The following is a 571009-nucleotide window of genomic DNA, read 5'->3' on the forward strand; positions in this document are numbered from 1 at the left end:
TTTCTGTTCTTCCATTCCACCATCTGTTTTTTCTTGGGCAGTGTTTAGCATTTATCTAACTATTCTACTTATATCTTGCTCAGTTCGTTAATAACTTCATTCCTGAACTCGTCTATGAGGCTCTGGAGATAGCGCTTTATGTCTATTGGTGTTGTGTCTGATATTGCATGTTTCTCAGGATTGGGGGCCAAGGACCCTTTCTTGTTGCTCCCTCTTCCCATATTTTTTGTTCCTTTTATACAAGCAAATATAGGAGGCCCAGTTTCTTTCTTTGTCAGTTACAGTTTGTTTGAATTGCGCTGGCTAGGTGTTCCCGCCCACTGCAGTATACTAGGAAGACACAGACCTGGGCAGCCTATGCTGGGCCCACCCCTTCAGGTCAACCTACCGAAGGCTTCACTGCTAGAGTGCACCTCTAGGCACTGAGACCTGGTTTGGACTAGCCTACTGGGCCTTAGTCAGCGGCGTCACGCAGGCCAGACACTCCCCACCAATCCCGCTTGAGAGGGGAATATGTGACTGAAGTCGCTGCAACAACCTGTTCCCGCTTGTCTGCTTGGTCTCAGTATGTCTTTTGCTGAAGCCTCCTATGGAAAGGTCCCCGATCTGCTCACCCACCGTGGGTCGATGCAGGGCTCCCGGCCAGTTCCGCTCTCATCTCCATTCACCGCTTCCCACTCTCAGAGCTTTCGTGCCTCTCTCCTTGCCACACCAATTGGGACACAGCAGCAGCTGCAGGAAATTCAAATCACAGCTTCCAGTGGCGCGGGGTCCAGCTTCCAAGCTGAGACCTTATCTATTCCTGTTATATCACCGGGATTGCGTTTCCAGTTGGTTTCTCTTAGTTTAGTTCATTCCTCCATTGGCAAAGTATATCTCCCCTTGCTTAGGATTTCTCACCCAGCACCATTCCTAGATTTTAAGTGTGGTTTCTCAGAGAGCCTCCGAAGCTGCTGCTATCTAATGGATAGGGCTTTTTGAAAGGTGACTGGCTCTAGAGTGTGTGATACTGGGTTAAGGGTACATGATTATTAAATCAGTTAAATTTAAATTAATTGCCAAACATGATTGATTTGGCAACACCCTAATCCCAGCAGACTAGATACAAATCCAGCAGAAAAATGCTATTAAGGTCTGTTTGTTTTGCTACTTTCTGGTCACCATGAACTATTTTCCTCTGTGAAACCACCTTGCTGTAGAGCCAGCAAATTATGTATTAAAACTTCTATTAAATGTGAGCTAAATAAAATTTTCCTCCCTTAACTTTGGGCATGTTATTTTATCCCCAAAATGAGAAAAGTAAGGCAGAATTTGACATCAGAGAAGAGGGGTCATTGTTGTGATACCTGACCATGTGGTTCAGGGGCCTTTGGGCCTGGGTTGTGGAAGAGTTTGGAAAGGTTTAGGGATGAAAAATGAAAAAGTAGATTTGGAATGCATTATGGTGTACTTGATGGGAGAGTCTGATCAAAGTTCAGAAGACCAGAGGACTGACAGAAATTCTAAAGATCAGGTTCAGGAGGTTTCTGCTGGGAAGAAGTTCTGCATTTTGTTGTTGGACAGTGTGTATTATACCTCAGCAGAAAGTTTCTCTGCATTTTGTGTATGTCCAGAGACTTTGCCTGAGACTAAGATTAAGGGTAGTAGACTAATCTTGCAGAAAAATTTGAAGGCAATTTATTGTTGAGTCAGTGGCATGGTTACTGTTGGGGGCTTTTAGCCAAATTTATGCTGATAATCAACAACAAAGAACCTAGAAGAATGATATAAAATGTTGTGTTTGGCCAGAAATCTGTGGACTTAAAAGATAGAGCATAGGATATTTTGATTGCTGAGAAGGAACAGAAGAATGGAAATGATGGCCCAAGGGCATCCCAAGAAACAGCAGGACTCCTCCCTTTGCAGTCTCAAAATTGCAAAAATGAAACACTTTGCATTGAAAATAGATCCCAAACACACTATGATCCAGAATAGCAGCAGCCTAAGGAACTTTTTCCTTATGATTTTGTTCATAGGCGTCCAACCCCTATAGCCAAGAGAGGAGATATCCTGGCTACCACTCCAGTTGGCAGCAGATCTTGGCATCATCCATGTGGTGCTGGGTTTAGTCACATGAAGAATACAAGAGTTGTGGGGTCAGGAACGTTTCCACTCAGATTTCAGAAGAACCCTCAGGAGTCCAGGCAGTGTGCCCTTGAGAAGACAGTGTTCAAATCCGTGAGTGTGAAGTGAAAGGTGCAGTGGAGATCCCAGTTTAGAGAAGCCAGGAATGTAGATCATCTGAGGGAAACTGCAAGGAGTGAGCAGAGTGGGCCCAAGGAAAGAGTTGTGGGAGCTATAGTGTCATAGAGGTGAAGTCACCCAAGCTTTTTGGAGTTCATATCTTAACCACATATTGCCAAGGATGCTGGACATAGAACTACAGGATTTAATGTTTGTCCTGCTGGGTTTGGTACTTGCTATGGTTTCATTTTTTTCCATCCCCCATTTATACCTTTCGGAATGGTAATGTTTATCTGACGCCATTATATGTTGGAAATGTTTAACTTTATTTTCACTTGTGTGGCAGCTTACAGCTAAGAGTTTCTCTAAAACTTCAGAAGAGTCATAGGACTTGGAATTTTAAGCAATGCTGAAACTATTAAGACTTTGGCTACTGTTAGAAATGGACTAAATATCTCTGCATAAAGTAATGTACATGAGTCTTTAGGGGGTCAGGGGCGGAAAGTTATGGTTTGGGTGTAGATACGCTTCCAAAGCCTCATGCAGTCATAGGTGGGGCTTCTGAGAGGTAGGCTGAATCTAGAATGTGTGATGCTGGGATTACAGCTGATTGGCTTGGTGACACCCTAATCCTGGAAGACTGGATATAATATAAAAAAGGAAGAAAGATGTCATTAAGGTTATTTGTTGCTTTTGCTATCTTCTGCCTGCCATGAAGTGTTACCCTTCTGCCATGTGCCACTCTGCCTTGGAGCCTTGATTATGGACTGAAACTTCTATAAATCAAATAATTCTTTCCTCCTTTAACTTTTGTTTTCAGATATTTTGTTTCAGCAGTGAGAAAAGCAACTAACACACTTGTGAATTTAGATATTTAGTTTTTGTTGCTAAGGGCAAATGCAATATAAGTGAAACTTCCAGACTGGCAAGGAAAAAACAATATCCACTTGATTTTTGTTAGGAATAATATGATGAGGAATAGTCATTCTCTGAAGCCACAGGAGAGGGTGAACCCTTGACATTTCTCACAGAAGAGTAATGAAGGATGAACCCTGAAGAAACATGGCTAGATTGAAGCACAAATATTGGTGCTACAAAAGCTAGCAGCCCTCTTTGATGAAATAGATGAAAGCACATGAAGAGATGGTGGGAAACACCCAGAGCAAACAATTCTAGCATCAGGAATTTCAAATACAGATTAGTGTTGCTATGGCTTGCTGTGGGACATTCAGACATAATGAGCTCTAGAAAGTCTTGATGAATAGAGATATAAAATCAAGGAGAGTTCATTTATGGTACCAACTCTGTCCCATACATAAAAAGTAAAAACAAATGAAAATGCTAAGTGCTGAGTAAAGAGTTTTTTAAAAATGGAAACAAATTATTTCTCTTTCTTCCTAGTTAATAGAAAAATGACATTAAGTTCACTCTTTATCATTATAAACTAAGAAGAAAATGAATTCTAGGAGAAATCAACACTAAATCCAGAGCTCTTGAGCCCACAGAAACCCTAACACTGGTTGTGCCTAGTGTCTGAATCAGTGCATTACACCTATGCTATTTGAAGTGAAAATCTAAAATCAGAAAACTCTAAAATCAGAAAAATGGTAAGGCAGTCCCAAAAGGTTAATCAGTTGTCACTCGTAACCATTTAGTCATTATGATGGATTATTTCCTTCTTTTTCTGGGCTAAAAAACAGTACAATTGATCCATCAAACAAGACAGCCATGGCATGTAAACAAGAAATGTGTACTTGGTTTATACAGCTTTTGATTTCAAGGATCCTTCCCCAACTAATTTAAATCTAATGACTTTTTGTGCCTTTGCTTGTCTCACAACTAAGGCACTGGTATGAGAAGTATATCTACATATCAAGAAAATCCTAGCAAAGGCAGGGACTCAAGTTCTTTTTTCATTTAAAGAGAAAAAAAGAAAAGACATTAAAAAATAAAGCAGTAAAAGGGTACAAATAATACAGTATTTCAAGAAAAAAATATACAGTAAGAAATCACCAGTTAATAGGTTACATATTATCTTCCCAGGAACAGTTGTCCAAATTGCAAAATTAAAGCATATAAAGTGAACATTCATACAGTGAAATTGGAGACAATTCTGTTCAATGATCCAACAAACGCTCAGTAATATGGTTTTCCATCCTACACTCGAACGTACCTGTGGTTATAAGGGACTCAAGTTTTAATTTATGCACCTAATACAAACTAATGTATCTTCCTTATTTGACTGGTCTGCTTTATGCATATCTATAATGTACTGAATTTGGCAGTGACCACTGTCCTTTAATTTCAGATAGTTACAAAATAAGCAGTATGTTATATGACATTCAAGCTGATGACTTGATCCAGAGACTTCCGGGAATCATTTAAAAGCAGAGAAAAAGGAGATTACTGAAAAGTTAGATATTTGTGGAATTCTTTTGAAACTCTGTTTTATTTATGGCAACAACACACTTTGCCAAAAATTATACTTTCCAATTTCTGTTGCACCTAGTAGTGTCCATGTGCCACAGTATTAAGGAGTTTGTGAGATTTTAGAATAGGGTATTGACCCTTTTAACTGAGGACCATGTTGGATTTGCAAACGTGTTCTGTTTTAAAAAGCATTTCTTTTTAAAAACTGAATGTATTCATCAAATTTTCATTTCTGAAGCAAATTCCTGACATTGGTAATATGAAAAGGAAAGGTTTATTTTGACTCATAATTTCAGAACTTCAATCCATGGCCACCTGGCTTCAAGGCAAAAGCATCTCGATGGAAGAGCATGGCAGAGAAAAACTGCTCAAGCCATGGGGTTCAGGAGTCTGTCTTGGTTGAAAAGAGCCAGACAACAAAGGGTCAGGACCAGTAGGTACCCAGGTCACGTACCCCATGACCACTTCTTTTAATTAAATCCCACCTCTCAATAGTCCATTCAGCTATGAACTCATCACAATCCAATAATGTCTCCAAGAGTCTCTTAATCCAATCAAATTGACAATGAATAGCCTATATAAATTCTAAAAAAAATCCAAATTTCTATATTTCTTTTAGAATCATGAGAAGCAGCTGTTTTGGCACTCCTATGGTAGAAAAATAGACTGAAACTCACTACCAGTCCCCAGTTCTTCTTATTGTCCTATCACTGGTTGCTTTCCTCCTTGGGTCTGCCTGCCTTACCCTGTAGACATCTGTACTAGAAATCCAGTCTTAGATCATAATCTGCAGCTCCCACTCCTTTTTCTTTTACCATTTTTACCATGTTTTACCATGTTTCTTATGCCATTTTATGTCTCTGTGTGGCTCAGCCTTGGATAATAGACATGATCTAAAACTAAAAAGTTACCAGATTACCTAAATATTATGCCCAAGGAAGGTTGGTACATAAGTGAGCGAATGGATGGAATTACTATTTATTAATATTTTGAGTTACTGGTTCTGAACTTGGATCATTAGGCCATGTTTATAGATGAGCCGAACCACTTTTCTATTAACCAGGAAGAAAGAAAAATAATTTGTTTCCATTTTTAAAAAACTTTTTACTCAGCACTTAGCATTTTCATTTGCTTTTACTTTTTATGTATGGAACAGAGTTGGTGCTTTTAATGTTTTATGCGTGGGACAGAGTTGGCAAGCAAATCTAAAGGTCTTAGATTGCTCATCCAGTCGAAGGGTAAGAAATAAGTTATAAAACAAAACTCAAAGGTAGCACTAGAGTATATCTGACAGAGGAGTAAATAGTCCTTAGTTCTGTTATGAACAGTTTCTTTTTTTAATTTTAAGCAATTTGTTGTTTTATCACACATCCACTTGACAAATGTATTTTGATTATCTTTATTATCCTTACAGCATCCTTGAGGATCATGAATGTCACAATTATGCCCTCTGAATGAGACTAGTACTTTCTTCATAAACTTCCCTAAGTACAAGTTTCAAGGTAAAACCTGCATTCAGAATCAGATGATTTATCTACTTGTACTGTTCCTGACATTAGAGATTTTGATTGATCCATGTTTTAGCTTGTACCATTCTCAGACAAGACAAAAACAAAACAAAACAAAAACCTGAAGCAAAACAAAACCTTCCACCTCCTTTGACCTTATTAGGTAGCTTTCTCTTCAGGGGAACTTTGATTTCCATCAGCCCAGCTGCTGTTCATGGCATTTTCCTCAAGGCCATTGTAGCTTTCTTGAATTTCAGTAACCAGAAGTACACAAAATTTTATTACAAAGAAAAAATATATTTCTTCTGAGTTATGTCCAAACACCTGACAGACTATTTGAGCTGTACTACCATATTGACTGATGTACAACCAACCATAGAAAACAATTCCTTTTGTATGTGGATTTCAGATTAATAATTTTATATTGCTAGTTTGCCATTTAAATAGTATGGCATAATGCATTATAGTGATTTCTAAAGTACTTTAGGCAAAAGCATCATCATTACCTAGAAAATTGTTTAAAAAGTATATTTCCAGTCCTTTCTTTAAATCTATTGAATCAGAAGCCATAGGGAAAAGGTCCCAAAATATTGTTTTTATAAACTTTCCAGTTGATTGTGATGAACTTTCAAATTTGAAACTTACTGATATAATTTTTTGGTGATTAAATAAAATACGGCACTTAAAAACTTAAAATAAAGGAACATCTTACTTATTAGAAAAATTGGAATGTGATGGAATGAAATATCAACAATATCGTGTTATTACTTGTGAAGATATACAGCTATTGATACAATGACTGGTAATGTGTGCAAAAGGTCAATTCCCATTTGAAGTACTACTATCTCAGTTTGATGACCTTACTAAAATAGCAAGAGGGATGGAAGAAATTTAGTAATATAGAAGTGAATTTAACCTAAGAGGAAATTTAAATATTTATACATGCCCATATTAGCAGAAAGGACAAAGAGCTCCCAAAGGAAAAGAAATGTAAAGGAATATTAATGATAGATGCTACTAATAGCTAATGGTAATTCCTAGTTCAGTAAATTAGCAGAGACCCCCATAAAACTCAAGGGAGAACTCTGAGAGTGCTTTTACTCTTTTGTTTGTTGAGTGTATCCTTTGCATGAGACATTATTCTAGGAGCCAGGATACAATGAAGGACAAGATAAAAATGGTCTCTACTCTTCTGGAAATCAGTCTAGTGGAGGTCATGAGTCTCTGAACAGCCAATTGCACTGACAGCAGGACAGTGAGCATGTTAGAAGGACAAGGGAGCCATGGGATCCCAGGGAGGTAATACTGAATGCTGAACCCAGTCTTGAGAGGTAAGAATCTTGCTAATGGCCATTGGAAGGTTTACATCAAAGAAAAATTGTAAAAGCAAACTGAAGGAAACTAGTAAAATACTTCTTAAAGTCCCTTCCTAATTATATTTCTGGGGTGGGAAGCATTAGCCTCAGTGTGGCGTTTTAATAGAAAATATGTGTGTTATGACCTCGTGAAACAGACCAGATGAATCTTGGACTATAGAAATCCAAATCCTTGGCAGAAGCACAGGACTGGGTTTAGAGCCCTCTTTCAGATGAATTTTGCAGCCTTGGGAAGTACAAGAAGACTCTAACCAAGAGAAAATAAATTTTCTTTTTTAATCTCTGAAAACAGAAATCCTAAGTACTCTCCCTAACAAACTCGGTTCAATTACTTCAAGATTCTCTCAGGAAGAACTCTTAAGCCTCAATAGCTATAAGAATATATGAGGTGCATGTTTTTGGAACCTTGTTAGTAGGAACTTGGATCAAAGGGCTGTTGCAAGATAGCAGGAGATGAGTGATAGAATTCCGGGAGGAAGCTCACTACAAAAATGGAAATAGCAGAGGAGAAGCAGATAGTCTGAAATGTATTTTTTTTCAAGTTTTGATTTGTAAAATTCAAAAATTCTATTTTATATCAGTTAACATTTATTAAATGATTTCAATGTGCCAAGTCAGTTTCTTTCAAACTTTGAAATGTAGTTATACTTGGTAAAAAAGTTCACAAGTGATAGTTAATATCAAGAGAGATAAAATAGAAGGAATGGTCACGTAAAATTCTTATCAGATCTAATCAAATAGTCACTGCATTAAGTTACTTTGAGTTGAACAAATTCATGGAGCCTATCACTGAGATTAGAATATCTTTCTTCAGGTGCCTCTGAACCCCTTCATGTGAAAGAGGATAGTTACACATTTGTAGATACGAGGCACCCATCAAGTCACAAATGTGTCCTGATGGCCCTTCCATATGGATTTTGTTCAGGCTTGTGAGAAAAGTACACTGAGAAGTGAAATGTGTAAGAAAAATCACATAAATCTCATTGACCCATTTTCCAAACAACACTGGAAATAATACTCTATATTATTTTTTAATCTCTTAACATGGGGCAAATAATATAGCCTGTGAAATATGCTCCATTCTATACTTCAACAAATCCTTTAAATCCCACCAACATCAATGTACCCTACTTATTCTTTAAGTGACTTAATCCCTTTGATATGTCAAAACAATCTCATTCCCTGGCTTTGCAGGTATTTGCAGGGTGCTCTTAAACTTACTGGCTCTCCATATGCTGAAAACTAAAACTAGATCCATGCCTATCACCATGTACTAAATTAAAATCTAAATGGATCAAAGATCTGAATATTAAAACAGATACCTAAATCTATTGGAAGACAAATTGGGTAAAAACCTTGAAAACATAGGGGTAAGTAGAGAACTCATTAACAGGACTCAAACCGCACGGGAAATACTTCTCAGAATCAATAACTGGGACCACCTCTTATTTCTGCATGTCAAAAGAAATCTCCAGCATAGTGAAAACAAAACCCACAAACTGGGAAAAAATCTTAGTGAACTCTCCCTCAGACAAAGGACTTCTGTCTAAAACATATAAAGAATTTTAAAAAATCAGACTCCCAAAATTCTAAGATCCAATCTGAAAATGGGCATCTGAGATAAATACACAATTCTTAGGTGAAGAAATACAAATGGCAAATAAATACATGAAAAAATGTTCATCATCATTACTCATTAGAGAAATACAAATTAAAACCACATTGAGATTCCATATCTCTCCTGAAAGAATGACCAGGATCAAGAAATCTACCAACAGCAAATGGTGGAGAGGCTGTGGGGAAAAAGGAACTCTCCTGCACTGTTGGTGGGAGTGTAGACTGGTGCAACCATTGTGGAGGTCAGTCTGGAGATTTCCCAAAAAGCTGGGATTGGAAGTTCCATTTGTTCCAGCTATTCCACTTCTAGGCATATTCCCAGAAGAACTGAAAGCATCATACCACAGTGATATATGTGCACCCATGTTTATAGCAGCACAATTTGTAATAGCCAGATCTTGGAAACAACCTAAAGTGTCCATCAACTGAGAAATGGATAAAAAGTTGTGGTATTTTTATACAATGGAGTACTACTCAGTTATAAAGAATGATCACATTGAGATTTTATAGATAAATGGGCACAGTTTGAGACCATACTGGTAAGTGAAAGAAATCAAACTCACACATATAAATACCAAATAGTTTCCATAGTGTAAGAAATGGTAAGAATACATAAAAGTATGTGGTAATCATGATTCTCCATTATATTGCTTTGAAGCCTTATAATGTTTTCATTCATTAGTTGGAATGGTTTTATTCTGCATTGTTTGATTTTATTGTCTGTGATGGTATGAATAGTTATTTTGAAGAAAACAAGACATCATAATAGCTAGGGCTGATTTAATATCATCTTGTTTTGAAGTCCCATCAAGCTTTTGTTCTTCTGCCTCCATTGGTTTTATCATGTTGTTTCTTATTGGATTTTATTATATGTGATAGTATAAAGAGAAATTTTTATAGACAAGGAGATAATATAGAAACCATTGTTCATTTTCTGTTAGTGGTTTCTAAATACCCCATAATACTTTCATTCCCTTGAATGGTTTTACACTGTGTCAATATGTTTGATGCTATAGTATACGAAGTTATACTCAAATATTTCAAGGAAGAGACACTTTGGTAGCTACTGTTATGTCGGATTATCTTGTGGTGAAACACTATGATGCTTAAATTGTTCGGTTCTGACCTGTGTTGTTATCTTGTTATGTCCTCTTTTATCTTAATCTCCTTCTTTTTTAAAATTTTTCTTTTTATTAAAAAGAGGTGCTCTTAAACTCTGTTTTTGTTGTAGCTATTACTTTTCTCACCTATAATTGTTAGCTTCCTTTGTTTTCTTCACAAGAACTATCACTTTGAGGGGAGTTACTCCTTTTTCTCTGATAATTTATAGGTACCAGTTGTTCTGCTTCCAGCTCCTATCTATACTTGTTGCTTTTTATTTCTTGTACATGCTTTTTATGGAAAGCAAATAGCAGAGAAAATAGATTTTCTTTGTGGTTTACTGAGTTTTTAAAATCCTTTTTAATTATCTGCCAAATGGGGTCTACACTTACCATATTTCCCTTTTTAAAAACCTCAAATGTGTGTGATTTGTTTCTTGGTTTTCTCCCTGTCCCAGGAGGTTGTAGAATTTATATGTTAATAGTTTTTTGCTTAGTGGTTTGCCCATGGCATTCTCATGGGTCCGCTATTACTGTTTAAGATGAAGATTCCCTCCAGTTTTATTACGTGCGGAATTTGGAAAACACTTCTTTCACACACCATTCATCCTGACAGAGAGGTCGACTACTTTGTGTGAATAGTCAGGCCTTTTGTTATTATCTGGACAATGCTTTTCACCTTTCCCAATTCCATCTAACATTTTCTATCATTATTCTTCCTGAATAGCCTCTAATATACAATGTTTCTGGATGAAGAAATGTTAACATGAATAATTTTAACAATTGGAAAATTATAAGAAGTTATAACACAGAGGAGTCTTGTAAATTTCATTCAACAAGTATTTTTTAAGTGCTAGCTATGTACCAGATTCTGGGGATGAGTAGGAATCAAACAAGCTCTATGTGCTTGCCTTCTAAAGAGTGGGGGAAGGAGACAACAGAAAACAAATTGTTGGATTTTTTTAAAATTAGGATAATAGTTTAAAGTAACCTTTTTCCTCTAGTTCTACCACAGAATTCAAGCCTAATGTTCCAAGGCATCCTTGACATTGAATGAATTTCTGTTTTATTATAACTAGAATAATAAAAGCTATGTCCCATCTTTGGGAGACTAGAGAAAACAGTACTCAAGTCATTATCCATAGGGCTTAGTAACCCTAAAGAAGCTTGTTTGAGAGTAACAGTTGTAGGAAAGAGAGCTTCTTTGGATCATTTGACCACAGGGGGCCTCCCTAATAAGTTCTTTGAGTAGAGCCCTGAATTTGGTCAGGGAAGGAGGGTCCTTCAGATGGAAGGAGGAGGGGACAGAGTATTCCAGGCAGAGACAAGGTGTGCTTAGTGTGGCTGAGGTCCAGTGCAATGGGAGCTCGGGTGGCAAGGGGCAATAAGATAGAGAAGTGACTGGTGGAAATGATACGAGGCCCATCGGAGGAATTTCAGTTCAAATTAATTGAACAGAGCTTTAACGACTTCAGTTATGTATCAGGGCTTGGAGCAGTTCAAAGATGAATGAATCATGGTCTCTGTCTTTCTACAACATACAGTACAGAATTATAATATAACTTAGATTAGTAAATACAGTGTGATACATGCTACTTCTTATTAATTAGCAAATGTATGGCCATATGTTGGGTTCTCCTAGGAACAGACGCCAAGCCAAGCACTCAGATACAAGTGATTTGTATAGAGACGCTCCTAAGAAAAATTTCTGAGTCAAATAAGGGCAAAAGACAGCCTAATCACTCAAGGAGCTTTCTTAGTATAAATTATCCTCAGGTTTTATCCCATTTTGAGGAAAAGGAGCTGAGGTTTTGTACATATAAACCTGATACTCGTTGGCTGGGGCTGCTCACCAGGAGAATGCATTTTCAGCTGTGCTTTTTCTCCATCTGGATCAAGTGGCTCCAGTGGGGCACCAACTGTACTATCTCTGGCTTAAAAGCTAACAGAGCTGCTAAGACTGGAAGTAGTATAGGTGGGTGGTACTAGGATGAGCTCTAAATCAGAGATGTGTCAGGCACTGCTGGGGACAGGGAGTTCCCTGGGTAACACTTCTCATTGGTGGAAATATGGAGCCATTTAACCTTCGTGGAGAATCTGACACCACATCTGGGCAGGGTCAGGAGAATATTGATATTCGCTAACGTTTCTTCAACACTGCTTTAAAGCTTTATATTTTTTATAACTCATCAACAACTGTAAGAAACAAGTAGTTATACTGCCACTATTTCCATTTCACAGATGAGAAAATTGGGTCTTCCAAAGGTCAAGTTGTGTATATTTGGACAGCTTACAAGTGAAGGATCTAAGTTTAATCCAGGCCATACAGTGCTAGATTCTACTCATAACTGCTCTCATACAGTAGAGTTTAATACTATGATTTAGTGAACTTGTCATTTATATAGAAAAAGGGAAGAATGGCAGAACATGCATTTATTGTATTTTAATGATGGTCTTTGCCCCCACCCTCCTTTGGTGGTACTGAGACAGGTTCTCACTAAGTCACTAAGTGTCCCAGAGTGGCTTCAGACTTTGATTTCCTGTCTCAGTTTCCAAGGATGCTGGGATTGTAAGTGTACGCCATCATGTCTAGTTTGACCCATCTTTAAATCATTGCTCTTCTCCCTTTCTGTTTCTGATCCAATCAAGTTAAACTACTTTCTCTTCCCAATGCTCCATGCTCTTATGCTTTGTATGGTCTACTCCTGTAGTGGACTGGTAACTGGTGGCCAGTTTAAACACCAGCTGAACTGAATCAGCATGATGCTAAGTGTGGATGGCCCATTGAGGACTGTTGCCAGGGTAAAGAGGAGACCTAGAGAGGAAGAGTAGCATTGTGGGTTCTCCCAAATGTTGTTGTTTGGAGCCATTGGTTCTCCCAGAGGAGCTTTTATGCTGGCTCCTCTGCCAATGAACTTGGCTAATATCATTGGAGGAGCTCAGGACTTTGTTGTTGAGAATGGCTGTGGTTCATTTTAGAGGAGGTTTTGTCCTTACTTTGAGCATCGCTTCTTGGCTCTGGATGTTGGAGAAGATGTGTGCTGTTCATTCTGCAGAAGTTTGTCACACTGGCTTCCCGGTATGTACTTGGCTGTTCTCATTGTTGCAAGAGCTTGGGATCTCACTGTTTCTGAGGATGGCTGTGATAAATTTTAGGAGAGCCCTGGCCCTTACTTTGAGTGTTGCTTCTTGGTTCTACCGAACCCTTGACTTGCTTCACATCACGGGCATAGACTTTCTAGCTTCCACCACTGACCTTTGGGCCTTCCCAGTCCAGATACATGGAATAGACTTACATGGGTCATTTTTGCAGGCTCTAAGTTTTCAGCTGAACTTATGCAGGTTATTATCACGGGATCCAGGCTCTTGGCTTGATTTTGTAGATCTTTAGTGTTGTGGACAGATTTCTTGTACTTTCTTTGTATTTAATTCCTTGAGTGACCACTAAAAATAATAGTATAAATTATGTGTCCTGTATGTAATTGTTCTCCTTGCAACCCCTGACTGCAACAATCTGATAGTCCTACAGCATCTTTCCTTTTGATCTTCTCTAATGTCTTAGTCCATTCAGGATACCATAACAAAATGCCATAGATTGATGGCTTGTAAACAACAGAAATTGATTCTTTGAGGGACTGGAGGCTAGAGATCAAGATGTCAGAACAAGTTCTCATGGAAATCTTTTTCTGGGTTGCAGACTATCTACTTCTTGTATCATCAAGTGGTAGAGAAAGGAGATTAGAAGTAAGCTAAGCCTCTGGCGACTTTGATATGATCAGCAAGCCCATGCATGGGCTTCACACTCATAACCTCAACCTCATTTAATATTAATTATCTCTCAAGGATCCTACCTTCTAATACAATTACATTTGGGAAGTACAGAGTTTCAATCTACGCATTTTGGGGAAAACAAACATTTGGCCCATAATAGCTGGCCCTTTTAAGTTCTTTGGAATTCAGTTCAGGCATCACTTCTTATAGAAAGTCTTACCTGATTTGATCAGTCAGAACTGGTGTTCCTTCCATGTGCTTTCTTATACTGCCTCACTTGTAACATATAACATTTTATTTTTATTTGTAAGAGCTTACATCTGCTAAAATGAACTAAAAGATGGGCTATCTATTGATTAAATGAGACCTGATTTTCTATCTCATGTCTTTTTCTAACTGTAATTGTTTTCTTTAAAATTACTTGCTTTTCAAGGTCCATATTTGTAACTAAAATATACTGGTAAATATTGGAGCAGATAGCATTTTAGCTGTCTCAGTTTTTTTTCTTATATTAGTTTAGAATTTCTAAATGTTTTATTCCATAAGAATTTTGCCCATTTACACTTGTGTTTATTACAGGCATGCAATATGGTGTTTCCTCCCATAAACTTCTTTAAACTTGAAACCTTCATCTAACAAATCAGCTTGTTGAGGTAGGAACATGGAGGCGTCTACTCTATAATGTTTTATCCCTTAAATTCAGGCAGGTAGAGGATCATATCATTATCTATGTCTTTAATGTCTAAAATATTTTAAGAAAATCTCCAAGAAAATGTTTACATTCTTTATACTATCTGTAAAGAATGTAAAGAAAACCAACTTTTCTACCAAAAAAAGCCTTGTGTGTTGAGTTCAATCTGTACACAGTCACATTGAGAAAAAAAAAGAACCAGTTATTATTAGATGCTTAGATATAAAATGTTATCCTGGCTGGATTTATATGACAGATGGAGACTAGAATCTTGGGTAATCTGTGGGTCTTTATGAATGAGATCAATTAAACTTAGAGAGGCTATTTATTGTTAGAGAGATAAAATGCAATTAGTGATTATAAAGCAGTCTATGGGAGTTGTGCTTATAATAAAGCAATGGTGGATTTCTGGGGATTGGCAAATTGATGAGGTGGTTTATATCTTATCTCTTTTCTTTTCAAGTATATCTAAATCTCCAGATGAGCAATTTTTCTGGGAGAAAAAGAAAACATTGAGCTAACTCATATCAGATCCTAACATAGCCATTTCCTGAGATGCGATTGCCAGTTATGTGTATGAAGAAAGCAAGCTGAGAAGCAGAATGAATGACAGTCTAGATACTCTTCTTTTTTTCCAGTTCACATCTTCAAGCAAGAATCTCTTTGCTTCCTGTGTCTCTGTCATGATGATACCCATAAGGAGAAAAATAAATGCTTTTCTCTTGTTAAACGGATACATGGTTCTTGCAAGTTAAGTCTCAATAAAGATGATTCTGATTTTTCCCAGTGGGTAATGCTATACGTTTTCAGGGTGAGAAAAACTTCTCCCCATTTGGTTGCTGTGAAATATATTTTTAAAAGTGGCAGAGAGAAGCTAATTTATAACCTCACACACAGGGCCTCTATATTCTGGTGTTGCAAACAGAGTCACTTTCAAGCAAGATGGTTGTTATTTGCAAAGAATTCTGAGGAGATCTCAGTAACTCAGTGAAAACTAAGTCACACTCCACTACAGCAATTATCACGCAGTAGAAACTCTGTGTAACAATTTTGCTCCAGGATCCAGGAACTAATCACCTTATTTTACAGAGTAACAGAATTTGGTAAAAACTCCAGTAAAGGGAATTGAGAATGTTCTGTAGTCCTTTAAAATGGACTATAAAATGGTCCTTTACTTAGCTAGCAAAACAAACTAAACTAATAGCAAAACTATTTTAGTAGAGAGTTTGCTTGTATATAGATGTTCTATACCAGGATGTCAACTCTGACTCAGAAATTTTACACTAGTAAAAATGCTAGCTGTAAAAAGTTCTGGGTTGGGTCCTATAATCTGCATTTAACAAGTATTCTCAGGGGATTCTGTGGCATACTTTGGAAAAAGCCTCAGAGAATAACCCTGTTGAAACATTATTTTTAAATAAAGGGCATAAAAGAAGTGAAGAAACAAATTGTTTCTGAAACATTTTAGTCAGTGCACTTGAATTAAATCTAGTTATGGATTTAGCTTTTCAATTTGTTCTGCTGAATAGTCTTTGTAGTATTTATTACCTATGAATTATTTTTGGTGTTTTTAAAATCTATTTTCGAGCTGTGGCTTGAGGAAGCAGCGGGTGACCCAGGGAGAGAACCAGCCAGCCAGTGTCTCCTGAGATCTGCTGCATGTTGGAACTTAGAGTGCTGGGCAACAAAGCAACCGGCTCGCCTCCCTGGTAGGCAGCTGTGAGCCTACCGGCAGGCTGGGAATCAAACATCCCTCCACCCGCATTAGCAAATGAGAGCTAGAGGTCTGAGCATCTCTTGGGAGGATGACAGTATGCAATATAGCAAATATGGTGGATTTCTTTCTACCATCTCTTTGAAGGCAAATATTGTTATCACTGTTTTGCTTTATTTTGATTAATTGTATTGCTCTATTCAATACTCTGTTTTGATAGGCTCTATGATGTTCTGTATTTGGTTTGATTTTGATATGTCTGATTGAAAGGACAACTATTGTGAAGATAATGAGATATACTATGGCACCTATTACTGTTATCCTGTAATCTGCTGTGAAGTTCTGTACCAATTTCACTGCATTGTCTCAACTGGCTTTATTCTGCCTCATTCTGTTGTATTTTACTACCTTCAAAATAATAATTTAAAATCTATTTTCTCACAAATTTTATGGAAACTTTCTTCTGTTTGAGCATGTTTATGTTATTAGTGATTTGTGTGCAGAGTTGATTTTTACCTTGTTAATAAATGAAACCATCAATCTAGCAGCTTATGCAGGCAGTCTCAACCACCTCTGGTTATCTAATCACCTGCACAATTCATAAACCTTTAGTTGTCCTTCCCTCTCCCAATCAGAATCACTAGATTCAGAGCTCATGATTTATTTCCCTAAATAACATGCAGCTAGTTTAGAAATCTTCTGGTTTAATAATAACAGAACTATATTTCTTGAAAATTTTAAACCAATTTTGCTCGCTTAGGAATTTCTTCACTCTGAAGGTAGCCAGAGCCATCGCCATGCTAGACCTAATGTGCTCCCTGAAACTGAATTTTGTACAATGTCATTACTGATAAGGGACAATGTGACGAACAATGTCTGAAGTTGATAAGTGGTCTTCAATCCCTGGCCTGAGAAATCAGAAGAGGTGGCAGATACATTGATGAGTGCGAGTTTAATCTCTTAGAAGCAGTTTGATCACCTTGATGAGTAGTGAGATAACCCTGCCTGAAGATATCATATCTCCTGGCCTGCAGAGTAGGTGGAAGAAGGTATAGACGATTTAGCACTTAGGACCCTCGAATAATCTTGGGACACTATTGGGTAATAAGAGCTTGGCATGCCGATCAGCAGATGTTCTTGCTGCTCAGTCTGACAACACTGATATTTAGTCAAGTTTGAGAACAGCAGAGGCTGTGGGTTTTCTGAGTCCAGAATTAGGGACAAGAGAATATTTGGATAAGCTTACAGCCCCCAGCATAGGTTATTTTACCACCTGCTTTGTCTGAATTAACCAATGTACGTAGTTGTTGGCTCCCTGCATGTTTTTCTATATGCTTCGTTCTGAGCTTGCCTGTGCACTTCCCTAAGATTGTCAAAGAAAGCAGGAACTACTTACATGGCTTCTGTTTTCTGGCTAAGAGCCTGGCACAGCGTTACCCGGACACATGCCTAATACCTTAGGATGCATGTAGACCTAGCAGTCTCTTCAAGGAACAATCTCTCCCTGCTTGTCGTTTCTACACTACAGTCACCAAGTTGGCACAGGCTGCTACTCCATAACCTATGGGTGTGTTACGTGGAGATTACACGCACTTTCCCTCAGCGGGTGCCCAACTTCCTGGCATCATCAGGACACTCCACAGCTTAATCACTAGAATGTTTTCCATTACTAGATGAAGGACAAAAAAAGGTCGTGAAACTTTCAAGTGTCATGGTGTAGGACCTACCACCTTCATTTCCTTACAGTCACCCCTCAAAGCGTGGTCCTTAGACCAGAGCCGCATCACTCCCAGGGGCTGCTAAAAATTCAGACTCTCAGGTCCCCATCTCAGACCTTTTGGCTCAACATCCGAATTTTAAAAGATATCCAGGTCATTCTTATTTCAATTAGAGTTTGAGAAATCAGTCCACTTAGTAATTGACCAATTTAGCGCCACTTAGTCCTGGAAGACAGAGACTCAGCCCTTTGTGCCTGCCTCGCACCCCAGCCGCTTTGTAGCAACCGAACCCCCAGGGACATCGAAGCGGGCGCTGCCGAGGGCAATTTGGTGATTGGCTGGCCTGGCCACGTGACCGGTAATGGGCATTGTGTGAGAGCGGATTGGCTCTCGCGGATGCTGACGGACAGAGCCGAGGCGGACCAGAGTCGGAGGGGCGCGCGGGGAACCGAGGGGCTAAGGCGCGCGAGCGCGCGTGTGCGAGCGGCCAGGCTTTCTCCCGAGCCGTCGGAGGGAGCCGGAGCGCTTCTCCTGAGGTAAGCGATCCGGCGCAGTCCCCAGTCCCTCCCATCCCCAGCCCTGCAAGCGGGCTGCGCAGGGCTGGGCGACGGCAGGTCTGGCCTGCCCCAGGACCCCGCTGTGGGGAGGTTGCGGCTCCGATCAGCCACCCCCTCTTTGCCTCGGTTTCCCTTTTGTGCCAGCGGGTGCACCCCCCGCCCCCACCGCGGCGACGGCTGTGACCACCTGGCAGCCTGGCCTCCGCCTTTGTCTCCCTCGGGGAGGGGAAGCTGGCGGCGGCCCCCTCCCCAGGTGCAGCTAGCGGGCGGCGGGGCGGAGCGGCCCCGGGCGCTGGACCCGGGCTGGGGAGGTGGCTGCGCGCGGCGGGACCGTGACGGGGACCACGGGGAGAACGTGGTGTCGCTTTGGCCGAGCCCGTTGGGTCCGAACTAATCCGGCGCCTGCGAGCGAAGCCGAATTCGAACGCAGCTGTGCGGGGAGCCCTCCTGCCTCTGCGGGTGAGTGGGGGCGTCGCGGGGGCCCGGCCGGGCCGGCAGAGGAGCTGCCCTGCCCGCCAGACCTGCGCGCCGCGCTCGCCCTGAGTTCGCCGAAATCCAGCGCTCCGAGTCTGCCGGAGGAAACCAGAGATCCGTTAAGAGCCCCCACCCCCAAAGGGGTATTTTTTTTTTTTTTTTAAAGCAGTTTGGCATCGGTGGAGCTGGTCTCAATCAAAGGCTACAAACAAGAATTACAGTAGAGTGCGATTGATGACTGGTACGTGGTGAGGAGGGAAATGCCTGCAGTGAACTGCAGACCAGACCATCACACTGAAATTCTTCAAGAAGATAAGAAGGGGGAGGGTGGTAATTTCTAGGCTGCCGGGTGGGTGCTTATTTTCCACTCGTTAATGGGCTGTACCGAGAGGGAAGGCTAGGTCTAAGTTGAACCTTAATTCTTTGGAAAGTGTGTGTTTTTAAAAAGACCATTTGGTTGCTGAAAGAGGTGTGTGTGTGTGTGGGGGGGAGGTCTCCTTTAAAGCATACTTTATAAAGGGGAGGGTGTGTCCAGGAGTTTAAGAGCCAGTGAAACTGAGCAAGATACCTTCTGCTTGGCTTCCATTTCTCCAGACCCAGAATAGCTAGGGCCTGTGATGCACCTTTAGTCCCTCCACTTTTCCATTGGTTAATTTGTTGGAGATACCTGGTGATCTGCTCTGTAACTAACTGTGGTTATGATGTATTCTGGAGTTTCAATGTAATTCTTCAGAACTTACCTGTATGAGATGAATGAGGATCTCTCCTGATCTGGATATATCCTGATACTGCTTCATAGCTCTTGTACTGCTCTTTATTTCCTATACTGTAAATTGAGTTTCTTTAGGAACAATCTGATACTGAGACATCTAAAACACGCCCCAGGTCTGTGAAATGTCTACATTTGCTCAGAAATCAGTTTACAAAAAACGTTTACAGATATTTATTTGTTTATTTGAGGAAGGACTGACTACTTGTTTGTGGGGGGACTCAAACTCAGGTTATCGGCTATAGCAAGTCAGCTTGGGTGGTTTTCTGAGATGAATGAAAGTAAAAGAACAGGTTGCTGGGAAGCTCACTGGGAATTCACAGATAATTCTTATGGGGTGAAATACAGGTTGCCACCCAACAGATTGGAGCACAAAGCACATTAATGGGAATAATCTCAAATTTTGTCAGTGATTATTTTTTGAACTGGAAAGTAGTGAGGAAGGAAGAATTTTGAGAGTGGTAGACGTCATAAGTTGAGAAAGGCGTGCATTACTGTTTTTAGGGGAAAATTGTCATTTTTGTTTATAAACCACAAAAAGAGCTTGCACTGTTTAACCTGTGGAAGGGAGAACCATGAATTGTGTTATATGGGCCAACTGGATGATTGGCAGGCTTAGATCAACTTGACTCATAGGATGAGGTTTTATCCTCTGATTTAATAAAAACCCTTTAATAATAACGCTACTGCGTTATTCTTAGGACAACAGCAAAATCATTTCCTTTCTATCCTTTCTGTCCTCTGGGTCAGGGATAGGAAGGATGAAGAGTGAATGAGAGATTAGAGTCCGACCTGCATGCCTAAGCGGTATGTCCTTTGAGGAGGATCTATGTCACATCGTGTAAATCTAAGAGCCTTCACACTGAAAGACATCAGACCTTCCTTACTGTTTGGTGTGTAGTAGAAGATAAAGCTGGGCAGCACTGCCACAAGTGGGCATACTGGGTGAGGTAATCTGACAGGGAAGCACTGAGGGAGAGGAGAGCCAGGAAACGTTTAATTCAGCGAGTTTGTGCTGCTTGCCTTTTGAGCCTCAAGGTGGCATTTCCAGGCAGAGCTGCCTCGTTATTGGCTAGCCTGACTGGGCTTTGTATGGCGAGCAGAGGACCTGCGGTTCTTGCAGGGAGGCTCCCATGGAGGTTGCCTGTCTAGGTCCGTAAATATCAGTTAGGTTATAATGTGCTCTGGAAAAGAAAAGCGCACAAAGACACAAATCTAGGTTACTGTTCTTTGGACTCCTGGGCACCTGTCACATCCACAGGATTCCCAAAACAAGTTATACCCTCCCTGCCAGTAGATGGCGCTGCTGCCTCTGGGAATTCCTGGAGAAAACTCCACAGCCTTCAAACTAGCAGCGTGGAGCTTCTAGTCTCAAAGTTTTGAAGACTGTCAGCTCTCCAAGAGAATCTCAAAGGAAATAGTGTGTATAGACATAAATATGTAAGGAAGGAATAAGTGTGTTGTGGGGAACGAGGTGTGTTGCGCGTATGTTTTTCAGGGAAGGAGACAGTAAACTGACAAGTATCACAGCCTGAGCTTTAAAGACACTTGGAAAACATGTTGTTGGTTAACTAAATATGATGTATTGACCATAATTTGTTCCGTTTTCCCAACAGTTTTCATCATTTCCAGTTATTGGCATGTAGAGGTACTCTACACATGGTTGTAACAGTGAAAATATATACATGACTTTAAAATCTGATCAGTATTCAGTAGTTGCATATTCTGAAAAATAGCGATGAGAGTTCTAATAAAAATAATCTTAATTTATCACCAACTCCAGAGATAGCTACAGAGGATAGGTGGAAATAGAGTATAGGTGAAAATTTCTAGCAGGTGTTGTTAGACTTTCTTAACTAATGTTGATCTTTCAAGATTGTATTAACCACCCAAAACTTGAACTTTGGGTTTATTGACATTATTAAACAGTTTCTTCACACGCACTCCAATTTTATTTTTTGTTCTTTGACTGGTGTGGACAGTTCTTTGAGATGGATTTTGTAGACATAGTATTTGAGGGAGAGGGCTACTTTTGCCAGAAAGGGGTAAGTCATAGAATAGAAGACCATTTTTAAGATACAGTATACTGCCTCTGGATACCATTACCCGGTGTGCAGTTCCAGCTCATGGCTCAGCTCATATGAGGTTTATTCTTGTCTATCTCAAGTGAACAAATGAACTAGTCTTTAGTACCAGTGTCAACTCCTAAAATCTACAGCTGCTACACTATCACAGTATTCTATTAATGTTACCTTATTATGTGTCCACAAATAAATACCATTGCCTTTATAATGCTCATTTTTCTCACCTGTTTACTGGGTTTGGTGAGATTAGTGTGTTTTAAAATTCTTTCCAAGTCTATAGTTCTGTGGTTCAGTGATTCTCATAAAGCATGTCTGAAGTATCATGGAAATCCTCATTTTGAAGATATTTTCATACTGTGAACTTAGGGTAGAGAAAAATCTCGCTAATATCTCTTCCCAGAGAAATAGTAGTGCATTGTTTTAAGATACTAATAGTTCAGGATTAAGAGAAATTCTGCAGATGGACTGATTTAACTTCCGTATTTCAGAGTTTTGAGTCACTGCTGAGTGATTTAGCCAGGCTAATAGAGCTAGTGAGTGGTGGAGAGTTCACTGAAGGACTAATAACCAAACTGGGGACTCAGTGTACTCTGCTCTTCCCCAGTCTTACCTCTGTCACCTGCTATCCGGGCACAGAAGATGCTGTGCCTACAGGGCTGGGCCAAGAAAGTTCTCTGAGGAATTCCTTAATGTAGACATTATAGCCAAGCATGAATAGCTTTGTGTAGGCAGAAATTCAAGTCAAACTTTTCTTTGCAGCTGTTTTCTTCACTGAGTGACTGTGAGCAGGACTTTTTAGTGTATATCTCTGAATTTTAGAAACTTTTCTACATACTGTTTTCTATAAGAAAAATTTTTTATCATCCTCAAATAGCCATTTCCTAATCAAATATTCTTCCACTGAGTTCGTGGACTCCCTGAGTGTGGATAGGAATTTGCGTCTAATTTGTTTCCTTTGTATTTAATTAAGTATTTTATTTTTTATACACTAATACTTTATGGGTTCCTTAGGCTTCAGTAGCCTACCAAAGGAGTCTGTGGTATAAAAATAAGGGAATAATTCTAGGTTATATTCTGGAAAATTGCCAACATAAGAAAATTCTTGATTAATGAACTAATGACATCATGATAGATTTGAGGATGAAGTATAGAAATATACCTTTGGAAGTTCTTAGGAACATTTTACTTTTATTAAAATGTTCAAAATTGCTTACTACACTGAGACTGAGAACAGCCTTTTAGCCATTCTAAATAATGTATATGTATGTATTGATTTCCATTTATTGCTCAATAAGTACTTTCTTAATTTTACCAGAACGCTTTCAAGTTTACATTGCCGTATTGTTCACGATGTGCATACCTCTGGGTTCCCATCTCCCACCATCTTCATTGCATTTCCACATATTCAGTGCTTTCTGATTTATGACTTGGTACCGGTATACCATATCTCATGTTGTATTATAAGGGCTTTGGATCCAGTATGATCTCAAGAGATATAAAATAATTTATATGCTAAGGATTTCAAAAAGTTCTGTAGGTTCCTTTATTTGTATCCAAGATATACTGTGGGAAACTATTGTACTTTCTTGGCTATTTATTTCTCTTCACTATTTGCAATTCCAAGTTGTCTCTTTTTGAAAGTTAACCCTAGGTAGGAGTGACTCAGAGTTTGTATATATTGTATATATTCTTGCTTTTGCCAGAAGGAATTTAGAAGTTATTTTATGTTCCATTCCCATTTCTGACACATGAGAAATAACTATGGTAGAGAATTATTGAATTGCAAAGGACAGGCACTTGAAAAATCCCTTGATTAGTGTTTTTTGATATGTTACCTACCATGATGACCCATTCTGGTAAATGTGATTTGGCACCATTAGATTATAGTAATATCTCTTCTCACTTTAGCAGAAGAATAAAATTACTTTTTCTTCTTTATAAGTTTGGTGATTGAGTTCATGTAATAAAAAATTCAAATTTCTACGTGTTGGTCCCAGCATATTGCTAAATTATTGTGAAAACTGGAGAGAGGAGTGGCATTATCTACTTCTCTGAGTTTATTTTCTTGTCTGAAAATAAGGGAAGAAAATGATGACCACCTAAATTGTTTCTTGCTCCAAAATCTTGTGACCCTTTTGAGATTCTATGTGGTAACTTGACAATATCTTTAAAATACTGGCTAGTTAGGAACTCAGTTATAATCAAAGTCAATGCTAATATAAAAATTCTTTATATCTGCAGATCACTATGTGCAAAGATTATAAAAATCTTTGATCTATTTTCTACTCAGAGTGGAGCCATAGGCCCACACTGTGGATATGGCTTGGGAGCATATTAAAAATGCAGAATCTCAGGCCTATCCCAAACTACTAAGTCTGAGTCTGTACTTTATCAGGATGCTTAGGTGATGCACTTGTTCCCTGATATCAGAGAAGTATTGCTTTATTTCATTTTGAATGTTACTTTGACCTTATGAAGGAAGCAGGGTATTTTATAGAGGTAGAGACTGAGACCCAGAGTAGTTAAGTAGCTAAGTCAAGATTGTTTGCTAGCCAGGGATTTAGCTCAGTGGCATAAGCATCTGCATGGCAAGCACAAGGTCATGAGTTTGATTCCCCATACCAAAAAAAATTAAAAAAAGATTATTTGCTTCTGTGTCACCCAGAGCTTGCTATTCAAAACCTAATGATATCTTCTTGGTTGGGCTGGTGGAAGTCAGCCTTATAATGAATGCTAGCTGCCAAGCCCATGGGGGCAGTTGTGGCTGTAGGACTGTTTTAGCCTGCCAACAGAATGTGACAGGTAGTGGGAAAATATTGTGAGCCACTCTTGGGAGATAAGGTACACACACACACACACACACACACACACACACACACACACACACACCCTACCCAGGCAAGTTTCTTCATGCTGTATTCCATTTCCAGCTGACTGGAGAGGAAAGGTCCCCTAAGGAAATTTTGGAAATTACATAGGACTTAGCATCAGGGCCACCCCACTCACTGACCTTCCATTTGTCCAGTGTGCCCTTAGGAGCCAGAAATAAATTTTTATCCAGCTTGAAACATTATTATAGAAGTTTGGGTCTCTATGTTAAGCATTTAGCCTACTCTAACAAATTCACTTGAGCCTTGAAGTTGTAAGTCCTTCGGCATAATGCATTCATTCATTTCTTTGTTTTTGGCAGTTGGTGATCCACCACTTGTGGTGCAGCATGCAGAAGTGAGCAAGAAGTGCAAAGCAGTGGAGCTGATGGGTGATAAGGATGTGAGTGCATTGAAGGCTCCTGCACCCTCTACTCCAGGGTAAGGCACAGGCATTCCCTGCCATTGTTTTCCTGCCTTTGTCTCGCCTGCCCCTTGCAGTCAGTGCGGTGGATGCCCTGTCTGTTAAAGGTTCCCAAAGCTCTACTGATTTGGCTCCTAGATCCCTTGCAAATTAGCAAGTACAAAGAAAACTGTGATAAGGGTGATGGGATGGATTCTGTGCATGGAAATCTCTCAACTGAAGAATTTTAATGAATGTTCAAAGGGTGTGGTTCATATGGAAAAGGTAGCTGGGCCTACCCCAAGTGAACTGTAAAGGAGGAAATGGAGTCTGGTTCCCTTTTTCTTAAAGCTGCATCATATTGTTAACTTTGCTGTCTCATGTTTTCCTTTCTCACTATTTTCCTCCTCAATGGATGACTCTCTTTTTGTACTGACAATTTTTGTACTGGGAATTAAATTCATGACCTTGTGCTTGCCAGGCAGACGCTTGTGCTGCTGAGCTAAATCCCCAGCAACTAACTGATCACTTTTTTAAATGAAGGAAATACTTTGATAGGGGTTGAAGTTGCCTGGTTTGGTGGATAATAGCAATAGCAAAGCATATAGTTCTGCCTGTTCCGTTTTATTTCATCCGGTGTCACTGGAAGTCATACACCTATGACTCTGTTCCTCGTGTGTGTAGTACCTGTGAGTGCTGGGAACATCCCAAAGCTACCTTTGAGTTTCTGTGTGTGCCAAAGATTTTCAACACCAGCAAAAGAAATTTACTGTCTGTGCACCCTTCGCAGAATCCAGATAGAGGGCCAGACAGGTAGAAAGGACATCTTTTCTGAACTTTAAAACTTCGAGTTTAAAGTAGACTCCTTGAGGAAAAAATTAGGATTAATATTAATGTAAGTAGAGGTAAAGAAGGTTAAGAAGGAGGGAAGGTTGATAAGAAAACTCAGCTGAAAAGCTGGATGGAAATATGTTTTAAGCAGTCAAGTTTAATACTGTGGAGCCCTTGCTAGATAATGTTCCATTGCCCTGGCTCAGAGGAGACCCAGAAAGGCTGATGTACTTAGGTTCCTCGTGTGACTCAGTAATGAGTACAATTTACTGAATAAAATAGACAATTAAGGGCTACAGATCTCTGGAGATTCCCATTAATACACACCATTATTGCTCTGGAGTGATTCATATGCTTGGAGATAAGCAAAACAGGGAGAAGCAGCTGCAAGCATGGTCCAGGTGGGCAGCCCAATGCAGAACATAGCTCAGGGCTGGAGGCTGCTAATGAGAGGAATTGGTCTTTGCAGGTTTTTCTTACTATAAGAAAGGACCTGGGTTTTGCTGGCTTCTTTTGGTTTCCACTGTGACTTCTCTATATATTACATTTTAAAAATAAAAAAATATATATCATGCAAGAAATAGACCTAACTTGCATGTTTCTTTGTGAATGTTAAATAAGGACCAAATTACAGTATAGAAGAAACATTCTTTATTGATAGGGTCCAAAGAAAGCAATGCTAGAGATGCCAGTGCGCCAGTGTTTCTCAACCTTGGAAGCATTCTGAGTCAGGTAATTCTGGTGTAGCCTGTGCTGTGCATTGTAGGACGTGTAGCTTTGTTTCTGGCTTCTCCCCATTAAATGCTCATACCTCCCCCAGCAGTTATGGCTATCAAAAATATCTCCAGGCATTGATATTCAAATATCTCTAAATATTTCCTTGGATAAAAAGTTGCCCTGGTTGAGGACCATGGTGAAGGAGTACAGTGATTTTATATTGCTCTGAGTTTCTCTGGGAGTTTATTGTAGTCCTTTAACTTTATTTCTGCCTTAGTTTTCCTATCTGTAAAATAGATATTTCTGAATATGTAACTTAAGAAGTAATGTATATAGTATTGTGTGACCACGTGGAGGCTCCATAAGTGCTAAATAATAATGGTCTCCCCAGGTTTTCAGGACTTGATAGTTACTCCTACTCCTCTGATGGCTGTAATTAGAAACAGTGGGAGTTTAAAAAGGGAGAAGGGTTAGTAGTGAGGGAAACAATAAACAATACTGGATCCTGAATTCATATTGAAGGTATCTTGTGCTAGTTCATTGTAACATATTGTGGATGAAGTTTTGCCTTTGCAAAGTTCAGAAAAGGAAGAGTGGGTGAGGTAGAGAGAAGGCTGTTCAGGAGAGCAGTCAAGCAAATTGCATTTGACAAGATGGTCTCTTAAATTTAAAGCAAGTCATGCATGATTAGATCAAAGGACATAAAGGAGTAATTGCCAAAAGAAAAATATTTTCTCAAGTAACTGATGATCCAGACAAAGTTTTTGCAAATACTAAAAGACCAGAGAACACTTAGGAAGTCTGCTTTTATTATAGAACCCTTGTGGTTCATTCTTTTCTTTGGGAATGCAGAAATGGTTTATCTTCAATATATGTTCTTAAAGTGGAAAATAATATATACTGAAGAGAGAAGAAGGTTATAACTATGACCTACACCTGAGATAGTCTATATTATTTTCATAGATAGTCTCACCTCAACTCTGAAAGACCCAATGGAGGGATTAGATGTAAACTGTCCTGGCAGGTTTGAGTTCCTCCCTCTGTTTCTGGTCCCACTGATTATTAGACTCGTTCACAAAATTTGCGTCAGGTGCAGTCTAGCTTGTATCTAAAGTGTGGAGACGCCACTGTAGACAGCCTTGTTTATTTGCATTCTGCCAAATACTAATAATTTGGTGGGTTAGGCAAAACTTCTAAACATGCTTGAGGATTCTGTGTATGTGGGGAAACAGACTTTTCCATGTGTAAGTTGAGAAGTGAGAGAAGGTTTGCTTTGGTAGAGGTAGGTTTGAAATTTTTTTCTAGTCTGACAGAAAAAGTGGACTCCTTGGACCAGTGGCATCAGAATTACTGGGTGTTTGTTAGAAATTTACAGACCTACTGCATCAGAATCTCAGTAATAACTGAGTAAAATCTGTGTTTTATCAAGATTTCTATTCTGATAGGCACTAAAATTGGAGGATTACTACTTTAATGGTTTCTAGTATGTGTATGTTTGTTTTGGGGAAGGTACTGAGAAAGTATTTTCCTAGGTGGCCAGAATATTATGTGTAATTTTTCTTGTAATAACTTCTTGGATGATTTTCTTAAACCATGGTCTAAGGCTTATCCTGCATTATGTAGCCACTAGTCATATATAGCTATTTTTATGTAAATTAAAATTTAGTTCTTCCTGGTGCACTAGCCTTATTCAAATACTGTGTAACCATGTATGTCTATTTGATTAGTACAGAGCGTGATCATTATCAAAGAAAGTTCTGGATGGCTCTGCTTTAGTTGGTAAAGACCACTATTTCCCAGAAATCTACATTGGTGGTGATTATATATTTCCACTATAACAAGACATCAACTCATTTAACACAAAATTATTTTAAGAGACTTCTCCATCCTGGGGAAACTTTTCACCCTGAGAATATATCTTGCTGAACTTTTTACCTTGCTGCTGTATCTGTCTGCTCCAGAAAGTGCCATGGGTCCATTTGACATAATCAAATGTGCTGTCTCTAAAATATTTGCCCTTTAATCCAAAGCCGCTGAGCTGTCTCTTTGCATTTGTCCTCTCCATGCCCTGACCCTCAGTGAGGAGGCTTGTTTGTACAGGATGTCTCTTTTGATATTGCCTGGAGCTTTACTAAGAGTCTGGAAGAAGCAAGAAAATTTTCACCTCTCCTCCTCCAAGACCTTACTTGGTTCAAAAATGTGTTTTACCAAAGAGTATTAATTCACAGACTTAACCTCTGAGTAGTTATCCTCTGAAGAATGAGTCTCTATAACAAATTTCCCTAATGGCCTATTTATAGTTCAGATTTAGCAATTAAGCCCTTTATCAACATGGAAGAATTTTCAGCTGGTATTTATTATTTCCACTATAGTTGCTCAGGAATTATCCTTATTAGAACATACAAAAATATAGGGCAATAAGACACACTCTTTAAAAGAGATAACTTAAGATGGGCATGGTGGTATATACCTGTAATGCCAGCACTGGGGAAGCTAAGGCACAAGGATCATGAAATTGAACCTAATTTAGGCTACAGAGACACTGTGTCAAAACACCAAAATAATAATAACAATGTAAAGCTAATTGAGCCCAAAACTGTTTTACATGGTAGAAGGAATGAGAATAAAGAGTTGATTTACATTAATATCAATCCTGGAGGTTAAGGGAAGGAGAAGAATGGGGACTAGAATTGATCTTAGACAGCCTTAGGTCAACTGATTCACCTTGATGGTACAGTGCTTCTTCTTTTACTACCCTTGTGTGTGTGTGTGTGTGTGTGGTGTTGGATCTTTGCTATACTGGACTCAAAACTGCTGGGTTCAAGTGATCCTCTTGTCTCAATCTCCCAATCATCTAAGTACATGCTATCATGCCTGACTTTCTGTCTTTTTCCTTTTTCCTTTTTTTTTTTTAACTTTTGCTCTTTTTTGACACAGTGTTTCATTATATGGTTCAGGCTAGTCTTGAACTCACTTTGTAGCCAAGGCTGGCCTTGAACTCGCAGTGATCCTCCTGCCTCAGCCTCTCTAGCATTGAGATTACAGGTATGTGTCACCACATGCGGCTTTTCTCTGTCTTTTTAAAACAGAACTGTGTGTGTGTGTGTGTGTGTGTGTGTGTGTGATCTGCATGTGCAGTTTTAGGCGCATACAAAAGCAAGAGAGATATAGAGATTTCCCTTCTCCTACACAGGTATAGCCTTCCCTATGATTAACATACGCCACTGGAATGGTGCATTTGTTACAACTTAGTAGTGTATATTAGCAAAGCATAATCCTCCAAACACCATAGTTTACACTGTAGTTCATTTTTGGTGCTGTACATTTTTGAATTTGGTCCAGTACGTAAGGACCACAACGCTGCACTATTTTTGTCTGTTTATATTTCCTTTCCTTCTCCCCACCAACCCATGGAAATCACTGATTTTTTTTATTATTTTCCTAGTGTTGACTTCTTTAGAATGTCATGCAGTTGGAATCATATAGTATGAAGTCTTTTCGATTGACTATTTTGGCTTTGTAATGTGCATTTTAAAGTTCCTTCATGACTTTTCCTTTAAGAGCTCTTTTGTTCTTGATACTGGGTAATGTTCCATTATCCAGATATGCCATATTTTATCCTTCCACCTACTGAAGGACTTTTTGGTTGCTGTCATGTTTGACAGTTATGAAGAAAGCTGTTGTAAACATTCGTATGCAGTTTTTTGTGTGGATATGAATTTTCACCTTCTTTGGATGAATACCAAAGAGCATGATTGCTGGATCATATGTTAAGAGTACGTTTGTTTTGTATGAAGCTGCCAAACTGTCTTCTAAGTTGTTTGTACCATTTTGTATTCTCACCAGCAATGAGTAAGAATCTTAATGTTCTGGAATTTTGCTATTCTAATAACATGTAATAGTATTTTGTTGTTGATTTAATTTGAATTTCGCTGTTACTATATAACATGGAATACCATATCAGATGTGTATTTAAAATTTATCTTTTCTGATGAGATTTGTGGCCCACTTTTGAAAGTTAGATTAGAGGTTTTCTTTTGAATTTTAAGTAATTTTTGTTGTGTATTTTAGATAACAATCTTTTATTATATATGCCTTTTGTAGATATTTTATTGCATTCTGTGGATTGCCTTCTCATTCTCTTGACAGTGTATTTCAGAGAGCAGAAAATTTTAATTTTAGTGAGATCCAGATTACTAGTTATTTTTTTTTAATAAACAGGCCTTTGGTGGTGCACTAAAAAGTTACTGCTATACCCATGAGCATCTTGGATTTTCTTCTACCTTCTGTAATGTTACTGCTCTGTGTTTTACATTTAGGTCTGAGATTCATTTTGTAAAGGGTATAAACTCTGTGTTCAGATTCTTTCTTATGGGAAGGAGATGTCAGTTGTTTTGGTTTCATTTGTCAGACTTTTTGCTCCATTGCATTGCATTTGTTCCTCTGTCAAAGATTAGTTGACCACTGTATTTATGTGGTTCTCTTTCTGGTCTCTATTCTTTTCCATTGTTATACATATTGGTCTGTCCTTTCACTAATGGCAAATATAGAAAATGATGCCTCTGCCAACAAAGATACTTTTTTTCCTTCTTCCCAATTTATTCTTTTCTTGTCTTACTGATTTAGGTAGAATTTCCAACACAATGTTCAAATTGTGTGCCAGAAACATCCTTGTCTTGTTCTTGATTTTAGTGGCAAAACTAATATGTCACTATTAAGTATGATTTTAGCTGTAAGTATAGTATTTTGTATGTCCTCTTCTTTTCAGTTTGCCTTTCTTACCTAATTTTATCTACCTTGGATTTTGGAAGGGGCCTAGTTTTCCCAGTGAGTTTTCTGTTAGCATCACTGTGAAATGACTCACTGTTGTGTTGAAGTTTCCTGTTCACCATAGGATGTTTAGCATCCCTGGTCACTAAATGCCTAAATTGCTCTAAGCAACTATATCAACCAAAATGTCTTCCCACCTGTCTAAATACCTGTTATTGAGAATAAAAATGCTACAAAGATGAGTTTAGGGTGTGTGTATGTGTGTGTTGGGAGGGTGGAGTAAATAGAGTTGGATAAAAGGCCATGAACCTCCGAGAATTAAAGGGTGGTCTGCCAGGCATCATGGACACAAGACCTCTCTGGGAGCTGGAAGATTATTCCTGATCTCTTGCAGCTCCAAGGAATGTCTGTACTAACTGTAGTTAGTTGATCCATATTTACTTCTTGATTATTAACACAGCTCAGTGTTGTCATCTTGGATTCTCTTCTTGGGTCCTTCTATTCCTGCTCCTCTCCCTTCTTATTCCTATAAACTTAACTGATGTCCTGTTTATGAACCAACTCTGAAAAAGAAAAGGAACATAATTGTTCTTAGTAATTATCATCCCCACTGGTCAGAGCTCTCAAACCAGGCAATGTTAAAGGTATTGATGTTCTCTGCTGGTACAAACAACTGACACAGGACTACTTGCTTCCCTAAGAACCATGGTCCTGTCAGTTTCCCTGTTAAGGTACAGTGGTGGAGTGGACTGATAGAGCATGAAATCCTTTCTAATTTATAGATCCTAGAATCACCGTAAACAGTGATTGTGAATTAGGGATGTAATAAAAAAATTAGAAGAGTATCTGTAAAGTTTACCCATTTAATAGTAATTGTAAAAAAAACCACGAAGCTTCTTTTTTCATTTGGGACATCTAACTATATCCCAGTGCAGAGTGATGGGGGAAATTTCTGCATAGGATGATTGGGAAATGCGAGCTTAGTTTCCACACAGGTATGTTATTTTTTGTATCTGGCAAATGTGAATCTCTCAGCCACCCATGTATCCCACAGGAATAATGTCTAGGTGACTTCTAAATGTTGAAAGACGTTTTGACATCTTTGATGAACGTTTTTCAACAGTTAGGTTTTTAAGATTCTAGTCCTGAAAAAGGAAAACAACTTGGCCTAAGAAATGAATTGCATATATACTTGGGGGCTAATGCCTTACTAAAATGAACTGTAAAATTTCTGCAGTATGTTTTGTTCATTTCCCTACCCCCGTTTTGGAGCACCAGTTTCATTTGCTCCAGGGATTGTCTGTACAAGGGAATGCATTCTGATACTGCAGAAGGCTCTGTCTTTATTTGTGATTGTATGTCAGGGCAAGAATGATGGTCTCAGCTCCATTTGGACCACACAGCTGTGAGTGGAGTGACCCAGAGCAGAACAAACAGTCCATAATTTCACTGAATTCTCTTAAGACTCTACCACTTCTCCTCAAGTAGCTGGATCACAGTGGCTGGATCTTGGTGGCACTGCATACAGAGACTCAGTATTTCCTGAAAGGGCCACAGCTTTTGTTGTAAGAAACTCCAAAGAAAAGGCGTTCAGCAGGGCTTGTTCAACGGCTGGTTGAGGAGAGAATGTAGCTTGTGTCTAAGGCAATGGGAATCAGCTTTCTCCCCAGCTGCTGACTATTGAGGGTGAAAAGAGCAGAGATGAATCATTTATTCCAGTTTCTCTCCTGACTCTGGGAAGGTCCCTGTCCTCTCTATTGAAATATTAAAAAATTCAAAAGGAAAATCTAGTTAATTTTAATATATATTTGTGTTTGTTCTGAGCAAAAAAAAATTATGTGAATAATCATATTGCCAGATGATTAAAATCTTCCATTTAAATTTTTTTTCCATTTAAATTTTAAGGAAGCTCAAATCTTACAGTGTAAAGATAAAGTAACTCACACTTGTGCATATGCAGGGTTTTTTTTCAAAAGTTATGTTAACTCTCGTAAACCAGGGACTAATTTGCAGCCCCTCTGTGAAGAGTCTGAAGCAGCAGTAAAAACATCTGCCTCCAGTGTTTAAAGATATTCTGAAAGACGGCCAACTGCCCATGATCTTGGGTCTTTTCATTTACAGTTGCCAGGGGTGCTAAGGGAAAATGTGCATTGGGAAGGTGAGGACTTTGGTTGTACAGCCTTGAGGACCTATGACTGCAGCTCCCATGCCTGACCACTGTTCTTCCTGTGAGCCCCAGGAAGGGACAGTACTTCTCATTCCTTTCCCTCCCATAAGCTCACCACAGAATCCTTCACCTTTCAAAGAGATGAGACTAGGGGTGCTACTTCCTTGAAGGCACATATCCCTCAGAGGGCGCATCTTGGCAAGTTAAGAGGGCAGACAGGGAGGTGCATGTTTCCTCTATCTGACAAAAGCTGTCCCACTTCCATTGGAAGGAACTTACTGGATCATTCCTTTTGAAAAATTAAATTCTTGGCTTTAACGGTAATTGTCAAGCATTAAGTTACATAAAATGTGACTTAGAAGCTCTCAGTGTAGAAACTAATGTTTATATTTTGAGAAACACAAATGAGAGTTTGGGACAGTGCTGGCTTTTAACTTTGTTTCTTTTGGAGTGTGCCCGCATGCACCTTGATCTTTTCCTTCTTTCTTATAATCTCATTACCTTAGGTAGTTGATTGCTGCTGCCTCCTCTCGTAGGTTGGTCTCCCTCATTTTCAGAGTTCTGTGGTTCATCCTGCATCCTGAATAGGCCTGAAGACTGTACATAGGCTGACTCCAGCTTTCCTTTCTGATGTCTTTCTATGCTTAACCATTCTTTATTCAGCTTAGTCTCATTTTCTCTCTACATATAGTGTCCTTTTTCCTCTGCTCAGTGGCCATTTGTATCGTTGATAGTCTTGGGCATAGTAGCCAAATGGATCTGCATTTCCATCCTGTCTTAGTTTGTAGAAATGTGACTTTGTGAAAAATATGTAATGTCTCTCAGCCTCAATTTTCTTACTTAAAATCATTCAGGAAGCATAGTACCTACTTCTAGGATGCTTATGAGCCTGGTACTTGGGGTACTTCTCCTGCTTGCATCTATTTGCTGCTTATCTCATACAGTGTTCACTATAAGCTTGCCGATGAGGTTACTTGCGTGTTAGAATTTCAGGGTTGGTCTGCCTCAGGGTTCTTGATTAGCCAACATCTCAACCCTTTCCCATCCTTGCTAATGACACCCCTTCCTGATGAGTCCCCAATGCCCAAACCCTAAACCCTATTTCTCCTTCCTGAGATTGTGTAAATGTTCCCAGATTCTGATGGTGACCTGATTTGTGTACCCACATCAGAAACTGGCAGTACTTTCATGGCTGCTCTGTAGATTTAGGATCTTGAGCTTGGATTCGCTTTCTCAGCATTTGTTTCTTGTCTTGGAAGGTAAGATTTATTATGACAGTCAAATGCTGCGGTTGTAGCTATCATCGCAAAAAATACCTCCTTGAAACAAAATTTGAGGCCTCAACAGACTTTTTATGCTAAATATCATTTAGCAAAATGCAGCATGACATTAACAGGGTTGCTTGGGCAAGCCCTTGAATTTGTTTAAGCAGAACCTGTTCTGTATCTCTTCTCAATTCTAACTCATTTAGCGGAATAAACCGATATTCTCAGTTTTCTCAGACGATGGTAATGAACTCCTGGCAGAGCTGCCTTTCCCTCAATATCCAGATGAAAGCACATCAGCGTTGCTTCTGTTGGTGCAATTTACAACACTGTCTTCAACTTTTTTCTCAGCTAATATAGACTGTAGGTGATGTCTGTGGATTTCATTTTCTCCAAATGTGCCTCCTTTGCCTCTTGGCTTTCTGACTTCTTTCCTCTATTTTCTTTATTGTCTCATATATCAAACAAGGGTTTTCATTATGTTTGTAATCTGTGTAAGAGGATCTTAAGTATCTGTAATTTTTTTGTTTGATCTTTTGATGTTAGTTATGGATATGTACTAGCAATTTTGATTATGTGTGTATGGGCCTTGTTTAATTAACTTTGTCTCTTTTTGCTTGTGAGTTTATTGATGAGAATATTACCATTTGGTTTATATGCTCAGGTTTTTTTGCTCACTGTTTTAAGTCAGAGGAGTCATATTTTTGGTAAAAAGGAAAAAAAGGATTTCTTTAGAGTTGGCTCCAAGGAGATGGAAGGAATCCATTTGCCTAAATCACCATCTCCCAGTGTACAACTGGGCAAGGATCTTTTACAGTATAGAACAGAGGGAGAGAAAGCACAGAGAGATCATGAAGATCTCCACACTTGCTTTATCACTTTCAGCCATCTTTAGCTCATCCTGCACTTTCTAGTGGACAGGAAACCAGGCTCTGGCCTCTGGGCTACATCTGCTTGCTCTGTCACTGTCTTTAGGAAGGAGGATGTGTCCATTATACTTGAACAGGAGGAAGTTTGGAGAAGTTGCTTATCTCTTAAAGAAAATTGTCTCTCTAGTGTAAAAAATAATAAAAACTAAAAGAGTAATAAGATCTAAAATGTATAATAGGCATTGTAAAAATGAAAGGGAAGGAAAGTGCGATAAAAGATATAACAAGTGTAAAAGTACAAGTGTGTACAAGTGTGTACAAGTGTGTAAGATAGATGACCATATTACTAAATTTTTATCAGATCATTGAACAGAATGGTTTGCACTGTCAGTGTTTGAGTATCTATCCACTTATTATGCTTTGATTTTGTAGCTTGAACAGCTATTTCTAAGATGACAATATGTAATGTATCAACCAGTAATTTCTTAGTGTTAATTCTTTTTGAATTCTGTATTATTCTATCTTTTTTCTATTTTGTTTTTTCTTTCTTAAGTACATTTTTAAAAAAAAGTATTAGAAGATGGCAGAGTAGCAAACAGCAAATCAAATTCTCTGAGACTCAGAATCCAGACACTAGACTATAACAACTCCAGGAGGAAAAAAAGGAAGGTGGATCCCCAGGAACCCGGAAGGATCTGAGGGGAAAATTGGAGCCCATAGAGAAAGTAAAGAGACAGACTTCAGTGCTGAAAGAAGTGGCAAACTGCACTTTCTCCCTTGGCCCCTGGATCCTGGCATGAGAAAGGAGGCTGAAATATACAGAGACATTGTGAGGGCAGGGTGACTCCAAAGGCCTCCTGGAGGAAAGACACCAATGATTCAGAGCAGTGGGTATTGTGAACTACAACAACTGGTGAATGACTGGAGGCCAAGCAACTGCCATGTCCCCTAGAGAGGGAGCATGGCCAAATGACATTTTAGGAAGCAGCTGTGGGTTGGCTTCATCTCAGTGCTCCTAGAAGGGACAACCCCAGGAGATATCCAGGGTCAGGGAGCCAAGTACAGGCCAGCAAGAGACACTCAGATGTTGTAGGCTGAACAACTCAGGCCTCAAACCCCAATCCGAGGCCAGGTCAGCCTGCTCTTCTATGGAGTTGAAAGCACCAGTATTGGCCCCCAACCCTATCCCTACTGCAAGCTTGCAGGGATTATCCAGGACTCTTCCCTAATCCTACTTGATGAATCATTCAGCATGAATCTGGGCTCTGTCTACCAGTGACAGCAGAAACACACCATGAATTGGATGCTACCACAAAACTGTAGACTCCAGAAGATAACCACAGACTTGAAATTACAACCAAATATTTTTTTCTTCTTTACTTTGAATTTTTTCTTTCTTGTTTTTGTTTATTCATGAGTGTGAACATTGTTTTTAGTTTTGTTCTGTTTTTACTTTTGTTTTATTCTTTCTTTCTTTCTTTCTTTCTTTCTTTCTTTCTTTCTTTCTTTCTTTTCCTCCCGTCTTTGCCAGTTTCCCAAAGCTTGGATAATCCTCTTTTGTCCTTTAGCCTTGCTTCTTGTCTCTTTCTCTTCTGTTATTTCTCTATATTTTTCTCTTATCCTTTTAAAATTTTCTCTCCTGAGGGTAAACTAGCTTTGTTGAGGGAATATTTACTATTTATAATTTTCTGATTTGTTTTGAATTGTTATATAATTACAAACGTTACACCTATGGTTATAGGTGGCAAATTAACAGCTATCACTCTTTGTCATTTTATAATTTGTGCTTGATGCTATTGTTCATTACTGGTTTATTACTTTAACCAACATAACATAATTGTGATCAGTTGTTCTTCTTTGTATGCCAATACCGAGATTGTCTGGGGGCCATGAACAGTATCATAGTCCAGTACCAAAGAATTAGGTGCTCGGCCAAAGACAGTAATCTCTGATCTGCTAATAAATTGAAGAGGCAGGATTTGAAATCGACTCAAAAGGCAAAAGCCAAAGCTGGAGTTTTAGCTCAGCAGCATAAGCACCTGCCTTGTAAGCACTCACTCATGAGTTTGATCACCAATACCAAAAAAAAAAAAAAAAGCCCAAAACCAGCTACACCTAGATGACATGACTGAAAAACAATCATTTCCTAAAGAGGTCTTAATACTATTAATAAAGCAACCTACCTTAAACAGCTTACAGGCATCAATGTAGAAAACAATTTAAAAAATAAAAAATGAGAAACATTGAAGCAAGAAGCACTCCCAGACCTCCAGTATGCCCAAGATAAATCCAGAGGGCACTGAGGTAGAAGAAATCAAAGCCATCCAGCTGAACTTTCTGAAATAGTAGCAGAAGTAACAAAGCAGATGAATGAGTCTCTGGGGAAAAAAATCTGCAGTAGTTACACAATAACTAAGAGAAAACTTGCATAATAAAGGATACAGTTAGTAGTGAATCTAGAGAAAGTACAGATAAAAAAATAAGAGGAACTTAAGAAAGTGATGAAACCATGAATACCCAACATAGGAAAGAACTGGGTTCTATAAAACAGATTAGAAGAATGAAAAAAGACTTCAATGCATATAAAACTCTAATTAGAAAAAAACTATCCCATGGTATATAATAGTCAAGATTCCAGAAATTCAGTATAAGAACAGGATATTAAGAGCTGTTCAAGAGAAGAAAGAAATCATCTGTAAAGGAGAACCCATCACAATCACAGTAGACTTCTCAACACAAAACCCTTAAAGGAAGTTTGAAGTGAAGTATTTCAAGCCCTAAAAAGAAACAATCTCCAACCCAGACTGATGCACCTCACAAAATTATTTTTCAAAAGTGATGGAGAAATAAGATACTTCCATGATAAAGAACACCTGATGAAGTCCATGACCACCAAACCAGCACTGCAAAAAGTTCTGAAGAATATTCTAGAAAAAACAACAATTGCATGAATCCCAATAGACTGAATCTACTAGGCAAAGTGAGCAATTAAAAAGAAAGGAAAGAAAAGGAACTAATGACAAGAAAGTAATATGATAAGGATAAGTAAATACATATCAGTTATAACTATCCTTGTAAATGGACTCAATTCAGCAGTGGATCAAGAAATAGGATCTATGCCGGGGCATGGATGGCACATCCCTATATTCCCCTGTATCTAGGAAGCTGATGCAAAAGGATCACCACAAGTTTGAGGCTATGTAGTGAGTTCAAGGACAGCTTGAACTGCATAGTGAGACTCTGTCTAAAAAAAATAAATAAATAACAACAGAAAAAAGCTATTTGCTACAAATACCAGTTATATTTAATTTGAAAAGAAATTCATATACTGAAAATTAAAGCCTGGAAAACAGTACTTCATGCGCAGAAACCTGGAAAAAAAGAGGGCTAGATATTCTCTTTACAGACAATGTAGATTTCAAGCCAAAGACTGCTCAGAAAGACAGATTACTACATAGTTGTAAAGGGAACCATCTAAGAGGAAGAGATAACAATCATAAATATATATGCACCAAATTCCAGCATATATAACTATATAAAACAAACATTAATGGATATGAAAAATCAGATAAACACTAATACAATTGTAGTGGGAGACCTTTATGCCACACTGTTACATATAGGTCAACCAGGCAAAAATCAACAAGATCAGAGCAAAAATTAATGCAATTTAGACTAAGAAAACAGTACAAAGAATTAATGAACTCAAGAGTTGGTTCTTTGAAAAGTTAAATAAAATAGACAAACCCTTAGCTGACCTTATCAAAAGGAAATAAAGACTCAAGTCCATGCAATTAGGAATAAAAACAGTGAAATTATAATGGATCTTAAAGAAATCCATAAGATCATTTTCTACTTCAAGAACCTATACTCTAATAATATAGAAAATGCAGACAAAATGGACAGGTTCTATGATATATATAAATAACCAAAGCTGAATCAAGATCTAAAAATTCTGAATAACCTAATATCAGTCAAAGAAATTGAAGAAGTAATTTAAAAACTATAGAGGAAAGCCCAAGTGCTAGCAGTTTCACTGCTGAAATCTACAAGACATTTAGAGAAGATCTAATATGACTACTACTCAAGCTCTTTAATGAAATTGAAAGGGAGGCAATATTCCAAACTTATTCCTGGAAGCAAGCATTACCTTGGTACTAAAACCAGAAAAAGATCCAACCAAAAAATAGAACTACATGCCAATCTCCTTAATGACCATAGACAAAAGAATTCTCAATAACATACTGGCAAACAGGATGCAGCAGATGAAGAAAATTATTTACTATGACCAAGTAGGATTAACCCCAGGGATTTAGGTATGGTTCAACATACACAGATCAATAAATGTCATACACTAAGTTAGCAGAACCAAGGACAAAAACCAAATGATCATCTCAATAGATGCAGAAAAAGCATTTGAGAAAGTGCAACACCCATTCATGATAAAAGAAAAAAAACCTTACAGAAAATTATAACAGGACATCTTTATCTCAATCTGGCTTCTTGGCTGTCCCTTGTCCTTGCCTCCCAGACCTAGGATAGTGGTGAGGTCATAGGTCACCCTTCCACCCCACCCAAAAGACCACAGCAGCCCACTGACAATCAGTAACCTCTTCTACCATGTGCAGAACCTTACTGTGCTGATAGGAGGCTCAGCAAACCCTCACTCACACAAAGGACGTCAGGGGATTGTGACAGTGTGGCGGGTTTTCCTCTCAAATAGAGGACCTTAGTGGGTAAACAGGAGAAGTAAAGAACTCCCCCCATCCCAACCTATAGGCCCATGGCAAACTTGGCAAGAGTGGGGGAGTCCTTCCTCAATACCAAGAATACCAGATGGGTTGAGGAGATGCCGATAAGGCCTCCCCCAACCCAGAGGATATCAAAAGGGCTTACAAGACACCCAGTGACACAGTATGGTCTCAGCTGAGATGAACACTATAGCCAGGTAGATCTGGTGGCCTGAAACAGCCTGAAGACATAGTAACAGCAGGCACTAAGGGTGGACTTACATCAGTACTCCTAGCTAGTCAGCCTAGGAACAATATAAGACTCACCCAACAGGCCATGCAGGAGGAATTCAGGTGACTGGCCTTCTCCTTCATTGTGGGACCCAGCAACTAGACAAACATCAACCACACAATACGACCCTAAGACACACACTATTAGTGGAATTGAAAGACCAAATATTAGCCCAACAGGTGAAAATGACAAAACAAAAAAGCAAAATGCAATCTCAGACATCCAGTCTACCAGAAAGAAGTACAGGAGACACCAAAATAGGAGACATTAGAAATCATACCCCTGAAATTTCTGAAAAGATAGCAAATGAAATAAAGAAACAAATACATGAGGCTATAGAGGAAATCAGATTAGAAATAATCTCTCACATAAAGACAGAAATGACAACCTTAATAAAGGAGTTGCTCAACATAGCTAGAGAAGACATAGGTTAAAAAAAAGTACAGGAGCATGGGAAAATGATGGAAACTTTGAATGAGCAATATAAAAAAGAAATAGAATGCATGAAACAGTTCAAAGAGGTATCCAAGCAATAAAAATTCTATTGAAAGCTGGCAAAACTGAATGAAGCCGAGGATAGAATTTTGGACCCAGAGGACAGAATCACAGCTAGTGATCATGAAAGGAAAGAACTTGTAAAAGTAACAAAGCAGTGTGAAATGACAACAGCTTCAAGGCAATGCAAAAAGAAACAATATAAGACTCATAGACATCAATAAAGATGCAGGAGTCAATGCAAATGACATTGGTAAACTATTCACAGAACTAATAGCAGAAAGCTTCCCAAACATGGGTAAAGAATCAGATATACAGATAAATGTGGCATGTAGAACAATAAACAGTCATAACCAAAATAAATTGACAGCCAGACATATAATAATTAAGATCCCAGAACTTCAGCAGAAAAACAGCATACTAACAGCTGTGAGAGAAAGACACAATTCACCTATATTGGAAAGCCTATTAGAATCATGACAGACTTCTCAGAACAATCCCTCAAGTCAAGACAGGCTTAGAGTGAGGTGTTTCACGCCATAAAAGAAAACAGCTTTCAACCCAGATTGATGTGTCCTGCAAAACTTTCTTTGAAATTTAATGGAGAAATAAGATCCTTCCATGACAAAGAACAGCTGAAGAAATTCATGTCCACCAAATCAACCCTAGAAAGAATACTAAAACACGTACTAGAGAAAGATAAAAGTGACTACAATTTCCAAAATAACAACAGAAAGAAAGCACCAGACAAGGCAAGCAATTAAACAAGGGGGAAAAGCAGAAAACCAACAACAGGAAAATAACATGACAAAGTTGAACCAGTATATATTAGTTATATCCATCAATGTAAATGGACTCAATTCACCTATTAAAAGAAATAGGTTGACAGAATGGATCCAGAAACAGGGTCCAACAATGTGCTGGATACAAGAAACACATCTGACTCAAAAAGAAACTCATAGACTGAAAGCCAAAGGATGGAAAACAATATTCCATGCCACAGGAACACAGGAACCAGCAGCAGTAGCTATTCTGTTTGTAGACAATGTGAATTTCAAATGAAAAGTAATCAAAAGAGATAAAGAAGGTCACTACATACTTGTCAGGGGAATAATTCAAGAGGAAGAGCTAACAATCATAAACACATACACACCAAGTATAGGAGCACCCCAACTATATAAGACAAATACTAATAGACATGAAAAAACAAATACACACCGACACAGTTGTACGAGGGGACCCCATTGTCACAAAGAGATAGATCAACTAAACAAAAAGTTGGCAAAGAACAGAACTGAATCAAACCTGTGAACAAATGGACTTAGTAGATCATTACAGAATGTTCTGCCCAACCACATCAACATACACATTCTCAGCTGTGCATGGGACATTCTCCAAGATAGACCATATATTAGCCCATAGAACATTCTTATGTAAATGCAAAAAGATTTAAATTATCCCATACATATTATCTGACCACAGTGCACTGACATTGGAGACAAATGGCAAAAGAAACTGCAAAACCTGAAAAACACATGGAAATTAAGTAACAACCTCTTAAATAATCAATAGGTTATAGGTGAAATTAAAGAAGAAATTAAGCAATACCTACAATTCAATGAAAATGCAGATACAACATCCTGAAACCTGTGGGATACAATGAAAATAGTCCTAAGAGGAAGATATATAGCAATAAATTGTCATATCAAGAAAACAGTACGAGCACAGATAAACAACCTAATGCAATACATTAAGCTTTTAGAAAAAGAAGAGCAAGTAAAACTCAAAGCTCATAAAAGAGAAGAACTTACAAAGATTAGAGCAGAAATTAATGCATTTGAGCCTAAGAAAATAGTACAAAAATTAATGAATCAAAGAGCTAGTTCTTTGAGAGAGTAAACAAAATTGATAAATTTCTAGCCAACCTTATCAAGAAAAAGAAAAACGCAAATTTATGTAATAAGGAATGAAAAGGGAGAAATTACTTCAGATCTCATGGAAATTCAGAAGATCATGAACACCTACTTTGAAAATCTTTATTTACATGGGTGGAAAACACGGAGGAAATTGACAGATTTCTAAAAATGTATGAATTGTCAAAGCTGACTCAAGAAGATATAACAATTTTGAATAACTCAGTATCAGCTCCTGAAATTGAAAATATGATTAAAAACTTATCAACAAACAAAAGCCCAGGTCCTAGTGGATTCATGGCTGAATTCTATAAGAAATTTAGAGAAGATTTAATTCCAATATTCCTCAAACTCTTCAATGAAATTGAAAGAGAAGCTATTCTCTCTAACTCATTCCTGGAGGTAAGAATTATTCTGATACCAAAACCAGAGAAAGACCCAATCAGAGAAGAGAAGTATAGGCCAATCTCCCTAATGAACATTAATGCAAAAATTCTCAATAAAATATTGGCAAAAGAATGTAGCAAATCATCAAAAAGATTATACATCATTTCCAAGTGAGGTTTATTCCAGGAATGCAGGGATGGTTTATTATACGCAAATCAGTTAGGGTAATATACTACATTAACAGAGCCAAAGACAAAAATCACATTATCATTTCTATAATCACAGAAAAAGTTTTTGATAAAGTCCAACAGGGCTGGGGATTTAGCTCAGTGGCATAAGTGCCTGCATAATGAAGTTCAGCACTTGTTCATTGATAAAAACTTTACAGAAACTTGGAATAGATGGTATCTACCTCAATCTGATAAAAGCCATCTGTGACAAACCAACAGCCAGCATTATACAGAAGGGACAAAAACTGAAGCTTTTACTCTAAAGTGAGGAACAAGACAAGGAGATCAAGATGGCAAAAGCCAGTTATGACAAACCAAAGTCAACATCATCCTAAATGGTAAAAACTGAAAGCTTTCAGTTTAAGATCAGGAATATGACAAGGATACCCTCTATCACAAATTTTATTCAATAGTCCTGAAACATTAATCTGACAAATTAGACATGAGAAAAAAAAATAAAAGGAATATGGATAGGAAAGGAATAAGTTAAATTATCATTATTTGCAGATGACATGGTACTTCATGTAAACAACCCCAAAAACTCCACCAAAAGATTCCTAGAAATGTAATGAAATTCAGTTTTATAGCAGGATACAAACTTAGCGATCAATATCAATTGCTTTCCTGTATACAAACTCACTGAAAAAGAAATGAGGAAAACCACACCTTTCACAGTAGCATCAAGAAAAAATGAAATATTTAGAAATTGATGTAATTGTGAGAAACAAAAGACTTTCACATTGAAACTAAAGTATGTTGAAAAGGGAGATTGAAAGAATATAAGAAAATGGAAAGATATCCTTGTTCTTGTATAGGCAGAACCAATATAATGAAAATGGCCATTCTCTAAAACTGTTAAACAGATTTAGTGCAATTCCAATTGAAATATCAATAACATATCTCAAGAACTAAAGAAGACAATTCTAAATCATTTGGAAACAAAAGAAACCTAGAATAGCAAAAGCAATGCTAGACAATAAAGGCTAGCAGGGTGCATCACATTCTCTGATTTAAAATTATAATACAAAGCTACTATTATTAAAAAAAAAAAAAGCATGGTGCTGTCAAAAACAAACAAGCAAGCAAACAAAAAACCCATACCTGAAAACCAGCAGAACAGAACAGAAGATGCAGAAACAACTCCAAACACACTCAGCACCTTATCTTTGACAGAGGTGCTAAACACATTCACTGAAAGCCTCTTTAATAAATGATTCTGGGAAAACTGGCTTTCCACATGCTGAAAATTAAAACTAGAACATATTTCTCACCATGTATTAAATTAAAATAAAAATGAATCAGAGTTGTAAGTATTAAAACAAACACTCTGATAGAAGATAGAGTAGGTAAAACTCTTGAAGACGTAGTTGTAGGCAAAGACTTTATGAACAAAAACCCTAATCACACAGGAAATGTTACAAAGAACCAACCATTAGGATCTCATCATATTAAAAAGCTCTTGTGTAGTAAAAGAAAACACCAGTAAAGAGACAACCCACAGAATGGGAAAATATTTTTACCAGTGATTTCTCAGACAATGAACTAATATCTACAATATGTAAAGAACTAAAAAACTCAGACTCTCAAATGTAAAGACCCAATCTAAAAATGGGCACCCGAAATACAGACACTTCTCAGATGAGAAGTACAAATATCTAATAAATATATAAAAAAATTCAATATCACTGGTCATTTGAGAAGTGCAAATTAAAACAGTGCTGAGATTGTGTCTCACTCCAGAAAGAATGGCTGTGAGGAACAAGACAAGGAGATCAAGCTGGCAGAAGGACAGTTATGACAAACCAAAAGTCAAAGAAATTGACAATAACCAATGCTGGTGAGGCTGTAAGGAAAAAGGAACACTCTGCACCGTTCGTGGGAGTGTAAAATGGTGCAACCACTGTGGAAATCAATGTATCAGTTCCTCAAAAAACTAAAATTACAGGTTCCTTTTGACCCAGCTAATCTTCTTCATGGTATCTTCACTAAAGAATGGAAAGCATCATACCATAGTAATATACGCACACCGTGTTTAGAGCAACACAATTTGTAGTAGCTAAATCTTGAAAATGGCTCATATCCCCATTAATGGATGAAATGTGTTTTTTTATACAATGGAACCCTACAATGCCATAAAGAAGTATATTGTAAAATAAATGACATATTTTTAGGTAAATGGATTCACCATGAGAGCATAATTTTTAGTAAAATAAATTGGACATACGTGTTTAAATACTGCATTGTTTTTCTTGTATGAAAAACCCAAAACATAAATAAGGACAAAATGGATGATAGATTTTGGGATGTAGAAAGTAAATGGTCAGATGGGAAGGCAAGCAAAGGAGATGGGGGGAGAAAGGGAGGGAAAATGAAATAGAGATGAAAAAAGAATGATAGGAAAACAATAGAAACAGTGTTGTGAATGGAGCAAGGAAGAAAGGTTGGAGGGAAGGGATGGGAATGGAAAAAATGAATTAAGTATATTATGTGCAGATACAAACTTCCTTTGAGAAATGTGATCATTATGTATGTCAGCAGTGTACCAGTAAAATTAATTTAAAAAACAAAAATAACTTTTAAAGTTCCATTTTGTGATTCATGTTATAAGAGGCATGAATGCAACTCTTTGCATTGAATCTTATGTTCTTTGGCTAATCACATGTTGTCATGGTTTATGCTAGTGGCCCCCAAGCCTCATGTAATTATGGACTCTACCAAATCTAGCCTTTGTGATTGATTCATTATCTTGTGCTTGGATTGGTGGTGTGTTTCACCTGCCCAGGAGTGGAGCCAGAAAACTTTGCTGTTGGCAGCAGCCACGAATGGCTTTGCTGCCGTGGCATGCATGAGACAGGTCACAGTCTAGTACTGTGACTGCTGCTTTATCCTTGCTTCCCTCTTCCCCAGGGCAGGAAGGTTGGGGTTGCCCTGAGGAGTTTGACACCCACAGAGGGCACCAAGAGATGCCAAGGAAAAAGCCCTTTAACACTTCTGCCCCAGGTTTTGCTAATTGTGGAGCTTTGCTTCTAAAGAAGAGGACTTTGTTGCTGAACTTTTCCTCCCTCAGTTACACAGATTGTATCCACAATTAGACTGTGAGGCCTTGAAGGCCTGGACCTGTGGGCACTTTTACATCCTTTCATGCACTGCAGAAGATATGTAACAAGAGTTCCTGTTGTCAAATTTCAGTACCTTAATAAGGTACTGAATTCTTTGTTGTTCTTTTAAGGATGTTACCACAAAATGTAAACAAAAACTGGGTGGCTTATAAAACAACAGAAACTTATTTCTCACAGTTCTTGGTTCTTGCAGTGCTGCTGCACAGTTATATATCAAGTAATGGCTTGCCTGGTTTCCCTTGGGATGACATTTTTCTAGAAAGGTCCAAATTCTGCATTCCTCCAAAGCTGTTTGCCTTGGAGTTGATTTTGCCATATCTGACTTTATAAGCTGGACTGGACCTTGATCTTCCCTATCTTATAACCCTGGAACTTGGAGTGCTTCCTTCCTTTCAGTACAGGAGTGGGAGGGGCCTAGATTCTTATCATCAGGTGTTTGATTGTATCGCTGCAGAGAGGCAGGGCATATTTCTTTGTAGTTTGTTCTAACTTAGAGATTGTGACTGAGGCTCATAATCAGAAACACTGTCTAGTGTTACTTCTCTTCTGAGACCACTCACTTGGGTTACTTGAGTTCTTTGTAAAAATGGTAAAGTTGTTCCTTTCATTAAATGTGTTTGGTTCTTTTTGCCTCATTGTTAATGCATTTCTTTCCCTAACCAGATCCATTTCTTTGAGGGGCAGCAACAAGACCTGAATCTCATATATAGTTAGCCACTCTTTTCTTTTTCCTGTATAGACCAAGCATAAGTCTCAAAAAAGTAGGCAGTCCTAAATGATTTAACCTAATTAGAGTCGAGAATTTGTAGAATTCAACAGGAAGAAATATCCTTACTATACTACCACCTAAATGTATACTAAAGGTGTTCCAGTTCATCACCTCAGTTTTTGTCATCACCTCCCTCATCATCCTCTTCTTTATCACTTCTATGCCAGGCATTGTGTAAGGAGCCAGATTCTAGGGTGAACACAGGCGCAGAGCATACCATCAAGTGGAAAATGCGGACAGTGAACAATAATTACAAATCTCATGAGAGATACACAAGCCCTCAGTGGAGACCTGCCCAGGGCCCAGGAAGGTTTTTATGAGTGTGTGATGTTTGAGCTGATGATCTGCCACAGAAGGAAGGCACTTGTCCAAGGCTAGTTAGTGGCTCTTGAATAGTGGAGCGTAACCTGGAACTGAAATTTCTACTTTACCCTGGGACCATTTCTGAGTTTTATGGGAAACTGCAACAACACGCATCACTAAATTACTTTGATGACTTTGAATCTCCATTGGGACACAGAGTTTAGCAATTCCATGAATACTTGACATTTTGATAATTGTCACAAACTGCTTGCCCCTTCCCAAATTCATATGCTGAAATCTAATTCTTAGTGTGGTTATATTCAGAGGTGGGAGCTTTGGGAGGTAATCAGATCATGAGAATGGAGACTTGTGGATGAGAGTGGTGTGTCTTTACAATCAGGAGCCAAAGGCCAGTTGCCTTCTTTCTGTCTATGAAACGATGTTGAGAAGTCAGCAGTCTGCAGGCTGGAAAAGAGCCCTCACCAGAAATGGCCAGGTAGCACCTTGACTGTAGATTTCTGTCCTTTAGATCTATAAGAAATTTCTGTTGTTAGAAATGCATGTCTGTTGTGCTTTGTTGCATCAGACTGACTTAGATACAAAGTACTTACTGATTAAGGTTTGATAATGAGAAACCATATGCATTCTTTCCTTCCTTGCTACTTATGAGGTAATATAAAATGTATTAGTAGTTTACGTCCTCTTGAGTAGTTACTTGGTCTGCTTTTGTTAGTTCTCTCAGGCCTGTGGTAGATTGAACTTTATAAGCTTACTTTTTAAATTCTTTATAACCCCCTAGGATTTTATTTTAAACCTTTTTCTACAGAATAATAAAAAATTAAAGATCCAAGATTTAGAGAAATCAAGAGTAGCCAAAAGATACATGACCTAATTGGTAAGCCAGAACCTTAATAAAAATTTAAAAATACAGAATAAACTTCAGAGGCTGTCTGAGATGAGCCCAAAGATATTTCCATTTGAAAATGGAAAGGAATATTTTTGTTATTCCTTCCTAAGACTTTAAACCTCTTTATACATGTGAGCCAGCCAGGTATGCCAACTGGGAAAAACTAAAGACAACTGTACTTCAGAGGTTACTCACACTGGTTTGTATGACACACACATGTAAAGGAGCAAGGTGGTGGGGATAGAGTCCACAGAGAGGAGATGCTAGAAGGGAACTGGCTTACCCTGTAGAGATAGTGGGTATTCCAAATCATACTTGAACAAATAGGTCTGTCAGATGGAACTCTTATCATTCTATAGTAATTTGCAGAGAAATATAACAGATACAGAAAGTATGATTTGCTCAAAATCATATATAAAGATGCCTTAATCCTCATTAGTCTCATTAATTTGGTTAATAAATTTTTGAGCTGTTTAAAATTTCCTAAGTTTTTTTTTTACATTTAAGAGCACTTTTGTGAATTCTGTAAATAATTGTATTAGTGTATTTAATGGAAGAAACCAGAATCTTCTGGCTTTGCATCTTGGTGACACACACCATCTTACCTAGCATTCCAAACCCTATCCTATAAAATCCTGAAGACAGCTACGCCATCTGGCGCCAGCTACTGACACTTGGGCTGTTTCTTAACTAACCTCTGATGGGTTAATAGTATTTGAGAAAGCCTACATACAGACTTTTGAGTGGCATAGTATATAAGCCCCTTCCTCTTGTCTGAGAGTCTAGGAATCCTGTGCTGCTGCTGGCCAAGACAAGCTTGTGTCCCTCTCCATTAAACTCCTAACAAGTTACATCCTTTGTTTAAAAACTGGAAAGGAGCATTTTTCTGAGTACTTTTGGTTTCATCAAAATCTCAGAGAAGTTTTTGAGCATATAAAAGTTAAGAATAAGTCAGGTGTGGTCTCTGTAATCTCAGCATTCTGGGAAGCTGAGGCAGAAGGACCACAAGTTAGAGCCCAGCCTGGTCAACTTAGTGAGTTAGTGAGACCCTTTCTCAAAAGACTTGACATAACATGAACAGCTACTTCTAAGATGACAATGTGTAACTTATCAACCAGCAATTTCTTACCGTTTGTTTTTCTGTAAGTTTGTATCATTTCTACCCTTTTTTAAAATCTCCATGTATTCTTTTGTTTCCTTTTCTTTAAATAAAAAATTAAAAAAAAAAAAAAAAAAGACTTGAGATGTAGCTCAGTACAGAGGTCCTGAGTTCAGTCTCCAGCACCATGTCCTCAAAGTTAAGAATAATGGTAACAGCAGAAAACATTGAAAATTTTCAAAACTTTGAAGTGATGGAATCTTCCCACATAGGTCATGGAAGTGTGAAATGTTAAAAATTCCTGGTTTACGGCATAATAATTACAACCTTGTATATAATGAAATCACTATGAACAGGGTTAAAAGATGTGACTAACTGGAACATATTTAGAGTGTGTTGGTTAATGTCTCGGACTAGAGGGAGAAATAAATACATTGGCAGTGATTATAAAGCTCAACATAACAGTGCTGGCAAGAATAGGGACCTTGAGAGCACTGTGGTTGGCTGGGTTATGTTGTTATAACTGAAGGGCAGTATGACAACATAAACATGTGCGTGTACTTTGACCCAGCAATTCCACTTCTAGTATATGTCCAGAGCAGGTAATTACACAATTGTGAAAAGAGAGATACACAGAAATACTCATCAGAGTATTTGTATTTGTAAGAAAAATTTCATATACTTGCTGTTAAATAATGAGAGACAGTGTGCGTGGAATACTGTCAATCCATTAAAATGATGTCATGGTTCTTCATTTCTAATGGGAGCATAACCCTGACATATTACTAAGATAAAGCAGTTCTGAAAGAATGTCATAAATAGTACCCATCAATGTATATTATTTATAAGTGCATGTATATATATAAATATGAGAGTTTAACAGAGTTTTAGCAAGGCTTTTTAAAAATGATTTTAATGTTTATTTTAGTACTTTACTATGTAGTTTGAATATTTGCACAATAAAAATGTTCATTCTGAAAAGCAAAAACAATACCTAAAACATGCCAAGACCTACTAAGCCAATATTTACAACATCCTTTGCTTTAAAATGTCTTTATTTTTAGCAGGTATTAATTGCACATGTTAGTGGGGTACAGTGTGATATTTCAGCACATGCATGCAGTTTGCATTGATCACATTTTGGTAGTTAGCATTGCCCCCTACCTATCATCAATGTTTGGAACCTTGAGCAGCTCTCTTGGATCTTCATAAAGCCTGTAGTAGCATCATTTAAAATAAGACAGAGTTTGAGTGGCAAGGACTGGACATTGGCTTTATAGAGCATTTATTAAGTTCAGCTGTGTGTATCATGTTACCCTACGTTACATGATCTCTGAGGAGTGTCCTTGTTGCCAAGAATCTTGAAGTCTAGAATAATTCCACGAGAACATGTTATTAAGACTGCGGTGGTATGGAATATGAAAACACCTACTGAGAGGAGGTTTGGTGTGTGTATTCAGATTTATCACCTTACCTTCAGTGTTTATCCAGGTATGAAAGAAACCTCAGTGAGTGCTGAAAGAATTTTGGCCCCATTTGTGGGCTTCTAGTACCATTTAACTATGCATTGCTACCAGTTTGGGCACTTATGTTTAAAAGGAACTAGCAGTTTCATTCATAGGCAGTTCACTAGCTGTCCTAAAATCTTGTACTTTACATGTGATAGCATGCCTACCAAGGCTTCTGCATGGCAGTGCTGCAGAGAGAGTCCGAGAACACTTCTTATGGGAGAAAAGGTCACCTGCCAGCTTTACAAACAAAATTGGTGCTTAGTCATTCCTATTTTTCCCTAGTGGTAGTATTTTATTTTTTTGCCAGTGGAAAACCATAATCTGTTGACCCAAGGTACAAGCCAGGAAAACTTAGCTTTTGATAATTTTGTTTATTCTCCTCTAACATCTTTTTTTTTAAGTTGTGTTAATTTTCTTTAGGCTCTGAGAATGAAAACATCTGTCTCCAGCAAGTGAATGTTCTTTTGGGTTGGTATCTATGAGCTCAGTCTTAAAAATCAGGGTAGGTTTAAAGGAAATTGGTTAGTGAGCTGAAATTGGTGTGTATTCTGCTTCCATCTATCAGCCACTTATAAGGATGTGTGCTAAGGAGAATCTTTGGAAGAATATTGTCAGTTAGGACTTTTATGCCACCTTAGAAATTGGAAGCAAGTTTCCTATGAAATTTACTGCTACAGAATTAAATTTTCTGTAGTCTAAAATGTAATGATGTTATTTAATGTTAGTTCACTTCTACAAAGAATGAATCAACTCTTTTGTGTTTAAGAGAGGAAAAAACGGGAGAAATATTAAAGGCAACACTTCTGAGAATTTTTGCCAAGTGCCTCGGGAATGTTCAGGGCACATTGTGGTCGCAGACCTTGAATTTAGAGTAAAAAATTAAACAGAGTTGTGTGTTTTTTCCCTTTTGGGCCTGCATGTGAAGGTTGTGGCTTTGCCAAGTGAGTCGGTCCTCATTAGGGTGGGTAAAAAAGGAATAGTGAAAAGGGAATAGTTGTGACAATTGCCTGAGAACTAAACTGAAGAAATGAGGCCAGGTATGAGGAAGATGAGGGACAGTGGAAAATGGTAAATTGTGAGTCACAGGTCTCACTGGGGTCAGAGATTTTCTGAAGTTGAGATATAAAAGGCAGAGAATTGATAGAAAAGAGATGGCGGCTAGAGAGTAACAATGAAGGATTTGAATTAAGGACTGGCATGTGACCTTGGAGTTGAGGTTGACGACAAGGACTGAGGACTATATAGTATCAGAAAAATCATCCGTGTGGATACTGAGTAAAGGGTGATAAGGAGCCAGAAATACAAGTCTTCCCAGAATGAAGAGGAGTAGGTAGTTATATACTGATTTTGCATGATTCAAAGCTCAGAATTTTACATAAGAAAATGGGAGGAATAATGGTCTAAATGTGCTACGAAGTAGTAAAGACACCCACTCCACCCCTGAGCCCCAAAGTTCAGAGAACATAGAGAGAACATAGTCACCACTTAAGTGGGCTGAGTGGGAGCAGTGAGCAGTGTCCTCAGGGAAAAACCAGGAATCAGATAGATTAGGAAAATGGAGGGAGCATTCAGAGAAGCAGCCAAAAGGCACAAGGCAATGGTGGTGAACCGTTTAGAGCTTTTAGAACCTTTTAGAGAGTGACCACAGACATCCCACTGTTGCATGATTGCCATAGGTTCACCACCAGAGGCACAAAGGATCTTGCTGATGACCTACTGGTATTTCTAGGCTTCTCCATTTGTGTGTTGTGTGCCAGGGAGGAAAGATGTGATGGGCTTAGTCCAGGTATTCCCAAAGGCTGAGGTGGTAGGACAAAGAAGCCTCAGGGTTTGAGGTCTCTGACTCCTACATGAGGGGTAGTCTTATATAGAGTGTGTAGGGCTCCTGTGTGACACTTGCCACGGGAGGAGTCATCTTAATTCCCAGTGCTCATAGCTCATTCTCACCCTACCCAGGGAATTTTAAAGAGCAGCAGAAGTCATGGAAAGCTCTCCTGCACTCTGCAACTCCACGGATTTCATCACATCACATATTTCACTACCTAGAGAGCATCCCTTTTGACTGCTATATTTCTGCTGATTACTCTTGCTTGATGAAGAGACCTTCTCTCTATTTTGCTTTTTTCCTTCCTACTTATCCATCTGTGTTTCTTGTGCCTGGACAGATGAAAACCAATGGATGCCAGTCTGAGAGCAGAGAATGTGTGATGGTACCCTGTAGGATGGTGGTGGTGAACCTGTGGCATGCATGTTATTGTATTTTCTTCTAAAACAAAAGATATTAACACATGAGTTGTTTTTTCTAAACTAAAACCTCAGTATTCAGGTTTAATTGTAATACTGGCACTTTGCTATAAATTAGTGGGTTCTGAGTTGAAGTTTGGACACTCGGTCTCTGAAAGGTTCACCATCACTGATATAGAGTAGCTGTACTCACAGTACTGTCTGTGAGCAGGTATTTTCATCTAAAGCCAGTCATTACTTCTGCCAACTAAAATCCATTCAGTTTCATTTTCTGCTCAATCCAGAAGGCATTTCATAATGCAAGCCAAAAGGAACTAAGCATATAAAGTGATCTGTCTGTAATATACTTTGGGAAAATTCATTTATACTTAAGTCTTTGTGAGTACTGGATTTAAAATTCAGAAAGAAGTTCTCAACAAATCCTCACCCCCTCCCTGTGGATAGATGCCACTGTCTTTACCTTCTTTATTATAATCTGTTGACCCAAAATGCTCATATAAATAAAAAGATTCAGGATTTACCAATGGGACCTAACTTTAATTCTTCTTTCCAGAATCCTGCTTCTTTCAGAGTTACATGTAGAAATGTCACATGAGGATATATGTGAGTTGCTATAACCATTTACATTTAGATCCACTGTGTATGTCAGAAGACTCTGGAATATTTTTTAAATAAAGTGAAGGGAGAAGTACGTATGAATATAAAAGTTGGCTAGATAAAGAAACGTTTTTAATAGATAATTCCAGCATGTGGTAGAGGTGTCAGAGATGGAGTAAAGTAGAAGTGGTGTTGATGAAATCATGTTTTTTTTTTAACCAAGAAGTCTGTCCTAGAAGATCACCTGTACAATATGTAAATAATAAACATTGCCAAAATCAGTTAACTGGAGCTTTTCCTAGCTAGAACTTTCCACTGACCCTTTCTGCCAGCTGTGAAATAATCCTGATCCTCGTGCTGTCTCTTGGAAGACCTAAAGGTCATAAGACAGCACTAGAAGGCAGAGCCAAGCCTTTTGCCTTACCCAGTGACTTTAGGGAAATGATGTCACCCTTTGGAGTGTCCTCAATGACAAGTTGTGATGATGTGTTCCCTGAATATGATTATGTCATTCATGTATATATAATATAATATATTTACTGAACAAATTAAATTGCCACTGCATTTACTCCTGTGTGTTCTTTCATAATTCATTGGAACCTGGAAGTTACAGTTGTATGCAGGGAGATGTAGAAATAGACCTATAGATACACCTGCACAGTGATGTACAGGGACATTCCAACGCACAGAGAGACTCCCTGATCATGGCTAGCTCAGTTTTCAGTTAGCTAGAATGCTGCACTTCTCAGCATTGGTAGGTAAGTGGATTTTATAGTACTTGTGATTTCATTTTGCCAATTTTTAATATTTGTCTTGTAGAAGAAACAACCAAATTTGTCTTAGGAAATCATAAAATCACAATAATCTGGAAGGAGAATGTAACGTTTTATCTGCTTCTGGTAGTTTAAGCCTAATCTCTACCCCTGAATAGTTTTGATATTTTTTAGTTCTAGTTAAAACAGAAAAAATCCAATTTTTCATGCTCCAGAAATAGGCCTTTTCTTACTGAAAAAGAAACGAAAAGGACCTCAACATAGGTGCATGTTCCTTAATTAAAACTTGTGGGCTTCAGTTAAATGGTAGCACCTTGGCTTTGTTTTCAGCACATTGTTTCATGTATGACAGGGCCAGTTTTTTAAAATCAAAAAGCAATCACGCAGTCATATATAGGTAGAAGTATTTGTACCTAACATTCTAGGAATAAAACATCATTTTAAAATGAAAATTATACTAGCATAAGCCTATTTTTTACATAGTTCCACTGTTTACAATTTTTGAAGTGGGTGGGATCACACATCAGAATTTTTCATGTAACTGTGGGGTTATTGATGCCTGGCAACCAAATAGACTGTTCTGGAGGTTCTTCTGTAATAGGTGGGAGTATCTTGTAAGGTCAGTGTAAGGATTCAGAACAACTATAAAAGCTATGTAAAGGTTTTTTTGTTTGTTTTTTTCTTCTTGAGTGTCTTATTCATGTTCTTGTTGCCACTGAGTCACAATGTCTGATACTCGTAATTTAAAGGAGCAAAGGTTTATTTTGGTTCACATTTCATTCCATAGTTGATGGTTCCAAAGCAGGGCATGTAGAGGAGAACTGCTTATGGCATAGTGGACGGAAAGCAGGGTGAGTGTGGGGGTACAGACCATATCTCCAGTGAGAAGCCTCTTCCAGCCGGCACCTCCCCAAAGCATTTAGATATAAACTCATCAGTGGACTATCCACTAATGAGTATAGTACACCTATGATCTGGTTACCTTTCAAAAGCCCTCCCATGAGTGCATGAAGCTTTTGGGGGACATTTAAATATAAATCATAACAGTTAGTCTCATGTATGCTTATACTCCGAATACTTTGCTATATTTGGTAGCCTGAAAATGACATTCCTCATTAGGTTCCCATTGATTTTCTTAAATTCATCTTTTCTCAAAAATAAGGACTCTCTTGGGGCTTGAAATTTAATTTATGATGTATAGGGTGAGCCACAAATTTCCTTACTACTGCCATCTGGGTCAAGCTCTTTAGTATTTTAGGTGCCTGATAAGGACAAGATCTCTTAATTCTGTTTTGTTTTACTTTATTATTTCTAACATGTACCTTACTCATCTTATATTGCTTCTAGACTTAGGATGGTTAGCAGTTTAAAATTTAAGAGTGAAAGGGGGGAACAAGAGGAAAGGTGGTAGGGTCATAAAAATAGTAAATGAAACTATGAAAACTGCATGCTGTTGGGACTGATATTCTTGCTTTTGAAGGGACATGAAGTTTGGGGCTTCATAGTAACCATTTCAAAGAGTTCTCTATTCCTTTACTCAGTGTCCTTAGTATAAGAACAAACTACTTATGCTCCCTCTTAATATCATTCAATCGGTATTTGTTAATATTTGAAGATTTAATTGGTCATACACAGAAGAGTATTTATAATGTGCTTTCTGTGTAGCTTGAAAATAAAACATTAGCACTTCCTTTGAAGCCCTTAACATAACCTTTTCCAATTGCATTCTCTACCAGATGTATCTAGTACTCTAAAATCTGCTGATGTGCTTTACCATTCTTAAATTTTATGTCTATTTGAATATCCTTAAGCAAAACTGAAACAATTTTGATTCTTATACTTAACATTGAAGCTTGTACCTATGGTTCATTCATTTTTATATATATGAATATATTCTATTTTGCACACTCTTTTACCAATCAATGGTGCTAGCTTATGTGTTTTTCCTAGTACCTACTCCTTTGTGGATGTCTTCCATAGGTACACATATGAGACTTTCTGTAGGAACTATAATTTTATCCGATTGTTGTGTTGTGATGACTGCACAATTCAGCTTTTTTTAAAAAAGAAAACAAAACAAAACAGTAAAAGGGTACAAGTAATATAGAATTTCAAAAAAATAAACAGTAAGAAATCACTAGTTAATAGACTACATATTGTCATCTTAGAAATAGTTGTTCAAGTTACAAAATTAAAGCATAAAAGATGAACAAACAGTGAGACTACAAACAGTTGTGTTCAATGATCCAACAGAAACTTAATAATATGGTCATGTATCTTACACACCTAAACACACTTGCAGTTGTATCCTTTATAGCACTTTCTTTTCCTCTCTTTTTTACAATAAAAATTATACATTTTGGGTTTTATTACTCCCACAGTTCTTATTACTTTTTTTTTTTTTTTTTTTTTTTTGGAAGAGAATGAAACCAAATGTGACAAAGCAAAGCAGAGTCAGTCAAAACAAAGAATGGGCATAGTACATGATGTAAAAACAGAATACAAAGTAGTCAACAATGGTTACCTTAGCCTCTTGCTAACAGATGAATAAGTAAAGAAAATGTACATATACACAATGGAATGAAATCTGATTATAAGAACAAGGAGATTCTGATAATATTTGCAGCAGTGAGGATGAAACTAGAGGACATTATGCTCAGTCAAACAAAGTGCAAATAAAAAACTATATGCTCTGAAACAACATAGGTCATAGAGGTAGAAAGTTATAATGGTGATTAGAAGGGAGTGGAAGGAACGAGGAATATGGAGTTATTGATCACTGAGTATGAAGCTGGAGTTAGGAGCAATAGAGAAGTATTTAGAGTGATGGATATGTTAGCTTGATTCAGTCTTTCCACACAGTATACATATTTCATATCATCACCACGTTCCCATCATTATATACAATTATAAATTCTCAAAAGTATCCAAAAATAATTTTGAACACATTTCCAAATGTCTTCAGTTATAGATTTCTCAACTTGATACATAAGTAATTATTTGACAGTGTACTTGTCTTTTTTGCAAAATGTGAACTTTGTGTTTAGAGAACTTTGTTTTGTGAGGATGAGGGCCAATAGGTCTTTACAAAATGGTAAATTAAAATGCTGTGAAGGAAACACAAGGTGCTGAGGTGGGGAAGCGTGTGGAAATGTTTGAGGAAGACCTCTGGCAAGTTTAGTTAGCTTAGACAGGACTGGGGAAAGGGGTTAGCCGTGACTAATTATATGTGGGTAGTTCGTAGGGAGGGAGGAGAGGAGGCAGCATGCAGACAGAGATAGAACAGGAAGGGCAAGTAATGAGGTAAAACCCAGCGTGCGTGGGAGTTATAAGAAGGCACTTATACCTGGAATGGAGGTTGTGGTTTGGAGAGATAAAGTTGAAATTAAAGAGACAGATCACCTAGGTTGGGTAAAGAGTGGGGATTTATGTCTAAGTGCAGCAGAAAGCTAATGAAAGGTTTGAAATCAGGAGTAGCTGTGTGTGTGTTTGTGTGTGTGTGTTGGGGGGGTGACAAGATCTAGAAGTTTGACAATAAAATTTGCTGATACCTAAAAAATAGATTGAGGAGCAGTAAGTGCATTTTAAAATTTCATAAACTTGTAGACGTTATGTCAAGTAATCTGTTACTTATGAAGATACAAGGTATGGCCCTTATCCTACCAAAGTTCACACCCACTTAGGGTTGAGAAAAAGATTGTGCTAATCGAATGTGAACTGTACAAAAAAGACATTCATGCATTAGATGTTTAGAAGAGAGATGGAATGCTATGGCTTGGAACGATCAGAGAAGAGGCAGCTGTCAGAGATTTTGTGGGCCTGGAAAAATGAGTAGAAGCAGCAGGGAACTGGGAAAGCATTCACAGGAGCACAAAATGATCAGCACCCTAGTTTGGAGACAACAGAGGAGAGCATGTCAGTGAGCAGAGAAAGAGGGAAAGTTGCCAGATTGGAAGAACCCTTGAATGACTTCCCCTCTCCAAAGACAGCTCCATTCTAGAGTTCACATCTTTGCAAGGATGGAACAATTGGGTGTGGTTTAGACTTCACTAGGGATATGGTTTCTTTATGAACAGCACCGTTATTTGTGACTGCAGACTTATTTTGTTGGGCCTGCATTAATTTCTTATAGGTCTTTCTATCAAGTCCTTAGCTTGATTTAGCTTGAACATTGGACCTTTACAAGGAAGAAACAATTTCTTTTAAAAAAAGATACCTAGACCAACTCATATCTAGCTAATAAAATAAGAGCACTTAACCTTACATTCTCAATACTGCTTCACTTCAGTGATATATGAAGGAAACAACTGAGGCTGTGCACATCTGGAGGATTTCTCTATTTAGATTTATTAGAATTGAGTCAGGCCCGTTGTCTTGCAGAAATTAAAGTTCATTTCAATACAGACCCTCCTACTGACACTGCAAACTCTGTATTTCATCCTTTATTAATGTCTAACCTCTTCCCAGACCTGTCTTTATGGTGACAGTAGTGACACCAAAGGATGTTGCATCCTGGATTCATTTCCTAATGGCCTTCACTTTAGCACAGCACACTGAATCCAGCGTGGTGCATGGTCTGTCCAGTCTTGTTGGTCTGGTCAAAGTCTAACTGTCTGATTGTCTTACCTCACTCTCATGCTCATAAGAATGTGACATAATTCACTCCCTTGCATGTATTTTCACAGCATCCTGAGTGTGTATTCTTTTGAATTTGTTGATTGAGTACATCCTACTTGAACTTGCAAAGCCTGGTATGTTTACTTTTTCCAAGAAAATGGATCTTTCTGAGCTCTTCCTGAGCCATTTTTGCCCATTCTTCCTTTGTGGCATCCCAGTTAGCAGCAAGGAGATGGCAGTGAGCATCCAAATGATCCAGAGTGTTTGATGATCCTCCTGCTCCTGCTGGTACCAATTAGCATCACCTATACAGTAACCCATGTAAGCCATCACCAGCCTTCCCTCTTTTCAGGTGACTCAAACCATTGTGAAGCTTATCACAGCCACAGATTCCAAGAGACTCTCATAGTGCTTGGTGTGTGCGGGAGGTTGTGCCAGTTCTCTAAGAAACCCGTGACCTTGAGAAAAGAGGGCTTATGGAGGAGTAAGAGGCTGGAGTAAGGACAGCTTCGCTAGGTCACCTCTGACATTAAGCAGCTCAGCCTTGGTGACTTCAGGGCTGCAGTGTGTCTGCCACTACTGCCCCTGCTTGTCTCCCCTGAGGGCAGTGAGGTGGAAAAACTGAAGAAATTAAAGTTGTATTTTCCTTTGGAAAAGGCTCAGAACCCTCATGAAAGTTATGAGCAAGTGCTGTGAATACAAATGTAAGGGAAACACATAATGAACTCTGAAGAATGTTTATTAACAAGAGAGCATGATTTAAATCTCATTATAACATTTTATTACATGGACTCATTTTCTGTAACAAAGCACTGACCATGTTCTGGCAGCCATCCCATAGAAAAAGCATTTTGTTGATCTGAGTACAGTGGAGTCTTTGCAGTGAATGCTTTCTCTATTCTTGTTCATTTAGTAACCACTTGTCATTAGAAACAAACTGTGTTCTGAGCTGGAGATGGGCACAGGAAAGCCAGGCTACTGCAAATCTGAATGTTCTGTTGCCTCTTTTTTTCTTTTAAATTTAACATTTATTGCCCTCAGGGAACTCACACTGAAGAGACTGGAACCCTAGAGAACCAGCTAATGCAGGTCTGATCTCCTTGAAGGTAGGAAATCAAGAAATTTTGTGTGTCCTTCCTTTTTGTTACCAGTTCCTCTACAGTGTGCTGAAGGTGTTCAGCAGGAATTTGATTTTGTTGTCGTTGTTTGGAAACAATTGAAAAATTTAGAAAAATTGCAATGTAGTTTGGAGAACATTCAGATGATACCCTTTATTCCGTATGTTAGTTTGCTAAGACTGCTGACCAGTGTACCACAGATTGGGTGGTTTCAGCAATAGACATTTATGTTCTCATGATTCTAGAGGTTAGTAGACTGAGATCAGGTGTTGACAAAGTAGGTTTCCTCCAAGCAAGCTTTCTTTAACTAGTAGATACTTTCTTTTCTCATTGCCTTTACATGGTCTTTCCTCTGTATATGTCTGTGTCCAAATTTCCTCATTTTACAATAGCAGTTGCATTGGTTTAGGGCAGTGATAGTAAAGCTTTTAGAGAGTAAGTGCTCAAACTGCAACCCCAAACCCACTCATTTATCGGAGTGCTAACACTGTGATTATACCTAAATACTGAGGTTTTAGTTTAGAAAAAACCCAACTGGTTAGCATCTTTTGTCTTAAAAGAAAAACACCGTAACATGTGTGCTGTAGGCCTATTCCAATGACCTCATATTAACATAATTACTTCTTTAAAGATTTGTCTCCAAATATAGACACATTCTGAGGCCCTGGGGGTTAACACATCCACATATGAATTTGGGGAGGGGAGACTCAATTCAAGCTATAACATCCAGATTTGCTTCTTAATAAATTACATCATTTGTATGATAGTTAGTGATATTGAGCATCTTTTCATATGCTTTTTAGCCACTTGTATATAATATTTAGACAAATGTTTATTCAAGTTATTTGCCCAGTTTTAAAAGTTGTATTGAATTTTTTCTTGTTGAGTTGTAAAAAATTTTTATTATATATTCTGAATATTAACTCATTAGATATAAAACTTGAAACTATTGCCTCCTATTCTATTGGTGATTTTTTCACTGTCATTTCTTAATATACTAGGTTTTTAACATTTAGGATAGTCCCATTTGTCTGTGGGGGTTTTTTTGGCACTGGGAATCAAACTCATGACTTCATGCTTGTCAGGCAGGCACTGTACTGCTGAGCTGTATCCCCAGCTACTGTTTTTGCTTTTGCTGCCTCTGTTTTGGAATGGTATTGAATTCATTGCCAAATTCAATGTTGTGGAACTTTTCCCTTGTTTTTTTCTAGTAGTTTTATAGTTTTAGGTCTCTAGTCCATTTTAAGTTGTTTTTTTGTATTTGGTGCAAGATAATGGTCTTATTTTATTTATTTGTTTTTTTGCATGTTGGTATTCTTTTTTTCCAACACCAATTGTTGAACAGACCATCCTTTCCCCATTGAGTACTCTTTTTGAAGATCATTTGGCTATCCACAGAAGAATGTAGCTTTGGACAAATCTATTCCTGTGTAAACACATATATTCTGAGCTTACCAAATCATTAGGAGAATCTGGAAAGGGCTTTTAGGAAAGGGCTCCTAGCAAATGGCCTCTAAAGACACAGTCTGCCCTTTGTTTACACAGGCTCCACATCCACTGTAGCCATGGAGGATCGGTTCCAAGGTACTTCCCAAGCCCCAGATACCAAATCTGCAGATGCTCTAGACCTTTTTAAAAAATAATGTAATGTAGTGTTTGCACATAACCTATACATGTCTTTTAAATCATCTCTACATTACTTGTTGAATCTAATACTATGTAAATGCTATGCAAGTACTTACTGTCCTGTATTGTTTAGGGAAGAAGGACAAGAAAACAGTGTATGTCTGTCCAGTATAAACTTTCAAATCCATATTTTAGCAGCGATTTTAAAACAGTTGATTCAATCTACTGATGCGGAATTCACTGATACAGAGAGCTAGCTGTGCTTTGTTTTAAAAATAGACTTCCTTTTTAAAAAACAACAACAGCTTTACTGAGATCTAATCCACATGCCATACAATTCACCTTTTAAAAATGTACAATTCACTCTATGTAGGGAGAGATTTGTACAATCTTCACTACTATCTAATTTCAAAACATTTGCATCACCAACATAACTATTAGCATTCATGGTTCCCCACCCTCAATTTCTGTCAAACACAAATCCTTCTGTGCTCCATGATTTGCCTCTTCTGAATGTTTCGTGTAAATGGAGTCATTTGGTATTGGCCTTTGGCACATGGTTGAAAGTTCATTCGTATTTAGGTAATGTAGCAATACTTTATCCCTAGTTATTGATTCACTTAAATTGATAAGTAAACAATTATAGGTTTTTATGTATATACCGCATGATGTTTGGAAACATGTATATATTGTAGAGTGGTTCATCAAATTAATTAATATATGTATTACCTCATGGATTTATTATTTGAGGCAAGGATACTTAAAAGGTTCTCAGAAATTTTTTTTAATATTTTATTTTAAAGATAGTAAAACCCAACAAAGCAAAACAGAGCAAAGCCAATCAAAACAAAGTAGCAAAATTGGTACAGAATTTCAGAGCAGGATACTATGAAAACAATAGTTACCATAGTATATCTTGTTATCTTCACAGTAATTGTCCATTCCATCAGCTATAGCAAAAATCAAACAGAATAAAACCAATAAAATAGAATATTAAATACAGCAAAACAATCAGAACAAAGTAAAATGGTGAGAACAGTATTGGGTTTCAAAGACAAGATAGAAGGAAATCCCCTATATTTGCTATATTACATATTGTCATCCTCCCAAGAGATGCTCAGACCACTGGCCCAGAGGTGCAAAATCAGCCAAGCAATACAAGCATTTAGTTGCTTTATATACATTAATTGCTATTGACTCAGCCTGTCCTCTGAACTCCCTAGTTGCTTACGGGTAGGGTGAGGGGGTGTTTGATTTTCAGCCCACATGCTGGTAGGCACACAGAAGGTGCTCTCTGATTTGTCTGTCTGGAACCCAGACAACTTGTGTGGCCTACCAGAAAGGCTGGCTAGTAGGCTTCTTGTTGGTTCCTCCCAGTCCCATTATGGCTGATTCTCAGGAGGCACTGATTTTCCTCTCAAAAATATACTCAGCAATTTTAAAGTATATATTACATTGTTTATTAGCTCTGATCAGTCTGGTGAACAACAGACCTCTTGAACTTACTCCTTCTGTCTAATTGAAATTTGCCTCATTTGTCTAAGTAGACATCTCCCTAGGTATACCCCTCCAGCTCTGCCCTGGTAACCAGCATTCAGCTCTCTGCTTCTGTGCCTTTGAAGTTTCTAGACTCCATGTGAATGACATCATGTGGTTTGTCTTTTGTGAATCTGGCTTATTTCGTAACATAATGCCTTTTAGGTTTGTTTATATTGTTTCAAATTAAAGAATTTTCACATTTTTCAAGGCTGAATAGTACTCTATTGAGTATATATGTATTCCATTTTCTTCATGCATTGATCTGTTGATGAACGTGGATATATTCCATATCTTGACTGTTTTTAATAGTGTTGCAGTGAACCTGGAGTGCAGGGATACTGATATCATTTCAAACACCAGGACATGGGATTGCTGGATCATGTGGTACTTTTAGTTTTAATTTTCAGAGGAACCTCCACCCTGTTTTCTATAATGACTCTATAATTTATATTCCCACCAATACTATTCAGAAATTTCCTTTCCTCCACATACTCACCAGCACTTGACTTTCATCTTTTTGATAGTATCCTTTCTACTAGATATAAGATATCTCACTGTGGTTTTAATCTGTATTTCCCTGGTAACTAATGATGTTCAGTGTACTTTCATATACCTTTTGGCTATTTGTATATCTTTGAGAAATGTCTATTCAGGTCCTTTGCCTGTTTTTAAATTGGTTTCCTTTTGTTTGTTTGCTGAGATTCATAGAGATTAATTAACTTGTGCCAAGTTATATAATTAGAAAGTGATAGAGCTGGGGTTTCAAGTTCCACATACCTTTCAAAGTTAAGCAGTTTTGTTTTAAATCAAAAGTGCAGAGTTGAGTTAACTCTGTTCCTTTGTACATGATATGTTACCAGCTCTGATTGTACAAGGCCTCCTCCCCTGATAATTATTTAGACATTTATTTTATCCTTACTCTTCATTCTCATTTCCCTTCTCCACAGGCAGTCATTTTAATTTATTTAATGTATATTTTACATGCATACTGTCATAGAATTATATTGCATTGTGTTCATGAATAATAATATCTTTTTAAAACTTTTTTGAAATTTTATTTTAGACAGAATAAAACCAAGCAAAATATAACAGAATAAAGCCAGTCAAAACAAGACAGTGTAGTGATACATGATTTCAAAACAAGATAATAGGAAATCAGCAGTGGTTACCATGACAATTGTCTTCAAAATACCTACCTATATGATCAGATGTAGGAAAATCAAAGAAAACAGAACTTAATAGAACCAATAAAAACAAAACAATGAATACAATTATAGGGCTTCAAAACAAAATAAGAGGAAATCCAAAATGGCTTCCATAATATGTCTTGTTATTTTCGAAATGCCCATGCCATCAGATACAACAAAGTCAAATAAGATAAAACCCAACCCAACAAAACAATGAGAATGATACAGGATTTTGAAAAGATAATAGAGAATTAACAATGGCCACCATATGCTACAGTGCATATTAACTGAATAGATGATCAGACTACCTGCTTTAGGCTGCAAAGACTTAACACTAAAAGCATTAAGTTGTGTTTTATTTCATAGCTATCATCACAGCTTGTTTTTCTCTGGATAGGCTGGTCGTTTATGGGGGCAGGGAGGAACGCTGGCTTTTCTTGTCTCCCTGCCCACGTGCAGAGGGTACTGGAGTCTGGTTGGCCCCAGTCAGCCCGTGAATGGCACCGACTCACAGGAGGACTTAGGTCTTTTTGACTTTTGCTGTCCTTCCCCGCAGTCTGCGAATGGCACTGACTCACAGGAGAAGGCTGGCATCTGACTCTCCCCCAGTTAGCCTGCCAATATTTTCTTTTTGTTTTATTATGTATATGTGGAACATAATAGTTACATTTTGGAGGGGGAACTCTACATATATGTCATTTTTGACTATTTTTGCTCCCTTCCCTCCCTCACAATAAATGTTGTATCATCTTTTTCGTACTTGGGCTTGTGATTTTAGGATCCTTAGTTTTGCTGTGTTTATGTGCATAAAACTTCTTGCATGTCTCTGCTTTTCTGTGACACATCCATCATGTTGATATTTATGCAGATTCCCTCCAGTTCTACTTCCCCACAAACAGTATTCCCACAATCAGCCTCTTTTTGGGGGTTCTCAGCATTCCTCTATATATATATCAATCAGGTTGTAATTGATAGACTGTATGTAACTTGGATCGGTCTCTAGAATAGCTCTACCAGCCTTTCCCTCTACTGGAAGCTTTTGGAGGGGTCATGTTCTTCCAAATCCCCACATGATCTAATCTTAATTTTTTGCCAGCCAACTACAAATAAAATGAAATCTGATAGGCTTTTTGTTTGGTTGTTTTTGTTGTTGTTGTTGTTTGACATCAAGTGTTTTGCCATTTTGCTGTTACTTCTAGCAAGGTGAACAGTGTTGTTCTACTACTCAAAGGGTCTAACTCATTGCTGTTGTTCTCTTCCTCTTTTCTTTATCACTCATCAAACCTAGAAAGTCCCCTGGTTTTTCCTTTTTCTAGCCATAATTCCTCCACCTTTGCATGTTATCCTTTGTAAGATGATGGAAAGATAGGAAATTATTTAGTCTACTCTCTGTTTTGTTGCTGTGGGAAACAAGATTTTTCCTGCTTTGTGCCAGCGCGAATCACAGGAAATAACAGATGGTTTAAAGGGTGAGGACAAAGACACAAAACCACATGTGAGTGATATTCCTTTAAAAAACAGAGTCAACAGGAAGTGAGTGAGAGGGGTTAAAAGACTGAGGACTTCTGAGACCACTTGCTAGCAAAGGGGTCAAGTTGGTCTTCTCAAGGTCCAAAGAAAGGAGGGTGACCTAGAATGGAGTATAGCTGTGGGCATTGTGGCATAAAGAGGGAGACTCAGGACATTTGGGAAGGGAAGAAGATAGAGGATTCCAGGATCTAGATTTCAAACAAGCATGTACTTTTAAACATAATACAGCTAGCAAAATATATGTACTTCTTAATACATGTACTTGACCTTGTGTAAAGTGTGCTGTGCATAACTGGCCTGAAAGTTATGATGTCAGCTCCCAGAGGACTTATAGGACGATAGCAAAGCTTTTAATTTCTTTAGAAAACGTGAGTCATAAAAGGCTCATAGACATGTTTACCATATGTACTGAGGTTGTGTGGATACAGCCTGCAATACAACTTTGGTCAGGGTCAGTGACTCTCATTGGAAATATGCATGAGGAAGGGATAGAAAAAAAGAAGGTGGGATTGAGGATCACATCTCCAAAGGGATGGATATAGAGGTCAGAAATGATGAAATGTAAGAGACCAGTCAGAGAAACAGTGGTCATGTTGCCATTCCTGGGACCTCATGGCCATATCTTTGTCTCTACATTGCTTGTTTTGCCCTTCCTTCAATATATTTCAGGCTGACCACTCTGCAAACAACTGCTTTCTGAATTGTTTGGTCTTGGTTTTGGGGATCAGGAATGGCAAATGAGAGGAGCTAAGGGGAAAAGCGCTTAATGAATTATCTCAGACAGTCTGTAAAGCCTGTGGTTCTGCGCTTAGCCAGCATCTCTGAATTCTCCCACCTTATGTCTTCTTCTACTGGAGTATCCTGGTTTTAAGTCTACAAAATTTAGTTATTTAAGAGCTAAACTTAGAAGTCAGAATGAAAGGTTAAAATGAAGAGAACAGGTTACGGTGAGAAAAGGTATAAAAGTAATCTTTATGGATAGGAAGCAGAAGGCATTGATAGAGTCATAAAGGTTAAATTGAAGTGAGCTTAAATAAACAGGCTATTTATTTATTTCCATTCAAGTCCATCACTTATTTTTAAATTGAATAGTCAGTTACTTTGCTGTTGAGTGTCAAGAGATTCTTAAATATTTTGGACATTAATTCTTTGTTGGGTGATGTGTAGAAAATATTTTCTCTCCTTCTAAAAGTTTCTTTTGCTCTTCAGAAACATTTTAGTTTGAGGTGCCCTAACTGTCTATATTTGGTATTGTTGCCTATGGTTTTGGTGTCAAACTTAAGAAATCATTACTGAGACCATAGTAGGTGTCATTCCTATATTTTATCCTAGTAGTTTTATGATTTCAGACCTCACACTTAAGTCCATTTTGAGTTTGAGGTGTATGTGTAGTGTAAGATAAATATCCAGTTTCACTTTTCATGCATGTAGATACTTAGTCTCTCGCTGCCATTTGCTAAAGAGACCATCCTTTCCCCATTGTCCATTCTTGGCACCATTACTGAAGATCTGTTGACTACGGATATGCAGATACGTGCATTTACTTCTCAGTGCTCTGTTCTCTTCCATTGTTCTGTATATATCTCCTTATGCCAGTATCCTACTATTTTTATTACTGTAACATATTTTGAGATCAGGAAGTATTATTTAGGATTGTTCTTCCTTCTTAAGGTTGCTTTGACTTTATAGTTGCATGTGAATCTTTCCTATTTTTGTAAACAAACAAACAAAAAAGCCATTTGAGTTTTGGTAGGGATTATAGTACATACATACAGTTGTTCTGTAAAAGAAGGAAATTCTGCCATTTATAATAACATGGGTGAACAGAGAGGATATTATACTAAGTGAAATAAACCAGCTGGGGGAGAATGGTTCCATTATATGAGCTATCTAAAACAGTTAAACTTACAGAAGCAAAAATTCTGCCCTTGGTTTGTAGAGGTTGGGGGGAAATGGGGAATTGTTTTGTGTTGGATATAAAGTTTCTGTTGTGCAAGGTGAATAAGTTCTAGAGATTTGTTGAATAATGTATTTCCTATGGTTAACAATATGGTATGGTACACTTTAAAATACAATAAAAGGATAAATTTTTATATTACATTTTCCTAGTTCTCCAAACACACAAGAAAGAACACAAGGAAATTTTTGGAGGTGGTGGATTTGTTTAGTACCTTGTTCATGGTGATGGTATTATGGGTGTATGCATATATCTAAATTGACCAAAATATGTACCTTAAATGTTTATACACATTTACATGTGTATACATAGATATTTTTATGTAGCTCAATAAAGCTAAAACATAAAAAAGGGACTTTCCCATTAATGCAGGTAACAGTAGTAGTAATCCCTTCCATGTGTCTTTTATTTCTCAGTTTAGCATACTTCTTGTACTCTGAGGAGTAGGAGTTACTACCACCCTCCTTATTGTGTACCATGCATAGGTAAGCTGAGATACAGAGGAAGAAGGGCCTTCTTTGTGGTTCCCTTAGAAGCTTAGCTTGAAGTTTGCTTTTGGATAGCTTGTTGCTTATTTCTGTCACATGATGGTGGAGAATGGAGTTGGGGACCCACAAGCCGATGACTGTAGATGCAAGAGGAGAAAGGGAAAAGACGTAAAAGAAAGAGAACACTTCAGAAGCAGTATGTAAGCAAGAAAGTAAGTTACACTGCCTATAAAGTTTACATCCTATAATTGTCCACTTTATATTGTTCTTTGTATTTTGCTAATACAAATAGAATCAGAGTGGTAGAGCTTGGTATCTTTTGGCCAGATACCAAGCAACAGTTTTCCAGGTTGAGCTGTAAGAGGTCCTTGGCAGTGGGTAGCAGCCCTGCGTGGCAGATCTCTACAAACAGGAGGGGCTGAGCCTCTTTAACTCTTTTCACTTTTAGAGGGCTAGCTAGAGTCAGACTCAGATCAGAAGCCTGTGAAAGGGAAAGAAATCAAAGGTGGGCCACAAAGTCAGAATCAGGGTGCCATATCAAAGCAGGGAATGACAGCATTGAGAGCTGGAAAGGCCAGGTCATGGCTTTATTTCTGTGTATGATATGCTAGAGGCCCAGAAGCAGACAGATCCACAACACCAGAGTCCATGATGTAGGAGGCTGAAGCTCCCTTGCTCCTCATTCCTCGGCTGGGTCAGACCAAGATTTGGACAAAGGGCAAGAGAAGTGAGCAGATGGATGCCTGGCCATGTGTGACTGAGTTAGAGGAGAGGCGGGAAGAATGTTGATGTTCTAAAAATGGCCTTAGACTATTTTTGCAGAGAGAAAAAGTGCCTACTTAACTATGCCTACTCTTTCTTTCCTTTTTTATTACAGTGATTGCAGTAGTTTTTAGTGAGAAGCAACCAATAGCTCTTGAGGAGGCGCATTACACAGCACCCATGTCCTCCAGGTGCACCCAGAAGAGTGTGATAGGGTATGGTCCTGGAACACTGATTATTATGAGTTGTCCTTCCAGGAAGGTCAGCATTTTCTTCTCCTCAGTTGCCCCTTGAGATGAGTGATGTGTTGTAAAATTCCAAGCAAAATCTAAGTTTCTAAAAGGAGTGTTTGAGTCACATTTCCTCTTTGAGGGTAGCCTCCAAGTTTCTCTAAATGAGAATGCAGAAGTGAAAGCATTTCAACTTTTCCTTCTTTTCCCCCAAATACGTTTGCACCTTTGGGCTTCTCTGATCATTGTCCTCTGTGTGTAGAGTGACCATGAACCAGGCCAGGATTCCTCTTGTTCCCAGGCAGATTCAGTTTTGCTGGTTCTGAAGGTACAGGTGGTGTCTGTCCTTCCTAAGTAGCTTTAAGGACATTTAGAACAATCACCCTGGATGCTGCTAGCTTGTTTTTTGTGTCTTCTTCAATAAGACTTTTATACAGTCTAAAATCAGCCTTTGAAGAAAAAGCTCCCTAAATTTTAAAACATGTTGCAGAAATAGATGTGGCACGAAGTAGTCTCACCTGTGTACCTTAGTAAAAAGTTCTGGAGTTTGTGGACCATATAATGTGTGTGTCTGTTTTTAACCACCTGTATATGTGTTTCTGAGTCACTTGTGGGTTCAACGTACATAATACTTCTTCCATCCTTTGGAGTATTTGCTTACTTCCATCACCAAAAGGATAGCTCTAGTCTTCCTCTCTGGCTCTCAAATATTAGCAGAATAGTTCCTCCCGAACAGGCAGTGTCTGATCTCCCTTCAGAATCAAGTGAGACTCTGCACAACTTTTCTGTAGAACTGAGCTGAGTTGCTGAGGTTAAACAGGGCTGGAGAGACTGAGCAAATATTAGAACTCCATATATAAGACTGTGACCACTGAAAAGCAGCAGAATTATTTGTGGGTTTTTTATTTTAACAATGTCTTAATCATATAAGGGGAGAATCAACTGAAATAAAAATATAACTTCGTAGAGAATAATTAGAAATTTGAAATATGTTTTTCTGGAGGAATTTTAAGATTGGAATTTATCTGTTCAATCAGAATAATTGCACTAAATGAGACAAAATTATTGATTTACCAAGTGTGAAAACTCTCTCTCTCTCTCTCTCTCTCTCTCTCTCTCTCTCTCTCTTTCTCTCTGTCTCACACACACACACACACACTATTTTATTATACTGGATTCTTTTAGGAAAACTGCAAAGAGACTAATAGTTTCAAAATGATTTATTCAGCAAGTGGATATTGGAATCTGACTTGAATATATGTGAGGCTCAAAACTATGAGGATGTTAAGATGCTTAAAACAGCTCTTGGCTTTCAGAAACTTTTTCAGTTAAACTGAGAAGAGAAGATGAATTTGAAAAGTAAAATAATATTTAGATGTAGAACTACTGAAAATAACAAGAACAACTGATGGTACACAATTAGTGCCCAGAAGAATGGCACAGACTTGCTACTTATAAAGGGGAGAGAACTCGGTGACTACATTTTACAAGTCATTTGTTTTCCCTTGGATTTGTTCCTCATGTGTAAATAAGGCCTTGAAACCTTCCCAGGTGAGATGAAATATTTAATGCATACTGCATTTATCTGCAGCCTTGTGCTGAGAATGGACCTTCCAAAAGCAGTGTCGCAAATCCTCTTGGTGTCTCTTGGGATTGTTGAGGTGGTCTCATTATCTTTCCTTTGCAGGTGCCTTAGTCTGTTGGGGCTTATGTAACAGCATTAGAGACTGAGTTACTTATAAATAGCACAAATTTGTGTCTTATCATTCTGGAGACTAGGATTCTGAGATCAAAATGCTAGCAGATTTGGGTTCTGACAAAAACTTCTTCCTGGTTTACTGCTATTTTTTGCTGAGTGCTCATGTGGTAGAAAGAGTATGTAGTCCTTCATGGCCTCTTTCCTATGGGTACTAATTTCATGAGGGCAGACCCCTCATTACCTGATCACTGACCAAAGGCCTGTGTCCCAGTACCAGTATGATGGGGAGTAGATTTTAACATACGAATTTTGGGGTTGGGAGGCACAGAAAATTTAAGTGTACAGTAGCAGATAACTGCAGATCAGAAGGGCTGATGAGTCTTCTAAACCAGAGGGGTCCCAGCAAAATATTATTATAAAGTGAATGGCAGATGGGACAGGCATAAAGCTTCAAAGTGGGGAAGAACACCTGTCCTCAGCTGGCATCTTGCTTATCCACTGACCTGCACTTTCTAGATGTACCTTCTCTGCGAGGCGGGGCCTCATCACTCAGAGTCTCTGAGTGCACCCTGAATGTCTTCCCTCTGTAGCCACAGTGCTTGGGCTGTGAGACCTGAATGTGGCATAGGTGTTTCTTGCTGCATGCCTAGGCTGTGAAGAACCAGAAGTAGGTTGTCCATACATTATCACCTGTCATTTGTCCAAGAGAGTCGGTTGATGTAGAACTCTGTATGATAGAGTCATTTTCTCAAGATTCCTTGTACCTTATGAAGAGGCCCCAAAGAAGAACTCACATTATCAGCTGTTCATTTTAACTTCCAAGACCTGTAACAACCTGCTGTAGAAAACAGTAGCAATATGTCCACTGTCTGCTGCCCTCGTCCCAGGCATCCGTGCTCATTCATTCTTGGGGGAGGGAGTAAGTAGGAATAATCACTTCAAATCCAGGTATTGGTAAGTTTTAAGTTCTTTGGTTTGTGATTAATTTCCAGGAGCTTCTAAGGAGCTAAGTTATGTAAACTACTCATTTACATCTTTGTCAGGTAATTTCCCCTTAAGGGTATGTGTTTCCACACATGCCCTTTCATGTGTGATTTTAGAGATCCAACTCACTTTCTCCCTCACAATCCTTCCTTGAACTCTTCAGTAAAAACTAATAAATTTGTGTATCTTTTTATGGATCTTTATCTCTCCTGACTACATACTTGGTTATTTGTGGGTCTGTTTCCCTCTTTCAGTTTTTAAGTTACTTAACAAAAGGTTTTACACACACACATACACACACACACACACACACACACACACACACACACACCTTAAAATATGCCTAGAAGCTAAAAATAAGCACTGAGTGCCATATGAAGATTAAAAGAAGTCAAGCTCGTCAGTATTGTCATTGTGATGTTCTGTCATCTCTTCATATGATATTTAGATATTCTCTCTGTTCTTATAAAAATACTAGGATCTAATGTCTATGTAAGAAAGTTACATTTCCATTTAGTTCTTATATGGATCTTATCATTGGGTAAAGCAGAACTTTCCCTCTTCTTTAGCTCCTTAACTCTGGGTGCTTTTATGTGTAAGGAAAAGTGATTTGGGGAAAGAAAGGAGTATGGATTTTAAAGTTGACCAGATGAGTAAACTTAGCTGAGTTCTCTTCCTCTCCCTGCATCCATTTCCAAGCTCAAAATAGGGACAGTTACAGTTTAGTGACACAGATCCAAAGCTCATGGTCTGTGCATGTTAGCACCCAGGTTTTGTCACACTTCTCTTGCTTTCACCTGTCCTCTCATCGGTGATGTGGATGCCACTGCAGAATGACAGCAGCAGTCAGCTCAGGCTTCCATAGCAAAATGCCATAAGGCAAGTGGCTTACATGGCAGAAATTTATTTTCTCAGTTTTGGATAGTGGAGGTCCAAGATCATGGTGCCAGCATGGGAGGGTTGGGTTCTGTTGAGGACCTTTTTCTAGTTTACAAATAATTGCATTCTGTATGTGTCCTGATATGGCAGAAGTTTGATTCTAAAGGGAGAGAGGAATGAAAATGAACCAATTCTCTGACATCTCTTCTGATAGACCATTATTCTCATTGGTCTTATCCTTCTGACCAAAATATCTTAAAACACCATCACATGAGAGCTTCAAAATGTGAAGCTCTGAATTCAATCTATAGCAATGATGGAGCCATTCCTTCAAGCCATCACGTTTATGGAACATAAACTCACCTCCTGTGTATGGTATACAGATTTGTCACCACTGCCTTGCAGTCCAGAATAAAATTATGATTTGTTAGTGTGCTACTTGGGGGCTCTGATACCTATTAATGCTTCAGTGTTTTCTCTGTCTGCCCTCATGTGAATTGGTTCCTCCAGGAAACAGAGAGACCCCAACACGGAATAGAAGGGCAAGAGATTTACTGGATAAAATGTCTGAGAAAGAGAATGAGGAAAATGAGGAGTAGACAGGGAAGCTTTAGTTTTAGATGTGGGGCTGATTTCTGTGATAAGGAAGAAACAGAGACAGTTGGCAGAAGGAGCCTGACTGCCTTGAACTCGGGATGAGCTTTGTCCATCTGATATGGAGGTTTTGTGTAAAGCTCACCTTTAGAGGAATCCTCAGTGGTGAGGAGAGAGTCTCAGCAGCTGTGTGCTGCAGTCTCCTGAGGAAAACATTGAACTGAGGCAGAGCCTGAAGACATCCATATCACAGCCTAGGCATGCAGCAAGGAGCTGCCAGCTAACTCTATGCTATGGACAGATTCTTTCGAGAAAGTACATTTGAGCAGCATTCTTTATGGTCATCAAAGTCTGCCTTGTTTTCTGTTCTTACCAGACCAAGTTCGTCATTCTGCAGACATTTGAGTGTCTACGTTGTGTCTGTAATCAAACTTGCTGAGCAAGACCAGGCTTCTGCGCAGCTTACAGTCCAGTGGGGGAAATAAACGCTAAACATTTGCAGGGATGCATGATGGCATAACTAGTGCACTGAAGGAAAAGAAGGTCATTCCACAGTAGGGGGTAACAAAAGATCCTGAAATCCTTGAATTCATGAGGTTCTTGCCCCCTGCCGAGCATATATTGTTCCTTTCTCTGCTGCTTCACTTGGCTGACATCTTTCAGTAGCAGAGACCGTGAGTATATATATAATGTCCTGATTTGCCTTGGACAGTTCTAGTCGTCTCCTTTTACACCCATGTGATTATTAGTATCGCTTACCTATGTGCTCAGAATGTCCCAGTTTGGACAATATATCAAATAGTCATTTGCCAAATGGTTCTTTAAGCCTTTTTTATAAAACACGCATCTTAGTATCTGTAAACCTTTTACCAGTGTCACAGCACGAGAAGGAGGCAGAGATTGGATAACTTGCTCAGGACACTGAGCAGTTGCCCCTGGACCACCACTTTCAGCCTCTCAGGAGAGGTTCCTTGGGAAAGCCAGCTCTCCTGCCCTGTCCCATCCCTCAGCCTGGCAGGATGGTGTCCTGGGTGATCCTTTACCTCAGCTGTAGCACACTGAGGGCACTGGAGATGCTCGTTCCCTCTGCCCCCTCAACACCTCCAGCACCTCATATCCTGAGAGCTCAGTGAATGTGTTAACAAATGTCTCCCCACGGAGTCATCTAAGTATAGCATGCAGATGGTTAAGCTGGAAGAGGACCTTCCATGAGTCATTTTGCTCCCTTTTAGATGCTTTCGCCCTTGTCTATCCTTCAGAGGTTGCTTACTTCTCCCTTTGGCTTAATATTGTTCCCAGACCTACCAAATTGAGGACTGTGAACTAAAAATGGGCATCTTTGAAAGAAACATGTTCCACACTTCTTTGTTTTGTTTAATTCTCTTTGTGGCATCATATCCACTGGGCAATTTATATTTCTTTTCATGTCCCTGAAGTAATGTTTTATTTTTAGAGGGCTCTAACCCAGAGGGCATTCCAAAGACAATGATATTTGTAAGTTTTATTTTTACAAAGTGCAGAATTTTTTTAAAAGGCACATTATGCAGTTTGCAAAGGGACTTTGAAAGGGAAAGGATAGTTGGGTAATTGGGAAATTAGGTATTTTTACCACATTTACTGTGTTGCTTTTCCTCTTTTCTTCCATAGTCCTGAGGCAATATAAAAAGATGCCTATAGCAATCAGTTCTAAAAGCTTTGTGCTCCCTTTGTAGTCATAGCTGAGTGTTCCATATAAAATTTCTTAATATACTGAAGGTAAATCAGAAGAAGATCTCCTGGCCTAGTTGGAAGGAACAAAGAAAAAGCATCTGAGTTACTCTTTAACTAGAAAGCTTTTGTTCTTTTGACACAGTTGCAACCCAAATATCATAGACGATGACTTTATTTTCAACCTTCATCTGTTTTTATGAATTTTAAAAACAAGTGATTAGGAAGCTTTCAGCTAGATAAACCTGAAGACAGTAACATAATTCATGTGCACCCAAGTTCATATTTTCTATTAATCATATAACCATGCTTGCCTATCCCATGAGTTCTAGGTGCTCTGGTCAATTGGATTTCTTTCAATGTTGCATCTCTCTTTTGGATAAAATCCTTATATTTTCACTGGGGAAAAAATAAAAGGAATGTTTCAGACTGACTCCGATCACTTTTCCTTTCTCTTCTATTCCAAAGAAGAAATCACATCCTGCTGTGCTTTGGGCTAGGGTGCTGCTGGGGTGAGAGTTGTCTCCTCCTGAAAGGGTATGGGGATTCTGAAGCTATCAAAGACACAGTGTTACCGGAGAACACCAAAGGCAGATAGAGATTTCTCTGGTATGGTGGCATACCAGAAGGCACCAGAGCTCATCCTTAATGAAGTATTAGCCTTTGGAGACATTGTTGGGTAGATGATGAAGAGTAATTGTAATTTTTATTTTGATGACAGTAATAACATTTTTGATATGTTCACTCTGTGCCATATGCTTTTGTAGGCACTTTAAATATATTATCTCATTCATTTGCAAGAACTATTGCCATTTCCATTTTACAGATGAGAACTGGAGACATAGGGAAGTTCAGATATTCACAGACTTTCAAGGGTGAAGGTAACTAAGGCCAGCTCATTGAGTAAGGAAGCTATCATGCAAGGAGCAGAGGGGTCTCCCCAGGACTTTCCACTGGTGAGTGGCTGGCCTGAGTCTGCCCATCAGGCACCTGGCGTGATACCGTGCAGTCTTCTTTACGGCCACAGCATCTCATGAATCTTCTCTTACTATCTGTGCCTTCAAAGAATAAAAAGCAATACCCCTTTGCTTTCTTTTTTATCTTAACTCTTCAATTTATAGAACATGGTACAAAGACAATGTAAAGTGAGAGGAAGAGTCCTTTGACTCCTTATTGAAATTCTCAATAGAAAGTGGATTGTTTTTCTTTTTTCTATTTTCTCCACCTTATAGGTTCAACAAAGTGATTGATGTCTGAAGGATAATTTCTTTCTCTGCCACCAAAGGTATTGCACACTGTGGTGCTTACTCATGTCCTTGTTTTACTTTTATAGTGTAAAAAATCTGTACAAAGCATAAATTCAGCGAGAAAGGAACATGAAACAGTGCTGATCCTCAATCAGAGGCTGCAAGAAGAGATGGTAATAAGATTGAGTTGTAAGAATTTCTTCTTTGCCTTTATATTTGTAATACATGTCACCACATTCTCTTGAGTTTTTTCAATATGTAAGGATCAATTGTAGACATTATTATTTGGACCAAATTTGGTCGCTGGAAGTCTCTTCAATGTGATTTCTCTGACCTCTTGGCATAACCCTGTCTAACCTTTCTTACTTTCTGTGACAATAAGATGTTTCAACATGATATCATATTGTAATTTTCTGCTAGAGTTTTTTTTTAATAATCACTTTTTTTCTCTTGTGGGAAAATAGAAAGAGTAGTGTAGATTAGATGGATGGTAGTGTCCCTTGCAAAAATTTGAAAGCTTTTAGTTCAATCAATGTGCTATTTGGGATTTAAAAAAAAACTCACCCTTTAAGGGCATTATTTTTAGTGTGGAGCCTTATTTTTGAAATGAAATTCTTGTTTTCTAAATCAAGAGTTTCTATTTTTTACTAATTTTTATCTTTTCTCTTGTTAAACTTTTCCACTAATTTCTCTTTTTGACTACTGAGCTGCATTTAAAAAAAGAAGCACTGACATTGATATTGCTTACTACAGGGATTTGACATGCAAAGGAATGGGAAGAATTCCCAGACATGACCTTGTCCAGACAGTGGGAAGAAGGATCATGTGCAGAGTAGCTGTCCTTGACTTTCTCCATTCCCCAAGTCCAGAGGGTCTCTCTCCCTCCATACCCCCAACCCCAATCTATCCAAGGCTGGCTGGAGAAAACAGCAGCTCACTCAGGGCCTCTTCTTACTTAATCTGTGAAGCATGTAAGTCTTTGTTGTTGTTTTTTGCTTATTAATGGTTTTTACCTTTAAAGTGAAGCAAAAGCCTGCCTTTGTAGGTTTGAGTATGGATTAAATAAAAACCACACAGTGTAGGTGCAGAAATGGAGGTAATAGCAAAGGTTCCATAGGTGCATACATTTTATCTTGTATTACATTTATTTACACATTGTCTCAATGACTTTTTGTTTCTGTAACTGAGTACCATAGATTGAGTGATTTATAAAGAATAGAAGTTTATTGGGATCACAGTTCTGGAAGCTGGGAAGCAGCCCGTGAGAGTCTTCCTGCTGCTGCAACATCATAACATGACTCGGGTACCACGCGATGAGGCAGCAGTGTGCATCTGCTCACCACGCACCACTTTCACAGCCTCATTTAACCCCACTTACCTTACAGAGACCCCGCAAAAAACACCATGGAGATTTGGGGAATTAAATTTCCACATATTTTTTGGAGAAAATAGACCAGACTACAGCACACATGCAGGATATGTCTACCTCATTTAATATATTTTCAAACACTGATAAATATCAAATGTCAAAACTGCATAAAGTAATTAAACAGTTTGCTGAACTTGTGAAATATACAATATTTTTTAGCACTGTCTGTCTGAAACAGGTCTTTCTTTGCTGTTAGATAAGCTATGCCTGTGGTGAGCAGGACACAGCCCTACTGTCACAGGTGATGTTACATCATGCCACATTGCCAGAAGTCACATGCGAAAGAAAGATGATATTTCATTTAGCTAAATTAACATTGGCTCCAACCCAGGATGAGACCTGATTAGCAGAAGGTGAGCTCCTTGTCCTTTACAGTTTGGTGGACATTGCTGCGGATTAGCCATGCAATTTCATGTCCTACTTCTGTAGCTATGGAAGACCCATTTGTTTTGATGTTTTAAAATTACAAAATAACTAGAAAAAATGCAGATGTTTAGAGAGCCTTGTACTTGTCCCAGAAGCCTTAACACTTAACTTGTAAACATGAATTTAAAATGTTGTGAATCCATGGGGAGGAATGTTTAAACTTAGGTTCTAGGCTCTGTTTGGCTTCTTCTCTAGCTAAGCACAAGCAGTTGATTGCAACCTTGACAGCATACATGAGGCTCAACCTGGTCTTTTTCCTGGTCTCCCTGCTTATTGTACTTTCTATGGTCTAAGGCTTTGAATTGGCTGTGCCTTTTCTTGTCCTGCTTAGTACTCTCCAGGCCTCTGAGGTAGGTAAAAACCTGGTGACTTACGATTGCCGCTATAGGGGATCCTTTTTACCTTACTATCCCATGCCTAGTGAACTTTCTTGTCCTGCTCTGTTCAACTGTGACATCTTTACAGGACAAACCTTCTGAAACAGTTTCGTACTCTTTGTCTTATAATCACAGGAGGTAGCAGCTTGTTCTGTTGCTCAGTCTTGGGAGATCAGACTCTGACTTCTGCTGGTGTGGGCTTAACCAGGGACTTTTTTTGTCCTTTCTGTCATGTTTCTTTGCTTTTTTTTTTTTTTTTTTTTTTTAATGTCAGTCCTTTAAATTGTCACAAAGTATGGCATTATGACAGCCCATAGGATTGTTGTTGGGACAAAGGTGATAGCTAGGCAAGAAAACCAACAGCCAAACAGAACAAGCAGAAAGGCAAACCAGTTGCTCTTCTACCGGCTGCTGTCACCACACACAGTGGACAGATGACAGCACTGACCCCTTAGGTTTCAAGGAAGGAAGACTTCTCAAGGAATCTGGAGTCCTATTAGAGAAGACCCAGTTTAGCTTACCCACAATGCCTGACAAACATGCCCTGCGACATTCTGGGATGTAAGAGTGACAGAAGAGCAAGAAAAGACCTTGTAGAGGTGATAGAACATGATGTCTTCAGTTGAGCTGGTACAAATGAGATGATGCACAAGGCAGAGAGGATGGCCTTGGTGGGGGAGACAAAGCAGCAAGGAAGGAAATGTGAGGGATGTATTTGAAACTGCGCAGGAAAATTGGGCTACAGTAGAAAGAGTAAGACAAAAGAATGGTGGGTAAATTGAGAAGGATTAATTATTTATCAGCCATAGATAACAAGAAATGCCAGTGTAAGGGATTTAGAGGTAAGAAAGAGTGTTGCAGCTGAAGGCGGTGCGAGGTTAGCAATGTGCAGAAACAGGGTGGTGCTGAGAAGGGGGTCACTGCAGGGAAGGCTGCTGCTGGGGCTGCCCTTCTCAGCAGTGAACTTTGGACCACCTTTTGTTCCCCTCCTAATACAGTTCTAATTCATTTTTTAGGTCTCTGCTAGTAGTTCATAACACAGAGAGAAGTTTTTGAGGGATTCATATACAAAACAATACATTCACATTGATTTTGAATATTTAACTTGGAATAAATATAGGCATTAACAACTTCTTAAGTCATTTCTGATTGGCAGTGGACATTTGAGTAGCTTCTTCCTGGATCAACTCTCAAAGCTGTGGCTTTGCTCTTGAATATTTTGGCAGATTTGGCATTGCTGTTTGGGACCAACAAAGGAAGCCTACTGTGTCATTAAGACTTGCTGAACCATGACCGCAAATGACGCATGCAGTTATTCAATGTCTGGAGCTCTGATGACTGCACATGATGCATAGAAGAGTTAACATCAGAGTGATGTCAGGTGTTTGATCAATTTACTAGTTTACTTTCTGTAACTGTTCTATACTTTTAAGATATATTTATATTTTACTTTTTTTTTAAGTAAAATACATAAGAATCTTAGAACTTGTGCTATAGCTGATTTTTTTGAGACAAATTCTCATTATATATTGCCCAGACTGGTCTTGAACTCCTAGGCCGAAGTAATCTTTCTGTCATAGCCTGCCAAGTAGCAGGGATTACAGACATGCACTACCATAGCTAGCTAATTTTTGGTATCTTCTTTTGGGCCACTGTAAACTGGTTACATCTCATGCACTTTGCGTGTGTGTGTGTGTGTGTGTGTATGTGTGTGTGTGTGTGTCTTATACTATATATCAAACCCACAGATACTTTATCCCTGAGTTATGGTCCCAGTTTTTCTTTTCAAATTTTAAAATTTTGAGATGAGGTCAAACTGAATAACATGAGTTTGACTTGAACTTGTGATCCTCCTCCTCAACATCCCCAAATCCTGGGATTACAGGCATGAGGTTCTGTGGGCAGCTCCTCGTGGAGTATTTTGGTACTCTGTGGTCAGTGAATTTGGTAATGTCACTTTACATACATAGTGACCAAGTAGGCAGTAGATTTGACAAGGAGAAGGAGAGGGGAGGCTCAGAAGCAGGAGAGAGGCCGGCTTACTGAATGTCTACATTCCTTAATACCAGATCACATGGTTCAGAGGTACAAGCTTCCTTTCTTTTCCTGACTTTTAGAAAATAATGCCAGCAGTCTGGTTGAAAATCTGGTGCATTCATAATCTGACCTGCTGAGAGTAGGTCTGACTGTCATGCATAGACTTCAAATGGATTTATTTGCTGGCTATATACCAGCATTGGGTAAAAGTTCCAAATTCAATTGGATGTCAGTTTAGCATGTGTTCAGAATTAATTCCTAAACTATACAAAAGTGAAAGGCTCAACTCAGAGAATTTAGAGACAGATACTGAACTCTGCCACCTTTATGGGTTCAGTATATCAGCATGTGAAATGAGTCCAGCAATAATGAAGAGTGGCAGGAATGGCAGGTGGTGGCCAGTGGGTGTTAGAGGCATATTACTAAAACCTGGGGGAGCTGATAGTCTGTGCCTGCCTACAGAATGACGCATTGCCCACAAGAGAGTGATCCTTCCTTTAGAATATGTACATTCTCACCCACTAAACAAAACAAGATGCAATACAACAAACAAAATTTCCCTGGAGTCCTTCTTATACCAACCTTCTGAAACCAGGCAAATGTGGTGAGTGAGCATTTCCAGATAGTCTGGTATGTCAAAGCACTGATGGAATTCTCAATATAGCAGTTCTTCTTCTTTAATGTTAAAGGGAAATGTTGCAGAATTTCTGTTTTTTCAGAGTCCTGTATATGGTGGTAAGATCCCTTCACTATTGATTCCTTCTTATCTCAGCTGTAAGCAGTATACCTTTGGGACAAAACCATCAGTATGTTATTTCGCACCATATAAAGAAATGACACACTCAGACATTGTCAAATAGAGCTTCAGAAGTTAATGTATTACCGTTCTTATATTGGTTCTGTAGGAAATGGCTGTGTTACATTGTCAGAGTGTAAAGAGGCAGTCTTCCATGAAGTCACATTCAGGGAGATCCATTTGTTAACAGGTGGATTTTTCTTCTGGTATCATTTATATGCTTATAAGGATACATCTTTTTATTTTATGAAGTTAAGATTATATTGTATGTAAGGATTTATACCCTACACTTTCACACATCACATAATGTACCATCTCATTAAATATTCTTTGAAAATATAAAATTTTAGGATTTATTAATATTCTCCTTTTATCAAATGCTTATCTGTTTGTATTTTTATAAAAATGTCAATTATCCTTGTACATAAGCTGATGCTTGTACATTTTTTAAAGTAAATTAGTATAAGTAAAATTATTGGTTTAAGTATATGTATTCTTAAACATATTGATCATTCTGCCCAAAAGCTGATTGAATTTGTATTTCCTCTAGAAAAAGTATGTCAGAATATCAGTTTCATTTCATTCTATCAACTGTTTTACTGTTGAAGTATTGTTTTCTATCTGTATAGATAAAATATATCCCTTATTTTAATTTTATTCCTTGATAACTTGAGAAAATGAGGATTTCTGTTTAGGTATGTGACACACATGGTGTTTTGTGTTATTCTTCCTCTTCAAAGCAATTAGCTCAACAGATAGACTTCCCCCATGAGCATGAGCATTGTAGTCCTGGTCTATAGCTAACCACAAACCTGGCAGAAGGACAGCTGTTCTTATGGATTTGTTGATTGGATATGTTTTATGTCTTCTTAATGCGTGTCTATCCTAATGTCTGCCTTTTATTACTTCTTCCCTTATATAAATTATGGACTATAATACAGTTTAATAAATCAATAGAAAAACTTACCTTGTGAGTGGAATAGTTTTCCATATGAATTTGCAAGTTTGTTAGTATCATACTTTATAACTTTTGTTAAGTTAAATGCTACTCTCTACTTACTTGGTAACTCCCTATTCAAATTATTGGCCTGAGAAAGAACAAGAAGTCATGTAGTTCAAGTCTAACTGAATTAAACTGGGAGATAGAGCACAGAACATTACATTTCCCCACTGCCTCTTTCAGGCTAGTTTAGGGTTTGTTAGGGTTGTCAGACTAGTTGTTTAGGACTTAATGATGGAAAATTAACTGATAATAAGATACAAATGATGGACCTCACACACACATTCAGAATACTTGTATGTCTGATTTTCTAGTTTTATGAGGGCACAAAAGTGATTTGCACTGACTAGAAATTTAACATTTCGAGTTTTGTTTTTTTTTTTCCAGGGAAAGTGATGCTTGGTGGGATACTCGCATGATGCTGGATGGCAGCAATGAATTACAGCTTCCAGTCAGACATGTGATCCCACGGGGAATCACATGATATTCTGCAGTAGACCATGGTGCTGAGCTATACTGTTTGGTAGGTTAGCTATATCAAATGCATTTCAACTTGCATAACACCGTGGTAAGTGGAAAAGCATTTGAAAACTTCTAAACCACCATGGCTGCGTAAGAACAGTAATGTTTCATGCTTCTTTGGAACCCCTTAGAGAATATACATTATTTGGTGCTTTAGTACTTGGAGCTTCAGAATTTCAAGACTAAACCATGGGAGAAACATGTAGCTTTTCCTTACCTACCACACTGGAGCAGTCTTCTCTGTTCAGGTGGTAGGGAGATAAGCTAGGGGGAATCAGTGCATCATTTGAGCCATTTTGTGATGTGTCTGTAGCTTCTAATCCATTTATTTATATTATAATGTATTCATTCACAGAAGCTAAAAATGAAGCTATATTTCCATAATGATGTATTCATTCATAGAGGCATCAAATATTTGAAAGTGAAAAGCAGGTTGAAATGGAAAAATAGCATGAGGCTGTGTTATCTCTGAAGCAGTTCAGTTAGTCATAGCTCAAAATTATTCTGTCTTGTCAGAGGTTGAGGAGGCAAAAGATAATCCCACTTTTAATATTGTACATTTCTAGGTAAGGATTTGAAAAGTTAGAACTAAAGCCTAAGCTGAGGTTGGGAGTTAAAATTGTCCTTGTCTAAAGCTGGAGCCTTGGGGACACTGCACCCTTGAGGGGGGGTGCTTCTTCCCACCTGGCTAGTTTCTTGTACCCTATATCGTAGGTGGGCAGGCAGAAGGCCTAGAGGAATATGGCTTACTTCTTGCACCATTTCTCTGTCATTACTACACATACATCTTGGTCAAGTTACTTTGTTTTTCTGGACTACTTCCATTCTGTATAAAAACAAGCATCGTATCAAGTAATGTCTAGCATAATTTCCAACATCCTCTTAATTCTCAGATTCATAGGTGTCCTGTCTGCTCAGAAGTGCTCTGAGTAGCCTAGAATTACGGGAGATTTATGCAGTGTACTAGAAGAAACTTAAATCTAATAAGGACCAAAAATTTTCCAGCATGGGTGAGTAGAGGATTGAATGTTTGACATTACTTTCACACAATAAGTAAGGTGTTTCTTACTTACTGTTAATTCAGCATATCTTTGTTGGTTAGAAAGCTAAGTATAAATAGAGATGCTTATTGATGATCATCAAAAGCTCCAGTGATGTCGTGGTGTTTGGCTGTGACTCACACTATGGCTTTGAAGCTGTCACATTTGTGACAATAGTGATGACAGTGAGGGGTATTGATGCATGAAGCAGCCACCTGCCGTGCTGTAGTTCACTGACCAGCTCCTCTATAAATTGCTAGCATTATAGCTCAGTTCTTCAGTTCCTGGATTCCAAAGGAAATTCTGCTCATATGCAGGTCTGTGTTTCTTTTCCCTCATATAACCTGTCCCTCCTGAAAAACCACAATGACAGTCACTGTTTTTGTTCCCTTCCTTACTCTACTCTTGTGTGTGTTAAGTATACACACACACACACACACACACACATACACACAAATACACCCACATACATGACACTTACAGCCAGGTTCATAATTCTTGGTAAAAATGGAAAGAATGCAAGATTCATTTATTCCAGGGGTACTCAATTATAGTCTCAGATCAATCCCATACTACCTCTTTTATCTTCTATAAAATGAGGACTTTACCTGGAGGATTTCCATGATCCATAAAAAGTTTTCTTTTGGAAGAGTAAGGCCTAATGCATAAAACACATGCAGCCTAGCCTGAAACCTGAAAGAGTAAGATGTGCTGCTGGTTTTGGAGTTCCCTCCTCCCTTCTGCATACCTTACTGACTCTGCACAGCACCTGGCACTGAAAGATCTCTGCTATCTCCTGCCAGCCTGGATACCCTTTTCCTGGTCATCTCCTCAGTTGTCTTGTTCATCTTCTAGCCATCAGCTTTCAGTACTCAGGTTAGATGCCTTCTCCAGGAAGTCTGCTGATCCCCTCATCCAGCCTTAATTCCTTTTACCTGATTAACTTCCCATACCACTTACCCTGTTTCTTATTCCATGATAATAGTATTATTTCCTTTGGATATAAAAATATTTTCTTCTCTATTGGATTACAGTTCTGTTGAGGGCAGAGTTTGTATCCATGTGTGGTATGTCTATTCAAGGAATGAACAAGTGAATGAAAGAGAGACTTGGTAAGTGTATTAACCCATTGCAGCCCCACTTGGTAATACACCATTTGATTAGAGGCCTTCAGTTGTTCAACTGTAGATCCTCAATGCAAGAATTCTGCTTTTCTGGTTACTCCCACAGGACCTTTCTAGATAACTTTCTATTTCTGATTAGTTAATGAAGTTATTAATGGCCAGTAGTCTGACATGTTGCCACCAAAAAAATAATTTATTTCCATCACAGATTTCAAGGCAGACTTTTCAGTGGTGCACATTTCAGATAAGGGAGTAGGAGAGGATATTGGATGTGTGGATGCATGTGATCAGGAGGATTCCCTGGCCACACAGGTGACAGCTTCTCAGCATATATAGAAAGCTGATCTGATTTATGTGTATTAACTTTTAAGTTATTAGAGAAAATAAAAATTCTCCATGGGGCATTTAATAATTGCAGCAAAGCTGATAGCCAGCTGTCATTTATTCTTTTGGAGAAAATATGCTTCCCATTTAACTACAGTATTTTGTCATCTAGGCCTTTAATCTGCTTTTGAAGAATGAAGACTGTCTGGGCGTCTCCCAAAGATCAGGTCATCTTAACCTCTTCTGTAGGCTCTTTCTGGAGCACTGAGAACATTGTTTACAGGCTCGCATATGTGCTGTCTTGAGTTGGCAGTGGTGGTAGTGTTCAATATGATACAGAAACCAGGAGACTCTTAGGCTCTCTCTGCTAATGAACAATACAGGCTTTCTTGTCTCCTTAGGTTACATCCTGAACGGCCTTAATCTCATCCAGGCATTGAGTCTTAGTGGTTCTGCCTTGTTATCAGGCCCTGTGCTTTTCCTATTTACATATTAAATAGTACAGAGCAATGCAAATTCTGAATTCCTCCTTGTTTTGTGTCTCGTTGGGTCTTGTTAGTCTCGTTGAATTTAGTCACTGTGCAGTTTTCTGTGGGTTGTATTTACTGTATTCTAGAGGACCAAGTATAGCTAACTAATTTGATATAGTGTCCAGCAGAGTATAATGAGTGAACTAACACTGAATAAATGCATGATTTTGGGGAAATGGAGGTTTGCAAATATAGCAGGCAGGAAACCAGGGCAAGACTAGATCTATGGGAGCAGTTGCCCCAAGAGTACTGTCTAGATGTCTTTGTGGAAGACAGCCATTTGTTTATGTTCCACAAGTATGTCTTCTCTTCTTTTCCGTGTTGGAAGCATTTTGTATAAGCGGGTTAAATTTGACTGAAACTAGTTAATTAGTCTTTCAGTAATGTTGAAATTCTGTAGAGGCTATGACTCCGAGTCATTGTAGGAGTAGATAATAGTCTTTGATGTGTTTCTTAGAAAAGCCCGCACGCAAGGTTAATAGCTTGCATCTGTTGTGTTTAAAATTTAAAGAATCAAATTAAACATCTTTTATTCAGAGAAAAATCTTAACAATGTTCTTTAGTAGTTAATGTTTTCCAAGTATACTTGAGACGTAAGAAGTAGACCAAATTGAAAAGAGTAGATTTTCATGGTTTAGATTTCTGATAGCAAAACATGACCCTTTTCTACGGCCTTAATTTTCTTATTGTGGTAATTCTAGGAGGCATTTATGATGGTTCTGAGTTATAAGTACAGGCACAAAGGAGTTTGCAGTAACCTGACCCTGGCCCTTTCACCGAGTCAGTGAGTTGATTTTCAGTTTAGGTTCTCTGCATGTTCATAACCCCTATGCTGCATCCCATCATTTTTTGAAGGACTAGAAAAATAACACAGTGGGTGTTTGAAAGGATCAAAGTATAAAATATTACATACTTCATAGTTTCTTTCACTAGTAAAGTGATATGATATCTCCATTGTATGAATTAAATGATCATTTAATAACATAGGTGAGATCACTTTGAAAATTTATGTTTTACATATATATATATATATATATAATATTATTCTCTGTTGTCAGTCTCCAGTAACCAGTGCAACATTTATTTTTTAACTTCTAAGTCCTAACTGTGGCTCAGTGTGGGAAGATTGTGTAGCTGTGTTGTTAAACATGAAGACTGGAGTCTTGCTGTGCTTAAATTTTGACCCTAACTCTTGCCTGAACCAGCCTAAGGGACCATGTCTCTGAACTGAAGGAAGCAAAAGTCCCTCACCTGCCACAGAGGCTCCTTCAGACTGTATTCTGCTTGACCTGGGTGTCAGTGAGCCTGTCTTTCAAGGAAAATGGAGAATATTTGTTAATCAGGAGTTAGTCCAGAAAGAAGTTTTGTTACAAGTCAGGTCTTCACTTTTCTTACTATAAAAGATAATCTATGAAAGCTGCTTAGATATGCTTGGCATAATGTGCCTTCAATATATGTAATGGTCGCCATTGTGTTTTTTGAGATTAAAGAATTCATAGAAATGATCCTATAAATGATGTAATCACACACGAATTAATTAAAATGCTTCAATAGATGTATCATCTCTCTCATACCCTCCCATCAAGGAATCCAAGGAAAAAGTGCCGGTAGGTAGTTGCATGATTCTAGAGCCTACCACTTGGGGCTTTTAAAAAACTTCTCTTAGCCTGATTGCTCTACATGTGAAATGAGATAATGATAAAGATATACTCAGAAATTATTCTAAATATTAAATCATAGGATACATGTAAAGTATGGCTTGTTGCAAATAGGAACTGATTAATAAATGTCATACATTTTTGCTACATATTTGAATATGCAAAATAAAACTTTGTCTATAACTGGATTGTTCTCATCTCTTTTGCCTCCATTTACTCTGATGGCACAAATCTCTTAACCATGTATGGTAAGTTCACTTGGTAGATTTAGACTTTGCTTTTGCCTTCTCCCTCAGGGTGAGGTTTGCGGGAACAGGTGTTGTCCTGAAGCCCAGAGCACTTTTCACGTTAGATTCAGGGTCCCAGAGATCTTTGACTAGCCCTGCTGATTGCACAGCTGAAAGTTTTTGTTCCCTTTCTACATTTCGGAGTCCAATAAGGTCCTCCATTAGAAATGTATTTCCCATGGACAATTGTGCAAAAAATCCCTCCCTGTCACTAATTTCCTGTGGCCTGACACACCTTCCTCATCTCAGACACTTTAGGGGAACTCTCCAGGTTCTCTTGGCCCCTATCTGGAAAGCCCACGATCTGGAAGGTGGCCTCCACTCATTTCTGTGCCCATGTTGTGCAACCCTAGCTACTCCATTCCCGAGGTGCTCTAGGAACTGGTGCCTTCCTAGATTCCCAGTCATCTACCAGAATATATGTGAAGTTTCTCTTACACCTGAAGACTCATTTCCTACCCCCAGCCCCCACCCTCTTGTGGGATTGGCTTCCAATGCAGGTGCCAAGAAATGCTGTTTCCTTCTCAGAAACCCACTTAAAATGTAACTGTTACTATTTGCATTCTTTTTATAATATTATCACAACAAATTGCTACACAGTAACTTTAAAATGTCATAATTTATAATCTTGTAGTTTGTAGGTCAGAAGACTAGTTGACTTGAATGATTTCTGTTCCTTGGGTTTCATCAGGGTGAAGTCAAAGCAAACTTGTAAGCTCCCTGAGGTAGCTGGCGATTTTACTTTCCAACTTTTAGGGATTTCAGATCCTCCTTTGTTCCTGGCTGTTAACTGAGGCTCATTCTCAACTTGTAGAAGCTCATGGCTCCTTTTGTCCCTATGAAGCCAGGAGAGCTGAGTTGATTCCCTTCAATGTTTTCAGTTTCTGTAGCTTTCCCTTTTGCTTCACACTTGTCTTCCTCTTTCAATGCTTTTCTCTCACTGACTCTTCTGCCTTATTCTTCTGCTTGTAAGGACTTAGTTGGTAACTGTGTCTCTTTATACACTCTCCCTGCCCTAGAGTCAACTCATTAGTAATTCTAATTCCCTCTGCAAAATTCTGCAGAGCAGCACTAGCCAAAGTATAGGAAACTGTATGTATGTGTGTGTTTGGGGGTTAGAGAAGAAAGCATACACCTTTAGAATTCTGCCCTTCATACGTTTATTCAGAGCCCCCATAACTTTCTACAAGTGAAGGGATAAACTAAGTAGGCATATATCTCTCCAGAAAGCACTGCATATGAGTAGAACCTTAGCCACTGATATTCAAGAAACTCTTTCTTTGCAGTAGGCATCAAGATACTTTGGATATCTAGAACCACAGTTAAACTTTTTTTCCATTATAGAATATATTTCCCTGTGAACAATTGTGCAAAAAAATCCCTCCCTGTCTCTTTGAGTGGGGATGAAAGGATAAAGGAGCTTTTAAAGGCATGCTGGTTCAGTTAATCAAATATTCTTTGACTCTTCTGCCTTCAAATAGGAAAATTCTGCCCTCGAATTTATAACCTAGTAGAGGTGAATGCCATTTAAATAAATACTTACAACAAATGTGGGATGTGAAAAAAACTATGATAAAAAAATTACTAGATATGATCAAAAACTATGGTGTTTTAAAATTTTTGAAAATACTTATTACAGTAAAAGACACATCACCATTAATATCCCTCAAAATACTTCTTCTCTCTTCAAACACACTTCCCCCATCATTTTGCCACCCTCTGAAGGAGCTCTGGAAGTCGTCCTCTGTGAGTGTCTTGAGTTGTGCTCTCTTCACTGCCTGTATATCCTGAATTGGTTTCAAACATTTACCTCTCGTGGCCATTTTGACTGTGGAAAAGCCTGGTACATTGCATGGTGCCAGATCCAGTGAATGAGGTGGGTGAAGACACCATCTAGTGTTTTTATGAGCCTGCCTTTCTTTTGGATGGCGCTTGGCAGCAGCATGTCCCATATTGTCTTTATCACATCACACAAAAGCACAGAAGAAGACATCCTTGTCTGCTTCAGAAAGTGGCAAGAATGGTAGGATAAGTATGTTTGATGTGGGGACGAGTAGTTTGAAGGGGATTTATTGCAACATGCAGCAACCTCCAGTATGGCTTACACAGTCTCCACCTTCTGGTCTTCACACCTTTGTGCGGTCCCTTCCTGCTTTGAAGGCTGTCCTGCATCATTAGTAGAATATTGCAGAAATGATAATGTGTGTTTCTGAGGCCTCATCAGAATAAACATTGCACCTTGCTTTTCTGGGCTTCTTGTTTTGAAAGAAGACTGCTATTATCCTGAGGACACTCAAGCATCCTTTGGGAAGGTCCAGGTGGCAAGACCATGTGAGAACCATCTTGGAAGCAGTTTTCAGTCTTAGTCAAGCTTTCAAATGATAGTGGTCCTGTACACATTGTCACTCCAACCCCATAGGATATCCTGAGCTAGAACTCCCCACTGAAGCTACTCAGATTCCTGATCCACAGGTGCTTTGTGATAATCATTGTTTATTGTTGTTTAAATCACTATATTTGGGGCAAATTTGTTTCACAGTAATAGATAGCTAATATAGCATGGGCTTAAAAGAGTGAGTAATCACATTTAAATGATGTTGAACAGATTGTAAGAAACTTGCCTGCCAATCTAAAAGCCATATTTTTCATTGTGTAGGCATGAGGAAGCTGCTGAAAGATTTTCAGCAGGAGAGTGCTTGGAAAAAGACTATTAGAGAGTCTCTTACGTATGGAGTATTTACAAATTAACTTAATCCCATGTCATTTGGGTCTGGAGGGCAGTCACTAAGGAGCTGAATGCCCTCTGAATACTTCTGCCTCATTTGTTTTTTAAGCCTGAAAATCAAACTGTACTGTATCTGTCTTCTATTTAATCATGGGAAGCATACTTTATCTTTTTCTAATTCTCATAGAGCTTTCTAATCTCTGAATTTCTACAAGGCTGCATGCCTGGATGAAAAAGCTTGTCCCAAGCGTACCAGAGGTAAATCTGTGGGTTCTCACCAGGGTAGAGCATATATGATATGTAAGCATGGGTTGCTTAACATTCACCAAATATAGACATGTCAGTGACAAGTGTGTAGAAGGAACACTGCTGTGGAGGTTGTGTTCTGGGGCAGCCCATTATCAAGTGTGTTTAATTATCAACAAAACCTCAATGTCAACTCACTCCAACAAAAGAGCAATTACTCCTGATTGACCAAGATACCCAGGAGTGATCCATTAACACAACCTGAGTTTCTGAGGCCTCTGTGATTGCAGGGCCTGTGCCTCAATCTTGTCAGTGAGCAGCCATGTCCTGTAAACCACAGCCTTCTTGGGGGAGTTGGGGAGTGTTATGGCTTGTATTTAGATGTGCCCCAAAACCTCAGGCAGTCATAGGTAGGGCTTTTCAGAGGTGGCTGGATCTAGAGTGTGTGATTGATTCCCGATGCAGTGGTAGAAGTAAGAGTGTGAAGGCCATCTGCCCGAAGGGCAGGTAGCCTTGGATACAATACAAGAGACAGAAAGGCTCCCTGCTAGGTCCCTGGAGTATACTGCTTGCTTGCATTTGCTGTCTTCTGCCTGCCATGAACTATTTCTCGTGTGGTGATGCCCCACTGCCCATGCCACCCTACCTTGGAGCTAGCTGATTATGAACTGAAACCTCAACAAACTGTGAGCCAAAAAAACCCTTCTATCCTTTAACTTTGGGTGTCAAGAATTTTGTTTCAGCAATGAGAGAAAAGTACTATAACTAAGATAGGGTGTATGTGAGTAGTTTCCTTTTAAGTGAAGTGAAACCAAGGTTAGAGAATCTGGGTTAAAGTAGCCCCTCATTTGTTTTTTTGTTTTGTGTCTTGACCTTTCTAGCAGCTGGTGATCTCCAGAAACGTTGTCTCTGAAATGACTTTTAGTTATTGCTTGGTCCTGCAGGTGACCACAGAGCCTGATTAGCTCTGTTTGAAGCTCAGAGGCAGAATGATACAGTGGAAAGAATAGTAGTTGGAGAATCTTTGAGCTCAAATGGTTAGTTTCCAGCATGCCAGTAACAGCTGTGTGATCTTGTAAGTCAGTGATTTCCCTTGGTCACAGTGTTCTTGTCCACAAAGTGATGGAGGATTGGGGCAGATGCTTCCTAAGGTTTTTTTTTTTTTTATGTAACATTTTATGACTTGTGATTCTTGTGATTTTTATGGAATAGTACCTTTATTGAAATGGAAATGTGTCTGGAAAGAGTGTGGAGTGACAAGTGGACTCTTTAAGAAGAGTAGGACAAATACTGTGACAAAAGGTGTTCCTTGGAAGCTCTGTGTATTATGAGACATAAGTATCCATTTGTTAACTTGCTTTTCTAAATTTGTGTATGAAGTGGCCATTTCTTTGTAATGGTACAAATTTTTTAATTTGTAAGACTCACGGAGTATGTAGTGGAGAAAATTAGGCTATCATTATGTACCAGTGGTACATAAAGAAGTGAATCAGTATCATAGGTATTGTTTGGTGTGTCTTATATTCTGTTTAATAATTACAGTTTTAACCAATTATGATTTATAGCATCTTTTAACATATACACATAAAATAGGGTACTTGGGAATTGCAGTTTGTAGCTATTATAGATTTTCTTTTCAAGATTGCAAGTGGAAAAAGGGATGCTTACAGAACCCTGGAAGGACATCTGAAATCCACTAATCATGAATTCTGTAATTTAGTTTCCACTGAAATTGCTTCTTTGCTGTACGAGGTTTTACCATTTTGCCTAGTTTTTTTTTTCCTTCCTGCAGATGATCAGTGATGCAACTAAATGAGCCAGCAGAAAAGTTTAAAAAAAAAGAAAAAAACAGGAAAATCAAGGACCCTACATCTTATGAGAGCAATATAAAAATAAAACTCTAGTGCTTCCAGAAGTGACTTAACTATAGGATCTGGGGGAGGGGGAGGTGGTCACCAATACAGAAGCTTGCCCTGATCACACTACAACCTCCGACCTGGGTGACAAGGGGGAAATCAGTGGGTGCTGGATATGTGAAAGAAAGCATTTTTACATTAGTCTTTCTGCTGTGCATTTTATCTACTCCAATACATTTTTCCCCTTTTTCTCACTCCTTTTATTCTAAGGGTATTATATCTGCCATTGCTTTCTGTCCATGAGTCTTCTAATGCCACTTAAAAGACATGTTTGTGACATTTCTGTTGGGTCATTAGTTAGCCATGACCTCTAATGGGCCAAGGAAGTGTCAGGCATTGCTGACTGATCAGCATCTTGCTGTCACATGGCCAGAGGGTGGTGTGAAAATCCATCACTACTCAGGTACCAATTATTGCCAAGGGGATATTGGGATTCTTGAACTACGTCAGACCTTTTCTAAACTCTGATGTGACAGTCTGACTTGGTATAAGTAATGAAGCAAAACTGTGTCCTAAATTGTGGTTCTTAGACTTGTGTTTGTATCAGAATCTCCCAATGGATTTGTTATAAACTGTTGTTACACCACTTACCTTTGGAGGTTTCTGGTTTGTGCAGGAGGGCCCCAAATTTGTCTTGGTACCAAGGTTTTGGGTACTAGTGACATTAATATCGTTGGTCTAGGGACCACATTTTGAGAACTGCTCTCGTAAGGTCTCTCTCAGCATGGAAGAATTTGAAATGAGGCAGTAAACCTTCTGACATTTCTGTTTTATTGCTCTGTTGGCCCAGCTAGACTCTAACTAGTATCCCTGGGTCTGGGGTCATGGGTCTGTGTTCATATCCTGCCCATTAGATCAATAGTGCCTCAGACAACTAAGGCTGTGTCTGAGCTCTGGGTACTCATCCTGTCTCAATTTCTGAACACAGTGTGAAGCCAGAGAATTGGTGATCTCCTATTACCTCGGCAAAATTGCCACTTAATCTTAAAAATAGCAATCTTAGGGGAGAAATATTCTCACATTTATCTATAAGAAGCTGAAAAATCACGAAGTTTAAATTACATACCCAGGAAGTAAATACGTAGCTGATACTTGAACTAAGGACTATGGTTTCAGCCCCTAACTTTTCTTCACTACATCCTTCTTTGTCCTGAAATTTCTTTTGAACTGAAGATTTTCATCACTGTTTCTTCATTATTAACAACTCTCTTTAATTCAAGTTTGAATTATGACTTGAATATAAGGTGTATTCATATATATATGTATACCTGCTCATTTTTAATATTTCATATTTATTTTATCACACTATGCAATATGAATCTTTGCAAGCTGCCTACAGCAGTTAGGAATAGACCAAGGAATACATATATACCCCCAAGTATGGTGAATAAATGCATATAGACATTGTTCATTCATGCATAAACTGTGTTTTCCTCCGTATCTTATGTCAAGTCTAAGAAAATGTCTGTTGGTAGCTAAGGAGTTATACTAGTTTTTATCTACACTCCTGATTCTCAACAGTAAGAAGAGTAGAAACTGCCTTTTTGTACCATAACTGCCTCTACCCAGTACCTCTAACTACTGTAAAGGAAGAGATGTGGACATCATTTAGCTCTGGTGGGAGGCAGTTGACAGATCTCTATTGGCATATTCATCTGCTGAAAGGAAGAAAAAAGGCTTTGAGTTCATAGTACAGTGAGAATTTGTATATCTTTTCCACATTAATAACAATATAGGTTTTTCTTTTTCTGAGTGGGTGCCTACCCACCCACTAGGAGGAAAAAAACAAAAATTGAAAAAGCAAATTCTGGCATCTGTTGCTTTAAGTCAATATTGAAATAAGGAGGTGGATTTCGGGAAGAATAGTAGAAGGAAAAAATAAGGGGACTCATGAGAAGCCAAATGACTACAAAACAAATATAACCATTTGTTTTTCACTATCAAATAAGGTGGCAAAATGTGCCACTGACTTACTGCATCTCTGAATATGATTTCTGCTTAGATGGCATTTTGACTTTTTCCTTCACTTTGTTTTGTGGGTATGTAGGATCTTTTGTATCAGGAGAAGACAATAAAGATGTCTGTTAGGTATCTGTGACAAATAGCTTCTAAGGAGGTCTCATGTGTGCCAACCTGTCCTTTACCATGAAGGCATTTTCTACTATTTAATGACATGTATCTGAAAGGAGTGTTCGAATCCCTGTGCTGTCTGGAACCAAGAATAAGGATCATCACAAAAGTGAACCATAGCCTTCCTTTTAGCCCCACTCATACCCAGTGACTAGTCAAAGATCAATGTACTTCAGGGGCCTCTGAAATTCAGAAGTGTCCAGCCATCAATTCTGTTTTATCAGTCAAAACTAAGTTAATATGAGCATTACAGCCTTAAAAGAAAAATCAGAATTTATTTGCAGAAAAATGCAGTTTGTTCTATTAGTTGACATATATTTCTGAAAGTCTCTATGCTATGCAAAATTGTGCAACAGAAACTACAGACCTTAAGGGAGAAAATTGGGCTGGTGGCACAATACTCAAAACTTTTGTCAGTGACATTAAAAATATAGAAACAGGTTAAAAATTATAACATTGTCATGTAATCCATTAACTAGTGATTTCCTACTGTTCATTTTTTTTTCTGAAATTCTGTATAACTTGTACCCTTTTTCTGCTTTTTTTCCTTTTTCTCCTTAAATAAAAAAAAAGATTTCTTATGAAATCTTTTGTCATTACACATAAAAAAATTATAACATTGTCAATGTGTGTAAATGGTTGAGGACCTATAAATGGTAGTGACATCACATTTTTACTTGAGGAAAAACCTTAAGTTTTTGCTTGTGGAAGTGGGCTTTGAAAGGGTTGCAGCTTGTGACTTTGGTGATGTGTTGGGAAGAATCTGTGACACTGGAGAGCTAAAATAGATGTGAATGAAGCTTGTAAGACTGGGAGCTGAGAAGTGGGAGCTGATAGGTGTCACAGGCAGGTACATATTCTTCCTTTGCCTGGATATAGTTTTCTGCAATTACTTGGTGTTTTTCGTGGATGGGACAACTCATAAACACGCAGTTTCCTGTGTACTGAAATTGTTTTCTAGTTTATTAGTTACATAGAACAAATCTATGTTTGCAAAATAAGCATTTCAGCAGAAATAATTTTACCAGTCAATTTTCAGACCTTCTCCTCCATCTTTAAAAAAAAAAGTCTGTTGAGGAGTCATATGAGTATGGCCCTTTTATAGACATTTATATCCTATATCTTATATAATTTAAAATAACATTTAAAAACAAAACTAAAGCCTCCCCTCCCAAGCCTGCAAAACAAACAAGTGCTGATTTTTTTAGGGCCACATAAAAATCTCTCATGTGTGAAAATACTGTGTCACGATGACACATTTTCATCCCACTGCAATCCCTACCCTTGAGAGTTGAATGGGACCTGAGTCACTGATGATTGGACACTGTTCATTTTCTCTCTGATTATTTTCCTTGACTAATAACCCGAGGAGACAGCGTTGAATGGACTCTGTGTTATTTGGTAAAGTAAATATGTGTATCCATTTGTTTTGGGTCTCAGGTCAGGTCCCAAGATCTTGTTTGTTGACTGCAGGATATGTCTGTGTATTCTGCACAATTCTGAATAGATTTTGCAAGCAAAATTTTTAATGGTTAATTTTGGATGCCTCTGAGTACCCTGTCTTTACAGGTCAACTTGGAAAAAATCCTATCTTTGGGAGAAAATATATATGGAGAAAGAAGTAGCTGTCCATTTTTGAGCTTATAGTTTAAAAGGAATCATGTAGGAAAAGCACAGTTAAAATGCCATCGCAGAAGGAGCTCCTGGCTATTTTTAACTGAATTTTTGTCTTCCATGTGGATGTGACAGCTGGATTCTTATGTGCATTTAAGTTTTAAAGAGATGAGGATTCCATTGATGATATAACTGCTAGCATAATAGAATAATAAATTACACCAATAACATAATTCTGGTAGTGTCAATATAGGCATGTGTAAAATTTTTTTTACAAGTCTAGATTTAAGAATCAAGTATAAACATCCCAGAACTGAGAGTTAAAATGAAGTAGAGGAGATATTTTGTCCTGCATGTCCTAATCTGGAAACTGAAGCCTACTGTATTAGCAGCAGTGACTGTTCACAAGGCCTTGGCTTGATGTAATTTAGCAAGTACTTAAACCGTAGAATTCCTATAATTATTCTTTGAGCATACTTAGTACCAGCTGCTTTTGCTTTTGTAGTTCAGTAAGTTTTGACCACTTGTTTAGGATTCTAAGCAGCTCTCCAGCTACTGCTGCTGCTCCCCTTCACCCCAGTTCTTACTGTACCTGTAGATTTGATTCTTTTACACACTGCTTCAAATTTTTGTTAAGCTAAGAAATATGAGAGTTGCTTGTATTCAGGCCACAATTACCACTATTTGCTTTGTGTCTCTGGCTGATAGCCTCTTCACCTCCATGGCTAGAGATACAAGTAAGAGTAATTGTGGCACAAGGAAAAGAGAACTGCTACCCTGCTTTGTATGGAAGCCTAGTTCTTATGGGTTAAAAACTGGTGGTCAACTTAATGCCGGCAGAATTAAATCACCACAGTGCTGAGTGTAGATGTTCCACCTGAGGAAAGTTGCCAGCATAAATAGAGACGTGGAGAAGGAGGCATTGAGGCACTGTGGGTTTCTCTTAAGTGTTGCTGTTTGAGCCATTGGTTTTCCTGGAGGAGCTTGTCATGACTCGCTTCCCCAGTGTGACTTCCACCATTGTCATCAGAGGAGCTCGGGAACTTGTTGGTAAGAGTGGCTGTGGTTCACTTTGAGGGAGCTCTGGTTCTTATGTTGCTTCCTGGCTCCAAAGGGGAAGATGTATGTGATTTAATCTCCAGGATGAACTCATCATGCTGGCTTCTTGGCATGTACTCAGCTGTACTTATTGTCAGAGGAGCTCGGGGCCTCCATGTCACTGAGGATGGCTGTGGTGCTTGTCATGAGCATGACTTCTGGAGCAGGGCTCCAGTGTAGAACCCTTAACCTACCAGCACAGCTTCTTCACCCCACTGATGTGGATTTTCTGGTTTCCACCACTGACCTTTGGGCCTTTCCAGCACAGATCCGTAAGACAGACTGGCATGAGTCCTAATGGGCTCTGGATCTCCAGTTGAACTCATGGAGGCATTGTCATGAGCTTTGGGTCTTCATGTTGGCTCAGTCAGGACATTGCTGGGGGATTCAGGCCCTTGGTTGAATATTCTATGTCTTTGGTGTTGTGGATAGATTTCCTGCAGTTTCTTGTATTAACTCTGGGTGACCATCATAAAATAATATAAATTCCATGTCCTGATTTTTATTGTTCTCCTCACAACCCCTGACGACAACACTAGTCTCCAGCAGTTTTGCTCTATCTATTAAGCAAAGTTCCCAGATATGTTGCTAAAAGTTTCAGGAAGGACTTGCAAAAATAAGCCCAGAAAATTTCAGGAGAAAATGTTTATATCCTTAAGAATTTTCAAAAAAGTAAATGGGAAAAAATGGATTATGAAATGTGTTTAGAAATAAATACAAATTTTAGGATATAAGGTGTTCACTTGCTATTATACAATCTTTAACCTTTCAAAATGAATTCTGAAAGCCAGGTAATTAAAGGGCATTAACAATGGACTGTTTACAGTGTCATTTCAGTCCAGTTCTCATTTCCTAATGATAAACTAAGTAATGATATCAACAGCATCGGCTAAAACTCACTGACCTGGATAACTGCATGTATGTTTAAATGTATAGGATTGACAACCATGTTACTAAGTTTTTGTTGGACAGTTGATTAGAACTTTTTGCAGTCTCTCTGTTTGAATTCCCACTTTACATGTTCCATTTTTTTACCTTGAACAACTATTTGTAAAATGACAACATCAACTAGTGATTTCTTATTCTTTTTTTTTCTCTGAATGTATGTATTATTTCTACCTATTTTATGTTTTGTTTAATCTTTTTTTAAATAAAAAAAAAAAACTCACTGACCACAAACTCAGGACCAGTCAATATAATGCATGACTTCGTAGGAATCATTGAATCCTCACTAGAACCTCTTAAGGAAGATACCACCACCGGTGCTCCATTTGATGGGAGGAGAATGGAGGTTCAAAGATGACCTTCATAAAACTAAACAGTAGTAAATTGGGAAGCTGAGCACAAAGTCAGGCTGAATTTTCAAGCTTGTACCCTTAGCAGGGAGGAAAGGAAAAACTCTCACTAATCAAGCACATCAAGGCATTCCTCTAGGCAATATTGTTATCCATTTAAGGGGAATAAAAACAACACATGGTTTTCCTTTCTTGCAATTTGTTGTGGTAGTTGTAGGAGATGTGGAAGGAAGAGGTGTCTAGTGAACAGCTATGTCCTGCCGGGAACAGTCACAGGTGATTTCACAAACCACCATCAGCTACCATCCCTAGTACTGTTATTGTATCATTCTCAAATTAACTGTTCACTCAAGTCACTGCCATTTTCAGGAGATGGATTGCCATCTGTTCTCATGTGTGGATCTTTCTTGTTCCCTGTCTTACTCAATTGATTTCACTGGGGGCGGGTGATTATTTTTGAAGCAATACATGTTATTTGTAGAAAATTTGGGCAGAAGATTTCAACAGGGAATCTACAGAGAAAGAAACTAAAAAGGCCATCAAGCATTGGAGAAGATTTTCTAAATCACAGGTAATAAGTGCGATGTGATTTAAATCAATAATGATTTATTACTGTATAGCATACTGACTGTTTCTCAGACTATGGGGGCCCTGTGTGTCATTACCCAGGAGCAGAGACTGTGGCCTTCCTTTTGGAGCATCATTTGGTGCCACTTGCTCAGATGAGGGCCTCTTGTAGTATCATATGACCTAATAATTCCACTTGTAGGAGATGTATAAAAATCTTATGTGTGGTATGTGTTTGTGAACTATAATAGGACATAAAATGTGCACACAGGGTATTGTAGTGATAAGAGGCAGCAATCTGAGTGTTTTTTACCAAGAAGATAGGTGGTTCAGAATTGATGAATGAACATAAAACATACTATATGCGGCAGGTTGAAACAGCTGATTAGATGAATATTGATCAATGTGAATGAATCTCAAGGGCATAGTACCAAATGAAAAACGGAAAACAACGGCATGTGAAGAACCCTTTCCTCAGGTTAAGATAAATGCACATAAAATCATGCATATAGAATGATACCATTTTTCAAGAGCACACACAAAAGAGATACTGTGTTTTGTAAACACATCAGAATGTATGAGGAAGGATGGGAAGTGAAATAAAAAGCTGAGTAATAAATAGGGAAAACAATAGAGAATCTTGCAATGAAGAGTGTGTGTCATAAATTGAGGATAGTGGTTGACTCTTTCCCAGAGGAACAAAGGGAAGGAGGGAAGGAGAGACACAGACAAATAGACCCATGCACATTGCACATCCATAATTCCAACTGCTCAGGAGGCTGAAGCAGGATGATTGCAAGTTTGAGGCAGCCTGGGCAACTTGGTGAAAATAAAAACACAAGAAAAAAGCTGGGGATATAGCTCAGTAGTAAAGCACCACTGGTTTTCATTCCCAGTTATGCAAACCACTCACTCAGTCAATTAATTTAAAAAATAAATGACCCACTGTTCCACTGATTTTACTGACAGTTAAAACTGCAACATGCATTGTTATTTTACATGTCTCTGTGTTTTGATATGAATATGAATGAAAATAAATTGGTGAATCATACTGCAGGTACTCCTTTACAATCTAATTATGAAGACATACTAACTTATTCCTAAGATTCCTTCCAATTTTGAGACACTCCTTATGTCATCAAATGCAGTCTAATGATAAACTGACTTGGGTTCAGTATAATTCAAAACATTCTGTCAAATGCCCTTAGTGTGTTCAAAGAAAAATGCATCTGTATTTTAATTCTAGCAGTATTCATTTTGGCTTCTTATGCTGGAAATCATTTAAGTGTATTCAAACTATTTCATAAACTGTAGTTTATTCCAGGATAGTGTTGCATAAAACAAAAGTTGGCCCCCAAAGGAACCAGTGAAATTGAAACTTAGTCTAATCTATCAGAGAACTGTCACCTGTGATTGTGACTTAGTGCTTTTTGTTTTTGTTTTTTTTTTGTTTGTTTGTTTTTGTTTTTGGTTCCGGGACCTTGCTCATACTAAGAGTCTCCAAATCTAAGCTAATACTGTAATTTATCAGATTTTTTTTCATGAAAAAAATCCCACCTCCTTCGTATTAATGCATTACTTATGGTGATGGAGTGATATTAGCCCTTAAATAGAATCATTCTTTCCAGAAGGAAGAGAAACAACATCCCAGAGATAATTGGAGATAATTTAATTATGCATCTGTATTAAATTCCATGTTTAAAAAATATTTTCAGCTGCCTGCCGTTTATCCTTACCAGGCTACCCAAAAAATTCAGAACAGTAGGTTAAGTTGCCCTTAGGAGGAGCAGGTAGATAAAACTATACTTGACATCTAGAAAGTCACTTTCCTAAAACCTAGTAAACCCCTTGTGAAATCGTAGTGTAGTCAAGGGTGGAACCACGCATGCATGGTTCTTTTACCCAGAGTTCTGTTTTCTCCAGATCTACGGAATCAGACACAAGAAGGGGGAAGGGGCATCTCAGTTCTTGGTAGAAGTGTATAAAAGGCCTTGCCATTTACTTCTAAGAGTAGGAAGGCTGGACTTTATGCTGCTCTCTACCATTTTCTAGCACCAAGCCCTCCCTCACATCATTGCCCTTTTTCCTGTAAAATAAAGATACTTGCCTGCCCTGTGTCACACGTAGTTTAATTAAATGAGGTATTGCTTGTCACCATCAGCAGTCTCTAAAGTGCTTTGGAAATGGAATAACTCCATTCACTGAGAGTGAAGAGCCTGCACAGCCTGGACAAGTTTCCAATGTGCTGTTCCTGAGCCTAAGGGGTCAGGCCCATATTTCTCAGTCATCTCAGTTTGAAAATGCTGTCAAAGTAGATCACAGAGTACCAGATAGGAGAGGAAAGAAAAACGACAGAGCAGAAAGGGGACAGACACTCCCTTTCGCCCACTCGGCTCCATTCAGCACACTGACTTCATTCAGCAGTTCTTCCCTGCTTTGTATGCAAAGAGAAGCTCTCGTGATAATGTGGCTGAACAGTGTAGTATAAACACTCATTTAAAAATACATCCAGATGCAGTGGGCTGCAGTCATCTGACAGGGCCCTCGCTTGCTCTTCAGAAATGCAGTTCGTTTGTATTCCATTAATTCATGGTCCTTGGTAATTTCTCTAGGGTAATTCTTCATCTTACTTTGTTTTATCTATGAAGAAGGGGCCCACAGAGCAAATGAAGAATGTAAACATGTTTACTAGGAAACACGTTAACCGGCTTGAGAGGAATATCTGCTTTCAAATGCCTTCTTTGCATGTATTTGCATCCTAACTATGTACTGAATGGTTTTAGCCATTAAAATAGTCCTAGGAGGATTGTTACTTAGTAATATTTTATTAGCATTCAATTTGAATTCCTCCAATAAAACTGTATTTCTTTAAAACTCATCCATAATTCAATATTGTCGCACATGTCTTCCCACAGTATTTGTTGTAAGGTATTACTGTAATTAGTTATATGCCCCTAAGTCCCTTGGGCTTTGTCTGATACAGTTACATCTGTTTGAATAAGATTTTCATTTTCCTTTCAGTTTCTTAAGATGAAAATTCCTGATACTTTTAGCATCATTGAAGTTGGATGCAGAGAAGAGTTGCCCATACACAACCAACTAAAGAGTATATTTCATTATTTCCACAATACCAGACTGGTGCAAGATACAGGCCAACTGCTTCTCCCCGAAAACTTGGTTAGATTTCTGTAATTGCCTAAACTAAGCTTTATTCATAAAACAACTTCTGTCTGGTGCTCTACCTGTAGTGAAACCTGAGGGATGTCTACGTGTGTCTCTGTTAGGTTTTTCCCTTTGTTTCAGATAGAGTATTTTTTACTCTGTATTAGATAGAAACTTTAAGAGTGTTTGTTATACTGAGAGAGCACTACTTGTGTTCATCCCACCCACTCATCTACCATCTTTTAGATGCTGGGTGAGGTGGGCACCTGATGTGGGCTTGCTGGGCTTAGAGAAGAAAGGAAGCCCCTGTATACCTCCCATTTAGCATACAAGCCACTTAAGTTAATTGAGGCAGTCTTGTGTTCCACAGTCCTTCAAGTTGCTTGTGTACTTCCTGGCCCAGCCATTCTCTTGTGGTTGTTTTATGCCTGATTAGGCCACTAATTAAATAAGAACAGGCACGATGGGCATAGCTGATCCTTGCATTATGTTTGTTTCTAAATTTTTATGTTATATTTGGATCCTACAACAGCTAGAGTCTTTCTAGTACTAGGAACCCACAGTTCTTAGTAAATAAAGTAGCTCTGTATTCAATGTAATTGCTAATATTTTTTTGTATATTTGCTCTGTTGCTGCCAGGCACTCTTCTAAGAAAATTTTATGTTATTTCATTTAGAGAATTCAAAATAAGCACCAAGTCTCAGTTTATTTTCTGTTCCTGTGTTGAATTAGTGTCTGTGATTTGGCCTTAATAGCTCTGGAGCGAGAGGTCAGATCTCCAACCATAGGGTGAGTACTAATTGGGAAATAAATTACAAATTTGCTGTATCGAAAAGGGGAAAACTTCTACAAATTTATGTGTCATTTTGATTCGTTTTTTTCATCTTTTGTAGTACATTTTTAAGATCTCAAAGAAGCTCCTCTCTCTGAAGAAGCTCCCGGAGGCAGTTTGTTTTACATATGATGGAAATGGAGAGAGAGTTTCTTTTGACAGAAAGCTTCATTTCTTGTTAGTGCAAGCCGTCACAACAGTCATTATGTCTAGTTTTCAGAGATTTCCTGCAGTTAGGAGAACAATGGGTAGTTTAAATGGCAGAGTCAGGAGCATTCTGGGGATTTATGATGAGCAATGAGGAAAATTTTATTTCTGGATTTTTAAAGGAAAAGGTAGGAGGAATATTTGGGAGGTTGAGAGTAATGTTTCATTTTTAAAATAGACTGTTATTTCTAACCTTTGGAAGTTGAAAAAAATTATTTTATTCCATAGTTCCCATTATCTTGTTATTGACTTGATAATAACTTGTGACAGTTTCTCTTGAGGTCTCTCTCTGCATGCTAAGTAGTACCCTCCAAAGACACATTTATACCTTTCTTTTTCTTTAACCAACATCACTTGGAATTCTTTAATCCAGTTTATTGGTGGTTTCCATATACAAAGGGGTATGTACAGAGCTTTGGGGGGTTAGGGTGTCTAATTTAGTAGCGGGCTTTATTTCTCTGCTTCCTCCTCTTAAAAAATGACTCAGGCATTAGGGAGAAATGTTTAGTTTAGCTTATTTGTTGTATATGTGTTTGTTTAGCTCCAAACTTTTTATCTTAATTTATATAGACCTATTATGATTTTTAAATTTCTAATAGAGTTTTGATATAGTCATGGTGTCCAACACATTAAAGCACAGTTTATGTGAGCTGTTCTTTCTGCTTGTGTAGCTTCTCACTTGCTATGGGTGTTGCCTGTGGTTTTAGAAACCACTGTACTGGTTATATAGGGTCACCTGAATGACAGTCATCACCCTTCTATATTTATGTTTTGAAACTATTGATACAAAAACAAATAAGAATTATTAACATGTTTTTAAAGAATGAATAACATGTTTTGAAAATTAATCAAATTCTTAAAAAAGCTATAAAGTAAAAAATAAGAATATTGCTTCCTAGTCATATTCCTAAATATCATTCATTACAGGTAGCCACTGTTAAAGTTTCTGTGTATCTACCAGAAATGAGCTCATGTTCTATTCATATACAAGTACACACATGTGTGTACATATGCACCACATATCTACGCTTATGTAAATGTACATATGGATACTTATGTAGAGTCTGATGTGCAGTATATTTTCTTAGCAATACATCTTGGACATCTGCCTTCATTTTGTGTGGCTATCTAGTATTCCTTTTTATTTGCCTGCTACAGTTTAATGCCTCTACAATTATCAACATTTAGGTGTTTCTCGTTTTATTCTGTTGCAAATAGTGTTGCAATAAACATCTTTAGGCATGCATTTTTACAGTTTTGTAAATTTATTTATAGGAAACAAAGAGAAAAAATAAAGGAATGTAGGAATTACTGGTGACTGTATGCATCTTTAGCATCCCTAAATTTGACACCAACTTGGCCTTTTAAATAACTGTACCAATTTATAAGAATGTCATGTCTTCCCACACCCTTGTCAACACTGAGTATAACAAAAATTTAATTTGTAAATATAATAGGTAAAAAAGTATCAGAAATGTTTATTTACATTATCAGTTATAGTTGTATTAAAGTTCCTTTCCATGAGTGCTTACTGACCACTTACTGTGTATCATCATTAGAACATGATATATGACTAAAAATTGTCCTTGTCCTTTAAAAGCCATAGAAGTCACTAAGAAGCATTGGGGGAGGGGGAAGCTGGAATTTGAAGGTTGAAAGTCACAGAACAGTGGGTCTTTTTCTCTCTACAGGTGGAAGTGGTTGTCTCACAAGAATGGATGGTGTGCACTAACATTTCTGGATTCTCTTCCTGGCCTATAATGGCAACTCTGTCCCAAAACAGTGACCTTACTTTCCTTATGGAAGACAGTTGGATACAGCTAGTGGTAGAATTTCTTATCCAGTAGCTTCTGTTTTTTTCTAGTACCTGACTTGATTATTTCCTCAGTTGTTTTCAGAGCAAGCACTCACCTTTGGCTTCTATTCTAAAAGGACCAGGCATGCATGGAATCTTTCAGCAGAGCACCCCAATAACCTGTTAAACTGTTTGTTCATTGTTTACAGCTGTCTCTACCTGTACAGATTTTCAGCAAAAGCCCTTCATCTTAGAGCACTCAAATTAGATTAGAAACACTTTGAGTGTTTCTTTAGAACTTACTGTGGGAATAAAAATGTGTACTATGTTGGTTCTTGTTACCAAAATAAACTACGTGAATGAAGTACAATCAGTAAATAGAAATATGTTTGCAGAATGTTACATAAAAATGGAAAGGTCTGAAATATACAGAATAACGGATAGATAAGCCCAGCTTCTTGAATGAATCTAACTATTGATAATTTGACCCCTTACTATAGCTGAGACTTTCTAAAAACTGGAGTCCCCTTGGAAACAGTCCATGGTGAACCCCTCAGAACGGTCTTTTTTCAAGCTATTGCCTTGAGCACGTGGACATTCTTTCACCTGGGAGCCAGAGGAGGCTGCACTTTGCCCAGTACTGTGTGTGCTCCAGCCAGAGCCCAGGAGGCTAATTGGGCAGCTGTCCTTTCCAGCGCTAGCCAACCAACTCCCGAAGGGTTGTCAGAGATAAAAGAAAAAAGCCAACCAGCTTTCAAGGGACCAGAACAGACTACTAGTTGCTAAGCAAGTTAAAGTAATTCAGTATCCTTGCCAAGTGTCTGCCACACAAACAGGGAACTAACTCACAGGGAAGACGAGTGAGATAGTGGTGCATGTTGGTTGCCATAGGAATATTTCCCTGATTGGAACAAGACCAAAGCGGGAGAGCAAGACAGCAGCATCCCCAGCTCTTTCTGCTGGGGAATGGGAGTCCAGAGTGGGTGGTGGAGAGGAGGAGGTAAGCCACAGGGAGGAACAAACAAAGCCAAGGTGCTGTGGGGGCATGGGCGGGAAAAGGGCAGTGCATCATGTGAAAGGTGAGCAGCAAGAGCAGATGAGAGCCTGAATACCATGTGAATTTAACAACAGGAAGAGAAGAATGATTAGATTAACTCAGGAAAATTACATGAGGAGCTTTCTGCTACTCTGAAGACCTGAGACTTGGAGAATGTACAATCCAAATTTCAGTTAGACTCTGGAATAAACCCAGATTTAAAATAGAGACTTAGAATCATGCAATTTAGTGGGAAATTTTAATTTAAAAATAGATATTCTGTATGTATGTAAATACTATGTCAGGTTATGTCTTTATTTTAGTTCATGAAGCAAAGGTAAAAATTAAAGATTTGTTCATGAGTTATTTTACTGTATTTGTTGAATTCTGATTTATAAGGGAAAAGGCACGTTATCTAAATAGGTGCTACTGGCGTGAAGCCTGACAGATATGCTGAAGTGAGCTTACGGCTGCATTAACGAGCACCTTGTGTATCTGATGATAGTTTCCAAAATGATCACGTACGGTCTGAGTGGAAATAGTGACTTTCAGCAAATGCCACACCTTCAATGTGTTGTTTGCCTCCTCTGTACTCACTCACCCAGCTCTGAAAATGGGGGATAGCTGTCCCTTCCAGCTGGAATGTGAGCAGAACGCTGGGTTCACTTCATGCTTTCTGGGGAGTGGTGTAAGATCCCTCAGTACAGGCGATGATGGTGACTGGCTTCATTCTCTGTCAGTACGGTTTACATCAAAGGTTTGCAGTTTTCTCAGGCCACATTCATTAGAGGGACTTTTTTCAACTTCATGAAGTTTTACTTGTACATGTGAAGATGTATATAAATTTATTACCATTTGGCCACATATTCAATTCATGTTCAAAATAGTTTCTTCTTTGGAATGTAGTACAGAATTGAGATTATTTAACATTGTTTTTGGGATCATGTAAAAGAAGACCAAAGGGATATGATATTTACTCTTGAATATTTGAATTCTAATCATACATACATAAAAGGCATGCCTGGAACATAGATAAGAGGTTACTGTGTTTTGTTTCAGGATTCTGTCAGTTTCACTGGTCTGCAACTTTGGTTAGAAGTGCTCAGATGCCTGCTGATTGACTTTAATCTAGGCTGAATTGTAAACCAAATGTCAAATTTCAGTTTATTGGGAGAGTGTAATTGAATATGAAAGACCAACCTTGTGCTCTTTAGATGGTGCACTATAGTATGATTTTGCCAAAGAAACTGAAATACTTACTTATAATTTGTTTAAAAGGGAGCTAATATACTCAGGTATGATTTTGCCAAAGAAGCCAAAATAGATACCAATAAAAATGTAAAGTGAATGAGTCTATTTCTGAAATTTAACTTTAAGCAGACTTTATTATTTAAAATGAAATTTAGTTCCTTAATCGTACTAACAAGTGGCTACCTTGTTGGATAACAGAGAGAGGACTTAGCTCCACAGAAGCTCCACTTCTGTTTTCATTGCTACACATCTCAAACAGGGCAATATAATGTAGAGAGAATCCTATTTTCTGCATGTGAAACTGTTATATGATATTAGGAACCTCCAAAAGATATAAGGGAAATGTTATATAATTCCCAACCTGCTAGGTGTGCTGAGTTCTTGTCCTCCAAAATCAAAGAGTGAATTTCGAGGAACAGTGGTGGAGAGTAGGAAATTTTATTGAAGGAAAGCTCTTGTTTGAGAGGGACAAGAGGGAACCCAGAGAGTAGATTGCTCATGAGCCTACTTCTCAAAGGAAGTTTTATAGAGAAAAATCATGAGGTAGATACGAAATCACGAGGTGGATGTAAGGTGGGATAAAACTGTGGGCAACCAATAAGATTGCAGGTATAGTCACTTAAGTAATAATGATCCAATGTATAGCAAGTGTACATGGAAAGAAAAAGGACTTTTCCTGGAGGGAATAGGTCAAGTCATGGTCCCCTACCTGGGTTACTGATGCCTATTTAAAACATCAACTATTACTGTTTATCCTCAGGAAGATACGTAGTCATAATCATTCCATTGTTGTTCTGAGGCCTGTCCTTCAATGAATGTACCTCCACCCACAGCTGTAATGCATTCTTACCTTCTGCACTGACTCCTTGGAGAGCTTAAACCTGTCTGCCTATAATATTTCTGCCTAACTTAGCTGTCTATAACAGGAGTAGAGGCAGAGTTTACACTCTTTATAAGGAAGTTTCTGTTCAAGCTGTGTTAGAACCTGCCTGGCAAGGAGCTATCTGGACCCTACTTTCTGCACCCTTGTTCCCCAATACATCCTTCATTGTTTCCCAACACAAAAACATGCCAACATTTCACCTCCGCCTGTCCTCTCTGCTGGGCTGCCTCATTTCCATGACAGTAGTATATTTCCTGGTTGTTGGACCTCTTTATCATTCTCATTGTTTTAGTTTCCACATTTGGCTGTAATTTCTTTTTTATTCTAGTGCACCATTCAAGTGTTTGCATTTCAGTTTAGTGCTAAATGGAAGACCTTTATCGAGGTCAGTGTGGTTGATTTAAGTGAGTTAAAATAAGAAAAATATCATCCTTTACCCACTGTTCCAGATTTGTATAATGTCTCATGTGCCTTTTATCTATGGAAGTATCTCTCTTTGGGGAAATCAGGGCTCTTCAACATAATCACTATGTGGTCAGTGAGACCTATGAAACTTAAAGGCCTTCTTTGGTTCTCAGACAGGAGGAGTTAAAAAGAACTCACCTCAGCAGGGTAGGTAGGTAGAATTTTTGACTCATATCTTGCTTGGCACATGTGGCACATAAGATAAAAGTGACTCTGTCATCATTAGGTTGTAAAGCATAGAAGTCTGTCATTTCCTGTTGGGCATTTGCCACTTGTAAGGGGCAGCATCAGTGATAGGGTTAGAATTTATCCTTCAGGTCCTGGTATGTATCAAGCAAAAAGCATTTAGAGAGCTCTTGCAAATCCAAAGAAAGAGAGCCTCAGCCTCAGCATAGGCTCTTGTCCAAGACACTGTTGTCAAAGAAGAAAGCTTAGAAATTGGAAAATAGATGTGAGACTATGAAACTGTTTTAAATTAACAGGAATGCATATCCCACCTCTTTCTCAGTACCATCAGAGTCAGTTCATTTTAGACTCAGCTAAGTATGGTGGAATGAGTATCAGTGACAACTTGGATACTAATCCTTAGTTTAAACACTGCAAGAGCTGTGACCTAAGGAGGGCCATTGAATTGCTCTGGCCCTCATGTCTCATCTATCAAGTGAGAGCATTAGACCAGGTGATCTCAGAGCATCTTAGTTATCACAGATGAAAGCCTATAGATGCCACTTGCTAAGATCTTATAGCAAGAGGGCGGCAGAACTCTGGGTCTCATAGTGTCCTACTTTGTCCCTCCAAAAACCTTCACTATACTCTCAGAGGCTGAGCTGGAACAATACAAAAATACCAGAAGGATGACTGGTTCTTCCTTCTTTCTACAGTGTCCTTTGTTTCATTTGTTCATATTTTGAGGTTGGAAGCCAAACCTCTGAAAATTGTAGGTAGCCTGTTTTGTTTGTTTTGTTCCCTCTCTTTGATATAACTGTTCAAAACCCAGCTCTGTGGCATAAATGACCTATAAATGAAGACAAATAAAAACTCATTCATTGCTGATTAAGATTCATGTTAAATAAGGAAAAGGCCATAGTGAGATTGCAGTGTTAAATTTTCTCAAACATTTTTCATTAGAACAACTGAAGCGAACAGAACAAAACAAACCAGAGAGTCCTGATAGATGCTTCTGTTGAAATTCCAAGTGTAGATTAGAGGCTCACTTTCCAGTGCTAGAGTATCACTCAGACAGGAACCCAAGCCTGACTTCCTTCAGAAGGCTTCTTTCAGCTGGGCAAACTGTGCCCTCACCATCCTTCAGCCTACCATTCTGCTAAAAACTGAGAGTGTCAAGAAATAGAATCCTGCCGATTGCCTAAGTGTGCTAGATATTTTAGGCACAGTGGCTCGTTTAATGCTGTAGCCACTTTTCAAGGCAGAGGAGTATTATTTCCATTTTGTAAATTCATGAAAATATTTGGCAAAGTTATGTAATTTGATTAGGATCACACAGTAAGTAAGGAGAAATTACTTAGCTGTAAAAGTCTGGTTACTTTATCCTAAAATTGGATAGCAGATGAGTATCAAATACACAGTCTATCAAGTATGTAGAACCTGGTGTTATTCTTTTGGTTTGGAAAGCACCTGATCAAATACTATAGGTCCCAACATAACTTCCATATATCAAAATGAAAGGTAGATACAGTAATTGAGTGAAGTTCATTGATATGCAGAGGCTGTTAACCCACATCTCAGAATCCTTTGATGATATAAAACAAAAATACTGGAAAAAATTTTTGCAGATAGAATATTTATAAACTTACTTATCAATTGGCATTGTTGGTCAGTTGCAAAAGGTATATAAATCCTAAAAGGAGTTTAACTTTCCAAGGCGATGTTTGCTCTTTTTTTTTTTTTTGTCTTTTTCGTTTTTATGGGTACCAGGGATCGAACTCACGACTGCCTGCTTGCAAGGCAGGCGCTTATGCCGCTGAGCTAAATCCCCAGCCCCGATGTTTGCTCTTTTTAAGAAGCCATGCTGTGTGAACTGGTGGTTTTCAACCATTTGTGCTTTGGACAGATAAGGGTATGACACTGGCATTCAGCATCCTTGCTATAGTTCCAGCAACTATTCTAAATATCCAGTGCAGCAAATCAAACCACTCCCAACACTTAATGTCGTAAAGCAACAGCCATGTTTACATCTGGCTCGGGATAGGCAAGGAGAGCTTGTATCTGCTCCCCGGGCCTTAGCTGGGTTGGTTGAGAGGCTAGAGGCCACATCAATGAAGCTAGCCCACTGTGTGTGGGCTAGAGCCTAAGCTGGGGAGATTAGAGCAGCTGACTCCTCAGGATCCCTGTCTTTGTTGTCTTTCTCTCATGTCAGTGTCAAAGCCACCAGGCTTCAATACCAGCTCAGTGCACAACCCAAGAGAAACAAACTCAGGCAGGAACCTTATCTTTTATGCTCCCCCCTCTGGAAATCAGACAGCATTATTCCTCTGTATTCACTAAAGCACTTATGCAGGGTGTTCAGGTTAAGTGAGAGTGAGAAGAGATTCCACCTCTTGATAGGGAAGTGGAAAGTTTCTGGAAGAGCCTTGAAATGGTCATTTCTGAGAAACATACATTGCTACAGAGATAAGCCAGGCATAGGCTAAATGCTAGAAACCAGACACGTCTCTGGGCCTTTTTACCTCACACCCAAGGGAGTATATTGGCATGAAAATGGGACATAATTTATTCCACTATAATTTAACTCACCATCATTTACACTTTTCAAAATAGTAAATCCTCTGCAAATTTTTGCAGTTCTATTTACCATTAAAGACAAATGACAAGAAACACAATTTTATTAGGTTTATGAAGAGATAATTTGAGACCCTAAATTTTTCATTATTTTGAACTAATTCCTGTTTAAATATTCCAGAATTGTGATTGGATTTCTGCTTTTCAATCTTGTATGCAGAGATAAATAACTGAATATTTCAGTAAACTGCTTTGATAGAAACCTTTTCATTTAAAACTAGAAGGTGAAGACAATTACATTTAAGATTGAATGTTTTTTGAAAGGGTTGTTCCAGCATTTTATAGTAGCTGCTGCCTTCTTTTCTAGAAATGAAATGATTATTCAAGACATATTTCTCAATATTTGCATATATTTAACTTATACCTTCTTTCATACTCTACTTGTAGAACTTGGGAATTCTGTGTTATAGTACAATAGATGAAAGTACTTTGGGCATTGATTTGTTTACATTTTCCTGGACCTTTGCTAAAACTATAAAGCATTTCATCTATATAAGAGAAAATATAAAAGTTATGTTTACTTTGAAAAATTATAAACCTGATTACTTATACACATATCATCCATGTTAAAAAGTAAACTGTCTTCCGTAACCATCTACCCTAGAGGTTAAACCTTCCTGACTTTTGTATTAATCATCCTGTTTTTTTCTTCACAGTGTTAAAATCCTTTCTTTTTTCTTTTTAAACTTCAAACAGTGCTTTTCAATTCAATTAAATCTTTTTAGGGCTGGGTTTGTAGCTAAGTGGTAGAGCACATGAGCCCCTGGATTTAATCCCAAACATCAACCCCTCCAAAAATTTTTTACACAAAAAAATTTACACCTCTTTTACAAAATATATTCCTAGGTATTTTATATTTTTGCTGCTATTGAGAATGATATCTTTAAACTACTTTTCTGAGTGATTATTGCTGACCCATATACATACAGTTGATATCTCAAAATGGTTTCATAATGTTTAAATTTGCTAATTTGAACACTCGTAATCCAAGATGTCAAATGCTCCAAAATCGGTAATGTTTTGAGTGATGTCCGATGCTACCAGGGGAAAATTCCACATCTGAGCTCATGTGACAGCTGGCAATCAAAATACAGGTTAACAAGTTTGTGTAAAATTACCTTAAAGTTCTGTGTATAAGTTGTATTCGCCAGCTTTCAGTTATAAGTAACCAATACCTGAGCTAATCAGCTTTTTAAGAGCAGAGGGTTATTCTGGCTCAGTATGGAGGTTTGTTTTTTTGTTTGTTTTCAGAGAGAATACAAAAAAAAGGTAAAACAAAAAGATATAGGATTTCAAAACAAGGTGGTAGGAAGTTAATAGTGCTTATTATATTACATATTGTTATTTTCAAAATAGTTGCTCAGATTACCAGATATAGGTATGCAATATGTATTGAACAGTATAAACACTGTTCCTTTCCATGAACTGTTAGAATTAGTAAGTAGTACAATTATCTTAGCTATATTGGGAAGCTTACTTCATTATGAATTTTCTTTTTTTAATATAAACATCTAAAGTTATTAATTTTCTTTTAACTATTGGTTTGACTCTGTTTCTCAAGTTTTACAAGATTGCAAAACAAGAGTTGTTTTGAAATATGTGTTTCTGGGCTGGGAATATAGCTCAGCGGCATAAGTGTCTGCCTTGAGAGCACGTGGTCATGAGTTCGATCCCTGGTACCAAAAGAAATATATGTTTCTTTAGATCTATCCTAAACTACTTACTGGATTTATTTTTGTTTTTAATTCACAAAAATATATATACATATGGCCTACAGTATGATACTTTAAAACGTGTATGTATTATGGCGTAGCTAAATTAAACTAATTAATGTATCTACTACCTCACATATTTTCTGTGATGAGAATACTTGAAATCTACTTATTGATTTTTAAGAATACAATACATTGTTATTAACTGTAGTCACCATGTTGTACAAAAGATTTCTTGAACTCCTGTGCAGCCAAAATTTTGTATCCTGTAACTAGTATCTACCTAACATCATTGGCTTTCTCCCCATGCTCTTCTATTCTTTGCTCCTTTATTAGCTCAAATTAGATTCAGTACATAAATGATAAATGATACTTGTAGCAGATGATAGGATTTCCTTCGTTTTTAAGGCTGAATAGTATTCCACTGTGAATATAGCACATTTTCTTCACACATTTTAGTCATCTTTAAAAAATATATTTCTGATATTTAATTGCATCATAAGAAAATATTATCTGAATATCCACCCTTTGAAATTTATTGAGGCTATCTTGGTAGCTTCATCAGTTTTTGAAATTGTTCAGTGTTTTACTAATTTGAGCATAAATAAATCTACATAAGTTAATATTTCACCCATTGTCTTTAATATTCTCTATATGTTTTCGGCATTTAAAATATATTAATTATGCTGTTTAAGTCTTCTCTATCCTTAGTGGATTTTTTTTTGAATAGGAAAGTTGTACTGTAGTTTCTCCCTATTGATGAATTTGTCCATTTTTTTCAAGTTCCCATGTCTGATGCAGTAAGAAATTATACCTACACATATACACATATGTATATGTGCATGCAGGTATGTATGTATGTATGTATGTAAGTATGTATATTTGGTCTGTCCCTCAGCTCTTGGCACAAAACCCCTAAAATTCTTGTAATTTTCCAAGAATTCAAATTTTCTTTTGTTCTATTGTTTGGTCTTTGGCCTTGGTTTCTGACACAGCTCCTAAAACTTTTGTAATTTCCTGAGTAATATGGATGATAGGAAAATCTCACACAACTTCTAAATCCCTTGATTTCCTGGGGGATAGAGTCATCCTTTTAGTGAAGCAGCCCTTTGTGGGTTTCTGAATAGCTTCAGGATGCAAAGACTAAACGTGAAAGCTTGAAAATATCAACCCCACCCCACGTACTCTAGAGCGGAGAGAGGGTCTGGAGACTGAGTTACTAAGTGATTAGGAATATGTGGTGAAGCCCATGTAAATATCCCTGCAGCATGGAAACACCTCTGCAAGCTTGGTGAACACATCCAGACGCTACAGGGTGGCACAGTGAAAGAGGGCATAGAAGTCCCACATATACATAAAGGAACCTGTCACTTGATCAGAGGTCTAGGCGGAAACCTGAAGCTTGCCACTGACATCGGCAGGAATGAACTTGTAGAATCTGACACGAACACCAGGTTGACATTGTTGCAAAAGAATTACATCCCCAAATAATTGCAGAATTGTTTGGTCAGAAAAAAACCCACACATTGAATGTCAGAATTGTTGTGGTTTGTATCTAGGTGTCCCCCCAAAGCCTCTTGTGGTCAAAGGTGGTGCTTTTTCAGAGGTGGATGCATCTTAGAGTGTGTGATGCTGGGATTAAGGGGCTGAGATTACTAAATGGATCCACTGACTGGTTTGGCACTATAGTAGTGTCAGTAGCCTAGGTAGAATATAAACGGGGCAGAAAGAAGCTGCTAAGTCCCTAGCTTGCTTTGCTGCGTTCTACCTGCCATGAAGTGTTTCTCTTCTGCAGCGCCTGTCTGCCATGACACCCTGCCTTGGAGCCAGCCAATTATGCACTGAAACCTGTAAAACTGTAAACCAAATAAACCTTGCTCTCTTCATCTGTTGGTATTGGGTATTTTGTCTCACAATAAGAGAAAAATAACTGAGACAAAAATAATTGTGAGAGTATAGGAAAAAGTTTTTGTTTGACTATGTTAACTTTTGTATGTTTTGGGATAGTATTAATGCGTTCATATGGATTTATAATTGACTTCTCCCATGTTTTAGGTTGTCTTACCAGTGACATGTAGCTAGATCTTAATTTATTCAGCCTAAAGATATTTACTTGTATTTGAATTTATTGTAATTAGAAATGTACTTTTACATACTATGTCACCATTTTTAATATTTTCATTGCTTTCTTTTTACCCTCTCACTGTCCTTGAATTGATACTTCTTTTTCTCCCTATTCCAGTATCTTTCCCTACTTATTCAGAGGGTCTCAGACTGTGTGCCTGCTCCCATAGAAGTTGCTCTTGCTATTTTAACATACATAGCATTCTTAAACAACTCAATCTCACTCTATGAGAAACAGGTTTAAGGTGCTGTGAGATTGGCAGACAGAAAGAAATGCAGACAAATCTTGGATTGCCAAATTTATTGGGGGGGGGTCTTACTAATAGAAGTGTGCTTCCTACTAGTAATAAGACCAAGTGGATCCTGCCTTGAAAGCTGAGTCAGAAGGAGTGGTGTATATGTTGGTTAGGACAGAAGTGATTCCTTCCATGCCAGAATGTATCAGAGTATCTTAAGCTTATAGCAGAGTCAGAAACATTCCTGGCCGCAGGCTCTGGCTGTAAAGCTCCACATACCCTCTCTTAATTTTTTTCTACTTTTAGGTCACTGAGAAATTGTGCAGAAAAAACTGACTAGGATTACTTTGGGGCAGTTCTGGTGGTTACAACTCAAGATGGCAGTAGGCATGTCAAGAATTCACTCTTATAAATCTTTGTCCAATGAGTATGTTACTTCTCATGCTCTAAAACTGAAAGACTTCTATCTCTCTGGCTTCTTTTTTGCTTTTTTTTTTTCCTCCACAAATACACATTTAAAAGTAATGTCCATTTACTAGTATCTTCTCTCACTGTTACTTTCTTCTATCTCAGTATTTACATGTATAAACATCCTCCTTCTTTCTGAAGTATGTACTTTAGAATTTCCTGTAGTGGCTCTATTTTTAAACAACATTGCACATCAGTGATACACAGAGGTAAGATACACTCCCATGAAATACACAGTTGCAGTGTAGCTTACTTACAGGATTAGAGGTTAGGAAGAAGTGTTAAGATCACAGACAGAGGAGGCTCAGTGTGGGGTGTACAGAGGGGTGTCACAGGAACAACTGTAACTATGTATATGGTATGATGGAAGACTATGAGTACATTCAGAGACATTCTACAGTTCAGTGAGCCAGAGCTTAGGCACTGGTTGGTGCCAGATGGAGCTAGGGAGATAAATTAGCTAGTATGTTGTGAAGAATCTTAAATAACAAACTGGGTTGGGGGAGGTTCTAAGCACAAGAGCGATGTGATTAGATGCATTATTTAGGAGTGAAATGTCAGTTACATAGAAAGCCATGAGTTGCAGTATTCAGCTGGGAAGAGACTGAGTAACTGCACCAAGGTAAAGCAAGGGTAATGAGAAATGATGAAATATTAGAGGCATTCACAAAGTAAAAACCTTAATAGCATGTTTAAAGCACTGTTCTTTGCAAAATTATGGCTAGTTGCTTTTAGCTGGAGTTGGGGTTGGTGGTGCTTTTTGTCTTAGTACTCTTCTCAGGCTGGCAGATGTGACCAGGAGCAGTATCTCAAAGTATCTAGTTAGGTGGGAGAGAAGGAAGACAGAGGCAGAGCAAGAAAAGAGGGGAGGGGGGAAATCCTCCATTTAATTAAAAATGTATTTGCAGGGCTTATTTCTCCCACTTGCTGTTTTTAGTAGCAAGATCAGATTCTCCCCTGGAGAGCACCTCCTGGCCTGTGAGCCCAGAGGGCTTTCTTTGAGATGTGTGAGTCGTTGTCACAGTGGCCGGATGACTTACTGCTCACTCACGTGTAATAACTGCAGTGGGCACTGGTGAGAGCGGAGAGGAGAATCACTCTGCTGTCGGGGAGAAGCAACTTGGCCAGGAAGAAGATCCTATTACATCCAGGAACCTGGAAAAGGAGAGAGGAGCTAACCAGGGGGGTTTGGAAAAACTTTTTTTGAAATCTTGTATCATGAAGTATTTAATTTGGGGAATTATGCTCGTGTCTAGCAGCATCGTGATCTGAAACAGTCAGTCCCACTCTGTGTTTGTGTGTGTGTGTGTGTGTGTGTGTGTGTGTGTGTTTGAGAAAGAGAGAGAGAGAGAGAGACAGAGACAGAGACAGAGACAGAGACACACACAGAGAGATAGACACAGAGAGAAAGAGACAGAGAGACAGAAACAGACCGGGGGGAGGAAAGAGGGGAGAAGAGGAGAAAAGAAAAAAGTATCTGCTGCTGCTGAAATATTTGATTAAAGAAGTGATTGGAAGAAAAGTGTCAAGTAAAAGTGAATCCTATCATCTTGGCTGAGAAGAAGAATTTGAATTGTTAAATTGCAGAATGGAAGATGAAATTTTTATAGTTGTGTTTGGAAATTAGTTACAGGAAGAAGATACATTCTTACATAGAGTCAGTGTTTATTAGCACATGCTTCTGTTTGGCAGTGGCAAGGCGAAGAATGAGAGGCAGTCACCTGTATAGTCAAACATAAATGATGCTGGATATTTTACGTAAATTGCTCATTTAATCTGTTGTGCAGTTAAGGAAACTCAAGATGCTCAGACTAAGGGAACTGCCTGGGATCATTGAGCAGGGACATTTTGGCCACACCTCAGTGTAATTGGTGACAAAATCCACAGCACACAACCTCCACGTACATTTCAGTATTTATCTTTTTCTCACTTTGGAGAGCAGATGTGGTTCCCATGATGATTTAGTCTTACCCAGGAGTCTCCATTTCTGCCCTGGGTTCCCAGCCTCTTACCCCAGGTGCTGTCTTCAAGGAACAAAAGAGGGAAAACACTTGAAGAAGGGGTCCACTTCCAAGTGCAGCAGGCATCTTTGTTGCATTTTTTTCCTCTGAACTTTTTCTGGAATTTGTCTGTGATGTTTTTACTAAAGTTTCTGGCTATTCTTTTCACAAGCGCAGATCACATGGAGTTTCTAAGCAACAAAGGATGTCAGCTGTACAAATACAGGAATTTGTGTTTTATTTTTCCTGGTGATTTAAAATGGACTAATTACCAAGTAGGAGGTGGGTATAAACCATTATGAATGGCAGAAACATGTGGAAGTTGTCTTGGAGCAGGTTTCCATGATGCCAGCATGAAGTAGCTTCATACATTTTACAAAGCTTGGAAAAACAATGGCTTTAAAGCACGTGGAGTATTCTGTTGTCTCTGAAAGATCTTACAATCATTTACTTGAACAAGCAGAACTTACGTAAGAAGGCTGGAAGTATGAATAACATCTTTTGTTATCTTTTGTTATGGGGAGAAGCTGTGCTGTACACATGAAAATATTGTTAATAGTTTGGGTTGGCAGTTAGAACTGGACCTTGTATCTATCACAGTCATTTCCTCTGGGATTTACAGATAGCCAGTGAAAATAATATTCTAGGTACCACTTATCACCTATACAGGAAATAAGAGCTGAAACTAGGAGTCAGAAATCATGAAAAAGTAATAAATAAGTCAGCGAAGAGCACTGATGATGCCATGAGTGGGCATTCGTGGGGCAGGTGCCGAGTTTCCTTCCAGCCTGAGAACCCACAGGGTATGACTTCCTAGAGAGACTGTATTATTTTTGGTAACTTTAAGAGACTTGTAGGAGCAAACAGGGAAAGGAGAAATCTTGGTCTTACACATATAAGACCAAGATTGAGGAAGAGCATATCCACTACTGCAAGTAGTTCAGATGTACTTGGCACCAATTTCTGTTTATTAATTTTATGCCACTTTTTGACAAGTAAGTTGATTTTGACAAAGCTCCAGCTGCCACATTTACTAATTTCTGTTGACTTTCTGGTAACATTTTAGAAAACTCATTCTTCGGTGCTCTGGGATTTTGATTTTCCCAATTTGTAATTATAGAGGGGATATAGATGACTTGTACTGTTGTATGATGTGTTACCACAGCAGGTGGGTATAAAGGAGTTGTCATAATTTGATGTACTAGATTTACAAGGGAAATCAGTTCAGGATATGCAGCTGGCTAGAGCCCTGTCTCATCTCTCCTGGGCATGCACACCCTTGCCCACATGCACAGTCTGGAGACCTTTAGAGATGAGAGGGATTTTACAAGGCTCCCTTTGGCTAATTCCTTTCTGGGATTGCCCTGTGAAATTTCTGATTGGTCCATCATTTGTACTTGTCCCAAGCCTGATCAAGACTAGGCTAGTCTTGATGTTAGCCCCTCCTGATTATTTGCCACTGAGATCTCCATTATTTCTGACAATGCCATGAGCATGCAGTTTCCCATGTTGTTCTCCAAGTAAACTTATTCCCCTCCAGAAAGCACCCTTCCTACCCATCCTTAGAACTTTCAGGTGATGGTGCTGAGGTGAGAAGACATGGAGATTAGGGGGCAGTCCCTATCTGTCATGACCCATGCAGCCAGCGGGGTTCTGAGGGGGCAATAGGAGATTAAGACAAGACACACAATAAAAGTTAAGCTGGGACTGGATGGAAGTGACCTCTCTAATGGATAGGCAGCCACAACCCAGCACAATCTGTGTCTTTATTTATACACAGTAAAAAGGGGGGAAAGTGCATGACAGGATTGAAAGTGCAAGGTCTCAGTGTTTTGCTGAGAACATAGAAAGTGACACTTTTTCAGAGCTATCTGTGCTGTAGTTAACAGGAAGGAACACCAAGGCTGGGTCATGCCCATGTGCCACTGAGCTGAAGGTCAACATTTTTACAGGGTCTGCCATGTCCCTGGGACTGGCTTTGCTCAAGTCCCACCAGCTTGTTTACAGCCCATGTCCCTGGGACTGGCTTTGCTCAAGTCCCACCAGCTTGCTCATGTGGCTTGCCCCTGACGCTCCTCATTCTTGGGTCTGACCTTGCTTTATCTCCAAATGTGCGGCTGATCAGCTCAGCAGCAGCTCAGCTGCTCCCCACTCCTGAGATATCACAGATTCCCACCATTCTTGTTGAGGTACAGTAGGCTAAAGTCCCTCTCAGTTTATGTTATGCTTTTGATCAGTTTTGTAATCTTTAAATGGTTGTTTTAACATCTTTGTCCAGTATTATCATTGTATCTTGGACAGGTTTACGGAGTACCTCACCCAGCCATTCCAGAAATTTATTATAAAGGATTTTTTGGAAAAACTTTCATATAATTTTATGACTTCAAACACTACACAGACATTATATAGTTTTTGTAAATATCTCAAGTTCCTTCAGTTATTGTCTGTGAGCCCTGCTGTTGGATTTTTACCATGACTTGGCCTTAAACCATACAAATATAATGAACACAATGAGTTATGTGTATTTTCTCTCAATCTGTTGGTGATTTGAAAGATCATAGCATTAACCTGTGAATGGTAGAATAGATACAGATTTTGTGGTTGAGATGATACAATGGGAATAATAGTATTCCCATAATTGCCTTGATAGTTTACAAGTTGTTAAGAAAAAAATCTCGGCAGGATACAGTAAAGGGGTGGTAAAGTCTCTTTTAAAACCATCTTCACAAAACAGAAATTAAGTGTAAAACTGATTGCCATGATTTCATGCTATTCCCTTTATGTACCTATTTCTAGTCTCTGTACTAATTAAGAAGTCTTGAGCTTTTAGTCTTCCTTAAGTGGTAGAAATATATCACAGTACCAGGAGGTAGAGAATTAAAGTGAAATCTAACTCTGAGACTGGGATAGTAACTTGTCATACTGCCAAAGTTATTTTTTAAATTTTTCTATAATTACATATGTGATATCAACTTTTTAAAAGTATTTGCATATGCCCCTCCCTCTCAGTTTTACATGAGCCAATCATAAGCTCTATCTCAGCAATGAATTGAGTTGTGCATGTCAGAGTTAACTGTGTAAGAGGTAAAGTTAATGCAGGGGTTTCTTCCAAAAGGATCCAGCTTCCAGAATCAAAGTGATGCTGCCAGAATATTTTATAATTCTGAAGCATTTAAAATGAAGGTTGGTGTAATAGCACCTGAGGGAGCAAGGATGAAACTGAGGAGAACCTTGAGTGCAAGTAGTCTAACCTGATGGAAGAGGCGTGCAAGTGCTCTTGGATGGTCAGGTTGTTTAGGAACCATAGCGCTATAGCAGCACTGTGGCTGAATCTGATACACAGACAGTGGCTAGGACCCTAAAAGCAAGGCCTACATCCTGGATGGCTGAGTTTGCTGAAAGCCAGAAGTAGGGAAAGGGTTTGAACTGTTTGTAGGGCACTGTAACTCCTAGATAGGAGCCTAGATGTACAGCCCCTTTATGGGGACCTTTGAGGTGTGGTGCGCTTGGCATAAGACAACTCCAGGCAAGTAAGAAGTACCCAGGAGCTGCTCTAATCACCATACGCCTGGGCAAGAACAGGAAAATCAGCCTTACACTCTACTTGTCCATGAGATGGACTGTTCATGTTCAGATGTGTAACTCAGGATGGTCTGCTGGTCAAAGGCCTTCCCGGCACACGGCTAGGAGGGGTAGAAGCCAGGCACTGATCTGAGTGGTCTTCTTGGTGCAAAGATGTGATTGTCTTTATTTATAGAGGGATTTGAGAAATCATCGAATGCTGCTGGGGTTGCCAAGGGGAGCACCAACACCATAAGGCCCAAATGAATGCAAAGACAAAACATTCCCTCTCATTTTTATAGTTATTCCTGTTAATGATACAGCTGATAATAAAAAGAAACCTTTGGTTAGTAGATGTGACTAGTAGTTTCAACTTCAAGGGAAGTTGAAACTCAGTGGTTGTTCCACTGAGATATTATAGAAGAAATCATGCAATTAGAACGCATCTAAATTTTCCATGGTCCTGGATACTTAGGCAGGAATTTTCAACCTTGGTGCAATGAAAACCTTCCATAAAATAATTCTTTGTCTTGTGGCAAAACCTCTTACCCTCTTTCTCACCTGTGTGGCTCACAACATTTTATTCAAAGAAACTTTATTACTGATCATTTTAGTATTTTCCTCTTTTAGACTGACCGAAGACTCACCTGTTATATGATAATGAGGATTAAACTTAGGCCCTTGTGCACGCTAAGCAAGGGCTCTTCCACTGAAGGACTTTACCTGTTTTGAGAAATACTTTCTTTGGCTAAAATGTACCTCAAAAAAAAAAAAAAAACTGCCCTGTACTGAAAGCTTGAAGCAGTCCTGTGATGCTGAATTGAAGTTAGAGATACTGGTAAGAATGAACATACTTTAATACATATGCAAATAGAGAAATAAATATAAATATCTATGTATATCTAAATTAATATACACACATATATTTTCTAGATGTGTTCTTGAAAGCAGTGAGAATACTGAATACCCAAATCTTGGTTTCTAAATTTTTTTTCAATAAAATGAACCAGGCTCCTTGTTAAAATGGTTGATTGTGGGGCTGGTGAATCCTGAGTAGTTTGTAGTACCTGAAAGTGAAGAAATGATCAAGGAGAAAGGGGTGGGGGTGAGTGGAAGGAAGGGCTGAGGAGGGGATAGAGAGAATACATTAAAGAGTACAGGAGCAAGTCTGAAAAAGTCTTCCATTTGTCAAAGCTGCTACATCTTTAGCAACAAAATAAATTCAGTTGTGCCGTTGGCTTACAGCTCAAGCATAGAATAAATATCCATGAGACTATATCAATGCAAATAAATGTAGGAAGGTATAAATATGTCTTTCTTAAGAATTCCAGTTATTAAATATAAAAGGAAAGAGGGAAATATGAGATCATCTTTAGAATACCACAGCAAGTAGCCACAGGGAAGGCTAATTGATAAATGCTAAAATTAGGGCAAAACTTTGAGAAATGATATATTTCTGTAGTGTGAAAGTATCTCCACTAAAGTAGTTAGTCTTGTGGCACTTTTAACATATGGTGACAACTCTTCAGTATTTTCTTCTCACATGAGTGAAGCTTCATGCCCCTCTGGTAACCATGGTTTGGACTTAGCAACTCAATTCTACTGAATATAGAGTGAAAAGTGAGTGTGGATTCACTTTGTAGTGGGGGTACCTAGCAAACACTGCCTTAACTACACATATTAAATGAACACCAAAAGTAAATCTTGGTAATATGATGTACAATCTAATGTGATCCAGTGAGAAAGGCACTTCACTTCTGAGGGATTCTACCAAATATTCACAAACGTAAATCAGGGATACTTTGCAAAATGCCTGCCCCGTCCTCAAAGGTACCATGCTCATGGAAAAGTGAAGACATGGAAAGACCAAGAAACTTACGGCATGAAAGAGACCAATGAGATAAGATGACTGAATGTAGGCTCCTGGATTAGATTAGGAAAGAGCAAAGGACATTAGTAGAAAAAATGAGGAAATTTGAATAAAAGCTTGTATAGGTTGTAGAGTTCCCTAAAGGAACAAAATTGTTTTACACACACACACTCAAACACCATGATTATGCAAAGGGATTTATTAGATTGACTCATCAAATCAGAGGAGGGAGAGTCTACAGTGGCTGGAGAGCCAGAGGGTACAGCCAGCTCAGTTCAAGAAACTGGAAGCCACAAAACAAGAAAGATCCAGGATGCAGCATCAGGGCAAGACTGAAGCCTGGGAGCTTTCTGGAGAGCCACTAGTGTGAGTCTGTGTTGAAAGGGTGAAGTCTGATGTCCATAAGCCATGGGAGCAGTGAGAAATGCTCAAGCAGAATGGAAATTTCAAATGAAGACTGACTTCTTCCTTCTTTTCTTTTATTCAATCTGGGCTACAAGCCTGTTGGATGGTACCACCCACATCCGGGTGAATCTTCCCTATGAGTTGGCTAAACTGCATGCCAGTGACTTCTACAAACTCACAGACACACCAGATATGTGCTTGACCAGTCTACTAGGGTTCCTTAATGCAATGAAGTTGGGATCATCATTTACTATCACAGGTCTATAATTCAGTTAGCAACTTTGTCCATGGGATGTAGCTTGGTGATAGAGCACCTGCCTAGCATGCCCTGTGCTTAATCCCAATACAAACTAAAAATAAAAACAGCTACTAGTAACAACATTGTCCCAATATTCATTCCTTAGTTTATAATTGTATCAGTTCTATAAGACTGTAACAATAAGAAGAAGCTGGGTGTAAGATATACTTTGCAACTACACTTCTATTATCTTTACAACTCTTCCATTAACCTAAATTGTTTCAAACTAAAATTAAAATTCCTTCCCACATTTTTGTTTTTCATTTCTTGAACACTTGCATTTACAGACTTCAGAGGACCACAGTCCTCTTAGTTACATTTTAACTAGCAAGTATGTCCTTTCAAGTATGTGTATCATCCTTTTATTTTAGAAATATCATGTATAAAAAATCTGTAATATTGCAAATGTAACTCTCTTAAAAATATGTTCTTTAATGGAAAAGTTAGCAAATTGCATAAAATGATGGAGAAGACTGATGTGTTGTTAAAATATGTCGAGTAAATATCTATTGCTTGTAAGTATGAACATTTTTATTTATTCTGAAAGCAATTTCTCAAATAATCATACTTGATTCTGAAAGTGTGTTAGGCTCTTTGGTAGTTTTTAAACAAACAGGGCATCATTTTCTCAACTATTCTCATAAAGGAAACTGTAGAACAGTGTCCTCAAGGATCATGTCCTAAAAAGATGTGAGTCATAGTTTATTATTTAACTGCAGATAAAAGAGAATCTAGTATCTGCCTGTATTTTCCTGACTTTAAAGGGATCAAGGCCTCATAAGTGAAGGTCTGAGGAGCCGTCCAGTTGCATGTTGGAATCAAATGTTTTCCCAGATTATAAAGCTCAACCTTTTATATGCAGCAACTAAATTGTACCATGGGTTGTGTGCTACCTAAAAGTTTGTAGCTGTTCATTTTAGGAAACACCTGAAAGCAATAATAGTGTGTTTAATAGTCATTTTCTTGGGATAGTGGGAAATTGCACAAGATAACTTAGGAGCGAGAGAGTCTGGTTTTGTTGATTTTGTGCATTTTGTTTCTAGGGACATTGATTTTTAAAAGAAATAGCTTCTATGAGGATACTGCTTCCATCATATCATTGTTTTAATTAGATCATGCTAAACACCAGTGGGGGGGATCTAGATTCCTTTTAAAGGAATTCCATTCATTCAAAATATAAATCCATATTATTAACAAGATTCCATCATACTTTCATCTCAAGTTATATTCCTGGTAGGTGTCATTCAAGAGCTCTTCTCAACTTTCCAATAGATTGCTAAGGTTTTTTTTAAAGTCATTTAGCCCAGCCTGTATCATAAGAGAAAAAAAAAATGTCTAACTCAGTCAAATTAAACTTTATTCTCCTAACTGCTGATACAGAGGGGATTGCTCACTGAAGAGGATTAGCCCTCAGCACCCTGAAGGCCAAAAAATGAAACTGTTCAGCTTTATCCACATCCCCCTCCTGAGATTTAGAGGTGTAATTGACAAGTAAAAGGTAAATGCTTAAAGCATATAATACTGTGTGTTGACATACAGATGTATTATGAAGTTTATTACCCTATATAAGCTAATTAACATGCATCATCTCACCTACTTACCATTTTTTGTATGATAAAAACAGTTAGGATATATCTAAGTAAATTCCAAGTATTCACTAACTTATTATTAATCATGATTACTGTCTCCAGAACTCTTCTCCTGTAACTGAGGGTTTGTACTTTTTGACATAAATTTCCCATTTGTGCCCATTCCTAGCTGTAGACAGCCATCATTCTACTCTCTTTCTGTGCTTTCAACTTTTTTAGACTCTACATATAAATAAAATTTATTTGGTTTCACTGAACATAGTGTCTTCCAGATTCATCCACATTGACACAAATGGCAGGGTTTCCTTCTTTTTAAAGGCTGAATAATATTCCACTGCATATATACTTATATTCCATATTTTCAGTATCCTCCCACCCATTGATAAGTTACTTCCATAATCTCAGCTATTATGAATAGAACTTCAGTTGCAGATACTTCTTTGAGATACTGATTTCATTTTTTTTTTTTTTTGGATATATACTCAGAAATGAGATTGTTGATTCACATGATACTTTTCTTTTTAGTTTTTTAGGCACTCCACACTCTTCCATAATGGCTGGTCCAGTTTACATTTCCCCTAATAGTATGCAAGGGTTTACTTTTCCCTCCCCATCCTTTGACTTTTTGGTAGCAACTTTCCTAACAAGTATAAAATGATATCTCACTCTAGTTTTGATTTGTACTTCTGTGGTGATTGGAGATGTTGAGCATGTTTTAACATGTCTGTTGGCTATTTGTATGTCTTTGGAAAAAGTATGTAGTCAAGTTCTTTGCCCATCTTGAAAATCGGGGTCTGTTTGGTTAGTGAAGTGTAGGAATCCCTCATATAGTTTGGCTGTTAACCTCCTATGTGATACATAGTTTGCACATATTTCTCCCCCTTTCTGTAGGTTTCTTTTTCATTTTGTTGGTACGAGAAGGTCTATAATTTGATGTAGTTCCACTTCGTTATTTTACTTTCATTGCCTGTGGTTTTAGAGTCACATTCATAACAAGCACAGCTCACCTTTTTAACCTCTGCTTACCTAAAAAGTAAAAGGAGTCTAGGGTGCATGATTTTTGCATTTCTTTTTTTTTTTATAGGTACTGGGGATCAAAATTACGACCATGTGCTTACAAGGCAGGTGTTTATGCCACTGAGCTAAATCCCTACCTCCGAAGGTGCATGGTTTTTAAAATCCCTTTTAAAGTAAGAACCTGGAGAGCTTAGGTTTTTTTTTTAAATGTGTCATTTTATACCAAAAAATGAAAAGCTCGTCAGTGGTGATGAAGTGCACAGATGTAGGTGGGATCAGCAATATCAGCTATGAGAAGAGATGGCCCAGGGACCTAATGATTGTGTTGGTCACTTTCCCATTGCTGGGACAGAATGCTGCACACAATTTAAAGAAGAGAGGTTTACCGGGCTCATGATTTTGGTGGATTCAGTTCATGGTTGACGGACTCCAAGGCAGAAACAGCATGATGGGAGGGCACAGTATAGGAAAGATGCTTGACTCATGGCCATTGGGGAAGAAGTAGGAGAAAGTATGGAGGAGCTGAGGATAAGAATGCACTCTTCCAAGTGATGAATCCAGTGACCCACCCCCAATCCAGCCCCACCTCCTAACAGCATGTGAAATCACGAATGAATGAATCTTCTGATAAGTACAATACCCCCATGATCCAGTCACCTTCCATAATCCCCAACCAGAAATACAAGACTTTTAGTGACCAATATGCTCCAGCAGACTATGGAGCACCAGGCCATAGTCTAAGAATAGCCTCACCTTTCTCTCAAGGAATCATGAATGCTGCCTCTTACTCTTAGCATATAAAGTCAAGCACCTTTGCTTGGTTTACACAAGCTTTCTGCTCTGTCCCTGGCTTTTATCCTTCCCCTCATTATCTCATCCCAGTCCTTTGGGGTATGAGTGTCTCAATTTCTTGTACCTGCCATAGCCTGCCCTGTTTACCTGCTATTGCCTCTTCCCAGAACAATTTATTACTCCTTTGTTCCTTCTGTTTTATCACTGTTTGCTTAAGTCCTGGGGGTCTGGGTGAAGGGACCATGCTAGGTGCTCCCTTTAGCATTGACCCTTCCCACCATTAGCATTGCTGTGTTGTACTACACTTCATTTTAGTTGTCTGTTGTCCCCTAAGACTATAATACTGAGGCCAAGAACATGTTTGTCTTGTTGCCTCCCTAGTCTGTATCCCAGTTCAGTACACCAAGATACCCAATTATTAAATAAATGAACAGATGAATATACAAATGAGTAAGTAATACTGAATCTGAACCAGGTTACTAAGGAGACTCTTCACTTCCACTCCATGGATTTTTTTTCAGTGGGAAAGCCACCATGGAAATCAAATGACAATCCACATATGCTATGAAGCATACATTTCTTTTGCAGGGTTATTTTGTTACAAATGCCAAAAAACCAGTAAGAGGGTCCCCTAGAAACTTGAGGGAGTGAAATAACTGGCATTAAACCCAAAATTTAAATTGTGGAAATAAAAACCAGCAACAAAGAGCTTACTAACTGTATCTAAGCCAGCTTTATAGTTTATGGCCTAATTTAATGGTTCGGATGACATATCTTTGTTTTTGTACTTATTTGAATAGCAATACAACAACTATATGTACTTGCTATATATTTTATTAAAGGATGATAGCAAACGTGGTATCTTATTACGTTAAATTAAGTACAGTAGAGGTTTACAGTATTTATTTCAGCACTCACCAGGATCTTGATATTCTGGCTTCCTCATACGTAAGTTATTTCTTTCAGTGGCAGAAAAGTGGGCCATTAAGAGTTAATGTCATAGTAGATGCCAACTGGAGTATAGCAGATACTATTTTATGTATCTACAGTTGACCTGCACAGTGGAGTAATGATGTACTTATTTGATTGTTTTAATTTTCCATTGACCAGAGAGTATCTGGTTTCTCAACTCCATGGATAGGATTTGTCAGCTGAATGCTTCCAAGATGGTGGCAAACCCTCCATTTTCATCAGAATCTCAGGATAGTGCTTAGCTTAAAGGGGCAGAAGAGCTACTCAGCTCTTCACTCACAGTGCCTGTGAGGAGCAGCATTGGTTGCTAAGGAACAGCAGTAGCATATTTTTGTGCAAACAATTGGTGTGCTGGGAATTCACGTCACTGTTTCGACACAGGCTCTCTCCCCAGAAAGAGGCAGTTACCCCTGGCCCCACAATGTAAGGGCAGCATACCGCCTTCAGTTTACCTCACCTGCTTTGGTCAAGAGCTGTCCTCAGTGAATCTTCCTAATGGCAGACGAGGAGCTAGGATGGCACATCTGCCTCTCCATTGAATATGAGTTGATTTTGGAAAGAAAAATAAGAAATTCTATCTTAAGTTGTTTTAGAAATGGCTGCCATCTGTTTGTGTAATGCTTTTGTCTCATGGCCCCTCCTTATCTCTCCCCTTGGTTACAAGGGTAATCATTTCTGTTTTATAGGAAAATTCAGTGGCATCCTTTGGACAAATAAGACGTTTAAGTCTGGAGAACATGGAAGCTTGTTTGAATTTCCAGGCCCTTATTACCTGGAAAAAAACACTTTAAAGATGTTTTCTGAAATGTGCTATCTAAGCCCTTTGAAGAAGAACCAAATTTTTTCACTTTAAAGTACATCAGAATATAGCAGCATTTCCTTTAGCCCTTAAAATTCATTCAATTTAGCAGTTTAGAGCAACTTAATTAGAAAACAACTGACAATATCATTAAGCTGGTGAGCAAAATAGAACTAATTTCAGACTGAAATGCTACCTCTAGGCTGCAAAGCGCTTTGATTCAATATTTAGCCTCTTTTTCTTTTATGCTCAGGCCAGAATATAACAGTGTTGGAAACTGGCTGTTCTGTGTGCCTTAAATAGATAGATTTTTCACAAGAAATGAAAACTAACCTCAGGAAATCTACCTTGATTTACACAGAATTAAGTAGATTATTGCATCAGACACCATTCTAAAGAAGATGCTCCTACTAGCCGTTAAATTAAATGAGAATAGCATTAGGAAACCCAGATCCAACCAGTTCAGGAACTATATGATTCCAGACAAAGAAGTAAAGTTTGTCTGGAGTCTGTGGATTCCAAAGGCCCTTCCAACTCTAAAATTTAATCACATGCTAATGTCTGAGTTCAGCTAACTTAAGTGGAAGCATTTGGCAATATGCAAAAGAAACTAATAACTGTAAAATTTACTGAGTGTGTTCCATGTGTTTCAGTGCATTATTTCACTTAATGTCCACGACAACCATATGAGATAAGCACTGTTAATTATGACCTCGCTTTTGTAAAAGGAAAGTGAAGCAGCAAGCCACAGACACTGCAGCCTGTGGTTAGATTAAGATAGATTAGAGAAACTGTCAAGGAAGCAAATTCATCATTATCACCTGTGATTTTTGTTCTGCGTCTGGTGCTGATCAAGCATTTGGCTTTTGAGCCTCCCCATGTTTCCCTGGCAGGAATTCTGCATTCACTCCAATGTTTTCAGAAAGAAGTCTCCTTGGGGGAATCTATTCAAATGACTTTCAGAGGAGCTTTCCCTGTCAAAACAAAGGCCAAACAGAAGGGATGGCTGTAGGGAGCATGACACATTATGGATAGCATTCAGCTTGATTAGATGTGACCAAAAAAATGAAACACATGCAGTCAGTCACCCTTCACATGCACCTGTGGCACCTTGTAAAGGCAGGTGGCACTTAGAGAACATCTCCAAATGGATACCCTGTGTTCTCCCTAGCAGAAAAGAAGCAGACTGCACTTACCTGGCCAAGTAACCCAGTATGGTCAATGACACATGGACCTAAATGGACATTTGTCACTTCCAGTTAAAAGCTTTTAAGAGCCTAGGAATGAAACATCACTTATCCCTCTACCTCTTTCACTGTGGTTGTGAAAGCAGTGCCTAGCCTTAATCAACCTGGGCTCTCTTGAGTGGCCATGATAAGTGTTTTACTTATCACCAGCTCATTGATATTGAGTATGGAGCATGAGCAAGAACTGAATGTGCCATGTTAAAGTTGTGACATATGGTTGGTTGGAAGTGCAACACACTCTTCTAGTACACTCTGGGTGTGCATCATTCATCCCTAATGCTACTTGAGTATTGGTATATTCAGGTTCTAGATATGTTATATTGGCACTGTCTGCATACTAGAATGATTTGTGTCTCTGGTATATTTTTAAGCGCCACTTTCAAAAAAAAAGGTGTTTGTCTCAAATCAGTCTTGCCTTTCTCTCATCCTGTTGATCAAGCATTTATTGTACCAACATACCAACAGCCCAACCATGACACTCTCCATGGCTGGGAACAGTGGGCAGAATTTCTGCAGCCTGGAGAACATGTATGGAGGCTGAACTGGCACTCTGCTGTATTCACCAGCTTCTCTCCAGCCTTGATTAGCGGCTAGCTGACATTAGCCAGCTCTAGGAAAGGTCAACAGGAAGAAGGAAGCATGGACAGCCAGCCATGTGATGACTCTCTGAGTACTGCTGTTACTGAAACCATTCCCAGCCCTTCAACCTCAAGAAAGTCCATGCATGACTAGAAGGGGGACAGTGTTCCTGAAAATAAGAGTACTGGTCGAGAAGCAGGGAGTGGGTTAGGGTATGGGAGAGGGAGCTGGGGATACACACCAATCAGACCGTTCCTGCTTCACAGTTACTTTCTCTGGGGATGGCAGCAACCTCCTGTGGTGTGCTTGTGAGGGGACTAGCTGCTTTCTGGCCAACTGAGGCAGAAGGCATCATCTGAGTTAGATGGACTTTCTCTAGGGCCACTGTCCCTAAGTTCAAAGTTTGACTGTATTAACGGCCCATCACACAAGGTTCTTAATATTTTCTGCTGCCAGGGTCAGGAGTCTCAGCACTCATCATGAAAGGGAAGGTGCTTCTAGAAAGCTGCACCTGTTGGAAAAAGAAAAAAGAAAAGAATTGACCACACGCAGTAGAATCACATTTAGAAGCAACCGCTGTGCTGCCTTGCTTAGAGATTCTAGGCATGCACCTGAGAGAGCAGACATGTGCTCCCTGCTCTCACACCATAGCCACACCTAAAGAGTTGCCTTGGGTCCAATGATGCTGTCATTCTGCCATCAGGAACCAGGCAAGGCCTGCTTTCCATAAGGAAGAAAGTGCTGAGCCCTAGGACTTATTCCCAAGAGTTTGCATGTTCTTCTAAGTTTAGGTTAAAAATAGATTATCCTTGAACCCTGGGGCCAGTTCCCAGAATCAGGGTGTGGCTGGGCTGGCCACCCTCAAGTGCTTTCTGCTTAGAGTTCATGGAGCAGTAAGAGCAAACCTTGCCAGAGTTTTCATGGATAACAAACAGCCTGCTGCAGCATACATTCACCACCAGTTTCTTGCAGGGTGAATCTCCCCATTTGATCATGTGTTGCTGTCCCTCATTTGATCCTGCCTTCACACCTCTGTGCTTTGAGGGCCCATTTGCCTATCTTTGCTAGTCCAGCAGTTCCACTTGCTACTTGCACATCTGGATCAGTCCAGGTGTCCTTATCCCAAGCCCTGACCTTGTAAAGCTTCATACACCTCCTCAGGGTGCCATCTGGGGATGTGATGCTGAGTGTGGGACCTTGACATTCATGGTCACTATCATCCTGCAGTGGTTTCCTAAATGGCCCTCCCTTATCCATGCCTACCAATGCAACTTTCCATGATTTTTTAATAATGAGAGTTCTGTCACAGCACTTCTTAAAATCCTCCAATGACTTCTCAATTTTCAGAATATTGGGTAAAAACAAACGTCTCACCCAAGTCTACATAGCCTACTGATCAGACCCCTGCATTTGCCTTGGATGTCATTTTATACCACTCTTGCCCTTTTGATTCAACTGCACTGCCCTTTCTTCTTTAACTTACCAACTTCCTGCCTCAGTGTTTGTGTACAATTGTTTCTGTTGTTCACTGATCTTCCTGTACCTGTCTCCCTCGATGTCAGATCTAAGCTAACACCTTCCAGAGGCACTCTCTTACCCACTCAGGGCTCTTGTTTGTCTACTGCCTCTCTGTCTCCATTAAAACATCAGCTTCATGAAGCTGGGGCTTTTTATGCCTTGTCTGTTGTGCCTCCAGTGCCTAGAATAGTGCCTGGAATAGTACCTAGAATGTTGTAGGTATTAAGCTGATACTTACTGAATGAGTGAATAATGCATGGTAAGTGCTCAATAAATGTTAGCTATTATTATTAATTGTATTAGATGAAAACAAAAAGATGAGCACTTAGTGTAATTATAGTTCCATTTCATTCTGATTTCTCTGCAATGATATATTGAAAGCAGCAGCTGTCGACCTGAGAAATAAGACTAAAAGTTAAAATCTTTATTCCTCCAAGAAATTGCCCAAAGTGGATGGATATATTTTCCAACTATAACAAAATGTTAAAATCATGTTTTGCAGTCTTAGATGCCATGTTTAATATGCAACAGCTCCACCAATTGTATTTTTCTGTCTTCCTGCCTCCTAATCTCATCCAAAGAACCTTCCTCAAAAACTTTAGAAGCCTGGCTGAGTCTGTGATCATTGCTGTGTGTGTGTGTTTGTGTGTGTATGTGTGTTAGGTCTAATTTCTACATCAGTGTAACAGAACAGGAGTCCAAGGGGCACACAGTAACATTGCCGGTGGTGGAGGTGAAGCTAGGAATACTCAGATTGCCAGTTTTCATAACTGCTGCACATACAGCGGGGAAAAAAAGGAAACTAAAGATTTTAGTAAACTCTAAAGTGATTGGTGTTTAAGACTACACTAAACTGTAGTAAATAGCATATTAGAGGATCAGTAACTCGTAGGCACTTTTTTTAAATATAGGGAAGATGAATCAAATTCTTACTATGCTGCTACAAAAGTTTGAAAGCAGGGTAAAAGCAGATTTCTACAGTTACAAAGCCAATGCATTAAGGCCTTGTGTTTGCTCCATAGCTCTTTACTTAGAACTTCATTGAGTGTAATTAGATGTAGTTATTGACTTACCTTATTACTTACTGTTTTTAATTATTGTTGATCAGAAAGTAAATTTAAAAAGGAAGGGAAATTGTTAGAGATAGAGAAAAATGGGATATACTTGGCATGATACAAGCAGACTAAGGTGAATTATGATCTCATTATATCATCAAAACAGGGAACCTTATTCCTAAAGTAGGATCAGGTCGTGTCATGTCCCTGAATTGTTTGTCCAAGATTGGGTTAGGGCTTCCTGAGCCACCAATGCAGCTCTCTTATGTCCATCATGCATTTGCAGAGCACATGCCTAAGATTGCAGGATGTAGTTTGGGGAAGCAGAGATTTACTCTAAAACACCTCCAGGTCTACCAGAGCATCCTTCCTGAGCTCTTGGCTTCATCAGCACACTGCTCCAAGCTGACCTCGACTGACTCATCAGGTTATGAGTAGAGTTGAGAATAGAAATTATTTCTCTAGGGGATCCCGGCTGTATAATAGCTATCATTTGTATGCAGTTGAATGATTTGCCAAGTAGCACAGCTCAGAGCTCCCAGATGCATTCTGTCTATTTCCGGAAGCGTATAAAGCAGTTTACTGGGCGAGTGGTTTCTAAAAGGCAAGGTGTAAATGAAAGTAACATCTGGGGCTGGGGTTTTCTCTCATCCCATGAAGATTTTGGTAGGAGCATCCAAGGAAGCTGTGTTTACTATCTGTTGCCAGCTTTTTGATCATGTACATGCCTGTCAGTTCTTTCTGTTCCCACCTGCCACCGTCTTGAACCTCCAGATCATGCCAAGGGAAAGGGGTGGCATAATAAATATTCACGAGGGACAGAGATTCAGAAGGGCAAAGTTGAGTAACTCTTTTTTCAAGATGGGCTCTTGGCTTCTTGCCTTGTTGCCTGGCACTCCTCTTCCTGTATCCTTTTCCCTTAGCGGACATTAATAGGAAAAGTAGCCATTATCTTCTGCCTGTAGGGAAGAGGCTGAACGATGTGGAAGGCAACAGCTAAGAGAGGTGCAAAAGCCACGTGTGTTCCTCTGGCATGGTATGGGTTTCTCAGTCCTACTTACATCTCAGTGAGGATGCTACCCAAATATTCCTCACTCCTAGGCATGAAGGAGGGTAGGACTAGGTAAACAGAGAATTATAAGTGGTCATGGTTGTTGTGGTTGACTGAAGAAGTGGGAGAGAAATATTCCTTCTGTCTCTGGCCAGGCCACAGGGACTCTGCCCTAGACTCAATCATTCAGAGGTTCCTACTGCTTCTTCTCAGTCTCTGCACCTTTCTATACAAGAAATCAGGTTTCATTGCACTGTAGTGCAGCCTTGAAGGTTGTATAGAAAGAGGATATTCTAAGCATTGCTTCATTGTGGAATAGGAGGGTAGAAGGATCTGTGAGCCTTCAGAAAATTTTGTCAGTTAGTTTTCTCTGTGCACCAAGTGCAGGCAGAGAGAACCAGCAGATCTGCCTCTGCCTGCAGGGCGCCACTCTGGAAGGGCCTTTCCTCTGCACGCCCAGCATGGGCAGAGAGAATCAGAAGAAGACCCACCTCTGCCTGCTGGGCAACCACCACTGGAAGGCCCTTGCCTCCACGTGCCCAGCTGAAGGAGACAAACAGATCCACCTCTGCCTGCTGTACACTGCCACCAAAATGCCACATCCTACAGGCGGCCAGTGTGGGCAGAGAGACCAGCAGATCCACCTTCACCTTCAGGTAGCTGCCACCAGAAAGCTCCTTCCTGCAGGCAGCCAGCAGGAACACACAACCAGGTAAGCCCTGTGCATCCATAGGCCACCATTTGAGGCCCTTGGTTCCCTCAGGCAGCCATCATCCACTGGCAGAATCAGACAAACACACCCCTGTGTGGCTGCCACCACTGAGGGAGTCCCAATGTAGACACACAGGCTGAGAGAAGCAGCCCCACCTCCATGCATCCCTGATCATTAGCGAAGGCCCAGTGTAGCTGCATAGCTCTGGAGGAGCCCATTCCACACCCTGAACTCCCTGTAAATCTGGAATTAGAGGAACCTAAGGTGCCTGTCCCATACCCCTACACTGCCTAGGGGCAGCCAATGTAGGAAGTGCCAGGGACCCCACAACCAGCTTGTTTGGAGGAACCTGGGAGAATGTCAAGACAAAGGAGCAAAAGGCAAAATCAGACCTTAGCCTACACAGAATAAGTCTGGGAGATACGGTCATGGAAGAAAACAGAAGTCACACACCTGAAATCCCTGAAAGGGTAGTACTGAAGTAAAGAAACAACTTCATGAGATGGTAAAAGCAGTCAAATAAAAAATAATGTCTCAGGTAAAAGAAGAAATCACAAACATATTGAAAGAATTGTTCAGCAGGGCTAAAGAAGACACAGACAAAAAAGAGGAGCATAGGAAAATGATGAAAACCTTGAATGAATGTAGAAAGGAATTACAATGCATGAGAAAGATTCAAAGAGAGATGCAGGAAACTAAAAATTCAATCAAAAGCTGGCAAAATCACTTGAAAGAGACTGAAGATAGACTTTCAAACCTTCAAGACAGGATTGCAGCTAGTGATCGTGAAAGGAAAGATCTCTTAAAAGTAACATGGAATCAGGAAATAACTCAGTAGCTGCAAGATGATAAAAGAAGCATAATTTTAAAATGACAGGTATCAATGAAGAAGCAGGGGTCAACACAAATGAAATTAAAAAGATATCCACAGAAGTAATAGAAGGAAACTTCCCATGGGAAACGGATCTGGCATGCAGATAAATGAGGCGTATAGGATTTCAAGTAGCCGTAACCAAAGTAAATCTTTTTTTTTTTTTTTTTTTTTTTTTTAATTTAAGAGGAAAAAGAGAAAAACACAAAACAAACCAAAGCGGCGTAAGGGTACACGCAATACAGAACTACAAAACAAAACAAAACAAAACAAAACAAAAAACCATAACAGTAAGAAATTACCTGCTAGTAGATTACACACTATTTTCTTGAAAATAGTTCCTCAAATCACAGTATCAAAGAACACAAGGTGGACATTCAAACAGGGAGACTGCAAACAGCTGTGTTCAATGTTCCAAAAACATTGATAAAGTCAGCTATTTAACACCCCCAAACACACTTGCTGTTATATCCGTTAGAGCTCTTTTTCTTTTTTTTTTTTCCCTCTCTTTTTTACAACAAAATTTACACATCTTGGATTTTATTACTCCTTAGTGCTTATTACTTTCTTTGGGGGGGGGGGGAGAATACAGTCAAATATGGCAAAACAAAGCTGTCAGTCAATACCAAGGATAGACATAGCACTCAATCTCAACCAAAGTAAATCTACATCCAGATGTATAATAATCAAGATCTCAGAAATTCAGCACAAAACAGCCTATCAAAAGCTGTTAAAGAGACAGATCACCTATAAAGGAAAACCAGTAAGAATCACAGCAGACTTATCAACACAAACCATCAAGTCAAGAAGAGTTTGGAGTGAAGTGTTTCAAACCCTGAAAGAAAACAACTTCCAACCCAGATTGATCTAACCAGAAAAACTATCTTTCAAAATTGATGCAAAAATAAGATACTTCCATGATAAAGAACAACAGAAGGAATTCATGACCACCAAACCAATCCTACAGAGAAGGCTAAAGAATAGTCTAGAGAGAGATAAAGATGACCATGTTTCCAGGAATAGCAACAGAGGAGGATCGACAAACAAGACAGGCAATTGAATGAAGGGGAAAAGTGGAGGGCCAACAACAAGAAGATAGCAGGTCAGAGACAAAACCAATGTATGCCGGTTGTAACCATTAATGCAGATGGCCTCAGGTCAGCAGTAAAAAGAAACACAGGGAGAGTGGAACAAGAAACAAGAGCCATCGATACACTGTATATAAGAAACACATTTAACTGGAAAGGAAATTCACAGACTGAAAATCAAAGGAGAGAAAACAATTGTTCCATGTGACAAGAGATAAAGAAAGAAAGAAAGAGAGAAAGAAAGAAAAAAAAGAAAGAAAGAAAGAAAGAAAGAAAGAAAGAAAGAAAGAAAGGAAAAGAAAGAAAGAAAAGGAAAGAAAAAACAAGAGTAACTTGCCCATCAACCACAGAAGGGATAAGAAAGATATGTTATTTTCATGCAGTGGAAAGCTACCCAGCTATAAAGTGGAATAATCTCAAGGCTCCTGCAGGTAAACCGACACAACTGAAGGTCATGTTCATGGTCAAAACAGTTCAAACTCATACACGTGAACCCTAGCATAAGAAACAGAAGGAGTTAATGGGATTCAAAAGCAAAGTAGTTAATACAAGAGCAAAGGGGAGGATATACCTGAGAGGGAAATGTAGAAACTACTGTCAATTTTTTATTGTCTTATCTTGAACTCTTGCATTGTTTACACAATTTTGTTAGGGTTGGCTTTGTTTTATCTTGTTTTGCTAGATTTTATGCTGTCAGATGGTAAGTGCAGCTATATTGAATACAATGGGATATTTTATGGTAATCGTGGTTTCCTATTATATTGCTTTGAAGTCTTATAATGCTTTCATTCATTGGTTTGATTGGTTTTATTATGTTTTGTTTGATTTTATTATGTGTGGTGGTATAAACAGCTATTTTGAAGAAAACAAGACATTATGGCAACCATTGCTGATTTACTATCATTTTGTTTTGAAGTCCTATTATGCTTTTGTTCTTCTGTTTTGATTGCTTCTATCCTGTTGTGTTTTATTTGATTTTATTATGTGTGATGTTATAAACAAATTCTTTGAGGAAAATGAGATATTATAGTAGCCATTGTTTATTTCCTATTACTTGGTTTTGAAGTCCTGTAATGCTTTCATTCTTTTGAATGGTTTTATACTATTTTGTTATGTTTGATATTATTGTGTGTGAAGGTACGTTCAACTATTTTGAAGAAAAGAGATATTATGGTAAGTACTGTTGTCTGGTGTCTTGTGAAGTGCTGTGTTGTTTACATTGTTCTGTTCTGATTTGCATTGTTTTGTTCTCTTTTGTTTTAGTCTCTTTAAAATAAAAAAATTTAAAAAGAAGAAAAGAAAAGTTTGCCAGTTGGAGCATTCCTTTTACTCTAATCTTTTTCTCCCCTCTGCACTGAAAGGGGCCACAGACTTTCACACAGCTCAGACTGCTGACAATGCCTCAAGTTGATCCCACAACAGAAATTTGCTCTCTGACAGTTACATGTCTCTGTGTGAAGTTCTTAATTTTCAGTTTTTCACTATTCCAAACTAGAATCTTAGAAATAGTCTAACTCTCTTTACTTAAATTTTACTTCGTAACTTCCCATCAGAGGCAAACAGTTGGATGACCTCTTCCTAATGCTCTTTCTTTTCCTTAGGAATAGAATTGGCTCTTAACTCAAACTGATTTGCAAAACAGACACTGCAGTTTTCCTCATGTGCCTGATTTGAAGAGACTGCTTACTGTCTTTTTCTGTACAGCAAGAATGACTTTATCATCTCAGCATTAAAACCAAGTGTCAGATCACAGCAAGGATGACAGGGGCCAAAGTTTCTCCTTGACTTGACCAAGTGCCTTCAGCGGAGCTTAATCCTTCAGGGCATGAAACATGCACCAGTTTTCATGCAGCTGTAAGCCCTGCCTGTCTTTTAAGCTATGAACGAAAGCCTGACACCTTGAATAAGGAGGAGGTCTTTGAGCTGAACATGGAACACTGAACATCCTGTTCAGTGTGAACATCCTGTGATGGGTAGGGAATAAATAAAAAGCTTTGTTAGTGACAGTTGAGTGGCTGGCAAAAGGCAGTGTGGTGCAGTAGAAAGGACACTGAACTTGTGAGGGTTCTGGGTTTGGGAACATCTTCACTGAATACTGGCCCCAAGATGTGGTCAAGATACTTTTACCTTGATATTGTTCAACTGTTACTGACTCTTTTGTAACAGGCACCGTGCTTGGCATTGCTGATACAGTTGTCATTGTGGAAAGCCTTAAACTTTAGTGTGACTACCTTCTGTATTAGGGGATACTTGTGAGTCTTGAAAGAGATAATAAAAATCGCTTGCTTTGTGAACCTTAAATGTTTACAATATAGGTACTGAAAACAACATGAGTGCCACACATAATGTCCATATGGGAGAAGATTAAGTTATCCAATTAGGGCACACTTTGAAAAACTGCATAGCCATGTTGACGAAGAATGCACATCAGGATGTAGAAAAACATTTACACGTTTATACATATAATAGAAAAGTATAAACGCATTCCTATGGGTGATATACTAGATATACTTAAAAAGAATAAAACCTGTGACTCTCTGCTTGATTCATTTAGAAATCTTTTCATTGTTGTTCTCATTGAAAGTAGCAGACATTTATTTATTTTTATTTATTTGTGATAAAAAAGATAGAGAAAAGAAAAACAAAAAGAAAAAAAGACAAACAAACAACAACAAGCCCAAAACAATAAAAGTATAAGTTTTCATAACAAAATGATAGGAACTTAACAATGGTTGTAATATTGCATATTGTTACCTTCAAAAGGGTTTAGATGACCAGATATAGATATGTGAAATTGATCTAGTTATATGAGTATTAACTGTTCTTTTCCAAACACTAGTACAATCAGTAATATAATCATTTTAGCTATCTTATGTGTGTGTATATATACATATATATATATATATATATATATATACACAAATTTATGTCTTTTTCCTTTTCCCTTCCTTCTTTTCTCCTTTCCTTTTTCCCAGTTTCTTTTTCTCTTTGAGCAACTTCTTACCCTTACACAATATTAATTTTAAAATTTGGATTGTATTTGCTCTTTCAGTTTCTTACACTGGAGACAATATGATATTTACACATGTGAGTTTGATTTATTTCAGTTATGAGTATGGTCTCAAGTGGTATCCTTTTACTTGTAAAATTGATGCATTCTTTCTTTCTGGCTGAGTAATGCTCCACTGTATAAAACTACTGCATATTTTTTACCCATTCCTCAATTGATGGGCACTTGGGCTGTTTCCAACAGAAAATGGTAGACTTTTAAAGAAACATTTCTATGTACACAAGGTATTTCCATATAGCTCCAAAAAGCGTCAGCAGAGCAGGACAGCAGTGGCTCGAAGGATGGACTGAGGACAGTAGAATCACACTCTCACAGAGCGCAAGGGGCTCATAGAGGGTTACTGTATCTGCTCCTTCAGAACCCTACAGGCAGCCCTTGGGTCCTCCTGAGGGACCAATGCCAAAGAAAGATAAGGACATAAACTAGATGCATTCCATGTTAGAGGGTCCAAAGTGACTGAGAGAAGCACTTTAAAGTTATTTACTATGAGATAGTTTACAAATCACTGAAAAAAGGCAAGATCCTGTTAAAAATGCCTCATGACACATTGATAAGTGGAAGGAGAAAATGTAGACTGTAGACTGTCTTTACAATTTGCACTTTTTAGGAAAGGAAGTATCTGGGTTTATAAACAACACCGACTGGTTATCATTGGAGATGCGTCTCTGCACTCGCTTTGCACTTTTTTATAATTTCTAAACTTTCTACAGATTTGTTTGTACTCAGAAAAATAATTGTGATAAACAAAATCTTAAAATAATATTCCAACAGGAAAGGGACTGTGCATTTCTTTATTTTATCCCCAGAACCTGTAATGTGCTTTATACTCATCTGAAGAGCTGAGGATTTTCCTTGTTGATGCTGGCTCACTTGTTTTGGTAGCAGGTGAGGCTCCCAGGGAAGGTAGAAGCAGATTCTCGAGGAAGTCATCTTGAAGGGCGTCATCAGAGGTAAATTCCAGGTTCTTGCGATATGAGAAAGTCTGTGCTTCAGTTGAAAACTACCTCTTTAACTCTCTTTGCTGTTAGCTCCAGTTGTCGGTCTACCTGGCAAGACTGTCTTGTTCAGTTTCTCCTGAGATGCCTTTCAGGCTCCTGGGAGTGGGAAAAGTCAATTATCTATCAAATTCCAGATGGCTGAGGAGATTAGCCCTGATGCGTAGAAACACAGCGATGCTACAAAAGATGGTGATTAACTGGTTGAACAGCAACAGGCCCTTTCCGTGTAGATGTCCTGGAAATAAGGGTGGTTCATTAGCAATGTATTCATTATTTCAATACTGCCCTGATGTTAACAATAGAAAGATAAGAAAGATGGGAGGACTAACTTTTCTACCACGGTATTCTCATTTTTATTAAAATAACATCCTCCCTAAAGTTGTTATGGTAATAGATGACTTAATGCTATTTTCCCTTTGATTGTAAAGAAAAGGACTCCAAACTCAGCATTTTAAAGCTCAGTTTATGACTACTGTAATAAAACATATTCACTATTTATGTGTGCATGTACAGGACCATTTTTTATTTAAAAAATAAAGATAGTCAAGGCTACCCAAATGTTTTGGGCTCCTATTCCATTTTGCTGCATATAAAAGAGAGAAGAGGAGAGGAGAGGATAAGAGAGGAGAGGGGAGAAGAGGGAAGGGGAGGGGAGGAGAGAGCAGAGAGGAGGAGATGACAGAAGGGTAGGGAAGGGAGAGACTAAGATGTGGCCTTATTTAGGAATCCTGTTATATGCTCTAGATAGAATCTGCCAACTCTCTCTTTACTAAGGTCTGAGTGGACAAAAGAAAGACCATAAACAGCATAGTTAAATCAACGCTAATAAAATATAGGATCAAAAATGCAATTGTAATCATTTGTTTAAAATATATTTAGTATTCAGAAATAGATTATCATTCTAAAACATCATCCAGAAGCATTTAGATACTGATGTTATGCAAGTACCAAACATCATTTTACTTCCTAAGCAAATAAATGCTCAAAATATTAGAAGTAAAATTTTTAAAAGATCAAATTCTGTTAAAATATGTTGTTTTTTGGTGTGTGTTGGCAGTACATAATATTTGCATTCCTTGTGTGGAGTTGGTACGTGTACATCCCACATCTTAATTCCTGTTTTCATCCTGTGTGCTTCCCTGCACTCCCCATCCTTCTTTTGATTCTTTTTCCCTCTGAGAAGGATCTATCTGTCTCTCTACTTCCTGTCCTCATTATTTTGTTCTTTGTTTATACTTTGTATTTCTCATAAGGGAACCATGCAGTATTTAAGCTTACATATCTGATTTATTTCGATTAACATCATAGCCTCATTTGGTCTTTTCCAAAAATGACAGAAAGAAGAGGATCCAGAGACCAGTAGAGCAGAGAGGGAAGGAAAAGCAAAGGAGATGAAAAAAGAAATTAAGATGCGTTATATACATGTACCAACTCCACACGAGGAATGTAAGCGTTATGTATTGCAAACATACTAATAAATTTGTAGATATACAGAATCCACCAAAAAATATATATACACTTTAGCTGTCTGCTGTATTAATGATTTTCTGGAAGCTACTGGCCACCACTTTGAGCTCCTTTCATAATTATAGCAGCAAAAGGTAACTTGTATTAATCTCCTGATGTCTCAATAAATTTAGAATTAAAATACTTATATAGTTTCTTTTTCTTATGTATGTTTTATGTGTCACTTACCCCTACACACAGACAACTTTTTTTATGGAAAAAAAGAGATATCTTCAAGGCATGATAAATGATCATAGCAGTTAATATATACATATTTTTAATAATGGACATCTTCAAAGAATAGATATTGTTGCTGAATTCTGTGAATTTTTTCTATTTGAAAAATGTATTATCTATGCATATCTTTTAGTTTTTCTGATTTTACCTCCAAGTAATCACCAATTAAATGTAATATTGCCCTGGCCCATATTCCTTACATTCGGGCAAGTGATGAAGATTGGGTAACAAAAAGCAGTAAGTGTTATTAGCACAATTGTAACTCTGTAAGGCAACATGTTCATGAATTGATTATTTTTTATATTAGTATTTTTATCTATTCATTTATGAGCCTGAGCTCTTTGGATGTAACTAACTCTTCTCTCTGACATTTAGATAATTCTCTGCCAGATAGTTGGTGTCTTAGTTGGTCCCTCATTCCTGGGACAGATTACATTTACAACTTAAGGAACAAGAATTTATTTGGGCTAATGCTTCAGTCTGTAGTCGGCTGGCTTCCAGGAAGGAAGCCATGGCAGAACAGAGATGCTCATAGAACAGTGATAGGGGAGCAGAGAATCGCGGGAGTAGCTGAAAGGGAGCTAGAGTCTTCAGGTCACATCCACACTGACCCACTTCTTCCATCCAAGCCTCCTGATCACAGGTCAGCTCTACTGCCCCTGTAACACATTTGCCTTCCAAAGATCCCACCTTTGGGCATTAGGGGCTGTGAGGTGGGCAGCAGAGAGAAACCTTAACAGTGGCAGTGGTAACTGATTATCCGTTGATTTGAGACTCCACGTCACGCTCCTACACATCCCAGATACAGGAACAAGTTAGCAAAGTTGTGGGATAAATGGATAAAGACTTTGTGCTTTCAGAGGCATTGTATCAATTTTTCTTGAGGATAAAAAGAATGTTAAGTTTTATTGGTGATAAACAAATTTTCAGTTATTTTTATATTAAAGTGATATTATATGCCATAGACTGCAAAGCAGGATATGTGTGGTTTTTAAAGATGAAATAGGAGAGTGAAGGAAATTTCCTGCTGACAAAGGCCACTTCCCATTAAACCTCAAAACTTTGAAATGTAGGTCTGGGCTAGAGGTGGGGTGATGTACTTTAGTTCCCTCTTATTTTCTATGAGAGGTTCTTCTCTGCAAAGCTTTGTGAGGCATTGCACAGGGGCTTCCAGAAAAACAACATAAAATTAGTTAATAAATGCTCATTCAGCTAGTTATGAAGAGATTCCGTAACTTTCTGAAAAAATCTTAACTGACCCAAAGATAAATCACTAATTATCTTATTTATGAAGGTTCAATAATTTAAACAAATACAAACAGCTAGTTTCTCATGATTTCCTGAGAGAGAGCTATTTACTTGCTTCTCCATTTACTTCCTTTTAGTGTATGTTCAGCACTTTTGGTGTGAAAAGTTCCAGTGATTTATACACACCTATACTCGGCTACTAAAGATTCAGACTCTGAGGACCATGGTCATTACCCTACGTAGTGTTTTTTTGTTTTTTTTTGTTTTGTTTTGTTTTTGTTTTTTTTTTTTTGTTTTTTTCTGTTCTGAGTTGTTTGCATTTAACTCTCATGACACCTGTATGAGATACAGTTTTCTTCATTCTCCCATTTTGCAGGTAGGAAAACAGACTCCCGGTGAGGTAAATAATTTTCACATGAACATTTAACTTGAACATCACAGAAGTAGGACTGAAGCTGGGCAATCTTGCTCCAGAGTCTTGCTATCAAACAATAGCTTTCCTATTGGTCATCATAGAAATCATGAAACACTTACTGTTTACAATGATTCATGAAATCATTGGAAGGGATATTGGAGACCTGCTTGACTCACACAAGCAACTGTTAATATACAAGCAACTATTACTGAGAGAAACGCACAGCAGATGCTATTTAGTAATAAAGGAAATAAAAACCCTGAGGTACATTTAAAAATGATTTTCATTATGTCTGTGTTGTGAACATTTAATGTGGAGTAAAGGGTATTGTGTAGCATTTTTATCCAAAAATCTATACTCAAAAAAGCACGTGATGTCTTCTTTATTTTTTGTTGAGAGTTAATGAGCTCTTTGCCAGTTATCCTCAGATAAAGACTAATAGATGACTTAGGTGCTGGAAAGTTGTCATTCATCTAGTTATTGGCACAGAATGTTGGCACCAGAAGGCGTCGATGGTGCTAGGGGTCAAGAAGGGTTTATCGAATCTTCCAACCCAAGAATTCTTACTTGTTCACATCATTTCAGATTTCTTCTCCTTCATCAGAAGAAAAGAGAGAATGTCTTTGCAGCCATGATTCAGGGGCTGCAGCCCTCCTGTGGCTGCCCTGAACTTTGCTTTTATACAGGAAATAGTGTTGCATTTTTCCCTGGTTGACAGTATCCTTCACTTCTGTGCGTTGTGAGGACAAAATCCACATGAATTCTAAAACCTTACAGCTTTGGGGGCTACTCCTTCTCTCTGAAGCTGCTTCGGCCACAGCCCACACACTGATTTCCCACTTACGAAGAGACCCCATTACGGGGAAACATTTTCAAGCACATTTAAATGGAACATAGAGGAGTTTTTTTTTTTTTTTTAAATAGGAAAAAGCGATTATGATCTAAGAATATTAAGTTCAGCAGACTGAATCCAGAAGCATAAATCTGGGTTATTCAGAGGAAAGCAGGCTATTCATTATCACTCTGTTAAACTTGGACTTTGTAATTGGAGAAGAGATTAACCAGTTAGTCAACTTAAAATTAATGCTGAGTCTAATCTGGGCATGGTTACTAAGTAGCTTAACAGCATTCAGAATTAAACTTCAGCTTTTATGTGTCAGGCTCTGAAAAAGTAGATGACTGAAATTGAAGCAGAATCTAAGTATAGTAATACCCTAGTTCATAAACACTTATATTCAGTATGCAAACAAAAGCATTTGTCAAACTTTTGCTTCTGTTCTCAAACTCTGTGTTAGATGATAAACACAACTATGGCCACCTTCCCCACACAAACAACAACCAGCCATCTTCTCCAAAATTGTAAAACATAAAACTTCATAAACTGAGTACCACTGTATTCGAAGATGGTCATTTGCCCAGAGCATTGAGCCAGATATTTAGAGTCATGGTGGACTTTTAGCAATAGATTTTGCCATTGAATTCCAAATCTCCCCATCCAAAAGTCTATCTTACAGATTTTCCCCTGTCTGGGATATCCCACCTGGCTTGATCTACTGTCAAGTTGCCATATATCTGTCACATGTGTCAACCTCTAATCTTTTCTGCATGCTGGCTTTTCGTTTCAGTCAGTAGAAGCAGAGTTCTTTCTTCCCAGTGGTAGATCCATTAACTGCACTGCATTGAGGGCAGGGAAGGTCAACTTCTCCCTTCAGGACTGATAGTCCCAAACAGAATAGAAAGAATGAAATTTTGCCTTTATCTAGGAAAATACATACGTTTGATTTCTCCCAAGAGAACCTCTCTGAGTGTAAATGTGAAGAGGCTTTTTTAAAAGACCTGCTGAGAATCATCAACCTTAGGAGAGAACAGCCTGAGCTTCCAATATGGATTTGTCACTGGGCGCATCTAAGCATTAGCAAAACATGAGAAGGAAACCTTGGGCCTTCCAGGGTCATTGGGTAGTATAGTGTCGATAGTGTTGTCATGGTGAGAGTTTTATGTGCATTTGCTTGATAGTTCATGCTAAGGCATTTCCGTTCTATGTCTTAGTAGTCCTGTAGCCTTCAACACATTTCTATATGTGATCTTTTGGCTGTCATGTGCTAGAGAAACTGCTGCAGCCAGCAAAATTCTTTCCTTCTCCTAGGAACATGGACCCTGGTAGACATGTGGTAAAATCACCTGTCCTTTCAGTGAACCTTCTAGGAACAAGAAAGATGCAAGACCAAAATGTGTCTTCAGAAGACGATGCTTCTGACAGACCTGTGCATGGGGTGGTTTGTCCTGTCTGGCACCGGCATCACTATACAGCCCCGCCCAGACACTGACATACTGTACAATAGTAGCAGATGTTAATCTTGAATTGCAGATAGAGAAGATTTTATAGTAATGACAAAAGCACTCATTCTGGAGTGTTAAGCAGATATACAAATGGAAATAGGGTTATTAAATACCACACTCCCATACATTTCCCTTAAAGTCTTATCTTATTCCTAAGGCACATAATTGCTAATGCACAGTGGACTCCTTGTCCTTAAATTCCTTTGTCTGCTCCTTAAGTGTAGATAACACACCATGGAGGACCCAGGTCATAGATTCTCCTACAGTTAGGAGAAGATTAGATTCAGAAAAAAGGACAAAATGTTCTAAGAGAAATAAAAGAAAGAAAAGTGTGCCGCCCCCGAAATTCAAAGACCCAATCCAAAAATGGGCATCTGAGATGAATACACACTTCTCAGATGAAGAAATACAAATGGCAAGTAAATACATGGAAAAATGTTCAGCATCATTAGTCATTAGGGAAATGCAAATTAAAACCACACTGAGATTCCATCTCACTCCTGAAAGAATGGCCAGGATCAAGAAAACCACCAACAACAAATGCTGGGGATGCTGTGGGGAAAAAGGAACTCTCCTGCACTGTTGGTGGGAGTGTAGACTGGTGCAACCACTGTGGAGGTCAGTCTGGAGATTTCTCAAAAAGCTGGGATTGGAAGTCCCATTTGTTCTAGCTATTCCACCTCTGGGCATATTCCCAGAAGAACTGAAAAATCATACCACAGTGATATATGTGCACCCATGTGTATAGCAGCACAGTTTGTAATAGCCAGATCTTGAAAACAACCTAAGTGTCCATCAACTGAGGAATGGATAAAAAAGATGTGGTATTTTTATACAATGGAGTACTATGCAGCTCTAAAGAATGATCACATTGAGATATTTATAAATAAATGGGCATAGCTTGAAATCATACTCATAAGTGAAATAAATCAAACTCACATGCATAAATGCCATATAGTCTCCCTAGTGTAAGAAATGATAAGAGTGCATGAGATTTTATGGTAATTGTGGTTCCCCATTACATTACTTTGAAGTCTTATAATGTTTTCATTCATTTGTTGGATTGGTTTTATTCTGTTTTGTTTGATTTTATTATCTATGATGATATTAACAGCTACTTTGAAGAAAACATTATGGCAGCCAGTGCTAATTTAATACCATCTTGCTTTGAAGTCCTACCATACTTTTGTTCTCCTATTTCCATTGTTCCTAACATGTTGTGTCTTATTGCATTTTAATATGTGTGGACAAATTTTTTATGGAAAATGAGATAGTAGCCATTGTTCATTTTCTGTTATTTGGCTTTGAATGTCCTGTAATACTTTCATTCTCTTGAATGGTTTTATACTATTTTGTTATGTTTGATATTATTATGTGTGAAGGTATGCTCAACTATTTCAAAGAAAAGAGACAGTATGGTAGCTACTGTTAATATCCAGTTGTCTTGTTGTGAAGTGCTGTGTTGCTTACATTGTTCTGTTCTGATTTGCATTGTTCTGCTTTCGTTTTATTCTCTTTAAAATAAATTTTTTTTAAAAAAAGAAAGAAAGGTCTGCCTATGTGTTGGCCAGGAAAAAGATAGCAAGAAGGAAAAGAAAAAAAGTGAGAAACAGAAGTGGACACAGGGGCATCACCACAGTTTTCTGTGCATTTTGATGTTTGAGACTGAGGAATCCAGGGCAGCCTGGATTCCACCCTGCACTCCGCTGGAACTGAGGGGTAGGTTTGGGGCACTTGGCAGAACCCCCCAGCCAGTGTGAGGCAGCTCAGCTAACACACAGCAGGGATGCTTGGTGATCAGCAGCAGTGACACCAGTGTTGGGGTGGACCTTGGTTCCAGGTTGCATGGTGTGGGTCACAGGCTTTAGGATCTGCAGCCATCCAGAGCTGAAGCAGAGCTGAACCAGCAAGGGGGAAATGGCCCGTGTACATGAGAGCGTTGCTGCAAGTGAAAAAAAGGGCCAGCCTGGTATTTTACCGTCAGGGACCAGAAAACCACCGGGTAACAAGAAAACAGGGGCTGTTGCTCCAGAACACTAGGTCCCCGACTACGCACATGAAAAGCTCCGTGCACCCTCCATCCCTGGGAGGGTCTGCTCACCACGATAGGGAGGGCAAGCTGTCAAGGAATCTGAACATTTTCTAAGGTGACTGTTTACATTACTGCCTTGGGTTAAGTTTTAAGCTAGATTAGACAGTAGTTACAGTAAAAGCTATTACTTCAGATGGGATCAGAACCCATTCTTGAAACGTGATTAAAAACAATCATAAATAATCACTGTGCACAAATATATCTTAACATTTAACTTCAGTTTAATGTAAATGTACATTAGTGATCTTTTAGTGCAGGGCCAAGACCTTTTATTTGTATATTGGTCCTCCAGCTAGCATTCTGCTTCTCATTTCTTGAGTAAATCACCCTTGTGATACATTAGCTACAATTTCTAGTTCTGTTTTTCTTTGCTGGGTCAAGAACTCTTTGAGATACTGTCAAAGAAATTTACATATAGAATCTTAGATTTCTATATTTAAAAATTTTGTGCTTGCCTTGACACCTAATTGAAGTGTAGTTAAAAGAAACTTACCTTAATTAAGTCTATATCAACAATCCTTTCCTGTCAGTCTTTTTTTCCTCATTTTGCATCATGTACTTAATTGTATTACGTAATTAAAATGAACTAAATGTATAGGTAGAAAATGGATATAAACATATTTGGAGACAAAACAGGTTCTTCAAAGCAGACATTGTGGAGACCTCCCAAGAAGAAACTATTTACAGCATACAGGGTCAGTCAGAATGATGCAGAAAAGGGACGGGAGGTTCTGGTTAGTTTAGCAATTGGTTAAATAAAGGTTGGATAAGAGTGAATGAATAGCGCATTTTCCAACAACAGATGAAGGATTCAAAGGGAAATCAGGTTATAAATAACATTTTAAAAATTGCATTTATTTTGTAATAAATTAACCAAACCTTGAATATATGGGCTAACCATCAACTAGCCATATGGCGTTTATCCTAGTTTCTACTTTTGCACCCCCTCAAAGGTCATTAAAATATGATTTCCATTGCTGTATTTGTAGAGAATTTTGCTTTCTTGCCACAGATTCTCCAGAATCACGACAGTTTTCCCTGCCTCCTAACTTGGCTGTGTTGCTCTGGGTGTCTGTATTTCTATAATCTGTGTCCTCTTACTGCAGGTACTCCTCTGTGCTGACTGTACACTAAATAGGAAACAGTGAAGCTACTTGGGAGGGAAAAGTAACTTCCTGCTTGGGATCCAAGCTAGAAAACATGGCTTCTCCACTGAATGGCCGTACGTGTGCTTTCAGTTTATTAGGCTTCTGTCTTCTCTTACCTGCACTTGTGGCCATTCCTGTTTAACCATTCCATGTCCAGTGCCATACAGCTTCTCTTTTCTATGCTGGGTGGGATATTGTTCACCTACACAGAGACTAGTCTTAATTCTGTGGCCACTTGAGTCTGCAGTGCAGCAGGCTGAAGGGAGAATTGGTTAGCCTCCCTTAGCATTCTGCCTATGTGTGTTTTCCCACTGGTTTGCTGAACCCAGAACCCTACAGACAGGCAACTGCTGACTGTGGACAGGAGATACAGAGGGGGCAGAACTTCACTGATGCTCTTTGAATTTCCCAACTGTAGGAAGATACTCACCCAGTACTGAGTAACTGCCTTCCCTTCTTTTGGCAAAAGGGCAGCTCCTGCATTTCTAATTGGTGAGAGGATGCAGTCCCTAAGAACAGAGTTGACATCTTCTCAGACTGGATGACCAAGGAAAATAACCCAATATTTGTTTTGTATTATTGATTTTATTTTCTGTAGAGATAAAGTGGTTTACTTCATTAGGAGCTGCTAAGGGTGACTTCTAAATATCAGTGCCACCTATGGCACATTCTTGAATTTTACTTTCCAGATATTGCACAACAAAGGTTGGGGAACCTCCTTGAAACTACTTGAACTGATGTTAGTGTTTCTGTTTCTATTATAAACATAGCTTGTAATTTATTCCTTATTGTCCTAATAGCCTATAAAGCTATGTAATGCAAAATAATTATAAAAGACAAGCATCAGTCAGTGTTTTAGGGTCTTTTTTAATATCCTAAAAAGGCTTACATACCAAAACCCAATTTAAAATGTATCACATTCTATTTGTAAGTAGAGACAGAAATCTCAGTTGAGAGCATATTTTGACAAATCTCTGAGACGTGTTCTCCATTGATTAGTGCAGTTATCCCTGGAAAGAGCATATAAGGCAATAAGTCTTCCCAATCCATATTTCCTTTTGATAAAACCTTGGCAAAAGCACTTCTAATCCTAAATTTCAAATCTTTAAGAATAATTTCACTGCATGATGCATGCTTTAAGGATATATTTTCAATATCCTACTGCCTCCAGGCATCTGAGGTTTAGCATGCAAATTACTCTACATCACTTCTCTCCCTCGCTGTATGTGTGTGAATATGTATGTGAGTGTGTACTTTGTGTCATATCAAATCTGTCAGTCGTATCAGAGAACCAGACCTTGGGCATGTCACTTATCCTTTCTGGGCCTGTTTTCTCAAATTTTAATGTGCAGAACTGGTGCTGTATTTTATTTTAAGCCCCTCACAGTTTTAGCATACTTTTATTCCACTGGGAAATAAGTTTGAGTCCATATGCGTATTTGTGCTTGGGATATGCAGATAACACAGACTACAGTTTTATCCCTAAGAGCCTGAAATAATGGTCTACATATGCACAAAGACTACTCTATCAACTTTTGTTATGTTTTAATAAGAATGAAGGGTTAAAAGATTGAAATCTTTGACTAAATATTACATCCCTCTAAACTCCTGTTTCACAATCACACACCTACCATTGCCAACTCTGGTATTTAGACATCTTAGGCAGGAAGTTACAAGTAGTATGGCATTACACAGAGTTCCTGCAGAGTCAGAAGGTAGGGAGTAGACATTATGGACCCCAGGCTCCAAGGCTGTCACTGCCTCATTAGCATAAGGAGTGGTTTTGAATGGTATCTAGCAGGACCTCTTGGCTGGCTTCACATTTCTCATCCACTTGCCAGAGACCATCCAAACTTCCATTAGGCTTTACATATGTCAGAGCACCAGTTGTTGGAAAAGAAGAAAAGAGAAACTAACATTCAATAGGAGAGATAGAGACTCATTGGATGCTTCACATGCCACTTTGTTTCCACACTGTCATTAAACTTAATTCTCTGTTTCTGTCCTGCTAGGATAAGAACCACAGCTAGTCCTCACTTCTTGTCTCAATTCTCACACTCCATTAAGATTGAAGCTAATTTGTCACATTGACATTAAGGAATGTTATTATTCAAAGCTGAATTAAAAAGGGAATTTATAGAGAATAAAACCAATAAGCCAAGCAGCCCTGACATCTAATTTTCTTGCAAACCTTACCCATCAAACCAAGCAAGTCTGCATACTACATATTTGCAAAATGAAAAGGGATGTTGCAGTAGGCTAATCCTATATAAATGTGTGAATAATTTGAAAGGGATTGGACATTTTTAGCTCTTCCTTTCTCTTTCCCTTGTCTTCCCCCACCATACCCTAAAATGGTATTTGTGGATTCCAGCTTTCTGACATAGTATATCAGGTCTCATTATTTGGTTCCTTTTTTAATGGGAATGAAACATTTGGAGAAGTAAATGGGGAGAGTTTTTATTTATGTTTTTGGCTACACATTCCACATTTGCACTCTCAAGAATGTTTCCTGATCCTTGAACCCACAGCATTAAAAAACACTGGCCATCTGCCAAGAGCTACTCCAAATTCCTAAAATGAAATAGGCTTAGTTCAGGACACTTTTTGATTTCATAATATACATTGAGCTCCCAGAAGGAACAATATTTCAATATCTAGTTAGCTTCTTATTTTAATCAGGTTAGGTAATACTAGTTCCTTTAACAAAAAAGACAAAATCTTGGTGGTCTGATGTAATACTGAATCTGCCATTTGCTCTTAGGCCAATACATGTTAGCAAGATGCAATCTAGAAATGAATCTGGTACCAGTCATTTAGGAACCCATAATTCATTTGCAAGATAGGTCTGCCATCTTCTAAAACTCAGCATCCTTTTACTAGATCCCCTATATCTGCCAAGGAGGAAAAGAAAGATTGTAGAGAACCAGTGGGATAGGGAAAGATAATCTTCCAGGCCAGTGATTAGAGCGCAATCATATGAAGGCTTTGGAAAGGTAGTGTAGCTCTGTGACCTAAAGAAAGAAGGAATAGGTTTGATGAACGTGTAATATTCACTCTAGCATTGTTCCTTTTCTTTTGTGATCAGTGACAGTATATGCAGTCTTCACCTAGGGTAAACTACGCATATGCATTGAATTTGATGGATCTAGAAGCATCTCTCTGTTCCTTTTTATCCCATTTGTTTTTTCCTGGAAGGATATGACATTTACACGTAGAAAACACTTGCCTAGTGTCAAGGATAAATGTGGAAATACAGATCTTACTTTAGTTGCCATAGTTTTAAGTAGAATTCTTCAGGAAGTAGATGTTGATTGTTCAACATTTATACATGATGAACCAGAGGAGATGTCATCCATTCATCCATCATACTGCAAAAGACGTGGATGGATTTGCACTCTAGCTAGCTTTTGCCTACGGCAGTCTAGGCTGGGGCTTTCAGGTGACCAAAAGATGACTAAATGATCAAAAGAAAAAGGTAGAGCATTTTCATCTTAATAACAGTGGATTTATTACCAGGATGTCTAGTGACACAATTTTACTTGACACAGATTTGAGGCTCACTGTTCTAAAGAGATTTACTTGCCTTGTGGGACTTACCCCAAAGTTCATGGTGGTTTCAGCTCAAGGTGGTTTTTGAGTAAGAAACCATTTTGAAGATTGGGACTATAGCATAGTGGTAGAGTGCTTGCATCCCATTGGGCTCTGAGTTCAATCTCTAATTCTTCTTTTTTTAAGTTTTTTTTATTATTTAAAGAGAGTAAAAAAACCAAAACAAAGCAGTAAAAGGGTACAAGTAATACAGAATTTCAAGAAAAAAAATACAGTAAGAAATCACTAGTTAATATATTACATATTGTTTGAAAAAAAAAGTAGAGAAATATTGATCTGGACCCAGCAGGACAAGGGTTGTTTTACATGCACATGGGATTTTGAATGTTTAGTGGATCCTTCAACTAAAATAGAACATAGATTGGAATTTTTATTGAGTATACAACTATTTCACAGGGGGAAATTTCTATACATGTACATTTTGGGCCCATTAAAAATGGTTTTATAAGGTTTTGGTTCGAATCCTGTACCCCAAATGGAATGTAGAAAATGAAGTATTGCCTTCTTATTGATTATAGCACTAACTTTAATCTGCCAGGGAAAGGCCATTAATGCCAGAGAAATCTCATCTCCATGGCAACAGAGGTCACAACTTTTAACTCGGTATCACATAAAAAGGAAATTATTTTCCTCTAGTCTTGGGGATTATAATTTCATAAATGTAAGAGTGACCTCTGATAACAAGGTTTTGTTAGAGCATCTAGGCCAAAGAGTTAATGTCCAAAGTGAAGACCTTTAGGACTTTTAATATGTCAACCTGATTTTATTTACATGAAGGTAAATGTAAATAAAATCAGATGATGCAATATATTATTTTCCTACCAATAATATGCTTTATTTTTTTATTCCAGGGATACCATAAGGATAGAAGGCTAAGAAATTTCATTTGTTGAGCTTCCTGAATATTGCCAGACCCCCAGAAGTAGACTGGGGAGCTGAAATAATCTCTGTTCGATATCTTTCTTGCTAACTCAGTGACTTCCTTCTTCTGTCATTAGCCCTTCTCAGATAGTAGGGTCAGTCCTGAAAAGCAGCATGTCCCAACTTTTTCAGCACCAAGGACCTGTTATGTGGAGGACAACTTTTCGACTGGTGGGGGTTGGGGCAGGTGGTTTGGGGATGATTCAGAAGAGTGTACAATCTAGACCCCTAGCACAAACAGATTACAGCATGGTTTGCACTCCTGTTGCAGCTGATCTGACAGCAAGCAAAGTTCAGGTGTTGATGTGAGGGGTGAAGAGCAGCCATAATACAGATGAAGCTGTGTTCATTTGTCCACCACTCACCTCTGTACAGCCTGGTTCCAGACAGACCTTAGAGTGTGGAGAACCTTGCTGTAAGGATCGTTGGTGGCTGTGGTGAACTGACAACTGGTGGGCAACTTGTGATACCCATCTGAACTGAATCAACATTGTGTTGGGTGTGAAAGGCCCACCTGAAGATTGTTGCAAACAACATAAAAAAAGAACTGGAGGGGAAGGTGGCGTGCTGTTGATTCTCCTGGAGAAGCTTGTTGCGCTGGTTTTCCTGATATATACTCAGCTGTTATTGGAGGAGCTCGGGATCTTGCTCTGGCTAAGAATGGCTTCAGCTCTTTTTGGGGGAATTCCGGTCCTTACTTTGCATGTCACCAGTGCAGCTCCCTTAGCCTGCTGGCACAGATCCTTCACTCCACTGACGCAGACATTCTAGCTTCTGCCACTGACCTTTGGTCCTTTCTAAGGCAGATCCTTGATACAGACTTGTGTGACATATTGTCATGGTTTTAAGGCCTCCAGCTGAACTCGTGGAGGAATTGGGCTCTAGGTCTTTAGCTGGACCTGGGCAAGACATTGCAGTGGGATCCAGGCTCTCAGCTGGATTCCTTGGGTCTCTAGTGTGTGAATAGTTCTCCCACACTCTTTTGCATTTGACTCTTTGGGTGACTACTATAAAATAATCCTATAAATTATGTGTCCTGTATTTAATCTTTCCTGTAGTAAAACCTTGACTAAACAGTGGCCTTCGTCTAGGTACCTGAGCTTCTGTATGAGCAGTGCTGTGCTTTAAAATGCCAGCAAGTCTCACCATATCTCTTCCATACAGGGACAAGTCAGGAGCCGGCACAAGAGGAAACCTAATGTTTGCTGGTCACACTCTCTGCTGGGCACCGTACTAGCTGCTTGAGGGTTTTCTTCATAAGTCTCATGAATAAAGAAGCATGTTGGCTCTTGCTAAAGGTTACCAGAGCAGTCACTTCTACACAAGGATCTAAACTAAGAGTTTAAACATTCTGTGACCACTGGTGACACCTAGGTTATGTTTCTGTAAGGGCTGTTGAAGGAGCTGGTATTTCAATTAAACAGCAGTTCTTTGCAAAGAACAAAGAGTCGTAAAAGTACTAGTGGGGGTCATTTTTATTCTAAGCAGTTAACATTAAGTCATTTTTTATTTAAAATTAATTGGAGGAAGTGGTAACATATATTTTTGAGAAGTACCTTGTGAATAGAATTTGAGGATTGGGTTAGGGAATTCTATGAGCAAGGCTCTCGTGTCAAGATAGTTTTTTAAAAACAAAATGTAAGAGGAGGTAAATGAGAGAAGGAAATTAGTTTTAACAAAGCACAAACCCCTACAGAGCTTTAATTTTCTGAATTTCAAACTCACCAAGTTCTTGCTACCACTATTTACTATTTTTGTTTAGTGAGCAAACACTCATCTATTTTATTATGAAATAGAAATGTTTTTAGTATCTGCTGGTAACCTGGTGGGTGTGGGGGTAACAGCCAACCATAAAGCAGCAGTAGATGACAACCATACTAGTGACTGTCTCCATCATGTGCATGCTAGCAAGGAGAGGTCACAGCTCTGCTTGATGTCACATTTATCCTAGACTTGGGCTGATGTAGTCCCCCTAGAACTCTGCCAGCTTTGTGGTACGAGGGGGGGGCACATCCCCTTATTAGTAGTGGCTATTAATATTTCCTTCCCATCTTTCTGCTTCTGGCTGACCAAGATTGATACCCTTATCATTACCCAACAGGGAGCCACTGAAAAATGTCAGGCGTGATAGTATAGAGACCAGATTTGATTTTTGAAATGAAGAGATAGCAGGAAACCAGTTGGAGACTATTACAACTGCCTACTGCTGGACTCAGACCCTGCTGTGAATGAATCGATGGATGAAATCATGCTGCAGCTCTGTTATTTAAAACCTGATTACTCGGTCTGATATGCCCAGCCTGTTTGAATGTGTGCATGTGGTGCTGATACACAAGGATGGCCCCACCTTTTCCCAACAGATTAGTTTTATAGCCCCCTCCATCCCACTCTGCCCAGCCTCTTCCTCTCTCCACATGGCTGTTTGCTGAGATCCATCCATGTCCCATGCCAAGCCTGCCCAAGCTCTTTAGATTAAAGCACTAGCGATTAGTCATAGGAAGAAGTGTGACATCATTGCAGTGTGAAAGAACACTTTGAAGGTTGTTACCTGATAATATTCGAAACAGAAGGGCTTTAGCTTGGGTTATTGAGAGCAAAAGTTCACTACAAAGACAGAGAACTCAGACCAGTGGTTGAAGTATTAGAGCTAGCATATTAAGCTTATACTGATTATATCTGAGGTTTGAACAGGACTTTTCTGAGGAGTTACTCAGTAGGCAAGTGGAAAGCTTGGGAAGGTGTCTGCAGCTAAAACGATTACTAGTGTAGAGGAACCTAGAATGTGAAAGTTTGAAGCAATTTCCTAGGGAGAAAATTTATAGAAAAAAATGAAGAGAGAGTCCAGTATAGACAAGAATGACCATTTAAGGGGTAGTAAAGGAAAAATGACAAAATAATACATTAAAAAGCATGTGGGCATGGGAAATTAGTTTGGAAGGTAGAATGCCACAGAAGCTGTGACATTTTTTATATCCAGAGGTAAGATTGCTTCTTTAATGCACCAGTGACACTGCCCTTGTGACAGAGCGCACAGACTTTAAAACATGTCCATAGATTGACTTCTAACTCTGTGTTGTAAGGCAAGGCACCAAGGTCATTTTTATTGTATACGTTGTACATTACTCTCTTGACAGAGAACTTTTAACCCCAAAAGCATGAAAATTGGTTTGGGTGAGAGGGGAAGAATTAAAAGAAAAACATATGCACATTATAATAATTTGCTTTTAAGTCTGCCTTTCCTAGTATGATGAATTTCCTCCCAAGCTTTTTTTTTCTTCCTTTGATCCACTTTTAAGTGCTATTCAAAGGGTTCCTGTGTCATCATTGTGAGAGTTTAAGTAGATGCTCTTTAAAGCTCCATGCAACCCTGGGGTTTTTAATCTATAAAGTGCATACATGTGATTGTTAAGTGTGTTGGCTCAGAAGGAATTACACTTGAAGCAGGTTTTGGAGGAAGTAAGCCTTGAAGGACATACAATTGGGCCTCTGTGTCTGTTGGTTCCGTATCTGTGGATTCAGTAAACTGTGGCTGAAAAACACCCAGAAGAATGCTGAACATGTGCACTTATTTCCTTGTCATTTTTATATTAAAAATACAGTATAACAACGATTTACCTTGTATTCAATACTATAAGAAATCTAGAAGTGATGTGGAACATCCAGGAGGAGATGTGTAGGTTATATGCAAAACTCTGCCATTGTGGATCAGGGACTCGGGTATCCATAGATTTTGGCATCTGAAAGGAGTCTTGAACCGGTGGGTATGGGAGGAGATGGTATGTTTGAATGGTCAGAAGGAAGGAAAAAAGGACATTCCCTAAAAGGGATTAACCCTGAAGTGAAAACTAGCAGTGAGGGAGAGGAAACAGGGAAGGATGTCAGCTTGATGAGAAAGACAGCAATGCTGGAAAGTGAAAAATGGAGCCATGCTGAGGAAATTTGATATAGTAGGCAAAAGGTAGCCTGTCTAGATTATTGAAAAGGAAGTTTATCCTTTGTGTGTATGTCTGTGTGTGTGTCTATGTGTTTGTTGTCAGAAAAAGAAGTATGTAGTTTCAGCAGAATGGCAAAAAATCAGTGAGAAGGCTTTCTCAGGAATCCATATCAGAATTGTTACTTGGTCTCAGACAAAGTGCATGCCTGAACTAGGAGAGAAGTTTCTGGAAAGGCTTTGAGCTTTGCTCTACAAAGTAATATTTCCTTTTGTATTATAAAGGAAATAAAAATATGTAAATTCAATTTCTAGGGTAGGAGGCTAAAGAAGAGGTAAAATTTATCCTTAAATCAAGTAATAAAGTATTTTTGAATAAACGTTCTTGCCCTTAAAATTAAAAAAAATCTATTAAGTCAAAGAGGGAAGATGTTCTTTTCAGCCTCTAATTAAGTGGAGGCCCAGAAGAAATGAATCTTCTGAGACCATTCAGTAAATGAAAACCATTTATCAGAAGCCTGTGAGGTTATCGGTTATATGAGCACTTGACACGTTTGAATTTTCAAAACTAACTTTTAGTTTTCTAGAATTGAGTTTCTTAGAAACTTCTTTTTTCCCTAGCAGCATGATTTTATAGAAGGACCATGAATTTAGCGAAGTCCTAAAGTCAGATTCAAGCCTTCGCCACCAGCCAGCTTTATGATTTTAAAGTAATTCAGCCTTTCTTAGCCTTCTCCACAAACGGGTGAGGCTGGCGTGAATCCGGCAATAGAACAATCCCACCTTGAACGCTGTGCGGCACAGAATCATTACGTTTAGAATGCCGCTTTCCTTTGCATTTGCCTGCCACATGGATCCCGTGAACAGTGGGGCCTTGGATGGCCTTTTAGGCCTGTTTCTCAGGGAGTTGAGCAGCTCGCACAGAGATGAGCAAGTTTTGCACTTAATTAAGCTTTGAAAAAAAAATCAGGTTTATCATTAAACTGGTTAAATACAAGCATTAGCTGAAATCAATATCATTTGCAGACTATTTAATTATCAGATTTAATAAAGGACAAATGTCTTCCTAAGCAGGAACATTGATTCTTAAATCATATCAGTCTCTTCTTAATTAGTATTGTAAGTATTTCCTCTGGACACTTTCTTAAAATCTTAAAGTGTATTTACACCAGTTTGGCTGTGGCCCGTTTTCTGAACTTACAAATAATAATTTTCGTATAATAATATATCTTTTCTCTACCAATTAAACTTAGCTCTATGTAGGCAATAAGAAAGAAATAAGATGCTTTTAATGCTACATTCTTTAAAAATTGACTGTTTGAAAGTTCAGCCTTAATGGCATTTAAAAAGGGAGTTAAAGCCCCATGCTGCTTTTCCACTGTGAAATCCTGTATTTTTATTTGCAGTCAGCAGGGAAGCTAATTTGCTTTCTCCAAGTTCTGTGTCTACTGGTCAGGGAGCCTGCCTAGGGTTGTGTGTGAAACAGAACATGGGTCCCTTCCCAGGTTTCTTTTGCTAAAGGTTTTATTTTTCCCTGATTCTAAAGTCAATTTCAGGAAATTATAACTTCTTTAATCCTATTTAGTGTAACAAAGATACTAAGAAAGTCAGAGTTTTAACTACAGTCGCCTGTTTAGATGTGGTGTACTGTATCTGGAAGATATAGTTATCTGACCCCAGGGTATTAACATTTTATACTCGTGTGACCATCTGCATGTGCCTGTGTGTCTCAAGGGACAAGAGATTACGATTGTATAATTCATGTATGATCTTCAATCTGACAAGAATACATTTGTTCCAAGCATACCCTGAACTCTCTGTACTTTCAAACTTTCTACTTCTATTTTCTGTATAGCGTGTGGAACAAACATAACAGCAATCATAGTAAGATTATGTAACATAGACAACAATATTTATACTGGTTAGCAGGTATTGGTGATTGAACTCATAGCCTTCACACTGATCTACATCCCAACCCTTTGCCCAAAATAGATTCAGATTTGTGATTGAATTGAACATGTGCACTTATTTCCTTGTCATTTTTATATTAAAAATACAGTATAATGACGATTTACCTTGTATTCAATACTATAAGAAATCTAGAAGTGATGTGGAACATTCAGGAGGAGATGTGTAGGTTATATGCAAAAACTCTGCCATTGTGGATCAGGGACTCGGGCATCCATAGATTTTGGCATCTGAAAGGAGTCTTGAACCAGTGGGTATGGGAGGAGATGGTATGTTTGAATGGTCAGAAGGAAGGAAAAAAGGACATTCCCTAAAAGGGACTAACCCTGAAGTGAAAACCAGCAGTGAGGGAGAGGAAACAGGGAAGGTTGTCAGCTTGATGAGAAAGACGGCAATGCCAGAGGGCTAGGATTGCTGGTGTGTGCCACAGTGCTTTTGATGATTTATAAGATACTTTCACATATGACTACTACTTATAATGAGCAGTCCTTGAAGAATGACATTGCTCATTTTTAAAGGTAAGCCAACTGAAGCTCACAAATTTTAAACAACAGAGGTGTAAGCTCTCAGCCTTAAGAGAGACTGGGATGAAATATGAGGTCTCCCAGCTTACACTCCATTCTTTCTCCACACGTGCATTGCCTTTCTCTTCTGAGCCTTCCCTCGGCATCCTTCCTTCCCTCAGGTTTGGCCCAGCTGCCTGCTTTCTGTGGATTCCCAGTCACCGCCCTGGGAGGTGTTCTTGTTCTCACCTTTCTGTGGTTGTTAACCTGCGTGCCTGTTTGTTGTTATTACAGTGCTGTTACCTCTCCTAGAGGGGAAGCCCTTTGAGTTTTCAGGTACATCACACCACATTTGGGAAATGGCTTGCTGAAAAAGTATAAATGAGGGATGAATGAGTCAGCTAGTATTAGACAGTGAGTGTAGGAGCACTGAAGAGCGTGATGGCTCAGCCAGGAACTTTTCCTGGCTGCCAGTGAAGAGGTGACAGGAGCTCAGGTATAAGCTGGGCCTGAGCTTTGAACACAGACGGGTTCCACTATGTTTTGCTGGGGATTTCTCTTTACCGTTGTTTCTTTAGCTTCTCTTCTCAGGCCTCAGTGGCTTTGGAGCTATCACGAGAGGTGTTCCCTTTGTTTTATGCTACCTAATGTGCTCTTTTAATTAGAATGATGAGGGACTCTTCACCCAGGGCATCCTTTTGCTTTTGTCAAGCCGTCGGCCACACTGGTGGTTTCGTCATCCTTTCACTGTTTTTCATCCTGCATTCCTGTGTCTTTCTGACTACTGTATTCTACTTGGAGCGGTAAAATTATTTCTGAAGGAGACCTCACTGGCTGTTTTAATCATTAGTCAGTGACAGAGTCACTGTAGGGTTATCATCCCATGTGCTGCTTCTCTGAGTGAAGAAAAGAGTAGTTATTTTGGACAGGGCCCCAAAAGAGCTTCTCATCACTGTGTGGCCCAGGAGCTTGGAACCTACCAGCGGTATAATAGAGGTCTGATCAAGGTGGAAGCCAGTTAGCAAGATAATTAGAAAACACATACAAGGTCCCGTTTCAGAATAGACAGTTTCAAAGGATGCTATGGCCATATAGATTGTTGTGTCCCTTTTGGAAACTATCATAAATTTATATATGTCTAGACCTTTTTTGATAGTGATTCCCTTTTAGGAGTCTAGTCAGACAAAATAATTCTAAAGTTAAAAATGTAAATGCAGTGTATCAGATAAGGAATTAGACTCAGCATGTTAAAGAAATCATTACAGCAATAACAAAACGTATAGTCATTTATTCTTCTAATGTAACAAGAAGCATGCATATCAGCGTGGACTACTAAGGACCTCTAAGCCAGTTCCCTGGTGCCACTGATGTCACAGGCTTTTTCAGTGACTTGAGTCTTCCCTGTCTCCATGTGATTGTAAGTGACAAATTCGTCACTTCTCGTCATTGCAAGGGAACAGAAAGAGCCAAGGAGGATAGACCAAACTTATCTAGACATCCCATATGGACTTCTATTTTTTCCTCTTTAGCCAAAACAGTGTCTCCCAATGCAGGGGAGACTGAAAAATCAAGATTTGGGTCACATACATTGCCAAGTTAGCCAAAATCGGATTTTGTTAGTAAGCGAAATTGAGAAAACAGCTGTTGGTGAAATAACTAATAATGTCTTTCATAATAATCATTATACTGATACAACAACATAAGGTAATGGAAGCCTGGTATTCATCCACAGAGCCATAGATAATATAAAAATTACATAAAATGTCATGTAGCTATATTATAATGTTGCCAGGAAATGAGAAGCCATTCTAGGCATGAGGTATAGGAAATATTTTAGTATAAGAAGCAAGGTTCATACAGCATTTGGAAGCTGGGAGTGAAGGCCAGGAAGGCCACAGTCTTAGCTTGGGTCCTCCCAAAGCAGAACCTGAGGCAAAGACAGCAGCAAGTTTATTGGAAAATAATCCTAGGAATCAGCAATGAGAGAATAAAGAAAGGAGGAGTGGCCAATGGAAGGGCGTATTACTTAAGATGAATTAGAGAAGTAGAGGCTGAATCCTATTAAAATTTACTGAGAAGCATGTATAATTCTAAAATTGTCCTTTCAAAATAGGATAAGGAAAATCTATCTGTGGGCCCCAAGAGCTGCTCCCAGGAATATTAACTCCCTGTATTTCTGAGCGTACACACGTGTGGACTCACCTAATTCCCACTGTGTATGCAGTGTTAGAAGAACCCTATCTAGGACAGGAGGTCTTGTCTACCACTGTCCCTCAGCTTCGTCTAAGAATAATGCTCACCTTCCTCTTTCATCTTTCAGACGTCATGCAAGCGATTCCCGCTGGAAGGATGTCACAGTAGGCTTGATGGCCAGGGCCTCTGAACAATGCAGTGTTCAGGCTGGATGCCCCTGGCGTGCAAGGGAGTGCTCAAAAGGGCTGTACAGTCCTACATGAAGAATGTCTGTCCCATTAGCAACTGGTAAACTATTAATGGAGCGTCTATAAAACCATGTAATCTGGTTGTGGTGGAACATACCTGTAATCCTAGTGTTCTAGAAGCCCTTTGGGTCAGGAGGATCACAAATTTGAGCTGAGGTTAGATAATTCAGTGACTTAATGAGACCCTTTCTCAAAATAAAAAATAAAAAAGGGCTGGCTCCACATGAAAGACCTAGGTTCAATCCCTAGTATACCTGCTAGGAAAAAAAAAATAATTTACTTAAATCACTAGTTTGCCATGTTGGTGAGGGAGGACTTATGGAGCTCACGGGATGCACACCTGATACTGGATGACAGCTGTGCTCACCACTGTACCACTGACACTGACACTGGCTATATTACCCCCCCAGCAATCGGTTAGTCATGTACTCTCACAGCTAAGGGAGAGGGCTCTGCTCAGCATGCAGGAGTTACCCTTGGGAATACTGTGAATAGCCAGGAGCTGTAAACAGCAGGCGCTGTAGTATCAAGAAGATGGGGTTAGAGGATGTGATTGGCTGTTGTGAACAATGCCAGTGACTGGTGGGAACTGTGCATGTTCCCTTTGATAGGAGACCGTAGGAGATTGGTCAGAGGATCTTATCCATGGAGAAGGAAAAGAAAGAGAATTTGCTGTTAGGTCTTATGAGACTCTCCTGCTTTTGTCAGATGTCAGAGGGTGCAGGCCTTATGACAAATAGTCTTCAGAAGTTTGGGTGGAGAAGGAAGGGGAAATTTTTAAATTAACATTAAGTGGCCATAGTTTAATCATTGCATTTCTCAAAGCATGCCCTTTCCCTCAAGATTTCTTCTATTTGGTGCAAGCCTTAGAATCTTTAAAGACTTAATCTCAAGAGTCAGTCTTTGGTATAAAGTCTTCTAAAACGATAAACTGAGCTGGCAGTTAGCTTTGGAAAATATTTGAATGAACGAAAATAACTGAGTAGATAGCATGACCCAGAAAGCAAGCTCAGATGAGATAGGATTGCTGAAATTTTAAACTTTTGCTTCTTCAGACACTTTTTCTCCCTGGCCAGCTGTCCAGCAGTCACTCTCACACTGGCCATGGGCTTCATTGGTTCAACTCCATCTTAGCCCAGAGGAGGACGGAAGGCGTCTCCTCCTTGAATCTGAAACTCAGTCCTCTCCGACTCTGCAGCTGCTCCCACAGCCTCTAGTGAGTCAAATCCAGAATTGCCCGCCATTGTGCTCTTCCCTGAGTCACTTTCCAGTATCAGAGATAATAGATTTTCTGCATTCCACACTCACTGTTGTTTTTACTGTATTTTGTTGTTTTTCCACAGCCTCTATTAACTGTGCTGTTCAATATGATATTCAGTGGCTAAGAGTAGCTGTTTAAAGTGAAATTAATTAAAATTTAAAGTTCAGTTACCAGTTAAACTAGCTATATTTTAAGTGCTCAGTAGCCACCTATAGCTTGTATCTACTGTATTGGACAATACAATTTACAGAAGATTTCTCTCATCCAGAAAATTCTGTTGTACAGCACAACCTATATCAGCTTTTTGTGGGTTAATCATGCATTTATTTAGGCAACATACTAAATACCTACCATATGTCTGACCCTACTCCAAGCACTAGACACACCCCAACAGTCAAGACAGGCAAAAATTCTTTTTGCCTTCCCAAAACTTGCATTTTAATGGAAGGGGGAGATGGGAGAAATAAAAATGATCAAGGTGATATACATATGTACCAGGCCCCCCAGATGAAGGTAATTACTATGTATCACAAGCACAATGTTAATACAAATTTTATTTACATTTTAATTTACAAAGCCTGCTTCTGAATGTCAGTGTGTATCAGTGGCTACATGGCTAATTGTTTTTTAACTTCCTGGCTCATCACCTGCTGATTTATTTGAAGCATAACTCTGTTCTTCAGCTTATAGAACCCCAATTTTTAGGCTATGCGCCAAGGCAGAAATGTCTTACATGTTTGTAAATATTGACTGTATTTGTAAATATTGTTAAGTTGAGAAGTTTATTTGAAAGTGATTGTTCTAGGATTTAATCCTTTCAATAATTCTGGTTTCCTGTGTTTGAAATTTTAATTCTGCTCTATCTACTCCTTTCCTCATTTTCTTGGTCCACTGAAGATGTAAATGATTTGTGTGGTATCATAGTTGTGTAGTAAAACCCTGCCATACTAGAAAACAATGGGGCCTAGAAACTCATCTGTACAGTGCAGGAGTTTGCGACTTTGTCATGCATCCTCAGGAAGGGGCTTTGTGGAAGCAGATTTCTAGTTCCCACATCTAGCATTTCTATTTCCGTAGGTCTGGGAAAACCTGATAATTTACATTTTTGGCAGGTTGTTGGTGCTTGCTTCTGGAGGTGTAAAGACGATACTTGGAGAAGTAATGGAATAAATCATGTGCTTGCATTGCTGTAGAGTTAACAAAAAGGTGAAGGTGAGGTTAGCCTAGCCAATTGGAATTCTGAGGATCGAGCTACACCTGCAAACCTATCCTGGTCTAAATTTGGGGTTGGCGCCACCTAGCGATAGCCATGGAGTACTGTATAATCCATGGGAATGATTCTGAGTGCTGTGGCTGGCTTGGTCTTCTATGATAATGACTCTCCAACTATCTCATGGGTGGTAGACATTTTGTTAGATGGATCTGGGAAGACTGAGTTTTAGTGTCCATCTCCAGCTTCCTCACTACCTGCTGTTCTTCGTTGGTCTTGTCCTCACCTGCATAGATCCTGCCCTCCTCCAGCAAGTGAGAACTTTGCCCAGAGAGCCAGTAACATTACACCCCACGTGGTACTGTTGAGGGCTTTGACAGCAGCCAGTCGTTCTTGTCCCATTTCACCTGCTCATCCTCACACTCCTGCCTCACTGTCCTACTTCCGCTTTTACATTTTCCACTTCACTTGTCAGAATCCTCCACAACCTTTAAGCCTTGGCTCAAATTCCACTTCCCTCAAGGTCCCTGTCCTGTCGCTCTCCAGGATGCATCTTTCCTTCTTCAGAAGGGGTGGGACATGCTTGCTGAGCCTCTACTCCACTGCAGACTCCCTGTGGTGGTATCATTTTATTCTCAGAACGACCCTGCAGCATGTGCACTACACCTGTTTTCAAATAAGGATGCGGAGATTCCAAAACAGTAATACATTTTCTAATTTGCCCTAATATAATTTGCAATGTTAATTATCTAATATAGATACTAGGTCCAAAGCTGGCTATATGGTGGTTTTTGACAAGATAGCCTCTTCTCCTGCTAACCTGTAAGCTTTTGGAGGCAGGGAGCCTGTCTCACTTGTTTAATTCTACAGCACCTGCTACTAGTTTGGTGCTTGTTACATTGCAGTGCTCAGTATTTTTTCAGAGAAACTGACCTCCTGCTCCCTGCTGCATGCACTGTAGCTCCTCGCTCTGCATGGCTGTGGTCCCTGGCAGGAGAGGGGATGCTGTCCTGTGTTGCTTTCACTGAGAATAGACAGCCTCAGCCCCTCCTTGGTCTGTGTCCCTCACAACACAGTCTTTTAAAAAAAGAGCTTCCATTCCACCTTCTGGATAAGCAGTGTGAAGTTAGGGTTGCTATATTTCATGCCAGGCTGTGTGTCAGCGTGTGTTTGGTTTCCCACGCTGCCTTCACCGCCTGAACCTGTCTCTCCCCGCCAGTCATTATGACCTCGCTCTTCCACACGTTTCTGTGAAGCTAGGAGCAGGGGCAGGAAGAGGATCATCAGAGTTAGAAGTTTGGTGAGAAACCACCAAGAGCTCATGTTGCTAGAAACTAAATTTGCAGGAGAGGCAGCGAATCTAAATATTTGAGAAACACTGACTCACTCCTTTTCTGTTTTGAATATAACATGCAAATGTGGTTTCATTTCTCATCCCACTGCCTCGTCTCCCATCAAACTGCCACTTTCAGGAAAAGGAATGAATGGGTCTGGCCGCACTGCAGCTCTAGTGCTCTCTGAGGAGGGGGAGTACCTGGCCCAGCTGCTCAGCCAACTCACTTGGCTTCATTCTGCAAGTATGGCTTTCCTCATCTAGGATGAGGCATGACATGGATGTTGGTGTGATCCTCCTGAGTTCTGATGTTCACTTTGAATATCTAGATTCCATTTTTGATTTCTGAGGCTAGCTGATAATAATGGCAAAATTGCCCATCCCAGAACTTGGGGATTCAAATTCTTGAGGGAAAAACCTAGAATCTATTTTAAAAATCAGCTAGTTTGAAGAACGTCATACTTCTTGATAGTTTTTCTAGTTGATCCAGTCATCAAAGCAAGGAAAAATTATCAATATAATCACTTAAAGCCATTTTAGACTTCACAAATGCAGTTAAATAGTTTTTTCGTGCCTCCCAGAAAAGACGTAAAAATGAAACTCATAAGAAATGCCTGAGGGAGGCATCATGAACTTCACTGAGCTTTTCTGCACAGGTGTGACCGAAGCTTACCTCGGCTTCTTCAGGTGATGACTACAACCATTCATATTGATCCACATCACTATTTGCACGTTTTATTTCATTTTATTACACTGATTTTCTTCCAGGTATACATTCAACGGACTATTTCTCCTGTAGAACCACATTAGATAAATTATGAATTTTGAAAGATTAAGTAGGACCACAACTGAAAATACCCTCATCCTAGTTTGAGAATTAAAGAATTCTATATATGGAGGGAGGGCATAAAGAAGGAGGGCTAAGAGTCTGAGGTTAAAGGTCACAAAACTGACCAATGACTGTGATATTGTGAGTAAGTTCACACACAACATGTATTACTGCTTCACAGCACCTCGAGGTTTTACTCCTTCCATATTTAAAACATTCTGGGAAGATTTTTGCCTGTTTCATATGGCTTTGCTTCTCTTTCTGCTGCAAAAACATCAGCATAACTTTCAAAACAAATGCCTACCACCTAAAGGAGATACACATATTTTTAGGTCCCTAAATTCAATTTCTGAAGGTATCTTTCAGGCACTGTAAGAGAAAAATGAGTAAGTTGCTATGGATAAGAAGAAATCTTTTCCATAAGCACTGCATTCAAGATGATAGGACAGACTTCTTTATTCTTTGGCATTTCTACAATATCATTTAATTCCCTGACCTCAATATTCTCTCTGTAACATCAAAACTATAAAAGAGGAAGTATAATGCATATGCGTCACCTCCACAGGCACCTTCCTGTCTCCTCAAATGGATAAATGGTCCTAACACACTTTAATGCTGGAAGGAGGAGGTCTGTGTCATTCTAATAAGCCTCCAATTCCTGGTATTATTTTTACCCATTGCTGACTTCAATGGCTGTGGCCAGCAGAGCACTCTCCCCCAGCAAATGCAAATAGACTCCAGCCTGCTTCTTGAAGCAATTACTTCTCAGTCCTCCAGCACAGTTCACATTAATTGATTCCTTTCATAGGCTGTTGTTATAGTAGGAGATGAGCGGTTTTGCAGTTTGGAGTTCAGCCTTGCAGTTTGGGATTCAGCGCCTCAGTGGATCTGACAGCTTCCTCTTCATTCTGTCTTTCCAAGAGGGAAACAGGAAGGGACAGAGGAAAACAGCTCTGCTGAAGGAGTCCTCTTTCCTTTAAAGTGTACAATGGGAAAGGTGAGAGCAGGGTGGCCAGAGGACTCCGGTGCTTCCTCCCTCAGAGCTGTTCATTACTCCACTGGCCCCTGCTCTGCCCCTCGGTGTGCTGGGAAAGCACCCCTGCAGGCCCTGCAGCAGGAGATCTCTTTAAGTCGGAGACCTCATGCCCCTTTTAGCTTGTCTTGTAAGGGGAGCTTCTGTCTAAATAGCTTGCCTTTCTTAAACATTTCAGGAAAAGACATGAAAGAATTTTGTCTTTAAGAAAATAGGGAGAAAAAAAGATCTGTCTTCTTGACTGGAACAACAAAAAACTCCATTCCTGTTTGCTTTCTAGCTCACCATAACCCTCCTTGAGGCAAAGGGACAGTCACTATAATTGGGTCTGCATTGCTGATCATAGGCTTGGAAGAAAGTAAAGTATTTCTTGTACAAAAATGTAAAGATAGGCGGACTCAGCTTTCAAGAAAAAGAAGAGAACACGTTTCTGTATGGAAGTGAGAGATAGTCCTGTGTTCAACATATAAAACAGCTCTATAAAAGAATTTAACCAAAAATGCTATTACAACCAAGCCCTGCCCTAAGATACCTGCTGCTTTCATGTATGACTTCCACTGTAAATCAGTCCGAGAAGCTTTCTGCCTTTGCAAAGTAATTCATTGCTTATGATAGGAGAAGACACTTACGCCTGAGATGATTTGCAGAATATCCTTTCCATTTTCTCAGTTCTCCCTGCCCCTCAAAGAACCAAAAGCAGCATGCCTGTACACTGTTAAAAGGAAGAGAAACCAGTGTACCAGGCACCTGAAGACACCTTGCTTCATTTCGAACTTCAGTGGTCCACCTGTTTTAAGTATCAACCCCACTTACAGGTAAGAAAGTTGAGAGAAATTTAGTAACCAGGTCACACAGTAGTGTTACTAGATCATAGTCTGCTTTGGTTTTCCCACTTCTTCCCTTCATTGAGATCCCAATGTGACCTACTAAATTAGTTTTTCTCATGGATAGAAAAGGAGTAGCCATAACAAGAATATTTTGTTCATATTCTGTACAGTTCCTACTGAAGATGTGATTGATTATCAAACGATATAATGATCTTTTGTTAGAAATTAGTGTCAAAAATTTTGTACTAATGAACAAAATCAAAATGAATTTGTTATACAGCCTAAAATAAATGATACTGCCTTCATTTTTAGAAAGCATAAAAGAAAACATCATTCCATTTCTTTTTAGTATCAAGTTAATCTCTCCTTTTCCCACATAATTTTGTATCTTCTTCCTTTTTCTCTTTCTCTCCCTCTCTCTTTTTCTCCCTCCTTCCCTTTCTCACTGATACTGTGTTTTGACATGTTGGTAATTCTATTGTAAAAGTTGTATCCAGGTGTAAACTACCTCAGACATCCTTACGACAAAGCTATAAATTATAAATTATAAACAAGATTAATGTTCAGTTGATACCCCTAAGAATAATTTATAAATCAAATTTAAGACAATATTTAATCAAAGGGGTCATTTGGGCCCAGAAGCCTTATATTCACCTCTGACTCGGTGGAGCAAGATAAAGAGATGGCTGATGGGCTCCATCCTGAGCTGTTGCCTCTTACATTCTGCCACTCAGTGACAATTGCTGACACATTGTGTGCCAGGCTCTGGGCCAAGGGCTTTGTGTGCCTTGTCTAAATCTTTGATGCAAGCATATCTAGTACCATTTTTAAGCCTTTTACAAAGAACAAACCCAAGGATCCAAGAAGCCAAAAACTAGCTCAAGGGCACAGAGCTGGTCAGTTTGATCTTAAGCCAAGCCCTTGATGACCTGATGTCTGGGTCCTCACCTGTAGAACAAACAAGTGCATTTCTCCCAGACTTCCTCATGTTACTGTGAGACAGGTCACAGTCCCTCCCCCTTTTAAGCAACACAATCCAAAGATATGCAATATATATGCTCCCAGCTCCTCATTATTTTCCCTGTGGCGCTCCAAAGCATGTTGGCCACAGCTTGGGTTGTTGTGGAGAGATGGAGAGCCAGTGGTTTGTTTTGTCCAGGTGTAATCATTGACCTAGATTGCTGGTCATCATCATTCTTTGCCTGCAAAAATATTTTAAAACTCAAAGGTAGTATATTCTCTTCATTTCTGATCATTCTGCCCTATAGGATCACTATGACCACTAAGCAGATACTGAACCATTTCTCATAAAAGAAATACATAAGCCTCACACAATTTTGTCAGCTGATCAATACATAACCTTGTTTTATGTGTGCTTCTGTTTAAAGACATCTTGATCAATACATTGTTGATTCATTACCATTGAACTCAGAGCCAGCAGCACTATAGATTATACCCAGACAAAGCTTTTCCGATATGTATACAGTATTTTCCCTGTAAGGCATGTCACAGCCTTCTTGTGCTTAGAAACTTTAGACAGCTCCTTAGCGTTATGGTTAGGAGCCATTTTTAATAGCGAAATCACCAACAAAAGCACACAGAAATACAAAAGCACACTTCTGTATGGTGTAAGAGCTGAAACAAGGCAGAAATCCACCTTGATCACCTTGTTCCTCTTCACCTGGGTGTGTTTACATTGGTTGGCAAAAAAGTTTGCCACTTGCATATCCAAAAAGCTTTTGTTCTGATAACTATTGTAAATTAATTGTTTTGTTGATTTCTATTTTGGATAATTTGTTGTCAGTATTACTGATTTTTTGTGTGTGGCAAATATTAGTAATTGCAAGTGAACTGAATTTATTTATCTGAATTCAAAACTTTTGGTAGAATCTTTAGGATTTTCTTTATATAGTTATGTCACCTATAGACAGATAATTTAGTTTCTTTCTTTGTGATTTGAATGCCTTTTATTTGTCTCTCTTGTCTAATTGCTCTAACTAGGACTTCCAGTCCTATATATATTGAACAGAGGTGGTGAGAGTGGGCATCCCTGTTTCTGATCTTAGAAAAATTCTTAGTTTTTCCTCATTAAGTATGGTATTCGCTGTAGATGTACCATATGTAACTTTTATTCTGTGAGTTACATTCCTTGTATTCCTAACTTACTGAGGGTGTGGTCATGATGGGATGCTGTTTGCTGAATGCCCTTTACGGAGGTGGATTTTAATACTTAGTTCTGGTTTGCATGCATCACGTTTACAAATTTGTATATGTTGAACTATCCTTGGATCTCTAGAATAAATCCCTCATGATCTTGAAGAATGATCCTTTTGATGTGCTACTGAATGTGATTTGCAAGTATTTTGTTGAGAATGTTTTTATGTCTGTTTATCAGGGACATTGGCCTGTAGTTTTCTTTCCCTTTAGTGTCCTGGTCTGCATTGGGAGCCAAGTGATGCTGGCCTTGTAAAATTAGTTTGAAAGTTTCCCCTTGTCTTCAGTTTTTTGGAAGAGTGTAAGAACAACTGGTTTTGTTCTTCCTTAAATGCGTGGTGGGATTCAGAAGAGAATCCATCAAGTCCTAGACTTTTTCTTTCACGGGTATTTTTGTTACTAAGTACATCCCTTATTATTGATCTGCTCACATTTTCTACTTCTTCGTGATTCATCTTGGTAAATTGTATAGGAATTTATGCTTTCTTTGTGTTTAATTGTTCATAGTTGTCTCTTAATAATTCTGTATTAGTTGTATATGTGTCTTTCATTTCTGATGTTGAGTTTTCTTTTTTTCTTGGTCTAGATAAAAGTTAGTTGTTTTTGTCTTTTTGTAAAAACTTAGTGTTATTGCCATTTTTGTTGTTTTCATTTATTGTTTTCTAGTCTCTTCATTTATTTTTTCTAATTTTTGTTATTTTCTTCCTATTGCTAAATTTGGATTTAGTTTGTTCTTTTTCTAGTTACTTTAGGTGTACTGTTTATTTATCTGAGATCTTCATTTTTGAGGTAGGCATTTGTTGCTATGAATTTCTTTATTTTTATTAACATATGTTGTATATATTAATATAGTTCAATGTGTTATTTCCATTCATGCACATAGTATGCACTGATAAAAGCTAACCTCTCTTTTACACTACCTGTACACTACACACCCTTTACAGTTTCTAATAATCCCTACCCTATTTTCAAATTAATACTTTTAGCTTCCATACATGTGACACTCTTTTTTTTATTTTAAAAAGAGTAAAATTAAAACAAATAAAACAAAGTAGATCAGAAGAAAACAATGTAATTGACACAAATTTCAAGGCAAGCTAACAGGAGATCTACCATGGCTACTGTAATGCCTTTTGTTTTCTTCCACATAGTTGTCCATTTCTTTACACACAGTGAATTCATACAAAACAAAATAGTATTAAACTGATCAGAACAGAGTGGTGAAGGCATTATAGGCCTTCAAAACCAGACAATAGGAAAATCAACAATGGCTGCCATTATGTCTCTTGTTCTCATTCATATTAGCTGTCCATACCTTCATATATGTTGAAATTAAACAGTACAAAACAGGCTAAAACCATTCTGAACAAAGAATAATAGCATTACTGGATTTCATAGCGTGATGATACGGTATCAGAAATGGATACCATAATGTTTCTTTTTCTTCAAAGTAGCTGTTCATTTCACCACACATAATATAATTGATTCTTATAAACTGTTTAGGGGAAGTTCTATGCGTGTATAAGCCTCTACATATATAACTATCCTTTCTGTATTAGAGGGGAAGACAAACAAACATAACAAATTACTAAAAAACACAAACCAGGGGCTGGGGGTTTAGCTCAGCGGCATAAGCACCTGCCTTGCAAGCAGGTGGTCACGAGTTCGATCCCCGGTACCGATAAAAAAATTAAAAAAAAACAAAACAAACCAAAAAAGACAAATAAATAATGATAGAGCCCAAAACAGTGATGATATAGGCCTTCAAAACAAAATGGTAGGAGCATAACTAGGGTTGTTATTTTACATGTTGTTCTTCAAGAGTTCCTCAGACAGATTACCAGAGACTAACACGCAAAATTGTTCCAATCCTATGGATGTTAGCTGTTTTGTTCCAAGAATTTATGGAATTTGTAGCACAGTCATCTTAGTTATCCTAAGCGTGATGATACAATTTTAGATATTCTTTTCTTTTCCCTTTCTTTTTCTTTTTCCTCCTGTTCTCTGAGATGTTGTTTTTTCCTTTTGAGCAGTTTCTTATCCTTTCACTGTATTTATTGAGGATTTTGTATCTTATGCACTCTTACTATTTCTTACACTAGGGAGACAATATGGTATATACTTGTGAGCTTGATTTATTTCGCTTATGAGTATGGTCTCAAGTTGCATCCATTTATTTATAAATATCTCAATGTGATCATTCTTTATAGCTGAGTAGTACTCCATTGTATAAAAATACCACATCTTTTTTATCATTCCTCAGTTGATGGGGTGGGTTGTTTCCAAGTTCTGGCTATTACAAATTGTGCTGCTATAAACATGGGTGCACATACGTCACTGTGGTATGATGTTTTCAGTTCTTCTGAAAAGAACTGCGCTGTCTTTCTGTGCTTGGCTTATTTCACTTAACATGTCCTCTGGGTCCATCCATTTTGCTAAAAATAATAATATTTCCTTCTTTATGGTTAAATAATATTTCAACATATATATGTATATATATGTGTGTGTGTGAATATCTATATCTATATATCTATATCTATATCTATATCTATATCTATATCTATATCTATATCTATATCTATATCTATATACATATACGCTGAGTTTAAGGTCTATTATGTGACATTTTCCCAGGCTTTGTCAGTGAGATTCCTATTACAGAGGACATTGAAATGTTTCTTCCAGAACTTCTTCAGAGTCAAGGACATCTCTTCAGTGAACCTGGTGAACATTGCTTTTGTGTACAACTTCTTGAAGTTGCACATCATGTGCTGGTCCAGGAGCTACAGAAGAGGCATCGCACTGGATGGGAAGAACTTGATCTTTATGAAGTCATACAATATCTGTATCATCCACCAAGGCTGGATCATATGCAGGGAACTGTCCATCAGAAGAAGGCACCTTTCAGACAGTTGGCTGTCAGGAAGGTATTCCTTAATGGTGGTTGTGAACAGTTCATGCAGCCACTCTACAAACCACTGCCTTGTGGCCCAAGCTTTCACATTATTCCTCCACATGACAGGCAGTCCAGCCTTGTTCACGTTCTCTTCCTTGAATGCACGAGGGGTCCAGGAATGGTGCACTAGTAGCACCTTAGTCTTTCATCAACACTTGTGTTTGCACACAGCAAAAAGTTCACCTGTCCTTTGTGAGTTTGTGCCCTGATTTTTCACCTTGCAAGACAGATATTCTGTTTTGCATCTTCTTCCAGAAAAGCCCAGTTTCATCAGTTAAACACTTGTCCCTGGTGGAAGCCTCACCATGTCTTATCACCCTGTGGGTGCCGCTTCTCTTGAGGAATGTATCAAACCACCCTCCACTAGCTTTAAATTAATCATTTGTTGCACTTGTAGAGAAGTTTTCTTGTGGTAAATCATTGTGCGATTTCCAGGCTTTGTCACAGATCATAGCTTTACTATCACCTGCCAGCTGTTCCTCATTTAATAAACTAACAAAAGTTTTTCCACTTCCTCCAGCGTTGTGTCCTCTGCTTGGTTATCAGCAACACTCTTGTTGCCACATCAGCTCCTTTGATAGCATCTTTATTCTTCAAAATAGTGAGACTATCGACTTCACCATCTTATACTTGAGCCCAGATCCTTCACACAAATGCTACACTCATGCTTTTCTACAGTTTCCTTCTTCAGTTTTCATATTCTTCAAAACCTCCTTACCATTCCTGCTCTGCACTTTCTTTTTGTCACCTTCGTGACCACCGAGCACTTGCCTAGTGCTACCTTGTTTGCTCTGTGCTTCCTTTGGAGCCTTGCTGCTCCAGAGATCAAATAAAACTGTGCAGTACGCCGAAAAGCACACAAAAACACTTCACAGCAAGTGTGCACAGGTCTGTCTGCAGCTACAGACTTGACTAGAGAAAGCTACAACATTGTTGATTTCTCATTTTGCACCATGATTGAAAATGACACTTAGTATGGCTCCAATTTTTAGAATTTATTAATGCTTGTTTTGTGGTTTACCTGTAGCTTCCTCTGAAGAAAGTTCCATGTACAGATGAAAACACTGTGTAGTCTGCAGCTGTTGGATAGAATGGTCTACACATGTACCCTGGATGACCTCCTGGTGAAGTGCAGTGTTCAGGTCATCTACTCTCACTGTATTAGAGCCTATCTTTCTCTTTAGATCTGAAGTGTTTGTTTTACAAAGTTGGTGCACCAACATTAGGTAACATAGATTTAGAATCACTGTATCTTCTTGTCGCATGATAAATTTATTCTTGATAACTGTATATTGACCTCTCTTTATAATTTTTATCAGAAAATCTACTTTGTCAGACATAAATATAGCTATATTTGCTTATCTATGTTTGGAATATCATATTTCATCCTTACTTTGACTCAGTGTGTATGTCTTTTCCAGCCAGGTAAGTTTCTTGTAAGCATATAGTTGAATTTTTGTTTTGTTGTCATCCATTTAATCAACCATATAGTTGAATTTTTGTTTTGTTGTCATCCATTTAATCAACCTGTATCAGTCAATTAGAGAATTCAATCTGTTTATATTCAAGGTTATTATTGACAGGTAAGAAGCTAATCCAGTCACTTTAATAATTTTTTTCTGGTTGAATATTATTTTTTTCCCTTTCTTGTTCATCATTATGATTTGATGGTTTACTATATTGATAATATTTGATTTTTTTTCCCATTTCTCTCTTGGTTATCTCTCTTCTATTGGGTTTTATACTTTCATGTGCTTTATAGTGATAGTTATCTTTCTTTTACTTCTGAATATAAGAATCACATGTATCTTTTTTTTTTTTTTTTTGTCTTTTTCCTTTTTATCGGTACCAGGGATCGAACTCACGATGCCTGCTTGCTAGGCAGGCGTTTTAGCCGCGGACCTAAATCCCCAGCCCCTCACATGTATCTTTTGTAAGACTGATTTGGTGATCATGAGTTCCTTTGTCTTGGAAATATTTTAATTCTGAATAATACCCTTACTGATAGTGTTATTGCTTAATGGTCATTTTTTTTCTGAAGACATGAAATATGTCTTTTCATTCTCTCCTGATTTGTAGTTTCTGATGAAAAATATGTAGTTGGTTTAACAAGGGATACTTTATGGAAAATTTGACTGGATACTTTCCCTTTTGCAGAGTTTAACATTTTTTGTTAGTGATGTATTTTAACAGTTTGATTTTGATGTGCCATGGTGGAATACCTTTTCTATTCAAGTTTACTTGGGGTTTTATAAGCCTCCTATTTATGAATGTCTGTATCTTTTTCAAGATTAGTTCATTCTTCTGATATTATTTCATTGACCAAGTTTTCTATTCCCTTAATTTTTTCTCCTTACTTTTAGATATTCTGAAAATAGGGACATTTGTTCACTTAATGGTGTCCTATAAGTCTTGAAATCCTTCTCCTTTACCCTCTACCCTCTCTGCCCTCGCCTCTCTGTTGTACCCCTAGTCCCTTTCTCCTCTCTTTCATATTATCATGTGACTGGGATATTTCAAAAGACAAGTTTTCAAGTTCAGATATTCTTAATTCTACTTGATCTAGTCTGATACTGAGGCTTTTCAAATACATTTTTCATTCCATTTTTTGAGCTCTTCATTTCTAAGATTGTGTTTGGTTTGTTTTCAGAATATTTCTTTGTGGGATTTCTCATTCATGTCCTGCATTATCTTCCTACTTCAGCTAACTATTTGGGGGCTGGGGGTTAGGGATATAACTCAGTGGTAGAACTCTTGTCTACCATATGTGAAGCCCTGCATTCTATCCCTGATACTGAAAAAAAGAATAATAATGATAGTTATGTTATCTTTATTTTCTTGGATCTCATTGGGCTTTTTTATAATTGTTCTTTTAAATTCTTCATCAAGTATTCACCCAATTCTAGGGACATGTTCATTTGGAGGTACCATGTTACCTTGGGTTTTCATATTTCTTGTGTCCTATGTTGAGATTTGTTCATCTGATGGATCAGATTATCTGTATCATTTTTATAGAGTGACCTTAGTTAAACCAGTTGCTTTCTGAAGATATGTTTTGAGACTTTGGTTTGCTACTGTGCAGATTTTAGTTTACTTACCTAAGAATGCTGCAAGTCTGAGAGTATTGGAAAGCTTTCTAGCAGCTGGGATTGCTAACATTCACACTGCTAAAGTATAATGGAATATCTGTTTTACCCTTATCCCTACAAAGTAGAAAAGCCTTCTTCTCAGGCTGTGGAGGGGGGTTTCAGATATTATAGAACTTTTTATCTCTTACTAGGCTGATGGCTCGGGTCTCTGAAATCTTACAAGATTTCAGTCTCTTGTTGATTTCGGGTGCTTTTCCTTGGTTACTTGCCTGGAAATGTAGCTATCAACCTGATACTTCTGTTGCTTCTTTGTGGAAGAGGAGGTGAGTGCTGAGTATCTTTATTCAGTCATCTGGAATCTATCTAAATTTCCCTTCTAATAATTTTGCTTTATCTCATATACTTTGGTATATCATATGTCCATTTTCATTTTTCTCAAGCTACTTCTTTATTTCTCTTTTAACTTCTGTGACTCATTATTCAGAAGCACATTGTTTAATTTCCATGTACTTGTAAATTTCCTAAAATTCCTCTTGCTATTGATTCCTAGTTTAATATCATTAAGGCCAGACAATATCCTTGATGTGAATTCAATCTTGTAAAATTGTTCACACTTGATTTGTAGCCTAATCTCTGATTCATTCTGAAGAATTTTTATGCATACAGAATATACATTCTTCTTGAGCACATGTGAATCTTCTCCAGGACAAATGAGAGGTGAGACTGTCAAGCTCCAGAGGGTCATGCCTATAATCGTAGCACTCTTGTCAAAAAAGAAACATTGGCAAGTTAATTTTAGTTTAGACTAAGTGGATCTCAAATTCAAGGCCAGCCTGGGCAACTTAATGAATTACCAAAACCTCATTTCAAAATGAAAATAAAAATGAAAAATGAGGGTGTGCTGGGTTGTAGCTCTGTGTGAAGTATCTGGGTCCAATCCTCATCACCACGCCTCAAAGTATATTCTGTTTCTGATGATTGGAATGGTCTGTGTACTTTATTAGGTGATCCATTTAGTCTAGCCTATTTCATGTATTTATTGGCCATTTGTATTTCTTGATCTGAGAAATGTCTATTCATTTCAGATGTCCATTTTTATTTAGATCTTTAAATTTGAGGGATCTAATTTTTTGTGTTCTTTATATATTCTAGATATTATTCCTTTGTCTGAAGACTAGCTAGCAAAATTTTTTCCCCAACCTGTAGGTTGTTTCCACTCTGTTGGTGGTTTTCTTCCTGTACAGAAGCTCTTTATTCTTGTCACTTCCTGAAACACTTCTGGAAATTTTCTTTTATGAGTGTCTTTAGCTGTACTGTTGGGACTGCCTTGATGTCCCAAATCAATTCAAAACATTTACCTTTCATGGTCATTTTGACTTGGAAGAAGTACCAGCATTTGTATGATGCCAGGTCCAACAAATAAGGTAGATAAGGACACATTGTAATAATTTTTAAACCTGCCTTTTCATTGGATGAGGCTCAGTAGCAACATTCACCATAATTTTGATCACACCTCCCAAAAAACCATCATGAAAGAGGACTTTCAGAACTGCTGCCCAAAAAGTGGTAAGAACAACGGGATAAGTAAGTTCAAAGCAAGGAAGATTATGGGGCTGGGGGTAAAACAATGTGGCAGTGTGTTTTAATGAAATACATTTTTGAAGTTTAATCATCTATCACATATTTTGATTGCCGAAAGATCCAAGTGTAGGAGTGTCTATGCTCTCAGGGTGGAGTAAGCTAACATTTCAGCTTGTGTTTGTGTTTACCATTGGAAGACCTCACCAGATCCCATAGATTAGGCCTTTATCACATAGGCATGATCACTTATTAATTTCATTTACAGCCATTTTTTCTGTCTGAAAAATGGAGGGTAGGGTTGAAAGCACCAAGTTTCTAATTATGACTTGTTCTGTTGACTAGTTCCCATTCAGGAGCCTACCAAAAGTCACCTTTAGAGCAAAAGAAATTCCTATCACCTAGGAAATCCCAAGAAATTTAAGAGGTCTGTGTCATATGTTCATAATACTCTGGAAATTATCCAGATCTTAGGGGTTCTGTGTTGTGAACTGTAGAAACCAGCTATTAGAGCAAAAGATCTTCCTAGCACCTCTATCACTCAAAAAATTACACATTTTAGACGCTTTGTTTCAGAGACTGAATAACACAGTAATGTACATATTTCTTATTCTCTCATAGAATTACGATTGCCGTTTTATTGTTTCTTGATTGTTTCAGAGATCATGTATTCCTCCTTCCTTACTTGTCGTCTTTTGTGGCTAGTTGATAAGTACTGGTAGTATGCTTTGATTTCTTGCATTTTATCTTTTGTATATCTGCTGTAGGTTTTTGCTGTTTATTTATCATGAAACTTAGATAAAACATCTTTTAAATAGGTTATTTTGAACTAATAACAATTTAACTTCAATCCTATAAAAAAATTACACTTTTAATCTACCTTCACATTTTACTTTCTTATGTCACAATTTATATCTTTTTATTTTATATCCCTTCACAAATTATTGTAGCTATTATTCTTATGTATTTGTCTTTTAATACTAAAGATGTAAGTGGTTTTCACATTGCCATTACAGTATCAGAGCATTCTGAATTTGACTGTGTTTATTTGGACCAATATGTTGTATAGTTTCTTGTGTTCTCATGGTACTAATCAGCATTATTTTCTTTCACTTTGAGAATTATTTTTAGCGTTCGTAAGACAAGTTTAGCAGTGGGCTTCCTTAGGCTTTGTCTGGGAAAATCTGTATCTTATCTTCATTTCTGAAGGTATCTTTGCCAAATACAATATTCTTGGCTGACATATTATTTTCCTTCAGCACTTCCAATATATCATCCCATTTTCATCTAACCTGTGTTTCAACTGAGAAATCTGCTGTTACCCTCACTGGAACACCTTTGTATGTGATTTGATTCTTTTGATAGTTCCAGAGTTCTCTCTTTGTCTTTCATTTTCATTTATATCTTTACCCAGATTAAGAAACGTTTCTTTTCTTTCTTTAAGTCATAAATGTTCTATTCTTTCTTCTCTCTGTTCTCCTTCTTAAACTCCTGTAATGAGTGCATAAGAAAGCCTGGTAACAATAGTGAGTTTAGTTAGATCACAAAATTAATATACAAAGCTCAGTCATTTTCATATGGAAGGAATTAAAAAATATGACAGAAACAGAAATTCCAGCATAACAGCAAAAATACTTATAAAATGCCTGGAATTAACTTGATAAGATTGTAGAACTTAAATGAAAGAAAACTACAATAAAAAGCCAGAGAAGGACCTAAGAAAAGGTGAATTTTGAATAAATAATAGACCATATCATGCTTCCAGTTGGAATAGCCATGAGTGATTCCAATGATCCTAAGTTTTTCAGATTTACTGGCTCAAATGATTCTTTGGCAGCTGAGTAAAATGACTGATCTCCATATATTGTGGAAAGTCTACCACTTTTTCAAAAACTGTAAGTATTTCCACGGATGATTTTGGGGCTCATGTTCCCCTTTAACATAGTAAACAACAGTTATTGCTTTGTGTTTTTATTACTGTATCTGGTTATCTTTGAGTCCTTGCTTTAGTAAACATGAAAATTGTAAAGAAAGCACAATTTTACAGGAAAAGAAGTTTTAATTGGTAAGTTAGAGAGGTAATAGGAAAGGACTTGAGCTTAGGTAGCTGGTAGGGACACACTCTGATACAAGGATTCAGAATGACCCACCTATAAGGCCAGAGGCCAGCATTTAAAGCTGAGCTGCTAGGCTGGAATCCAGTTGATCATTCTCTCAGTGCTGGAGTCATAGTTCTGGAATCTTTATTGCTAAGGGCTGGTTTCATCCCCAGGAAGGGATTATCTAACTATGGTGGTCTCAATCATGTGAGCTTCCTCTTTTCTGAAATCCGGGGGATCACAAGCTTAGGACAGTTGCTGGAGGCTTCTGGGCATAGCTGACTGTCTTTGTAAACCTCTTTTCTTGCTGTAGTCAGTCTTGAAAAGGAATGAGATCCCGTAAATCCAGGTCTAATCAACCCTGTCTTGCCAGGTCCTAGAAAAACACTCTCCATATGAACACTATACCCTTATGCAAAGCTAAGAAGAAATTTGACCCAAGATTTACAGTAAGAAAGGATATTAAAAATCAAACTTCAATCTGCTTTTAGTTACCTATTAGGCACACATAGGCTCAAGAGAAAGGTCATAGCAAAAATGCTTTTTAACTTCCTGACCATCCCAGGAGAAAACACAAATCATGCTTTTAATGATGAGCAGGTGAGGACCCAAAATTCTTTCATGTTTAATGAATGCTTACCTTATCCCAAGCCCTCTGTAGATATGTATTAATCATGGCTTATGACTGCTTGGGCCTTTGCTCCTAAGGTTCTCCCTTGGTTTTAGATATGTATCTTTCTCTTTCAATGACCCTGTCAAGTACTACTAGTACATAGCTATTCTGTATAAGACAGTCCCTGATTTTGAGAATATCAACAGTGAATGGTCAATCATAGTGGAGACTGAGAACAGATGCAGTATGTAAAGTACAAATTACATAAAATATAAAATAGGAAAGAATTAAAGTTCCTAGGTCATCCCTTGTGGGGAAAGTCTTACCTTATCTTTATTTTTAGGTCTAACCTGCTACCACCTTTCTGAATCACCTGGTCCTGTCTCTTGTCATGTCCTGTTTATCATGTCAGTCTCTCCATTTTCGAGACTTACTAACCCCTCAGTTATGGCTTAGATCTAAAATGACCCCCAGGTCTCATGTGATTAGAGGTGGGGCCTTTGGAACGTGATTGGGGCATGAGGATACTATGGTCATCACTGGTCTGTTAATGAGTTCATAGTTCACTATGCTGTTGGGAGGTGGGGCTCCTTGGTAGAGGTGTGTCACAGGGGATGTGCCCTTGGAGAGTGTATCTACCTCCCCCGCTCCTCCACTATCTCTGCTTCCTGGCTACTGTGAGGTGAGCAGCTTCCCCCATCCTGCTCTTCTGCCATGCCATGTCTACCTTGAAGACATCAGCCATGGACTGACCCCTCCGAAAACCATGACCAAAAATAAGCCTCTCCTTCTTTAAACTATGGGGTTTGCGTATTTTGTCCCAGCCATGGAAAGTCACTAATGCACTCACTTTCTTAAACTGTAGTCTTTGGAAACTCAGTCCTACTATAGTTTTATGACTAAATAATTTAATTCTCTTTCTTACCTTATTCATGGGTGGGGGATTTAATTTGCTTAACTTAAAAAAAAAAGTAATGGAGCTATTGTGACCCTTCTCCCACCCCCAAAAAGAGCAGTTCTCACTTCCTAAAATAAATTCCTCTGATCTCCTGAGCAACTCATTTTAAAGTATTTATCTATTTAACTCTATCTGGATTTTGAAAGGATAAAGTATTTCCCAAGAAAATAAAATATAATTCCAACTATAGTCACAATGATTTTTTCTGCAACATAATAAGATGATCTTAAAAGTTAATTTGAAGTAAAATATAAACTGAAACAAGACAACTCTAAAAAGAAGAATGGAAAACTAACTCTGTGAAGGATTTAATATAAACATTTACTGTTCTAGTGGAGGAAAGAGCAATCAAAAATAAAACATAACATGAAGTCCAGAAACAGGCCTAAGAACATAAAAGCATTCAGAATGTAATAAATGAAAGTAAGAATACCAGAAAAAATATAGCAGATATTTTAAGGAAGACATTTCTAGCCATGAAAGAGACAAAGTGATGTGAGGAGAGGAGAGGGTATGTAGCATACTTACCAAAAAAAAAAAATTTAAATCCAACATGTTATATATGGATGAACCTTGAAAATATTATGCAAAGTTCAAAAAAGTACTAGACACCACAATAACTGTGTCTGTATAAACTACCCAGAATAGTCAAATTCATAGAGAAAAGACATTAAATTAATGATTGCCAGGGAAAGGGGAGAATGACTACTAATTAACATTGGAAGTTTCTTTAGAGTGAAAAAGATGTTCTAGTATTAAGTGGTGATATGTTTGAACAACTTGTATATATACTATCATCCAGTCAATTGTATACCTAAAAAATTAAATTTTGTAATATGTGAATTATATTTCAATAAAAATTATTATTATTATTGATACTGAGATTTGAACTCATTGTACTTGCCAAGCAGTTGCTGTTCCACTGAGCTATATTCCTGGGCTCCCAATAAAAAGTTTAAAGATAAATCAGTTCCACTTTTGTCATATGAAAACTTGCATGTCAGTAGAGAATAATCAAAGAATATTAATTTTTAACATAATTGATAATTGATAAATGTATAAAGTACAGATTAAATAAATGAGATGAAATATTTACCTATTTGCTTGGCAAAGATGAAAAGAAATTTTAATTTTCCATCATTGAGTAGAACGTCGTCTAAATATTTATTCTAGCATACAGCCTATTGATGTGGGAAGTTTCTCAGTGTATTTATTTCAAAAGATGTAAATTGTTTCCTTATATTTCCATCTCTAGGAACTGAAATAGTTTGACATTTAAAATAAGGTTAGTAAAACTGTAGTAACAACACAGAAAGATGCCTTTGCTTGTACAAAGAAAAACTAAAAATTTACAATTCATAGAATGACATAGACCAAAGTTACATAAACCACATTCCCAGAACTAGAGAGATGTACCCTGAAATCTCAGCATTCACTGTCACCTATTGTGAGGGTAATAGGTAACTTGTACTTTTTTTGTATTCTTATCTACATTTCCTGTTAATGTTTTCTAAATATTCCATACCAGGAATATGTTTTGTAATTAAAAACAATAAAAAGTTATTTTAAATGATACAATTTTCAAGGATGATGAAGCTTTCTGGTTTGTTTGGGTTTTTTTGTTTTGTTTTTGTTGTTGTTGTTGTTGTTATTGTTGTTTTGTGACTACCTTTCCAGGAATGAGATTAGAAAAGAAATGTGTTTTTCCTTTTAAGCCCAGAGATTTTGGCAAAGTCTATAGCTGTGCATGTGAGTTTCCTTCAGAGCAGTGTATGGTTTCAGGGTGTAACCTACAGATCAGTGGTAATTTATAACATAGACCATTATAGATTAAACAGTTCATGGTGTATCTACCTCAGATTTTCCTGTCCCAGATGAAAGTATTATAGGCTTTGCAACCAGGCTATGTTGAGTAGAGATCTTTCTGATACTAAATTCTGTTCCCTGGAAATAACAGTTTTCTTCTCCTGTTTTCTTAGACAGAATCATGAATAAACTGGAGGATAAGCAGGACCAGATGATACCATGAAGAGAAGTTTACAGGCCCTCTATTGCCAACTGTTAAGTAAGTTCATAATGTGTCTTCTTTCTTAGAATATACCATGTTACTGCTTGCAAAGTGCCAGAAACATACCCAGGGTTGGGTCAATAAAAAAGAAGAATAAATTTTCCCTCTGCTTCATCTGGATAGAGTACCAAGCATTAAGTCATTCTAATGTGTTGAGCATCAGTTATAAAACAGACTCCATTATAATAATTCTATCATGATATGTTAAGCATAGCTAATTTGAAAATGCTTGTCCAAAATGTTCTTGCTCTTGGTTTTGTAGTAGAATAAAGATAAGATCTTTCAGTAAAAACTTCTATAGGTTACTGATGGGAGAAGAAACTGTACATTGCGTTTTGTCACATAGAACCTGTTATCATTCAGGGACTATATGCCCTATGGCTTGAAATGTTGTATACAGTTATGCTTCATTCTCAAATAATGAGTAGTTAAAATGTGATTTCTTTGTTTTGTGGTAAAATGATGAGAGGTTATGACTTTCTGCATGTTGCTAACATAACACAAGATTGTGCCACAAAGCACCAGTGCCTATTGATTGCCTGTACAGCCTGCAAGATTGGAATTGTCACCAGACAGATTTAAAAACCACTACTGACTCAAGAGTCTGATGTTCCTATTGACCCATTTGGAACAATAGGAACTGGCCATTCCAGGTCAAACCAAAGCTGTGGATTTGGAAACCTCAAGTGCTGTTTTGTATACCTGCTAAGGTAAATGGAGAGCTATCTTTCTTAGAGTAAGCAGCACCTTGTTAACTTATACAAAGAACATAAAATGAAAAGAGATTAATATGCAAATGACCATCCTGTCAGCCATTTCCGTGTGGTAATTCAGGTTGTGTTTTTGCACCCCTGTGCAAAGCACTTTATCTACAGACAACATTCTGACTGAGAGTTTTAATTGACTCATTTCTTGTGCTGAATTCTAATCCCTGAAACAGATCAAGTCAGGCTCTTTCAGCCTAGTGGAAAGTCACCAAGAGTTGTGGGCACACTCTTAGGTTCTTTTTCCTTGTGCTCGATAAGACTCTGTTTGTTGCCTTTTTTGTGATAAGCTTGTTTGGTAGTAAAAAAGCTTTACAGATTGAAAAAGCAATGTCATCAGGGGATGATTAACTCTGCCTTGATGGGAAAGGGGGCATTTGAAGGATAAACAGGATTTCACACATGCACCTAGTAGGGAAGGCAGGCTTTGCAGTAAGAGAACCAAGAAAACAGCAGAGAAGATTTGGGAGGCAGCATAGAGTTTTTTAGTTCACCTGTGCTGATTGTGTATCCCGGAGTTTATGTAATGTTTTTGCGTAAGTTACTGTACAGTTCAGAGACAAGTTTTATCCTGTGGCAAGGTCCATCTTCTAACCTGAACCAGCCATAAAAGGTGAAGGGAATTGAAACATCAGAAGTGCTGGAAACAGCTGTAGAAGTCAACTGTGTTTCAATTCTTCCTTGTTTGCAAGGCTTGCTAGGATGTACGCACAGCTCAGAGTAGGTTTTTCTTTGCTGGTTAGGAAATAAGTAGCAACCCTCGCTAAGCCCCCCTTAGTATTGGCAGGCATACACAATGCAGTAAGTGTTTCATTGGTAGCCAGTTATTATTTATGTTACACTAACATTAGTCACAATACAATGTTTTGAAAACTAATGAATCAACAGAAACATATAATATGCTATTATAAGTAACTCAGCAAACCAGTTTTATAATTTAGGGAAAAAAAACACCTGACTATTCTGGTTATTCATTTTCTTACTGTACTCTACAACTGCATGGCTTAGGCAGTAACAACTGTTCATTATGCTCATGAATCCGCAACCTGGGCAGGTTTTGGCAGACACCCCTGTCTCTGCGGCACAGTATCTGGGACCTGGGCTGGAGTGGTTCCAGCAGCTAGAGCCGTGGGGGCTGCCCCAGGATGTCTCCTTCCATGGCCTACTTGTGAAAGTTTCAGCTTCCACACTGTGCTGACCTCCTGGCAGCCAGAGTCCTTACATGAGAGCTTGCCTCCATGAGGCTAGGTTGTAGGTCCCACACAATGTATTAGTGAGCTTTTTATCACTATAACAAAACCCTTGAGGCAGTCTGCCTTTATAAAGAGGTCTATTTGGGTTCACTATTAAGGAGATGCAAGGTATAGGGGCCACATCTGGGGATGCCTCTCATGCTGACAGAATCCCAAGATAACACAAAGCATCATGTGGTAAGAGACAAGGACTATGTGTGCATATGTGTGGTCTCTTTCCCTCTTCCTATAGGATTGTCAGCACTCAGTCAAGTGGGCTCCATCCTAATGGGTTCATCTAATCTGAATCACTTTTCGAAAGTTTTACCTGTAAACATCACAGCCACATTAAGTTCTCATCCTCCCCTCATACTAGGGATTAATTCTCAACATGTGAGGCTTTAGGGAACACTCAAATCATGGCCAAACCATAGCAATAAGTCATGTATACCACATTGTACTGACCAAGGAATTTGCTAATGTCAACTCTAATTCAGAGGAAAAGGAATTAAGCTCTGGCTCTCAATGGGAGGAGTAGTAATAATTTGTAATTAACTTTAGTCTACTATAGGAAGTATCTGCTCAGAAAAAAATCCTGCTTAGAAAACAGGCATAGAAACTGCTTTCCCTTGAGCACCTGCTGTGCTCAGAGGTTTTTGCTGATCCCTTTCCACAAGTCATCTCATTTGTTCCAGTGCTTCATGCTTCAGGGTGAAAAGTGTTTCAAACAAATTCGTTAAGGACTGGCCAAGCGTAGCCAGGCAGTAAGTGATGGAGCAGCAGTCCACATCCAGGCCGCTCTGACCCTTGCCCACATGCCATGTTTTCCTTTTTGTGGTGGTGTCCCTGTTGGAGAATGTTGAAGCTGAATACACATGCAGGGCTGTTGTGTGGCCCAGGCTTGGTGAACTGAGAATGAGGAGACACCTCAGGGGGCAAGATAGGCCACAGATGAGGCCACCTGGAGACTTTCTGGATAGTTTTCCTTAATTAGCATTGTGTGTTGCTCTGAGGGGTCCTTGAACCCCTCCCAAGATCCTGCTCAGGTTTCCTCCATTGTCCACTCAACTACTTGCTTGTTCTGATTAAATTCGGGCTGCCTAGAGTCCATCAGCCAGGAAGCAGAGTTACGAGCTCTGCCAACAGTTTCACTCTTCTTACAGCCCTAAAGACATATGCCATGCGTCTCATTTCTTTGAGCCTTCGCCGTTTACCTATTTGGGGTGTTGGGAGTCTAGACACAGACCCGAATAGCGTCCCCAACCCATACAGGAAAAAATCAACGGTGTGGCCCCTCTTGTGGCTGGCAGGGGTGGCTATAACCCATGATCAGTAAATTTTACATCCTCTTATTGTTGTTAGATGAAACAAACAAACAACAACAACAACAACACCTAGCTCCTCTCCGGACAAGGTCACAGTTAATAATCACTGTGTCTGTATGTCAATTGGGGCTGAAGGGTATAGTCTTTGGCACACAAGGGCAATTGAAATTTTAATATTTTGTTTTTATTGGGTTTAATCTCTGTGCTAAAAAAAAAAAAAACATAAAAACAACTTTATTAGAACTGATTCTCTCTGCATTATTTTATTTTGGGGCTGCACTCTGCAGTGTTGAGCATTTTACCCCACCAGCTTCAGCCCTGTGGGGAAGTTTAACACATTTTATATGATGCCTTGAAACAGCTGGAGCCTGGGGATGAGTAGCAATAAGAACTTTTATGAAAACTTAAAAAACAAAATGCTATCTTCATTTTTCGTTTCAAGAACCATATAATCAGTTAAGTGTGAAGCCAGTGCTAATAACCTGGGTTTCAAAACAAGAACCTAGGGGCTGGGGCTTTAGCTCAGCGGCGTAAGTGCCTGCCTTGCAAGTGTGTGGTCATGAGTTCGATCCCTGGTACCGATAAAAAGGAAAAAGACAAAAACAAAAAACAAAAAATGAGAACCTAGATCTCAAGTCCTAACACTACCACATTCTAGGTAGTTTTAAGTGAGGTAGTTAACCTAGGAAACCTCTGGTATAAAATGGGACATGATTTGACCATTTTATGGTGGTACGGGGAGAGACACAGCATGCAGAGGGCCTACACTAAGTGCCAGTTCCCTTGCTGGCTTCCCATCCAGTGCTGAGCGCAGCCTCACTGGGAGTATCCTATAGCATTTATGTGGGATCTTCTGGGTCACAAAGCATGTTCCTACCCTGTGATCCCCACAGCAATGCCATAAGGCAAATGGGGCATTAATTGTTATTGACTGCATGCTACAGAGGTGGGAATCAGTGTGATCCCACCCTTTCCCAACCTTTCCCAAACCACATCACAGTTTTGTTCAGTAGCAATGGAAAGGCACGTCACTACAAACCTGTAAGATCACGTCACCCTCCAGAAGGCACCGAGTCTGGGTCACGAGTAAGCAGGCTTTGATTTTGCATGGGTGGATATGTATGGAAATGTTTTATTTCATTGTTAAAACTAAGATAATAATTATAATCTTATGAAAATATAGAGTCTTTGTATACTGATGTCTATTCAAATCAGAGTTGTTTGACTACTTAGAATTAGGGAATAATTACATTTAGTAATTTAGATGTTTGCTTGACACCTACACATTTGAATTTCTTAATTACATTCTGTGTTATTATTCATGTATCCTGTGTGTTCACTCATGCATGCGCTGTGTATGTTGTTCTCTGTTGACCGTGCAAAACAACCCTCTGTTCAACTAGATAACTGCCAGCAGGTCCTTGTCTCACTCAGGAAGAGGAGGAGGAAGTGAAAGAAGAGAAAACAATCTCCTGGTGTGGATTTCGACTCCTACCTTGTAGAATTTAGAGAGAAAAGTGTGCCTCTCCTTTTGTGTTATTCTTACCTGAACCATGGAGATTGTGTCTCAGTCTTAGATTTGAATTATGCATATCCACACAAACGTACCCGCGTTACCCACCTCTGTAGACTCTTCTAGGTGTAAAGAGAAACTGATTGTATGTAGATCTCATTTCCACTTGGAACCTGTTTTCTGATTATGTGCTCTGCTTCTCACTAATCTCTGGAACTGAGCAAAAGCTCTTGAAAATATTTTAAAACATTCCTACCATCTTGAACCATCATGCATGACTGTCTCATGCCATCCAGTGGTATAGTCCTCATGCATATACCACCATGTTCAGAGCTGCACAGCACTCAGACATATGAATTATGGCCCCATCATCAATATGTTAAAGTGGGAAGGCTGTCACTGGTGTCTTTTGAATACTATCCTTGAACTTGTGGTAGTCCTCCTGTCTCAGCCTCCTAAGTGCTGGGATTATAGGTGTGCACCACCACACCCTGCCCTTCACTACTGTTTCTTGCCCATCAGCTGTCTAGCAGCTGTGTTCTTCCCTCCAGCCACTTTTTAAACTGGAAAGATCCCTGACATAATATCTTCCACAGGGATTAATATCTTCTCCTTTCCCTCCATGCTTATCTTATCCCTTAGTAGACCCAAGGTCCCCCCTGTGGTACCAGCTAGTTCTCCTACTGCAGTGCATGATCTGCAGTTCTCTTGTGCTGCCTGACTATGGAAGGCAATTCAACTGGACTAATTAATGCCAAGGTGTGCTAATTAGTTAGGAAGAGTTAAGGAGCTCCTGCCCTCTTAAATCTCAGGGATGTTTGCATTTTTAAAGAGATTAATTTTACCTTTTTAATGCAAATACCATTTTGTATAATTTTGAACAGCCACATCTACAGTTGTTTAAATAGGCAACCTTTCCAAGGCCCATCCATTTGTCTCAGTCTCCCTGAGTTATGGGTCTGAACTCCAGATCTTTTCTTTCTTTTGGCTCATTTCTTTCCTCTTTGTCCATCTAATACCAGAAATCATCATCTTAGCCTTATACACACTCTTGTCTCATCTCCATTTATGTGGATTTTCCAACCCCAAATACCTCAAGTCATGCTTAACTTGTTTTCTGCCCCATCCTGTGTATTTCCGTATCAGTTCTTGCTGCCTCTAACATGTAAATCAGTTTTCTGCTCCCAATTATCTCTGCTTTGGATAGGGCTTCTTGTGTTCTTCTCTGTTTGTTGTTCTGATCTCAGGCCCTCTCCTTCTAATTCATCTTTAAATTGCTGCAAAATTAACTGCTGCCAACTGCTAATGATCTTTCAGTGGTTTCGCATTATTGAAAACTTCGGTTCTCATGATAAGGTCCAAGGACCAATGAGGATCCCTGAGACCTTTTCAAGAAGTCTGAATTCCTTCCTTTTCCAACTTTATGATGCCTAATGTTTTTCACATACTTCAGCCAAAAACTGTAACAGACTGAATGTAACAGCTGGAAAAAGGACCAGCTGTCCTTTCACAGGCCACACATTCAAGAGATTTACAACATTGTGAAATGGTGCCACTTTTTTTTTTCTGTACTGGAAACTGAACTTTAGGGCCTCAAAAATGCCAAGCAAATAATGTCCCATTGAACACTGCCTCCAGCACCCCACCTAACATGCTTTTTTAAACAGGGTCTAAGTTACCCATTCTGGCTTCAAACTTGTGATCCTTCTGCCTCAGCCTGCCAAGCAGCTGAGATTAAGGTGTGTACCACGCAGCTGGCATTCCACTCATTTTAATCAGAAAATTATGGTTATTTTTTCATGAAAAGCATGTTATTAACATGTATTGAGTTTATTTTTATTTTTCATGAAATACTATTTTGTTTTTGTTTCCCAGCTTTATGATCCGAATGACAAAGGTTTTTTGAAGTCCTCAAAATTTAAGAATATGAAAGGGTCATGAAATGTTTGAAAACCACTGACATAAAGAGAATTTTTAAAATTTCCTTTGCTTAGCATTTATATTAACAGTCTTGTCCCCCTACTAACTTCCTAGTCCCCTCTCTCATCACTTCCTCATTTTATATCACACACACACACACATGCGCGTGCGCGTGCATGTACCTCCAACCTAGTGGATATCCATGTGTGTTCCAGCCATCACAGCTAGCATTAAATCTCCTCATGAAATATTTAGCTCTCAGTAAGTGTGTGCATGCTTTCATGTCCTCAGATTTCACACCATCCACATGAAGGCATGGGGACTGTGTTTCATCTTCTATTCCTCTGTCTTCAGACTAATCTAGAGCTTGACTCAAAACTGGATTCAATAAATGTTTGATTTAATGTACCATCTAAGATGCCATTCTGGTGTCCAGGTGTCCTTTCCAGGTTTAGTTTCCTAAATAAAGAACTGAAAAAGGCCATGAGATTTTATACTTATTAAAGGAAGGAAGAGAAAAACATTAGGCAGAGTGAAAACATGAGCCACTGAGAGAAGCTCAGGGTTAATGGTGGGAGACTTATATTTCTCATTCTTTAGCCTGACAACAGATCGAGGCCATCCTATCAAAAATCTGCTTGATTTCATGCCAGAAGAAGTAAAGATAGCACTTTCCGATTGGTCACAGGTGCATGGCTTGGAAACTGAGCGTGTGTCTTGTTTCTGTGTGATTAACAGGTCATAACCACTTGCTCAACTGGGTTGTCCCACCCTTATCTTGTACCTCAGTAAGATACTCTGTTATTTTATGAACCTCTAAGAAAGAAAAGTGTTGCTTAGATTATCACATGCCACTGGGAACATCTTACACTATGGAAACACATGCATGGATAAAATACACAACTGGTGGCTGGATCATGGCTGGATGGTGATGTAGTTCCTGAGTCTCTGCCACTGAATTCTCTATGAGGAACAAGCCTCTGCAAATCTATTTATAGCCCCAACTCCCACCTCAAGTGGGCCCCGTGGAATAAAGACTTCCCTTTGGAAGCTGCAGACAGATCAAAGGATCTAGCCATCTTTAACGGAGGTTGGCTCCTATAGTCTGTCTCCCAGGTTTGTTTCTCCTGATAAGTGAGAGGAAGTTTTCCTTGAGGTTAAATATGAGCAGTTGATATAAATTGTATTTAGGGCCAAATAAATGCTGACTCCAGAAATGTGTGCCTTTTTAGGTTGTAGGCATTCATAAAGTGCTGTCATTCTTTGGGTATTGCCAAGAGTGAGGAGGTAAGGGAGCGTCACCTTTCTTCTTGTGATCTTCATACTACTGTACAGAGAAATGAGAAAGTGCAAAATGTCTTCACTGAGGTCCAGGCTGTGGAGGGATGATTTTTTGGATGGACATTAAGGCAAGGTCAGCAAGATTTCAGCATAAGCACAGCTCATTGATCTTAGTGTAAATAACTGATATAGCCAAGGTCAGTGCCAGCCAGTCTAAATAACTTACATAACCAAAGTCCTTGCTGGTACATGACCACTATTGTGTATTTTGGTGTAAGTGTAGACTAAACAACTGAGGACTGCTGTGAGCAAGGAGACTAAGTAGCCAAGCACTGCTGTGATCACGGCACGCTGAGGCCTGTACACTGCCTCCAGTGGATAGAGGGTGAGGCCACAAGCATGGCTGAACAGGTGGAGTGGGATAAGCAGCTGAATAAAAGATGTTTAACCCAGCCCACAGTTCTGTGTCTCTTCTTTAGGCTGCCTGACTCAGGTGAACCTCTCCTGCCTGAATTGGTGATGAGACACATTCCTCCTTTGAAAGCAAGTTAGCATCTTTTGCCTTTTATACAGTCTGGTTGCAACTTCCTTGGAGAAGAGCAATGTGGCAGCCATGGCCAAGGCTTTGAATTCTGGATCAAGACTGCTTGATTCAAATCCTAGCCTTTTCAAGTAATTTCCCTCTATTTCCATACTGTTGGGCTGATCCTCTGCATCCCTTGTAAATTTATCGTTCCTGAGGCCACTAAAGACTCGTTGCTTTAGAGAAAATAAGAGAGCATGGTCCATCTAGTAGTAAAGACCAATTCATCAGCCCATAATAATAGTGATGACACATTGGTCATCCATTGATACTTTGGAAATGGGAGGAAATGTCCTTTTCATGGTGTATTAAACTGAATTAACCTGATTGGCTTTGATGAACATTTCTCAAACATAGTTGTAAATCAGAATCACCTGATAAGCTTTTCCCCTTTCCTAATCTCAGCCAATTAAAACAATCTTTGGGCATGAGACCAGGGCATCTGGTAATTATGATGTACAATTGGAGCTGAGAATCACTAACTTACATCTGTATAAAACTTTAACATGCAGCAGAATGTCCTGGAGAGCTTCTTTAAATGCTGATTCCTGGGTCTACCCCCAGAGTTTCTGATACAGTGGGATGAGGCTAGGAATTTATATTTCTGGGTTTCCAGTGATGCTAAACCGAGGCCAGAGGTTACACTTTCAGAATGATTGTCTTAGTCTTGTGAAAGGCTGTCCTAGAACACCAGGCTGCTTTCAGCCTCCCTGCATTCATGGGCTGCAAGATGGAGAGGTAGTTCAGGAGCAAAGGCAGGGTTGGTTAGGGAGGAGAGAAGGTTTTGGGGGAAAGGCAGCAGAACCATTCACAAGTGTTGTGGAATTAAGAATGGTTAGAGCTTAACTTTCCTCTTACTCTTCCAACTCACACCCGTGAGTTAGTTGTCACTGTTTTGAGAATGAGGACACAGAGGGGACAGGCTGCAATTACAAAGCAGAGAGAAAAGACAGACAAGAATAACCATTAGCCCTGGTCACTGCATTTTAGAACTTGATTTTATATGATTATTTTTGCCTTACTCATGCTAGGTAAGATTTTTTATGGGTAGAATTTTGTTTTGTTTTGTTTTGTTTTTCAGAACAAAAACTGAAGGCTAGATTTTTTTCCCATTATGAAAAGACTTGCGACTGTTCTCTAGAGAACAGGGCTCATAGTTGTGAGGAAAAGTCATTTGTGCAGGAGACCTGAAGAAGTAACACTATGGAATGTGACAATAGCCTAGGAAATTTAGGCAAAAATGCCCCTAAAGGTCTCATGTTGATTTAGTGCCTTTTACATTGTAGGTTGCCATTTTGAACTTGAATAAGTCAACAGTTGTTTTGCAAATTAACAAAGCTTTAATAAGACATTCTCACTGTAAGCAATGCCAATAAAGACTAAAGAGTAACATATTTTTTAAAAAGTCAATTTTATGACTTTGAGTACATTGCATTACACGGTTGGTAGGAGGTGGTGATGAGGGAAGTCATGCTCACATTTAAGAGAGCTATTCACTAATGACAACTCCTAATGAGTAAATCCAATTTTCTGTATGAAAGTAGTTTTGCTGAAACGTATGGTGGGAGAGAACATAAATCTTTAATTTGAAGGAATGCTTTGAGGTCTCCTTCTATCTCTTATTCTTTATGTGACTTTGCAGATGAGTTTCACTACCAGAGATGCCTCTTCTTCCTCAACTACGACACATATGATAAGAATAATGTATACCACAAGGACTGTGAGAGTTAAATAAGAAGGGTATAAGAACATTTTATGTATAAAATGCCTTTCAAGTATGAATTGTTGTTTTGTCTTGAATGTATTTCTTTTTTGTGTAGTAACTCTTGTTTGTTTGGTTTGGAGCCTCCTGAATAACTCAGGCTGGCCTCAAATTCTGAAGGAATCCTCCTGCCTCTGCCGCTCAACAGGTGACATTTACAGGCATGTTCCAACATTTTCAGCATAACAACTCTTATTGTTTGTTTGAGTGCAACTCCCCCTATGCAGCTCAGAATGGCCTTGAACTCACTGTATAGCCCAGACTGGCTTCAAACTCACAAGGATCCACTTACCGTAGCCTCCTGACTGCTGGGATTTTGGGTGTGCACCACCTCACCTGGCGCTTATTTTTAAAGTAAGAAATAAGTATGAACAGTAATCTACCTAACTGTCTTTACCAAGATGCCAGTTCAGTTAGAAAGCACGTTAATACACATAATGCTCACTAATTGAGCTATTCTTAACAGTATATTATCTTACCTGACAGGATCTGGTAAAATTCTGGGAGACTGTTTTGAACAAGAGACAGATGAACAGAATTTTTTAATTAAGAAGAATTTTTTCAGCAACTCTGTTTTACCTTTGTGTTAGATCGTCTCTGAAAGTTTTCTGAAAAGTTTATTCATTGCCTTTTCAAATGTGGTGGAAACCAGACAGTATTGAGGCTCCAACAGATGAGACATCAAAATCAGGAGTTGGTGCCCTTGCAGTATCTTAATTCATTTTCACTTGCTCTGCTCATTCCCTTCCCTTTCTTTGGATAATGCCCATCCTCAGGCTTGATCTTCTCACTGCTCCTCCCTGCAGAATCTTTTGAGCCTCCCTCCTTGCAGTGAGAAATCTTTTATGTACTGCTAGGGTCCTAACTGCAGGTGAATATCTTGCCTTTGCTCTGGTTGTACCAGAATATGACCCAGGGAGCTCTGGAAGCTATAGTTGGTCTTGCTACTGATTCTTCTCTGTCATCTTCATTGGTTCCCCTTCCCTAACATGAACATGTGTATTGCTTTCCTGTGGCTGCTGTAACAAACCATATTAAGTCCTCGACTTATGAACAGATATGAATGGACCTTGTATTACTATACTACAAATCAGGTAGCTTAATATAGCAGAATATTTTCTCCCCGTTCTTTCAAAGTAATGAAAGATTAACTACCCAAAGTAATGAAAGATTAACTCTCTTAAGGGAAAATCCTTCCTCTGTCTCCTCTTTTCCAAAGGCTCTCTGTATCCCTTCTTTTGTAGCTGTGTAACTACAGTTCTTGGCCTCCATATTGACATGGCCACTTCGTTTTTTCCATGTCTGTCTCTCACAAGGACATTTGCCATGCAATTTAAAGCCCCCTCGGGTAATCCAGTTCATCTCAACATTCTTAGCTTAATTGTATATTTAAAAAGTTCTTTCCCAAATTATATCACCTGCACAGGTTTGAGGATTAACATGTGAACATAGCTTTGAGGAGACCACCAGCTGACTGACTGCACTGTGATATTTCTGTCCTTCATAAAGATATTAAATCAAGCACTTGGCATAGTTCCCAGTTTGGAGTCAGTGCTCAGTGAGTGATTTTGTAAAGTTCAAGTGTAGGTAGAATATGAGGAAATAAAAACCAGTAAGGTTGGTCAGCTTCTTGGAAAAGTTTGGCCATAGAGTGAGGGCAAGAGAGGGCTGGCAGGGGTAGGTAGCTAAGTATTTTTAAAACCAATGACTTGAGCTGGTCTAAAAACTCCCAGGAATGGTCTTTGGGAACTGACTGCTGTCAGGATACAAGCTTCAGATGACATGGGAGTCACATGAGTGGTAAGCCCCAATACAAGAATAGCTCTGCCCACAGATAACTGGTGCATGGGATCTGTTTTCTGTTCTTGCCAACAGGGCCAGCCCTGTGCCATGTTTGATGAGAAGAAACAAGAATGAGAATCCCCTGTCCTGTGTCACTGAGTCTTGTTAATGCCGAGTATAAGTGCTTTTAGGATTCCCTGAGATGGTCTCTGAAAGTCACATAATGCTCTTCACCCAGGGCAGAGTTCAGGCTCTACAGGTGTGGATGCTAATAAAACAGCAACTACAGGGAAAAAAACCTCAGAACCCTCTGAGATGAAAAACTTGTAGCAGTTTACTTTGAAATGCCTTGCTCGCTGGGACACTCTGAATCCGATTCTGAGAAACAGATTCTCTATGATGCCTCTATTCTGGAATATGGTACAGCCACTACTGTTTTGGAATGTGGCAATCTGCAGCTTTCTCCTCAGAGAAGAGTCCTTCACTTTTGCAGTTTTGAGGCTACAAAGTATGGAACCTTGCTACTTCTTATGATGCCCTAGGCCATCTTCTATATTCTCCCATTCCCTCTGAGCAACTGAGATCTCCTCAACTCTGTTTTTGCAATCCACAGCTTTACTGGAGCTTCCTTTCTGGCCAAACTCACAAGGTTTCAAACCATCTTTCTGGTGTCTTTGCTCTTGATTCTCAACATAAATCTGGCTTTAAAAAAATCCCCAATGATAGCCATGGCACCACCTCAACATTTGACTGCCTTGAAATTTCTTCTGCCAGATTAGTTAGTTTATTTACCTTAATCTTAGTCTCAGGCAAAATCTCTGGACATAGGCAAAATGTAGACAAAATTTCTGCAAAGCCACAATACATATTGTCTGCAGTCCGTCCCAGCAGAAACTTCTCAAGGCCTTATCTTTACCTGTTTTCTGGTATTGTGAGCTCTGATCAGAATCTTCCATACAGAACAACCTAAGGTGTTCCCCTGCTACTCTTTCAGGCAACATCTCCACATCTTTCCAAATTCTTCCCGCAAGCCATGGCTGTCATGGTTTATGTTTGTGTCCCCCAGGCCTCATGAGTTTGCATTGTGCCTTTGTGAATGGTTCATTGTCTAGTGCTTGGATTGATTGTGTCAGTGCTCCACCCACATAGGGGTGGAGCCAGGATGTGATGTAATGGCAGCAAGAAGGTGTGTCTTGCTCTCTTGCTGGTTTCTGCCTTGCTGTTTGCAGCCACCATGAATTGCAGCCCCGCTATGCCACCCTGTCTTGGAGCCAACTGAGTGTGGACTGAAACCTCCAAAAACTGTAAGAAATAAACCTTTCCTTCCCCAACTTGGGCATCAGGTATTCTGTCTCAGCGACGAGTAAAAAGTAACTAAGACAATGTCCAAAGGCTGCTGGACCACATGGTCAGCTATAATTCATAGCAGCGACTTCACTCCTGAGAACAAATTCTGTGTTGATTACTTTCCTCTCATTGTTGAGGCAAAATACCTGATGCCCAAAATGAAGGAAGGAAAGATTTATTTAGCTTGTAGAGGTTTCAGTTCATAATCAGCTGGCTTCAAAGCAGGGTGGCCATGATAGAGGGGCAACAGTTCATAGCAGCAGAAGACAATAAAAGCAACAGGAGCACAAAGGGAGGGAACAAGTCTCTTGTCCTCCTTTATATTGTTTGCAGAGTCCCCTCCCTCAGGTGGATGTACACTCACAGTGTTTCTGTGCCCTCCCTTGCATGAGCTCAAGATGTTTACCAAGTAAGGACCCTGACCCCCTGCTGAGTGACGATTAAACTTCTAAACTGCTCAAGTTGACACATCCTAGAGCAGTAAGGGCATGTCCTCTTCACATTGTGCTGTAGAACTGCTAAGTTACTTAGTTAAGTTTCTAGACTTCTCAAGTTGACACAGTGTGTCAACCATTACAAACAGTGACTAAAAAGAGAGCTTCTGGAAGCTCTGAGATGAAAACCTGAAGCAGTTCACTTTTGACATGCCTTGATGAAGACGAAAGACGAGAGTTTCCTTTCCCCAGTGGGCAGAGAAGTAAGGGGAGTGTCATACACCAGGCATCCTGCCCTGTTTCTCTGATTACAGCAGGAGATTAATGACAGGAGAGGGACTGGGTCTCTAGGATGAGTCATGTGCACAGGTGTGGTAATTATTAAGATTCCAGCTGCTGGCCTGAGGTCATTATGAGGCATGGGCAACTCTCTAGACTAGGGGAGTACCACCTTGAAAGGAAGCTGGACAGGCAGATTTTTTGTCTGAACCTTTGAACGTTTGGAGTCACATCTAAGTAGCTCTCATCACAATGTACGAGAATTTCCTGAACAAGAAAAGGAGGCTCAAATACAATCCATTATTTTACTGGTATATTATAGTTCTTTTGACCTGTAAAAGTAAACAATAATTGAGCTAAATAATAAAAAATAAAAAACCCAGTTGTAGAAATTTTATAGGGAAAAATATCCCATATTTCATTCAGAAATTTATGTGATGTTGTCAGGATATCCATTTCTCTTTTCGCAAGTATCATGGTTCAGGTAGCTCCCTAGAAGCAGATCTGAATCCAGAGACAAGGAGTCCTGTGAAGTGACTTACGGAAGTGTTCCCAGGAAATAACCTGTAAGGGCAAGGAGATGTGAGCTTGGAAAGGGCAGGAGGCCCAGCAACGATGAGGTGTCAGGTGAAACTCCACAGAGACCAGCTCTGGCCTCATCTTTTGTAAGATCTGGTGAGAGGAACAGTTGCATCTTGGACTTGCCCTAATAATGAGTGGATAGTGAGAGTTTCATGTTGTGGATCTATTAGTCACTGTTTGTGGGACCTGAGGGTGTGCTGAGCACTGCTTAAACACAATTATCGACTTCCATGCTAACACATTTAATACATTTGACCCATGCAAAACATAGGGAACAATGCCATACATGCTAGACCATTATTCTCCTCTTACTACTAATCACCTACTTCTTCATGCTTTCTTTCCCCTACTTCTTTGAATGTGAAGTAAAGTGTCATGTCTCCATTACTAGGGTCTTGCCCTCATTATCATGTGCCATATTACAAATTCATATTCTCTCCCTTCTCCACTATGAATTTCTGTTCTGAGTCTCCTTTGAAAGTTAGGGTACAAGTTCCTTCAGAGTCTAGCAGTGCCTGGGAAGGGCTGATTACTAAGCTGTATGTCATTTGCCCCTTGGTTAGCTATGTAGTTGAAATTCTCCCTGGGTATACTCCCTAGCTTTTTTTGTGCATTACTGAATTACAGTGATAAATTATTGTGGCCAAGTATTTTATTCTTTCCTTGTAGAAGTAGTTCCAATAGACATGATCTTCTTGATAGTATCTTCCTTTAGAAGAAACTTTGGCATGATCATTACCAATCTCAGAATTCAGATGTCTCCCAAGAGAATTATAAGAGAATTTAAAGAAAGGGGAGTGATCTTTGAGTAGGATATCTGTTTTTGTGGCCCAGTTCTAGAGAAAAAGTTCTTAAGTGTTTAATTGAAAATTCAGAAGATTACTCTTCAGTGCAGTATGAGAATGGATTGTCTAGATGTCAAGTAACTTTAACTTTAATTTTAATAAAAAAGGGAAGACAGAGGAAGAAGAAGCAACAGATAAACCATTGCTAAATCATAAAAAAGTTCAAAGGTCAGGATGTTTCCACATGCTTCCTCTTTCATTTTACAGAACAGGACTTTTATTCCTTAGACTGTATGGATAGATCATAAAGTCATACTTTCAGAGCTGAAAGGAGGATCCTTTAGTAATTGCCACTGCATTTAGTGGATGAGGAGTGCATACCTTCCTGAGTAGGTAAGGTGTGTAGCTGAGGTCTAAGGCCAGCTGGTCAGCGAAGAGGCTTAAACACGTGTGCAACCCCTCGTCAGTCTGCCTACCTGCCGCACGTCCTTTCCAGCTGCCCTTCAAGCTCACACTCCATTACACTTACTTCTCTTCTTCCTGTGGCCAGTGGTTCCTCCAGTGGGGCGAGCCTGGCCCCGCTGTTCAGATCCCGGTCTCATGGCCTCCTCACTGAAGTTCCCTCCCGCCCAGCACTGCACACCACCCACTCTGCGTCACATTTCCCTAGTGTAAATTCTGCATAGTACACAGGGTTATTGGATGTGCTTCATGGTGCTTTCTCTGTTTATTGCCCACATGTCCCTTTGCAGTGTCAGCTAAGAGCCAGCATACTATAACAATGTTCACTGGTACATGATTTTAACCTCAGCACTCTGAGAGGCAGAAGCAGGAGTATCTGAAATTTGAGCCCCGCTTGGGCAACTTAGTGATTTAATGAGACCTCATGTCAAAAAATTGAAGAGAAAGAAAGACAGGGCTGATGATGTAGTTCAGTGTGAAGCCTAGGTTCAGTCCCAGTACCACACACACAGAGCGCCTGGCAACAAACATGGTATTAAAGTGGGATTAACCGGACAGGGGAGGAGAAGGAAGGTTGTGGTCCACACTGTGCCAGGTGAGACACCACTAGGAAGAATGAGAACCATCCTTAGGTCAGTACTCTTTGGAAGACATACAACACAAGTCTATATGTAGGTAACTTTAAATTTTCTAACACTCACATTGAAAAAGGTACAAAGAATTGGGTGAAATAAATTTAGATAACTCATTCTACTTAGCCCAGGATATCCAAAATGTTTTCATATGTAATCAATATAAAAATGATTAGTGAGTTATTTTGCTTCATTTTCAGATGAGGCCTTTGAAATATTATATAAAATTGGCACTTACAGCCCATCTCAATTTACAGACTAAATCTTTGTCAGAAATATTTATTGATACTCAGATTTCATAAGCTCACTGTTGGAAAAGTAGACTTAGGTTCTTAATTTTTTTTTCTTTTAACTGAATTGTGGGTTTCTTAAATTTAAGTTGGTTAAAAATGAGTAAAATTTAAAATTGAGTTCCTCAGTCATGCTAGCAACATTTCAAGTGCACAGTGCCATAGCAGCCAGTGGTCTGCCAGTTGCACCAACCTTTTAGCTTTGAGGTTATTTAGCCCTACTGCCCTGAATAACCCTGTGGGACAGAGCCTGGCATATGGAGCCCACAGAGGCAGAATATCTGGACCATGAACCAGGAGTTAATGGTCACACCTATAGCCCATCAACTTCTTAGCCATCATGTTATGAGTGAAGATGGAAGAGTCTTTTAAGATCCTGAGAACTAAGATGTTTGGTTCTGTTATGTTCTAGGAAAATGGGGGTGGGATCAGTTCTCATTGTGCCTTTTAGCTTCACGGCTAAAAGAACCATGGAGTCTAGAGCTAAGTAGAGATCATGGAGTCTAGGGCTAAGTCAAAACCATGGTGCTCACAGGCAGGTGTCCCTGGAAGCTTGGCCCAGCTCTTAACAAACAGAATCACATAGAGCAGAACACCTCCCTCCCCCACAGCCCTGTCCTAGCTCTCACACCCACCTACTCATCCACCCAGGCTGCAGGAGCTTATCTGCCCAGGAAGGCTGGTTTGCTGAGATCTCCCAAAGCCCTGAGTAAAGGAAGAACATTCTTGAAAAAGGCCTTGAAATCCTCATTCCTTCAGAAGTCTCATCCTGGTTGTCGTGCTGTGAGCTGATCCCACCAGCAGCTTCAAAACAATTGTTTCATGATGCATGTGTCCCTTGAGAGAACAAGGGTCAAGACTATGTTCTGAAACATCAGATGTCACAGTCTTCTGTCATGGCTCTAAGTTAATTACCAAGTGACAGCTTCTCTGCTAAGGCCATTAGCAGTAACTCTAATTGAGATGTCTAGCAGACAGATGTTCAGATAGCCAAGAAGCCTGACAAATAGACAAAAGTGAATTTGTCAAGGGGAAATTTATTGCATTAAAGCTTTCAGTTACAATAATATGCGGGTAGAACCCTTTCCCAAATGACCAAACTCTTAAGAAGAAAAGATGACCCCACTTTAAATCCTTCTCTACAATCCCTGGGTGGCACCAGGCCATTTGGTTTTTTCCATTTCCATTTCCATTTTTGTTATCTCTTAACACACTTTTGAAAAGAGCCTGCTATGTTTGTTGTTGCTGTTATTTTCAGTACTGGGAGTTGAATTCACGACCTCACAGTTGCCAAGCAGGCGCTTGTGCCACTGAGCTAAATCCCTGGCCAAGAGCCTGCTATGTGCCTGGCATTATGCTAGAAATGAGAAGACATGAGCTCTGCTTCTGAAGAGTGTTAAAGAGAGAGGCTTCTAAGATCCCTTTATCAGACAGAGCACCAGATGCATGTATGGTTCTGTAGAAAACTTTCAGGATACACACACACCTGCTCTCCAGAATCTGATAGTATAATCATGAGAAAAGGTATAGAATATGGAAGAAAATAGTATGTTTTAGGGTATAATAAGAAGCCACATGTCTTAATTTCTCATCTAAATACCTGACAGAAAACCAAACACCCACTGAAAGGAGGTTTCTCCTGAAAGGAGAAAAGTTTTAGTTCACAGTTTGTAAAGTTCATAGAGACTTCAAGGCAGACTGGCATGGCAGGAAGCAGAGAGAGGGATCGAGAGAGGAGGGAGGGAAATAGCCCCTTCCAGGACATTCCCCCAGTGACCCACCTCCTCTGACCAGGCTTCACCTCCCAGTGTCATGTTCAGCTATGAAGCCATCAGGGGATGAGTCCACCGATATGAGTCCACTGATGAGTATCACGCTCCCATGATCTAAGAACCTCCCAAAAGCCCTGTTTATGATTCTCTGAGGCTTTGAGGGGATGTCCAAATCTAAGCCACAATACCATAGGTCAAACTGTGTTCTTACACCCAACTTATCTTAAATAAAGATACCATTTTGATCTGCTTTATGATTCCTCTATATATGTTTTAATTGGTTCCAGACTTAGAGAAAGGCAAGGATCTTTCCCAACAATCAACATGACAATTGTACTTTATAAAGTTATTTCCCGTCCTGTATGCTGTTGATGCCTCCTAACAGTGCAGGTGATAGGCATCACTTTAACACCGTGTTGTTATTAACTCAGTCCCTCATTCTGGGTCACCTGCACCCATGCCATATTTGTCCAGTGAAAGTGTACCTTAGCATAACGCCCACCAGCTGGCATCTCAGGTACCAGTCTGTATTCAATCACTTGATGTGCCAACAGCAAGATATCTGCACCTGGGCCAAAGTGTAAATGCGCGAGTTTTACCAACATGATGCGCCATGTTACATTTTTGTGTATTTATAATTCATCTTATTAAATATTTTCTTTTGATTTTTCTCGTAGAATTAGCCTGATTCAGTACAATGTCACATGAAAGTTCACTTTTACAGCTTTGGGAAGAGGTTGAAAGTCAGTCATCAGGTGACCTGGCCACCAATGTTGACCTGAAGCATATCATCTGAAAAAGGTAGTAAGATATGACACCTAGAGATATGTCAGAGAGATACAGAAGGAAAACCAATGTTAGAACTAGGACAGAAAACGTCATTAGGTTCTTGCCATGGGTGAAACCTATTGGTCGGAATGCCAACAGTGTGATTCAGTGTGGGAAACTGCTTGTAACAGATGATATGCTGCAAGATGTTTTGAAACACACTAACTGTGAAATACTAGAAAACACACTATATGTATTAGTAGTAATACTCAAAAATACATTTATAATTATACTTTACCATCTGAACTAAAAGCCTTCTTAGCAGGACTTTATCATTCTAATCATCAGGCTCAGGGATTTATGGAGAAGTGGCATTGAGAGTTTTAGAATAATGATGACACTCAAAATTTGTTTCCTTCAAAATTGCCTGTGTTTTGATGACAAAGAGACCCACCAAGAAAGAAAATAGTCCAACAGTTTGGCTGTTATTAATTCATTTTTTGAAAGCTTTGCTTCACTCTGTCGAGCAGTTTATATACTGACCAATTGACAAACAACTTGCAACATTTCATGATTGTTGAGGCTTTCAGTAACATATGCCAAATAAACCTTCCACATATGGTATAAAATATGTGCCCTGGAAGATGCAAAGACATTTTACACCTTGAATTTAGAAATTCATTCTGGAATTCAACCACAAGGTCTTTACTTATATAGTAATAAACTGTATGACTCTGTGAACAGACTTGCTGTACCTATTTCAAAATGTCACCCAAATGTTATATTCAACAATTGAGGTCACTTAGCTACCTGTTAATGTTACATTTGCTAAAAGAACACCAGTTGATCAGCACAGAAACTATTGCAAAAATAAAGCCAAGATTCCTATTAAAATGTTGCAAGTTGCAATAGAGAAATGTATAGTACAATCTTTGGATTTCAGGAAGACATAACCTCCTATATGGCAATATAAAACAAGGTAATATCAATACTATCAATGTTACACCACAATGACAAATTTGATAGTGAGGCCTAGCATGGTGGTACCTGTCTGTAGTCCTGGCACTTAGAGGCTGAGGCAGCAGGATCCTGTAAATTCAAGGTGCTACAAAGTGAATTCCAGGCTAGCCTGGACTATTTTATAGCAAAGAAAAACAAAGGAATATTGATACTTTCAATATTATACCATGATGATAAGTTGACAGTGAGACTGGGTTGGAAGGCTGAGGCTGGAGGATCCTATAAACTAAGGTCAGCCTGTGCTACTTAGTGAGTTCAAGGCTAGCGTAGACTACATAGATCCTGCCTACAAACAAACAAGCAAAGATTGATAGTGACTCTTCAACACAAAGGAAGCCAGAAATGATCACAGTTTACAACAAAACAAATGCGGAGTAGATGCTGTGGATAAGTGAGGCAGCAACTCTGAAGTCACTCAGAGCACAAGCGTTGGCCAGTGGTTGTTTTCACTTGATGCTAAATATGTGAGCCATTAGCAGTCTCATAGTTTACTAAGAAAATAACAAGCACAGAATATCATAGAGAAATTTTCTTAGAGGTTTGGAACTGGGATTGATGAGTGACTAATTACAGCAAAGGAAGGACAGCATGTATCTGCCCAAGAAATCCTGCAAAGAATTCTGGAGCAGACTGATGACAGACAGTTGCAACATCACTAAAAATTCCTAAGACAACGTGGAGACCAGAGCGATGCCAAGTGTGTCCGACCAAAGAAGACAGGAAAGTAAGACACATGTGCAAGCCGTGTAAGCGATCCTTGTGTATACAGCATGCTGTTTTCCTGGGTGAAGACTGACTCAGGTGTGTAACTGAAGTAACCATTATTTTTCTGGGAGAATTTTGTTTGTATTTTCACATCGGAATTTATTTCTGCTGTTAGTTTTTAGAATAAGTAAGCAAAACAATTGATGTAGAAAATATTGATGTTTAAACACTCAATATATATCTGATATTTAATTTTATTGATATTTCATTTTCCTGCCAAGTAAACCTTGTATTAAATGTAATAAGCTCCTGTCAAAAGACGAAGACTAGAGAGGTGAAAGTATGCTTTGCCAAACAGGGAAGGAAAGCTAAGCACAAGTGCTGTATGTGTCGGCAAGATTCTTGTGTGGAATATACTGTCGTCATGTGTGAAGACGGCCATGGAGGTAAAGCCTGAATCAGAGGTTATTTCCATGGTAGAGTTTCCTTTGTATTTTCATTATCATTCATGTGGAAGTTTATTTCTGCTGTTGTTTTTTAGATCTTGTAAGCAGGTAAACAGTTGATTTTGAAAATGTTAATGTTTATTCTACACACTCACTGCATATTAAAAATTTAGTATTTTATTGATATTTTCCTGCTAAGTATACATTATTTAATGTAATAAAACTCATGAAATTAAAATTAATAACTCATTGATAGAAATCTCCTTAAAAAATAGACCTGGACATTACACAGCCCCATAATGTGCTTTTTCCAAACTTTGCCATGATACCCCTGGGGCAAAGAAAAGCAAACTCCAATAATACATCTCGTCCATAGGATCCTAGAACTGGGAAGTAGGCTAAGTCTTCTTACTCCAAGTTCAACGCCTTTCCCAGAGTCCTTCAGCCTCCCAGGTCTTGCCCAAGTCACAGCCCTTGCACTTGGAAGATCGCCTGACACCCTCCAAACACTTGCACCATCAGTTTCTTCTTGGAGTTTTCACAACTCCAGCCAGTATGCTCCCCACCTTCTGCTTCCAGGGTAGCTTGTCTTCTTTTAGTAGCTTTAGTCATTGCTGTTTTTTTGCTCCACCTCCAATCTGTTTGAAGAAATAAAACACTAGCAGGATAGAGTCATTGGCTCTCAAGTCAGATATTGGCTGGAAATTATTTGGGAAAGCAGTGTTGCAACCCAAAGGCATTGGGCCATTCCTTTTATAAGCTGATGAGCCTGTAGCTCAATAAGCTTCACCATTTTTTGGTTGCCAAGCTCTGGTAGTGCCATCCGTATAGCTATATTTTTAGAAGTCTTAGATTATTATAGCAACTGTGAAAATGAAGGAGAAAAGAAATTTGGCTCCCAACATAACATCCACTTAATTGGATGTTAAATTGAATTAAATTAGTCTTCATCCAGCCCAAACAGGCTGGATCTACTCCTGCTCCTGATTGAAGGGCCCTACACTTGCATGGTTGCTGAAGGGGCTACGAGATGCACAGAGATGATGCAGATTGCTATGGCCCTCCTCCTGATCCAGCTTATTCTGGGTACCTACTGGGCCTGGGAGGGTCAAGCGGAGGAAGCATGTGTAGCTGCCATTCTCTTAACCATGTAGAGTGAAATGTCAACAGTTTGTGTTGACAGATATTCTAGTCACGGAGCTTAACCCCATTAAAGATTATGTTGATGAGACAATAATGGGCCAGCTTCACTATGTGTCAGGAGGTGACAAGAAAGTGAGGCAGTAAATAAGCATGGCAAATCACTGGGGGCACATCAGCACAGTGGAGGATGGAGAATCCTAGTCCTTCAACTGTTTCTGTCAGGCCATGGTTAATTATAGGGAAGCTTTTGAAGGGGTTGTGAAAAGAAAAAAAGCTAGAGTGGGACCACTCTGAGTGGACTGGTGTTGCACAGCCACGCCGGTCCTACAGCAGTGATCCCTCTGCACACGCCTCTCTGAGGGCCACCGTAGGGTCAAAGTACAGGATGTTTAAGGACTACATCAGACGTCCACTGTGGTTTCTCCATGTGGCTCTCTAGCTTTCTGTGAACCTTAGAACTGTACTGTCAGTTTACCTTAGGGGTTGCCTGCAGAATCCCTCCAATGTCTTTCTCAAGGGAACTGAATTCTATTTTCATAAGGTCTGAAGCGCTGAAGGTGGGCCCTCACAGGCTGCTCACCCAGCACTAACCACAGAGGAGCCGACTTCGCCTAAGCTCAGACTCTGGTTACCTTCCCTGATTAAGATTATTTCACACCCCTTTAGACATCATGAGTTGAACTTACAAGTTATCAACAGTTACACTGTCAGAAGCCTACCCCTTGCACTTTCTTGGCTCTTCTCTCCCCTTGTCATGGGTTCATCGCTGAAGGGTCACCATGCCCTACTCCCAGGCCCACCCAACAGAGCTCACATTTCCCATAGCGTTTACTGTACTTCAAGAGAAAAAATTATAAATTATAGCTATAGGATAGTGAAGAATCTGTTTTGGGCCATATTGTTACTTTGCTTTATTTTTATTTTGTTTATCTAGCAAAAAGATGGCATGGTTCAATGAAGGGAAAGGAAAAGATTTTTTGAAGCCATCTTAAAGGAATCTATGATCCCAAAGTAAATAATTAAGAAATACAGAAAGGGAAAATTAGGAATCAAAAAAAGAGTCTTGGTTGAATCCAGAGTTGTTATGAAGAGTTTAGGAAATTAGATCAAGGAAGTAAAAGATTATGGAGGTGACAGAAAGGGGGGGGGGGAAGAAAATTAGAGTTCAGAAAACAGGGAATTTTTTGAGCCTTCCTCAGTCCCATAGTTAAACATCCTAACCATGTGAACAGTTTGAATGTTTTCTGTTTTATTTGCTCTTTGATATAACTTCTGTAATAGAGAAATCCTCAAAATCCCATGATATATTTGTCTGAAAAATCTCAATAGTTTTGCAATTGATAATTTGCAAATATCTCATAAAATCCCTTTGATCCGTTACTGAGGCCCTCTTAGCCAACTGCATAAGGGGACTGTTGGGGTGAATTTCAGCAAGAGGCCAAGCGGAGATATCAAAGATGTCCTAAGAAATGAAAGACAATAAAAAGCCTAAAGTGAATCAAGTGAACATCAGACTACTAGGTAAATGCCAAAGTTTGTTACATTTGCTGAGTCTAAATGTCAGTGATGAATCTGACCATTGTACTGAATTATTGTTACCAGGGAAAAGGAGGATCAAGGAAGCATCCAGACCTCAGTGGTTGGTCTTCACATTCACCAGAAACTCTGACAGTAGTGACATTAAATATTGAGTTTTCAGTTGTTGCCTGGGTTGCTCAGCTACCTTGTAGGATAACCCCCCTCATCATGTCTCCCAGCTGGTGATGTTTCAGGCATGAGTTTATCTGAGCATGAATCTGGCCCCCTAAGTGTAAATTAACTTTTCTGGTGAGTAAATTTTCTTTAACAAAACAAAAATCTTTTCAACTCTTTGAATAATATGGTGGCGTGATTGTCATACAGAGTAGCAATTTTTAATAAAAAATGGAAAGTTAAGCTTATGAAAAATATAGTAATGTATATTTTTTATTTCATAGAAAACCAGAAATTTGTAACAAAGTAAGAGGATAACAGTGGTTAATGATTTATATCATTATCTTCAAAATTGCGACTCAGAATACAAAACATAAACCAAAAAGATTCTTACTGCAAAGAAACAGATAATAACACAAAACATTCATTTTAGTGAACTAAATGAAGTAAAAAAAAAACCAATTAGTGTATATAATGAATTATTTGTGAACTCTGAAATATATAATTTGGGGAAGTATCGAACTTCTCCCCTAATTTCTATTTTTATGTTCTGTTTTGCTATCTGTCTCCCCACCCCCGTGTGTGTGTGTGTGTGCGTGTGTGTTTCTCATTTAAGAGAAAGCATACAGTATTTCAGCTTGTGTTTCTGACTTCTTTCGCTTAACATTATGTTTTCAAGGTACATCCATCTACTTACAGTTCATCTTTCTTTATGGCACTGTAGCACTCCATTGCATATAAACACATTTCCCTTCTCCATTCATCTACTGATGGACATGTACAGTGTGCTGTTTTCAAGATCTACCTATTATAAATCAGGCTGCTATAAACAAAGTGTACATATATCCCTGTAATATCAGGATTTTGACTCCCTAGGAAAGATACCTGGAAAGGAAATAGTGGGGTAAATAAAATATCTATTTTTAATTTTTGGAGGCATCTCTGGGGTGGTTGTACTAGTTTACTTTCTTACCAATAATGTAGAAAAGTTCCTTTCCCCCCACATCCTCTCCAACATTGATATTATTAGGTTTTTTTGATGATAGCCATTCTTTCTGGGGTAAGATGGTATCTCAGTGTAATTTTAATTTATCTGATGGCCAGCTATGATAAACTTTTTTCATGTATTTATTGGCCATTTATACTTCTTCCAAGAAGTGTGTATTCATTTTGGTTGTCCATTTTTTATTGGATCGTTTACTTGGGTTTTTGTTGGTTTTTTTAAATTCTTAATATATTTGTTATGTTAGTCCCCTATCTATGAGATAGCTGGCAAATTTTGCTCTTATTCTTCACATTTTTTCTTCTCTCCATTGCCTGTTTCCTTTGCTGTACTAAAGCTTTTTAATTAGATATGATCACATTTGTTGAGTCTCAGTATTATTCCTTCTGTCATTAGGATTCTGTTCAGAAAGTCCACTCCTATACCTATGTCTTCAAAAATTATACCTATTTTAGCTTCCAGCAGATTGTTTCTGTTTTAATACTTAAATCTTTTATCCATTTTGATTTTAGTTTACTATTTGGTAAAATATATAGGTCTAGATTTAGTCTTCTATGTGGATATCCAGTTTTCCCAGCACCAATAATTATAGAGGCTTTTTCTTGTCCAGTTTATGTTTTTGGCTCATTTTTTGAAAGTAGGTAACTGTATGTACCTGGAAGTATTTCTGCTTTGATTCTGTTTCATTGATCCACATGTCTTTTGATGCCAGTACCATGCTGTTTTGATCACTAGTTTTATAATATACCTTCAAGTCTGGGATTATTATGCAACTCACTTTGCTTTTGTTACCCATTTTCTTTGGCTACTCAGGGTTTTTTCTGATTATATATAAATTTTAGGCTTGGTTTATCTAGCTCTATGAGAAATGATGTTAGTGTTTTGATTGAGATTGCATTAAATCTATAAATCAGTTTTGGAAGAATAGTCATACCTTAGTTCATGAACAAATTCAATTCAGTTCCCTTTCATTTCATTCTCTTGTTTGATCTGGTTAGTGTTTCAAGGATAGTTGAACAGAAGTGATGTAAGTAGACACTCTTGTCTTGTTCCTGATTTTAGAGGAAAGGTTTTCAGTTTCCCGCCTTTAATATGATGCCAAGAATAGGTTAAATGACTTTTTACTGTGCTCATATAAAGACTTTCTATACCTGTTTCCTTCTGGATTTTTTTAATGATGAATGGATGTTAGATTTTTGTCAGAGGCCTTTTCTGCATCTGCTGTGATTTTTGTCCTTGCTTCCGTGTATGTGATGAATTACATTTATTGATTTTTGTATGTTGAACCACCTTTGCATCCCTGAGATGAAGCCCACCTCATCATGGTGGATGATCCTTTTGATGACTTATTGCATTCTGTAGCTGGCATCTTATTAAAGATTTTTGCATCTATGTTCATTAGAAAAACTGGCTTGTAGTTCTCTTTTTTTGTTGGATTTTTGTCTGTTTTGGAGATCAGGATAATATTAGCTTCCAAGAATGATTTTCAAAGTACTCCTCTCTTGGTTTCATCAAGAAAGTCTGAGGAATATTGATGTTAGATCTTGCCAGGACATCTAGCAAATAGAATTTGGCTGTGAATCCATCAGGTACTGAGCTTTTGTTAGTTGGTAGTTTACATGTTTGTTTGTTTGTTTTACTGCCTCATTTTCATTGCCTATTTATTGGGTTAAGATTTTTAAGTCTTTTTGGTTGAGTTTTGGTAATTCATATGTATCTAGGAATATTTTCCTTCCTTATATGGCTCTCCAGTTGTTTGGCATATATTGTTGGCAAACAGTTGCAAATACTTTTCTGGAATTTTGTAGTGTTCATGTGATTTTAGATTTTTCATTTCTAACTTCATTAATTTATGTTTTTCCTTTTTAAAGTAAGATTGGCTGAAGGCTTGTCTATTTTATTTATTCCTTTAAAACACCATTTCTTTGATTCATTCTTTGAGGTTGGTTGGTTTGTATAGGGGAAGAGGTTGATCTCCATTTCATTAATTTATGCTCTGATTTTTATAATTTTCTTCCTTGTACAAGCTCTGGGTTTGGATTATTCTTGTTTCTCTAAGACCTTGGTATGTATCATTAGGTTATTTCTTTGGGCTTACTCTGTTTTGCTAATGTAGATGTTGACAGCTGTAAACTTCCCACATGGGACTGCTTTCATTGTGTCACCTAAGTTCCGGTATGTTACACTGGTATTATAGCTTAATTCTAGAAACTGTCTTGTTTCTTGTTTAGTTTCCTCTGTGGCCCATTGCTTATCATAAGTGTGTGTTGTTTAGTAGTCCATGTGTTTACATAGTTTCTATGGTTTTTTGTTTTGTTTTTTGGGTTTTGCTATTGATTTTTAGCTTTATTACACTGTAATCTAATGTGTATTGTAAAAAGTTAATTCTTTTGCATTTATATAAGGATATTTTATCAGCCAGTTTGTGATCTTCTTTGGAGAAGGTACCATATGCAATTGAAAAATATATATCCTGTTACTATTAGCTGAAACATTCCTTATGTATCTATTAAGTCCATTTGTTCAAAGGTTTGGTTCAACTCTGTTGATTGTTTTGTTTACCTGATATTGAAATCTCCTACTGTTATTCTATGACTGATGTTTTTCTGATCCTTTATGTCTATTAGAATTTGTTTTATGAAGTTGGCCAATACCATGATTTGGTGTATATATACGTTTATAATTGTTCTCTCTTCCTGTTGAGTAGTTCCATTAACAAATAAGTAATCTTTCCCATTTGTGGTCAGCTTTGGCTTGAAGTCCACTTTTTCTGAAAATAGGATAGGTAATCTACTTGTTTTCATGTCCCTCTCACATGGAATATTTTTTCCATTAAGTCAAGAGAGAGAGAAATGTGTTTTCGTATATAGCATACTGTTGAATTGTGTTTCTTGTTTCATTCTACTAATCTGTATCTTTTGATTGGCAAATTGAGCCCATTTACAGTAATAGTTGTAGTCTAGCTTTGCAAGGAAAACAATTTAATACAGGACATACAACTTACAGAATTATTTTATAATAGTCACCCAAGAATCAGATACAAAAGAGTGCAGAAAATCTGTCCAAAAATTAGATACCCAAAGAATACAGGTGAAGCCCTAGATCCCATGGCAATGTCCTTCACAAATCCAGCTGAAGACCTTGAGCCCATGACAGTGCCCCTACAAGTCCAACTGGGAGGCTAGCACCCACACCAATGTCTCATGCAAAACCTTCACAGATCTGTGCTGGGAAGGCCCAAAGGTGAGTGGTGAAAACAAGAAAATCTATGCCAACAGGATGAAGGATCCGTGTTGGCAGGCTGAGGGATCTATACTGGAGCCAGGAAGCAGTGCTTAAGGTAAGAAAAAGTACCACAGCCATCCTCAGTGACAGGGAGGTCCTGAGCTCCTTTGAGGATGAGAACAGCTGAGTTCATATCAGGAGAGCCAATGTGACAAGCTCCTCCAGGAGAACCAACAGCATCACCTCTTTCTCTTCATTTCTTCTTTTTATGTTGTTGACAACAATCCTCAGGTAGGTGCTCTGCACCCACCACACTGATTCAGTTCAGCCGAGTGTTTGGAACAGTGTTACAAGCTCCTACTGTTCAATATACCAAAGTCCACCCCAGTCAACTTGGAACCCACACACATTTCCTTAAGCCAGTCACTAGTGGCAGATTTGTGGTCTATTCAGATTTACATTAATATAACAATTACATATTTCCATCTTATTACACTCATTTCTATGCTAAAGGCAAAATATTCAAAGAGTGATAAAAATTCAAGGTTAAAACTGGTTGGACTAATGAACTTGATTGCAAACCTATCTAAAACTACATTAAAAGCATATTAAAAGATCTATTACCATCACAATCCTTGCTTCCCATTAACTTTTAACAAAAGGACATGGAGAGACTTAAAAACAAGAATCTGAAGAGCTCCAGCAAGGTGACTTTCACCTATCAGCGCATCTGCCCTGTTGTGTGGTTCAGGGGGAATCTTGAAGGTTGTGGGTGTCCAGATGGACGTGGTTAGCACCATCTCCACTGTGGTTTCCATTTTTCTGGTGGAAAGAGTGAGGAGCCACCCGCACACCATCAGCCTCAGCAGCATGGCTTTTTGTTGAATCATCATCATGACATCTCTGTTACTCAAGGATACATACATCTGTGTTGCTGCAAGCTTGAGATCAAACCAGGTCCTGTCCCCTGGATCATCCTGCCCAGCTGCCGCAGCTGTGACTGGTTGTACTAACTGGACCACCAACATTTTGGTTGGACTGCTCTTCCCCTTGGCTACAGACCCTTTAGAAGTTTAAGCTTTTATGATCTTCTCATCTTCCATATTATCTTCCTACTGTTCACCTACTTCAAAGTCCCTGAGACCCGAGGCAGCACTTTTGAGGATACACGAGGACCTTAGAAAGGCACATTCAGGTCTCCCTGGGAACCCTGCCCTGGGGCTGAACAGCCTGCAGCCAGAGAGTAAACCAGCTGAGGTCTTCTAGGCCACCTCCTCCAGGACCGTGGACAGCGACCACTCACCCTAGGGAGCCCTCACCCAGGAACTCTGGACTAACTGCTCCAGTGCTACTGCCTGTGCCCCTCTCACCTCAGCAAGCCGTTGGCTCGGCCAGTGCCTGGGCTTCCTGAATCCTTTGCTTCTTGGACCTTGTCCTGTGGGAACTGCTAGGTGACCACACCTCATTCCCGGCCACACTCCGCTTCTGCCCTGAGCACCAACTGTGGACTCCTGCATTTCATTTCAGGAAAGCCAGAACTACAGGCTCTTGGAGAACCAACAGCATCACCTCTCCTTCTCCAGTTCTCCTTTATATGTTGGTGACAACAATCCTCAGGAGGGCCCTCCACACCTAGCACTACACTGATTCAGTTCAGCTGGGTGTTACAAGTTGGCCACCAGCTGTCAGTCCACCACAACAGTCATAACTGATAAAACCTGAGTTATTCCTGTCGTTGTATTTTCCTGTTACTCTTTTGATTTCTTCCTCTTAATTGCTAGCTCGACATGATCCATTGATTTTCTTGGACATTTTGGCATTGTTAGCATCACTGTGTTGGCTATCCTTGAAAATTTTTTAGAGTGTTGGTTAGGTGGTCATGAATTTCTCTAGGTTTTCTTCATCATGGAAATATCTTCTTTCTATCAATTTTGAAAGATAATTTTGTAGGCTACCACAATCTAGATTGTAAGCTGTATAAGAGCTTGAAATATTCATTCTGTGCTCTCCTTGCCTTTAAGGTTTGTGTTGAAAATCTTATTCTGATGGGCCTTCTTTATAGATGAATTTTTTTCTTTTCTCTAGCCAGTAAGATTGTGTTGCTGTGTTGTGTTTCCCTTGTTTAACCATTATGTGGCATGGGGTGCTTTTTTCCCTGTTCATGGCTATTCAGGGTTTTATATGTTTACTTATCTGTATGTCAGGAAGCTTTTCTGTTATTACTTGTGTACGCAGGGTTTTATGTCCTTTGTGCTGTGTTCTGCTTTTCCAAGTACTTTTCTTAAACTTACTTTTATTCATACCCTTTGATATACATAATGATCACATTCTTCATATGGCATTTGTACCTGTACATAATATATCTTGATTATTTTTCCCCATTTTCCTCTCCACCTTTCAACCCCTCTTCCCCTCCTTATTTACAAAATCTTTGTTTCCAGTTTTTCCTTATATTCTTTTTTTTTCTTCTTTTCCCCTCCTTTTCCCCCTCCCCTCTCCTTTTTTTCCTCTTCCAATTTGAATATTTTCTTCCTACTTTCGAATATCTATCATCCATTTTGGTTCTTATTTATATTTTTGGTTTCTCACACAAGAGAAACAATGTGATATTTAGACGTGTGCATCCAGTTTATTTCCCCAAAAAGAATGGTTTCAAAGTACTTACATTTGCCTAAAAATGTCTTGTTTATTTTTATGGCAGAGTAGTATTCCATTGTATATAAAAACCACAGTTTCCTTATCTGTTCATCTGTTGATGGGCATCTGAACTATTACAAATTGTGTCTCCTATATGGGTATGCATATATTTCCATAGTATGATGCTTTTAACTCTTTTGATAAAACACCAAAAGGGGGAATAGCTAGGTCAAATGGAACCTCTAGTTTTAGTTTTTTGAGGACTCTCCATACTGATTTCCATATTATTTGTACTAGTTTACACTCTCTCACCAACAGTGGAGAAGGGTTCCTTTTTTCCCACAGCCCCACCAGCATTTGTTATGGGCTGATTTCTTGATGCTAGCCATTTTTTCTGAAGTGAAATGAAATCTCAGTGTTATTTAAAATTTGCATTTCTCAAATGACTAGTGGCATTCAACATTAGTCCTCTTTGAGTAATTTAAAAGCGATTGAATCCACTTTCAGATTTCCTTGTTCTTTATAAGGTGTGTCTCATTAATCATTGACTACAGTCCTATGCTTTAGGTATAACACTGTCTTCACATACCATATTTTCTATCATGTTTTTAATTTGCTGGATTTTCATGTGGAACTTTCTTGCGAATCCCCATTCATTTCCATACTGGGCATTCATGGTTTCTATCTCTTTCTTTCATTCCCTAGTTGTTTTGTAGTGTCTGCTGTAGACTCACTGATCATCAGTTTCATTAGTGTCATTTTTAGATTAGTTATAAGTTTTTAAATTCAACAAATACCATATTGATGATTTTACCTCCATTTTTACTCTTTCAGAACTATCTGCTCTGTAGATTATGATTTCCTCTTTGCAGTGCCCTGGAATGGGTTTTGAGGGAGTTGAGAGTTTGGGAAGGTATTTTGTTGCCTTGTCTGTTAATGTTTCTGTTTCTTTGATCTCTGTTCTGGGTTTGCAAATTCATTGTCTGATGCCTTGTTCTGTGGGAGCAACAATATGCTTATGAGCCCCCAGGCTATCTAGGTATCACAATAAAGAGAAAACCAGTTGCCAATGACCAGTGTTGCCTTGGCTCAAACAGTAAATTCAGTGATAACAATGGCATCAAATTTAACTGGATTTTGACACCCAGTGGGAACCATTTATAAACAGATTTTAACCAAATCAAAAGGGACCAATTTTAGTGAAGATAACTAGGTCACCTTTGTATTAACCTATAGTAACTCAGATCACTATTTTTTTTTTGATGTAGCAACAGTGCAGGAACTCAAGCATGCCACTTGACCTAACACCTTCCTTCTTCTTTTTCAGCACTGCCCTTTCTGATGATTACTCCCACAAATCCTGCCTCCCATGACAGAATATGAGTCCACGATCTTACTGGTCTGAACCTGGTTCTCCCAGAGCATCTCAGGAGAGCCCTATTTTGCTCCCATCCTCCCTAAGCCTGTTTTTCCCAAGGCTGTCTTTTACCAGGTCTCTGTGGTGGGTATCACTTCAGTGATGAAGTGAAACTCTCCTCCTCTGGTGTGTGGGTCTCTTCTTTGATCAGTCAGTCTGCTGGTGGCTGTTATCTGATTTCCTGTGCTGTGGAGAACCCAGGGCCTGGGAACAGGGCATGGTTCTTTGATCCTCCTGACTCAACACAGGACCTGGGCTGGTTTTGGCATGAGCTGAGAGTAAGGAATGTGGTTCCCAGGTGCTCCTTGATTATACATAGTTTCCAAGCTTCAGAAATTATCCTTCTTTGGAGTCTGAAGAAATACCCAATAATCTGGTAATATAGACCTCTGGCGTACTTCTAGTCAAGAGTATTCTAGACGATGTTTTGTTCTCAATGTTAGCAAGTCCACTTGTTCACGTAATGAGGACCGCCCTCTTCATTAATCAGTGGGGCTCAGTGGATTTGAAAATCCACATGATACAGTTGCATAGTTTCAACTTGAAAATATGCTTTGGGGTACTTTTATTCAGTGAGTTGTACTGAATAGCAAATACAGTGATTTTAAAGCATTATTATGATAAAAATCATAACTATAGAAATAAGGATGTCTTTAAATTTTTTCCATCTTCACAACTCTTTTCTCTTTTTTTTCTCATTTTCTCTATTTTTCTGTCATCTTTAAAATAATTGTTTGCCACTGAGCTAAAACTCATACAGCATATCTCAGGATCATCGCTTGGATTTCATCTGCTTCTATGTTTTGCTTAATTTGCAATCCAGTCTGAGTGTGTGGTCCTCCTGAGCTATCTAGCGAACACAAAGCTTATGGGATCTCAGCCAATTCATAACCTGCCATTCTGTAACCCACAGAGTCACTGAGATGAACAGAAAGAGGTAAACATTGATTTCAAGCAAATCTTTGAGCATCTGTATGTGCTTGGCACAGTGCTAGATCTTGGTTGGGTGTGTCCTTTTAAAATCAAGCAAACAAGTCAAATCTTAAATTCCCAGGGAAGGCCTGCATTAAAAAGCTATCCTTTTCCAAAGCAAATTTTTGTGAGCATTTAGTAAGCACTTTCTATGAAATAACTGCAAAGAATATAATGCAGAAAGAAAGACTCTCTTCCCATTTTTCTCATATTTTTTACTCTTTTCAATTGGTTATACAAATTAATGGTAAATTCATACAGAATACTTTGGTCATTTTCACTCCCCTCACCCCCTTGTCCCATACTCAATAGTTTCATATTTTTCAATGCATACTTTTTGCTCCTATTTATTCCCATTTTACTTACTTTCCTCATCACTGAGACACAATACCTGACACCCACAATTTAAAGGAGGAAAGATTTATTTTGGCTCACAGTTTATAAAGATATCATTCCGTAGTCAGCTGGCTCTAAGGCAGGGCAGCATGACAGAAGAGGGTTACAAATGGCAGACTTTTGACTTTATTTATTTATGAATAATACTTTATTGTATCTTTATCTGTACATTTAGGTATGTGCTAGTGGCACAGAACAGAAGACACACAAACACATTTTTCTTATTTATTCATCCATTGACGGGCACCTAGGCTGGTTCCACATCTTGGCTAAAATAAATTACACTGCAATAAAAATGAGTATGCAGATGTCTCTATAGTATATTGACTTTAATTGCTTCCGATATATATTGGAGTGGCATAAACAGATCAAATGTTAGCTGTATTTTAGGGTTTTTTTCAGATTTTTTTATTAGTACCTATTTGCATTATATAATATTTCTTGCAGGGAGCTGGTACATGTACATAATACATCTCAATGCTTTTTTGGTCCTCTTTCCTTCTCTCCTGTTTGTTTGATCTTTTCCCATTTAAAAAAAAGATCTATGTTCCTACTTGTTATTATCTTTTATTTTTCTTCTTATATGTATTTTGGGGTTTTTTGAGCACCTCTAATGTTTTCCATAGGTGACTGTACTGTACTAACTTACCCACTAACCATGTAGAATGACTCCTTTTCCCCCAACATCCTCACCAGAATTTATTGCTTTTCTTTCTTCTTTCCTTTTTTTTTTTTTTTTTTTTTTTTTTTTTTTTTTTTTTTTTGCCTCTTAATGATACCCATTCTAAGTTGGGTGACGTGGAATCCCAATATAGCTTTTGCATCTCCCTAATGGCTAAAGATGTTGAACATTTTTTCATATACTTACTGCTCATATGTACTTATTTTGATAAATGTCTGTTCAACTGATTTGCCCATTCATTGATTGGGCCATTTGCTATATTGGTGTTGTTTTTGTTTGTTTTGTTTTGTTTTATTTTTAGTTCTTGATGTATTCTATACGTTAACCCTCTGTCAGAAGAGTAGCTGGTAAAGTTTTTCTCCCATTCTGCAGACTTTCTCTTCACTCTGGTAGTTGTTTCCCTTACTATGTAAAACCTTTTCTATTTGATATAATTCCATTTGTTGATTCTTGCTATTACTTCCTGTGCCATTGAAATCATATTCAGAAAGTCTGCCTGTGCCCCTATGGCTTCAGATGTTTCCCTTATGTATTCTTTCAGCAGTTTCAAAGTTTCAAGTCTTACAACTAGGACTTCCATATGCTTTCAGTTGATTCTTGTATAGGATGAGAGATAAGAATCTGGTTTCAATGTTCCACAAGTAGATGTCCCCCAAGCACCATTTGTTAAAAACACTGTCTTTCCTCTAACATATTTTTGTCTCCTTTGTAAAATTCACTGTATTGCAGGAGTTTATGTGTCTCCTATTCTGTGCCATTAGTATAGCCTTAGTATGCTCATTTTGCTGTACAATTTGAAATTGTGTATTGTGATGCCTCCAGCCTTGCTCTTTTTGCTTAAGATTGTTTTGGCTATGCTGGGTCTTATTTCCATGTGAACTTTAGGGTTGTTTTTTCTGCTCTGTGAAGAATATCATTGGTATTTTTTTGGAGGGGTGCATTGAATCAGTAGATTGCTGTTAGTAACATGGCCATTTTAACCACATGTGTTAATCCTGCCAACCCATTCACATGACATATCTTTCAGTCTCCTAGCATCTTTTTAATTTTTTTGGTCAGTATTCTGAAATTTTCATTGGGGAGGTCTTTTACCTTCTTGGACTGATTGATCCATAGATATTTAATTAAAAGCTATGTGAATGGAATTGTTTCTCTGATTTTCTTTGCTAATCCAGTAGTGATAATAATAATTAATTTTAATGTTGATTTTATATCCTGTTATACTGTTGAATTCATGTCTGAGCTCTAAAAGCCTCTTGGTAGGATCTCTAGGGTCTTCTAAGTGTAGAATAGAATCATCTGCAAACAAGGATAATTTGACTTCTTCCTTTCCTATTTGTATCTCTTATATTTTCTCTTATCTAATTGTTCTAGCTAAAATTTCAAGAAGTATATTGAAGTGTTGGTCTTCAAGGTTCCCTTCTTTTAAAAGCATTCCATATAACCACATTTATTGGTTAACACACATTTATTGTTTTAGTCAATATAGGCCATAAATTGTAACAGACAACCCCAAACTCACAGATGCTTAACATAACAAAGGTTTGTTCATCGCTTAAGCAAATTCTAAAGTAGCTGGGCATGGTGGTGCACACCTGAAATCCCAGCACTCCAGAGGCTGAGGCAGGAAGATTGCCATGAGTTTGAGGCCAGCCTGAGCTACACCAAAAACCCAGCCCCCCAAAAATAAAAACAACCAAACAAACAAATTCTCAATTAGGTACTTCTTGTTGGCTTACTTTTCTCCAAGATATGGTCGGGAATCCAGACTTCTGCCATCTTGTTATCCTATCATACTCATTGCTGGCCTCCAAGATCATCACAGAAGGAAAGAGATATTGCATGTGTATATGCTTCTGTTTAGAAGTTACACACACATTTGTGTTCACTGGGTAGGTCTAGTTACATGGCCCTATCTAGATCAAGATAACTGGGAAATAGCTACAGCTGGGTAATCACTGCCAAGAAGAAAAGCACCATAGGAGGGAAACATGAACCTTGGGTTTTAAAAAAACTGTCTGTGTTCTTGAAAGTAACCTTAAAGCTCCAGGTAGAGGGGTAACTCATGAAATAAAACAGCCTATCCAGTACTGGAATTTTCCAAATACAGTCACGTAAAGGTGATGGGGATGCTTTTCAGACAAAACTAGTTATGACCACTGCTGCCCTGAAACTCCTACAACTGTCTAATGAATGCTTTTCTGTTACCAAGTTCTGTTATACTCTGTTTCATTATCACATCTATTGATGTGCATGTCCTTGAACATGTAAATGACCACTACCACCCTAATATCAAGTTTTGATATGTTCATAAGGTAAATATTGCTGTTCATAGATTGAAAAGGCCAAAAGATAAAAGTGTAATTCATTTCCACTCTGTTATAACAGTATTAAAAGAGCTGAAAGTATCTGCATATATGAGATGAAACAAAACAGGACATGGTCTAGAGTTATTTATACTTATTACCACAATTGTAGAGGCATGATTTACATCTCAGACAGTGGTAATAATTACATCCTGGAGCTTTGTGTCTCATCTCTTGAGGAGCTAAACAAAAAGTCTAAGAAGGGCATAATTAGGGAAAAAGTAGCATTTTAAAGTTGATGATCCTGGAACCATAAGTCTATCCAGATGATAACTTGCCTTTAGATTTTGTTGATGTGAATTCTGATCAGATTTTTCTGGAAAAACACTACGTCAGTCAATCTTGTGTCCTAAGCAGTTGTTTCATATTTCATATGGAGAAATGAGACATAAGACCAAAAGAAAGAGAGTTGAGGGTGTGATGAAAAGTTCAGAAACAAAAGAAGGTGATGGGGTGACGGAATTAGGACATTCTGAGAACTAAATACCTTGTGGAGTGGATGGAAAACCTCTGAATGAGTGATCAGAGGATCACTCATCTGTAAAAAGCTTAAGTCAAAAGATGCCTGGCATCTGTTCCTGTCTACAGTGTTGAAAGAAATTTAGAATATAGAGAAATTTATTGCAAGAGTTATCATGTTGCTCAAGAAATACCATATAAAACAAGAAGAACAGTCTGTGACAAACATTTGTCTGAGACTTAGGAATCCTGGCACTTGGGAGACTGAGGCAGGAGGATTGTTGTGAGTTCAAGACCAGCCTGCGCTAAAAAGGGAGTTCAGAGCTAGCCTGAACTGCATACTGATTCCCTGTCTCAAAAAGACCACCCCCCAAAGAAAAGCTACCTAAGAAGAAGCACACATAAAGACAGCATGAGGTTTTTTAGTTAGCCTATTCCAAGTATTGCTGCTTATTAACGATTATTAAATTCTTTAACTCTTCAAATATGATTAGATATATACAGAAAATTAAAATGTTACTACTTCCAGTGAGTGTTTTGAATTTCAAATCTGTCAGTAGATCTCTTATTGCCTGGAGTTAACTTCAGCTGTTTTCATTATTTATCAGGTTATTATTAGTTGTTTATTAGTCATCTTCAAAAATGTTCTGAGTATCTTCCATGCAGGTTATGCAGAGTTTTAAAGAAAAGAAAAAAGGAAGAATAGGCTTGTTCTTAGAGAGCTTCTGGCTAATTTCAAAAGTTGTTCATTAGAAAGATGATTTTTAAAGACTAAATTATTAACCTTACTCAGTCACCCCCGAGGGTTCTAAACATATCATGTGAAGGAACACATTTGGTATCCACTGCAGGAACATAAAAAACATATTTGCGAAATATTCGTACAATGAATGAATGTGTCTGGAAAAAGTCACAGCCAGTGACTTTAAGGCAGCCAGTACACAAACCTATTTGTGACTATTATGGCTTTTACTGGGAAAAAATTAAATACCGCCTTTGATAATTGGCAGCTATCGGCCTGCACCCTTGTAGTATGGGTTTCAACTTTCTGTTACATAAGCAGTATGTATAACTCTAAGAAGAGATAAAGATAAAAGTAGCTCCTCTGACTTCCAAGACCTTTCCAAGAGGCAAGCAGCCTAAGGATATCTGTGGATTAGCTTCCACCAAATATGAACTCTCCATAAAATTTACCAAATACATAAGGAAACCAGCTGTCATTAACAAAAGTCAGCAAAAAAGAAAGAGATAGATTGATGGTTGAGATTACAAAGAATTTCAGCTGTTAAAATTACCAGATAGCAACTATGAACTAATTGGTGCTTTCATGATCTATTGGTGTTTAATCACAGAACTGTATTATATAAAATAATCACTTATCATACTTACTGGACTTTGTGGGTCAGGAACTCTGAGTACAGGAAGATTAATCTATCTCTACTCATATTTTCTGGGTCCTTAGCTACACGGCTCACAAGCTAATATAACAGCTGCTGCGGTGCTCTAACTGCTCGGTACTCAGAGTTCTAATGGTAGAACTCTGGCTGGGAACGGGACCTTTCACAAGGTTGTAACATGGTGGCTGCAGAGAGAGCCAGGCAGAAACTGTGTGGCCTCTCTAACCTTTGAATCATGCATCACCACTTCTGCAGCATTCCATGAATCAAGGAAAGCACCACAGCCTGGCTAGGCTTGGGAGAAGGGAACATGGATTTTACCTTCTTATGGAGTCTGGCAGAGTTCTTAGTGAGCACTTGGAACTAGAAATAATGCTCTAACCATCTCATTTAAAAAACCCAACTCATCACATTATGTAAAAATATTCAAACAAAAGATGGAAATAGGGGTAGGGAGATTGAAATTATAAACCAATAATACTGACTAGCCAGATTTGTGAAGAGAACTGGATAGAATTTACAAAATTAAAAACATATTATCATTAGAATTTAAAACTCAGTGGATGAATTATTTGGTAAATAAAATATTTTTGAAGAATTGGTTTTAAAATATGGAGTTTAAGCATTTACTTGAAATATGTTATACAGAAATAAGAAAGTAAAAATAATTGATAGATTAAGATCTAGAAGATACCATGAGAAAGCCTGATATAGGTATAATTGGGGACTCAAGAAGGAAAGAATAGAGGTAGTGAAAGAGAAGAAATATTTGAAAATATAGTGACTTAGAATATTTTCTAGGGTATGTTGAAAAATGCGAATACTTAGATTGTAAGAGTACCGTTAATTATAAGAAAAATAAATAACAAGAACTCTACACCTAGCTGTCTGAATAGTGAAACACAGATGGTCTCCAGAGGGAGAGGATCATTGTAAAGGAATAACATTTAAACTGATGGCTTATTTCTCGCCAGACACCATGAGATCCAGAAGACAGTATAATCATGTCTCTAAAGTGCTGATAGAAAAATAACTGCCACCTTGGGGTTAAGAAGCCAGAAATTAATCTATAAAGCATGAGGGGAAATAAGAATTTTCAGATTTTTTTTAAAACACAACATTTTTACAGATGTACCCTCATTTACAGAATTTCTAAATGATGTATTTCAGGAAAAAGAAAAAAATTTTCCAGAAGGAAGGCCTTAAGTGTAAGAAGCAATAACAAAGAAATTGGCAAATGTAGGAGTCAAATATTTTCTGTATTAAATAGTGCAAATCTAGTTTGAGCCAGATGTGGTGACACACACCTGTAATCCCTGCACTTAGGAGGCTGAGGAAGGAGGATCACCTTGAATTCAAGGCTAGCCTGGGCTCCAGTAGTGAGTTCAAGGCCAGCCTGACTACATAGCAAGACTCTATCTGGAAGCAAAACAAAACAAAAGTCTAATTTGTAGTGTTTGTGAAATGGAAGACTAAAGAAATATACTACTAGAAAATAAAAACGTCTAAGTTGGGCTGTTTCTTGTTTCATTTGTATAATTTCTTACATCATTTGAATGGAAAATTCATTAATTATATTTATTAATATTTTGAAGTTTTGATATGCATGGGAAAATTTTGAGGGAACTACTAAAATAATAGAAATAAAGTTCATAACTTCTAAATCATTAGAAAAGAACTGTTGAAATAAGAAAAAACAGTTCAATCCTAAGAAACACAATTAAGTTGAAAAAATAGGCATGTGAAAATTGGATAAATAGACCAAGCAGAAAAATATCCTAATATCAGTAAGCACAATAAATGTAAATCAGTCAACCTAACCAGTTACATGGTCTACATTTCACTTAGGGAAGTTGCTACAACCTTCATGAAACAGCCAAAGAAGGATAATACTCAAGGGGGAAATTGCTAGGTCCATCCTAATGATGGCCATCCTTGTAGAGGAGAGATGGTGCATTGGAAAAATGCAAAGCACCAGGGCTACCCCCACCCCTTCCTTTCTCAAAATGCCTGCAAAGACACACTGTACCTGCTTCTAGTTTATTTTGGGGGTAAAGGCAGCAGGAGATCTTTACTGGTATCATCTCATTTGAAGCTGTGTCTTAATATTCATGACCTGAGACTACTATACAGCTCCAGGGTTATATAACAGTACCTCTTTTATGACCCAAGATGTCACAGGCATGATGAATAATAAGGTGCTTATGGGGGGTATTGAAGGATTAACTATATACTCATAATCCAAGAGCTGCAGAGATGAGGCACCATCACAAAGAATTTATGAAGTGATTCATCTCTGTTGCTGTAGACAGATAACATTCTCATTCTGTCTCTGAAAGTTTATAGCCAGTCTCTGAGTAGATACAGATGTATTATTAATAATTCTTAGGAAAGCAATACAAAGTTGTATATTTTAAGCATTGCACATATCCAGAAATTTGGCATGGTGGAATCTGACCTGGTAATACTACCACTTTCTTGAAACTTGGTCCCCTTGAAACAGACCTACGGAAATACTATTTTTCCTCTGGACCCATGAATCTACCATTTCTCTCTCTAATGGTGTCTTAAAGCTTGAATTAGCAAATTAGAGTAATGATGGCAACCTAGTTGCCTCTCCCTGCTCCCAGTTTGAGAGCTATTACTGAGTAAAGAGGCAAGTGGAAGGGCCAAAGTCCCTAGAAGGGTTGGTTTGTGTGTCTGACCTGGGTACGAAGCTGTTACCTAGCTGTAACCTCCAGCCAGTACCCTGTGGTGCAGGAGACAAGGGCAGGGACTGTCTTTCAGACAGTGGCCTGTGTACTGAGTGCATTGCACTGAGCTCTGTCTTAAGAAGTCAAGCCTGGTCATCTTCTACTAGAGGAAAGGATCCACGACCATGAAGTGTTCTGGTTGTAGCTGCTTCATTTCTCTTCCTCAGGTACCTTGTAGGAAGGATGATAGGATTCAAAAACCCCTGTGTCCCATGGTGAGGATATCCTCATATCTAGAGTAGGTATATTTGAATGTTGGTAATTATAGAATGAATGCTTGTGTCTCCCCCAGGATTCATCTATTAAAATTCTAACCTCCAAGGTGATGATGATATTAGGAAGTGGAGCCTTGAAAGGTGATTAGACTATGAGGGAGTAATGCTCTTATTAAAGGGGTCCCAGGAAGCTCCCTTAGCCCTTCTACTGTATGAAGACGGAGCAAGAAGACAGAACTCTAGCAATCAGGAAATGGGTCCCCACCACACTGTGTCTGCTGGTGCCTTGATCTTGGACTCCCAGCCTCCAGAACTGTGAAAAATGAACTTCAGTCCAAACAAAGATAACCTCACAGTTGTCCCCAGCATGCTACAAGGGCATTTGGGGAAGGCAGGAAAGCACGCAGAGTGATGCTCCAGAACATTCAGAAGGCCATGCAGTGGGCCCATTCAGGAGGAGCTGGTTGTGTAACCCCACTATGGTCTTTCAATTCAGTCTTTCTGCATAAAGAGCAGAATGGTAGAAATCCAGAGACTCCCTCAAATATGTGTCTCACCTGCTGATCTCTGAGGTGATCTCTGCCTTCTTCTCTCAGTTCCTGCACCTCTGGGGACATCTGGCTCAGAGAGCATCTCCACCACCTCCTCCTGCTACTCCTCATCCCCAAGCCTTTGGGTGAAGCAAAACATATTCTTCACCCTGGGGGAAAGGGAGGTATTGGAGAGACAGGAGGAGTGGGGAGATTGTAAAATGTCTGTGAGCACCGTGAGCAAAGGCCAAAACATCCCGCAGGGAAAGCCTTTTTGAGGAGAAGTAGGGCTTCTGTTTTATTTTGGAATGCCATCCAAAATAGATACGGCATTTAAAAACATGGTTTTGTTTAAGCCATATTAGTTAAGTTAATTAGGATTAATTGATTATTAGTATAGCTAAAAAAATAAAAGAAAGTAGAATCTTTCTGCAGCTGTAGACTTGGTTCTGGAAAAAGCTGTTGATTTTATCTTTTCCATTGTCTTTTGAGTTACCAATAAACATGAATCACTTAATTATTAATTAGCTGAGTTTTTGGAATTCTTTTACCTGCTTTTTAGACCACAAGAGTTGCCAATGCAGGAGATCAAAAGCAGTCACCACAGTTTACAAATGAATTTTTTGGAAATTTTTCTATCAAATCACTATTTTATAGCTGTTTGCCTATTACTGATATTTTATGCAATTAGAGGAGGCATGGAACCAAGCCAAGTCTAATACTCTTCTAAGATAATTTGAGCTTTAATTTTGTTGTCTGTATTTTAAACCAGGATTCATTTTATTTTAGTTAACATGAGATGCTCGTTAGTGACATAAAACAATGACAGGTGTTTGTCACCTGAGCTCAAGCATTCTCAGATTCAAACCTTGGTCCTGCCATTTACTAGGAGCCTCAGCTTTCCTCCTCTGTCCAGAGAGAAAAACTACAGCCTCCTCAGGTGGGAGGCAGTGAGGATTCAGTGACATTACTAAGCTGAAACTCTGAGCCCAACCTGGCACTTAACAAATGCTAAATAAATAGAAATTCTGCTATTTACATAGCTGTCTAGTAGGAAATCCAAACTTGATATTTGTGGCTAAAGGCTGGATGAGAACTGAAGGAAAACAGACTCCACGGTGATTCCATCAGAGGTTCAGGTGGTGCTCTACTGAGTCTTGTGCCCAAACTGCATCCTTGAGGACTAGAGCTGCCCATGAGAGTTTCTAAGGATTAGATTCCCTTTCCTTTCCCAAAACCTTCTTAGGAGTACCAGATCTAATACACTGCACTGAAGATATCAGTATGCAAACTTATTGGAAGCATACGCTTTAGGAGAAGAGCATAGCATTCCTTAGCTCTGTGTTCCTAGCTCTACATTTGACTAACCGAAGGACTTTGATTTGCTTCATCCCCCATTAAGTGTGCAAGAAATATGCCTTTTTCTAGGAGATTCAGTGAGGTTCTGTTTGTGAAGGAACCAGTTGCAGGCAGGGCTGACCGAATCTGGAGGCCACACTGCGTGGGATCACCCACCCCACCTTCCATACCCACCACTGGCCCCCCTTTTGTATTGAAAACTGAGTTTTTATATCAATTTTGTAAAATGTTATAACTGGTAATGTTCAATTATATGGTTAAAAAGACATCTCAGCGTAAGTGACAAAGTTTAAATCTGAATTGCAAGAAGAAGCCTATCCTGCCAATGCAGGTAGGAAAATATTTTCTAGGAAGGAGGACTACAGGGGCAAAAGCATTGAAGTAGCATGTGCTTGAAATTGTTGACAAACAAAAAGAGCACTATTTGTGGCTAAAATATAGTTAGTGACAAAACCGATGGGTGTGCAGTGGGTGGGCAAGAAGAAATTTGGTTTCTAAGTATAAGTAAATGAGTAGCCATTGGAGAAGCCTAAATCTAGAAGTAGCATAGTATTTTTCATGTTTTAAGATATCAACTGACTGCTTTGTTGAGAACTGGTTATAAAAGTTCAGAAGTAGAGGCAGGGTCACCAGAGAGAAAATGAATGATAGCTTGGATTAGGGTGCTACTCATGGAGATGGTATAGAGTAGCAGAAAATGTCTTGTAAGTAAAGGCAACAGGACATGTTCAATGGGTTGAATGACAGAGTGAGGAAGTCAAGTTCAATTGATCCTCATAGTCAATAGGGTAAAAGATGACCTAACTAGAAAGATTGTAGCTCCGAATTTCCCCATTACTTTTAGTGCTGCTTTTCCATACTAAAATTTACAAAGATAGGAATAAGTGGACGCTTGTTGACATCCCTGCTGCTGGCAATAGCAGCAGCATCTCTAGCCCCAGAGGTAGTTGGAACAAATGGACAGCCAGAGATCAGAAGGAAAGGAAAAACTTCGGGTTCTGTTTGAAAGTGAGAGCTATTTCATTCTTTGACTCATGCATTCATCAAATGTGTAATGTCTGCTAGACATAGCTAAGTGTTATGAATATAGAGAGATAGACTTGAATTCTATCTGGGATACTCATTCTGTGTCAGCATAGGAATATTCACAAATACCTACCCAAAGTCACATCATTGGGTTGAGACCTCTATGGACTCCAAGACAGTTAATAGATATAACAGCCACATAATTTCTCAGTTAGGTGTGGTCTTCCTGCACAGGAATTCTTTAGACCATTTCCTTAGTGTGCTTCTGAATAGAGAGCAGACATACTCCTTCCATGACTAAGCACTGGCAATTGTCCTCTTTCTGCATTGTTATCTTTTCTCTCCTGCTCACTCCCCGGGCCAACTAGGACCCGAAGCCAGAAACTATTCTCTTTGTGAAGGAATATAAACGGTGTCTACAATGCTCTATTTTTCCCTCTCCCAAGATCCAAGCTGCATTAATTTATCATTGTATATTTCCATTTTAAGATGCTGTTAATTCCAATAAATTTTGACAAAGGTTGGAAGCCCAAACACTTTAATGAAGCCATAACTCAAGAAACTACAGCAGCTCTCTTCAAATGTCCTTACACCAAATTATTTGCAGGATAGAAGGTGCCCTGTGGGGTTACGACACTTGCTTCAGGCAGGCAGATGCCTTCCCCACTTGGGTTCTACTTGAGCTACAATCAGCATAGGGCAGAGCCTGTGGTTGGTGGTTCAGCTACTACACACCCCTGTCATGCCTCTGTTTTAAAGTGTAGTTTTGATCATACAAGGCCTTGAAGCTACATGTATCAAAGGGCAAGTCCTACACGGAACAGACGTCTTTGTTTTGTTAAGTTATCTCTGCCCCTCATATCCGCAGTGACCAAGATACTTCTCCATTCAGGTCGTGTCCCAATTTAATATTCAGCCACCCATGTGAACGTCTGCACTCATCTTTAGAATTCTGCTGCTGTTACCTTAGGTGCTGAAATGAGAAAGTCTCTTATCTGTGGACTCAATTCCCTGTGGTATTTTTTCAAATGTCTTAAAATATTCACTTACTTGTAATCTCAGACTTAATACAGTTTTCTGGACTCAGTGGCTCTCTGTTTTGACATACTGTATTCGTTCTATATACTGTCATGTATTATTTAAATGCATTTATTATAAAATGAGACATGCACAAGCGTTGCAGATTACCAGAGAGGTTGCCCTTTGGGCATATTTTTCTATGAACTGCATCAATCTCATGATCTCTTCCTCCTTCCCACTTTCATTTACTAAGCATTCTAGTAGCAGGCGTTACTATAGTAACATGAAAAGACTATTCAAACAAAAATGGAAAAGAGACAGCATTGAGCTTGTATCTTCACTCTTTTAAGTTGCTGTGGGCCCACCAACCAAAATACAGGTAGAGGATCTCTCTCCCCTGGGTCATTAACTGCCAATGGATATGGTAGTGTATAATACTTAAGAATTCTTAAGATTCTTAAGAATTCAGTTCATCAGCTGTGTACTAAGCCCCACTGTGTGCAAAACTCCTCTGGGAGTTGGAGTACACAAGAAGATACAGTTGCTGCCTTCGAGGAGTTTGCAGACTGGAATGCCCCTGTCATTTAAAGGGGCTGTTTTATAGAAATCTTGACCAAAAATGCCAATTTCAATCACTTTTCTGCCAAATATCTTTTTTCCCAAATCTCTTAAAACACCTTCTTTGTTTATGGTTATAATATGAACTTGTGTCCTGAATCCCCTGCTAATGACATGAAAATGGGACCTTCCCTTTGCAATGTTTAACCTTTTTTGGTTCTGGGAGCTCTTGCTGCTATGGGTCATGCACAATGGCTTGCAAACATTTGCATGCCAGTTGCTTTGTTCCCTTGAGATAATCCTGTTGACAATGCCCTATGTAAAGAAGAGGGCATAGATACTACACAAATTCCAGACAAGTGTGTGTGGTGAAATTAGAAGCATTTTCACTATATTGGAAAAAAAACAAAACATGATGCTAGATGAAGGAATTGGAGTAACAGGTGGAAAATTCAGTAAATTCTGTTTGCCCCAGTAAGTAACAAGGAGCATTTATGCCATTTAAAGGTAGGTTATTGCTTGGATATATGCTACCTTTGAAAGCTATATCATTTCTTATGATCTACCTTATATGGCACTGTTAACTGCATTTAATTCTCTTCTAATTACAGTTGAAATAGAGTAAATCATTTCAGTGCTTAGAGAATCTGACATGTAAGTATAAAATGAGATTTGTTCCCTAAATCCCTGAGCACTACATCCTTGCTCCTTGACCTACTAGAAAGCATTTGGAGTGGTAGTACACATTAATTCTAATGATCCCAGAAAGCTGAATTTGGTGTCTTGGTGTCAACATCCTCAGTTTAAAGAGGAGAGGTATGTATGACACATGGTCTCAGTCCATAGCCAGCTATCACCAAGGCAGAAACTGCGTTGTGGAAGAGGCTGGCAAAGGAGTACTGCCAACCCCTAGTAATCAGGAAGTACAGAGAGGATGCAGGAGCCACAGACAAGAATTCACCTTCCAGATTACAGCCCCAGTGACCACCTGGCTCCTGTGACCAGACCCCACCGCCCAGCATCACATTTGGTTCTCTAAGTTCCAGTTGCTATCCAAATGCACAAGACTTTGGGGCAGGGGGACTTTAGATCTAAGCCATAACACATGTGTTTGAATTTTTATCACTTATTCCAACCGCAGGAAGAATGGGCTTTAAAATAACTGAATGACCCAAAGTTAGCAAAAGAAGATTGAGAAGGACGTAGTCCTCCATGTTGTAATGAAAATTTGCAGACAGCATTCGAGCAGAGTGGAGTAGTCAGTGTCTCAGGCATCTTTCTCCAGACCACACAGCTCTGAGAGAGGGGAAGAAGTGGGCTACTGAGTCATCTCCAAATTTAGATAGGATTTCCTTCCCTTCATCTCTCAAGACTGAGGCAAGCTATTTCAGAGCAGTCATTTGGTTTTCCCATGGAATAATCAGCATTCAATTGCCGTCTACCTTATTGTTGACTAAAGGAGTATCAGAGACATGGAGTTAAAAATTCTTGGACTCTAGAACTTCCAAGATCCTTTTGATATACATGAGATACTTTTGAAAAGTATTGATTCACCCAAAGAAAGCTATCTTTCCTGTAGCTTTCACAGTTAGTAATAGTTACCTCACACATCCACATTCTCTTGTCTGGATCGTTCATGAACAGGAACCACACTTATAGCTTTTATCTGTGGTTAGAATTTCATTCTATGAAGTTGTAATTTTTACTTTCTCAGCAGGAAATTAGCTAGCTTGGAATTAGAGTATTTTTAAATTTTAAAATTTAAAATGGTCTTTCCAGACAGCCTGCTTCTAACAGTCTGTATGTCTTTGAGGTTTGATATTCTACCATGAAATTATGGAATATTTCATTAAAAATTTTGTGCTTGAATGCACAGCCTATTGGTAGGAGATTATAGTGATGACTATAAACTATGTAGTACGGGCAGCACTCTCCGTGGTAGCTCTTGAAACATATCCTTCCATGGTGTACTAAAGCCGTAATACACCAGCTCTGAGCCCTGTCTGTGGAGACTTTCATGGATAAGTGTCCCTGGCATTTAATCCACACCTCCAAGTTCCCTCTCTCCCTGCCATCCTTGGCCAGCAGAGGTGCAGTGAAAGAATATCTCAAGCTTTTGGCCTGCGAGGTAAAGGAGTGCAGTGCTAAGGTGTCTGCTGCTGAGCTTCTGTAAAAAGCCTTTCTGAGACCATTGAAAATAAAAGGAAGGTTCAAGCTGTTTTTCCTCCAGATTCTAGAGTTCTTTTAGATTAGTGTAGGTAGCAGGGGAACTACATACTTTATAATTTAACTCACCACATAAACATCTCCATGTAACTAGAATTGAATGTTATGCTTTTGACTCTATGTGAAGCATTCTTGCACCTTTTCTTTAAAATAAAAACATCAAAGACACCATTCATTATGCCTCTTACATAAAGATCTATAGACCATATTCCCCCTTAAAATTCATTATTAGGGCAAATACTGTCTTTACTGATAAATGTATTTGCTACCTCCTTCAAATAATGAGGATCATGTAATCCATTCAGATCCATTTTTCCTTAGCTCCAAGGAAGCTCTTTAAAATATTAGTATAGCTGGGCATAGTGGCACAGATCTGTAATTCCAGCACTTAGGAGGCTGAGGCAGAAGGATTGCTATGAGTTCGAGACCCACCTGGGCTACATAAACTAGTTAAAGGCCAGCCTGCACTATGTACCCAGACCTTGTCTCAAGGAAAGAAAAAAAAGAGAAAAAAATAAAGAAAGGTATGTTCCTTCGCAGTTTTCTTAGCCTTGGTTTTCTGGTGTATTTTGCTACCTAGCCTTATTATTACTTTTTCTTTTAATGTACTTCCCTATTTAAGAACTTTGAGATTTAGTTTTGTCTTAGTAATTGTGTGTTCTGGTAAAGCTCTTATTGGTTTTGGGCATAGATTAACAAAGCAATGCATATAACTTGAGCATGAAAAGTAACCCGTGGAGATGTTTAAAATATACATGTCTGGAGTCTGCCTTATGACTCCTGACTCAGAATCTCTGGAGGTAAAACTGGAATAGGAATACATTTTTAAAATTTCCACAGGTGATTCTGGTATGTTCTCCTGACTAAAAATCACTAAAGTAAGTCAGTGAATGAGTGCTATGACCAAAATCTAGAAGTGAAGCAGCCCAGGGATTGAGTTTTAGCTTTGCCATGGGAAACATTCGGTTAAGTTAGCAGTGGCAGGTGTTTTGGGAATGTCCAAAGTAAAGAGATGAGTTTTTGTGCAGTCAGGATTCCAGGCAAGCTGACTTCATTCATTTATTCACTGAGCATGCACTGAGCACCTCTGCTATATGCCAGGCACTGTGACTGGCACTAAGAATACAGATACTGTCTAGGCATTATAATAAATACAATGATAAAGACATGCCAAGGGCATCATCTCTGCCTGGAAAAGAAACATGTGGCCTAATCTTAAAGGTGGAGGTCAAGGAGGACTTCCTAGAGGAAGGAGCTAGGAAGCTGCCTCTCAAAGGATGAGTAGGAGTTGTCAAAATGAATGATATTCCCAGAAGAGGAACCAGCCTGGTGTGGGAAACTGTACACAGAAGAGGTCATCCATGGCTGCACAAAAAACCTCTCTCAAAATGTAGTGATTAAGGCAACAAACATTGGTCATCTCATTTCTGTGGGCCAGGAATTCAGGGGTGACAGCTGGAAGCTTCTAATTCAGGGTCTCTCGTGTGGCTGTAGTCCAGCTGTCAGCAGGGACTTCAGCCATGTGAATGTTTGATGGCAATGAAGATCTGCTTTTAGAATGCTTCACTCAGCAGCTGTTGACAAGAGGTCTTAGTTCCCCATCACATGGGTCTCTTGATAGGATCACATATGGGTTCTCATGACCTGCAACCGGCTTCTCCCAGAGCAAATGATCCTAGAAATGCTAAGGCAAAAGTCTTATGACCTAATCAGGGAAATCACACCAAATCCTAGAAGCCACACAGATCAGTCCTGTTCAGGAGGAGAGAGGACTATACATGGGGATGAAACCAGGGTCATTGAGAAGATCCTAATGCTGGCTACCACTCAAGGGCATCATGCCTCAGATGGGAAGTGGCAGAGAAATTGGCCAGGTGCAGAGCCCATTCATGGAGGAGTCCAAAGGTCATCAGTAGGAGCTGAGGCTTCATCTCTAAGCAACATGGAACCACTGTCTGGGTGGTGGTAAAAAAAATTGATGGTATCAGGCTTATATTTTAAAAGGCTTCTTGGACTGTGTGGGGAATGAATTTGGAAAGGAAAGTCAAGTTAATGACTGACCAAAGTTCAGCAAGATGGTGCAGACCCACATTAGAACAGCTGGGGTAGAGAAGTATAGGCCTTTGCTACTCAAGGTATGGTCCTTGCCCAGACAGCGTTGGTTTTACATAGGAGCTTGTAACTATACAGGATCAGACCCCACCCTTCTCATGCTGAGCAGACTCTCATTCACATGGACCTGAGAGTATGGGAGGTACTTGTAGAGGATAGGGTAAAACCAGTTAAGATGTTAATGTTGAGGAAGAAAAGGGAGAGAAAACTGAGTCTCAAGTCACATTTTCTCCACTTCAAAGCTGCAGTACATATTGTAAACATTTTACCAGAATCTACAGACTGGGTCTAGAAAGCTCTGGGTCCACAGTGTCACTAGTGACGTGAAATGATTTAATAACACAGTAAGTTTCTTATTATAAATTGTAACCATGTAAATAAGTCATCTGGAGAGAAAATCTACTGGATACTTCTCTGCTGTAAAAATTTGTACCAGGTTATTTTTACATTGGATCCTAAAGAATAAGATATCTAAATTTCCAGAAAAGTGGCCATGAGAAATGGAATAATATGATAAACAGGGATGTGAAAAGCTATGAGATAATGCACATCCTAGAAAATGTCCTGGTGTCCAGATGATCTTTCCAAGCATTATCTTTTCTGGGACCAGATGTTGGGCCAATTAACTCTTGGGGCTTCACACAGTAAACATCTGCCAGGAAAACCATTATTTGCATTATGGTCACCAGGAGCCACCACCCAGTGGTTTCTATAGCTGCTGAGTACAGTGCAAGCGCATCATGTGCTGTCCTCCTGGTCAGCAGCCTAAAAGCGTTATCTGTCATAATGTTCCCTGTGCTGATTTTTGCTCCCCTTCTTCCATTTACCTCTTCACAATCAGGAAAAGCTATTGGTCTACTTCTGGATCTCAAAACTCAAGTGAACATGTTAGCTGGTTCTTCAGAGAAAGTGGGTAGGACACAGTGAACTGTACAGAGAAGGAGGGGGAAAGTGGAGGCACAAAAGGGGAGAGAGAATGGGGAAGAAGGAACATACCTCCAAAAATGGATGAAGAAGTATCAGCACAATGAGAATACTTTATTCATGGAGGAAGGAGTTTCCTCTTGCTGCTGAGTTGACTGTTTTGATGGCTACTTAAGATCAACCAGAGCCTGAGTCTCATTCTTCTCCAGCCATCACTGCTGTCTCTGCTGCTAACAAGGGGATACTTTAGATAAACTCATCAAAAAGCAGTGAGTCACTGGGCCCAAGAGCTGTTAGAGGCTGCATGGGTTCACTGTGGTGTGTCCAAGAGAATGGGCCAAAGTGAACTTGGTTCTTTCTCCTTGGCCTTTCTGCCTGTGTTCCAGCCTCTGATAATCTGATTTCTTATGTATTATTGCTCATTCATTGAGTCTTTCTGAGTTGCCATTTCACAGCAATATCAAGTTATGAGTTGTCATAGCCACAACTCTAACCTGTGATCTCAGAGGCTGCCAGTGGTTATGGACTTAGGTGGTAGGTCTCTAGGCTGCTTCTCCTTTGAGATCTCCATCCACAGATCCAGAGGCCCCCAAGAATGAGCATGTTGAGAGTTTTTCAGTAGTATATACTCCTCCTGAGCACTAGGCAGTCCTGCTCCAGGCCCTCGTGCTGAAAGTAAGATCTACCTTCTACTCTTAGAAATAAGCTAGAATATAATAAAGGTGCCAGTTAAGATTATTCCTGACTTATGTAAAAGATGTTTTGAAAACATTCTTAAGATTCAAGAAAATCAGATGTCAAAGATTTTGCAGCAAGCCTGATCCCCCCAACCTTGCTTTACAGGTCCCCCTTACCAACTCTGCTCTTTCATTCCATAACACTGATAATCTTCTAAGCTGTAATGCAATTTGCTTTATTGTCTGTCTTCCTCCAATAGAAAGTAGGCTGAGTGAGGACAGGAATTTTAGTCCTTTGTGCTTATACTATATCTCTAGCACCTCAAAAGTACCTGGCATATAATAACAATTCAGCAAATATTGTTTGAATACGTCATATACTGAAATGGTCATCAAAATCTATTTAGACCGTTTGTTTAGGAAAAAAGAGATTAAAACTTCTACCATTGATTTGGCCAAAGCCACACAATTACTCTGCAGAAACAGCTGGAAATTGAGACCATCTTCTCGGTCCTTTATCCTTTCCAGCACACTGTCTACTTCTTTTGGTTGATAAGAGTAGGATGGAAACTGGAGGTTATTGGTCCTGGTCCATGGAAGGGGTTTTCTAACTACTTCCCAGAGGAAGCTGGCATCTTAAGCATCTTCCCCTCTTGAAAGGATCTCGTGGTTGCAGTCCTGTTTTAACTGCCCATGTTTTCTCTCTCCTTCTTACAAGACAGCCTGTTTGAAAATATTCTCTCCCACCATACATACATACAATTCTTTAGGCTCTCCAAATCAGCGTAGCTCTGTCTAAAAAAGGGTCATAATTTCTAACTCTTTGGTACAGCTTGGCCAGGGGGTTTACTGGTGAATTATTGAGGTTTTGAAGCCTCCCAGCCATCTTTTTGATAAAATAACTATTTGTATCTTTGAACCATCCTAGGCTTCCACCTTCTATTACTTTTTGATTTCTACCAGTCCTAATTACTTCAGATAATCAGCATCAAAGCTCTGATCACCCATATAGATGTCATCCCAACATTTAACCAGTCTTTGCATGACATTCTCATTACACTTGACCCCTTTTCATCTGTAGGGGGCCAAAAAGGGACAATCGTGAAAAGCAGGCAAAATGGAGCTCACTGATTCAAGAAGACAACCAACAGTGGTTCTGTAGAATGGAAAGAACCAGGAAACAGGAAGGAGACCAGACAATAAGAAGGGCTTAAGAACTCTGTGAAGGCAAATGTCTAAAGAATTGGACAAACTGCATCCTATTAGAAAATAGAAATGTTAGAAAATATTGACCTGTTTTACCTCCGAATACTGTTCAAAATCTGTCTCACAAGGCATATGCAAGCATTAACAAGGTTTTTGTTTTTCAGTGTGTCTTGGTTACTTTCCTCTCATTGCTGAGACAAAATATCTGATGCTCAAAATTAGGGAAGGAAGGTTTATTTAGCTTACAGTTTTTAGAGGTTTTAGTCCATACTCACGTGGCTCCAAGGCAGGTTGGTATGGCTCAGGGGAAGATGCTCATGGTGGCTGCAAGCGAAGGAGTGAAAGGCAAAAGAGACAATGCATGCCGTCTTACCTCTCTTATATTGTATGCTGGCTATCCGCCTCTGGGCAGGAGCAGCACTCGCACTGCCAATCCTGCTAGATAACAAACCAATCACAAACACTAGATTAAGCTGCCCTCTGACTGCAGGAGGCTTGGGGACTATCCCAACATAAACAATTGCACAATGCAAAAATTTAAATTTAGTATTTTTAAAGTGGTCACTTACAGATAATTTCCTACATGATTTTTAAATCTCTGGGAAACTTTTTAGACAACCTTCCTGTCCATTAAATACTGTTCACAAGAGAGAGCAAATAGCATAAATTAACAGTATGGTTCAGTTAGCTTCACACAACAGCCTAGGTAGTATGTGAGTTCAGGAAGTGTCTTATTTGCAGGGCAAGAAGAGTCAACATACAGTCCACTCCTCTGACTCTCCCAGGAGTGAGAGGAGACAAAGCTTGGAAGCTACATTTAGATTATGAGCCAGCTCCCACAGAAGTATGCTGAGCTTGCTTTAGTTACCTTATTCATCTCTGGCCTACACACCAACTCTACTGTGTGCCAGGTTCCCCCCCAAGGTCATAACCATGGAGACCAAAATGAGTCCTCAGATGCTTGGTAAAGAGGTAGTAGATCAGGAAATAATAAGTAGCCTTGGTAAAATTAGGGTATCAAAGGTAGAAAACATTGAAATTAGGTTGTAAGTTCTTGGCTTCAGGACTAAAGAAGGCCTATTAAGGGTGGTAACACCTGAGTTAATGCTTCATAGTTTCATGTAAAGCCATTCAGACCTCTGGATTTTCATGAGCAAGACCAAACAAGATATTCCCTCCCCTATGACTTTTTGTCTGTCTTTGTTAGACATCTGATTAGTGTCATCTAATATTGAGGCCCACAGGGGCACACTGGGTTCACTGAGTGTTATTTAACCTTATAAAAACACATTTGTTCAAAAGAAGGGTTTATTATAAAATCAGAGAGGAGACCTATGGGAGCTTCCTTAAGGTTCAGGAAATCCCACAGACCCTGTGCTCTTTATTATAGGGAATCATCCAGTTTTAGAACTGGCACTGACTTTCTGTGTCAGTTCTCCTGTTCACAGCTGATGGATGAGAAAGCCCAGAGAGACTAATGACTGAGCAAAGTCCTGAAGCTAACCACAGACAGGACCAAGGCAGGACCAGGACCTCTGATTTTGCACTCTTTATGGTGATTTTCACATCCATTCAAGGAACCATTTGTCAACATCAAAGCATAAATATGAATAAGCCTTATACTTGGAGAAAGAGTGATGTGTGTAAGGTGTTACTAAGTACTTTAGTAGAGCAGGAAAGGACCCTAGAGGGCATCTTGTCCACTTTCCTTATTTTCCTGATAAGAAAGAAAAGGCAAGATCTTCTCAACCAGTAGAGGCACTTCCCTCTGTGGGAATTTGGAAATTGGGGGATCAATTTTGGTTGTCAAAAGACTTAGACAATAATCCTGGCATTTAATGGGCAGGTACCAAGGATGCTAAATATATTGTATTGAATGGAAAGTTTCTATAGGAGTTATCACTCAGCCCCAGCTGTCAAACACACTCCAACAGAACACCAGGTACCATATTTCCCTAAAAAGAAGATGAGCATTATATTACCTATGTTTAACATTTAACATTTAACAACCCACTTCAGTTCCTGTGACTAGGTCATTAAGTGAATTGGTCACTGAAGGAGGAATTGTACTATATATAGTATGTACATTAAAATATTCAGAATAAAGACATGGTCAAAGGAAACTGCAATTTGATGACTTTTTTATTTGCATAACTCTTACATGCAGTACTGTACTATATAACAGAATATAAAACTACAGTTCTATACTATATAGTACAATCAATAGAAATTACGGTACTGTATAAACAAGGAATACTGTACAAAAAGACACTGAGGCTCTATAAACAAGATGTACAGAACTGTCAAAAAAAAAAAGTGGGCCATAAGCTTGAGCAGCTGGTAGGTTGTAAGTTTAAGTAACAGGTCCTAGGTCCAAAGAGCACACCTTGGTCATTAAGTCCAAACAGTCACTGAGCAAGTAGATCACTAAACAAGGAACATATGTAATGCTTTTTTGCCAAAAGACTTAACAGGTCTTATTTTCAAAGGATGTCATATTTTTATGTACAACATTCTACATTTATTTATTCACCTACAAAAATTACATTTATCCAAATACAGTCAAGGCATCTTCTTCTGGTGCATTGTTATAATTCTCCAAACCCTGAATTGCAGCCTGAATTCTTGGGGCTCCATTTCCTGGAGAACCATTGGCCCTGATCTCTCATGTCCAGCAATAGAGCTGTCTTTAGATGAACACTTCTTGCCCATATAGTTTGCTTGTAATACATCATTATAATATACAAATGAAGATTTCATATTCTTCATGTATGAATGACAAAGATTCATATTAGACACAGCTGTTTCCATTGTAATCAGGTGAACAGGTTATTTGTCTGTTGCATCTGTACTCTGATTGGTCATTCGGCAATAAGACTGGAGTTCATCTGTTAACATAGGCATTTACCACTCATCCAAAGGCACCAGCTTGGATATTTACAAATACTTAAGTGTAATTGCTATTATCACTTATTTTAAGCATCACTGCCAATAGTCTTATTTATTTATATTTAATTCTATATTAATACTATTTTATAATTTTTAAAAAACAAAAAAGGGTAGAAATAATACAGAATTTCAAAAAACTAACAGCAAGAAATTAACAATAGTTAATATATTATATATTGCTATCTTAGAACTAGCTTTTCAAGTTACAAAACTGAAGCTCAAAAAATGAACAGACAAACAATGACAGCACAAACTGTCCTTTTTGATGAACTAACAGAATTAGTAATATGGTTATCTGCTTTGCACACTTAGACATACGTACAGTTGTGTGTGTTTACCTACAAGTTGTTCTTTCTTTTTGAACATTTTCTCTCTCATTACAATATCTATTGTACATGTTGGATCTTATTACTCTTTCAGTTTTTTATTTATTTTTTACCCTAGGGAGAATAATACTATTGTATAATTCATTTACATCTGTCATATGTTGCAGTGAACATACTAAATGTGTCCATCTGACTGACTGTTTTACCCAGGGACCATTTTGGGGAGGGAGTTTATATTACAGACATTCTGAAAATCATGCTAGGGCTTATTTTCTAGTTGGGTCTTATTTTCAGGGAAATACGGTACTAGGTTCTGACATGGTTTATATAGCTACAGTTTGTCATTGTATGTATATTTGGGGATGGATCAAATTCCCTGTACCTTTGAAAATCACATAAAAACTTCTTCAGAGCAGCCTAGACAGAAACAAAACTTTACTCTTAGTTTTAATGCATTTGTGAGACATTTTAATCATCCATAAACCCCAATTTAATAACCTTTGTCTAAAAAGAGATGTAAAAGTAGGAAAAATTAAATATGTCTATATATTTTATTACCAATGAAAATTTGCCTGTGGTCTATGCAATAGAATAAAAAATACATGTAATTCTTCCTACCAAGTAGGAAGTTAACACTGAATAACAGTGTTATTCAGACTAAGAAACTTTTTCATTCACTCATCAGAAGCACTAGGTTTTAACTAACACTTGAGAATTAAAGCCCTTATTTCCTAGTGATGGTCAAACATTACCAACTCTGCCTGCAGCCCTTCATAAAGCAGTATCAAAAGCAGGACTGAAGTGGGAGATGGTGCCTACTTCAGAGGGTTCCCTCCCTCAGTGCTGAAGAGTCTCTTCTGCACTCCTATATCCTGAGTGCTAAAAGAACTGCAGGTTTTCAATGCTATTCAAGTTGCAAATCATACACTGTGTTTTTCAGATTTGCTAAATGGGCAATTTTCAACTTATTTAATTAATTAAATACAGCGTATACCATTTTAGGATGCTGTGTTCCTTCCATTTGCAACAAGTGGTGGATAATCAAGGTTGGAAGAGAGGAAAGATAGACAGAGGCTGACAGTCAGGTGCCAACAGACCTATCAAACAACTGCTCTTCAAGAGCTTTAAGACTTTTTGGTCCTGGCAGCAACCCTCCAGGGCTTCTTTTCTTGTCTGTTTTACTAAAGAAACTGGCTGGGAGAGATTAATTAACATTTTAATGGTCAAATCAAAATTCTAACCCAGCTCCTTGTGTCTCTTTGGCCAAGTTCTGGCCACTCTAATACTTCCCAGATACTCAGCTAGCCTATGATTGAGCAAACACACTAATGATGTTTTCAAACACTTAAAGTTATCTGCACAACAGGCACCTCCTTAGCTTCAAATTATAGCAGCCTCCCTAGCAGTAAAAGCCATCTTAAGTTTCAGGTGGTCGTTTCAGTATGCCCAGAATGATGATGCTCACTTTAACATAGCTTTTGTAATAATCACTGCTGAACCAAGGCTGTACAGAACCCTGTCAAAACAGGTCTTGATTTACATGAAGCTGAGCACTGACTTTCTTCCCTCCTTCTCTTGACTTGAACTCTTGCATCCAGACTGATGGTATCCAGACCAAGGCTGAATGTGCAGTGCCTGACAATGCTCCTGAGAGCTTGCTGGATCTGACTCAGACACAGCAGAAAGGAGTCCGCACCTGCTTTCAAAGTGGCTTCCACATAGTTGGCAGCTTTGTCTTCTCCCTCAGCGTTCTTTGTTTTCCTCCCCTTGAGACTTATCTTTGAATGTATGTAACACCAGTAATGTGCTGCTGGAGGAAAAGTCTTTTCCATTGCTTCCTGTTGGTTAACTGGTAGCCAGACCTCATCAACTAATTTCCCTTATCAGAGAGGTCATCTTTCTGAAAGCAGTGGACCCTTACATCATTTGACAGTCAAAAGATGGGACATCCCCATCTTTCCTACAGAGCATATGATTTTTTTCAACCCCAGTCTATTTTCAAGAGAGCTGATAAAAGAGCTTCCCTCAGAGTCTCTGTATGAAATCTACTACTCTGAAGCTGTTGAGAAATGTCTCACCAAGTGGAACTGGTGAACTGATTATCTCTTTTATTTGCTTCTCTAAGTCATACCCAGGCACACATGAACCACTGGTTCCAAGTCAGCGCTTGCTTGATGTCCCTAACTTAATCAACAAGAACTTCAGGTACTCCAATAGATGCTAGAAAGTGTCTTATGCCAGAGCCAAATATAGAGCCTTTAGGTCTTCCAAAGAGAAAATGAGAAGAGCAAGGAGTCAAAAGACTAACTCCAGTTTAACTTCTGTTCTACAACTGACTAATAACCCATGCCACTTTCTTATCCATTTTTCCCAACTGGAAGATGAGTGTTTTACACTCAGATATTCTCAAAAATTGTCCTGTTCACTAGAAATAATAAGAAAATGTATGTGATGTTAATATTTATAATTTGACTCAATATACACAATAATTTGGGTTATTTCACATTCTATTTCCATGCTAAGTTTTCGTAACTCAATGTATATTTATACTGATAATATCTTCAAGTTTACACTAGGCATATGTCAATAGTTCCATATGGCCACATTTGATTAAAGGCTAGTGCAGTGGACAGTACTATCCCAAAATCTTCTCTGCTGATTTTTTTTCTACTTTGCCATAATCCTTTATTTGAAACTCTCAAAATCAGATGCATAATTCTGAATATTTCATTTTTTAAAAAAAATCAATGCAATTCTCTTCAAGGGATGGAGTCTGGAGCACCATGCTATGATCAAACAAATTTTTTATAACAACGAGTATGGCAGTATACACAAAGTGAAATAAAGATAATAGATAGCATCCAGGTCAGTTACAGAAAAATTCCTGTTTTGAAGGTTTTGCTTTTGAAATTATAGGATTGTGGAGCTGCACCCTGAAAACTGTGTGAGCTTAGCTTTAGTGTTCTCTTAGTTGTTCTGTCAGTCAAATTTTGGCCCAACCATGCAATTGTCCAGTTGCTGGCCATGGACATGGTATAGTGGCTGAGTCTTCACTCTTATTTTGAATATCAGTAGGGACAGTAATCTCCAGCAAGTTATAAAGTGTAATCCATTGGGCCCAGACTTAGAACTGCCAAATAAAATGCAGGACACCTGATTAAATTTGAATTTCAGAAAAATAGCAAGCAAAATTTTAGTGGAACTATGTCCTGTGAAGTATTTGAATTTTGGACAAAGTTTATCCAAAAACCAACTTTGGGTGCTCTGTACTTTACCTGCTTTCTCTGGTAACCCTTCCTCCGTGGCAAAAATTGCTTCAGCAAACAGACGATTGCTTCTTCTGAAGCTAGCCAAGGAGGGGTGAGAAGACTTTCTCATCCTGCACACATTTGTCCAAATAAACTGTATGCAGCAGCTGGAGGGTTAAGAAGAATGGAAATCTGTGTGTTTTAATTCCAGAACCGTAAAAATCAAGAATGACAAGGAATTCAGTTCAAGTGTGGCATTTGCAATCCTCACATGACCAGAGGTCATTGCCTGAGGAAACCTAATGAGCCAAAGGCTAACCTAACCAAATTCTTAATTAACATTCTTAAACCCCTTATGAATCTTGTCAGGTCATGAGTCACAAACCAATCATGTAGCCCCTGATTTGGGAGCTTCTTACTCTTTGCAAAGAACTCCAAAAAAAACCAAGGAGGATGACTTTGGAATAACCTTGGTGTGTTTGTTTATTTGTTAATGAAGGGTGGGGAAAGTGGGTATGTGTTAAGAACATACACAGTTCCCTCTCTAAATGCCTTTGCCATAAGAAACATCTGGCTCAGTCCAGCACAGGGAGGGAGGCCCCAAAGAAGGCTTCAACTGCCATGAGCAGCATTTTTCCCAGTGCAGGCTTCGGAGATGGGTGCTGACATGTTTCAGAGGGTCAGCAGAAGCAGGGGACAAATTTGACAGGCTAAGGAAAAGGCAGCTGCTGGGTCACTCAGTTAGCAGAGTCTACTCAGGGGTCCAAGAACCTGAGTGCCAGCCTTTGTGCTGATGCAGTAATGATAAGGTGGCGGCGGCAGCCTGACAGAGGAACTGTCCCAGATGAAAGTAACAGGATATGACAAACAGTTGGATGCTGTGACCAAAATAAGTTGCCATAAAGGACATTATTGAAACAAGTGGTGAAATGTGAATAAAAGTCATTTTTTTTTCAGTAATTTTGTCACTGTTAAAATTCTTGATCATAGTTGTACTGCACTTATATAAGAAATGCCTTGGTTCCTAGCTTTTAGGTGCACAGTAAAAGATTTTAAATGGGGTGGCTGGAGGGTTCATAACAAAACAGTGCTGTCACACATGCACAGAGAAATATGGCAAAAGTTCACTACTGGTAAATCTGTATAAAGGGTGCCGAAGTTTACTGTGCTATTCTCGTAACTTTTCTGAAATAACATTTTTAAATTGGAAAACAAAATTCTGGCAACCAACACTATCCAAAACCAGATGTTCAAAGAAATATGGTAGGGTGTTAACCAACTTAGGGGAACTTTGAGTCTCTCTCTGTACTTTAACCTCACCGACTCTCAGTCTCAGGGAGGGGCATAGCGGTAAGAGCCCCAAATCAGAGTCCACTAGGCTTGGTGTCAGTCAGGTCCTGCAGTACCTTAGCTGTTTAATCTAAAGGAGGCTCAGTTTTCTAATTTGAAAGCAGGAGTACTATCACTTACCTCACAGCCTTGCTGTTAAGGTTGGAGGTGATATTTGCAAAGCATTCAGTTGAATGACATGAGATATGTACCACTCTCCCCAATTAAATAGATCCATGTTTCCCTAGAAAGACTGTGGCTTGTTACCTCAAGAGTCTTTTATTCTCCTAGGCACAAGGAACAGCATTCTGTCACCAAAGCTGTGAGCTTGAAGCCCAGGCTGGGCCTTGTTTAAACCCTATAATTGTGAGTCCCAGTGGAAAACCTCTGCACTTAGTGGCTCTCTGAGGTCTCTGGATGTGATTGGTTTCCTAGCAGGCATAAATCACTACAGGCAAAACCATCACAAGCCCTTATGTTTTTGAAATCTAGAATGTTTTTGAAAACCTTTTCTTCCACACAGCATGAGAAGATAGATCATGTGGTCGGCTCAAGGGTTTGAAAAGAATGAATGAACTCCGACTTTAGCCTTGCGAGATGACCTCACAAGACATGAGAGGCAGAAATAGGAAAAAAAATTCTGTCTGAAGCTACCAGTGAATGGCAGTGACACTAAAATAGAAGGCAGATGTCTTCATTTAGAATGCCGACCCTGCCATTTAGAGCTCATGATTTTAAAACAAGCTACTTTGAGCCTCTTGCATTATTTTTGAAATGGGAATTGGCAGATCAATCAAATAAGATAAGACAGAGAGGCATGAGGTAAACTGTAGGGACTGAAGCCGTGTAACATGAATCCTGGTTGCTTGTACTCACAGTGTAGCTGTCACCTGAGATAGCTGGAAATGTGGCCTCTCAGGCCTCACCCAGGCCTGCAGTCAGACTCTGCACTGAATTGTGTTCCCATGGCATTCACACAATCACACAATCCTACATCAAAATCCAAGAGGCTCTGAGGTCAGACACACCCCTGAGTTGATTCCTAAGTGATTCCTTTCAAGAAGCCTGCCCAAGCTTCCTTAGCACTAGGCCTTCGGAATGACCTGGGTCTGCTTTAGAGACTGTTCCTCTCTGATAGGCTTAGAAAACACTCTTCAGCTTGGTATTTCAATACATAGATGAACTCGATCATCAGAAAAATTCCAGATGATACCAAAGAGGGACCCGAATCTGGCCATAATTGAACAACCTGCCCATGTTACACTATTTTACGTTTCCATTTAATCAACATAAATTTTATTTTTTATTTCCCTACTCATTACAAATGTAAGGATACATTTACTGTTCCCATCTCCATGCCTGTTTGTTGTTATTTGTTTTGCTACAGGGGATCAAACTCATGACCGTGCCCTTGCCAGGAAGGCACTTGTGGAAATCCCCAGCCTTCCATGCCTTTTTTAAACAGTGAAGTACAGTGCAGCCTTATTTGTATAGTGAAAAATGGGGCAAACCAAAATGCCCATGGAAGGAGGAAAGGGTTAATAAAAACAATTCAAGGGAACACTATGCAGCAAAAGGTTAAAAGGAGCAAAGTTTATCAATATTAACATGAGCCAAGCATTTAGCTCAGTAGCACAAGCACTTGCCTGGCAAGCACAAGGTCGTGAGTTCAATCCCTGATACCAAAAGAAAAAAATATATATATACACATATATATATGTATATATACATATATGTATGTATATACATAAACATGAAACATTTTCCAAAAGATACAGATAAAAATACTCAGTAAGGACACATAAGTAAATATCAGTGGTTTTTTTCTACCAACAAAATTGGTGAGGAAGATAGGAAAAGTAACAGAAGCTTCTGTCTTTTCTGTATTGTTTGAATTTTTATCATTAAAAGTAGTTATTTGTGCAATTATAAAATTTAAAGATGGTTTTTGTAAAGAGCAAAGTGGTGATGGTTTGTATTCACATGCAAATAAACAAAAGGTGAACAGAAAAATTATTTCTTTCTCAGATTAATAATCCAACATTCTCTGTGTGGAAGTGTATTAATCTTTCTGACCACTAGTTGGTAGGAAATATAACACAATAAAGATTTGAGGAAATAAAATCCACATATTCCAACTTGTATAAGAACTACCCAGAAACCTCTGTATTTCAGGTCCTAATTATACTCTCATTTCAAATTCATCCTTAGAGCTGGTTCTGAGAAGTGATAGATTTCTCATGTACTCTGCAACTTAATTACAATTAACTCCTTACAGTTTAATTATTGGAAAATGCTGCTTTTTTAGAATCTGACCAACCAGAAAGCTTCACATAATCAGGAGCTCTCTTTCTATAGTCTGCTTGTTGAAAGTGGAGACAGATAAGACTGAAACCAGGGAACTCTTCCAAAAAATATATTTCAAACTGTCACAGGGTCAGGACAGATAAAGCTTAATTTCTTACACCTTCAACAATTATAGTACTGTCTGCTGATAACTTTTATGTTTATAATGATAGCAGTGAGACACTGCAAGTTCCTAATGTGACTTCAGAAATTTCAAAGGAAGATAAAATTATGAGTAATATCTGAATTTGCATTCTCTGTTTTTGAAAATTTAAATCCATATGCCTTGTATCTGGTGCCTTCGGGGTATGCAGGAATCTCAGCATCTCAGAAGAAGGAGAACAGACCCATGCATAGTGTCTCCATAGCACTGTGGGCAGACAATTTCAGGTGGTGATCACCACATGTGCCCAGTGGCTCCTGTACGGGCAGGTCAATTCTAGAGCATTCTGACAGGAGACTTTAGGCCAGTGGAAGCTGTGTAGTGCTCAGGGATTAGAAGAGGTGCCTCTGTGCCCCATAGCTAGCCATTCTTTCCCATCTTCCCATTTGTGTCTTCTTGGACAAGTCACAGGTGCCTGTCTACAACAGGCAGCAAGTTGCACCCTACAAAGCACACCCTGCTGTGCCTAACCCTGCCTAGTTCTGTTTTCAGAATCTGACCAACCAGAAAGCGTCACATAATCAGGAACTTTCCTCTATAGTCTGCTTTCTGAAAGTGAGACAGATAAGACTGAAACCAGGGAACTCTTCCAAAAAATATATTTCAAGATCCATGGGCAAGTTGGAATGATTCTTGGCACTCTAGAGATAACCCTTTCCTCCACTCTCCCACTGTTGAGAGTCTAAGAGTTCCCAGAGCCCTTATGAGCATTCGCATGCTTATAGCAAAGACCGTTCATTCAAGGAGCCATGGCTTATAGCTTCCAGTCCATGTCGCTGTCCTACCTCTCTCAAGGAAACTGATATCTAAGCACCAGTGACAGATGCTCCTTGTTCCCTCCGTCTATTCTCAGATGGCTGTCTTCCTACTCAGTGGTATATTGTCCCCTTCTTATAGAACAGAAATTGCTTCCTTCAATTCCAGCATCCTGAAAAGTCACAGCCAACACATATCTAAAAATGGTGAAGCCCAGCACCAACGGCTATTGCAGCCATTGGCTGCCTAGTAACTGACCAGCTATTTTAATTTCTTTCAAAAAAAAAAAAAAAAGGCTTTCATAGGTTCTTCTCATATTGGGTTTTTTTGGTTTTTGATTTTTGTGTTGGTACCAGGGAGCAAACTCACAATCCTGCACTTGCCAAGCAGGCACCTGTGCTGCTGAGCTGTGCCCCTGGCCCCTCATATTGTTTTCCAGTCATTTTTCAGTACTTTTGATCAAATCACTCCAAATTAATGATAGTACCCTAACTATTCAAGCCAAGAATGATTCAGAGTCTTCCTTTGCTGCTAGTTTGTATAAGAATATTTCACTTTGTCAGAATTTAATTCTTGTTTTGTCTTCTAATTCACTAATAACTGAGTTAATAACATCTATTCCATGCTTTGAGGGGTTTTTTTCACTTTAGCAAATATATATTCACCAATATTTCTAATTGACATTTTTTATTTATTCGTACCTCATTTTGCAGTCTTTGATTCATAATTTCTTTCTGTTCAACTGGAAGATATTACTTCATTTATCTTCGAGGATTCTAAACATTTATTTTAAAATCTTGGACTGTCCCATAAAATACTTTTCATGTAGAGCAGTGCTGTCCAATAGAACTTTTTAAAATGACAGATATTACAATCTGCATTGTGTTATGAAGGCCACTAGTCATTGAAACTATTGAGTGCTTGTATTTCATTTGAATTTTATGAATTTTTATTTAAATTTAAATAATCCATGTAGCCAGTGCCTACTCCATTGGTTAACACAGACCTAGAATAAATTATTTAAATGACTCCTGATTTTTGCTTTTAGCATTAAATTTCCTTAGCATTAACACTTTAAACACTTAGCATTAAGTGTTCTTTAATTTTAATATACAGGCTCATTTCAAGTGAAAAGGGGTGTGTGTGTGTGTGTGTGTGTGTGTGTGTGTGTGTTCTCCTCTCTTTATTTTGTGAGTTGCTGTATTCTCCACTGAGAAACAAGTCGAGAATCTGAATTTAAAGTGATATGGTGAAGCTTCTGTTTCAGAGAGATTTTGTGAATATTGAACCTATAGGTGGCTTGCTTTGATTCCTGATCAGACTTGTGTCTTTGTTGGTTTTCCTCCCTAGACTTTCTTCTTGCTAACAGCTGTAGTCCCAAGAATGGCTAGCAATGACACATTCTTTTTTTAGAATTTTATTTTATAGAGAATAAAACTAAGCACAATAAAACAGAATAAAGGCAATCAAACAACACAGTATAAGTGACACAGGATTTCAGAACAAGATAATAGGAAATCAAAAGTGGTTACCATAATGCCTCTTGTCCTCAAAATAACTCCCCATACTTTCAGACATAGTAAAATCAAACAAAACAGAAACAGAATAGAACCAATAAAAACAAAAGAATGAATGCAATATAGGATTTCACAATAGTAAATCCAAAATGGCTACCATAATATATCTTGTTATTTTCAAGATAGCTGCCCATGCCATCAGATACAACAAAATCAAGAAAGATAAAACAGAATAAAACCCAAGCAAACAAAACAATGAGAATGACAAAGGATTTCAACACAAGATAATAAGGAATTAACAATGGCTACCACCTTCAGAAGGAGAGCCCTCATAGAGGCTACACTGCATATTGCTATCCTCTGAATAGATGATCAGACTACCAGCTTTAGACCTGCAAAGTCAGTGAAACACTAAACACTACAAGCATTAAGTTGTATTTTACTTCCTTAGCTATCATCACAGCCTGTGTTTCTCTGGATCAGCTGGTTGCTTACCAGGAGCTAGGGAGAGGAACGTTGGCTCTTCTTGTCTCTCCGCCCATGTGCCAGAAGGGGCTGGTGTCTGGCTCTCCCCAAGTCAGCTGGCACATGATGCTGACTCATAGGAAGTCTCAGCTTCTTGACATCTTGCTGTCCTCCCCTGCAGTCTGCAAATGGGAGAGGTCCAGTGTTTGGCTCTCTCCAAGTCAGCCAGGCACAGCCAGTGACACATTCTTACACTCAGCTTTCATATGCATAAGAGCCTTGCTGAGTCTGAAACTTCAAGCAATGAGCACAATTCCAGTCTCCTAACTCCCAGGGATGATTTTATCACTTTTCTTCCTGCCAGAGCTGGGTACCATCACTAGATACCATTGCGATAAGACTGAGCATGCCTGCTGGCCTGTGGCTTCAGCCCATCTCCTTACTATACCTCTCTGTCCCAATTCCGGCCCATGTACATGTTTATCTTGTTTGAATCCACCTATGTCTTTGCAGCTTTCGGTGTGTATTGTAACTGGCACTATTCTTGGGATGGGAGTGGAGATTCATTAAGATATGAACTTATAGAGCTATCTTTTTATTTAAATTTAAATAATCCATGTAGCCAGTGCCTACTCCATTGGTTAACACAGACCTAGAATAAATTATTTAAATGACTCCTGATTTTTGCTTTTAGCATTAAATTTCCTTAGCATTAACACTTTAAACACTTAGCATTAAGTGTTCTTTAATTTTAATATACAGGCTCATTTCAGTCTCCTGAAAGACTGACTCTAATGTCATTCCCCAGTATTTGGCCTCACATATGAAAAAATACAGTAACTTCTTTTTAAACACTTGTTAAGTAAATATATAAAATATCAAACCTGAAAACAAACATGGAATCCCAGGTGTTTTTAATAAACCTCTTCTATAGTGTCTTATTGGGATGACATAAAGTTATAAAGCTGTTTCCTACTGTGTTACACAGTCCCCTAGAAATAGGGAAAGCCCATAATTTATTATCAAAAACCAAATACTTTTCAGAGTAAGACAGAATATTCTCAATAATTAACCCAGAACAACAACTTTAAACTGAAACTGTTCCAAACAAATCAGAATAAATGGCAACATGTCCTGTGCCCAAGTTGGGTTTTAACTACATGAGATTCCCACATACAGCAAAATGTCTTTCTCTTTTTATTCATGTCTATGTTGCTGTTTCAGGGGCTGAACCACAGAAGTGATGTTGTACACACTTTGTCTAGCTATGTCTGACTCATGTTTCCATTTCCTCCAAAAAATCAGTCTTAAAAAAAAAAAAAAAAAAAAAAAACTTAGTACCCAAAGTAGGAAACTCAGAGATTACTTTTCTCTCCCTCTCAGGTACCTCCCCAAAACCAGAAATCTGTTTTATACTACGCTGTTAACAAAACCGCATGATTCCTCCTGTGTATCCTCCTGAATATTACCTATAACTCTAGGTTCCTCTTTAAGAAATCCATCATTTCACTGGTCTTCTCCAGGGAGCTATAACTCTGACAACCCTTGGTTGATCCATCTCATTGGCCATTTAGCAGTACACTGGTCATTATTCCTCATGACTAGTTGGGTCTAATTCTAGAAGTGTCAGTTACTCTCTGGTGCTACAAAAGAGTGTGCTGTGCCTGGTGTTCCAGTTATTGACCCTGTATATGGTTCACTAGAAGGGAGAGAGAGAGAGAGAGAGAGAGAGAGAGAGAGAGAGAGAGGTTTATAAAGTAGGCAGACAGCAGGTGCCCAGGGTGGAAGCATTGCAAAGGGCCATCTGCATGCTGGAGATAGAGGATCCAGGGGAAAGTTGAAGGCCTGGAGCTGACTGCAGAGTCCAATATGAGTTCTTCTCAGAAAGCCAAAGTGTCTGCATTGGAAGGCTGAAGAGTCTACACTGGAAATCTGAGGGAAATGGAGACCAACACCCAAAGGCACTTGTGAAGAAGACTAGAGCTCCTCCAGAGAGGCAAAAGGGGAAACTTCCTTCTTCGTTTCCTTTTCATTGCATCCAGACTACAAGACCACTGGTTGGTGCCACCCACCTCCAGAGTGGGCCTCCTTCTCCACCTTGTGATTTACAAGTCAGTCATCCCAACATACCCAGAACTGTGCTCCATTAATATGATAGATGTTTCTTCATACATTCAAGTTGACAGCACAATTTATCATAACCGCTGTGTAGCAGACCACCCTAAAACTTGGCAGTTTAGAAAACAACCATTTTACTCTGTCTCTTAATTTAATAGAGCTGGGGTAGGACGCACTCATGCTTCCTCTACTCCTGTGGTATTACCTAAGAATACTTGGCTATATTCAGCTGGCAGATGGGCTGTGCTGGCTGGAGGTTCCAGAATGGCTTCACTCACATACCTGGTGTCTTTGCAGATGGTGGGAAGACAGCTCACTAGGACTGCCCATCATCTGCTTCACCTGCTTGCAGTCTCTTCTGCACATGGTCTCAGGGCAGTGGATTTTCTTACATAGCAGACCAGAGCCCCAGAGAGGCTCCTAAGACAGCCAAGCAGAAGCTGCAGAGCTTTTTATGATGCCGCCTCAGAAGTCACTTTTATTGTGTTCTGTTGGTCTAGAAAGTCATAAGGCCAGCACAGATTTGAGAGGGAAGGAAATTAGGCACCACCTTTCAATGGAAGCAGTAGCAAAGAGTTTGCAGTAATCCCTAATTTATCATAGCTGGCTTTTTAACAGAAGTGAAAGGTACTCCCAAATGTAATCCACGTTTCCAACTGTATCAGCCTCGGGCTACTTAGCAGCAGAGAGAGCAGATGTGAAATCTTTGGCACACTGGCCACCAAATGGCCCTGAGCTTGCTTTATATCAAGTGAACACTCAGGTAAATTTTGTCACAAAATCTCAGTATCATAATTTTTAACACTTTTCTTACCAGGATAACAAAAGGTAGACCCAATATCAGTAGGATGAGATTGACTTTTGTATAGTCTCTGCTGTGTTTCTCTCACTTTTTTTTTTTTTTTTTTTGGATGTGCATCTAATTAGGAGCCACATTTGAGTGGTCTGTTTCCACGTCCAGCAGTTGAGTACTGTGTTCTGTTTTGCTTTAAAATGGGAAGGAAGCACAGCTCGATGGTAGAGCACTTTCCTGGATGAGTGAGGCCCAGTTTCTCTCACAACTGAGAACAAGAAGAAGAAGAAGCAGGAAAGTGGGACAAGTAAGAGGCACAAAGCCTCTCAGTGTCCTGCTGGAATTGAGTGTGACTGGCAGCCAGGTTCATGGTGTGTTTAATAACTGATCTGCTCTAGAAGATTTTACGTAGTGAGGTTCAGGAGTTCCTGAGCAGATCACTGATAAAGACGTGGATTAAATTCTCCCCAAACCTCATTTATAAAGCCTTTTAAAAATTAATCAAAGCTGACTGTATCTGTGGGCATGAATGACCTCAATCAATTATTGAAATTAACCTAGTAAAAATCATTTAAACAAAGCTCTGTGGGGTACAAGTAGATAATACCGTATTGTGTGAGAACTTACTCCCTGAACAAGCTATTGATAAATGTGACTTTATTGAATCCCCACCCTCTGTAAGTTATCACACAGGTTAATAAAGTTACTTCTAGCCAGTGTATTCTGTTTTCCAGAATATTTTCCTTTGCTTTTTTGTATGCACTTGGTAGTCTTCTTTAGGACAAGCTACATAGAAGTTATATAATGTTGATGGACAGATGATTACAAAAATGAATGCTACAGAGAAGATATGTTGAAAAAACTTCAAAACAACTTCCCTGTCTAAGATACACTCATCACCTAAAAGAAGTAGATGTTTGCTTTAGGTAGTTCAGTTGTAAGTTTTGCCCTGAGACTAAATGAAACTCAAAGAATTTTAGTTAAGGCTTCTCTGAGATCAGTAAGTCAAACATTCTCTAAATATATAGACTGATCATTTCTTAACTTTGTCCAACAATCCTAGTTGCTTAGGTTCGAGAGCAAAAGATTCAGGACGGCTGAGTGGAGCTGTTTGCTGCTGTGGCATGGCAGTCAGAGGAGTGTTTACCATTCCATCGTCATCCCACACTCACGAGGGGCCTAGGCTGGTTCAGGAAGATGAACTCAGAGACTGTAAGACAGGAACAGTACAAGCAACATTTTAATCAAGCCCCAGGAGGAAAGGGAGAATTATATGAAATACTTAATAGAAAATAGCAATTGTGTTTTGCTCCATGTTGGCTTCATGCCTGAACAACTGCATAAATTAGCAACTGTGCCACAGATACAAACACAGAGCAATCTCTGAAAGGCTGGACCTCCTGCCCCAAATTCATCTTTCCTAACTCTTCCAAAATTGTGCTGTAACAGATAAAGCAACATTTTGATACATGTAAGAAAAACACTGCTGATTCCAAAAGTAATAGAAACACACTCTTCAGATTTCTGCATACCCAAAGAATATTTTTACCCACAACAAAGAAAGCAGACTAAATTTTATATAGCTTGTCTGTTTATTTAAAGTGAAATAACTGATGCCATTTGAAAGTCATGTATTATCTAAGATGGGTGAATTGAAGCTTCTTGCGGAAAGAATCCTTGCCAAAATACCATCAGTTCTCTATATCCACAGGTGGCTTCAACCAACCTTGGTTGAAATATGAAATATTTTCTGAAAATATTTCAGAAAAAAATTTGTATACTGAATGTGTACAGACTTTTTTCTTGTCACTATTAGCTAAACAATAGAGGATAACTTTATATGATAGTTACATTGTATTAGATATAAATAATCCAGGAATGCTGTAAAGTATCAGAAGGATGTGTGTATGTTATATGCAAATACAGTGGTGTATTGGTTCACGAACTTGATTTCTTCCACAATTCTGAAAAAGAAGGCCATATTTATGCTCATACAGGAAAGATGGCCAGCTGTCATGATCATCACCTGATGCAGAGTTCATAAATCAAAATTTTACCAAACACTTGTTTACAAACTGAGTTATTCACAAACAAAAGTGTTTGTGAACCAAGGTACCACTGTACTATGCCAATTTACATAATCCTTGGGTTTTGGTTTGGGGGAGACGGTCCAGCAGCGAGTCCTCCACGACACTGAGGATGAACTGTACCATGGTGGTGTGCACACTGCTGGTGATGTGTACGGGAGCCACACCTATTCTGTGTGGTCACGGATGCTTTGTATTGGGGAAAGTGAATATGAAATACATCACCTTCCACCTGCGTAAGGAAGCATCCCTGGAGAAGAGGCACTGTTTTCACAGAGGACCCAGTGCTTCAGGATGCTCCACACTGTGCCAAATGCCTTACATATGTGAACTCCTATGATTCTCAGAGAAAGCTCAGAGAAATACTTACAGTTTACATATACAAATGTTTACAGTGCTTTTACATATTGCATGTTTACATATTTTACATAGGGTGTATGTCTCTATTGCATAGTTAAAATATACAGGGATATGATTGAGGCAAGTTTGGCTATGACTTAATGGCTCAGGGGCTTAGTGATGAGGTTCATTGTTTTAATTATGAGTACTTTTATATATATTTGAAATTTCCCCTAAAGTAAAAGCAAAATAAAAACTGATGTAAGTACTGTTAGTTTCTCTTTCTTATATTGTGGAAACTCACCCAGCTCCAAAGGGTATGCATTCAGCTGCCACACCAATGACTCTGAAACTGTACCAAGGCTCTGAGAACACAGCTGTGGGCTGTGTGTGATGCTACAGGGCATTCTAGATTGTGCACAGAGTGCATCAAATAGACCTCAGTCAGACACCACATAAACTACTAGCAGAAATCCACAGGTTCCATGTGAATCACACTGCTTGCCTTGTGGTAGCTTCATGTCTTTGGGGAGGTAGGTTTTCAGCCACATGTGTATAAAAGCAAGCCCCAAGTGAAAAATCAGTGTGAAACCAAACCAAGAGTCGTGGTATCATGTCTGATGCTTAGCTATAAGAAGTGCAATGTGGATCAGTGCACTTAGCACATTACAAAATAATTACAAAAGTAGAATTAAAACGTTTACCTTAATTTATATGTATTTGTCAAATCACTACTAAATTGCTAGGATATAAATTTGTCTTAAGTTTCTTTGCACTTAACTAAGGGGCCTGTGAATCAAGTGTTTGGTATACTAAAACACAAAACTTCTGAATATCTGGCCAGAACATTAAAAGCAAGACACACTCATTGGCTCATCCTTATGTGTTCAGCCCTTACTGTTATAGACATCGTGCTACCCGAGGTACAGAAGTGATCAAGGCAGATCAGATCCTGTTTCAAGGTGGCTGCTGCTGAGGGACAGACAATAGACGCAATGAACAGTGCACATGCCTTATGCTGGATTGTGATAAGGTTTAAGAAGTAAGCAAAGGGAGTCTAGCAGGACAGGAATTGGAGTAGGGGTGTGTGTTACCTTTCCATTGCTGTGACAAAACGCCTGATGTAATGAACTTACAAAGAAAGGAACATTTTATTTTGACTCAGCTTCAGAAGTTTCAGTCCCTGATCTGTTAGCTACATTGCCTTTGTTGGTACAGGGCATCAGGGCGGGCAGCCTGTGGCAGAACAGAGCTACTCATCTCATGACAAGTTGGAAGCAGAGAACAACAGGAAGGGGCAGGGCCCACAAGGCCCTACCTGCTAGAGTGCCACCCCCCGCCAGCATGCCGTCAGCCACCAGCCCTTTACCACATGAGCCACATCAGGCAGGTAGGAGGTGAAGTTTTAGACAAAATGGTTAAAATCCAAAACAAAGGACTGAAAAAGAAAGGGGCAAGGGAACTAGTGGTCACTCAGCTATTTCTTAATGGGAAAAAATTCAGAAACAGAACCTGGAAGTTAAATTATATAACAAATACAAATTTGATGAGGCGTGGCCTGCAGCATATAATGACTAGAAAAGCAAAGGAAAAACAGTACATAACTTGTTTCACTTTATTCTGTGGAACCTGAGCTTAGAAGATAAAGGGACAGAGCTAGATAAACTCCCCACCTCCATGTTGTACCTCAGTTACAATGGGAAATGGAGGAAAGCCAACAGAGTTTATGCAAATAAGCCATGCTATCAGGAGTTGATGCTAAATGACGGGAGGAAAGAAGGTCTTAACTGGACTCCACACTGCATCAACTCCAGCTGCTCCCACAATAACAACTGAGTAGTATTTTGCTTCTGTGTGGGATAATTTATCAAAAGGGAAGCAGAGGGCTATGAGTTTGGGGGTTTGTTTTGTTTGTTCATTTGTTTTTTTAACTGAACCATGTGTATTATACAAACACCAGTACTCAAAATGTTAATAGCCATTAGAAGTATCAGTAAAACCAAGCAGCGGGTTGCTTTCCTTCTGGTACCCTTGAAAAGCCTTGTAAGTGGAAATATCAGAAGGTGAATTTAAATTGCCACCTCTGATTTTTTTTTTTTTAATGAGATAGCTACAACTTTCACAGATTTCCTGGAGCTGTGGATTTTCCCTGATACTCACCCAAGAAAAAATTAGAGAGTATGAGGGTTATCAACACCTCAGCTTGTTTGTTGTCTTGCTTCTGTGTCATAATGAAGCCATCAAACTCAGAGCTTCTACCGCAGCTCAGAGACAGGGTCCTCACGAGACCCGGAGCTGTGTCTGTCTGGGCTTTTCCTTTCTGTCTTGGTCTTTCCTGGCTCTGTCTCTCAGCAAGGTGCTTGCTTAGATTATCACCATACCATCTCCTGCCTTTCCAAAAAAATCCTCAGCATTAATGCTACTGTAAATCCTCTGTTGAGTCATTCAGCAGAGCAGGATCTGCAGTAGTGTCCAGTCCTGAATGTCCATCTGAATTTCCCAAGTTTCTGAACAGCAACAGAAATCATTAGTGTCCATGAAAGTGTGTCAGAAAACACTTGGTGCAATGCTTAAAAAGTGACTAGGAGTTTACCAGACTAGAAAAGGGAAGATTATAGTCCTTTTACATGTGGGATATAATATGAACAAAGGTGAGGGTGGCAAGTTCAAGGAAATACAGATTTATAGACTCCTCCTCAAAGGCACTTGAGTGAAGAAGTTTTATAAGTTTGTGTTCTTAAGATTTCTTGAAGTTTGTACTGCTGAGTGCCCTGAACAGCTGTTGTTTCAGCCTTATGGGATGGTGAATCCTTGCCCAATCCTCATTAGTCCCAGCCTCAGGGTCTGGGTTGGTCTCAGGCTTCTCTTTGATCCTACTGCCCTAGATTGTCCCTTGCTTTGGCACAGATGGCCATCAGAAGGAAAACAACATAGCTGGATTTTGGAACTAAGCCACTTAAAAAGCTCAAGCAGGAGCAGCTCAGTCCCAAATACCCTGCAGTTCACTATGGGTTTGCATGGTTTTGTTTTTACCCTGCATATTATGGGAATCCTGGGAAGAGTTTTCATGTAGTTTTTTTTTTTTTTTCCAAGTATCTGTCCCATACTTTACAGCATCAAGGTCCTCTCCTCCTCTTCTCAGAATGTTGCCCTAGTCACAACTCCTTGCTGTGGAATTCTGTACTTAGCATCAGTTTGATGATGCAGAACTTTGTGGAGTGCTCTAATCAGTAGCACCTGGCTTCCAATTCTTGTTTCTTGCTTAAAATAAGTCAAATACTTGGAAAAATGCAACATTTGCTAGGTTTGTTTCCCTTCCTATAAAACAGGTATGAGAGTATGCTTTACTTTATGCAGATGGAAATAATGAATGAGATCTTATGTGAATAGTGCTTTGAGAAAAAGTATTATATACTACAAGCATAGTGTTTTGTAAGAACAATAGGAAACAGAACTTTGCATAATTTAACCTTGTAAGGCCAAGTTGCTTTTTCTGAGACATAAAGAGCAATTAGTCTGCCAGTAGTGACCTTTTAAGACATCTTAACTTAGAGGCAGAGTTTACATCTGTCCATCTACTATTCATTGAAGGATTCAACCTTCAACTTTCTTCAGCAATGAGACCACAGATGAAATCATTCATAACTTCTTTTGGGCTTCTCCCTTTGAATTTAGCCCTGCCCTCCCTGAAACCCTTTATGGTACTCCTTAGGGGCAAAACCTTTCTTTGTATCTGTTGCCAAGCTTAACACAGGGCCTGGCACATAGGAAGTCTTTGAAAAACGTTGGTTAGTAAATGCACAAGTTTGGAGACCATCCAACAGCAAGTGCGTATACTTCAGGCCAAATATTAGCATAATACACACTCCCAGATTGGAATGGATCTTGAGGACTCGTCTTGCCAACTTCCTGCCTTCAGTTAGAACCAGCTTTCAAGCAAATTAGGATCCTTTATTTTTAGTTCCTTCCTGAGAAGGTTGTTGAATGGTTTCGCTAGCTAACCCATCAAGCCTGAGCATCTTTTGTATAGCTGGAGATCATTTTCTCATTTCCTGCTTAAATGGAACAGGAGGAGAGCATGCCCACATCTTGGTTATAGTTGTTTTCTACATAATTATTCTTCTTGTGTCACCATGTTCTGGTCTGGTTCAGGTTGGAAGCAGGGCCCTTCACCTCAATTACAGCAAAAGAACTAAGAGATTATCAGCTTGAATTTTAGAATTGCTTCCAACAGCAGGTGGCAACATGGAAATCAGATTCTGTACAGTATGAAGATAAGCCACAGATTGGGATGCTGCCATCCTCTGCCAAAGATAGACCAGAGCAGTATGCAGAAAGTCTTATATTTGTCATGTTTGAATATTAACTTCCCACACTTTGGAATGTTTGCTCCTCTGTGCCTTATTTGATACGCTTTGAGTGAATTTCATTTACTAGAAACCTTTTTGTTTAATAAGCATTTATATTTCTCCTCTTTTTAAAATTCTGGCCAGGTGTGGTTGCACATGCCTATAATTCCAACACTTGGGAGGCCGAGACAGGAGGGTCACTGTGAATTTGAGGCCATCCTGGGCTACAAAGTGAGTTCAAAACTATCTTGAACTGCATGGCAAAACCCTGTCTCAAAAAGACAAAAACAAATAAATAAGTAATTAATTAAAATGTGGGGCATCTTGAAGCAGATGAAAATCACTACTATTAAACTTAAGGAAGAAAAAGTTTATTGTGTATTGAGAATGTTTCTTAGGACCATTTGATTCTAATAACAACATGGCTTTAAAATTCTTTGAACATCTAATCAGAATGTGGAAATGAAACAAAGCCACTGTTTTTGTGTTGTTTGTTGCTTTGTATTTAAGTTTAAAAAAAAAAACTCTAAGTTTAAAAAAAAAACACACACACACTTTATGTCACAGAGCCATCACCCATGATGATTCATCTCAGGATGTTCTCCTCAAATATAATTATCTTCAGGCAATTTAATTGAAATACCTGAATAAGTATATGAGTTCTAGAGATGAGAGATTTGCTTCCTATGATCATTTGCTTATCTGCGGAAAGGCAGAATCAACCTAATTCCCAAGTAGCAATGCTGAGGTATATTTTTATCATTTGCTTGATGATTTTTTAAAACTTTTATCACTATTAATGGGGAAATGAATTAAATCTTAACGCTCATCAACTTTTATTAAATGGCTGCTACTGAAACAGGCAAATCCAGGAAATAGTAGGGCAGCCCACTTCCTTTAGCACGGTTGGCTCATTCACAGTTGTAACCGTTTCAGGTTTAGGAGCTCTCAGGTCTGTATCTGTACTCTTTCCTGAGGAATTTTCAAATAAAGAAATGGATATGTGCACCATTTCAATTTAATGAGAACAGAACTAGCCTACTAATATATATTCCTTATCAGAATCAAACTCAGTAGCCCTAGGAGTGTTACTATAGGCAAAAGCTTTTGAGCTATATCTGTCGAGCAAATTGGAGCTTGTATCCAACCACTGATTCATAAAGTAGCCCCTCAGTGCTAGATTTTTTTTTTTTTTGGTAACAAGTATGATAAAATGATGAGCTTAACTAAAACTTGAAAAGCGAAAACCATATATTATTAAATATATGTTTAGTAGGTTCTTTTCTGATGTTTGTTTCCTTTAAAGAACAAGTTTAGAGATGGGTCTAGGCATCTACAGTTTTTGTTGCATAAATTAATTTGTCCAGGACCTTGAGAATGTGGCGCTGAGCTCTGGGAGAGCAGCTTCTCTAGAAGGAGGCACAGAGCAGGTAGCAGTATGAGAGCTAAGCTCTGGTCGTTCTTCCTGCAGCGTGGTCTCGTCGTGTTACTGTGGGCCCCTTAGGTAATTGCTTGGCTCCTGGTCTCCATATCTGTAAATGGAGATAATGATCCCACATACTGACCTGGAAAGATATGAGCATGAAATGAAATAGCTTGAGAGCATTTTGCGAAACATAAAGCCCGAAGTCAGCATCAACCATTATTACTACTGATATCTAGAAAAACTGCTTTACTTTTTTGAATGAGAAATAGAGTGTCCTGCTAAGCTACCCCACTCTGCCTTGTCTATTACATGTAATTAAAAGCCAGAGGTAATGACCTTGGCTGAGCACCACCATCTTCACGTCTGGGCCCCTAAGGAGGAGAATACCATGTGATACACAGTTCACCAAGGCCTCTGAATCAAAACACATCGCAGCCCACAGAGGAAGGCGAGGCTTCTTTAGAGGAAAAATTTCTCTTTCTAAAGTAAAAGCACTAAACAGAGAGTGAATACTGAGAAGGACTGTTATACATTTTTACCTAATCCTGCCTAATCCTGCCAAAATTTATGGTCTTATCATCATTCCTGCTGTTCCTAGCATGTCTAATACATGGATGCACCCTTAATGGTTCTTAACAAAAACCACTTTTCTTGATTTTCTCTTAGATTTTTCTAAAGAATTTTAGTAAATATTAAAAGTGGATTAAAGGGCTGGGGATTTAGCTCAGCGGCATAAGCGCCTGCCTTGCAAGCAGGCAGTCATGAGTTCGATCCCTGGTACCAATAAAAACGAAAAAGACAAAAAAAAAAAAAAAAAGAAAAGAAAAGAAAAAAGTGGGTTAAATAACTAAGCTAAAGTAATAAAAGATATTAAAGTTCTCAAAGTGATAGAATTAGGATTTAAATCTCAGAGTATCTTCCTCCAAAATCTTTGCTTTTTTTTAGTTCATTTAAGTATATAATAGCAATTTCATCATTTAAGCAGAAATTAGACAGAAACATAAGCACAGAGCAAATTAGTGAGAACTCTGTTAGATATTTTTCTCTCATTGCTGAGACAAAATACCCAGACACTCAAAGGAGAAAATATTTATTTAGTTCACAGTTTGTAGAGGGTTCAGTCCATAGTTGACTGGCTTTGAGGCAGGGTAGCCTGACAGAGAAGAGTTCATGGGGCCAGAGGGTAGCAGAGTAGACAAGGGCCTCAACAGCATCTTTCTGCTCCTTTTATCTCATCCAGACTAGCAAGATTAGGGCAGTGCTAAACCGATCAGTGGACCGATTTAGTAATCACACACCCTTAATCTCAGCATTGCACCATGAATCAGTCACATCCTCTAGATGCAGCTGCCTCTGAAAAAGCCCACCCATGACCACATGAGGCTTTGAGGGGACATTTAAACACAGCCATAACAAACTCTCATGGGAATTTGTGTCCATGTACAAAGAAATCACATGTTTCTGCATGATTCCACAATAAAAAATACCAAGTAGCCAGGATAAGCAAGAAATATCATGCAAGTATTAAATTATTGATAACAGATTGGTAGACTACAAAAAACCGTACTAAAATAGTTTAATGTTTTTCATTGGACTTACTGAGTCTCCAAATCTGATCCCACCCCTCGTGGGGGGAAGGACATGTTAAAGGAGCATGCCTGAGCCAAAGTGGCCCATTAATAAAAGGGCTAGTGGGGCAGGACAGGGGTGATTCAGGGTCATTGCTGGACAGAGGGGCAGCAAGGTGGCACAGAAAGGTCAGGACAGACCTGGCAGGAGTACCCAGGATGACTGTCAGAAAAATCTGAACGCAAAGTGTGATGAGCTGATTCAAAATTACATTACTGATGCATACATTTTTCTCATTAGATAGAAAAATAAGGAGGAGGAACAGATGAGACTGTGCCCCCCAGGGATGTCATCTGTCCTCACTTTTTGGGGGAAGAGCAGCGTCTAGTCCTCAGGTATCTGTTCAACACCATAGGACAAGGACCAAGTCTGAGGTTAAATTCTCAGATTCTCTGAAGAAGGTCAGAACAATATTAGGCTAGCAGTGGCTTTTTCTTAAATGCATGCAGATCCGCTAATAATGCTCATTAGGCTTATTGTTCACTCGAATTTAATTTAGAGTGTTTCGTTTGTCTCCCTGCTGATGTTTCCAGGACAGATGTGTGCATGGCTCAGGCATACTTCCCTCTGCCCGAGACAGATGTCAGGATATTAGACCACGCTGGAACAGTGCCAGCATGTTTATTTGTGACAGAGGATTGCCATCCTCCTTTCTCTCAACTGGAGTTTTCATTGTTATAGCTAAAATGAGTGCCAGCTAAGAAAAAGAGAAGCAGAGATTTTCAGGGAAGTAGGACAAATAGTGGGAAGGTAGAGAAAAAATAGGAAGTGACAAAGAGTTTAAAAAATATATATGACAGGCTTTAGACCAGTCATTTCCTCCTACTGAAAATAATGCAGCTAATTTCTGATTCCTGTGAATAATAGGAATTCACTTTGGGGGCAAGAAGAAATTAAAAATGCAGAATTCTAGGCCCCACCCCAAACTGCTTCCATGGACCTTGTTTTAGCTGCTTAGGTTACTCTGGCCCAGTCCTACCAGTACGAGGCTCCATTTTCTTTTTATTCATAAGACCAAAGAAAGGAGGCAGAAAGCAGAAAGATGGACTGTATGAAGACAGCACATACTCCTCTATTCATGTGATTCTTTATCTGAGAGGGAAGCGGCCCTCCAGAGGGAGGCTGCTCCAGACAGATCAGAGGAAATGCCTGCAGAGGGTGTTGGTATGGACATTACTGATTTCTTTATTGGACTTATTTGTGTCACTGTGTGTGCCCAGCTCCCTGACAAACCAGAGGATTTCATCCCCACCTTGTTTAAATGTGTTGATCTCTTTGATCTCTTTTCCTCTGGCCATCTACCCTGCCCTGATAGTCCACGTCACTGTTAAGGCAGAGCCCAGGAGGGACGGAAGGGCCAGCCCTCTGATTTCAGTGCCCTCTTCCTGACTCTGGCTGCTAGAACATCTGTCTCCCTCTCTCCCTCTTCAAGGGTGCTCATGTGAAGAGATTTTGGTTAACTCTTGGGTAAATCAGACAACTCTCTAAGCTCAGCTGGAAGGACCAGGTGACTCTTCCCAATCAAAGACACAAGAAGAATGTTGCCTCTTACCCCTCCCATCAGCCCTCTCCACGCCCCACAAAACTTTGAAATTTACAACAATTATTTTTAAAAATCTGGAAAACAGAATATCCCCTCAATCTCAGAACAGCTAGTGACATTTTATCCAATCCTTCATTCAATTTCCACATTTATATTTCACATAGAATACTTAGGATTTCCAAGGAAATTTTTATTTTATATGCATTTTCCTTGTTACTGTATAGCCTTGATAATAGCTATAAAATTTAATCAAATACTTAAATAAAATCCAGATACTTAAACAGAACTTCCTGTGTATCAAGCACATAAAATATTAAATATATACTCATTTGGCCCTCATGATTTTTATAAATCTAAACTCGTTTTATGCCCCTAGCCACCCTGTTACGGCCATGTTCCAGATAAAGAAATCAAGTCTCAGGAAGGTTAAATAACCGGCCCAAGGACTGCTATCTTATTGCCCACGATTTTCATCCTTTTGGATTTTTTCTGCAGGTTAGGTTTCCAAAAGAACTGCCTACCCTGCAAGGGAAAAGGACACTTCCTATGAGTTTATTACTGCTTAATCATAACCAGGAACTCAAGGAACAGTAAGGGGAAATGATGAAGTGCACAGTGTAGTGAAGATGCTAGGCTGATGTCTCGCAGGTTTCTGGTGCTCTTTATATACCTCCTGGTTGGTCTGGTAGTCATAAAGCCACTGTTTAACAGAAGCAGCTAAATATTTTTTATTTATGTCAGCACAGAAATAAAAACAGAATAACTCCTCAGTGGCAAATTAACCAGCCAGCCAGTGAGTTTAGTCATTTTTATTCAACCTGCATGTTTTGAGTCCTAAAGACAGAAGTTTGTTTGGAAACCACTACCTGTTTTCCAGAATTTCTGTATAGGTGGGGGTGGGATTGGCAGTCCTTCTGTCTTGACATCCACCATGTTTGCATAACTCAGGTTTTTCTTTCTGTGGCATGTTTGTTTAGAGGATGGACTGACATAGAGTAACTCGTGAACATTATATTCCTGATGCCCATTGGTCCATTACTGTATCCATCAAGCCATGCTTAAGATTTTTGAATGACTTTGGGAGTACCAAAACCACTAGTGGCTTTAGTGGCTGATTCAGTGTTTCTTTGCTTTGCCTCATACATTGATCAGGCTCTCTGTTCTTTGTCAAGGGTGGTAGCACAATATCAAAAACCAAAGATGGTTTCCATTTGGGAAAGCCAGGCCATGTATCTCTTCAGCTCAAGAAACACATGTCTGACAGATACTTTTTCTCCTAGATCATCCCAGTTTTAACAACCACACATCCGTTCTTCATTTTCCCCAATTATAAATGCCATTATCATAACCCATTAGCACATTTTATTAAAACTGTCTTTGCATCTCACAGAAGTGATGAATCTGAAAACCAAGATGAAAAAGGTGGAATGTCGGAGTAAAAAGATAATAGGAATAGCTGATTTCTCCTCTGAAGTAGTCAGGGAAATGGTAATGAGCCAAAGAATCTTCAATGCAGTGTATTAATGGCGTAGTTAGAATATCTCACGGAGCCACACCTCCCTTTGCTCAGTAGCTGACAGTATCATTTATCAAGACATTGAAAGCCTTCAATGTTTGTTCAAAAAAGCAAGAATTATTTTGAAGGGGAGAGGGAGTGATATTGATTTTGACTACATTTTAAGAATATGAAACAACAAAATAAATAAAACCTAAAACTAAGAGGTTAATGTCTAGGGTCGGTTTATGGTACACCATCCTGGCATGATTGTGGGCATCTATAATCCCAGCACTCAGGAGGCTGACGCAGGAAGATGGCTGCAAGTTCGAGGCCAGCCTGGAATGCAAAGTGAGTTCAAGGCCAGCCTGAACTGCCTAGCAAAACCCTGTCTCAAAAGCAAACTGAAAAATAAAAACAAAAAATGACAAATATTTACAGTATACCTAGTAGTGTAGCCTGGCTCCCTACAACCAGTTTTGGAGCAACTGAGTCCTAGGCAGAGAGGAAAACTGAAGATGTGTTCCAAAGAATCGGCTTTGCCATCCTTACCCTTGTCTATTGACTCTAGATAAATTGGGTAAGGGTCCTGTTTCTAAAATGTGCTTGGAATCCGTTTTAATCAGATATGGTGTGTTGGCTTTCTCACTGCTGACACACAGTACCTGACACGCATGACCTGAAGGAGAGGCTTACTTTAGCTCATTATTTTCAGAGGATTCAAGCTGTGCTTGACTGTCTCAAGGCAGGAACATCATGGTGGAAAGACTTGGCAAGAGAAAGCCGCTCTCTTCATGGCATTCAGGAGGCAGAGAGAGAAAAAGGAGGAGCTGGCAAGGGAGATGTACCCGCCAGAGGTATGGCCCTGGTCACACTCCCCTCCATCTACCCCCTACTCCCTAACAGTGCATTTAGCCAGGATTCATCGTGGGTTAATCCACCAGTGAACGTGGCACCCCACCTCTGAACACATGAGGCTTGGTGACATTCCAGATCTAACCTACAGTGAATGATAAGATATGCAGACAGGAAAGCTGCTGCCATGGAGGATGAAAGTTACACTCATGGATCCTTAGAAACAGGAAGTGCCACACATCACACATGTGGCCACAAGCCATGCAGGGCCACGTGCGGAGCATCAGGATCATTCAGAAAGCAGGGAGCAAGGAAGACATATGTGTCTAATCTTTTATTGAGGTTTTCATGAGAAGGAATGGGTGAGTCAAAGTAAGCAGGGGAGAAAGGTGTAGGATGAATAGTTTTAGGGACACTAAGCAATGGGATGGTTCCAGGTGCTCTGATGAGGCTGAGAGTGTTGCATCCTGCAGGAGCAGAAGGTGGATGGAACTATAGACCCAGGATTGGTTAGTTGGGGTATCAAAGATGTCCTTGAGGTAAAGTTACTATCTCTAGTAATCAAATAACCCAGAGAAGGGCAATCCCTTCCCAGTTCAGAAGACCGCAGGTGCCAAAGCATAAGAATACAGAAAAATAAGCAAATATAGTTAATATAGACTTCACACACACACACACACATACACATTGGGCCACTTGTCTGTCTTGTGGCACAAGAATTACCGGTGTTTTGGGGCTGGTTTTCACAGAAGTAAGGAAACTTAAAGAGTAGCATTAGAAGAATCTCTCACCTCTTATCTCCATGCCAGGTACACAGCATACAAGCCTATGATCAGGTTGAATACCAAGCGCCATGCTTCACCTCATAAGAAAAACCACTTTCCTTTCACCCACTGAAGCACTTTGTGCAGTAACAGCGTGCAGTCCATGAGACACAGGCTGAAGAGAATAACTCCTGCAGTGCAGAACTCTTATCTGGTTATGCTGATTGTCTCAACACAGAAAAGATGAAATGCATTTTTCTCGGCTCACTTCCCAGGCTTCCCAGAGCTCAGACGTGCCCTGTGTCATTTCTTTTCATGCGCAGTGAGCATTGCGAGAAACCATTATCCAGAAATACTATGTTGTGCTGTTGAATTAGTTTCAGTAATGAGAATAAACATTTACAGAACCTTGTGTTTATAAAATGGTTTACAAGCACCGGCTGGCTCACTTGTTAATAATTACTTTGGGGGATTCTGAACAATGCATATTTAGTAGATAAAAGTGATGATTTGGGTGGGAGTAGGAGGACAGACAAGGAATAGAAAAGCATTGAAAACACTCCTTTTCAGTTTCATAGTCTCCGAAGCCTACTGACTAACTTCATCATTTTCATTGCACCTGATTCCACAGTCCTAATATGCAAAGCCCAGCACAAATGCACAAGTGTTGGGTAAAATCACGGTTGAGGATTTGCATTGTATGCTCTTCCTCTGTGGCCTTTGCCTTTTGTCATCTTAATTTGCCACAGCATGGGGTGCTTGAGGACACTGAGCACATCCACCCACCCACCATTCAGGCTGCAGACCTGACTCTGCCTGGCTCTGTTTCTGATGTGAGAGATGAGTCCTGAAACTTCACTGCATCCCTGGGCCTCAGTGTTCTCAGCTACCAAATGGCTGAGAAAGGAGGCTACCAAGGAAATAAGAATCCCATAAGGTCCTAACTCTTAACTCCAATTAATTCATGATCTTACCACTTTTACCATCTGAATTTCTGATATATATTTTCAGGCATATCTCTTTATCTTAATAAAACTCAAACTGACATGTCTGTGGGACCACAGCACCATTCATGTGCATGTACGCATTATTTATACACTTAGAAGACTGGGGACATATTTTAGAAAACATTTCTTAAAATCTGAATTTTCTAATCTATAGTTATTATTAACATGCTGCGCAAATTTTTAATTAATATGGTCCCTCTGTACCATTTGGATATGTCCAGAGCACTTCCACACTGCATCATGCATCGTGCCTGTTCTCAAGAGTGAGGTGTGTAGCACTAAACTTCCTGCTCCTTGGTGGGCCCAACCTCTGAAGTGAGGTTATAGATGGTCCCCATATTATCTGTCTGGTTTCTAAACTGCCTCTTGCTGACTTCTGCTAGTAAATACTGGAGTGGTCCAGGAAATATGATCATAACCAAAGGCCTATTTTGACAGTAAAGAAGGGGAATTCTATGACATTCAGCTTTGGTTTTATAACATAATTCTTAATTGTCAATAAAGATGTTCTTTACAGCCAACAGTGGTGGCATAATCCTTGTAGGAGGCATCCAGGGTGCCCACAGCCCCAGCCCATCACTTCACTTTCCACTGACCCACTGGTCACTGCCAAAAAGAAAGGCTTAAGAGAAGCCAGAGGGCAAAGATGGACCCAAAGTAACTAAACAAGAACCCACAAGACGGTCTGCCAGATTATCCACAAAACCTGCTCCCCTAGAACCTGAACCTAAAGCAAGAAAAGCATTTACCTAGAACAAACCTGGAACAAAGATCAACAGAGGAGCTAAAAAGAGGAAGAAATAATAGCGGGAAGCTGGAAAAGAAGGTACTACACCATCTGAAAATGGTGAAAAGGTACAGAAAACTGAATCTGTAGATAATGAGGGAGAATGAATTGTCACAAAAAGTTTGGGAATGATTTTATGTACCTCTTAGGACACCTTTTAAAGCACCTGCTTTAAGAATTTAGTGCTGAGGGGCTGGGGATTTAGCTCAGCAGCATAAGCGCCTGCCTGACAAGTGCAGGGTTGTGAGTTTGATCCCCAGTACAAAAAGAAAGAAAGAAAGAAAGAATTTAGTCCTGTACATACTGTGATGGTTTTTACTGTGAATATTTGAATTTTTCATGCATTTTTCTAGAGCAATAATCTGTGATGTTTTTGTACCTAGGTTTTTTGTGATTTTAGTAAAACATGGATAGTTGTGGCCACCTGCTAACTATGTGTATTTAAAATAAAAGGTTTTTCTGTCTGTAAAAAAAGAATAATCACTGTACATTTTTATATTTTATTTATATATTGCTTAGAGTTGTCATTTCCAAAATACTGTTGATGTAATGGTAGACTCTATTCTTTGAGGACTTACATGCTAATGCTACACTCTCCATACATCAGCCATATTAGACAGGATCCCTACAGGGGACAGATGGCCCTGAAAGGGTAGAAAGGGGCAAGTTTTGGACCTTTCAAAGGGAGTACTGTACATGAGATGGGGAGGAAGGGAAATGAAAAGGACCAAGATGTGGAATATGTATGTACCTATTCCCCATTATGAATGCATTTATTATATATCACAAACACATGCTAATAAAAGAGGTGTCTCATAAAGACAACAGATATCATGGGTAGTGTATCAGTCAATGCTTTACTAGAGAAACAGATATAACACAAGATAGAGAAATAGATATAACACAGGATAAATGAACATGTAAGAAATTAAAAGCTCAGCTTACAGTAATAGCCACGGAGTGAGTTGAGGAAGTGTGCAGAGGGTGTCTGAACACTGGAGGCTGAAGAAATCTGTCCAGGATCTGGAGCTCACTGCAGCATCCCGTGCAAGTCTGTGTCGGGAGGCCAATGGATCTTCCCCAGAAGACTGAAGGATCTATGCCAGAAAGCTGAAGAATCTTCAGGGAAAAGCTGCAGAATATGCAGCAGAAACCAGAGTCTGCCCTGAAAGCCAGGAGATAATATCCAAGCGGAAGGGGAACACTGGAGCTCCTCCAAAGAACAGAAGCCAGTCTGTCCTTCCTCACTTCCCCTTTATGGCATCCAGACAGTCAGCCGTCCTAGGGTGGGTCCTCTACATCCTAGGGTGTAGAATTGCTGAGCTGGTTTAGCTAAGCTTCTCAGTTTCTCAAGTGGACACCATCAACCATTACAGGCAGTGACTCTTACTAAGGAATGCCATAAGCATCCTCGTTTTGGTGGCCTCCTAAACATGTCACTATGTGTAGAAAATAAAGTATAATTAAATAAGTTGCTGATTTAGTATTCTTCTAAAAATAACTTTCCAGTGTTCTTCTAAATCTGAGAAACTTAAGCTCTGAGACAGACCAGTCATTATTTATTCATTATTCTTTCATTATGCCATCTTAATGAAGCAGGAAAACGTGCCTTACTCGTAAAACACACCCACACACACACTCTTAAAATTAGCACTGTTACTTACTAACCCAAGATTCAGTTATGAATATCAAATCACGTGAAATCATGGAAACTTACCACTATGATAATGAGATATTAAAGACATTCAGTTTTAATTGATTACCTTGTCGTAGATTTTTTTCTAGTCTACTGGAAAAGCAAATGTTTGACAATAGAGTAGTTGCTTTTTCTTTCCTACCTTAGCAAGAAATTGAAGTCTCTGTCTGTTGACTTAGCCTCTGCCTTTGTAAGTCTCCAGACTTGACTTTTCTTGGCCTCATGTTGCATATCCCAACATAGCTGTGTGGAAACTGTCATTTCTCATCAGTCTCACGCTCTAGCCAGCTGTGCTAACACAGCTCTGCCATCCTAACGTCTTGGAGCCCAAATGAGCAAACAGGAATCTTTACCAACTTACTGGATATCACCGTGAATAAATAGGATAATATATGAGGATAAGCAGAATGCCTGGTGCATAAATAAAAGTTCAAGAAACACTCAGCTTGTCGTCTTTCCCATGTGTGCTATAAAAGCGCTGTGATTCTTTCCATCGCCTGGTTCACAGACCTCCTCATCTAGCCTCTGTCATACAAGAATGGCCTTACAGAGAAGAAGGAAGTCTCATACTGTGTCACACTTCTGAACTTAGTTGTACTGACACTATAAACAAGTTTATTAAAGTGTACATTACATGTATAAAATTCACCTATCACAGGTGTACATGTCAATGATTTTCATAAATATATAATGTACAGCCATAGCCACAGCCCACTTGACACATTTCTGTCACCCCAAAAAGTTGCCATTTATGATACCTCGTTCCCACCTAAAACCCTAGGCAATTATTGAATTGTTTTATATATAAATGTACTCCTTCTTTGCATTTAAATAGTGGAATTTTACAGTACATACAGTCTCTTCTACCTGGCTTCTTCATTATGCATAAAGTGTTAGAGGTTCATCCATATTGAAACCTCTATCAGTATTTCCTTCGTTATGTTGTAGATAGACCATCCATGACCTGGAGATGAAAATTTGGATTATGCCCAGTTTTTTGTTATTAAAATAATCCTGTTGTGAACACTGATGAACATATCTTCTTGTGAACACATTTGCAGTTTCTATGGATAGTTTTAGGAGTGAATTAGAGATTATATGGCAAGTGTGTGGTTAAATTCTTAAAATCACTAGATTGTTTTCCAGGCTGCCTATTCCATTTTACATTCTCCTCAGCCATGTATTAGTATTCCAGTTTGTTCACATCACCACCAACGCATAATATTTTCTTTATTATAGCTGTTCTAGTGGATATGGAGTTATATTTACCATGGTTTTAATTTGCATTTCCCTAATGAATAATAATATTGAGTATCTTATCATGTAGTCATTATTTGCCATTCATACATCGTCTGTGATGAAATATATTGCACACATTTAAATTGGGCTGTTTGGTTTTTTTACCATTAAATTAGGAGAGTTCTATATATACTCTAAATATAGGTCTTTATCAAATCTATATTACACAAATATTTTCTCCTGTGCCTTATATTTTCATTTTCTTAGTGGTGCCTTTTAAAGTAACAAAATTTTGATGGCATTTAAGTAATTGAATTTTTCTTTGATGGCCTATACTTTTGGTGCCATTTTTGGGAAATCTCTGAAGAACCCAAAGCCACAAAGATTTTCTCCTGGTTTCTTCCAGAAGTCTTACAGTTTGAACTCTAATATTTAGACTTACATACTGTATTAATTTCTTCTGTGTTAATCCTTATGCAGTGTATGAAGTAATCATCTAAGTTCATTATTTTTGTATGTGGCTATCCAACTCCCTCAGATTCATTTGTTGAAAAGACCGTTTTTTCTTTCTCACTGAGTTGTCCATATATTTGTCAAAAATAAACTGCCCATAAGTATAAGGATTTATTTCTAGACCCTCAATTTTGTTTCATTATCTATGTGTCTATCATTATGTCCATACTATATTATCTTAATTATATAAGTTTTGAAATTAGATAGCATAAATCCTCCTAATTTGTTGTTTTTCAGAACTGCTTCTGGCTCTTATATGTCTCTTGCATCTCTATGTAAATTTTAGAATCAACTTACCAATTTCTACTTTAAAAGCCTCCTTGAATTTGGATAGGAGTTTCAATAAGTTTATAGGTCAGTTTGGGGACAATTAACATCTTAACATAACCAAGTGACTTTTTAAAACAGCTTTTTCTATGTAAATAATTTCAACTTTATGAAAACTTGAAAGAATAGTACAAAGAACAGACATATATCCATTTTTTAAAATGTATCATAGGTGCATGCCTGTAATCCCAGCACTCAGAAGCTGAGCCAGGAGGATTGTTGCAAGTTTGAGACCAGTCTTGGCTACAAACTGAGCTCAAGCCCAGCCTGAAATGCATAGCAAAACCCTGTCTCAAAAAGACCAAAAAAAATGTATCATAGTAAGAACATTTGATGTCTATTCTTAATAGAATTTAAAGTGCACAATATGGTATTGTTGGCTATAGGTGCTATGCCATGCCGCAGATTCCAGCGCTGTTTGTCTTGGCTAATTGAAACTTTATACCCATGGATTAGCAACTCCCATTTCCTCTACTTGCAGCCCCATTCTACTTTCTAGTTCCAAATTTAATTATTTTTAGATTATTCAGTTAAGTGGAATCATGTAGTATTTTTCCTAACCATTATTCATATTTACTGAATGTTATCAGTTTCATAACCAATCTGTATGTATAATTATCCCTAAACCACTTGAGAATGAGCTCCATATATCATGCCTTTGAACTTCTAAATACCTGTATGCATTTCCTGAGACTAATTCTCCTGCATAAACACAGTAGACTTACCAACTCCACAAAATAAAACACTGTTATGGGGCTGCCATCTTCTCAGTTTTCCATATTCCTATTTTATAAATTTTAATGTCCCTTACAGTACATTTTCCTCCTGAACAGGATCCAGTCTGGGATCATACAGTTCGCTTATTTGACATGTCTCTTCAAATGAATGGTAGCCTTTCTTTGCCTTTTGTAACACTGACAACTTTGATAATACGTTTTCCAAAACACACTTCAGAAACTTTCATTAAGTGCACAAATGTATTATAAAATTAGTTGAAAAAACATGCAAATGTTCTGTTCTTTGGTTTTGTGTGATTTTGCTTCCTGACTGCATTCATATTGTCCTTCCCGAGGCGGAAGGCCACACAGGTCATAGTGTGTCCCAGGGCTGCACTTCTGCAGACACACGCTGTCCATTTGCCCCTCACTGTTGTTAATTCTCGTTACCCAACCAAGATGGTGTTCAGTGTCTCTGCTGTGTAGTTAGAATTTCCTCCTTGCATTTCTTACATTATCTGCTTTTATTTTTATTCTTCTTATGGGGGGGGGGAACAGGCATGTTTAGGTTTTTCTCCGTGTCCCTGTAGTATTGCTCCTTTGCTTGCAACACTACAAGTAATTGCTACCCGCTGTGAAGACAGCATTTATAATGGCATTAAAGCCTGAAGACCTTTTCAGTGTGTATTTAAGGCTTTTCCCCAATGCATGAATGATTAGAATTAGAGAAAGCTACTACCACTGGATGTCAGTTTTCTTATCCACTTAATCTAATACAAGATTAACTCTTTTCTGCTGTTCTATTAATATCTCCAGTCAAAGACTTCCCTGATTTGATCCCTGCCATGTTCGTTCATGAATAAATGGATGAATCTGTGTTCTTGTAAGAATTTTTAAAGATTTATTTTTTCTGTTCCATCACATCAAGATAAATGAACTTCTTTAAAGGAAAGAAATGGCTCAGACTTTATTGAAAAAGAGTAATACTATATTTGGAGAAAAAATATTTTAATAACCTGGGAAAATAAGGATGATGCAAATCCAAGTGTGTGCCAGCTCCCATCAGTATCTCAGCAGCCAGTTAATAGGAGAGGATGACAGTTTTGTTATTAAATTATGTAAATACTAATTGAAGGCACAACCAAATAGGATAATCGGTTGCCTTCAAAAGCACTTTCAAATTATTAGCTATGATTTCACTAATGGAATGAAATTTCTAGACTCATCTCTAGTTCTCAGACTGATACTTCCCAAGGAATTCATCTACTTTGGGGAAGCATGGCTGTGTAGCTTGTCTTTATGGAAAACCCTCAATTCCAGAGTCACCTTCAAAGAGTTAAGCATTTTTGTCCAGTAAAAACAGAGCTATAATATGCATAGTAATCCCCAGAGGTCATGGCTGATAGGAAATCTATTGGTGCTTTCTACTGTGAAGTCCATCTTGATAATTAGTGCATGGCTAACTTTACCTAAAAGTGCATGGGGCAAGGACACATAGCATCCACTTAGGATTTGGAAAGATTTGGTCTTTATAAATGGCTCAATCCAACCCCAAAGCTTACTATTATTGATATATCTTCCTGTGGAAAATACTAATGACAGTAACAACTCCTGGAGATATCTCCTGTGAGGCAATAGAGACAACTTGGCCCACCGTATTCTTACTGTAAAATCTTAAATTTGCTTACTATTACTGTACCTCAGTTTCCCCATCTGTAATACAGAAATAACAATGATGTCATAATCATAGATTGTAAGAATTAAATGAGGTCATATTGATCAAGTGCTTAGGACAGTGTCTGGCACAAAATGTTTAACAGAAATTCAGTATTGTTGTCCTCATCTAGTGTTCCACTGGGACAGGCAAAAGTAGGTATTAATATGCTGGTTAGATGGATAAAGAAGTGGAAGCCAGTGGTTCAGTGAGTTGCTTTGCTTTTCAACCACAGCAAAGCTGATCTGAGCCTTTGAATCCTGTTTAAGGCTCCAGGAGAAGGTCCCTCATCTTTCTAGTTTTTGAGCATCTCATCAGGTTAAAGGATTGTGAGGCATTGACATCCCTGAGGATTCTACCCGGATTTATGGAGGAAGGCATATGCCAAACTGTCTCTCACAAGAAAGATTTTACCTGACCACCTCAGCCCTCAGACCCACTGGTACGTGACCCACTGGTATCTATGGATGAGTCAGTCAGAATAAGGGCATGAGTCACCCAGCCTTCATTGTTGCTGTTTCTGCCAGACTCATCTGCACCAGTGGGAAATCTCAATAATGACGTGCTGGTTCCACCAAATCAAATAGCCACGGTGGCTACAGTAAAAGGAGAGATGTAGGTCTCACTCAGAAATAAGGAACCAGGAAGTAGCTGAGAGCTGGGTTAACTTCAGAGCTTTAGGAAATAAACACTTGTTTGTAAAATCATTTTCATTTTTATATTATGCATACACATAAAATGAAAAAAATTCATAATTGAGTAAACACTGATGGTGTTATCAATCTATGCAGAGATTTAGAAGCCTACACACATCCTCTGTAGATTTAGCTAACATGTGTCCCCAGAGAAGAACTCCCTACTATTAAGATTTGGGGACATTGTAAAGCTCAGTAGCTTTTCCTGTAACTCACACAAATGCCAAAAAGAGAGGCTAGTACAAAGATGAATGTTGCTTCTGATTATCAGCTGTTTGGAGGAGTCCCTGTTTCACTTGGTGTTCCATGAATCATACAAAAGAGAGAGAATAGAAACACATAAATGGGGAAGTGGAGAAATGAACTGAAAAAAATTTTTAAAGAAATATGCTTCTCACATTCTCACCAGAGAAGTTAAAGACTGGAAGAAATATACCAAAGGGTTGAATGATTGCCTTTGTATGGTGTTGGAGTCTTCTTCTTTCTGTAGGTATCTTCCATATTTATAAGAGTATATCTTATAGAAGAAATTAAGGAAAGCATATTTTTTTTAAAAATGTAAGAAAATTGGTTACCAGTTGTAAAGGTATACACTGAATAGCCTGTGTCTCTAGAATCATTAGTTAGGGAGCTCTAGCATTAGGTGTATCCTGTCCCAGGGAGAGAGTGCTAAGCTGTCAGCTGACATCAGTGTCCAGTACTTAGCCTCTTCAGGGGTCTCACTTTAGGAACTGAGGATCTTAACATCATAAGACAAGGGGTAGAGGTGCAGAAAAGATTTTTTAGTGTACAGATGTCATTGTCAGTAAAGAGATTTGCAACCCTGTGGTCAAAGCCTGTATGTCACCAGTCCCTCTGGAATGCTTTGAGAATGACCCCGAGTCTGAGTGTCAGGTGCTTCATCCTATAATACAGAGCCCATCTGCAAAGGAGATACTTGACCCTTGGTTAGCAGTGTGCAAGACCAAGAAGAGAGACACAAAGCTGGGTCTTGGGAAGATACCAAATCAAACAACAAAAGACAGACTGACAGTGCAGGAACAGCTGGATACCAAGCTGGAAAACGGAGCCTAGGGAGATCACAGTATGGGATGAAGAAAATTCTCTGCATGGGAGAGAGGGTTCTGGAACAATGTTTAGTATTGATGGTGAGAGATGCACACGAAGATGCCATTGTGAATGGGATAAAAAGGTTTGTAAAACCCATTGAACAGTCAGACTGAGGGTTTATTCCCATAGAATCTGCAGCCATGTTATCAAGTGACTGAAAGATGTTTTGAATATCTGGACTAACATTCTATACAACACTATTATTACCCATATGATTCAACAACGGAAACCTAAGGAGATTCATATCCCCCAGAAATAAAGCAATGTTGTTACCCTATTACCATGATGAGGGGTGTTTTGTTTTTTTTTTTTTTTTTTTTTTTTGTCTTTTTCATTTTTATCAGTACCGGGGATCAAACTCACGACCGCCTGCTTGCAAGGCAGGTACTTATGCCGCTGAGCTAAATCCCCAGCCCCGATGAGGGGTGTTTTTAAAACATGTGTTATCATCCTCATAATTCAAATGCTTCACAGGCTCTCAGCAAAAGACCCAACTTTAAAAAAAAAGCTTTTACCACCTTTGTTAAGAAAGCGGTAAACTTCATTCCAAAGGGGAAAAAAGAAGGGTTTTTTTTGCCAACTCTTGAAAATCTTGGCAGGTATCAATAATGTAATTTTTATAAAAATGAGATTCTCTAAATTCTGCATAATAGATTTATAGATTACCCAGATGGCTTGTAGAATAACAGATTGAAAACAAAACATAAATTATAGGCAAGAATATCAATATCAATCCAATTTTAAAAAAATAAGCAGAGCAAAAATTTGAAGAGCATTAACAAATAGTATAGTAATTGCTTGTAACCTTGAATGTTACCTTGGCTGAAGATATTATTTGGTGTGAATGACCTAAATAACAAAAACTGAAATGGGTTTTATTTCAATCTGATTCAATACTGCAGATACCAATTGAATGTTTTCTACATGCCAGACACTGTTCCAGATGGGGATACAGTAGCAAACAAAGCCACTGAGCCCTAGTCCTCCTGAGGGTGACATTCTAATGGGAAAAAGACTAAAAAACAAGAGTGACACACAAGTTTGTATTTTGTCAGATGAGTATGCATGCACTGAAAACATGATGGTTCCTCCAGTTAGAAAGGGGAGAAGGGCAGTCAATGGCCCTAATTTCAGAACAGTAAAGAATTTGAGTAGGAAACAAGAGACCAGTCAGTCCACTCCCTGAGTGCCATTTTCCCTGGCTATCAAATGGAGCAGTTAGATTGTGGGATCTTTGTTATACACTCTTGCAGTTCTGGCTGATGGTGGAGCTTTAGTACATGACACAAAGGAAACTAAGAAATTGGTTTTCAGTCTTCAGAAGTGACTCCCCAAGCAGTGGTCTTCTGTTTCCATAAAACAGCCATGAATTGCTGGAGGGAAGCTTCTGCCTTCAAGCACACACCCCTGCAAGTCCCACACTGGAGCTTTTGGTGCCCGCCATGCCAGAGGGGAGGGGTGGTAGCTGGCTGGCATCTTGAGGAGGCTTTAGCTTCACTTGCAACTGCCTCTTTAATATGGTTCTCTTAGATGTCACCATCTGCGAAGTATTGTCATTTTAAGCCTCTTTTACAGATTAGGAAATTTATTTTGCTAAAATTCATAATTTCAACACAAAGGTTAAAACCCAGATCTCAGATTCCGGAATCTGTATTTTCACTGTACCCAGCCCTGTTTTCTTTTCTTTTTTTTTTTTTTTTTTTTTTGTCTTTTTCTTTTTTATCGGTACCAGGGATCGAACTCACGACTGCCTGCTTACAAGGCAGGCGCTTATGCCACTGAGCTAAATCCCCAGCCCTGTTTTTATAAGTGCCTCAGTTTTTATTCCAAAAATCTCTCCCAGTAAGGATGCACTCTGCAAAATTTAGAATGTGGGATACAATACAGAACAAATCAACTGGGATTTTTTTTTTTTTTAGTAGATACACCATAAAAAAAGGGAAAATAATCAGCCAGTGAAAAATTATGTACTTAAAATGCCAATTCAGTGTTTGGACCTTATTCAAATCCTGGGTCAAGCAATCATCAGTTAAAATCAAGGGGCCAGGGATGTAGCTCAGTGGCACAAGCACCTGCATAGCAGATACAAGGTCATGAGTTTGATCTTGGTACCAAAAAAAAAAAAAAATTAATACATGAGGTACATGTGGGAATTTGAATGCTAACAAGATATTTGATATTATTTTTACTTATTTAGGTTTGATAATATTGTGATTAAGTTTTTGAAGACAGCCATTTTAAAGGTACATGCCAACATATTTCCAGGAAACACATGCTATCTGAGATTAATTTTAGAATAAAACATTGGAGATAATATAAACAGGTAAGGTTGGCCATATGTTGATCACTAATGTAGCTGGGTAATGAGTTCATGAGGATTGTTATACTTTTCTTTCCAGTTTTATATGTGCTTAAAATATTCTACAATTACAAAAACAGACCAAATAAAAAAATCCCCACTGTAGTGAATGCGGGATTAATTGCACTTTCTTAGTTACTGTCTCCTCCATCAAATTGGGAGCCAGGACAAGCATGTATGTCATGTATGTTGCTCCACAGCCTGGTAGAGCTGAACTGGGCTTTGGACATCCTGCCCATGGGAGACTCCTGTCTGGGACACCTTTACTCTGCCAGCCCCAAAGACAGTTCACCCAAGAAACCCAGGAAGCAGTGTCATATAATGAAAAGAAAGCAGTCTTTGGAGTCAGATGTGCCTCCAGTTAGTCTGACCTTGTCCCCTAATAGCTACACCTAGAGCAAAGGCCTTCTTCACCTTGCTGAGCCTGTAGATCCCTTCTAAGTGTCCAAGTTCCCAAATGGACTGGTCTGCTAAGCCACAACAGTGAATCCAGAGAAGAAGTGGTCTCTACAGGGAGTAACAGATGTTTTTCTAGATCACCTGTCTCCTTCAGGTGAGAATAGCATGAGTTTTGGCTTACAGAATCATGTGTTCAGACTGTATCCATAACTTACTAATTGTTGAGCCTTTGATAAATGACCTTTCTACCTGTGAAATAATGTAATGCTCATTAAGAGAATTTAGTGAAAGAAATCATTCAAGTGTCCAGTGTTTATTCCCCAATCCCTTAGGTGCTCTCTTGATTTCAAGGGTTGACTAGATGTCTGTTTGCAAAGTGAGTGTTTCAGAAATTAAGTCATCAGGTGTAAGGTTATACATGTCTTTCACTACACAAGAACACATGGGTGGATTCCTTGTGTGTGAGACAGTTTGCCTCCAGGAGGGTGCTTTTGTCTGCTTTGAGCAAAGTCCCAGCTTGAAAGGAAAATGCCACTGAGAAAAAGAAATGTTTATTTTTATTTTGTAATGAGTAACTCCAACTAGTGCTAAAATCAAGATTAAAAAAAACTCCCAATTTATATTTTCATAGAATTTGGCCATCCTTGAAGCAAGCCACATTTTTTGACCATATTAAAGTTGATTCTTGGCTGATTCACATCCCTGGCCTGAGCATCCTGGTACCAGGGTTATTATGAAGACAGTGTGAAAATACCAATTGTCCAAATGAGCCTGACTGCTTGTTAGGACAGACTTTTCTCCAGGCTACCCTGGGGTGCTCTGCACATCTGCTCAGTGTGGCTGCCAGGTGTCTCTGCATTATGACATGAGTCTCCCTGCCAAAGATCCACCAGCAGGAGGGCCTGAGGGATGCTGCTTTGTTGCAGCATTTGAAGCATCACCTCACAGTCTAGTGTTAGGTCAGTGTGGACAGGATGAGCACTGACACCTTCTCTGTCTTCTTCATAGTTTTGCTACTTCATCTCTGAAGTTCAGGGCTGCAGAGCCTCAGGCAGGGGCGGAACCTTCCCCTCCGGCAGGAGGCAAGTCCCACTGTCTCAGATATGTTTGGGAGAGGGGTAGTTAGACAGTTCAGCAGTCTGTTATGTCAAGCAAGAGAAGGGCCAAGAATAGTTTGAAAAAGAGCAAATCTGTGATCTTGGAGGTATCTTTAACATAGGTGATCCTTTTAGTGAGCCACGTTGGGATGCAAACTATTTGGCTGGGTTTGAAATTCAGAAATATGCTGCCCACTTAGTGCCATTTCCCTGAGGGTGGAAGTGTATGAAAGGAAAAGTGAGGGATTCACGTTCTGCAGGGGAAATGCAGAGGCCTCCGTTATAGGCTACTTGTATCTTTCAGATCCTTAGAGATTTTTTTTTTCCTGGCATTTTAACTTTGGGTAACTTTGTGTCCCTGAAGCTGCAGGTTTTTCCTTGAAAGTATAATAATCATAACTGTAATTTTCCTTGTTTCCTTTATTTCTTCTGTCCTATCTCAGTGACACATTCCCTCAAGTCATTGGTGCCCAGAGCCTGTGGCAGCCTGGCTAGTGGTGGCAGAGCTTGCTGAGTCTGGTCTCTGCAAACAGGATTTCAGGCCAGAAGGAAAGTTCCAGTGAAAAGGAGGAGAGAAACCCTTTGAGTGGCAGAAAACCAATCTCCAATGACTCCCTCTGCATTGCAGGTTCAACTCTGAGCAACTTTGCAAACCTATAGGAACCCCTTTTGGGAAAGATTTTACTTTCCTTTGCTTGGTTAGCTTTATACTTCTTGATCAATTGATTGTCAGCCAAAGTAAAAGGTTGGATAATTCTTATCACAGCTTACAGACACGCAAGACTGGAGAAAAACCAATTGCAAAGCAAAGGCCCAGGACCCTCTGTTCGGTCTTCACCTCATCACACCAGGCAGAGAATACTTCCGTGCTTATTAATCATGCTTCTTGGCTGGGGTCTGGCTTTCCTGGGGGAAAGGCTGGGGACATTATGTGGTTGTATTCTCTCTGTCTAGAAAGGATGAAGTCTAAAATTGCCTAAATCATGGCGCTTGATGCTGAACCAAATGTGGTGCGGGTTCTCTAAAAATCCGTTTCCTCCTGTCCTTCTGTCCTTTGCATCTGGCAGTTTTGCTTTTGGGGAAGAAATCGATCCCAACATGAAAAAAGGAAAGGAGTAGTAGACATACTATAAATACACCCAGCTATCACCCACACTGGAGTACGCTGGCTGGCTTCCCTTCGTGACAACTGTTTAGAAGTAAATTGCCTTTAGATAAGACGCCCTCTGGCTGGTTCTGCTTCTCCTGCAGTGCAGCAGCCAGTGGTGGAGGTGTGAGACCAGCCAGTTGCTTGAAGAGCTGGGAATAAGAACTGGGAAGCAAGCCTGGAGGACTGGAGAGAAGGCTCTCTCCTGTGTCTGAATTTTCTGGCAGCCAAGGTTAAGCAGGGGAAACAGTCTTCCAGTGGCTGTGTGTGGCTGTATATGCCGTGTGTGTGTGTGTGTGTGTGTGTGTGTGTGTGTGTGTGTGTGTGTGTGTATGTGAGTGTGTTTAAGAAGAGAGGGAGGAGATTGTGTTTTATTTAATACCTGGGTTATAGTTAGCTTTCTTGTGGATAAAAGTGTTTTTCAGAGTGACATAGGAGTCATCTGGTTTTAGAAAGTATCTAGTCAAATAGGAGCTATCTTGTGTTTTTCTTCTTTTTTGAGGTGGGAGTTAGGGGTGTATTTACTTTTACTAAAATGAACTGCTAATGTCTTCTAACCATACTCAGCTAACTATGAGAGAATAGAGAATATGGTTGGCCTTTCTGAATTCTAATTCACGTTTTCTGTACTGCCCGAGTCACACCTTTTTTTAAATTAATGTGTCAAGTTCTGTTGAAACTGGTGAATAAATCGCTTTATAATAAAGTATATCAGGCTCCTGGAAGGAAAGGATTTCTAATGATGCTTAGAATTTACCTTGAAGTGTTACGTATCAGGAAAGTGGGTTATGAAGGGCCCCCAAAGAATAGTTAGAATTACATGATATCTGGAATTTACCTAAAAAATACAGGAGAAGAGGTAGGTAGATGGTGATGATTATTGGCACACAATGAGTTCATAATACCATTCTCCCTAATTTTTTATGGGCTTGCATTTGTATCTAATAAAGTTAAACAGTTGTGTACAAGTTTGTCAGTCCTTAGATATAGAAGAAATCGTTGAAGACCTAAAATTTAGCCTGTGGGCTAGTGAAGCATTTTACTAATAAGAAGATATATTTAGTGTGGGTGCATAGTTTATTTGGAGATGCTCACTGATGAAAAATGCTGGATAAGAAACCCTTGGATATGGATATTTAAGGCTGTGTGTCTGATTTGTTTCACTTAACATTATGATCTCTAGGTGCATCCATTTTCCTACAAATGGCTCAAGATTATCTTTCTTTATGACACAATATGCCATTATGGGTAAATTTCACATTTCCTGTATCCATTTATCTGTTGATGGATCCAAGATTTAACTATTATAAATTGTGTGTACATGGCTATGCATGTATCAGCGTAATATGATGTATTTAACTATGTTGGGAAGATATCTACAAGGATGATAGCTGAGTAAAATGAAAATTCTGCTTGCAGGTTTTTGAGAAATCCCCATCTGATTCTCAGAGTGTTTGTACTAGTTTACATTCCCACCAGCCGTGCAGAAGGATTTCTTTTTCCCCGCAGCCTTGCCAGCATTTATTATTTGATTTCTTGATGATAGTCATTCTTTCTGAGGTGAGATAGGATATCTATGTCATTTTAATTTACATTTCTCCCACAGCCAGGAATGTTGAGCATTTCTTCATGTATGTACTGGCCATTTGTATGTCTTCTGTGAAGTGTATATTCCTTTCACTTGCCCATTATTTTACCAAGTCTTTTATTTGGGGGGAATCTAATTTTTTAGTTCTTTGTATATTGTAGATATTAGTCTTCTGTCTAGGCACAACTGGCAAGACTTCCTGTTTGGTAGGTTATCTTTTCATTCTGTTGATTGTTACTTTTGCTATGCAGAAACTTTTTCATTTGATACAATCCTATTTTCTGATTCTCTATTTCCTATACAACCAGAGTTTTGATTCTCTATTTCCTATACAACCAGGGTTCTATTAAAAAAGTTCTTGCCTACTTCTGTGAATTTTACCTATTTTGTCTTCCAGAACTTTAAATGTTTCTGTTCTAACATTTAGTTCTTTGATCAATGTTTTTACTACATGAGAGAAATGGGTCTCAATTCAATCTTTTGCATGTAGCTAGCCAATTTTCCCAACACCATTTATATAAGAGGCTGTCTTTCCTCCAGTGTATGTTTCTCACCCGTGTCAAAAATCAAATATTTCAGTGTGTTTAAGGTTGTTTCTACATCCTCCATTCTGTTCGATTGATTCTCATGTTTGTTTTTGTGTTAGTACCATGGTGTTTTTATCACAGTAGCTTTGTAATATACTTCAAGTCTCAGCTTGTAATGTCTCCTGCTTTGTGTTTTTTAGTGAGGATGACTTTTGCTATTCTGGGTCTTTTCTCATTCCATATGAATTTTATGATTGTTTTCTCCAGTTCTGTGAAGAATGCTATTGGAATTTTGATTGTGACTGCATTAATCTGTATATCAATTTTGGAAGTATGGCCATTTTGACTATATTGGTTCTGCCTATATTTATAATTTCTGATGTTCTCTTTGATTTCCTTTTTCAAAGTGCTATAGTTTTCATTGTAAAGGTCTTTTATTTCCTTAGGTTAATTCCTAAATAATTTTTCTTGATGCTATTATGAATGGTATTTTTGTTCATTTCTTTCTCAGTAATGTATAGTAATGTTATAATTTTTGTATGTTAATTTTTATCCTGCTATATTACTGAATTTTGTTATTAATTTTAAGAGTCCTTTGGTGGATGTTTGGATCTTCTATGTGGAGGATCCTATTACCTGCAAATAATGATAACTTGACTTCTTCCTCTCCTGTGCATTTCCCTTTTATTTTTTTACCTTATAATGTTTTGAGTACTACACTGAACAGGAGTAAAGATATTGGACATCCACTTCTTGTTACTTATTTTAGAGGGAAAGCTTTCAGTTTTTCCCCTGTTTAATGTGACGTTGGCGATCGATGGTCATAAATGACTTTTATCAGATTGCAATAAGATCTTTTACATCTATTTGCCTCAGTGTTTTTATCATGAAGCATCTATTGGGATGACCATGTGATATTTGTCCTTGCTTCTGTTTATATAATGTATTGCATGTATTTATTTGTGTATGTTCAACCATCCTTGCATCCCTAGGATGAAGCATATTTGATTATGATATATGATCTTTTTGATGATTTATTGCATTCTGTTTGCAAATATCTTGTTGAGGATTCTTACATCTATGTTCATTAAAGAGGTTGATCTATAATGTAGTTTTCTTTTTGGGTTGGATCCTTGCCTGGTTTTGAAATCAGGTTTTGGAATAGTAGTTTCCAACAATAACTTTGAGAGTATTCCTTCCCTTTTGGTTTCATTAATGAAACTTGAAAAGTATTGGTATTAATTAGATAAAATTAATCTGAAATTTTTGTGGAAGTTAGCAGTGACCCCATCTGGACCTGAGCTTTTTTTAGTTGTGAAGTTTTTTATTATTGTTTTAATTTCATTGCCCATTATTGATTACTCATGGGTTTTTTAAAGTCTTCTTGGTTCAGTTTTGGTAATATATATATATATATATATATATATGAATCTTTCCACTTCTGAATTCTCCAATTTATTTGCGTACAGGTTGTAAAGTAGTTCTTAATATCTCTTTGATTTAGGCAGTATCCATTATGATTTCACTTTTTTCATTTCCACTTGCATTTGATTTGGGTCTTTTTTTCTCCTTTTTGATTGGATTGGTTAAGGTTAATTTCTTTTGTTTATTCTTCTGAAGAACCAACTTTTCAATTCATAAAAATTTAAATGTGTGTGTATGTCTTGATTTCATTGATTTCTGCTCTAGTCTTTATAATTCCTTCCTTGTGATAGCTTTGAGTTTGGATTGTTCTTATTTTTCTAGGACCTTGAGGTGCATCCTTAGGTTGGGCGCCCTCTGTTTTTGTGATGTAGAAAAGGGTATAGAACAGAGTTGGCAAACATTTTATCTAATAAATATTTAGACTTTGTGGATTGCTCCATACAATCTTTCTGATGAGATATGAAAGCAGCCATAGATAATACATGGAAAAATGGATGTGGACATCTTCCAGTAAAAGTTGTTTTGGTGGTTGCAGAAAGTAGGCTAGATTGGCCTACAAGCCATAGTTTGCTGACTGCTGGCATAGGAGTAGTACTATCCACAATAATGTTCAATGATAATGGAAACTCTGCATTTACACAGTCCAGTATGGTAGCCACTAGCTAAATAGGTGCTGTGAATATTAAATTGGGAATCTGAAGAGTCTAGAAAAGTGGAACCAGCAAAGGAGCTTGGAATTCAGCCTTGGATTACATGAATGGGAAAGAAGGATTCATTTATTAAACTTATTTGGAAAACTGTATTATATAGTTTAGCAGCTAAACAGCTAGCATGATCAGGGCACTGAAGGTTTTTGTTTTATTTTTATTTTTTACTTGATTAAAACTAAATTTTGGGCCAGGGATGTAGCCCACTGGCCCAGCACCTGCCTGGCAAGCACAGGGTTGTGAGTTTGATTCCTGATACCAAAACAAGAAACAAAAACAAAAGCAATCCAATGAAACTAAATGTTTAAGCAGACCTGTGCTGACAAGGACACCCCTCCCCCAAGTGACCATGCAGATCCATTCCAAATTGGCAGAGCACCCCTCCCAGGGCAACAGGCAGATGTGTGGCACTCTTCCCCTGTGTCCACAGTGCCCCTGCCCCATGGGAGTAAGCAGTCTGTGAGAATGAGCACTACCTCCCGTCGCAAGCGGCACCCAACTCTTACCCAGGCAAGTAGGCCTACGCTGCTCAAGATGCTAGGTTTATACTATTTCCAAAAAGTTTCAAGCATTTTGAGAAATTAATACTACTACAGAGTTTAGATTGTGTTACATGGCAGCACTGATATTCTTTGAGTTTCCTAGACAATTCCATTCTCATTTAAAAAACCAGGCTTAACTTGAACAACTATTTCTAAGATGACAATATGTAATCTATTAACTAGTGATTTCTGACTTTTTTTTTTTTTTTGAGATTCTGTATTACTTGTACCCTTATACTGTTTTGGGTTTTTTTTTCTCCTTTAAAAAACAGGCCACTGGTTCTGCTTACTATAAACTGTGGCCCAGAAGTTTATTTTCATGGGGTTTACCACATTTTGCATTTCCTCTAGGAGTCCAATTTGGATACTTGTTTTGTTTGGCTGACTACCTAAACTGTTACCTATAGGAAGTCATCAGAAATCTAAATATCTCATACCTTGTCCAACTCATTACACTTATCACTCTGTTTTTATCACTGAAATACTTTCCTTAGCCTCTTCTTCCTCCAGCCAGTCTTTCCCTTCCCAAATATGTCCCTATCCCCCTATCATTGGCACACCTAGAGGACTGCTACCATCAGGTTCTTCAGCATGTCCTTGTAGGTTCTGGGGAGTTACATCTGACTGGAAGAGAACTTGTGCTGCTTTTTTTAGTGGTTTTTTGGTTACAGAGCACATTGCGCAGTGTGACTAATCAACTTAAAGGATAGGAAGAAGACTGCATCTAATTGCTTGATGACAGCTAAAATAGAATGGCTTTAAGGTATATAGAGTTGAGTTTCTTTCTTCAGGAAAGTCTTAAAATATACCAGCACCTGCATACACAAGCACCTAGCACGAAATTAGCTTATAGATCTGATTTAATTAGCCAAAAGGTCACAGTCCTTTCTGAAGCCATGGGGTGGACCAGAAGATAACAGATGATGCCGTGCTGCCTTGAGCTCCCGGAGTTCCTAACAGTAACATAAAGCTGCGTGTAAGGCTGTCTATGCAGTGGTCTTCTGGGTCTACAAAGTTCAGTTCTTGTGACTTCACAACCTTTTACAACTTCCATCACCACCCAAGAAGAACATAACCTAACAGTTTTTATGCTTCTATTTAAAGAACTGGCCAAAATAAGACTATCATTTTTTTTGCCCCAGCAAAACATAAACATCTTTATTCACTCCATCAGTAACTTATTTTCCAAACAAAAATCACTAAATGCCTTATATTTCCAGGTGTTGTTCTAGATGTTAGAAATATACCAGTGCATAAAACAGTGAAAGGTATTGGTTTGGTGATGCCTATGTTCCCAGGGATACTGAAATGAGTTAATCTTTAAAAATAGATATTTAATATGAGATAGAGTTAAGCATTATGGAAAAAATAAAGTGTGGTCAGGGGACAAAGGGTGATAAGGGCGTGTGTATAGGGTAATTATGGAAAGCTTCTCGGACAGAGAGCATTGAAGCAGAGGCCACCATCAGGTGCAGCAGGAGGAGCTTTCAAGGTGGAAGCTGCTGAGGTTCGGTGTAGAGGCGGGAGTGCGTGGTGTGCTGGGCAGCGGCCTGGGAGTCAGTGGGGCGGGAGCCTTTTGAGAAGGGAAGTGGAGTCAGAGAGAAGTCAGTGGCCACTGCTAAACAAGGGCTTTTGCTGGAAGTGAGCTACAAGTTCTAGAAGGTTTCAAGCAGAGAGGTAACCAGTTGTCAAGTGTTTATATCATCTTTCTCTAAGTAATATTTCTGTCCCCTGTTTTAATGTGAAATACCATTATTTCCCCATCCATTTCAGACTTTTATTTTTTTTGTTTCTGTTTGCAATACATAATATTTACATTTTCTTGAGGAAACTGGTACATGTATGTATTATATCTTGATCATTTTCAATCCTTTTATCCTCTCCCCCTATGATTTCCCTTCCCCATTGGTCCTCTACCTCACTTCTAAAAAGTCTTCCTTTTTGTTTCCTGCCATCTCTCCTATGTGTAACACTTTTATTCACTTACATTTTGGGTTTCTCATAAAAGATAAAGCATACAGTATTTACCCTTCTCTATCTGACTGATTTTACTTAACATTAGGGTCTCAAGTTCTATCCATTTTCCCGCAAATGATGTGACTTGCATTGTTGTTTGTGGCTGAGTGATGTTCAATTGTGTCTATGTAACATAATTTTTTTATTCATTCATCTGGTGATAGGCATCTAGGTTGCTTCCAGAGCTTAGTTATTGTCAGTTGTGCTGCTATATACATGGATATGCATGTAGCACTGTAATGTGATATCTTTAACTCTTTCAGGGTTATACCTGGGAGAGATGTAGCTGAGTCCAGTGGAATATCTATCCCTTTTTTAGTGATCTCCAATCTTATTTCCATAGTGGTTATGCTAATGTATAGTCCTACCCACAAAGTAGAAGGGTTCCTTTTTCCCTACGTGTGTGTGTGTGTGTGTGTGTGTGTGTGTGTGTGTGTGTGTGTGTGCGTGCATTCTTGATGCTAACCATTCTACTGGAGTAAGATGGATCTCAAAGTTCTTTTGATTTGGAATTCCTTAATGACTACAGATGTTAGACACTTTTTCAAGCACTTATTTGCAGTTTTTATTTCTATTGAAAAGTGTCAGTTCATTTAGCCATTTTTTTTATTGACTCTTTTATTTTGGGGTGGCCTCATTTTTTTTAGTTCTTCATATTACAGATCTTACTCCTTTGTATAAGGAGGAAAACTTTTTTCCTGTTCTATATGTTGTCTCTTCACTCTGTTGATTGTTTCCTTTGCTGTGCCAAAGATTTTTAATTTAATACAATCCCATTTGTTGACTCTTGATATTATTTCCTGTGCTACTGAAGTTTTATTCAGGAAGGCCTTGCCTGTGCCTTTGATTTCCAGTGAGTCCTCAGTTGTCTTCCAGCAGATTCAGATTTTCTGTTTTTATATCTAGGTCTTTGACCCATTGCAATTTGACTTTAGTACAGGTGAGAGGTGTGGATCTAGTTTCAATCTTCTGCATGTGAATAACCTGTTTTTCCAGCACCATTTGTTAATGTCCCTTGATGGGTCACCTATGCAGAGTTGGGTCTAAGGATTCCTCATGGTCCACCAGCCTCTCACCTGCTTCATCTGTCACCCGAGATGTGGTGCAGAGGCCAGCCTTGGGGAGAAGCAGCGTGACAGCATCCACCTCCGCCACACCCCACCTGTCTCATTCTGCCCCCAACTTCTCTGCCACAGTCATGAGAATCACTAAGCCCTTCTGTCGCCTGAACACCCCCAACACATCATCAGGATAGTGTCCCAAGAGGCGGATAACCTTTGACAAACCAAAGAAAAAGGCAAGAAGCAAATTCTCCCCCTTCTGTCGCTTGGCAGGGCAATGATGTAACTTTGACAAAGCCCTTCCAGGGGTCCCTGCAGCAGGATTGCACTCCCACCTCCCACAGTGGTGATCAGCTCAGTAACACATTCTTCAGTGTTCTATCCCTCCTTCACTTTTTCATGCCAAACCTATTCTCTAGAATAAATTATCAATGTATAAGCCATTTCTCAGTCTGCTTTCTTCCTGTTTACCCATTCCCTATCCATTGCTTCAAAAACAAATCAGAGGCAGAAAGACTACTAGAGAACACTTACTTCCACACCTTTGGTTACACATAAGGAAACAGAGGGCCAAAGAGATTTATGTGCCTCTTCTGCAAATTGTCTTACTTGTGGAAATGATATGATCCAGTAAAGAATTAAAAGCAGGTAAGGGACAGCAGAGCTTTGGTGGACAGTTCCAAAATCCAAAACCTAGGGTAAGGCTTTCTAGCAGATAGAAAAGAGAGCTAACCTTGGGAATGACATGAAAGGAACTAGAACACAGAACTGAAATGATTAACTAACTGTGCAATACTGCTTTTAAAAAAGTATTTAAAATACAGATATTCAAAGTTCAGAGTCAATTTCATCTTTCCAGAAAGTTTAGTTTTTAGAAAGTCAAAGCCATGTATTTTGAGAACTTGTTCCTAACAAGGTGACATGTTGGCACTCTGAGAGAGTCACAGGGCATTCTCAAAGAGTGACAGGATCAAGAGATTGAACTGCAAGTTATATTTGGGACGTTAATTGTCTGTGAACTTGAGCAAGTCATTCCCTCCTTGTGGGCTGTGAGTCAGTTCCTTTTTTGTAAAATGACCATTAGTGTTATAGAATTAGAAAATGTTAACTTGAGAAATGACTTTAGAACTCATCACCAAAGGAAGAGAAGTAGGTTCCATATGTTACTGAATTATAGTTGGGCTAGTGCTGTAATGCAGGTCTACCCAACTCAGTCTAGGATGAGTTTTGAGAATCTTTCCAGCCATGAAATCTAGTGAGTCCATGGGGAAAGTATTTGGGTCCCGAAGGATACCATAACCATATGGAAGAACAGTTGACACACATACACAGTTACAAAATGACAAATGAGACCTAATAAGCAAAACAACAACTGTACCTATTTCGTCATTGTCAGGAAATGAACAGAGCTTTGAAAACAGTTATGATGGAAAGGTCAATATGGATGTAAGAAAGTAGCCATTGTAAAGTCATGGACAGGGGATCAGCAGAGAACCATGGCTGGATCCATACGGCAGCAGAAGGTGAGGTAGGCGAGTGATGGTCCTGAGAGGGCAGCGGTGTTGCTCTGCCCGTTCCTTGGCCTGGACTGAACTGTGTTTTGGCGATCTGTTTTATCATTAGAGTCGGTGAGGGGGAAGTTGAAGGTGGAAACTAGGATCAAAATCCCTTATGGTAATAAAATCAAGAGTTCAGTCTACTGGCTTCTGATTTATCCTCAAGCAGTTTTATTTTTAAATGACATTTTAAGCATGACTAATTCATAGTGTCCCTGCACGAGAGCCAGCTAGAAATTTCTGGGTGGACTAATGAAATCAGTTGGTGTTTCTGTTGGTAGTTCTTTGGAACAAACTGCTTAAGTAAGCACAGCTGTTTACAAACAAGTGAGGCTTACTTAAATTGATAAATTCCCTTTTTCATATGGATTTGGTGGAAAGGTAAAGGAGAGACTCAGAGTTTCATATTTGGCATACACAGAGTAATGTAACTGAGGTATGACAATGGCAATATGGATAATTTAAAAACAAATAAGTAAAAAGGCATCAAAATAACAGCTAGCCAAGTGTGATGGCAAACACCTGTAATCCAAGCACTTTAGGAGGGCGAGGCGGGAGGACTGTGAGTTCAAGTCCAGCTTGGGCAACTAACAATTTAGTGCAGCCCTGTCTCAAAATTTAAAAGGGACTAGAAGTGAAGCTCAGTGCAAAGAGCAATGGTCCTGGGTTCAGTCCCCATCTCTAGCCCCACAAAAGAGCATAAAACAGGATGAGACAAATAAGATCTAACAATAGTTATGTCAATGAATGTAAATAAAGTCCTCTGTTAAATGACAGACTTCCATCTAAAACAAAGTATAACCACATACTTTATTCACCTAAGACTGAATGACACAAAGTTTTACAAATACAAGGACAGAGAAAACGCAAATGAAAATAAAACAAATATTTATAAATGACATTTTTGAAAACAGCACAAGAATAGCAATACTACAGTTTGTCTGTTTGTTTTTACTGGGGATCAAACTCATGACCTTGTGCTTACCAGGCAGGCACTTACATCGCTAAACTAAACTCCCAGCCCTAGAGTAGCAATATTAATATTTGTTAGAATAACACTCCAGAGAAAAATATGTGTATAAAGAGGATTGCTTTATAAAAGATGTAATCCACAACGAATCTAAAATAACACAGAAATACAGACAGAGCAAAAGCTATGAGAACACAAGGAAAAGATAGAAACATGCTTGTAAAAAACTTAGCATATAATATTTAGTCTTTTAATAAGTCATGAAGTCAAAAGTAACATCACTGGTCACTTGAGAGATGCAAATTAAAACAATGGTGAGATTCCATCTCACTTCCGAGGAATGACAATTACCTAGAAATAAACTAATAAATGCTGATAGGACTGTCGGGAAAAAGGAACCATTCTCCGTGGTTGGTTGGAAATGCAGACTGATGCAACCACTGTGGAAATTTCTGCATGAAGATTCCTCAAAAAACTAGGATTGAGGCCCCATTCAACCCAGATATTTCCCTCCTGGGTGTCTTCCCAGAAAAATTAAAAACATCATATCACAGCGATATATGTGTGCCCGTGTTTATAGTTTGTAATAGCTAAATTTGGAAACAATCCAAATGCTAGGAATGGATATAAAAGATTTTTTTTATACAACAGAGTACTATTCAGTCATAAAGAAGGATAAACTTGAGACATTTATAGCCCAATGGAAGCACCTCAAGACCATCCTCTTAAGTGAAATAAATTGGACACACATGTCTAAATATCATATTGTTTCTTTGGTGTGAGAAATGAAAAGGGTAAATAAGACCCAAAATGCATCATAGGTACCATGAAATAGGAAATAATCATTCAAAAGAAAGAGAAACTAGGAAGGGGGAGCAGAAAAGAAAGGAAAAAAAAGATAAAAAGATAAAGGGAGGATAAAATGGAGACAAAGTGGGAGGGGAAGCAAGAGGGTGGGGAGTAAAACAGGGGAACCAGGATAGATGTATGTATTTGTTCAGGCACAAATTCCCTATACTGAATGCTATCATTATGTGTATCTAAGTTGTGCCAATAAATAAATAGGATTCAAGCATGTAAGGTTAATTTGACAGCTATATTCTGAACTGTGTACCCTAAAAATAATGCAATCTTCAAATATTCATAGACTATAAAAATTCATTCTGTACTGGACTAAAAAAACTCAATGAAAAGTAAACTTTCTTGTTAGTACAATAAAAACTAGGGTTAGAAGTAAAAATTGCAAAGTAAAATCTCACTGCTATTTGAGTAGTTAAGTAAACTTAACCTTGAATAAATATTAGGTAATACAGAAAGTGAAAGTTTCAGACTGAATAGAAGGTAACAGCAGTACAAATATTACATGTCAAAATATATGCTGAAAGACAACTGAAATGTATTTTATAGAAGTAACAAGACTTCAGCAAAGACTGAAGGAAGCTGGGTTGATAATAAGTTTTAAATGCAGAAAGAGATCCTTAAGTCTCAACTCAAAGCTTTAACCATTTAATAAAGAAGGACAAAAAGATTACCTGTGAACTTAGCTCAGAAAATCAAAAAACAAAATAAAATTTTAATAAAATTTTAGAAAGTGAAAAATATAATTAGAACTTTAGAAAGCTGGTCATACTTATGAATGTATTCAGGAGTTGATTAAAAATAATGCAATAAATGTGCTTTTGATGAGTCTATTTAAAAGAAAAACATACTGGTATAAGAAAGACATGTAATAGATGAATATTTTTAAACAAGGCTACATTTTTTTCTGTATTTTTACAGTGAAAAATTCAACAGAATTCACAGTTTTCTAGATAAATTAAAATTACCAAATCATGTATAGAAAATCAGATGCAAATGAAAGCAAGAAAGGTATCTTCAAGTTGTCAACAATTTCAGGTTTTAAGTTGCCAAGAGATTTAACTTTTTACAGTTAAAACTTTGTAAGTTTAAAGAACATTTCATATAGTATGGAGGGTAGTCTAGCACAGAAAATATTCAAAATTTACCATTTTTATTACACAGCTAATGTTACTCAGATCCAAAAACTTAATCTGGAGTCTAAAGAGAAGCACATGAAATTTATAGGCTAACCCTGGTGACAAAAAGAAATACAATCTGAAACAATTTTATCAAATTACATACATCAGAAATGAATGAAATTTATTCTAAGAATACAAAGATAGCTTGCTATTAATATCTGTTAGAATAGATCATGAGGTCCAAGGAGTTTCATAGTTGAATGGTCATCTCAATGGATTACAGAAACATTGATAATATTTAATACTCATTTTAAAAACTCTTAAGTATAGAAGAGTATTTCCTTAAGCTAACACAATAGCTATTACTATTGTATAGTGCTTTTTATTAAAACCAAGATCACAACAAGGATACCATCACTGTCATTGTTGGATATTCAGATCAGTGTGATAAGACGTAAAACAAAAATAAGAGTTACAAATGTATTAAAGAGTAATTCAGAATTTTTATTTGTAGGAACATCATTGACTTCCTGAGAAATCCCTAACCATGAGAAATAATGAGACATTCATATATAGTTACAAAGTCAGTATATAAAAAATTACTAATGCAAGCTTCTATTTATATGAAATTCAAGACCAAATAGAACTGTCTCTAGTAAGAGAACAGTGGTTCCTCAGAGAGGAAATACTCCCTGAAAAGAGATACACTGTCTGGAGAAATGGAGACATTCTGTATTTTTATTGGAATCGTACTAAAATTCCTTATCGCCATTCATTTAATGAGCTGCAGTGTACCAGTTCCTCGCAGGAATACAGCGTGCACTGATCAAATCCAACATCCCTTTACCCCCTCCGCCATACAGACCTTCCCCTGTCTGTTAATCACTAATCTACATTCAGGTGCACTTATTTTAGTTTTCACCTAGGAGAAAACATGATACAGTTGCCTTACTATATCTGGCTTATTTTATGGCATAGTGTCCTCCAGTTTCATCTATTTTGCTACAAATTCCTCTTTATGGATGAATTAAATTCCATTGTGAATATATACCACATTTTCTTTGTTGGTTACCATGCTTGTTAAAGAGGTGTCCTCTGCATTTAAATTACAGGTATTTTGCCATAGAAAGTTGTGAGTTTACAGTGTATAGCTTTTTCAGAAAAGCTTCTGTCACTTAGCAATGTTTTTAAGGCTTCTCTTTGTGTTTCTTTGGTAACTCATTCCTTTTTATGCCCGGATAACAGTCCTTGGTGTAAGTGTACTACAGTATTGGGGACCCCTGCAGTGAGCCTCCAGTCTCCTGTAGGTGTTACATTGCTTGGCAAGAGAAACAAAGCCAGAGGCAAACAGCAAGCAGCTGACCAGTTATTCACAGGAACTAAAGACCATGAGGCCTCTAAAACCTTGGCATTTATTGATTGAGGAGGGGATTATTGGATGACTCAGAGGGTGGTGGTGATTTTAAACTAAGGAGGATAGGACCCTGAGTGTCTTTAGTCCTATTAGTCTTAGGTTTTTAGTCTTAGTCTTAGGGTGATACCAAAAATCTCTGGTCTCCGTTGATCCTTTTGGGAAGTATGTAAAACTAACCATTGTGAATTTGTGGTCCCCAACACTACAATTTCTGCCTCCATTCATCTACTAAAGGACATCTTGGTTAATTTCAGTTTTTAACACTTATGAAGCTGAACATGGGTAGTATATGCCTGCAATCCCAGGGCTTGGGAAGTTGAGGCAGGAGGATTGCTGCAAGTTCGAGGCCAGCCTGTAAGTTTGAGGCCAGCCTGAACCACATAACAAATCCTGTCTCAAAAAGACAAAAAAAAAAAAAAAAAAAGAAAAAAAAAGAATAAAATTAATTTAGGGATTCATGTATGTTTAGGTTTTTATGTTTTATGTATGTTTAGGATATGTTTTCTATTTATTTGAGTAAATACTGAAGAGCTCAATCACTAGATCATATATTAAGAATGTATTTGGCTTTATTAGATATGCCAAACCGTCTTGCAGAGATTTTGAACCATTGGGCATTCCTGTCAGCCATGAATGGGACTGTCTGTTTCTTCACATCCTTGCCAGTTTTTGGTCTCACCGATTTTCTGGACTTCAAGCATTATCATAAGAATATAGTAGCAACTTACCATTTTTTTCTTTCCTGAGTCTTGCTTTGGGAATTGTGTCTAAAAACTCATCATCAAATCCAAGGTCACCTAAGTTTTCTCACTATTATCTTCTACAAGTTTTATAACTGCATTTGATGCTTAGGTCCATGATGCATTTTGTATTAATTTTTGTGAAAGATTTAAGTCTGTATCTAGAAGTGTTTTCTGGGGGGATTCAAATGGGTACCTAGTTGTTCCTGCACCATTTATTGAAAAGACAGTCCTGCTCCCACTGAATTGTCATTGCTCCTTTGTCAAAGGTCGCTGGACTGTATTTGCATGAGTCTGTGTACTGTGTTCTGTTCTGTTGATCATCAGCTGGTCTGTTTTTTACCAGTAGCACTTCATCTTGACTACTATAACTTTAGAGTACATTTTGAAGTCAGGTACTACCAGTCCTTCAGTTTTGTTCTTCCTTAGAATTACATTGGCTATTAGTTGTTTGATTTTCATATAAATTTTAGAATCAGCTTGTCTATATCCACAAAATAACTTGTTCTAAGATTTTGATGGGAATTTCATTGCATCTGTAGATCAAACGAGACATAAATGACAGCTTTTAATTTCATCTTCTTATTCATTAACATGGAATCCCTCTTCACTTACTCAATATACTCTAATTTTATTAATCAGAGCATAGGGCTGGGGTTGTAACTAGTAAAGCACCCAAGTAGTATGTAAGAGGCCCTGCATTCAAACCCAAGCACCACAAAAACAAAACAAAAATTGAAATAAATTATATCTGTCAATCAGTTTTATCATTATCTTCATATAAATCTTGTACATATTTTATTAGACGTAAACATTCAGTTTTGTTTTCTTTTGAGAGGGAAAGGGTACTTATATAAATGGAGTTTTGTTTTCAATTTCAAATTCCAATTGTTTATGGCTTGTATCTAGAAAGAAATTTGACTTTTCTAGTAACCTTGCTTATTATTTCTTGGGTATTCAGTTTTTGTTAGTTCTTTCAGATTTTCTACCCAGAAAGGTTGTGCTTCTACAAACAAAGACAGTTTTATCTTCCTTCTCAGTCTTGTTTTAGTTTCATTTCTTGCTTTATTCCATTGGCTAGAACCTCCCCCAGTATAGTGATGACTAGGAACAGAGAAAGGAGATACTTTGCTTTGTTCCCAATTTGTATGCAAATTGTACTTCTCTAAATAAGTTACTAGTATTCTTTAGTAACTTTTATAGAAGTATACCCACAGTGAACACATAAGGAAAGCTACTTTCTAGTTTCAACACAAGAAAAAGTTCAAATTTAGCCATGTAGTCAAGACATAAAGAAAACTACAGTTGCTTCATTAAAGAACACAAAAGATTTGAGTGAATGAAGCAAGACATCATATCGTATATCAAGGCATGATTTACTATGGTAAAAATTCCCCAAATTAGTTTATAGCCTTAATGAAATCACAATCAAAATTCTAATAATGAATTTTCATTACCCCATAGAAACTTAGTTCAGAGTTCATCTGGAAGTGTGAATAGGCAAGGGTAGTAAAGATCTGTGTTAAAGTGCTAGAAGGAGACATTTCTTTGCCAAAAATCAAAATAATCGGGTACAAAAAGAACAGATTATAGTAACAGACCGCAGAGCCTAGAAATAGTTTACAGTACACTTAAAATTTTCAAAGATGACAAAAATATAACAGTTATTAGTAGTTGTCCCAAGTTGACGTCTGCCTTGGTGTCAACCAGGTGTTGAACATGGAGCCACCCTGCCTACCCAGGGATTATAATCATGGGTGAGGCAGCTCCCTTTGCCTCGGAGACATTCCAGGAGAGGGATCCAGCTGTAAAGTGTGCATACAGCACTTCTAGTACTCAGGAAACCAGGGTCATAAGGAGGGGTCAGAATGGCACACACACCTCCTACATGGTTAAATATAAGAAATGAAATTATAGAGCAAATACGGGAAAAGATTAGTAAATGTTTCCAAAGCCAGGACTAGAAAAGACTCTTCTTTGGTCACAAACAACATAGAGTAAAACCCCACAGATACAACAATACAAAGCCAAATAAGCCATTGGAGGAAAACATTTATAATAATCTGATATCCTTGGCATATAAGACTTGCTTACGGATAAATTTTTAAAAGACTGGGGGAAGTAGACAGTGATCATAAACAGAAGTCAGCGATGAGCAATAGACACCTAGAAAAAGAGTCCAGTTTCACTAACAATCAATGAAATGAAAAATTAATACTTTTTTTATTTTAAATTGACCAAAACTTAAGTCTTTAGAGTTGAAGTGATTTCCTCAGTTAGTGTGGAGTTAAATTTTGGCTAAATATGGCACAGTGTAACTAATACATTTAATCAAAGCCTTGTTTAATAAATAATAAAGGGATTTTATTATGGGCTCCAAGAGAGCAACTATATTGATATAACTTGAGAAGTAGCAACTGAAGACCCTGATAAAACTGAACCCTAAATTGGTGCTGAAGAAGATGTAGAAGCAACCCCAGTTAACACTGTAGAACCGCCCCACAACTTGGGAATTGACAGTCATTTAAGGAACCTCTAGATATGGGGTTAAAATGGGACTCTGGCCAGAGGATAGGTTGAAAGTTCCTGTAAGAACCAATTGGATCTCCAGAGCTTTCCTACCTTTCCCACAAGTAAATGTTTTCCTTAGCCTGCAGTGCACTGGAAACCACCATCTGCAGATAAAACTTGGAGTCTATGGGGTCTTGAGGTCTTCTGCATACATTGTCAATGTATGCAGAAGTCAGGTGATAAAGCTCAGAAGTTGGTGCTTTTCTGCAGCTGCTCCCAGAATACTGATAGCCAGACTTACCTACTTACCGCAGGCAGGAGACCAACAGGAGAGACCTAATGCGATTGACATCCAGGGTTCCCCAAACTATCCGATTACAAAACTTGTGTCTTTTCCACTACTGTGCTGCAGCTCCCAAATCAGCTAAGAAGGAGTTAAAAAACAGGAACTGAAGTTTTATTTTGGTGGGAAGAATAAGGAATAGGAAAAGATACCAGTATCACTCTGTCCTAGTATGAGCTCTCTTTTCTGTAGAACTGGCTCTTCCAGAAATGCTGACTCTTTTTCCCAAAGCTCTGAGAAATAAAGTGTGTCACCTTGGCTGGCACCCTAAATGCAACCTCCAGACCTCTCCTGTCTTCTGAGGGGTGAGGCTGGGGAGGTATGATGCCGGAAGTTCCAACTCTCCAGTCACTTGTTTCCCCTGACAACCCCCTTTCTAAGGTGCTCCAGGAGCCTCCACCCACCAGTCATTTCATTGTATACCACAACCCAAAAAAAACCTCTATGTGAAGAAGGGATGGAAACCAAATAAAAGTCTGTTTCTTCCTGTGTCACAGCCACCTATCATCTGTGTGATCTGACATTGAAATTTCTTCTTAAACTGAAGGAAGTCAATAAAGCTTTAGAGCAGCAGAGTGATGTGCTGGAGTGAAAGGGAATCTCCTTCAAGAATACCAGAAAGCTGGAGATACAGGCATTTTTTCAGGAATCCTGCTGCCTTCACCCACCTCTCCCAACCTCATGAAGCTGAAGATAGGGAGAGCAATCTGGTGTTGACTTTATCTTAAGAGTCAGGAAAACCTATTCTTTGTAAGCATTCCTTCAGTTGATTAATTTAGTCTTCTTCCAAATTGAATGTGTAAGGTCCAAGCCTACCAGTGTAGACTGCAGTGTGAGCTGAGATGCTATAAAGGTCCTTCCCACTGAGGAGATGGAAGTCAGAAGACTCATAGCAGGTATTATTTTATTTCCTTCTGCCCTGTGCTGTCACCTCCATCTGTGACCCAATAAATTAGGACTTTAATCTAACTTGAAACAAGTGTACGGCTTAACCCAGTTCTTTCACCCTCGTGTTTCTGGGCTGACAGAGGAAATATGAGATATAAGATCTGAATTGAGAAGAAATAAGCACTTCATAAACTTACCCATGGAGGGGCAAGTTGGAAACCAGCCAGCAGCCTCCTTATTGTCCCCACTGTCTGTTTTTCTCTATCAGAAGAAGGATAGCGTTGTTCTTGCCTGCCATCCAGTTTAATGGTGTAGTCCATTTGCCCAAACTTTTCTTCATAAGCACAGGGCAGGCATGCTGTCTCTCCCAAGCCCTGTTCCTTGGCTCTTTAGAAGCATCAGCTTGCTGTGTCCATTGACTTCCTGGAATCCTTTCAGGTTGCTTAGTAATGAGACCCCGGGAGGCCAGGCGAGCAGCAGGGAACCTGACAGGTGGCCCCTGCTTCCCCTGGCTGCCCTTGTTTCCGCTGCTGCTGCAGGCCATTCAGCCTTCTTGTTCCCTTGGAAAGTCTTGATCTCATTTTCTGTTACAAGACGTAATGCTGGTGCCTATCCTGTCATAAAGTGCCCTGAAGCCTTTTTGAAAGCATGAAAGGCAGACATCATTAGCAAATGCTGACACGTCAGGCCTCTGAGTCTGCAGGGAGAATGTGGCGGACACCACATGGGGTGTGCACCAGTGAACCTCTGCCTGAGGACCTTACCCAGCTGGGCACATCCGGAGAGTCAGACTCATGTGGGCTCGCCAAGAGACCTGGTTAGGCATCTTCTCCAGCACATCACAGAGGCAAAAGAAGAGTGAGCTGGCATCCAGACTGTCACACAGTTCAGCCTCATTTGCAGGAAGCTTGTTTACTACAGTGAGTTGTACAGAACAGAAATACTTCCATATTGGGTTCTAGCAGCACCTCCTTGACTCAGCATGAGAGGCAAGAAACAGGAATTTGGGGCTGGACAGACCCAGATCTGAACTTGAGCCCGCACAAGATCTACAACCAAGGGAGGAAGCAGTAACAGCCCACTTTCCCTGCCATACCAGATGTACCCACCCTTTACTCAATCCCCACACCCACAGCCTGCCAAGCAGAACGTAGCAAGCCCGACTCAGACAAGAGTGTACCGAGCCAGGCGGCATCCTTAGTTGGTAGCGGGTGCTTGTCAGATCTTACTTTAAATGTCATATAACCATTTTTTAACATAGATATAAATTTCTAACTTGGCTTCTTTCTTTACACATTCTTTTGGCATATGTGCTAAGCATTTTTTTTAAAATTAGTTATAGTTCAGTTCTGATTTCTTCCTTTAAAATGATCAGTACTTCACACTCTTATGCATAATTCATTATGTATATCAAGATCCTTTTTGAGCTCATAGGATAGGAGGAAGGGTAGGCAAGTGTGAAAATATAGCTTTATGGGTCATACCAAATGAGACCTGCAAGAATTTCTTAATTAAAAGCCAAGCATGGTGGCATACGCCTGCAGCCCCAGCTACTCAGGAGGCTGAGAAAGGAGGATCACATGAACCCAGGATTTTGATTCTGTCCTGAGCAACGTAGTGAAATGCTTATCTCAAAAAAAAAAAATGACAACAGATATTGGGGGGTGTAACTCAGTGCGAAGCAAGTGTTTAGTATACATAGGTCGTGGGTTTAGTACCCAGGACACATGAAAAATAACCATCACTAGATTTATTTACGCCCAGGACAGTTCTACTGTTCAGACATTCAGCTGGAAGTATCTGAATATTGCTGCAAAGAACTTGAGAATTTTTGTGAAGAAGAAAAACACTTCATCTACTTTAAGTCCCTTGGTTTTATTGTTTCGTTTTAATCTCCTACACATCAAATTCAGGACTTTACTTAGTTAAGCACTCAGATCCGTCTGGGTTTATGTTTGTTTATTTTAATATCTCAGAAACCAGAATGTGTCTCACAGTCACTGTCCATCAGACTATGCCTAGAAGGTGGTTTTCATGGCCAGTGTGTGGACAAATGGTGGTTGTAATCATTCACCTTGTCATCTCATCTTTTGATTGGTGCCATGTGTATATAGCTGCTGTTTAAAGAGGCTTCACAAAGATCTTCTGTGACTCAGTTTTGAAATAAAAAGTTGTGTGCACTGAGGCACGTCAGTGCAGAACAGCGGGTCAGAAATGAGATATTTGTAAAACAAATGTTCACTATAAGAATTATGTCCATTCCGTATACCAAGGCAGTAACCAATTCTAGTTGGGACCAAAGCAGTTGGAACTGGGCTGTGTTTTGTTACCAAGATGCTTGCAGAAAGATTGGCAACACATCGCTTGCTATAAGGGAAGGTATCAGAGATGAGTGACCAACTGTCAAGACAAATCTAAAGGAGCTCTTTCAAACAATTGTAGAATAAAAATTGCAAGTGTAAGAAAACATTGTGTCATAGTTTAATTGGCAGTATTTTTCTCTCTTACTAGTATATAAAACAGTATTGTGTTGTCTCTTATGTTTGATGAAATATGGTTATTTAAAACAGAAGAACGAGACTCTCCTTAGTAACTGTTACATCTCTTAACCAATTGTTAGTTGAGAACTCTTAAAATCCTCTCCCAGACTCATAAGTCTAGCTCATATTTGACCACAAGCTCACACATCCTTAAGGGTTTGACTTGGACCACAAAGATTTCATGAAATCTTAGCATGAGGACATTGTAAAGAAGCCTGTGGTCTCACAGATAGGAATGCTGACGCCCAGAATCCAAAAGCCTCCACTTGAGTGATGGTGCATTTATTTAATGAGAATATGAAGCATGGCACCCTCTTCCAGCACTCCAGGTAATACTCTGGACATAGAGAGGGAGAAGCGAAGCAGAGAGAGAGGCAGTCTCAGATTAAGCAGTTGTTCATTCAGCTCTTGACACTTTTATTGTCTTCGGCCTCTGCTGTGGGACACACACACCCTTCCTGTGCCTCTTGCCTTTCCTGCAGTCCCTACCTACAGTCTCCTTTGCTCCTACCCATTCCTGTCCCTCATTTTCATCCCCTTCTCTGTCTTGAGATGGTAGATTTATTGGTGTAGGGAAGGAAGTGGGAACATGTAAGAGAAAAGCAGCACCTCTAGTAGGCCTTTGGAAACCCCTTGAAACTTAACCAAAGCCTTTCTCAAATCCTGCCATGTTGTAGTTCAGGAATTGCCAACTACAGCTTGCCATCCTTTTTTGTAAATAAAGTTTTATTGAAACACAGTCACACTCATTCATTTATATAATGTCTGTGGCTGTTTCTCACAAGGACAGATCAATTACAACAGGTAGCCACAAACCCTGAAAGTATTTACTAGCTGGCCCTTCACAGAAAAAATTTACTAGCTCCTGGTTTATGTAAGTGCTTTTTAATCCTAGGACTTCTTAAAGCCTTCTGTAAACTGATGTATGGTATGAATTTCTAAGAAGAAAGAGGAAGTAGCTTTTCCCCTGGGAACCCTTTTCCTGCAGTATTTTAGGGATAGAGCTTTGGAAAATGGCTCCCTAACACTATGCAATATCTATTATTATGAGAAAAGAAAGTTTTTTCTAGGACTTGTTCATCTGTGTAAAAAGTAGAAAGAGCAAATGTAAATTTTTGGGAATGTCTAGTAGTGTCTAAAAAGGTCTATGAGGAACTGGTGACACTGCTCACCCTCAGGTGGGTGGAAACCAGTTAAAAGATAACTCACTGTATTATATTCTGCATGTTTACTTTTAGATCATGCCAATGCATTTTATTATCTAATCAGTTAGTGTTATGAAATGTGTCTGGCTGCACCCCCAAAGCCTCGTGCAGTCGTAGAGAGTGCTTTTTGGAGGTGGCTGACTCTAGTTTGTGATTTATTCTTTGTCTACTACTGGTATTATGGGTGCGAGTGCTATACTTGCCCTCGGGTGTGTGGCCTAAAGCAATATAAGAGACAGAAAAAGACTTCTCTTGCACTTCCCCTTTTCTTGCTCTTGTCTTCTAATGTCATGAACTGTTGCCCCTCTGCCATGTGCTACCCTGCCTTGGAGCCAGCTGATATGGACTGAAACCTCCACAAACTGTAAGCTAAGTAAACCTTTTATAGCTTAATTTTGAATGTTGGGTATTGTTGTAGTCAGGGGTTGTACACAGAGAATAATTAGGCCCAGGACATGGAGTTTATAATATTTTTATAATGGTCACCACAAGTTAACATAGGAAATCTATCTGCAACACCAAAGACATAGATTATTTAGTCAAGAACCTAAACCCCATGGCAATGTCCCACATGAGTCCAGATAAAAACCCAGAGCTCAGGACAGTGTCTTCCACGAGTCCAACTGGAGGTCCAGAGCCCACAAGAAGGACTCACGCCAGTCTCTTTTACGGATCCATGCTGGGAAGACCCAAGGGTCAGCAATAGAAGCCAGAAAGTCTATGCCAGCAGGATAAAGGAGCTGTGCTAGTGGGATGAGGGTTCTACACTGGAGCCAAGAAGTCACACTCACAACAAAGACCTGGGCTATCCTGAAAGGCACCACAGCTGTCCTCAGCAACACGGAGGCCCCGAGCTCCTCTGATGACAAGCACAGTCGGGTACATGCCAGGAAGCAGCATGACGAGTTCATCCTGGAGACCAAGTGGCACACGTCTTCCCCTCCGGAACCAGGAAGCAATGCTCGATGTGAGGACCAAAGCTTCTCCAGAGAACCAACAGCTCAGACAGCAACTCGTAGGAGAACCCACAATGCCTCCTTAACGCCTCAACCCTCAACATCTCCCTTCTTCTCCACCTATTTATCCCGGCAACTTTCCTCAGGTGGAGCATCTTTACTCAATGCCATGCTGATGTAATCCAGCTGGCATTAAGTTGACCGCCAGTTCTTAAACCATAACAGGTATTTTGTCTCAGCAGTGAGGAAAGTAAGAATTTGGTACCAGAGAAGTGGGGTCATTGCTGTGACTATACCTGTCCATGTAGTTCAAGAACCTTTAGGAATGGGCCAAGGGTTTAGTTCAGCAGCATAAATGTCTGCCTGACAATCATAAAGTTGTGAGTTCAATTCCCAGTACAAAAAAAAAAAAAAAAAAAAGAAAGAACCTTTAGGAATGGCTTGTGAAAAGAGTTTGAAGAGATTCAGATATGTCCCCTGAAAAAATAGCACTGGAATGCCTTAGGTTGTTCTGTATACGAGATTCTAGTCAGAGCTCAAAAAACCAAAAGATTAATAGAAATCTACCAGCAAAGCCTAGGCTCAGGAGATTTCTTCTAGAAAGAAGGACTGCATTGGTTGTTGGACTCCAGATGATGTGTGTTATGGCTTGACAAAAAGTTTGTCTGCATTTTGCTCCTGTCCTAAGACTGCCTGAGACTAAGATCAGGGCAGCAGACTAATTAAACTGACAGAGAAATTTTCAAGACAATTTAATGATAAGACAGTAGCATGGCTATTGTTGGGTGCTTTAGTCAAATTTATATAGCGAAACAAGCCAAGAGCCAAGCAGAATGATTTAAAATGTGAATTTGGTCAGAATGGAAGCACCAGTAAACCTTTGGATTGCATAGACAGAGCTGAGATCTTGATTGCTGAGGAGGAACAGGAGAATACAAAAGATGGTCTGGGGGTGTCTTAGTTACTTTTTACTCATCGCTGAGACAAAATACCTGAAGCCCAAGTTGGGAAAGGAAAGGTTTATTTCTTACAGTTTTTGGAGGTTTTAGTCCACACTCAGTTGGCTCCAAGGCAGGCGGGCATGGCTGGGCCACAGTTCATGGCGGCCGCCAGCAGCAAGCAGGAACCAGCAAAGAGCAAGACACACCTTCTTCCTGCTATTACATCACATCCTGGCTCCACTCTTATGTGGATGGAGCACTGACACCATCAATCCAAGCACTAGACAATGAAATAATCACAAATGCACAATGCAAACTCACAAGGCCTGGGGGACATAGACATAAACCATGACAGGGGGCATCACAAGAATCACCACGTATCCACCCTTTACAGCCTAAAAACTGCGAAGGCAAAAGACTTTGCTTTGAGGAGAAAACCACAGAATTCCAGGTTCCAGAATAGTGGCAGCCACACCAGGTTCCAGAGTGGCAGCAGCTTAGATAATTTGTTTCTCAGAATTAGACTCAAAATGCTCAGCAATCAAGGCACTTGACCCTTACAGCCACAACAAAAGAAAGCCTGGCAACTACTCCAGCTGGCAGTGATGGCATCATCCATGTGGTGCTGATTTTAGGCACATGAAGAATGCAAGAGTTCTGAGATTAAAAAGGTTTCCATCCAGATTTCAGAAGAAGGCCTGGAAAGCCAGGCTGTGAGCTCCTGAGAGGGCAATAGGTGCAGCTATGAGGGTTGAGCCAAAGCCAGAATTTTGGAGAAGCCAAAAAGATGGAACATCTGAGGATAACTGCAAGGACGGAGCAAAGCAGACTCAAGAGAAAAGCTATGGGAGCTACAGTCATCAGCAGTGCCTTAGGGGTGGAGCCACCCAAGCCCTTTGGAGCTCACAACTTGCCACAGGTTGCCTCATATGCTGCACATGGAACTACAGGACTTAATATTTATCCTGATGTATTTTGGACTTGCTTTGGTCATATCCCTTTGTATTCTCATTTGTAAATTTTGGAATGGAAATGTCTATCTTGTGCCATTGAATGTTGGAAGTGTTTAACTTTTTTCATTTGTATAGGGACTCATAGCTAAAAGTTTGCCTTAAATCTCAGAGGAGACTTGCGACTTGGACTGTTCAGATGTTAGGACTTTGGCAACTCTTGGAGATGGATTAAATGTCTTTTGCATAAAAGGGATGTGCATGAGTCTTTGGAGGGCCAGGAGTAGAATGTTATGGTTTTTGTCTGGATGTACCCCCAAAGCCTCATGCAGTCATGGAGGGGGTGCCTTTCAGAAGCAGCTGAATCTAGAATTTGTGACTAATTCATTGTCTAGTGCTGGGATTAGACTACCTGAGTGTGGGTCTACATACAACATAAGGGATAGAAAGAGTCCTTTTTGCTGTTGTTGTTTTTGCTATCTCCTTCTGACTTGAAATGCTGCCCTCTGCCATGTACCACCCTGCCTTGGAGCCAGCAGATTATGGACTGAAATCTCCACAAACTGTGAGCTAAATAAACCTTTCCTTCCTTAGTTTTGGGGGTCAGGTATTTTGTCTCAGCAATGAGAGAAAAGTAACCGAGACAGTCATTCTGTCAGTCATTGTTATCAAATTTTAAAAGAGAAATGTAAAATATTTAATCACCTGGAAACAGTTCAGCAGTTTTAACACAGTTAAATGTATACTTACTATATGTCTCTGCAGCTGTATCTCTATACATTCAAGATAAATTAAAACGTAAGTTTGTAGCAGCTTTATCCATAATAGCCCTAAACTGGGGACAACCCAAATGTGTTTATTACCAGATGAATGGTTGGCATATCCATGTAATGGAGTACTACCCAGCAAGAAGAAAGAATAAACCAGTAATACACACAAGTGAATAAATTTTACAGATGCTATGCTAAGACCAGACCACACATGGACACATTTCCCAACTGTTAGGCCAGATACAAAATATTTGACCTAATTCCACTTATGTGAAAATTTAGAACACACAAAATGAATCCATAGTGATATAAGTCAGATTTGCTTGGAGTCACAGTGGGGGAGATTTGACAATAAAGGACATAAGGAAATGTGAGGAAACAGAAACGTTGTGTATCTTGGTTATGGTAGTAGCTACACAAATGTATACATTTGTTAAAACTCAGCATTCTGTGTATTTACAATTTTGCGGGGTTATTTTGTTTTTTGTTTTTTGGGTTTTGGGGTTGTTTGTTTGTTTGAGTTTTTTGGTACCAGGGATCAAACTCAAGACCTTGTACTTACCAGGCAAGTGCTTGTGCCACTGAGCTAAATCCCCAGCCCCTAAATCTTTATATTTAAAACATTGAGTTTTATTGCATATAAATCATACCTCAGTAAACTTAATCTTTAATGAATGTCTCTTGGGGTCTTTCAGAAGAGAATAATGAAAAAGGAAGGATATAAGGGTGGGTCACTATGTTGTAGACAGGGAAGTCACTGGAGAGGAGGGGCAGTCTGCTGCTCACTGTGTGACTGGTGACCCTGTCTGCTGCTTGCCTTGGGCAGTCTCTCATTGTTTGCCCTCTGTGTCCAGGACCTTGCTAGTCCCAAGCACAGCTCTAGAGTCCTTTGGGTGTAACTTAAGTGAAAATATGATCAGCACATCTGACTTCATTGCAGCCTTGAAGGACTGTCCCAGTTGGGCTGTTTCCTGCTTACAAATGAACTGCACTCCAAAGAAGCTGTGTGAGGGCTGTAACGACAGTTCAGTGGTGGCGCATTTGCCTACCATACACAAAGACTAGGGTTTGATCCCAGCACTGTGAAAAGAAAGAAAGAAACTGTTTGACCTTACAACGCATTTCCTGATTCAAAATAATATTATGAACACTTTTTTGGAAAATAGACCAGCCTCTAAAACATCCGCCAGAGTTCTAGGACACCACAGATCTCATCTAAGCTGAAAGCCAACAGCATTCTTTGTTCCAAGATGAAAGCCAAGCATCTTTTCTTTGGGCACAAGAATTGACTTCTCTGCCAACCTTTAAGGATAAGTCTCCTTTCCTGTGATATATGCAAAGGCCTAGTTGTCATTTCTACTTCCAGATGTCCGTGCACAATCCAAAAGATGTTTCTAGGCAGAGAAACATGCCCACTGGAGACTGTGTGGCCACCTAGGTAAGGCACGAGTCAGGGAGCTTGCACTCAGCTTATGGCTCAGCGCCACCTGCCTGCAGTGACATCCTAGACAAATTACTTAACCCCTCTGTATTTAAGATTGAGGCAGGATCATAGATATGTCATATATATACATATATATATATATATATATATATATATATATGAATGACCAGGAAAACCATATTTTTAAAACTGCACTGTTAATAAAAACTGCAGCTTCAAAACACAAACTCACTCAAAAATCTCTAAGGTCCTTAAAGACTCAGTAAGCCTTGGCCATTCCACTTGACCACTTTACCTGTTGTAAACTGACCTCTTGAGCTGTGAATAGAACATACCTTTTGGCCTGTAAGGCAGGGGCTACCTGCTCTATCACCTGTGGTGCTATCACCTATGAATGGACCGTTGCCCTTGCTCTGTAGAAAGGGCCTCATTCTTTGATCTGTAAATTAAATTCCCTCTTTTCATAAATTCACAACTTCTGCAGATGTCCACCCCCAAACCACCAGGTATATACCCAGCCCCAGACTATAATGCATCTCATTCTCTGAATGTGCACACTCTGAGTATGTACTTTTCTCTAAATAAATCTTTTCTGTGCCTCTTCCTGAATTAGTCTTAAAAATTCTTTCCTGCAACAGGAGTCAACGAACTTGGGGAACAGTAGCTGGAGGTTCCTTGCCTCCTCTTTGGGATCCTCTTGAGAGCCTGCTGGTGAAAGATAACTATGATAATAATTCCTAGTGCAAGAAGTTCTCATGTGAATTTGAAAGAATGTAGAATCCTGTTTGCTGTGCAACCCCTCAAAATTGGCATCTTAAAACAGTTACACAGTTTATTTTATAAGAAAATCTGAAGTCTGGACAAGAGTTAGCTGTTACCTCACTCCACAGCAGCTGTGCTGATGTTGCCCCCTGGTATATTTGGAAGTGGCTGCAGGGAAGATTTGCACAGCTGGGGCTCTTTGAGCATCTCTTGTGTGATCTCTCCAGCATGGCAGCTTCAAGGGTAGCTCTAGCTGATGCTTGTACGTGACCTAGCCCTGGTAAAGACCATAAATGCAAAATGCAAAGTCATAGAATTCAGGGCATCTGTCCCTGATGAAGCTGCTGCTAAACTCCCCGCCCCAGTTTACCAAGTTCTCGGAAATTAGATCCATTAGCAGGGACCCACTTGTGTGGGGCTGGCTGCTTGGCTCCCACAGCTTCTCTTTTTCACTGGGTCTCTGCACCTAGGCTGCCACTGTCTGCCCCGGCTTGTGGTGAGCACATAACAGAAATAAACATCTTTTAAGGTCATGCTTTACAAATGCAAATTAATTTCACCAAGGGCAGACGGTTTAAATTCCATTTGTTCTTGGCTCATTTTAGATTAAAGAGAGGCACAGGGCAGGGAGCCAGCCAGAGGGCCTTGTTTCCAGAAAAGCAGCACCTGAAGGAGCCAAGCAGAGTGGGATGGAGGTTTGCCGTAGGCCGCCTGCCTCTCCTCCAGCCTTAGTGCTTGTTTGTTGCTGTGTGGCTGCTCTGCCTCTTCCCCCTCACCACTCCGGAGAGGGCGTGGTCCTGGCCAGTTGAGCCGATACTGATCCTCCAGACTCGCTTAAGGCCAGGCAGAGCAGAGGCACCCGAACATTTCAAGCACACGCACTGCTTGGTCTTTCCCGGGAGCTTCTAATTCAGTTCACGTGGAACCCAAGAGTCTGCATTTCTAAGGGTCCCCAAATGCTGCCAATATTGCTAGTGGTTCATACTTAGAGCAGTTCTTGTGACGCAACATATACCTCAAATATGGTATTTATTATATTCTGCTTTCATTATTATTTCTACAGTTGATACTTAGATCAGCACTTTGTAACAAAATCTTTACAAGATGTGATCAAAACTGCAGTAAATCCTGCTGCCTCGTGCCATCCAACAAAAAGGCAGGTTTGTAAGACATTACAGTGTGTCTGTCCTTAGGCACCATCACCAGATCTGCACTAAGCAGCATCTGCTCTTCTCTGAGGTCAAAGTGACCATGAAAGGTAAACATTTTGAATCAATACTGGTCATTGAGGCAACCATGACCCAGAAACTAAAGACACTGAAGAGGACTTCCAAAACTGCCTCAAGTGGCAAGGATAGTGGGACGAGTGTGTTCAAAGTATGGGGGAGCTTTTGAACAGGATTAATAGTGATGTGTCTTTTACTGTAATAAATGTTTTTAAATTTAAACATTCACCATAGCTTTTGATCATGGTGCACATCTGTCAGGGGTGTGCTGATTCCACCTTCAATGTGTGACCTTGAATAAACTTTTTTTACTTCTCTGAGGTTTGATTTTAAGAAACAAGACACTTCATAAAAGTTTTTGTATTAGTTTTCAGGAGTACATTATTAACAAACATCATAGATGCTCAATAATATATGATCCTATTTTGAACATACCATTCTATAAAATGTTTGCCACCCATATGTAAAATTACCTTTCCAGAATTTGTCAGAATTTTCCTTGCCAATATTCATTCCACAAGGTAGGAAGGAAATGTTACAGCCCCTCTTGGCTGAGATCAGGGTATCTGGGAAACACAAAGCTACACTCCGCTTAGCACTCCATACGTGATGGTTGAATACAGAAAGAAATGAGCAAATGGTGAGTTAATGGAGGACTCAAATCTCCCATTCCAGAAGGTCTTCTTGAGTTCCTCCAGCTTTCATGGTGCTACTCCTAAAAACCACTCAATGTAATCCTGCATTATACACTGTCTTCCCTTGTTCTACTCTTGTTCTGTGTATATTGTTCTTGCATCCTTAGCTTGGTTTGATGTTTTATTAATATTTCCTCCAGAAAGTTAACTCCAAGTCTGCTCTGAATCTTACAGGTACTTAAACCTACAGATTTATGTCACTAAGGAGAATATTTTAAAGGTAGAGGGTGCATATTCCTATAATTATGTAGATGATGTTCAAGATTTGCTCATAGGGTTTTGTAAAGTTTAATAAATAGTGAAGCATGGTGTACCCACCTGTACTGACAGCACTCAAAAGGCTGAGGCAGGAGGATCACTGTGAGTTTAAGGCTAGCCTGGGCTACAAAGTGAGTTCAAGGCCAGCCTGAACTGCATAGTAAGACCCTGTCTCAAAAAGACCAAAAAAAAAAAAAAATTAAAAAAATAATGAAAATTACTCAGTATAGTGCCTGGTACAAAGTAGGTGCTCAATAAATGGAAATTTAGCATTTGTGATCCATTTAGCCTTCATGGTAGTATCAGTATTGGCTGTGAAAAGGGATGGGTGGTAGGAGAGGGAAGATGGGGAGGAAAGCTTTGAATTCTAAGCATGCACAGTGGTGAGGGCTGAGTTATGGAATTCAGTTGAGAAATTCAGCTCATGCCCAAAGCCTACATTATACCTTGGGCCCTGGGCATCCTGCCTTGAAATGGGGAATTTGGCAATTTCACAAGTATGCCCAGCTGAGCTGTTTGTTCCAGCCAAACTGGAGAAGGCAGAGAACTCTTGGCAGCTGAGGAGATCAGGACCAGACGGCCTTGCTGCAGGACAGGGAATCAAATAAGAATACCAAGCACAGGAGAAGCCCCTGACGCTGGCCGGGGTGCTTTGGGAGCAGACATCCTGCCCACCCCTCCTCCGGGACACTTTGCTGCTGTCCTCATCAGCTGCCAGCCCTTCTCTCTCTTAAGCAAGTTTTTTTCATTTTCTTTGCACAGGGGGCTGCTGAGGGGCAGCACTTAGACTGCCCCATGCATGCCGGTGAGGAGGTCAGGTCCAAGCCTGGATGCTCTCCTTAGGTAACTGATTCTCAGGCATGATCAGGCCAGGACTTTGGGGATGGGGGTTGTGCCCCTTCTGAGTTTTTAGAATGCGAAGCTGAGGGAAGGCAGTTAAAGTCCCTGGGCCGCTTTGGGCAGGTGCAGGACTCTCCAAGGGGTCTTCAGGAGTCCTTTAGAGCTCATTGAGCCAGATCCTAAGCTAAGGGCTGCAGGCTCTGAGGGAGCAAATATATTGGGCCAATAGGAGCTAGGTGTTCCAGAGACTCCACTACAGTTTGTCCTGTGCTTCTCTGGAACATGCTGCCCTATGAGCTGCCCCTGATAGGGCTGCCCGAGCTGCTGCCTCCAATAGAAAGTCCTGTTGGTCCTACCTCCCTATTTCTCTCATCTAAACCTCCTGAAAACATAACTGCACCGTGAATCAGGAGGTAAAAGTTAGGACTTGTCTCAGTAAAATCCTAACCTTGGCAAACACCCTTACACCACCCCAGAGTTTAGGGAGTTCAACACCTTGTGTAGTTTCTGTGTTTGCGCCTCAGGGCATTGTAGCCCTGAGGTGATGGGTAGGTTTGGATTTTCACTCTGCCTGCTTCCTTGATCAAAAAAACTACGAAGTTTCTGTTACTCTGACCGTTCACCTGGAATTTGAACCCATTCAAACACTATGTTTAGGGTTTTAGCCTCCTGGACCATTTCACCTCCAAACTCTGCACTTTTGTTCTGAACGAGTATATTTTAAAAAATGAGAATCAGGGCATATAGGTGGTTGTGGCAAAAGTTATGCAGAAATTCCTTCACTCTAGGTAGGCTCCAGTACACGTCTGTCAGTGGTTTCAACCAGAAACTACCCATGACATTAAGAAAGGTCCGACAGAGCTGGCCTTAGGGCAGCCAGGGTCTCACTTTCCCTGTCTGTCTGTCCCATCTGAGGGTACATGACCTCACTCCAGCTCTCTGGAAAGTCAGTTCTCCTCCTAGAAACTAGCCCATGACATGGCCTTTATATTGCCCCTGCTGTCCATGGACCAGTTTTTAAAATTTCTTTTTTAGAATAGTTTTAAATTTGCCAGAAAGTTGCAAGGGGGTTCTAGAAAGCTTGGGCTCAGTTTCCTCTGTTATTTATATTTTATATGCAATGGTGCATTTGGCACAGTCCATGAACCAATATTGATGCGTTATTGTTAACAAGGTCATACTTCATTTATTTTCCCTCCTTTCCTCAGTCCAGGGTCCCACCCCAGGTACTACACTGCATTCAATTGTCATGTCTCTTGGCTCCTCTTAGCTGGCTGTCACAGTTTCTTAGACTTCTCTGGTTTTTGATGGCCTTGGCAGTCTTGAAGATTGCTTATCTGATGTTTTGTAAAATGTCGCTCAATTTAGGATTTTTCTGGTATTTTTCTTAAGATTATGCTGCAGTTATAGGCTTGAGGGAAGAAAACCACAAAGGTAAAGTACCATTTCCTTGTAAATACATATATTACCAACAAGCTTTTGTCACAGTTGATTCTGACCCTGATCTGGTGCCTGGCTGAGGTCATATTTGTCAAGCTCTCTATAGAGTTTAGAGGTCTATCTGTCTGTCTGTCTGCCTGGTGCTGAGGATAAAATCCAGACCTAGGTAAGCACTCTGCCATTGAGCGACAACCTCAGCCCATGGCACATTTTCTTTAAAATATTATTTTATCTTAAATTGACAGTGTTTTTATAAGGTTCAGTGTGATGCTCTAACACATACAAATGTTATAGAATGATCAAATCAGACTAATTACAACATTGATCACCTTAAATATTTATCACTTCTTTATAGTAAGAAGACTTAAAATCCTCTCTTTGTTAATAGTTATATTGTTATATTTGTTATATCATTATTAGTTATATCGTTATATTTGTTATATTGTTATTAAGTATTGTCACCCTACTGTGCTGCATAGATCATCAGAATTTATTCTTCCTCTCTCCCTGCTTCCCTCATCTGACACCTCTCAGGATTCTGAAGGAGTTTTATGAGCCTCTTCCTTTCAAAGCAGTCTGGACTGGAGCACTTGCTATGCTGTCAAATGTAGTAGCTTGAAAAAATAATAATCCCTCATTTTGTTAAGTCTGTAGTTTAGGTAAAAGGTTGCTTGTCTGGACTCCTCTCAGACTCAGCTAGGAAACCTAAGGCGGAGAGATCCTCTTCCAGGACAGCTCTCCCCTGTGGCCTGCAAGTTGACACTGGCTGTCCTCTGAAAGTACACAGGACCTGAAAGTACACAGTACACTGGGGCCTCCTAAGTTCCCTCCAGAAGTTAGGCAGCCTTGAAGCATGCCAGCTGGCTTCCAACAATAAGTAGCAGATGAACCAGGAAGAATAAGGCAAGGCAGGAAGAGGTGTACCACCCTGATGGCCTGGCCTCAGAAGTCACACACTCAGCCAGACTTAGGGGAGAGACATAGACACCCCCTGTCTATTGACCAAAGTCACATTTAGGAAGAATGAGAAGGTTGTGATGTCCTACTGTAGTCATTTTTGGAAAATACAAGTCGCCACAACTGGCCAGTCAGTAATTTAAGAGAGTGTCTTCTTTGTTAGCAAATATTTGTTGTAGTGAGATGCTAGACCATACAGGGGAACATAGCACTGAACCTGACACAGTCCCAGCTGTGTCACAGTCCCAGCAGCAGCTCAGGTGGAATGCAGACAGGGAAACACACAAGACCCTGGTTGCATCCTCCAAAGAGATGCAAACTGGGACAGACAGAGCTTAGAGGTTACAAGTACAAAAGTCTTATAGGCCCAGGAAGCCATCTGAAGAAGAGTTCTAGGTGAAAAATGTCCCAATTTGAATTAAACAGCTAAGCCAAAAAAACTAAAGCTTAAGATAAAAAGCGATCATAGGTGCCTCCCAAATGGCTGCATTTGAAGCAAGATTTTTTTGAATTGTGGTAATCAATAATAATAGTTATCATCAGTGACAACAATAATATTATTATCTTTATCAAGCATTCTCCTGCTCCGGTAGGACATTTTTCTAGATCAGAAGTTTCCCAGAGCCTGGTGTAGTGGTGTGTACCTGTAATCCCAGCACTGTCAGGCTGAAGCAGAAGAATGACAAGTCTGAGCCTGGCCTGGACAGCTTAGAAACTTCAGTGAAACTCTGTTTCGAAAGAACAAGTGGCTAGGGATGTAGTAGAGTTAAAAGCTCATGAGCTCAATCCCAGTACTGAAAAAATATCTCAGAATCCAGGATGTCTCTGGCAGCCAAGATCAGGGAAGTCAGGTTTTGGTACCACTATTCGGTAGACTGTAAGTTAGCCTAGAGACGATACGGGGTTGAGCAGCAAATTTGTTATGCTTGCCTGTTTATTGGCCCCAGGAAAGGAACTATGTTGTGTGTATAGTTGTGAGAGGAACAGAAGAGAGTGAGAACAACAGTGTGTGATTGTGAACATATACATATGCACGTATGTGTACACATGCATGTGTCTGTAATCGAGTGCTCTTACCTGTCAGTTTGCAGAGCTGCAGAGTGAGTTGAGTTCATACTGGTCAGAAACCACAAGTATATCTAGGACACACTGGCCCCTTTCATGTGGTTTTCTTGCTTGCATTTACTTTAGGGATTGTATTCTGGGAAAAAATTCAGTAGTCATGAATCTCATCAGTTCATCTGTTGAACCCTTGATCTCTGGGAATTTCTGGACCCACCAGGTCATGACTCCAGTTAACTGTGGGTATAGAGCAGAACCTTCTGCCCTGTAGCTGGAGATGGATCCTAAGCTAAATTTGATGGGAGAGAACATTTGGAATGTGACTGCCTGTGGAGAAAAAAAGGTCACAGGCATGAACTGCCTCTTAGGAGCAATCACTCAGCTCACCCTGCAAGACATGCATATTTATTTTTGAGAACTGGGAATTTTTATTAGCCCTTTAAAATAACAGGAATCACTGGAGTTCAGAGGACAGAGCATACTGGAATACTGGGACCACAGTGAATAGGAAGAGAACCGTGTGGGTCTGAGATGTAATTTTGGATTTGTCAGGCAGCAAGTGGGACCTGGATCCTTTTTACTAAGGTAAATCATTGGACTCTCTTGGGCCTTTGCCTTCTCATCTGTGAGATGAAGGAATTATATACCAAATCCTGTTGTAGTCAAGGGTTACAAGGAGAATAGTCACATACAAGACACAGAATTTATAATTCTATTTTATGATGGTCACCCAGAGTTAACACAAAGTGCGGGAAATCTTTCCACCACACCAAAGACGTAGAATATTCATCCAAGGGCCTGAATCCCACAGCAATGTCCTGCATGAGTCCAGCTGAAGACGTAGAGCCTATGACAATGCATCCCATAAGTCCAACTGGAGAATTAGAGCCCGCGAGAAAGATTCATGCATGTCTGTTTTATGTATCTGCACCAGGAAGGTCCAAAGGTCAGAGCAGAAGCTAGAAAGTCTTTGCCAGTGGAGAGAAGGATCTGTACTGGTAGGTTGAGAGTTCTGCACTGAAGCCAAGAAGCAATGCTCAAAATAAGAATCAAATTACCACAGCCATCCTCAGTGACAACGAGGTCCTGAGCTCCTCCAACAATGAAAACAGCCAAGTACCTTTCAGAAAGCGAGCATGACAAACCTCCTGGAGATTGAACAACACACATCTTGCCCTCCAGAGCCACGAAGCGATGCTCCGTGTAAGGACCAGAGCTCCCCCAAAATGAACCGTAGCCACTCTCAGCAACAAAGTCCCGAATGCCTCCAATGATAATGGCTGAGGTCATATCAGAGAAGCTAGCATGAGAACTAGTGGCTCCAAACAACAGCAACACTTAGGAGAACTCGCATGCCTTCCTCTGCCTCTCCACGTCTCCTTTTATGCTAGCAACTTTTCTCAGATGGGCCATCTACACTCAGCACCATGCTGATTTAATTTAGCTGGTGTTAAGTTCACCACTGATTTTTAATCCACAACAAATCCTAATATCCTTTCCAATTAAAAGATGACAATCTTGAAACTAGAAGGTTGTATGGTTTTCCCTGTGTAGAAAATAGTCACCTAATGGCGAGATGTGGTATGCTGTCGGCCTTCTTTCTTTTTGTTACAAAAAAGAATCACTCAGAAGAGTTTTAAGCAATAACAAAATGATCTCTTTCCTATGGGCATCTTAGTGTTGACCAGGCTCAGCTCAGCACTCTCATTTAGAGTACCTGGCATGTCTGCAGTCCAGGTCATGTCATAGGCTTCTCCTCCATCACGCCTGGTCCCTGGTTGGGGCTACTCTGACATGCTTGTCATGTACCCCATGACGTCTCCATGTGCCTGCCTCGGGGAGGCCAGACTTCTTACACAGGGGCTGGAACCTCCTGAGAGAAACAGAGGACCTGCATGACCTCTTCTGCCCTGGCCTTAGAAGGAATATGGCATTGCTTCTGTCTCATTCTGTTCAAGGCAGTTCCAAAAGCCCACCTAGGCTCAAAGGAAGGGGCGAGACAGACTCCACAAGGGGTTAGGGGTTGCTGTTCAGAGAACTTGCAGGCATGGCTCAAAATCACAGTACCAAGAGTCTACATGGCCAAGTATGGAAGGAAGATCTACTTACAAGTGATGACATTAGGAGAAAATATGGGTATAATTTTCCTTCTTCCAAAGGTATGCAGGGGGTGTCAGGACTGGGGTAAATAAAAATTAAAGTAGATGCCTCCAACCCTTTTGTGGTACTACTACAACCTCCTTGAAGTTACTTGCAAAATAAATTAATGAAATATTAAAAGAACCCTAAACATGTCATGAAGAGCCCTGGAATAGAGATTAAAGAAAAGACATAAGAAGCCAACATAGAAAATCAGTTCTTTAAAATTACAGACCATGACTTGTGACTATCCAGAGCATCCTTGGAGGGAAGGTTACAGAGGGAAGGGTGTGGCAGAGCAGACAGGTGAATGAAAGTAGTCAGGGTGTAGACTGTAGCCAAGCTTCTGGGGTTCAAACCTCAGTTTGCCGTTCCCCAGCTGTATGGCCGTGAACAGGACCTTCTGTCTCTCTGGATCCATTCTCTCAGTTGCAGCAGCGAGCTAATAACAGTACCTGCCTGTTCAGGCTGCCCTGAGGACCAAGGAGAGAGAGCTCTATGCAGTGCACAATATTGGGTATTTTCTCTTTACCAATTGCCTTTGCCAGTTGCAAATGTCATGCCCAAGATAGACTGTGGGCATCCACCAAAAGCATAGGAGGAGGAGGAGAAGGCCCTCTCCTTGCCTTGGCTCCTGAGATCATGTGTACGTTGGAATCCTGTGGAGGTGGAAGCCTTCCTACAACATTTGGGCACCCATTCATCTTTGGGCTTCCACTCCACATGTGTGTCCTTATTCTGGTGTGTTCTGTCGGTTCCACATTTGAAGTACATCAAGCTAATTTTTACTTTTAGTTTCTCTTATATATTTGGAGTTGAGGCTTCCAGAGTCCATTATGCAAATCCATGCAAATAATATGCAAGGAGCCAGTAGCTGCAGATTGTGGGGAGGGGCATGTGTAGGCCAGCACAAAGGGGCTTGAATGAAAATTTGCATGTGTTAGGGGAGCCCGGGTTGAAGGCTTTGCACATTTATTGTGACAGCGTGCATCCCATTCCATTTGTTAACCTCTTGTGCTAAGGAGGAGAGGTAAACTCTTGTCTGATTTCCATAATGAAGGTGACCTTAGAGGATGAAGGAGATGTCTGGGCAGCAAAACTTGGTAGCAATTTTATGATACAAATGAAAAGTTGCTCTGAAGTACTGCCTGTAGAATGGTCCATGTTATCTTCCCAGCCAGCTGCATATTCTTGAGCGAGTCACTTCCTTCCTTCCCTTCTCCCCTGTGCAAGAAAAGGGTTGGGTTAGATGACCTTTAGGGTCCCTCACTAATACATCCAGATGCCCCCTGCTGGTAAAAACTATGATATCCAGGATGACAATTTTCATTCATTGTTTCCAAGATTAATCTCAAAGTCTAAAAGAGTGGCTGAGAGGTTCATTTCCTCTTAGAAAGTAAAACAACATCAAGAGATGCTGACAAGTGGAAGCATAAACAGGAGAAGCAGAAAGGGCAGGTAGGATGATGACATTGGAAGTTCTGGGCTTCCAGCTGGTAAGCTTGGCATTGATGTGGGAGAAGGTCTTCCCCGGAGTGTTTTAAGGACCCACTTCCTCTTGCACGTGATGCTGCAGCATGTGAGTGCTGCAGAAGTTATCCGGGAGGCGCAGATGGCCTGTGTCTCTGTGATGGCCTGGGTTCTCTCTCCTAAACCTTCTTGCTACCCTTGACTGCTGCCCAAGTCTGCTGCATCCTGGATCTCGGGGCTCTGAGTACATGGAACGCATCTGGTGCTCCACACCCGCCATCCTCTGGGGACTCTGTTTTCACTCCAGCTGTTGTGGCCGCCAGCAGCTGGGCACAAGCATAATCTGCCAGCACCTCAAGCCAGCACTTCCTGACAGCTATGTGAGACCAGGAAGGGTAGCACCAAGCCCCAGGGGGAGAGTGCCTTCAGGCAGATGGTGACTTCCTGTCTTCCATATTCCCTTTAGGTACGCATCTCACACATCTCATGGCTGCCCCAGATTGGTTCTTCCCATTTCATTCATCTCAAACTCCCTCAGATTATTTGCCAATATAAACCCGTTATTCACAAGCCCTTGACTCTCTCTCTTTCTCTCTCCTTTCTCAGAGGATCCCTAATGTAAGATCTGTGTGTTTGTTTGGTAGGTTGACATAGCAAAAAGCCACTGACAGTTGTTTCCTCACAGTTCTGGAGAATTCCACTGTCAAGGTGACAGCAAGATTAGACTCCTCTGAAGCCCCTCTTTCAGATACCTGTTTGCTGATTAGTTCTACGAGGCCATGCACCCAACCCCCAGTGTCACTTGCAAAGTGTCCGAACTTCTTCTGAGAAGGACACAGTCAGACTGGATGAAGGCCCAGCCTTTGCCTCATTTTACTGTTAACTACCTCTTTGAAGGCCCTGTTGCCAGAAGCAGTTACATCCTGAGATACCGAGGTTAGGCTTCAACTGTGGTGCTAAGCTGCAAAATGTGAGGGCACAGAGGCTGGAATAACCTCAAACCAACCAGAACATAAAGTACATTGTTTCTTCTGTTGATGCAACTTACAGTCCTCTTCTTCCTCCTGTGCTGTTGGTGGCATTTGACCAGGAATAGCATACACTTAGAAACAACCCCAGGTTCACAGGCTTCTACTGTGCAACTTTGCACCTGTTACCTCATCTCCCTGAGCTCCAATTTCCCATCTTGCCAAGTGGCTGTGAATATTAAATCAAGTGTGTTTCTCTCTGACTTGAATAAGCAGAGTGCACTGTTGGTGTATGATCTGGTTCATGGATGTAAGTTCATTGATGAAGACAAATTATTGGTCCCAGAGACTGAGCATTGCGACCCGAGTCCCTTGGCTTCCCTACCATTCAGAAGTGCAGGTGAGAGGCACAAGGTCACTGCAAGGTTCCACTACATCCTTAATGGTGATCCTGGGCTTTGGGTCACATCTATACCAGCAGCAGATAGATCTCTTCCCCTTCGTTCTTCCTAGAAGCTCCCCTGGGTCCTGGAAGTCACAGGCAAGGCCCTGTCTTCTGCCATCAGCAGCCAGAACGTATGTGGGAATCCCAGTCAGGGACCTACTTTGGCCATTTGTTGCTCCAATCTGATGAGAGAGAAGGACTCCAAGTGAATTAGTCTTGGGGACTTATTGGGGCCAAAGGAAAGTCTGTGAATGGCACAGAAAAAGGGGTGCAAATGAACAAAGAGGAGTAGACAGATCAGAACCAAGCCCTAGAGAAGGCTAGCCGCTCCTCAGGGGAGACCTGCTGTTCCTCACCCATATGTTGGAATGGCCAGGCTCCCAGTGTATGAACGAGGTGGCTCCTATGCCTTGTTTGCATGAAGTGCTATTTAAATTGCACATGATGCTGTGACTAACAAAACTGCAAGTGTTTATGTTTTTCAATTTATAGGTTTTTATATTCTGAGTCTTCAGTATTTTTACAAAGTACAAGAATCAAGATGTTAATTTTTATGAAAAATGAGATTGACATTTGATTAACAAAAGTATATCCTTTTATATTTTCTGAATAAAAATACACACATTAACTATCATGCAAATCATTTCTTTAATATTCAAAAGGATTCCTACTCAGAAAGACTGGGTATCACCAGTGAGAATTTTCCACAGACTTCAGCCACATCTGTGTCGTAGGAAAAACAGTGAATCACAGCAAACACCATAATAACAACAGTGTTTATAGAATGCATCTTCTGCTCTTGACTCTGGTCTCTGTGTTTTATGGGCACCAAATCTGGTTGTCCTTCTCTGGGCCCATGTTCCCTTCTCCCTACCACTTTCCTGTGACACTGGGACATCTCTGCCTTATTTTAGCATTGTTTGTTGATCTGTGCAAACTCATCCAGGGCTGGAGTCTGCCCTGTTCATTTCTGTCCTCCAGGGAAGAGGAGAAGGTCGACCTTCTTTGATTGTTTGGTAAGTGCATCTGCGTGAATGGAGGTGTGACCTTTAGTATCTTGCTCCAGTTCAGAAAAGCAAACAGAATTGGGTGGCTCCGCCTACCCAAGTCTTTCTCACTTGACTTTGTGTGGCTCACACCTTTAGTGGTGAGCTAGCCTGCAACCCTGGCTGTAGAAGGGGAGGTGAGAGAAGCAGCTGCCACTGATCCTCCTGTACTCTGCACCCCTTCTGAGAAGCTGCGCTTTGGTGGGGCTGACAGCGTTCAGGGGGAACTGGGGAAAGGACTTGACCAGCCAGCTTGACTTCTCTTCTGGTTTCTCTTCCTGACCAGTACTCTAGTGTCAACCTACTAGACCTGTCCCCACTCCACATAAGATTCTGTGTCATACAGAGTACCAAGTGCCAGTGTGGGCGCTGGGAACACACCTGACCTTCTCCCTGAGTTCCCAGAGTGTTCCAGGTCACGGATAAGGAGAACCCAGCTGCAAGCTGCCTTCTGGGCGTCTCACTCCTCCTCTCTGTCTCCCCTTCCAGGCTTCATCCTGACCGTGACACTGACTGAAGCGCTGGTAGTTGCTGTCCAGGAACTGGAATCTCTTCAGGTCCTCCCCTCTGGCAGTCCCCCAGGCACCATGGTGACTGCACCCCACAGCCAGACCACACACTCCTCCGTGGTGACACTCAGCCCTCCTCCCGATGGACCCTCACAGGCCACAGCTACCATGGCAACAGCGATACCCCATCAAAATGGGCACCCTCCTATAAATGCCACTTCCACTGTCCTGGTGACAGCAACCGTCCTCCATCCCGAAAACCCCCTGCCCACTGGTTCTCCTCCAGTTGCTGTGGCAACCACATACTCCCACTCAGAGAGCCATCCCACAGGGGAAGTCACCCCCACCATCTTGCTGACAAAGCTAACAGGAGCCACCAGCCGCCCCACCACAGCAGCTCCTCGAGCTACCACGCGCAGGTCCCCCCGACTCTCAGGCTCTTCCCGAAAAGGGGCTGGGGGCTCATCACGCCCTATCCTACCTGCACCTGGTGGCCACGCTGGGAGGAAAGAAGGCCAGCGGGGGCGAAATCAGAGCTCCACACACCTGGGGCAGAAGCGCCCACTAGGGAAAATCTTTCAGATCTACAAGGGCAACTTCACAGGGTCTGTGGCATCAGATCCCTCTGCTCCTTCCCCCAGGACCCCTAACGTCTCTTTGCCACAGCCCCAGACAGTGGCTGCAACCACAGCACCCAGAAATGCCTCATGGGTGCCACCTCCCACCCTCCTGGTACCTGCAGAAGACAGTCCAGGACTTGTCACAGCAGACCAAGGGGGTGGTTCCAACCTCATGAGCCCAGGAAAGGAGCTGAACACCACAGCATCTGCAGTTCCTACCAGTTCACAAGCCACCCCAGTGCCTTCTCAGCACCCCCATGGTGACACACAGGACAGCCCCGGCCTCAGTGACTCTTGGCTTACTGTCACCCCTGGCACCAACAGACCTCCATCTGCCAGCTTTGGGGTCTTTACAGTTATGATGGGGCCAACCCAGGCTGCCTTCAATGCCAGCATCTCAGCCCCTTCCCAGGGGATTCCTCAGGGAATATCCACAACCCCACAGGCCCCAGCCCATCCCCCTGGAATCTCAGAAAGCACTGTTTCTCTAGCTGAGGAGGAGGCTACCACCTCCCCCTCGATGACCAACAGGGTGCCCAGTCCTCTCTCCACAGTGGTGTCCACAGCCACGGGGAACTTCCTCAATCGCCTGGTCCCTGCAGGGACCTGGAAGCCTGGAACAGCAGCGAACATCTCCCATGTGGCTGAAGGGGACAAGCCCCAGCACAGAGCCACCATCTGCCTGAGCAAGATGGACATCGCCTGGGTGATCCTAGCAATCAGTGTACCCATCTCCTCCTGCTGTGAGTGCCCTGTCTTCCTTTGTGGCCCCTTCCACCCTTACTGTCCCTATACCATGTCACATTGTTCCTCTCCCATATTCTCTTACTCTAGAGTTGAGCAGCCTCCAGTAAGGGGGCTACAACGTTTCCCTGAGTCCCATGACACAGTTGAACAGAACAGTTCTGGGCTGACCCTGTCTCTGGTCCTGGTCTCTGCTGGACCACAGCTCAAATGTTCACAAGTCATGAAGCCCCAAACCTAGGCACTGGGGAGGACCTTATAGACAGGCTGATCCAGCCCTCCATTTTGCAGAAGGAAATGTCAAGCTAGAGGGAAGATAGATCAGAGTTAGACAGGCAGAGCTGGGGTGCAAGCTCAGCACCCGTCCTCTAGCCCAGGGCTTCAGCCATGACACCAGCCTGTCTCAGGCACAGCCTGCCACCACTGGAGCAATACAGCACCAAGATGTCACAGTAGGAGTTGACCTCTCCTGACTTACAGTCTCCAAGTAGCAAAGTCCCCCCCTCGTCTCTTACTTCTCCTCCACATTCCTTCTATGTCTTCTTTTCCTTCCTCCATATCTCCTCCTCCTCCCTTCTCCCCTAAGAAGGAAGGAAGTGTGAAGTTTTTACATAGTGGGGAGTTCCACGAGCCTTGGCGTGAGAGGTGTATGAATCCGAGCAGTCCCCCCTACTTTGCTTGTGCCATGGATTAGCATGGGAAGTTCATGCCTTTAATATGACTTCTGCTTGGAATTATATTCCAACCAGATCTCTTTTAAATCTGGAGCCTCAGTTCTTTTCAGGAGCCACTTCTCCCAGGCTGATCCAGTTTCCAAATCAAAGTTTCCATGCCAGGGTGTAGGCAACCTGCTTCTGCTCAAGGACTCAATTCAGGAAAAACAAAGCCTTTATAAGGCACATGCATCATCCTTAATGAAAGCAGTTTTACTGTCTCTCATGAAAACATTTCTTAAAACTGCGATTTCCTGCTTCTAAAGCAGAAGAATGGTAATGAGCTAGGTAGCACCACTGACCAATAAATTACTAATAATGATCACATTCGAAAAGTGACCACATGAAACATAGCTTTTTATCTTTCTGTTCCTTACATGTGCCTGGAATGCTCTGGTTTACAAAGAGAATTTCCAATGCCTTTTACCATTGTGGCCTTGAAACAGACTAGCCATAGAAAATAAAAACCAAAACAAGCAAGTAAATCCCTGTCATCACCCACACCTTATAGCTGCAGAGTGAGTCACTAGGTAAAAGTGAGTCGCTGGAGTCCCAGTCACACAGCGTGTCAACCCGAATTAGGAGGTGCAAGGCCTGTCTGATTTAGTGCAGAACAGTGTTCCCTGAGGCCCCTGTGTGCCACACACATTGCCAAGCACTAGAAGATAGAGACAGGTCACGTGGCTCCCCCCCAGCTCTACATACAATGGAGACAAACATGAGCCGAGACAGGAGCAAGGACTAGGACACAGTTTTTTGTTTTGGGGTTTTTTTTTTAAATAAATTAGAAAACAAAGCAATAAAAACAGAGCAAAACAAGACAAGTGGTATAGGATTTCAAAACAAGATGATAGGAAGTTGACAATGGTCACTCCCTTGCATATTGTTATCTTCGAAATAGTTGCTCAGATTACAAGATACAGGTGTGTGAAACAGATCAAACAATGTAAGCGCTCACAGTTTGTTCTCATGAACTAATGGAATTAGTAGTGCAGTTATCATAGCTATTCTAAGATACTGCTTTCCAAAAGAAAATGCAAACTTTGTTCAAAGTGGACTCTTGTGGCCACTGGGGAACTGCAGGGCCCACCTAACTTTAGCATTTCTAGAACCTCTGTAGGACAGAAATGGTGAACCTTTTAGACACCAATGCCTAAACTGCATCCCAAAACCCACTTATCACAAAGTGACAACACGGCAATTAAGCCTAATATTGCGGTTTTAGCTTAGAAGAAACAATTCATACATTAACATCTAAAAAACACCACCACCCATGCCATAGGTTCACCACCACTGATGTAGGAGGTCCCTCTCTCTTGCCTTGGCCTAGGTTGCCTCCACACCAGTCTGGGGCCTGGATTGTGGCTTCAGCTCCTCCTATGAGATTGAAGCCTCTGAAGGCCCTGGTGAGAGGGACATTAAGGAAGAAGGCTGTGTAGTAGCCTCAGAACCCCGTCTCCCTTCCCAAACATCCCCGTGCGTTGGGTTACATTCACAGCCCAGCCCCGTCTGTGATCAGGTAAGCAGAGCTCTTCCAGGCCTGAGGGCCCACGTTTCAGCACACCTAATGGCTCCATTTATGCTAAAGCCACTCTATCAGACCTCAAAGGAGGACGCCATCCCTTGCCATCTAGCGGTACATTTCAGGTGTTCTGGGATGGTAGCAAGACTTCTTCTCCTCTGACTGCTTAGACCACTACCAGCCCTGGCCCTGTACTGTCCAGCCAGAACTGCTGGTCAGGGTGAGATTCCTGTGCTTCTGGTGGGTGAAGGGGTGAGCATAAGAAAGCCCAGGGCTGCCTGAGTGAGGAAAAGTGTCAGCAGCTTACCTGCCCTTCCAGACAGATCTCAAGCCCCACCCAGGGGCTGGAAGGGTGTGTTTGTGTGAGGGCTGAAACATGCTTAGTCTGTAGAGCCCTGCCAGACACCCTCAGCAGAGACAGTTTCAGATGTGCTGAGAACTGAAATCCATTGGACCCAGGCCACAGTGGTCTATGCGGGGAAACCATGTGGCTCCTGGAATGGTCTCTGCTGCCACCATCAGGATGCACAGAACTGCTGCCAGCTTTGTGTTGGTCCACACCTGCCAGCCAGTGCTGTGGGTTTCCACAGGATGTGAATTTGGAGACTGTCTTGTACTTGTCACATCCATTCTTGAGCGTGTCTGGTGCACCATTCCAAGACATGCTGCCTCACTGTGCCCACGATTCTTGGCTGCATTAGTGGTTCAGTGTTCATGGCCCCTAAATGATTTTGTAATTATAAGAAAACATAAGTCAGAATATCTTTTGCCAGTGAAAGAAAGGAATTGGACCCATACGGAGATGTGTCTGAGAGGGTGTCTCCTAGGAGTTTATGGACCAGTGGATGAGAAGGGGAGAAGCCTCAAGCAGGCAGGGTGCTTCAGGGGATGTCGCCCTAATCGTAACAGTGTCATATGCACACTCTGACAGCTCTTCTCTGTGCGCCCCAGTGAGTGCCCCCTGCTGTGGTCCTCCCTAGTCCTCTGCAGGCTGTTGGACTGGGGAACCAGGTACTTAGTACCCCAACCTGGTTTCCTCAGCCCTGTGGCTCTTTCCATAACCTGAAGCCTCCCCATGGCCTCCTCCCTCAGTCTCCAGAGGAGGAAATGACGGTCCCCACAAGTTCTGCCCTTGCCTTTGCAGCGCTGGACTAATCCTTCTGCTTGCTGCTCTTGAGTTTTTCATTTATAAAATGAGGGAACCAAACTGAAACATGTCACCACTTCCTTAACTGTCACCTGTAAAGGTCACGCTGCTGGATCAGAAATATTTGGCTGGTGGATACAGATTCACTTATACCTAACCCCAGTTTTTGCCACTCATTGGCTATAGGACTTAGGCAAGTTGCTTAACCATGTATTCAGTGCTTTCTAATCTGTGAAATGGAACTAATGTCCACTGTCCATTCGGGTCCTTCAGGAGGCAGGCACCAAGCTTAGATTGGGCATGCAAGAGAACCACTGAGGGACACACCTGTAAAATGTCCTAGGAAGAACTGGAAGAGGCAAGGAATGCTCAGTGCAAGTCTGACACCCACGGGAAGAGAGCTGGGAGGGCAGAGGACGGGGAAGAAGTTTTAGACTGCATTGCAGCAAAGAAAGTTCTGCCAGGCCAGTGAGAACTCCCTGAACCCTCAGAGGAGCCATGTGTCCCGTGGGACGAAGCCTGCTGTACTGCCCTGTCAGTCAGTCAGGGCTTGGTAGGAGCAGCCTGGGAAGTGTGGCCTCAGCACAAGCATACCAGAGGGCTGGTATGCAGGCTTGTTTCCGCCGTACTCCACGCACTGGGAAGTCTTATGTTTCCATCCTACCTGCAGCACCCACCTTGAAGACATGTAAAGATCAGAGATGATGCGTGTAAGGTTTTATCCGAGTCTGCCACAGAGAGGGTGCTTAGTAGGTGAAGGAGTCACTTACTGCTGTTAGCATGATGCAGAGCATACTCAAATAGGCTAGGCAGAGAGCAGCTCAGCAGGTGTTTAGAAAGGTCGCATCCCCAGGGGGCCTATGAGGTTTCATTTCCTTTTCTGGTTACACAGTGACTTCCCTCACCTCAAAGCATGCCCCTCCCAGAAATATAAGTCCAGTACCCAAGACTCTGTCTTAAAACCAGTTACCCTTCTCGCTACTACACTTCTGGCAAACTGTGGACAATTTTCTGGTAATAGTTCTGAGAAGCCAAGAGAGCGTGCCCAACTCTCAACCCTGTTTGAAAACTTGAAGTAGAGATAACCATTCATCTCCTCTGGGTTCCCCATGACTGTGGTCTTTAGAGACACAGAGCAATTGAGTTTGCACTAAACTGGGAAGGGAGTGGCTGGCACCCTGGGTCTGCATACAGCTGGAGAGTTTGGCCACTTTTACATACCTAGTGTACATTCTCCAGTGTTGAAGACTATATAGGACCATGGGTATTAACTCAAAAGTCACTAAGACTCGGTGCAAATTGTAATTAGCTGATCTTCCTGCCTCAGCCTCTCAGAGTGCTGTGATTAAAGGCATGCCTCACCGTGCCTGTTTTTGTTTTTGTTGTTTAAAGGAATTGGGGGGAATGATAGAAAATTAGAAATCTTTTTTGTTCGAAGCAAGTGAGATAAAATGGAAACATACCCCATCTCTTGTCTTTGCTCAGAGGCCTTTCAGATTGAGGTGCCAATCAGGCCAGCAGCTGAAAGGCTATCTTCTTATTCTGCAGGGGCTCTATGCTCACAGTATTGCCACAGGTCAGAGCCAGCAGCACCCGGGAGCCTGGAATCTGGGCTCTCAGCCTGAACAGGTGCCAGCTTTTGCAGCTATCCTGTGCCCGGGGATGCGCCCAGATGCTGGCCAAATTCCCAGCTGCTCGGCAGTGTGGGCCCCTCTCTACACCAGGCCTCCGATATTCCCCAGCACAGAGATGGCCCAGTCCACCTGGCCCACACCACCCCAGGAGGTACCACGGAAAGCGAACTTGAGCAGGATATTCAGTCCTCACTCACTGGCTTCTCCCCCAGGGGGCATATGTCACCTTGCAGCATCACCGTTCTGTGTGTGACCTGGACAGGTCACCGAAGATATCAGGAGCCTTCCTGGAAAGCACTCTGTTCTCACTTAGTTCATCAAACTCCAAACACATCCCACTGCCCTGGGCTGAGTCAGGGTGAACAGAGAGAGTTGCCCATCATGGTATGCTCAGTCCAGCTGCAGAGAGCCTGCGCAGGTCACCAGTACAGGCTGGGCTTTTGCATCAGCATATGGCAGAGCCACAAGTGCACGAGAGCTCAGACTTTGGGGTCAGGTATCAGGGTTTGTCCCTAGGTGAGTCACTTTATTTCTCAGACCTTGAGACTTCCCTTCTGTAAAACAGGGACCCTAATGGTCTGACCCCTTGAGGTTACATGGGGCATTAAATGAATCAATGGTTCTAGTATGCCTTCAGTTTGCACCCAAAAAAGGCCTTGCTTACAAGGGAAGGATCTCCAGAGTGTGGATATACAGAGGGGGACATCCCTGAGCTGAGTGGACAGTAAAAGGGGCAGGACACAGTAAGCCTCACAGAAAGGCCCTCAGAGGCCTTGATGGCAAGGGCCCACTGAGAAAACCCCTGATTAAACAGTGCCTCTCTGGCCCATCATCTTCTCTGTGGGTGTGGAGGTCCTCTCTGGCCCATCATCGTCTCAGTGGGTGTGGAGGTCCTCTCTGGCTCATCATCATCTCAGTGGGTGTGGAGGTCCCTAGGTAAAAGCTGCAGACGGTTATACAGGGCTTCCGGTGCAGGCCCGTGGGCTTTCAGGGAGGCCTCCATGGTGACTCCCGACAGTCTCTCCCCAGATCACCCCGGTGTCTTCTGCATTGCTCGGCCTTTTTCTCATCAAATAGTTATCACTCTCTGAATTTGCCTTCTGTGATCATTTTGTTTTGTTTATTACTTTTTAACTAACCCCTCTGTACCCATCTGTACATGTACTAAGCTGGAAGTTTATGAAACTTAGAAGGCTTCGTCGTTTTCCCAAACACTTAGTTTCTGGCACAAAACAAGCATCCACACAGATAATAGTTGAAGGAACACACTAGTGAGTGGATGGGGTGAGTGGCTGACGGTTGTGCTACCTTAGCAGTGTCACCTGGAGACCTGCACTTGTCACCTACAACACTGGCTCAGCCGTCACTCCCTGCCCTCCTCTGACATGGCCTGTCCTCTCCACAGCCGTCTTGCTGACAGTGTGCTGCATGAGGAGGAAGAAGAAGACAGCCAACCCTGAGAACAACCTGAGCTACTGGAACAACGCCATCACCATGGACTACTTCAACAGGCACGCAGTGGAGCTGCCCCGGGAGATTCAGTCCCTGGAGACCTCTGAGGTGATGAGCCCCAGCCCTCAGTCCCCTGCAAGTGCTGGTCCTGCTGCACAGAAAAGCACAGGCCCCAAAGAGAGTCACAGGGCATGCACTCAACTGTGAAATCTGCTCCACCATGGTCCAAGGACCAGCAGCACCCTTAGCAGCCGCAAGTTGCAGGCCTCACCCTAGCCCACTGGGCAGGGTCTGCATTTTATGTATGCAGGGGTGTCTGGGTGGTACTGGGGCTTGGGGCTTGAACCTAGGGCCTTCACAAGTAGCTACGGGGTCTCCCTAAGGCACTAAATTGCCCAGATTGGGTTCCAACTCGGGGTCCCCCTGCCTCAGCCTCTCAAAGTGCTGAAATTAGAGGCACCCAGTTTTTAGGGTGACTTTTTAGCAAAAAATACTCCCTGCATGCTGAAGTTTGGACAGCACTCTTCTCAGCACTTATGGTTTCAAGGTGCAAGTAAATCCTGCTCTTTGAGGGCCGGCTTTGTGCAAACAGGACTGTGATGATGAGAGCTTGCTCAGGAGGCTCACATACCCAGATGTAGTTGGAGGACGGGTGCCAACATCACTCAGAAAAAAACAGATGAGCGGAAACAGAGGACAGTAATAGACACAGCACTGGAGACCCAGGGGAGGAAGGCTTCCCAAGAAAGTGCTGGGAGGGTAAATGCATCCTCAGGCACTGCCCCGGGGGCAGAGCCTGGGCTCAGGGGCAGCACAGGAGCCTCTGCCCCTGACGCTGGTGGGCTGGGCAGTGCGCGTGGGACTGCAGGGCCAGGCCTGCCTCCAGCCCACCATGTTCGGTTCTCTCTTGGGGAGGGGCTGTAGGACAGCACAGAACCAGGGAGAGGCACACAGAGGCAGATGAGGCACAGCCTTGCCCTTGCGTGGGGTGTTAGAGTCTGTTAAAATTCTGCACTTTAGGCAACGTAGTGTCAGGGTTACACTGACCCTGACAGGGTGCTGCATATTGATCAGAAAATGGATAAGGAAAGGAGGGAGAGGTGGTTTAGCAGGAGTGTGAGTGGACAGAAGGACAAACCAAAACTAGCTAGTTCAACTTGGATGCAGTTTCGATGGTCCAGGAGCAAGGTGTTGATAAGGAAGGCACAGTCGGGGAGAGTTCGTTTCTGCCCTCCCAGCAGGTCAGCCCTCGGGAGTGATTCTGTACAGGCAGGAATGCCATCACATCCCCAGGTCCAGAGTCCCTCTGCAACTTCCCAGAGCCCTGAGTTAAAGTTCAGAGTGTTTCGCAGGGCCGATAGGGAGACCTGCTTCTCACCCAGTGTTCTGGCCACACATCCTACCCCCCACCATTTATTTGCTAGGCTCCAGCCACCTTGGGTTTCTTTTTATTCCTCATGGCACCAAATGATACCGCACCCACTCCAGGTCTGCGGTTGGGCTGCTCCCTCTCCTGGTGTCATCCAGGTCCATCATTCAGGGCCCAGCCTAAATGTCACCTCCTCAGGGAGTCTTTCTCTCCTTGCCAGGCTGGACGTGGCTCCCCTGCCATTGGCCCCAACTCTCTCTGCTGCTTCATCTCAGCATTCATCAGGGTTGTGATTCCATGGCTCTCTCCACAGTGGACAACTGGCCACTTCTGCATTGCTCGCAGGGCTCAGTGCTGAGCGCTCTGTACTCCTCCTGCAGCAGCATTGCTGACACCTCATGCCCACCCAGCAGCAGGGGCCCCAGCCTCTCTGTGTTTCTCCTGCTCCCAGCAGCCCCTTCTCAACTTCATTTGCTGAGCTTGGGGCCTCATCCGTGCCCCAGCCTCTGCTCACTGACATACGCTGGCTCCATCCACCATGGCTCCACTTCCCTTCCTTCTTACCTTCACAATTTAAATACCGTCCTGCACTACTGACCTTGAAATTCTCCCTGGAGCCTTGAGCTGTCCTTTGAACGCCTCACCCACCTGCCCTATGAGCCTAACAGACACCTCCGACTCCGTGTGCCCAAGACGGAGCTCTGCCTCCCCTCTGCCTGCTGCCCTCAGACATCAAATTCACTTGGGGGCCAGTTGTGAGCAGGTGCCATCAGTTTTTCCAAAGACAGAGCTTTGTCTCAGTCCAGGTGCAGCGCCTTCTCTCACATCAGCACTGCTGCACCGAGCTCTGCAAACGGAGAGCCCCATTCCCATCTTGTCTCTTTGGTCTGCAAGGACCCACAGCAGCAGCCGGGCCCCTCGTCAGCCGTCAGCCATGGCTCCCAACTCTCCCAGGCTCCTTCCTCTTCACGGTAAAAGACCTCAGCTTCCGCCTTCCAACAGGCCCTTCTCTAGCGGGCTCCTCCTACCGGCCACAGCGCCCCCAGCCATGCTGGCCTTTACTCTTCCTCGCTCTCAGAAACGCTTTTCTCCTGGATGCCTCAGTCCCTCTCTTCCTTCAGGCTTCTGTTCAAACATCACATCCTGGGGGAGCCATTCCCTGACTCCCTAAACCAATTAATCCCCTGCCCTGTCCCCTGGTCCCTGCCCAGGGTTGTTTCTTTTTTTCTTCAGCTCACTTGCCACCATACCCTGTTGTTCTTCCTCCTGTGATGGACTTCCTGAAAATGCAGGCGAGATCAAAAAGGAGTGACTGTTCGAAATTTTTTAGAAAATTATTAATAATTATGATGCAGGAGGATCACCACGAGTTCAAGGCCAGCCTGGACCACATAGTGAGTTCAGGACCAACCTGAGCTACACAGCAAGATACTGTCATTAAAAAAAAACAATAATTATTATTATTATAGTGACAGACACACTGCCATTACCCCTTCTCAAAATCCTACCCTTGACTTCAGACACACAAATCCTATCATCATGCTTCCTTCTGAAGTTCTAAAGTCCTCTTTTCACGAGTGTCTTTATGAGGTGTGATAAGAAGAACTGTGAATGCTAAGTACCATCCAACAGAAAGGCAGGCCCCTAAAATAGCAGTCTCCTCGTTCATCATTGCAACCACACCTGGCACTGTAACTTCATGCTCATCTCCAAAGTCAAAACGACTTTTCAAACATAGATGATTTGAATAGATCCATAACATCAAACCAGCCACCACAGTGCAACTAAGATACTCAGGAAAGGACTTCCAGAACTGCTTCAGAAAGTGGCCAGAAAGATGGGATAATGTTACGAGTAAGGGGATTAATAACAGTGTGTTTTTACTGTAATCGTTTTTTAAACCTGAAGCATTCACTGTATTTTCTGATCACACCTAATATAAGCTGCCTGAGGGCAGGAACCTCCTTTGTTGTGTTCCCAGCACCAGGAATAGTGCCTGTACTTGGCAGATACTTGGTGAGTATGTATCAAAAGAATGAACTGCAAATTTTATTCACCACAGTAATCCTAACACAAAGTAGATGCTTAATAAAAAAATAGACTAAAACAACTTTAAGCAAAGGATGAGCAGAGGGTACAGGATTTGTGGTAGCACTAACCTTAAGTGGAGACAGTGCATCTGTTATGGCACAGTAAGTAAAAAGCTGGAAGGCCAGGGATTTAGCTCAGTGGCACAGTGCCTGCCTGGCAAGCACAAGGTCCTGAATTTGATTCCCAGTACCAGGAAAAAAATAACTGGAACATAACAAAGGACTGGCCCTACTTTAACACCTCTCATACTCTCGGCAAATTGTATGTGAAAACCAAAGTCAAGGCTCAGTGCTGGTGGTACACACCCCTAGAACACCACAGTCAGGTATGGCTCCAGCACCACGCATCCTGGGATCGCACAGCCGGAGGCCCTGGCGGAAAGGGCCATCACAGCCAGGAACAGGCTCTAGAGCAGGAGGACGGAGGACGAGGACACCTTGGGACTCACAACAAATGGCTTGGCTTGGCTTACAAGCAGAATGAACCCTGTTTGCCTCCCAGCAATCGACTCCTCTTTATTTAGAGAAACATGCCGGTTCTGTTTGAGTTCACATTGAGTACAGGTGAAGACAAACTTCCCAGAGCCAGGATGCAGACAGACACCTGACTGCCGCCCATCTGCCGGGTGACCACAGGGCCCAGGGGCAGATTCCACATCTCCATGTCCCAGGACGTGTGCCCACGGCCTGTCTGTGGCCACCAGCTTTAGAGACCGCATGGGCTTTGCCTCAGCGAGTTCCTCTGGCTCACTGAGCCCTTCTGCATTGATGAAACCCACAAGGTGCAAATCCTGAGCTCGGCAGACATGGTGCCACTGCCCGGAGGCTGCTAGGAACTTTTCTCTCATTTCTTCCTCTTCCTTCTCCTACTCTCTTTTTCTTCTTCCCTGCCTTCTTCCTTTTCTATGTAACTTTTTTTATGCTGTGAAACACACAGTTCACTTGGCAAGCTCTTGCTCCCTGCGAACTGTGAAGCAAGCTAAACTGAGCCTGCAGAACCCCTCACGGCTCAGCCAAAGGCTCAGTGGCCAACAGCGATTTCTGCCCTGCTCTGATGTGCTGCCTGCCTCTCTGTTAGAAGGCTGGCCCAGGACTGTCCCCCGGCTCATTGAGTGCTCAGCCCACGACAGCCTTTGAAGGAAAATGCTCTATGCTAACAGTGGAATGTCTTCCTTTCTCCCCTTTCCAGGCATAAAGCAACAAATCCTCCTCAAAAATTACCTTCTGCCTATGTTTTGCTTAAAAATAAACTTCGGAGAATTAATTATGGCTTCTTAAAATGAAGTCATTTCTAAGCAAATATAGCATACTCCAGTAAACTAGGCCCGCTGATTTCAGCTTGTTTGTCCTGAAATGGCCTAGAGGTTTTGAAACCTCAGTTATTTAGAGTGGGAACAGTCTGCCTTTCCCCATCCTCCCTTCCCTCCTATTTACCTTGTTTCCACATCCCTCCCTTGCCTTTCTTTCTTTTCTCTCTCTCTTTTTTATCCTACATGAAAATCTGGTCTGAATTTGGGCTCAGCCGTGTAGCCTATCATCTCTGGTCACTGAGATCAGACCACGCCAAAGTACTTAGTTTCTAAGCAGTGAATTGCCTATTTCTAGGCTCCTCTTCCCTGCAGTGGAGCAGGCAGGCTTTTTTGACTCAGCATCTATCATGCAGTCGCACAGATTCCGGTACTCTCAGCTCAGCCCTGCTTATGTGACAGGAAATGGGACAATAATTCTGCTCAGGCCCCGGGAGAGTTTGGAAGGGGAACTGGACCTTGACATCTGACGGGTCTGTCAGACTCTGCCATGTGAGTGGCAGGAAAGGAGAAGAGGGGGGCTGTACCCATGTTCACAAGGGAAAAGTGAGGCATTTCCCAGAAGTCTATGAGAAAGGGGCAGGAAATAAAACCAGGGGTCCTAGTGGACCAGTTTTGCCCAGCAGGGCAGCAAGCCACATGCCGGATATGTCTTGCAGGGCAGATTCTCTCAGACTTTATCAAGGACAACACCACCTACCCCAGCAGCTCAGTGTAGGGTGTCAGAATGAGGACACTACTATAAAAACAAGAAAGAACAGAGCCGCTGTACCTCAGCTATGGCAGTGGAGCCGATGAAAGCGGGGCCAGAAACCCTGAAGCACACAGCTCTGTGTGTGCATCTTTTTAGGAATGGCCACTTCTCACAGCTTCCCTGGCTCACATAGTCTCCCTCTCTCCCCAGGACCAGCTCTCCGAGCCCCGCTCCCCGGCCAATGGCGACTACCGCGACACCGGGATGGTCCTGGTGAACCCCTTCTGTCAGGAAACACTGTTTGTAGGAAGCGACCAAGTGTCTGAGATCTAACTGCAGCAGCCTTCGCTTTGCCATTCCCTATTTTTCGTCTTTAAAAAGTATAAATATACAAATATATATTATAAATATAACCTTTGTGTAACCCTGACTTACTGAGAAACATTTTCAGCTTTTTTTTCCTAAGAATTGTCAACACATTTTTTATAAGTGTGGTTTAAAAATGAAACAAAAAACTTTAAAGAATGACCTGTGGCTTTATAAAATAAAGGTATTTCTAAGCAAAGCAGTGGCATTGATTGCTTCTCTTAATAACTGTCCTGCAGCACCTGGAGCCCCAGCAGCCCAGGGCAAGTGAGGAAATAGACAGACCTGCAGAAGCTGAGTGTTAAAGCGGTCCAGAGCATGTCCTTTGTGGGGCTCGCTCTGCTTCCTCTAGATTCAGTGTGACACTCTCCTCCCTCCTGGGCCACCCAGGAGGAAGACAGACTGATGCACAAAGCGTCCCTCTGAGGATGGCACCTGCAGCATCACAGTGGCACCTCTGACATCAAGTTTAACTCCACCCGAGTTATGACCTGCAGGCAGGAACATGCAGCCCTCAGGAATCCACAGGGACATGGAGGCATCTGAAAGCTGCACCCTTCCAACATCACCTACAGGGACACTACCACCATACTAGCAACACGATTGGTCCCCATTTCCCAGGGCAGAAAATTTTCTTTAAAATCTCCCTTGAAAAGCCCCTTTCTGCGTACCCTCTGCTACCCATATCTGTAGCAAAGACCCGTGCCTTCTCTCGGATGGGTGTGGACACAATCCCAGCCCCAGAGCTTTAGAATGCGTGCCCTTCCTCAAGGGCCACGAGTTTTTATCTGCGGGGCTTACTTTTGCTTTCTGCAGAGGCAGTGCTATTATGCCCCCGAGGAATGGTTCCTCTAAGAAACTGAGGTATAGAGCTGTCATTTTAGAAACCTTCCTCCTGCAATCTGAAAAGAACAAGAGTCATGTGGGAGAGGACCCATTCTGTCCTGCCTGGCAGCCTCAGTCAGCCCACGGACTTGTCATCAGCTCATCTCCCGTCCCCTTCCAGGCTGGGCTGGCTCTGCCACCTCACTGAACCCAGAACAGCCAACGGGTCAGACTCTGTTCAGTGCAAGCAGGTTTTCCAGACATGGCACCTTTGTATTTTTCCCTAATAGTGACTAGGAGAGAAGATAACTGCTTTGATGTTTCTTTTCTCAAAAAAAAATAGTTTGATAGTATATTTTGAATATAGATGTTCTTATAGTCAGATTGGGAATCAAATTTGAGTGTTGCTCTGTATGTTTGTGTCTGTTGCTGTGGTCTTCTCCCCATGACTCTTTCCTTTCTTCCTATGTTTTCCTTTTCAAAAAAAAAGATGGCCTTCAAAAATGTGTGTTTCAATGTTGTATGAACTGACTTAGACATGAGTTTTCTTGTTGTCTCTCTTCAAAGACTCAACTCACAAAGAAGCGGATTAAATGTTCCTCCGAGATTTGTTTTCTAACATGTCTGATCTTAATGTTTCTGTTAACTATTGCATTGACTATTTCAATGTGTGTGAGTATATATAGAGAGAAATCTGTTTGTAAAGTAAAATTTATATATAATATATGTAATCAAAGATACATATGTTATATATACATTTGTGGATGTATGACTTATTTTTCCATATCCACAGAATTCAGCTACCATGTATATATAAATAAACTTATTTTATTACCCAGATAATTAAGATGCTAGTACATTTTGCCTTCTTTTTCATTTTTAAAATAACTTTCAAGCCTCGCTGAAGCAGTATAAATACTACTTCCTGTTCTTCTGTATTTTTTAATCTGATTTAACTGGGTTTTATGAGTGTGGTGAGATAGTAGGATTCACAGTTTATCATTTGATGAAACAGATCCTTTAGAACATGTTTGTGACTCCTCCAAAAAAGAATCACCTCCCTTCAGGTCTTTGGGGAAATTTTCCCTCAACCTACACTTCAGTACATTTATGGTAAATATCTTTGGTGGAGAAACATAAAGTTAAGCACTGAATTATCATTCTGTGCCGTAACAGTGCTTAAGCGTGACACTGTTGCAAATAGTTGAGTAGCTTGAGTCTGTCTTTCATTTAACTTTGAATGGAATTCACTATAATGTAGATCTTCATCCCAGCAGTGTCGCCTGTATCAGGAGGATGTGATTGTCATGGTATCCAGTGCACCATGTACCATTCTGCACTGCACGGATGCCACATGTAGATTTACCAGGACACTACCACCTTTTACTTGATCTAGTTGGTTCCATAATCTGTTCATCAAAGATGAACATCATCTACTATGATGATAAAGTGACTCCTGTGTCACAGTAAGTACCCAACACAGAAAGAGGGGAAAGGAGAAGGGAGAGTTAGGGTGCCCTAACCAACACAGACTGAACACAGACCATTCTAGTAGGTGACCAGACTTTTTAAGGTGACTATGTGACCTTGGATCAGTGCTCTGTGAGTGGTGGGTGCAGGACTAAATCAGAAGAGGCCTCCTCATCTCATCTCATCTCATCTCATCTCATCTCATCTCTGCTACTTTCTGTATCTGGGATCCTGGGTAAATCTGCAGGATTTAGAGTGCGTAGCACAAGGTGGGGATTACAGCCACTTACAGATGTACAATAAATAACACTTCTGGAGTTGTGCAGTGTACCATCCAGGCAACAATATAGTGGTAACCCTGTGTTTCCCCATCTTCTGAGGTTGAACTGAGAATTCAGTGACACACAGCATTGATTGGGATGGACCCAGTGCTCGTAGTTGGCCCTCCTCCCCTTCCCTTGTTTATGATACACTCCCACATACCAGATCTGTGATAAATATCCAGCCCTGGATTTCGGCTGCCTGATTTTCCTGCAGTAAAGCATAAATACAGTCCATGTTGTGACCTTGGGCCCATGTTGTCATCCCAAGGCTGGAGGGACTTTTCTGAAGCAAGGGAGGTGTAACCCTTAAGAATGTGCCTTAGCGGAGGCTGGGGTTAGGAACTAGAATCGAGGGTATCTCACCAAATCCTAATGGGGTGCAATTTTGAGGAGTTCTTTTCATCAGTTTTCTGACAGGTGGGGAAGCAGAGGTTAGGCAATCAAGTACAACAAGTGTCCAACTGCCAGACTCACCTAAGATGTGATGTTTGCTGTGTCAGAGAGTCCGAGCCCAGGCCAGCATGGGATGTAAGGTCTGGGGAGCTGAACCAACTCAGCCCAGGTTAAGTAGCTGATGAGCAGAGTTTGAGAGGATGGAGAAGAGAGGGAGGGAAGAAAGTTGCTGGGGAGGAACCTGGAAACTGCAGGGGCTAAGGGAGAGAACAGAAGCAGCAGGCTAGGTGTGAGTCTCCTGGGTGCCTGGGGCCATGGCTGATCCACCTCCATCGCACCCTCTGTGACCTTCACATACATTCATACTTGCACACACACTAGCACGCATAGAGACCCAGAGAGCAGCGCTGAAACCCTTACACTAGATCCTGGCTTGTGATCTGAGTGTTAAGAGAAACGATCACCACACTTGTAGTTAAGGTTCCTGAGCCTCAGTTTACTCATCCATGAAATGAGACTGCTTCCTGCCTAGTTTGATCTCTTTGGCAGCAAATTCCACAGACCTAGCTGATCTGCCCTCACAGCCTGCACTGACCCAGCCTCCCCCACACCAGGAGAACAATCTAGGTAGCTGGGCACATGACCTCGCATCACAGGATGCATGAGTGCCTCTCTGCACGCAGCCCGGGCAGGACCTATCTCCCTTTCAGCTCAGTGAATGATGGAAATGCATGGAAAGTAGCATACAAAGAGCTCTGGGGGTAGAGGAGCTTCCAGAGAGGCGCATGACCAGGCCACAGGGATGCTGGGGTTGGAAACCAAAAGCCAGTGGACTCTGCAAACCTGCTGGACGCCAGAGAGGCAGAAGGAGGGATGAGTGAGCCGCGAGTGGTGGTGGAGTTGCCCTCCAGTGCCAGCCCTAGCATGCCCCTCCAGAGGCACAGGGCATCCTTCAGGGGGGCTCGGTCACCATCCTCTCTGGAGAGCCCACCACCCTCCAGAACCAATGTCATGGGCAGTGTTGTCCGTGCCCCTGGGGTGTATGTAGGTATGGCACCCAGTGGGTACATAGGTGGCCTGGGTGCTCGTGTAACTCGCCGAGCCCTGGGCATCAGCAGCGTCTTCCTGCAGGGCATGCGGAGCTCAGGCCTGGCTACAGTGCCAGCTCCAGGCCCAGATTCTGACCATGCTGCCGGTGAGGACCTCGGGGGCTGCCTGGTCGGATACATGGCCAAGGTGCAAGCCCTCGAGCAAGTCAGCCAGGAGCTGGAGACACAACTGAGGATGCTCCTGGAGAGCAAGTCCAAGCGCTCGGGAGATTGGGGCACCCTCCGGGCCTCCTGGGCCAGCAGCTGCCAGCAGGTGAGTACCTAGGCAGGCCCCTGGGCTGGGCAGAGGGCTGGAGGGGGCGCTGAATGCTGATGAAAACTCTAAGGCATGCAGTTTGCCCAAGATCACAAAGCCAGTAGGGGAAGGGTGCCCCAGTTTGAACCTGGATCTCTCCTGCTCCAAATCTGTGCTTGTCCCATTAACTTGGGCTGCCTCTGTCACCTTCACTATTGAGAAAGTACTAGGTTTGGTTTGGTTTTTTGCAGTACTGGGATCGCAACCAAAGCCACTATGCCACTGAGCCATACCTCCTAGCCCTTTTTATTTTATTTTGAAGCACGGTCTTGCTAAATTGCCCAGGCTGGGTTTGAACATAAGATCCTCCTACCTCAGCTTCCAGAGTAGCTGGGGTTGCAGGCATGAATCACTATACTCAGCTAAGGGATTTTACAGACATCATGTGACTGAATATTGCTGACTAGATATGGTATTAAAACAATGAATACAGATGTATCCCTGTACCTGTCTATAATAGAAATATGAGCCACATCAATAATTTAATAGTTTCTACCACCCACAGTAAATAACATAAAAAGAAACAGGGAAAGTTAATATTACTATGATCTTATTTAACTCAATACTGTCTATCTAAAATGCCATTTCACCATACAATCAATATAAAAATATTAATGCAACAGCTTATATCTAAATAGAACTTTCTGGGCCTGGGATATAACTCAGCAAAACAGCACCTCACCTGGTGAGGTGAGGTCCTATTTTCAAGTCCCAGAACTGAAAAAAAAAAAAAAAAAGAAAACAGAACTTTCTGCAGTGATAGGTCTACATTCCACTGTCCAATCAGGCAGCCACCAGCTATTTCTGGTGACAAAGCACTTATGTGTGATTCATAAGATCAATTAGTTAAAATGTGTATTTACTCTTCACTACTTGAAATGGCCACACACAGCTGATGATTACCGTGTTGGACAGAGGCTTCGTCTTCCTCCCTTGTGTGGTGGGCAGTGCTGCTTTCCTGCTCTCTGGGATGGTGTCCCCCCAGAGCCAGGCTCATCTGTCACGCTGGCCAGCAGCTGGGGTTCAGAGGCTGGCTTCTCTCTTGCTGGCTTTGCCATCTCCTGTGGTCTGTCTGGGCGTGGCAGGCTGCTCACCTCTCTTCCCTCCCCAAATGCTGGCCTTGGGATTTCCCCTGGGCTAAAATCAGTCTCTAATGCCTACAGGAAGTACCTACTCAGATGCTTTTCTCCCTGGGGTCGGAGACCATCCTCTGTGGCTGGGAGAGCTGAGCAGATATATTTAGGGGCTCCACATGTGCCCCTGCTGCCCAAGTTTTGTCCCACGGTGCCATTTCACATGACACAGAGTGCTGTCCCTCATGCTTCTCTGCTGCCTCTGTGCCACCTGCGCCCATGTGGACTCTGAGAGAGTGATAGCTGTGTTAGAATGACTAGGGCCTTGAGGCCTGGCAAACCTAAGGGGCAGCCATTCCTCCAGGGGTCTCCACTAAGGTCCTGATGCCAAATACACGTGCATCTCAACCACCAGAATATATATATATAGATATGTATGTGTGTATATGGTGTGTGTGTGTGTATCTTGCTTTGTGAGCAAACTCATTCTAGAAACATGCTTGGAACCCAAAGCACTTGTGTATCAAAGTGAATCTCTCCATAAGAAATAGAAATTCAGATGATTCATTCCACAACTGGAAAACATTCAAGTAAAAGTGCTAGCAATACTGTAATACAAAATAATAAAGAAAATGCAAAATACAAATAAAAATAGATGAAATAACCTGCACATAGCTTTGAAAACCTTTGTGGTTGGTGTGAGGGAGACCAGAGACAAGGGTTATCATGCAGAACAAGTTTCTCTATCACTACCAGAATCACTGCTGTCCGTTGGCTCAGTGGAAACTTTTGCTTTTCGTGTAACTCTAATGAGGAACTTATCCAAAGACACTTGCTTGTGGCTCCTTTTGAGGATCTTGTGCTAATGTGACATTGATTTCCATTAAACTCGCATTAATACCACCTTATTTGGGTGATGTTTTCTCCAAAATTTTGCACTGTTTCCCACATTTCGCACATCTCCCCAGTCTCACTGGAAGTGAGGGACTCCTTTGCCTTTTTCTCCTCCCCCCCCCCTGCAGACAGGAGCTCCCGTATAACCTCCTGCTGTTGGCAGATGTTCAACCACAATCCCACAGAGAACAAGAAGAACCAGTCATGTTTCTGTGACATTCAGCATCACAGACTATTCATATAGCAAGGCATCACTTGCTTATCAAGTTAAAATTTATTGGGAATGTTTGCTCACCTTGCAAAACACTCTCACAGAGCAAGTTACTCACAGTACAAGGTTTTACTGTATATTCTGTATATACAAACAAGAGAAAATCTCATTTATAATATTGTAAAATAAAATGAAATGTCTCTGAACAAACTTAAGAAATGTCCAAAATCCATATGAGACAATAATTAAACTCTTCTTGCCGGTATGGTGGGACACCTCTGTAATTCCAGCACTCAGGAGGCTGAGACAGGAAGATGGCCATAAATTCAGGCCTAACGTGCGCTACATAGCAGACCCTGTCTCAAACTTTCTCTCTCCCACCCAAAAAAAAAACCCTTCTGAAAGAAATAAAAGTTATGTGAATGGAAAGAATATTATGTGCTCAAATTCAAAGACTCAATAGCATATAGACAGCAGTCCTAATTTATAAATTCAATGCAGTTTTTAAGATACCATCTGTCTCTTCTGAAGTCCACTATACATTTTATTTATAAGAGTAGAAGCTAAGGGGCCAAGGATTTGGCTTAGTCTGGTATAAGCCAGACTGTCTGATATGCGATAGGTTATAAGTTCGATCCCCAGTACCAAGAAAAAGAAGAAAGAGAAAGAGAAGAAGGAGAAGAAGGAGAAGAAGAAAGAGGAGGAGGAGAAGGAGGAGAAGGAGGAGAAGGAGAAGGAGAAGAAGAAGAAGAAGAAGAAGAAGAAGAAGAAGAAGAAGAGCCAGAAAAAAGAGGCGTTCAGGGGTGAACAGTTGAGGAAGGGCAACTCCACCAGATAGTAAAATATACTGAAGTCTCTATAATTAAAAATTTAGTAATGGCACCATAAAGATAGGACAACCAACAGAACAGAATAGAAAACCCACAGGTAGGCTCTATAGCACATGGAAATTGAGTGATGATAAAGGAAGCATTTGAAACCAGTGAAGGGAAAGGTGAATAAGTGATCAAGAGTAAATGGCATTCTAATAAGGAATCAAAAGAAGTATAGCAACACTGACTCTAACTCTTGCTTTACAATAGGATTAATTTTAAAGGCATCCTAATTTAAAGGTTTCAATAGAAACCATGCAAATAGAAATATGGGTGAATTTCTATAAAACCTAGATGTGGGAAGTTTTTTCCTCTGCCAAAAATGTTAAAGTTTGCACTACAAAGTAACACCATAAGCAAAATTAAAAGATAAGCAGCAAGCCAGAAATAGTATTTGAAACTTTAAATACAAAGGGTTAATATCCCTATTTTATATGTACCATTTAAAATTTGAAGTTCAGAAAAAGTCAACACTACTCTGTTTTTAAATGGGCTACAGAATCAGGCATGGTGGCACACTCTTGTAATCCCACCACTCAGGAGGCAGAGGCAGGAGGATCTTCACAAGTCCGAGACCAGCCTAGGATACAAAGTGAGCTCCAGGCCAGCCTGCACTGCATAGTGACACCCTGTCTCAGAAAGACAAAAATAAATAAACACAGATAAAAAGTCAACAGGCTACAGATATGAACGTTTGACATAAAAATAAATGAAAATGGTTCCCAGTGGCACAAAAGGATGTTCTGCCGCACCCATATTGAAAAACATTTTTAAAACCCTCCTGAAATACCATTTTCGCCTATCAGAATGTCAAAATATTAAGTTTGTCCCCCTGTTGTGCTGGGGAGACTCTGAGGAAACAAGTGTGTTAACACAATGCTCATAAAACATGTCACCACCCCTATGAAAAAGAGATGGGCAATATCTATTTATCTATCCATCTCCTGATCTAATAACCCTACTTCTAGGAATTTCTCCCAGTGACATATTGGCAAAGCTATGAGCAAGAAATATGTACCACTCTGCTCATTCAATCCCATCTATAAAATCAAGACAGGAAACTGAACATCTCTCAGAGGGCCTTGGTGGAGTAAACCATGCTACACCCACAAAAGGCATAAGAAGTGACTCTGTAACTATTATACAGAGATGGTCTGTCTCCGGGGTGTTTCCCTGAACTGAACGGCAAGGTGGGGGAAGCATGTGTTTCATTCTACCATTTGTCTCAGAAAGGGAAAAGGGGTGGACATACACATATTTATTCACATTGAAGAAAGGGAAAGAATGCTTGCAAAGGATCACTTACAGAAAAAGGGAGGAAACAGGGTGGAGAGAGAAGGAATGGACACTAGTTTTTAAAGTTATCAGGTGGACATGAAATGTGAAAATATTTGGCAGAATTATAAAATTAAATCTCAAGAAAATCCTAAAATTGAAAATAAAAGAAAAATAAATGAATCCAACTACACGTCAAGTTGATGGCATAATTATACAGAAAGCTGTTCCAAGTTACTTTTTTAACTACAGTAATTTGACTGAACATCCCCAGTAGAAATGCAGAGAAAACTAGAAAAAAAACCTTAAGTTCTTTTTTTTTTTTTTTTTTTTTTTTTTTGTCTTTTTCATTTTTATCGGTACCGGGGATCGAACTCACGACCGCCTGCTTGCAAGGCAGGTGCTTATGCCGCTGAGCTAAACCCCCAGCCCCCAAAACCTTAAGTTCTAAGAAGTCATATCGTTGTTGGTGGAGTTGGCATCATTATTCTGACACTGGTGTGTATGTGTCATATAATCTGTAGGATAACGTAAAGAATTAATCATATTTGAATTATGAAAAACTGAGATTTTAGTGTGGGCTAAAGGAGCTACATTTGAAAGATACATTTAGTTCAGTGACGGTTCTTTAGTCCTGAATTTAAATAGGAACTGTCAGTACAGATTTATCAGAAAATAAACATATCCCTATCTTTGAATGTGACCACTGGAAAGATCTAGAAACAATGAAGACATCTAGAATCAACAGCCAACCTAATGGCAGTGAGCACTTTTTACGTCAGATTTTGATTCCTAACAATCATCTCTCAGTGCCCCTTGGAGAAATGACCGAGCCCAGGTTTGGGAACAGGAAATGTACAATATGAGGTTGAAATATTTCATCAATCAGACACCAAGCAAATTATAACTACTGAAGTCATGTCAAAAGACACAAACCAGTTTGAATAGCATCTAGTATCCAAAGACGGTGAAGTATCATAATAATCTTAACTGCAGCAGATTGAAATTGCATTTTAACCCATTAGTTCAGTGTAATATTTAAAAACACTAATTGCCTTCGAAATCTTCTGGGGAACCAGTTTTTTTTTGAAAATGGGCAAATAAATAAATAAATAAAATGGGTAAATAACAAGAAAGAATCAAATATTTCTCTACCTTTTCTATAAGACCTACAGGTATGTTTGCTGAGAAAAATAAAGACAGGAAGTATCTTTGTGTAGAAGTATTCTAACAAGTAAATGAGGAAGAACAAGTATTTATTTTTATAATTATTATTAAAATTGAGCCGTAACAAAAACATGATTCCGGGCAGAAGCAGCCCTCAAATAGCAGCTAACATCACGAAAGGAAGCCCACAACTGGGAGAAGAACACCCCCACTTAGGAAAAAAACCTTGAAAAGTCAAAACTAAGCGTGATTAAACTTCAAGATGAAACCAGCAATTTACAGAAAATACGAGGGTCAGACTAACCACAGGGCAGAAATAACAAAGTCCAGACTCTCAGAAAACATAGCATAAAAGATCCACTATTTTTCAATAATTTAAAATTGCAAGATAAAGTAGAGAGACAGAGAGAGAAGCTTAAAAGAGACTTATGTGACATATTAGCCCATGGAAACAGACTTTGTTTGGATCACTAGCCGAATAAACTGTTAAAAAATACATTAGAAAAAAATGAGGAAAAATGAACATGCAGTTGATATTCGATGGTACTAAGGGATTATTACATTTTAACTGTGCTCATAGTAGTGGTGATGTGTTTTATTAAAAGCATCCTTATAAGTAAAATAAACCACACATTGTGTTCACTGAAGCCGGGTGATGGGAGTCCATTAGACTGATCTTTCTTTTCATACATCTGAATTTTTTAGAGCACCAGTGAAGATAGGAGACCTATAGGCTGGTCTATGGATATTCAATGAAATAATGTATGTAAATTGCTCAGTGTGTCATCAGTGTCTGGTTAAAGCTCACAGATGTCTACGTTAAGTAGTTAACAGAAACCACTGTGTTTGCTTACATGCGTCCTTGAGTTGTTCAAAATACCTATGCTGCATATGTTTCCAGAAAGAGCCAGGTACTGACTGGTTCTCAGCAAGGCTGCCCAGGGAGGTAGATGGAGAATGTGGGTCCAACGAACATGCCAGGGGACGGCCCGTCCCCAGGGTCCAGAGTGGGCTGAGGCTGGGGTTTGGAGCTGCACGAGTGATAGGCTTGTAGCTCTGCCTGGCTGGCCTCCACTGCCAGAGCCCGGCACAGGGCCTGTGCCACAGCAGTGAGCAATGCTGGCTGGGCAGTGAGCACTGAATGGAAGCCAGACAGCTCCAGGCCTCAGAGGCGTGCTCTCAAAATAGGGGCAGGCGAGTTTTAAAATCCAAACCGGATATAAAAGAGGGCAACCACCTCAATGCACAGGCACATCCCGGGCCATAGTCCACAGCTGTAAGAGCAAGGACGCTGCTTATATCCTGCTGTGAAACTAGCACACACTGCAGTGCTGGGTGAAAAGGTCAGGCTGCAAAACCCACCTCCTGCTAATTCTGTTTTACAAACACCAAGGCAGGAGTGGAGTGCAGCCTCCCTGAAAGTGTGTGCTGGGAAGAGCTGGTGCCTCTGGGGCCCGGCTGGGTGGCAGTGATGCAGACAGGGCAGCAGCAGGCTTGCTTTGGGATGTGCACTCGTTAGTGCTGTTAGAATGTTTCGCCTTACATGAAACAGGTGGTAATAAATCTCCTGCCAAGCGCTGAGCACCAGGGGTGAGGCTGGGCAGTCTGTGAGTCCCAGAGAATCAGGAGGAAGCTTCCACAGAGGGGGAGGGGAGAAGGCCTATTGCAGCAGCCTCCTCAAAACTACAACCCGACTGAAGCAAGCATCCATACATCAGGGCAGTAGGAAAGGCCTGCTCCATAAAGGGCCACACTCTCCGGAATTACAACTCAATCCAGACAGCCGGCATGGCATGAGGACTCTCGTGGGGGCCCCAGCCCAGGAAGTCCTGAGGGAACGGCTGAAGCAAGCAGAACCAGGCGCAGGGTCCCCAGAGGCCCCGCAGGGTTTATGCTGATCTGCTGGAGTTGAGGATTCAATTTAGGCAAATAAAAGCCTGTTTATCGCGTGTGGCTGGGGAAAGGCACAGAAAGGCTCATTTATCTGGTTGTAAACGAGCTAGATGAGCTGACTATGGCAAATGCATTATTCAGCAGAAATGAGAAGTTATTTCAGCTGTTATCAGGAGGTAATGAAAAGCAGTGAAAACGCCACCACCCTGACCTGCTGTTGGCAAACAAACTTGTAATTTTTTCTTATTTCAAGAGCCAAGGAAAAACCAGCTGGGTAAGTCTTAGGAGAACTACTACAGAGTGGAGAGAGAGATGAAGCAGGGCAGGGACTGGCAAAATTCCCCAGAAAACAAAGTACCCTGCCTCCGCTCTAGCTGCCCATCCCCAACCTGCACCCCTAAGCCCAATATCCCCACCCGTCCCCCCAGCTGCCCTGCCGGGTCCTCCTCCCAGCCTGACGGTCAGCACACAGAGGGCATCAACCTCAGCTGTAAATGTCACCGTCCTTATCATGTCCATCCCCAGAAGAGACCATCTCTCAGCCCTGCTCCTAGCCAGCTCTGAGAAGAAAGGTTGCCTGACAGTTGAATTGTTTATTTCCTCAGGAAATGTGGTCCTGTTTTAGCTTCCTAGAGCCTTGGGTCGGTTGTTGCCTAAGGAAGAGGAGACCTGTCAGTCTCCCATGATGGTGGTTAGGAGTGAATGAAGCCCCTGGGCATCTCAGGGGTTTGCTTGTGTCTGCTGGGCTGGCAGTGATCCCCAGGGAGTCTGCTGTGAATGTGCAGCATGGCTGGTGCCTCAGGCAGGTCCCTGAACTCCCGATGTGACCTCCTAGGTCCAGCCATCCCCTTGTTTCCCAACAGAACCAGGGACTTAGGTAAGACTTATGCGGATCAAACTATCTACACCTTTATTGTGATCTGCAGGCCAGGTGTTTGCAAGTTTTAACAAGAACTTGTATTTGATTTGGTTCTCTCAACAGAGTATTGGGTCTCTTGAAAGGACAAGCTTAACCCAACCTGCAGTAACAAAGGACCCAAACTGGTGCTTTCTCAGCAGAATTTTTTCTCACCTGGAGGTGAGAAGTCCAAGGTCAAGGGGCCAGCAGGATAGCTTCCTGAGAGGCCTCTCTAGGGCTCCTGGATGGGCAGCTTCCTCCACCAGCAGCCATCACACACGTGCCTGTCTTCTGTGTCTATGTCCTCATGTCTTCTTACGAGCACACCAGCCATTGGTTTAGGAACAACCCTCACGACCCCATCTTAATTACCTCTTTAAAGACCCCGTCTCCTAAACCAGTCACTTTCTAAGTTCTCAGGGCTAGGACTTCCACATGGGAACTGCAGGGAGCACACAATTCAGACACCAACCCCATTTTACGAAGAAACCGAGGCCTGTAGAGCTTGCTTCTGGGCACAGCGTAAGGAGTAAGTGCTGGCTCTGCATTTGATGCTGACCAGAAGTGGCAACTGAGAAGCTTACTCACATTTGTTCAGGAGGACCAAGTCCAGGCGGGAGTTCATTTTCAGCCAGCACCAATTCAATGTTTTGTTTTTGACTCCCAATACTTTACTAAAAACTTCCTGCCATGCTTATTTATAAAACTAGAGGGGCTTCCTCCTGGGCCCACGGAGAGTGGACCGCCTTGAGCGTCCTCTGGCTGATGAGGCAGAGCAGCTGGCAAAGCCTCTTCTCCAAGGGGCGCTTAGGGTTGGGGCATGTGCTTCCTTTTCCTCCCTTCTCTGCCTCTTTTAATTTAGAACAAACTGTCAGAAAGGGTGATTGATCCTGACTGGAGCATAGCTCTGACTGCAACTAACTGCTTAAACTAGGACAGGCAAGGCTGGGGCGACTTCCAGCTCCTGGAGATCAAGACTTGAAAGTTTAATAGATTCGCTGCCTGCTGGGGAATGGCGCAGCCTCCCTTGGGATTTCCAGTTTTCTTTTTCATGATTTGAACACTCAGAAAAATGTGCTGAGCAGTTGGCCCTCGAGGCAGAACATCTCTGTCTGCATAGAGTTCAGAGATGCCCTGTAGCACTTGGCTCCAGCTGCCCTGGGCCAGTCCACCCCAGGAGGTGGGCACCTGCCTGCCTGGGAGCCACCTCGGCCCAAAGTGACACCTACATCTGGAGTTTCAAAGGCTACCAGCCTGGCACTCCTGTGCCCCCAGCACCTAGCTCCGTGGGTGACTCAGAGGGCTAGAAGAAGTTTATTGCAGAAGGTGAGAGGGCACCTGCAGTGGAGCAGTCCCCCAGTGCCACCTGCCAGGGGTCCTGTGCATGGGGTGAGCCCACCAGCAAAGACCATGGAGAATATCCTCACAGATGAACAGAGTCAGATTTCTTAGCTTGCTGCAGCAAAAGCAAAGCATCCTGGGAAAGCCAGGATCACCTCAGCAGAAACAGGTCAGGATGGCCTTTTGGAGGGTTTGGGCCTATGCTCTGTGATTTGGGCACAGTGTAAGGGAGTAGGTGCAGGCCCTGCATTTGACGCTGACTGGAAGTGGCAACTGGTGAGCTTACCAACATTTGTTCAGAAGGCAGAGGACTGCAGCAGGCTGCCAGCAGCTGCCAGCATGGAAGCAGCCCTCATTTAGCCTGTGTTAGCTCCCAGGAGCTCTGAGTATCTGGCTGGGAGTGTCCTTGCCTCTCTGTTCAGATGTAGGCATGGTGTCCCTTGCCTCAGTTTCCCGCATGGTTCCAGGTGTCATTGTCCAATTTCAGCCCATGCTCTGAGTATACCATGGCCTCTCTGTTGGTTACCAGGCTTCCTTAACCTTCCTTAACCTCCCTGTCCACAGCCTGGGCAGACTGAGGAGACAGAACTGATGCGCAAGGACCTCACATCTGACACATAGCTCCACAGGACCCTGGAGCCAGGGGCTGAGGCCCAGTTTCTGGGGCTGTGTTGTGCCTTGCCAAGGCCTCACAAATGTTGAGCAGGGCTCATTCTGCCATCTCCTTCTCTCCCCTCAGAGTCCATACTAGCAGTCATGTGCCTAAGTGATGAACAGAGACAGAACAGTGCCGAGTCCCAGCCCAGAAAAAAGGCCCTGGCCTGGTTACTGACTCCCTAGGAGTCAGTCTACCTCTCTGTGGAGTGAGGAAAAGTAGTCCCTGTTTCACAGGATCTTGGCCTATGGGCTAGAAAGTAAGTGCCCTGCTGTTTCTCCAGCACCCAGGATGGTGCCTGGCACATATTAGGTGCCCGATAAGCAGAGCTTAAATCGACAAATGTAAGTGTCTGGCAAAATAGTAATAAGACATAGCTATATTAGCCCCCTAAGTCTGCAAGCACACAGTGCTACAATTTGGGCAAGTTGAAAGAGCAAACACTCCTTTCCTCGCATCCTGGAGACTTGATATTGGAGCTCCTCGGGAGAATGTGCTCTGTGCAGCTCGCCCAGCTCCTGATGATGGCTGGCCGTCTTTTGCTTTTAGATGCATCACCCCAATCTCCACCTTCACCCCCTTTCCACACCTGCATTCAGATTTCACTCTTCTCGAACACATCCGTCATATCAGAGGAAGGGCCACCCTAATGATCCGTCTTCACTCAGGTCCATCAGCAAAGACCTAATTTCCAAAGAAGGCCACAGTCACAGGTACAATGCTGGGGCTAGGATTCGGACTTATTTTTTGAGTGCTATGCAATTCCATCCAAAATGGAGGCTATTATTTTTCATGTCGTAATTCTGATTTCCAACATTTTGCCCTGTTTCCTCAAATGCCACTCAAACAAAGTTCCAGAAATACCAGTATTTTTGTACCTAACCCACTTCCTTTTGCACTTGAAATGAGATTCCCTCATCAAGCCTCAGGGGGAGGTGGGTCTCAGAAAGGAAGGCGGTGGGTCAGAAGGCCCCGGAGAGCACTGCTCATACAGTGGGAACACAGTAAATGTCACTAATTACGGTGTGATCTTTGAACAAGTTATTTCACCTCTCTGTCCTCAGCAGTTAAAGGAAGGGCCTGGATCCCATTGGCATCTGCCTTCAGACATGCAGGAAATAGGCCAGATTTTCTTTCTTTCTTTCTTTCTTTTTTAAATGGGTACCAGGGATCGAACTCATGACTGCCTGCTTGTAAGGCAGGTGCTTATGCCGCTGCGCTAAATCCCCAGCCCCAGCTGGGGCTTTCTTTCACAACTGCCAGGCAGGAGGGACAGACCCTCTTGGTAGACCTGAGAAGACCTGGTAACACTCACACCTCCCAGAACTCCAGCCATAGACCTTTCTGCCTCTACTCAGTATCTTCAAGCAAGGGACAAAGCCTAGATAAAAGTGAGTCTCTCATGAGCCATGATTCTTGGTGGCTGGCCAGGGCTAGGGATATTCAGACACAGCAGCCACTTATTTTGTGCCTAAGAGTCAGGAGATGACCCACACCCCAGCATTGATGAAGAGCTGTTTATTAGCTCCAGTGACTGCCAGATGATATCCCTGGGGTTGCTAAATGACAATGAAGGGACAAATTATCCAGGCTGGAATTCACTGACAGTAAACAAAGCTCACACCTGATACAAAACCGCAGATTAAGTCAATCAGCAGCTGGGGTGTCCAACTTGTATTTAGCACCAGTGTGTAGCTAAGTACCACTGAGACCTCCTTCCCCTTCTTGGACACAGGACTGTCACAGCCCCAGTGACCCATCACTGCCACACTGAGAGCCCACAAGCACAAAGGAACGAACGGTTTGTTGGTTCCAGAATCTGACAAACACCTAGCCCAGTGCTGGCACAGGGAGAAACAGAAGGAAGGCAGGAAGGTAAGGGAGGAAACTGAGGCAATCCATAACAGTGGCTAGCGGTACAAACTACAGGGGAGTCCAGAAGGACTGAGTATAGATTCTGGCTTTGCCACTGACCAACCTCATGATCTAGAACAAATCTTATCTTCTCTGAATCTCAATGTTCTGATCTATAAAATGAGAATAATATTCATACCTCGGTGTTGTTGATTTAAATCACTTACTCAGAGCACCTATAATAGCATCTCGCCTTGGTAAGAACTCGGTCAACTGTGGGAATGATTTTTGCCACTATCTGTCGTAGTTTAAAACATAATAACATGTATTGTGCAACCTTCCTGCCCCCAATTGCCCAGACACACATGCAATACCCGGGGGAAAGGAATTACATTTGCAAAGTGCTAAGTAGGGATGGGTCCCTGGTGTCTCTAGAACATCACATTTTGGGGTAGCAATCGCAGGTGACCTCCAGGCCAAGTTAGAGTTCCAGGAGAGTCCCTTGGAGATGGGGGAGTCCCGGGGAACTGCCTGTGACCTGGTTATCTTAATAAGTGACATTGCTTGCTGGCTGCTCCAAAAACTACCTTGCATAACTAGTATCCTGCCCCATTCCATGCAATATGTTATCTGTGCCAAGTCCTGGATTTTATAATCATCTCATTGTCAGAACCACCTTGATGTTGGGAGGCCAAGACACGATACAGGCCATCCTGTAGTCACTCTGTTCATATCAGAATTTCCATGACAGTCCCAATTTCCTGAGGATGATAAATCAACCATACCATTTCATTCTGTCCCAAGACTTTACATATATTAGCTAGCACATCTGTCCCCATTCTCTGCTGGTTCTATTCCTGACAGAAGAAACCCACTCACCATCCCCCCCCCCCCACACACACACAGGCACATACTTTTCTCTTTCCGTTGCATTTTGTGCAGTGTTGTGGTTTAGGTCAGGGCTTGATTTTGGGGTTGGGGTCCTGAGTTCCTTGCTTAGCTCAACACACACTTCCCAGACTCCAATCTCTCCCATCTTCAGCTTCCTTCTCCGAAGGAAGGAAATAATTATACCTGCCATCTTAGTGGCAGCGTGTTTGAAGCTTAAAGGAAAATAACAGGAGTGGGGAAAGGCTTTGTCACTGTCGGAGATCAGGCTACAACTCCTCAGCCATGTGTGTAATTAGTGTCACATGGAAGCACAGAATCTTCGGTGCTAGTGGCATGTGTTGGCCCTGCCTCTTTCCTTACCAGCAGTCTCAAAGTGTGACATTTGTCATGGTAGCTAGCTTGGGTCTGGCACAGAATTCACCTTTATTCTGCTAATGTTTTCTGTTTGCAAGGCACTGAATGTGAGTCTAAGATGTGTTCTAGGCACTAGGAACTCAAATTTTAAAGAATAAAAATTCACCAGGGCGTGGTAGCACATGCCTGTAATTCCAGCACTTTGGGAAGCTAAAACAGGAGGATCACAAGTTGCCCAAGCAACTTAGCAAGTCCCTTTCTCAAAATTTTTATAAAAGAGAGAGAGGGGAGCCGGGGATGTAGCCCACTCTGGGTTCAAGCCACAGTACCAAATAAAAGGCAAACTCCTCAGGCTCCAGCCTCAGGAGTTGAGGAAGACTCCGCATGCAGCTTGTGCTCAGCAGGGCACCGAGAGTGGTGGATGTAAAAGCAACTTTGGCTTGATGAGGACCTTTCCCAAGACCCTTGCAACCTGCCTAGGGGGAAGGCAGAGATGTCCCTTGCCCTCGATGAAAACAGCAGTGGTCCTCTGATTTTTCTGGCCACATGTAGCTACCTAAGGATTCCATACTCACTCTAAGTCCCAAGGCACTGTCTTAGTTCAGTGACTGCAGTGCTGTCCCTCACAGCAAGCTCAGCATCTCCCCTTCTGCAGATGAGTAGGAACCAGGCCGGAGAGTGGGGTCAGCCGATGTGAGCTCTTCTCTCCACCCCCACTGCCCGCTGCCATCTTTAAACCTGCAGGAAGAGAGGAGCCAGTGGAGAAGTTGTCCTCTAACAGATATTGTAAGTTGGTGACATGGTGTCCAGATCTGGCTAAGATTTAAAGCTGAATTCTTTAGCTTGAGGACACTTATCTGGATTCTTCTGAAACTCTCTGCATGAAGCAGCCCTCCCCCATCTCCTGCCCTGGCAGGACCCTGGCCAACTGCCTCCACCCCTGGCCTCTGCTCCCTCTCAAGTGGCCTCAGGAGGTCTGCCTGTCGTAGATGCCACAGCCCTCAGGACAAGTGCGAGGGAAAGTTTCCTCTACCTTGATTCTTGTCTTCTGTGATCTGCAAGAGCCCTCTGGACTGCAAAATTCTGCAGGAAAATCCCTGAGTAGAGGCGGCCTGGAAGCCTAAGGAGACACATTCTACAGAGGTGACAGCGGTAACCTGCCTCCTGCATCAGCGACCCCCAGGAAAGAGGAACCACCTTGTTAGTGTTGCCTGCCTCTCTACCCACCCTGGAGGGTGTGCACTGCCCAGAGTGAGAAATGAAGGGCATGTTCCCTACATGCCCTTCAGATGAGGAGCTGTGCTGTGCTGTGCCTGGGCTGGTGTCCCCCGAGAGGAGCTTTCCAGGCAACGTGACTCCCAGGTTAAGCCAACTTTCCCATCTGCAGCTCAACCAAAGCAGCAACAATTTGTCCAAATGCTGGCAAAAAGCCCAGCTGCGATGTCTCTGTGTTTGCCATGAGCCTCCATGCTGGCATAGGTCTGGGGGTTTCCAAGGGCAGCAGTTGCAGCATTCTCCTGGTGCCTTGGCTTTGTCATTCTATACGGGATGCCAGTGCAAGCAGCTCAGGGAGGCTGGCATGTTCCACTCTGCTGGGTCTTCTTAGCTCCTCAGAGCCTCCCCACAGAGGCTGACAGGAATGAGAAATAGGGCATCCCTCCTGACAGAGACGAGAAATAGGGCATCTGGTGGGCAGCGAGCTGAGACTTGAACCTTGGTTCTCCAACAAATCCAGCCACCCCTCTGTGTCACTGGTAATCATGCAGACTAAGCAAACATCACCAGTGCTTCCCGATCCTCTGGCCCGGGCATCCTGCAATGGGGGGAAAAAAGACAAAGTGAGGGGCAAAGCAAGGGGACACCTCAGGCCAAGTCCTGGCTTCAGGCTCAGTGTCACCCTGCCCCAGGCAAGTGCTGACCATGGGAGGTTAGTACAGGCAGAACCTGAGACACAGAAAGCCATTAAAGAACCCAAGCAGTCTGTCAAAATACCATTGCATCTGCGCTGACAGCCACACCCAAGGTAGGAAGCAGTGCTGAGTGTAGTCTAAGCCCCAACAAGTCCAGGACTTCTTTCTGCATGGCATAAATTCCTCTGGCATCGGCAATGCCCAGGAAATAAATCTTACCAGAGGCAAGTTGGGGGTGAGTGGAACACAGAAAAGCCATCCTGGCGACCCAGGGCAACCGTGACTGCATCCCTGTGACCTCTGCAGCCACCCACCCTCTGCTCCCCGGCCACCCTGGAGTCTGTGGGACTCTCACTCCACCTCCACTGCCGCTGCTGCAGGAGGCTCCCCCGCCACCCCCTGCCACATCCTCCTGCCTCCATCTTCCTCCTCACACCCCTGTTCAGCAGGCCTCTCGGTATACTAGAGGGCTCTGCTAGTTTTCTGTGTTCTGGTTGACTTTGCTACATCACCTTCTTTTTTTCTCTTTAATTATGAAATATTTTGACATAACAGAGGGAACCTAACACTCAGCATTATCAGTTCTTCATGTGATACTACAGATTTTTATCCTGAATTCAAAGGTTTCAATACAATTTGTGCTTTGTGCTCTGTCTTGATTCAGTTCCCCACCATGGAGGGCCCAGCTGATCTAAAATTGGTAATTTTCATTCCCATGAGAATAATTCCTACTTTAGTATAAATGCATAAAATCCTTTATAGGGTTGCTTTGTGTGATTTGAAGCTCTGTATAAAGTCTGTTTTGTTATGTATTAATCATAGAGTTCTCCAGAGAAATAGAACCAATAGAATGAGTGTGTTAACATCTCAAGGGAGGAAGACATTCATTTTAAGGAGCTGTTCACGCAACATGGCAGCTAGACGGTCAAGACCAAGGTGTCAACAGGGTGGGAGCCCAGGGAAAAGCTGATGCAGGTACTCTGAAGGCCTTTTGCAGACAGAATTCCAGTTTTCCTTGGGGACTTCAGTCTCTGTTTCAGCCCAGACTGCACCTGATCACACTCACGGGACGGAGGGCAATCTACTTTACTCAGAAACTACTGATGTATGTGCTAGTTTCATCCAAAACACTCTCAGAGAAGCATCCAGAAATATCAGCTCTCACTGTAGCCCAGCCAAGTTGCCATATAAGACTGAGTATCTTTGGCTTGAGACCATACTCATAAGTAAAATAAATCAGATTCACATGTGTAAATACCGTACTGTCTCCCTAGTATAAGAAACTGAAAGAGTAAACAAGATACAAAATCTTGAATAAATATTGTGAAAGGGTAATAAACTGCTCAAAGGGGAAAAATAACTAGGGTAAGGGAAAAGGGAAAAGAAAGAAGGGAAGAAGAAAAAGATGTCAACTTGTGTATACATGTATATATACACATAAGATAGCTAAGGTGATTATACTACTAATTCTATCAGTTCATAGAAAACAGCAGTTAGTACTCCTATAGCTTGATTAATTTTTCATGTCTAGATCTGGTAATCTAAGCAACTCTTTTGAAGACAACAGCATACGATATGACAATCATTGTTAAATTCCTATCATCTTGTTTTGAAAGCCTATCTTGTTGTTTTTGGGTTTTATTGTTATAGTTGTTGTTTGTCTCTTTTTTGTTTGTTTTATGCAGGGTTTTTTTCTTCTCTTAAAAGAAAAGGTTGAGCATCCCATGCTGCTTCCTTCTGTAGCTTGCTTTCTTTACCCATTCTGTTCTGGGATTCACCACATTAATAAAAGGTGCCCACATTTACATACGTAGCTTTTGTTGTGTACATACCATCGGGTGTGGAATTTGCTATGGATAGCTCAGGTGGCTTCTACTTTTCTTGGTCTCAAGTAGGAGGAAGCACAAACTTTGCTTGTCATACTCACACAGAAGAGAATCTCCAGCTCCAAAGTGGGTGAGTCCCCAGGGGGCACCCACCTCCTTTTATAAATTGAGTTTTATTAGAGGACAGTCCTGCCCAGTGGCCTCCTGATTGTCTGGGGCTGCTTTCGCCTTGAAAAGGCAGAGTTGCATAGCTGCAGCAGAGATGTGTGGCCCACAAAGCCTAAAATATTCACTGTCTGGCCCTTGCTAGAAAGATTTCTAACCCTGCTCTAGGTCAGTACGCAGGAGCAGAACCCTCCACTTTAATCTGGCTTGGCCCAGTTACTCTCCCTAATGACTACAACTCTCCCCTCCCCGAAATGAAGTGTGGCAACTCTATATTTTTTGTATTTTCATTTCTCTTGGTCTTATTAACCTTTAATGCTGATGCTTATGAATTGGTTTCTTGTTTTTTCCCATATTTGGCTCTTTACATGTGCATCATTTATTCACTGATTTAATAAATACCTACTAAGGGATTAGCATGCACCAGTGAGAACTGATACAAAGATGCCCCATTTTGCAAGAGAAGAATTGGAGCTATTTACTGTTAGAATCACAGTTTAAGCATGGTAGAAAGATAAGATGGCTGGCTGAGCATAGATTTTTGAGTCCAACGCTGGAGGTAGAGCACTGAGAAAAATGATCAAATGTTTTGGCGTTGTTCTATAGACCCAAGGATGCATCCTTGGGAAGCGAGACAACAGTTTGACCTTAGAAAATAAAACACCTATGATTATAAAAGAGACAGAGTTGTGAACAAGAACTGTATAATTCGTACAATACAAACTAGAGCTTTATTATTGAAAGTTACCAAGCTAGCCAACCAGAGGGAAGGAGGGCCTCGGCTGAGCTAGACCTGTGTCTGTCCCCCAAGAAGGCTGCAAACAATGCCTGTGGCTGATAACTGGAGCAACCAGAAAAATGGACAAACCCAGACAGGCTCTGGGCAGAAGAGAAGCCACAGAAGCTGGGAGCAGGATGTGGGGAAAGGAAGGGGCGGGACATGGAAGTGTTTCTTTTTATAGGGCCTTCGGTAGTGCTGAATTTTTAAAACCAAGAGTATGTCTCAGTTTGATAATTTTTAAATTAAAATAGAAGAACAAGGAAGTAAGCAGGCACTACCAAAATATATGCATATATCCTAAGGGGCATGTGCACAAAGGTCTCTGAGGTGGGGAAAAGGTTGGTTGGTTGAGATGGAACATTTGTTTTCACTCCTTTGACTTCCAGTCTATGAATTTCCTTTGGAGTTAAATATGTTTCTCGCATATAGCGTACTGATGGATCTTGCTTCTTGATCCCCTGTCCCTGTGTTTATTTTTTTGGTGAACTGAGTCCATCTACATTATGGTTACAACTGGCATGTATCGGCTCATCTCTGCCATGCTATCTTCCTGCTGCTGGCCCCCCACTTTGCTCCTCCATTCAGTTGTCTGTCCTGTTTGATGATTGCCCTTTGCTGCTGTTCCCAGAACTGTGGTCATCTTTCTCTGTCTCTCTCTCTCTGGAATATCCTTCAGCACTTTTTGTGGAGCTGGTTTGGTGGTCATGAATTCCTTCATTTGTTCTTTATCACGGTAATATATTATTTTTCCATCAATTTTGAAATACAGTTTTGCAGAGTACATAAATCTGGGTTGGAAGCTGTTTTCTTTCAGGATTTAAAACACTTCACTGCAAGCTCTTCTTGACTTAATGATTTGTGTTTAGAAGTCTACCATGATTCTGAGTTTTCCTTTATAGGTGATCTGTTTCTTTTCTCTAACAGCCTTTAATATTCTGTTCTTGTGCTGAACTACTAGGATCTTGATTCTTATATGTCTGGGTGTAGATTTATTTTGGTTACAGCTATTGGAGTTCTCTGTGCCTCACTTATCTGCATGCCAGTCCTTTTCCCATGTTTGGGAAGTTTTCTGCTATTACTTCTGTAAATAGTCATTTTATGTCATTTGTGTAAAACCCTGATTTTTCACTGACACCTATGACTCTTAAATTATTTTTCTTTGCGTTGTCTTGAAGCCATTGAATTTTTTATTTCCTGGTCCCCCATTATTTTAAAAAAATCTTTCCTTTCAAAATTGCTAGCTGAAATCCTGTCTTCAAGATCTGAAAGTCTATCTTCAGTCTCTTTCAAGTGATTTTGCCAATTTTTGATGGAGTTTTTAATTTCATGGATATCTCTTTGAATCTGTTTCATGCCTTGTAATTCCTTCCTATATTGTTCATTCAAGGTTTCCATCATTTTCCTATGCTCCTCTCTTTTATTATCTCTATATGCTTTTGATATGCTCATCAGTTCTTTCATTATGTTTGTGATTTCTTTTACCTGGGATATTATTTCTGATCTGATTACTGTTATGGCCTCTTGAAGTTGTTTCATTACTTCAGTTGCTATCCTTTCAGAGATTTCAGGTGTGTGACTTCCATTTTATTCCCTGTCTGTATCTCCCAGACTTCCTGTTGGTTGGAGGCCTGATGAGAGTGCCTTTTGCTCTTTCCTCTTGATATTTTCCTAGGTTTCTACCAACAAGCCAATTTTGGAATCCCAAGTGCTTCCCACATTGGCTGACCCTCTGTAGTGTAGGGGAATGGGCCAGGCACCTGCGTTTCTCTGAACCCAAGTTCCCAAGGAGCAGTGGGGTCTGGAGATGGTTTATCCATATCCATGAGACTACACTGAGGCTTCCCCAATGGCCACAGGTGCATGGTGGCAAGACTACTTCTTCTCTCAGCCTGTGTGGCTACACCAGGGCTCCCCCAGTGGCAGCAGGTACACAGGGGCATGTTTGTCTTATTCTCTTGGCCTGACTTACACTGACTTCCCATAAGAAGCAAGGGTCTCCAATGGCAGTCTGCAGGTACATGGGGCATATCTGGCTGTTTCTCCCTGGCCACACTGGTTATTGAGGGAAGGAAGCATCCTGATGGCAGCAGACACACAGAAGTGAGTCTGCTGTTTCTCCTACCCATGCAGGTGACCTGAGGGAAGCAAGAGTCCCAGTGGTGGTGGGCACACAGGGGTGGGTCTGGCTGCTTCTCCCTGCCTGCACAGGCTGCCCATAGGAAACAAGTTTCCTGATGGCGACCAGGAACACTGAATCTCGGTGGGTCTTATGCTCATACCTTAAATTTAGTTGGGGCATCTGGAGAAAATGGAAAGCTGGCTCTCAGTAAGCTCCCTATCTTATGCACCCAGGACTATTGTGAATATGCAGTACTAGATAAACCTATTCAGCATTCCACTCTGGTACTGCCATCCAAAGCCAGCCCTTTTGTTTCCTAGGTGTCTGGGGGTGGGGTGCCTGGTGATCTCCAAACCAGGAGTTGGAGGAGTATGGAGGCTTCTAGGAAGTGTGGGGCTTAAGGAATTCTGTCCTCATCATGACAGAGGGCAACTCCTAGGGACTAACATGTTCCTTTTTGCCTAAAAATGGCAAAAGACTCTGTCCAACAGTTCTGCCACCTCCTACACCCTGGGCTCTTCTCTGAGGGTGATAAGGAGATAGAGCAGCATCAACGGTGACTGGAACACCCAAGTGGGGACTCAGCTGCTCCCCAAAGGCTTCCCCAGTGGCCACAGGTGCGTGGTGGCATGGCTACTTCTCTCAGCCTGTGTGGCTACACCAGGACTCCTCCAGTGGCAGCAGGTGGCACAGTCTTCCCTACTTTGGTCCTCCAAGGCACTGCTATTGCTGGGATCCTAAATTCTACTTTAATTCTACTAATGCTTGGATCCTTAATTCGTTCTTAATTCTACTATCTGCTAGTGTCTGGAAACAAGAAAGAAAAGGAAGTTTCTCAAGTCAGCTGACAAACAAGAACTAGTAATAATTACAAACCATATTACATGTGTTAAGGAAAGCTAACAAGGCAGAGAGGGGCAGAGCAATGGACACTCTGCTTTGGGTGGGCTGATCGGGATGAGGGGGTTACCTATGTGAAGAAGCTTGGCAGATGCAAAGGCTGTGAGGCAGGAGCGAGGTGACTGTGACTTAGAAAGCCCAGAGACCAGCATGGCTGGAGCCTTGGGAGTAATGAGAAGCTTGATAAGCAGGTGGGGCTCTGAAGGTCTATGTCAGAAGTTTGGGTTTTTTCTAAGTAGAAGAGACACCTCTGAAAAGTTGGGTTAACTTTAATCACAGTGATGTGATCTGATTTGGGGAGTTAGAAGATCATCCTGAAAGCAGGCTGTAAAATACATCAGAGAAGAAAAGAATAAACAGGGAGATAGAAGGATGTGGCATAAGATACCATCTGGTGCCATGCATGAGGGTGACATCAGAAGACAGAGAGAGAAACAGTGAGCCCAAAAGGCACTTTTGATTAGATCAGACTGGACTCTGTTGGATTCATTTGTGGAAGATGAGAGAAAGTGAGAGGCAGGATGTTGGTGCTGTCTGCTGACATGGAGAGTGAGGGGAACTGGGGAAAAGAAAGACTTGAGGACAAAAATCTACATTTCTCTTTGGGGGACATATTAAGTTTGAAATGCCCATGAAACAGCCAAGTAAAGATGCCAGAGAGAGAGAGTTGAAAGTTCAGAGCTAGAAACATAAAAAGGGTGGGGTCATGCCACACACAATGGCATTTAAATCTCCATGAATAGATTGAGATACTTAGGGATAGGAAGAAGCCCAAGACCCAAACTTGAGAAATTTGAGCATTTAGGGACCTGAGAAGAGAGAAGACAGAGTGAGACAGGGAATCGTGAGAAAAAATAATCAGTGAAGCAGTAGGAGTAGTGTCGTGGGAGTGGGAACTGAGAGAAAAATACGTTTTCTATGGCAAATTCACCAGGAAGCTCGAGGTGAGTGCAGGGAGGCATCTGTGGGCATGGCTAGTGCCAGTCTCTGCCATCTTGATAGGAGCAGCGTCACTAGGGTGCTAGGGATAGCTAGTGGCTTCTTGATCATTAATTGCTGGAAGCAAATCGTGCTGAGCATCCGTCCTCAACTTGAAAGCCAAATAAGTGTGAGAAGGCTTCCCAAGGGAATTTCACGTCCTGCCTCTGCTCCAGCTGAGTTTAATTTCCCAGGAGCCCAGCCTTGCCTGTCGCCTCCTCAGCCTGCAGCTCGAGCCGCCATGATGCCAATATCTTTAACTCCAGCTGAAGCATCAACTGTATTCTTGGGCCTAAATGATAACCTTTTTAAAAATTCTGCTTGACTTTGCCTTTCTCAAACACAATAATGGTCAAATCCCTCATCTGCCACCACCAGCTTTATTTTAATAAATTTATTTTAATAAATACATCCCCAGAGCAGACAGCAGAAAGACACACTCCTCCTCAGCACAATACAAATGACCAGGGTTTTCAAATGACTGTAGACCCGGAAAACTGAAAGAGAAAATACATCAAGCCACTAGATGGAAGTCTTCATTCAACCACCTGTGTGTTCAAAGTCAGTGGAGCAGGGAGCTGGGTTGCAGCTCAGTGCAGAGCCCAAGCCTGCGTGAGCAAGGCCTCAGTTATATCCTCTTCCTCCCCCAGCCAAAGAAAACGAAGAAAGGAAAAAGGAATGGGAAAAGGGCCAGACCACATAAACCAATTTAATTCATCCAACATTCATTGAACAAGCTCTTTGTACTAAGACAAACAACAATAACAATAATGGCTACCATTCATGGAGTACTTGTGCCAGGCAGTCGGCTGAGCGCTTTCCATAAATCGGCTCGTTGAATTCTTGCAACTGCCCCAAGAGGTAGGGAATGTTATGATTCTCATTCTAAGGACGAGGAACCCGAATCTTAGTATTACCTCCTCCAAGGAACTGAGCCAAGATGGTAAAAGGAGCTGGGTTCAAGAATGAGGCAACATGAAGGATACACACCTATAATCCCAGGACCCTGGGAGGCTGAAGCAGGAGGATGCCAAGTTTGAAGCCAGGCTAAGTTACTTAGTGACTGAATGAGATTTGCCCCCCAAAATTAAAAAATACAAAAATGGCTAGGGGCATAGCTCAGTGTGAAGGTCCTGGATTGTTCCCAGTACCACAGAAAAGACAAAACAAAAAGTCAGAAGGGGGAGAAGGAAGAAAGACTATCTCTGCCCACACTAAAGTGTTAAGATGGGGATGACAAGCCACAGGGTGGGGTGTAATTCAGAGGCTGGGACGATGTGGCGATGTGGCGTGGAGAATCAGCAAAGGCTGTGCCTTGCTTCCAATAGCTCAAACACCTAGGGGTTATTTAGCTTGTTTCCTTAATTGTCTGCACAAATACACCATGTCAAGCACTGCCCCATCCTCCACGTAGGTCAAGTCTATCTGCTTCTCTGGCCTTCCCTCTCCCTAGCCTTATAGGTGCCACAATTATAAATAAGATGGACTCCCTGGACTATAGCAAGAGCCCCTGTCCCTAGGTCCACCTCCCTCTGGGCTCAGAGGAGTCCACATAACACAGAGAGTATGTCTGTACCCTGTTCAAAACTTTCCACTGGCTTCCCAGTAAGTCTGGCCTCCTTCCCGTTATGTCTGAGCTGTCCTGCCAGAGTCTGGCCTTTGCCTACCTTGTAAACCTCCTACAAAAGCTGCTAGTTCCCCCCTGCAACCAGCATGAAACTTGTCATTGAGTAAGCAATGACTACATGCAGGAGAAAAGAATGGATGAAGAGTAGAGCTTTACAGAGGAAGCCACATCTGAGATCAGCACTGAAGTACAGTGGGATTTCTCAGGCAGTGAGGGTCAGAGGTGTAGGCCAAGGAGAAGGTGTGCTGGTGCACTGGGGTGAGCAGGCCTGGAGACAGCCTCAGGAAAGCAGCAGTGTTGAGTATGCCGGAAGCCCCTGCCTTGGAGGCTGCCTGGTACAGAGTAAAGTATTCAGCAACATGGCCACTATGACATTGTTTTATGTCTTTGCGCAAAGCAAGTTGCTCAGGAAGTGTCAGGTAAATTGTTAAATTACAGATTGTTGGGGAGCCCAAGAAACTCTGATCTGTGCATGTAAGATAGAGGCTGGCGTATGCTCTTGTCCTCAGTTCTAGGGGTGCTGGTGCTGCTGGTCCAGGGAACGCTCTTTGAGAACCAACTAGGGAAAGGGAAGCTTCCTGTGGAGGAGCAGTAGACCAGAGCTCCATCTGCCCCTCCCCTTCTGGATCCACCCGTCAGGGCTTATCTCACAATCTACCACACCTCCAGGCCCTCCCCTGAGCTCACCCCAGGCTGTCCCCATTGGACAGCATGTAATGCTTGGAAATTGCTCTTGTTTCTCTCTCCATTAAAACTTACTAGTCCTGAGTCTGTTTCTCTCAAGGCCACCTGATATCACACAGCAATTCCCACTAATGCTGCTCCAGTGAAGTCTCTTCTTAACAAAGGCCTGGCCTTAAACCATGAAGCCGTGATGGTGGTGTTTCAGAGTCTGTGCAGAAGGAAGTCAGAAGGGGGCTTTTCCTAGTGGGCCTTGCAGCACTCCTCACGACATGCTGCCAGCCTGACCTCGTAAGGCCACTAATACTTTCATTCGTACTTTTTCCCACTAAAAAGGAGGGCAAGAATGATTCTCGGGTCATGAGTAAAGAGTCCTGTATGTTAGCCAAGTATGTTTTTACATATCAGTAACCCCAGAACTCTGGGAGGCAGAGGCAGAAGATTGCAAGTATGAGCCTAATCTGGGTAATTTGGCAGTTTAGCAAAACCCTGTGTCAAAATAAAAGGTCACACAAAAAACACTGGGGCTGGAGCTTAGTGCCAAGACTATGGGTTCAATCCCCAGTACTGGGGTGAAAAAATCTTGTATTTGTAGCATCGGGCCAGCGATGTGCATCGTAACATGTGGTGTGTGCATAGCTTTCCCTGGAAGAAGATTCTCCGTGACCCAGGAGGCAGAGTTAATTTGCATCTGCGTCAGTGGTAAATCAAAGGGGACCAGATAGTTAATGCGCATCTCTAGCATTTAAAATACAAATGTTCTTTCTTCTCTGGGGCTTGAAAGCGACCCAGCAGCACAAGTCCTCTGGGCCCTTGATGTCGGACCTACAGATCTGGCCCCCAGCTTTCTCAGTTTACAGGGATATGAAATGAAAACAGAGGGATTGGAAGGAGAGCCAGTGTGGTGTGTTGTGGTGTGGTGTGGTGTGGTGTGGTGTGTTGTGGTGTGGTGTGGTGTGGTGTGGTCTGGTCTGGTCTGGTCTGGTCTGATTGCCATCCTCACATCTAGTAAGTATCTCTTTATCCTCGCGATGCAGCCCAAATAAGGAATTAGAAAACCCGATTGTTCTGTTCTATAGAGCAACAGAGAACAATCCCTGCAAGTGTCTTTTGATGCTAATGGGCCTTTTTGCTCTCAAAGCTAAGGACAAAAATGCACACACTTCTGAGCTGGGATTACCTGAAGAGACTTTCTGTTTCCACTGCTTCCCAGCTGTGAGAGTTAGACAACTTACTACAGTTCCCTGAGCCTGGGTGCTTCCGAAGTCTTGACAGCAGCCTACTAGGGGTGCTGTGAGCCTTCTGCAAAATCATGAATGTGAAGTGCAGGAGTTCTCTGTGGGGCACGGCTGGTGTCTCCTCATCCATGGCTCTCTGTGGATAAGTCTCTGGTTCACAGTGTCTGCCAATGTCTCCGGCGTGAATCCCCTCCCCATGGCTGGCATCAAGCTACCAACGTGTCACTGAATGCAGGGGGAGGAGGAGAGGTGTGCAAAGTGTGTTATTTTGTAGCATTTCTGCCATTCAGGTGCAAATAACATCAAAAGTAGAGATAACACTCGCTCGAACAGACCAAACAATTCTACGTGATGAATATTTACTACCTTTGTATTTTGAGTATTTACTAGCTTTGTTTTAAAATAGCATATTTAATTGTAAGTTCACACTATGTAATTTTCCATGGTAGCTGTGCTTAATGACTGGCTCACAGTCCGCTCTCTTGAGCCACAACAAGCCAGCCTAAGCTAGTTGCCCATCAGCTGGTGGTCAGCAAAGGCGACTTTCTTTCCCTCTTCTTTCTCTTTCGCTGCCCTGGGAAGAGTTCATGAAGGACTTCCTTGGCAGAGACAAAGATGTTCTTTGTCCTCTGAAGGCTCCATATTTTACTTTTGGCCCCATGGCCCCGGGCCACTGTCCCAGTCCTCAATCTGTGCTAAACCTCAGGGAAAATCTGAGCCCTCCGCAGGCTGCCCGCCTGGCTTCTCCTCGGCTTTTCCTTGGCTAGGGAGGCTGAAGGACCACAGACCCCAAGCAGGGGTTGCCCCAGCCTGGCTGGGGACAGCGAGGGAACAGTGTAGCTCTCCTAGGCTGAATAGTGGGGGCCGCCGGTTTATTTTCAGATTCCCATTTGGGCAGGCGATGGGAAAGCGGGGCCAGCAAGCTGTACTTTGGCAAGTCAAGGCCTATAATTAGCCTCTGCTTGAGGGTGGAATAAACCCCTGCTTGTTACTAAACAACAGCAAAAGCAGGACAGCCTCCAGCTCCCTGCAGTCCGAGATGGCACAAGCCTCTGAGGACAGATATTTGGATAGAGCCACTCTATCTGCTGGACAGCATCCAATTACCCCAGGAGGCACTCCTGTCCTTGTCCTAGAGGAGCACTCAGGTCATCGAGGAGCAAGGAAACTGAGAAGCCGGGCCTCTCACCTCATCTCACCTGGAAGCACTCTGCATTTCCCACCCAGCCCCTTCGCAGATGGCTCAAGTCATCCTCTTATTTATAAATAAGTTTGCCGCCAACTGAGAAAATGCTGCAAAATCACATGCTCTGTGCCTCTGAAGCTGGGCAGAGCAACACCCTGGTTTCCTGGGCCCACAGCCCCAAAGGAAGTAGATCCAATGGTGGCCATGTTGACTCCACACAGCGGAGCCTGTGGTTGCATGACAGCCACCATTTGGTCTCTTCAGAGCTGCATTCTACACACACTAAGGGTTGGGTTGGGTTGTATATTTTTCTTTTTCTGTCTACTCCTTGGATCCTAAGTTAAAAGTAGTAAAAGCAGTTAATAACTAATCTATCCCGAAGTGGGTAGCCTAAAGCTTCAGGGTCCCTCGCCTGCACCTACTCTGTCCCATGTCTAATGGCTAATTTGATTTTGGTCATTATTTATTTTTCTTAAAAGGGGTTTCCAGAATTGTGTAAGCTGAGCCCCACATCTGCATGCATCGGCGTTATATACTTCCTCCTCTATGTCTCTTTTGAAGCAATTTTCTCCATAGTGTGGTTTTTGGGCCCACGATCTGCATACTGTGTATAACCTGGCAGCCAGTGCCTGGGTGGGGCATTTGCCAAGGGTGTCTCTGCGGGAAGCTGAACGGCATGATAACCTCAGCCTCAACTGTCATCCACAAAGTGGCACTGTGAAGGATGGGTCAGAGGGCTCTTCTGACTGTGGTCTGGGCAGCTCTGTAAAGCAGCATGCAGAGGAGGCTCAGCCATTCCTCAGGAAGGAAGGCCACGTATGGGCAGAGTCCTTCGTAGTCATTATATTCAGCTCCTGTATCTCTGTTCTTGCTGCTATAGTATTTGGGACCTCACTGACCAGGAAAATTAGCTAATTCCTAAGAAGATAAACCACCTGCCCATGCTCACCTTTAATATAAGCAAAATAACCAATGCTAGGCTCTGCTCCCACCCTACAGCCTCTGCCAAGTGACACGGCCCTCGCCACGGCACAGCTAGCCAGCAGAGAACTAGGGATCACTCCTGCAGCCCACAGGCTTCTGTGCATATTTGAATCAGCCAGTCGTAGTGCCTAGGCACTTACTCTGCTTCAGGCTTTCCCGCCCATGAATTACACAAGTCCACACATCTGTGCATCAGCTGTGTTCCCTCCTGACCAGCCCGGTGCTGCCCCCTTGGACACTGGCATAGTGCACGCCCCTTCTAAGGAACTGTGAGTAATACATTAGAGCTAAGTCCCCATGAGTGACCAATTTTCACAAGGTTCCTCTGTGTCTCACTTTGTCAGCCTTGCGAACATATCCGACTTCCAAACATTCTCCCAGAAGGGGACTTGTTCCCAAGTCAGGGACTTACTGTGTCTTCTCAGTGGCTGTTACCCTAATCTGTTGGCCTCACTGTGTCAGAATACAAATAAGATCATGGGTCCATTTTTAAAGCCCCTTCTTGATGGTTTCTGGGAAACAACCCCCTGGTCTGAGCCAGGGAAAGCCTGGGAACTGGTCACCCATGGTCACGTGTTTCATGTATTCACCCATTCATTCAACAAATATTTAAGGAATGTCTCAAACTAGCCAGGCCTTAGGGACACAGCAGTGGAGGATCTGCTGCTCCTTGGCAAGGGGCCAGGCCATCTCAAAACAGTGGGACAAAGCTCTGATGGGGGAAAGCCAGGGAGCGTGGATGGGGTAGAGCCAAGTCTCACGGAAAAAGCAATTACCTCTCCCCCTGTTCTAATGTCACCATCTTAACTTTGCTTCATTTCTTTGGATTTCCACAAGCAAAACTAATCTTTGCTCCAGCCTGGCCCTGAGGCACAAGGGGGAACAGGCATGGTAGGATCTGTCCCTCTCTCGTGTATTTCCCCCATCATTCCTGTCTTCCATCTTTGGTGCGTGTAGACCTCCTTCTAGTTGATAAAGAATGTGCAACTCTAGTTATAAACTTACAAGTGGGATTGCTCAATCATGAGCTTTCCTATTATCTTCCATTGTGGCTGTGACTAATTTACATGCCCACCAACAGTGTACAAGGGTTGCCTTTTAGCCACATCCTCGCCGGCACTTGCTCTCTTTCATATTTTTGATAAGAGCCATCATAAGTGAGATGATGTCATTGTGGTTTTATGTGTATTTCCCTGATGATTAGTGATTTTGAGCATGTCATTAACTTGATTTAATCATTCCACAATGTAAAACATGTATTTAAAATATTGGATTATACACCCTAGATATATGTAATTATTATTTGTCAATTAAAAATAGAATTTGGAGGGTTGGGGATTTAGCTCCCTAGATATATGTAATTATTATTTGTCAATTAAAAATAGAATTTGGGGGGTTGGGGATTTAGCTCAGTGGCATAAGCCCCTGCCTTGCAAGCACACGGTCATGAGTTTGATCCCCAGTACTGATTTAAAAAAATAGAATTTTTCTGGGCATGGTAGTGGATGCTATAATCCCAGCTACCCAGGAGACTGAGGCTGGGGAATCACAAGTTTGAGGACAGCTTGGCCAATTTAGCCAAAGCAACTATATCTAAAAATAAAATTTTTTTGTTGCTGCTGGTGATTTTGTTATTTGAGATAAGGTCTCATTATGTAGTCTAGGCTGGCCTTGAACTCACAACAATCCTCCTGCCTCAGCCTCCCAAGTGCTGAGATTACAGATGTGTGCCACCATGCCCAGCTTCAAAATAAAATTTTTAAAAAGGACTGGGGATATTGCTCAGTTTTACAACACTTGCTTAGTGTGAGATCCCCAGGTTTAATATCCAATACCCCCAAAAATAAAAATAAATAATTTTTAAAATTTGTGTGTGTCTGTGTGTGTTGAAAACCCCTTATCAACCCCACTTGTAGCGTACTCCAAGGGGCTTGGGGAGCCAAGTTTGAAAATTACTCAAGTGTCCATGAAATCACTAAATTATATATAAAATGTTTATATTCACATGTACATTAGAAAGTAGATAAAATTCTAGAACTACACTGACCAATATAGTAACTGCTGGACATTTACATTTAAATTAATGACAGTTAAGTCAAATTTGCAGTTTCCTTGGCCCTCTCTGCTCCATCTCATGTCCTCAGCAGCTGTGTGTGCCCGGTGTCAGGTGGCAGTGTAACAAGACTTTCAGTCATCACTGGAAATTCTGCCAGGCACCATCGATCGAGACTCGGTCAGCTTTGAAGGCATCCCTGACCAAAATGTGTTCCAATCTGCAAAGGAAAACCTGGAAAACTTCATTCAGGGAGTCAGAAATCTTTCCCAGATTGTTAAGAGCTCATAGCTGTGACAGAGGCTATCAACAGGTCTGTCTTTGAATAACAATTTTTTTCCAAACTTCTAACTCTAATCTAACTCAGATCTTCTACCTTTTAATCTCCTCCTCTTTCTCCTTCTCCTCCTCCTCATCATCATCCTCCTTTTCAAAGAGGGAGACTAATTCTAAAAATACCTGCTGTGTGAAAGGTACCTTTAGCTCCACGGTATTTGTATCTGACACAAGACACAGTGGCAAGTGAGTGACCTATCTCCTCTGCATGTCATTCCAGGTGGGCGAGGCTGTCTTGGAAAACGCTCAGCTCATGCTGCAGACAGAGACCATTCAGGCGGGAGCAGATGACTTTAAAGAAAGGTAACAGTCTCCAGCAGCAGGGACAGCCCCGCACAGCCCCAGATTCCTGGGCAAGGCCAATAGCAATATCACCATCTGCATCCCTCAACTCTTCCCTCATGAAAGGAAAGGGTGGATGACAGAGGTCCCCAAAGGATTCAGAGCCACAAGGGCTCAGAACTGTTATCCAGTATCACTTAGTTGAGAGCAGAGTTCTTGAGCTGTAGCACACCGGGGGTCTTACAGAAAATGTACACCGCTGGTCCCCACCCTAGGTATCTGATTCCATAGGTCCAGAGCTGTGGCCATCATTTACAGTTCTAATAAGTTCCCAGGGATGTCAGTCCTGTTGGTCCTCAGTGCTGGTTTAGAGTAATGGTTCTCAACATCAGTTGCATAGTGGAATTCTGTGGTCATCAAGAATAGCAGTGCCCAGTCTGACAGACCAATGGAACCAGTGCCCTGTTAATCTCCCCAGAAGATTTTAGTATGCAAGCTTGAGAACCTCTGTACTAAAGCTCAACACTGTGCTCCCAGTGTGTGCTGTATGCATGGCTGATGCAGGTCACTTAAGTGGTATAATGATAAACATTTTATTTTTAACAGCTACGTATTTGTTTCTATAGTTACTTTCTATTTATGACCCATGAGGCTAGCTTTTCTCTCTAGTAGCACCATTTATAATAGCAATATAAAGTTCATCTTATATAAAGAGCTCCTAAATTTTATGTAAGATTTACCTTATATGTTTAAGGGAAATATAAAATGAATAGTAGTGCTGGGAATATTCATTTAGGGCAAAATTATAAAGATCAATGGAGTTGGGAAGCAGCAATCTAATGGAGAAATGAAAGGAAGACTGTTTTGGTGAGTGAACACTTAACTCTGAGACTATCCTGTGGGCAAGGGTGTCCTGAGAGCTGGGCACACGGGGAGCAGGGGGATTAGTACTCAGGGGAAGGTCTCTCTAAACTGCTAAAGACAAAGCAGGAGAGGCATGTGGTTGGGAGCCTTCATGGGAGACAATCATGTCTAAGGGTAGAGACAACTTAGGGCAAGCTTGAGAAACTGTTTCTCCATCCACAGCACAGATCTCTAGTACAAGCCACCCAGGAATCCAGGTGGCTCTCACCCACATCTTGCTTATGATGTGGTGGCCACAGAAGCATCATTGGTGAAGCCATCACTGCAGCCCCTGGCAGCTGCCCACATAGGGAGAGACTGAGGTTGGCAGGGCTGGGCAGGAGCTCAGCAGTACAGAGAGCGCTCAGCATACACAAGACCTCGGGTCCAATCCTTAGCACTTATGAGAGGAAAAAAGGATGACAATTTTAAGCTGTTCACACAACAGCGCTGAGTCCAGAAGTCTAATTTTTTTTCAATAAAATTACATATGCCATGTTTAAAAGGTAGATATTATTGGGCATAGAACCATGTGCCCAATAATATCTGAGCCAAGTGTGGTGTCACATGACTGTAGTCCAAGCACTCTGGGAGGTTTAGTCTGGAAGACCAAAAGTTCAATCCCAGCTTGGGCAGTTTCGTGTCTCAGTGAGACCTTGCCTCAAAGTAAAAAAGTTCTGGGATGTAGCTCAGTGCAAAATCCCTCTGTTCAATCCCCAGAACCAAAGCAATCATGAAAACAAACAACACCAAAACACACAACCATGTACACCAATTTAAAGTAGAACTTGGTGAAGTATGAAATTAAGGTAGGGCCTGGCTTAAATGTGTTTAACTCATTCATTCATTTATTCATTCACATAGATGCATTCACACATGAGTCATTGAATTCAGGGGCTAGGTCTTCTTGGGTCCTCAGTAACATCACCAGCAGCTATAATAGTGCCCAATGCAAGATCAATGTTAAACAGATGTTTGTGGAATGATTAAACGAATAGCTTCAATAAACTTGAGGGTGTCTTGGCTGGGATGAGCCACAGGTGAAGTGAGACAGCACGGCTAGAGGGGTGACATAGGGTCTTGAAGCTCTGGCAGGCACTGAGCTGGCAATGACTGAGGCTGCGTGCGGGGCAGAAGGGTGTGAGGAAGCTGCTTCTCCTGGAAATGGGAAGCAGTGCGTTGCAGCTGCTGCTCACGGAGCAACCCCGATGAGACTTGCAACCCAGGCAGATGCCAGATCCCCAGTATCAAAGAAAGAAAAAGCAAGAAAACTTAGTCCCACATAAAGAGAGCCAAAAAGGTATTTCAGACACCATCCTGAGACTGACCCAAAAGATTTGGTCCAGCTCTGAAGACTATCCTGGGTGGCATGCAGCAGGGCTCTGTCCTTGATTCCTTCATTTAACTTGTTTTTCCAGTGCTAGAGATTAAACTCAGTGTCTCACATAGGCTAAGCATGTTCTCTGCTGCTGAGCCATATCCCCAGCCATATCCCCAGTGAGCATGAGAATGGAGGTTGGAACCCAGACTTCTACAGCAATGGAGACTTACACTCTTGGAGGAAGAAATGTAAATAATTAGAGCATTCCCAAAATGAGATGGAGACTTTGAAAAGAGTGAGGTTATCAGCAATGAATTATGCAAGCAAAGGCCACACACGATCTGATCACCTATCAAGAATGCTGTCAAGGAACCATCATAGGGTAGAAGTTAAATATTGAACTTTATAGTCCCTTATTCATTCTGAAATCTGAAGATGCTTCTTAGAATGAGAAATCTGCTATTTCTCCCATTTATGGGTAGGTGATATTTGGCTGAGTGGTGCAGCCATGGAAGGAAAGGAATGAAATCAGTAGAAATTGGCCAACGTGTCAAGGAGTTCCCAGAGTTTCCATGCAAGGAGTTCTCTACTGCAAACTAGAGATTTTGCAGACTAGGATGGAAGCAACTCACGGCCATAAATTTCCATTTTAAGACAGTTTTCATCGTAACTCATAGGTTTTCATATGTTGTTTTGGCATTACTGTTTTAATTTAGTAATTGTTTAGTTTTATTCTTGATTTATTCTGTGATGCATTGGGTGTTTAGGCATGTGTTATTTAATAACCACGTAAATTTTCTCTGGTTTCTTTTGCAAATTATATCCAGTTTAAGTGTGCTGGTACCTGAAAGGATACATAGGATGATTTTGATTCTTTTGTATTTATTTAGCAGGCTTTACAAAAACACTATGTAGGCTACTTTGAAGAAAGTTCCTGTGTCGCTGGGAAGGATGTGCATTCTATTGTAGTAGGCTAGAACACTCTGTAAATATCTAGTAAGTCCATTTGTTTGAGCTACGGTATTTCTTTGTTAACTTTTTGTTTAGTTGATCTATTTGTGAAAATGGAGTATTAAGGTCACCACTGATCTTGCTGGTGTTTATTGGATCTTTTTTGTGTCCACTAGTGTTTGTGTTGTGAAGTTAGGTGTGCTAGTGTTCAAGATATATACTGATAGATAGATAGATAGATAGATAGATAGATAGATAGATAGATACAGAGATACAGAGCTAGATAGATACAGAGACACAGATAGATAGATATGGATATAATTGTTCTTGCTTTCTATTGAATTGTTTCCTTAACTAATATGTAGTGACCATCTTTGCTTCTTCTAATAAGTTTTGTTTGAAGTTCACTTTGTCCAAAAATAAGATAGCTATTCCTGCTTGTTTTCAGGCTCCCATTCCATGAGGTGTTATTTTTGATCCTTTGATTTTCAGCCCATGAATTTCTTTTTTGGATTAAATGTGTTTCGCTTATACAATATGGGGTTGCTTTTTTGATGCAATCTGCCAATCTGTATCTTTCAATTCCAATGTTGAGGTCATTCATATTGAGGGTTATTACTGAAAGATACTAGTTTATTCCTGTCTTTGCATTTTCCTGTTGCCGATTCCTTTTTCCTCCTTCTGCATAGCTGATCACCTTACCTAGCATATTCGTTCCATTAGACTCTTTGGCATGTTGGCTCCATTGTCTCTGTCTAGAATATCCTTGAGAATTTTTCAGAGAGCTGGTTTAGTGGCTATTAATTTCTTAGAGTGGTGTTTGTCATGGGAAGACTTTATTTATTCAATAATTTTTAAAGTTAGTTTTTCAAGATACATCAGTTTGGGTTAGCAGGTATTTTCTCTTAGGGCTCGAAACACTTCACTGCAAGCTCCCCTGGCCTTGAATGTTTGCATTGAGAACTCTGCTGTAATTCTAATAGGTTTACTTTTATAAGTTATTTGTTGTTTTTATCTAATGGCTTTTAATATTCTGTCTTTGTGTTGGACTTCTGAGATTTTGATCATATGTCATGGAGAGGGGGAAACTCTCTCTCTCTCTCTCTCTCTCTCTCTCTCTCTCTCTCTCTCTCTCATCTCTCTCTTTCTGTCTCTCGATAGGGTCTTGCTGTGTAGTACAAGCTGGCCATGACCTCGCAGAGCACATCCAGTGAGAAATTATTTTCTGATCATGGCTGGTCAGTGTTCTACATGCCTTGATTATCTCTGTGTTAAATTCCTTCTCCATACCTGCACTTTTCTGCTATTATTTCTGTAAACAGGTTCTCACAGCACTCTTGCTGTCTTCTGACTTTTCACTAATTCCAGTTGATCTTAGGTTAGTCTTGTTTGTATCAAGCTCTTGCATCCATTTTTCTCTTGGTATTGTTATTGTTATCCATGTTCTCTTGTTATTTTTAAGATCTCTCTGAGTATGTGGTCACTTGTCTCAGCCCTATCTTCTCATTCTGGCACTCTGTCCTCACACTGGTCACTTGTGCTGCCCATACTTCCAACAGAATTATCTGCTAGATTTCAATTTGGTCTCTTTTTGTGAACTCTAATTCTTCACTGGTCATTCATGTTTATCTCAGCCAGCTTTTTATCAGTGTCTTATGTAAGATCACTGGTCATTGTGTTTACTACCATGTTTCCTAAAAGATAAGCCATAGATTAAAAAAAAAACAAACATAATCAGCCTCGAAAATTAGAGAACTAAATGCCTGCCCTGATCAGCTACTCCTGACTTACCTGCCTTACAGAGTAGCCAGCAAGCAAGAGAATAGAGCTGGCAGATAAACCAAAGACAGGCTGAATGGGGCTAAGCATTTTTTGATCTCTAGTTTTCAAGGCAGACTGTTTTTCAGTTAGGTCACTTTGGAGAAACAGGGTAAGTCCATTAGCTACTTGGTTATATCATCTCTGAGCTCTCCAGCACCTTTTGGAGCTGGGCTTCTCTTCCTCCTCCTCCTTCTCCTCTTCTTTCTTCTTTTAGCACTTCATATAATTCTGCTTTTGATTTCCTCCCCGTCAATGCCCCATGAGTCAGCTTTGAGTTTGTTTGAAGTATTTTGTTTTGTTTTGTTGTTCTTGTTTTCTGAGACAAGATTTTGCTATGTAGTTCAGACTGAACTTGAACTCACTATGTAGCCCAGTCTGGCCTCAAACTCTCTGTAATCCTCCTGCCTCAGCCTCCTAAGCACTGGGATTACAGGGTACACCATCATGCCTGAATTTCGAAGGATTTTGTTGTGTTGTTTTCCCACATTTCTCTTTGAATGTGTGTGTGTGTGTGTGTGTGTGTGCGTGTGTATGTGTACATGCTTAAAGATTGATTAGAGTGGACTTTTCGCTAGTATGGAGATCTCTTTAATTGGTGTCTACTTCCCAGTGATTTACTACAGGTCTTTGCCTTTGTCCCCAAATCTGACCACTTCCATTAATTTGGGGAGGGGACAGTACATTATAAATAGCCCAGTGCTCAATTCTCTGAGGATGAACTGCAGTACTGTTGATGACACAAAGACAAACCAGATATTGCCATACGGTAAAAATCAGCTAATCACAACACTATGCCATCCTTATAATACTAAGGAAATCAGCAAAAATAATAAGAGTTAAAGACAAACTAAATATTGACATACCACAAAAAACAATAAAATCTATCACTGTACCACCTTTACTATAGAAAAGGGATCTTCAGTAATAATCAAATATTGACATACAGTAAATATCTACTAAGTCCAACAACTATATCACCATTAACAATAGAAAAGAATTATACAATAATAGTATAGAGTCAACTAATTATCTAAAGATTAATAAAATTTAATAGTAGCAATACTAATAAAAATGGTGAGATAGGGAAGGGAAAAATAAAAGAAACACTTTGAAAATTAAAAGAGAAGAAAAAAATGAGATAAAAGATCTTATTAAGGAGTAAAAGAAAATAATTGGACTAGATGAAAGCAACAGAAAAGAACAATCAAAAGAAAACAAAGAGTGAAATAAAAAAGAAACAAAGGAAAAAACCAAGGCCCCCAAAAAACAATGAAGAAAAAGAGAAATGAGTCTGCAAAAAGAAAAAATCCTTCTGTTTTCGAATGAGTGGTTTCTTTTCAGTATTGGAATCCATGAGATAGGAGGCAAGGATAGTGAGTCACTACTAAGATCCGTTTTGTCTCCACACTCACGTTTTTGTATGCGAATGCTGAATCTTGCCCTGAGTTTCTTGCTGGGCACAGCTGGTCAATGGTGTCTGACCCAGAGTTGTATTCACTATAACTGCTCCATTTCTATGTTCCTGTGTGGGCCCCAGATCACAGCTTTCTCTACCTAGCTTTATGATCTGTGCATTTTTGAGGTACACCCCACCCCCTCTACTCCCGAGACCCTTCTGTCTGTACACCCCAGGCTGTGTCAACAGTCCAGGCTGCGGTGTCTCCCTGATCATGTTGGCAGATGGAGAAACAAATGGACCACTGAGCTATGTTGGATGTAAGCACTAAGGTGGGAAACAGGATGTCAAACAGGCCACTGGACTTACTACCAGTACTTTAAAACCCAGCCTCCTCCAAATATCACCCATAACCAGCCTAGTTTCCTACTACAGAAAGGATTCCATGTCCTTCCTTGTCTAAGCTTAAACTTCTTGGGGGTCCATGCCTAGCCCATGCCTTCTCCACAGCTCCCTCTTGTTGCCACCTTCCACCCAGTCACTGTGGTATGGTGACCCCAGAAACCCTGAAGTGGCTCTCAACTAAACAAATAGGACAGGACAGGTACTGCTCTGGATTTCTTCTCCAATTCTAGCCTGCCATGTGAGATTACTTTCAGAGTAAAATTCCATGGCCCTTTACAGTTTACAGTAACCATGGGCTTTCCTTGGACACAGCACTGCAATCATGGTCTGTTATTCCTGGGGCTGCTGACCCGCTCCAGCTTTACCTTGTGTGGCAGAAAAATGTCTTTCCTTCCCCAGGAACCTGGAGTTAGCAGAGCCTTTTTTGTTGTTTTCTCTGTATTGTGTATTCCTCCAGATTTTCTATAGTTTCTAGTTTTTCTATCAGCTCCCTCTCAGTTTCTGGAGATCTACTTCTTTTTTTTAAATTCACCAAGTGATTGTTTTCCAGGTGTCTCAATTCCAGGTTTGAGAGAGGCTGTATTTTGCTGCTGGTCTTTACTCCACCATCTGTTCAAAAGTTGTAAATCTTTACGAGTCCAGAGATTTTAATCTAAATGTATATCAATCTATGCTTCCCATATCTTCTTAAGAGAACTGGCCCCCAGACTAAGCCCCTTCCCACACAGCAGGAGTGAGGAGGGGCTAAGCAGCACTGTGTCCTGTAGGTGAAGTAGGAGCTCTGTCATGTGTTTCCATCCCTGTCTCTCCCTGCAGCCCTGACTCTGCACTGGCCTCTCATCCACATTCTCCCAGTGGTCTCTGAAGACATTTGGGTTTGCAGTTGTAGAATCCCAACATATTTCCTGTTTGGGGATCTTCAGTTGGCACTGATCACGTCCCTAGCAATGATTGTTAAAGGGTCCTCAGGTGAAAAGCAGGACAGTTCAGGATAGTGATGAAGATGCTGGATCCCCTGACCCGATCTGAACTCCTGGAGAAGACATTCCTGGAGCACTGTGTTCCCAGTGAAGCCAGGTCATCAGAAGCTGATCATAATCACCTTTCTATTAATCAACCTATGACAATTGCAGTACTGGTGCCCTCAAAGTTACTGGAACAGTGACTTAACATTTGTACCCTATCATATAATTGGTCTTTTGGTAACATTTATAATTTGATTTTGTTTTCTTTTTGTGTTACCCAGATATGCTGATTAAGTTCTTTTAATCTGCAGATATGAAAATGAGCAGCCATTTCGAAAGGCAATGGAAGATGAAATTAACTCTCTGTATAAAGTCATCGATGAAGCTAATTTGAACAAAACGGATCTGGAAGGTCAAATAGAAAGTCTGAAACAAGAACTTGGCTTTCTGTCAAGGAGCTATGAAGAGGTAGGTGGCACTGGGCTTGCTGTGTGGGCAACGTGTGTGAGTGCTCCTCTGTCTCAATTTACTGCCCAACATAGGGTACAGCGTCCTCTCAACCTCTCTTCATTGCTTGCCAAGCCCTGCAGGAGAAAATGCCAGAAAGTATTTTTAAGCCCATGTAGTGGGTCCAAAGGTTTCCAGTTCAGCAACTGGTCTAGAACCTCAGAAGGCAGCAATAGGACTGAGCAGAAGTAAGAGGTGGATTCTGTGTTGGGTTGGAAGGAGTCTCCCTCCCCAAAGCATTCACTATTACATACTTTTGCTTCAACTCTGTACAAGGTGAACAAAATAACTCTGCAGGCAGACCAAAGCTATGGTTTCCGCATACTCATTAATGCAATGAGGTCAGATCCCTGAGTGACATGACGGAAAGATTCCTCCACAGTCACATGGTAGTTCCCTGAAGAACTGCACTGATTCTAACCCACCTCGCACATGCCATTGTCTAATGAGCTTCTAGCTAAAAGAGCCCAAACCCACTCAGCAGCACTTTGGGAAATTCTTCCTTGTGTCTAACCAAAGTCTGTGAACCTACTTCCCCCTCTTCCTCTCTCTAACAGCAGTGACTCCAAAGTTATCTTCAAATCTCCATTAGCTTAGCTTGATTCGATACCTAAGTTTGCTCTGCTGTTGTTGCTTACTTTATTTTGATTTTTGCTTTGGGCCAGGGCTTGTGAAAACCTAACTAATAAATGCATTCAGGAAAAGAGAATCCAGCAGGGATTCTGTCTGTCTCTGTGATCTTGTGCTTGGCAGTAGCAGAATGAGAAGCCCAGTTAAGAGCTGGCCTTTACCTGGATAGAACTCTGTAGATTTCCTTCCTCTGCCAGAACTCACCTAAGGCGTACATTGTTTTCAGGATGTGAAGGTGTTGTACAGACAGCTGGGAGGATCTGAGCTGGAACAAATGGATTTTCCCATCAGCACTGGTCTGGATGACATCCTCGAAATGATCAGAATTCATTGGGAGAGGGATGTGGAAAAGAACCGGGCAGAGACTGGAGCCTTGCTCCAAGCCAAGGTAAGAAGCAGGACCAGCATCCTACACTCTGTGCTACACAGAAGAGACTAAGTAAAGACAAGAGCAGTCCACACGCAGAGGAAGAAAAGTAACTGTCTAATACAAGGTGAATGTTGTTAGCCATCGATGAAATGCAAGTTAAAATAATAGACTTGTGTTTACCTACCTGAAAGCAGAAAATGTTCAGAATGATGTTGCTGGTGAGCAAGTGGAAAAGACATTCTTGATTGTGTCACTGAGGAACACAAACTAGCACCTTTGAGCCAGACTCAGTAACGTGTATCAAGAGTGTTAAAATATCCCTACTTACTAGCTGAATAATCTGGACAATATCTTAAAGGAGGAGTTGAAAATACAAAGACTAGAGATGTAGGTCAGCAATAGAACACTTGCTGAGCACAAACAGGTCCCACCCCCAGCATTGAATAAAAAGAAAAGAAAATACAAATAGTTATATCCAAATACTCACATTGAGCATTATAAAATCCAGGGGCAAAAAGTATATATAAATGTTTAGCACTAGTGTAGCCAACGTGCTCCCCTTTGCCCCTACCAGCCAATGTACTTCAGGTGCCCAGGTAATAATTCGTATTGCACTTCTGGGGGCCTCTGTCTCTTAAAAACAGCTGGTCATTGCCATCCCTACCTGATCACTATAATACATATTGTAACAAACCAGTCAGAGACGGCCAAGTGCTACCCACTCTACCTCTGCATGCCTCTTTGCAACCCCACGAAAACTCCCCTCCCTAAGCCTTCAGGGCCTGACATTTTGAAAAACCATTGACTCCCAGTCAGTGCCTCGGGTGCTAAATAAATCCACCTCCAAATCCTGGGTGTCGTTTCAGTGTTTCTGCTTGTCAGTGCACTAGAAAAGGAGTACGGCACAACATAATCATACTATGTGTGATGAAATAGAAAATAGCCAATAGAAATGACCTTTAGGAAGCAATTACAATAACATGGGAAATGCTCACACTAATAGGTAAAGTGGGGGGCGGGGTGATTACAGAATGGTATACACCAGAGACCAAAGGCTATTTTTATAAAGGACTGCATAGTAAATATTTTAGACTTTCGAGGCCAGACGGTGTCTGTTGCACACTCAGCTCTGCCAACTTCAGTGTGAAAGCAGCTAGAGATAACAGGGAGCAAATGAGTATGACCACGTTCCAATAAAACTTTATTTACAGAAACAGGAGATGAGCTAGATTAGACCTTGGGGCTGTAGTTTGCCAACTCCTCATAGGTACAGTAGGGTATTTAAATATTTCTCACATTTTCTTAAGTACTGTAGTACCAGTTAGATTCACAGGGGGAAAAAACAACGTTGACTAGCCTTCATAATTGCCAGAGCAATTACAGGAAAATAGAATGCAGAAGGTCTATTCTTCCCTTCCCCATCTCCCACCCATTCATGGCTTTGGAATTTTAAGGTAGAAGATGAATGGAGTAGAAGAGGAAGAAGAAGTATAAAAGTAGAGAAAATAAATTGACCTTTGAGATTAGCAACAGGACTGCTTCTGAGCTCTTGGTGATCAGGAAGTGGGTCTCCATTCTGGCTGACCCGTGAAAGGATCTCAGAACATTTTCCAAAATGCCACTTCCCAGGCTCTACTCCAGACTACTTAAAGCAGAGGGGCGCAGGGACTCTGTGGTTTTCTAAAGCTGTCTGGCTGATTCTAATATGCAGCCAGGGGGAATTTTATGACAGTCATAAATCTACCAAGGGAATAGTAGAGCCTTTTCTGTGCTTTCTTCTACTGTGTCCTTCAATTCCCTGCCCCCTAAATGAACAACAGGGACCCCCACCCTGGCAGGGTCCTCCCCAATTCTGTACCCCAACTTTTACCAGTCCATAAAAGATCTTTCACTGTTCCTTATCTCTCCATCCAGTGTCCCTTTTCAATAATTTATTTTCTTTGTAATCATCAATTTCTTAAGCAAGTCACTACATTTTCTTATAGGAAATGGTACCTAATAACAACAAAATGAAGTCCTCTCTCTACCCAAGCTGGTGAGAGGTAGTGTGACACAGAGATTAAGTGAAACATAGATTTGATTTTTTTTCCCAGAACCAGGACCTGAACACATGGGTTTTACATTAGGCTATGACCACAACTCTTTTTAAATGTTTTAATTTTGAGATAAGGTCTCACTGAGTCACTAAGTTCCCCAGTTTGGGCTCAAATTTAGTAATCCTCCTTCCTCAGCCTCCCAGAGTGCTGATATTACAGGCGTGTGCCAACTCACCCAGCCTGACTTTGACTCTTTTAAGAGACTCATGAATATTTAACAGCATTGAATACCATTTAATCTTATTCCCTCATTTTAGGGTATGGAAACTAAGACTTAGAGGGGACCGTTGATTTCCCAAGGCCACACAGCTGAAGGCCAGCAGCAAGTTCAGCTCTCCTGGCTGTTGCTCTAAGATCTTTTTTCTGCAATTGGACTATGTTATTCTTTCTGACCTCTGTCCACAAAGTTAATCCCAGTGGTTGGCAACCTTGCTTCTGTGCTGGCTCTGCTGGGGTGTCCATTGCACTGTAGGAATCATTTCTTTGGGAAGGGGGGGGGGGCATTTCGGACATTATAATTACCAGAAATAAATCCTGCTTAGTATGAAAATGAAAACAACCCTGGTCAGTAATAACCATCCCTTACTCCTTTGAGAATTATCACCAGCCCCACAGTAACTCAAACATCAATTCTGAACAGATTCATTAGTGTGTTTTCAATAGTGTAATCTGAAAGCTCCAGCTCAGAGAAACAGACAGGACTTGTTTTAGTTTGGCCAGTGCTGCCTGGGCCTCTTGCAGAGAGGCAGAGCTCAGAAAATATTTGCAGAATGAGTGAATTCCGCTGATCATCAACAGAGATGAGAACTGACGGCCAGAATTCCTCCAATAAATAGTTTTGTCAGATGCAGTTGTGCCCTCGGGGGCTGACATTTGTCTGTCCCAAGCATCTCTTGTCTGTTTCTTGGCAGCAAAGCTTAAATGCAAAATGGCTTAACACACACGGCTTTCAAAAGCTTTTGTCAAGAAAATGCAAACATGCATTTAATTACCTTTCAGCCTAAGGAGGCTGGAAATTAATTAGCATGATTAATTTACGTCTTAGTTTAGGATCCTCCAGAAGTGAATCTTGAGACAAATATTGAAGCAGAAGTCCTTTATTTGGGTAGGGAGGGGAGGAGAGGAAGAAAATGTCAGGAAGGGGGAAGCCGAGAAGAGAACTGACACAACATGGATATGAAAGCAGCTACCCCTGGACACGGTGGCACAAGCCCAGGGCATTCTAGAGAAGGCATCGGATGCAGAGCATGAGGCAAGGGAGCCGGGGTTTTAACACCATGCCCCAGCAGCCTTGTACCATCCGCTAACAGAGTGACCTTTCAGGGGCCACAGGGAAAGACCCCGGGATGTGGGAAGGAGCAGTACTGCATTCTGAAGGCCTAAAGGGTAGAAGTGGTGCCATAAACACCAGCTACAATTTAGCTACCAACCCTTTTTATGTCTGTCATTGTTAAAGGCGGGTCCAGAGGTTCTGGCTAGGATCCATACAGGAACCACATTCCCTGCAGCCACGCTGTTGGGGATGTCAGGAAGCTTGGAAGTCCAGGTGTCTGAGCTTCCGGAGCTACATGGCTCAGTGACTAGGGTGCAGTGACTGGAGGGCCAGGCTGGTCCTGAGTGTCTTACACTCTGGTTCTTTCTTATGTAATCCGTTACGTTTACCGCCTGCCTCTCTGCACCTCCTGGTTAGCTATGTACAAGAGCGGGGAAAAAAAACATAAGAAAAGTATTTCTTTCTAAGCACTCCCACACTTCTAGCACTACTCCTGTCAAAGGACAAAATCACAGTGTAGTGCGGTGATCCTAAACACCTTTTTAATTCCAGAATCAGGAAATATATTACTCCATGAATTAGAGTGAGTGTTACAATGGGCAGAAAAGAGGTCAGTTTTACCGGCAGAAAGGGTTAAAGAAAGCAAAAACAAAAGCAAAACAGCAGATTGGCCATTTCAAAATTACTTTCCTAATAGGATGAGGACAGGGACACCTGAAATATTAAAAAATATTAAAATTAAATTATTAAATATTAAAAGTTAATATTAAAAATATTTTAAAATATTAAAGTATTGTAACTAGTTGGTAAGCATCAGGAACTTCAGGCCACCCTTTATGTGTGAAGATTAAAGCTAAAGGGGCCTTTATTGTCAGGCCAATTGATAGCCAACCTCTATGGAAAATTTGGTTGCTAGCTGTCTAATCCTAACTTCTCAGAGAGTCAAACAGCTTAGCCTCAGCGTGGTGATGTGGGATGTTAGTGTGAGTGATTCCAGTTTGATTTTTAATCTGGGCTGGGGATAAGTGTATGAGTTTGCTACAAAACAAAGACTACCTGTAATTTTTTATATAACACATTAGATGTGTAGATTTCTTCCACATGAAACAATTCTGCAAATGTCAGCTGAGTGTCCTAGAATTCAGTTCAATCCTGGAACCCATCTACCTGGCCCCACAAGTGAGGGGCGTGGTCCTACAAGGTTGTCCTTACTTAAGATGACAATCTCAAGTCTGGCGCTTTCATATGTCTCACCAACTGTGTATAAATTGGATTTTTTCACAGCCCCTTCCTCAGATTCTATAACTTGCTAGATGGCTTACAGAATTCAAGGAATCACTTTACTTATTTTTACTTCTTCTTTCTAAAAGATACAGGTCAAGAGTCCAGGAATTTAGCTCAGTGGTTAAAGTGCTTGCCTGGTAAGCACAAAGTCCTGAGTTTGATCCCCAGTACCAAAAAATAAAATCAAATACAAGTCAAAACAGTCAAGGAAGAGATACATAGGGTAAAGCGTTGGAAAAAAACACCGAGTTCCCTTGACTCTCAGAGGTACCCTCTTCCCAGCACCTCTTCCCACGTCGCCCTGCAGGGGGACATAGGCTTTTTATTTCCTAGACATGATTAATTGAATCACCATCTGAGATTCAGTCTGCTTTAATTGATTCAGTCCCTCTCTCCCCAGATTGCACAAATAGTTTCCATAGCAACCAGAGCCCTTCCTTGGGCTCCTGAAAACACCTCCTTCACATAAACTTAGGTGTGCTTCAAAGGGGTTTGAATGAATGACCAGAAAAGACACATACCTCTCACTGTTTTCACTCTGAAGCTGTGTCAGGAGTTGGAGAAAAAAAAACAGTTAAAACAAGCACTTATGTGGTTCTTATCACTTAAGAAATTATAAAAATTTTAGGAGTTCTGACTAGGAGTCAGAGACAAAGACTAACTATACAAAGTATATATTTCTTGCTATAACATGGCATCACTCCAAGGAAAATGTTCCCCAGTCTGCAACCAGGTAACCTTAATGCTTTGTTTGGCTTTTTGCACTGGGGCTGGAAGCTGAGTTCTCACACACTAGACAAGTGCTCTACCACTGAGCTACCTGCCCAGCCATCAGCTGACTTTAAAAAGGCCACCTTGGCAGGTCCCTGAGAGGTCTGCTGTCATCCCCTTGTTTCCTGGAACTCAGATGCCACAATGTTTCCAGTCTGTGGGACCAATAAGAAAGAGTATTCTGGACACAATTACACTCCACCCTGCCTTTCGACATACTGAGTTATCCTAGGGCCCTCCTTCCAAGTGAAGCCGCCCCATCAACCATGATTAAAAGACCTAAAATTCAAAAGTAAAGCTGATAACCCAAGGAGGACACACTAGACTCTTCTTTCCTTCTCCTCCTCCTTCTCTTCTTCCTTCTCTTCTTCTCCTCCTCCTCCTCTTATGAAGACTGAACCCAGGGGCTAAATTTATGCTGAACTGCATCCCTGCCCTGTTTATACATTTATTTTAATAAAGGTCTCACTATGTCATGGAGTTGCCTGGCCTGAGTTAAACTTTCAATGCTCTCCCTCAGGGCACTGGACAGGCTTTCTGGCACCCCAGTACTCACAGCTACCTCAAAAGTTGCAGCTCAGGCTGAGAGTGCAGAGGGCCTGGCTAGTGAATGTGAGGCCCCGGGTTTAATCCCCAGCACAAAAAGAGCAGCTACTTTGACTCCTGTTTTACAGATATATTTACTGAGAAAAAAAGAAGTAAGGAGAGAGGGAGGAAAAGGAGAAGAAAATAAAAAGAGGAAGCGTCTAGTTTCTCCACTATTCCTGCTGAGTTTTTCTTCTACAGACTGCAGCCATTTCCAAAGTCCTTTCAACCAACAGGACAATGATGTCCTGGGAAGCCAAAAAGCCACTTTATGAATATCATGTATTCATTCTCTTTCATGCCAGAGCTAATCCATGATGAGAAGAAGAACCTAATGCTTTGGTTTTTTTCCTACTTGATCTTTTTTTTTTTTTTTTCTGGTGATTTCTTGAGGCAACTTGAAAAGCAAAAGTCTGCCAAAGTTTCTGAATGAAGCTGTTTGGAATTCAAAAGATTCACCTGCTGCACTTGTGTTTGCCCATAATGGCCCTGGAGTGACCCCCAAGGTAGTAAGTCGTGATAGTTGTCTATTGCTTGGTATCAAACTACTGAGAACTTAGTGACTTTACAGCAGCACATATTTTGATCCCACAGTTTCATGGCTCAGTGCTCTGGGCGTGGCTGGCAGGTCTTCTGCTCAGAGTCTCACTGTTGACTGTCAAGATAGTAGCGAGGCTGCATTCACATCTTCTGAGTTGTCAGCAGAACTCATTCTTTATGGCTGTAGGACTAAAGCCTATGCTTTGTCCCCCGCTTCCTGCAGTTGTTTGGTGTGTGCAGTCATAAAAGGCTTATTCATCAATTAACAGCACAAACGGGTGGCCACATGATTATGAGAGACCTCAGTCCTCCTGCACGGTCCCTAAGGGTAAGGAACTTTGTGGCAAACAGCTCACTCCCATGCTGACTGGAGGCTTGCACTTGTAGCAGGGCCACTCAAGGCATCTGAGGTGAAGAACTCTTATCTGGGCTGCACTGTCCCTTCTCCAGTCTCAGGGAAAGATTGTTAAGAATGAAGAGAATTGAGTAGGTTGGAATGAATGGCCACATTTCTGGTTTAGACAGTCTGAAAGCCAAAGGAGACATTAGAGAGCATCTAAGAAAACCATTCACTAGAAATTTCTGCAAAGATAGAAATATCCCACAGTCTGTGCAGTAATCAGGATGGCAGATACTGGGTCACATGTAGTCATACAGCACTTGAAATGTGGCTGGGGACTGACATTTTGATTTTATCTAGTTTTATTTAATTCTTATTTTAGGAGCTAGATTTGACTAGTGACCACAATATTAGCATAGTTCTAGGTTTCACTGAAGACACTAGAAATATTAGATAGCATATCTCTGTTATCTGTACTTATTATATATAACAGTTTACCTGAGAAGGGCACATATTTCATGCAGCCTATTCTGTTTAGGCCTTTCCTGGCTTGCTTTTACCAAAAAGAGTAAATATTTTCCAGGATCTAAGCAGTTGGATTTAAATGGGTTTTTCTGCAAGGAGACCTAATGTGACATTGCCATATTAGCCAACTGGGAAGGCTCCTTTCAAGGAAGATAAAAGGACAGAATCCCTTAGTGTCTGTAATCCAGGTCCCCCAGTGTGCAAATGGAACCCCCAGTGTGTGGATGGGCTGGCCACAGTCACAACGAACATTGGTGGGGAATCACCTAGTGTTTCTACCCTTCAACCTCACAGAGAGTGTGCTACCAAAAGCCTCTGTTTGCTTCTATCATTTTTTTATTTACTTTTATTTTATTCCTAATGGATAATGCCTTTACTTTGTTCAAAATTCAAAATATTCAAAAGTAAAAAATATCATCAAACCCGTATCGCCGCCACCTAGTTCTTTGCGTTGGGGGAAAATTAATGTTATTTCTTTATATATCCTTTCAGAGATATTTTATGCTTATATACAAGGGATTATGTATCTAATCCCTCTCTTTTATGTACTATTCAGAACATAATGCTTGTAGCTGCATATTATACCACCAGGGGCAGCAAACCAGAGCCCATATGTCAAAAGTGGCCCACTCACATTTTTGTAAATAAAATTTTATTGGAACACAACTATGTACATTCCTTTACACATTTCCTATGGCTGCTTCTGCACTACATCAGCAGAGCTGCACACTGGTGGCAGAGATCACATGGCCTGCAAAGCCTAAAATTCTATCTGATCTGTACAGAAAAGCTCACAACTCCTATTCTAGCTAAGGGATGCCCCTGAATGTATTTAGCCTGTGCATTGTTGGTGAGCATTTAGGTGATTCTCTCTTTTGCTATTACAAATAATACTGTAGCCATGAGACTTGCATATCTCTAATTTCCAAATATTGAAATTTGTCTATTAGATAAATTCCTAGACATGGGATTATTGGCCTTAAACGAATATCCTTAGTAATTATTTTTTAAAATTGCCAAATTATTCTCAATAATGTTGCAAAAATTTAAATTCCTTTTAAAATGTTTGAGAATGCATTTTCCCTACATCCTTCCAATACTGTGTGCTATCCGCCCATATTTTAGTTTAAAAATAGTCGAAAGTGTAGCTCTATTTGCATTTCTCCTATTGTAAGAATGTAAGTGTATCATCTCTTTTATGTTGATCTCACAAGCATTGGCTTCTGTGGATACTCCCAGACCATATCTTTTACCCATTTTTGTTATATTTTGAATTTTTTACTAATGGTTCGTAGTGTCTCTATGTTTTACAGAAATGAGTACTCGCTCACAATGTAAGTTTCATATGTGCTCCTAGATTGTCTCTTGTCTTCTTAATTAAATTATGGTGATTCTACGGAGCTGTCAAAATACACCCTCAGCTGGCCAGTGAAGTGGAGTTACCTGCTGTGAAAGGCAGTGAGGCCAGAGTTTGGCTTCCAGTGCCACATGCTGCAGAGTGACAGAACCAGAGGGACAACCGGGGCAGGGCGGGGTGGAGAGAAGCAGAGCTGCTCCTGGGAATCAAACTCAGGACTTTGCTCTCGCCAGGCAGGCACTGTGCACCCCAGAGCAGTTTTTGAAGGGAACATGAGCAGACTTTCTCCCAGAGGCCAGTGCTGTCCAGTCTCTGCCCAGTTCCTTTCTCTACTAAAGACAGCACCCGGTCATTGTATAGGGCACTCAGGCCCTGCTCATCTGTACTGATTCCAAACCAGCATCTGTGCAGCTGTCTGTACAGGGATCACCTGGTATAGTAGCCTCCTTATACCTTCAGCCGAGGATGCGCCACTTTTGTTCATTCAACATGCGTTTGTCAAGCACAAAGCAGATGTAGGGTCCTGCTTTGATGCCAAGGATACAAAGTCCCTGGTTTCAAAGGATGCTCTTCCCTGGCTCTTTGACCCTAGGCGTCTCAAAGTTTATCTTAGATATCTTGTATTCTTCCCATAAAATATGTAAGAACGCAGGCATGTGTAGTGGTGCTTCTCTGTAATTCCAGCACTCTAGGGGGCTGAGGCAGGAAGATCACAAGTTTAAGCCCAGCCTGGCTTACCAAGACCCTGTCTCTAGATTTTTTTTTTTTTTAAATTTAAAGGACTAAGAATATAGCTCACTGTGATGGCCCTGGTTCAGTTCCCAATACCACACACAAACACACACACACACACACACACACACACACACAAGTCTAAGGACTCTTCCTCTAAAATAGATTTTCAAACATGAAACAACCAAAATTCCTGAGAAATGACAATACCGTGGTCCACCTCCCACACTTACTAAGTCTCCTAGAACAAAACAGAGTGGCTGAGTCCCTTTTTCTTAGGGACAGGATAATCTCAATAAACCAGAACAAAAATAATACAATTTCTCAATCACTTGAAGAAGAAAATTCTATTTTTCTCCTCAGAATTAAACTTACTGCTGAGCCTCTTCTGCTGCTTTTGTCAACAGAGCATGCTCAGTTTCAATCAAGATGAGAGGCAAGTCCACAAAGCCATTTGCTTGTCTGTGTTTTCCTCTGGCAGCTTCGACAGGGACTGGGAGTCAGTCCTGTGCCAAAAAGGAGCACAAGGAGAAACTTGGCCTTGCCCATCCAGCAGCTGTTCTGTGAATGTTAGGTTTCAGATTATGAGAGAGACGTACACTTTGTGATTCCCACTCAGGAGGTCTGCTGTCACGGGCTGAGGGGCATCCAGTCTTCTTCCAAATAAACCTTGCATCTGCCGGGGGTAGTCGGGGTATATGAGAGCTCGTCTCAACTAAATAGCACACGACACTGTGTGACTGTAAAGTGCTTGGCAACCACTGTAATACTAATAATAAAGGCAGCTGATTCTGCTAATGAAAGGGAGATTACTCTTCTTCTAGAGTCCTGAGCATGTGCCTATACCTGCTCAGCCTTCACAAAAGGTTGCTGAGTGTGTCCCAGGTATGCAGAGGCACATTAGGTTCCAGCGGGTAAAAGGAAGAGGAACTTGTCCCTGAACACAAGACGCCCACAACCTAAAGTGGAGGTTAACTAATGCAGGCAGGAGGCGGGGATAGATACAGGCCACTCCTCTACTAGGAAGATTGACAGGTCCTGAAAAAGCAGCCCCAGCCAGCCATGTAAGCACTTAGCAAGTGCATTCTAAGCACTTCACAGATACATCCTCATTTCATCTAGATAGCTATGATGAATTTCTCCACTTTACAGAGGCGGAAACTAAAGCATGCACAGATTAGGTAGCTTATTCAAGGTCACACATTTAGAAAGTGGCAGAACTAGAGACAGCAAGGTGTCAAATGCCCATAATCCTAGTAGACAGGAAGCTGAGGCGAGAGGATCGAAAGTTCAAGGACAGCCAGAGCTACATAGTAAAGCCCTGTCCCAAAATAAAATATAAAGAACTAGGAATATAGCCCAGTGCTCCCTGGGCTCAATCTCCAGTACTGAAAGAAAAAAATTAAAAGAAAGGAAAGAAGGAGGGATGCAGAAAGGAAGAGGAAATACATGATCTTTCAATATATGCCTCCTGTTTCAAAGATCAGCAAGCCTAGTCACTCTCTCCACACTCTGCCTTCTCATAAGAGCCCCGCCCCGCCCGCCCCCCCCCCCCCCCCGCAGCCCCATGTCACAGGATTGGGGCCATGACTGAGGCTGTGTGCAGGAACAGCATGACACGGAGCACAGCAGGTCAGACTTGGAGATGGCTCCTTCCTCTTTTGCTTCTTCTCCTATTGTACTTCCCGATAACCAGACTCTCAAATACTGGGTTGTGACTTGATAGTGAAATTTGAAAATCTTATCATATTTCTAAATGTCAACCACCCCTCCTGTCCCAGAAATACAGGTGAGAGTGCAAACATGAGCAGCTCAGCTCCTGCACAGTAAAGCCAAGATTGCAGGTAGATTTTAAAACCTGGTGACCACTATATTTGAATTTCATCACACACCTTGACAACTACTGAGCATCAAAACACAGTCCTATCTACCAGTCCTCTGGGCCTGCTATTTGGTCTATGAGGAGAAATCTGGAGGTTTTGGATTGAAATGGAAATAGAAATAGAGTTATTATAGTAATCAGCAAGCATAAATCTCAAAAGCATTGGAAAAGAATGTGTAGTATTTTAGGTGAGTTAAAGACATTAACTGGCAAGCAACACTTGTGACATTGATTTAAGAGAGAATAAACTATTAAATGATATGGAACTCACAGTGATAAAAGGAATTTTTCTCTTCCAATCTAAACCTACGGGGAAGCCTCTACTTGGTGTTGATAGATCTTTAACACTTCCATTATTCTTATTAATCCCACCTTTCAACGAAGAGGAAACAAAACATGAGACTTGGCATTATGGTAAGTGGTGGTTGCTGGACTTTAAAAATGTTGATTTGTCTTAATTTAATAATTTTTAGTTGTCCTCTAGCTATGGGAAGTAAGGCTGTTTTGTAAGTTTCTGTAGCAATCTAGAATTTTGCTTCCAGGAGCCAAGCATGAGCTGGGAGTGAGAAACGTAGATTCCTAGGCTCCTCTGGGGACCCCAGCATCTGAGCCTACACTTTCACAAGATCCCCATGTGACATAATGCTGATGCATATTAATGCCTGAGAACAAAGAGATCCACATAAATTAGGAGAAGACACCTCCAACTTCAAAGGTCTGAAATGGGTGGCTTGGCGGAAATTGCCACATTGCACCCCTGCTAAGAGGGCACCTCTGATTCAACAAATCCCTCCATCTCTATGCTGCAGTTTCCTCATGCAGAACAAGAGTAATGATGACATTTGCTTCATATGTCATAAAAATTAAAGGAGAAAATAGACTTAAAGCTCTCAGCAGGGTACTTGGCTCAGAGTAAATGCCTCATAACATGTTAATTGTGTTGGTATTATCCAACTCCTAGTGACTTTTACAAACTCATGTGTTGGCTACTATTATTTTTAACATATAAAAATGCATATAGCCAATGTGTTCATGATTTTTATCTTATAAAAGCTTCTGTATTGTGGTCTTTGCTGCGTAGTGGCCAGAAAGGGAGTCACCATGCAATTACCGATCTCTACTTGCTGTCATCTGTGGGCAGGGCTGAGTCTCAGGTCAACTGGTCAGAGCTGGGCCCAGCTTCTGCACTCCTGTAGCCATTCCCAAGTGTCCAGTGGTCATTTTGTAAAGCTGTTTACAGCCTCTAAGAATAAGAATTGAAGATACTATGAGATATGACTTTGGAGTGCTTAGCTAGTCAATTAAACTGGACTATGTTTTGCATTCCCCTATAAATGAGTATTCACACGAAGCAAGATAAATTCAGGAAGCCAGTAACCTATAAGGGAAAATCGGTCTTTTTCCTCCCACATCATTAGCTAGGAAGCATTCCATCAGACTGCATTGAAGAAGTGAAGGTGATTCTTTATTTTTCATCTTTTCCCAGTAAAGAGGACCAGCTCCCCTAAATCTCTGGAGAGGAATCAGAATCCAATCACCTTGTGATATAGCTAAGGTTCAAAACATAGACTTTCACAATTGCAGCTACACTGCTTTTTACAAGGCAGTGGGGACCACTAGACTACGATCCTTGTTTGAGGATGATGTGGGGCAATGGGTGTTATCTGTCACTGCCATGGGGATTACAAGTTCTCTTAAGGAAAATCTGGAAACATTCCCCAAGATCACAAATATTTACCTTTGAAACCAGTAAGCGCACTACAGGAATTAACTCTCAGAAGCACACCTTTGAGCAGAAAATGAGGGCTGTAAGGTCATTGTCTGTAAAAAGAAAATTCTAGAAACAACCTAAGTGTCCATCAGCAGGGCCTTCTAAATACACTATGGTACTTCCAAGGTAGGCAATGGAATGCAGCCATTGAAAAGAATGTAATCAATTGCTCTATACTGATATAGAATAATTACTAAGATATATTTAGTACTATAACAAAGCAAGGGAGGGGCGATATTATTTAATAATACAGCCATATACCACATAATGATGGGCTGAATATGCAGTGTAGTCTATCAGATTATGTCACCTAGCAACACCTTAGCCATCCTCACTTATAGAACAAGCTCTGTGCTGTTCACACAGCAACTAAATAGCCGCTAACCACATATCTCAGGAGACACCCCACTGCTAGTCAACACAGGACTGTCCCTGAGATATTTTTGTGGGGAAATATAAGAAACTGAAAACAGGGGAACTGTTTTATTAGCACATAGGAAGGAAAGGAGATTTCCTCCCTGTAGTCTTTAGGAAATCTTTTGACTGTTATTCCATCTGCAGGCATTACATGCTCAAAATAAGTAATTTTTCGTATGCAAGTTGGTGAGTGAGCCTGAACAAAAGGGCGGCTTTTAAATCTGACAGATACATCTCCTCTGCTTAGACACAAAAGATTAGGAAGGTTGAGAAGGAAGGATGGGGTTTAGGGCCTGGGCTCATCCCTGCTCACCTTGAAATCTGTCTTTTCACAGCAAGACTCGGAGGTGGCCCGTGTATCCCAGACCCAGGAAGAGAAGCTGGCTGCAGCCCTCAGAATAGAGTTACACAACACTTCATGCCAAGTCCAGAGCCTCCAGGCTGAGACGGAATCCCTCCAGGCTCTGGTGAGTGGGCCAAGTCCTGGCATTTCTTGTGTTTATTTTAACTCCAAACTGTAAAATTCATGAGTCATAGTTTGCAGAGGAGCCTCATCCCACAGGATATGATTTGGGGGCCTGAAATGTCTACTGACTTGGGAGGATCAGCAGGTGCTGGATTAGAACAAGTGTAGTGGATGCTGCAGGGCTCTCCCAAAATATCCCCTCCTGGCCGCTGTGGGAACGTTGGCTGCAAACACCACAGCTGCCCCTTTTCAGCTGCCCTAGAACCCCCCTAGCCAGAGGACTCCTGGCCCAGAGCTCAGGCCTTCTCCTCCCCGCAGGCCTCAGACAGTGACTAATTGGCGGGGGCTTTAAAAGCCCAGCCCTTGATTCAAAGCAAGAAATTTACTCTCCAGAGCTGTGGCCTGATTCCAGCTGCGATCACATCCTTTCTTAGTACCTTCCTTGGTTTTGTCCTCTTTTTTTCTGAGAAAAAAAATCTCCTAATTATTTCTAATTTCCAACATCTTTATCCCAGTCTCTGCTTCTGAGGAACCCAACCCACTAGCAAGCACCTCACCCTCACTGAGTTTCCAAGTAGGTCTCTTGCAATTATTACTTATTACTAATTAAAGTAACTACAGTCAGCTCTCAGTAGCCATGGGTTTCACATCTGTAGACTCAACCAACCGTGGATTGTAAATACTTGAGAAAAAATTACACCTGTACTAAACATGCACAGATCTTTTTCCTATTGTTATTCCTTAACAGTACAATTGTTTACATAGCATTTATATTATATTGGGTATTCACATTCTAAAGAGAGTTATAGAAATTTAAAAGAGCTATATAGGAGTATTGCATAGATTATACAGAAATGCTCCACCTTTTCCTGTGAGGGACTTAGGCATCGAGATCTGGGTCCCTGTGGGGTAGTCAATCCTCCACAGACCCAGGAACCACTGTATGAACAATGCAGCTTTCCCGTCTCTTCCCTGGCATAGACTAAAGGTCCCTCAGGTAGACATGGGGCACTGCTCCTCCTCAGGTCTCCCCCAAGGAGGTCACTGCTACCATTCTAACCACGAGCACAGCAGAGTGTGAAGGGATTGGTGGGTGTGATGATTGTGCGGCTGAGGTCTAAAGTCCACTGAGGCTGATGATGGGCTCTGGGCCAGTGCATGGGAGGATGAGGAAAGGACCTGAGGGGAGAAAAGCAAGCATAATAGAGTCAGAAGGGCTTGGCTCCTCCATTTATCACCTGTGTAAACGGGCAACTCTCTGAACCACATTTTCTTCTTCTGCAAAGTGGGGGTGACAGTCACATTCCACCCCATGCCCAGTGTGTCTATGAAGATCTGAGGAGAGAATGCATGAAAGCATGTTCTTCTTATCTCACTATAGCACTTTGAAGAACATCTTGTTCCAGAAACTGTGCCCAGTGCTCTGGGGACGTAAGACTAATTATATATGGTCCCTGCGCCCAAGAAGTTGATGTGACTTCAGCAGAGGAGTTGATATAACCATGGGAAGCAGAGGTCTCTGGCTGCAAGCTGGTGTCAGGTGGGGAGATCATCCCATTGTAGGAGTCACAAGGCTGATTACATGGTGAGAGCAAAGGAAAGAAGCAACTAGAGATGGACAGAATGGAGGACAGGAGTCTGGAAATGCCCCACCCACCTCAAAATCTACAACTGACTGTCCCACTATCCTAGGCACAGCAGTCCTATGGAAGTGGGGACTGGCACCCATATTCAAACCCTGACTTTTCTACTCATTGATTGTGGGATCCCTCGAAGCTTTTCTTTTCTCACTTGTCCTAGCGAGGACCTATTTGGTATCTACTGTCTTAGTGGCTGAAGACAGCAGTGGATTTCCTCTATGATACAGGCAGAGTTCAGTGAGGACAGCTATTTTCCTGTTCTAGACAGGGTCTCCTGGGGGTGGGACACCCAACAAGGGCTTCTTCAACACGTGTGTGTAGTGCCTCAACTGTGCACCTCTTTTTTGTGGCTCTGCGTGCCCTCACCACATAGCCAGCTTGAATTCTTTCATTTTGAGGGTGTCTCTCCAGTAGTGGGGCTTCTGATTTGGCATCTGGCTTCCTCAGAGACTGAGCCCAGAAGCTGTAAAACCAGGCCACTTAACAAGTCGGGCTTCAAATTCTGAGGGTTGCTTATACCTCATTCTCTTGGTCTACCCCATCACAAGACCAGCCAGATTCAACAGGAAGAAAAATAAACTCCCTGTCTTGATGGAACAGTGGCAAGGTCACATTGAGAAAGCACATGTGGGATGGTGATAATTGTTTCAGCTGTCTTTGGAAATGTGATCTACCAGAAGAGCAGAAGACACTTTACCTCATAAAGTCACTGGGATGGTTAATTGGATAGTGTGTGTCAAGCCCTTAGCACTGTTCCTGGCACACAGTGAGCAGACAATGATATCATCCATTATTATTTATTATATAAAATTTAATCATTAGTTTGCTAGCCCCCAGTTGGTATCATCAGTCATCTATCTAGTCACCTTGCTTAAACCCTAAATGTTGGGACAAATGGAAAAAGGGCCCACATACCCAAACAGATGACAGCAGTGGCATTCCAGTGGTGCTCCTGACTCATAATGGGCTTAGGCTCTGTCCCCTGCAGGTTCCATCAAGGCACAGTTCTTATTCCTGGCTCTGGCACCAAAGTGAGGAGGAACACAGACTGAGCCAGAATAGGTAACAGCCTTGGTATATTGCATCTCTGTGTCCCTGGTCAGAGTAAGCTGTGCACATACAAGGCCACCACAGCTCATGCCAGCCTCCCACAGTCAATCTGGCAAGATTTTTCAACCTCTTTGCCATCATGGTGTTATTTGTTGGAAGCCAGGTACCTACAAGGGTGCTTAAAGACTATGGAATTTTGCATTTAGTTATCAAATCAGAAATGGAATTCAAGCTCAGAAGTCACAGAAGGTCACTATTTTACATTCTAGAGGGGTTAGCAATTCAAGAAAGTCTCTTCAAATCTCCAAAGACCTAGGGAATGTTTTCCTGTGAACTTGTTTTGTTGCTGGTACAGGATTCTGAGAGCTACAGAAGTGGCCTTGCAAGTTGCTTAAGGTCAAACATCTCTGGATGACCAGGCATCCTTTCTTTCTTCAGAACAAGGACTTAGGTGTGGGAGTAAGATGTGGATGCTAAGGGTGGGATGGAGGACACACAGGACCTCTGGTCGGAGTTCGTATGAATGTCCTGTTGGGCCATGTACCCTCAGTCATCAAGGAAAATCCTCAAGCTGCATGGAGAACTCACCTTGACTATAGAGCAAAGCCATAGCTAGAGGATCCAACCGTAATTCCATGAAGAGTTTTTCCAAATCACAGGTGTTACAAGTCCAACATCAACAACTACTTACAAACCAAGCAACTCTGTGTACAAAAGGAGAAGACCCAAGGAAATTGCAATCAATTATTTTCAGAGTCTCTGCATCCTCGCTACAATAGTTTGCAAGTCCCACAGTCAAACAATAACCCTCGATAATGCATTGATACAGATTCATTTTCTAATCATATTTTTCTTCCTAAAATGGGCCTATACTAGGAATCCTACTCAACATTCTCATATACTATGGAATTAGAAGACTTAAGTAGGATAATATAATGACCTCTGCTTAACAACTACCATAATTCAAGATGGCACCAATGACCAAGAATCCTCCATTTCAGCCACAATGGTCAAAAGTATTTGAAAAATAGGACACAGAACTTTTTTCCATCAAGGTTTGAATGAATCCAATTTCGAAAAAGCCTAATGCTTGTGTTATATTAAAAAGCCAGACACTAAACTATGTCTATCATAATTTAAACTATGTAAAGAATATAGATGTACACAGATTTTTAAAGGTATTTATTGACCAATTGTCATTTTCAGGGCATGGTGTATGGAATGAGAAGAAAAAGTTTTCCAGTCTAATGGGAAGACAGAGACATGCAGCATCTTCCTCCTGGGCAACCTATGTATATGAGGCAGCCTATTCTGTCCAGGTCCTTTGCAGTACACTGAGGTTATAGAGACTTGTTTCCCACACACCACTAAGGAAGCTTGGTTCACTGTGATAGTAGGGGCAGAGGTATGTCAGTGAGGGCCTCCTGGGACAGGTGGTTCCTGAGCATGGATTTGAGAATAAGAGTGAGCCGAGTGAGTGTGCTGGAAGAGACAAAGTAGGACAGCAGCTGGTGTGTGCGTAAGAAACAGCTTTGGCCCACTAACCTGAGGCTGGAAGCGCTGATAGGCTCTGCTGCAGGGTGAAAGTGAAGCTAGGGTCCTTCTGAGCTGCTGCTGAACTCATGAGATACACGCCCAGATTTGGACTTTGGACAAGGCTCTGGGCTTGCTGTGTGGGGTGTGGGAAGAAAAGAACTAGGAGCAGGGAGATAGGAGCTAAGAGGTCACGGAGCTGACTCAGGTACAAGGTGCTAAACGTCCCAGCTGTTGTAAATACCTCCATTGTATCTAGAGAGGAGGCCGCTAAGGTGGAAGCTTCACAGGAGATACCGTGGTGAGACTCAGAAATACACAGAGGGAGCAAGGAGAGTATTTAGAAGGGAAGAAAGACCAAGGACAATCCTTCCTCAGTTTCTAGCTCCAGCACATTTACCAGGTAAAGCACCAAAGAGGAGGGGACAGCTGGCTCAGAGGGAAGACAGTGGCTTCATTTTGGGCACCTTGGCTTGGGTCTGTGTTTCCAGGAAGCAGCCGAAGCAGCAGTTCCATAGCCTGGGGAAGGCTGCACTGGAGGCAGCAATACAGGAGGCATCATCTGCCTAAAGAGGATGTCAGAGGAGTTTGAGTAGGAAATTTTTTTGAGGAGAGACAGCTCCTGCCTGAGAGAGACAGGAGGGGACTCGAAAAGTAGGTTGCCAGAGGAAGTTTTATAGAGCAAATTCATGAGTGCAAAGCAGGACAAAGCTATGATCAACCAATAAGATTACACATATAGTCACTTAAATAATGTCGACCCAATAGGGAAGCAAGACAGCAAGTATACATGGAAATAACCAGGATGTTTTTTGGAAGAGATGTGTCAGGAGGTCCTGGTCACCTAGCTGAATGACTGAGTCTACCCAGCCTTAGGGCCAGGTGATACCAATTACAAATACATGGAGGCCTGGCCTTCCGTGGATGCCCCTCCTGGCACAGCTGGAACACAGTCTCATCTTCTCCACTGACTCCTTCCAGGGACTAGCCCTGTCTGACTGCCTATAATATTTGTCCCAAAACACCATAGAAAAAGTGTAGAGCATGTAAAGGCCACACTGCCCATTCCACTATGGGGATCTTGGAGAGTCTGGAGTTTGTTTTAGCCTAAGATAGATGGGATTTCAGCAATGAGAGGGAAAAGGTCTCTGGAGAAAGAAATCCTGCCAGGGCCCTGGGGCAGTCCTGGAGCCTGGAGCTAGGAAACTCTGCAAACTCCTCCCCTCCTCTCTCTTTGCTTCTGCTCATTTCACTCTTTTCTCTCTTTCCCTCCTCTCTTCTCTGCCTTCTCTTTCTCCCTCTGGGCGTTCGCTCAACCCCACCCTCCCGCCGGAGGAGGAGCCCTGCGACCCTGACCCCACCAGTACAAGAAAGCGGTGAGGCAGGAACGGCACACCTCTCCCGGGAGCCGCCCAGCGGGCCCTGGGGTGGCCAAGTTGTCTCTCTTGCAGAAACGCGGCCTGGAGAACACGCTGCAGGACGCCAAGCACTGGCACGACATGGAGCTGCAGAACCTGGGCGCCGTGGTGGGCCGGCTGGAGGCGGAGCTCAGCGAGGTCCGCGCCGAGGCCGAGGAGCAGCAGCGTGAGCGCTCGCACCTGCTGGCGCGCAGGGCCCAGCTGCAGAAGGACGTGGAGTCCTACCTGGTGCTGCTGGACCAGGCGGAGAGCGGGTAGGCGCCACCTCCCACCCCTCTGCGGTTACGGAAAGGGTCTTCGTGGGAAGTCCATGAATTTTCTCCAAAAAGTATAGAAGTAATTCAGATGAGAAGGAGGGCTGGTGGCTGAGCTGTTGCCTAACTTTGAGGCCCTCTGGGTTAAATTCCCAGCTCTGGCGGTGGGGAGGAGGAAGGGGAAGAGAGGAGAGGGAAGGGGGAGGGTAGGGTAGGGTAGGGGAGGGGCTCCCAAGCTCTCCTTCCCCTCCCCGACCTCTGTGTTCATTCCCGTAGCCGGCTGTGTTCTGGGATTTTTCTATCCGTGTACAAATAATACATATTTACCCACATACACATACATAGGTGTATAGCATGGCTATGTGTGCGTTTGTGCATACGTGTACACATGTATATATGCCTAAGACATACATGACAGCTGTTGTAGTGCTTCAGTTGCGTTTAATGGGACCTAATTAATGGTTCCATATAACTGCGACCTTAATATGCACTCCAGACAACTGGGTGGGTTAGTTCGTTTGTTTGTTGGGGGGGGGTCTTCTTTTTTTTTTTTTTTTTTTTTTTTGGTAAATGCAGATTCTGCTTCAGTAGGTCTCAGGCTGGACACAAGACTTTCTCTGACGATGCCTATACTGCTGTTTCTACAGACCATACTTTGAGTATATCCATATTTATAAACCATAAGCCACATTTATTTCAGAGTCTCCAAAATAGGTGATCTAGGCTACTTAATGATCTCACTAAAGATGCATGCTCTTTTTATCTTCTTGACATACAACAGTATGTTGGCTTTCTGTCTTCTTTGTCATCCCTGGTTGTCAAATGCCTGCCATAGCTCCTAAGGTCACATTTTCATAGCCAAAGGAAAAGAGAAGAACCAGTAGCAAAAAGGCTTTCCCTTGAGTGACTCTCCTTTTATCAGTGAAGGAAATACATTTTGAGAAGGCCTCCAGAGGACTTTCTTTTATATCTCCTTCACCAGAACCTGTCTGTGTTATCACATCTACCTGCAGTGGAGGCTGGGAAACCAGCTCTTTCTTAAGCCGGATTTCAGAGTGGAGGTGGGGAAGGGGTTGGCCAGCCAGTCAGCCATGACCACGTACATATGCACACATGTAGACACATATGAATATATGAGCATATATATGCAGTCTTTTTTAATAGATAGGAATTCAGAGGCATCCACCTCAGCCTTGGGACTTAGCTTTCCTCCCAAACTCTTTCCAGAAATCTATGCATTTATTTACCATAGTTCTTTATCAGCATGCATGACATTAGGAATAGGGTAGCAGGTCCAGAGACCAAACTCTTATGATTCCAGAGAGAGTGCAAAGGCGCACACGGGAAAGATTTGCCCACCATCACACATGGAGGAAGAAAATGAGGGCCAGAGCCCAGGTCTGAGGCTCTGAGTTTATTAACATCCTTCTAGGGAAGGAAGGCAAGAGAGCCACAGGGAAGTGAGTGTTTCCTCCTTCAAGTGGAAAACATGCCATCCTGCTTCTTTCCAACTGTCTTTATTGAATTGCTTTCTGTTGCTTATGAAAGCCAGATGCTGCTCACAAAGCTAATTCTTTCAGATGCCTATGAACATCTGAGTCAATATACAGAAGTCACTTTAAACAAACACAGAGTATAGGAAATTAGGTAATCATCGTGCTTAGAGAGTGCGCAATCCTGCCTCTGGCTTCCCTTGCCTCCCTCAGCCTCACCCCTCCACAGACAGGAAACAGTCTCAGAACGCTTAGGTCATTTGCCCAAGATCACATGGCTAAGGAGGTAATGACCACAACTTATTAGTCTCAAATTGCTAATAACCAGAGGGAAAGCTTTACTACTTGCCTCCTCATTTGCACCTGTGTGTGTTTGTATGCATGTGTGCGTGCATGCGTGTGCATTACTAAGATGGCACTCGGAGCCTTCACCCTAAGCTGCATTCCCAGGCCTTTTTAAAAACATTTTTGTTTTGGCGTTTGTTCTGAGACAGTGTCTCTATAAGTTGCTAAATGGCCGAAGCTGGGCTTGAACTTATGATCCTTCGGCCTTAGCTCCTTTACTTTGGGGATTTAAAATCCAAAGCTGTCTTGTTCCCAAGGCCACTTTCTTTATCATGGGACATCTGCTTTTCCAACAATTCTGTTAATGATATTTTTACTGATTTTCCTCACATATTCTGATTCGCATGTGTTTCTTTTCAGCTAATGAAGAAAGTTCCTCTTTTCTCAAAGAAAATGCAGCCTTCTCCACCAACTGACCATGACATTGTCTGAAGAGCTTTAGGCCCTGCTGGATTTTCCAACTGGTTCCCAAGGGCGGAGAGGATTCTTGGGCTTTCATTTAAGTAGGCTGTAGCTTGAGCAGCCTCCCTTGTCTCTATCCAAATAAACGCTTTGTGTGCAGCTTCCAGTCTGCCCACCTTGTTTAACTCACTGCAGGGTAGAGTTGGGTATCACTCTGTCTCCTTGGCCTTTGCTCTAGGGACCTCTGGGTTTTTTGTTTTGGTGTAGTTGCTGTCTGTTTGGTTTGAGTTTTTCTGAGACAGAGTCTTCTATGTAGACCAGGCTGCCTTTGAACTCACAGGGATCCTCCTATCCCTGTGCTTGGGTTACAGGCATATGCCACTATTCCCAACTGTTTTGTTTTGGTTTCATTTGGTTTGGTGCTGGGGATGGAAACTTGAACCCAAAGTATGCCAAGCAGCCCTCTACTACTGTGCTCCATATCAGCCTAGGAAGCCATGCCTGAAGACTTCTAAAAGGGTCTTTGAGTGTGATGTCATCTGTCATCCAAGGGTCGCCTGTTTTGGGATTTAGAATTATCCAAGTGCTGCTTGGGCAAAAATTGTGTTCAAGGCCTGCACAATACAGGGCCAAAAAAAAAAAAAAAAAAAAAAGTGTTTACCAGGAAGGAAATTAATGCTTTATCACCTGCATTCTATTTACAGACATCCCGCCTGCAAAGACCTCTTGAACTGCTCTGCATGTGCATTTCCGTGCAGACACACACATTTCACCTGCCTTTGGCACAGCCCCTCAATCAGTTTAAAGGGAAGTTCACTTTAAGCGGTGGGGGACTAGGTAGGTAGTAACTAGTAACTAGTTAGGTAGTAACTCACCCTGCTTGTAGCCTCCAAACTTTCTTCCAGGATTCCTTCCCTTTTTAGGGCCAGCCCAGTACACTTTATGCATGTGCCACCCGCCCAGGCTAAGTGACTCTGTCTTCTGAGTAAAATTGCAACTACCACCTGTGTCCCACACATGTGTTCCTCTACAACTGCACAAAAAACACCCTGAAAAGGTCTAGGCTTAATTTCTTAATTCTTCCATCAAGTTTCTGTTGGCCTGCCTGCCACACAGAGCCGCATATCCACACCGAGTCTTTGTCCCGGTGAGCTGTCGATTTGGACTCCAGAAGGGGCCGTCGTATCCAACACAGGCACCTTTGAGGACCTGCAAGTCTGAAGTGTTGAATAACTGAGAGCCACCCAAAGAAAAGAAATCTTGTTTCTCCTTAAAGTTTAAAGGCAAAGCAAGGCAAGAATTGGGGTCTCTTGATTGGAACTGGGCCACCTTGTTTTCCTTTTTTGGCCTATAGGATCAAAAGATTTCTGTTAACAAGTCGAGTGGAAAGAGCAGCTATTTGCAGTTTGCACAACACCAGTTCCGTTTGTTTGAGACACAGAAATAAGCAAGATACCCGTTAACATTCCATGTCAGCAAAGCAGCCATGTCCTTCCCACAGCGGCATGCTATAAGGCTGCCCATAATTGTACCACCTGGGTACACAGGTCACAGCCAAAACACAAAGTGCTATGTCCCAGTTCTGCAGGCACACATGACATGGAGGTTTTGTTTTTGTTTTTGTTTTCCTTTCTTGTTACCACTTATTGTTTGACTCCCAGCCAAGACCTAATCCTTAACCTAAATCCAACCAGAAGACTTGAAGGTGAGCGCCCCTTCTGGAAAGGTCAGGAAGACAGGCCCTTCTGTGGCTGCAGAACCTGGAAGGAGGGATGTGTGGATATGCGCACTCGCTGAGTTTCAGTGCAGCACACTGCCCAGGGCTGCACACCCTCAGGCCCCTCCTGGGGTAATTGCTCAGAGCTGCTGCCATCAGTCACTCAGTTAATCAACCTTTGGCAAGGAGAGTATGGCAGCTGGGGGCTCCCAGTGCCCAGCACAGGCTCTTGCTGTTTCTAACTAGGCTTCATTAACAGGTACGAAAAGGCTCTGCTGGCCCCCACTCTGCAGGGCCTGTATTTAAATCAGGTTTCCTCACAACAGCTTGGTACAATTACACTTTGGCAGTGGTTCACTGACAGGTGGTGGGGAGGTTGCTGCTTGCGTTGGTGTCAAGGACAGAGCATTTGTTCTGGAGTAGACCAGAGAAGGACTGCCGGTGGCTCCTCCTATGCACAGAGTGGCTGCCCTTCCATGCCAGGCCCCTCTGTGGCCTCTGACCTTGCTTCAGGAACACAGCATGAGCCCCAGCGAGGCTGCTAAGAACATCCGCTGGCTTTCAGATCCCACATTCTTTTATGCCAGGGTCCTTAAATCTTACCTTCCGGCCCATCCATAGCACTTCTACGCAAAGACTGTCCCCCAGCATTCTGTGGATTTGGAAGACACTGATAAAAAGATAAACTTCTTGCCACCTGGGTTTACAATCTTGGTCAGGAGTCCAGATGTGCCTATAAAAGGATCAAAAAAGGAAAAGATAAACAAAACATAGTAGACAGAGCATCACATTACAGTTTGCATGACTCCATGTAATTCATTTTCTCATCAAAGGTGTGAAAATAGAGATCTGGGGCTGGGGGGTAATAGTTCCGTGGTGGCACACTTGTTTACCATGTGTGGGGCCCTGGACCCAACCTCTAGCACTGAGACAGAGGAAAGAGGAAAGGAGAGGAGGGGAGGGGACAGGGGGGAGGGGATGGGAGGGGAGAGGAGGACAGGGGAGAAAGACATCCACATCTGCTCTGAATTGCTTTTCAGCAAGATGGTTCAGTACCTTGCTGGTCTCATTATCTCTAAATGTTTCATAGATATTCTTTTATAAATCCACACATCAGCGATGGCAAACCTATCAGAGACCAAGTGACAAACTGTAATCCAAAACCCATTTATTTATTGCAAAGTGCCAACACTGCAATTAAACCCAAATACTGAGATTTTCATTTAGGAGAAAGCAACTGATACATTGATGTCTTTTGTCTTAAAAACACAATGACACACATGCCATAGGTTGCCACCTCTGCCCTACTTTATGTCACCTGTTTAGAGAAAGAGGATTAGTTGCCTTTTTGCAGGTAAATCTAGGATTTCATCTGGAGTCTCCAGATATAGCAAATAAAAATACAAGATGCCCAGTTTAACATGAATTTTGGATAAACACTGAGTAATTTTTTAATACAAATATAGCATGAAATATATTAAAGACTATCTGGCAGCCATAATATTATCAGACAGAATTTCTCCATCTTTCCCACATAGTTATCAACCCTCAAGTGATACATGAAGGGCACTCATAGTGGGGATACTCTAGCACATGAGGAGGAGAAGGGGTAACCCAGACGTGTCCTTGGCCACTCTTTGTTAGAAACTGTCTCCTGACACAACAGCACAATCATGTCCCAGAGGTTCATCTGCTAATGGAGGAAGAAGTGAAGCAAGCTGTTTCTCAGCTGAAGAGACCAGCTTAATTAGAGCATATAGAATAGTTATTCCAAACTGAAGAGCGAGCGAGAGCTGGAATACATCCCAGCATAGACAGGGCGTGCTGTGGAGTCAACAGAAAACCTAATCTCCCCTCTGATGCCCAGAAGGAAATCTGTTTCCTCCAGCTTGTCCTGCCAATGGAAGGTATTTCACACCACAGGGAATCCAGCTTCTGGGACTGAATTTAAGAACCCTGTGGCATTTTAGAAGGGCTCTCTGCAGAGGAATAAGCAACAGACTCCTGAATTTCTCTGGACAAGACATACCATAGGTACTTTGTTTTTGCTTTTGTTTTCTGCAGCTAAAATTCTTGTTGACATCTCGGACAGGAAAGTGCACAGACAAGGTTCCCAGTTTTAAGCTAAAATGACTACGTGGTGATTCTGACAAGAAAATTAAGAGAAGTTGCTGCAACTTTATGGTCATGCATGGTGCTGTGGGTGCTTTGAAAGAAAAAAAGGGGGAGGCAGGAGGCCAATACATTGGGCAGGTTCAGACCCTCTTCAGTTAGCTCCTGTGACCAGAGGAAAGAGGCGAGAGAAACAGGTGGGATCATAAATCATCCTGAGGAAGTGACATGGTAGAAACTCCCTCCAAGATTCAATCCTCTTCCTCAGTAAATATTTATGCAGCCCTGATTACGTGTCAACACATGTCCAGGGCCATGCAGACAAAAGGTACATAGATAGAGCAGACCTGCCTTTAAATAACCTCGCAGCATTGTGTGATAGAAACAACATGCAAACCACACACGTAATTTTGTGTTTTCTAATACATTTTAAATTGCAAAAAATAATCAGATGAAACTAATTTTAACATATTTAATAGTATCAATATAACTAATATTTCCTTTTATGGTGGTAGTGGTGTGGTGGTGGTGGTGGTGGAGGTGGTATGTATGTGTGTATTGGTGGTTTAGTTTGGTTTTGTTTTTGGATTTTGTTTTTTAAGACATAATCTTGCTATGTAGTCTAGGCTGGACATGAATTCACAATTTTCCTGTCTCTGCTGTCCAGATGCTAAGATTATAGGCATGTCCATCTTAATATTTTAAAATTATTAATGAGATATTTTGTACCTTAGGAATAATGTCATAAAATCTGACTTGCATTTTCCCCTTATAGCCCATTTCAGTTCAGATACTAAATCACCAGAATTATTTGATCAGTACATACTTAGATTTGATAAAACTTATACTTAAAAAAGTCAATTCATGTACCCAAGTTATACCAAGCATTCTTAAAAGTTTTCTAATAGCTGAATTGAGGAAGTTGTTTTCTTTTGATGTTCACACCCAAATTGACACAACTGGCTTGCCTTTTTTTGGAAGAGTTAATTTGATTGTAAAGTGAAAGCACATTAGTTTCAGAACCACGCCTGTCCAAACTAACTCTGCATGCATTCAATCTGACAAGTCCAAAGAGATATCGCTTATATTGAAAGTCAACTCTAAATTTTCAATACAAAAAAACTTCAAATTTTTCAAATTTTATTTTTCAAATATTTTACATCACTCTGGTTTTTAAAATTAAATTTTAAATTAATGAAAACTGGCATTAAACATTCAGTTCCTCTGTCACACATATGTCAAGAGCCCAATAGCTACGTGTGGCTAGTGGCTGGCATTTTGGATGGTACAAATTTTTAGAACTGAGTAAGGTGGGTGGGGCATACAGTGGTTCAGGGAGGTTTGAACAGCATATGGAAACAGTTAGAGTCATAGTTCCAGGATTCCGCTCCCCAAGTATGTCTGAAATTCCTAGCAGGTAGGCACCCCCCTATAAACCCACCATTCTATCGCCTCCCCAGCCCTACTAGGCTTGGATAGCCCTCTGCTCCACCATACTGCTTTCCATAACCAGCTCTTGGAAGCTCTTTTGCAGCACTGGAAATTGAAACCAGGGCTTTTGCACTGAGCTACATCCCCAGGCCTTTTTTTATTTCTTATTTTGAGCCAGGATCTCATTAAATCAGGGAGTTACCCAGGCTGGATTTGAATCTGAGACCCTCCGGCCTCAACCTTCCCAAATGCTGGAAACATGCATCTTTTATATATAATACATATGCATCACCACATCCAACTCCTTGCAGAGTTTTTGAGCCTCCCATAACAGGTCTTTGGTGTCATGTCAAACCCTTCTCCTTTTCTTAATCTCCTGACTGCAGAAGCCTTGGGAAAGGGTAAGATGAATCAAAAGAGGCTTGCATGACCTCACAGCTAGGCCCACTCCCCATCATGTCAGGTCCTTAGTCAGAGAGAAACTCTACCTCTGGGCTGAAGTCTTATTTTTCCTTAGCTGCATGCGAATAAAGGCACGTGGCTGATCATTCGTTTCAAAGTCCCCAAATATTTCCCAAGTTTTAAGAAGTTCTCTATTAGTAGTCAGCGAACTAATCCCCTCAGATCACAACATTTCTGGGGAGAAGAGCTATTCAAACTACACAAACCAGTTTGAGTACAGACTGTTCCTGGATTATCATGGCTTAATTTCACAATTCTTCAGCTTTACCAGTTTTAGAGTGTGGCATGAAAACAATATAAAGTCGGTAGAATCTGAACTTTAATTTCAGTGTTTTCCCTGACTCTTGTTTAATCTTCAGCTCATAGCCAGTCACTCGATCATGGGGTGCCAGGACCCCACAGTGCCCTGTACAGCTAGGCTATGACGTTCCACAGGGTAGGTATAGGTTTTTGATATAAGATATTCCCAATTTGGGATGAGCTTATTGGAATAAAACCCATCCTAAGTGAAGGAGTGTCTGTACCCCCTGACACACGATGTCCATGGCACTAAGACATTAATGACTGTAAGATGTGCCATGGTCCAGTGGCTGCTAGAAGCAAAAGCACTCCAGACGGCAGTCTGTTAGACCTCAGAGAGTGCTGAGACACTAAAGGTTCCCCTGCAGGGACAAAGGAGAAATGCACAGAAATGAGAGGACCATGCAGAGAGCAGAAGCAAGAAAAGGTGCATGTTTCAATTTTGCCACTGTATAGAGAGAGGAAATAATTTGAATCCGAACCTGGTTCTCATGGAGACTTGCATGTAGTACTTGTGCAATCAAAACAAATAAAACTCAGACATAGAATTTCTTTATATATATATTTTTAATGAAGTTCTGTGTCTATATATAGAGACACAGAATTTCATTTAATATAGTCTCCTTTTATTATGAGTTCATTGGCAAGGATACAACCCAAACTTATATAATGTTGAGCTCTCTTAGAAAAAAAAAGCATAAAATATCTTATTCTTGCAAATTTTACAGACACATATGACTATGTAAAGCTGGGATTAGAGTCCCTTTCAGGGCCTGGGTAGAGAAAGTCTTTTACAGATAAAATCTCACTTACGTAGCTTAGGCTGGTCTCAATTTGCTGTCCTCCTGCCTCAGCCTCTCAATGTTGGAGCCACATCTAGCTGCAAGTGAGAGTCACACCCAGCTGCAAGTGAGAGTCTCTGAAGCTTCACTTTCTTTAGTAAATCCATCTCTACTCCAATGACTAGCGGGTGCAAATAGAAATTCCCTAAAAATAAACTCAATATAATCCAATAGCAATAATAACATACCATAAAATGTTATTGTATCCTAGTTTCAGAGATGTGGAAGTGTGATGTAACGCATTTCTCAGGACCCATGAAATGTTCTTCAAAAACGAAAATGGTCATGTATCAATGCATGTTAGGTGTCAAGGAGCTGGGGTGTACACAACCCAATGACAATGCCGACAGCTGTCAGGTATCAGGCTCATACAATAGCCCTCCCTTCTCATAAACTTTTTTCTGGTTCTCACTAAAGCTTATTACAACAAACAAAGACTCAAAAATTTACAAGTGGCGATTCCTGTCATTCCCCCCATTGACTCACCTGTTTAGTTAGTGCGTAAGTGAGAGAGGTCACGGAGAGGGGCTGCAGGGTAGCAGAGCAAGCAAGCCCAGAAGTGACTCACCAGAATCGCAGAGGTAATGTTTTCACTGGAGCAAGCCCACACAGCCCCTGGCATCTGGAGTGCCACTCTTGGCCTAGAAAACGCTTTTTCCTCTGAGTCTTTTGCTATAGTTTGGATCTGAAAAGTCATTTAGGCCCTTGTGTTAAAGACCTAGTCCCCAGTCTGGCCCTACTAGGAGGAAGCAGGAATTGTAAGAGGTAGGACCTCACGGGAGCTGTAGGTCACTGGGGATGTGCCCTCAGAGGGGATTGTGGGACGCCATCCTTTTCCTGTCTGTCTCTCTTGATTCCCAGCCAGGAGGTGAGTAGTCCCCGGCCACAAGCTCCTGCTGTGACACTGAGCCACTTCAGGCCAAAAGCAAAGGAGCCAGCCAGGCATGAACTAAAATCTCCAAAGCAGAGTTAAAAATAAACCATTGTTTTTTAATCTATCTCAGGTGTTCGGTGTAGTAGTGGACAGCCGACTAACACACCTCCCCGGCCAAAGGGCATTGTTACTGTCATGCATCAGGCCTAGCTTAGTTCCCTTCACCTGGTCAGACTATAACCTGGAGGGAGCACAGAAATACGACCTGCCTTTCTCATGCTGCTTGAGGTCAGTGTGCCAAAAGCAGCTGGCATCTAGTGCCTTAGCAGAAGAGTTCTGTCCCAGAGTGAGAGACAAACACTGAGAACATTCAGAGGCCAAGCCCATGGTGGACCCTCCAAGGCTCCAGGGGTCTGCAACAGACCTTCCAGTGTGGGGTACAAGTTGTCCTTCTATAAAGAAAAAGCCTCTATAAAGAAAAAGATGCAAAGCTTGATTTCAGAAATAACAGAAACCAGACTGGGGTATGTCATTATGAATCACGAACTCACAAATCTACTAGGCTACAAGATGTTTTGTTTTGAACTCTCTATTGCACATGGTTTTAGATTTATAGAAGAATTGAAAGAACAGTAAAAAACCCCCCTATAGTCTTCCCTCAGATTACAGAAATATTAACATTCTCAATAAATAGATAGATATCTAATCCATTCCAAAATACTTAATGCATGCCTATAAGCCCAGCACTTGGGAGGCAAGAGGCTTGCTGTGAGTTTGAGGCCAGCCTGAGCTACAACATGAGTTCAAGACAAGCTGAACTACATAGTGAAACCCTGTCTCAAAAAGAAGAAAAACACTTAATGCAATATTTTTAACTTCAGAAGTCTAAGTGCTATAAACTTATAAAAATTATTTTCAAGTTGATCCATTTATATTCATTTTACACTCAGTTCTAGGAATTTTGACTGACAGACATTGCCTGAGATAAAAACTTAAAATTAAGGGGCTGGGGATTTAGCTCAGCGGCATAAGCACCTGCCTTGCAAGCAGGCGGTCGTGAGTTCGATCCCCGGTACCGATAAAAAGGAAAAAGACAAAAAAAAAAAAAAAAAAAAAAAAAAAAACTTAAAATTAAAAAATTACTCAAAATTCATAAAATTAAATAACTTACCAGACAACCAGAAAAGAGAACTACAGGCCAGTTTCCCTAATGAACATAGATGCAAAAATCTTCAATTTTCTGACAAACAGAATGCAGCAAATCATCAAAAGAATTATACACCAGAACCAAGTAGGACTCATCACAAGGATGCAGGGCTGGTTCAACATATGCCATTCAATAAACATAATACACCTTATCAAACAGAGCCAAAGATAAAAATCACATGATCATCTCAACAGATGCAGAGAAAGCATTCGACAAAGCCCAACACCCATTCATAAAATTCATAAAAACCCTACATAAAATTAAAACCTTTAGATCTTTAGCTCAATCTGATAAAAGCCATCTATGACAAAATCACAGCAAACATTATATACTAAATTGTCAAACCTGAAAGCTTTAACTCTAAAATAAGAAACAGGACAAGGATGTCCACTACGTCCACGCCTGTTCAATAAGTTCTGGAAACATTAATCAGAGCTCTCAGACAAGACAAACAAATAAAAAGAATAAAGATATGAAAGGAAAGCATTAAATTATTATTATTTGCAGATGACATGATACTTTACATAGAAGATCCCAAAAGCTCTACCGAAAGACATAGATTTAATGACCAAATTCAGTCATATAGCTGGATATAAAGTCAATACACAATTCAGTAGCCTTCCTGTATGCAAGTAACAAAGTGAGATAAAAATTATGGAAAGAACACCTTTCACAATAGCATAAAAAATATTTAGGAATTAATCTAATGAAGGAAGTAAAAAAATCTCTATATTGAAAACTAAAGTACTCTGAAAAAGGGGATTGAAGAGGATATGGAAAATGGAAAGATATCACTTTCTCTTGGGTAAGAAGAGCCAGCATAGTGAAATGGCCATACTCCCAAAATTGTTATACAGATTTAAGGGAATCTCATAAGCATACCTCACAGAACTATAGAAAACATTCCTGAAATTCATTTGGAACCAGAAGAGACCTAGAATAACAAAAACAATTTGGGGCAACAAAGGCAAAGCAGAGGGCAATACAGTCCCTGACTTGAAATTATAGTACAAAGTTACTGTCATAAAAACAGTATGATACTGACAAAAAAAAAAACCCAGATCCAAGGATCAATGGAACAGATTAAAAGATACAGACACAACTTCAAATCAATACTCAGCCACCTTATTTTTGACAAAAGAACCAAACATGTTCCCTGGAAGAAAGACAGCCTCTTTAACAAATGGAGCTGGAAAAACTGGCTCTCCACATGCTGAAGACTAAAACTAGACCTGTGTCTATCACCATGCAGTAAATTAAACTCAAAATGAATCAAAGATCTAAATATTAATTCAGAAACACTAAATCTTCTGGAAGAGGGAATAGGTAGAATTCTTGAAGACATAGGTATAGACAAAGACTTCATGAATAAAACCCTGACTACACGGGAAGTACTACAGAGAGTCAACAATTGAAGCTCATCTCATTAAAAAGATTTTGCACAGCAAAGGAAATCACCAACAAGGTGAAAAGAAAACCCACAGAGTAGGAAAAAAATCTTAGCCAGTTGTTCCTCAGGCAAAGGACTAATATCTAGAACACATAAAAAATAGAGAAAAATCAGACTGTTCCCCACCACGAACTTAAAGGGCCAATCCACAAATGGGCATCTGAGATGAATACACACTTCTTAAATGAAGAAATACAAATGGCAAATAAATCTATGAAAAAATGTTCAGCATCACTGGTCATTCGAGAGATGCAGTTTAAAACAATCCTGAGATTTCATCTCACTCCAGAAACAATGGCTATTGTCAAGAAATCAGCCAATAACAAACGCTGGTGAGGATGTGAGTAAAGGAAACTGTCTCCATTGTTGGTGGAGTGTAGACTGGTGCAACCACTATGGAAACATTGTGAAGATTCCTTAAAAAAAACAGGGCTAGAGGTCCTATTTGAAGCAGTTATTTCTCTTCTTGGTATCTTCCCAAAAGAATTAAAAGCATTATATCACAGCAATATATGCGCACCTATGTTGTAGCAGCACAGTTGCAATAGCTAAATCTTGGAAACAATCCAAATGTCCATTAACTGATGAATAGATAAAAAAGATACTTTTTTTATACAACAGAGTACTACTCAGCCATAAAGAAAGATAACATTGAGACATTCATAGCTAAATTCACCTTGAGATCATACTCTTAAATGAAATAAGTTGGACACACATGTGTCAGTAGTACATTCTGTCTCTGGTATAAGAAACTCAAAGTATAAATAAAAACCAAAATGTATAATAGATACTGTGAAATAGGAAGGAATTATTCAAAAGGAAAGATGAACTGGGAAGAGGGAAGAGAGAAAAGAAAGAAGGGAAAAGAAAAAATGACAGAAAAGAGGGATGAAGTGGAAAAAAATCTTTGTAAATAAGGAAGAGGGGTTAAGGGGAGGGGAGGAGACTGGGAAACTAAGAAAAATCAAGACATATCATGTACTTATACAAATTTCCTGGATGAATGTGATCAATATGTATACTTAAATTGTACCCAAAAAGTTAACTTAAAATTAAATAATTTAAATTGATAAGATTTATTTTTAATAATAGATTTGTAGAAAAGTTAAGCAAACTATACAGAGATTTCCTATGTACCCACAGTTTTTCTCTTTTTTTCAATTTTCATTTTTATTATACATATTTGTAGTACATAATGATTACATTCCTCACAGGAGCTGATACACATACATAACACATCCAAATTATTTTTTTCATCCCTGCCCCTATTAATATCTTGCATTAGTGCAGTACGTTTATTATAGCTGAATGACCAATACTGATACATGGTTATTTGTTGGGGACCACGAATTTTAAAATGAAATGGTATGCGCTAGGCTTTCCTTAGCCTGCCTGCTTTGTGGGCGGGTTTTGGGATGCTGAAGTCACTTTCCTCCTGATCACTGAAATTAGCACCCAGAGGTGGGGATGGATCTTGGCTTGTTCCCGTTATGATGTTAAACTTGCTCATTCTAACACCTTTCTATGCTGTTCCAAGAAAAGCAACCCACCGCTCCTCTACACTGGCTAATACATAGTGCTGGCCTGGAGTGTCTCTGCCTCCACCCATCCTGAGGTACTAACCTCCTAGCCCCCACCAAACATTACTAAAAATGCCTCTGTTTCTTATTTCATTCTTTCGCCATACCCCTCATACAGCCAGTTGGGTATCTTGGCCAGGTCCCCAATAGATTAACAAAAGTTCATAATTCGTGTTAGGATTCTGTATGGCTTGTGTTTCGATGGCCCCACAAAGCTTCATGTGGTCATAGTTGAGTTTCCAAGACGGCTGCATTAGGGTGTGCAGATGTGGATTAAGGATGTGATACTGGGGGTAAGGGTGTGGGATAACGGATGCCAGTGTGGATCATGGGTGTGGGTGGCACCAATCAATAAGCTTTTAGCCTGGATGGAATACAAAGGGACAGAAAAAGGCAGGCTTGCTGCTGTCGCTTGCCGCTTAGCTGTCTCCTGCCTGCCCTGCCATGAACCATTTCTCCTCTACAATGCCCCTCCTCTGAAAATACCCGGCGTTGGGTATTTTCTCTCAGCAGCAACAACAAAAAAGTAAGACAGGTGCACTCTGTTGTATAGTTCTCTGGGCCCTGCTGAATGTAGTGTCATATACTGCATTCAAAGGGTTTCACTGTCCTAAAAGTCTCTGGGCTCCCCCATTTATCCCTTTCCCGTCCTTTAAGCCTCTGGCAAGCAATGGTCCCTTTATTGTTGCTTTAGTTTAGCTTCTGCCAGACGATCATACAGTTGAAACCATATAGAATGCAGCTTTTTCAGACGAGCTTCGTGGACCTAAAAATATGCACTTAGGTTCAGACAGCTTCCCGTTTAATTTGTGCCTAATACTCCTTTGTGTGAATATGTCAATACCTTCTGTTGTTACTTTGTGTTGTGAGATGGGGGCTCAGGGTAGCCCAGGCGAGCCTGAAACTGACATCACTCTCACCTCGGCTCCTAAGCAGATGAGGTTGTACAGATGCATCACTGTGCCTAGCTGAATATTGCAGTTTCTTTATCCATTCATGTATTAAAGGGCACCTTCATTGTTTTTAATTTATGAATAAAGCAGCTATACGCATTTATGTGCAGGTTATTGTGTAAACATAAATTTTCAATGCATTTGAGTAAATATCCCGGAGTGTGATTGTTGAAGATGCAACACTGTTTACTTTTGTAAGAAACTGTTAAATTATTTCCAAAGAAGAAACATCAAAATAAAGTACTTTTCTTTTCCTTCTAGCAATGAATGAAAGTTCCCGTTGTTCCATGTCCTCACCAGCATTTGGTGTTTTCAGATTTTTTGTCTGTTTAGGGGCTTTGGTTGTTTTGGTTTGGTTTTTTGTTTTGCATTCTAATAAGTATATAGTGATGTATCATTGTTTTAATTTACTGTTCTTTAGTAACATATGATACTGAGCATCTTTTTATATGCTTGCTTCTTATGTTACATCTCACTTGCTTGAATATATGTACAGCATGCTGTGAGGTAGCTGGCCCATTTTTCTTTCTGCTGTCTCTCATTGATTAGCATTAGGGGTTCTTTTCATATCTGGGACACAAGCCCTTACTACAAATGTTTTGTAAGTATGTTCTCCTAGACTACAGCTTGTCTTTTCATTCTCATAATAGTGTTTTTATTTTGTTTTGTTTTGGTTTGCAGAGTAGAAATTTTAATTTCAATAAAACCCAACTTGTATGGGTTTTCTTTCATTGATCGTACTTTTTTTTTTTATTGGTACCGGTGATTGAACTCATGATCACACACTTGCGAGGCAGGCGCTTATGCTGCTGAGCTAAATCCCCAGCCCCGATTGTACTTTTTGTATTATATCTAAAAAAAAAAAAACTCATCAAGAAATCTGAGATTTTCTCCTATCTTATCTTTTAGGAGTTTTATAGTATTGTTTGTCTGTTTTGTTATGAGACATGATCTAGTTGTATAGTTCAGGTGGGCCTTGAACTCATGCTGGCCTCCAACTCACGGTGTTCATTCTGCCCTGTGTGGTAGCACAGGTGTGTGGTAGCACAGGTGTGTGCTACCACATCAGGCTTGAAGTCTTATACGTCTATATTTTACACTTAGGTCTGTGGCTTATTCTGAGTTAATTTTTGTGGAAGGTAGAGGGGCTATACCTGGACTCATTTCTTTGCACACTGATGTCCAGCTGTTCTGGTGCTGTTGGTTGAGGACTTTGTCCTCTATTGTGCTATCTTTAGTCTGTTGTCAATGATAAGCTCACCGTGTTTGTGTAGGTCAATTTCTTGGACTCTATTTGATTCCGTTAATTTATTTGTCCAATCTTTCATGAATCATACCATCTGGATTTCTGTAGCTATATAGTGAGTTTTCAATTCAAATAGCTTCAGTCCTCTTGTTTTGTTCTTCGGTATTGTGATGCCAAATCTGGCTATATCTCAGTGTGTTGCTATCTACAAAATCACTAGCTGGGATTCTGCTGCATTTGAAAGTCAGTTGCAACTCTGATGTTCCTATGCCCCTAGATAACTCAATGAACATTTCTTTAAACGAAGACAATTCTTTTAACCACAGTACAATTATCAAAATCAGTAAATTAACATTGGTAATAATGCTATTATCCAATCCAAAAACTTTATTTAGATTTCATGAGATTTCTCAATAATGTCTCATTGAACAAAAGATAAATGGAGTCATGGTTATATTCAATTTTTATGTCCTATTAGCAGATTCAAGTCTGAAAAGAGTCTCAGTTTTTCTGTGTCTCATAGATTGGTGCTTTCTTTTTTAAAAAAAATATTGGAGATTGAACGCAGGGTCTTTATATGACCTGTCTTTTTTTGTTTTTTGAGACTGGGTCTCATTGAATTGTTAGGTTGCCCAGCCTGGACTCAAACTTACAATCTTCTTGCCTCAGCCTCCCAGAGTACTGGAATTACAGGTGTGCCAACCACACACAGATGAGACTGGCATTTTTACAGGCATAGGTATTAGTTCTCTAGTCCTGCTGTAACAAATTACACAAACTGGGTGACCCGAAACAACAAACACATATCTTCTTGGTCTCTAGAGATGAGAAGTCCAAATGTCCTGGCAGGGCCTTGCCCTTTGAATCCTGTGGGAAGAGAGCTCCCTCCCACACCCAGCTTCCAGCAGTCCCAGCGGTGCCCAGCCCGTCATGGGCAGTGCAGTGCCTCAATTTCTGCCCGCCTCCTCTTCTTAGAGGGATGCAGTCATGCTGGGTTGGAGTCCATGCTAACTGAACATCATCTTACCTGACCACTGCATCTGTTACGACCCTGTTTCCAATAAGGTCCACGCTGTGAGGGTCCGGGCATTAGGACTCAACATATTTGGGGGTGGGGACACAATCCAACCCACCAGTTATTCCATAGACTGGGTCTCAGCTTGGATTCTGATATTTCCTCAGATTAGATTCGGGTTGCACATTGTGGTTGGAACACCATAAAAGTGGAAGAGGCGCATGGTACCAAGCTGTCCCGCTGCTAATGATGTCGCCTTTGACTACCTGGTTCAGGTGGAGCGCTGAGTTTCTGCACCATGCTTACTAATATCTTCCTTTGTACAGTTAGTGACAAGAATGAATAAGATTTTGTGGAAAAATAGTTTGAGGCTATGTGAAATTCAGTCCTCATACTTTCTCTCCACAGTTTTAGTCTTAGCATTCTTTCCTGAATCAGTTATTATTACTATTACAGCTGCCAAATGGTGAGTTTTTCAAATTCAACATTTCATCATTTTCTTTACATTTTTAGGTTAGTTTTCTCCTGCAACAAAGACTGTGTGTGTGTGTGTGTGTGTGTGTGTGTGTGTGTGTGTGTGTTTATATCACAAACTCGAGGGAGGGCGCTGGGGAGCGGGCAGGCTCCCCACAAGCTGTCCAGGTGCCTGACTCTGGCTGCCTTTCCACACATGCCATCCTTCCCGGTTCTAGGGAAGGTGCATCCTCTTCCACTCTCCCATGGTGGCAACAGCTCTCCTCTCCCTCGCCAAGGGATGTTGCACTGCCTCTTGTAACTTGCTCTACACAGGCATTTTTGTATGTTACCCATTTATTAAACTCCCTCCCCAGTTTCAGTGTAATATCTTAGCACACAAGAATGCAACGTGAGTCCCTCCCAGGCATTCACATGAGAGACAGAAACTCATCAGAGATTTCCCAGCTAGAGGAGGCTCCTTCCAAGCAGGGCGTTACTTTAGTGAACACAGGAACACAGATGCATACGTCTATACACTCTGCAAGCACTATCCCTGGGACAGTGTAAAAATAACCCTTAGTATATATTTTACTTCTGACTCGTGATCTTACTGTGTTATGAAAATGATACATGCTTCAGTAAGGAGGCACAATGGGTAGCATAAGCCTCTTGATGTTGCACTGAGAAACACAAGCATCACTGCCATGATATTTCTGCCCCCAGTGCAACACCTAACTCTCATCCTGAAAAACATCAAACACAAATGAAGGAGGGAGCTGTGAAATAATTGGCCTGTCCTACGTGAGCCATGTCACACTCATGAAAGACAGGAGAGGCTGAGGGTTGGACTTTGAAGGAAAAGAAAGAAGACACATTCTACAAGCAGAAGGGACCACTGAAAGAACAAGAATGGTCACAAAGTCACCTGCTGACCTCCGTCCAAGTCTTTCCTGATAGCTGATGAAGATCCAAAATAATCAGTTAAAAGAGGGCTAGGGATGTAGCTCAGTGTGAAGGCCCTGGTCCAGTCCCCAGAAGGACACATAGAAGGAGGAGCAGGGAGAAGAAATGAGAGGCAAAGCCCAGGACTTTAAAGGTCAAGCTGGCGGCCATAGTGTGACTGTGTCTCTAACGGATGGTGGATAAACTATCACGTAAACACTGACTTTGATGTAAACCTGTGAGGTCCTGGTGTCAAGAAGCACTGATGAGAAGAGACACACCTAGAATGTGGAAGCCACAGTCCACTGCGTGTAATTAGGCTTATGTGATGCTGCTTTTTGACAAAACTGAATTTTAGTTTTAACTTCCTCTGAATTTAACACAAGAAAAAAAAACAACCAAGATGAAATCATAATGCTGAACTTTTTTTGGCAGTCTAGGAGCTAAAACCTAGGACTTTGGAATTGAGCTACACTCTCATACACACCCTTATTTATTTCTTATTGTACATTTTACTATAGTGTCTTTTACTAAATTGCTGAGGCTGGGCTTGAACCTGCAACTCTCCTGCCTCAGCCTCTCAGAGAGCTGGGGTTACAGGTATGTGCCACCACGCCTGGATGATAGTTTTTCCATTTTAGGAAATATTAGTTTCTATGAGATTGTACTGAGCCTAGGTTTTAAAAGAAAAAGCTAACAAGAAGTATTAAGAAGTAGGAATATTAGGTATATCTTTCAAGATTATATTAAAATATTAATTTTCTCTATACTACCGAACATTATTAACATGGCTACAATTTTCCCTTTTTCCTTTTTGTGCATAATTTTTACTTAATCAAGGTTTATAATAGTCACATTGTTTTCTGCAACTGTAATTCCTCTAGCTGTTTAGCCTCCGCCCATGTTGAGAGGAACTATGAATGCTATGGCTGCCCTGTGTTCACCTCTTGGTTAAGAGGTTGCATCTGTCAGGAGTTTTCCAAGCAAGCACAATGGGGACTATATTTGATGGTGTCTACCAGTCTCTATGACACACTCCTGTTATAGTTAAATAAGAGTCTGACCAGCCATGACATCCCCAAAGCAGGCCTGTCCCTGCAGAACTCGACAGACATCGCTTCATGGCCCCTTGACCTTCAGTCTGAGGATGGTGTAAGTCTTTACCCCACTGCTTCTTCCTAGACAGCCATCTCAATCATTATTTTCCCATTTTTCAAATTCTTAAATAAATTTTAATTAACTCGGCATAGTAGTACACCTGTGGTTGCCACTACTTGAGAAGCTGAGGCAGGAGGATGGTCTGAGCCAGGAGTTTAAAGGGCAAGCCAGCAACATAATGAGACCTTATCTCAAAAAGGAGAGGGGACAATAAATTAGCATATAAAATTGACTCTGAAAATTTTTATTCGCTTTTTCCAATATATGATACACCCCTTCTGCCTGGAAATTCTTCCATTTCAGAGCAACTTTTCAACTTTTATCTTTGCTCTTTTGTTTCTTTTTTGGGACAGGGTCTCACCGTGCTATCCAGGCTGGCCTTGATCTTTCAGTGCTCCTGTATGCTGAATTACAGGCATGTACTATCATGCCTGGATTGTCTCTGAATATTTTTTCTGTTCTGTTTGTTAGAGTCTCTACTTCAAGACTATCAAAGAAGTGCCTTCACTCTCTTCCATAATTATCATCTCTCTCATTTATAAATTTTTTCCCTCTTCTCTCTGTGTTAACTGTAATAATCTCAAGATTCTTCACCAAAATTTGATTTCCAATTATATCGATTCAATATCTAACTATATTACTTATTTGATTTTTTTTTTTTTTGGTTTTGTTTTGTTTTTTGAGACAAGATCTCACAATGTAGCCCAGGCTGACCTCAGGTTCACAGTGATCCTCTTATCTCAGCTTCCCAAATGCTGGCACTATAGGTGTATGCCACCACATCTGGCATCTTTTTGGTTTTTTGACAAGGGCTCACTATGTCCTTCAGGCTGGTCTGGATCTCACAGCAATCCTCCTACCTCAGCTTCCGAGTGCTGGGATTATAAAGGTGTATCAGCGATTTTCTTTAGTTCTACATTACCCCATTCAACCCATTCTGTTGATTTAGCTTGTCATCTCATAGATCTTATTAAATTAAATTAATGTTCTCTGTGTTCTTATAGTGCAGAAGACTTATGAAGAATATTTTCTTGCTTGAGAATGGTAACTTGTTCTATATGGTATCTTTAGGTGCCTTTTGAATTCTATTCATTTGGGCAACATGTACTTCAGTAAGTACTACTATGTGATAGTGTTTTAGATTCAAGCAGCACGACAAAACAGAAACTGTGCTTTCATGGTGCTGTTGTATATGCATGCATATGCATGTACACTGTGTGTACACATAGTGCAGGGGGTACTATGGCATGTTTAAGTAATTACTACATTTTTTTCCTTTTTTTTTTTTCCTCGCTATTTTACTGATAGTTAAAATAGGCTACTTTCCCCAGGTTTTTCATTCTCTAATAAAATGAAAGCAAATATTCCTTGATATGATCTGGAGCCAGTTTGAATTCTCTTCAGGGAATTAAATTGTACATACTTGATTTTAGTCCACTTTTCTGTGGCCTGAGGACAGAAATATTGTGAATAAATTACAGGGCTTAACCTTTCAAATGAGAATTTAGTTTGTGGTCATACAAACTCTTTATAAATTTAATTTTAATCCCAAGTAATATAATCATATTTTAAATTGAAAAATAAAATTACCTCTACATGAGTCTATTAGAAAACAATTTCTATGGTTTTTTTCCTTTTTTTCTTTTTAGCAGCTGAGCCCTGCCAAAAAATAGAAAAGCTGAGGAACCTAGCAAAACCCAGCCCATCATGTCTATAGTAACCTATAAGAGGATTCATCGTGACTCTGAAAATGTTTATTGGTGGTTTGGAAGCCACCTCCTGAGATTTTCTGAAAGCCCTACACAAATGCATGCTTCTGAACAGGTTCCACATTTTATTTATATTTCTTAACAAAACCAACCATGTTTTTTTCTTTTCTTTTCTTTTCTTTTCTCTTTTATGGTAATAACCATCTTAAACTCGGGGACTTACATATGCTACAGAAGCACTCTACCACTGAGCTACAACCATATCCTTTATGTCTATGTGCAAATGTAACTTCATTTGTGTTCCTGCCAAACGCACGACCTCACTCTTCTTGTCCGTCTTCCTCCTTGTCAAGAATCATTTTGGTTTCTTGGATGGGATGAAAACAAATGGTATCAACCTTCAGAAATAAAATATTTTCTCTCTAGGATGTCTCCAAAAACAAAAGATAAAATAAGATATAGGACCATTAGCCAATTTATAAAAGGCAAAATTGCCTTGGGCAGGCACAAAGACACTTTTCAAAGGGTGTTATAAACTGTCAAAAAAAACCAAGTACAGAACAATAATACCAACTTGGACTAAAGAATGTCGCTGTATTCCTGGTAGAAAATGTATCTCTGGGTCTCCGGCCAGCCAGGGCAGTGGTATTTAAAGGAATGTGCCTGAAAGTATTAGAAGACTCAAAATTTCCTCCTATCTTTGAATTATGAAAGGATGATTTTTATATGAATCTTTATCTATGAGACTTGATTAATGCAATAGACAAAATTCTCAGTAATCATTTTAACAAAAAAATAAGGAGAGATTTACATGCTATTGTTTCTTATATAGTCTCAAATAAGAAGACATTAAAGCAAGACAGTTCTACAAAGTCAATGTGACAAGAGGAATTCTTAAAAGTAAAGTCCAGTCTTGACCAATGAACACTGTGGCATTTTCTTCTCCGTCAGCATTGCAGGACCTTTGTTCTTTTTCTCTGATTCTGTTTCTCTCTTGGGGATGAAGGCATTAGCTCTTTCAAGGCACAACAAAGCATCCTAACAGCTAGAAGAGAATGTGTAAGCTGTTCTCAGAGGCAGGTCCTAAAGGAAGCAGAGAGCAGAAACTACTACCCCAGACCCAGTGGTGCAGCTGCTTTTGGGTTTATCACCTCCCACCGCTGTGCGGGAGGGAGGTTCACCTTCTCTAACCCAGCCACTTTAAAATTAACTGCTTTTTATATATTCTAACAAAGCCTCTTTCCTCAGGGATGAGTGCAGCATCAAAAGAAATTATTTCTATCGATTCAGATTTAATCCAAGAAGCAGAATACAAGGAGCTTAGACAAAAGGGATTTGGAATTAGACCCTATGCCAGTGGTGGCGAACCTAAGGCACTCGTGCCACAGTGGGCATACATTGCCGGCTCCACTGACACGGAAGCCAAGGCACCCCAGCATCATCCCAGCAGCCGGGCATTCAGGTTTAATTGCAACATTGGCACTTGGTGATAAATAAGTAGGTTTAGGGTTGCATTTGATGCATCCAGTCTCTAGATGTTTTGCTGTCACTGTCCTGTGTGGAACCGGGAAGAGAAGGTGGAAAAGGAGGCGTAAGATCAGGGTCAGTACTGCTGATCTGAAAAGTACATCGCTCTGTCAAGGTCAAGGGGAGTCTCATACAGAAATCTGTAAGAAGCAGTTGACTAGTCTGGTTGTGGGTCACAGTCAAGCATCTGGAGGTGGCCCTGGAGCTTCTGCTGATCTTCAGGGCCAGCACTTCAATAGAAAATCAGGTCACAGAGTGCATGCAGCTGAGGACAAGCTGGGACCCCCTGGTCCCCTCTGCAATCCACTGCATGTGGCCAGACGAGCCATGGAGCTGGTGCTGCTGCTGCTCCTCCACCTCTTTTGTGCAAGTTACTCTTTGCCCAACTCTAACCTGAAGCCATACAAGAAAAGACATTCTGGAAACGTGATTCCCAGTTTGACCAAGCTGACAACAGAATGAGCCAGTGCAGCATATTTCAATAAATACATTCCTCGTGACTTTCCCTCAGGAGGGCACAGCCAGCAGCAGCACTGTTCCATTCAAAGTGGCCCTGGGCACTGCCAGGCTAACATGCTGAAGATTTCTTTCTTGGTGCACTAGTTGCTCAGGGCTTTCAACTTTTCCCACCAGAAAACCCCTCATTATAAGGGAAATATCCCAGACTGGACTGACGAGAACAGGGATCCTAGCCCAAAGAAGTCCAGCCAAACTCACAGCTCCTTGGAAATTACTATCAGTATCCCAAAGACTATCATTATTTCTGCAAATCTGGGGTCCTACTTTGTTCTATATGTATGCATGTTCTAGGCTAAGAGTAAATTTTTTTTTGTCTTTTTTCATTTTTATCGGTACCGGAGATCGAACTCACGACTGCCTGCTTGCAAGTCAGGTGCTTATGCCACTGAGCTAAATCTCCAGCCCCAAGAGTAAATCTTAAATTGATTCCTAGATATAATTAACTTTTCTTCCCCTCTGTGTTTCAGTTGCATGTAGGGAGATCATCTATTTATCCCATGGCTTCAAAACCCCAACCATCTCACCATGAGTCCCCCCAAAGTACATGCCCAAGACTAAGCAACAGACCACCCTCAGGTTCAGGCCATGTTCTACTGTCCCACTTCAAATCTTCATCAGAATGTCCCTTTACACTCTTAAAAATTATTTAGGACCTAATAATTTCATCTATGAAGGCTGTCTCTATTGGTATTTACTGTTAGACATTAAGACTGAAAAAAATTAAAAGATGTGTTAATTCATATAAAGAATCATGAACCCACTAAATGTTACCCTAAATAACATTGTCACTTAAAATTGTATTTTCTAAAACTAGACAGCTTTTTCCAGGCATTACAAGTGGCACACACTTGTAATCTCAACACTTGGGAGGTTGAGATAGAAGGATAACTGTAAGTTCAAGGCCAGCCTGGGCTACAAAGTGAGTTCAAGGCCAGCCTGAACTGCATATTGAAACCCTGTCTCAAAAAGACAGAAAATTTTACGTTTTGCAAATCTTGTAATGTCTAGTTTAAGACAGATAGATTCTTGTACCTGCATCTACAGTCAGTCTTTGAGATAAATTATTTTGGATTATGTTCATTAAAAAATACGAACATCATGCAATCATGTAGTTTAAAAAGGAAGAATATTTTAATAGTCTCTGTCAGATAACTGTGGATATTCTTTGCTGCTAAATCTAAAGTTGACAAGTGACATGGAAAGTATTGACTTATTCCTGTCATTGCATTATATTCCTGTTGCATTTTCTTAAAGCTGTTTTGCAATATAAAATCTGAAATCATACCAATGCACTTTTCATATTCTGCTACATTTTTTACACATGATTTTGTAATCACGGTCATTTGGAAAATGAATTATGTCTGTCTTCTAAATGTTTTTTATCACATGACATTTTTTTAAAACGCATTTGTTAGTATCACCAATATTATCAGAAAAGCCTTTAAATATTACAAAGAGGGATAGTTCATAATGGTAGATACAAGTTTTCCAAAATTCTAACTTTTCCCTGAAATCTTGCATGTTATTGCTGATGACAAATGCTGTCTGTCATTTGTTTTCCTTAAAGTGAAAGTCTTGCTTTAAGTCTCAGGAGAAGGTCTGCCCAGTATCCAAGCCTGAATAAGGATAGCAGGCTTGTTAGTTATTCTCCCAGGTAAAACTGATATTTCTTGGAAGACCATCTAGTTCGCTCAGACCTCAACTCTGTTGCATTAATGATTCCCCCAGTGCAGCCCTGAGGGACTCTGGTAGACAAGAGCAGGGCTGTATGCATATTTCCTCTTCTGTCTCAAGGACATTAAAAATATGAGCATGCAAGAGTCTTAATTTAGATTGTTTTTGTTTTTCTAGGACCTTGAGATACAGAATTAGGTTTTTATTTGAACTCGCTGTTTGTCTCTGGGCATTCACAGCTATAAACTGCCCTCTTAGGACTACTTTCATTGTGTTCCATGGTTCTGGTATATTGTACTGGCATTATTGTTTGATTCTAGGAAATGGTTAATTCTTCCTTCATTTCTGTGTGGCCCACTGCTTATTCAAGAGGGCACTGTTTCTTTCTATGTATTTGTGTAGTTTCTGTGATTCCTTTTGCCATTGATTTCTAGTTTTGTTGCACTGTGATCTGATAATATATGTGGGATAAATTTCAATACTTTTACAATTATTTCAGCATGCTTTATGAGCTAGCATGTGTTCTATTTTGGAGAAAATCCCAAATGCCTGGGATTTGGCTCAGTGGTATAAGAGCCAGATTGGCAAGCACTAGGTCATGAGTTCAATCTGTGGTTAAAAAAAAAAAATTCCAGATGCTGCTGAGAAGATTGTGTATTCTTTTCTTACTGGCTGTAACATTCTGTAGATATTTATTAAGTTCATTTGTTTAAAACTTTAGTTTAACTCTGATATAGCTATTGATTTTTTTGTCTATTTGATCTATTTGGTATTGTGGTCCCCAATCACAATTCCATTGGTGTTTATCTAATTTTTTATGTCCACTAGCGTTTGTTTTATGAAGTCAGACTTGTTGGTGCTTGTTGGTTATATGTTTATAATTGTTATTTCGTCCTTTTGTTCCCTTAACAAATACGTAGTGACTTTTGTTGTCTCTTCTAATTAGTTTTGGCTTGAAATTCACTTTGTTTGAAATCAGGACAGCTACTCCCACATTTTTCCAGGTTCCTGTTACATGGAATGTTTTATTCTATCATTTAATTTTTAATCTCTCAATTTATTTTTTAATTAAATGTCTTCCTTGTAACACTGCATGTTGCTGATTTTGTTTCTTTATCCATTCTGCCAACCTGTGTCTTTCGATTGAGGAATTAAGTCCGTTCACATTAAGAGTTTTTACTAGTAAGTATTAACGTATTCCTGACATTGCATTATATTTCTGTTGCTATTCTTTTCCCCTTCGGCTTAGCTGCTCATTCTGTCAGGTATATTCATTCTACCTGGTATTGCTGGCTTCATTGTCTTCATAATAACATTAAGAATTTTTGCAACGCTGCTTTGGTGGTCATAAATTTCTTGAGGTGCTTCTTGTCATGGAATTTTCCTTCAGTTTTGAAGAAAAGTCTTGCAGGATATATAAGTTGGGGCTGGGGAAGTTGTTATCTTTTGGGGTTTGAAACACTTCGCTACAAACTTCCTGGCCTTTAAAGTTTGTGTTGAGAAGTCTGTTATTATTCTAATGAATTTATCTTTGTATAAGACTCATTGCTTTTCTCTAACACCTTTTAAGATTTGCCTAGGGAAAAAATATATACATAAACAAGATAATTAAGATAGTTATACTATTAGTTTCTCTTAATTCATTGAAAAGAAAGATTTGTGCTAAAATCGTTTATATATCTCATGACTATATCTTGTACTCTAAGTATCTACTCTGAGATAAAAATATGCAGTGTATTAATTATTGTTACTCTATTACCTTGTTTTGAGATTGTTCTATTTTTTTCTTTTTTAAAATTAAGAAAAAAGGGGATGGGGATTTAGCTTGCAAGCAGGCAGTCGTGAGTTCAATCCCTGGTATCGATAAAAAGGAAAAAGATCAAAAAAAAAATTAAGAAGAAAAGATTTGCCCTTGTGATGGATCTCTGGTACTAATTAAGATGTGGTATGAACAGGATCCATTTTGATCATGGCTATTTGGGATTCTATAATCCTCACTTATCTGTATATTTATTTCTTTTCCTATATTGGGGGAGTTTTCTGTTATTATTCCTGTGAACAGGTTTGTGGTGTCATAAATGGTTATTCACTTATTCCAGTTACTCTTGTGATAGTCTTTTTTGTGTCATCCCAAGTTCCATTTTTCATGTTCTCGTGTTGCTTTTAAGGTATCTTTGGGTAGTTGATCTTTGAAGGTATTCCTGTCCTCTAATTCTGATTCTGTCCTCATATTGATTGTTTCTATTGCCTATACTTTCACTGTAATTTATAATTTCCTGAATTTCTGATTGAAAACAGACTTTTCTTTGCTAGTCTTGTTATTCATGTCTTGCATCATTTTGTTTAGCTTAACTAGATTCTTATTAGTGTCTTCTGAAATCACCTTGATCATTTTGGTTATTACTTACATAATCTGTTTAGTTACAGTGTCTGTGATCCTACTGACCACCTCGTTTTCCAACCTCCTATGTTATCCTTTTGAGTAGTCTGCATGTGTAGCTTATGCTGTTCTCTGGGGAACTGGGAGTTTTGAGAGGTATTTTGTTGCCTGGTCTTCTCATGCTTTTATTCTATTCATGTTTTGTGCTGAGATTTGTCAGTGCTTTGTTGCTAGTTATAGTGATAGCTTTAATTAATTGCTTTTTAGTTAGTACTTTGGTTGTTGCTAACTATAGTCATTTGCCTCTGCCCAAGATCCAACTACCTGGATTATCTTGGAAAGACAGGATGCAATGTAATTAACTCGACATTGAATTCTCTGGGAATGCACCATAGTATTGTTAATGTCACAAAGATAATCTGGGTATTAGTTTACAGAGAAAATCTGTTAAGCGCAACAATTACGTGACCCTGGAAATATCAAGCAAATTAGCTACAACAAATTAAATATTAACATACCATGAGGACCAATTATGTGCCACCTTTAACCCTAACGAAGAAATTCACAATTACAGTGCAAACACTAAGAGAATCCAAGTATTGACATACAGCTAATATGTACTAAATATGCAGCAATATCTCCATCTGTGGTAGGAAAGAACTCAACAGTAATACTATCGAATTATAACTACCTAAAAATTAATAAAGTTTAATGGTTATACTATTATAGATACAGAGAGTTGGGAATAAGGAAATGCAAAAGGAAACATTTGAACCTTAAACTATAGGATGCGAGAAAGAAAAGAAAGAAATGGAACAAAGAATTCTGTTGAGGAGAAGGTTGTTTATATAATTAGGTAAAGGTAACAGAAAAAAATTGATGAGAAATAGAAGATTTAAAAAAGAAAAACTATGGTGAATAAAATAAAAGAGAAAAATTTAAAGGAAAAATTAAAATAGAAGAAAAACATAAAGAAATTTTTTTTTTGGTCTTTTTCCTTTTTATCGGTACCAGGGATCGAACTCATGACTGCCTGCTTGCAAGGGAGGTGCTTATGCCGCTGAGCTAAATCCCCAGCCTCTGAAAAATTTTTTTAAAAAGAAAAAGACATTTTAAAAAATCAAGGAAAAAGGACAAAGGAAAACTCCCCAAGCCCCAATAAACTAGTGAAGAAGACAAAAGGAAAGAAAAAAAATTCACACACACACACAAAAAAAAGAAAAAGAAAAAAACCAAAATAAATTTCTCTGTAGTTTCACATGCATGGTTTTCTTCTGGGATCTACAATAATTTTGGTGTCTAGCAATTATTGTTCTTCTCGAAGGTCCCTCTGCTTTCCCCAAGCTGTGGCAGTGTCTAGGTTAGGACATGTCCCTGCTCATGCTGGTAAATAAAGAAGACAGTCAGACCCCAGATGCATGCTGGATGCAGGCACCAGCAGGCATCTGCAGCAAGGGCTCCAGCACTGGAACTTTCAAATCTATAGCAACTAAGACTGTCTCTGACCTCTGACCATGGGGCATGTGGCCTATGTCCATTAGCTCAAACCCCACAGGGGGTTTCTTTCCAGCCCACTCCCCAACCACAGCTGTCTCCCATGACTGTCTCTCATCCAGTCATTGTGGGAGAGTAACACTGGAAACCCTGAAGTGAAGACATCCTGCAGCTTCTCTGTGTCCCAAGTTCAATCAACCCTTTCCTAGAATGGTGTCAACAAAACACTCTTTCCAGGGATATGGCACATGCTTGGACAGGAGTCACTCACCTGTTGTCTAAAGAAAGACTTTCATTGTAGCAGAATGCCTGCAAATCACAGCAACTAGCATTCCGTTCCACAACTCATTTCTCCTTCAGTGCATAGTTTGAGGGTCTTCCAGGGTGCTTCTCATGCAGCCCAAAGCCAGTAGAAGTCACAGAAGAAAGTGGTCTTCAAATCATAAGAATTCATAATCCACAAGGAAGTCAAGCTTCTGACAATGTTAACTTCTGGAACATAAACATCAACCTGCAATGTTTGTCCTAGATCTCCACACCTGCTTCAGGTACCATGCAGGGCCCCAGAGTTTTGCTTTAAATGTACCAATAACTTTTAGCGCTCTTCAAGGAGCTTTAAGGGCAACTCATTTCTCTCCACTGCAAGTGCACGCTGGGAAAGCACTAATGACCACTGGAACCATGGGACAGTTGTTGCCATTCTCTTGATTAACCTGAGCTACCACCAAGTGCTTCTGCACCATTTGTGCAAATATATATACCATGAGAAAGGCAAAGCATGCCTTAGAATTTTTACAAAAAAGAGTTTGACATCATTAGTCAAACACTCTTGATAAAGCACTCCTCTCCAGAGTTCCCTGGATCTTTCCTTCCTTCCTTCCTTCCTTCCTTCCTTCCTTCCTTCCTCTCTTTTTCTTTTTTCTTTCTTAATTTCTCTCTCCTCTCTCCTCTCTCTCTCTTTCTCTTTTCTTTCTTTCTCCCATGTGTGTGTTACTGGGGATTGCACCCAGTCCCTTTTCTGAGCTAAATCCCAAGACTTTGTTTATTTTGAGACAGGCTCTTGCTGAGTTTTCCAGGTTGGGCTCCAACTCACCTTTCTCCTGCCTCAGCCTTCCAGAACACTGAGATTACAAGTGAGCACCACCAAACCCAAGCTCAGACTATATTTCAAGAATCATCTTGAGTTTTGTGGAAGGACAACCTTAAACTCACTGTTATTTTTTCTCTCTCTTTCTGGGTAGGAGTCTTAGTTTAGCCACTGGCAATCTCAAGAAGCAATGGATTCAAAGTACAGCACTGATGCCCTGGGCTTAAGTGTGTTAAATCCCTACACACACACACACACACACACACACACACACACACACCAGTAACACATTTGACTTCCTTTGATACCTTCAGGAGAAAGACTAATCTAAAATTATAATTATATTTGCCTTTTTCTGGTGATCTTGTTTTTTGAAATGATAATGCTGTTTTATGTTAGTCATGTTTTATGAGGTTAATGACTATGCTGCCCTCAACATGTCAGAATTTCTGATTTTCATAACAGAAATTCCAGCAGTCCAGAAGCTTTCTGGGAAGTTCTTGAACTGAAATGGAAAGGAATTTCCCTTCTCTGGAAAGCTGCCTGATCACTTCTCTCTGATTAGATACACAGTGACAATAGGTGCCCCAGATGGGCATCCAGGTCCTCTTCTATTCCTCCATACCAATTTGCACCTTGGCGGATCCCATATTCCATTTTTCTGCTTTTTTTTTTCCTTTTCCCAGCTTTCAAATAGTTTTCTGGGCCCCCTGCCTGATCTCCTAAATTTGATTATCCCTCCTCTCTCTTGATTAAACTGACTATAGAAATCTCACAAGTTTCAATTACTTAATCCCCTAATGCAGTCTTTGTTAACTATGCTTACTGCATGGTCCTTTATGTTTATTTATTCTTGCTGGTTTAGGAATTTGACTTGAACCTGTGGTATTTATCACTCTCCATCTTATATGCTGCTGTATAACTTGAATAATTTTTAAACTAAGACTTTAATCAACTCCTCACTATTGCACACTGTGGGAAACACCTTCTGCAGTGTCACTGTGGTAGCCTCCCTGAGAAACCACCTCACACACCTGCAGGGACGAACCCAATAGTTGCTCTGTCCTCTAAGAGCTGCACCTCCTCCAAGCCATAGCTGAATGGGTCAAGGATAGTGTGATGGTTAATGTTAGGTGTCTTTTGACCAGGGGACATCCAGATAGCTGGTGAAGCATTATTTCTAGTATGCTTCTAAGGGTGTTTCTAGATGGGATTGGTATTTGGATCAGGAGCTGAAGAAGGAAGACCAGCCATCACCTATTGAGAGCAGGCATCACCAATTATGGAGGCTCTAGAAAAAATGGAAAGGAGAAAAAGGGTTAGTGTACTCTCCTCTGGAGCTGACACACCTGTCTTTTGCCATTGGACATCAGAGCTCTGGGTCCTCAAGTGTTTGCCTCAGGTAGAGAGTTACACTGGAGGATGCCCTGGTTTTCAGCCTTGGAACTTGGATTGATCCATGTCCTGGGTCACCAGGTTCTCCAGCTTGCAGATGGCCTACTGTGGGACTCCTCTGTTTTTACAATTGTATGAGTCAATTTCCCTAACAAATCCTCCCTCAAATATCTATATGCAGCTATACACTGCATAACGATGTTTTAGTCAATGGGACTTCTGGGAAGATGGAGTGGTAAGCAACAAAGAAAACAGCCTCTCCGAGAGTCACCATCCAGAAGCTAAAATATAGCATCCTGAGGAAGACAAGAAGGAAGTGAGTTCCCTGGACCCAGGCAGAATCTGAAGTGTGGATTGAAGCCTACAGAGACAGTAAAAAGAAAAATTCCAACGAAGAAGAAGGCAGTAGATAGTGCACCTTCTCCCTGAGACAGACTCACTGCCCAAGAGGAGCTGTTTGAACCGGGGAACACACGATGATGGCTGGCAACCCCAAAGGCCTCTGCAGAGAGATGCTGCAGTGGAGGGAAGTGGCAGACATGGAGGACTTGCCGGCACTGTTGGTCCTGATAATCTATGGCTGAGATTAATCTAGGGTCACAGGAAATACTGTGGCACAGTGCCAAAGAACCAGGGAGTGGGCCCAGTGAGGAACAATTTGTCAGCTCCAACAAACTGAAGAGGTAAGATTTTCCAGCAGACTCAAAACCCAAAAACTAGCTACACCTGAAAGATACTTCAGAATCATCACCTAAGGGTCCTAAATACTACCAATAAAGCAAGCAACCATTGGCAACTTACAACTATCATCCCAGGAATTAAACTTTAAAAAGAAAAGAAATGAGAAGACACTTAAACAAGATGCAACCTCAGACATCCAGTTCACCAAAGGCAAATTCAGGGGACAATGAAGTAGAACAGTCTGAAAGCCCCCCACCAGGTCTCCCTGAAGTAGAAACAAGGAAGCAATTGAATGGGGCTCTGAAAAAAATGAAATCAGAGATAATCTCTCAGATAACTACAGAGATTACCAAAATACACACCATGCTTAACAATGTTAGAGCAGATAGAGACCAAAAAAAAACCAAAAAGATGAGCCTAAGCAAATTATGGAAGCATAGCATAGGAAAGAAATGGAATCCATAAAGCAGAATAAAACTTCATTGAAAATATTTGAAGCAGATTAGGTCAGTGTGAGGACAGGGTCTCAGATACTGAAGACAAGCTCACAGGTAGTGACCAGGAAAAGAAGGATTTCTCAAAACTAGCAAGGGACCATGAGAAATCAATGCAGTAGCTGCTAGATGAGACAAAAAAGAATAACTTAAGATTAACTGGAGTCAATGGACAAGCAGGATATATCACAAATGACATTAAAAACATGTTCATAGACATGACAGAAAACTTTCCTGGTAGAAAAAAAGAATTTGATGGATAAATGAGGCATATAGAACTCCAATTAGCAATAATCAAAGAATTCTTTAGACAGGCATATCATAGTCAAGATTCCAGAAATTCAACACAAGAATAGAATCTTAAAAACTGTTAGGGAAAAGAAACAAATCAGCTATAAAGGAAAGCCCATCAGAATTACAGTTGACTTCTCAGCACAAATTCTCAAGTCAAGGAGAGCTTAGTAAAGTATTCCAAGTTCTAAAGGAAAACAACTTTCAACCCAGATTGATGTATCCTGCAAAACTATCTTTCAAAATTGATGGAGAAATAAGATACTTCCATGACAAAGAACATCAGAGGAAATTTATGACCAGCAAACCAGAACTCCAAAATATTCTGAAAGACATTCTAGAAATAAGGACTAAAGCTCCATGAACCCCTGCAGAGGGAATCCACCAGGGAAGGCAAACAATTAAGAGGGAAGGAAAAAAAAGTGGGGGAGCCAACAACAGGAAAATAACATGACAAGGATAAGTCAACACATTTCAGTTATAACCATCAGTGTTAATGGTCCCAACTCACCAGTCAAGAGACATGGATTGGCAGAATGGATCAAGAAGCAATATCCATCAATATTCTGTATATAAGATATTTTAATCAATGATCTATTCCATAGACCACTGTGATCCTATAGATTATAATGGAGCTCAAAAGCTCCTATAATACACATAAAAGAAAAAGATACAAGGGATTGAGTCTTTAACTCCATAATTGAGCACTTGCCTAGCAAGTACAAGACCCTGAATTCAATTCCAGCACACAATACACGTAAAAACGTGTATCACCTAGTGATGGGGCCATCATAATGTCATAGCACAAGGTATTACTCATATGTGGTGGTGTTGCTGATATAAACAAGCCTTCTGTGCTATAAAACTATGGCATGTACAATTAGGCACAACACATGACACCTGATCATTATCAGGCCATGTTTGGGTTACGTACATACTATACTGTCTTTTTAACCATTACTTCAGAGAGTTCTCCTGTAAATCAGCCTCAGGCAGATCCTTCGGGAGGGATTTAGGAGACAGAGTTATCACAGGAAGTGACAGCTCCAAGAGTATTATAGCCCCCTACATCTTCCAGTGAGACAGGGTATGGAGGTGGAATCTGATAAGAGGATCCTGACCTAATGTGACCCTAGGCTGATACGTGTGTTTGCCTTAGTTTCCAACAAATAATTTTGTACCACTATATAATGTATGTTCAAAGCTAAATTTTACAAGTCAAAAGTTGTTTAAAATTTAGAATTTTGTAAAGTAAAAATGTTGTAGCAATATGTGGTGGCTCATGCCTATAATCTCAGCATTCTAGGAGGCTGAGGTCAGAGGACCACAAGTTTGAGCCCAGCCTGGGCATTTTAGCAACTTAGGAAGACCCTGTTTCAAAATGAAAAACTACAAAAGGCTGTAGCTTGATGTAAAGGCCAAGAGTTCAATTTCCAGTACCAAAAAAATAATAATAAACAACAACAAACTATAAGAAGTTACGGCAGGGTAACATGATACAACAAAATGATGTTCTCAGAACATACCCCTGTCATTAAGTAATACATCAATCTTGTTGGCTTTACTTCTTTGGAAAACCCTAATTGATACAGATTTTGGTATCAGGAGTGGTCCTAGAGGAATAGAATATTAAGACTAAGTTTCCTAAAATTGATTTTCTGATTTCTAGAATTGGCTCTCCAATAGGATAGTTCTCACAAATGCTAAGGACTACATTTCCAACAGGTTAGAGTAGTGATATGATGTGAATGATATGAACTCATGATATGAACTATTTGTAAAGAGTCACAAAATAGCTACACTGGATGTCCCTAATCAATCACTTATGAAAGGCAAGGATCTCAGTTACTCTGTATATGATACTTTCAAGTATTTGTAAAAACAGAAATACAATGACATTGGTTGGTTCCTCCTATGTTACTGGACAAAATAATGAGAGAAAAGGTAAGTTCAGCGATTCAAATTTCCAGCTCAAGCAATGTGTATATGGTCTACAAACTCCTAAGGTGTCACCTGAGAATTCTGTGCCCAATAGTTACAGGATTGAAATTCAGATTTCAGAATTATGTGTCCAATAGTCTCAAGATTGAAATACACAAGTGTTCATGGGATCGATTGTATTACAATAACCACTGAACTCCTAGCCTTGCAGGGTATCCATTGTTAAAAGTAAGGTGCATCCATGTTGGAACTTAGGACTCTGGAAAGCCAAGCAAGCACCTCCCCTCCCTGGTAAGCAGCAGCAGTATGGCCCACTGCAGCCCTTCCAGGGGGAGAACCAGCAGTGTCTCCTGAGATCAACGCCATGTTGGAAATGAGGATGCTGTGAAAACAAATGACCATCCTGCCTCCCTGCTTAGCAATAGTGAGCCTACTGCTACATAGCCTAGAGTCAAATATCCCACTTCCCCTATCCTCCTTCCCCCCCCCCCCGCCCATTAGCAAATGGGAACCAGAAATCTGAGCATCTCCTGGCAGGTTGACCATAGCAAATAAGGGGGACTTCCTTCTACCATTTCTTTGAAGGCAAATATTTTTATTACTGTTTTGCTCTTTTCTAATTAATGGTACTGCTCTATTCAATATTCTGTTTTGATAAGTTCTATAGTGTTCTATATTTCATCTCATTTTGATATATGTGACTGAAAGAACAACTATTATAAAGATAACAAAATATACTGTGATACCTATTACTGTTATCCCGGTAACCTGCTGTGAAGTTCTGTACCAATTTCACTGTACGATCTTAGTTGGCTTTATTCTGACTTGTTCTGTTGTATACTTTCAAAATAAAAAAAAAAGTAAGGTGCATACTATAGCATACAAGAATGTGTGCCACACTTCAATAGAACTGTGAGTTTTATTTTTACAAGCAAAAATCTGGGGAATATGTGTGGGAATTGATTGTGTGTGTGTGTGTGTGTGTGTGTGTTTCTGGGGAATTAACCTAGGGCCTAGTGCGGCCTTGGCAAGCACTCTACCATCCAGCTACATCCCCAGTGCCTTGGGAATGAATATTAATAGTGTGGGATAATGGCAGAAGGAACATAAAGTTGAATCAAGCAAAATTTATTATCATGATCCCACTAAGCAGAAATTCTGCATTTAATTATAGCTTGGAGAGTTAGAAAAGGCTTTAACAGTTTGATGAGTTAGCTGGCTGAAACATGGATCAAAAAATGGCTCCTGTTATGGTTTATGTCTAGATGCCCCCTCCCCATCCAAAGCCTCTTGCCATCACAGGTAGGTTTTTCAGAGGTTCTAGAGCTAGTGTGTAACACCAGGATTGATTCATGGCGTAATGCTAGGACTAAGGGCACTAGGATTAAGGGTGAATATAATATAGGAGACAGAAAGAGGCTTGTCACTTGCTGCTTCTTCACACCTGTGTTACTTTGCTACCTTCTGCCTGCCGTGAACTGTTTCTCCTCTGCCATGCCTGTCTGCTATCCCACCCTTCCTTGGAGCCAGCTCATTATGGACTGAAACCTCCACAAACTGTGGGATAAAAAAAGATTTCCTCCCTTAACTTGTGGTTGTTGGGTGTTTTGTTTCAGCAACAGAAAAGTAACAAATATATTCACCATAAATGAGTTAGAGATGTTTGCCCTCCCTTCTTTTAGCATAGAGAAGATTCAAAGGCCTAGGGAGACTGGAATATAAGTATGAATTTGTCATTTAAGATTTCTACTCCCCCTCTGGGGTTATCATGTGTAACTATGGAACTGGTTAGTTAACCATGGTGTTCTTAGAAGAAATAGGAAGCTCATTAAATTCTAATCAATACTTTTGAGAAATAGGTTGGTGAGGGGAGCCTCAGCATATGAATTGCTCCATGACAGCTCTTCTCTGTAGATCAGACCTTCCAGAGCTATTGTTTGCAAATGGTTTTTCACTCAATGGTATGTATGTTGGAAGCTTAGTTTTCAATGGGACAATGTAAAAAAAAAGGTGATGGGACCTTTAAGAGGTGGAGTCTAGAGGAGGTCATTGGGGCCTCCTCCAAGAAGGGATTCATGTATTCTCATGGAACTCCAGTCTCCTTCTGGCTTCCTGGCATGCCTGTTATCCCTCCCTTTCACACATGCGTCATACCCCACCCCACCCTTGTCCCCACCATGGCCAAGTGCTGGTGGTATAGTCCAGTTTCTCAGGAGGCTAAGGTAGGAAAAGTAGAGGTTTGAGGCCAGCCTTGGCAACTTAGTGAGACCTATAAAAAAAAAATAGGGATATAGCCTAGTGGTAGAGCACCCCAAATTCCATCCTCAGTGCTACAAAAAAACAAAACGCACATGCCCACTGTGAGTCCATCTGCCAATAGCTCTCATGGGAAGCCAATTAATGGGGCTGCCCAGTCTTGGACTTTGAGCTTTCAAAACTATGAGCTTGCTAGGGATTCAGCTCAGTGGCTTAAGCACCTGCCTATCAAGCACAAGGTGGTGAATTTGATCCCTGGCACCAAAAAAATAAAAAAAGACAAAGCTATGAGCTTAATAAATCTCTTTCTAAACATTAAGAACCCAGCCTCAATTATTTAATTATGATAATGGAAATGGACTAATATAACTGGAAACTGAATTATTCAATTGGGAAATATTTATGTGAAGGAGTAATTGGATCCCAGGATGCCAGGGCCTAAGTGGCAGCACTCAATTCCCACAGGCAAGGCAGACATGGTTACCATTGGTAACTATGGCACTGGTTAGTTAATCATGGTGTCTTAGAAGAAATAGAAAGCCTGCTGAATTCTCACTCAAATTAAGCTCTATTAGCATGAAATGTGACTTCAGACTCATTTTTTTAATCTCTTGCTTAAATTCTCCCAATCCATTCTGACCAGTAGTCTCTGGTAAGTTCATTGCCTTGGCTTTAACCGAAGTGAAAGAAATAAGAAAGTGTGATTCTATTAATTCCTGTGATGGATGTTTACTGAATGTGTAATATGTCTCAAATATTCCAGTCATTAGAAATACAGGCATGAATCCCATGGTCCTTGTCACAACACTTGCTTTTATGGAGAAAACAGATATTCATTTTCCATTAATTAAGAACATACTCTACCCATAAAGATGTGACTGACTCCCAAGTGGTGATCAGTATACAAACAAATTTAGATGAATGTACAAACCTAAAGTGCTTCTGACAGCATAGCCTATGTGTTAGTCCTCTAGGACTGTGTTCTAGTTATTTTCTCTCATTGCTGAGACAAAATATGAGACTTCTAAAATTAAGGAAGGAAAGGTTTATTTAGCTCAGTTTGTAGAGGTTTCAGTCCATAATCTGCTGGCTCCAAGGCAGGGTATCATGACAGAGAAGCAATAGTTCATGGCAGCAGAAGACAGCAAAAGCAACAGGAGCAAACACTGAGGGAGTAAAAGAAGACTCTACTTATGTAAGCTACCCATCCCAGGGCAAGCACAGCACTCACCCTCTTAACCCTAGCACTAGACAGTCAATCAAGCACAAACTCTAGATTTAACTGCCTCTGAAAAGCAACCCCCCCATGACTACACAAGGCTCATGGGGACATCTAGACACAAACATAACAGGCTGCCATTTCAAAGTGCCATTGACTGGGTGATTTCAATGACAGAAATGATTTCCTGGCAGCTCTGGAAGCTGGAATCCCAGGGTCAAGGTGCTGGCGAGGTTGGATTTCTCCTAGGCCTCTCTGTCCACTCTGCAGTCAGCACTCTCCTGCTGCTTTGTCTTCACAAGGTCATCCTCACGTGTACAAAGCCCCTGGTGTCATCGGCACGTACTAATATCCCCTCCTTAGGTCACCATTCAGACTGGATTAAGATGTGCCCTAAAGGCCTCATTTTAATTTAATCCCCCTTTAGAGGCCCTTTCTCCAAACATAGTCACATTCTGAGATCCTAGGGTTTCAGGTTTCAACATATGAATTAATCCTAAAACATTACATAATAGCTGAAAACCTTAGCACCAATTTAAATATCAAGTAAACCATATACTCACTCAGTAAACATATACTGCGTGTGCACAGGGCCAAGCTGCCCAGGTGCTTTTCTGTGGTCACAGTCTGATGGGGAAAGGAGATATCAGACAACTCAAGAGAGGAATTCATCAAGGTTCATCAGCGGCACCTGTAAGTACAGATCCTGACTTCTCCACTGACTAGCGGGGTCCCTGTGGACAAGTTGTTTAATCCCCCTGGCCCTCAGTTTCCTCATCTGTAAAATAAAGTTCATATTACTATTTACTTTATAGGCTGGTTTTGATGACTAAATATCCATAAGGCACTTAGAATGGTGGCTGGCATCTAGCATCTTTCACCTGTAAATAAATAAATTTGCAAACATCCATGCGAGCCTGGCATTGAAAGCAAGCTTTGTTATAGCTTACATCGTCCATTATCACCTCTCACACATGGACACACACACGTTAGTCAAGTCTTGCTATGTAGCCCAGGCTAGCTTCATGCTCACAGTAATCCTCCTGCCTCAGCCTCCACAGTGCTGGGATTACAGGTGTGCACCAAGACACCCAGCTGTTGGCCCCCATTTTAACTCTCAACCTGCACCCAAAACCTATGCCTATAACAAACAAATTTAGATGAATGTTCAAACCTAAAGTGCTTCTGACAGCATAGCCTATGTGCTAGTCCTCTGGGACTGTGTTCTAGTCCTGCAACCCACTCACTCACCTAACAGAGTGGGGTCCACTTCTTCATCCCTTAGCTTTCCTTTGCCACACAGGCACAGGAGACTTGCTCTGGCCTGTGGTATGTGAGCAGAAGTGAAGCCAGTAGAGGTTGGCAGTGTGGCACCTGAATGTGTCCCCCTGTGCCTCTCCCCTCATGCTAAGATTATGTCAGAACCGGGCTGTGCAGGATGGAGACAGAGGGCTAGAGGCCACCACACGGCTCCATCGGCATCTAAATGGCACAGATGGTACCCTGTGCTACAGCTTTGCAGTTGTTTGGGACACAGCAATTGTTTCCAATAGGTCAGTTGGGACTATGTATTAGCATCAGGAAATGTTTCCAATAAATTAGTAAGTGGTAAAAGAGCAAATAATGAACATCTCATACAGTAAGAGCGTATTTTTACTTTTTGAATAAATGTGTGTCCTCAAGGGGGGTCACATAGGCTAAAATGTTAACCAGCTGTTTGTAGTGATTTCTATTTGTGCTTGTGTTTTATTTTGCTTTGCTTGTTTGTACATTGCTGGGGACTGAGCCCAGGGCTTTGTGCATACTAGGCAAGCACCTTGCCCCTGACCTACATCCTAAACCCTTTATTTTACTAAATTTATTTTAAAATAAGGTGTCACTAAGTTTATGCCCAGGCTGGGTTTGAACTTGTGATCTTTCTGCCTCAGCCTCCCAAGTAGCAGGGATTACAGGCCTGTGCCACCGTGCCTGGAGGTGAAGGCTCGCTCATTCATATCATCCAAATGAGGCCAACAGCCATATTTTGATTTTGTAATTTGAGTCTGAAATGGTGTTTGGGAAAGATCTAGATGGATGGCTAAACGGATGGCAGCTGGGGGACAGGAGCAGCCCATCCACAGGGCTGTGCTCACATCCTTGACTTTGGCTCCATCTCTCAGGGTGAGGCTCTGCCACAATTCTACCACAGAAGTTCAAAGTGGATATGGAATTTCTGTGACTGTGGCAGCCTGGAAAAGACATAAGGTGGGCTTTCAAGGTGACACAAGTTGTTAAGATGGTTTGGGGCCCTGGGGGGTTCCTGTGAGACTTGGAGCACTGCAGGTAAATGTGTTTTGCACACATGCCAAGTCAGTGCTGAAATCAGAGGTTAACATTTAGCATAAGAGCAAAACATGAGAGGGCCTGAGAAGCGTGCTTCAAATATCAGCTCTGCTTGCAACAACAGCTTCATCTTAGGCCACACGGTCCCTCCCACCGCCTCGGCCTCCCCAGGGTGATCAGCCTGTCAAGTGAACCTGATTAGATGAGTGCGGCCCTCCAGCCAGAGCAACCAGACCTCAAGTTTCCTGACCGCCTCTCCATCACGCTCTGGCTGAGTCCATTTGCACCACACACCAGCCTTCCGGGCCTCGGGAGCAGACCTGCTGGTTTCTTCCTTTTTGTCTTTCAGCCAACTTTACTGAGGCATAATTTATAGACAACAAAACCTGCCCATTTTCAGTGTGTCCATTTTATAGTTTTTAACAAATACGTACGTACACTCTTGTCACTGTCACCAACAGAATCAAGATTTAGAACTCCCGTTGGGTGTGGTGGTGCACATCAATAATCCCAGCACCCTGGGAAGCTAATGCAGGAGGAGGGCAAGTTGAAATCCAACCTGAGCATTTTAGCAATTTAGTTAAGACTGTCTCAAAAGTAAAACTATCTGACGCCACAGCTCAATGCAGAGACCCTGGGCTCATTCCTAGTACTAGAAAAAAAAAAAGAATTTAGAACCTTTCCATTACCACGAAAGGTTCCCACAGGTTCCTCTGGATTAATCCCACCTCTCATTCCTGATCTCAGGCAACCACCAATGTGCCTTCTAACCATAGATGAGCCCAGCCTTTTTTAGAATGCCATGTGAACAAAATCTAATAGTGTGTACCACTTGTGTCTAGCCTTTTTGTTTAGCATAATGAAGTTATATTCATCCAAATTGTGTCGTGTATCAATAATCTATTCTTTGTATTGCTTAGTATTATTCCTCTGTACTGCTGTTTTGTTCATTAACATTCTGAAAGGCATTTGAGTGTTTCCTAGTTTCCAATTATTATGCATAAATCTCCCTCTCTCTCCTCTCTCTCTCTCTCTTTTAGTTTCAGTTGTATGTATTAAGGTTTCAACAGGAACTACAGAGCTCATTTACTACTAGATGAATAATTTTCCCTGAAACTTGCTTTTGCACTGAGAAAAAGCTGTAATCATGTAAGTTTTGTTCAATGATTTGATCAATTAGTCATTTATCTTCTCAACATTCACCTTCCATTACTACTAGTAATAATTTAATAATATTATTTGGTGAAGTGCTTAATAAAAGGTCATCATGTTTAGAATATTATTGGAAATCATTCATTTCTCACAGCAGTCCTTAGATGGGACCTTAAGCAATCCTCCTGCCTCAGCTATCTGTGTATGGCTTTTCCGTGTTTGGGAGGGACTGGTTTTGATTTTGCATTGCCGAGGTCACCTATGTGAGTACTTTACCACTCATCTGTACCTCCAACCCCCTTTAGGTGCTTCTTAAACCAAAAAGTGCAATGAAAGTAAGATTGTGTTGTCTTAAAATATAAGAATTTTCTGCTCAACTCAAGATTTCCACTTATTCCTTTATTGGCCTTCATTCTCCTTGCTCATCCACTCCAGGTGCTTGAATTGATGAAGTTTTACTGCATTTCTTTAATCAGGACTCAGTGGCCTGTGACACTGCTCAGGCCTTTATGTTTAGTGGGGCCCAGGCGAGACTCGGTGGGGCGTCCCTGATATCAGAGGAAGGTTAGAACTCAGCGCGGGTGCACGTGAAGCACTTTGCCTCCTGGACGCCTGATTCAGCCCGGTGCTGCGGAAGTCAGACACATAAGTAAAGCCCTGGCACACCAAGGCAGGTCTGGCCTTATTTGACATGTGGAAATGTAATTAATTTCCCCAAATTCCTACAGAATACTACTGCTCACTGGAACTTTCAAAAGAGAAAGAGAAAAAGACAAAAAAAAAAGCCTTAACTCTTAAAGAATTTAATTATTGAAGAGCCAAGAATAAACTAGAAGAATAGGTAGCAAGAAAATATAAATAGGGACAATAAACTAGAATTTATAATGGCTCGTCCCCTCGGCTGTGGTGGTCCCTGTCTTCTACAAAAGAAGAATGGTTCCTGCAGTGGCCATCAGAATCACCTAGAGAAGAGGGTTTATTAAAACACAGACGCAAGCCAGGCATGGTGCTGTATTCCTGTAATCCCAGCACTAGGGAGACTGAATGAAGCAGGAGGATCGTTGCAAGTTCAAGATCAGCCTGGGCTACCCAGAGAGCCCAAGACTAGCCTGAATTGCATAGTGAGACCCTGTCTCAAAAAAGCAAAATAAAATAAAATAAAACATAGATTCCTAAGCTGCCACTTCCAGAGCTTCTTTTGTGTCACAGGGGAAGGAGCGTTCCTGGAATCAAGCCTCACACATGCCAGGCAAGTGCTGTACCACTGAGCTACGTCCCAGGCCAGGGTTACTGATTTAACAGGTCTAAAAAGCTAAAGAATCTGTATTTCTAACAAGCAAGGCTGAGGGCCCACACTTTAACATCCATGGAAACTTATGTGTGTCAGACTTATATATTATCTCCTTTAAACACCCCAAGACTGCTTTGAAATAGTCCTCATTCCCCCTATTCTTCACACAAGGAGAGCAGAATTCAGACAATCTTCAGAATTTTCCCTAGGCTCACAGCTATAGACAGCAAAGCCAAACTGAATTTGGATCTGTCTCAGCCCAGAAGCCACAGTTTCCCCACTATGTCAAACTGCTCTCTAGATGCTTCTGGGGCAAGTGGGCGGAGGATATTAACATGTGACTATCCTCCTCCACCCTTCCACAAGCTTCCTGCCACAGTCACTCAGATGTACAAGAGAAAAACTTTTACTTTTAGATCAATTTTTCTCATATAAACAAAGGATTTCTATCTCCCTGGTGAATTTTTGCCACCTAAGAGACTTAATTCAGACATAAATTACCAATTTAAGAAATGAGAGAAGAGATATCAATATATATTCTACAAATGCTAAAAGGATGACAAGAAAACCATCAATTAAAGCTCACTCAAAAAGAAACAGATAACATGAGTAGCCCTATATCTATTAAAGAAATTGGATTTATAGTTTAAAACCTTACCACATAGAAAAATCTGGATCCCATTACCTTCATATGCAAAATTCACTAAACATAAAAGAAGAAACCTTATCAATTCATAAAAATTCTTCTAGGAAATTAATCAAAACTGATTACATCCCAATTAATTCTAAAAGACTAAAATTACAATAAAATTAAAATACTTTAGTTCAAGTTGAGACAAAGCCTACACTATTGTGGGGTAGAGGAAACCATTACATTCTTTTTGTTGTCCTTGTGTTCATTTGTTTTGTCTTTTGAAACAAGATCTCACTATGTAGTTCAGGCTGGATTTGAACTCACGTTACAGCCTACACAGCAATTCCCCTCCCTTAGCCTCCTGAGTGCTGGGATCCAGGTGTGTGCCACCACTCCCAGAATCATCACACCCTTGGTAACACTGGAAAAGACATCATCTCCTAGCAACCACTGAAGTAAGTGAGATTCCTTTATGTCCCTCATTTGCAGTTCAGGAGACAGTTTGTGGGAAATCAACCTGCTCAGCTCTCTCCTGGGGGTAGGAAGGGATAGGGGAACATAAAAAAATAAACACACAACCCATAACAAATGTTAGTGGGGCTGTGGGGAAAAAGGAACCCTTCTCCACTGTTGGTGGGAATGTAAGCTAGTGTGACCACTGTGGAAATCAGTATGGAGATTTCTCAGAAGACTAAGATTGGACGTTCCATTCAATCCAGCTATTCCCCTCCTGGGTATTTTCCCAGAAAAACTGAAAAGGTCGTATCACAGTGATATATGTGTACCCAGGTTCATAGCAGCACAATTTATAATAGCTAAGTCTTGGAAACAACCCAAATGCCCATAAACCACAGAATGAATAAAAAAAGATGTGGTATTTTTATATACTGGAATATTACTCAGCTATAAAAAAGGATGATCTTGAGACTTTTCTAGATAAATGGAGGCAACTTGAGACCATACTCCTAAGTGAAATAAATCAAAATCATATTTATAAATATCATATTGTCTCCATAGTGTAAAAAAGTAATAAAAATAAAAACTGAAAGAGTAATAAGATCCAAAATGTACAATAGACATTGTAATAATGAAAGGGAAAGAAAGTGCTCAAAATGACAGAACATTTGGGATAGGGGAAAGGAGAAAAGGAAGAAAGGAGAAGATATGTCTGTAGGTATACAAATATAAATGTATGTATGCATGTATGTGTATGCATACAAGATAGATAACTATACTACTAATCTCCATTAGTTCATCAGAAAGAACAGTTTGTTCTGTCATTTGGTCATTTTTTTATATTGAGATCTTGTAACCTGAACAACTACTTCTAAGGCAATATATTAACTAATGTTGATTTCCTACTGATACAGGGGAAAGAAACTCTCAACCTACCATGCCCAGTATGAGCTCTTGTTCTCTAAAATCAAAGAGTGAATTTTAGGAACAATGGAGGTGAAGAGTAGAATATATTTATTGAGAGAAAGAAACCTTCAGTCTGAAGAGAAACAGGGGTCCCAACCCCACTGCCCAGGACTCTGTCTTTTCCAGGGACTTTTATAGAGTAAAACCATGGGTTCGATGGGCGGGAGAAACCTGGGAACTCACAAGGCAGATAGGCATAAGGTGAGACCTAACTATAGTTAGCCAATATGATCAATAGTTTAGGTAAAATTGATTACATTAGGGACAAATGGGAAAGCAAGCCACGTAGGAAGCGGGCGTTCTTAGAGAGCAGTGACTCTTCCCTAGGGATTTAGGATGGTGACGCCAGACTTCCAAATTATCCAGACTTAATCCCTAAGGATTATACTTAAGGGTGTGGTTGCATTTGTTTTGCCTTCTGTTTTGAGATCTGGCACATAGCAAGAGGTGTGTGTCTCCTCTAAGGTCATCAGATATCTGGAGCTCTGTTCGGCTTCCTGGAGGGCCTAGCCTATACTGACTGCCTATAATATTTGTAACTGGCTCAGCTGTCTGTAACACTCGTAACATCGACTGTTGAATCTAGAAGCTTGATAAAGTTTAGGGGGCAGAAATCTTCAAGACCGTGTTCTTGTGGGCTGGGGATTTAGCTCAGTGGTTCAAGCCCTTGCCTGGTGAGCATGAGGTTGTGAGTTTCATCCCCAGTAACCAAAAAAATAAAGACCCAAGTTAGAACTGCGCTGTTCTCTCAGGAGCACCTGATCTAAACAGCCATCTATGATCAATGCCATTCGGATTCTATCCTTATTTCTTCATTTACTTATATTTCAAAGTTTTTAATTTTTGCTGACAGTAAAGACAGGATCCTTGTTAGGCAGCAGAGGCTGACCTCAAACTCACAACCTTCTTGCCTCAGTCTCCTGAGTGCTAGGATTGTAGGCACATGCCACTGTTAGAGGTAGCTGAGCTGGTTAAAAATAGTATAGGCAGTTAGACAGGCCTAGCCCCTGGAGGAAGCCTGCACAGAGGACCAAATGTCTTATGACCTTGGAGGAGTCACACGCCTCTTGCTGTGGGCCAGATCTCCAGACCCAAGGTAAAACAAATGCAGCCACAACCTCAGTATAAACATTAGGGATTAGGTATGGATCACCTTGATAAACTTAGAGTCACCATCCTAACCCCGTACAGGAAGAGTCACTGATCCTCCCTGCTTCCTGTGTGACTCACTCCCCCTCTGTCCCTACCATTGGTCGCCCCCATTGGTCAGTTCTACCTGAACAGTTAATCTGATTGGTTGATCATAGTTCTGTCCCACCTCATGCCCTCTGCCTTGTGAATTCCCAGTTTTCCCTACTTGAGACCCTCCTCACCTCATGGTTTTATTCTATAAAAATCTCTAGAAAAGACAGAATCTTTGGCAACCCACTCGGGACCCTTTCTGTCTCTCTCTGACAGAAGCTTTCTTTCTTTCAATAAATGTATTCTGCTCTTAACCTCTGTTGTTCCTAAAATTCATTCTTTGATTTTAGAGACCATGAACTCATATAGGACGTACAGTAGGTTGGGAATTTCTTTCCCCTATATCACTACCACATGCCTCTTTCTCCATTTATAAACTAAATTCTTTCCCCTGATGAAAAACTTCTTCATCCCAGTTCTGCAGGCAGCCTTTACTGAAGGATTTACTGAATAATATGGGGAGGGTTGGAGGTGTAGCGGCTCAGGTGAAGAGTAATTCAATAACAAGTCCTTTAGTAATGGCCACCTGCAAGTCCAGGATGATGAAGATTCTTCAGCTAAGTCCAAGGACAGGGGAGAGAGTGCCAAGATGTGACCTCCAGCCTGAGAGTATGATGGGACACACTTCTGTCCCTGATCCTAGTCATTTCCCTCTGAGAGTTTAAGGCTCCGTAAACAGCAGTAAGATTATTTTCTGTGACTTAGGAGCCAGAGTGTTGTGGCTATGGAATGAGGCAGGTTTAGAATCTGTTTTTTTCTTTCTTTTATGCTTTTAATATCCCAGAGTTGATAATGTGCAAGGAAAGGGGCACTTTTACGTGTCATTTGTGAGAAGACAAGTTGACTGAGCTTCTCTAGAGGCCAATGAGAATTTGTAATGGAAACCTTACAAGCTTGCTGATCCTTTGACCTAGAAATTCTCTTGCCAGAAATTTATTCCAGGAATATTCAGAGAGGCTTAGCGAGACTGTTCATTGCCAGGTCTGCAATAACACAACCCTGGAGCAGCCATAGGGCTCCCCACAGGAGAGTAGCTGAGTAGAGTCCCTCCCTCTGTGACCTTGCTGTGTTTGACCACTATAGATTATATGAGGACGCTTTAGGGATGATGTTCAAGACTCTACTGAGGGAAGAGAAGTGAGCCAGAGGTTGTGTATATTCAGTAAAGCTCAGTTTCTATTTATTTTATTTTATTTTACTTTCTAGGAAAGGAAGTTATGCACACAAATGTATGCATGAGAAAAGCATAGTAGACATCCAAAATACTAACAGAGGCTGTTGCCTGCTAGTAAATTAAGCATAACTTTTAGTTAATTTATCTGGATTTTCAAGTTTTTCCATAAATTGTTCTGGGGTGATGGGATGCTGCAAATCAAACCCAGGTCCTTGTGCCTGCTAGACAAGTCCTCTGCCACTTAGCTACATCCCAAACCTCCCAGATAATTGCTGAGGAAAAATTTAATAACAAACCCTTTTAATTAGCATTGCTAGATAAAGTACATTATGGGATATAGTTACAGCATATGTTTTCATTTGATAAATCTGTCAAATCTACTTTTAATGCAAAGTAATAAAGGAAAGTCAGGATGGATGGGCTTGTGAGTTCTTCAGTTGAGGAAACACAGTGGAAGGGATAGTTTGTGACTGGACAGACAAGAACATGAGGTGGGCACCCGGTTCTTTCTCTTGGGATGCTTGTGCTGGGGGAAGTCAGCTATGAAGTCCAACTATCTTGATCAGGCTCAGGTTCAAATTTGGGGGCAGAAATCTACCCTCTGTTGTGAACAAGAGAAGAAGTAATTATTCCAAGTCTCTCAAACTAGGCAATCGGGATTTGGGTGGAATAAGAAAGGAAGACCAAAAGGAAAGCCACACCATCCTGATAGGGCATCTGCTGCCCCCACTGCCACCACCATCGCCACCACTGCCCTGTCTACTCCCTCCCCACATCACCCATCTGAACGTCCTGGAGCAAGTCTCTGTGTCCCCCATGTATCAGTCACGTGCCTGTCTTGGAGGCATCAAATGAGAACACATGTGAAGGCATTCTGTAAATTGCAAGCTGCCAAACAGCACATTATTATCATGTTAGTAAATTACACACAAAGGATGTATTAAGCAAGAACAAGACATCTGACGCAGACAACTGCAGAATTTGTTCATTGCAGCAGATTTTTTATGGCTCTCTGAGATCAAAACAACTCAAAGTTTAGTCACTCCACGACTAAAGCCGTATATTAACATCTATCCAAATTGTTCTATGATCCTATTTATAGATGCACTGATCATTAAGCATTGTTGAACACTGCACCGCAAGTGGGTTGTTAAATAGCTTGGTTAGGTGCTGTGCATCGCGTGGCTGGGAGGAAGCCATGTAGTTTACGAGTTTGGCAGCTCGTAACTCTGGGGGCCTCACCTTATCTTCACACACCAGTCTCAGTCACCTTGGAAACTGCCCTGCTCGAGATGCAGAGCACAGAACACGCTGGCTGACAGGGAATTCAGCAGCAGCTGCCTCCTCTGCTGGTCCCTATTACCAAAAAAAAAAAAAAAAAAACCCATCAGCAGTGTTTGTCAAGTCACTTTAAGGGGGATCCACGGTGGAGCTTTAAGGATCTTGCATGGGGAAGTGAACACAAGAGCCTGGGGTTATGAGAAAATGAAAAAATAAAATGAGAGACAAGAAAATTAAAGAAGGAGGAAAGGAGAAAATGGAGAAGAAAAAAAGATAAAAAGATTAGAGGAAAGAAAGAAGATTGTTACCCTATTTTGCAGATAAGGAAATAGAGCCAAGGACCCAAGTTTCCATAGCCAATAAGCATCAGAGCTGTGCTTCAAATATGACCTGTAAACTCATTTCAGTTGAAAAAAAAATCCCCGAGGAAGACTGAATTTTCCAGATGTCCACATATATAAAGATGCCACCTGAGTGTATGTCCTCTACCCAGAGCGCAAAGTCCATAGAAAGAAGTGAACATCATCATATATTTTTAAAGTGAAAATGCTCAAATCAGTAGAACATGGTGCACTGGGATGATGTGGGTGATGATGGGAAGCAATCCTCAAGGGCACAGAGGGTGGTTAATCTCTGCTCTTTGGTGACTAGAGCTTCAACTGCCAAGACTCCACCTGAAGGCTCTTCAGGCCTTCACACCCAAAATGGCCCACTTATGTGGATATCAGCTAGTGACAGTTGTTGGATATGAGTCCCACTGAGCCACTTTCTGGAACATTCACCTGTGGTTTCGCTGATAGTTGGACTTCATAGCTGACTATGAAGCATCCCAAGGGAAAAAACAAGGTGCCCACCTCATGTCCTTGTCTGTCCAGTCACAAACTATCCCTTCCACACTGTGTTTCCTCAACTGAAGCACTCACAAGCCCACCCAGAATCAAGATGTGAGATATAGATGCCATTTCATGTAGGACATGGAAAAGATATTGTGGCCATCTTTGGAAGATGTAATCTGCCACATTCTGTTGGCTCAATAAATCTCAATTCAGTCTTGGAGAGAGGGATTCAAATCCCAAGATATGATCCAAGGAGTAGAAAAAGCTCTGTGAATGCAAAGGTTCATTGTGGCCTTGTCTGTAATGAAGAAAACCATGTAAATAATACTGAGATTCCATCTCATTCCAGAAAGAATAGCCAAGATTAAGAAATAAACCAATAACAAATGCTGGAGGGGCTGGTGGAGAAAAAGGAATTCTTCTTCACTGTTGATGGGAGTGTAGACTGGTACAACCACTGTGGAAATCAGTGTGGGGAGTCCTCAAAAACCCAGGATTAGAGATTCCATTTGACCCAGTTATTCCACTTCTGGGCATTTTCTCAGAATTGAAAACCTCATACCACAGTGGTATATGTGCACCCATGTATACAGGAACACAATTTGTAATAGCCAAATTTTGGAAACAGCCCAAGTGTCCATCAATCAAGGAATGGATAAAAAAGATGTGGTATTTTATACAATGGAGTACTACTCAGCTATAAATAAAGATTGCATCAAGACTTTTATAAGTAAATAGACATGACTTGAGACCACACTCATAAGTGAAATAAACCAAACTCGCATGTGTAAATACCATATTGTCTCCCTAGTGTAAGAAACTGAAAAAGTATATATGATCCAAAGTCTACAATAAATACTGTGTAAGGGTAAGAAACTTCTCAAAGAGGAAAAGTAACTGGGGTAGCGGAAAGGAGGAAAGAAGGACAGGAAAAGAAAAAGACATAATTTGTGTGTGTGTGTGTGTGTGTGTGTGTGTATAGGCTAAAATGACTATACTACTAATTGTATTAGCTATTGAAAAAGAACAATTAATATTCATGTGATTAGATCAATTTTACATGTCTATACCTGTTATTCTAAGCAACCCTTTTGGAGGTAACAATATGCAATATTACAACCATTGTCAAATTCCTATCATCTTTTTTGTAAATCTATATTGTTATTGTATTAGGTTTTTGTTGTTGTTTGCTTGTCTCTTTTGCTTTTTGTTTTTCTTTTCTGTGTCTTTCTCTTAAATAAATAAAAAAAGTATCTAAACATCCAACAGTTGTTCTTTGGACAATTAAGTGTCTAATCAAAAGAATATTAGAGAGCTGAGCGCTATGGTGGCTCATGCCTGTAATCCCAGCACTTGGGAGGCTGAGGCAGGAAGATCATTGCGAGTTTGAGACCAGCCTGGGCTACAAAGTGAGCTCAAGGCCAGCCTGAACTGCATAGCGAGACCCTGTCTCAAAAAGACAAAAAAAAAAAAGTATTAGGCAACATGAAAACATAAAACTTGTGGCTGTAAGCATAGCTCAGTGGTACAGTGCTCGCCTAGCATATACCTGGTCATGGATTCAATCTTCAGCAACACAAAAATGAAGTCCTGGGTTTGAAAAATAAATAAATATAAAATATAATGAGAATTCTGATACAACTATCACACTAAGCTCCAACTATCATTCCCCTCTCTTTTCTCCTCTCTGTCTCTCTGTCTCTGTCTGTCTCTGTCTGTCTCTGTCTCTGTCTCTGTCTCTCTCTCTCTCTCTCTCTCTCTCTCTCTCTCCTGTTTCTCTCTTGGCACTGGGGGTTAAATCCAGAGCCTTTGCACTGAGCTACATCCTTCCAGCCTTTTTAAAACAGATTTTGAGACAAGGTCTCACTAAATTTCCCAAACTGACCTTGAACTGGGATTACATGAGTACATCACCTTGACAGATGGCAATATTTCTCTTTTGATGTCAGAGAGTTAGGATGAAAAATAAGCACAGATTTCCTTCTGTCTTCTCTTTGAAGGCAAATATTGTTTTCACTATTTTGCTTTGTTCTGACTGTTTTGCTCTATTCAATATTCTGTTTTGATAGGTTTTATAATGTTCTGGTTTTGTTTTGATTTTGCTATACCTGATTGAAAGGACAACTATTGTAAAGATAATGAGATATATTATGGTACCTGTTACTGCTATCCTGGTATCCTGCCCTGAAGTTCTGTACCAGTTTCACTGCATTGTCTCGATTGGCTTTGTTCTGTCTTGTTATGCTGTATTTTACTATCTTCAAAAGAAAAATAGGCACAGAAAAGGAAAGCAACAGTGAGGAAGATGAGAGTGTTTTGGGGAGTGTGTTTATCAGGTAGCTATTGCTTTATAACAAAGCAATCCAAAACTCGAGTCCTGAACAAGTACCCTTGATGGCCAGGCTCACTTGTGTCGTCAGATTGTGATCAGCCTGCACTGAGCTCACCAGTGTGTCTGTGCATTATTTGGGGGAATCTGCTCTAGGATGGGCTTCCCTGGGGCAGGCTGTTACGGACATGCTATGGCTACATCCTGATGTTCCTCAAAGCCTCATGTGGCCATAGGTAGGGCTTTTCCGAGGTAGTTGGATCTAGTATGTGTGATGCTGGAAATGATTCATTGTACAATGCTAGGATCAAGGGCACTAGGATTAGGGATGTGAGTGCTACCTTCTCCAAGTAGCTTGGATAAGATACAAGGGATAGGAAAAGCTGTGATCATTCTCTGCTTGCTGTCTCGATGACTTTTCTCTTTTGTTGTTGAGACAAAATACCTGAATCCCAAAGTTGGGAAGGGAAGATTTATTTCTTACAATTTTGGAGGTTTCAGTCTATATTCAGTTGGCTCCCAGTAGCAGGGTGGCATGGCAGGGCCATGGCAGGTACCACAAACAGCAAGCATGACTAGCAAAAAAGAGAGAGAGAGATACGCTTTCTCCTCCTCCCTACACTATATGCTGCTTCCTCCCCTGGATGGGTATAGAACTCATACCACCAATCCAAGTGCTAGACAATTACAAATGCTAGATTTGCCCACGTCCATGATTGCATGAGGCTTGGGGGGGAGGTCACTGACATAAACCATGACACTTGCTTTGCTATCTTCTGCCTACCATGAACTGTTTCTCCTCTGCAACGTGTATCTGCCATGGCACCCTTCCTTGGAACCAGCCAGTTAAGGACTGAAACTTCTACAAACTGTGAGCTAAATAAACCGTTCCTACTTTAACTTTGGGTGTCAGGTATTTTGCCTCAGCAATGAGAAAAGTAACTAAGACAAGGCAGCTCTGCTCAAGCTGTCTGTCACCCTCTTCCTGGACCAGAGAGGCTGAGATAGGCCATGTTTTTTTCATGGTGATGGCAGAAACATAAAAAGAAAAGCAGAAACACATGAGCCTTCCAGAGACCTGAGATCAGAACTCTCACAGGTTCACTTTTGCATTATTGACATAACTAATCAGAGAGGGAGGTTTCATTTGCAGAAGGAAGGTGCTGCAAAGTGACATGAGAAAGGAGACAGATACATAGAAAGGTGATAGGAACAAATAACACAGGGAGGGAAAGTGAAGTAGATAGGTTGAGATGCAGGTCTGGGAGAACACTGTGGATAACAAAATAACCACTAGCCACTCTCTCACCCATCCCCCTCTTAATCCCCATTATGCACATGCATGTGAGGACACACACACACACACACACACACACACACACACACACACAGTATTTGTCTACCCAATTTCCAATTCTTTCTCACTTTACATAAAAAAGAAATCTGTCATGGTCCCAGGAAGAGGGGAACAGGTCCCAAATGTTCTAGCTAATCCTCTTTCTACTCTCCTAGCCAATAGGAAGCATCATGTGATACAATTCTAGCCAATGATAAGGGGTGGGAAATCTACTAGTGGGGAGGAGCATAGGAACCTGGCTCCTAAAACAAAAGCAAGAAGAGGCAGGCTTCCTCTTTGATCCTAAAACTGCCACCATCATCCCGCATGGCAAAGTGCAGAAAAGAAGCTCAGATTTTATGATACTGACAGTAACTGAATTAGCCACCTGCCCAAGCTACTCTGCCTCTGGGCTTCCTGACATTTCTAATATGAACTTTATTTTCTCCAGTCTTCCCCTCTGCCCTAGACTCCAGTGGCCTGGTTGGCATCTACATTCATATGCATCCAATCCAAATCAGTTCTTCATGGGTTTCTCCCAGAAGAGAACAGGAATTGGGTACTTTAAAAATAGTGTCACGAAATGCAACTTGGTATGGTATCACAGTGTGGAATACCCTGGACTGAATCTGAGGCCTGTCACATACCACCCTAAGAGACTTCCATATTTCACCTCCATGAGTCTCAATTTCTTCACTCGTAAGCTGAGGATGATAGCCTTGGGGTGAGAATTTCACAGATGATACACGGTAAGCCTCTAGCATAACGGCGATGAGCCTAGAGGGCACAAATGTTGTTTTTCTTTTAAGACAAAAGATGTTAATGTGTACATCGTTTTTGTCTAAACTCAAACCTCAGTATACATATTTAATTTCAGTGTTGGCACTTTGTGATAAATAAGTCAGTTTGGGGTTGCAGTTTGGGCACTCGTCTCTAAAGGTTTGCCATCACTACTCTACCAGAAGATGCTCAGTAGATGTCACTGGTACCCTTTGTGGTGTGGAGAGACTCACAAAATCTCGTGAAGAAGCCTGGCAGGTTTAATAAATGACTGCATTTTCTGGATCATCACAACAGGACTGCATATTGTGTGACCTGCCTGAGTAAACACATGGCTCCCTGCAGGGCATGAATGGCCAGCGCCAACTCCCCTGGACATCAGGGTACCATGACCCAAATAAATTCTTAAGAACTTGGCTATCACAGAAGAGGGATGAATGTGTGAGGGATGAAGTGGGGAAAGGAATCCCGAGGTCAAATAACTTTGGGAAACACTGGATTGAATAGCACCAAGGCAGGTTCGTTTCCAGTGTGAATTTTCAGAGCTTTGAGCACAGCCATGCATTTTTTTTTTAATTTTTTTTTTTTTTATCGGTACTGGGGATCGAACTCACGACTGCCTGCTTGCAAGGCCGGCGCTTATGCCGCTGAGCTAAATCCCCAGCCCCGCCATGCATTTTGAGATCGCCAATCAGGAGTGCAGTCCATAGCGAAACCTCTTCTTCTAGAAGACCTTTCCCAATTGGGAAATGGGGCGTTTGTCCACCCAGTGGGGAAACCACACGCCACCTGAGGTCAGCCTCATTCTGGGATTTGCAATCTCCTCCTGCAGCCACTGTGCTGCAGACAGTCTATTCCGCCTGCTTTACCCTGAACGGTGACTTAGAAACTGCAGCTGCTTCAGCTCTGCAGTCTTCCTCTTGCCCCTATTCACCACAAATTCATCATGGTAAACAATCTTCTGAGACTGAGAAAAGACTGTCACCTCGCCGCGACTCAGCGACTCACTCCCCATTCCCACGTTGTACCAGCCCTGCACACAGTGAGCGGAGCGGCTTCCTTTCTTCGGCAAGCCTTTCAGCTGCTGAGCTCAGTAAATGTCCACAGAGCTGCCTTTCCTGGATTTAGCAATTGCCCTTTTGTGTGTTAGTAAACTTTAAAAAATAATGAATTTCGACTATAACTAAGAGATATAAGGAAAGGTCAGGATCTGGGGGAGAAAAAAAGCTGTAGGCCAATCCTGAGCCACTGGGGAAGGCCAGGGCAGAGTCCCACACAAAGCACAAGTGAGTTACCCGCTTCTGTTGCCACTTCCTCACGTAGTGAATAATTCCATCTCATACAGAAAACAGATTAAATGACTCTCATTTCTCAGACGAGCTTTCCCCGCATCTTATTCTCAGAACCAGAAAGCCAAGGCCTTTGCTGGCTCTGTTACCTGGAATAAAGACACTTTCAGGATGAGCTGAGACAGGAATCACTGCACCAGTGCTCTTTATTAAGCACCTACTATGTGACCAACACACAGAGTCCCACAGCCAGAGAGAAGACCCCATGATACATAAATGGGTATAGCTGGGATTAATCCTAGTCATTCTCCAAGATGCCCAGCAGCTCTCCCAGCCTGTCTGCCCAGTCTCTGTATGCTGTTCGGGAAGGTAAGCAATCAGTGGCTACAATGTAAGGAGCCCCATTCCCCCAGGCTGCATTAACTGGCTCAGACAGCTGCAGGTGCCATAGAGGCCCTCAGGAAGGTTTACTTAAAATATGAAGCGAAATGCATTTGCCTTTCCCTCAGCTTGAAGGGAGCAGGCTCTGGAAATAGCTGAAGACTGACAGGCTGAGTGCACTGGGGTAGGTTATGTGGCTGAAACCTGGGAACAACCAGGGGGCACCTAGCCCAGTCTTTGCATTCCTGAAACTTGGCTGTTTTGCCGGGAGACTGTGGGGTGGGGAGTTTGAGGGAGAGTGGCAGCCTACAGTGGTAGGCCACAGATCAGTTGCCCTGGCCTAACCTCTGATGGGCTTTCTTGTCTGTAAGAAGTGAAATGACTGTTCCCAGATCTTTCTCCTGGGATTCAACCAAGGGCTTTTGCACTGAGCTATATCCCCACCCCCTTTTCATTCTTTATCTTGAGATAGCACCTTGCTAAGTTGCCCATACCAGGTTCTGACTTTTGGTCTTCTTGCCTCAGCCTCCCTTCCTGGGGTGCTGGTGTTAAAAGTGTATGCCCCATTCCTGCCTGAAATTGAATGACTGATGGACTTTTTTGTTTGTTTTTTTGAGACAAGATCTCACTATGTAGCTCAGGCTGACCTTGAACTCACTATCCAGTCCAGGCTGGCCTTAAACTCGAGGTAATCTTCCTGCCTCAGCCTACCAGATGTTGGGATTACAGGTGTGCACCACCACACCTGGCCTGGCTGAGAATTACTTTAACTGTAGTAGAGCATAACTGTAACTTACCATTACTGACATTTAATACATTCACAATCCTTTGGGGTTTTTGTTGTTGTTGTTGTTGTTGCTGTTTGTTTTTTGACACAGAGTCTTGCCATGCTGCCCAGACTGGCTTTGGGCTCAGAAGATCCTCCTGTCTCTGTCTCCCAAATAGCTAGGGTTACAAGTTACCTCACCATGCTCTGCTACATAACTGTCACCACTATTTAGTCCCAGGACATGTCATCATCTCAAAAAGAAATCCCACATCCCTCTCTCTGGGTCTGGCAGCCACCAGTTGGCCTTCTGTCTCTGGGTTTCCCTATTCTAGATGTCTCATGCAAGTGTAATCATACAACATGTGACTTTTTATGTCTGACTCCTTTCACTCAGTACAGTGTTTTCAAGGTTCATTCATATCATAGCATGAATCAGTAGTTCCTTTATTACATGGATCATATCTACTCAAGGGCTATACAACCATTTGTTGATCCACCCTCAGCTGGTGGACATTTGGCTTGTTTTCATCTTTTGGCTAAGGAGTTCTAATTTCTCCACATCCTTGTCATCATGGGAAACTTTTTTCAGGAGGAAAAGGCATGTGGTAATCATTTTCTCTCTCTCCCTCTTCTCAGTAGAGGTCACATTATAATGCCTAGGCTACTTTTGAATTTCTGTTCTCGCACGATCCTCCCACATAAGCCTCCCAAAAAAGATTCAATCTGTGTGTGTGCACACATGTGTATGCACACATGCATGTGCACGCTTGTGTGAAGTGCATGTACATGTAGTACTGGGGAGCAAACCTAGGGTCTCACACAAGCTAGGCAAAGCACTCTACCACTGAGTACATCCCCAGCCAACAAAAGTTTTCTTCTAATGAATCTTTCTTGAAAACCTAGTAGAGTAAAGCAGATTAAAATAAACTGCTGGTGGAGGTGACAGAACCACTTAAGGGTTCCCAGGGACCAAAAATACCGCTTGCTCCATGTGAGTCTGGTAGAGGCTGCTTAGAATCTGCAGCCCCTGCTCCCTCCAAGGTAGGCACAGAGGTTTTCCTATCTCTTTTTCATGTGTTTGGGGAAGAATGGAGATTATAGTGCTGGGATAAGGGCCCTAGTCACAGAGGAATCGCCAGGTTCTTGTTAGAATTAAAATTCTAGAGTATTACTGCAGGTTTGGAGAATGGGAATCTTCTTGGAAAGAACCCTGGAATTTGCAGTTTTTACGCACTTCCCAGATAACACTGATGCCCTAAAATTTGAGAACCACTGAACTGAGAAAATGGCTGAGGCTTCTGGAGCCCAAAAAGCTGCCATGTTTCCAGACCACTGGGAACATCTTTTTCCAATTGCTGAGTGGACTTGGGTTTCAGGCTAGGATCCAGGCACCAGCTAGGGTTACCTCCAGGTCACCTTGGCACCAGGACTGTGACACTCAGTCCCCAATAACAAGGACCTGCTTATGCCCCTCAGGAACTGTGTGGGATTTAGGCATTTCAGAGTGATGTTATTTTTTAAGTTATGCTTATTATGATTACTTTTCTGAAATTGCTAAGCTTCAAAAATAGCAGATCAGTCAGAAAGCGATAACCACGAGTTTCAGTAGCATGAGGCAATGCTATTCGCCTTTGTGCTAAGAATCAACATTATTTACTTTGGGAATCTTGCCCAGATTTTTGTTAATTCCTTCACATAGTTTCTCCTCCTAGCTGTGTGACTCAACTAAATTTTTTCCAGCTGGGTCAAGCAATAAGGAAAACTGTCTCACCCACCCCCATGTACTGAACTCAAGGGTCACCGAGAATCCCCGATGTCAGCCACTTGCCAGGGCAGGAGCTCCCTCCTTGGGCTCTGCGAGGACTCATTTGAGAATCAGCAGTAGCCCTTGTTTCAGTTATCCATCGCTGTGCAACAAATCTTGCCAAAACTCAGTGACGTAACCACTATTATATTAGCTCTCTCCCCTCCTTGGATTGACAAGGTGCTGCAGCCGTATGGGGGCTTAACGAGGCCACAAAGTTTAACATGCCTCATCCATGTGGGTGTCAGCTTGGAGCTGGGCAAGGGCTGCTGATGAAAAGTCTGCACCTGGCAGACCTCCTCATGTGTCTTGGTTTCCCCCAACACTGCAGCTGTGATTGGGAAGAGAGTGTCTTAAGAGCAAGAGTTCTAAAAAGGAGGTGGCATTTGGAAGCACTGACTTGGGATTCGTTTCTGACTCTATGGCCTTAGACAACTTAAAGAATCTCTTGAAATGTCACATCCATATCCACCAATGGGTTCCTAATTGAGTAGACATGAAAATTTAAAAAGGTCATACATGTAAATCCCTTCACACAGGACTGCAGGAGCAGGAATGGATCATAACCATGAACACATAGACACCTAATTCTGGAAGTGCCTGGAAAACATCTCAGCCCCTGCGGATTTTGTACATTTCCCAGTGAGAGACCCCAAGCATGATCTTCAGGGAGTATGGCAGTCCCTCATAATTCCTCCCCTCCCCATATATATACAAGTATATATATGAATCCTTACATCAAATCCTTTATTTCCCTTCTCCTTGTTTCTGGGCTAGCCTGTGACTGCTTTGGCAGTAGAAGGCATCATAAAATGTCAGGAAGATTGGCAGCTTCTGTTCCATTCCTTTTGCGGCACCTGTTCCTGGGCTGCTCCTCTCAGAACCCAGCTGTCCCTCTCCCTTGTGGGAGGCCACATGGAGGAGAAGCGAGACTGTCCCGCTGACAGCCCCAGCTGAGCTCCTGGCCCACAGCTGACACCAGCTGACACCCTGGGGAGGCATTTTGAATTCCAGCCCAGCTGGGCCCCAGTCGACTCCAGCTACAACCAATATCATGTGGAGGAGAAGGACCACCACTCTGCACCCTGCTAACCATGGCTATGAAAGACATGTCTATGGCAAAATGAAAGCCAGCCTCCCAGACAGTCTCTGTGATGCCCACACATCCCTTTGCATTTTGCAGCAGGGCTAGTCTGTGTGGCGAATAGAAAGCAGCAGAAGTGTATGCTCAGGGGCATGGTATGTTACTCCAAAGATGAAGCTATAAAGAATCTGTGGCTTCTGTCAGGGTCATTCTCTCAGCCCTCTCTTTGTGTCATGAACAGCCCCATGAAAAGCCCCACATAGGACAGCCACCTCATCCCAGAGTTGCCCAGGACTGTGCTGGCTTTAACATGGAAAGTCTCACCTTCTGTGAACCCCCTCAGTCCCAGAGGAACCAGGATGGCTGGTCACCCTAGGTTCACATGGACAGCAGTGGGTGAAACTGGAGCATCCCCCAACAGCCATGTGAGGAAGCCTTCTCAGAAGCAGGGTGGGGACCCCACTGCAACCCCAGGAGAGACTCAGCTACCACCACTTGGGCTGGCCCTGAACCCTGACCCCTGGCAACTGTGAATAATAAATACGTTATTTATTTAAGCAACTATATTTGGGGTTATTTGTTAAGCAATAATAGATATTTTATAAAGACCCCCTCACCCTATCAACAGATAACAGAAATAGACAATATAAATTAATCAGGTTCTCACTCTGTTTTTGGTGCTTTGAGCTCTTGGGAGCTTTTTGGTTTGGTTTTTAAGACAGGGTCTTGCTGTATAGCCCCAGGCTGACCTCAAACTCACAATTCTCCAGCCTCAGTCTCCTGAGTCTGGGGTTGATAGGTGTACATCACCATGCCCTCTTTTAAGGTCTGTGATGATCTTTGGGTTTGGAGCTTTCTTTTCTTTCCTTGGTCTTCCTGGAGGGTCTGGCAGGGCCTGGCTGCTGTTGGGCGAGAGAGCTCCAGCGTAATTGTTTTCCAAGCTTTCACCATAAACTCCAAGGGCTCCTGAGGCCCTCTCTCAGAGGAAGCCTGATTTCCCTGTAGGCTGATTTCTCTACCTGGTCTGCCAGAGCAGCTAGAAAAGATCCCAGATGTATGAAGCTGAGGGCACTTAGAGAATAAGGATCATAATTACGGGGGTGCCTGCAAGGCATGTAGTTGGTTCACTGGGGTCTGTGAGGGCCCTTCATTGACCCCAAAATCTTCCCAACAGGCCATAGCTGAGATTTCACCATTCATTTACTTGGGAGGGCATTGTAACTTCAGCACTTTTTCTGAATGAGTTGATTGAAGACTTTGCTCCAGCCCAAGGGCGGCATGAGAGTACTGGGAATTAGTCCAAAGGGGAGCACAAAAGGCAGATGGGGCCCCAAAAGCTGACCTTGACTCCACCCCCTAGCGATGTGAGATCCAGCCTGTTTGCAGACTCAGACCACAGCACTGCACACACTGAGACCCGAAAGTGACTCAGAGATGGTTCCTAGAGCATCTGTTTCTGTTTCCCACAAAGTCAGGGCTGGGGATTTTTAGTTCAGCAGGCATAAGCGCCTGCCTTGCAAGCTCATGGTTGTGAGCTGGATCCCTGTTACAAGAGTGCCACAAAGTGGGGCTTAAATTATCAGAAATGTGGGGCTGGGGATTTAGCTCAATGGCATAAGCACCTGCCTTGCAAGTGTGCGGTCGGTCATGAGTTTGATCCCTGGTACCGATAAAAAAGAAAAAGACAAAAAAAAAAAAAAAAAAGTTGAGAAATGAGCTCTCTCAGAATCTGGAGATTCCAAGGCTAATGTAGATGCATCAGCAGGACTACTTTGTTTTGGAGCTGGGAGGGAGACAGTTGGAGGTCTCTCTCCTGGTTTTTCATGTTTTGCTGTTGATCTCTGGTTTTCCTTAGTTTGGTGGTGTGTCACCCCCAGCTCTTCTCTTTTCCCAAATCTTCACACACTGACAGGCACACAAGGAATATTCACAGAGTGCCTCATCCAGCACCGGGAAGGCTGCAGCAGGAGTTCAAAGCCTGCCTGGACCACATGGTGAGTTCAAAACCAGCCTGAGCTACACAGGGACTACTGGTCTCAAAAGTAAACAAAATAATAAAAGGGCCTCATCCTTTAGGACAAGCAACTACTCCCTGAAAGCATGGGTTATGAGTATCCCTTACCCCAAATCATCAGGACCTGAAGTATTTCGGATTTCAGATTCATTTTGCATTTTAGAACAGTGGCATACACATAATGCCATATTGTGGAAAATTGGATATAGTGGCATGTGCCTACAATGTCAGCTACTCAGGAGATTGAGGCAAGAGGACAGCGAACTCAAGGTCAGCCAGGGTAACAGTGAGACACCATCACACACACATACTTTCAGTGTACCTGCATTTTGAGTGCAACTTGTCACGTGAAATTGGGTGTAGAATTTCCCACTTGTACTATCATGTTGGTACTCAAAATGCTTAGCGTGTTGGAACATTTTGGAGCACAGATTTTTAGATGAACTTAACCTGTATGAGAACATACAGTCCAGTGCACACCCCTGTGATCCACTCACTTCCGCAAGGCCCCACCTCACTTCTGGCACTTCCCAAAGGCCATCAAATCATCATCTCATCAATGGTCTGATCCACGGATGCAGTCAGAGCCTTCATGTGCCAATAAAGTTCTGAAATCGCTCCCTCTGAACACATGATACTTTGGGGTATGTTTCAAATCTAAAACCATAGCCAGGCTTGTTGGCACATTCTCGTAATCCCAAAACTTGGAAAGTCAAGATAGAAAGATCATGAGTTTCAAGGCCAGCCGAGGCTGCAGCGCAGCCAGCCTCATTTGCATAGCAAGACCCTGTCTCAAAAAAGATTTAAATCATAACACACATTGGAACTGCACAGAAGCGTCACTTCTTTGTTTCCCAAAGTCTAGGGCTGGGGTTGGGTTCCTGATTTCATCCCCTGTACCACGAACAGTCTCAAGGGCATAACTCAATTCTCTCCCCTTTGCTCCACTTGCAGCGTCTTCTTGTTGGAACAACTGGAGCTCCCTGCTCTGCCTAGAAACAACCCTGACCCAACCAAATGCTATCCATCCCGGCATCTTCCCAGAGATGATATATGATTTAACTTTACAACACACACTGGTATTAATGTCAGTATCACCAACTTTCAGATAGCTTCTAAGGTACATTAAAGATGACTGCAAGTTATCTGACCTTATTCCCATTAAATGTGAGTGTCTATGTTCCCTCTCCTTTAAACCAGATGGGCTCTGTGACCAATCAAATAATAGACCACAGTGATTTGTGCCAGAGTATAGGCCCAGGAATTAAAGGTCTCACAGCTTCCTGTCTTCAGACACTGGTTCTGGAAACCCTAAGCTGCCACGTAGCAGTCCAAATACCCATTCTGTGGTAGGTCAGTATTTCCAGTGGAGCCTGACCTCTAGCCGTCACCCAGGAACAAGATTGGTGAATGAGGAAGCATCCAGAATTCCGTATGGATCCAGTCACCAGATAAACCCTACTGAGTGACCTCAGCCAATTTCATGGGTAGCAGGTATTGTACGGCTGATACCTGCTCAAAATCCAACTTTTAAATTGTGAGACATAATAAACTGGTTATTTTAAACAACTAAGTTGTAGGCCAGTTTATTATGTAACAGTGAGTAACCAGTGGGGAAATTTTAAAACATCCTTTAATCTCATTAATTTTTTTTTTCTCTTTAGAGACAGGGTCTCACTATGCAGTTTGGGCTGGCCTTGAACTCACTTTGTAGCACAGGTTGGTCTTGAATTTGTAATGATCCTCTTGCCTCAGTCTCCCAAATGCTGGGATTATAGGCGTGCACTGCCACACCCAGCTAACTCATTAATTATTTTCTATGGTTCTTTTTTAAAGATATTTTAAAAATTATACACACAACTTATAGAAGTAGAAGGAACTAATTTTTGTTTTGGTGGGACTGGTGATTGAACCCAAGTCCTTGCTGAGCTACATCTCCAATTCTTTTTTGTTCTGAGACAGAGTCTCACTAATTCCCAAAGTTGGCCAAATTTATGAACCTCCATCCTTACTTAGCCTCCCAGGGTGCTGGAATTACAGGCATATACCACCATACCAGACTAAAAGGGAACTAATTTAGGGAGATTCTAATTTGATTTCTGCCTGGCACTGTCTTATGCATTATGTCTTGGTTACTTTTCTCTCTGTTGAGACAAAATACTTGATGCCCAAAGTTATCAAAGGGAAGGTTTATTTCTTACAGGTTGCAGGTTTCAGTGCTTACTCAGTTGGCTCCAAGGCAAAATGACATGGCTGAGGGACAGTGGTTCATGGCAGCCCCTGCAGCAAAGTGCCAATCAGGCAGAAGAGAGAGAAGACACACCTTTTTACCACCCTTACACTATATGCTGGCTCCACCTTGGGGTGGGTGTAGCACTCACACACCACTAATCTGAGCACTGGACAATGAACTAATCACAAACCTTACATTTTGCCTGCATCCATGATTGCATGAGGCTTGTGGGGGCATCTGAACATAAACCATTACACATTATCTCATCTAACACTTAAGACAATTTAGCTCATTCTGCTATTCTCATTGTAAAAAAAAGAAGAAAATAGGGCCAGGGATAGAGCTCAGGGATCTGTCTGGCAGGTGCTGAGTTTGATTTCAGCTACAAAAAAAGGAGGAGAAGAGGAAGGAAAAGGAGATGGAGAAGAAAACCAATGCCCAGAGAAGCTAGGAAACATGGCCAGGTATGGAGGTACATGACTATAATTCTAAGACTCAGGAGTCTAAGGCAGGATGATGGCCATGAGTCTCAAAGAGAGAGAGAGAGAGAGACAGAGAGAGAGAGAGAGAGAGAGAGAGAGAGAGAGAGAGAGAGAGAGACAGAGAGAGAGAGAGACAGAGAGAGAGAGAGACAGAGAGAGAGAGAGAGAGAGAATTTGCAGATGATGATCCAACTCATGAATGGAGGAAATGGGAAATGAACCCCTAGTCTGATTCATCCAACTAAAAACTCCACGTGCTAAATACTACCACTGGACCCCACGTCACCTGTCTTTGCTCTGATGGTCAATCTACATCCACTTAGCAAGACATCATATATGGCTTTCCATGTTGCTACGACGTAGCCTTCAAAGCCCTCCTATTAAATGGTCACCTATATTCCAGCATGGTTTACACACCATTTCCCTATCATGAACATTCCCATTCTTCTCAAATTTTTTAGCGATTTAAAAATAACAGGAAACAGGGAGCTAAATCTTTTGCAGATGAGAAGGGGGCCAAAAGATGGAAGGAGGGGGAATGGAAGTGAGAAGAGGAAGTAAAGAGGATTGAAATGTGGTGCATACATGTACCCACTCTCCGTGATGACTGTAAGCAGCATGTACAAGAAACATGTTCTAGTAAAATTTTTTAAAACTCCAAAACAACATGTTGCCTCCTGTCAACATTAGAATGACCAGAAATCTCATCTACTTTGCTCCTCCACTGCCCTCACCACCCATCTGCTCCCTCTCCACCCAGCGCCTTTCGAAACCTGGCTTCCCGGTAAGGAAGGAGAGCGCTGGGCCACTGGGTCACAGGTGAAATGGAGGTGGTGGATAAAGATCATCCTTCCTGTCCACAGACCTGGTCTGATGACTGAATCGCCTTTTCATAGTTCAGCACCAACCTCATCTATCTTAAATAGCTTAGACTGTCAGAAAAATTAAGATTATCACAGGATGCTTATTGGTTTTGAAAACTTCATGAATTCTTTTATCTTAAAAGGGACATTGAGGCAGACCCAGAGGTTCTGAAGATGGCAACACTCAGGAGACTGTTACTGTCTTCCAAGGAGGAAGTTCTGGGCTACCCTCATCTTCAGGCTGTTGGAGGTGGTAGTTACCAAGTCCCTGGAGTGCCTCTGCCTCTCTCTGCTTCTTTCTTGGTCTGTCTCTCTCCCTCACCACCACCATGACTGAGGACTGAACCTACAGACTTTGCACTAAGTTGCACTCCTATTTCTTTCTAAATTATCTATGCCAGGTGTGGTGCACATGCCTCTAATTCCAGCACTTAGGAGACTGAGGTGAGGTGATCACTGCCACTTCAAGGCCAGGCCGAGTTACACAGTAAGTTCAAGGCAAGGCTGAACTATGTATCCAGAACTTCTCTAGAAAAACAAAAGGAAAAAGATAAATAAGTAAATAAATAAACAATCCTGAGGCAGGATCTCACTTGTCCAGACAGGCCTTCAATTTTCAGACTCCCAGAGTGCTAGGATTACAGGTATGCACACTACCCTTGGTTCTTGGAACTTTTCACTTAAAAGTTTCAGATGAATTTTTATTTTTATTTTTTTAATCTAATTTTTTTTTACTTTTCTTTCATTTAATTTTTGTAGTCCTAGAGATCAACACTAGGGCCTTGCACGTGCTAGATGAGCCCTCTATCACCGAGCTATACCTTCAGCCTTATTTTTGTAAACATTTATTGTTTTCAACTTTTTTATTTCATGGAGATATTATACTTAGGGAAAGCACCATCCCAGGTGTAGCCCTGTATAAAAACTCCCTGGTCCCTCCCCTCCTGAAGATCTACAGCCAGCAGAAGCCATGCTGACACGTGGAGCAGATACAGAATAAATATGGGGCAAAGAGCCAGGCATGGTGCTGCATGCCTGTATCTCCACACTGGGGAGGCAAAAGGATCACAGTAAGTTGAAGGCTTGGCTGAACTACATAGTGAGAACTTGTCTCAGAAAAAAAGCGGGGCAAAGACCTAAGCCACCTGTGTGATGCAGAGCTTTAATCTCAATGATAGATATCTGGAAAGATGTAGGTTTTCCTCTGGGGAGTGAAGAAAGAATGACATCCATAGATAGGCAGGACAGGCAAGGCACCCTTGGAAGTGAAAATGTCCTGGACAAAAACACAAAGATGGGAAAATACAGGTCAGACGGGGTCCGAAGGAGCTTCACATTGCTAAAGGAAAGGAGGTAGAAATTGTCTCAGCAGCTTTCCTGAGGTGCAGTACTGAGACACCACCTCACACATGACGTCAAGGAGGTTATTTCAGTCCTTGAATGTCAGCAGCATGGTGGAAGGGCCTGAATGGAGGCTGCTAACATCACGGCACCCAAGAAGCAGAGTACAAAGTGGAGAGCCAGAATCGGGGAGGAGATAAACCCTGCAGGTCATGCTGCCAGTGACCTCTTCTCCAGACAGAAAGCCAGCTATGTAATCCCAATAAGCTAATCACCTTCCAAACACAGGAGGCTTTGGGGGCCATTTTAGTTTTTACTGTTTTGAGATGGTCTTCCTATGAAGTTCATACTGGCCTTGAACTCACAGTGATCTTCCTGCCTCAGCCGCCCAGGTGCTGGAAATCAGGTGTGTGCCTTAGGCCCAGTTAAAGGACCATTTATGTTTTTTAACTTAATTTTATTTGTATATTTTTGATATACATAATGATCACATCTATTATGGGGAGTTTGTACCTATACATAATATATCTTCATTTTTCCCCCCATTCCTAAGGGGTCCATTTTAGGTTTGAACTACAGCAAATGCTTGTATTGCTCAGATTTACAAGACTATGAGGATTTGGGGCAACAGTCTAGTCTTGGCCTGAAAGATATTATTTATCCTGAGTAGCTGAAAGAAATTTCCTGACTTCATGTGGGGAAATGCCGGTGTTACTGAGTAGCTCCAAAAAGTGGCTCCACAGTTAAACTTTGCTGGGTTTTGTGCTGCTGGTGACTCCTTCTAGAGTTGGGTTTGAAGTTCTCGCCTCAAAAAATTGAACACAATGAGCAAAAAAGTGGTGACAAAGTTTATCTGAAGAAGTAAAGGTGAAGAGTGAGGGAGAAACTGGCTCAGCAGAGAGAGCCCAGGCTGAGTGAGAAAGAAATCCATGTGTGGGTCTTTTGGAACCGTTCTCCGCACATGTTCTGGGATCTTTTTTTTTTTTTTTCTAGATTTTTTTTTAATCGGTACCGAGGATCAAACTCATGACCATGAGCTTGCAAGGAAGGCGCTTATGCCGCTGAGCTAAGCCCCCAGCCATGTTCCAGGATCTTGTAATTAATAGGTCATGCCTGCTTCACCAATTTTGCCACACTGATCTCTCGTTTCACTAGGAAGCTCAGTCCCTACCTTGCCCTGTCTATGCCCCCCAAAAAACAATTTTTCAGGGCCTTAAGAAAAACTTTTGCCCCAACCTAGTCTTTCCTTGTACCTTCTCTTCCACCTAGCTTTCCTTTGTGTGTGGGGTGGGGGTGGGGGTTTGTTTTTGGTGCTGGTTCTTTTGGTTGGTTGTGTTTTTTAAGACAAGGCATTGCTATTGCAGTCCAGGCTGGCCTTGAACAGGCTTGCCTCAGACCCGGAATCCTTCTGCCTCATCCTCCCAAATGCTGAGACTGTAAGTGTTACGTTTTGTCATTGTTGTTACGTTTGGTCCTACTTACGTTTTGTCATTTGCCTTCTCACTTAAACCTTTAGGAGAGAAGGTATACAAAAATAATCCTACAAAATGTTAAATATATTACCTTTTTAAAGCAAATCTCATGTTCACTGAATCTTCAGAGAGCCTAAAGCCACTGTGACATCATAAATGACTCCAGATAGGGCAGAGCAGTACACCACCCACCCTGGATGCTGTCCAGCGGAGGACCTGGTAGGTATGTCCACAACCCTCAATGATAATGTAGGAAGCAAGCCTGAGTCAGCCTAAGACGCTGAGCACAATGTTGTGAGTGAACTGGTCCTTGGGGACCTCAGAAGGTCAAATCCACCTGCAATGTAGAGTTGGTTTTCACAGAGGCTAGTCAGGCAACAAAAGATGCCAAATTTATTTTCAACTGGGTATCACACTCAAGAGTTAAGAAACTGGGTGTGGGGATGCACACCTGAAATCTCAGCACTCAGATGACTGAGGCAGTAGAATCACCAAGACCAGCCTGAACTACACAGCAAGACCCTGGTCTCAAAAACAAAACAAAACACAAAACAGGGTTGGGAGTGGAAGTCAAATGCAAAGACCTTGGGCTCAATTCTCCATATGGAAAAAAAGGAGGGTAGGGGAGAGATTTTTCAGACTTCACATTTTTTATATCCAGGGAATGAGGCTCCAGAGATCTTGGGAAATGTGAGGTGCTTAGGGAGTGGGCACTGGGCTGGGATCCAGTGGTCACCAGTCTCGCAGCAACTGGGATTTGCAGCAAAGTGGCAGCATGGGGCAAGGTAGGCTGGGATCAGAGCTGCTCAGCTGCAGAAGCGGTGGGAGGTGGAGGGATACCCCTCAGCATCTTTAACTGTGTCATTTCACTGAGACACAATGAGTTCTTCTTCCTCCAACTGTTGGGAATCAGGGTCAGTGCATAATATCGTAATATGTAAACTTACAATTTTTGTAATTTTGTGGAAATCCATGGTTTGTACTTTATTCCAGGGCCAAAGCTTGAGGATGTCCATAAAGATGTGCTAGCACCAAAGGAAAACACCTGTCAGCCTATCAAAAATGCCTAACTTCTCTTCTTAAGGAGCTGGGTTTCCCAGTATATGAGGCCAGGGGTGAGTGGAGGCACAGTCCAGAACCACACCACTCCCTGGGATTAAGTCTGTAAGGAATCTGGCCCCAGTCTCCAAAATGCTTTCTTTCTGCAAAATGCTTACCACAAAATAAAAGTCAACCTAAGTTAAATAACAAAAACAAAAACAAAAGTTTTCTTCCTCAGTGTCATCATGGAGCAGCAGGATAATCAATGATTACTTGAGGCTACCTGGTCCTCTCTCATCACCCCAGACTTAAGGAGTAGACCTTAAGCAAGACCAGCCAGACCAGTTCCATTTGGGCTGATGGAAAGATACTAAGAAGGAGCCACACCATCACTGGACACACAGAGGACTTTGCAGTGGCCTTTCCCTCGCAGTCCAGTGCATGCTTTCAGAAACAGACCCAGGTTCAATCACAACTATGTCTCTTCCTAGCAAGGTGCTTAACTTCCCTCGATCTCAGCTTTTTTCATCTGTAAAGTGAAGACAATAAACACTTTTGCCTCATGAGAACTAAACGAGTAGAGGAAATTAAGACCAGTGTCATCTCAATGTCTGGCAAGTGGAAACCCAATGAGTCACACTCAGCATTAGGGAGGATGGAGGAGGGCTGTGTCCTGACTTAGAATCACATGAGAAGCTTTGGTGAGCTGTTGTATCTGTCCCCTCCATCCTTGGCCCTCATTCATCACTGGGGCCTCAAGGCCTTCTGAGTAACTGCCTCATACACAGTAGACCATCAGTAAGCATTTGTTGGCAGTTAAGGGGGAAAAAAGAATAAAAGTCACATGCTCTGTATTTGCAGTTACTCCATATGAAATAGCTTACTCTTTGAGGCTCTTAATATATATTTTTTTGAGACAGTCTTACTACATAGGCCTTGAATGTGTGAATTCTCCTGCCTCAATCTCCCAAAGTGCTGGGATTATAGTTTAATCTACTGTGCTTAGTGTAAATGTTCTGAAAAATATATATATTTGTATTTTTATTTATTTTTGCTTCCTAGATACCATGATATATATTTGTATTTTTAAAATATAAATATATCTCCTATGCTAAACCAACCACGACCTCAAAAATGGCAGGAACCAACTGGCAGAGAGAAAGTTAATGTCCCCCCAAAGCCTCATGGAGGCATAGGTGGGGCTTTTTCAGAGCTGGCTGGATCTAGAGTGTGTGATACTGGGATTAATTCATGGTTCAATGCTAGGATCAAAGGCACTAGTTTTTAATCCTATTTTAAAAAATTTTTTAAAAATTCATTTTAAAGATAGTAAAATACAATACAACAAGACAGAACAAAACCAAGCAAGACAATTCAGTGAAATTGATACAGAACTTCAAAGCAGGATACTGGGATAACAATAATCCCTACCATAGTACATCTTGTTATCGTCACAATAGTTGTCCATTCAATTAGGTATAGCAAAATCAAACCAAAAACAAAACACTATAAAACCAATCAAATCAGAATATTGAATAGATCAAAACTATTAATCAGAACAAAGCAAAACAGTGAAAACAATATTTGCCTTCAAAGAGAAGATAGAAGGAAATCCCCCATATTTGCTATATTGCATACTTTCATCCTTCCAAGAGATGCTCAGATCTCTGGCCCCAGGTCAGCATAATCAATCCAATAATACAAACATTGAGTTATTTTATGTATCTTAGTTGCTCTCAACTCAGAATGACCTTGAAACCATCCAGGTGCTGGGGGGGGGGCGTAGAGAGGGGGCACATGGGATGTTTGTTCTCAGCCTGTGCGCCAGGAGGTCCATGGGAGACACTGACTTACTCTCTCCCTGGTGCACCCACAGCTTGCACCACTTACCAGCAAGGCTGGCTCGTTGCTTTCTTGATTGGTCCCCCAAGTTGCAGCATGGCTGATTCTCGGGAGACGCTGACTTATTCTCTCCCTGGCACACCCGTGCCTTGTGCTGAAAACAGCACTAGGGTTAAGGGGATGAGTGATGCTTACCCTAAGTGGCCTGGATAAGATATAACAGATGCAAACAGCTGTGGTCATCCCTTGTTGCTTTGCTACCTTCTGCCCACCATGAACTATTTCTCTCTGTCATACCTTGCTTTCAGGACACCCTGCCTTGGAGCCACCCAATCATGAACTCAAACCTCTACAAACTGTGAGTTAAATAAACCTTTCCTCCTTTAACTTTTGGGTGTTGGGCATTTTGTAAAGGACTTGCCTTGGAAAGAAGTCTGGATTCTTCTTCATACCCTGTGCTCCCCCTGCTCTTCAGCCCAGGCGGGGTGACAATCCCACTAACCTAATAACCAGGTAACCATAACTGAGAGGGCTCTGAGTGACAACGAGAAAATGCCAGGCTGCCAGGTGTGGCGACACACACCTATAATCCCAGCACTCAGGAGGCTGAGGCAGGATCGCTGTGAGTTCAAAGCCACCACTGGGCTATGTAATATATTCAAAGCCAGTCTAAACTACATAGTGAGACATTGTCTCTGAGAAACTAAACAAACAAAAAAAACATAAATAAATTTAACTTAAAACAGTAACACTTCACGTGGCTCAACCAAGAGTAAACCAGACCCCTGTGGATGGGTGTAATGAGCACCACTGCTTGCCAAGCCTTGCTAGGGCATGTCTACCGTGGGAAGAGCAGTCACGTCAACTCTTCCCTGAAGGAAGCTCTCTCATGGGCCTGTTCTTCTTGCTGTCCACACCCCCAGCAAGGTCCTTTATGCTAGAGATGAGTTAAGAGGACTGGGGTTGCTGGAGAAGGTTACATTCTTTGTTACATATGGCAGAGTTCACAGGTGTTCAGAAACCAACAAGGAAGTATTTTCTGAGAGTCCATGATTTGTATATTCCTATTAATGTAGAAAATCAGGGATTAATGGTGATACTTTTTATTTTACAACACTAGTCAAACGCTTATGTGATGCAGGCTGTATATCCAAACTATTCATACCTTTACTTTTTGGTTCTGTTTTGTTTTTTGAGACAGTTTTATGCACAGCCCAGCCTGGCCTTGAACTCACTATGTAGCCCCAGGCTAGCCTCAAACTCAGTGACCCTTCTTCCTCAACATCCCAAATGCTAGGATTGCAGGTGTGCACTACCATGCTCAGCTTTTTTGTGTGGGGGGGTGCTGGGTATTTAATCTAAGTCTTTACACTGACCTACATCCCTAGCTTTTTTCTATTTTTTATTGTGAGACATAGTCTTCCTAAGTCATTAAACTGACCAGGCTGGGCTTAAACTTGTGGTTCTCCTGCCTCAGCCTCCCAGAGTCCTAGGATTACAGGCATAGACCACCATACCCAGGTCACTCTCAAGAGTTTTAATGTGCTATAATTGTACGTCTACTTGTGTGTCTGCTCCTGGCTACTAGTTTATTGTAGAATCAACTATATAAAGATAAGATCTATATTTACTTTTTTTCCCTTGTGATACTGGGCCTTGGCCATGTTAGACAAGCATTCTACCACCAAATCATACCTCTGATCTGATTCCCTTATCCCTAATTCCTAACATAGGGCAAGGAATATAGTAGGTGCTCATTAAGTAAATGTTTTATATGAATGAATGAATGAATGAATGAATGAATGTGATAGAACAATATACAAATTTGGTAATTCCAGGAAGACATCAAATATCATGTCAAATGAAATGTCTGTGGGCCTCTGAGGTTTGAGAAACCACACTGACAGCAGAGAAGTCAGGAAAGTACCCCACACTCACCCCTGAAGGTAACCTGTAAATAGTTGCTACCCAGCTGAAAACAGTGCAGGTCAGATGGTGACACAGGTGGCCTCAAAGATGTAGGGAAGGAAGCTACGAATGAAAAGGAGAACTCTACCCTTCCATTTCCGGGTGCACTCTCTGGCCAACAGGAGCCGCATTCCTTTGAGCTGAGCATGAGTGTAATTTCCAGCCTAGGTAGCAGAGTGGAATTTGGAACAAATAGCTCAGCAGAAAAAGATCCAGGGACAAAGGGGCAGGGCCCAGCTGGCCTTGGCCAGCACTTCAGCTCACAGGATGTTGGAGCTCAGTAGGGTTTGTCGAGGGAAATAACTGACGTCCACTGAATTGTACCACTCTAGAGGACCCAGAGAGAAATCTTCACATCTGGATGGCATTAGGTCTTTTGAAGACCTGGACACTAGCCAAGTACTTGTTACCACTCATCTTTTCCACCCAGAAGGAAAAGCGAAGCTGTGTTTAGGGTTAGGGATGGCGAAGGTCCAAACACACTCAAGAGGCAGAGAGGAAGATACTTTCATTCACAGAGCTGGATGGTACTTCGCTTTGGAGGTTTAAGGAGGAGGAGGGGGTGGTGATGGCAGGACTCTAGGTGCTGTGAAACAATTTGAGAAGGATAGCAGGGGAAATTTAAAGAGGTCCAATTAGAGCCAGGTGTGGTGGACATGTCTGTAATCCCAGCACTCCAAGAGGCTGAGGCAGGAGGATTTAAGCTTAGCTAGGGAAACTTACTGAGAGCCTGTCTCAAAAATTTAAAAATGGGCTGAGGATATAATTTAACAACAACAAAAAAGAGGCTGTTAGTTCCAGAGAAAGGGAACCAAAGAAGAAAGGCTCCTTCACAGAAGAGGACCAAGTATTGGGAGCATACCTTCAATCACACGGGAAAATGTCATGGGAGCCAAGGATGCTGGTGCATGCCTGCAATCCCAGCACTCTGGAAGGATCCTAAATCTGGGTCCAACCGAGGTAATTCAGCAAATGAACAAGACCTTGTCTCAAAATAAAACATGAAAAAGGAAAAGGGCAAGGGAAGGAGCTCAGTGCAAAGGCTCTGGGTTTAATCTCTAGCACCACAGGTGAAGGGGTTGCAGTGTTCCCCCTCACTGCCTCAACTGCTGCTCCCTCTCTGCGTGTTTTCAAGTTAATCATTTCTTCGAGACAATTGATGGGGACCTAAGAAAGGGAGGACTGCCTGCAGATTATTTGAACCTAGCTCTTCTATATGACAAAGGAATTGAAGGTGGGTATTACAAATCACTCAATTTTGAATAAGGCACATAGTCTTAAATACAGGTTAAAAAAAAGTGCTTCGGAAAAAAAAGGAAAGGAGGGAGGAATAAATGAAAGGGACAGAGGAAGGGACGAAGAATGAATGTAGAAGGAAGAGAAAATGGTTTTGATGAAAAAGGCTGAGTGGGGGTGGTGATGTTGCTGCTGGGTAATACTGATTTTGACCATAGCACAGGAAGATGTGTGTTGTCACAGGAGGACATCATCTAGGGACAATCCTAGGGGTCTGGGGTAGTTTATGTGTGGGGAATAGGGAAGATCATTGTTGGTGAAGGCCATATTTTTTATTTACTTCGCTGACATATTTAGACCATTCTTTAATAGCGGTGGCAGTGGCTGAAGGGAAGAACCTTTACTGGGGGACTGTAAAGACAAAGACAACTCATTCATTTACTGGCTGGGCTCTATCTACCCCATCAGGCTACTCACAAACCTCTGAGTCATTTCCTCAGGGTTTGTGACAGCTGGTTTCTGGCCTTAAAAGAGGAAATGGAACGTTGAAAGACCGCCTTTTTCATTCTTAAGGTCTCAAGGGTGAGCAAGTGGTAAAGCTAGAGGTTGCGTGGATATTTTGGCTCCCAGTTCTGTGACATGAAATTCTTTTCTTGGGGACAAGCGTGAAGAACAAAATGTAGCGAAGGTCTAGACTCAAGTCAGGGCAGGAGGAACTCGAAGTATACTTGAAAAGATACTCCACGACACATGCACTGCACATTTAAGCATTGTCCAGCAGCTAACTGCTGCGCCCTGCCCCCTAACCCTAACAACCACTGTACCGTTTTGCAAACAAGTTGGAGGGTAAGATTTTTTTTTTTTTTTTTTTTTGTCTTTTCGTTTTTACCGGTACCAGGGACTGACTAGGGATTGAACTCACGACTGCCTGCTTGCAAGACAGGCGCTTATGCCGCTGAGCTAAATCCCCAGATCTTTTTAACTTGATCTTAGCAGATCTATCTAGTGGACGGTGGAGTTCAACGTCGATACTCTCTAAAGATCTTTTAATAAGTGGAAATTGAACTTCTAGCCCACTGCTCCTCTCGCTTTCATAAGTCATCCCGAACATATGAAAAGTAATGACTGACAGACCCGAGGTGAAAGCAGAGCGGGAAGGACAGTCTTTCACCCTGCTGGCTTAACACGGTGCGTTTCCATTCCGTGAAAGTTCGCCACAGTTGGCGCCCAGCGAGTAGACACACGTGCAACCTACACATGCGCCCAGAAAAAACACACCCGCTCCTCCAGGCGGGCTCATTTCAGCCAAGTCACCAACCAGCCCCCTAAATGCCCGCCCTCCAGGCAAATCCCTCGACCAATCGGGAGACCAGAGTCGTCATTACGTCACTTATTTTACATATAGCCGCTTCTCCCCGCCCCCCACCGGGCACGCCCAGTCGGAGCATGGATTGTCACCTAAGCGCTTCGTTTTGACATCTGATTGGCTCTTTGCTCTACCCCGCCTCCTTCTCCTCCCGTCGTCCTCCCCCTCGGCGCGCCTACAGCGACGGACGGAGCTAAGTGCGCAGGCGCATGCACCGCCCCTCTCGGCTGGAGGCCCGCCCTCCGTCCTCCCCCTGCCTGCCCCCATCCCTTTTCCCCACCCCCTCTCTCCACCTCTCTGGGCCTGCGCGCGCGTCTCCTTCTAGCACGCGCCGCCGCTAGCTGCGCACTCTTGCGGGAACCTCTGGCCCGCGCGTTCCTTTTCCTTTCCTGTGGGGCGGGCGGGACCCCGCACTGCTGTCACGGTAGCCCCGGCGGGCTCAGGCGGCGGCGCGCCAGTCCGAGGAAGGACCGTACCACTGCTCGGCAGCGTGCGGGGGGAGCCGCTTGCCCCGCCGTTCACGCCTCGGCGACCCCGCGGGGCTGAGGCGTCGCCGCCGCCGCACCCGGCAGCGTGAGCACAGGAGCGGCCTCGACCCCGAGCTCCGAGCCCTGCGGGCCGGGGGCCCCACCCATCCGGGCCGAGGAGGCCGTAGCCATGGCCGAGACGGAGGAGCGGAGCCTGGACAACTTCTTCGCCAAGAGGGACAAGAAGAAGAAGAAGGAACGGAGCAGCCGCGCGGCCAACGCCGCGGGCGGAGCGGCAGGGGCCAGGCCGAGCGACGGCGGGGGCACGGGGACCAGGGCAGGCGACGGCGGGGGCACGGGCACCAGACCAGGCGACGCCGGGACCGCGGGCGCGGGGACTGCCGGCCCCGGGGCCGCCACGAAGGCCGTGACGAAGGTGAGGGGCCGGTGCCGCGTGGGGTGCGCGCTCGGCCGCGTGTGCCCGTCCCTGCCTTGCTTCCTGGGAAGGCGCCGGCCGGGACCCGGGCGGGACGGCTGCTGCGGGCGGCCACGTGACGCGGCGGCCCACGTCGGCCGGGCTCGCCGGAACCGGACCCCTCGGAGCGCTCACTTGGGGCCACTGCGCCCGTCTCGGGGCGTTTGTGAGTGACGTCTCCTCCGAGTGATTGGCGCTCGACTGGAGTCTTAGTGGGACCTGAATTTGCTGTTAAGCGTGTTAAGTCGCCTTCGGGGCACCTATGTTGGCACGACTTGGTCCCTAAGCCGGCGAAAGAAAAAGTCGAGGAAACATAGAGCTGGAAATATAGTCATGGAGTTACTGTTGGTTTCTTTACTTGGTTTTTCCTAGTTGACTTGAAAGTAACAGCTCGCCTGTAGAAATCCGACCGCAGTTATGATTAGACGGCTGGGCATGTCCTCGGGATCGAGCGAGAGAGGACTTGGGCCTGAAAACGGCTCTGGATTTCTTTAAAAGTCCAGCCACATCCTTTCGATAGCTGCTTAGTTGCATGTTTGAAAATAGCCTTGATTGATCAGGTATTTCTTTGACAGGAAGAAGATGAGTGGAAAGAATTTGAGCAAAAAGAGGTTGACTACAGTGGACTCAGAGTGCAGGCCATGCAAATAAGGTATGATGTGAGTGCAAATGGGTTTAGATAATCTCACAACTTGGACACAAGATTGATTTTTCTTAAGTTGTAAAGCAGCATCGAAGTAGCCTTGTACTGAAGGAGTTTAAAAATTCAGTAGATTATAGCTCCATGAAGGTAGTTCTCTGTGCTCATTATGTTAATTCAAAAACTCTTGTGATAGTTTGCCTACCTCCAGTTCTGGTTAGGGATTTTTATTTAAGACACCTAAAATTCATCGTTTTTTTTTTTAAAAATATTTTGTAAGACATGATCTCACTGTGTAGCCCAGGCTGGCCTGGAATTTGAAATCCTCCTGCCTCAGCCTCCCAAGTACTGTGCCAGCTCATCTGGATGAATGTTTTATTTTTGACACTGATGATTGAATTCAGCTTATTTTTTTGTTTCAAAAATAATGCGGGTGTTTTTCAGATCCTTTCCAGCATTTTGTCTTACCATTGTGCAGTAAACAAGTTAACACATATCTTTATAATTGAAGTATAGGATACTTTCATAGAAGTACAGATTTTTACACAGTGAAACCAGCCTAACCCTTCCAGTTATTGTTGACCAAGATAAGCAGTATCCTAACAACAAAGTTTGATTTTTTTTTTTTTCTAGAACTATGTAGAGTAGAATTACATGGTCTAAGCTTACTTTCTCCTTCTCCCCTAGTACCAGAAATCAAACTCAGGACCTTGCATTTGCCAGGCAGGTGCTTATGCCACTGAGTTGTATCCCTGGCCCAAGTGTGCTATTTTTAAAAGCACAGTAATTTTTTAAAGTTGGTTAATTGAATTTAAAATTAAGGACATCAGATCCATGGTAGTCTGATTTATGTTAAATAAATGTCATGTTTTCAGGGGTTTGAAAAGTAGAAAAAAGTGGTGATTGTATGATTCCATTGCTTTAAGATTAGTTTTTTGGTTAGTATTTTTTTTAACCTCAAAGAAATAAAAGTGGTCTCAATTAACTGCCTCCGGTTTGTATGTAGTGCCAGTTACCAGCTGGCACATATTTTCTTAACTACAGATTCTTTTGATCTCTTAGGTGGTAATATTTATGGCCTTGTAACTTTTGTGGAAAAACCAGGGCTGACAGTTTCCATATTTGCTTACCACTTCCCTAGAGTGAGCAGTAAAGTCCTTAGGTGTTTTAGCGTCATTTTATGAGTTTTTGACTAAAGAAAAATCCACCTGGTGGGTAGTGGAAAACTTATAGAAAGTGTGTCTTTGCCATTTAGCTTTAAATTTTGTTTACTTTGGGCTGGGGATTTAGCTCAGTGGCATAAGCGCCTGCCTTGCAAGCAGGCAGTCGTGAGTTCAATTCCCGGTACCGGTAAAAATGAAAAAGACCAAAAAAAAAAAAAAATTTTTGTTTACTTTGCTGGGAACTGAACCCAGGGCCTCCCACTGAGCTGCTTTTTTTTTTTTTTTTTTTTTTTTTTTTTTTTTTTTTGAGACAAGGGCTCTCAAGGTTGCCCTGCCTAGCCTTGAACTTGACCTTCTGTGCCTCAGCTTCTAGAATGGGTAGGATGACAGCTGTGCCTCATTGTGCTTGGCTTCTCCATTCCGAAGGTTATTTGTTGTATTTGAGTAAAAGTGGTTACACTGGAGTTTAATTCATGGCCACATGTTGGCTTCCTTTGTGTTTTTAAACGTTTTTGAAAAAGTGTTGTTTGGAAAATAGCAGTCTGTTTTCTCTCTCCTGGGTGATTGACTTGTAAAAATGGAAGCAAAATGGAAGCGTGGGCTGTGAGGTTGTGAGGTTCCTGTCCTTTAGGGTTGTGGAACTACTTGTGTGTGTGGCTCCTAATCTGTGGTAGGGTTAGGTTCTTCTTGGTCTGCCTTTCCTTTTCTGATTTGAATTACGTGAATTGTTTTGGTTTGGTTTGGTTTTTTGGATTTGGTTTGGTTTTTGTTGGATTTGGACTTATTCAGTAGTGCTTTCTGAAGGGAAAAGGTTGTGGAGAATATTTATACTGAACTTTTTCTATCAGCAGATACAAATCTCATATTCAGAGTTATTGTAGTCTTTTAGCAATTGACTACTTTTTGCTTTTTGCTTTTGCCAGTGCTAGGATTAAATTTAGGGCCTCATTCAGGTCAGGCAAGCATTGTATCACTACAAAGCTGCTACATCCCTACCCCTAACTTAACAGTTTTTTGTTAGAGACAGGCTCAGTCTAGTCCTGAACTATTGGCTGCTTTTGAAGAACAAATATTTCTTAAATAATATTTTCACTAGACGAATAAGTAAATCTCAGTTAGTATGAGTGTTTTAAGTTCTGATTGATCTGATATATAACAGCTTATATTTTTTGTTTGTTTTCTACTGGGAATTTGAACCAGGGCCTCCCCATTGAACCACATCCCCAACCCTTTTACTGTTTTTGAGACAGGGTCATGCTAAGTTGCCTGGGAAGAGCTCAAACTCGATCCTCTTTGCCTCAGCCTCCCTCAGGCTAGGATTACAGGTGTCCGCCACCTTGCCAGCCTCTCATAGACGAACTTTTTTGTGTGTTTTTTCTTTGGGAGCATCTAGTCATTGCTGCTGAATGGCTGTCTCAAAGGTCTTTTGCTAACCTGCTAACATTGCAAAACACTCCTTTTTTCAGAAAGCTGCTTCTGTGAGTCAGAAACTGTGGAGTCTGGGGCTTGTGTTTTCATTGCCTTAAATCATTTAACAGAGGGGAATCTAGGTTCCAGGAAAAGCTTGAGGGTAGAAAATCATACAAGTTCTAATAATGATTACTAGAATTTTCACCTTGTGGTAGTATTTTGTATAAACTTTGTATTACATTCTTTGGCCCTGCGGTTGGGAGTGTAGCTTGGTGGTATAGTGCACTACCTTTTAGAGTGCTTGAGACCCGAGTTCTATTTTTACCACCACCACCACTCCACACACTGCCAGAAAAATTCCTAACAGTGAAATTCAGTAGGGAATATCAAGAAAAGAAATACTTGTTCCTAGGTAGAAGGCTCACATAAATGAGTTATGCAGCAAAAACATGGGCCTCTGGAGAAAGACAAACTTGGATTTGCATTTTGACCTCCACTGTCTCGAGCTTGTGTTACCTTGGGCAAGTAATTTTACTTCTGAACATTCCATCTACAAAACAGACTAGTCGGAATGTTAGGATTCTTTGAAAAGGATGTGTTTTAAATGTCCAGCACATAGAAGGCGCTTGGTTACTACTGACTGTCTTCTCTGTTGAGTAAGGAATTAGAATGACTTAACTCCTGGGAATTTCTGCTATATAACCATGAGTTAGTTACCTATTTTATAATACAAAGATTAGGGGAGGAATATTGGGAGCATATATAAGGTCATCATAACTAAAATCAGCTTTCTGAGGATACAGTAAGAGAAAAGGACTCGCTCAGTGACAAGACAGTATAATAATCCCTGGGTGTGGCTGGCCATGCCCAGCTGTTTGGGAAGTTGAGGCAGGAGGATCACAAATTTGAGGCTCACCTGAGCAACTTAGTGAGACACTCTCTTAAAATAATAAAGGACTAGAGGTGTAACACTGGTAGAACACTTGCATAGTATGCCCATGGCCCTGGATTCAAGCCCCATTTATGTTTTTTGAGATAGGCTTTTGTTTTGTTGTTCAGGCTGGCCGTGTACAAGCTATGTAGCCCAGGCTGGCCAGGAACTTGGTGCAGCCCTGTCCCAGCCTCTTTGAGTGTTGAGATTATAGACATATACTGTCACACCCAGTTCTCAAGAATAGTTAATGTCAAAATTAATCGATTTTATTAAAGATCAGGTCATTATAGACAAATTCTTGAGAGGAAAGCAGTTGATGGTAATAAGAGTCTGATACTTGAATTTAAATTATTAGTTAATTATAGAATCTGTAGGCCTCCTCCATCTAAATGGATTTGGGGGGAAATAATTAAGGATTGTTTCTTGGAGCCCAGTGTTTCGTTTTTTTTTTCTCCATATTGCTAATTCTTTTTTTCTCCCCTACTTCTCATTAGCACATGTTTGGTAATATACTGATTAGATTTACCATGGGGAGTTGGTATATGTACATTATAATTTTTTTGGTCAGCTCCCCTTCCTCCCTGTTCCAACTCTTCATTCCCTTCCCATTTGTAAAAGCTCCACTTTCATTTTGTTTTCCTTCTGCAGTTCTTTTTTCCCCCACCCCTTGTATCTTCCTGAAAGTTAGTTGTCATATTACAGGGATACATGCAGACCCATGTTCGTAGCAGTAGTATATCTCTGACATGAGAAACTAAAATATATAAAGAGTAAAAAAAAGGGTAAACAGGAAGTGTATGTTTTTCTATGGAGCAAATGGAACCCAGTGACTTCTTGGGACCTTCTTTAGAAATCTAGATCTTTAAATGCATTGAGTAGAGCTGCTCAGGAGAAAAAAACTACTCCTGAATACAGGCTAGATTTATTGTAGCAGTTTTGTTCTGTTTGCTATACTGAGGATTGAATCTATAGCCTACACACTGAGCCACCTCCATGTCCCTTTTTATTCTTTATTCTGAGACGGATCTTGCTATGTTGCCCAGGTCAGGCTCATACTTTCCATCATCATGCCTCAGCTTTCCTCAGTGCTAGGATTGAAGGACAATAGATAATCTCAAAGAAGTGTGCTGGGGTTGGAGGCACAGGAGAGACCCCAGTGTACCTGGGAAGGATGGGGAGTGTTTCTGGGTAAGTGTGGTGCATTTCAGTACTGAAGGCCTGGCACAGATGAGGCATGTTTATCTTCTTTTGTGTAGCAGTAGTTGGTACAATAGGGAAAAACGTTTGGAGTTGTTTTTTTTGTTTCAGCTACCTCCCCCTGGTGTTGGGGAAGGGAAATTATAGTTCATTGCAGAATTCTTCTGTCCATTGAGATAAAGATAAAAATGGGCTTTTTTGGAAACAAGATCTTGCTGTGTTGTCCAAGCTGGCATCAAACTTGGGGTCCTCCTACTGTAGCCTCCAAGGCTGCCAGGTTTAAGGGCTTCTGTCTCTGTGCCTGGCTTTTTTCTATCCTTCGTAAGTATACTGATTAACCTTAATAAGAGAAATTAATTTCTCCTCTCGTAGAGGGAAAATTCTGTGTTCTACCTTAGAGCTATGCAGAGGATAAAATGTAGTAAAAAGCAAAGTGAGGGAATGTGGGCCCTGATGTCCCTGTGATTTAGCTTAGTTATTTTGGACTGTAGGGAAGGGGCTTAACTGCCAGCTTTCCTCTATTCCGCTGGGTTTCTCCTGCCTTCATTTTGTTGTGACATGGCTGTGACAGTCCGGTGTAGTAGCTACTCAGTTAATGTTCCTCTCCTAGTGTTATTGTTTTCTGCTACCTAGCCAATAGTGCCTTAGAAATTTAAGCATAAGGCAGTATTCTGGCCATAAATGTGCATCATAGTATTTAAAAGCAGAGTTTAGCTGATAAAAAATTATATACTGTATTGTGTGAAATACTGAATTTTAGCCTGACTTTCTTCTGTAGGAATAACTTAGCAACATGTTTTTTTACCTTTGGAATTTGAATTTTTGGAGAATTGACATTTTCTGAAATATGAAAACGCAATAAGACATACACATTATTTCTACCCTGCCTTTAGGAATGTGGATTGTAGGCAAGACCCTTGGCAATCCTTGGGCCCTAGTTCTTTCATCTGGGATGAAGGCTCTTGATAAGACAATTTTTAGTATTTAATTTAGCTCATACTTCAGAATTTTGTTTATATGGTATTGGGCATTGAACCCCAGGTGTCTCACATATACAAGGCAAGCACTCTACCATTGGGTTATGTGTCTCCAGCCCCTGTAGAGACACCGTGGTACTAAGTTGTGATGCTCCTGCCTTAGCTTCCCTAGTAGCTGGGTTATAGGTGTACATAATCATAACTGACTTGTTTGGAAATTTAATCATTGATTTAAACATTGATTAGTTAATAGCTAATCAGTAGTTCATTTAATAGTTTAGAATTTATCCACTGATTAGTTAATAGGTAAATGTAAGTGAGCACTTGAAAGCTGTGGATGGTGTATATACAAGAGTATGTGGGTGCTATGGAAGTCTGTGTGAGATTTCTACTGCTTTCTCTGGCATGGATTGGGTTGTTGGGATATTGTTACTCATGACTTGTTAACTAGGTGAATAAGATTCATGCTTTGACCCTTGAACCAAGAAAAATAACATTACAATGTATCTACATTGGCATGGCTGCAAAAGTGGTAGAATTTTTTTGATTTTTATTAAACTGGTTTTGGATTAATTCTGAGGTTTGGATGCCACTGTTAAACTCCTGGGTAAATCATGACCTTCATAGCCCTACTGGTGCATTCATCCCACTTAATAACCTGCTTTAGGCCAGGTTCGGTGACACATGCCTGTAATTCAGCATGCAAGAGGAGGTGAGAGGATCACTGAGTTTGAGACCAGCCTAGGCTATATAAGTGAGTTCCAGGTCAACCTGAACTGCATAATGAAACCTTGTTTCAAAAAGACAAAACTAACTAAAGAAATAAATAACCTGCCTTAGAAAACAGGGTCTATTGTGTAGTAACCATCTTTTAAAATCCAGTTGTAGCCAGGCCCAGTGGTACATGCCTATTAGTCCAGCATTCAAGAGGCTACCAGGAGCATGAGGCCAGTTTGGGCTCTGTAGAGGGTTCAGGGCAAGCCTATACTACATAGCAAGAGCCTGCCAAAAAATGAAAGTTTTAAACTGGGTGTAATTGTGCACATGGTTAATCCCAGTAGTATGGGAGCCTGAGGCTGAAAGATTATATGTTTGAGCCCAACCTGGCCAATTTAGGAACTTATCCAACATCTTGTATCAACATAAAAATATAAAAGGGGATAGGATTGTGACTCAGTCCAGAGTCCCTAGATTCAGTCCCTCATATCCCCCCCCCAACAAAAAACACATAACAAAAACATTTTATTCATTCTTTTTTTTTGCAGTACTGGGAAATGAACCCAGGACATTTGCAAAAATTTCATTTTATTTATTTTTTGGTTTTTATGAGACAGAGTTTTGCTTTTGTAGTGAGGTTAGCCTTGAACTCATGTAGCACAGGTTGGCCTCTACCTCTTGGTGCTCTCCCTACCTCGCCTCATAAATGCTGGGATTTACTGGCATGTAGCACCATGCTGGGCAAAAATTCAGTTTCAGAACATTTTATTTATTCGTTTTTAAGACAGTGTCTGCTGTGTAGCTCAGGTTGGCCTTGGGGTCACTGTGTGGCCAGGCTGGTCTCAAAGAACCCATGGTGATCCTCCCGCTTCACCCTTCCAAAAGGTGGGATCACAAGCATGTGCCACCACACCTAGGCTTAAAAACATTTTAAAGAAACGAACTATTATGTACATGTACCAACTCCACAAAATGATTATAAAATGCGAGTACTGCAAACTTGTACTAACACCAATTTTAAAAAATAAAAACATGTTTTCATGTTTTGTTTTGAATTGGAAACTACATTTTTCTTCTGGTGTATGTGGTACTTGTGTAAAAACACGCATGAATATGAAAAGACATCTATTAGCAGTGTTCAGTATGTGCCAGGCACTGTTCTAGGTGCTGTGTGTCTCATAAACTCATTTAATCTTTGTAATGGGGCTGTTATCTTCATTTTAGATATGAAAAAACTGAAGTTAACTGCCATTCTTAACGTTTCCTGGCTACTAAATGGCAGAGCCTGGATTTGAACTATGCAGTGTGGCTTTCAAATTAGTTCATAACTCCATTGTAGCACCCAAAGCTACTCCTTAAAACATTTTTTAATAGTTTGTTTGCAGAACTAGGTATTGAGCCTGCAGCCTTGGATATGCTAAGTATTTAGTCTGTGCCAGGCTAAATCCCCAGCCCCCAAAATTGATCTAAATGTATTTACATTTATGCTATACAGATGTTTCAGTAAGTTACTGACTTTATTTGTACATTACTGCCATATCAGTATAGGCCTGGCCTGATTGAGGATGGTTATGTAGAATTCCATTATGAGTTAATAAACTGAAAGGAAAACTCACGGGTGGTTTGGTCATATTCATCTTTTTTTTCCTCTCACTGTAGTCCTAATGAGGACCGAACGTATAATGCCTTTCCCTGCCTTCACAGTTGGAGCCCTAGCCTCTAAATGTTGGAGTCCCCTCTGGTTGGTAGCACTTCACATGATACTGCCATTTTCTTTGAAATTTTCTCTGGCTTTAAAAGAGCCTATCATGAAAGAAGTTTTTCTTACAGTCAGAACATACCTTGTTTTAATAGGAGGAGAACACACTTTGATGAGAGCTAGGGAAGGCTATCTGCCATGGTTTTCAAGTTCACATAGCAAGTCAAGGAGTGAGTCATCCATGCATTGTGAAAGCCATAATGGTTGGATACAGTATCATGAGGAGAACAGATGTAAGGGACAGAACATTAGGAAGAGGGAAAAAGGATCATATAGATTAAGAAGTTAAGGACCTAAGGCAAGCCATCACTGTCACAAACAGTAATTCCAGGAAAGGTTAGGAGTTACTGCCAGGTAAATCAGCAGGATCAGTTTTAGAAAGGAAGTTTGATGATGCCTAACAGCTTTGTGCTAAATATTCCTGCTGTTGAGCTAGCAGAAGAGAGATAAGTTGTGTATTACTTGATCATTTAGAATGATCAGATTTATGGAAAATAATAGCCCAGCAAAAGGAAAAAAAATCAAAGATACCTCGGAGAAATTGTAGGTTCTAATTTAAGAAAAAAGAAACAGGGCTGGGGATATAGCTCAGAGTAAGACTATGATCAGGGATCTGGTTTGACCCCCCCCCCCCAGTACCACAGATACACAAAAGTAAAGAAATTAAAAATATTTTAAAAATTATAGCTGGTCATGCTGACCTGAGCACATGTAGTTGCAGCACTCAAGAGGCAAAGGCCTAGCAGTTCAGGGCTACTCTGGGCAGCATAGTAAGACCCTGTCTCTTAAACAGAGATGGATAGTCTTTGGAGGGTGTGTTTCGTGTGTTTCCTTGGAGTGTATCTTTTGTATTTATAACTGGGAAGCTAAAGACTGGGCTCTTACATTTTCTTTAATAGATGACAAATGTGCATTTGTGTTAAGGGTTCTATGTGTTCTACATGCCAGGAGCAGAGACTGAAAACTAATGAGATCTTTGCACTGACTGATGTAAACTGTGGACATATCTTTGCTTTCCTGTGTTAGAGTGAGAATTCTCATTTCAAGAGCATTTTGTAACATGTGCTGAAGGATTATAAATAAAATTACATGTTTTGAAAACCCTTCATTTTTTTCTCGCTAAAAATATACTTACTATAAATGCCAGTTTGTACACATTGGTCCTAGAAAAAATTTGTAATGGTGCATTTAACTCTTCAAGTTGCCCTTTTCTCTGCGTTACAGTCAGTCTCTTGTAGTTTTTTGAGCTGGGGTCTAGCACTTACCTGGGGCTGCCGCAAATAATCATGTAGTTGGTCACAGGCACCAGAATGTTAAACATTCCTGAGTTTTCTTGTGTGTATAAAGTGGCTTGCAAAATGGAGTTTTCTAGATTTTTTTTCATTAGCAGTGAAGTCTCTTTCACATGAAGTCTAGTCCCAGTGTATTAGAAAAAATGAAAATCCCCTGTTTCTCCTGCTCCCCTGATTTTTGTTTTTCCTTAAAACACAAAGCATTTAGGCTTTGTCAGGAGATACATTGATACAGCTGAGGATTTGGATTGACAGTTTTCCTGGTGGTTCTTCATTTGTTTGCTTTTCCAATAGTGAAAAAGAAGAAGATGATACTGAAAAGAGAGAAGATCCAGGAGATAACTGGGAAGAAGGTGGAGGTGGTGGTGGTATAGAGAAATCTTCAGGTCCCTGGAACAAAACAGCTCCGGTACAAGCACCTCCCACTCCAGTAATTGGTAATTCTGTTTCTGTCTCAGAAGACAGCTTTCTGATACACAGTTGTACTTGGCCTGTGCATTCAGTTAAATGCATGCTTATGGTATGGTTACGAGCTCTGGAAAAACTTTTTTGATCTTAAATGGAAGAAATTTGAAAGTTAAGAGACATGTTTTTATTGTGTAAAAATATTACACAACAACTTGCATTGTGCTCCGAGTATTTAATGTATTTATTTATGGTATTGAGGATTCAATCTAGGGCCTCACACATAGTAGGCAAGTGCTGTATTACTGAGCTACGCCACCAGCCCCAAATGAAGTTTTTGATATGTGGAAACCATGTACATGTTTCTGTTTATGTATTGAGTATGAGGTGGGGAGTTAGGAAAGTTTAGAAAGTTGTGTCCCCAAACTATTGGGATGGTAGATCATGGTCTGCTCAGCTGCTCAACTTTTTTCTTGTGTTACCTGAATTTTCTAGAAAAACAGTGAAGATCTTCATTGATGTGGAAGAGAATGAAATAGATTATCTAATTACTTGTTTTTATTTTTTTATCATCTTTATAATTTTAAGCAGCACAGGCATTTTGTTTACATGTGGCATCTCCTTTAGTTTGTCATCAGGTAAAAAAATGATTATTCACATCTACTCACAGAAACTGAGGGCTGTTGCCCAGACCAGCAGCAGATTTCTTCCCACTTCCATAGCAACGCTTTAGAGCTGTTTACCTAGAAAGTTCAGATTGTACCTGGAAGAGCAGCTGGAGTACTACCCTAAAGAGAGTGTTCACTTTGGAAACATTTCAAACTGCTTTTCCTGCTATTGGTCTCACCCATATACCCTTTCTGTATCAGAGGTTGTTTTCTTATTAAATGATCTAGGAGTCTAGGAATGGCTTATTTAAATGCAGAACATTTGAAAATAGTTTCTCTAAACTGTTGTAAAATATTAGTTACAGAAACCCCAGAACCGGCAATGACTAGTGGTGTGTATAGGCCTCCTGGGGCCAGGCTAACCACAACAAGGAAAACTCCACAAGGACCACCAGAAATATACAGTGATACACAGTTTCCATCCTTGCAGTCCACTGCCAAGCATGTAGAAAGCCGGAGGTAAGTACCCTAATTACTGCCTTTTGTGTGGGACCTTCCAGCCCTTGTCCCAGAGATGGTATGGGGGTATGCAAACCCACTAGAGGGAAATTACGCTTTATGTGCTGACAAGCAGCTGAGAACCAGGCTGGATCTTAGGAACCTAGGAGGGAGGCAGGGGGGCAGGGCAAGGGGAAGAGCAGGAAAGCCATGCTTTCTGCCATCCATCAGCCTCTCTAAGCCCTGGTGTGTGTTTTAAGGCGATGGCAAATCATGTAACTAGAATTCTTTGTAAGTATATTACTAGTTTATGTTCCTTATTATATGGAACTTTGAAATACAGGAGCACAGTGTTCCTTATATTCTCAGTAAACATGAATAGGTGAATGATGTTGGCGTTCATAAATCTAATATTAAAATAATCTTATTTCAGCAGGTACTTAAAATGAATGCTACCTGGAATTAAATGACCACATATGGTTCATCTACATCTTAGGGACATGAATTTTTAAAAGTAAATAAAATGGGAAGAAATATAAATGACATCAGATGGAAATTTTTTTTGGGGTGGCTTTTAAAGTAAATCCCAGCCTTTTTGCCTCTTTGAGAGCACAGCTGGCTTGAATTTAAACCTCCACTTGGACTGGCTCCTCTACTCTGTGGTACAAAATGTATAAGGGACGTCTGGGAGGGCAGTGACTCACCATTGCCCGTCTTTCCTTATCTGATCTGACCCATACACTCACTCCCACAAAGCAGAAATGAGGAGAAGCTGTTATCATGAGAACTTTACTTGAATAAGAAAATTGTTACCCTTATACATAAACATTATCAACTAATTGCTAAAAGTGAAAGTCTTAGGAAGAGTCATTACAGTTTCTTTCCGGTTGTTTCCAGGTTGGTCCCAAGATAGGTCTGCAGTAATGCTCTTTAGTGGAAGATGAGACCATAAGAGCTGCAGTACAGTATTGTGTATTTTCTGTTCAATTGAAGCCTTAAAATACTTCAATGCTGATTTTATGTACCATTTCTCCCTTTCTGTCTTTCCCCAAGATTCTTTTAAGGGGTGGCTTTTTAAAAAAAATTAAAGGAAGGACATTTTCCAAAAAACTCTAGTGAAGAACTATTTACTGATAACATTTCTTTTCCCTTAGGGATAAAGAAATGGAGAAGAGCTTTGAAGTAGTAAGACACAAAAATAGAGGTAGGGATGAGGTTTCAAAAAACCAGGCCCTTAAACTTCAGCTAGACAACCAGTATGCTGTGCTTGAAAACCAGAAATGCAGCCACACACATTACAATTAAGAAATGGTCTTTGCTAACCCCTCTAAGGTAACTAGACCACAGCTAACCATCATGAACAGCCATTCATCATCTGATTTCTGTTGGATCTACAGCATCCGATACAGACCATGCAAGTGACCAGCGTATTGCACTATGGAAGTTGAAAGTATCACAACTGCTCTTTATGTATATTGGATTTAGGGGAATTTTCATTGTTATATAAATGTGTGAACTAGATTCAACACTTTTTTGCTCTGCAAATACAAAAAACCAAAACCTGCAGCCAGTGGTCATTCGGAAAATCTTTTTATGTTCAGATACTGAGCCTTTGTAAGGGTTGACTACCTCAGATTTGCTGCACTCTTTGTGGACTTCATGTGGATCACAACTTCTGGATAAGAAGGTTACAGCTATTAAAGTGTTGATGTGAACATTGAAACCAGCTATACTGGATTCCTACCAGAAATCCTGCAGAAAGTCAGCCATCTGGGTTCTGATCTGCTGTAAAAGATGAAGATTTAAGTGACCTTAATTAACCTGTCCTGTGCCCTACCCTAAAGAGTACTCTGTAGTAAGCTGTGGCTATATTAGACTTTTGAAACATGCCGCTTTCAAAACAAACTGATATGTTCAGATCATCTGAGTAGGGCTGAGATTTATAATTTTCAATTTTTAGTTAGTCTGAGGTAACTACAAATTAAATTCTACCAAACTTGGGTCCACCAAGTGGGAAAGAGGGTGGGCTGGGGGAATAATCTAGTTTCCTTTAGTAGTTTTTTTTTTTTTGTATAGTGCTTTCTTTCTGTGTTCCACATTAAGGCCTTTTTTGCTTTGACTTAGAATAAGTTCTTTGACAGCATATTGCTTGGTTAAGTAACCTGAGATATGCATTTGAATTGTGATGTCTTGTGAATTTGCCAATCCCTAGAGTGGAACCAAATAGCCTTTGATGTAAAGGGCAGCGGATGCTGGAGGCTCTACTTCAGGTGCTGCTACAGCCTCCTCTAATCAGGTCTAAATTGTGTAGTAAACTGCTGTGGAAAGAGTATGGTTTCTGCTCAGGCTAAGGCAGTGGTGGCAAATGCCTCGGTGGGCTATTCATTTTACTGAAAGCTCTAAAAGGTTTGCCATCACTGGGTGAAGGGATTCACTGATGTCCTACAGATTCAAAGCCACAAAGCTAAACCTCACCTAGCACCCATTTCAGTTTCATGGATCTTGCATGATCTTTGACAAGACTTCCTTATGTACTTGTGCCCAGACTTTTAAGGTATTGGCCATTCTGTAGATGCAGTGATTGTCCCAGCTAGCTCTGTTAACAGCCTTTTGCTGTGTTTTTATAGTGTTCATTTGGAAAGGCAGGGCTAAAGATACTAATGTAGCACTTCTTTTAATAACTGTGGGCTACAGACTATCCAGTAATATATGGTAGTCCTGCAAGAAACTTTGAAACTCCCCAGGATTACTGAACTTTTTTTCCACCTAGTAAGATTCTAGCAGTTTTTCCTTGGTCTAGTATCTTTAGTTCGGTGGAACTATTTCTTGATTTAGTGACCACTTGATGCAGAGTCTAGGTTTCTCTATAATAAATTCCTTTGCCAAATGCAGGAGTTGCAGACTTGCTACTGGCAAAAGTAAAGCGAGTGGGTAAGTAAACCTGTCCTGGTGTTGGGCATTTTCCTATAGAGTTTCAGTCTTGATGAACATGTCATGTGGCAGTCGGACTCCTAGGAGGGCTGTACACTGTCTCCTGACAGGTCCAGCAGCTACTGTGGGTAGCAGCGTTGCCCACCTCTGAGGCAGCAGGTACGATGCCTGCCTTCTGGTGTATTTGGGTGAGTAGCTGAGCCAGCCAGGGGAGTTTGGATGATGAAGGGAAAGTAAGAGATTCTTGGTTAAGCTGAAGACTTCATTTGGGAACCAAAACAAGTAATCTCTTGGATTTTGAGCCACACATTTTGCTACAGAAAAAGTATGCATTTTCCTACAAAATTTTGTCAGGGGTTATGTTATTGAGAGGTGAAGTGAAATGAATATGAGGTTTTATTTAACAGCACACTGTACTGGAAATCTGAAGACCTGCAGCAGATTTAAACTCCAGGCTCTTGTTACCATTTTTTTAAAAGATTGTGAAATTACAAAAATGCACAGGAATCACGTTTTAATATACTGTATGATGGGTGGATGAGGCAGTCCATTGTACCATTTCTTTCTTTGGATTCTCAGGCATGGTTTGGCAGTGCAAGAACTCTGTAACATTAACGAATTCAATAAAAAGTACTAAGGACTGCGGATTGTAATAGTTTTTATTCCATATCCTTAACCTAAGCTGTCTTTGGAAATGGTACATGATGGCAGGCTCCTTGCAGGTGAGTGAATGATACTGCTGCCTTAGGAGTGTGCTGGTGTTTGACAAGCAGAGGACAGTGTTGGTGAAAATGAGTGCAAATAAATGCTTAACACAGCAAGGGGCCCTCAGATCTTTATCCTGTAGACTAAAGATTGGAGGCTTTGTCACTTGAAGCTTTTTCTCAGAAGCACAGCAATTTTAAATTCCAGGATTTTGTTTGGGCTGTAGTTCCTAAATTTCTAGGCCAGAGAAGGTGGGTTGTATACAGTCATTATTCCAGAACAAAAGATTTCCCTGTCATTTCTCACCCTACCCAAACATCTCTCAATTCTGGGCAGCCAGTATTCTATTTTTAGCCTTTCTAGACTTTTCTTCTGGACATTCATACTTAAAGGTTATAGAGGCTGGGTACGTGGTACATGCCTGTAATGCCCACACTGGGGAGGCAGGAAGTTTGCTGTGGGTCGAGGCCAGGTTCAAGGACAGCCTGAATTATGTAATGAGACCCTGCCTCAAAAAAACAAAGATTATAAAATAAATGATCTTTGCCTCTTTGATGGCATATTCTGAAGCTTACATATGTTGTAACATGATAGCAATGCCTTATTCGTTTGTTTTGGTATAATATTGGGGATTGAACCTAGGACCTTCATATTGATCTGTGCTACCAGTCGTTTGTAAAAATTTTTGACACAGAATCCTGCTATGTTGCTAAGTTGCCCAGGTTGGGCTTATATTCGTAGTCCTCCTGCCTCAGCCTCCCACAGCACTGAGGTCGCAGACATACACAATGTGTTTTTGAAACAGTTCCACTTTGATACAGCTAGTTTTTTAATTGTTCAGCTTTCATTTAGGTTTTGGATTTACTCAGTTAATTTCTAGTGGTGTGGGTAAGAATGCTGATGATCCACATTCATCCTTGGGCAAATGGATAGCCAGTTGCTCAGCACCATTTCTTAAACAGACTCCCACAGCTCAGCTGAGGCACACTGAATGCTTACCTTCCTTTAGAATGTGAAGTTGGCTGCCGGTGAGAGCACAGGTGGAGACTCAGTAAGTTGGGACTGTGGAATAATAATAGAATGAGGTCATCAGGCTAAGGGGCTGGTTGACAGAGATGTGAAGAAGTGAGGTTAGAGTATGTCTGGGGAATGGGAACAAGTCAATGGGGTTATTTAGAGATCTGAAGGAAGATCATGAGCAGGTGTCCTTGGTGTCCTGAAGCTGCAGTGTGATAGTAGCTTCAGTTTGTTAACCACTAAAGCCAGGTATGAGGAAGGCCTGGGAAAGGCAGACAAGTTACAAGTTGATTCTCTTGGGCTTGATACAAAAAGTGAGTAGTATGAAAGACACCTTTAATTGAAGTGTTTACTTGTGTGATACAAAAGAATTAGGTCTGCATAAGATAGACAATATAGTTAATGTCTTTATTAATGTTATGCCAAGTGAGAGCTAGAATTCTCAGTAACGATGTAACAAGATGGATAGGTATGTGAACTTTATGTTTACGTTGTGACAAAATACTTTGTATAAACAGTTTGAAGGAGGAAAAGTTTATTTTTGCTCATGAGTTTCAGTCTTGTGATGGGCTAACTGCTGATTTTAGTCATGGACAGGCAGAAACCATGGTAGCTGGGGCAGAGGAAAGCCCTTCATCTTACAGAAGCCAGGGAGGGTGAATTTCCAAAAGTCCCAGAGGAAGAGGCCAAGGAACATACATAGTGCCCAAATTTTGTCCCAGGATCTGATCTCTCCACCCAAGCCCCATTTCCCCCACCCAATAAAACCATTAGATTATTTCCGTGGACCCATTGAGGAAGTCAAGAGTCCTGATCCATACCTTTCTGGAAATACCCACAGGAACACAGGAGTGTGTTTTGGTATTTCTAGGTCCAGTCAAGATGAGTGGTCACAATAGGACTTAACCATTTTAAAACCATTTTTGATCCTTCAGTGTAACATTTTGGGGAGCTAATCAAAGCGTGCACCAAGAAACTCCTGTGAAGATAAGATCCTTTGTCTCTGAATACTATAGAAGAGGGTGGGTGTGAGACCATTGGCATTCTGTAGGCTGCCAACTTCAGTGTCTTGAGAGAAGCTGTTTTAGGAAAAAAGATTTAATGGGATGATTGAAAAAGTTGTAAGTAGCGGTCTACTATGGCAAGCTTTATTTGAAACTTTTTTTTATCTCAAGCTCTGAGATAATGGCATATTTTTACTGTCTTACCTTGTAACAAATAATGGTGTAATTTCCTCGTGTGGGGGCCATCCTAATCTCTGTGCATTCCAGTTTTAGTATGTGTGCTGCCAAAGGGAGCCTGGTGTAATTTTCTATACCATCTACCCACCTGTCTTGCCTTTGCTTCCCTTGTCTTCCTTTCCTCTCCTCCCCTCCACTCCTTTTCTTCCTTCCCATTGTTTTTTGAGACGGGAAATTGCTATGTGGTCCAGTCTGATGCTCACAGTTCTGCCTCTGCTACCCAACTTCTACTGGTGTGTACCTCCCCTGGGTTGTGTGTGTAGGGGGGGCAAGATCCATACTAGTGATTGAACTTTTTAGAGCTTTTAGTGATACAGCCTGAGGCAGCACACGTGTTATACGTTTGCTACCCCTGCTCTGTACTGAGCTGTTCCTAACCCGTCTCTAGCATTTTATCTTTTTGTGTAGGGAAGCGAAATGTACAAAATAAAGCATTGTTTTGAACATTAGCGTGTAGAAACTAGAAAAGTACTACTCAGAGCAGAGACATTGTCCAGTTTAGACAGCACATTGAGCCCTAAGTAGGTTTTTGTTAGGTGTAAGACAGCTGTTAAGATTATGTCCATAGTTTTGTTTCTGTTTTTTGGGGTCTTTTTGAGACAGTTTCACTATGTAGCCCAGGCTGGTCTCCAAGACACAGCAACACTCTTGTCTCAGCCTCCCAATTCTGGGACTACAGGTGTGTGCCCCTGTGCCCAGCTAACCTGCTCCATTTTGGAATAATTTGGTGATTTTTTAAAAGATCTTTATGCCTGACTCCTATCTCCATACATTCTTACTTAATCCATATAGAATGTAGTCTGCACACAGTTGTTTTGTTTGTAATTTGTTTGTAATTGCAGTTAATCCTAGTGTGCAGCAAAATTTGGGTACCACTAGATTATGTATAAATTGTTATAGAGTGTTGGAAAACAGTCCCAGGACTAACACTGGGTAGGTAGGAAGTCCCTTAAATTGTATCTTTAGCCCAAAAAGGATTAGGCTCAGCACATTATTCTATAGTGTTGTTGGGATGTGAACCCACAATCCTCCCCACTGAGTTACATCTGTCCTTTTAAATTTTGAGATGATTTTACCAAGTTGTCTAGCCTGGGCTGAAACTTACAATCTTCCCATCTCAGTGACCTATGATGCTGGGATTACAGGTATGTGCCACCATGCCCAGCTTCTAAATGCATTTTTGAATACTGGTAAATGAGCAGAAATAGCCAAGGGCAGGAGGTATGTGTACCTGCAGTAGTAAATACACTAGTTATCAATATAAGGACCTTTTTTTAAAAATTTTTTTTATTTTTTAACTTTTTATCAGTACCAGGGCTCGAACTCCACGACCGCCTGCTTGCAAGGCAGGTGCTTATGCCGCTGAGCTAAATCCCCAGCCCCAGGACCATTTTTAATAGTTTACCAATAAGATTTCTGTAGCTGCACATTCCTTCTGTAACACAGTACTCTTCTGTTTGGCTTGTGCCTTGACAGGAAATCTGTAACTACTCCAGTTTGCTTATTGTACAGGTTAATTTGCTTTATACTGCAGCTGGCTAGCTTTAATGTACCCTTCGTTTTCCCCATTTACACCTAAATTTCAAGGGTTTCTTTACAGTTCTGCGACAGAAACCGTAGTTAATTTTACCAGAGATCAGCCTGACAGCAGTAGAACCTGGGACTCACCTACTTAGGAGCCAGTACCACAGTCCCTTTGCAGGGCTGGTGTCAGCTCTGCAGGTTGTTTGTTTTTATTTGACTCACCAGGGCTGCCTTGTGGCATTGGCTGGGGGGCGGGTTGCATGTCCAGGGCTATCATGCCTTGCTTTGGCGTTTCTCTGGTTTTATGGTATACATTTATGCAGTCTTTGATCAATCCCAGAGCATCAGGCAAATTGAGATGCAGTATCTCTAGCCCTTTTAAAATCTCAAACCCAATTGCAGTAGGTTGACACAGCCTCAAACGTGAGACTCGCCTGTCAGCTTCCTAAGTAGCTGGGGTTACAGGTGAACACCGCATGTATACCTTTAATTAGGGATTCCCAACTTCATTAATGGGAGGTGAAGAGCAGATTGCAGACATAGGTTACACAGTATTCCTTCATTCTCCCGACTTTTAAAGCCTTAACTCCAGCCTGGCAAGTGTTAACCACCATTGGAATTTTTTTTTTAATAACGAACTTTAAAATTTATAGTCTTTAACCCTGGGCCAGGCATTGTACTAATCAGGTAAACAAGTAGCAAATGTGTGCTGGTTCATTCCTGAAAGCCCTTCAAGCACAGGATAGGGTCAGGTGGTTTAAGTACCTGGAAGTCACAGCTGGTAGTGCAGGCGCCCTGGCTTCCATACCAGTGTTTTGGCTCTAACACGTTCTTAACCTGGAGGGTCTGCTTCCCCTCTGCTCCTTGGGTTTCACACAAGAGAAGGAAAACAGGAAACAAGTGTCCTTCGATGCTGACGTGGAGATGCACTTTGCTCACCCCATCCCAGCCTGGCATGGGCACAGCATTCTGCCTTTAGCTTCCCTCCAAGTACAGTGGAAAGTCTTTAATGCTGGGGTAAGTTGAGTTGTCCTGGTTTTAAATGGCTGGGTGTGGAATTTTAGTTTTTTAGAATGTTTTATAAAAATTGCAATGACATTATTACAGAGAATAGTGTAAGACATGCCCTTTACAAACCCAATTTCAACAAATGTGACAAAACTCAGCCTGAGAACACCTTCCCGTTTGCCTGGGTTATTTTAAAAGTAACTTCTGACCCCTTTCATCCATATTTTACCAGTAGATGCTTGGCGGTGTGTGTGTGTTTTGGGGGGGGGGGGTACTAAGGCTTGAACCCAGGACCACCTCCCTGAGCTGCATCCCCAGCCCTTTAAATTTTTAAGACAGTCTTCCCAAGTAACTGAACTGCCCAGGCTGGCTCAGCCTTCAAGTTGGCTTACCAATGGATGCTCTTGACCTAAAGGCCGTTACACACCTAAGAAATCTCTATATTATCGGATCTCCTGTTTTGTCACTGATTCCTCTTGGTGCTGGATGCAGGCTCAGGTGAACCTTTGATGCAGTCTTTGAAGACTCCCCTCATTTCCCCACCTTATTTTTCTTACCATTGGAAACCTGGTCATTTGGCTTGTAGAAATTTCTGTATTCTGGATTCAGCTGAGGGCTTTTCTCCTGTAAACAAGTATTGTGCTAGCTAGTTGTTCTACAAGTAGCTAAGTTCACAAATACAGGTGCATGCATGGCTAGAGATTCTGGGTTTCTATGGAGGAAAGATTGGGCTTCTTTGCACAGCAGTGTTGGAGTAATTTTATCATCCTGTAGCTCTTGCTCCTCCAAACTGTCCTGAGGCCCAGAAGATGCTTTTAGTGAAGACACAAGAAATACGTCTGCTGTGCATCCTCAAAATCTCAATGCCCACCTTCCTTCACAGACAGATGCCGCTGTGCTCCTGAGATGGGCTGCTTTTGGTGAGGACAGCAGCTCAGCAGCAGAGGCCACCAGGAGAGAACTGAATGCTAGCAAGGAAGAGGCTTGCTTCCCATGTGTGGTCAGGAGAGCTCCGGGTACCTACACTTCATCACCTTCACATGGCAGCGCTAGGCGCAGCAGCCCACACCTCCTCCTGCAGGGTCCTCCCCACTGCTGACATGGTCCCCAGGGTGGGCTGTGCTCCCCAGCCCAAGCTACCTCCAGCAAGTTTCTTTACCTCAAATCTGGGAAAGAGGGCAGCACCCTCTCCTGATGTCAAGTTCTGCCCAGCTTCCTCAGTGTTAGCCTAATAGCTGCTTTTTGCAATTGCTATTTTTATATTTTTAGTAGTTGCTTTTTACTAGTTAAAAGAATTTTAGTATTAAGAGTTTCCTGCTGTGTTTGTTTCCAGTTTTAGTGCTGGGTGACTCTTAAGATCTGAATGCTTAGTTAACTTGAGTCTAATTAACAGAATAAGGGTGGGATACTAATTTGAGTTATTGTTTTTATTCTTTATTGTCACATTTCCAAGTTTTGGTGCCCGAAGTTGCAAACATCATGGAAGTTTATACAAACATACATATACATATATACAAAACATGTATATAGGTTTAAAGCCCCACGTTTCTCTTTAACCCTGTGCTCAGGTGCCTATTAAAGAGTAAAATCAAGGAAACATGAAAAACCCCAATTGACAACTTTTGTTTTCATGAATTAAATGATATTTTGGAGCACATCTCATCACCATGCAAATTCCACTGAGCTACAGCCTCAGATGTTTGAGAAAAATAAACATCTGTGTGTTTTAAAAACAACCTAGCTAAGGAATCGTACTTTACACGTAACTTTTTTTTAAAAAAATTAAGGAACAGTATTCAGTGATTGAATTCCAGGTGTTAAAAACTTCAATTGGGATCATCATTACTTTCTGGAACAATTCTTTAGGCACTTGTCTTTATTACAGAAATCCATCACAGTAACATTCAGGCCATTAACTTAAACATTGGATGTTTGGTAACCGAAGAGCAGTTGATTAGTGTATTCTAGATCGTTTGACTTTATTTTTCTCTGCAGAAGCTTTTCTCTTTTGTGATAAGCCAGGTCCAGGTTCCTTATTATTTTGAAGAAATGAAACAGCTTCTGGTAGACAGTAATTTTCTACAGGAGGAGGAGATTCCTGTAAGGGCAAAGTAAACATTTCTTTTTCAGATTTCAAACTTTAAATCAAGCAACAGTTTAAATCAAGCAACAGATTCCTTTACTCTGCTGTGCCTTTTTTTTGGACAGCACTGAAGATTGAATCCGAGGCTTTTGCATTGAGCTATGTCCTCAGCCGTATTTATTTATTTATTGAATGTTTTGAAGCAGAGTCTTGGCAAGTCAATAGTTGCCCAGGTAGGGATCAAACTTGTGACCCTCATGCTTCCACCTCCAAGAGTGTTAAGATTACAGGTGTACTCCTTTATTCTACCTTCCAGTAGAAAAACAATGCATATTAACTCCTTTGCCAGTCAGCACACTGCATTTAGTGAAGAGACCCTGTGAGACAGTCTCACCCTTTATCAAAAAAATGAGTGGTCAGCTCAGATACAGTGGGGCTAGCTAGCTCAGACCTTAATGGTTTCACAGGTAAAATAAGGATTAAATATGGTCAGTAACTGTCATTTAAGTGTATGTTATTAGGTCTCGTATAATATTCCCAAATACAGTACATATGAAAACTTTTTCTGTCTTTTGGAGACAGGGTTTCACTATACAGTTCAGGCTAGCCTCAAACTTGGAGCAATTCTCCTGTCTTACTCTCCCAAGTGCTGGGATTACAGTTGTGAACCACCATGCCCAGTCCATATAAAATTTAAAGTTAAGTAAGGTACTCAGTGACACATAATCATCCCCATTCCTTGGAAGTAAGACCTAGCGGCAAAATAATCAGCCTTGAAGACCAGAGATCAAAACTGCCAGCCCCAGTCCACTTATGCTGGCCTTACCTGCCGTCTTGTTTGGTGGTTGCTCTGCAAGACAAGGCAAGGCTGAGCCGATTTAGGCAGGCATTTTTGATTTCTAGTTCAGCTAAGCCCTACTTGCAGGTGGAAAAGTCAAAATTCAGGCTCTTCACCTGACTCCAAAACACCTTTCTTCTCTGCAACCAGTTACTAATATTGGAAAAAAGGTTTTTCCACCTTTACTATTACATGTAATAAAGTTTAACTTTCTGGGAAATGCAGTAGACTGAATAACCCCTGGAAATAAATCACCACAAAGTAGCAGGTAACTGCCTTTTGACTTAGTTGTTCCACAGATAGAGCTATAAATTCTATCATATATTGAAGGCAACAGCTTTATGTAAGACAACAGATTAAACAGAGGGAACTTAAAGCTGGAAGAACAGAATGGTACACTTTTCCATTTTTATCTTCTGCTTTTAGTCTGAGTAGAGGCCCCAGTTTGTGGTGAAGACTGGCTAAACCCTGACAGCAATGGCTGAATTCAAGAATCAGACAGGATGGCAACTGCAGCCCAGAAAAGACAAAGTGGGGAGCCCTAAGGCCAGTGTACAGAGCCTGCCCTCACCTTTGCTTGGCCCTAAATTGTGTGTGTGCAGAACTGACATGAGCTGAGGCCACGGAAACTGACACTTGAGCTGCCAGATCGAATCACTCCAAACTGAAATACTCAGATATAAACAAATGTTACATGGTATCTGTGTATTGGGAATTACAAGATGATCATGAAAAATAAAAGACCAAATTAATAGATATGCAATTTTCCTTGTTTAAGTAACAATAGAAATTTGCATTCATCTTACAATTAATGCAGTTCTTACCAAAATTCTTTTATTTTGGTGGATATAAACAAACCTACTTTAAAAATGACCATGTGTAAATATACATCCCTATAATCTCAAAAAGACTGTGTCTAGCCTGGGAAAAATTAGCAATACTCTCAACATTAAGAAGGGCTGAGGGTGTAGCTTGGTGGTAGAGCACTTGCCTAGTGTGAGGAGGAATGGAATGATAGCTGGTAGCTCAAGTTGGAAAACTTCTAGAAAAAGAACATTAGAGAGTACATTGGCACCCCAGGAAAACAAAAGCTTCTCTGAGAGTCATCAAAGAAATACAAATTTAAAAATTGTGACGTGATTCCACAGATGGCTAAAAATCAAGTGATTGTCAATACCAAATGTCAGAATATAGAACTGGATAATCCTTATCCATACAATTGAAGTATAAAATGCAAACAATCTCTTTGAGTAACAGTTGGCTTTTTCTTAACAAATTAATGCATACATATTATCCAACTTGGCAGTTCTACTCCTAGACATTTGCCTGGGAAAAATGAGAGAAATGAGAAAGTACACCCATAGAACAATTGTTTTTTAAAAGTAGCACTGGGGACTGAAATCATGTCTCACATATGCTTAACAAGTGGCCTAGCACCGAGTGGCATCTCACTGCCACTCCTCTTTGGGACAAAGTCTTGCTAAATTATCCTGGTTGGCCTCAGGGCTTCAATCTTCCTGCCTCAGCCTTCTGAGTAGCTGGGATTATATATTAGTGTGTCACAGTGCCAGCCAAAGGCCTAAACAGTCCAGGAAACTATCAATAGGCAAATGAATAAAGTATTATCTTTGGACAAAAGAATATTATGCAGGGCTGGGGGTTTAGCTCAGCAGCATAAGCGCCTGCCTTTCAAGCAGGCAGTCGTGAGTTTGATCCCTGGTATCGATTAAAAGGAAAAAAGACAAAAAAAAAAAAAAAAAAAAAAGCATATTATGCAATAAAAGAAATGAACTGATATACACTGCAATTTGGATGGATCTAATCATCATGCTGAGCAAAAGCCTTACATAAAAATAGTACATATATGATGCCATTTCTATGAGGCTCTAAATCGGGCAACACTAACAGTAGGGGAAAAGAATCAGAACAAAGGTTACCTCTGTGGGGCTGGGATAAGGAACTGTCCTGGAATGATGGCCATGTTCTTCATACTGACAGGTTTGCAATACACTGAAAACATATGATTTCTCTGTACCTTTTTTTTTTTTTTTTTTTTTTGCTATCAGAATCAAACTCAAGACCTTGTGCTTGCCAGGGAGGCACTTATGCCACTGAGCTGTATCCCCAGCCCGTCACTGTACATTATATTAAAACAGTAAATATTGGATTCCCCTTGATGATACATATACATGCTCAGTATTTGAGGAGGTAAGTATACTGGTGTCTGCAACTTTCAAGTGTGTAAGAAATAAGATGAACTGATAAGGGAAAGATAGCAAATGTGATCAAATGAATGAATGAAAGACACAAAGAGGAAGTACAAATACTTAGTGCTTAGCCTTGCACCTTAAAAATGATCACTAAATACTACTGGTTCCTACTTAGAATGATCAGCAATTCCTGGAAGGAATGAGACAAAAGGGTTTTCTATATCTTCTCAACCCATCCTTTCTCATATTAGGTAAATTTTTATAACATCTGAAGTTGTTTAAGGCCAACTCTCCCCATGTAGCTGAGGCTAGCCTCGAACTCTCTGAGTCATCCTTCCCCAGGCTCCTGAGTGCCGCGATTACGTGTGTGTGTGCCACAATGTGTGGCTCAACACATTCACAACAGGGCTGTAATTCATAGGCCTCATTGCCAGGTAGCTCTGAAAATGCAGCACTGTCCCATCACGTGGCCCAGAACAGCCCCACTGAGTGGCACTACTTGGGGCAAGAGTGTGTTAAAGATTTTTGTTTCTTGTTATTTAGGTGTTCAAGTAGCTATTCCTGGGTTACTAATACTCAGTATATCTTCTTTATGATAAAGGTTTGACATTTATGTCTCAGGAATATTTTTTGTACTGAGAATCAAACTCAGGACTTCATACTTGCCAGGCAGGTGCTACAGCATTGAGCTAAAAAATTCCTGGCCCTACTTATTTTTTTTTTTTAGTTTATTTATGAGATAGGGTCTTCCTAATCGGGCTCCTGACTGCCAGGATTACAGGTGTGTACCACTATGCCTGGCTTCGGAATTCGTGCTGTTAAAACCCTGAGTAACGGCACAAGCAGCAAACTCCTACAGGAGGCTAAGTGTTGGCTCCCCTTCTATACTACTCCATTTTAATCCTTCATAGTAGGGTACTCCATATGCCATAGCCTGCTGAGTCATGATGGCTTTCCTTTCAGGCACTCTGGTACCATGAAGATTTTGCTTTGCCCATTCAAAGCATACCACATAGGCCAATTCCAAGTGCATAAATCCTCCAGCAAACACTTTGTTTATTGCTGTGTCTAACACAGACATTTATCTAATATCAACACAAAGGTCAAGAACCTTTAAAGAGGGCCTTTGGATAATTATCCTTGGACACCTAGAATCAATTTCTGGCTTTTGTTTTTGAGACAGGTTCTCTCTATGTGGTTCAAAGTGGTCTTGAACTCACTTTGTAGCCCAGATTGACAAATTTACCATAATTTCCTGCCTTAGCCTCCCAAGTGCTGGGGTTACAGGTGTGTGCTGCCACAGCTGGCAATGAGCCTCTTTTATACCCAACATTTTAAAGGGGAATTTAGAAGTTTTTAAAGGTTGTTAGATAACTTTTATAACTTCTTATAACTTCTGTGTTGAATGCTTCCATTGTGTTCTTTACAAAAAACGGAATGATGTGAAATGCACTGAGGACAGCAGGCACCTAGTGTTCTGTCAGGAACAGGACAGGCTCTGGATGTGTAGTTGCTCTCTCACGTCTGTAAGCATGGCCCTGAAACGGGGGAGTCACATACAAAACGTCACACACCTGCATAAGGTAGTCGGCAATGTACTCTGTCCTCAAGCAGTACACATGCTGGGCAGCAGCTTCCACTATGTTAACTCCTGAGTCATCCGGTTTCAGTTTATTAAAGTCAGAAAAGAGATGTGTGGCCTCTTTAAATAAAGCCAGCGAATGACCCGGTAGCACCTAAGGAAAAAACAAATACCAAAGTGTCCCAAAGCAGTTCAACAGTACAGAGCTGATCACAGTGATCTCCATTAGACAATAATTCACGTACAAAACCAAGTGAACTGATTAGATACAGACCTTTGCTCCTCCTGACTGAAGCAAACGCTTGAAGCCTGCTTCTCGGGACTGGTCAACATGTAAGATAACCTTCCACCCGCTAAATGCTCCCTAGAAATAAATAGCCTCTGTTGAAATCATATGGAAAATGACAAAATACAGATAATGCATGATTTTATCTATAATCAGTTTTATGTCAACAGCTAATCTAATCATTACTTTGCCATCATTTTATGTCTCTGGTCAGACACTGCTGCCTGGCACACAGCCATCATAAATACTTGAGGAACAAAGAAAACACATCATGAAGTAACATTTAAAAAGTCAGCGTTACTACAGGCATACCTGCACACTCATAGTTCATGTTGTGAAAGTCATAACAACCAACATATGGAACCAGTCTAACTACCCATCAACCTAATAAGTGGATAAAGAAAATGCCATGTGCATGTGTATACATCATGTATACACAATGGTATACTATTCAAAAGGATGAAACTGCATTTGCAGGAAAATGGATAGAATTAGAGATCATCACATTCAGCAAAATACATTAGACTCAACAAATACCACATATTCTCCCTAATATATGGAATCTAAAAAGAGATGACATGAAAGCAGAATCCCATTTTCAGATAGGTAGAAGGGAACAAGGCATGGGATGGAAGGCAGGTAACAGGGAGGATGGATACAATCAAAATGTATGCATTTAACCCCCCTGAAAATGTTGTGATTTACAGGTTAGCAAAAGTAAAAAAGCATTTTTCCCTATCGATGCAAACTATACAGCCTTCCTAATCTGATGTACAAATTCATTGTTGAGTGAGTCTATGGACCCAGGTTAGAAACCCCTGAAGCAAGAAGCTAAAAAGATTCTTTGGAAGAAACACTGTAAGAGCCATATTTTACACATATAAATTATTTTTTAAAAAGCTACCAATATATCACTGGGCATGGTGGTGCTTGCCTATAATCCTAGCATTCTGGGAGACTAAGGCAGGAAAATTGCAAGTTCAAGCCTTCCCTGGGCAACACAGCAAGATTAATCAGACACTGTCTCAAAAAAAAAAAAAAAAAAAAAAATTAAAAGGACTGGTGATAAAGCTCAATGAAAAAGCCCTAGGTTCAATCTCCAGTACAGAAAAGAAAAAAATAATCACTTTCCTGTCACTAGGATGAACCACCTAACACCTATAAAAGAGGAGAAAACCATCAGTTAAATCTACAGTGGGTGGTGAGCAGGCTTCAAGACAGAAACAACATGGTGGAGGGTGATGCGGAGCACAGCTGATGGGTAGGGCAACCAGGAAGCAGACAGAATAGGGGGAGCCTCTGCAAGGTCATACTCCCAGCAGCCCACCAACCAGGCTCCACCCCCTAAGAGCACCATCAGGCATAAATTCATCAATGGATGGATCCCATGATCCAATCACCTTCCAAAAGCCCCACCCCTGACCACATGAGCATTTGGGGGGACATTTGGAGCTAAATCATAAAACTATCTTACTGTCAAATATATTTAGAAGTAAAAGGAATTATATTAAGCTTAACTTAAGAATGTACAATCTAAACATAGCAACCAAGAGATAGGAATTTTTTTTTTGGTCTTTTTGAGACAGGGTCTCGCTATGCAGTTCAGGCTGACCTTGAGCTCACTCTGTAGCCTAGGCTGGTCTCGAACTCGCAAGGATCCCCCTGCCTCAGCCTTCCAAGTGCTAGGATTACAGGCGTGAGCCACCACGCCTGGCGAGATAGAATTCTTATTTGATCAGACATATTCTCTTAAAAAAAAGCTGGACAGGCACAATATGAATGCTGCTTACATTACCTACATAGTCATATGCATCATACCTCAACAATGCCTGATTCTTGCTTTTGCTGGAGCTTTTTTCTCCACCTCATTGCTGCAAGCGCTAGTCTTCGCTGTTGAACGCTGATGCCAGTCAAAACCTCAAGTATGGAGCTGCTTCCCCATTCATACTCTTCTTCCTGGAGAATTAGTCCAGTAAGTGTTGGAGTCCCCACATTAAATGGAGCCACTGAGATACATACAGGTTTTTGCCCTCAGGGAACCTTCAATAAGATGAAAGCTATAAATTCAGTTGTAACAAGAGAGTACCATAAATAGTAAGCATAAAAATATTTAACCAGGTGCGGTGGCACATGCCTGTAATCTCAGAACTTGGGAGGCTGAGGCAGGAGATCACTGTTGAGTTCATGTCCAGCCTGAACTACAAAATGAGACCCTGTCTCAAAAAAACAAAAAACGCTATACTATTTAATGAGCAAACGTTTTGTAACATGGAATAGATATATATTAAGTTAGTCAAGTACACCTGCCCTTTTCTTTTTTTTTTTTTTTTTTCTTTCTTCTTTTTGAGACAGGGTCTGAAACTGTAGTGCAGCCTAGCCTGGGACTCCCAATCATCCTGCCTTAGACACCCGAGTGTTAGGGTTATGGGCACGCACCACCATGCCCAGCTCCTCACCAAACTTTCAATATATATAAACCAGAAAGATACTGCATATAATTCTAGAAACATATGGCAACTATGCTTTGGTAGTTGGTGATATTTAGGTAACCAGCCTTTATCTGCTACAAGACTGACCTTGCGAAAGGACATCAATGGAGGCAAGTAGAACTCAGTTATCTGGCTACAGGAAAGATCTCTATATTCAATCCCTCACTGAAAACTTCAAAACCTACATGAGTGGCCAAGTGTGGTGGCACATAACTGTAGTTTCAGCACTTGAGAGGCTGAGGCAGGAGGATCATAAGTTTGTAGGTAGCCTGGGTTACACAGCAAGATATTGTCTCCAAAACCCAAAACAATACAAAACAAAGCATGGTAGATACACAGCTATGTTTACAATAATTACAATAATCAGTTTATAGTAAGTCAGTTTACAATAATTAGATTAATATTTAATGGGTTAAAAGTAAAGATAAAAGATTACGATGAGACAATCTGGAAACTTTTTTTCCCTTTTGTGATAGGGTCGTGATATGTAACTCAAGCTAGGCTTGAACTTACTACGTAGCCCATACTGGCCTTAAACTTGCGAAGATCTTCCTGCCTCACCCTCTTGAGTACTGGGATTACAAGCATGCACCGCCACACCTGGCTGAAACTTTTTCTTATTAAAAGAATGTTATTTCAATTAAAAACCACTAACATTCCAATTAAGTAACTTAAAAAGTGGGTTAAAAACCTGACTCACTCTGTAAACTGTTTTTTCTTACTTTGTGACTGACACTCTCAGAAGGTTGGTATAGTCCATGCAGGGATCGCCGAGACACACTTTAACCCTTCTCATGAATGTGAACACACACCTGCACGAAGTGGCCAGCGGTCCGGCATGCTTCCAGGTAGGAGCGGTGAAGCACCCACTTCCCAGCCGCCACAGAAGCTAAGTACTTCTCATTTCGCAGTGGATGTCCCACAACAATGTGTGTACAGCTGGGGTCGAAGCACTGCTTCTCCATCACTAACCCACCTTAGGTACAGAAAAACTGGTTACACTTCACTGAGTCTTCACAGAAAAAATGCAATCTTAACTATCCATACACATTACTTATAAACAAAAAGCAGTGATTTAAATAAAAAACTTCACATATGTATATATGTTAAAATGTTTAAACTTTTAAATAAAAAGTAGACAAAGTAGTAAAATGAACCCATACACTAGTTACCTAGAGTGTAAATTACTAAAACTTTACAAACCACTCTTCTCTCTATTCTGTAGTTTAGCAATAAAATCCAGGGCCTCACACCCGTTAGCAAGTGCTCTATCATTAAGCTACATATCCAGGCCTAAGATTTTTCATGTTTTATTGCGCCATGTTAAGCTACCAGCTTATGCTGCCACACTGTGATGTTTCTGACTCTGTACAGCTACTGCACAGGTGTATAATGCAACACCTGTGGCAATCAAACACCTGAGGCACTGCTAATCCTAATGGAGATGTGCTGTTAATACGCATCAAGTTTCAAAATAGCACAAAAATAGCACAAAAAACTTTGGAACGTAATACTGATTATATACTGAAAATATCTTGCATACTATATAAAAAATAAAATACCGTACATGTTTAAAGTTGACTTCCACTGTATATTTTTACTTTTTAAAATGTAGCTACTAGAGATTGTAAAATGGCAGAATGGCTCATGTCCTACTCCTAGGGGACAGTACTGTGACAGCACATTAGTTCACACTTCCAGTCTGTGCTGTAGCTGCAGGTGGAGAGCCTGAACACTAGGGCCAAGGGTCACTTTACAAAGAAGGCATTCTGCTCTGGAGGTCATAAAAACGTGGTTTTACTGTAAGCCTATAATTTCACTGATTTTGCTCTGATACATGAAACTCTTAAACCTTAAATGTTAGTTTCAATTGAAATCTCTGAAGTCCCATGACCTAGTGACTTCAGATTTAGAATGGAGTTCATAAAGTCAAAGCTTAGATAAATACCCATATTTTTTTTCTCAATTTCCACACCTTACAATTGGTATTGATATTGACTATATTTAACTTCCAAATAAGATTATATAATGAGCCACTTTTAGGTAAAATACTGGTACCTAGTTTTTCAATCAGATGACAATAATCAATACGTTCTTGAGGATTCAGAGATGACAACTGAAATATGTACTGTTTTTTTAATTCTTCATGAGTCTCCTCTATTGTTACAACCTAGAAAGGAAGAGTTTTTTTAAGAAAAAAATGAACATGAAAAAGTTATCAGGTAGTTGTGACATTTTAGTCATTTTCTGAATTATCAAATACACAAATACCACAATGAAAAGAAATGCTTTTCATCATTTGATGCACCTTTGAGAGCAACAAATTTCTCCTACATCATAAGAGCAATATTCAAGGCTGCATCAGATTAACAAGGGTCAACGTACCTTTTCTTTAGGGTGTGGAGCCACTGGTGGGTTGGCCAAGGGGAAGGCAATACTTGGGGCCTGAGGTGTAGGGATCAAGTGATCATCCTTTGCTGGAGTTTCCATTTCCTCAGAGGTTGGATGTTTTGGGGCTTCAGTCTCACATTTGTTTCCAGGGTCACAGACAGCTGAGGGCAGTAAAATGCTGCACTATGATATTGTCCAAATACAACTAAGAACAAACCCCAACGTATGTTCTCACCTGTCTCATGTAAGATGAAATTAAACACAAATTCTGCAATGTAAAAAGTACATGCAAAAGAAGTATCCTGTCTAAGATCTAAATGGTAAAACAGAAATAGTCTGCTGGAAGATAAAATAGGTACAACTCCTGAAAGACACAGGCATAGGCAACGCCGTTCCAAACAGAACTCCAGTGGAGCAAGAAATAATACTAAGAATCAAGAAATGGAGTCATGTCAAATTAAAAAGCTTCACTGCAAAAGAAACAATCAACGAAGTAAAGAACTTATAGGATGGGGGGAAAAAAATTGCCAGCTACTCCTCAGACAGGAGACTAACCTCTAGAACATATAAAGAATTCAAAAAAGATCCCCCTAAAATAAAAGACCTAATAAAAAAATAGGCAACCAAAATGAACAAAATTCTCTGAAGAAGTACAAATGACCTGTAAATACATGAAAAAATGTTCCACTTTGCTGGCCCTTATAGAAATGCAAATTAACACTGAAATATCCTCTTACACCAGAAAGAATGGTGATCATCAAGAGATCAAATAACAAATGCTAATGAGGCAGCAGAAAAAGAAACCATCCTGTATCATTGGTAAAAATTAAACTAGTTCACCTACTATGGAGATTCCTCAAAAAACTAGAAACAGAAATTCCACTGGACCCAAGTATTCCCTTATAGAAATTTTCCAGAAATAGATAAAATAATATTACAGTGACACATGCATATCCATGTTTATAGCAGCACAATGTCATAATAGCTAAATCTTGGACACTGTCTATATGTCCATCAATAGATGAATGGATAAAATGTGGTATTTATACACAACGGGTATATTATACTCTGCCATAAAAGCTATCTTGAGGCATTTGTAGGCAAAAGGATGCACCTTGAGAACATGTTAAATGAAATAAATCTAGGCACGTAAGTTTAAATATCACATGACTTCTCTTATATGAGAAACCCAAACTATAAATAAAGGTTAGCTAACACGAAGTAGGGAGATCTTTTTCAAATGGGGAGAAGACCAAAAGATGGAGGGAAGGAAAGGAAAAGTGACTGAAGAACATAGAAGACTAAATTGGAAACAGAGCTTTTTCAAATGCAAAGAGTAGGAGCTGGAGGCAACAGAGGAAGGGGTAGGGAAAGGGACAAAAAAGAATTCCAATGTGTTCTGTACAAGTACAAACTCCCTACAATAAAAGTACTCATTATGTACTGTAATCAGGTACTAATTTTTTTGTCTTTTTCCTTTTTTTTTTTATCGGTACCAGGGATCGAACTCACGACTGCCTGCTTGCAAGGCAGGTGCTTAGGCCACTGAGCTAAATCCCTAGCCCCCTGGTACTAATTTTTAAAAAATGAACAAAAAAGCAAAAACAAGAAAGTCTCCTATTTCTAGAGCTTACATGTACACACAATATAGTTTTAAAATGACAGATGTGTTACCAGTGGTTTTCTAATCCTTTCTTTAATTGCTAAGCTTTCATCAGTAAAGTATAATCCAAATTTGTAAAAGCAATTCTTCACTTGGAGAAAATGAGAGGTAGAGACAAGTCTATATATCTAGTGTAGGAAAATAATCATACTATGTGAAAAAGAAGAAACAGTGAAGATGACAGAAAGCATGTTTTCAAGGTAAAGTTTGTGGAAGGGCGCTGGGTTCTGTCCTCACTCAGCATCACTCAAAGCACACGGGGGAGGAGGGGATAGAACACCAACACACAATCACAATTCAGGAAAAAAAAGATACAAGAATTCAGAAAGCATCTCGTAATATCCAAAGAAGAAATGTAAGTACATGCTGGGTAGAACTCAAATGAGAATGAGATGACAGGGAGAGAAATAAATGCAAAAGAAGACTAGAATGAAAGAAAGAATGACAGTGCCAAACAAATGTGTGGGGGGGATCCTAATCCTAATCCTAAATCTCTAAATTTAAAGATAAAAATATATTTTTAATTTACTGATAAAGTACTTCAATTTATAAATTATTTTTCTGATTCTTAAATTTAAAATCAAATCCAAAGGATCTAGTAAGTTTTCAGACATGTTTATCTTTAAGAGGTCAACATGTACTTGATACAAACAGGTATTTGAAAGAAACAGATTTCTTTCTCATTACCTTTTTCAACAGTTTTTGAATCACATAAAGGCTCTTGAAAAGGAGACTCCTCCAGCTGTTTAACATCAGCCTGAAGCTCTGAGTACTGTGTGGAACAACTAGGCCACTGCAAATTGCTGGCCAGCCTTGCTCTCTCCTCCCTCGCTGTGGGGTCATCCCAGATGATCTGTTCATTCTGGGAGGGCTCTGTGTTAGCATCAGATGCTACTTGACGAGACTGCCTAAGGAAGAAAAGCAGCGATTTTAAATCAACAGCCACGACAAAATCCTAATGCACAGAGCTCACAAGACTGTAAAGACTGTGGTTCCCTTTCATATGCCCACCACCTGGCACAAAGTAGGCATTTGATAATATTTACTGAACAAATGGGCCCAGGGAAATGTCTTCTTTTGAAATGTCTCTTAACTTAAACATATTTTGATTGAATGTCTGTATATTTAAATGTCAAAGGGGAAGTGCAACAGCGTCAAAAAATTTTTTCTTGAGACAGGGTCTCACTATGTAGTTCAGACTAGCCTTGAGCTCATCTATATAGCTTAGGCTGGCCGTGAAAACAAAGTGATCCTCCTGCCTCAGTCTCCTGAGTGCTGTGATTACAGGTGTGCACCACCATGTCCGGCTGACAATTTCAAATTTTTAAAAAAATTCTAAAATAATTGCTGCACTAAAAATCTCCAATATTTCTTCATTACATAAAACATGGTAATGTTTAGAAAATAGTCGATGATTTGTGTATTTAATCACTTGAAATGGTAATAACTATAGTTAAATGAGAAGTTTATTGCAAAGGCTTCCTTCTCAGGTCTTTTGACCCTGCTGACCATATTTCCCAGAATCTAAGGTGCTCCTATCTCAGATTGAATTTTTTGGTATAATCGTAACAACTGCACATGAGGATGGCAAAATGCTATGTTCCTCACATTTATACATTTTTTTGTAAAAATGATTTACCAACTGACAGTGACCTGAAAGTCCTTTTGCCTCTAAAACAAAGAAGATAGACTTTTATTCCCAGCATACATTTACTTACCCTGATTTGGCACAGGACTTAAATTCTCTATAATGCTAAAACATGAACTGCAGTTTATTAAACAAAAGCCACTACACTCAGCACTAAGATAAAGAATTGACCTCAGCAAAAGAAAACCAGTAGTTCATTTAATCACTAGAAGAAATAATCCCCTAGCAGTACACAATTAGAGAATTTTCCTTTATCAGATAGTTATGTTTCTGTACTTAAAACACATGAATTTTTTATCACACTTCATCAAGACACTAATGAAAGACGACTTGCGGAACTGCTTTAGAAAGCGCCAAGAACAATTGGTAAATATGTTCAAGAACTGCAACCACTTCTAGAAGAGATTTAGAGTACACAATACAAAGTTCCATAAGAAATAACTACTCTGTGTGTCTGTGTGTGTGTGCGCACACTCACTATTTAATACTAAAGAACAGAAAGGACTCTAAAGTCAGGTAAAATTGGTGTTAAAATCATTTCTATCTCTGAGTTTTATACAATAAAAAGTATTAATCCTGTCTTTCTGGAATCAGTGCTTGCAATGGGACAAACCTCTATGCCTGCCTCCTACCTCCAAGTAAGAACTTGGAAAATGCTAGACGCAAAGGCAAAAAAGAAGAAAATCTACTCATCTGGCCAAAACCAACTGAAGTAATGGACTATACTACTCATTGTTTGGATAAAATGAGGCCCAGTAATACAGTACTTTCACTTAACAGTCTAAACTTCCACTTTACAGCTTATTTAAAAAACAAAAAATTGCACTGACTCATAAAACTCAATCACCAGGTACCTCTCCCAATCACCTAATGTTTCTTCCATCAGTGACAGGTACGTACCTCAGTGCCTCTAGGACTCTACTCCGCCCACTTCGAGTGGAGCGAGTGCTTTCAGGGGTGGAAGAGGCACTGTTACAACCACTTCTTGACAGGGAAGTCCTCTGTCCTTGGGGTTTCACTATGGAGGTTGCAGACATTATCTCCTGCAGCTGCTTTTGGAAGTTCTCTCTCATCTCCAAGGTCTGTGTCAGAGCTTGAAACAAATATACCGATCAAGGTAAACTTTTCTTTCTGAGCATGTCTTACGTTAAATATTTTGTCTATGTCTGGCTGAACACAGATTTATTGACCTGATATTTACTAAATAATTATCAAAGGGTATAGTAATGTTTTAAGACTAGGAACTACACAGAATACAAAGCAGTCCTTACCGCAACACTGTACGTGAAATAACTTGGAACACTTTATAAAGTTCTGTAGAGCTCCCTGTCTGCTTCTGACCCAGTCTTACAGTGTGCCACACTCTAAGATACAACACAGTGATCTGTGTACGTGCCTCAACTGCAACTATATAGTCACTGATAACACAGACTATAACATACAAACCCTCTGACTTTAATAGATGCTGAAGTAGTCGCTAACTGCTTTTAGAATAAATGGAGTAGGGTTAGGGTTAATTAACTAGCGAAGCTATAGGCAAAGCTCTGGTGGGATAGAATGAGTAAGGAAAACAGAAGACACTAATCTATTAAAGAGAGCAGCAAGATCTATAAGGTTATTAAATGCAACACTGTAATAGTAAGAAATTAAAAATAACCTATAGATGCCTATCAACAAGAGATGGCAAAATAACGCAGGGCCACCACGCAATGATAACCAGGCAATGTAAAAACACAAACACTGAAGCAGCTCCCTCTGTACAGCCACCTCTCGTTGGTGTCTGTTAAGGTGCTATGTGGCCATGATCTCTGACACTCCTGTTGCCCTTCTCCTCCTCTCTTTCCTGCCACCTCCCCATTCCTAGAGAGAGAATTTTGAAATTAGTCCAGTTAATACCCTATGCCTGTCAGTGTTCAAGTGAAAGGCAGAGTTGTACCTCTCCCTTTAAATCAAAAGCTAGACATGATTAAGCTTAGTGAGGAAATTACATAAAAGCTAAGACAGACCAATGATAAAACTTTATTGGATGGAGAGTTGCTTCTTACTGGTAATCAAAGAAAGTGATTTCTTGAGATGGAATCTAAAGAGATGCTGTAATCACTGTTGGGATAAATGATACAGAATATTCTATAAGCTCAGTGGACAAAATCACAGGCAGGGTTTGACTCTAGATGTGGAAAGAAGCCTTACTCTGCATACCACAGATAAACTTTTCATGAAAGAGTCAGTGTGGCAAATGTCTCAGTGACCACTGTGGCCCAGTCGGTTAGCAAAGGTAAGATGCTCTATCAGCAGAAAGATCATGGCTCCCTGAAGACGCAGATGGTCATTAGAATTTTCTAACAATAAAGTATTTTCTTCCTTTTAAAGTTTTTTTTTTAAGTTGCTGGGAATGAACGCAGAGTTTTGCATATGCTAAGCAAGTACTCTACCACTGAACTACATTCCCGACACACAGTATTTTTAAATTATATACATATTTTAAAAGGCATAATATTATTGCACATTTAAGAGATTTTTCATATGTACTGAAAAGCCAAAAATCTATGTGACTGGCTTTATTGTGACATGCAGTGTAGTCTGGAACACAGTAGTGTATCTCCAAGGTTTGCCTATACTGATATGAAACAATCCCCCAGCTGATATTAAACAAAAAGATTAAGGAACAAGGCAGCATACACAGGTGATGGGGATGTAACTCAGTGGTGCTTACCTAGCACACATAAGACCCCGGGTTTGATCCCAAAGCATCACAGAAATAAAAGACAGTGTATGTTAGTTCACATTTCACTTGTTTTTTAAAAGATGGGAAAAGAGAAAACATATATAGTGTATATATAATTGTATATGCATAAAACAGCTCTAGAAGATAACAAATTATTAACCCTGGGAAACAAGAGTGAGAGAAACTTCATACTTCCTTCTGTATCTTTAAATTTATGTCATTATGTTAATAAATTTAAGACATTAACACCTATCTTTAATGGAATAGAGCTGTATCACACCAACTCTACAAAATACCTAGTCCTGTAAGTTTCCTAAGTATCACTCTTAAATCATTTAAAATTTTACAAATTACTACTTAATAACTGCCATAGAATCCAGAATCAATCCTCTGTATACACTTTACTAGTGTTTAGCAACATAGCTAATTTTATTTTTTCCATCTAATATAAAGAAGTATTTTGTATACGAGACAAACATTTATACAAATATTTCTTTTTGCAATTGAAAAACTTTACCTCCTTTAGAATCATTCCTTCCACTTCCATCTGACAGTGTAGATTCTTTGTTACTAGTAGTCATATTGTCTGCATCATTTTCTTCTATAGGCAAATGATCTAGCTATTCAAAAAGAAAAATTGTAACTCCTCAGATGAAGCAGTAAGCTCTCACAGCAATCTAGGATTACATATGGTGCTTAGGGAGAGGCATGCTGTCCACATCACTTACCTCACTGGCCTTTATTGTGGAAACAGCTGGAAGCACCTGACCATTGCAGAGCCGGTCATCCTGCACTGCGCTGATGTCCAGGCTCATTTTGGGATTGTAAGTATGAGGATAAAGGGATTCGGGAAGATGTTTGTATTCCTGGGCACACTGAAATACAATGATGTGCTTTAAAACAGGACTGAACAAAACTTGAGCAAATGAATGATGTTAAACAGGATACTTAAGGACAGTCAATAGAGTATATTACAAAATGACAGAGTTACAAAGTTTTAAGAATTTTAGTTTACAGTGAAAATTTCTATGAAATTTTTAAATTATAAAATTTCTATGAAATTTTTAATTTATAAAATTTCCATTCATACCATTTTTAATTATTGAAAGGAATCAAAGTCAGAAAGAGGACCCATTAAAGGTCTGTTAACTATTTAAAGATTTTAAGAATTAAATGTAACCTGGGTGTGGTGGTACACACCTGCGATCTCAGCTACCTGAGAGGCTGAGGCAGAAAGACTACAAGGCCAAGTGCAGTCTTAGACCCAGTGTCAAATAAAATTCAAAAGAGCTGGGGATGTAGGGGGGCAATCCTTGGGTTGAATCCCCAGTACTGACGGGGAAAAAAAAGAACTGAAAAGAAAAAGAAATGTGAACTGTGATATGGTTTAGAGCTTTATCATCCTCCAAAAGCCCAGAGTTGAGGCTTAGTGGGAAGTGTGCGGGGACAGGCCCTGGAAGGGACTGTATACACTATACCCCTTTTCCTCCTTTACTTTCCAGCCACGAAGTAAGTGCTCTAGCGTGTGCTCTTGCCATGGGGTGCCTACACTGCTTTACATACACCGACGTGGCCTGTGTTGAAATGTGTATACATTTCCAATGGGAGAGGAGGGGTGGGGGTGAGGGGACACTGCTTACTTCTAGAAGCCAGTGCTCTGAAACAATGTGTACTCCTCTTTCTTTCACAGATTTATACTCTCGACTGCTATCATTTGGCCGGCCTTGATAGATGAAATGTGTCACTGTCTCATCAAAACTCCACCTGAAATAACCAAATACAAGAAAATGAATAAGTAAGAGAAACACTCACACTGGTTAAGATGATCACTATTCACTATGAACAGAATATTCTGACCTACACAAAACTTTCAGAATTAAGAGTAAGCAAGACGATAAGACTCTCACTGGCAAATTTTACATCTCGACGTACCCAAATGCAGAGGTCTTTTTATGGTTTATGTCACTCAAAGCCTCATGAACTAGCAGGTGGGGCTTTGGGAGATGAATGCATCACAGGGCATAACTCACTGGTGGATTAGTCCCGCCATGAGCTAGTTTACTGCTATCTGTGCAGGTCCGAGGCGGGGCATGATCTGAGGGGTGTGTCTCCCCCTCTGCAGCTCGCCCCCTTTCCTCTCTGCTCCCTGGCTGTAACAGTGTGAGCAGCTGACCTTCGCCAGAGCTTTCCACCATGCTGCTTCCGGCCTGGAATCGGGGGCTACAGACTACACTATCAACTGGGAGCTAAAACAAACCTCTCCTGCTTTCAGCTGCAGATGTGGGCTATGGTGCCCAAAGGACAACATGACTGGACACATTTCGAAGAATATTCTTTCTTTACGTGTTCAAAACTGTTTCAGGATCCTTCCCTAATGTGTACCACTTTGTAGTAAAGGAAAGTAGTAACATGTTGCAAAGCATCCAAACCCGTCCTCGAGTGGCTGGTTATCACTACGCACTACACATTTGTTCTCTGTCCCACAGCAGGTGATGTATGCCCCCCATCGTCCGTCACCTCATTCACTCCTCACCAAAGCCTGAGCACTGCACCCCATTCATTTCATAGCTAACGAACTGAGGAACATGGTAGGGAATCTGCTGAAGATATGCAGTACGCAGCAAGGCCAAATGTGACTTCAAAACCCATGCTGCTAACTCAGTATGCTAAAAATCTCCTGATTCTTCTCCTGAGATATTCAGGAAAACAGCCTGAAAAATGTAAAATATACCATCTTTCCAAAGCTCAAGTAAAAATGAAAGAGAAATAAGAGTTATAATTCTAGCTGGGCGTGGTGGTGCACACCTATCCTAGCACTCGGGAAGATGAGGCAGGAGGATCACCACAAAGTGAAGGCCAGCCTTGGCTACACAGTGGATTCAAGGCCAGCCTATACTACCTAGTGAGACTATCTCAAAAACAAACAAACAAAAGGCGTTTCCAAATATAATTACCAAAATAACTCTTGTGGACATTTTTCCATTTCTCAAATAACAAATATCCCTGAATCTTTCACACAGGCAAAAGTTAAGCAAATTAAAAGCAGTATTACAAGCATCTAAATTATAAGCATCTCTATTTTTCATTGCTCCGTGCATCCTTAAAAAACATTAAAAATGGGCTAGGGATATAGGTGGCACAGCACCTGCCTGGCAAGGTCCTGAATTCGATTTCTGGTATCCCCCCAAAAACACCAAAAATATACCCTGCCTAATTCATTAGTGCTAATAACTATCTCTAATTGCTGTCAAGGTAAATCACAGTATTTAAATATCAAGTACTTTGATATTTCCTTTAAATAGTTAAATGAAGCTTTAAAAAAAATTTTTTTTCTTAAAAAGTTGTTGTTTGAGACAGAATCTCACTATATAGCCTAAGCTGGCCTTAAACTCACTATGTAGCTTAGGCTTACTTCAAACTCATAGCAATCCTCCTGCCTCAGCCTCCATAGAGCTGGGAGTGCAAGTTTGTGCCACCATATCCGGCAAGTTTAAACATATTAAATATCCAGATAATTCAGAAAAATAGAGGAGCTTTTACTTGAATCAACTTGATTCACCTTTAATGTCACTGTGATATTAACACAGAAACTGTGACTTTCGGTCCTCTGAAGTCCTTTACCAGTAGCTGTAGATGGTACAGATCATGGATGGGCAAATTTTCTTACAGGCGAGATATGAATGCCTTGGGCCCTACAGGTCAATTTCTTCTACAACTACTCAACTTTTGCCTTGTTAGATGAAAGCAGTCAAAAACAATCATAACAATGGTCAGCCCACTGACTCTGATCCAGGTAAGTGCTTTTACCAACTGTGCTTTGGAATTTCTTTTACTCACTATGAAGCCCAGGCTAACCTCAAACTTGCAGTAATCCTCCTACTTCAGCTTCCCAAGTGCTGGCATTACAGGCAAGTACCACCACGCCTGGCATTTTCAACTACCACTTTGTTCCAAGAGGTACTGTGGCAATTTGTGGGGGCTGACTGTTTGCTGAAATGTGTTCATCTTCTCCACTATTGGTGGGAATAGACTAATGCAACCACTGCGGAAATCACAGACGATTCCTCAAAAAACAACTAGGACTAGAGGTTCCATTTGACTCAGCTATTCCTCTTGTTGGTATCTCCCCAAAAGAATTAAAAGCATCATACTACAGCAGCATGTGGATACCCAGTGGTATATTTTATAAAAGTCAAATCTTGGAAACAGCCCAACTACCCATCAACTGGTGAATGGATAAAGATGTGGTTTTTTTCTACAATGGAGTACTACTCTGCCATAAAGAAGGATAAACTTGAGACACTCTGAGACCACACTCATGTGTAAAATACATTGGATATGTAAATACCATGTAAATACCGTGTTATTTCTTTGGTGTGAGAAACCAGGACCAAAATGTATACTAAGTATTATGAAATAGAAAGAAAATGAGGAGGGGAACAAGAGAGGCAGAAGGGAAAAAGGAAAGGGAAAAGTAAAACAAATGAGAAAAGAAGAAAAGAATCAAGTTAAATCATGTACGGGTACAAATTTTCTATGATGAATGTGATCATTATGTATATCTAAAATATACCAAGAAAACCTGATTGGAAAAGAAACAAACAATGTGTTCATACACTGGAGGGTGCTACACTATGTGGTAAGGTCCAGGGGTACCAAAAATTCTAAGGAACAGTCATGCAAGTATCCCACATTCTACATGGTTTTCTAATGTCCTATAACAAAACTATGTAGAAATAGATAGTATCAGATAATCTCTTCAAGACAGTCTGGTCCTAGATCCTGGAAGGGCATGCTTAGGATACCATTTTTGTTTTTTTGTTTTTTTTTGCTACCAGGGATCGAACTCACGACCACACACTTGCAAGGCAGGTGCTTATGCTACTGAGCTAAATCCCTGGCCCTAGGACACTTTTATTTGAGAATGGATTATCCAAGCAAACACATAAATATTGTAACCCTGAATATTAAAAGGTTGCCTTTTAACATCTACTACATTTGAGAAATCTATTTCAAGAATAGACTTTTTATTTTGTTTCGGTGGTACTGGGAATCAAACCCAGGGGCACTCTACACCGAGACACATCATTTTTGAGAGAGTTTCGCTAAGTTCCTCGGGCTTATCTCAAACTTCTGATCCTTCTGCCTTGACCGCCTCAGCAGCTAGGACTGCAGACATGCCATCCTGCTTGGCTTTCAAAAAAAATTTAATGCAAACTTTAATATAATTGAACAGTTAAATTCTACTTAGGAATTACAACAAAAAATTTATTTTTTTAATACTAAAAGGACTGGGGCATTTAAAATCTTATGAAACACATCCTCCAGAGGGTTACTATGAAAAAGAAAAAAGATAATGCTCAGCCACCCATAATAAAAATGTAGTGATAAGTAACTACACAATTATGGATACTACAAATAGATAATATAAATAAGATCACTAGCCCACAACATAAGCATTAAACACAAATGCTTGTAAGTATTATGGATTAATTTTATTGCTATATTCTCCTGGCCCAATTTCTTTATCAAGTAGATAACTAACTGAAATAAAATCAAAGGGGAAGATAAAAAACTAAGTATTTCTTAAACTCTCAGCTATAAAGCCAACCACTACCTATGGACAGCTGGACACTAGCGATCAACAGAGAGAGAAAGCAAGTCTCTCCCAACCTCTAACTAGGGAGCATCTCTAGCTTCCGCTCTCCAGTTAACAGTAGAGCCAACAGACTAGGTCATTAAGTCTTAAAAATGACACAAATTAGCCAGGGGCACCGACAGTTGCAACTGTTAAAAAGACTGAGGCAGCATCTGAATATCACAGCAAGACCCTGTGTCTGTCTGTCTGACTTTCCGCAGTGCTGGGCATGGAACCTAGAGCCTCATGAAAAGTAGGCAAGTGCCCTATCACTGAGCTACATCATCGGCTCAAACCCTTCTCTAAAGGGAAAAAAAAAAGATACAAATTAAACCATGCTGAAAACAGACCATCTTCATTGAGAAGGGCCCTGGAGTACCTGGTAGTACACAGAGAGCAGCTCTAAGCTGAAAATCATTAATGTAAAAATAAGCTTAATCTCAGTCCCGGTGGATTACTGGACTAGAAACTCTAAATACAGGAACTGTGAACTCTACCTATCATTCATGAATCCCAAGTGGAACAAACAGGTTCTCAAATATTTGCTAAACATACCCTAAGATACACATAGACGAATGGATAAATCAAAGGGCATTTTCAAAGGATACGGTAAGTTAAACTGGACTGGAGAGATTTTACTGACAGCATTACAAATTAAAAGGCAAAAGTACATGCACCCTTGGGAATGCCCACAGTGACTCCGGGCTTACCTGTAATCGGCCCCCAGAGAGGCGGCGATGCCATTGAGCTCACTCTGCTTCTTCCCCAGCTTTTTACTCACACACACCACGGCCTTGTGCAGTGGCTTCCGAGCTTCCTCCTGGGAACAAAGCCAAAAACGAAAAGCAAAACAGATCAGACGCTGTTGTTTGGAGTGTTTTAACTAAGATTTCCTTTCTACACAGTAAGAGATCGCATCTACCTTTTCTGTCTGGGTATTCTTCAGTTGAGGGCTGGCAGAAAGAGCAACAGCATTTCGAGAGCTGTTCGCCACAGCAAGTTTCAGATTCCTGACAATGACTTCAGAGAGCGGCGGACTCAGGTTCCTCTTCTGTTTGCTGGGACCTCCTGGTGTTTCCAAGGCTGCAAGTGCATCCTATGTATTTGAAAGAGAAGAAAAGTTGGTGGGAAGGGGTAGAGGTGGTGAAGGAGAAAAGGGAGAAAGGAGGGAGAGAAGGCAGCAGATAAGAAAGGAAAGGGAAGGGATGGTCAAGGCCACAAAAACAGGAGGAACTCCTCAAAATTAATGTTACAGAGTTAATCACCTCGTTTTCACCCAAACAACAAACAGAATAAATTATAACTTATACCTGTATATGATGAAGAAAAAATAAACCCCTACTGTTCATGCCACATTTACCCGAATCTTCAAAGTTAAAGGAACAGTTAAAATAAAGGACACAAAAACAATATACAGCACGAAACACACAAAGATGTATATAAATAATACATTATAAGTCAAGAGAGTCAGATTCAGCTGAGACTTGTGAAAAATCTTCAACTGTGTAAAATATTTTCCTGTTCCCAAAGCACCCACGGGCCCCTCCTCAGAGAAGCCACTGCCCAAGTGGCTGCCTATTATCTTCACATCTACACATACGTGCCTCCCACACACCAGAACACATTTAATCTGCTCCCAATAATGAAGTTTAGAGTAATAATGTTTTGCTGGTATGCCGATGCAACAAATACATGCATACCATTTTGCATATCATAGAATAAAGGAAACCTTTTAAGCCAAACATTATGTACCAACACTGACATTCTCATGAGCAAAATAGGAGTTTCTCTACACATGATAGCATGGGAAACAGACTTGAAGACAAAGAAACATTCACTGAAATAAGGGCATTTTATAACACAAAAACCTGCATTCTGACTGACATTATGTTGAGTATTAGTGCACCAATTAACACAGTAACTGCTTAAAAAAACCCTGTGAGCAATCAAGAGAAAGAGAATCACATCAGTAAGAAACGTTAAAACAAGGTAGGTGAATTGGACAAAAAAAATTAAATATTTAAGCAATGTAAACAATAAATCAGATCTTTGGATATACACGGGGTGATCAACAGTGTGTTTAAATTAGAAAAACTGTATAATAATAAACCATACCCTGCCGCTGATGATCACTACCCCCAACATTCCCCCTGGCTCTCACACCCTCTTGGCCCACCCTTTCTGAGGCAGTGCTGGAAGGCCTCTTCCACATACCCAAAAATAAGGTGACTGCAGCCATCGCGTGCCATCCAACAGAAGTCAGACTCACAAAAACACGGTGGGCATGACTGCCTACCCTGTTCACTGGACCTGACACATGACCTCTGGTTCCGCCTCAAAGTTAATGACCACAAAAGGTAAATGTTTTAAGCAATTTAGAAAATTAAGGCAGCCATAAAAGCACAGCTACAGATACTCACAAAAGAGGAATTCTGGAACTTCAGAAAGGGGCAAAAACGATGGGAAAAGTGTGTCTGAAGCAGAGAATTTTGAGGGGGATTCATGACAATGTGTATTTTCCTGTAATAAACTTTTTAAAACTTTAAACACTCATCATACTTTTCAATCACACCTGATATACTTTTTCGGACATACACCAAACATTATACCCTCAGGTAGACATTATAACATCTTCTCAAAGAATGTTCTTTGAACAGTTCATCAACTATCAGAGCATAAAACATTGTAAGTTCTGTCAAGTAAAAACAGTATAATGCTCTAAGTATAATGCAACAGAACTAAAAATTAAAAAACAAAGAAGTCCTTTGAGATGAAAATTAGAAGACTAATGAAAACACTACACGTTTAAAGAGGACAGTACATGAGTATTTTATTCCACTTTACTTTTATAATTTTTTAGTTAAAATTGTTTCCAAGTAAAAAGTCAGAAAATAACTGATACAGTATTAACAGTGTGCAAGGATGACCACTAGATACTCTTAATAAACCTATAGTGGAGGCATCACCTAGTATTTGGGGGGCAAACAGTTTTTAATTTTCTATTAACAGGAAACTATAACCCAGTAACTTCCTATCTAGGTATACATCAAACTACACATGCATACGTAAGACATGGAAAATGTTCGGAGTGACATAATTTTATAAGAATAAAAACCTGCTAACCACCTAAATGCTCATCCCCTGTATAGTAACAGAAATGCTAAGTTGTGTACATCCATATAACTAAGTAAGTAACATAGTCACAACATGGACACATGACACAACATGGACAAATACCTACATGAGAGAGAACAGAAACAACACAGCAGACTCAATATGTATGCTGCCATTTAAAGTCAGAAATAAGTATAATGAAACTATAGTGTGAGAAGCAAGTGTCACCTCTTATGAAAGAGGGAGAAAGCAATAGTGAGAAAAAAGCAAAATGGATTCCCAACACTGCTATTCAATTAGTAATATACTTACTGTTGTTTTTTTTCATTTTGTTTGCTGTAATGAGGGCTGAACCCAGGATCTTTACATTGAGCTACCCCGCCAGCCCCCAGCCCTCAGCCCTTTTAATTTTGAAAGAGGGTCTCACTAAGTTGCTAAATTGTCCCAGGCTGAGTTTGAGCTTGTAATTCTATCTCAGCCTCCCAGAGTGATGAGATTACAGAACCAGGCCCAGCATTAATGTGTGCCAGAGAAAAAATTAATTTTAAGAGGTAATTTTTTATTTTTGAGGCCCAAAAAATGGATAATTCTGTGATCATTCCAGGGTCACATCTACATTTTAAGTAAAGAATTCAATATACCATAGCACATCAGTTTGACAAACCAATGATTATAACTGAAAACTTTACATACTACCACAAATGAGAAAAAGGCAGGAGAGGAGATTCTGTACAATAAACTAGAATTCTAAACAAATCTTTAAATGTGTTTTTTAGGGTTTTTGTTTGTTTTGCTTTTTGCTTTTTTTTTTTTTGCTTTCTGTAGTGAGACTACTTCACAACTATAACTTTTACTCAAGGTATCCATAAAAGAATGGTCTAAATGGCTGGAAACATTGTAACTATTTTTTCTTTTGCCTACTATCTCATGTTCAAAGGGACTATGCCATGGGACTATTGAGGATTCTATCTATGATTTTACAGACAAAAATAATGGAAGGCAAAAAAGTTAACTTGTTTTAAAAGGCAACAAGAGGAAAAAAAGCCCATTCCAGAACTCACAGGTCCCAAAGCAGGGATTTCCCTTTATCTCTGAAAACAGGAGAAGCAAAAATGTTACCCTTAGTATAAAATGTTACTTCAAAAGAGATTTCATGTGCATGCTCTGAATTCTGAGTTTGTTACACTAAAGACTTTTCTCCATGTTAGTCACTGCAATTATTTAAAGATAAAGACATAAAATTAGCTTGGAAAAAGCTTTCCTGGGTATCAATAAATACTAATATTTTGAAGATGAATTACCTGTAAACTTTACAATAAGTCTGCACTAAAGCACACTAACAAAACTTATTAAAATGCTGCTTCTTAATTATGCTATTTCTAAACATCTAGAGATCAATTACTGTAATATCAATAGATCACGGGCATAGTAATTTTGTGAAGTTTCATAGATAAAGAAACCATAGGCAATGGTTTGAACAGCAACTTGAAAAGCCAAAACTTACTAAGAAAAAGTGAAGAAAATCCTCCTTGGGAAATAAAAGAAAACATTTGAAAAGGTTACATTAGCCTTTGATTTGCAAATGAATTTTTCAGGAAGGATGCCAGAACACACTACTCCATCAAACAAACAAACAGAGTCAACTCATCTCCTCTACGGGAAATGATCGAAAAGAAAGGTGAGGCTGAGGACACCTTCAGAAAGCAAGCCCTAGGTACACTCGTGGAGTCTGTGTATCCACGGGAACGTGTTCACATTATCTTTACAGCTGAAGAAATCATTTTATCACGCTCTGTAACTTGATTCTTAAAATAAACCTGTCCATTTTTAGGACAAATACTACCTTCTTTATATGAAAGAAGAAAGTGATACTCAGATAGGTTAAATGAACTGCCTAGAGAAGTGATGGCGAACCTTCTAGAACTTTCAGTTGTATAGCCCACTGTGGCACACATACAGTATGTTTGCCACCACTGGTCTAGAATTATACAATTCATAACAGATTAGGACTTAAACCAGGATGTCCTGATATCATACCATACATATGGATAGCTGCTACCTAAAACTTGAGTTCTGAATTCATTATAAGAATAAAGACTTGAGTATTCAATACTATAAACCTACCTAACATCTCCAGGAAATCTATTACAACAAACTTTGCAGAATTTGAGGCTTTTACTTTATAAACTATAAAACTGTAACCCTAGGACTACCTTTAAACCTTACCTTCACATCAAAGGAAGGCTTGAAGAGCTTGTCCTTAGACAGAAACTTTGATGGTGTGTCCAGGTGTACCGAGGGCTCCTTCTGAAGTGGCTTTCCTACTGCTGGGGCGGCAGGAGCCTGCCCGGTGTGCTGTGACAGCACAGTACGGAAAGCCTTGCTCTGAAAGCAGTTCATATCCAAAGGTGTGACGGCCATTTTTCTGAAAGGTTCCCTATGCATGGCAGGATGCACTGTATCTGGATTCAGAGTCTCTCCATTTGTTATTTTAGTTTCCAGTCTTTGTTCTAAGATTTAAAATGAAAGGAAACAAGTATGAGCCACTAATACCCACTTGTTTGCCTCTAAAGAAGCACACAAAAAGTGATGTTCTTATATTGCACTGGTACAGTTTTTTCTGATTCTATTTATTAAATTTACTTACTTACTTTTTTATTTTTTGAGAGAGGGACTCGCTAGGTAGTTCAACTGGCCTTAAATTCACTATGTAGCCCAGGTTGGCCTTGAACTCAGGGACCCTCCTGCCTCAGTATCCGAAGTGCTGAGATCATAGGCATGTGCCATCACACCCAGCAACCTCACTGGTAGTTTTTTATGTCAAGTCTCAGAATATGTTACACCACAAAGTTATACTCCTAGTCTTTCAGGAAGAAGCCAGGTAATGTGTCGAAATACACACTGCATTGGAAAAGCATTAACTAAAACAAAAGATAAACAGAACTTCCTATTTTGTTGAACACTACAATCTTCTCAATAAACCCACTTGCCATAATTGCATCAGTAAATGTCAATTTAGTCAATGGAAGAATTTTTAAAAAATTGGGATATAGCTAAGTAGCAGAGCCTAGCATGAGCCAGGCTCTGGGTTCCATCTCCTATATTACAAAGAACAAAAAGAACAAACATGTCAACTACAGTCAAGTTTTTGGAAAGTCCACCAAGAAATTTTAATATGACCTACACTTTACTTGTGTGTCCATCATAAATTCTCATTCTAGTTGGTACATACCTAATAGCTCTGAGAAGTGTTCCCAAGCTACTGAGCTGTCCTTTAAGCTTGCCCACGACGTCATTACCTAGAGGTCATCTGTGTCATCCCCCTGCCTCTTTTCACCTTTTCTCACAACTGAATATAAGAATGAAACCTTCTAAATGACTACTCCATGCTAGACCTGATGCTACAGAATGGAAATACAGAATCACAGGACATGCATGTGCCTTGCTTTTACAGAGCTTACAGTTCAGTGAAGAGACACAAAAGTACTGGCAAAAGAATCACCTAAGAGCAAAACAAAATGTTTTGGTGTGGATTTTTTTTTTTTTTTTTTTTTTTTTGTCTTTTGGAGACAGGATCTCACACTATTTAATTCAGGCTGAACTTGAGTTCACTTTGTAGCCCAGGCTGGCCTGAACTCACAGAGATCCTCCTGCCTCAGTCTCTGAAGTGCTGGAATTACAGGCATGTGCCACTACATCCAGCAAAACAAAGTTTTGGCACAACTAAGGTAGTGCTTCCCTGGGGGCTCAATCACCAGCACTGCAAAAAAAAAAAAAAACACGAAAGAGCCAGTGACCATGAAATGGTTTCAATATAATATACAAAAGCCCAAAGAAAAGTAGGAAAAGAGAGCACATTTAAATGGTAAGCACATATCACAGAAGGAATGAACAGTAAAGAGGACAAAAGCTCACACCCCTTTCATCCTCAAACTCCAAGAACCTCCAACATTCCTGACACTGGTTTGCACCCACTAGCTTTCAGATAGTACTTATGGTTGACAGTACAATACAAATTACGCACTTGTGGTACAGATACACATTCATTTTGCCATCCAGTATCAACTGCTCATTAGTGATTTACTGCACCCAAAATGAAAGGCAGAAATAAACAATCTTTTCTAAAGCAAGCTTTGGAACATGCATATCTCAAGTATCAACTAATAAAGTGCATATATGGAATAAAATAAAATAACCTTCTGTAGATGAATTTTCAATCAGAAAATGGCTTTCATCTGCTCTCTTTCCCATCTTAGCAGTTTCCAACAGCCAGGTGATAGTGACTGCAGGTAAATTCCACTTCTTTGCAGCTTCATATTTAGAACCAACTGGTTCTTTCAGTATAAGATGTGTACTAGCAAGCATGCCTTTCTTTGTGTTGGATTTGCGAACAAAGTACTCTTGAACACTGAAATTTATATTTAAAGAAAAGCAAATAGTCATACATACAATTATCCAGTAAACTAAGAACAAAGTTTTTAAGTTACTTAAGTCTGAGAAAACATACTGAGTAAAAATTGGCAAGTTCTATATGAAATTAGGTGAGTCTCCTTACAAGGACTTACTCTTAGAATAAAAATACAATGCTATACCAATTAAACTTCCTACAAACATAAAGTTAGACTCTTAAGACAAAGCACAGTATTAGTCATTAATAGGTCATTAACAACCTTTTTTTTTGAACCGGGGATCAAATTCACAACCTCACACTTGCCACTGAGCTCCATCTGCCCCCACACCCACCTTTTTCTTCCTGAAAGCAGACATGGAGCAAAGCACATAAATAACATTGTATTTTTTTCACACTGTAATTTTCCCAAATATTTTCACACATAATCTTAATTGGCTCTCTCAAGTTCATGAAATATCATGACTGCATAGAGTTGGTAAAAATATTAAGTGACTTGCCCAGGAGCCCATGATAAACAGAGAATATGGGGCAGAAGCACAAGTTCAACAGTTGGGAAGAAACAGACTTCAGTCTTTTCTAACTCCTGGACCTTACATTCTAGTTCAGGGGTGGTGAACCTGTGTATCCTGCAATAGGCTGTCTGCATTACTGCAAGCTCTAAGAGGCTCAGCATCACCATCCTAGTTCCTAACTTTTAAAGCAGTTTTTAATCTGCTAAGTCTTTCCTAGTACTTTTATAGTTCTTTTTACATTTAACCCACTGATCCCATACTTTGCTATGAAACATGGCTCCAACTTTATTGAATACTAGCCTTCTTAATCATTTGAAGTGTCATTATCATAAGATGGCTTATTAGGTTTACCACTAAAATTTGTTCATTCACTGACATTTTTATTTATGATCAGTTTTTGAGAGATTTTACATACTGCAGTGTAGTAACTGTTAGGACTAGCCCCAGTTATTCCATCTCAGGGTTTTCATGACTTTCCTGCTTACTAATCTTTCCACATAAATTTTGGAATTAGTTTGGTTTGCGTCTACCCTAAAAATACTTCAATAGCAGTCACAGCTCATCCATGGTTTCAGTGCCCCAAAGTGTAGTCTGAAAATATTAAGTAGAAAAATCCCCAAATAAACAATTCCTAGGTTTTGACCTGCGCACCAATCTGAGGAATGTGATGAAATCTCAGTCCAACTGCCCACCCAGGATGTGAATCTCTGCTTTGTCCAGCACACTCACACGGCAAATGCCACCTGCTCATCAGTCACCTGGTAGCTGGTCAGAAATCAGAGTGACTATGGAGGACCACATGCATGCTCATGCCAGAATCCAGTCAGATAATGTTTTATTATAGTTGTTACAACAGCTCTATTTTCTTGTTGTTGTTAATCTGTTTTTGTTTCTTCATTGTTGTCTGCTTGCTTTTGGAGACATGGTCCTGAGTTGTATATTCTAGGCTCCTCAATCCTCCTGCCTCAGCCTCCCACAGCTGGCTTGCTGTTAATCTCTTGCTGGGCCTAATTTACACTGCACATTTAACTTTATCCTAAGAACATACGAGTTTCAACTATCCTACAGGGGTCTGAGAATACATCCTCAAAGGATAAGGGAGGACTACTGTATTTTTTACTGGGATCATGTTAATTTTATACATTCATAAAGAGGATAAAGGTGTGATTATTTGTCTTCTTTTCCAGGAACATACAGATTCTGTCTACTGTTACAAATATGTTTTATTTTCCTTGAAAACTTTTTGCAAGTTTTCAATAGCCCTTCCAAGTTTCATATAATATGCCCTTTTCCCCCACTGGTGGTTCTACCTCGCTGTTAATATGAAGGCCATGGATTTCTGTGTATTAATTTTCTGCACTGCCACTGCACTGAATTCTTCTGAGCACTGCATTAGTTATATCCAGTGGAGTCTGATGTCACGTTTGTTGTTATTTTCTGCGATTTCAGTCTTATAAAAAATTTACTGCTCAATTAAAATACAGAACATAATACAGCTTAGCGAATAAACCCTTATATCCTCACCCTATGTCAAGACAGAACCTGCTGGCCACCTCGAATCCCTCCAGTGTGCCATACAACTGCCTTTCCTCCATCTTAATGGTAAGCATTACAATTCACCAATCACATCCTGAGTCATTTCACGTTTTAGCTTACAGGTTCCCCGCACACCTCTCTCCCTTCATGTATATTAACTGAAGACCCTGGAGTATTTATACCACAGAATTTATTTTATAAGCAATTCTAAAATCCAAGCAAGTCTAGATTTTGCTGATTTATTACTGTAAAGTAATTAAACATGTGCTTCTTATGACATTCTTCAAAATAAAAGGCTAGTTCCGAAGGTGGCCAGTTACCTTAGATTCTGCAGTACCATTGTGCAGTCATGATTTCCACATTATGTGATGTATTTTAATCCAGTGCAGTTACTACCCATTTTGTTTTTTGGTGCTGGGAACTGAACTCACAACCTCACACATGCTAGGTAAGCACTGTCCGCTGAGTGACAGCTCCAGCCCAGCAGTTACTACCTTGTAACAATACCTAAGTTTTCCTGTATTAGATAAGTGGAGATATTTTTGATATCACCCTCCTTAGTAGTCTTTGATAATATCCTTGCTCTCCAGCCTGCCAAAATGTTCCAGGTTCACTTACGTACTTTCTCCACTCAAATCTGTAATGAACCATTTGTTTAAGCTTTAGTTTTAGTGGGAAGTAACACTGCTACTATTGAGTTGGTAAATATTTCTAGGCTTATAAATGGTTCTTCTTTGAACCAAGAGCTAATAAAAAGTTTTTAATTCTTTGCATTTCCTTCCATTTTTGTCTTATGAATGATGTCACTCTGGTACATGTATGAGGCATGAACAAAATATCATGAAAAAGGACTTTTTCAGAATCTCTTTTGAAGGCAGCGTGAACAACAGGAAATGTGCTTAAAATAAAGAGTATCCTAGGGGCTGGGGATTTAGCTCAGCAGCATAAGCGCCTGCCTTGCTAGCAGGCAGTCATGAGTTTGATCCCTGGCACCGGTAAAAATACAAAAATACAAAAAAATAAATAAATAAAGAGTATCCTGAGGGGAATTATTTCTAGTAATGTATGTTTTAGTGTAATAAAAAAGCAAAAAAATTAAGACTTTTTTCAATCATAGTGTAATACATTTTATCTTCAATGTAAATAGCATTATTTGTTTTTCTTAATTACGTCTGATATAAATTCTGATTTGTCCACCATTCTTCCACAATATTGAGTCATTTTTTCATTAAAAGTAATTGAATTTTACTTTATGATCTAATCGAAAAGTATTTTACTATTAATGTAGAGCTTAATTCATATTTATTTATATTAACGGTTTTCTACTTTCATCTTGTTTTTTGTAGGGGATACTGGGGATTAAACATAAGGCCCTGTATATGCTAGTCAAATCCTCTATCACTGACCTATATCCCGAGGGTCTTCTCCCACTTCTAACATTTTGTGACAGGACCTTGCTAAACTGTCCAGACTAGTCTCAATCCTGCAATTCTCCTGCTTCAGCCTCCCAAATAACTAGGATTGTACCACATCCAGGTGCTTCTTTTTTTAAATAGCCATCATCTGTTGATAAATTAGGACTGGGCTAATACGGATTTTGGAAGTAACTTAAATTCATTTTCTTGCATTAACAGTATTCCCTGTTCCTGCTTACTACTTGCATTTCTGGCTGAAAACAAGGGAAACACTGAAAGCATACTACAAGATGAATAAAGAAGTCCATATGGTGCCCGGAAAGGGTTAGTGCTTAGATAAGCACCACTCACTAACACACATGTACCAGCATTAAACAGTCCCCTTCCTGATTGCCAAGCCAATAAATACAGCATTGAAGCACAGTTTGCTTTTTTTTTTTTTTATTTCCACAGAGGGTCTCATTATGTAGTCCAGGCTGGCCTCAAATTCATTATGTAGCCCAGGTTGATCTCAAACTTTTGATTCTCCTGCCTCGGCATCCCAAATATCAGGATCAGAAGTGCGCATCACATCTGGTCAATGCCCACAGTCTCATATGTTACCCAGACACACAGGCTCACCGCATCCTGCTCTCTGTCGCTGTGAGCCAGACACATACACTATTCTTAACTCATAAATACAATAAAATACCTGGCCAGATTCTAATTACAATGCTTTCTAGTAAAGTCAAAGCAAATTAAAAAGCACACAACAGCAGGCACACTAAAGCCGTTCCATACCTTGCTCCAAGGTGATTTGCTAAGAATATCAAAGAATCTTTCTCTGCTCCAACACACTGGCTGAATGAAATGACACAATCCTCTAAAGGAGTCATTCCTGTCATTACTGGGACTGGTGCGAAGAGAGGATTTGACTTTGGATCAACTAAAGTCTGATAGTCTATACAAGTAACCTTTTTAAAAACAAGAAAAACAGTAAAGTCAACCTAGATGAAGAAACTAATGGTTAACACTGGTTCAATTACAGTACCAATTTTAATGTAATATAAATGTATGTATGCTCATTTTCAATATAATTAAAATAACATTTAAAGAAAAATACAGACATCAATTCATTTCATTCAGATATTAAAATCACATAGATTATTGTAGTTTTTTTCAAAATCAACTGTTTCCAATGTATTAGTTTGTCATTTTTTCCACCTCTCTCTCTCTCTAAGACAGGGTCTCACCATGTAGTAGAGGCTGGCCTTGAACTTGCTATGTATTCCAGGCTGGCCTCAAACTCACAGTGATTCTACTGCACAAGCCTCTCAAGTGCTGGGATTAAAGGCATAGGCTACTATGCCCAGGTTTTCATCTTAATTCCTGACATGTTGAAAAAACGTATCTTGGTTGTGAGAAAAGATAAATAGTATGAGATGACCCAGAGTGGCTTGCTAAGGGGCAGGCATGGTGGTGCATACCTTTAATCCCTGCACTAAGGAGGCTTAGGCAGAAGGACTGCCAGGAATTCGAGGCCAGCCTGGCCTACACAATGAGTTTAAGGCCAGCCTGAATTATAGTGAGACCCTGGCTTAAAAAAAGTTTCTGCAATTTCTGGGACAGTAATCTCCACGCCACCAGGATCAGGACAAGAGGTCTATGCAATTTCATATTTTAAACATTTCCTTTGCTAAGAGCAAAAGGCAGATAATACTAAAATCTAAATGGCAATTTGCACAAGCTAAACTGCCTAAGAATGAAACATTAACACTCTTGGTATTCATTCAAACATTCTTCAATACTGCATTCTGACAATGTTGTCTTACCAGCCATGTGTTTGTAACAACCTCTCCCACAGTTGCCTCTACTTCACATCCCAGCAAAGGTACCACAGCATAATCGGCAATGACTCTGCTAGGACGGGATACAATCTTTCCAGCATATTCTCTTATGATGCTTGCAATACTGCATTCATTTTCATGACTAAAACCCAAAATAAGGAAACTCTTTTGGCTAAATAAGCCTTCCTCAGTAATTGTAGAACCATCAGGGATGCAACGACTGACAGAAGACTGATTCTCTTCTTGTAGAGAAATGTGCGTAGAATCATTAAAGGGCTCAACATGAGTAGAACCATTACAGTGCCCAATGTCAGACTCTGCAGTCTCGGACTTGTTAGCTTCCACTGGAAGAGAAAAATAATTCTCTGATAGATAATTTATCTTAGGGTTGAAGTTCATTTCCAAGCAAAGACAGTAACAAAACAAGTCTGATCATTTGGAGGCTTGTCCAATTAAGGCTTAAATGTACACAAGGAAGAAGGGGTGTGGATCTACACCGTCTTCAGGGTTACCGGGAACATGATCAGTATCCCACCTTCCAGTAGGAAGCATGTTAGTTGTATGTATCCCTAGTACGCTAGAAATGAATAAGCTGAAAGTTATGATGCTCTTATAGGCATATCTTAGCTTCAAAATTCATTTAGATAATTTAAGAGGAGCACTGAGAAAGAAAAAACAGAATTAACAGGCCCAAGGAGTATAATTATCAAGCCTTTACCATGGAGATCACTATGTAAATGCAATAATAAGAAAATCACAGTGAAATCTAAAAATCCCTAATATGGTTCTGATTGAAGTTGGAGCTACTAAATTTCTGTGTGGACTTAAGTAAATTAATGATCAAGAACACAAACAAATTATCTCAATGATGCCATTTTAAGATAAAGTTGACAATAGATGGGTGACAGAAGAAAATATATACAGTACCTAAACAAAAATATATATCATTAAAATAGTCTTAATATTTAATAAATATTGTCTAATTAAGGTTTAACATACAAGAAGTAACAGGATATTCCTGAAAACTATAGTGGTACGGTGTTGGAGGGTAATACTTTATGGCTAAGGTTGGCAAATGGGTCACACAGACTGTTTCCGTAGTCTTGGGATTAAAAATAACTTTTGTATTTTTTTTTTCTGGTACTGGGGATTGAACTCACTAACTGCGTGCTTGCTAGGCAGGCGCTTATGCTGCTGAGGTAAATCCCCAGGCCAACTTTTGTATTTTTCAATGGTTGTCAAAACCAAACAGTATGCAACAGAAACAGACTTTGGCTATAATTACTGAAATTTTTACTGTTTATCCCTTAGGTGAAAATTTTCATCCTGCATTATGGAATTCCAACAAGGATTCAAGGATTCACGCATTCAAACCAGGCATGGTGGCGCATGCCAAAAATCCCAGCACTTGGGAGGCTGAGGCAGGAGAATCCACGAGTTTAAAAAAAAAAAAAAAAGAAAGAAAGAAAAGAGAGGATACACTCACTCAGACAGGCACTGTGTCTAGGTGCTTACATTCACATAATGTTAACTGTGAAGTTAATATCATATGTTCCCTTTCTCCAAAACGAAATGTCAGGTTTTAAATATTCTGCAACTTATCTTGTCACAGTTATAAAGTGACAGAAATGAGATGCAAAGGGGGGCAAAGTAACAGGTATGTGTGTCGGTAAAAGCAAAACAAATTACCATGTGAAACAGTAACAGTAACACCTAATTCTGAAAATCACATAAGCCGTGTGTTAGGAAGTGTTTATGTATGTTGTGTTGTGATCATTAAAGTTTTCTAAGGTTCTTGAGGAAAGGAAAATTTCTCATTATGATGCATATTAAAGTTCCAAGATCAAACATTAAAAATATAAATAGTATACATAACTTCTCCATCTACAGAGGAAAAGATATGGAATTCATAATGGGATTCAGAATTAAAAGGCACAGGATTAATCCACCCAAAATAAGACAAAAAACATTTTAAGGGGATGGTGGGGTAAAAAAATGGGATAAACAGCAGAAAATGACACTGTCACAAGAGTATACACTGGTAAACTTCAGGAAGCAATCCACTTTATGTAGTGGGACCTACACATCCCCTTGAATCAACCATGTCAATCGGAGTTTATGCTAGAAAAATTCTTGTTAATGTGCACAAGGAGACATGCATACAAACAACCTCAGGAATATGTTTCTAGTGGCAACAGAGATGTAATAAAAACATCATAGTAGAAAGCCAAGAGAGGTGGCTCATGCCTGTAGTCCTAGCACTCAGGAGACTGAGGCAGGAGGATCACTGAGAGTTCGAGACTAGCCTGGGTTACAATGTGAGTTCAAAGTCAGCCTGAACTGTGTAGTGAGACCCCATCTCAAAAAAATACAAAAAACAAAACAAAACATCATAGCAGAAGAAGTAATAAACTATGGTATATCCATCTGGGTGCAGTATATTTGTAGTTAGATACCTAGATTAGATAAGTACTTTTCCTATTAGGTGTAAGTGGGCAGTAGAAAAAAAATACTATGTATGATCTATGTAAGTTAAAACGGATATAAAATGAAATAATGGAAACATTGTTTATAGATATACATGCATAAGATTTTAAGAAAAATGAAGGAGGATTCCCTGGAGGTTTGACACAGTGGTGATTCTATTTTCTATAACTAGACAACATGGTTCCTCATTACATTATTCTTTATGTCTTTTTAGATGTTTCAAATATTTCACAATACATCCTACATTTTACAAAACAAAGAAAAAGCTGTTCCTAACTCTTCACTGGAAATTTACCTTACCACACTGGTAAAACTATGTGCTAATATAGGGCTAGGCATCCATAGTACAGCACAATGGCATCAGAAGCACCTGTTACAAATCACCACACACTTCCACAGGCAAGCAATGCGTGTGCATATGTAACACAGCCAACTGGAGCCAGTCAGCTGAAGACAGCAGAGAAGATTAACAGGTTATGACCTCAAAGGCCTGGCCTGCTCAGAAAAATTTACAACAAAATTTTAAGAAAGTCATAAGGTTTAACCTAAAATCTTGGCAGCAATCACATATGTATGTATGTATTCATCTACTAAAGTATTTCTTAGAAACTCCTACCCCTAGAAATACAAATCAAGGGTTTCTTACCTACTGTGGAGTCATTGTTTACATACTGAGAGAGTAGATCCTCATCAGCTTGTTCACGTATTTCACTAGGAGCAAAGTCTTTCTTAGAGAAGCTGCTGTTGTTCTTTTTTGAAAGAGTTGTTTTACTCTCTGGCTGATCTGAAAATGGAATTTCTGCTGGCTTGTAGCTAGCATGAATATACATTTCTTCAGGAAGCATATAACCTTTACTAAAACACTCCAGCAACCACTTTGCTCCCACTACATGAGGCCTACAAAAACAGCACAGAATTATGCATTAGTTTAGACCACGAAGACCATCAGCTCAGTTCCATGCACTCCCGTGCTACACTGACATACAATTCTAACAACACTCATCACATAAGTAGAAACTGTTTTGAATTAAAAATTGACAAACCTGTGGGCTGATTTATCCCAAAACTGCTTCAATTCATCATCATAATCTCCCACAATAACATGAGTTACATCTTCATTAAGCTGATTAAAACGAACTCCACCTCCACTGTTAATTAGCCTTCTTAGTTTATCTAGCTTTCTGCCACTAAAGCCACAGAGATATATCTGCAAAGAAAGAAAATATCTGCTTTAAACTGATGTGTTTAAGAGGCTTGATTTCTCAGTAAAAACAAAATTAAGAATAGGTATCTAAAAGCAAAAAAAAAAGTGTCTAAATAAGATAATCTATATACATTTTAGGATACATTAAGAAATAAAATGTTTCCTGAAACTGTTAAAAAAAAATTCCTTTATGATCCTATAGGGTTAGGGTTAAAACTTTCAAAGAAGATATCCGATATTATTTTGTAGCTTTAAATAAATAAGAGAAATAAAAATCCAGAATCTTCTGAATATTGGTGCATAGTAATTTCTAGCTCTGCACGCAGCTTCTTGTGATAGTCTTACTACTTTTTTTTTGTCTTTTTCGTTTTTATTGGTACCGGGGATCGAACTCACGACTGCCTGCTTGCAAGGCAGGCGCTTATGCTGCTGAGCTAAATCCCCAGCCGATAGTCTTACTACTAATAAATGTTAAAGTATAGACAGAGTACTGTAATTGTGATTCCAATTACAATTATGAGGCTTAAATCATTGTTTTCAGCTGGCACTGATAACCATACACACTAAGTTCCTTAACACATTCCCACCAGCTTGAACCACCAGTGGTATATGCTTCATTGTCCCACAGGAGACTTGAACCAGGGGTAGTGCAGAGCTACCTGGCAGTGAGAATTAAAGGCACACTGTGCATGTATGAAGCTCTTTAATTTTCTTACCTATAAAGAGATTTCTTTTTTATAGAGTTAGTTAAACCAAAATATGTAAGAGCCAAGGAGTGCTCTGAGAACAAAATGCAAAAATTTATTAAAACTTTTAATTATTATGACATATACATCTAAACCAATTTAATCAGCACAAAAAATTTTCACTCTGTTTTATATAAGGTGCCTTAAAAACTTAAGAATGACAAATCTTTTTCTGCATTTGTATGCCAACTTAAATTACCTCCATTACTAGATATATCTTAACAAAAATTAGGACTCAGACTTTCCTGTACATAAACAGTAATTCAAAATCATATCTAGAACTAAGTCTACAATAAAAGACTACACAAAACATTTTCTGTTCTACCAACAAATTGGTAAGTTTTAGCAGTATAATAAGATGGGATCCTTTGCCAAATTTTCTTAACAATAATACGGCGATAAATCTTTGCTACTCTACAAAAATTAAGGAATGAAGAATATTCTAAAACTTTCATTTTTGTTCCAGGTGGCTGCTGAGGATTGTGGTAGGACAGGTCCTGGAGCTAGATGGCCAAGGCCATCTCCTGGACCACCTAGTGACCATCATGGCCAAGCACGTACTCTTGAACCAGAAAGTAGTAGCTGGGCCTTACGAGGGTATCAACATTTCCGGCAACTTCTACAGAAACAAGTTAAAGTACCTGACCATGCCTCAAACTTCCTCCCACAAAATTTCCTCTAAAAGTCCTCAATACTAACCCTTCAACTCAACTAAAAGTATTCTAATAAAATCAGACCTCATGTCAACCTTTTCTTCTCATGTACTATCTCCCCCTCCAAACCTCCCCATTAGTGTCTAACACTCCTCATTCAGCCACTTCCCATTCTCCCCACTCACCTCACCTCTCTCACTGCAGAACCACCACAAAGAATAAACTGTCATAGTGCACACAGAAAACAGACAAATGGAGGAGAAGTACCTGCAAGAGCTATCATATGGAAGTGCTGGAAGGTTGAATCTACAGATACTGTTGTTAACAGAAGCAATTTTTTTTCACAAAACAGGGACATGTCAAAATCACGTAAGTAAACAACAGAAAAAGTAAATACTAGCACTGAGCATACAAAGCTGATAATTATTTATGGGAAGGCAACATCCTACAACACAAATCTCCATGTAAGTCACAAACTCTCACCCTTTCCCATCTTCGTCTTTTTCCAGGAAGGTTTATAATTGTAATTCCAAGGAGAAGGTAGTGGAATTCTAGTGAGTTAATTCCAAGTTACTACTTCCAGTGCAACACACGGGGAGAAGACACAGAGACACATATACAGTTGTGGGGAGCCCACGAGTCCAGCCAAGATAGTGGTTCACCAGGACAAAGGCCTCACCCAACCCAACCCAGGTTCTATTAATTATCCATGAGAGGCATGGCTCAGGGATGAGTGACAGTGAGAGTGGCGGAAAATACGTGACTGCTGTAACTACTGTGAATTGGGCTAGATAGGAGGTCTGAGATCACCTCTGTGATAAACAGAGGGCAAGAAATGCAGAGAGAGCAATCTGCACAACACAATTGAGGCAGTGTCTAATAACTTGGGGTCAGTGCTTCAGTTCTGTTTTCCCTGGGAAGTCACAGCCTTTTTCTCAGGCTCAGTCAGCCAACAGCGTGGGGTATAGCTCTCGATCCCAACCTGCTCAACTATATATTTGGGGAGTCACTGGGCGGGGTAACACCGACCTGTTGCTTTGCCTTAGAGATTACATATCAGCTCCTCTGCCAGCCCAGTTTACACTGCTTAAAGCCAATCGAAGCAACAAAGAAATAATGTAGCCAGCTCTGTACATGTCAGTACATGGAGATAGGGCCAAGTTTATGGAGAGTTGCTCTTCTTTTCAAGGAGAGTCGTCTCCGTGGTTCCCCACAAACTCCTTCAGGAAAAGAAGAGAGTAAAGAAAGGCCATACGTAATTTTTAAAAAAGAAAAATCTATGAAAAGTTCACAGGCAGGAAGAAAATAGATGAGTTCAAAGAGAAAATGAACCAAAAATTTACAGAAATTTCACTCAATATGCCCCTGGTGAATTAGAGGGAGATACAAGATGAAAAACTGGACAAGCTAATCAAGGCAATTCCAAATCTGAATGACAGATTCAATGATATGGAAGCTGTGGAAGCTGTGGAAAGATGTCAGACAGAAATACCTGAAATAAAAAATTGTACAGAATTCATACACTGTAGAAATGAGCAATGTAAAGACGGAGTGATACCAGGACAAAATAATGAATAAAAATAAAAATAATGAACAAAAAATAATGAAGAGGTCGAAGAAGCTAAAAAGAAAATGAGAAGAGAAGACTATCCAGCAGCTACTAAATGCAACAAGAACACCAATCTAAAGTTAACTGGAGTCAAAGAAAAACTAGAAGTAGCACGAATTCACTAATATGCCTACAGAAAACATGCAAGAAAATTTCTCAAATATAAGAGTTTAAAATACAGAGGCTGGGGATTTAGCTCAGCGGCATAAGCACCTGCCTTGCAAGCAGGCAGTCATGAGTTCGATCGCCGGTACCGATAAAAAAAAAAAAAAAAGTTTAAAATACAAGTCACACTTACAATGAAAAAAGTAGCTCACCGAGGTCTATCCTTATTAAATTATCAGATACCCAGCAAAAAGCCAAAATTTTAAAAGCAGTCAAAGAAAAACAAAAAATTACATAAAAGGTAAACCAATTAGAATCACAGTGGACTTCTCAACTCAAACCCTAAATGCCAAAAGAATTTAGAGTATTTAAAAGCTCTAAGAGCAAATAACTTCCAACTCGGATTAACTTAGTTAGCAAAGCTACCTTTTAAAATAGATGGAGAAATAAAGATATTTCCACATAACAGATCATCAGCTCAGAAGATAAGTAAATGTTAATCCAGCTCTAGAGAAAATACTTAAGAATAGTCTCAACAGAAACAACAAATGAAATACTACAAAAAAACACAGAGGAAACTAGTGAGGCCAGTGAGTACACAGCAGCAAAAAATCATCAGGAAAAGAACAAAGGACACACCAACAGACAAAGAAGGCAGTGATAGTAAATAACCAACCCATCTTGGTAATATGTCTCAATTCTCCAATTAAGACAGACTGGAAGACTGGATCAAAAAACTAGAATCCAACAATCTGTTGCATTCAAGAAACTCATTTCATTCAAAGAGATATTCACAGACTAAAATTAAAGGATGGAAAACATTTCATGCATTAAGACCCTAAAAACAAACCAGGGTAGCAACTGTAGTATCAGACTCAGTAAACTTCAAGCTAAAACTGATTAGAGGAGACAAAGAAAGTCTCTAAGTTCTAGTTAAGGGAACAATCCAACGAGAAGAGAATTGATAAATATGTATGTGCCAAATACTGAAGCATCTATCTTCATAAAACAAAAACTGCTAAAACTGAAAGACCAAATCAACACTAATACAAACATACTACAGCATTTTAACACTCTGGTTCACAAGAGATGGGTCAATCAAACAAAAACTAATCAAAAAATTTCACAGCTGAACCACATCTCTGAACATACAGATTCAATGGATATAGTTTTTCACCCCTCTATAACACAGTATACATTCTTTGCAGCAGTGCACTGTACTGTTTGCAAAACAGATCACATACTAGCTCACAAAGCCTGCTTCAGTAAATATAAAATAACAGCCCTAAGCATACTGCCAGACCACTGGGCAATTAAAAAAAAAATCAACAACAGAAGAAATTTTGGAAACTCTAAGAGCTCTCAGAAAATTAACAATATACTCCTATATAACCAATCGGTCAGTGAAGAAATCAAAAAAGAAATTTTAAAATTCCTAGAAGTTAATGACAACAAAGGTACAATTCATCAAAACCTATGTGACAGTATGGAAGGTGTTCTAAGAAGAAAATTCATTATAACCAATGCACACATTAGGAAAAAAACAGAGAAAGCTCAACCAGTCAACTTTATGAGACAGCTTAAGATACTTGAGGCCAACAACAACAAACCAGTCCCAAACTGAATTAAGGAAGGAAATTATAAAGATGAGAGCAGAAGTCAATGAAATTGAGACTAACGTTAAAAAAAAAGTCAACAAACTGAAGAGTTGGTTCTTTGAAAAAATAAAATTGATAAACCCATAGCCAAACTTAACAAGAGAAAGCAAGAAAAGAATCACATCAATTCAATAAACAAAACACAAGAGGTAGAATTACAACAGACACTAGAAATTGAGAAGGTAGTTACATTCTAGCACATTAGCAAATTTTGAAGAAATGGACATATTGCTAGACACACACAAACTACCAAAATTAGCCCAAGGAAACATAAATATACTTAACAACTCAGTAACAAGAAATGGAACTGACACAATAACAAAGAATCTACTAACTAAAAAAAAAAAAAACCCTGGGACCTGATGGATTCACTATTAAACTCAACGAAACTTTTAAGAATGTTATATCGCCAATACTCTTCAAGCTCTCCAAAAAAACTAAAGGAATAGAGTGCTCTCAAACTCATTTATGGAAACCAGTATCACCCTAATCCCAGAACCACATAAAGACTCAACTAAAAAATGCAAACTATGGGTCAATCTCGTTAATGAATATAGACAGAAAAACCCTCAACAAGATATTAGCAAACGGAATATAGCACAAAGATCGTACATCATGATTAGGCAGGCGGGTTTCATATGAGATGCATAGATGATTCAATGTGTGTAAGTCAATAAATGTAATGCATCACACAAATAGAAGCAAGGCCAAAAACCATACCATCATATCCATAGATGTAGAAAAGGCTTGTTACAAAATCTAATGCTCCTTTCAAAATCCTGAAGAAACAGGTATATAAAGACCATATCTGAATATGATAAAAGCTAGATATGACAAACCAATATCCAGCATCATACTAAATGAGGAGAAACCAAAAACATTCCCCCTAAGATGATGAACAAGACAAGGATGTCCACTATTACCTCTTTTGTACAACACAGTACTTGAAACATTAGCCAGAGCAACTAGGCAAGAGAAAAAAATAAGAGATACATCTAGGAAAGGAAGGTTACAAATTATTATTATTTGCAGATGATGTGATACTTTACACAGACCCAAAGAACATCACCAAAAACTTCCCAGAATACTGAACTTTAGCAATGTAACAAGAAACAAGATTAATACAAATAAAATCACTCACATTTGTGTACACCAACAATGAATGGGATAAGAAGGAAATTATAAGAATACTATTCACAGTAGCTTCAAGAAAAATGAAATACCAAGTTATTAACCTAACCAAGGAAATGAACAACCTCTACACAGAAAACTCCAGTACTCTGAAAAAGGAGACTGAAGAGGACATGAGTAAATGCAAAGATGTCCCCTGCTCCTAAATAGGCAGAACTACTACTACCAAAATGGCCATATTTCCAAAACTGTTACCAAAATACCAACTTTACTTTACAGACTTAGAAAGAAAAACAAAAATCTTAGAAACCAAAATCTTAGGAACCTAGAAAAACAAAATAAATTTGGACAAGAGCAAAGCAGGAGGCACTGCAATACGTGACTTCAAGTTATTCTACAAAGCAATATAAAAATAGCATGATACTGGAACAAAAACAGATACATGGATCAAAAGAACAGAACTGAGGACACAGAGCCTTCCCCAGACATACTCAGCTTCTTGGTCTTTGACAAAGGGGCCAAAAGCCAATGTTGGAGGAAAGACAGCCTACTCACAAGTGGTGCTGGGTACAGTGGATACCCTCATCTCTCACCACATACTAAATTAAAATCAAAATAGATCAAAGATCTAAACATCAGAACAGAAACATTAATTTACTGGAAGACAAATATGTAAAACCCTTACAGACAGATGTAGGAAAGTATTTCCTAAATGGAACCTCAACTGCACAAGAAGCAACAGCAAGAATCAACAAATGCGATTACACCAAACTAACGAGTTTCTGTATAGCAAAAGAATCAATGCGCAGAGTGAAGAGACAATCTACAGAATGGGAAAAAAATTTGATCAGACAGAAGACTAATATCTAGAATATACAAAGAACTCAAAAAATTAAGCTACCTAAAATTAAAGATCCAGTCAAGAAGTGGGGAAGAGAAATGAACAGACACTTCAAAAAGGAAGAAATAAATAAATATCCTGGGCATTAGAGAAATGCAAATTAAAACAATGCTAAGATTCCACTGTACTCCAGAAAAAATAGCAATTATTAAGAAATCAAACAAGAACAAATGCTGGGGCAACCCATTTGAGAGCCCTCCTGTCCCTCAGGAGCTATTCTTAGTCCCTATTCCTCCACTTCTATTTCCCATTCCTTTTCTCCAGTAAATTTTTCTACTCTTAAAAAAAAAATACTGGTGAGGCTGTGGTGAAAAAGGAGCCCTCCTTCACTGTTGGTGGGAATATAAACTCGTAAAACCATCATGGAACTCAACATGGAGATTTCTCAAAAAACTGAAATTCGAAATTCCCTGTGACCCAGAGACCCCTCACCTTGGGTATCTTCAAGAGCTAAAGACATCATACTACAGGGAAGCTTGCATACCAATGTTTAGAGGCGCATAACTTGCAATAGCTAAATCCTGGAATCAGCCTGTATACCCATCAACAGATGACTGGAGAAAGAAAATGGTATCTATAGTCAATGGAACACCTCTCTGCTATAAGGAATGACAGATTTTAGACATTTGCAGGAAAGTGATGTACCTGGTAAACAATGTTGCATGAAATAAACCAGATACACAAGCTTAAATACCATATGGTATCTCATTTGAGTGAGGCAAAATACAAACAGAGAATAATAAGGATGGATAGAAGGGGCAACAATATGGATCCATTGTAATGGGGAAATGGTCTAAGGGAAACAGCACAGGGTAAAAAGGAAGGAAAGGAAGTAAGAATGAAGATTCCTATGTACAGGAATCTAATAACCTCACACGAGCCAAGATTAATACTATCAACAGGAATGAAAAATGGGGTAGGGGAATTGGCGGAAGAGGGAGAGGAAGGAAAGGGTATAAAAAAACAAACCAAGCTGTGGTATGTACATTTAACTACTCCCTAAGAAGACCATGAACTCTGTGAACCATAAACGTGTAGTAATAAAATCAAAATTTAAAACAAACTTCTCATTTTAAAAACTTTCTTTTACAATCTGTTAGATTATCTTTCATAATAGATACCTGAAGTACTTTGAGATTTGAAACAAAACAGAAACCAGACTAGTCATTTTACAACTAGGAATACATTTAGTATTCAGATCCAAAAGATCTGAAAAAGCACAATGTATGACATTTCCATTGAGGAACTTACAAGATACTTACATACTGAAAGTACACTTACCCCTTTTTGTGTACTGAGGATTGAACCCACTTATAGCCCTGGTTCTTTCCAAATTTTTTTTCTTTTTTTTAAATTCTGAGAGATCTCCTTAAGTTACTAAGTCTAGGCTGGGCTCGAACTTGTGATCCTCCTACATCAACCTCTCAGAATGCTGGGTAACAGGTATGTGCCACCACACCTGGTCTAAAAATTTAAACAATCCAAGAGATACTGAACAAGAGGACCTTTCCTGATTAGGAAGACCAACTCTGGGGCGGATGGATAGCCATTTGCTGCTGTATGACTGTCAAAAAGAATTTTAAGTATCTAAGTGTGAACCTCAAGATGGTATCTAATAAGAGCTATGTGTGGGATTTAAGATTATACACGACATACTAATATAACATATGAGATGATCAATGGTGTTAATACATCGCAAAAACTTAATAAGTGATCTTATGAATAAGAATCTAGTAAGTGGTTGAGAAATTAAGAATTTCAAAGCACAGCAGATTACTGCAACTGAAAGGGTTCAGAGGAAAGTTGAAAAGTGAAATGAATTTTAGAGGATAACAGATGAAGGTCCATCCCAGGCCAAGGGATCCTTATGACTATGGGATGGACACACAGACAGCTGTCTTTATTTAGTGAGGGATTTATGCAGATAAAGAGCAAGTCCATGTTTGAGGGGCCTACAAACTCTGGCTAGGAAGTGCTGAAGTACATCATTACTGTCTGCATTTATTACATAATAAAGACGTACCCGACAACCATCTAATAAATCTTCAGGTGCTTGAAATGCACTGATGTCCAGATTTTCTAGGTTTTCAAGTGTAGGCTCCAATTTGCTATTAAGAATTGAACTGCACATGGATTCAATTATACAACTTCCATTTATGTTGGAAATGTGGCTGACGTCTGAAAGAGTACGGCCTACATATTTTAAAACAAAGTATAAATTTATGAAGATATAATAGTCATTACATATTTTCTTCTAAATTAATTTTTCCCATAATACAACATTTAGAAACAATTTTTGAAGACTTAGTGGTTTTTGTTTTTTGAAACAGGGTCTTGCTACATCGTTCAGGTCAGTCTTGAACTATAGATAGCTGAACTTACTATATTGCCCAGGCTGACCTTAAACCCAAAGCAATTCTCCTGCCTTAGCCTCCCAAGTGTTGGGATTACAGATGTGTTCCACCACCAAAGGTTTTTTAATAGGAATCTTGGTGGCAAATATGAAAAGGAAAAATAATCTCTTGTTTACCATAAAATGCAACTGCTGGCCTTAAAGTCCAAGAAACTTACATTTGAGAAAAATCTTAGATGTGTTACTTAAGTGTACCAACTACTCACAAGGCGTGTAATCATTACATACAGTAAACACGTACTAATAAAAAATAAAATTTGAAAAAATAAAATGTATTAATATTTGTGTCAAAAAGTTCTGAAAAATTCTCTTAAGTCTTCAACCATTAGTATTTTTAAAGTCTTTGATTATCTCTTACAGTATTATCAGGATACTGGAAGAAAGTAATTATTCATTCTAAAAAGAAACATCAGGAGCAGTTCTGGACAAATTTTTAATATAACTACACAACCATAGCTATAGATGCATAGGGAAAAGAATAGCAATTCCCTATTATATTTCAGCAATCCTATTAACAACCTTTTTTTTTTTGACAATGCCTATGATCAAATACAGTCTTAAAATGCTAGGTAAGTGTTGTACCACTAAGCAACAAACTCAGCCTAATAAATCCATTCTTAGTAAATGGAAAATTGATTCGTTAATTTTAATCTTAATAGACTTACTATCATTCGTGCTGATCTGACCAGTGGGAGTTGAAGTATCAGGCAGAGTCCTTGCTTCTAGTCTAGGTTCTGCTTTGTATATAGACTCATCTTGACAAAAACCTTTTTCAATACTATCAAAAAACCACTGTGTGGTCACACAGTGTACATTCCATCTCTTGGCACATTCGTATTTCTGACCTATTTGTGTTAAGAAATAAACAGAGATGAAGAAATATTAACATTATAATACATTATTTTAAAAAACCTTCCTGAAACAAAATTGAAGGTTACCAGCAATTAGCCTTATTTACATGCTACACTACATACTGTGCTAAAAAGCAAAAATTTAGGTCATTACCTAATCATAGCTTTGTACTGCATAAATATACATTCAGTGCTGAGTTTATCTTCTTGAAATAAGACAGGCAACTGTTGGGTAACTGGTAATACTGAACTTGTTCCCATAAAAGCTCCATCACTTAATTTCTTTAGGTCAGTTTCTTAATCTATAAAAGGGAGCTAAGTCAGAATTATGAAGTAGTTTTAATAAGCATATATACACATTGGTGAAAACTAAATGTATGCAATGTAGTAACTGCTAAAAGGATTTATTCCAATCTCTAAAGGATTCTACTTAAAATCAAGGATAGGCAAATAAAATAATTGTTACTTATATGATCTCACTCCACCCCCTCTGAAACAGGGTTTTGCTAAATTACCCAGGCTGGTTTGAACTTTTGATCTGCCTAACTTCTGAGTAGCTGGGATTACAGACAAGTGTACCACCACAACCAGCTTTTATGGGCATTCTTGAGTCAATGGATGAAGCTTTCAGATTCAGACAAGTAGTAACAGTGTCAACTCTACTCACAACTGTTACCATCAAAATTGTGACTTACAGGTAATTACCAATCAACATTAACAATGTTTGTCAAATTTTATTTATGTAGTTAGCTTAGTAAAAACAGTGCCAATACAAAATATAAAAAACCTAAAAACATTAACAAAATTCTCTCTAGTTAATTCAGTTAAGATAACTGATTCAATTAAATACAAATTCAGACCTCCTTTTTTTTTGAGGCAGGATGTCACTATGTTGTTCAGGCTGGCCTCAAATTCACAGCGATCCTCCTGCATCAGCCTCCCAAGTGCTGGGATTACAGATGCGGGCCACCACACCCACCAAGTTTTTAAATTAATCGTTAGAAAGAAATGCTACTTGAGTTTTCTTGTTATAAACTTTTCTTTGAATTATTTGGTAGCTGTGGGGAGTTTTGTTTGCTTGTTTCTAAGAGAACTAATAGGTTAGATAGACTAAGATACCACAGTAAGGTTTGGATTTTTTGTATTTACTCAATGATATGGATAAACATTAAGATGGCAATCAGGCATGGTGGTGCATACTTGTAATCCCAGCACCTGGTAGGCTGAGGCAGGAGGATCGATGTTGAATTCAAGGCCAGCCTGGGCCACAAAGAAGTTCAAGGCCAGACTGAACTGCACAGCAAGACCCTGTCTCAAAAAAAGACAAAAACAAATAAAAGAACATTAGGATGGTCATGAAATTTTTCTACAGACTGTGACTCAAAATATCTTCACAAGATTTTAGAGCAAAAAATATCAAGCTAGGTTACATAAGAGCATTATCAGAAAACAAAAACTGTTCTATGAAGATTTTACAATGTTCAATACTGAAGAACAAAATTCCATTTGTCCATTTGTAAAACAGTTTTTACCTTTGGGTTCCTGCACGATCAGATGTGTACACTCATTCATTTTCAACTGTCCCATGTACTGGCCTCCATGCTTGATTGTGAGCTGCTGAACTGTCTTCCTGTCGAAGCCACACAAACCGGTCACACAGATCACACAACCAAGAAAAATAGGACATTTGAAATCTTCCATGTTTATATCGGTATATCTAGTTATTTTGCTGGAGAAAACAAATGATAAAAAAGGATAGAAATAATACATTAAACATACCAGATTTACTTGAAGTATAATGACAGACCGAAGTATCACTTCTACTCTCCTCACCCTGTCCTTCCCCGCCCAGCAGTCCTGGAATGAATCCAAGGCCCTTCCACTGAGCTACAACCCAGCTCCTCTGTCCTTCTGCAACAGGGACTTCTCAAGTCACTCAGCTGGCAGAGCTGGCATCCAATCCAATTTAAGAGTCTCCCGAAGTGCTGGATGTACAGATTGCTTTCCTCATTTATAAAGATTTATAGTAATTTTTAAGAAAAGGAGAACTAACATCCAGGATTACACTCACATAGTTCAACATCATATCTCTAATAAGTAATATTTTAGCTAGTCTTTCAAATAAAGCTGATTCAAGGGGAAAACACTATTTTGTTAACTTTAAGCCCTTGCTGGTTAAAGAAAGTGGTACGACTTTCAAATACATAAGCCTGCAACTCTGTTTAAAAACCCTAAGGTTTTTTGGTTGCCTACTAACAGTACTTTTAAATTCTTCCATTAGTTTATGTAAGTAAAAGCAATGATGTTTGGTACAATACCAATAAAAATATTATCATTCTGTCGCCGTGCTACAGACATGCTGATGAAGTATCAGTCTGGGTACAGAATGCTGACAGACAGGGGGACAAACTGAAAAGGTGCAGCACGGTATTGAAAACAAACCCAGGGAAATGCTGATAGAATTTTCAAGCCCGTATCATTCCTTGCTACCTAGACTGTAAGCTGTTAAGTTTTCAAGGAAAACTTCAGCACGCCCCTTGACAAGGATATAAGCTCCATGAGGGCAAGAACACCACCCTTGCTTGCTCCCTACGTACATCTAAGGTTTAACTCGGGCCTGGCACGTGAATTAGGCTCACTTACATGACTGATCACAGCTCAGCTGACAGCTTATATGTTTATATTCCTGCTTACATCTGCCCCCTTGGGAAGGAAAATGAGTGCCAAAATGGCTAATTTGTTCTCCATCTTAATATATGTGCAAAGTAAGGTAATGCAGCATAAGAACTAGGGAGAGCAGAAAAACGATTTTCTCAATGATTTCAGAAACACTGCAGGGAACCACTTTATCATCAAAGCATTTACCTTCTGGCTAGTGCTAATAAACTCACAGCCTGTTCTACCATCAACCTATACCCTGCTAATAAGCACTGATAGGTTCTGCTGTTTTCTCTGGAGAAAGAATAATAACCCCACTTTTGTTTCTGAACAACAAATCTGAAGAGTATCATAAAACTTCCACCTAGAAAAATTCAGATTACGTCAAAATAACAGAATTCATCACTTTTTTCAAGTCTATAAAATACAAAAGGAAGTGGGGGAGGGGAAGGGGACAGGAAAAGCATTGAAGTTATGCACATGGACCAACTCCCCATGACTGCAATCATTACGTACTACAAGCATGTATTAATAAAAAACAAGTCTATAAATACACAAATGTCTATCTTACTTCTCCTGTGTCTTCTCCCAAAGTGTTTTTATCCAAGAAGGAAGTAAAATAGGTTTCTTTAGATTTGCAGCAACTAAGTATTTTTTGCTACCAACTTCTCCTGCAACAAGGTGAGTTACTGATATATTAAGGTCTCTGTATACTCGTCCACCCATCATTTTCACACAGTTATGAACTTCCTCCTGCAGGCCCAAAAGAAAATACATTAATGCCAAAGCAAATCATCTTTTCTATTTTTACACAAGATTTCATAAATAACGTTAGCTGTTGATACTCTGAATATACAAATATTTCTCACTATTGTAAGATTAATCAAACTACTTCTTGGAAATTGGATATGAACTATAAATTTATAACTATTTTCCTAAACAGTCATAACAGAATGTTTCATTCAATGGACAAAATACGTAACAGTGAGGTCCACTTATACTGTCTAATGACAACATAGCCACGTAAATTTGTGTAAGAATACGCAATGACATCATCACCTGGCTACACTTTTATCACCACTGTCATCACCGTATCACCACTATCAAAAGACAAGTTAGCTATTTCTTCCTCCAATTTCAAGAATTTACTAAACTATGCTGGTCCTGCAGTAAAGATTATACTTTTACACAGTATATATTTTTAAAAATATAAATTGTACCTGTATATTAAAATATATTTTATAAATTTTAACACACACACCCAGCAAGATAGTCTCACCATGTAATTCAGGTTGGCCTTGAACTTGCAATAATGCACTTGCCTCAGTCTTCCAAGTGCCAGAATTATAGGCATATATTCCCCTGCCTAGCTTTTCCTAAAATATCTTTTTAAAGATTATTCATCTACAATGGAAAAATGTGATTCAGAAGCAATCTGATTGTAGAAGAAGTAGTGAGTTTCCCAAAACAAAAAACTTAAATTAAAATCCATTTTCAACAAAATGGATTCTCCTCTAATTTATTTACAAAAAAGATATACACTGTTGATTGTTGTGTACTATACTTCATTAAGTCATGAATACAAACACCAAATACACAGTCTCTTATTCCTTATGCAGTGAAAAATTTTGTGGAGATAAATAGATATGGAGTAATATTCAATACTTACCCTCTTCTCTTTATCCAGACTTGTACAAGATACGTTTACATCAGACATAACCATACTATAAACTGGATATTCAGCTCTTGGGACACACTGTTGGTAGTGGATACAAAATAAGACAACTGGGGGACCAACAATTCTGCAGCCAAGCTACAAAAAAAGAAAATTTTAGTACATTAGCTTAGAAGAGACTACTGCTCTTACAAATTATGTTTGGTAATACTTAAAATTATTGACAGAACTTATTGACTACTGCAGAAAAATACCAGGTTGTTAGAAAGAAAAAAAAAGACCATTAATTTCTCAGACACAGTAAACATGCACACACAAAAGCAAATTAAATGCAACTGTCAAAAGAAATAACATCCAAGAACTCCTCAATCAAAACTGCTATCAAAATTTTAATCTCTGAAATAAACACAACTGTAATACAATAATCTTAAGTTATAAGCAGAAAGCCACCCATGCATACTCTTCACATGAAGTACCCAAGCAAGGAAGCAGCTTAAAGAAGTAATAGCCTACAGTAAATCCCACTAAAAATCCTATTATGTTACCAAAATGTAGAAACCCAAGGCAGTTTCCACATTTGGCTTTGAAGTATTTAATATCTCTGCAGCTTTCTAAGAAAGACCAACAAAGACATCTACAATAATATAGGATAAACTAAAACAATGACTTTTCAATTTTACTGATACTGAGTGAAGAAAGGTGACATTCTTACTCAACATATGCATATTCAAGGCAAACTAAAAAGCCCACAGTTGCCAAAGTCACCACTGCATGGCTAATTTAAATACCTACAAGAAAAGAACTAATACCATCTTTTTGATCAGCCATAAATAAAGCAGGAAGTTTTTGATGCTACTGACTCTGACATGGATTTATATTTCAAAAATGAGGCTAACACCAACAACAATCTTGGCAGGGTGGGCACAGACCTTCTATAAGTTGTACAGATACTGCATCTACCTACTCGGCTATGTTTTCTTCTCCTTCAAACAAGAACCACTTCTCTGTAATCTGGATGGAATTATAGCCAGTTTACTTTTATTTCAATGTTTCTCTCTTGTCCAGACACCAAAAAGTGAGTCAGCAGACTCTAGAATCAACAAAAAGAAATAAGATGGCTCATTGATATAAAATGGTCCTAAGATAATTTTCAGACCTCATACAAGGTAGAAAAGATAGTAAAATTCTGTGTTCAAGAGCTCACAGAAAGACAATAGGTTAATAAGCACTATGTTGAAGTCATTTCCAACACTATTATTTCTTACTAATTTATCTTACAATCTGACTTTTAAGTACAAAAAAACCCCATCACTAAACTGTTGAGTTATAACTTATACTAAATGAAGCTATATTCCTTGAAATAATAATAAGAATGTACTATAACAAGATTAGTCTTTCGGTCTCCCCAAATCAAAAGAATCCCAGAGTATGCAGAATCTGTACACTTTGTGACCATGGAAAACAAAAACACACAGACTACCAAGTAAGTATCTGGAAGTTAGCAAACCTCTTTAAGGTGATCAAAGACAGCACCCCTAAAAGGGTCACAGATATAAAGAGATCTATCATTTTCCTTTATTTTCAATGCCTCTTCTTCAGTAATAATTTGAAGATATTCTTCTGATTGGAATTCTTTCATTGACTGAAAGAAAATGAAATAAGAACATACTTGAAATTAGTCTTCCATATTTAAGTCCTATCAAGTCTTCAAAATACATCTTAAAATCCTTTCTGCTGCTGAGAGCAACTATAATCTTATCTATACCACCTTAGAAACCTCCCACGTGGTCTACTTCTTCCTGCCTTGCCCTAAATCTATGTTCCACAGAGCAGTTTATAACCTTTCATCCACCACTACCAACAGAAAAACAAACAAAAGAATCAGATCATGTTAACTCTCTGCTCCTAATCCTCTAGACAGCTGGGCACAGTGGCGCATGCCTGCAATCGAGAACTGGGGAGTTGAAGCTGAACTGCCAGTGTTTCCCCAGTGTGGCACTTCAGCAACTTGGAGAGATCCTGTCTCAAAAATAAAAAGTAAGAAAAAGGTGGGAATGAAGCTCAGAGAAGGATCTGGGTTCAATCTCCAACACTGAGGGAAAAAAATCCAAACAACCTCTGATGACTTACCATTACACTCGAAATTTACATTTCTTCCTATGGTTCAGAAGACCATAGGATATGGCCCTCACCTGTCTCCCCACACTTAACAGGTTTAACTTTAGCCACGCCCACTGATCGGCATAACCTGGGACAAGCTAAGCATGATCTCATTTAGAAGCCTTACTCTTGTTCCTAGAGTGCAGGACATTTTTTCCCCAGGTCTTCACCTGATGTGATCATTTACTTCTAACAGGTCTTGCTTAAATGTCATTTCCTCAGAGATGCCTTTCGTGATCATAATTTTCTTCTTTTTTGCTTTTCTTTTTTTATTAATGTAGACGTGCTAGGAATCCAACCCACAACCTTGCACATGACCAGACGAGTGCTCTAGCACAGTTATACCTCTGGCTCCCTGATCACCAGGATCATGCTATCTTAAACCCTTCCTCTATCGCTTCAATCTATTTTACGAAGAAAAATAGTATTGATGTTTTATAAACAGACATATTTTTGTCTTTCCTATAGTTAAAATTTCAAGATGTATCTTGTTTGCTATCATATCCTGACACCCACTAAGCACTTAAACAGTTTCTGAACAAAAGTTAATTTCTATGTTAAAAAACTTACAGTGATCTTTTTAAAACTAATCACATACTCTGTTCTTCCAATTAAAACCCTCTAGACGATCACCAATGAAATGAAAAGTCAATCTTTACAATGGCTCACAGGGCATGACATGACTTTTTTTTTTTTTTTCAGGTGCTGAGATTGAACCCGGAACCTTCTCACTGAACGACATCCCCAGTTTCCTCTTTAATTTTTTTTAAATTTTAAAACAGATCAAGACTGGGCTGGGCTTTGAGAGCCTTCTGTCTAAGACTCCTACAGTACTGGGATTTCAAGTGTGCCCTACCATGTTTAAATTTGACTTTACTTTTACTTCCAGAAGCATTCCCTATTTTTTAACCTGCATCCCTTGCTGACTACTCTATAGCCCACAAGCACTTTCCCAGACCACTGAACATGGATGGTTGTTCCCTTGCCTGAAACCCTCTTTCCTACATACCCACAGACTATCTCACCTCAAGTACACCTAAATATCTTCAGCACAAAGCCTACCCTGGTCATATTCCATTTAACAAGGTTGAAACCTTCCAGTTTTCTTCCCCAGCAAACATCCTCTGGAACCCCTTAACCTATTTTGCTTTTTTCTCTTCCTATAGCACTTAGCATATTATAACACACTATATTTTTCTCATTTATCATCTGACTAATATCTCTTTCCTGCTGCTAGAATGTGAGCTCTGAGAGAAGAAAAATTTTTGCTTTCTTTGACCACTGATGTATCTATCCCAAGTACTTTAAAGCAGTACCCATCAGATCATGGACATTCAATAAATAATCACTGAACGGGTGAGTGAACTTGAAGGAAAACTCTAGTTGTTTCTCAAACTTTCACATGCAATAGCACTTCTGTTTAAAATGCAGATACTAATTGTCAAGTCTGGGTTGGGACCCAAGGTTCTGCATTTCTAACAAACTCCCAGGCCATATTGATGCTGCTAGGTGCTGTGAGCAGCAAAACTTTAACACTACCCTGCCTGTCATTTTGCATAATAAAACATATTTTTAACAAAAATCAATGAAGTGTGATGAATCCCAGACCAAATCAAAATTCAACACAATAAATAATAGGAAAAGAAAACAATTTTCAGAAACTACGTATCAGCCACATTCAACCAAAATGTCACTAATAGATTTCAAGCACCCCAAATACCAAATGACACACATATCATATTATGTAACAATGATTTACCTATATTAACAAATTACAGCAAAATCACACGAAAGATGTCTACTATTAGGACATAAAGCCCAACATATCAAAAACACTTAAGAATGGAATAAAACAAAGACCAGTTCAACTGTTCTTACCTCAAGGGCTTTAGAAAAACACTCAGAATTGTCTGAACACTTTAAAAACTTCACAAGAAACGGTTCTTTGTTATTTGTGGACATTGTTGAACTGTCAAAATAAAGGTATCATTAACAAGAACAAAATTACATTATGTAGGACGTTAAACGTTTAACGTTTCTACTTTCCTGAGCAGACAATAATGCCTAAGGATAGACATTCTGATCTTGCACATGAATTCGTCCATGACATATGCAAGAAACTCTAGCATGTCAGCAAAGTCAAAGAAAAAGAGACTGACTCTTTCAAATCAGAATTAGCGTCCTTGAACTGAACACATTTAGGGCTCCTGCAACTGACCCCTTATTCAAGGACATTCCATTGAACTAGGCTTAAAGATACACAGAGCCCATTAGTAGCTGCTGGTACACACGGCCGATGGGGGTTTTCATCCCTAACTAAAAAGTTTGAATGCTGTATACACACGGCAGCCAGTTGGCCTTTTTGGGAGGCCGCCCCTCCCAAAAAGCTAGATGCATCTGCTCCCCAGCCCTCAGGGTAAGGCCCAGCTGGCGGAACACAGAAGCCGCGTCCTCTCCCGCTTCAAAGGCCCACCCGCCAGGCCCGCCGAGGACCCGTTACCCAGATAGGAAGTGCCGCGACTCCCGGAAGGGACGGCGAGTGTGCTGGGTCCTCACTCGCCTCGATGAAGCCTGGGGATCTTAAGACAGCAAGTTGGGGGGGGGCGCGGCCAGCAGGACAGCAGCTGGGGTCGGGCGCCAAACAGCCGCACAGCGCCCCCCCAAATCCGGCGGCGCCCCCAGCCCTGAACAAAAACGACTGAACCCGGAAATCGCAGAGGACAGGAACCGACTTTCGCGCCAACCGCAAGGACGCACTCTTTTCCGGCGGAAGTGACGTCACAGCAGCTACAGCATGGGCGGGAATATCAGTGTAGCGGTGGGCGGTCGGTAGACTGGGGGCGGGGCGACTGGGCTGGATCCTCGCTGTTTAGGATTTTGAAGGTTGATGTAAAGGACAGCAAGCCAGCAATCCTTTATTGGGGCCCTAGGCATACAGCAATGAAGGCCGTGGTCAAAAGAACTTACTAAGTAAGCATTTTCCTCCTGGCAGATAGTCAAGCCACCAGTGTCTCCACTTTAGAGACATAAACACTAAGGTTAAGAGAAGATAACTGAAATGTTCAAGGCCCCACAGTAAATGGTAAAATTAAGACTGTATCAAAGATCTACCTCCACAGACTGGGTTCTTTTGAAAATAATCGCTGGACCCCGCAGGCAAAAAGTATGAAGAAAAAAAAAAAGACAATGAAATAGTTTGAATGACACAGGTAACACAAAGGGACCTATTTCAATATCCACTGTGTCTCTGCTCTCCTCCCCTTCAATAAGCATTTCCATTTTCTTTGGATTTGTCTCCCTATGGCAAGATTCTGGGACGAGTCTAATATTCAAATGGCCAGGGGATCAGACTTAGGAAAGTTTAGTCCACTGAAAAAAATGGATGAACTGCTTAGTGCTTCTGCTTGTTTTGTTCCTGACTATGGAAACTGAGAAAAATGACTTCGGATTGAGTAATGTGAGCATTTAATGCTACACATTATGATTGTTTTTATTTTTCTTAAGGCTCAATAAATAGCTCGGCTCTAAGTGTGTGAATACACTCATGTAACATGACAAAGATTGTTTGCTTGACCAAAATTTAACCAAGGTACCGAACCTTCTCCTAAGCTTACCTGTGGGCTTCCTTGTAAAATTGAGTTAGTCTCTGTCTTAGCTACTTTTCTCTCTTGTTGAGACAAAATACCTGACACTCAAAGTTAGGGAAGGGAAGGTTTAGTTCTTACAGGTTGGAGGTTTCAGTCCATATTCAGCTGGCTCCAAGAGGCAGGGTGACATGACGGATTGCAGTAAACAACAAGCTGAGAACCGGCAAGACAGACAAGCCACATCATTTTCCTTCCATTACACTGTATGTTGGCTCCACCCCTGGGCGGATATAGCACTCACGCCACCAATCCAAACTCTAGACAACGAACCAATCACAAACGCTAGACTCAGCTGCCTTGGTTGTTACTTGAGGCTTGAGGCAGACCACAGGAACTTGAGTGTTAACAGTCTCCTCCCCGCTTAGTGTCTAGTAGTGTTCCTTATCCTCACCATATCCAAATGATGTGTGATAACTCTGGCATGTCTTCAGCAAGAACTGTTAGGCTGGTTTAGCCCGAAAGCTTCTTACTCTTGACACTTTTAGAAAATTACTGAGTAAATAACAGAAAATTACTGAGACTAGTAACCGCTAAATTATTAAACAGAGACCACACGCGCGTGCACGCACACACACACACACACACACACACACACAACTTTGCTTTTTAGCAATATATTCACACTTGTCCATATTGTATTCAGAGTTGAATCTAGTCTTCTCCAAACTAAAATTCACTTACCACGGTTGCTCGTTATTATAACTATTCTGATTGCTCTGAATAAATGCATTATCTTGCAGGTGTCATCCAAGAACTTTTTTCTGTAGCCCACAGGGCGTAACACCAATTTCATCATAAAGGCACATTACTGTAGGTGTAAAACATTCATGTATATTCTTTAGAATATTTCTATTGATGAATTATTCATTTTAATTTTAATTTTATGAGTTATATTAAACAATGAGTACTTAACAGGAAAAACATCAAAAAAGTTGAATTTTATATATTTGTCAAATATTAGATATGCTTATAAAAAAGCATCAAGATTTTCAACATTGACTTTTTTGGTGAACAAAGTCTAAAGAATAACAAATTTCTATATGAACTACATTGAAAATACCAATAGAACTCGATAAAAAAAATAACCTTTACATCAATTTTCACATCTAAAGCTTCACACATGACAACAGCATCTTACATATACACTTATCACATAAACTGGCAGCATATGTCTTTTGCTTTCCTGGCCTTTTTGTACTTGACATCTCGCTGGTCTTGCGGTTTTGTCAAATAAGAATCTTATTTTACAACGTGTAGGAACATAAAATATCAATAAAACAAAGTATTAAATTCTTCGTATGACACATTTAGAATAAACATCAACATTTTCACAACAGCTGTTTACTTTCTTACAAAACCTAAAAGACAACATCAGAAATAAATTCCTATATGAACCACAATAAAAATACCAATATAACAAAAAAATCTCTGCTTCAGTTGCACCCCTAAGACAGTCTTCATACATGACAACTGCATTCTATATACATGTCTCACTCATACTATTAGCACATGTGCGTATTTACCTCTCCTTTCCTATGTGGCAAGCCATTCTTGTCAACTCTCTTGTCTTCTTGTCCATTTAGGATCTTCCTACTATATTGTATAATATGCACTTAGGAGGAAAATAAGATATCAGTAAAATAAAGTATCAGTTATGTAATGAGTGCTTAAACATCAACATTTTCACATCAGCTGTTTACTTGCTTATGAAACCTAAAAGATAACATCAAAAATAAAACCTATGTGAACTACAATGTAAATACAAACGAAAGTCTGCCACAGAAATATTTGTTGCTTCAATTGTCGTACCCAAGGCAGTCTTCACACATGAGAACTTCTTGTTTCATGCACAAGTATTACTTCCACTGGTAGCATGTATGGTTTGTGTTCCTGTCCTTTGCTGCAGGGCATACCCGACATATTTTGGTTTTCCTATTGTCGTAGTCTTTGTGATGCTGCACCTACCTGTTCACCTATCCCCTCACCAGTGCTTTCCACATTTTTTTTGCATAGTTACCTGAGCAGAAACATTTTGTTTTTCCTCTACTGCAAATGATCTCTTATGAGTCATAATTTTCTAAGAATTTTCTAATTATCAGTCATAATTTTCTAAGAAGATTTCTCTGTGATATTTTGCACTTATTATTTTCCTTGTAAACAATCAAATCATACTCCATATGTTTCACATTTAGTAAAACACAACCTTTGGCCAACACTTTGCATTTCAAATGACACTAGAATTGCTGCGTAACTCATCCAACATATGTCTGCTTTTGGTTTTGTTGTAGAAAGCTGCCATCTCATGTTTCTGTTTTGTTGAGGTTTCCTTGTCAATATTTCCATCATGGTGTGATGTTGACATCAGCAGTACCTGTTTGTTTTTCTTTGCCATGTACGAGGTCAATGTTGTATCTTTCTGAAATCCTTACTTCAAGAAAATAGTATATTTGTTGAAACATATCACCTACCTATAGTAAAATGTATTAAATAACCACCCATGATTATTAGCTAAGCATTCCAATTGCTTTTATACAATAAAAATAAAAAAGAAATTTTGCACTTGGGCTATATTTCAATTTATAAATCATTTTTTAGATCTTTATAGAGTATAAAACTTAGAAAAAAATCTTAATATTCCTATTCCTATTAAATTTAAGTGACTCAAACTAAAAAAAATGCTAAGCTAAGCACTATCATCACTTAAAAATTTTTAAGTTTGTGAAAGTTTTATTTTTCTCTTCAGTACAAAAATGATTGGCTCACACTATTGCCTGCCCAAAACTAAAAATCTGAATTTTCTTTGTTAAAGTCTAGATCACATGAAATGCTTTTATACTCTTATTTTAAAACAAGATCCTGGCATGCATAAGAAATCTAAATCAAGATTCACAAATGATGACTGAAATCCTGTCAACTTGCAGCCTAATACAACATAAATGCACAGTTGTCATCCACAGACAATTCAAAACTGAAGTTTATAATGGAAATGTCCACAAGTCATAACTGCTGCACATCCCTGCTGCTGGCTAAGCTCCACTGTATGTAACCAGACAGACTGCTTAGAAAATTAGAACTGTCAGAGCCACAAACCAGGAATACAGAGCTATGAACACAGCAATGCCAAAGCATTAGGGCTATTTTTAAAAAATTGAATAAGATGTAGTGTAAACACATCTGATAGCTCTATCTCTAAACCACTTTCCACTGATTTATAAGTCTATAGTTTTATAATTCTTTTTAAAAGGAAAATTTTTCTACATTGCCACATGCATTATTTTCACTGTACTTACTTGACTACAATGCAATCTTAAAATACTCTTGCAGAGGCTGACATGTCTCGTCAGAATTCCTCCAGAAGGTCTTTCCTCATATTCTCAGTAGTCTTTAGTGCTGCTGTAGTAAGTAGCCTGCTGATGCTCCTTAATAACAGATGATAACGCTTCTGGGTTACAAAGCCTTGTTCACAAAGTCTGAGTTTCCATATCTAAACAGTTTCCATAGCTAAGCAATATTCAAAATTTTTGAAATCTCAGGTGGAGCATCTATGGTCCCCCTCACCACATTGAGGTTCATGGTTGCGGCTCCCACTGTCACCCAGCACTACCAAGAGAGGCTGAAGATGGGCCCTACATGGAACAGGAGTGCCATCCTTTATCCTGGGCAATCCCACCTTAGTGATAGGATTTTATGTTTGAGTTTTCCATGCTCTGAATGAATACATATAAATAAAATAAGTTAGTAAATGATCTTTATTGCTGCAGAACTAGTAGTCTTTGAGTGGTAAAACATTTGCTTTAACTATTGCCTTACGCAAACTGGAAAGTAGAATACAGGCCACTAAGTCTGCTGAGATCTGAGAAAGAGTAGAATATCAGAAGAACATGTTGATTGGTACTGGCTACATCTAATTAAGCACAACTTATTAACTGGGTGTGGTATCTCATGCCTGCAATCCTAGCAGTCTGGGATGGGTGAGGCAGGGTGACTGCAGCTTCCAGCCCAATCTAAGTGATTTAGCAATTTGGCAAAACCTTCACTCATTACATACATACATGCATACATACATGCATACATATAAAAGGGCTCGGGATGTAGCTCAGGGCAAAGACCCTGGGAACAGTCCTCAGTACCACTACCAGCAAAACAAACAAAATTCAATTATTATAAGAAAGATATAGTCTCAGGGAAGAACCAGCATGTTTGCAAATAAAAATAAAAGAGAATTTAAAAATCCAAAAATGGAGAATTTTGCAGTGTTGTAAAAGCTGACTGCCTTTCAGCCCTAAAAAGAGAAATCAGAGATAGGTTTTAAGCAATGTCTGTTACAACTCACTGAAGTGGGAAAGATCTGATTAAAAAATAGGATTCTCTTACTCAGGCTGTATGCTTATCAAATGCATAAAAGAGCAATATAGGTCCAAGAATAGCAATCATTCCTAAAAAGTATGTCTAAAGAGGAACTGTGGGTGGTTACTGCAATGCTGGGTCACTATGGAGGGAATGGTTACACCATGGCTTCCAGGCAAACTTACATCTTATAGACAAAGGCTTTTATCATAGCTATCTGAGCCTTTCCAGAACATCTTGTGGCCTTCACAGGAGGCCTCCAAGGAGCACCCAACATGCTGCCTGGCGATTGTCTTTGGAAGGCTACCATGAGGTAGTATCTCATCACCTCCCAGGTTCTGAAGAAACTCAGGGCTTTCTGCCCAATTCCCTGCTGAATAGAGCACTTAGCTGCCATCCAGATTTGGCTCCTCAGCATGGGATCTCCCACAACTCACATTGCAGTCATGAGACAAGGGCCAGGAAGTAGTACCTTTGGTTTCCTCTTCCTTTTTGCTATCCATAGAAGTTACAGTGGTCTAAAAGTATCTCATGTTATCTTTACAAGGCCTTGCTCTTGACCTTGTCTTGTGGATGCAAAGTTAACAACTACCATACAAAACTAACCAGAAGCAAAGAGATCTGAAAGATATTAATATTTGCTCCACTCCTCCCTTTTCTGAGAGGGTTTTTTTTTTTTTGTAGTTATTCTGTCTCTGTCCTACCGTATCAGATGTGTGAATGGGATAGAACCTGTCCTTTTAGTACCTATGTTACCAATGGGCTCTGACAGAAACCATGTGGCAGACCCTTAGTGTACCGAAATTACCGCTCTCATACCCATCAGTAAACTTTTGTCTGCCACATCTATGTTTTTCATTGTTTTGTTTTTGTCTTTGCATGAAGTACTTTCTAGCAGAAGAGTCTTATGTGCCACCAGTTGGTGTACAAAATCTTTATTTGCCTGCTCCTTGAGTGGCTCCTACTTGCCAGGAACCTTCAACAGCAATGAGCATCTATTTTCATGTAGCTCGGGGTCATGTGACTGAGCCACGGCCAGTATAGGTAGAAGTGGTGTCTATCATTTCCAGCCTTGTCCATGACAACTTCTTCAGTGAGCCACCATATTCTTCCTTTTACTGCCATCTGAACACCAACACACTGGGTGGTCTTGGAAGGGTGAAAGTGGTGGAACTGCTCATCCTGGATCTCTTAGTGACTGAATGGCCAACTGAGTGCCACTCGACATATCACCTCCACTGCTGCCATCTGGACTTTGTGTTAGGACGAAGTCAACTCCTGGCTAAACCATTGAGCTACTGGCAGATTTTATGGTAGCTAGCATCAACATATCCAATTCTGCATTGTTTACTCTTAAGAAGTTATCTTTATGACTAAAAGGACCTTTGGAAGGAGGAAAGTGTGAAAGTGCTCCAGGGACAAATAGCAGAAGCCACATGCAGAACATGGACTACAGTGCCTGACATGGTTTAGTCATTTGACCTTGGGCAGATATGTAACCTCTCTGTGCTTTGCTTTCTTCCTGGGTGAAAAGAGAATAACAGATAGCATCCACATTATGGAATTACTATAAATTAATATTTGAAAAGAACTCAGCACAGTGCCTGATTCCCAGTTAACAACACATTAACACATCTCTAATTTCTCAAAGATCAGCCTTAACACAAGATCTTTAAAACTGTTTTCCATGTTCAAGGACAATAGTCCTCTAAACTCTAACCAGAGTAACTGGATCAGAGTAACAGTGGGGCACTGTCTGGCTGTCTAGTGGGCCCTTGCCAGGTGCCAGGGCTGTGTGCCAGCCTACAGCATAACAATATCACCTACCACTGTGACTTTATGGTCCTTGCAGTGATTGGCAAAGTTCCTGATAAGAGTAAGACGGGAACAGTGTACGCATAACTTTTACAAGGACAAACAGTCTTTTGCTTTTTGCTGTTTACCTCAGAGCCCTATAAAACCAGTAGCTTAGCAAAGAAGGGTAGTGATTTTGGTAGAGTTACATCCCACAAGTCATTCACTGTGCTCTATAAATAACCCCTAGTAAACTCATTTATTCACCAAAGTGGATTTGTCTAAGTTATTCTTTGGACTATCAGTGCCCTCTCAATTTGGAAGCATGTGCTTAGTTGACATCTCTCAAGAAAATTATAGAACACTACAATACAATCTTCTAACCATCTGTCCTGCTATTTGTAATACCCTGAGCCAAAGAGATGACTTTAGTTGTTGGGAGCCACAGCCCCGAGCCCGGTCGCCTCACTTGGCGGACGTGAGGCCTGTAGTAAAGAGTGAAGCCTGAGGTAGATTGCCCCTCCCATCGAGCACGTTAGTTTCCTGCTTACCGCATAAGCAACCCGCTCAACAATATAGTCTGCCTGGCAACTGATGATGTTAGCCAATCAGCTTGCCTTGCTCACTTTAACATGATTAGACACTGTATCCGTATATATACTGGTGCCACCCCTGGGGGGGAAGAAGAAGCCTGGAAGTAGAAGCCCAGAAGGAGCCGCGGGGAGCGGACCAGAGGAGGCTTCGGCTGGGAGCGATCCCAGGGCAGGCTGTACGGAGAAGAAAAATAAAAAGAAAAGGTTGTCCACTACCAGACTTTGTCGTGTGTCCTTCCTGCCGGCCGGGAGCGGACATCGACATTTGGTGGCCCGTACGGGGACTGATCACCCCCGAGACGTGGAAGTGGACAACGCTCCAGTACAGAGCTGCGAGACAGGTGAGTTGGGGATAAGCCTGGGCTCTGGGTGGCGCGCACCTACAGGGCTTTTAGACTCCCCTCAGGCTCACGCGTAAGTGGCGGATTCCTTGGGCCTCACGCGGTGAGTAACATATTAAAAGATGGGAAACATGTTAGGTAGCAACACTAAGAGCGAGGGTGGTTGTGGAGAAAGCTCTCAAGAGCTTACAAAAGTACGCAGGGTATCTGAGCAGGCCCAGTCAGAGAGCTCCCGAGAGGGGTCCGTCAAGGGGAACAAGGATGCTAAGGAGGAGGACGGGGCTCTAGCCTCGGAGTCGTCTGACTCCGAGGACGAGGAAAAGTTAAATGGCAAGGAGGCCAAAGAGACCAGCTGTCAGGAGCCTAAGTCGCTCAATAAAGAGTCGCAGGGTTCTTTTCCAGCGTTGCCCCGCGAATTGCGCTCTGCTCAACCTGGTCTGCAGAGGAGTAGAGAGCTCCTGAGCGCTCCCCGGCGCGAGAGGGAGGCGATTCCTCGCCACGAGGCGGCCGCCTGGGAGCTCCCTCCCCTTTCGCCAGAACAGGAAGTGATGCATGGGCCCCCATTTTCCGCCCAATCACGGCCGCTGTCTTATGCTCCGCCGCCGGCGGGTCGGTATTTTTACAGGCGGCTTTGGCAGGGGGGACGCTTGTCTCATGAGGTACATCCACCTGGGATAGATAGTGGCCCCTACGGGATATTTCCTGTACAAGTAGCTATGGGCCAGGGACGCAATGTATGGGAGCCTTTTGAGATAAAACAGATTAGAGAACTTAAAAATGCAGTTACAACCTTTGGGCCGACTGCGCCTTACACCATTGCCATGCTGGAGAATCTGTCTTCTGGGCCCCTCACCCCCGCGGACTGGATTCAGCTGGCAAAGGCGTGTCTGCCCTCGGGCAGTTACCTGGATTGGCGAGCCTGGTACACAGAGTTCTCTACAGAGCAGGCTGAGAGAAACGCCAATCGGGGAAACCGGGGGTGGAACAAGGAAATGCTTATGGAAAAAGGTCGACACGCTGATGACCAGACCCAGTTCCCCGGCGCTGTCTATAAACAAATCAATGCCATAGGGCTCCGCGCCTGAAAACAGGTAAGTGGTGCCGGAACAGCCTCCTTGTGTCTTTCAAAAATAATTCAGGGTACCACAGAGCCATTTGTTGACTTTGTGGCCCGAATACAAGATGCTGCCGATAAGATATTTTCTGATCCGGGAGTGGCTCAACCGCTGATAAGACAGCTGATTTTTGAGCAATGTACAAAGGAGTGCAAGGCAGCGATAGCTCCTCATAAAAACAAAGGGCTGGGGATTTAGCTTAGCGGCATAAGCGCCTGCCTTGTAAGCAGGCAATCGCCAGTTCGATCCCTGGTACCAATAAAAAAAAAAAAAAAAAAAAAAACGAAAAAGATAAAAATAAAAAATAAAAAATAAAAAACAAAAAGGGGGAGTAAGCCAAGGCCTGCCTCCAAAGGCACGATTATCCATGGCACTATTCACACACAATTTTTTAAATTTAAATAATGATAATCGCTCCCCAGCTGTGGAGCACTGCAACCCTTCCCCCAACCATAAAGGGTGGGTAAAGTGGAAAGATGTCCTGACAGGACAATGGATGGGCCCGGATCCGGTAATCAGCTGGAACCGAGGCGCGGTTTGTGTTTTCCCACAGGAACCGGGACGAGAACCACTGTGGATACCGGAGAGACTGACACGGGCAACAAAGCCCTCGACTGAAGATCAGACCTGCCCTACTGGAGATCCATCACAGACCAACCAATAAGATGAATAGAAATAGCGGTAGCCCGAAATAGACAAGAAGATCCTCAGGCATATGCATGGCTTGCTCAATTGGCCCACGACCGAGTCTAGATATGGCGGGCATCCCTCATTCTCCTCCATAAGGTGACAATACACAGCAGGGTAGGTGAGTCAATGACGGGTAAGAGCGTGCCTCCCCAGCACGACTCAACCTAAGCCAGGCCCTACC

The 571009-nt window shown here is 40.4% G+C and overlaps 4 protein-coding genes and 1 pseudogene across 18 annotated transcripts; 4 read left to right on the top strand and 1 right to left on the bottom strand.

The window, feature by feature from the left end:
• Nucleotides 1–18529: 18529 nt before the first annotated feature.
• Nucleotides 18530–341216, top strand: Tmem108 (transmembrane protein 108). Of its 7 annotated transcripts, none has more exons than XM_063249008.1 (7): nucleotides 18530–18684; nucleotides 25223–25340; nucleotides 60949–61013; nucleotides 187399–187484; nucleotides 327340–328722; nucleotides 335145–335299; nucleotides 340862–341216. In XM_063249008.1, the coding sequence occupies exons 4-7, from the start codon at nucleotides 187445–187447 to the stop codon at nucleotides 340982–340984; spliced, it is 1701 nt and encodes a 566-aa protein (XP_063105078.1). In that variant the 5' UTR covers nucleotides 18530–18684; nucleotides 25223–25340; nucleotides 60949–61013; nucleotides 187399–187444; the 3' UTR covers nucleotides 340985–341216. The 7 variants fall into 7 exon arrangements, with proteins under 7 accessions (XP_063105078.1, XP_063105080.1, XP_023415887.1 ...); XM_063249010.1 differs by having other exon boundaries at nucleotides 187403–187484; XM_063249009.1 differs by lacking the exon at nucleotides 18530–18684 and adding an exon at nucleotides 19165–19420.
• LOC134476095 (high mobility group nucleosome-binding domain-containing protein 3-like) lies at nucleotides 187491–297783 on the top strand (annotated as a pseudogene).
• Nucleotides 341217–344883: 3667 nt separating the features above from the next.
• On the top strand, nucleotides 344884–407485 carry Bfsp2 (beaded filament structural protein 2). Its single transcript, NM_001173074.1, is given in 7 exon segments — nucleotides 344884–345390; nucleotides 375815–375897; nucleotides 383950–384106; nucleotides 385002–385163; nucleotides 399054–399185; nucleotides 404859–405079; nucleotides 407278–407485. Coding segments are annotated over 7 exon segments (1248 nt in total). The 5' UTR covers nucleotides 344884–344901; the 3' UTR covers nucleotides 407282–407485.
• Nucleotides 407486–480999: 73514 nt separating this feature from the next.
• Nucleotides 481000–496828, top strand: Cdv3 (CDV3 homolog). 5 transcript variants are annotated; one of them, XM_063249018.1, is made up of 5 exons: nucleotides 481000–481618; nucleotides 482233–482309; nucleotides 492041–492183; nucleotides 493119–493278; nucleotides 494412–496828. In XM_063249018.1, the coding sequence occupies exons 1-5, from the start codon at nucleotides 481373–481375 to the stop codon at nucleotides 494560–494562; spliced, it is 777 nt and encodes a 258-aa protein (XP_063105088.1). In that variant the 5' UTR covers nucleotides 481000–481372; the 3' UTR covers nucleotides 494563–496828. The 5 variants fall into 5 exon arrangements, with proteins under 5 accessions (XP_063105088.1, XP_063105090.1, XP_063105091.1 ...); XM_063249020.1 differs by having other exon boundaries at nucleotides 481002–481618; nucleotides 493694–496828; XM_063249021.1 differs by having other exon boundaries at nucleotides 481002–481618; nucleotides 494590–496828.
• A 6267-nt stretch (nucleotides 496829–503095) lies between these two features.
• Topbp1 (DNA topoisomerase II binding protein 1) lies at nucleotides 503096–562151 on the bottom strand. Of its 5 annotated transcripts, none has more exons than XM_063249016.1 (28): nucleotides 562027–562151; nucleotides 560180–560270; nucleotides 557649–557783; nucleotides 556136–556279; nucleotides 555038–555219; nucleotides 553341–553537; nucleotides 551623–551802; nucleotides 550568–550737; nucleotides 541581–541744; nucleotides 541184–541434; nucleotides 538036–538394; nucleotides 537005–537177; nucleotides 532547–532758; nucleotides 530577–530860; nucleotides 526159–526332; nucleotides 525947–526056; nucleotides 521239–521362; nucleotides 520327–520473; nucleotides 520116–520218; nucleotides 517774–517966; nucleotides 515913–516133; nucleotides 513557–513723; nucleotides 513230–513341; nucleotides 511984–512147; nucleotides 510501–510638; nucleotides 508671–508760; nucleotides 508389–508550; nucleotides 503096–503781 (listed from the first exon to the last, which is right to left on the bottom strand). In XM_063249016.1, exons 2-28 carry the CDS (start codon nucleotides 560261–560263, stop codon nucleotides 503638–503640), a joined length of 4584 nt encoding a protein of 1527 aa, XP_063105086.1. In that variant the 5' UTR covers nucleotides 560264–560270; nucleotides 562027–562151; the 3' UTR covers nucleotides 503096–503637. The 5 variants fall into 5 exon arrangements, with proteins under 5 accessions (XP_063105086.1, XP_063105085.1, XP_063105084.1 ...); XM_063249015.1 differs by lacking the exon at nucleotides 562027–562151 and adding an exon at nucleotides 560862–561052; XM_063249014.1 differs by lacking the exon at nucleotides 562027–562151 and adding an exon at nucleotides 560802–561052.
• Nucleotides 562152–571009: the final 8858 nt, after the last annotated feature.

Source organism: Cavia porcellus, unplaced genomic scaffold, assembly GCF_034190915.1.
Source record: "Cavia porcellus strain 051 isolate PalLab524CR breed Dunkin Hartley unplaced genomic scaffold, mCavPor4.1 scaffold_5, whole genome shotgun sequence".
NCBI lineage: Eukaryota > Metazoa > Chordata > Mammalia > Rodentia > Caviidae > Cavia > Cavia porcellus.

Bases quoted from the DNA above. Each gene is read 5' to 3' on its own strand.
- Tmem108 (XM_063249008.1), top strand. From the start codon at position 187,445: ATGAAGAGAAGTTTACAGGCCCTCTATTGCCAACTGTTAA. The intron at 187,485-327,339 runs GTAAGTTCATAA...CTCCCCTTCCAG, and splicing joins CCTCTATTGCCAACTGTTAA to GCTTCATCCTGACCGTGACA. The intron at 328,723-335,144 runs GTGAGTGCCCTG...TCCTCTCCACAG, and splicing joins TGTACCCATCTCCTCCTGCT to CCGTCTTGCTGACAGTGTGC.
- Cdv3 (XM_063249018.1), top strand. From the start codon at position 481,373: ATGGCCGAGACGGAGGAGCGGAGCCTGGACAACTTCTTCGCCAAGAGG. The intron at 492,184-493,118 runs GTAATTCTGTTT...GTAAAATATTAG, and splicing joins ACCTCCCACTCCAGTAATTG to TTACAGAAACCCCAGAACCG. The intron at 493,279-494,411 runs GTAAGTACCCTA...CTTTTCCCTTAG, and splicing joins AAGCATGTAGAAAGCCGGAG to GGATAAAGAAATGGAGAAGA.
- Topbp1 (XM_063249013.1), bottom strand. From the start codon at position 560,698: ATGCATCTAGCTTTTTGGGAGGGGCGGCCTCCCAAAAAGGCCAACTGG. The intron at 541,435-541,580 runs GTTTGTCAATTT...CTGTTTTTGTAG, and splicing joins TGGGATAAATCAGCCCACAG to GCCTCATGTAGTGGGAGCAA. The intron at 526,057-526,158 runs GTAGATGCGATC...CTTTGTTCCCAG, and splicing joins AGAATACCCAGACAGAAAAG to GAGGAAGCTCGGAAGCCACT.